The 523,129-nt window shown below is 40.7% G+C and overlaps 3 protein-coding genes and 2 pseudogenes across 5 annotated transcripts; 2 read left to right on the top strand and 3 right to left on the bottom strand.

Moving 5' to 3' along the window:
* Positions 1-24,206: 24,206 nt before the first annotated feature.
* TTPA (alpha tocopherol transfer protein) lies at positions 24,207-55,268 on the top strand. Of its 2 annotated transcripts, XM_055546088.1 has the most exons (5): positions 24,207-24,547; positions 43,065-43,218; positions 46,371-46,564; positions 49,234-49,344; positions 53,266-55,268. In XM_055546088.1, the coding sequence occupies exons 1-5, from the start codon at positions 24,347-24,349 to the stop codon at positions 53,452-53,454; spliced, it is 849 nt and encodes a 282-aa protein (XP_055402063.1). In that variant the 5' UTR covers positions 24,207-24,346; the 3' UTR covers positions 53,455-55,268. The 2 variants fall into 2 exon arrangements, with proteins under 2 accessions (XP_055402063.1, XP_055402064.1); XM_055546089.1 differs by lacking the exon at positions 49,234-49,344.
* Positions 55,269-59,021: 3,753 nt separating this feature from the next.
* Positions 59,022-82,534, top strand: GGH (gamma-glutamyl hydrolase). 2 transcript variants are annotated; one of them, XM_055546086.1, is made up of 9 exons: positions 59,555-59,787; positions 62,018-62,132; positions 64,723-64,773; positions 68,248-68,332; positions 71,122-71,260; positions 74,596-74,702; positions 74,789-74,879; positions 78,877-79,014; positions 81,469-82,534. In XM_055546086.1, exons 1-9 carry the CDS (start codon positions 59,679-59,681, stop codon positions 81,588-81,590), a joined length of 957 nt encoding a protein of 318 aa, XP_055402061.1. In that variant the 5' UTR covers positions 59,555-59,678; the 3' UTR covers positions 81,591-82,534. The 2 variants fall into 2 exon arrangements, with proteins under 2 accessions (XP_055402062.1, XP_055402061.1); XM_055546087.1 differs by lacking the exon at positions 78,877-79,014 and having other exon boundaries at positions 59,022-59,787.
* Positions 82,535-99,259: 16,725 nt separating this feature from the next.
* LOC129627484 (uncharacterized) lies at positions 99,260-99,385 on the bottom strand (annotated as a pseudogene).
* Positions 99,386-130,296: 30,911 nt separating this feature from the next.
* NKAIN3 (sodium/potassium transporting ATPase interacting 3) lies at positions 130,297-435,392 on the bottom strand. The gene is made up of 7 exons (XM_055546386.1): positions 435,252-435,392; positions 384,054-384,191; positions 376,449-376,529; positions 263,868-264,065; positions 165,926-165,986; positions 145,264-145,333; positions 130,297-130,983 (listed from the first exon to the last, which is right to left on the bottom strand). Exons 1-7 carry the CDS (start codon positions 435,390-435,392, stop codon positions 130,974-130,976), a joined length of 699 nt encoding a protein of 232 aa, XP_055402361.1. The 3' UTR covers positions 130,297-130,973.
* Positions 136,722-138,454, bottom strand: LOC129627259 (60S ribosomal protein L36a-like; annotated as a pseudogene).
* Positions 435,393-523,129: the final 87,737 nt, after the last annotated feature.

The following is a 523,129-nucleotide window of genomic DNA, read 5'->3' as shown; positions in this document are numbered from 1 at the left end:
AGAGGGCAAAAGAGGCAGGGAGCCTGGCTGGAGCACAGTAGGCTGATATGACTTAACAGCTGATCCAAAAATGTGATGACAAGAGCTGACAATTGGAGGAATTAACAATGACGCTATCAAGTGAAAAAGATAGTCTTTTAAAATTGAAATAATAGATCTCATTTCTGAAAATGAAAAAAAAGGTGAAATATAATCCTTCTAAACCAGCTGGGCTTCCCAGGTGGTGCTAGTGGTAAAGAACCCGCCTGCCAATGCAGGAGACATAAGAGATGTGGGTTTAATCCCTGGGTCAGGAAGATCCCCTGGAGGAGGGCATGGTGACTCACTACAGTATCTTGTCTGGAGGGTCCCATGGAAAGAAGAGCCTGGTGGGCTACAGTGCAGAGGTTCGAAAAGAGTCAGATGCAACTGAAGTGACTTAGCACCGTGCAAAAAATTCCTATAGCACGCTAGATTCCTATGAGCGACAGTTTTATTAACACGAACACAACATGAATGAAGTGATAATTCCTCGTGAGTAGAGGAGGGCTCCCCAGATGGTGCAGTAGTAAAGAATCTGTCTGCCAAGCAGGAAACGCAAGAGACGCGGATTCAGCCCCTGGGTCTGGAAGATCCCCTGGAGAAGAAAACGGCAACTCCAGTCTTCTTTCCTGGAGAATCCCATGAACTGAGGAGCCTGGCGGCCTATAGCCCACGGGGTTGCAAAGAGTTGGACATGACTGAAGCGACTTAGCAGACACACACGCAAATCAATTAGCCAGGAATCCATTAGCGCAATAATCCAGCCAAGGAAAAGCCAAGGGAGCAACAGACAAATACAGAAAAGCACCAAAGGTGCATGCTTTTAGGTACATGAGTGCAGAAGTGCTCATGTCTAGGAAATGGAATTTGGCTTGACAATCCTAGAGGACACCCTAGGGATACAGAAGAAAATGATAGACCCTGTTAAAGAAAAAGTGTCAGAAGAAACAGTAGAATTTCCCCAACTCTATTTGGAATTTAGTGGAAAAATTAAGAAACTAAATAATGAAGAAACTTCATTTCATCTGCTTTTTGACTCAGTGTATTTTATGACAAATCTTAACTTTGCAATAGTAGTTGCAGTTAATTTTCTAGTCTCTGTCTTATACTGCAGATTATTTTAGTGACTGAATAAAGCTTAGAATCCTCAGTGTTTCCTCATTTTGCAGACTGAAATTTCCGAAGCCATGTTACCATGTTACTACATGGAGTGAAATTACAGGGCCTAGAGCTCTCAATTATATATGCTTTTAACATATAGAAAGATTTTTTTTTTTTTTTTAAGAATTCTAAGGAGAATCTAAGGGCTTCCCTGGTGGCTCAGTGATAAAGAATCTGCCTGTCAATGCAGGACATGCGGGTTCAACCTCTGGGTCAGGAAGATCCTCTGGAGAAGGAAGTGGCAACCCACTTCAGTATTCTTGCCTGGAAAATTTCATGGACAGAGTAGCCTGGCAGCCTACAGTCCATGGGGTTGCAGAGTCGGCCATGACTGAGCACACATGCGTACTTTCAATGAAACCTAGTTCACTATATTTTTCCTTGTTCCCATGACTGATGGCAGAGGACTAGATGGTTGGATAACGTCACCAACTCAATGGATATGAATTTGAGCAAACTCTCAGAGACAGTGAAGGATAAGGGAGCCTGACTTGCTGCAATCCATGGGGTCACAAAGAGTCCAACCCGATTTAGCTAGTGAACAAGACTGATGGAAAAAACCTATTGATTTCTTCTAAAGTTCCACTAGGTGGTGCTACAGTGAAATTAATCATGACTTTTTTTTCTCTAATCAGTAGTTCTCAAACTTTAGTCTTATTTTGAAATTGCAAGCGCTGTTTATTTTCTCCAATTTCTTAATTATGTCATTACCAATTAACAAAAACAGGTCACCTCACTGCTTCTCTGGTGCTAATGTAATGTAATACTAAGGAGGTGAATGTGAAAATGTTAGTTGCTCAGTCGTGTTGCCTGTTTACGACCCGGTGGACAGTAGCCCGCCAGGCTCCTCTGTCCCTGGGATTTCCCAGGCAAGAATACTGGAGTGGGCTGCAGTTCCTCCTCCAGGGGATCTTCCCAATCCAGGGATCAAACCAGCATCCCCTGAATTTGCAGGTGGATTCTTTGCTACTCAGCCATTAGAAAATCCATTAATGTAAAATACCACTTAAAGCTTTGATTGGGTAGACTAAACATTCTAGTTTCTAAATTGATAATATTTTGGTGACATTAAGTGATCACAGAAATGTTATTAACTGGAAATGAGAAAAAAAAAAAATCTTCCAGGAGCAGAGGAAGAATTTCTAATGGACATATTATAAAGTCATAGTGGGACACAGAAATAAAGGCTCCATTTGATTAACTTCTAGAACCCTTCTATTCAAGGTATTCTTTACATATATTAAGTTTTTTCTATGATAAGTTTGTTTCTGAAATGTTGGCTTGCAGGATCTCAGTTCCCAACCAGGGGTTGAACCTAGGCCATGGCAGTGAAAGCCCAGGATTCTAACCATCATGCCACCAGGGAATTCCCACCCATTGTTTTATAGCAGTTTTATAGAGAGATAATGAGGGCTTCCATGGTGGCTTAATGGTAAAGAATCTTCCTGCAAGCAGGAGAGTCAGGTTTGATCCCTGGGTCAGGAAGATCCCCTAGAGAAGGAAATAGTAACCTACTTCAGTGTTCTTGCCTGGGAAATCCCATGGGCAGAGGAGCCTGGCAAACTACAGTCCATGGGGTAGCAAAAGAGTCAGACACAACTGAGCAACTAAACAACAACAACAATTTACATATAAAATCATTCACCCATTGAAAGTGTTCAGTATATTCAGCCTATTCACAGAGTTGTGCCCCACAGTCAAGGTTTGGCAGATGTTTCCTACTGAGTCTTTCCTTCTCTCTACATGATACACACCAAGGTCTTCCAAACTTAGCATTTAACACTTGGGCCAAATAATCATCAGCTGTCCCATGCATCATAGGATGCTCAGCAGCACACCCAGCCTTTAACCACAGGCCAGTAACACACCACTCAACCCCAGTTGCGACAACGAAAAATCCTCAGACATTGCCAAATGTCCCCAGGGGTACAAACACATTCCAGGTTGAGAAAGGACTGATACGGATGATGCATTCTCTTCCAGATGAACTTTGTCCCCTCAGTTCCTGGTTTTGTTTTCAATGGTCTGTTTAGACACAGCTCTCCAGTCCTCTTGCCTGGAAAATCCCCTGGGCGGAGGAGCCTGATAGGCTGCAGTCCATGGGGTCGCTAAGAGTCGGACACGACTGAGCAACTTCACTTTCACTTTTCACTTTCACGCATTGGAGAAGGAAATGGCAACCCACTTCAGTGTTCTTGCCTGGAGAATCCCAGGGATGGGGGAGCCTGGTGGGCTGCTGTCTGTGGCGATGCACAGAATCGGACACAACTGAAGTGACATAGCAGCAGCAGCAGCACATGACATGGTCTATTCCACACAGATTTTTGGGGGACCAGTGTCCCCAGGTGGCCCCCCGTGGACAGAATCTAACACAGTTCCAGGCCAGCTCTTTCTCACAGGTGCAGCCAAGATCTTGCCCTTGGAAGCACTTGTCTGTTACCCTCGCAAATTCACAATGGGAACAGCCGCTCTCCTCTCTTCCTAGCCCAAGAGCAGGTAACCTGTAGGTCTCTACCCAGTGTTCTCCAGTCAAGAGTCAGATACCAGTCTACTAAGTTCCGCTAACCACAGGGATGTCAGTCACACCAGTTCTCGGGGGACCCCACTGAAGACTGACTTGCTTAAGTATGAAGTCATCTCCACTTTTGACCCTGTTACAGCCTAGATGAAAATAAAGCATTCCAAGTCAGGAGCCAGTTTTCACATAATGACGTCGATGTTACTGCAGAGCAGTTTGTCTCCCAATTCATTCTGGTATCTGCTATCTAAGAACCTCGGGAATCTAGTAAACTTCTACTTTTTCATTCTGTTCCACGTTTAACAATGTCACGAATTGTGACATAATTTATAGGGTATTTCACTGAATACAATATGTAATGGTTAAAAAAAACTGCTCTTTGAAAAAATGCTCACAACAGAATAGTGATTGAAGAAAGAGCTATAGTAAAACTATGTATATTTCTAGACAAAAGGCTAGTAGGAATTGTACTTAAATGTTATTTGTGACAGTCTATAGATGGCAGTCTATAGATGACTGATGCTGAAGCTGAATCTCCAATACTTTGGCCACCTGGTGCAAACAACTGACTCATTGGAAAAGACTCTGATGCTGGGAAAGATTGAAGGCAGGAGGAGAGGGGGACGACAGAGGATGAGATGGTTGGATGGCATCACCAACTCGATAGACATGAGTTTGAGCAAGCTCTGGGAATTGGTGATGGACAGGGAAGCCTGGTGTGCTGGAGTCCATGGGGTCCCAAAGAGTCAGACACAACTGAGCGACTGAACTGAACAGAACTGAAGACAGATTTCAGAATTATTTAAAAATTTATTTATTTTTGACTGTGCTGGATCTTCATGGCTGTGTGGGATTTCCTCTAGTTGCTGAGAGAGGGGGCTACTCTCCAGTGGTGGTGCTCAGGCTTATCATTGTGGTGGCTTCTCTTGTTGCAGAGCACAAACTCTAGAGCTTGGGCTCAGTAGTTTGTGGCCACAAGGCTTAGTTGTCTGATGGCATATGGGATCTTCCCAGACCAGGGATTGAACCCACATCTCTTGTGTCTCCTGCATTGGTATGCAGATTCTTGACCACTGAGTCACCAGGGAAGCCCTATTTTCTTTTTCATATTTTTTTTCTCTGCAAATTTTCTACTGTAAGCCTGTGTTCATTCTTAATGGGAAAAAGAATTCTTTTCTTCTTTCACTTGTATGTATATGAGATGATAGATGTTTAAACCTATTGTGGTGCTTGTGTCACAACATATGTAAGTCAAATCATGCTGCACACCTTAAACATATACAGTGCTGTATGTCAATCATATCTCAATAAAACTTGAAAAAAATAGAAAGGAAAATTAGTAACTGCAGGAAGCACCTACCAACCCCCAAGACTGGAAGAATAAAGGGACTAGGTGGTGTCACTACATAACAGATCTATGGGGATGTGACACCTGGCTGGTTCTCAGAGGAGCCCTGTCCTGGTGCTGAAACTACAGAGGGACTGAGGGCTCCATGTGCACTGGTGAAATCATATGGTCCCTTCAGTGGTAGCCCTGAAGAATCGATGCAAAGTTTAGGCATATTCACATTTTCTTCCTCTTTTAAATATTTTTAAACTCCAGCACAGGCTTCCAGAAATTTGAATTGATTTCTTCTTTTTCAGAGAGCTTCTCCTTGTCTCAAAAATGAAGTTCAAATTCCTTTGTGTGATATTCCAGGCCTGTCACCAGCCTCGTCTCCTCATGAGTCATTTCTGTTCCCTCTGTGCACTGATACGTACTTATGCAGTAGGGACCTTGAAAACTTTATTTACTAAACTTCCTTGGAAGCTAACTGGATTCTAGTGCCTTCTAACAATGAGATACTAATGGAAGACCGGCAGATGGGAGCAGAGGAAAAGAGACTCCCTTATTCTTCATCATATCAATATCCTGAGACTTCCCCAGGGGTCCAGTGTCTAAGACTCTGCACTCCCAATGAAGGGAGGCCCAGGTTCAATTCCTGGTCAGGGAACTAGATCCCACATGCCACAACTAAGAGTTGGCAAGCTGCAACTTCAGATTCCACATGCTGCCACCAAAAGATCCCACATGCCACCCAGTGCAGCCAAATAAATAAATAAAAATTTTTAAAAAAAATATCCCTTAAACAGCAGCAGTCAGTGAAAGAGTGTCCTTGTTGTTTGTTGTTCAATTGATCAATCATGTCTGATTCATTTTGACCCCATGGACTTCAACACACCATGCTTCCCTGTCCTTCACCGACTCCCAGAGCTTGCTCAAACTCATGTCCATTGGTGATGCCATCCAACCACCTCATCCTCTATCATCCCCTTCTCCTCCTGCCTTCAATCTTTCCCAGCATCAGGGTCTTTTCCAATGAGTCAGTTCTTCCCATCAGGTGGCCAAAGTATTGGAGCTTTAGCTTCAGCATGAGTCCTTCCAATGAATATTCGGGACTGATTTCCTTTAGAGTTGACTGGTTTGATCTCCTTGCAGTCCAAGGGACTCTAAAGAGTCTTCTCCAGAACCACATTTGAAAGCATCGATTCTTCAGGGCTCAGCCTTCTTCATGGTCCAACACTTACATCCATACGTGACAACTGGAAAACACATAGCTTTGACTATACAGACCTTTGTTGGCAAAGTGATATCTCTACTTTTTAATATGTTGTCTAGGTTTGTCATAGCTTTTCTTCCAAGGAGCAAGTGTCTTTTAATTTCATAGTGGCACTGTTACACACTGGGCACAGCCCCTTCTTCAGTCTCAGCACCAGGGCTCAGACACCACTCCACAGGCCTAACAACTACCACCTACCACTGAAGGGACCATATGATTTCACCAGTGTACATGGAGCCCTCAGTCCCTCTGTAGTTTCAGCACCAGGACAGGGCTCCTCTGAGAACCAGCCAGGTGTCACATCCCCATAGATCTGTTATGTAGTGACACCACCTAGTCCCTTTATTCTTCCAGTCTTGGGGGTTGGTAGGTGCTTCCTGCAGTTACTAATTTTCCTTTCTATTTTTTTCAAGTTTTATTGAGATATGATTGACATACAGCACTGTATATGTTTAAGGTGTGCAGCATGATGACTTGACTTACATATGTTGTGACACAAGCACCACAATAGGTTTAAACATCTATCATCTCATATACATACAAGTGAAAGAAGAAAAGAATTCTTTTTCTGTTGTAATGAAAACTCTTAAAATCTACTCTCTTCAGTTCAGTCGTTCAGTCATGTCCGACTCTTTGAGACCCCATGAATCGCAGCACGCCAGGGCTCCCTGTCCATCACCAACTCCTAGAGTTCACTCAGACTCACGTCCATCGAGTCAGTGATGCCATCCAGCCATCTCATCCTCTGTCATCCCTTTCTCCTCCTGCCCCCAATCCTTCCCAGCATCAGAGTCTTTTCCAATGAGTCCACTCTTCTCATGAGGTGGCCAAAGTACTGGAGTTTCAGCTTTAGCATCATTCCTTCCAAAGAAATCCCAGGGCTGATCTCCTTCAGAATGGATTGGGTAGATCTCGTTGCAGTCCAAGGGACTCTCAAGAGTCTTCTCCAACACCACAGTTCAAAAGCATCAATTCTTCAGCACTCAGCTTTCTTCACAGCCCCACTCTCACATCCATACATGACCACAGGAAAAACCATAGCTTTGACTAGACGGACCTTTGTTGGCAAAGTAATGTCTCTGCTTTTGAATATGCTATCTAGGTTGGTCATAACTTTCCTTCCAAGGAGTAAGCGTCTTTTAATTTCATGGCTGCAATCACCATCGGCAGTGATTTTGGAGCCCCAAAAAATAAAGTCTGACACTGTTGCCACTGTTTCTCTATCTATTTCCCATGAAGTGATGGGACTGGACGCCATGATCTTTGTTTTCTGAATGTTGAGCTTTAAGCCAACTTTTTCACTCTCCACTTTCACTTTCATCAAGAGGCTTTTGAGTTCCTCTTCACTTTCTGCCATAAGGGTGGTGTCATCTGCATATCTGAGGTTATTGATATTTCTCCCAGCAATCTTGATTCCAGCTTTTGCTTCTTCCAGTCCAGTGTTTCTCATGATGTACTCTGCATATAAGTTAAATAAGCAGGGTGACAATATACAGCCTTGATGTACTTTTCCTATTTGGAACCAGTCTATTGTTCTACGTCCAGTTCTAACCGTTGCTTCCTGACCTGCATACAGATTTCTCAAGAGGCAGATCAGATGGTCTGGTATTCCCATCTCTTTCAGAATTTTCCACAGTTTATTGTGATCCACACAGTCAAAGGCTTTGGCATAGTCAATAAAGCAGAAATAGATGTTTTTCTGGAACTCTCTTGCTTTTTCCATGATCCAGTGGATGTTGGCAATTTGATCTCTGGTTCCTCTGTGTTTTCTAAAACCAGCTTGAACATCAGGAAGATCACGGTTCACGTATTGCTGAAGACTGGCTTGGAGAATTTTGAGCATTACTTTACTAGCATGTGAGATGAGTGCAATTGTGTGGTAGTTTGAGCATTCTTTGGCATTGCCTTTCTTTGGGATTGGAATGAAAACTGACCTTTTCCAGTCCTGCAGCTTTCAAAATAACCACACAGCAGTATCAACCATAGTCATGATACCGTACATTATGCCACTTCATTCTTTTCTCTTTTCTTTTTTTTTACTCAGTTTTTTCAACACTTGCAAAGAAAAATCTGCATTAAATTGTCTATATTTTGGAATGCCCAGTATGAATTTTCCTAACTGGTTCCTGACATCACTCATCACAAATGCTTAAATTCTACTGGCCAGCAGTCAGTCATGAAGCACCCAACTCAAGAGGTATCCTGGGAGCTGTGACCTAACTGCTCCCATGTCCAGAGAGAACATAGATCAGGATGGTACTGCTTCCAGCAGTCCTTACAGCATGCCTTCAGAGAGGCATGAAGTTAACTACCAGGCAAAACCAGACAATTGGGATATCTTTTAAAAAACCGAAAGAGGTACAATTGTCTAAAGAAAATTTAGGTATTTATAACCGAATATCTGAAATGAGCTTGTTTTTGAACTGGATATTGACTGTAGCTCTAATTCCCTCAAGACTGAGACCTATAAAGGGAGTTTCCTGGTGAGCTCATTGTTAGGATGCCAAACTTTTACTCCTGCGGCCTGGGTTCAACCCTTGGTCGGGAAACAGATCCCACAAGTGGTGTGGCACAGTCCAATTAAAAAAAATATATTGAAAAAAAATTAGGACCTATAAAGCAATACATTGGACCATAATTTTCAAAGTATGTTCAACAGCCTAGATAAGGTCTGCCCTGAGATGAAACATAAGCATCATTTATCACACTGATCATCTTATAGTGAATATTAGAATACAAAAAGATCATAATTTGAAACTGTAATAATATGTTAATACCTCTCTCTTCTGCTCAACTCTGATCATAAGTATTTTCATGGTAAAAATATCAATTTGGGGGGCAATAAATTTGCATTCTTATATTGCTTTCTAAAGTTCAAGGCATGTACTACATGTGTCTATAGGAATAATAAAATATTCAAAATGAGTACATGGTATTTTATTTACATAAACTTTTTCAAGAAAAACGTTTGTCAATAGCTGGATTTGAAATTTTTAAATTGTTACTATTTCTATTAGCTTAAAAGTTTTTTCAAATTCCACATCTGTACAACAAAAGGCAATTTAATGTGTCATTAATTAAGAGTTAGTTTCTAAAAGTAGAATGACACATCTGTAATGCTTGTGGTCCTAGAGTCTGGAAGGATTTCTGGCGCATAGTAGGTGCTCAAAGTTGAGCTTTCCTAATGATTCAGATGGTAAGGAATCTGCTTGTAATTCAGGAGACCTGGTTCGATCTGGGTTGAGAATGCCTGGGTTGAGAAGGTCCCCTGGAGAAGGAAATGGCAACCCACTCCAGTACTCTTGCCTGGAGAATTCCATGGACAGAGGAGCCTGGCAGGCTATCGTCCATGGGGTCGTAAAGAGTGGGACATGACTGAGCAACTAACACACACACACACACTCACACACACACACACACAGAGGTGCTCAAATATTTATTGAATGAAAGATAGTTGAATCCAAAAATGTTAAATCCGTGATTGCCAGTTATATACTTAAAACTCCAAAATCCCCAAATCTGCCCTGTTCTTAGATAAAAATTAAGTCATGTTATATATATATTTTTTCTTTTTGGCCACACCACGTTGCTTACAAGATTCGAATTCCCCAACCAGGGATTGAACCTGGGCCCCCAGGTTTTTTGCAGTAGAAGTGGTGAGTCCATACCACTGGACTATCAGGGATGTCCCAGATCATATCATATTATATTATAGCAGAATCTTCCCGTCTCTCAAAAAGTCCTCCCCCCACCCCAGGTATTTCAGAGAGGCCCAGGCAGGTGTTACTCAGGCCCACAGATCAGGGGTGGGGTATAGAGGGGCAGGACGGTGCCCTTACTGTGCCTCTATTGGTTCATCCAGACAATCGCCGCAGCATCAGGTGGTCTGCCTGCCTGAGCATCTGTGCGCCTCCCACTCTCAGGTGTGCTCTGGGCCCACTCTCGTTTCCATGGTCCCGGGCTCCCATGTACAGCACAGTGCAGCCAGCTTCCAGTGTCAGAGACAGGAAGACCCCTTCTCTCCCACTTGTTATGTCCAGTTAACGAGACCCCCACAGCAGAGACTTTGGGCTTTAACTTTTAAATATTTAGTGAGAAATCTTGGAGTTCACCATCCCCAAAAGGAACATTCTTCTATTCTTCTATGTAGATCTTTGTACTCTTCACTGATTATGTCCTCAGAATAAATCTCTGGGTTGAACTGCAGGTCTTTCCCTCCCCCGCAACTCCCCCACCCCCTGCCCCGCCCAGGGCTTTTGACTGTGGATTACCAAAGAATCTGCAAAGGTTGCCAGGTCATCATTCCACCTGGAAACTGGTGCTGATTTCCTAATGCCTTTATCAGCAACCATTTACATCTTCCTTTTTAATCAATTGCAATCTGATATACTAAAACAGCACTTCCTTGTTTCATCTTTTTTACTAGGATTTATGTAAGCTTCTTGGAGACGCATGAATGTCAGGTTTTAAAAAAATGTATTTTGGAAAACTTTAAATTATGAAAATTCTAATTTCATGTAGTAGAAACTTAAGCACATAATATTTGGAGTATTATTTGAACTTGGTTGATTTACATCACTGATTTTCAGCACGAACTCACAGGACAAGGCCAAGTAAACACTTTGCAGAGTTGGTTTTGATTATTTACAGTGCTGGGCAGTGTACTAAAGGTCAGCATTATGTAAACAGACTGTGGGCGCCTGATCACCTCCTTCCCTCTAAAAACTTCACATGCAGATATTTGTTCCTAGTCCCAGAATGAGACAACCTAAATAAATAGTTTTCATATAACAGGAATATTATGTATTAACATTTATCAATGAAAAAAGACAAATTGGCATATTTTCCTAGTCTTAAAAAAAAGTTAGTCACTCAGTCCTGTCTGACTCTTTGCGACCCCGTGGACTGCAGCTCACCAGGCTCCTCTATGCGTGGGATTCTCCAGGCAAGAATATTGGCGTAGGTAGCCATTCCCTTTTAATCAGATGTTAAATAATTTAGGTCAGGAAATGACCTCCTTCATATAAAAATCCTTTCTCAATCATCACTCTGTAGTTGTCGTTCTTCTTGTTAGGGTCACTTAGGGAAGCAACTTTTCATCATGGTATGTACCACAGGTATGTATACATAGCAACATATGTTCATTTTACTTTTCTACCTTATACAAGCACTTTCATGACAAAGATTTTTGCATTTCCTAATGGATATAGTTAGCCGTATGTTGCTGTCACAGAAAATATTACAGGAGAGAAAGCAAATTTTAAGGGGATGAAGCTTATACTTAAGATATTGTTGTTCAGTCGCTCAGTCTTGTCCCATTCTTTTGCCACCCCATGGACTTGCCAGGCTTCTCTGTTCATGGGATTTCCTGGGCAAGAATACTGGAGTGGGTTACCATTTCCTCCTCTGGGGATCTTTCCAACCCAGGAGTTGAACCCGCTTTGCATTTCCTAATGAATATACTGTTAGCCTTATAGTTGCCTGTATAGTCTACTGCTTTGGAGGGTGGATTCTTTACCACTGAGCCACCAGGGAATTTTTAGATAAGATATACATTTCATTTTTAGATAAGAAAAATAGATGGAAAGATTCTCTGTAATCTATGTTTTGAAATAAGCTGTTTTAGCTCCATGATTCCAAAATAAAGTTTCATGGGACCTTGCCCAGCGCCTAACACATAAAAGGCACTTTACAGTTATTTGTGAAATGAGTTACTGCTGCTGGAAGGTGTTTAAATGATCTCTCTCAAAAGACTGAAGCAGACATAACATATGAAGAGCTTAGTATGATCTCTGTGACATGGTTAATGTGTGTGTATGTCTTTGTAATATAAAATCCCATCTAAGCTACATGGTGATCATCAGTTCTGCATTTCAACAGTTTTTTTTTTTTTTCTTGCTCAGTCGCTTCAGTCATGTCCAACTCTTTGTGAGACCATGATCTGTAGCCTACCAGGCTACCTTGTCCATGGAATTTTTCCAGCAAGAATACCAGAGTGGATTGCCAGGCCCTCCTCCAGGGGGTCTTCCTGACCCAGGAATCGAACCCACATCTCCTGCATTGCAGATGGATTCTTTACTGCTGAGCCAATGGGGAAGCCAACAGTATTGAATCGAGGCAAATGATTTCTTGAGGAGAATGTGGGTTGAAGTTAGGATCTCAGTGTTAGCTTTTTATATTCTATATTATTTATAGTACTTATAATTTGCAACTGAAATTGCAATTACTTTACTAAGTAGCAGAGACATGTGGTCCCAGGTTTTGAGCTAGTGTTCCTCAGAGATTTGATGACTCCTTCAACCCACTGCCATCTGCAAGACTTTTTTTGTAAGTCACTTTGATGAAATGAGGTTTAGGGCAATCTTAATAGCCTACAAATTCCAGTTATACATCCAGAGCCTCATAAAACAGGTCTGCATGCCTATGTGAACAAAATACAGGCTGCCAGATATTATGTTATCTGATGTGGACAAGGACTATTGTTACAATCACTTCTTCCTTAACTAGAGTGTATTTTAATAGGACAGAACAAAAAACTACCTACTAAGGATGTGAATTCCTAAATTTAAGCTAAGCAGAACTTAACAGTATCAGTTCAGTTGCTCAGTCATGTCTGACTCTTTGTGACCCCATGGACTGCAACACACCAGACTTCCCTGTCCATCATCAACTCCCAGAGCTTATGAAAACTCATGTCCATCGAGTCAGTGGTGCCATCAACCATCTCATTCTCTGTCTTCCCCTTCTCCTCCTACCTTCATTTTTTCTCAGCATCGGTGTCTTTTCCAATGAGTCAGGTCTTCACAACAGGTGGCCAAAGTATTGGAGCTTCAGCTTCAGCATCAGTCCTTCCAGTAATATTCAGGACAGATTTCCTTTTTTTTTTTTTTTCAAGATACAAGATTATTTAGTAAATCTCTTTTGGTTGGTTTAGAGGGTCAGACAGCTCAGAGATCTCCTTGATCAACATGACAGCTCATCAGGATGGAAGGCAAAAATCATGCTAGTTTCAGAGTTATAAAATCTGTAGGTGAGGGAGATAAAATAGACTGGTTTCAGTCAGTGTTTCTTAAAATTACATTATGCTAAGAGTCGTCTGGAGTGTCTGCTACAAACCCAGATTTACAGACTTCTTACCAGGAGATTCTGATTCACATCTCCTACAAGATTGGACATCTCACTAGGTAAATAATCTAATGTTTGGCCTAGTTTGGGAAATAACTGTTTTATTGTTTGTTGAGTAGAAAAGCTGGACAAAAACTCCTGTCTGGGTCAGTGATCATCAGAACTTGCAAAAATCAGTTCATGGGGCTTCCCTGATGGCTCAGTGGTAAAGAATCTGCCTTTGAATGCAGGAAACATGGGTTCGATCCCTGATCTGGGAAGATCCCACATGCCACGAAACAATTAAGCCCGTGTGCCACAACTATTGAGCCTGTGCTCTGGAGCCCAGGGATTGCAACTACCAAAGCCCAAATACCCCACGGCCCATGCACCGAGATAAGAGAAGCCACCACAGTTAGAAGCCCGAGCACTGCAACAAAGAGTAGCTGCCACTCATGGCAACTAGAGAAAAGCCCATGCAGCACACAAGACCCAAAACTAAAAACATAATTGAAAAAAAAAATCAGTTCATGACTGCAACTCAGCAGCAAAATATAGAACTTCTATAGCCACTCCCAACCACTATACATCTTTAAAGAAATATAATACTTATAAATATGTGTGTGTTAAGTCACTTCGGTTGTGTCCGACTCTTGTGACCTCAGGGACTGTGGCCCTCCAGGCTTCTTGTCCATGGAATTCTCCAGGCAAGAATACTGGGGTGGGCTGTCATGCCCTCCTCCAGGGGATCTTCCTGACCCAGGGATCACACCTGCACCCCTTATGTCTGACTGCAATAGCAGGAGGGTTCGTTACCACCTGTGCCACCTGGGAAGTCCTACTTATATATAAATATATATTAAACACATGCAATGTACATACTGAATCTGACAACAAACACATCTTGAATCAACATACTGATGCTTATCTGATACCCTGCACTTTTATTTACTACAACATCCTTTCACATATATTATCTCATTTTGACTTGACTCTAGAAACATCCCTTTGAGGTAACTGACAGATCCAGAAAGGAGCCAGGCAGGTGGTTAGAGTCACATCTGGTGACAAACAGAATCAGAGTCCAACTCTAGCTTTCTGACTCTGAAGTCTGGGGCTTTCTCCCTGATCACAGGAATGATTGTATCATCTGTTATCACTGACTGTGAGAAGCAGCATGTGATTGGGTTCTGTGAGTTCAGATGAGCCAAAGATGTGCACTTGAGTAAGGTGATGTATTCTAGGACTCGTTTCTGGCTGTTGGGCTTTCAATGTAATCAAGGTCAAATTCTGTGTCCCAGGGGGAGTGGTCAAGTGATCACAAGTTCCTAACATGCCAGCGGCTCAGGTAGGCGGATCCTTCAGGCAAGAATGGGGTTTGGTCATCTTGTCCAGCACTCAAGACCTGAGTGTCATTAGATATCACAGCAGTAATCTCAACGATTACTTTGCCGACAAAGTCCATGTAGTCAAAGCTATGGTTTTTCCAGTAATCGTATATGGATGTGAGAGTTGGATCATAAAGACAGCTGAGCACCAAAGAATTGATGCTTTTGAACTGTGGTATTGGAGAAGACTCTTGAGAGTCCCTTGGGCAGCAAAGATATCAAACCAGTCAATTCTAAAGGAAATCAGTCCTGAATATTCACTGGAATGATTGATGCTGAAGCTGAAGCTCCAATACTTTGGCCACCTGATGTGAAGAACTGACTCCTTGGAAAAGACCCTGATGCTGGGAAAGATTGAAGGAAGAAGGAGAAGGGGTCGACAGAGGATGAGATGGTTGGATGGCATCACCAACTCAATGGATGTGAGTTTGAGCAAGCTCTGGGAGTTGGTGATGGACAGGGAGGCCTGGCGTGCTGCAGATCATGGGGTCGCAAACAGTTGGACATAAGTGAGAAACTGAACTGAATTTCTTGAGACCCAATTTCCTCATTTCTAAATAAAGTTAATAGTATCCACAGTGCAGCACTGTTGTGAAAGTAAAGTTAAGGTACATTAAAATATGGAGCAGAGTATCTGGGAAAGTGATATGTATTAGTAGTATTTAATATTTTCTCAAAGACTTTATTTGTACTCATGATAACAGCTCATTGACCCAATCATTCAGTTATAAATTAAGATAATCTGGTTTCCACAATTTAAATTCATATGAGAAATAGAGCTTCCCTGGTGGTTCAGTGGTAAAGAATCCACCTGATGATGAGGAGACATGGGTTCAATCCCTGATCCAAGAAGTTCGCACATGCTGCCGACCAACTAAGCCTGTGCACCATAACCATTGAAACTGTGACTACTAGCTGTGTGATTTTAGGCAAGTTACTTAACTCGTCTGTTCCTTGTTTTCCTCAATTATAACATGGAAGTGATAGAGTCTATCTTGTATGATTGTGGTGAAAATTAAATGAATTAATATTTGTAAAGAGCTTAGAATATTGTTTGCCAGACAGTAAGGATATATAAGTTCTTGTTTAAAGAAATGAGCTTTCATCTAGGTTTTAACACAGGTAATATTCATATGAATGATTAACACCAGTATAAGAGATAATATTCCTAACAAAAGGAACACATATTTGCTTTTAGTAGGCCACATGATCCTTAATGTGCAGCCACAGAACGGTTTGCGTGGTTCAAAACCAGACCAAAAACTCCCAGTTTACACACCTCAGTCCACAGATGTGGCGATCCTGAAGTGCAGAGAGAAGCTAGGTCCTTCTCTTCATACTGTTCATGGGGTTCTTGAGGCATGAATATTGGAGTGGTTTGTCATTCCTCCCTCCAGTGAACCAAGTCTTGTTAGAACTCCCCACTATGACCCATCTGTCTTGGGGGGCCCTGCATGATATGGCTTGTAGCTTTACTGTGTTACACAAGACCCTTTGCCACGACAAGTGTTCTCCAGTATTTTTGCCTGGAGAATCCCATGGACAGAGCGGCCTTGTGGGTGATGGTCCATAGAGTTGTGAAGAGTCCACACAACTGAAGTGACTTAGTGGGCACGCACGCACTCTAGAGGAGGAAGGAGGAAGCTGTTCTCCCTCCTGAAAGGGGCTTCTCCTTAGACCTCCATACCTTTGGTTTGTAAATAAAATCTCCCCAGGAGCCAAAGAGATCCAGTAGTCTGCCTTTGATTCTCAGCTTCTACTATTCAGAGCTGTCTCCTGGTTCCCAGGTAAGCCATTCCAGTCTTCCTGGCACTTTGCAACCTCATGGACTACAGTGCGCCAGGCTTCCCTGCCTCCACTGTCTCCCAGAGTTTGCTCAAACTCATGTCCATTGAGTCAATGATGCCATACAACTGTCTCACACTCTATTGCCCCCTTCTCCTCCTGCCTTCAGTCTTTCCCAGCATCAGGGTCTTTTCCAAAGAGTCAGCTCTTTGCATCACATGGCCAAAGTATTGGAGCTTCAGCTTCAGCATCAGTCCTTCTAATGAATATTCAGAACTGTGGTCATCTAGCTTTCTCCAGGAGATTAGCTTTCAGGTTAGAGTAATTAACTAGAATACAGTTACATATCTAATTTTCATGGTACGTGAAGATGTTTCTGTGAGTCTAGGGCTTTTTACAGGAATACTAAGCAATCTCAGAAAGTTTAATTTCCCCACAAACATGTCCCCACTAAGGACAAAAAGTACCACAAAGAAATCTTCAACAGCATTCAGTCATCTTATTTTTAACAGTATTATTGATACTGCCAATTTTAAACTTTACATGTAAATTATGTGACTAAAACATCTAAGTCATTATGCTAATATCAATAAGTGGTAAGATTTCCAGTGTAAGAAAACAGAGTTACAAATATAAAATCAAAGATCAGTAACAAAGGCCAATCTTAAGTTCCACTCGGAAAAATCAGTTTGAATTCATGATGTAGCTTCTGCCTTTAAAAAAATGCGTTTTGGGGCTTCCATGGTGGGATAAAAGTCTACCTGCCAATGCAGGAGACAAGGATTCAATCCCTTATCCAGGAAGATCTCACATGCTTTGAAGCAACTAAGCCCATGCGCTGCAACTACTGAAGCCCATTCTCCTAGAGCCTGTGCCCTGCAACAGGAGTTGTTTGGTAGCTAAGTCGTGTCTGCCACTTTGCAATGCCATGGATGATAGCTCATATAGAGCTCCTGTGAACATTTTTCACATGTCTTTTGTTGAACACATGGTACATCTTTGTTGAACATATGTATTATACATGTATAGACACATATTTTGCTGTACCTGTGTTATACATATGTACATATATGTAGGAGTGAAATGGCTGGTCATAAGGCATGAATATTTTTAGCTTTAGTAAATACTGACAACCAGTTAATGTGATAAATCAAGCATTTATTGTGACTTTCCCATAAAAACTGAACTTCAGGTTAACAAAATAGTTGAGAAGGGTAAGTTCCTATTCATAGAAAGGTGACTTCTAGTTAAGAAAATTAGAAAAATGACCATTTTATCATCTATAATAAAGTTATGGACCTAAGCAAGGATTGTCATCAGCAAATGCTAAAAGTCATTGGGTTAATGGAAAACTTTACAATAGATGGATCAGGGTGACAGCATGTAAGCAAACTGATCAGTATCAGTATACCAAAAGGATAGCACGGATATTACACAAAGATGCAATGATCCAAAGATGAGTCACCTCATGAAATAATCTTGCCAGAGGAAGATTGTACCTAGATCTAATCAAACATCTTGATCTATTTATGCTTACAGGAAATGTAGGGGAAAGAAGAACAATTCAATGGTACCACAAGGAGGCAATCGGCTAAATCTAGAACGTGGTAAATCCTAAGGAACATTGAACTGGTTACTCCAACAAACTAATGGTATTTAACTGAAAAAAAAAAAACAAAAACAGAAAGTACATAAACACAATGGAATATTACTCAGCCATAACAAGGAATGCATTTGAGTCAGTTCTAGTGAGGTGGATGAACCTAGAGCCTACTATATAGAGTGAAGTAAGTCAGAAAGAGAAAGATAAATATCATATTCTAATGCATATATACAAAATCTAGAAAAATGGTACTGAAGAATTTATTCACAGGCAGCAATGGAGAAACAGACATAGAAAATAGACTTATGGACATGGGGAGAAAGGAGGAGAGGGTCAGATGTTTGGAAAGAGTAAATGGAAACTGACATTACCATGTATAAAATAGATAGCCAATGGGAGTCTGCTGTATGGCTCAGGAAACTCAAACAGGGTCTCTGTATCAACCTAGAGAGGTGGGATGGGGAGGGAGATGGGAGGGAAGCTCAAAAGGGAGGGGATATATGTATACCTATGGCTGATTCAACTTCACTGGTGGTTCAGACGGTAAAGCGTCTACCTGCAATTTGGGAGACCTGGGTTAGATCGCTGGGTCATGAAGATCTCCTGGAGAAAGAAATGGCAACCCACTCCAGTACTCTTGCCTGGAGAATTCCATGGATGCAGGAGCCTGGTAGGCTATAGTCCATGGGGTCCCAAAGAGTCAGACACAACTGAGCAACTTCACTGGGATGGCTGATTCATGTTGAGATTTGACAGAAAACAACAAAATTCTGCAAAGCAATTATCCTTTAATTAAAAAATAAATTTTAAAAATTAAAAAACAAAAAATCAGAAAAACAAAAAGAGAGGTACTTTTGACATTTAGCCTGACCAACCAAGTGCAGGGCATACATTTATGCCAATCCTAATTTGAATAGCTTTAAAAAGATATTTTTGAGATAATTAGGGAAATTTGAATACAGACTAGGTATTAGATGGTATTGGGGAATTGTGGCTAATTTCCTTAGGTGTGAAAAAAATGGTATCTTGATCATGCATAAAAGAAAAAATTGCACATTTAAGTATTTACCAGGAAAACGATTCTTTAAAATATAGGAAACCTTTAAAATGTTACTGCTTATTTAAAAAGTGGAAGAGGCAGATAAAACAAGATTGGCAAGATATCTTTGATTGCCGGAACAAGTTGTTCATTAGTGTTCATTAGTAGTCTATGTATGTTTAAAATTTTCCACCATAAATATTACTTTAAATTTTTTAAGATAAATTTACATCAGAGAGCAAATGTATGGATTCAAACATAAAAAGGAAGGGGCAGTGGGATGAATTGGGAGACTGGGACTGACATATACACACTAGTGATATTATGTATAAAATGGACAACTAATGAGAACCTGATGTACAGTTCAGGGTACTCTACTTGGTGCTCTATGGCAACCTAAATGGGAAGGAAATCCAAAAAAGAGGGGATATATAATATATGTAGCTGATTCACTTTGCCATACAGCAGAAACTAACACAACATTGTAAAGCAGCTATGCTTCAATAAGCATTAATAATAAAATGAGTTTACATCATTCCAAGTAATATAGGATCAAACTGTGTGTCAGCGGAGAACTATGCATTGTGTAGACTCTAGAGCACTCCCTCTGGATTATCTGATTCTGATTCTATCTAGGTTATTTCTCAACACGGTAAATTATAGCTCTTTGGTGGCAATGGCAACTCTTGTTTAAGAGCATGCAAATGCTGCCCTACCTGGTACAGTTTCAACTGACCTCCTGCCCTCATGGTGGAAGAAGTTAGTTTTGTCCCCAAACTTTGCATGTACACATGTGCTCAGCTGCTTAGTACTGTCTGACTCTGCAACCCCATGGACTGTAGCCTGCCAGGCTCCTCTGTCCATGGGATTCTCCAGGCAAGAATACTGGAGTGGGTTGCCATTTCCTTCTCCAGGGGATCTTCCCAACCCATTTCCATACCCTTCACTCCATATAAATGTGTGCTGTTTTGATTTGTCCTTTGAGTTTGATTTGTCTCTGTCCAGTTCTCTGCTTCTAAGTCAAATAAAAACTTTATATCTGTATGAGAGTCATAATTTTACCCCCTTTTGAAAGCTATCTTTATTTATTTATGGCTGTGCTGGGTTTTCATTGTTTTTGTGCGGGTTTTCTCTACTTGTGGCGAGTGGGGCTACTCTTTGTTATGGTACACAGGCTTCTCATTGCTATGGCTTCTCTTGTTGAGGAGCACGGGCTCTAGAGTGTGCGGGCTTTAATAGTTGTGGTGTATGGGCTTAGTTGCTCTGTGGCATGTAGGATCTTCCCAAACCAGGGATTGAACCCATGTCCCCTGCATTGCCATGTAGGTTCTTATCCACTGCACCATCAGGAAAGTCCTAAAGGTTATCTCTTAACAGTGATAATAAATAGTATTTATCTCTTTTTTGTGAAACTGAAAATAAAATAAAATCATTGGTATACTTATGAATTATTACGTGTAAATAAATAGTTGCTAAATAATTTCAGAGTGAATTGTGAGTTAGTTGTACACATATTAACTGGCTTTTCCCTCCATGTTTGTTTTTATTTTCTCATGCCATTAGTTCCAGAAACTCTTCTGGAATCTTTATATAGGAGGCCTGGATGCATGTGCCGTAAGCTCACCAGAGTAACATAGGAGCAAAGCAAAAGTGAAACCATTTCAAAATAAAGAGTGAGTAACTGACAGAAAATTTGTGGCAAAATTCTAAAATGTTTCTTTGGATCTAAGATACATGGTCGAAACACAGCTGGGTGGTCTGCATTACTTAGCAAAAAGTAAGCAAGCTTTTCTGTAGGAGTCTACTCCACTGCTGCTACTGCTGCTGCTAAGTCACTTCAGTCATGTCCGACTCTGTGCGACCCCATAGACGGCAGCCCACCAGGCTCCCCCATCCCTGGGATTCTCCAGGCAAGAACACTGGAGTGGGTTGCCATTTCCTTCTCCAATGCATGAAAGTGAAAAGTGAAAGGGAAGTTGCTCAGTTGTGTCCGACTCAGCGACCCCATGGACTCCAGCCTTCCCAGCTCCTCCATCCATGGGATTTTCCAGGCACGAGTACTGGAGTGGGGTGCCATTGTCTATCTACTCCACTACTCCTTCACATTTCTTTTCTTTTCTCTCTTAGTTTTTCTTCAAAGGCACTAACTGCAGGTGCTGGCATTGTTTCATATTTTGACCACAGAGATGCTCCACTACGTCTATACCTCTGGGTTATTAGGAACCATGTCTCTTGGTCACCTGGGCTCCATGTTGCTTCCACTTTCACCAAATTTAATGGTTATCCATCAAAATCAGTCAATAAAAATTCTTTTGGGTTTTTCCTATGAGAGTTCTACAAATGCAAACCTAGCCAAATCAGACTCCATACACCACAAAGCTCAGTTTCAAAAACGGATGCTACAGCTATGATACTATAGCTATGTCCATGATCTCTTGGTGAATTTTTTTTGCAGTGCCACATGGCTTTAGGTTCCTTAGTTCCTGACCAAGGATGGATCCCATACCCCCTGCACTGGGCGCATGGCATCTTTTAACCCCTAGACCACTAGGGAAGTCCCTCTGAATGAACTTTCTGCCCTATTTCAAAACAGCAGATGCTAATTACTAGAAACAACTAGAAGAGTGTATTTTTTTTAATTGAAAGAAAATATTCCATGTGTACACTATCTTGTTTGCTTACTTTTAAACTCTTTAAGCTCCCAGAGAAGACTGGCTTCCTTTGGATTTTTCATTATTCAGAGTTCCAAGTAAGGCTCTGCACAGTCTACCCCTTTGGACTAGTACTTAACTTCCAGATTCCACCTCTTTCTTTCACCTGGCAAACCTTCCCAATGCCTCCATTAAAGCTAAGCAAAGACCCTCTCTTTATGAAGCCTTCCCAGATACCCTAAGCAGGGTCAGGAAGCCCTCCTCTGTGTTCTCTATGGTACTTTCTCTCTAACCCTTTCATGACGGTTTTCGCATTGAATGGTAAACCTCTCCTCCAATAGCTTTCTATCTCACTCTAAATGAAAATTAAAGCTTGGCACCTCTAGCCCTCATTTACCATAGCTTACTCACTGAATTTTGATTATTTACTTCAATGACTTCCCAAGCCTGGCCCCCATCTGCATCTCAGGGACCCCTGGTCCAACTTCCTCCCCTCTTGCAGGTGTTATTCAAACATCACTGTGGGTTCAACCCTCCTTCAGAGCTTTATGTTTCCCCAAAACGCTTATCACCACCTCCCTGACTCTGTTTTACTGCTTATTTATCTCATTCCTCATCTAATCTCCCTCCACAAAAATCAAAGCCCCCAAGACAAGGGTTGTATCTGTTTTGTTTGAGAATGGACCCTCAGTACCTGGAACAAGATCTGGACACAGAAGGTGCTCAATAACTATTTTTTTTTCATGAATGAAATGGCAGTCTCTCTCACCTCCCATTGGACATCATAAAGGCAAAGATTTGGTTTTATTTGTTTGTGAGATTTTAGTATTTATCTGTCACATAGTATATAGTCAATAAAAATTCAACTCATGAGTTCTCCCTCAGGGAGACAGGTCAGTTCTGGGATAGTTGCAAAAGACAAAGATCAAGGAAAGACCAATTTAATGGCCTTTCTGGTTTCCACATCACTTCCCTGCTCCATCTTCATAAAGAGGGATCACTTAGATGAGGTCATATGAGGACTTTGGACTCTGTTGAGTGACCAGACATGATAATGGAGCATAACACAGGAAGTATGTAGTGTTTACAAAGATTTTCCTTGGCACTTTCTAGTCCTTGATTATTAAAAATCAGAGACATCACTTTGCCCACAAAGGTATGTATAGTCAAAGATATGGTTTTTTCAGTAGTCATGTAGGTATGTGAGAGTTCGACCATAAAGAAGGCTGAAGAACTGATGCGTTCAAATTGTAGTGCTGGAAAAGACTCTGAGAGTCCCTTGGACTGCAAAGAGATCAAATAAGCCCATCCTAAAGAAAATCAACCTTGAATATTCTATGGAAGCATTGATGCTGAAGTTGAAGCTCCGATACTTTGGCTACATAATGTGAGGAGCCAACTCACTGGAAAAGACCTTGATGCTGGAAAAGACTGAAGGCAAAAGAAGGGGGAAGCACAGGGTAAGATGGTTAGATAGCATCACCAACTCAATGGACATGAATTTGGGTAAACTCCGGGAGACAGTGGAGGACAGGGAAGACTGGTGTGCTGCACTCCATGGCGCTCAGAGTCGGACACAACTTAATGACTGAAAAACGACAGTCATTTATTGGTGTATATCACTAACAGAGTAAGCTACCAAAGAACTAAGAAGACTTTGCCTGAAATGGGAGGAAGGGGAGGAGCAGTGAGTCAGTTAAGGTGCCCTTTGGGGATGTGTATTTTGGAAACCACTGATTCAACAACACACCTTGGAGAAGGAAACGACCGCCCACTCCAGTATTCTTGCCTGGAGAATTCCCATGGACAGAGGAGCCTGGGGGGCTACTGTCCGTGGGGTCGAGTCTGACACTACTGAAACCCCTTTAGCACGCACGCACGATGTAACACAGGTTGAGGTGAGGAGTCCGTGAGAAGCATTAATGGAAGGGTAGGGAGAAGGACTCCTCTGGGAGCCCGCCACTGAGACGCGAAGTGGTGGTTCTAAGGCTCCTTCCAGTTCTAGGACAAGGTAGGATTGTAAGACGGAAGGAAGGAAGGGAGGGAGTGAGAGAAGAAAGAAGGAAGGAAGAAAGGAGGGAAGAAGGGAGGAAGGAAGAAAGAAAAAGGAAAGGAAGGAAGGAAGAGAGAGAGAGGTAGATGGGGGGTGGGGCGGAGGGAAAGAAGGAAGAAAATGGAAAAAATAAAGTTCTCTAGCTGACTAGTTTTAAAACATCGCCACCGATCACCATCAGCGGAGGCAAACACACTATGTCATCTTCTTGACGCTGAGCACCAGTGACTTCCTTTCTGGGAAGGCCGGGGTTACTACCTGGGGATTGCAGAGCCCTGAGCCCCGCAGGGCACCACGTGGTTCGCTCTAAGAGACCGCGGGGCGCACCCCTCCGGGCGTGGCAGGCGGTCCGCGGAGGAGGGGCAGGAGGCCCGCGGGCGCTCTCCCTGGCGCCCCGGACCACAGCAGGAGAGGGCGGCGGGCATGGCGGAGGCGCGGCCGGGGCCGGCGGGGCTGCAACTCAGCGCGCTGCCCGACCACTCGCCGCTGCTGCAGCCCAGCCTGGCCGAGCTGCGGCGCCGGGCCGGGGCGGCTGGCGCTCCGCTGGCCGGGTGGCTGCTCAGCGACGCCTTCCTGCTGCGGTTCCTGCGCGCCCGGGACTTCGATCTGGATCTGGCCTGGAGGGTAAGGGGACCTTCCCGCCGAGCCCCACCCGGGTGACGCGCCGGGAAGCCGAGGCTGGGCCGGGACCCGTGCTGGGAGCGGGGGGTGCGAGGGCCGTGTTACCTCGGCCGGGACGCTCCTGGGGCGCACCGGGCGGTGACAGTGGGTGTCCTGAGAAATCGCGCGCTGGTCCTTCCAGTTTCTCCAGGGTCATGGAAACGGGAAACCTCTAAAAAAGCTGGCGCCCTCTGGGGTGAGGGCCTATTTGACCCCAAGCAGTGAAATTCTGCTCTTGGATGAGTCTCCCGAACCTATAAAGTTTTTCGGAAATGCCTTACTCTCCGCGGCAGAGCAGCAGAGATAAAAGATAATGACTTCTGAGATGTGGGAAGCCTAAATGTATTTCATCTCAGCAGATAACTCGACGTGTGGAAGAAATGAAATTGCCAGGAAAACTGAAGATCTGAAGCCAAATTCTAGCAAAAGAGTATTGGTAATAGTAATACTCAAGTCAAGGCACTAAAGCGGTGCAGAGTATCTTCAGCGGAAGGGTCGGTATGAGGCTTCTCCTTTGTGTTTCCAGGTGTGATACACCGGGTTGAGAGCAGGGTGGTGGGAAGACAGAAATCAGAAAGAGGGGTGCGACCTTGAGTTGTGTCACTTTGGACTTAGCATCCGCATTTGTTAAGTAACGGGTAAAAGGCGTCCAGCGATGGCTGGTTTCCAGGTCTGATCATTGACTGGTTTAACAGAACAGGACGTACCCAGCGCAGTGACCGCTCAGCAGCTGAACTTGATGGAGCCCTTTCTCCAAGCTGCTAGCTCACCCTCAGCGAGCTGAGAGGCAGAGAAGTGTTACAGTGCAGCGTCCCAGAGGTCTCAGTATGGGGATTTTTGCTGTTGATAACTAATTTTTAATTGAAAAAGTACAATAAGTACAGATGCTTTTATTTTAATCCACAAATAGTAAGCAATGCAAAGTAAGTTCCTAAAAGTAACTTTCTAAAGGACAAAATCCCTCACCCCAGACCTTAGTTTACAAACCATCTACCCAGTCGCATTTGTTTTTACCTACCTCTTACCTGTCCAGGTAGAATATAGTCACACAAGCATATGTAGGCTTCCCAGGTGGCCCTAGTGGTAAAGAACCCACCTGGCAATGCAGAAGACAAAAGAGTCCTGGGTTCGATCCCTGGGTCAGGAAGATCCTCTGGAAAAGGGAATGACTACCCACTCCAGTGTTCTTCTTGGAAAATCCCATGGACGGAGGGAGCAACCTAGTGAGCTACAGTCCATGTGGTCACAAAGAGTTGGATACAACGGAGTGACTAACACTTTTCAAGCATATGTATGTGTTTTACATTTTGCCTTTTTAACCTAACTTAAAAAGCAGAGACATTACTTTGCCAACAAAGATCCGTCTAGTCCAAGGCTCTGGTTTTTCCAATAGTCATGTATGGATGTGAGAGTTGGACTATAAAGAAAGCTGAGCACTGAAGAATTGATGCTTTTGAACTGTGGTGTTGGAGAAGACTCTTGAGAATGCCTTGGACTTCAAGGAGATCCAACCAGACCATCCTAAAGGAAATCAGTCCTGAATATTCATTTGAAGGACTGATGTTGAAGCTGAAACTCCAATACTTTGGCCACCTGATGTGAAAAGCTGACATTTGAAAAAAGACCCTGATGCTGGGAAAGATTGAAGGTGGGAGGAGAAGGGGATGAGAGAGGATGAGATGGTTGGATGCCATCACCGACTCAATGGACATGAGTTTGAGTAAACTCCAGGAGTTGGTGATGGACAGGGAGGCCTGGCATGCTGCAGTCCATGGGGTCGCAAAGAGTTGGACATGACTGAGCAACTGAACTGAACTTATCTTAGAGATCACCCTATTTCAACATGTATATTATTCTTTTGGGGGCTGTGTACTATTTCATTGTCTCAATTTATTCTATTAAAATGTATTAACCAGTCTCCTGTATTGGACATAGGATTTGTCGTCAGACATTGGCAGTGCTGTCATGCACATGCTGTTCATTTCTACATTCAAAGATTACTTTTTGAATTCCTACAGTTTGCTTGGCAGTTCACAAAAGACAGAAACTGAGACAAATGGGGCTTTGTCCATCACCAACTGGGTATGATAGTATGTGTCTGTCTTTGTATAAAAATGGGAAAATCCTTACAAGATAAGTTCAGAACTTGAACAGCTGAGGTGCTATGTGCATTCTCAATGTTGATGAATAAACCAGTTGTCCTCCAAAGGGTTTCCATTATTTTATCACTTCTATATTACATAGTGGTGTCTTTCCTCATATTATCACCTGCTGTGTCATCAAACTTTATGATCTGTGTGTCAACCTGCTAGGTGATTAACTGGTTCCCATTATTATTATAATATGTTTAACTATAATTTGTTTAATTATAAATGAGGTTAATCATCTTTCATATAGTTAACATTTTAAAATTCCTTTCTAATTAACTGCTTGTTTTGCTATTTGTTTTCTTCCACTTCCCTTACATAAAATACAAAACATCTTATTCATAAAATATCTTCATGTATTAAAGAAAATAGGCTGTTGGCCTAGTTTCCGTCTTTTGACATTGTTAGTGCTATTTTCTTTCTGTACAGAATTTTAAAGTTTTTATGTCATCAAATATATTGATTTCATTGTTCTGTGATTGTTTCTAGTTTCATAAGCTCTTCTGCAAAATTTTCTCTAGTAATTTATGGCTTCACTTTTTATGTTGGGGTTGTCAATCTACTGGGCTTTAGTTTCACCTTAGGAAGGAAATAAGAGCCTGCCTATTTCCTTTGTTTGTCAGATGGCTACCTAGGTGTCCTGATATTTACTCACTTGCTACTAAATATGAAGGAACAATCTCAGTTTCCACGAAAAGTATAGTTCAAATGGTACATTAAACACGTATAGTAGCTAACAATTAAAAGTGTATGATTTACAGATTTCGTTTTGGTTGCATTAAGAAAATAATTTTATTTATTTGTTTATTTTTGGCTGTGCTGGGTCTTTATTGCTGTGTGGGCTTTTCTCTAGTTTTGGGAAGCAGGGGCCACTCTCCAGTTGCAGTGTGTGGGCTTCTCACTGTGATGGCTTCTCTTGTTCTGGAACACGGACTCTAGGGCGCTCAGGCTTCAGTAGCTGCAGGGCAAGGGCTCAGTAGTTTCAGCTCCCATGCTTTAGAGCACAGGCTCGATAATTGTGGCACACAGGCTTAATAGCTCTGCAGCATGTGGGATCTTCCTGGACCAGGGATCAAACCCAGGTCTCCTGCACTGGCAGGTGGATTCTTTACCACTGAGCCACCAGGGAAGCCCTCATTTTGGTTGCTTTTTAAAACTAACATCTAAATAGAAGATGAAATAAAATTATCTCCCGCCTCCGTGTTATGTTTTTCCCATATTATTTATTTTCCTGAATTGTTTTCATTGCATCATTTCCTTAAGGAACTGGCTAACTGGACCTTGTCCAAATTGACTGGAAAGGAATCAAGTTTCTGTGAACTCTTTGCCCTATTTTTCTGCCAACTTGAAAGGAAAGAGGGTTAGAGTGTGAAACTATTTCTTCATTTTCCTCCACAAAAGCAGTTTATTCAATTCACATTGCTTTATTTAAAATATAAAAGCTGTATAGTTTTAGTGTTTGAAGAAAACAAGTTTTAATGAAGTTTCTCATTATTCTAGTTTTTTATTTGAAGTTATAACAAATTAGTGATTATTTAGAATTCTAATAACTTTTAGAGTGCCAGTTACTTTAGTGAGTAGCATTTGTGTGGATTATCTCATTGTTTTCCTATTTTAGAAGAAACTGAGGCATAAAGAGTAAGTAACTTGTTCAGAATAGCAGCTGTTGAGTGGTAGAGCAAGAATTTGAACTTGAGTTGAACTCAGGGGAGCCTGTACTCTTAAGTGCGCTACACTTGCCTCATGTGTTTGAAACAACTAGCTGTTAGCCTCTGTCTGTCTTGTATATTCTTGTGAATTCTTGTCTTTCACAAGTGAATATTCCTCTTTATATTTTTGTTTCATGTGATATGACTTTTTATTCTTTAATTATTTTTATAGTTTTCCCAAGACTTCAAAGTTTTCAGAATTCCATTGACTCTCCCTACTAATTTCCCACTAAATGCAGCTTCTTTTTTTTTAATTTTATTTTATTTTTAAATATTAATTTACTTATTTTAATTGGAGGCTAACTACTTTACAATATTGTAGTGGTATTTGCCCTACATAGGAATGAATCAGCCATGGGTGTACATGTGTTCCCCATCCTGAACCCCACTCCCACCTCCCTCCCCATCCCTCAGGGTCATCCCAGTGCACCAGTCCTGAGCACCCTGTCTCATGCATTGAACCTGGACTGGTGATCTGTTTCATATATGATAATATACACGTTTCAGTGCTATTCTCTCCTACCCTTGCCTTCTCCCACAGAGTCCTAAAGACTAAAAGACTTTTCTTTACTTCTGTGTCTCTTTTGCTGTCTCGCATATAGGGTCATTGTTACCATCTTTCTAAATTACATATATATGCATTAGTATACTGTATTGGTCTTTTTCTTTCTGACTTACTTCACTCTGTGTAATAGGCTCCAGTTTCATCCATCTCATTAGAACTGATTCAAATGCATTCTTTTTAATGGCTCAGTAATATTCCATTGTGTGTATGTACCACAGCTTTCTTATCCATTCGTCTGCCAGTGGACATCTAGGTTGCTTCCGTGTCCTGACTATTGTAAAGAGTGCTGTGATGAACATTGGGGTACACGTGTCTCTTTCAATTCTGGTTTCCTTGGTGTGTATGCCCCACAGTGGGATTGCTGGGTCATATGGTAGATGGAGAAGCTCTATACAGTCAGCAAAAACAAGACCGGGAGCTGACTGTGGCTCAGATCATGAACTCCTTATTGCCAAATTCAGACTTAAATTGAAGAAAGTAGGGAAAACCACTAGACCATTCAGGTATGACCTAAATCAAATCCCTTATGATTATACAGTAGAAGTGAGAAATAGACTTAAGGGCCTAGATCTGATAGACAGAGTGCCTGATTAACTATGGACAGAAGTTCGTGGCATTGTACAGGAGACAGGGATCAAGACCATCCCCAAGGAAAAGAAATGCAAAAAAGCAAAATGTCTGTCTGTGGAGGCATTACAAATAGCTGTGAAAAGAAGAGAAGTGAAAAGCAAAGGAGAAAAGAAAAGATATAAGCATCTGAATGCAGAGTTCCAAAGAATAACAAGGAGAGATAAGAAAGCCTTCCTCAGCGATCAATGCAAAGAAATAGAGGAAAACAACAGAATGGGAAAGACTAGGGATCTCTTCAAGAAAATTAGAGATACCAAGGGAACATTTCATGCAAAGATGGGCTCGATAAAGGACAGAAATGGTACAGACCTAACAGAAGCAGAAGATATTAAGAAGAGGTGGCAAGAATACACAGAAGAACTATACAAAAAAGATCTTCACGACCCAGATAATCACGATGGTGTGATCACTGACCTAGAGCCAAACATCCTGGAATGTGAAGTCAAGTGGGCCTTAGAAAGCATCACTACGAACAAAGCTAGTGGAGGTGATGGAATTCCAGCTATTTCAAATCCTGGAAGATGATGCTGTGAACGTGCTGCATTCAATATGCCAGCAAATTTGGAAAACTCAGCAGTGGCCACAGGACTGGAAAAGGTCAGTTTTCATTCCAATCCCAAAGAAAGGCAATGCCAAAGAATGCTCAAACTACCGCACAATTGCACTCATCTCACATGCTAGTAAAGTAATGCTCAAAATTCTCCAAGCCAGGCTTCAGCAATACGTGAATTGTGAACTTCCAGATGTTCAAATTGGTTTTAGAAAAGGCAGAGGAATCAGAGATCAAATTGCCTACATCCGCTAGATCATAGAAAAAGCAAGAGAGTTCCATAAAAACATCTAGTTCTGCTTTATTGACTATGCCAAAGCCTTTGTGTGGATCACAATAACTGTGGAAAATTCTGAAAGAGATGGGAGTACCAGACCACGTGACTTGCCTCTTGAAAAACCTATATGCAGGTCAGGAAGCAACAGTTAGAACTGGACATGAAACAACAGACTGGTTCCAAATAGGAAAAGCAGTTCGTCAAGGCTGTATATTGTCACCCTGCTTATTTAACTTCTATGCAGAGTACATCATGAGAAACGCTGGACTGGAAGAAGCACAAGCTGGAATCAAGATTGCTGGGAGAAATATCAATAACCTCAGATATGCAGATGACACCACCCTTATGGTGGAAAGTGAAGAGGAACTCAAAAGCCTCTTGATGAAAGTAAAAGTGGAGAGTGAAAAAGTTGGCTTAAAGCTCAACATTCAGAAAATGAAGATCATGGCATCTGGTCCCATCACTTCTTGGGAAATAGATGGGGAAACAGGGGAAACAGTGTCAGACTTTATTTTTGGGGGCTCCAAAATCACTGCAGATGGTGACTGCAGCCATGAAATTAAAAGATGCTTACTCCTTGGAAAGAAAGTTATGACCAACCTAGATAGCATATTCAAAAGCAGAGACATTACTTTGCCAACAAAGGTTCATCTAGTCAAGGCTATGGTTTTTCCTGTGGTCATGTATGGATGTGAGAGTTGGACTGTGAAGAAAGCTGAGCGCCGCAGAATTGATGCTTTTGAACTGTGGTGTTGGATAAGACTATTGAGAGTCCCTTGGACTTCAAGGAGATCCAACCAGTACATCCTAAGGGAGACCAGTCCTGGATGTTCATTGGAAGGAGTAATGCTGAAGCTGAAACTCCAGTACTTTGGCCACCTCATGCGAAGAGTTGACTCATTGGAAAAGACCCTGATGCTGGGAGGGTTGGGGGCAGGAGGCGAAGGGGATGACAGAGGATGAGATGGCTGGATGGCATCACCAAGTCAGTGCAGATGAGTTTGAGTGAACTCTGGGAGTTGGTGATGGACAGGGAGGCCTGGCGTGCTGCGATTCATGGGGTTGTAAAGAGTCGGACACGACTGAGCGACTGAACTGAACTGATGGTAGTTCTATTTCCAGTTTTCTAAGGAATCTCCACAGTCTTCTCCATAGTGGCTGTACTAGTTTGCATTCCCAGCAATAGTGTAAGAGGGTTCCCTTTTCTCCACACCCTCTCCAGCATTTATTGCTTGTAGACTTTTTGATAGCAGTCATTCTGACCTGTGTGAGATGGTACCTCATTGTGGTTTTGATTTGCATTTCTCTGATAATGAGTGATGTTGAGCATGTTTTCATGTGTTTGTTAGCCATCTGTATGTCTTTTTTGGAGAAATGTCTGTTTAGTTCTTTGGCCCATTTTTTGATTGGGTCATTTATTTTTCTGGAGTTGAGCTGTAGGAGTTGCTTGTATATTCTCGAGATTAGTTGTTTGTCAGTTGCTTCATTTGCTATTATTTTCTCCCTTTCTGAAGGCTGTCTTTTCACCTTGCTTATAGTTTCTTTCACTGTGCAACAAGACTTTTATGTTTAATTAGGTCCCATTTGTTTATTTTTGCGTTTATTTCCATTACTCTGGGAGGTGGGTCATAGAGGATTCTGCTGTGATTTATGTTGGAGAGTGTTTTGCCTATGCTTTCCTCTAGGAGCTTTATCATTTCTGGTCTTACGTTTAGATCTTTAATCCATTTTGAGTTTATTTTTGTGTATGGTGTTAGAAAGTGTTCTAGTTTCATTCTTTTACAAGTGGTTGACCAGTTTTCCCAGCACCACTTGTTAAAGAGATTGTCTTTTCTCCATTGTATATTCTTGCCTCTTTTGTCAAAGATAAGGTGTCCATAGGTGTGTGGATTTATCTCTGGGCTTTCTATTTTGTTCCATTGATCTATATTTCTGTCTTTGTGCCTACTGTCTTGACTGTAGCTTTGTAATGTAGTCTGAAGTTAGGCACTTTGATTCCTCCAGTTCCATTCTTCTTTCTCAAGATTTCTTTGGCTATTTGAGGTTTTTTGTATTTCCATACAAATTGTGAAATTATTAGTTCTAGTTCTCTGAAAAATACTGTTGGTAGCTTGATAGGGATTGCATTGAATCTATAGTTTGCTTTGGGTGGTATACTCATTTTCACTATATTGATTCTTCTGATCCATGAACATGGTATATTTCTCCATCTATTTGTGTCATCTTTGATTTCTTTCACCAGTGTTCTATAGTTTTCTATATATAGGTCTTTTGTTTGTTTAGGTAGATTTATTCCTAAGTATTTTATTCTTTTTGTTGCAATGGTGAATGGAATTGTTTCCTTAATTTCTCTTTCTGTTTTCTCATTGTTAGTGTATAGGAATGCAAGGGATTTCTGTGTGTTGATTTTATATCTTGCAACTTTACTATATTCATTGATTAGCTCTAGTAATTTTCTGGTGGAACTTTAGGGTTTGCTTTGTAGAGGATCATGTCATCTGCAAATAGTGAGAGTTTTATTTTTCTTTTCCAATCTGGTTTCCTTTTATTTCTTTTTCTTCTCTGACTGCTGTGCCCCAAACTTCCAAAACTATGTTGAATAGTAGTAGTGAGAGTGGGCACCCTTGTCTTGTTCCTGACTTTAGGCGAAAAGCTTTCAATTTTTAACCATTAAGGATAATGTTTGCTGTGGGTTTATCATATAAAGCTTTTATTATGTTGAAGTATGTTCCTTATATTCGTGCTTTCTGGAAGGTTTTTTTTTTTTTAATCATAAGTGGATGTTGAATTTTGTCAAAGGCTTTCTCTACATCTATTGAGATAATCATATGGTTTTTATTTTTCAATTTGTTAATGTGGTGTATCACATTGATTGATTTGTGGATATTAAAGAATCCTTGCATCCTTGAGATAAAGCCCACTTGGTCATGATATATGACCTTTTTAATATGTTGTTAGAATATGTTTGCTTGAATTTTGTTAAGGATTTTTGCATCTATGTTCAACAGTGATAATGGCCTGTAGTTTTCTTTTCTTGTTGCATCTTTGTCTGGTTTTGGTATTAGGGTAATGGTGGCTTCATAAAATGAGGTTGGCAGTTTACCTTCCTCTGCAATTTTCTGGAAGAGTTTAAGTAGGATAGGTGTTAGCTCTTCTCTAAATTTTTGGTAGAATTCAGCTGTGAAGCCATCTGGTGCTGGGCTTTTGTTTGCTGGAAGAGTTCTGATTACAGAGTTGATTTCTGTGCTTGTGATGGGTCTGTTAAGATTTCCCATTTCTTCCTGGTTCAGTTTTGGAAAGATACTTTTCTAAGAATTTATCCATTTCTTCCAAGTTGTCCATTTTTTGGGCATATAGTTGCTGATAGTAGTCTCTTATGATCCTTTCTACTTCTGTGTTTTCTGTTGTGATTTGTCCATTTTCTTTTTTGATTTTGTTGATTTGATTCTTCTCCCTTTTTTTCTTGATGAGTCTGGTTAATTGTTTGTCTACTGGAATGTGAAGTCAAGTGGCCTTAGAAAGCATCACTACGAACACAGCTAGTGGAGGTGATGGAATTCCAGCTGAGCTATTCCAAATCCTGAAAGATGATGCTGTGAAAGTGCTGCACTCAATGTGCCAGCAAATTTGGAAAACTCAGCAGTGGCCACAGGACTGGAAAAGGTCAGTTTTCATTCCAATCCCAAAGAAAGGCAATGCCAAAGAATGCTCAAACTACCGCACAATTGCACTCATCTCACACGCTAGTAAAGTAATGCTCAAAATTCTCCAAGCCAGGCTTCAGCAATATGTGAACCGTGAACTTCCTGATGTTCAAGCTGGTTTTAGAAAACGCAGAGGAACCAGAGATCAAATTGCCAACATCTGCTGGATCATAGAAAAAGCAAGAGAGTTCCAGAAAAACGTCTATTTCTGCTTTATTGACTATGCCAAAGCCTTTGACTGTGTGGATCACAATAAACTGTGGAAAATTCTGAAAGAGATGGGAATACCAGACCACCTGATCTGCCTCTTGAGAAATTTGTATGCAGGTCAGGAAGCAACAGTTAGAACTGGATATGAAACAACAGACTGGTTCCAAATAGGAAAAGGAGTTCGTCAAGGCTGTATATTGTCACCCTGTTTATTTAACTTATATGCAGAGTACATCATGAGAAACGCTGGACTGGAAGAAACACAAGCTGGAATCAAGATTGCTGGGAGAAATATCAATAACCTCAGATATGCAGATGACACCACCCTTATGGCAGAAAGTGAAGAGGAACTCAAAAGCCTCTTGATGAAAGTAAAAGTGGAGAGTGAAAAAGTTGGCTTAAAGCTCAACATTCAGAAAATGAAGATCATGGCATCTGGTCCCACCACCTCATGGGAAATAGATGGGGAAACAGTGGAAACAGTGTCAGTCTATTTTTCTGGGCTCCAAAATCACTACAGATGGTGACTGCAGCCATGAAATTAAAGGACGCTTACTCCTTGGAAGGAAAGTTATGACCAACCTAGATAACATATTCAAAAGCAGAGACATTATTTTGCCAACAAAGGTTCGTCTAGTCAAGGCTATAGTTTTTCCTGTGGTCATGTGTGGATGTGAGAGTTGGACTGTGAAGAAAGCTGAGCGCTGAAGAATTGATGCTTTTGAACTGTGGTGTTGGAGAAGACTCTTGAGAGTCCCTTGGACTGCAAGGCAATCTAACCAGTCCATTCTGAAGGAGATCAGCCCTGGGATTTCTTTGGAAGGCATGATGCTAAAGCTGAAACTCCAGTACTTTGGCCACCTCATGCGAAGAGTTGACTCATTGGAAAAGACTCTGATGCTGGGAGGGATTGGGGGCAGGAGGAGAAGGGGACGACAGAGGATGAGATGGCTGGATGGTATCACTGACTCGATGGATGTGAGTCTCAGTGAACTCCGGGAGTCGGTGATGGACAGGGAGGCCTGGCGTGCTGTGATTCATGGGGTCACAAAGAGTTGGACACGACTGAGTGACTGATCTGATCTGATCTGATCTTATTTTATCTATCTTCTCAAAGAACCAGCTTTTTGCTTTGTTGATATTTGTTGTGGTCTCCTTTGTTTCTTTTTCATTTATTTCTTCCCTAACTTTTATGATTTCTTTCCTTCTACTAACCCTGGTGTTCTTCTTTTCTTCCTTTTCCAGTTGCTTTAGGTGTAGAGTTAGGTTATTTATTTGATTTTTTTTCTTGTTTCTTGAGGTAAGCTTCCCCTTAGCACTGCTTTTACTAAGTCCCATAGGTTTTGGGTTGTTGCGTTTTCATTTTAATTCATTTCCATGCATATTTTGATTTCTTTTTCGATTTCTTCTGTGATTTGTTGGTTATTCAGATGCATGTTGTTTAGCTTCCATATGCTTCTATTAAAAAAAAAATTTTTTTTCCCCAGTAGTTTACATCTAATCTTACTGCACTGTGATCAGTAAAGATGCTTGGAATGATTTCAATTTTTTTGAATTTACCAAGGCTAGATTTATGGCCCAGGATGTGCTCTATCCTGGAGAAGGTTCCATGTGCACTTGAGAAAAAGGTGAAACTCATTGTTTTGGGGTGAAATGTCCTATAGATACCAATTAGGTCAAAGTGGTCCATTGTATCATTTAAAGTTTGTGTTTCCTTGCTTATTTTCTGTTTAGTTGATCTATCCATAGGTGTGAGTGGGGTATTAAAGTCTCCCACTGTTATTGTGTTACTGTTAATTTCCCCTTTCTTACTTGTTAGCATTTGTCTTACATATTTCAGCGCTTCTGTGTTGGGTGCATATATGTTTATAATTGTTGTATCTTCTTCTTGGATTGATCCTTTGATCATTATGTAGTGTCCTTCTTTGTCTCTTTTCACAGCCTTTATTTCAAAGTCTATTTTATCTGATATGAGTATTGCTAGTCCTGCTTTCTTTTGGTCTCTATTTGAGTGAAATATCTTTTTTCCAGCCCTTCACTTTCAGTCTGTATATGTCCCTTATTTTAAGGTGGGTGTCTTGTAGACAGCATATATAGGGTCTTGTTTTTGTATCCATTCAGCCAGTCTTTGTCTTTTAGTTGGAGCATTCAACCCATTTACATTTAAGGTAATTATTGATAACTATGATCCTGTTGCCATTTACTTTGTTGTTTTGGGTTCGAGTTTGTACACCTTTTCTGTGTTTCCTGTCTAGAGAAGATCCTTTAGCATTTGTTGAAGAGCTGGTTTGGTGGTGCTGAATTCTCTCAGCTTTTGCTTTTCTGTAAAGCTTTTGATTTTTCTTTCATATTTGAATGAGATCTTTGCTGGGTACAGTAATCTGGGTTGTAGTTTTTCTCTTTCATCACTTTAAGTATGCCCTGCCATTCCCTTCTGGCCTGAAGAGTTTCTATTGAAAGATTAGCTGTTATCCTTATGGGAATCCCCTTGTGTGTTATTTGTTGTTTTTCTCTTTCTACTTTTGATATTTGTTCTTTGTGTTTGATCTTCATTAGTTTGATGAATATGTGTCTTGGGATGTTTCACCTTGGGTTTATCCTGTTTGGGACTCTCTGGGTTTCTTGGACTTGGGTGGCTATTTCCTTGCCCATTATAGGGAAGTTTTCAACTATTATCTCCTCAAGTATTTTCTCATGGCCTTTCTTTTTGTCTTCTTCTTCTGGGACTCCTATGATTTGAATGTTGGGGGGCTTGACATTGTCCCAGAGGTCTCTGAGGTTGTCCTCATTTCTTTTAAATCTTTTTTTCCTCTCTGCTTCATTTATTTCCACCTTTCTATCTTCCACCTCACTTATCCTATCTTCTGCCTCAGTTATTCTACTGTTGGTTCCCTCCAGAGTGTTTTTGATCCCAGTTATTGCATTATTCACTATATATTGACTCTTTTTTATTTCTTCTAGGTCCTTGTTAAACTGTTTTTGCATCTTTTCAATCCTTGTCTCCAGACTATTTATCTGTAACTCCATTTTGTTTTCAAGATTTTGGATCATTTTTACTATCATTATTTTGAATTCTTTTTCAGGTAGACTCCCTATCTCCTCCTCTTTTCTTTGGTTTGGTGGGCATTTATCATGTTCCTTTACCTGCTGAATTTTTCTCTGCCTTTTCATCTTGTTTGGATTTCTGTGTTTGGGGTGGCCTTTCTGTATGCTGGAAGTTTGTGGTTCCTCTTTATTGTGAAGGTTCCTCCCTGTGGGTGGAGTTGGACGAGTGGCTTGTCAAGTTTTCCTGGTGGGAATCTTGCATCAGTGTTCTGGTGGGTGAAGCTGGATCTCTTCTCTCTGGAGTGCAATGAAGTGTCCAGTAGTGAGTTTTGAGGTGTCTATGGGTTTGGTGTGACTTTGGGCAGCCTGTATATTAATGCTAAGGGCTATGTTCCTGTGTTGCTGGAGAATTAGTGTGGTATGTCTTGCTCTGGAACTTGTTGGCTCTTGGGTAGAGCTTGGTTTCAGTGTAGGTATGGAGGCTTTCAGATCAGCTCTTGTCGATTAATGTTCCCTGGAGTCAGGAGTTTTCTGGTGTTCTCAAGTTTTGGATTTAAGCCTCCTGCCTCTGCCTGCCTCTGGTTCAGTCTTATTTTTACAGTAGCCTCAAGACTTGTCCATCCATATAGCACCAATGATAACACATCTAGGTTAATGGAGAAAAGATTGTCCACAGTGAGGGACACCCAGAGAGGTTCACAGAGTTACATGGAGAAGAGAAGAGGGAGGAGGGAGATAGATGTGACCAGGAGGAGAAGAGGTGGAGTCAAAAGGGGAGAGAGCAGGCTAGCCAGTAATCACTTCCTTATGTGCTCTCCACTGTCTGGATCCCTCAGAGATGTTCACAGAGTTATACAGAGAAGAGAAGAGGGTGGAAGGAGACAGAGGTGGCCAGGAGGATAAAAGGGGGAATCCAAAGGAGAGAGACAGATCCAGCCAGTAATCAGTTCCCTAATTGTTCTCCACAGCCTGGAATACGCAAAGAGATTCACAGAGTTAGGTAGAGAAGAGAAGCAGGAGGGAGGAGATAGAGGCAATTTGCGGGCAAAAATGGAGAGTCAAAAGGGGGAGAGGGCAATCAGGCCAGTAATCACACTCCAAAGTAAAAATGGGTACTGAAGATTTGATTCTTAAAGGTTCAAAATTGGTAACAAATACCAAAAAGCAAAAATTAAAAATCTAGAGTAGAGGTTAAACTGTCAAAAATACAATATTAAAAAAATCACAAGAATTATAAAAAATATATATGAAATTTGCTTTAAAATGAAAAAGGAGTAATGAAAGACTTAAAAATAAAAAAAAATTTTTTAATGATAATAGTAAAATATATCTAGGAATTTCTCTGGCACCGTTGCCGGCAGTGTGGGGTCAGTTCAGTTTCAGATAGTTCCTTGTTCCAGTTTATACTTCTTCTTGAGGTCTATATGCCCATTCCAATGTAGTCTGTGCTAACTACACGGTTTTAGTCTGTCGCACCTGTCACTTCTAAAGTGGTTCTGTTTATTTTGGCTTCTGTTTGCAAATCTCTTCAGTGTCTAATTTCCACCCTGACACAAGGGGCAAAGATGGTCACTTATTTAGGCTCACTTGTTCAGCTGTGCTGTGGGGAGGGAGGAACACTGCAAATATCACTGGTGTGTGGGGAGTGCTTGCAGTGTCTGGGCCACACTCGGTTTGCGCCCACTCCCGGTGTGTGTGCTTTCCGTCTGTACTGCTCAGGCTCCAGGTTGCTCTGCAAGGGAATTGTCTAAAGTGGGCTCTGGGTTGCATGCACTTCCCAGGTCTAAGCCGCTCAGGTTCAGGTTCTTGGGTACTCCATAAAGGCACAGACTCAGTTGGGCCTGGGTTTTGTGCCCTTCCCAGGTTCGAGCAGCTTAGGTGACCAGGTGCTTGGTGAGTGCACACTCCCCAGGTGGGCGGTGCATCTTGTCACCTCCCCTGTGCCAGCCGCTCAGTTTCCTGGGTGTGCAGCGGGAGCGCTGTCTCAGGTGTGCCATATGTCTCCCCTGGGGAGCTGATCTCTGGCTGTGACCCTCTGGGCAGATATCCACCATCCGAGATCCCAGGAAGACTTGGTTAGCAACTTGGGAGCCTGCTCACAGTTTGCTAGAGGATGCCATCTCTGGGGCCGAGATCGCCCCTTGCCTTCTGGCTCTGGCTGTCGCTTGCCTGCCTCTCTGCCTTCCGGCGAGGATGGGCCAGTCCACAGCCGGCTAGCTCTCCTCTGGTATTCGCTCAGTCCTTTGTTCTGTGAGCAAGCCCAGCAGTGCCTTAGGTTAGAGCTTTTTTCGGGAAGCTTCTCTCTCTTTCTTTTTCTTTTTCTCTCTCTCTGGCTATCCCACAGTTTGGATTGCTATCCCAGTTAGCTCCCTTAGATTGTCCTCAGGGCATTCAGGCCCGGTCCTTACTCTAAGCAATGCAGCCCGTGCCTCCCTGTCCAGCCCCCACTTGCTGGTGGCTGACCCGAGCGTCTGGGCTACTTCTCCACTGGGAGTTATGGTTAGGTGTCTAATCTGTGAGTTTTATTTATTTTTTTTCTCCTGCCAGTTATGTTTCCCTCTGAAATTCCAAAACTCCCCACAGACCCGCCAGTGAGAGGGTTTCCTGGTGTTTGGAAACTTCTCTTTCATGACTCCCTCCCCAGGATGGGTCTCTGTCCCTAATTCTTTTGTCTCTCTTTTTATCTTTTATATTTTGTCCTACCTCCTTTCAAAGACAATGGGCTGCCTTTCTGGGTGCCTGGTGTCCTCCGCCAGCATTCAGAAGTTGTTTTGTGGAATTTGCTCAGTGTTCAAATGATCTTTCAATGAATTTGTGGGGGAGAAAGTGGTCTCCCAGTCCTATTCCTCTGCCATCTTAGGGCCGCCCCATAAATACAGCTTCTTTTGTAAAGTTTACCTTACAAGAGTCAGTTTCAGTCTCCACTCTGCTCCTGATAGTTACTGCCCTCCCATTAATGTGTAATTTCTTCAAACTTGGATGTGAGTCTGAGTGAACTCCAGGAGTTGGTGATGGACAGGGAGGCCTGGTGTGCTGTGATTCATGGGGTTGCAAAGAGTCGGACACGACTGAGTGACTGAACTGAACTGAACCCACAAAATGGGGTAACCATAGTTACCTCTCAGAATGGTCATGAGCAAGAATTGAAATGATGCTATTAAATGCTAGAAAAGTGGCACAAAGATGGTTGTAACTTTATTTGAAAGTATGTACTCTGTTATGAAGCATGGTTAAGATAAGCTGTAACTTTTTATACTTATTTATTGCTAATGGTGGCACAAAACAGGCACCTTTGGGGAATGAATAATCACTTGCAGCTGGTATTTTTTTTTTTTTTTTTTGCTGCTGTGGGCTTTATGTGGTTTGTTGGATAATTGCTGAGTAGCAGTTTACATAATTTTATGTAATTTATTTATGTAAGCTGGACCTTTGAATTTATCAGTGAAAAGGTAATAATCAAAGATCCAGGTGTAGAGCTGTCAGTTTGCAAAAATTAAGTGTCAAAAAGTATGAGGGTGATTTGTACATCTTCCAATATATCTGGTTTAATCATATATTTATTTATTCTTTCACTCAATACATGGACCTATTTCCTGAGCGCCCAGCATTCTGCAGAGATCAATGAGCCGAAGAACCCACCTCTCTTACTTAAAAGATCCCTTTTAATAAAGCTATATTTTTTTAATTATTCCATGGGAAAATAAAAACATTTCTTTTAAAAAAAGTATTACTTTATTTTTGGCTTTGCTGCATCTTTGTTGCTACATGTAGGCTTTCTCTAGTTGTGGTAGGAGAGGCCTACTCTTTGTGGGGCATGGGCTTCTCTTCGAGGTGCTTTCTCTTGTGGAGCATGGGCTCCGGTGCATGGGCTTCAGTATTTGCAGCACGAGGGCTCAGTGTTGTGGCTCTTGGGCTTAGTTGCTCCACAGCATGCAGAATCTCCCCAGACCAGGGATCGAACCTGTGTCCCCTGCATTGGCAGGTGGATTCCTATCCACTGTGCCACCAGGGAAATTCGAATTGTTATTTCCTTATTGGAGCTCCCACAGTGCTTCTGGTGTTTTGCTTGAGTCAAAGTTTAAAGAACTGTTTTTACATCTGAGGGAAGTATCAAAAAAGTGAAGAGCATTGAAGATGCTATTAACACTTATTCCCATGCCCACTAAGACAGGAGGAGGAAGAGAAATTCATTTGGTGCATAGAATGAAGGCATTAGGACGTACAATGTGTCTTTTGTTCTTGCTGCATTTGAAAACTGCTTTTTAGGTCACCAATTTCTTTGTTGGCAAATTTACTGACTTTTTTCCTTTCTAACCTCTCTGTTGCATTTAACTCTTAGTAACATTAAGGCAAGTTTATTAAATACAAACTTGACAGAGTGAGAGAAAGAAAGAGGGAAACAGAGAAACAGAGCAAAACAGATGCCGTTTCCCTCCCGTCTGTGCATCATGACACCAGTTCTCCTGTGGTGCAACCAGATTCTCTTTTCCTCCAGCCATTCCCAGCCATTGACATCCCCCCAAGGCTTGGTTTTTTAAACTTGTAGGTTCTCCTCCAGATCATTGCTACTTTGTGAATACAGTTATCATGTTTATTCCAATGACTCAAAAGCAAAATTTGTCCTTTCCTATGATCTGAACTTTGATTCTACATTGCTAATAGATCTCTTTAAACTCAAAACAAATATATTGTCATTTTAGAAAAACTGAAAATCATGAAGAGATCTATTGAAATATAGTACATTTTAAAAGTGTAATTTGAGGTAAGTGTTCTCTACAATGAACATCCCAGGTGGCAGTAGTGGTTAAAAAAACCCTGTCCCACCACCACCACCCCCCCCCCCCCCCACCCGCCTCCGCCAACCCCCAGCACAATGCAAGAGACAGACGCAGCAGACTCTGGTTTGATCCCTGGGTCAGGAAGATTCCCTGGAGGTGCAAATGGCAACCCACTCCTTGCCTAGGAAATCCCATGGACAGAAGAGCCTGGCAGGCTGCAGTCCATGGGGTTGCAAAGAGTTGGGCATGACTAAAGTGACTTAGCACACATGTGGCATCTGGATCCCAAAAAGCAAAAAAAGAGGCTTCTTACCCTAGCACAGTGTCACTTCTGTCAAAGGGAGATGAGAGGCCAGCTCAGCTTCGAGAGGAAGGAATCACTGGACTCCACCACCTGGTGGAATTGGGACATATGTACACTGGATGGAGGGCATTTTAAAATATTTATTCATTTATTTTTGACTGTACCATGCAGCTTGTGAGATCAGTTCCCTACCAGGGTTCAAACCCGAGCCCCCTGCACTGGAAGCAGGGAGTCTTAACCAGTGGACCACCAGGGAAGTCCCTGAAGGAAGGCATTGTTGACAGCTGTCATTGGGAGTCTCTTTACCATAGGAGACAAATAAAAATTCCTCTCCTTTGAGTCTGTGACTAATTCCTATCACCCCAATATCTTGGATGAAGAGTGCTTTTGATTTTTGCAGCTAAATAGATACCCCAGGATAAAATCCTATCATAATGGATTTTGTGATCTAGAGTTCTGTTAGCTTGGCAAGGCCCCTACATGATGCCAAGACTTTCCCATCACTCTTATAAAAGGCTTACCATGTATGCTATCTGTAAACAATTTTTATTTTATTTTTTAGTTACTTAAAAACTACTTTAAGTGGAGAGCAGAATGTCCAGAAATAAGTGCAGATCTCCACCCTAGAAGCATCCTTGGCCTCCTGAAGTCAGGCTACGTCGGTGTCCTGAGAGCCCGAGACCCCACCGGCAGCAAAGTTCTGATTTACAGAATTGGTAAGTCACACACTTCTCCTCTTTTCTATTTTTCTTGACTGCCATATCAGAAGCTTTCATGAGTTTATATTTAAGAGTTTAGCTTTTTAACTTGGGTTTTGTTGTTGTTGCTTAGTCGTTAGGTCATTAAGTCATTAAGCAGGGCTCTCTTGGTGGCTCAGTGGTAAAGAATCTGCCTGCTAATTCAGGAGACAGGGCTTTGATCCCTGGTCTGGGAAGATTCTACATACCTTGGAGCAACTAAGTCCATGTGCCACAACTACTGAACCTGTGCTCCTAAGCCCGGGAGAGGCAACTACTGAGCTTGTGTGGTGTCCTAATTACTGAATCCCAAAGGTTCTAGAGCCTGTGCTCAGCAACAAGAAAAGCCACCATAGCGAGAAGCCCACACACCACAACTAGAGAGCAGCCCCCGCTCACCACAAGTACAGAAAAGCCCAGGCAGCAACAAAGACTCAGCATAGCCAAATAAATAAACAAAATTGTAAAAAACAAAGAGCAATCCCATTGTGCCTTCCTAGGAATACCTCTGATTATTGCTTATGTTTCTTTGTCTCCATAATTTTCCATGCTATTATACACTACCCAGTAACATCTACATCTGTTAGGGTCAGCCAAAATTCCCTCCTCAATCCCATGAGACCCTTTGGCCTCCAACCCAGCCAGCTCCCCACACTTCCCATTCTCAGCCACACTTTTTAAGTTAGTCATGTTCACCACTCACATGTTCTCATAGCTCCTCTCAACATCCCCTGCACTAGTTCCACTCCCATCTTTCTGCTGAAATGACCTGAGCAAATCATCAGTGATCATCTTTTCACAGCAAACCTCTTCCTCTCTGATACCACAGTCTCCTGGTGTTTTCTCCCAACTTAACTGACTATTTATTCTTAGTCTCCTTCACTGGCACTACATATTCAACTTCAAATTCTGAAATTCTTTTAGACATTGGCCCCAGCTTCCTCTTCTTAGCTATATATCTCTGTACTACAACAGAGAGAATCATTAAGTCCACAATAATCACTGCCCTAGGCCTAGATATAACCACAAAATCCCTGAGATTTGTATCTTCAGCCCATCCTCTCTTTGTTTCTCAAAGCTCCAGACAACCAGTTCCCTGTCTCAACTGTACCCGCCTGGACATTTCACCAGCACGATTTTAATGTGTTCAAAACTACCTATAATCTTTTCTTCCCCAAACACAACAAATGGTACCACCATTCTACTCGATTGTCTAAGCCAGAAACTTTGGTATTTTTAGAATTTTACCTTTCCTTAGTCATAAATCTTTTCCCTCCCTTCATCTTGTTAGGTATTGCATGAAACTTTTAATCTGAAGATTTGCATCTTTTTCCAGCTTTGGAAGAATTTTCCTTTCCCCTCTGTTGCCTATTATCTGTGTTTTTTGTCTTCCAGAACTCTGATGAGTTGGATTTTGAAACTTCTGTATCTAGCTGCCCATCTCCTACCTTTTTATTCATACATATTGACTTCTGGCTCTCCTATGCTGAAACTGAGGGAATTCCTCAGCTCAATATTCCAGACCCTTATTCACTTGTTGGCTGTGTGTTTTCTGACATTTGTCCTATTAACAGAGATTTGCTCGAACTGTCATTTTATTTCCAAGAACTCAACTGATTCTTTTTCATAATAGCCTCTTCTTATAGTAATAGCCTAGGGCTTCCCTGGTGGCTCTGACAGTAAAGAATCTGCCTGCAATGCAAGAGAGCCAAGTATGATCCCTGGGTCGGTAAGATCCCCTAGAGGAGGGCATGGCAACCCACTCCAGTATTCTTGCCTGGAGAATCCCATGGACAGAGGAGCCTGGCTGGCTACAGTCCATGGGGTTGCAGAGTCCGACATGACTGAGTGACTAACACACACACAATAATAGCCTACAGTATCTTTATTTTTCCCCACTGAAACTATTTTGTTTCCTTTACCTTTTCTTGCTTTATTAGCTGTCTCCTTCGATTGTAATGCCTTTGTCTATTGAGTTGGATCCTTTCTTCTTTTGTGTGTCAGTGTTTTTAAAAATGTTATAATTCGTAGTGGTTGCATATCTTTTTAATAGATCGCCTGCTTGCCTATCCATTACTGTCACTTTTGCCCACCATGGCCTCCCCCAGGACTAGTGGGGGAGGGGAGAGGATAAGAATTCAGCAACTCCTTAGCACAGGTATTCCTTGTTTTTCCTGGGTGGCTACCCTAGCGCTTCTTGACTTGACTTTCCAAGACCACACTCACTGTTCTAGCCTGTGTGGACATGACCGCTACACGCTACATCAGGGAGGGGTGTCAGAGAGAATCTACCTGCCTGTCTCATGCATTTCCCTTAGCAACAACCTCTGTGGTTACCATAGGACCCTGGCTACTCTTGGTAATCCAGAGCCTTGCTTTTCCCATTTTCAATACCTTTGAATGTGGAGCATGTCCAGAGGCATTCCCACCTTTAGCCACAGCTCCATCCTGCATATTTTGTGCTGTAGTTTCATCTGGCCATCAGACACAGCCTGCATTCATTCTTTTATTTTCCCCATGCTCTTAGGAATCTGTTCTTCTTCTTCTTTTTTTTTTTAATGTGGACAAGGAGACACATGTGTGATCCCTGGGTCAGGAAGTGCTCCTGGTGAAGGGAACGGCAACCCTCTCCAATATTCTTGCCTGGAGAATCTCATGGACAGAGGCGCCTGGTGGACTATAGTCCATGGGGGTCACAAAAAAGTAGGACACAACTGAGTGACTAACACTTTCACTTTTTTTTTTAAAATGTCTTTACTGAATTTGTTACAATATGGTTTCTGTTTTATGTTTTGGCTTTTGGACCCCAACGCATGTGGGATCTTAGCTCCCAGGGATCGAACCCTCCCCTGCTACACTGAAAGGCAAAGTCCTAACCACTGGACCACCAGGGAAGTTGAAAGAATCTGTTTTTTACTAGGGATGTGAGGGAGGGAGGGAAAAGCAGGCTCATGTTCTTGGACCACCAATTTGATCTGTTATTCTATTCATGATCTTCGTATATGTATTATTTCTAATGATCTTGAAATCTAAAAAGAATCCATTTCCTTCTATAAATCTTTCTGATCCTTTATTCTTCACACAGTGCTGAGACATAAGTTTTTACGTTTTTTGTTTTTTTTTTTTCCCAGCACACTGGGACCCGAAAGTTTTCACAGCTTATGATGCATTTCGTGTGAGTCTCATCACGTCGGAGCTTATTGTCCAGGAGGTAGAGACACAGCGAAATGGAATCAAGGCTGTCTTTGATTTGGAAGGCTGGCAGTTTGCTCATGCCTTTCAAATTACCCCCTCTGTAGCCAAGAAGATTGCTGCTGTTCTCACAGTAAGTGTGTAGTCTGTTCAGGATTGTTTTCGTTCCATCCCTCACTTGTGTGACCTCATGAACTGCAAGCACACCAGGCTTTCCTGTCTTCACTGTCTCCTGGAGTTTGCTCAAACTCATGTCCATTGAGTCGGTGATGCCGTCCAGCCATCCCATCCTCTGTCATCCCCTTCTCCTCCTGCCTTCGATCTTTCCCAGCATCAGAGTCTTTTCCAACGAGTCAGCTCTTCACATCAAGTGGATAAAATATTGGAGTTCCAACTTCAGCATCAGGTTGATTTCCTTTAGGACTGACTGGTTTGATCTCCTTGCTGTCCAAGGTACTGTCTTCAGGATAATGCTTCCAAATATTAAATATAAATTTAGTTGTGTGTTAAAGAGAATGGATAGTATATTTATTGGGCTTCCTTGATACCTCAGCTGGTAAGGAATCTGCTTGCAATGGAAGAGACCCTTGTTTGATTCCTGGGTCAGAAAGATCCCTGGAGAAGGGATAGGCTACCAACTCCAGTATTCTTGAGCTTCACTGGTGGCTCAGACAATAATGCAGGAGACCTGGGTTTGATCCCTGGGTTGGCAAGATCTCCTGGAGGAGGGCATGGCAATCCACTCCATTTATTGGGCTTCCCAGGTGATGCTAGTGGTAAAGAATCTTTCTGCCAATGTAGGAGACCCAAGAGACTTGGGTTCAATTCCTGCATCAGGAAGATCCCCTGGAGTAGGAAGTGGTTCCCTACTCCAATATTCTTACCTGGGAAATCCCATGGACAGAGGAACCTGGCGAGCTATAGTCCATGGGGCTGCAAAGAGTCAGACAAGACTGAGTGACTGAGCACAATCACACACATAAGTACATTTATTAGAAAATTAAATAAAATTTTAGAAGAGATACATATAATTCAATAATGGTAAGAGGGAGTAAAGTTATTATTTCAAAAAGAAAGAGTTGCAACAAACTGAAAATATGTTCAAAATTTCAAACCACAGAATTCATACATTTAAACAAGAATGTGATGACTTTATCTGTCATTAAAATTTTGTTCCTAAATTAAAAATTGACTCAAAAAATAATATTGATAACAATGATAATATACAACAAAGTGTCATATAGGTTTGGTTGGTATAGATTGAACAGTTCATTCCAGAAAAAAATAAGTCTTAAAAATGGCCATCATCTTTGACCCAGTAATCCTACTGTGGAAATCTAGCCAAGGAATAATCTTAAATATAGCAAAGACTTCGTGTATAATAATGATGGTTTACTCTGTGCTGGATACTTTACTGAATGTTTTAAATGCATTACCGTTTAATGGCTACACCAAAAGCTTATGATATATGACTATTTTTTTTCCATTTTACACATTATTTTACTATGTCAGAGAGGTGACATAGCAATGCCCAAACATACATGTTTTGTCAGCAGTGAAACAAGGATTCCCATCCAGGACATCTGGACATAAAAACTATACTTAAAAACATAATTTCTTTTGTACCTAAATACCATTACTACAGCACTGATTTTTATAGAAGAAAATTGCTGCTAAGTCACTTCAATCGTGTCCGACTCTGTGTCACCCCATAGACGGCAGCCCACCAGGCTCCCCCGTCCCTGGGATTCTCCAGGCAAGAACACTGGAGTCGGTTGCCATTTCCTTCTCCAAAGCATGAAAGTGAAAAGTGAAAGGGAAGTCACTCAGTCGTGTCCGACTCTTTGCGACCCCATAGACTGCAGCCTACCAGGCTCCTCTGTCCATGGGATTTTCCAGGCAAGAGTACTGGAGTGGAGTGCCAGTGCCTTCTCCGAGAAGAAAATTAGAAACAGCTTATTTATGGAGAAATAGGAAAAGGGTTACTTAGACGATGATACAGCCACTTGACAGATTACAGCTTCAATATTTAAAACCCACTATGTTTACAAAAATTGTGTTATGTCAGTGAAACAAAACAGGGTGTAAATTATTTAGAGAGCATAATGGCAATTATGTTTAAAATAAAATTATTCATAGAAAGAACCTGAAAGGAAAAGTGACAATTTGGTAACACATCTCTAAAAGCTGTGTGTTGAAAAAAAAAAAAAGAAAAGAATTTTGCATAAAAGAACCTTGGCAGGAAAAAATTAACAACACATCTTTGGTTAGGGAAACTACTGATAATGTTTTTCTTTCAATTCTTAACTTTGTAACCTTAGAAAAAAGCTGATATTACTTTGATATGAAAGACTTATACCTATGTCAAAAGTTTAAAAGTGAAAAAAAAGTTTAAGTGTTTGTTTATTGTACTTTTCTTTTGAAGGAAACTTTTATGAAAGTTTTTTTTCCTCAAAATAAAAATTTGAAGGGAAAAGTTAAATATAAATATACAAACGACTCACTGATTTTTCAAAAGCACATTTATATGTGATTGAGGGAGACATGTTATGTGTCTTATTTATGAAATATGCATGTATTTCTTTAAATACTTTGCCTAAGCTACAGGGTGAAAACTTTTCTTACTCTAGGGACAGTGAACTATAAATTAGGCTATTGTGTTGATGGCACAATTTTGAAAATTAAATCACACTTTAGGTATTGCTGTACATTTAGCAAGTGTTCAAAAAAGGGGTTTGTTGATAGGATCACATATTGATTTATGTTTTGTTATTAATAAGACATTTTCTTTATTTTCAAAAGGATTCCTTTCCATTAAAAGTTCGTGGTATCCATTTGATAAATGAGCCAATAATTTTCCATGCTGTCTTTTCCATGATTAAACCATTTCTGACTGAAAAAATTAAGGAACGGGTGAGTAAAACATTTTCAAATCACAATTCTTCTGTATTAAATGTTCCATTCCTTTTAAAATTTAAGAATAGCTCTCTTATTACCACCCTTCCCCTGACACACACAGAGCATTATCCAAGTGTTTTGAATATTTAATAATCCAACTACTTTTATAAATAAAAATTTCTTTTTAATTAAAAAAAATCAAATACTGGATCTCCCATGCATGGTTGGTGAGACTGCAAAATAATATATTCCCTATAGAGGGAAGTGTGGCCATAATTATAAAAATTACAACCTTCACATTTCTGAGATTTTTTTCCAAAGATATACTCATGGGGCTTCCCTAGTGGCTCAGATGGTAAAGAGTTCACAGGCTAATGCAACAGACACTGGTTTGATACCTGGGTCAGGAAGATCCCCTGGAGGAGGGCAGGGCAACACATTCCAGTATTCTTGCCTGGGAAATCCCATGGACAGAGGAGCCTGGTGGACTACAGTCCATGAGGTTACAAAGAGTCAGACACTGCTTAGCAATAAAACAACAACAAGAAATATCCACTTATAAACAAAATTATATATACGATTCATTGTAGCAAAAGATTGGAAACTATCAAGTGTATCATGAGGGAACTGGTTAAATAAGCTATGATACATCTACACAATGGAACACAGTAAGATTTGCAGGATGTATTGGGAAGTGAAATAAGACCATGCAGAATGTTTATGTTATACTACCTTTTGTATAAAAAGAGAAGACATCAGAAACTATAGTTTTATTTGCATAAAAGTTATCCTCAAAAAGGATATACAACCACCAAATTGTTTACTCTGTATAGAACAGAAGCGAGTTATGGATGGAGTGGATGAGGTTAGGGTTGGGAGCAAGACACTGTCTTGCTGTCTTTTATCTTGTTTTGATTTCTAGCCATGTGAATGTATTATCTATGTAAATAATAAATGTACTTACATTAGACATGTGTAACTAAAAACCGCAGTACCCAAAGTGTGTGACTTAATATCATGTTAGTTAAAGCAAAGAGATTTGATGTTTTATTACCTATCTTGTGGAGTCTTAGCTCAGGTGGTATCACTTGGAATTTTTCAAGTGTTGACAATAGAATCTGAGTTCCCCAAAATGGCAACCATTCTTCTGCATGAATCTGTAAAGGATAATTTTTTTTTTGTTTGGCCATGCCACATGGCTTGCGGGATCTTAGTTCTCCCACAAGAGATCAAACCTGTGCCTTCTCCAGTGGAAGTTCAGAGTCTAACCACTGGATCTTTCCAAGGAATTCCCTTAAAGGATAATTTTTAGAGCATAATATTTAGACAAATGTTGGCAACATCTAATGCAAGAACACAAACAGGTTTTAAAGGCTTTGATGATTTAAATCTCAAAAATTACTTAAATATAAGTACTGATAATGTGAGTAATAACATATTTGGAATTTTAGAAAGTATATTTTTCGGATTCTGAAAATGTATTATCTTGCATCTTCTCAGAAAATTATGACCATAGAACTTCATTTGAGGTTTTCCAGTAGACATTTCTGTCTGTCTTTAAGAGGAACCACCCCTATTCTTTCATTTTTATAAGAGTCAATTTTTTGTTCATTTTTTCCTCTTTTCAATATAGTTTGATAATAGCTGGCCATCTCTGTTGAATTCTGAAAGACATAAAAATAAGTATTTCTATTTTGAGTTATATTTTGGATCACAAAAACCCCAAGCTATAGCAATAAATTGAACCTAATAAACAGGAGAACATGAGCAAGAAAAGAAGAAAAATTTAAAATTGAGAAGTTAAGTGGAGCATTTCAGTGGAAGTTAATTGACATGAAACAGATTTGCCAAAATGAGGAGGGCGAGGAAGACCAAATCTTGCCACTTTCTCCCTTTAAATGTTTTGGCAATACTCTATGAATGATCTTATTTCCTCTTTCTTGAAGTGATAGTAGAATTTTTGAATTAAACATTTCTGAAAAAATCAAGAATTGGGACTGTGAGGTTCCTGAGTACAAGAAACTTGTTTCATTCCTCTTTCAGTCTTTGTATCCTAGCACATGAAGTCAAAGTGGAAGTCTTAGTTGCTCAGTCATGTCCTACTCTTTGCGACCCCCTGGACTGTAGCCCGCCAGGCCCTTCTGTCCATAAAATTTGCCAGGCAAGAACACTGGAGTGGAGAGCCATTCCCTTCTTGAGGGGAACTTCCTGATCCAGGGATCAAATCCAGGTTTCCCATATCACAGGCAGATTCTTTACCATCTGAGCCACCAGGGAAGCCTCAACCCTAGCACATCAGTTCAGTTCAGTTCAGTCGCTCAGTCGTGTCCAACTCTTTGCGACCCCCATGAATCGCAGCATGCCAGGCCTCTCTGTCCATCACAAACTCCGGAGTTCACTCAGACTCATGTCCATCGAGTCAGTGATGCCATCCAGCCATCTCATCCTCTGTCGTCCCCTTCACCTCCTGCCCCCAGTCCCTCCCAGCCTCAGAGTCTTTTCCAATGAGTCAGCTCTTCGCATGAGGTGGCCAAAGTACTGGAGTTTCAGCTTCAGCATCATTCCCTCCAGAGAAATCCCAGGGCTGATTTCCTTCAGAATGGACTGGTGGGATCTCCTTGTAGTCCAAGGGACTCTCAAGAGTCTTCTCCAACACCACAGTTCAAAAGCATCAATTCTTCGGTACTCAGCCTTTTTCACAGTCCAACTCTCACATCCATACATGACCACAGGAAAACCCATAGCCTTGACTAGACGGACCTTTGTTGGCAAAGTAATGTCAACCCTAGCACATAGTAGGTGCTTATTAGAAGATTGAATTTACACATGAACCCTAGCAGATAAGTAAAGGTTGTTTATATATTTGTAACAAGATGTGCTTTTAATCAAAGTTTCCAAGTCTTTATTTTAACTTCAGGACATTATATGATGAATTTATATAGTTTAAAATGTTTGAAAATTTAAGTTCTCAACCATCATAATTTCTCTTAATTTTTTATTAGCCAAGACTATCTGTCAACTGTACCACATAAATTATTCCCCACATACCTAGTTGTGTGCTCAAATGTATGCTTTTGATAAGAACTAATAAAAAGAAATACACATTTATCATCTACAGAACTATTTCAGGATATTCCACCTTTTGCTAAGAATCACCAATACATTAGTAGGGAACAGAAGGTATAAAATAATTTCTAAAAATTATTTATCATTTATTTTTTGGCTGTGCTGGGCCTGTGTTGCTGAGCAGGCTTGTCTCTAGTTGCAGTGAGCAGGGGCTACTCTCTAGTTGTGGTGCAAGGGCTTCTCACTGCAGTGGCTTCTCTTGCTGCAGAGCACAGGCTCTAGGGTGTGGGGGCTTCAGTAGTTGTGGCTCCTGGGCTCTGGAACACAGCTCAATAGTTGTGGCACACAGGGTTAGTTGCTCCTTGGCATGTGGGATCCTCGTGGACCAGAGATCAAACCCGTCTCCTGCATTGACAGGTAGATTCTTTACCACTGAGCCACGAGGGAAACCCCCTGATAAGAACTAATAAAAAGAAGTACACTTTAATCATCTACAGAACCATTCCAGGATATTCGATCTTTTGCTAAGAATCACCAATACATTAATAGGAAATAGAATGTATGAAATGATTTTATTTAGTTTTAAAAATCTACTTTTGAAAGAAAAAGTATCTTTTTATAAATTCTGAATAGTTATAAGGATGCAAATATAAGAAAACAGTAAGATGAGCAGCTTCATCAGCAGCACAAGCATAAGTAAAATTATTGGCTTCATAAGCAGAGGGACAAATGATGTAGTATCTGCACAAGTTCTTCTGTCTTAGATGTGATGAGAATACCTCATTTTATGATGTTGAGTTTCTGCTGGAAATGCCTCTGCTATACTGGGAGGCAGAGGGCATATCTTCTAAAACATTTTGTCTGTTTCAGATTCATATGCATGGGGACAACTACAAGCAAAGCTTACTCCAGTATTTCCCAGACATTCTTCCACTGGAATACGGTGGTGAAGAGTACTCCATAGAGGACATCTGTCAGGAGTGGACAAATTTTATAATGAAGTCAGAAAATTATCTCAGCAGCATTTCACAGACGGTTAAAGGAGAAGAAGTTATTTAATGTGAAAGGTTTCCTGATTAAAAATTCATGACTGAGATCCTATCTGGTTATATGAATGAAAGAAAAGGAATCTTTAATGCTTTTCTGATTTTTTTTTAATGTAAAAATCTTTTAACCTGAGCAACGTGGGTATTTGGGAAACTTCTTTACTTTTTAAGTATCTTTTCTTTACCTTAGAAGTAATTAAATGTTAGTATACCTTAAAAGCATATAAGAGGTTCCTTTTTTGGCATTTGAAAGAAAGTTATCTCTGAAGTACCGTCATGTGTACATTTGTGTTTAAAGTTTTATTTTAAAAAACTTTTCTGGTTTTTTTCATTCTGGTAATGAATACATAGTCCACTGAAGAGAAATATTAGCACAAATCAACTGACTATAAAAATCTATTCACACTTTTTTAGGTGTGTGTCAGATTAGACTATAATTCAGATTGAAGTCTGAGTACAGTTTTACATAGTTATTTCCATGGGCCAGCAAGGTAGTTCACCTCAGGGAAATTCTATTTAGCATATTTGCACAATAGAAACTTTTGACTGAAGTCCATATGCCATAAACTATTATATGTTGCATCAGGTCTCTAGGAAATTATTCATGTTGATACAATTAACTCCATAGAAATTCAGAGATGGAATATTTGGTTGCCATATACATGGACTCTATTTTTAACTGAACAGTAACATGACTACACAAGGGGAAGGAAATGTTTACATTGTAAAATCAGTCAGTTACATCTGGAACTTTTCAGACTATGCATGAAATAATTTAGATTTTACTATATTATCAGAACATTCTAGCCAAATCCTACAATTCATATTTACTTAAAAAAAACAGTAGTTAAAATGTGCTGTTTGTACTGTAGCTATGTTAATGCATATTTCATTTATTGAGAAAGATATGTCAATATAACTTTCAATTTATGACAATTTTTACAGTATTTTATAATTTTTGAATTTTATTTTAAACCTAAGAACACAGGATACAAAATTTGTTAAACAGGTTTTAGCTTAGTTGGGTTTCAACATTAATCATACAATATTAGCTTTGTGAAAGACTATGTAAAGGCTGTTTTTCTTTATAAGAAAATTATTCTAATCAGATGAGTTGGTACTTATGATTCTTTGTACATACATCTGTAAAAAATCAAATGATTATGAATGTTCTTTAGAGAACGTCTTTGTGATTTAGCATTGGGAAGCTAACTGTACATTATAATTTTTGTTAAAAAAATTAGATCATGCTTGTTTTCTAAAAAATGATAAAACCTTCTTTATAAAATCATAAATTTAGAATTGTTTAATTAAAAATAACAGCAGAATAAAACCATTTAAAAAATGTAAATAATAGCAACAACAAAAAGCTCTAGTTTATCCAACTTTTATTCTTACATGGTTTACATCACAAAGTTCCAATTCATTCACATTCTGGGAACTTAAATCACTTTCTTCTGACTCTATAAAGGAATGATTACTTTAGCACAATAGATAGTATTTTTAAATGTCTTTTAAATATTATTCATGGGTGATGTTATTAATAGTAAATAGAATTAAAGTAAGTCAATCAACAGAAGTACATTTCATGATAGGATTTTGAATTTTTTATGGAATGAAGCGATTCACTGAGGAACATTATAAGAACAATGTAAAATGAACAGGCAGTTTTATAAGGTGGCAAGATAAATCACTATTGAATTGTCTCTGTTACTTTACAGTAATTGCACCAGAAGTGCCTTTTAAAAGACTAATATGTGCTCATTGTTACTGAACTGCACGATAATGTTTATTCTAATATTGTTCAAAACAAAATAAAGATTTTTCACTCAAACTATAGCTGTTGGTTTTCCTTTTTTAAATAAGAATACTAGGTATTCGTTTTCAAAAACTGCTTTTCCTTACAGAAAAGCTTAAGAAAAAAGTATCATCCATCTAGTTGTCCTCTTTATACATTTCAGTTGCAGACTGGTTCCCCCCCTTCCACCACTGCTGCTCAGTTCAATACCACTTTCCCCGGTGTTGTTATGCTTAAAGGGACCACAGATTAATTTCATAAAATTAAGCCATGCATACTTTCAGAAGTTAAAACTTAAGTGATAAAAGCCAGAGTATATCACTTTATCAAATAATTTGATTTGGAAACTATCAGCCCAGATCATGATTTCAGATTATCAATATATTTCCCTTATGGAAATAACACAGAAGTCCTAGAGCAAGTAATAGTTTTGCTACCCACCTAAATCAAGCCAGCAGCTCACAAAACTGGGCAAACATACAAATCTCAAACTCAGCAAACTAGTAAGGTGATGTCTAAAATACTCTGCTAAGTTGCTCAGGCTCCTCTGTCCATGGGATTCTCCAGGCAAGAATACTGTGGGTTGCCACTTCCTCCTCCAGGGGATCTTCCCAACCCAGGGAATCTTCCCAACCCAGGGATCAAACCTGCATCTCCCGCATTGGTAGGTGATTCTTTATCACTGAGACACCTGGAAATTCCTAAGAGATACAAACCTCCACTTAGAAAATAAATAAGACATAGAGATGTCATATATAACATTTTATTGTAATAAATTTGTATGGAGTCAGATGGTTACTAGATGTATTGTGGCGAACATTTCCTAAGGTATGCAAATATCAAATCACTTTGATCACACTTAACATACTCTTGTACATCAATTGTATTTCAATAAATAAAGGCCTTTTCTTCTAACTCCAGGATCAGGGTCATCTATGAGTCTATTTTACCTTTCTTATTAGATTACTATTACATATTTCTGTTTCTTCATATTTTTAATAATATTTTATGTTGGACACTGTGTTTAGCTGTAGAGTCTCCAGGTAATATCTCCCATCAGTGACAGCTCTTCCTTTCTTTTGTCAGGTATCACGAGAGCCTAGTAAATCCATCAGGTCTTGAACTGGGTTGTAGATTTGAGGATTCAGGCTATCTCAGGTTCATTCCCATTCTTCATGATTGATCCACTTGGGTTTTATGGTGTCTTGGATGTTCTCCTTTTTCTTAACAATTCCTTCAACAGATGTTTTAGTGGTGGCAACTGTGTGTATGTGGGGGTGAGGTGGGGTCACTGCCATGACTTATTTCTCTTTATTTCCCCCTTTATCTCCTTCTTTCCCGTCACTGTCCTCTCTTGAAGGGGCACTACCTGCTTGTCAAAGCAGCTGTTTTGTCCTCAGAAACAATACTTACCTGAAGTTGCCATCTCTGGCTCCTTCCTGACAGCCAGTACTAACCCTCTAAGAGGGCTTCCCAGGGGTAGGGCTTCAGCCATAAAGAACCCACCTGCCAATGCAGGAGCTGCAGGAGACACAGGTTCCATCCCTGGGTGGGGAAGATCCCCTGGAGGAGGAAATGGCAACTCGCTCCACTATTCTTGTCTGGAGAATCCTCATGGACAGAGGAGCCTGGTGGGCTATGTTCATAGGGCTGCACAGTCAGACACTACTGAGCTCCTGAGCACAGGCACACACAGCCTTACAAGACCTAGGCTGTGCTCAGTATCCTGGCATTTCATGTTTGACATTTTCTTTCACGGCTTGATTTTGCCTATGCTTTATCTAAATTCCTTGCTCCTCTTTCCTCATTTTCAAAGAGGAAGCATTGCATCCTCTCCTCTCAGCATCGGAGTCTTGCAACAGCGGAGAAAACTTGCTGGAGTTTGCTACTTAGCAGTCTTTCTGTTAATTTGATGTTTATGATACCCTCCATCTCCAAGTATTGTTAAAGGCATAAATCATGTGTAACTTTAAACTCCTTGTATATCTCATGGTTTTTCTTAAGATCTGTAGACAGATTCTGGCTTAGGCAGTTGACATAAGCCTCTGGACACCAGCATAACTTATCTGTTATTTCTCATTTGTATAAAATTAACTCTGTTGATGTGCCATATGCCAAGCTGCTTCAGTCGTGTCCATCTCTTGGTGACATTATGGACGTTAGCCCACCAGGCTCCTCTCTCCACGGGATTCTCCAGTCAAGAATAATGCAGTGGGTTGCCATTTCCTCCTCCAGGGGATCATCCTGACCTAGGGATCGAACCTGCTCCTCCTCTCTTACAGCTCCTACATTGGCAGGTGGGTCCTTTACTTTTAGTACCACCAACTCTGTTGATAACCAGCTCCAATTTATTAATTTTCATGTATTCTAAATATCAATTAATTATACAATTTATTCATTCCTTTATTGATAATGATTAAAGTTGCACTTAATATTTCACTATTACAAGAGAATGCTACAAAGAACATACTTGTATATGTTTATTTATTTACACGTGCAGGCATTTCTCTAGGGCAAATACTAAGTCTAAGAAATGCTGTGTTATAGAATATGTGCACCTTCCCTTTTACCACATATTGCCTAATTGCTCCCCCAAAACAGTTGTAATACTTTACAATTCTACCAGCAGTGTTAAGGGAATTCTTATTTTTCTACACCCTTATTATCAAGGGTACACTTTTTTACACTTCTGTCATTCTGATGGATGCAACATACTATCTTGTTTTAATCTGCATTTCCCTGATGACTAGTGAAGCTTTGTTTTTTCATATTCTTTTCCTAGTTTTCTATTAGGTTGTTATTCTTTCTTGTTCATTTAGTTCTTTGTACATGCTAGAAATAAACATCTTTGAAATTCTGTATTTTGTAAATATATCTTCCAAATTTGTGCCTTATCTTTAATTCATTTAGTTAAACAGAAGTTTTAAAATTATAACATCATTTAATCTACCAATTTCTTCCACTAACATGTTTTTAAAAAAAAAATGTTTTCTGAAATTCCATCAACATCATGGACACACAGTCCTATATTTTCTCATCAAAGTATAACAGTTTGCCTTTTACATTTGTATCTTTACTCACCTAGAGTTTATTTTTGTGTATAATGAGAGGTAATACTTTTTTTCCTATGTGGACAGACAATTGCTCCAGCACTACAACTTCATACTGGTACAAAGTTTCCTCCTCTGTTCATCTGAGTTCAAAACAAGCCGAATATGTAGGGCCTTTCACAAACACATCCATTCAGCTTATCGCTCACCACACCCTTCCAGAGCAGCATTATTATCTTAACAAAGCAAAGGACATACTAGATTCGCTCTTCTTGAAATACATTCTCTTCACAAATTCTGTTCTCTTTTCCTTACAAAATTGCAAACTTCTGAGAAAAAAAAACAAGGCATTGCCCAATTAATCTTTGCATCCTCTATATTTGGCATTGAGTTGATTATCAAATACGCTTCTATTCTGATTTTCACCCTTATAGGTGGGAACTCCCAGCCAGTATAAGCCATATCTTTATATTTAGGTTTTCACACAGAAAGAAAAAGCTTACCTTTCATCTACTAGCCCACCAAAAAACAAGTTCAGTGTTTCCAAATCTCTTTTCAAATTTTAAACAGAAACCTCAAAAAAAACTTTTAGTGATTAGGAACCCAAGTCACCCTTTGTGCCCTGTTGTACAACAGTCTGCTAAAGTTAGAAGGCACCGTGTGCGGGCCTGGCCTGGACTTGTTTTTGTCGTGATGCCAGGAGTGGGCCCCTCCTTGACCCAGTTCTGAGCTGAGGCGACGCTCGTGGGCGTGTTCACATCCATCGGGCTTTCCTCATCGTTTGGTCCAGAAGCCTCAACCTGCACGCAAATGGCAGGAGGCGGAAACTACCTCCCAAGTCACCGACCATCCCTGATGGAAAGCGGGGGTGTCTAACTCCGCCGCCAGCATTCCTCAAGACGACTTGGGGCTGGAGCAGCCGATGGCGCAAAGTTCTCAGGCGACTTCTAGAACCTCTCGCCAGCCTCCCCGCTGCCTGGTTACCAATCAGGTCAGGCTGCGATCCAGCGCTCCCCACTCGACCGCTGGACCCGGCGCCCCAGTTAGTTCCGGGTGACTTCAGGTCACGTCGAGGAAACAGCTGAAAGGGCGGGCTCGAGTACGCGGAGCCCACCGCACTTTCCTGAGCCCCAGCAGACGCCGCGGGGCGGGCTGGAGGCCCGGGGTCCGGGCGGCCGCGGAGCGATAGGGTAGACGCGGCCTCTGCGTCCCCGGAGTCGCCCGCCCTTGCGGCCCCAGCGCACATGCGCCAGGACGGCCTTTCCCATATGCCCCCGCGGCGGAGCACCGCCCCCGCCCGACGCCCTCGAGCGGCCGGGAGACAGCAGCTGCCTCATTCTGCTGCTCGCCGGTAGTGCCTTTGAAAGCCGGCGGGAGGCGGCGAGCGCAATGGCGAGACTGGGTCGCCTGCTGAGCGTGTTGGGTTTGGTTCTGTGCGGGGCGACGGGCCTCGGTCTGAGCGCCCCTCCCGCGCCCACCCCCAAGAAGCCCATCATCGGTAAGGAGACGGCTAGGGCTGGGGCTGGGGCTGGTGAGCCGGCAGCGCGCCCTGGGCGCTTCCAGCTGCTGCGCTTCGGCAGGTGCATCCGGTCCTGGAAACATCCAAGCCTAGGGTTAGGATGTGTGCCTTCCTAGCCCAGGGGTCAAACCCTCATTGAGATCCACCTAGGTAATACTCGTTGATTTCCCGCAAATCTTGGCTCTTAAAATTGGAAGGGAGGAGCATGCACCTTGAAGAATCCTGAGGATGGTTTTTGTGTTTGTACTCATCTAGGAATTTCTGCGGAAAAGGCAATGGCAACCCACTCCAGTACTCTTGCCTGGAAAATCCCAGGGACGGGGGAGCCTGATGGGCTGCCGTCTGTGGGGTCGCACAGAGTCGGACACGACTGAAGCGACTTAGCAGCAGTAGCAGGAATTTCTGCTAACTAAACCTTCTGTATGCATGCATTATCTTTATTAAAATTTCACTGGTTGAGGGCTCATTTCGAGGAAAAATGCAAAATCGAATTGACTAGATAATTGAGAAATTATGGTATACCTGGCCTTTGTCGTCTTTGGCAGCGGAGGGCAGCCGTGGCTCCTGTGATCCTAGTAGCAATTCTGTTTTGTGTTAAAGTAAAACAAGTCATTTTTCTTTTTCAACACACTTATGTTCTATAAAGGGAGTAAAATCAATTTGCATCGCCAGAACAAACATTTAAGACTGGGGCAAGGGAAAGCAACCCTGGAGAAATCAGCTCGTATTTGAAATGTGCAAAAAAGTAATTTGTGGGCAGACAACTAGAATTGATTTCATTTTAGCTGGTAGTATTGTTATGCCTTTCATTCTGTTTTTTTGGTGTTTTTTTTTCCCCCTTTATTTCCCACGAAGATGGGCACTGTATTCTGTAACTAAATAGAAAGTAGTTGAACATTTTTTCATGGATATTGGTAGTGTCCATTTTCATGTGTGTTGTGTATCAATATTTGGAACTTGGGATGCATTATTTCATAATCTATGTAAAATAGTGGTTAAAATCTTCAAAGGGAATTAACTCAAAATGTAATCCTATGTAGGCTTACTGGGTGGCTCAGTGATAAAGAATCCGTCTGCCAATACAGGAGATGCAGGAGATTCAAATTTGATCTCTGGGTCAAGAAGATCCCCTGGAGGAGAAAATGGCAACCCACTCCATATTCTTGCCTGAAGAATCCCACGGACAGAGGAGCCTGGCAGGCTACAGTCCATGGGGTGGCAAAGAGTCAGACATGACTTAGCGACTGAGTGCATTGCAAAACAAAACTACACAGGATGCTTTATGTTTTGATTACAATGTTTGTTCCATGGTATCTGGTAAAATATATGTGCATTTTACTATATGTAATCTATACCTCAGTAAATCTGAGTAAAGGTCCTTCAAAAACAATAACAACAAAAAAAACGGATGCAGAGAGACCTTTTAAAGGGCTATTAGAATAATCCAGGTTGGGCAGAGGGGTAGGCAGGATGTTTGTTGCTTGGATTAAGATGGTGTTGATGGTGTTGGAGAAACATGCATAGAGAATTTTTTCACTCTTTTGCTTGTTGTCAAGGAAACTATGTGTGTGCGTGCGTGCGTGTGTGTGTGTGTGTGTGTGTGTGTGTGTGTGTGTGTAGGGAGGGGCCTTCTGCTGGATTTAAGGATTGGTACTCTGACATAGATTCTGCTGCTGCTGCTGCTGCTGCTAAGTCGCTTTAGTCGTGTCCAACTCTGTGCAACCCCATAGACGGCAGCCCACCAGGCTCCGCCGTCCCTGGGATTCTCCAGGCAAGAACACTGGAGTGGGTTGCCATTTCCTTCTCCAATGCATGAAAGTGAAGTCGCTCAGTCATGTCCGACTCTTAGCGACCCCATGGACTGCAGCCTACCAGGCTCCTTCGTCCATGGGATTTTCCAGGCAAGAGTACTGGAGTGGGGTGCCATTGCCTTCTCCGACATAGATTCTAGCTTGTGCCAAAGAACCTGGTTTTGGGGGCTTATTTGGCCTCCCTGATGTGGCAAGAGAGGAAGCTACTTACAATTCAGGTCAGCCTCCACTACTCCTTTCCCAAATCCTATAGACATCCTTTCAGGAGAAGCTTCATGTTTAATTCTGTGAATTAAATGAGTGAAGAAGTGACATTTCTAGGGTGATATGTTTCAGTTTCTGAGCAGGAAAAAAGGACATTACTTGAAACGGAAACTTAATTTTTTTTTGTAATTTAGGAATATTAATGCAAAAGTGCCATAATAAGAACATGAGAGCCCTGGGAAAATACTACATTGCTGCATCCTACGTGAAGTTTCTAGAGTCAGCTGGTGCAAGAGTGGTGCCAGTAAGGTACGATGCGATCTTGTATTTCTAAAATGAATGCTTTCTCTCCTGCGATTGCATTATTCAAGCACATTAATGTTATACCTGGTTTCTGCCCCAAATCTAATGCTTAAGAGTCTCTCATTAAGTTGTTCAAAGTGTGAAGCTACGTGTTTCTATCATATCATTAGAGCTGTGTCATGTGTATTAGAGAATGAAATGATAAGTTCCTTTACTCCAGAAAAGGTGATACTCATCAGATATTACAAAAGCAATGGAGTAAAAGCACTTCTAGATTCACCAGCTTCCTTCCATAATATTAGCGTAAAGAAACATGTAGGGAATCAAGGAATATTCTAGAAGAGAACTTTTCAGAGACCTTCCCACCCCACTTTAGAAGTTTGGAAATGACTAATACAGCACTGTCGCTTCGATATTAATTGCAGGTATTGCGATTTTAAAGGAGCTACATTATTTTTGTGGTTTAATGATCTAAGGAACAATAAAATGACTCATGTCATATTCATGACATGATAAATGATTCATGTCATTTTGATTTGGAAAGACTTGAATTTTTTTTTTAACAAAAGCCTTGTTGTTGTATTGATATTATCTTATCACCCCAAAATAGTGTATTTGAGGGTCTTCTTGCACACTCACCTAATCCATTATAAGTGGTTTCACACATAAAACACAACTGTTTGCTCAGGAAAACCTGTTACTGTAAATAATTTCACATAAAAAATGGTAACAAAAGTAGAACATTAATACTCAAAATGCAAATACTACAATTTTGAGAACAGTACCACAAAAGGGTTTTATGTTTAGATGAACATTTGCTTTTGACATTAGTCTTCAGTTTTTTCATAGCAATCTAATTTTTTCAAATGAAATCTTCTTTGGAACTTAACAGCAGAGTTTTAGAGCTGAGGTCGAGGTTCTGGACAGACCTCAAGACAACTTGAAAAGTTTTGATCCTGGAAGCTTTTTCTGCAAGCTGTTCTTTTAGAAAATAGGTTTAATAACATGGGCGGGAGGTGGGAGAGACAAAAGACAGGTAGGCCAGTTCAGAGATGTGAGTGGGTTAGGTGTGAAGCAAGGAAGGCTTGGCTTAGAGCAGTGGTTGTAGAATTGCTAGGTAAATGTCTTTAAAAAAAATCAATAAGACTTGATGACTACTAGGATGAAAAGGCACAGGGAGGAATAGACAAGAATGGCAGAGGTTTTGAAACGGGAAGTGTTAAAACTGATGACTTGCAGAATACTGGGATTTATGACTGAGATGCTGAAAACATGGCATACAGGTTAATTTCCAGCTTGGATTCCCAAAGTTCATTTTAAGGTATATTGCTCAGAATTAGAATCATGTGTTCTCTAAAAGCAGTGTAATACGTGGCAGCTAAATTCCCAGAGCAACCTGCAAAGGATTGCCTAATATGGAATGAGTCGTGATCACACTGATGATGTTGGTTGGGTTTATTTCTGAATTTTGGATGCTGGGGACCGACTGCTGCAGTTCAGAGGGAAAGAGGAGGTGGACAGGAGACCTCAGCAGAATCCTTGAGCAGGCGAAGGCATTTGTGTTCGGTGCCCATCCTCCTGTCTGGCCTTCACCCTCTGGTGCCCGGTGCACTCAGGTTATTATAATCTCCTGCCCTAGAACTGGAGGGACCCAGAGGGTGTACGCCTCCTGAGAGGTGGCATGTGGCAGCCCACTGGCACTTTTGGTCTAAAAATCTGTTTCATTGGTAATGTTTAAGGTATGTACAAATCAGGAGACTTCATAAAAGTCTGGATTTCTGGCCTTTATTTTTTTTTAACACAATTTTCTGGAGCTAATTTTGAACAGAGCAAGAGCTGTCCATTGGCAGCAGTGCCTGTTGCTCCTTTTCATGCTCCGAAGCTGTCATTTGCCATCATTCCTAGACGTATGTTGTTTTCTTTAAAGAGAACTTACTGAGGGGGTCTTGCATTTCAAGAAAGTCTGACAACATGCAAATGTCATCTGTGTTCAAAGAATGTGCCCTGGTCTGTTTTGCCTTCATGGTCTCTGAGATACCGAAGTTTGTGACCCCCCGTCCCCAACCCACAGTTAAGCCCCTTAATAGTGATGCACTGGGCCCCCAAATTCAGGCATGGACAACGTGGGAACTGTTTTTTAGAATGAGTGAAATGACCAGAGCTCAGCTGCAAAGCTACCTGGCAGGAGTCCCTGGAGAGCAGCTGATTCATCTCAATCCATTCGCGCTCCTGATGGTGGTAGTTGCCCATCCTGATTTAAATGTCCATGGGGAAGATTCTGTGTCCCGACTGGTCCCCTCTTTGTTGACATAATCTGGGGAGTTTCATCTGGCAGAACGCTGGGACTCAGCAGTTTCCCTGGTGGTCCCACGGCTAAGACTCTGTGCTCCCAGTGCAGGGGGTCTGGGTTCCATCCCTGGTCAGGGAGCTAGATCTGATATGCTGCAACTAAAACCTGATGCAGCCAAATAAATATTTTTTTAAAAAAGAATTATTTTCACCTGGCTTTTAAATATTAATGTGGTAGCTTCATTTAGAGACTTTCTTTCTTCAGTTTTGGAAATGGATGTTTTGTAACTATTTTTATCATTTTCAGGCTTGATCTTAAAAATGAAGAGTATGAAAAGCTTTTCAAATCTATTAATGGGTAAGTTGTCAACATTGGTTTAAGACGGTATTTGAGGTCTAAGTGATGCAAAAGAGTACATATGAATACAATACATGTTTCTAGGTAACTATTTTTCAGTGGTATAAATGTTAGTTTTCTGAGTTATTTTATAGAAATTATTTTGTTGAGCGATGCAAAATTCCTGCAGAGAGAAGGCAGGTTAGAAAATAAATGTTATATAGTAGATAACATTTTTTTTAATGTGTAACATAATTTTTATTCTTTTAATGCTTGTCTTAAAGGCTTTGAAGCCACTTTGGAGGCCATGACATACTGCTTGCTTAGGGGATTTATGTCTGAAGACTGAAGATATTAATTGGTTATCTTTCAGAAGGTGATTTGAATAGAATTTGGTAAAAAGTTTTATATCCTCTAGCTTCATCACAAAAGATATGATTGCTTAGCTCACAGAAAAAAATCATATGAAAAAATGTGAGACATATTCATAATTAAAGGAAAGCTAATTATAACAATTAAAAAAAAAAAAAGGTTGGCAGAAAGCAGAAAATGTGCTGATGTGCTAAAGTGAGGGTATGAGGAAACAGTGTTATTGTACTTTATTTGTGGGAGTTGTTGATGCGAATAAGATACAAACAGTCTACATTAAGGAACAGAAGAAAGTTTTCTTCAAGCCATACTAAGGACTATAGCCCAGGAAGAAAGTGCTTCAGAAAAACACTGTGTTATATCTTGACAGATCAAAGAATGTACATCAAACATGACAGGGTTACATTCCTTCCAGGTTTCAACAGAGACGTGGCCAGCAAGTCAGCATGACCTTAATGTCTGGCAAGGGAACCTTATCTTGGAAGAACCACTACCATGGGCATCATAGGAAGGGCAGCCATTTATCCCTATCTTCAGAGCGGACTTTTCTTTAACTTCTAGATAATGCATTCTTTTCTTAATGATTAAAGCAGAGGTACAGTACATGTTTGATGGGCCATAGACAGACTGTTCTTAGTAGCATAAAGTTCAAGTCAAATCATGTATAAGTCAGAATGACTTCCCCATACTAGCTCATGCTAGCTCATAGTAGGTGAAAATTTCTTCTATCAGGGTGGAAGTTAGATAGTCTTTTGGGGGCAGTTTTATAATCTTTTGAAATTAAAAATGCACATACCATGTGTCACAGGAAATGCTTCAGAAGGATTTTTATTTTACGAATATCATCCTCTCCTTTAACATATACACACTACTATATGTGAAATAGGTTACCAACAAGGGTCTGCTGTACAGCCCAGGGATCATACTCAATATTTTATAATAATCTGTAAGGGAAAAGAATCTGGAAAAGAAAACCTAGTCACTTTGCTGTACATCTGAAACTAACACAGCATTAAAACTTGACTATATTTCAACAAAAAGTAAAGCAAAAAAGTTATAGTCCTATCTTACATGATGACCTGGGCCCAAACGTATGTACTGTCGTATTGTTTGAAATACCCCTGATTTGGAACCCATCCACCCACCCCTCAGTTGGGAACTGGGTTAAAAATAAACTATATTCATATGATAGAATATGGTTAAAAATGAGGGTGTCTGTAGATGATGCCCTGAATCACTGTTGTAACCTGAATAGTGTGGTATTGTTACACGAAACAAGCAGGGTACACAGAGGTGTGTGTAGTGTACTCCCATTTGCTTTTGTTTTTGAAGTTGGGGTGAGGAGACATGCATAATATATATCAGATTAACCCAGCAAACCTTAATGATGGTTATTTCTGCTTGGGAGTGGAATAGAGGGAGTCTGTCTTACTGTAAAGCTTTTATTAAAAGAACTTTTAAAAATTAAAAATAATTGCTCATTTTTTAAAAAGCTATGTTCAAAGCGGTCATTTACATTCAGGTCAGTTTAGATCAATAAGTATTTAAAATCAGTTCAATTTAGTGAAATATTTACAATGCCTGTTACGTGCAGTGTACTTTGTACATGGACAAAGATAAGTCCAGGAGAGACCATGAGATAGAACCTCAAAAATAAAGTGAGCACGACTCTCCTCCCACTTTAAGAACCACTTTTACTGAGCCCTGTTATGCAGTGAACCCGGTACTGTTTTGGGGGGACGGTGCAGAGATGAAAAGGTGGAGCCTTGCTTTCAAGGTGTTTGTCAATCAGGAGGGACAGTCAAGTTTTACTTTTGAATGAACTGAGGTTAAACATGCCAAGTTCATTCAGAGGCAGCTTTTTAAATACCGACTCAGTAAAAAGGGGGAACTGCTAATGAGTCTTCATTAAGGCACTTTCCTGCTTGGTTTTGTGACAGATGTTCTGCCTTATAGTTTTGGTATTTCCTACCAGACCGTGACCTTACCAACAGCAAGAATTGCCCATCTCTGACTCTCCAGGCTAATACCTATTACTGAATGAACAACAGTCTCAAAAGTGATATTTCTTACATCTCAAATTCATATTTAAGTACTTTTTAAAAATTTTAATATATTTTGTCCAACTTTTGTAATCTGTTTAGAATGTCCTTAGTTACTTTAAGAGCTCTTTAACTTGAAAAGTTGAAATAAAAATATAAATACTTTTCTATATATCTCTTCTATTGGTAGAGTCCAGTAGTCAGATGTTTGTGACGCTCTTCTTTTTTTTCTGAGAAGTTTTTTAGAATTGTCATAAACATGTATAATATCATATAAGAAATGAATTGCCAGTCCAGGTTTGATGCAGGATACAGGATGCTTGGGGCTGGTGCACTGGGATAACCCAGAGGGATGGTATGGGGAGGGAGGTGGGAGAAGGGGTTCAGGATGGGGAACACATGTACCCCTGTGGTGGATTCATGTTGATGTATGGCAAAACCAATACAATATTGTAAAGTAATTAGCCTCCAATTAAAATAAATAAATTTAAATTAAAAAGAATTGTCATTGTGTTCTTTTTCAAAATTTTCTGATGCCATTCTTATTTCTGAAGAGAACTCAGGGAAATAATAATAAATGAAAATTTTCATGGATATTCAGTTCTAGCCTATTGTATTTTTATGACTATTTCATTCTTTATGGTTATAACAATTTTTTTTTTTTTTTTGTGAGCCAAGACTGACTCATGGCTATGAACCTGCAGTTGATTTTGGCATCTCTGATCATCTTAATTTAAACCTATTAATAGCTATACTTAGAATTTTATTTCTACTTGATTTCTAGCTCTGCATATTCTTCCCTTGCCCCCAATTTCTTTTACTTTAACTTATCCATACTCTATTTCAAAAATAGACTTGTTTATCCAAGAAGTTTGGTAGAATATGCACAAATGCACTGTTAACTGCAGTAGTTTACACATAGGTGGGATTGTAAATGTTTTATATTTTTTTGCCTAACTTTTCTCATTTTCTGTAGTGCTCTGGCTGCTTGTGTAATCAGGAAAGGTTGTTTTAAAATAAAAAGAGTATTGATTTTCTGGGAGGGAGGAGAGGTTGAAATGCACCCTCTTTGATGTTGTTTCAGAGTCCTTTTCCCTGGAGGAAGCGTTAACCTCATGAGGTCCGGTTACGCTCACGTGGCCAAAATGTTTTACAACTTGTCCATAAAGGTAAGTCTCAGTTATTTCTTATTATTCCAGGTGAGTTTTTGTAATTTTCCAAAAGGGTAATTCTTTTTTAAAGCACGTGGTGATACTTCCTTCACCACTCTGTAGTCTCATCACCCCTTTAACATTTGAGGTGCTGGTTCTTTTCCACCCTGTGGCAGCTCTCACCTATTTTCTGTGTGTTTCATTTAATTCTGGACTCCAGGGAACCCTCCAGTTCTGCTGACCAGCCCTCTGTACTCAGGCTCATTAACATGAACCAGGCACTCACGGTGGCTGAGTAAGCAGTCTCTATTATGTACTGGGCGTTGTTCATAGGTCGTTAATTCTCATCTCCCCTCGCAAGCTGTCCTCAACTCATCCAATCCTGTTTGACCTTGGACCCTAAGGCTCCACGTGCACTGACTTGTGGAGCCTCTCAGCTTCTCTGTAACCTCACATTGCACCTGCCTTTGCATCATACCTCAAATTCTTGGAATTTCTCCCTGGAACTGTTAGCAGCAATTTTCTAATTAATCTTGCTGGCCCTACCATCTACCCAACCTTAAATAATTCCCTAAGAAACTGCCTTTGGCATGTGAGATACTTGTTGGAAAATGTTGACTGGCTTGGCTCAATGACCTGTAGCCTTCTATAGTCTTTGAGTGAAGAGTGTGCCCACAGCCCACCTTTTCCAGCCTTTGTTTGTGCAGGTACTTGCAGTCAGACTGGTGTTTCTAGAACATATCCTATGTCCTACTTTCAAATCTGCTTTGTCTGTTTCTTTCTACCTCGTCTTGTCATTTGTGCCTTAGCCAGCTTTCAGGGCTAAGGGTTGTGCACCTTATGGGGAGGTGTCCCTCTACCCCTGCTGGAATGGCATCCTTCTTCTGCTCAACTTTTAGAGTATTTTGTTGTTGTTGATCAGTCACTAAGTCATGTCCATCTCTTTGTGATCACATGGACTATAGCCCGCCAGGCTCCTCTGTCTGTGGGATTTCCCAGGCAAAAATACTGGAGTGGGTTGCCATTTCCTTCTCCAGGGGATCTTCCCAACCCAGGGATTGAACCCTCATCTCCTGCATTCTTTACCACTGAGCTACCAAGGAAGCTCTCTGAGATTAAGGGGCTTTTATCTCAGAGACTCAAGATCTTGGAGTTAGCTGTTGATGTCTCATCAGATGGCATGGTTCTGATACCCCTCGAGGCATTCCTCGTTTTATACCATATGGTTCTGTGTACTTAGTACCTGCTCAGTGGACATTTTTTGGAAAAACTAATGAGCAAAATTGAAATTTAACAAAATTATAACAAGAATGATTTAAAAATGCATTTGGGAAGCATATATATAAATATTATAAAGTAACTCTTCCTTTCGTAAATAGAGACTTGTGTAACCTGGTTTGTTCAATTAAAAAAAAAAACAAAGGAGTCACCTAACTGCCCAACCCATAAGACACAAAAGGTCTATTTGACAACTTGAAGATTTCAAAGCAAAGGAAAAAGCTTAGCAATCTTGAACTTCCATTTAGGTGTAGCCACTGGGGTCCACAAGCCCTCAGAAGAAGCAGCCTTCAGAAGTGATTTCTGTTAGATCTATATGGTTCCACTCTGTGTCCTTTGTTCTGCTGATCACAACAAATAAAAGACGCCGTCCCAGCAAGTGGGGATTTAACATGTAGTCCAGAAATCCAGTTTGGTACATATGGAAACAGCAGTTCTGTCTTCTTTTGTGTTTATTGTTAACTGAATGTCATAAGACCTTTCAACATAGCATATGCAATTCTAACTTCTAAAAGTACAAACTTCCTAGATTTGTATATGAAGGATAAAAATCATATCTTGAAGTAGAAAATATAAGAATTAATATTGTTCTATATTTTTCTTACTGAGGAACAGAAAAAAATTCCTTAACATTTTCTGTATTTCAGGTGTGTTACTGGAGTAGGAAGTGGCAACCCACTCCAGTATTCTTGCCTGGAAAATTCCATGGACAGAAGAGCCTGGTGGGCTACAGTCTATGGGGTTGCAAACAGTTAGACATGACTGAGAGAATGAGCGCACATACACACAGTTAGGTTATATTTTACAGTCTGTGCAGGAAAACCACTGTTTTTAAGGAAGTTACAAAACCCATTTTTGTAACTATAAGTACATATGGGTTTAATCTTTAGTTAATCAGAAAATTCAGTCACCAGAATACTTTTTTCCCAGTCACACTAGTCATTTCAGTTCCCTCTGAGAGCCCTAGTACGCTTGTACTTCTTTAGTTTACTGTGTGATAAGTCGTTACTTTTGCTTGCTGACTGTTCCCTTCCTTCCAAATTATGGCTTTCATCAGATTAAATCTGATTGGCTGAAGGCTGTTACTATAAATTCTGAGATAATGGAGGCAAAGGAAAACCTCTGTTCAGAGTAGTTTCAAACCTGGACAGTCATTTAAAACAATAGGATTTGTACAAAATGTATAAGTAGGCATTTATCTAGCATCATCTTCCATATTTACAGTCCCTAAAGGATAACATGTGTTGTTTGGTAGTTGACTGGCAGATGTCTGTCTCTTTCCCAGCACAACTGAGTCTGGATAGTTTGGTAAATTAAACCTTAAGTGTTATGAGGGTGCTTGGTCTACAGACAGATGAAGTGATAATCAGCTAATAGAAAAGAAAATGCTGGCCTACTACTACTGATCTTGGAAATTCCTTAGAAATCCATGTGTGACTCAGGTGCCTGTCTTGTTAGGACAAACTGAATGTATAAATTTTATTATGAAAAGTTTGAATAAGCTTAGTTTTTCTCTTTACTCTGCAAAGAGTTTTGGTGAAGGAGACTATTTTCCTGTGTGGGGCACCTGCCTTGGATTTGAAGAGCTTATTTATCTGGTCAGTGGAGAGAGCTTATTAACCCTTACAGATACTGTTGGAATTAAACTGCCACTGAACTTCTCTAGAGGTAAGAATTTTTTTTTTTTTTTTTTTTTGCTTCAAAAAGGTAGTAACTGGGTAAGATTAGTAAGTTGCAAATATCCAAGTCAAAAAATGTTTGTAACATTTGTTAATTTTTAACTTATTTACACAGGCTGAAGGTGTAACTCTTTGTACTGAGTTATAAAGATGGCTTAAGGGATTTTGCATGTTTATAACTTACTGTTTCTAGTGATATCAGGACCATGCATGATGAAAAACTCTAAACTAAGACCTGGTTTTGAGTTCTAACTTTGTTACTTTTGCCTTGGGGAATCATTTAACCTGTCTTAAGTTTTACAAATGATTTCTAAAAGCATTTACTCTTAGGGTTTTTTGTGAGGGTTAAATAAGACAGTGTTTTCCGGGTACTATGCTAAGCAGCTTAAACATAACTCATAAATGTTAGCTTCAGTCGTGTCTAACTCTTTCCAACCCTATGGACCATAGCCCACCAGGCTCCTCTTTCCATGGGATTTTCCAGGCAAGAATACTGGCGTAGGTTGCCAGGCCCTCCTCCAGGGGATCTTCCTGATCCAGGGGTTGAACCTGCATTTCCCCCTTGGCTGTGTACTGTGTTTTGACCCCAACTAGGGTGTACTCCATTCTAGTATACCACCTGGCGGCAGCTCAGGCTCCAGGTAAAGGTCATCTCCCTGACCAGACTACCCTTACATCAGGGACCAGCCTCTAGTCACGCCCCAAGGCTACTCACACTTCTAATCAACTGGCCATGAGTTTGGGGATAGCCATGGGTTTAGTGAAGCTTCCCAGGTGGCTTCCCAAGTGGGAAGCTTTTTTTTTTTTGAAAGCGGGCCAGGCTTGGGGCTGGGTGGGGTTGGGGTACAGGGGCTGTGATATAACTAAGGCCAAGAGAGGGTGCCTGGGCGGGGGGCTATGGGTGCTCTCCCTCTCCTCCTGGGTGGATAGTCTTCTCTTCTGCCAACTGCCGAGGCACCTGGGGCCCTGGCCTCTAGTGCAGCGGCATTGGAAGGGAGGGTGGAGGGCCTGGGTTCAAGGAGGAGGTGGCCGACAGCCCATGTTCAACTGAGTTCAAAATACGCATGTTTCCTGGGAGAAACCACTGTTATTGGTGAAATCCTCAATGGGGGAGGGGCATGGGGCAGCAGAATGGAGGAGCAGTGAAATAATCTAATTATCAAACCAATAAAATGTTGTTATAAGGAAACATCGGCCTGTAAGTGATGATAGCAGTGAATTATACAGCAGCGTGTCTCCGTGGGTATGGCTGGTCTCTGTACTCTTCATTGAGTATGGAGAACTTCCCAGGTGGCTCTAGTGGTAAAGAACCCACCTGCCAATGAAGGAGATGTAAGACATGTGGGTTCAATCCCTGCGTTAGAAAGATTCCCTTGATGGAGGGCCTGGCAACCCACTCCAGTATTTTTGCCTGGAGAATCCCCATGGACAGAGGAACCTTGGCGGCCTACAGTCCATAGGATTGCAAAGAGTCAGATGCCACTGAAGCAACTTAGCACACACTCACACACAGGTTTAATAATGCACTGGAATGACTGACAGAGCTCAGAAAGTGCTGTGTTTGCAATAAGAGTTTTGCTGTAAAGGATTCACATGGGCTGAGGTCTGGAGGGAATGCAGAACTTCCTGCCCTCTTTCTGTTGACTCAGGGCATGTCACCCTCCTGGCGCATCAATATTTCACCAGCGAAGTGGCTCCAGGGAGCTTTGGTGCTCAGAGTTTTTATTGGAGGTTCATTGTGAAGGCATGATTGATTACATCACTGGCCATGTTATTGAACTGAGTCTCTAGTCCCCGTCCATCCCATCCCTGGAGATCAGGCTGGCTCAAAATCAGATTTACTCTTGAAGTCCATTTCATATCCATTGTGCTGCAGATTCAGGTAAAAGCCAGATCTGCTGTAATCACATGGTCAGTCTCTCTGGTCACCAGCCTCATCCCAAAGCTGTCCAGGGGCCACCTTAGGCCACCTCATGAGCATTACAAAGACATGCCCATCCTTTGCGAATTTCCTTGAAATTTCCAAGGGTTTTAAAAGCTCCCATTCGGGAACCCAGGACAAAGACCAGACAAATTTCTTTATTTGCCAGTTTGTGTAAATAGATACTGATTCTTGGGAGTTCCCTGGTGGTCCAGTTTTGAAGAATCCACCTGCCAATACAGGAGACACAGGTTTGATCCCTGGTCTGGGAAAATCCCACACGTCACGGAGCAGCTAAGCCTGTCCTCCACAGCCACTGAAACCCATGTGCTCTAGAGCCTGTTCTCCACAATGAGAGAATCCACCCACAATGCAAAGTCTGCGCACAACAACTAGAAAGTAGCAACGCCCACCCCCACCCCCGCTCCTGCCCACCGTGTATCCAGAGAAGGCCCTCAGGCGGCAGCAAAGATGCAGCACAGCCAAAAAATAAAACTGAAAACAAGATGATTCTTGTAGGTTACTTGATCTCAGAATCATCAGAATTGAATTCTACCAACCTTTCTTGTTCTCTTACAGATTTTGGATGGAAAGCAGTAGTTGTTATTCCCAGAACTTATAAAATGCTCTATACTTTTCACAGCTCTTTCTCACATTCAAATAGTGCAAAAATCATATGGGAAATACATGTCTTGGGTCAGTTTCTTTTGGTTGTGTGTGTTTGAAACCGAGTTTATACAAACCAGGAATGAAATTCACTGAAATAAGGAACCAGTAGATTTTGATGATCTGGGGCTCTGGGGTTCTCATGGACCGTTAGCGTCCTGAATGACAGGCTCATTTGAGGACAGCTGACGCTGGGGCCTTGATTACCATCAGGAGTTTCTTATCCTTTTGCTGCTGTATGTCTGTGTCAGACTCCAGAGTTTTCAGCGAAGTAAAGTGCTTCTTTTGATCTGCTAGTGGTTTGTGACCTGGTTTGTGTTCTTTTCCACATTGTTGGTATTTTTAACTATTTAAGTCCCAGATACTTTGAAAATGTGTTGGAAGTTCTAGATCCTTTGCTGAGCAAACAAATATATACACATGTGGACAGTTTTACCTATTTTTCAGCCCTGTCTAGAGAACTCAAGTTAAAATCCTGCTCATTATCATGTCTAAAGAATTTTAGTTATTTATGTTGCAATTCTAGAAGAAAGGTACGTAAGTATGGAACATATTTGGAACTGTGTGTTGAACTTATTTTGTGCCTGACTAGAATACTCCTGTGGAAATGATGTGTTTGCAAATCATTTAGTCATCTTGATTGTGTCTACACAGTGGCCTCTCTCTGGCTCTGACTTCAGTGGATTTTATTTTTTTCCTGTGTTTGAATGATTTCTCTTGGGCTTAAATTTTTTCAGGTACATTGCAGAGCAGAATGTTCCAGAATTTTCCTGCTGACTTGCTGCTGTCATTAGCAGTAGAACCTCTGACCGCACATTTCCACAAGTGGAGCCTCTCTGTGATGGTATCTCATTTATTATGCAGTGAAACCCATGCTAAATTTAGATTTACTGCAGAAGTAATCATTTTGGTTTTATTTTTGCACTTTAGAATTTTACGAAGAATGAAAAGTTAAAGGCGTTTTTCAGTATATTAACTACAAATACAGATGGCAATATTGACTTTATTTCAACCATGGAAGGTATGTATCACTGCACATGTACACTTTGTTTTATTATATTTATGAATTTTGATTTTATATTTCTCTTATGAATAAAATCATTTAAAATCTCTCTTAAAAATAAAATCATGAATAAAACTTTGGGGACTGAAGTTGGAAGTTAGGGCATTATTGGAGAAAAGAGGCCCATGTTTTGCTCATGTTCCAAATCAGTTGCGGTTTACCTGGGTCACCTTCTAGGTCAAGGTGATGAAAATGGAAGGGAGGTGAAGACTATGGGGAGGATCAATGAAGCTAAATGGAGATGACTTCTGTTTCTAGCAACATTGCAGATTAAGTACATGCTCCAGACAACAACAAAAAATGTGATTGGCATACAGAAAAAAATCTCCCTAAATACATTGATGAAAGGACAGTAAGGGTATTTAGGTCCTAAACTCCAAGAGTTATATGGAGCATTTAAACCAGCATTGTTACTGAATCAGGAGAACTTGAGGTGAAGCTCAGGAGCGCCCTCTCTGGAGAGTACCCCCATGGAGCAGGACCCGAAAGGCTGGACCCTCAATGAATCCTGTGTGCAGAACTGCTCAGAGCTAAGAGCTCATTGAGAGCTGAGACTGTGTCTTATTCTTTGTGTTTCCAGGAGATGTTGAATGGATGACTAATTATGTAAATGAAAGAGATTTGGCTTGGAAATTAGGGCATCAGTTTTCCATGTTGGTTGTGTTTCTGGCTGTGTCATTATACCAGGTTCATTTGAAAATTTTATCTTCTGAAAACTTCCTGATACCTGCTAGATAGAAACACTGGAGATGCTCTTATTTGCATATTTCCTTCCTATTCTTGATACTTTTGTTCTAAATTAGTGAGAACAGGGCCTGGTTCCTACATTGTCAGGAACCTGCATTGATCTTTGAGTGATGCAGTTTACAAAAATAAGAGTGAATCTCAACTTGTTTCTGAATTTCAGTGTGTATCTCTGTCTAAACATTCATCTGTCTATCTACTTTTCTATCTATCTGAAAAATATTTGTTACAGCTTATAACTTGTTGTTCAGTTGTGAAGCTGTGTCCGACTCTTTGTGACCCATGGACTGCAGCATGCCAGGCTTCCCTGTCCTTCAGTATCTCCTGGAATTTTGTTTACCATTGAGTTGGTGATGCCATCTCATCCTCTGTTGTCCCCTTCTCCTCCTGCCTTCAGTCTTGCCCAGCATCAGGGTCTTTTCCAGTGAGTCAGCTGTTCGCATCAGGTGGCCAAAGTATTGTAGTTTCAGCTTCAGCATCTGTCCTTCCAGTGAATATTCAGGACTGATTTCCTTTAGGATTGGTTTGATCTCCTTGCAGTCCAAGGGACTCTCAAGAGTCTTCTCCAACACCACAGTTCAAGAGCATCAGTTTTTCGGCATTCATCCTTCTTTATGGTCCAGTCTTTACATCCATACATGACTACTGGGGAAAACCATACCTTGACTATATGGACCTTTGTCAGCAAAGTACTGTCTCTACTTTTTAATATGCTGTCTAGGTTTGTAGTAGCTAGGGTGTTTCTTATCCTAAATAGTACTTTTCGTATCTCAAAGAAATATATTAGAAGATCTGTCTTTCAGTTATCTGTGTGTAGCAATTGATTTTCTAGTCATCTAGCCAATGGGTCTCCTGCTGGTGTCACCACATGTGGTCCCAGACAGAGAAAGAGAGTATATTACAGGGAGGTAGGCAGGTGATCAGTGGGAGAGGGATGGAGTAGTGACCACAGCTACTTGGTCTTAGGTTCTCCTCTTGTGAACCTTGCCTGAGGATGGGTAGGATAAAGTAGTTTTTTTTCTGTGATGTGCTCTCTCCTAGCAGAGTCTCATGGGATGCAAGAGGACAGTGCTCTTTTTCCTGGATACCTGTACTTTGAGATCACTCATTCCTCCAAGTATTTTCATATGGTAGTTGGGGTTTTAATTTCAATGCAAAAATAATAGAGGATTTCTTACTCAATTAACACACTATTGACTGAGGGGTTTTTTGCAGAAACTAATGCCTGTGGCCAGAGATTTGTTATGTAAGTGAATATTAAAACACTCCAGTCAGTAATGTTTGGGTAACAAAAGACGTATTAATACATCTCTGGTCAATAAATTGTTAAAATGAGGAAAGACATACGTGTGAAGAAAAAAATGAGATCAGTATGTAAATTTCTCAGAAGACAAATACAACACATATTCACGTTTTTATTTATTTTTATTTTTTTTATTTATTTATTTATTTTATATTCACGTTTTTAAAAGTTACAGAATTTTAAAAACACAGTTAGAAGTAGGCGAGTAATATAGTGACATCCTGGGTACCTTTCTGTAAGTTTCAACAACCTTCACATTTATGTGGCCATTCTTATTTCATACAGTCCATGGGGTCGCAAGAGTTGGACATACTTATTTCATATTTACTTTTTCCTCCTACTAGAATATTTTTTGGAGTAAATCCTAGGGATCATATCATTTTTATATATAAAAGTAGTTAATAATTCTAAGAATAAGTGAACTATAGTAGCAAAAATCTTTCAAATTTAAACTTCTTTAAAAAACTATTTAAAAATTGATTCAGTGAAATCATGAACCATTCCACATACCATGAGAAAGGCACAGTGTACGCTGAGATAAACTAGCTAACCTATAAAGACACCAGAGATGCTGGCATAGTTCATTCTCACATGAGTAAGTCATTATATTGGAGGGGATGAAGATGTGGTGTGAAATGAGGGGAAAAGAAACCCATTGTAGAAGAAACTTGTCACTAATTAGATGTACCCCTGACTACTGAACTGGTCTGTATTCAGAGGCTCAATTATTCCGCTCTGCTCTGATCATGCTTACTCCTTGGAAGAAAAGCTGTCAGAAACCTGCTGCTGCTACTGCTGCTAAGTCACTTCAGTCATGTCCGATTCTGTGTGACCCCGTAGATGACAGCCCACCAGGCTTCCCCGTCCCTGGGATTCTCCAGGCAAGAGTACTGGAGTGGGGTGACAAAGAAACCTAGACAGTGTATTAAAAAGCAGAGACATTACTTTGCCAACAAAGGTCCATATAGTCAAAGCTATGGTTTTTCCAGTAGTCATGTATGGATGTGAGAGTTGGACCATAAAAAAGGCTGAGTGCTGAAGAATTGATGCTTTTGAACTGTGGTGTTGGAGAAGACTCTTGAGAGTCCCTTAGACTGCAAGGAGATCAAACCAGTCAATCCTAAAGGAAATTAATCCTGAATATTCATTGGAGGAACTAATGCTAAGACTGAAGCTCCAGTATTTTGGCCACCTGATATAAAGAACTGACTCACCGGAAAAGCCCCTGATGCTGGGCAAGATTGAAGGCAGAAGGAGAAGGGGATGACAGAGGACGAGACACTTGGATGGCATCACCAACTCAATGGAGATGAGTTTGAGTAAACTCTGGGAGATGGTGAAGCACAGGGAAGCCTGGCGTGTTGCAGTCCATGGGGTCACAAAGAGTCGGACACAACTGAGCGACTAAACGATGAACAACAATTACTCTGATCACCTAGTAAAGTAAATCATATTTCAGATTATAAAAAGTTGTGCATGCATGCTAAGTTACTTCAGTCGTGTCTGACTCTTTTTGACCCCATGGGCTGTAGCCCATCAGGCTCCTCTATTCATGGGATTCTCCAGGCAAGAATACTGGAGTGGGTGGGTAACCGTGCCCTTCTCCAGGGGATCTTCCCGACCCAGAAATTGAACCAATGTCTCTTATGTCTCTTGCTTTGACAGGCGGGTTCTTTTACCACTAGTCACCTGGGACTCTCATAAAAGGTTATAAGTCAGTTAAATACTGTTATTATGAGCCTCACATTGACTGCGAATTGAAATTCTTTGTGATAATAATATGCACAGTTTTACTATGTCTGACATTGTGGGCTATAAAAGTAACATTTTACACAGAATATACAACATAATTGTAACATCTTAGACCATTGTTACCATTTAATACTCACTAGTCTGTTCTTTGTGCAGGATACAGGTATCCAATATATGGCGTCCAGTGGCATCCGGAGAAAGCTCCTTATGAGTGGGGGCAATTACGAGGCATTTCCCATGCACCTAATGCTGTGAAGGCCGCATTTTATTTAGCAGAGTTCTTTGTGGCTGAAGGTAATTTGAGGCAGAGGTTATAATTGTATCACTCTAGTGTGGTTCTGAAGGAAATTGCCCTCATCTGAACTTTTGTGTATTCTATAAATGTCCCGTAGGTTTAACTTTTAAGAAAATGAATTTGAGAGCCCTGAAATTGAGATATTAGTAATTTAAATCAAATCAGGACCATTATTTCAGTTAACAGTATTGCATTCTCTAAAGTGGGTTGAATTCTTAAACAACAGCATAAAGATTGTTTCTTTTTTCTGTCTTTCTTGATTCTTTTTTTAAAGATTTTTTTCCCATTAGTGTTGGGTTTCCCTGGTGGCTCAGTGGTAAAGAATCTGCCTGCCAGTGCAGGAAATCTGGGTTCTACCCCTAGGTGGGGAAGATCCCATGGAGAAGGAACTGGTAACCCACTCCAGTATTCTTGGCTGGAGAATCCCATGGACAGAGGAGCCTGGCAGGAGGCAGTCCACAGGGTTGCAAAGAGTTGGATATGACTGAGTGACTAAACAACAGCCATCATCATTACTCTTCTTTGGAATAATATTTTAATTGTGACATTATCTGAGAATTAGATCTTATTTTTCCAAGACAGTTATATGAGTTGAATCTATACTCATCAGTCGGTGGATTTAAATCTCCCTGTCTATAAGTATTGGCACATTGGAGAGTTAATACGCTTTGCCTTTGCCTTCTTTTTCATGTTGGAAACACAGATGTAGTCACACAGTGTTATGTTTGTGGGTAATTGAGAATTTGGTGCTAGATGCTTGAGGTTTAGTTGAATGATGTGGGTGTGAGACAGAGCTACAGATGTGGCTCGCCAAGGATGGGGCATCCCTCGGGCGAGGCATGGGCATGGGAAGACTTGGCCTTCTCCATCTGAGCTTTCCCTGAGGTTTATCACCCCTCTGTCCACACTGGCAGGTATATACTGCATCCTGAGTTCACCGTGATTTAGGATTATGCTCAGTTGAATGGATTATTTCTTGACAAAACCCCAAATTAAAAACAAAAATCCAAAAGTTCTCCCATAGACAGTATTAGTCCTTACAAACATTTTTAGGTCATGTGTGTAGAAGTGAATGAGGACAGTGGTGGGCAGGGCATGGTTTTCTCCAGCACTTTCACAGGTTTGACTCCACTGTCTTCATCTTCCAATGCCCTCTTTCTAAAAAATACCAGAAAAGCCCATATTACTTTATTTTGACTTTAAGGTAAAGTCTGAGCCTTCACCCCCTCACATTCAAGCTTCAGCTTCGCCGACTTCTTCGTGCCTCCTTCCATTTCTAATTTCTGCCTCTCTTCTCCCCACCACCAACACACCTGCCTCGGCTCTACAGTATCTCCCTCCTCTTTACTCTTGAACCATCTTCAGGAAGTTAGTCTATAAAAAATGATGTAATATTTGTAGTTTGTACTCATGCATGGAGTAAACAATGTATGATTTATATACAGAATGTATCATGTTCAATCAAGTGAAAGTGTTAGCCACTCAGTCCTGTCTGACTCTCTGTGACCTCATGGACTGTATGTAGGCCACCAGGCTCCTCCATCCATGGAATTCTCCAGGCAAGAATACTGTAGTGGGTTGCCATTCCCTTCTCCAGGGGATCTTCCCAACCCATGGATTGAATCTGGGTCTCCTGCACTGCAGGTGGATGCTTTACCGTCTCAGCCAGCAGAGAAATCCCTGTACATTGCATGTACATTGCAGTGGGGCAGGTCACTTAGTATACGAAGTACACAGCAATGGGATCATCTAGAATTTGTTGTTAATACTGACATAGCACATGACAATAATAGGTTACTCTTTATGTGCAGGTTTCAGGGAATAGTTTAGGTACAGTTTCTGCTTTGATTGCTGATGGAGGAGTTGGAGCTTCTTCCTTGATGTCTCATAGGCAGGTTTTCCTCCTTTTTTGGTCTATAAGACTAGAGTGATAAATCAACTGCAAAGACTCTTCATTTTAGAAGATTATTTCCAATTATGATTGTGAGTAGCCTAAGTAAAGAATAAGCAAATAAAAGATCGGGGCTTCCCTGGTGGTCCAGTGGCTAAGACTGTGCTACCAGTGTTAACAAAAATGTTAACAGTATCCACTTCTGTATGGGAATCAGACTAGATTGCTTGAGAGTTACATTGCCTGGTGAATATTTACATCTCCAGGAGAGGCGTCAAGCCTTGTGCAAAGTAGGTACTTATTAGGTGCCTAGAAGGTGTTTGAATGTAGTGAGAACAGAGCACCACGTGGGGTCTGGTGCAGAGCAGGTGTGGCTGCTGTCAGGTAATGCCCCTCCAAGTCAGGTACTGCTTTGTTTGGGGGAAATTTTATAAGACATTTTTTCCTTTTTGCTGGCCTTGTCCCGCTAAATAATGCTGATTAGAGGAAGGAACATCGTAAAGTAGCCTTTTGAAAGTTGTACCCCATCTTCTTAAAAATTAATCCTTTCTTTGTCTTACAGCTCGGAAAAGCAATCACCATTTTGAATCTGATGTTGAAGAGACCAAAGCACTAATTTATCAGTACCGTCCAACTTACACTGGAAACGTTTCTTCATTCCAGCAAAGTTATATATTTGATTGAAAGGCTTTGCTGTATTAACAGGGATTCTGATTAACTCCCTGAGTAAACTGTTATAATAATGAAAAATGTGCTACTCGTGGCAGTAGTAGGTCACAGAGATGCCTTTTCTGTGATGTTACTGGCTCTGATGCTTCATTCAGTATTTTTGTGTATCACATTTGATAATCAGTGAGACAGATAATCATAGCGTGTTTCATGGAAAAGCTTTGTATTATTTAAAGATTAGGAAATAAATTTATTGAAAATACAGATGTTTCATTTTTTCTGATTCTGGCAATACCACTCCCTACGCCTGCCACCTACCTCATCCTTGCAGAAGACTGTTTTTATTTTTTAATTAATTTTTATTAAGGTATAGGTAACATACAACATTATATGAGTTTTAGGTGTGCAACATATTGATTTGATATTTTTATACATTACAAAATGTTTGCCACAGTCTAGTTACCATCTCCATAGAATGTTGTTACAGTATTATTGGCTGTATTTTCTGTGTGTACATTACATCCCCCTTACTTATTTTGTAACTGGAAGTCTTTATCTCTTAATCCTTTTTACCTACTTTGCTCAGCCCTCTGTCTTTCTCCCCTCTGGTGACCACTTGTTCATTCTCTGTAACTGTTCCTGTTTAGGTATGTTTATTCATTTGCTTTATTTTTTAAAATCCCCAATATAACTGAAATCATATAGCATTTGTCTTTCTTTGTCTAACTTCTCTCACTTAGTGTAATAACCCTCCAGATCCATCTGTGTTGTCACAAATGGCAAGATTCCGCTCTTTTTTATGGCTGAGTAATCCTGTGTGTGTATGTGTGTGTGTGTGTCATACAGACATATAATTCTGTTTCTGCTGTTTCAAATCCATAGTTGAGGCAGAGTCTGTGTTTTGAACTTTTATCTCCCAGTGTTCACCATAGTAGTTCCTCAATAAATATTTGTGACTATTCGTGAATGTATCTTTTTTTCCACGGAAAATGATTCAAATGCTGTCAAATGCTCAGGTATTTTTTCATCTATTTCTTTAGTCTGTGCTTCCCTCTTCCACCCCTTACCATCCCATATACCCTCAAAAACACTTGAAGTTTGGAAATACGTTGAGGGCAACCAAGCAGTTAAAAGAGAGAATTTTTTTTTTTTTTTTTTTTTTTTGAGCTGTTTCTGGCAGCAGGTAAGAATCTGCTCTCCTTGTTCTGGAGATACTGCTGGAGAGGGGAGCATGGGAAGCTGAGTGATTAATTAAAGCTTCATGCTCATGAAGCTGAGCATGGCAAGATGCTGGGGAAGATGAGGAATGATTTGATGTGCAGATAGGAGCAATATTCTGAAAATCAAACCATAAGCTTTGGGCAGTAAGGCCACACAGAACACAGAAATTAGAGGTTAAACCATTTAATCAGTTGAGAAGACCCTAACAGAAGTATGGGAGATTTAGTTTCTGTCCATGAACATGAAGATTGAGTGTTGTCTTCTCAAATGTGCCATTTCTGACTAACTTCACATCTTTTATCAATTGGAAAAGATAGTGACACAGTAAACTTGCTGGAGAATCCTGTGGACCAAGAAGCCTGGCCGGGCTACAGTCCATGGGGTCGCAAAGAGTGGACACGACTAAGTGATTTAGCAGCAGCAGCAACACTGTTACTACTCACCCTCCCTGGGCTCCTCCAGCCCATCTGTTGAATTATAGATCTGCTCATTTCCAAAGTTCCCTAGTAACACTGAATCCAGATGGCATTGTAACTCATGGTGCTGTATCAGCCATCTTCCTGCCCATGAACACTGGCTTCTTATTGCTTGCCATAGTTCTCATGGTGATGGTGACCACAAATGCAGGAAAAGGTGGACTGTTGATTTTTTTCTTGACTCATATTACGTTTTCCATTTTCCCCAACCGTGTTATCTTTATGCTGGAAGCAACTTTATTCCAAGAGCAGAATCTCTTGCAAAGTTGACAGCCCTCCTGCCTTCCCCACACCACCGCCAGGGTGCTCAGCAAGAGGCCTAAGGGCAAATGAGGAGAGAAGTTCTTTTCGGGAAAGATGTGTGTTCCATGTCAGTGTGGCTGGAGACTGACCCAGGGCAGCCTGACGTTGCTTCGTTAGTGGAGCCAGCGGAGAATGTGGCTGAGAAGGGCCTGCTGATGTTGGTGAGCATCAGTCAGGAAGCCCTGGGAGGAGACGGGCGGCCGCCGCTGGAGAACTGACACCCAGGGAACCTGGGGAAGGGGTGCCAGCGGCCGGAGGTGTGGAGGCTAGCAGATGGGTGTTGCCACCCTGCCGCTTTTGGGTTCTGTAAACAGTAGGTGACACTATAGTTGGAGAAGGAAGAGCCAATACATGGGGGCATGTGGCGGTTCCAGCCCAGAGGCTGGCAAGTCTCCAGCAGCCGGATCTCTGAACTTGCCCTGTGCCCATCATGAGAGTCACTGGGAATCAGCAGGTCAAGGGACACCCCTGGTGATCCAGGGGTCAAGGCTCTGTGTGTCCAGTGCAGGGTGCCTGGCTTCAATCCCAGGTAGGGAAACTTAAGATACCACATGCTGTGTGGTGCTACAAAAAAAAAAAAAGCATTTTGACATCACCCTTCTGTTTGCAAATTTCTTAAAATCCTTTGAGAGAAAAAACTACTGTGCTTACCAGGCAGCCCTCCTGGTGCCATCCCATCATCATGACTCCCAGAGCAGGGGCCCTGAGGTTGAGCTGGGAATAGGTAGGTGTAGGGAGGCACCTTGAAGGGGAAAAGTGGGAGGCAGGGACTGTGGAGCTCCCAAAAGGCCCGGAGTGGCCTGCAGGCATGGCCCTGCCCTGGCTGACTCCTCCCCTTATGAAACACTCAGGTGGTCCATCCTGCGACCGGGGCCCACATTTGACCAGCTCCGGGTATGGGGTGCTTCACCCAGAAAGCACTTCTGCCCCCCGTGGGTCTCAGGCACTGGAAAGGGGCTTAGACAGCTTGGAGGAAGGTTTTGCTCAGTCTGGGGACCTCTGAGGAGGCAGATCTGAGCAGGGGCTTCACTCACCTGAGGGCGATACCACCTGGCTCACCACGGGCCCAGGGCCAGCTGTGGCTGAGGGTTAAGTAAGAGGCCTTAGAAGGTTAGTTCTGAGCACAAATGTGGATGCCATACTCCTCACCGTGGTAGAAGAAGGCAGCCCTCAGTGTGCCAGGAGATCCAACCAGTCTTGCCTTGAGCCTGTTCAAGGTTGTAACCGGGAAAGGATAATTTTGAATTCATGTTGGATCTGCTTCTGTGACTTGAACCCTCATCTTGCCGCTTTTGTTATGAAAGAAAGTGTTAGTCACTCAGTCATGTTGGACTCTTTGTGACTCCATGGACTGTAGCCCGCCAGGCTCCTGTGTCCATGAGATTCTCCAGGCAAGAATATTGGAGTGGGCTGTCAATTTTTATAAACATACATAATGTCCTGCCTCAGGGAGATAACCTGCTCCACCCACCTGTGAAGGAAGTGAAACTAACACATCCCCCCAGGCTGAGGCTTGCCGTTCTAGGGGACATTTGCAAGGACTGAACAGTCTTTTTACTTTGTATCCTCACCTCCCACCATCTCTGATCCATAAAGGAACCTGGCATCCAGGCCCAGACAAGATGGTTATTTTGAGGACCTAGCCTGCTATCTTCTGGGTCAGCTGGCTCCCGAATTAAGTCCCTTCCTTGTCTCAACCGCTTTTTGGGGAGTTACTGGCTTCTTATGCAGTGAGCAGAGCGGGCTTGGACTTGTAACAAGTCAGCTTCTCTTATTTCTAGAGGTGGTTTGTCAGTTGAAACTCATTTGCTTCCAGTCTATGGCAACCCACCCAGTATTCTAGCCTGGAACATCCTATGGACAGAGGAGCTTGGCAGGCTATCTAGTCCATGGGGTCACAAAGAGTTGGACACGACTGAGCGACGAACACTTTCACAGTTCCTGGTGTCCAGCAGGGCTTTTCAAACTTGTGTGCACTGGAGTCACTTAGGGGTCTTGTTAAAGTGATTCAGTTAAGATTCTGATTCAGTAGGTCCAGGGTTGAGCCTGAGGATCTGCACTTCTAATCAGTTCCGAAGTGAGAAATGGAATATTTCCTGCCAAGTCAGTAAACAAAGGATGTCAAGGTCATCAGCGATTGCAGCCACCACTGCTGGGGAGCCAGTGAGTCCTGAGGGAGCTCAGGAAGGAAACAAAGAGTACCTGCCCTCTAACAGCCATCAGTCAAGGCTATGGTTTTTCCAGTGGTCATGCATGGATGTGAGAGTTGGACTATAAAGAAAGCTGAGCGCTGAGGAATTGATGCTTTTGAACTGTGGTGTTGGAGAAGACTCTTGAGAGTCCTTTGGACTGCAAGGAGATCCAACCAGTCCATCCTAAAGGAGATCAGTCCTGGGTGTTCATTGGAAGGACTGATGCTGAAACTCCAATACTTTGGCCACCTGATGTGAAGAACTGACTCCTTGGAAAAGACCCTGATGCTGGGAGGGATTGAGGGCAGGAGGAGAAGGGGATGACAGAGGATGAGATGGTTGGATGGCATCACTGACTCAATGGACATGAGTTTGAGTAAACTCTGGGAGTCGGTGATGGACAGGGAGGCCTGGCGTGCTGCAGTCCATGGGGTCACAAAGAGTCAGACACGACTGAGTGACTGAACTGAACTGAGGAGCCATCAGACTGCTGCCACTCCCTCGGTGAGCCCTGAGGAAAGTCAGGATGTGAAAACACAGGACACTGGCCCCAGATAGCTGAGGTGCATATCAGAGGAATGATTTCAGTGAACCCAGATTCTTGCGTCTTCCCATACACAGAAAAGCACTAAATTCCTTCATTCAGAGATATCTGGCTTTCTTTAATTAACAATCATCTTTTGACATTCAGACTACCTGCCCTTTGTTGCAAAACTTCCATATAACCTGGCTCTCCCCTTCCCCGACTTGTTCTCTCAGGGTTATTTGAGATGGTGTCTCCTGGGCTTGAAGTCCTAAAAATTCCTGCCAAATAAAACATAACTCTCAGCTTTTAGGTTGTGAATATTTTTTAAGTTGACAAGAGAAAGATTTTTCACTCCTTAGAAACAGAAATTTCGTTATTATTTAGCTTGTACCTTTATTCAAATTTTCTTCTAAAATTCCATGTAACATTTTCATTCTCATAGCTTAAAATTAATGGAAATAGTTTGCAGTAATGAATCAGGAACACTAGAGGTCAGGAGAGAACCAGCTAACCCGATGTTTTAACAGGTGTGAACAATCAGCGTTTTAGGGTAGTAAATTTTATTTGGCTTCCTGATGCAAAGAGCCAACTTATTGGAAAAGACCCTAATGATGGGAAAGATTGAAGGCAAAAGGAGAAGGGGGTGACAGAGGATGAGATGGTTGGATGGTGTCACCGACTCAGTGGACATGAGTTTGAGCTAACACTGGGAGACAGTGAAACACACGGAACCCTGGCTTGCTGTAGTCCATGGGGTTGCAAAGAGTCAGATAGCACTGAGCAAGTGAACAACAACAGGATTCTATGGGTCATTTGGTTGGGGCTGCTAGTGAGTTAACACCCAGGTGCCCTGCCTGAGGCCCAGGTACTTCTGGAGCAAACCAATGAGGCACTGAATTCATGCAGAGGGTCTTAATTCAGTTTTGCATCTGTGAACGGTGGGAGTTAGGGGCTCCTTTCCAATTATATGATGCTGTGTATCATTTGGGATTATTGTAGGAGTGTGTCTCAGCCTTTCCTACCTGTTTTTTTTTTTTTTTAAACACACCAAAAACATTTTGTATTGGGGTATAGCCAATTAACAAACTTGTGGTAGTTTCAGGTGAACAGCAGAGGGACTCAGCCATACATGTACATGTTTACATTCTCCCCCAAACACTCCTCCCATCCAGGCTGGCTCATAACATTGAGCAGAGTTCCATGTGCTACACAATAGGTCTTTGTTCGTTATCCATTTTAAATATAGCAATCGGTACATGACTATCCCAAAGTAGAATGTGGTTTAGAGTTAGCACCTAATTTTTATTCCATGTTTGCAGAGTTTTTTGTTTTAGCATCTTTATCAAATAATCATTTTTCCCCCTACTTATTTACAAAGCTGTCTATAATATATTAAATTATTATAAATGCTATTTTGTACTATTTTGTTTCCTTGATTTCTGCTTATTCTTTTTTTTTCTCCTTTTTTTAAATTGGAGGATAATTGCTTTACAATGTTGTGGTTTCTGCTGTACATCAACATGAATCAGTCATAATTTTTTATATATATATATAAAACCCCTGCCTCTTGAGCCTTTCTCCCATCTCACCCCTCTAGGTTGTCACAGAGCACCAGGAGGATGCAAGTCTCCCTATGTTTATTATGGCAGTAGTACTAATTTAGTTATAATGGCTTAGTAATATATTTTAATGTATGGCTAATCTTTTGTTTTTTAAAATAATTTGTTTTGATGTACTTTCCTTTTTTTATAGTAAATGAGTTTGAGGATTGGAAAAAACTTAGATTTAGAACATTTAGCTTTTTTTCATAAAGCAGTATACAATGCATCTTTTATATCTCTTAATTTAGTTAAGTAGTTTCATTTCTTATGAGGAGTTTTCTTAGGTGTTTCCTAGTCTATTACTATTGCTCAATGGAGTCTATTTATCTACTTTCTTAAATGCAAAGTTTTAAACATAAGTCTCTTAAACTCATCAGAATAGGATGTATTTTACAATTTTTATTTTATTTTTTAAAAATTATTTATTTATTTTTGGCTCCTCTGGGTCTTCGTTGCTGCACATGGGCCATCTCTAGCTGTCGTGAGTGGGGGCTACTCTTCACTGCAGCGCATGGGCTTCTCGTTGCGGCGGCTTCTCTTGTTGACGAGCACAGGCTCTAGGGGCTCAGGGCTACAGTAGTTGCAGTTCATGGGCTTCGTTGCTCCCCAGAATGTGGATCTTCCCAGACCCCATGACTTGAACCCACGTCCCCTGCATTGGCAGGCGAATTCTCATCTGCTGCACCACCAGGGAATTCCTGGATGTATTTTAAAATTTTTAACAGCATTAAAAAATTTTTTTTTGGAAAGAGTAATAGGTACTTGGCATACTGGCAGTCCACTCACATTTGTCTGTGAATTTTGTACCTGTTCTTTTCACTGAGCCATTTGTAAATTCTAGTAAATTTTAAACTGATTCTTGAGGGCTTATTGCATTTTATTTGTATACAATGTATGTATAAATATCTATAATTATATTATGCATAAATATAGCAGTGTTATTCATTTACCTTTTCTTTGTATACATATATGTATATATGCATTTTCCACATTCAATATGTGGATTCTTTCCTAGAAATAGAGTTGAATGTGCATGTTAAATAAATGAGGGCTGAATCAATTGGATATTTAAATGGTGCAATTAAAGTAGCACGGTTAAAGTTTACAGACATCTGCATATATGTGTGCATGTGTGTTAAGTCACTTCAGTCATGTCCTACTCTTTGCGACCATATGGACTGTAGCCCTCCAGGTTCCTCTGTCCATGAGATTCTCTAGGCAAGACTACTGGAGTGGGTTGCCAGGCCCTCCTCCAGGGGATCTTCCCAACCCAGGGGTCGAACCCATATCTCTTATGTCTCCTGCATTCATAGGTGGGTTCTTTACCACTAGTGCCGCCTAAGAAGCCCTTACAGATGTCTACTTTACATAAATAAAAGCATTCCAAGACTTGATAGGGTGGTCACAGCCTGTAATTTTCTGGATGGCATTTTCTCAAACCAGCTATTTACAGGTACGATCAGATGTGTGTGGATTCTTGTTGCTCTGGTACTACAATTAAGCTTCTACCTTTTCTTTCAAAGGTAAGGGTCTTTGAAACAGAAGGGTCTGACAAACTATATAGTACCTGTAGGGCCTCCCGGAAGCCACACAAATGATGCCCTTGTGCTGAACTGTAGTTTAAAGAAAGAACTGAGGCTGTGCAAGTGACCATGTGTCAAGATATTACAGCTCAGGTCTCATCACTTCTCATTAAGGCCTTGAGAATTCTGTGAACCTTGCCAGGTCTCTGCCTTGGGTCATTTTAACGTGTTTCCCTTCCAAAGTCTGGCTGTTAATTTTGACTTTTTTTTCCCTCTGTAGGAGTTCCTGTATTGTTATGACATAATAGTCATTTACTTTCCCTTTTGTAATAGAAAATTTCTGTTTTACCAAGTTTTTGTTTTGAAATATTCTGTCTTAAATGAAAACTTCAACTATTATACAAAGAATTCCTGTATATCCTTCACACAGATGGCCCACGTGTTAACATTTTACACATTTGTATTTTCACTCTCTTTCTCTGCTTTGTGTATGTGTGTGTGCAAGTAGGTGTGTATGTGCACACACACATATACTCTTCTAACTATGCTATGCTATGCTAAGTCACTTCAGTTGTGTCCGACTCTGTGCGACCCCATAGACTGCAGCCATCAGGCTCCCCCGTCCCTGGGATTCTCCAGGCAAGAACACTGGAGTGGGTTGCCATTTCCTTCTCCAATGCATGAAAGTGAAAAGTGAAAGCGAAGTCACTCAGTCGTGTCCGACTCTTAGTGACTCCATGGACTGCAGCCTACCAGGCTCCTCCACCCATGGGATTTCCCAGGCAAGAGTACTGGAGTGGGGTGCCATTGCCTTCTCTGACACTTCTAACTACATGAGATTAAATTGCAGGTGTGTTGCCTCTAATCCCTAAATATGGACTTCCCACGTGGCGGTAGTGGTAAAGAACCTGCCTGTCAATCCTGGAGACTTAAGAGATGCAGGTTTAATCCCTGGGTTGGGAAGAATCCCTGGAGGAGGGCATGGCCACCCACTTCAGTATTGTTGCCTGGAGAATCCCCATGGACAGAGGAACCTGGTGGGCTACAGTCCATCAATATTGAGTTGGTCAAAATGTCCATAACATCTTATAGGAAAACATGAACAAACTTTTTGGCTAGCCCAATACTTTAATATATATTTTCTAAAAACAGGACCATTTTCTTAAATAATACTGTGTAATCGTCACACCAACAGACTTTGTTAAAATGTTGCCAATTGTCCTACTATCCTTTGTTATGGCAAATGAAAAAAAATTGGGGGGCCTGGGATCTAATCCAGAATCACATGTGACATATGCCATCGTTAATGTCTTCTTAGTATCCTTTAGTCTCTTCCTCAGTCTTTGCCTTGCATATGTGAGTGCCAAGTTGCTTCAGTCGTGTCCGACCCTTTGTGACCCTACAGACTGTAGCCCACCAGGCTCCTCTTTCATGACCTTTAGTTTGTGAAGACTGTAGATGAATTATTTTGTGGAAGCTTTCTTTAATTGTAAAAAATCCTAAATCTTCAACTAGTTCCAAAGACATGAATTTTAATTAGCAATCGAGTTCTTGTTACCTTAATTTTCCAAGATGTAAAGTGAAGTCTTTTACCTCCTAATTATGATAAAGAAGTCAGTGTACAAAGGCAAACATGGGGAGGGAGTTGACACTTGCTGGGTACCTGCAAAGTCGCTGGACTGAGCAGTGATACACATCTCATTTAATCAGCGCATCCATCCTGTTGCATACACGACTATTATTGCTACCCCACATTTTGCAAATGAGGAAACAGGTGCTCAGAGATTGTAACCTGCTCATAAGTAAGATAATATTGAGAGAGTAACTCTGAATGTGAGCATAGAAGCCCAGTCCTTAGAGAGGTGAACAAATAGCCAGGTAAAAGGGAAATTCAGGTCGATGTCATCATTGAGCATTTAACTTTTCTATTTCAACCACATAGTATCAGCAAAAACAAACAAAAAAACTGTAATGATGAAAAAAATCCCAGGATGAGAGTTTGATCCCTCCACTGAAAAGACCTCTAATAACTAATTCATCTGACTGGTACCCACAGAATCCAGTCACTTCTCACCACTCTTGCCACCCCTTCTGTGGTCAAAGTCACCCTGTCTCTCACCAGGAGTATTGCAACAGTCTCCTTATCCACCACCTGTTCCTACTGTTGCTCCTCCAAGAGTCTCTTCCTTAACAAAGGAGCCAGAGTGATTTTCTTGTATCACTTTTTTTTTTAGATTCTACATATAAGTGATATCATATGATATTTATCTTTGTGGGACTTACTTCACTTAGTATGATCATCTCTAGGTCCATCTATGTTGCTGCAAATGGCATAATTTCATTCTTTTTCATGGCTGAGTAATATTACATTTTATATATGTTCCACATCTTTATCCATTCCTCTATCTATTGTGATTCTTTTTTTTATTTTTAAAAAATTTATTTTTTAATTGAAGGATAATTGTTTTACAGAATTTTGTTGTTTTCTGTCAAACTTCAACATGAATCAGCCATAGGTATACATATATCCCCTCCCTTTTGAACCTCCCTCCCATCTCCCTTCCATCCCACCCCTCTAGGTTGATACAGATTAAAAAAAAAAAAAAAGACATATTTATTTATTTATTTGGCCGTGTCAGGTCTTAGTTGTGGCACTTGGGATCTGTAGGCTCCAGAGCGCATGGACTTAGTTGCTCAGTGGCATGTAGGATCCTAATTCCCTGACCAAGAATTGAACCCATGTCCCCTGTGTTGCAAGGCAGATTCTTAACCACTGGGCCTCCAGGGAAGTCCCCACAGTGATGCTTGAGAAACCTGCCTGTGTGCTCAGTCACTTAGTCGTGTCTGACTCTTTGTGACCCCACAGACTGTAGCCCACCAGACTCCTCTGTCCATGGGATTCTCCAGGCAAGAATACTGGAGTGGGTTGCCATGCCCTCCTCTAGGAAACCTGGGTCCCCTCGTATTACTCTTCTGCTCAGAACTCTTCAGCTACTTCCTAACTCACTCAGAGTACCTGCCGATCTTATGTACTGGCCTCTGAGGTCTCAGGGATCTGGCATCATCTCTATCCTCACTCCACGCTGGCCACCAGCTGTCCCGACTTCCTTTCTGGGTCTTCCTGTCCCAGCTGCTTCCACACATGAGCTTCACACTCAAGCTCTCTGGTCTGAAATGCACTCCCCCTCCTGCCACCCACCCCGGAGCTGCTGGCTCACATGCTGCCTTCCTTCCTCCCTTTTGATCTTTACTGAAATGTCACCATCTGAATGAGCCTCTCCTGATCAAGCTACACAAAACTATAATTCTTGTTTCAGCGCTGCCTCCTCTCATTTCCTGTTTTATTTGGTTCCACAGCATATTTTTCTGTGTGATGTCGTTTTATTTTCTTGTTCGTGTCATTATTTTCTGCCTCGTCACTTAGAACATAATTCACACGAAAGTGAGGACTCTTTTGGGCTTCCCAGATGGCACTAGTAGTAAAGAACTTGCCTGCCAGTACAGGCGACATAGGAGACTCAAGTTCGATCTCTGGGTCAGGAAGATTCCCTGGAGGAGGGCATGACAACCCATTCCAGTACTCTTGCCTGGAGAATTCCATGGACAGAAGAGCCTGACATACTACAGTCCAAGGGTCACACAGAATCGGACATGACTGAAGTGACTTAGCATGCATCACCTAGAACATAATTTACATGAAGGTTGAAAGGTTGCTGTTGAATGACGCGAAGACACCGGGATTCTTGGCCCCCGGAGGAGGAGAATTCAATCCGGGGCCAGAGATGAGGTTTGATCGCTCAGAGCTTTTGTGTAATAAAGTTTTATTAAAGTATAAAGGAGATAGAGAAAGCTTCTGACATAGGAATCAGAAGCAGGCAGAAAGAGTACCCGCTTGCTAGTGTTAACAATGAGGTTATATAATCCAAAGAATGTCTGGAGGTTGTAAAGACCTCATCAGACCTACTCCCATAATTTTCATTTTAAAATAACACTGTCCTCAGGCAAGATACATCCTTGTAAAGACCAGGTCTACTCCCATAATTAACATTTTAAGATAACAGAAGGTTGAATCCAAAGACTGTCCTTAGGCAGGATACATTATTGTTATATAATCCTAAGGAACGTGGAGAAAGAAAAAAAGTTTGTCCTTTCTTCCTCCTTGAGAATTCCAGACCCCTCTCTCCTTGGGGACCCCTAGACTCCCTATCAACCTGCCTAGGAAATGACTCTCTCAAGGTGAGGACTATTTTTGTCCTACATCACTGCGTGTGGTTGATGCTGGTTAAATAATCAATGAAGGGCTGTGTGTTCAATGATGAAAAACTCCTGACTGGGCTGAACTTTGGTATACAATTCACCAGTAATGGACTTCAGGGGTGAAATTTAGTATTTTTTTTTTTAATTTTATTTATTTGGTTGCATTCAGTCTTAGTTATGGTGTGTGGGATCTTTTGTTGTGGTGCACGGGCTTCATTGCCCAGTGGCATGTGGGATCTTAGTTCCTGGACCAGGGATTGAATCCGGGTATTCTGCATTGCAAGATGGGTTCTTAACCACTGGACAGTCAGGGAAGTCCTGAATTCCAGTATTTTAAATGGAAATTTTGAGTATACTTCACTTTTGCTTTATGCATGCATTTTGCAACTTCATTCCCTGAGTATGAGTTGACTCCACTATAGAAGACCATGGCCATGTGACCCCTTTTATAAAATAAAGAACACAAACCTGGCAACTCAAGGGTCTGTAAAGCCTCTGATGACCATTGGTAAGTAAATGCTGGTGTCAAGTACCTCAGACATCAAATATACTGAAAAGTGTCCTGGGTTCATTTTCAATTTGAATAATTCAGTAAGTTTCAATTTGTTTCAATAAGTTGAAATAAGTTTCAGTTTGAATAATTCAACCCCCTCAAACATGAAGCTTTCTTGCTTCCAACTCAAAACCCATGTCAGCCCAGCACCATACACAGAAAAGAACATAAATCCAACTCCATAAAGCCCTGAGGAGTAATAACTGATGTTTTCATTCTGTTTTTTTTTTTTTATGAGGCTACAGAAGAGGTGGAGGGTGCACAGTCACAAATACATTCAGATTTCCTACCACTCTCTGTAGCTATCGTTCATCTTTAAAGTTCTGTAGTCACTCCAATCTCCTTCCCTTTCTGCTCAGACTTTTTCCTCTTCCTCCTCAGTCACCCATCCTGCCCCCGGTCTTCTTTCTTCCATGCATCTCATGACATTTGAAGATCAGTGATAACTCATGTAGATCAATGAAGCTTTTCTTGTTTTTTTTTTTTTTTTTTTTTCCTTCTTTTTTTTTTTTTTTTTGGCAACAACCCTGCTTCCACACTGGGCACAATAAAGGGGGAGATGGGGGAAGGAGGATTTTCCTCTCCCTCAGGCACAGACTGGGCTCCTCCATTGCTGGTTGTTGTTTAGTTGCTCAGTCGTGTCTTTTTGAAACCCCATGGACTGTAGCCCACCAGGCTCCTCTGTCCATGGGTTTCCCAGGCAAGAATATTGGAGTGGGTTGCCATTTCCTTTTCCATGGGATCTTCCTGACTCAGGAATCAAACCCGCGTCTCCTGCATTGACAAGCGGATTCTTTACCACTGAGCCACGAGGGAAGCCCATCTCTGGTAATATAGTGAATTCTCTCTCTTCTTAGCTGTGCTCAATGCCCCTGGCTCTTGCCCTTCAGCTTGCACCACATTTGCACGAACTCCTGAAGAGCAAAGAGGACGAACATCTGAAGGATCCCCTGCTGACAATTAAGCATGCAACAGGCTGTGCCTTAACCACGCCCATCTAATTGTGGTTCATTTGTCTAATACTAAAATGCTCTCAGGTCTACACAAGCCATCTGCTTTCTCCCCCGATTCACTGAGCCCTGATGCATTAAGTATCTGTAACACGATTTCTCTCCTTGTCATTAAAGATGGGTATGTGCTATGCTTAGTCGATCAGTCATGTCTGACTCTTGCGACCCCAGGAACTGTAGCCAGCCAGGCTCCTCCTCTGTCCATGGGCATTCGCCAGGCAAGAATACCAGAGTGGATTGCCATTCCCTTCTCCAGGGGATCTTCTCAACCCAGGGATCAAACCTAGGTTTCCTGCATTGCAGGTGGATTCTTTACTGTCTGAGCCACCAGGGAAGCCCAAAGATGAGTATGTGCTCGTGTAAATACCAGTTGGAAGGGTTGAGTCCTTTCTCAGATTTGTCAGTCGTGCTGTTTGCTCTATTAGAGAAGGAAATGGCAACCCACTCCAGTGTTCTTGCCTGGAGAATCCCAGGGATGGGGGAGCCTGGTGGGCTGCCATCTATGGGGTTGCACAGAGTTGGACACGACTGAAGCGACTTAGCAGCAGCAGCAGCAGCTGTTTGCTCTGTTATTATTGTGGGTTAGTCTACTTTTGGCACAATTTTACAGCATCATCGAAGTTCTACATTAATATTTAGATTTCACATGACCCAGATTTAATGATCTTAGTTCACACCCCAATGACGTAGGCTTAACTTTATGGTTCACTTGTTTTTGCTGTTTACTTTCCTGAGTTTCAGCCAAACTAAAGAAATTATGAAAACAGAGTCCGATGACCCGTGAAAGAAAATGCCACCTTTCTTGGTAAAAGAAAACCTGAATTCTTCTAGGTTGGCACCTTTGGAAGGGACTCTGCATGTGGGACTGGAGAAAGTGTAGACCCTGGCGCCTCGGCTCTTCGCCCCTGTGATACCTGAGTCACCCTGGCTTCACGGATGCCGCCTGCTCTTGGAGGCTTTTACTCAAAGAAGGAATGGGATCTCTTCTCCTAGTATCCCATGGCACTGCTGACTGAAGATGAAAACATTTTGTTTATTTATTACCAACTTGAATTTTCCTGAGCAGATTGTACAAGGAGAGGCTACAAAGTCTTCTTCTTTGGTCTATGACCCCAGCCCCCCAGCCCTGTCTCCCCGAGACAACCTGTGTAACTGGTTTCTCTGCATCTTCTAGGCTGAGACAAATACAGGATATGGTTTCCCTCTTCCCCTTTCACCAACGCTTGATAGAACACGGCACACACCACCACGAGTGACTCTGCCTCCGGCTGTGTCTTAGAACTACTCCAGCATACAGAGTTCCTCATTCTTTTCTCTCTCCCTTTTAAATACTTTATTTACTTATTTTTTTGCTGTGCTGGGTCTTTATTGCTGCACTCTGGTTTTCTCTGGTTTCGGCCATGGGGCTACTCTTTAGCTGGCAGTGTGCGGGTTTCTCATTGTGGTGGCTTCTCTTGTTGCAGAGCTCTGGCTCAGGAATTGTGATGCGCGGGCTTAGCTGCTCTGAGGCCTGTGGAATCCTCCCAGACCAGGGATTGAACCTGTGATCCCTGCATTGGCAATTGGACTCTTATCCACTGGGCAACCTTCATTATAAAAAGAAGTCCCTCATTCTTTTCTGTAATGACCACTGCATAGCTCTACCATAAATCTTTTAGCCAGTTTCCAAGCACTTGCGTTGTTTCCAGTCTTTTCCTATTACCAAAACCGCTTCAATAAAAATAGTGAAGAACAACTTTTTTGCACATATGTGGCATCTGTAAGACAATTTTCTGGAAACTGCTGGGTTGATGAATAGGTGCATCTTTAAGATTAGTACCTAGTGCCAAATTTACACTAAATATTTTCATGCACACCCTCCACCCCAGCACACACAAGTAATGTATACATTCAGCAAGAGTTTACAAAAGGCTTGGGAGCAACGTAAGGAGATAAACCTAGTAACCTAAATTTAGATAGCTCTTTATGAGCTGTGGCTCACTATTTTTTAATTGAAGTTTTTAAGAGTAATTTTTGGCTTTGTTTCAAGACTTGTGGGATCTTGATTCTCTGAGCTGGGATCAAAACCGAGCCCCCTGAAGTCTGTACCACTGGACCTTCAGGGGCTCCTTCCCTGTTCTTTAGTTTGTGGTCCATTAGAAAAAGCCTTCCTGACTATAACTGCTTGTGCAGAGCAGAACCTGTCAGCAAGGTTGGGGAGTTGTTTTTCTTCCCCTCACCTTCTGTACATCCTTCAACTTCTCTGAGCCAGAAGGTAACACACGATGCCTTAGGTAATAAAAGTAAGGAAATAGGAAGTCTAGTGTTCTTCCTATCTCCATTGTCCCAACACCAACATCTGGCCCGACTAAGTCTGATGTCCAAGGCTGAGTTTGAGGAGTAGGTGGGTAGCAAAAACACTGAGGAGACCACACGGTCCTTTGCTGTTGTTTAGTCTCTTAGTTGTGTCCTACTCTTTGCGACCCCATGGGCTGCAGCACGTGAGGCTTCCCTGTGCATCACCGTCTCCCAGAGCTTGGTCAAACTCATGTCCATTGAGTCTGTAATGAAGTCCTGGAAGGTGGAAAAGGGAGAAGGGATGAGGAGGGAGAGTCTTCTCTCCTGATATGAGAGGGAGGCTCTATGCTGCCCTGGGTGTGTTGTGGGTGATGTCACTGTTGGCTTGTATATCTTCGTAGGGCTGTGGAAAGATGCCACTGAAGATAGTCTCTATTCTTCCATGGGATCTTAAAAGGAAGATAATTTCCTTGGTTCCCAATCCTTGAATTTTATTAATTATTGGTGAAATTCTAATATAACAACTACTAATTACAATGAAAAAAAAAACAAAAAACCTTGGACAAAACTATCTGTAATAAAAGATGGTCAGGCAGCGTTTGCTATGTGGTTATCATGTGTGCTTGGGTGCTAAGTTGCTTCAGTGGTGTCGGACTGTTTGCAACCCTAGGGACTGTAGCCGTCAAGCTCTTCTGTCCATGGGATTCTCCAGGCAAAAATGCTGGAGTGGGTTGCCATGCCCTTCTCCAGGGGATCTTCCTGACCCAGGGATCGAATGCACATTTCCTGCACTGGCAGGCTAGTTCTTTACCACTAGTGCCACCTGGGAAGCCCGTGGTTATTATATTCCTTTCCTTTCCTTTCTGGGCCACAGCTCAAATCTCTTCTCTGCTTTCCTTGCTGTTTGGTGAGGTCCTTGTGACTACGTTCTGGATGGAGGAAAGTAGGCAGAAGTCCCAGGCACTGTTTCCAGGCCCGGCCCCTAAAAATTCACCCCCCATCACGCCTCCATGACATCACTTTTTCTGTCTTTCTTTCTTTCTCCATTTGACCAGCCAGAGGTGAAAGGCTTCCAGGCTTTAGGTCACAGGAAAGCCAGAGCACAGAATGAGTCTGGGGCCTGAATTCTTCTCTAAGAGAGCAACTCAGGAAAGCCTAAGATTTGTAGCCTCCAACTTATCAACTAAACACCACCACCAACAAAATAGGGGGACGCTAGTTCTCTCCTTGGACTGATCTCTGCTGGCAGGTTACTGTAACATCCAGATACATATGTGCTTCCAGGCAAGAAAGCATGAAAGTAGAATTCAAACTCACAGTAGAGCTTTCTCCAGCTTAATTTATTTATTGACAGGAAAGTAGAATTTATTGGTGGGCATGAGTAAGGAGGGGCCAATGCCAAGCTCTCATGAGTGTAGGGCCCGCCATCGGTCCAGAGGGCCAGGATTAGGCATTGACCCCACAGTCAATGGGATGAGCTGCTTTTCTGCCACCATGTTTTCAAATTCATCAGCATTCAGCTCCACTGCTTGGAGATTGAGATCTTCTGGTACCCAGGGAACTTGAACTTGGCCCTGTGAAGGGCCTCAATCACATGCTCCTTGCTCTGCAGCTTGGTGTGGATGGACATTACAACTTGGCCAATGTTGATCCTGGCCACTGTGCCCTGGGGTTTCCCAAAGGCACACACTTGTCTGGAGCATAGACTGGGGATAGCACGCCAGTCAGGAATGTCCACTGGAAGGGGTTGTCTCCAAGGTTTCTTAGGGCAACCTGTATGGGCAACAGGCTGCCTGCACTACCAGGGAGGCTGCTCTTTGCAGCTATGCCCCAACTTTAAGTAAAAAATTTTACCCTGAGTTAGAAGGGCTCAGATAATTCTGCATAAAACTTCTTCAGTGAAAGTCACTCAGTCATGTCCTACTCTTTGCGACCCCATGGACTATAGGGTCTATGGGGTTCTCCAGGCCAGAGTATTGGAGTGGGTAGCCTTTCCCTTCTCTAGGGGATCTTCCCACCCATGGATCGAACCCAGGTCTCCTGCATTGCAGGTGGATTCTTTACCAACTGAGCTATCATGGAAGCCCCAAAACTTTTTGAAATAAAAACCAATATAGAAGTCTACTTTGCAAACTAGAAGGTACTTCTAAGAAGAGTAAACTCTACTTCAGTGGCCCCCACCCTCAGACAATGAGGGTTAGAGCTGATATAAGCCATGGCCCTAAGAACAGCTTGTTGACTTTCATCAAGGGCAAGGAAGAGGGAGAAGGAGGGTGTTGAAAGGGACAGAATGGTGAGGGGAGGCTCATGTTCATGGGGATTCACTAATATGTCAGGGCCTGTGTTGACTACTTTCCATGTATTTTCTCACTTAACAACCAAATGGAGTTGGTGTCAGCCTCCTTTATTTATTTATTTTTTTACTTTACAATATTGTATTGGTTTTGCCATACATCAACATGCATCTGCCACGGGTGTACATGTGTTCCCATCCTGAACCCCCCTCCCACCTCCCTCCCCATACCATCCCTCTGGGTCATCCCAGTGCACCAGCCCCAAGCCTCCTGTATCCTGCATCGAACATGGACTGGCGATTCATTTCTTATATGATACTATACATGTTTTAATGCCATTCTCCCAAATCATCGCCCCCCCCCCACAGAGTCCAAAAGACTGTTCTATACATCAGTGTCTCTTTTGCTGTCTTGCATACAGGGTTGTTGTTACCATCTTTCTAAATTCCATATATATGCGTTAGTATACTGTATTGGTGTTTCTTTCTGGCTTACTTCACTCTGTATAATAGGCTCCAATTTCATCCACCTCATTAGAACTGATTCAAATGTATTCTTTTTAATGGCTGAGTAATACTCCATTGTGTATATGTGCCACAGCTTTCTTATCCATTCATCTGCTGATGGACATCTAGGTTGCTTCCATGTCCTGGCTATTATAAACAGTGCTGAGATGAACATTGGGGTACACGTGTCTCTTTCAATTCTGGTTTCCTTGGTGTGTATGCCCAGCAGTGGGATTGCTGGGTCATATGGCAGTTCAATTTCCAGTTTTTTAAGGAATCTCCACACTGTTCTTCATAGTGGCTGTACTAGTTTGCATTCCCACCAACAGTGAAGGGGGCTCCCTTTTCTCCACATCCTTTCCAGCATTTATTGCTTGTAGACTTTTGGGTCTCAGCCATTCTGACTGGCGTGAAATGGTACCTCATTGTGGTTTTGATTTGTATTTCTCTGATAATGAGTGATGTTGAGCATCTTTTCATGTGTTTGTTAGCCATCTGTATGTCTTCTTTGGAGAAATGTCTATTTAGTTCTTTGGCCCATTTTTTGATTGGGTCGTTTATTTTTCTGGAATTGAGCTGTAGGAGTTGCTTGTATATTTTTGAGATTAGCTGTTTGTCAGTTGCTTCATTTGCTATTATTTTCTCCCATTCTGAAGGCTGTCTTTTCACCTTGCTTATAGTTTCTTTTGTTGTGCAGAAGCTTTTAAGTTTAATTAGGTCCCATTTGTTTATTTTTGCTTTTATTTCCAATATTCTGGGAGGTGGGTCATAGAGGATCCTGCTGTGATGTATGTTGGAGAGTGTTTTGCCTATGTTCTCCTCTAAGAGTTTTATAGTTTCTGGTCTTATGTTTAGATCTTTAATCCATTTTGAGTTTATTTTTGTGTATGGTGTTAGAAAGTGTTCTAGTTTCATTCTTTTACAAGTGGTTGACCAGATTTCCCAGCACCACTTGTTAAAGAGATTGTCTTTTCTCCATTGTATATTCTTGCCTCCTTTGTCAAAGATAAGGTGTCCATAGGTGCGTGGGTTTATCTCTGGGCTTTCTATTTTGTTCCATTGATCTATATTTCTGTCTTTGTGCCAGTACCATACTGTCTTGATGACTGTGGCTTTGTAGTAGAGCCTGAAGTCAGGCAGATTGATTCCTCCAGTTCCATTCTTCTTTCTCAAGATTGCTTTGGCTATTTGAGGTTTTTTGTATTTCCATACAAATTGTGAAATTATTTGTTCTAGCTCTGTGAAGAATACTGTTGGTAGCTTGATAGGGATTGCATTGAATCTATAGATTGCTTTGGGTAGTATACTCATTTTCACTATATTGATGCTTCCGATCCATGAACATGGTATATTTTTCCATCTATTAGTGTCCTCTTTGATTTCTTTCATCAGTGTTTTATAGTTTTCTATATATAGGTCTTTAGTTTCTTTAGGTAGATATATTCCTAAGTATTTTATTCTTTTCATTGCAATGGTGAATGGAATTGTTTCCTTAATTTCTCTTTCTGTTTTCTCATTGTTAGTGTATAGGAATGCAAGGGATTTCTGTGTGTTGATTTTATATCCTGCAACTTTACTATATTCATTGATTAGCTCTAGTAATTTTCTGGTGGAGTCTTTAGGGTTTTCTATGTAGAGGATCATGTCATCTGCAAACAGTGAGAGTTTTACTTCTTCTTTTCCAATTTGGATTCCTTTTATTTCTTTTTCTGCTCTGATTGCTGTGGCCAAAACTTCCAAAAAGATGTTGAATAGTAGTGGTGAGAGTGGGCACCCTTGTCTTGTTCTTGACTTTAGGGGAAATGCTTTCAATTTTTCACCATTGAGGATAATGTTTGCTGTGGGTTTGTCATATATAGCTTTTATTATGTTGAGGTATGTTCCTTCTATTCCTTTTTTATCATAAATGGATGTTGAATTTTATCAAAGGCTTTATCTGCATCTATTGAGATAATCATATGGCTTTTATTTTTCAATTTGTTAATGTGGTGTATTACATTGATTGATTTGTGGATATTGAAGAATCCTTGCATCCCTGGGATAAAGTCCACTTGATCATGGTGTATGACCTTTTTAATGTGTTGTTGGATTCTGATTGCTACAATTTTATTAAGGATTTTTGCATCTATGTTCATGAGTGATATTGGCCTGTAGTTTTCTTTTTTTGTGTGTGGCATCTTTGTCAGGTTTTGGTATTAGGGTGATGGTGGCCTCATAGAATGAGTTTGGAAGTTTACCTTCCTCTGCGATTTTCTGGAAGAGTTTGAATAGGATAGGTGTCAGCTCTTCTCTAAATTTTTGGTAGAATTCAGCTGTGAGGCCATCTGGACCTTGGCTTTTATTTGCTGGAAGATTTCTGAGTACAGTTTCAGTTTCTGTGCTTGTGATGGGTCTGTTAAGATTTTCTATTTCTTCCTGGTTCAGTTTTGGAAAGTTGTACTTTTCTAAGAATTTGTCCATTTCTTCCACGTTGTCCATTTTATTGGCATATAATTGCTGATAGTAGTCTCTTATGATCCTTTGTATTTCTGTGTTGTCTGTGTGATCTCTCCATTTTCATTTCTAATTTTATTGATTTGATTTTTCTCCCTTTGTTTCTTGATGAGTCTGGCTAATGGTTTGTCAATTTTATTTATCCTTTCAAAGAACCAGCTTTTGGCTTTGTTGATTTTTGCTATGGTCTCTCTCTCTCTCTTTTTTTTTTTTGCATTTATTTCTTCCCTAATTTTTAAGATTTCTTTCCTTCTACTAACCCTGGGGTTCTTCATTTCTTCCTTTTCTAGTTGCTTTAGGTGTAGAGTTAGTTTCTTGAGGTATGCCTGTATTGCTTGAGGTATGCCTGTATTGCTATGAACTTTCCCCTTAGCACTGCTTTTACTGTGTCCCATAGGTTTTGGGTTGTTGTGTTTTCATTTTCATTCGTTTCTATGCATATTTTGATTTCTTTTTTGATTTCTTCTGTGATTTGTTGGTTATTCAGCAGCGTGTTGTTCAGCCTCCATATGTTGGAATTTTTAATATTTTTTCTCCTGTAATTGAGATCAAATCTTACTGCATTGTGGTCAGAAAAGATGCTTGGAATGATGTCAATTTTTTTGAATTTACCAAGGCTAGATTTATGGCCCAGGATGTGATCTATCCTGGAGAAGGTTCCATGTGCACTTGAGAAAAAGGTGAAATTCATTGTTTTGGGGTGAAATGTCCTATAGATATCAATTAGGTCTAACTGGTCTATTGTATCATTTAAAGTTTGTGTTTCCTTGTTAATTTTCTGTTTAGTTGATCTATCCATAGGTGTGAGTGGGGTATTAAAGTCTCCCACTATTATTGTGTTATTGTTAATTTCCCCTTTCATACTTGTTAGCATTTGTCTTACATATTGCGGTGCTCCTATGTTGGGTGCATATATATTTATAATTGTTATATCTTCTTCTTGGATTGATCCTTTGATCATTATGTAGTGTCTTTCTTTGACTCTTTTTACAGCCTTCGTTTTAAAGTCTATTTTATCTGATATGAGTATTGCTACTCCTGCTTTCTTTTGATCTCTATTTGCATGGAATATCTTTTTCCAGCCTTTCACTTTCAGTCTGTATGTGTCCCCTGTTTTGAGGTGGGTCTCTTGTAGACAACATATATAGGGGTCTTGTTTTTGTATCCATTCAGCCAGTCTTTGTCTTTTGGTTGGGGCATTCAACCCATTTACGTTTAAGGTAATTATTGATAAGTATGATCCCGTTGCCATTTACTTTATTGTTTTGGGTTTGAGTTTATACACCGTTTTTGTGTCTCCTTTCTAGAGAATATCCTTTAGCATTTGTTGGAGAGCTGGTTTGGTGGTGCTGAATTCTCTCAGCTTTTGCTTGTCTGTAAAGCTTTTGATTTCTCCTTAATATTTGAATGACATCCTTGCTGGGTACAGTAATCTGGGCTGTAGGTTATTTTCTTTCATCACTTTAAGTATGTCTTGCCATTCCCTCCTGGCTTGGAGAGTTTCTATTGAGAGATCAGCTGTTATCCTTATGGTAATCCCCTTTTGTGTTATTTGTTGTTTTTCCCTTGCTGCTTTTAATATTTGTTCTTTGTGTTTGATCTTTGTTAATTTGATTAATATGTGTCTTGGGGTGTTTCGCCATGGGTTTATCCTGTTTGGGACTCTCTGGATTTCTTGGACTTGGGTGATTATTTCCTTCCCCATTTTAGGGAAGTTTTCAACTATTATCTCCTCAAGTATTTTCTCATGGTCTTTCTTTTTGTCTTCTTCTTCTGGGACTCCTATGATTCGAATGTTGTGGCCTTTAATAATTGTCCTGGAGGTCTCTAAGATTGTCCTCATTTCTTTTAATTCGTTTCTCTTTTTTCCTCTCTGATTCATTTATTTCTACTATTCTATCTTCTAATTCACTAATCCTATCTTCTGTCTCCGTTATTCTACTATTTATTGCCTCCAGAGTGTTTTTGATCTCATTTATTGCATTATTCATTATATATTGACTCTTTTTTATTTCTTCTAGGTCCTTGTTAAACCTTTCTTGCATTTTCTCAATCCTTGCCTCCAGGCTATTTATCTGTGATTCCATTTTTATTTCAAGATCTTGGATCAATTTCACTATCATTAGTCGGAATTCTTTATGAAGTAGATACCCTATCTCTTCCTCTTTGGTTTGGTTTGGTGGCCATTTATCCTGTTCCTTTACCTGCTGGGTATTCCTCTGTCTCTTCATCTTGTTTATATTGCTGAGTTTGGGGTGTCCTTTCTGTATTCTGGCAGTTTGTGGAGTTCTTTTTATTATGGAGTTTCCTCGCTGTGGGTGGGGTTGTATCAGTGGCTTGTCAAGGTTTCTTGGTTAGGGAAGCTTGTGTCAGTGTTCTGGTGGGTGGAGCTGTATTTCTTCTTTCTGGAGTGCAATGAAGTGTCTAGTAATGAGTTTTGAGATGTCAATGGATTTGGAGTAACTTCGGGCAGCCTGGAGTAACTTCAGGGCTGTGTTCCTGTGTTGCTGGAGAATTTGGGTGGTATGTCTTGCTCTGGAACTTGTTGGCCCTTGGGCGGTGCTTAGTTTCAGTGTAGGTATGGAGGCGTTTGATGAGCTCCTATCGCTTAATGTTCCCTGGAGTCAGGTGTCCTATGATGTTCTCAGGATTTGGACTTAAGCCTCCTGCTTCTGGTTTTCAGTCTTATTTTTACAGTAGTCTCAAGACTTCTCCTTCTATACAGCACCATTGATAAAACATCTAGGTTAAAGATGAAAAGTTTCTCCACAGTGAGGGACACCCAGAGAGGTTCACAGAGTTACATGGAGAAGAGAAGAGGGAGGAGGGAGTTAGAGGTGACCTGAATGAGATGAGGTAGAATCAAAAGAGGAGAGAGCAAGCTAGCCAGTAATCACTTCCTTATGTGCACTCCACAGTCTGGACCACTCAGAGATGTTCATGGAGTTATACAGAGAAGAGAAGAGGGAGGAAGGAGACATAGGTGGCCAGGAGGATAAAAGGGGGGAATAAAAAGGAAAGAGACAGATCCAGCCCATAATCAGTTCCCTAAGTGTCCTCCACCGTCTGGAATACACAGAGATTCAGAGAGTTGAGTAGAGAAGAGAAGGGGGAGGGAGGAGGCAGAGGAGACCTAGTGGAGAGAGAGGAGAGTCCAAAGGGGGAGAGAGTAGTCAAGCCAGTAATCCTGCTCCCAAGTAAAAATAGGTACTGAAGATTGGGTTCTTAAAGGTACAAAATTGATAACAAATACCAAAAAGCAAATATTAAAATTCTAGAGTAGAGGTTAGATTTTCAAAAATACAATATTAAAGAAAAGAAGAAGAAAAAAAAAGTCACAAAAGTTATTTAAAAAAATATATATATATGAAGTTTTATATACGTGAACCGTGAACTTCCTGATGCTCAAACTGGTTTTAGAAAAGGCAGAGGAACCAGAGATCAAATTGCCAACATCTGCTGGATCATGGAAAAAGCAAGAGAGTTCCAGAAAAACATCTATTTCTGCTTTATTGACTATGCCAAAGTCTTTGACTGGGTGGATCACAATAAACTGTGGAAAATTCTGAAAGAGATGGGAATACCAGACCACCTGACCTGCCTCTTGAGAAACCCATATGCAGGTCAGGAAGCAACAGTTAGAACTGGGCATGGAAAAACAGACTGGTTCCAAATAGGAAAAGGAGTACGTCAAGGCTGTATATTGTCACCCTGCTTATTTAACTTATATGCAGAGTACATCATGAGAAATGCTGGACTGGAAGAAACACAAGCTGGAATCAAGATTGCCAGGAGAAATATCAATAACCTCAGATATACAGATGACACCACCCTTATGGCAGAAAGGGAAGAGGAACTCAAAAGCCTCTTGATGAAAGTGAAAGTGGAGAGTGAAAAAGTTGGCTTAAAGCTCAACATTCAGAAAATGCAGATCATGGCATCCGGTCCCATCACTTCATGGGAAATAGATGGAGAAACAGTGGAAACAGTGTCAAACTTTATTTTCCTGGGCTCCAAAATCACTGCCGATGGTGACTGCAGCCATGAAATTAAAAGACGCTTACTCCTTGGAAGGAAAGTTATGACCAACCTAGATAGCATATTCAAAAGCAGAGACATTACTTTGCCAACAAAGGTCCGTCTAGTCAAGGCTATGGTTTTTCCAATGGTCATGTATGGATGTAAGAGTTGGACTGCGAAGAAGGCTGAGCACTGAAGAATTGATGCTTTTGAACTGTGGTGTTGGAGAAGACTCTTGAGAGTCCCTTGGACTGCAAGGAGATCCAACCAGTCCATTCTGAAGGAGATCAGCCCTGGGATTTCTTTGGAGGGAATGATGCTAAAGCTGAAACTCCAGTACTTTGGCCACCTAATGCGAAGAGTTGACTCATTGGAAAAGACTCTGATGCTGTGAGGGATTGGGGGCAGGAGGAGAAGGGGACGACAGAGGATGAGATGGCTGGATGGCATCACCGACTCGATGGACGTGAGTCTGAGTGAACTTCAGGAGTTGGTGATGGACAGGGAGGCCTGGTGTGCTGCGATTCATGGGGTCTCAAAGAGTCGAACATGACTGAGTGACTGATCTGATATGAAGTTTGCTTTAAAAAATAGTCTTGTTTTTTTTGAAAAGTAATGGTTATAAAAATGAAAATTAAAGGAGTAAAGAGGACTTAAAATTTTAAAAAAAAGTTAAAAAAGAAAAAAGAAAAGAAAAGAATGATCATAAAAATAGTAAAAATATATCTAGGACTTTCTCTGATGTTGTGAGCAGTGTGGGGTCAGTTCATTTTTGGATAGTTTCTTGGTCCGGCTTATATTTCTCAAGATCTATAGGCCCCTTCCTATGTAGTCGGTACTAACTACAGGGTTTTAATCTATTGCGCCTGTCACTTCCAAGGCGGTTCCCTAAGTTTTAGTTTCTGTTTGCCGGTCTCTTCAGTGTCTGATTTCCGCCCTGACACAAGGGGGCGGTGGTGGACACTTTTTTAGGCTCACTTGTTCAGTCACGCTGTGGGGAGGGAAGGAAGCTGCAAACAAATAACACTGGCGTGTGCTCGTAGTGTCTCAGCCACACTGGGCCTGCCCCCGCTCGCAGCGCGTGCACCCTCCCTTCCCACACAGCTCAGGCTCTAGGTTGCTCCTCCGGGAACCGTCTGAGGCTGGCCCTGGGCTGAATGCACCTCCCAGGTCTAAGCTGCTCAGGTTCAGGCACTAGGGTAGTCCTCAGAGGCTCAGACTCCATTGGGCCTGTGTTTTGTGCCCTTCCCAGCTCTGAGCAGCTCGGGTGATGAGGTGTTTGGCGAGCACAGTCACTGTGACTTATCGCCTCTCCTGTCCCTGCCGCTCGGTTTTCTGGGTGTACAATTGGCGCACCTTCTCAGGCAGATGACTGTCCAGAACCCCAAGGAGTCTTAGTAAGCAAAGAAGCCTGCTTGCAGTTTGGTAGATAATGTCTCTCTGGGGCTGCGATTGCCCTCTTCTGGCTCTGGCTGCCCGTCACCAGAGGGGGATGGTCTGCAGCCAGCCAGCTCTGTTCCGCCCTTTGTTCTGTGCGCGGGCCTGGCAGTGTCTTAGGGCTTTTCTCGTGGTAGCTATCCCACAGTCTGGTTTGCTAGCCCAAATTAGTTCTCTCTGATTACCCTCGGGGGCATTCAGGTCCGATCCTTACTCTAAGCAATGCAGCCCGCGCCTCCCTGCCCAGCCCCCGCTTGCTTGTGGCGAGCGCAGGCGTCTGCGGTGCTTCTCCGCTGGGGGAGTTACCATTGGGCTCGTAATCTGTGGGTTTTAATTATTTACTTATTTTTCCTCCCTATTATGTTGCTCTCTGTGCTTCCAAGGCTCCGCACAGACTCAGCAGTGAGAGTGTTTCCTGGTGTTTGGAAACCTCTCTCTTTTTAAGACTCCCTTCCCCGGACGGAGCTCCGTCCCTACCTCTTTTGTTTCTTTTTTTGTCTTTTATATTTTTCCTACCTCCTTTTGAAGACAATGGGCTGCTTTTCTGGGTGCCTGATGTCCTCTGCCAGCATTCAGAAGTTGTTTTGTGGATTTTACTCAGCGTTTAAATGTTCTTTTGATGAATTTGTAGGGGAGAAAGTGGTCTCCCTGTCCTATTCCTCTGCCATCTTAGGACCGCCCCCTATCAGCCTCCTTTAATGGGAGTGGAATATGGACAGCATATTAAAAAGCAGAGACATTACTTTGCCAACAAAGGTCCATCTAGTCAAGGCTATGGTTTTTCCAATGGTCATGTATGGATGTGAGATTTGGACTATAAAGAAAGCTGAGTGCAGAAGAATTGATGCTTTTGAACTGTGGTGTTGGAGAAGACTCTTGAGAGTCCCTTGGACTGCAAGGAGATCCAACCAGCCCATCGTAAAGGAGATCAGTCCTGGGTGTTCATTGGAAGGACTGATGTTGAAGCTGAAACTCCAATACTTTGGCCACCTGTTGCGAAGAGCTGACTCATTGGAAAAGACCCTGATGCTGGGAAAGATTGAGGGCAGGAGGAGAAGGGGACGATAGAGGATGAGATGGTTGGATGGCATCACCGACTTGATGGACATGGGTTTGGGTGGAGTCCGGGAGTTGGTGATGGACAGGGAGGCCTGGCATGCTGTGGTTCATGGAGTCACAGAGTCGGATATGACTGAGCAACTGAACTGAACTGAATAGCACCTCCTCATCAACTGCCCACTCTCTTGTCCTCTGAAGATGTTTGGATACAACCCCGCCTGCAACTCAGGGAAACATTTTTTGTCCCAGGACCCTTGTCCCTAAAGGAATTGTTCAATTAAGAGCTCCCAAAGCATTGCATTAACTGATGATATCCAGTCTTCTTTAATTTCTTGTCACCATGACGACAAAGACAGAATCAGGCACCACTGATGCTGACACTTAAGTCTGTGTTTGTCTTTATCAGAGCCATTTAACATCACCATTCAAGGAGTCATCAGCTTTTGGGGAAAGTAATTTTTGAAAACAGACTTAATGAGGTCATTTCTACATCATTTGGAAGCAGAAATGTCTTTTATGATTGAATTTCCACTTTCAACGTATTGACTAATGTCAAGGATTATTATGTGTCTTGGTGAGATGAGCAAACACATACTTTGCTCTGTGTGGATGAAGGTGTATTCTCAGAGGATTAGAATGAAATTAAATTTCTGTTTAAGTAAGGGGTATAGGACAGTGCTCCTGTTCTTTGCCAACCATTTTGGCTTTTGAAGATGCATGCTGTTCCTAGTATTTGCTGGTGTTACCCAAAGAGAAAGTATTGGAGATGACTTGACTTACCCCTGGGACTCTATGCCATTCACTGACTTCATAGTGGATATATCTCCACTTGCATGACTTACAAGGCTCTGAATCTGGTGACTCTTCTCTGTTCCACATCTCCCAGCCTTTTTTCACGTTTCTCTACCATACTCACTACACTCTAGCTATGGAGGGCTTGGTTAAGGTCCTTGCTGGCATCCACCTCCTTCCCAACTCAGTCTTTGCAGTTGCAATTAAATCAGAGGTGTCACTTGGCCACTGTATCCAAGATACTCATTCCACGTCTGTTCACTCTCCACCACATCAGTCTGTTTTGTGTTTTCATGGCACTTACCATAATGTGAATTCATTCTCAATGTGTTCATTGGTTTTCTCCAAGTTTACATACCATGTGATTGTAGGATTTGTCTGTGCTCATCAAGATGTGAACTCCTAGAGGACTGCTAGAGACCAAGTCCCTGGAAATTTTCCTTTGTCATTAGGAAATGATATAATTGCAAATGACTGTCAGTCAGCATTTCTTCACCTTCTCTTGTAAGAAGGATGACTTCCCAGACAAACACTGGTAAATGTTACTGAAGTCCCTTAGAGTTGGAGCAAAGATCTAGCTGACTCCCCAGAGTATAACCGTTCAAGACACAGAGAATCATAATGTGAACTCCTTGGATGGAGGAATCATGGCTATTTGGCTCAAGGCCAATACCAATGTCCAGCCCAGAGTCTGGCACATTATAAATGTTCACTATCTACTTGTTGAAAGATTAAATAAAACTGCAGCAAGATCATTCCTCTGGGTAAACTTGGAGGATCTCAGAGGATGGGAGAGATTCCAGAAAATGGGCTATCCATGTGAGAATTTTCAAAAAAGTGAAAGAAAGTAGATTTCACAAATCTTAAACTGATGAACTTAGTGAAAATCCCAAGGAAGACACTAAGATGTAACTTATAAAATCTTGTAAAAACCAATTGTGGTCTTTAATAACTAATACAAATTCAAGTCAGATATATTATTTCTTTTTTGTAAAATTAATATATTAGACTACACTAGAGAGGAGATCAAGAAAATGATGAGTCTGGCTTTCAGAATGGTACTTTACCTAAAAGTAGTACATCATCCCAGATCCTAAGGAGGCATTTGAAGCCTGCCTGATGGGAATAACATGATGATTTGTCAGTAATCACTGTCTAACTTGCCTTATTCAACAATTTTTAGCCTCTGGATAAAAAGACATTTGAGCATTTTGTAAGTCACATGAATTTGAGAAGAATAACCAATATAGTTTGGTTTTAAAAAATTGGAATTTAAAAGTATATAGTCATATTCAAATGACTGGCTGAATCTAACAAAATTAAGTTTAATAAGAGTCAATGTAAGTACCTGAAATTGAGTCTAATAAACCTGTTGGAGGGTTTAAGCTAGAGGCAGGTTGGGGCATTTTCACTTAGCTGTAGTAGCATATGTTGAGGGGGGACTTTAACCTTATAACTCCAGGTGAAGGAAGAATTAATGGAAATAAACAGGGTCATATGATGGCCAGAAAGGCTAACACGATTTGTATTTATAAAGCACTGAGAAAGCTCACAGTGTAGTTAGGGTTCAACATGTAATTGCCAAAGGAGGATCCAAGTCCTTAAAGTATAGAAAGACTGAGTCTGCCAAGTAGATTTGGAGTCTTCAACATAGTAAGTCTCCATAACTGTAAATTGAGTAGGTTTTTAGGGAAATAACATTTGATTTGGGTCTTGAAGTTTGAGTAAAATACATCTAGCCTTCAAGGCAATATATACTTACAGTAAAGGGCTCCCAAATAATAGAAGCAAGAGAAGTCAGGGGAAACATGTGGGCAAAAGCATGAAAGAGACATAGAAGGTATGCAAAAGGTAATAGTAAGAGGCAAGGTTGATGCTGTTAGGTGGGTCAGATAATGGAAGATCTTATATACCAAGCCGAGGAGTTTGGATCTCATTTTTTATATTTCAAGATTTTAAATAGAGTGATAAAACAATGCTCAGGTTTATTACTTAGAACTATATTGAAAGCAGAGTTTTTAGGGAAACATGGAAGTTCTAAGCTCCTTATGGAGGCTGTCAAATTAAAAGACAATGAGGGCTGGAACCAAGGGCAGCAGCAGCGGAACTGGAGAGCTGGACTAAGAGATGATATTTGAGCTATTTTCACACATGTAAAAAATGGAGAAAAAATAAAATTCAGCATATGCTTAGAGTAGGGAAGGGATACATGCTCGTCTGTTGCTTAAATTCATAGCTGTGGGATGTCCCTGGCAGTCCATTGGTTAAGACTTCACCTTCCAATGCAGGGGATGAGGGTTCAAGCCCTGGTCAGACAGCTAAGATCCCACAGGCATTTTGAGTAGAACACCAAAACATAAAACAGCAGCAGTATTGTAACAAATTTAATAAAGACTTAAAAAGAATGGGCCAGAAAAACACCAATACAGTATACTAACGCATATATATGGAATTTAGAAAGATGGTAGCAATAACCCTGTGTATGAGACAGCAAAAGAGACACTGATGTATAGAACAGTCTTATGGACTCTGTGGGAGAGGGAGAGGGTGGGAAGATTTGGGAGAATGGCATTGAAACATGTAAAATATCATGTATGAAACGAGTTGCCAGTCCAGGTTCGATGCACGATACTGGATGCTTGGGGCTGGTGCACTGGGACGACCCAGAAGGATGATATGGGGAGGGAGGAGGGAGGAGGGTTCAGGATGGGGAACACATGTATACCTGTGGCAGATTCATTTTGATATTTGGCAAAACTAATACAATTATGTAAAGTTTAAAAATAAAATAAAATTAAAAAAAATAAAAATAAATAAATAAAAAGAATGGGCCACATCAAAGAGATCTTGAAAAAAAATTCATAGCCATGACTAGGTTATAAGAATATCTTACATGATTTCTGTGTGTCCAGCTAGGGGTAATAAGAATTTAAATGCCTATTTAAGGGAAAAGGCAATAAGATTAGCAATTTCAATTTTGCTTCATTTTGCTTGTAAGCCTCTGGGTGCTCTGAGACTTGACTACATTCCTTTTTTTTTTTTTTTTTTTTGACAAATGGAAAAGGGTAAAAACATTATTTTTTAGGTTGTTGTATTTTCATCTCTAAGGGTAGAATCTGGATCATACCACTGAAACAAGCCCTTTCCCTACCTTTTAAAGAAACTTACTTTTAGAATTACAGAAATATTGCAAAAGTAGAGTTTCCATGCATCCCATTGCTTCTCCCTCTTTTTTCCTGCGGATGAACTCAAAACATGAGTTGCTAACCAATCGGTTCAAGACAAATTCACTCACTGTTCTTGACAGAATCCCAGGGCACAGGCTTCAGGCCAGATGCCTAATACTCTCTTATACAATGTAAATAACAGTATTGTCTTAAATAATCTCTCTGAAGATTACTCTGATGTTAAAGAGATTTTACTCCCTGATTGAGGTGGGGTGAAAGTATTTTTGGTAACCTGACCTAGAAACAGCACAGAAATCAACAGTGGGCAGGTCTCTGGGGAGGAAGGAGGGAGCAAGTGGGAGTTTAAGAAGAAGGGGCCCGCCAAGGCCACCCTTCTCCAGGGGAGTTGATCTTAGAACAACCCCAGGGCCTCTGGTACCTTGAGATGCACTTAAAAAAAATTATTTATTAATTTGGTTGTGTCAGGTTTTAGTTGTGGTGTACCAGCTTAGTTGCTCCACAGCACATGGGATGGGATCACAGTTCCCCAACCAGGGACTGAACTCATATGTCCTGCGTCACAGGGCAGATTCCTTACCACTGGGACCACCAGGGAGATCCCTGAGACGTACCTTTAAGCTTTCTCTTTTGTTGCCGAACAAAATCTTGGATTTCTCTGCCCACTGAAGCCGAATAAAAAAATATGGAGACAGAGTTTGGAGGTAATAGAAAGGTAGCTTTAATTCTCAGCCAGTGGAAAGGGGAAAACAGTAGATTAATGCCTCAAGAACTGTGCCCTCGCTCCATGAGGAGTCTCTTCAGTTCAGTTCAGTTCAGTCGCTCAGTCGTGTCCGACTCTTTGCGACCCCATGAATTGCAGCACGCCAGGCCTCCCTGTCCATCACCAACTCCTGGAGTTCACTTAGACTCACGTCCATCAAGTCAGTGATGCCATCCAGCCATCTCATCCTCTATTGGCCCCTTCTCCTCCTGCCCCCAATCCCTCCCAGCATCAGAGTCTTTTCCAATGAGTCAACTCTTCTCATGAGGTGGCCAAAGTACTGGAGTTTCAGCTTTAGCATCAGTCCTTCCAAAGAACACCCAGGGCTGATCTCCTTTAGAATGGACTGGTTGGATCTCCTTGCACTCCAAAGGACTCTCAAGAGTCTTCTCCAACACCACAGTTCAAAAGCATCAATTCTTTGGCACTCAGCTTTCTTCACAGTCCAACTCTCACATCCATACATGACCACTGGAAAAACCAAAGCCTTGACTAGACAGATCTTTGTTGGCAAAGTAATGTCTCTGCTTTTGAATATGCTATCTAGGTTGGTCATAACTTTCCTTCCAAGGAGTAAGCGTCTTTTAATTTCATGGCTGCAATCACCATCTGCAGTGATTTTGGAGCCCAGGAAAATAAAGTTTGACACTGTTTCCACTGTTTCCCCACCTATTTCCCATGAAGTGATGGGACCAGATGCCATGATCTTCCTTTTCTGAATGTTGAGCTTTAAGCCAACTTTTTAACTCTCCTCTTTCACTTTCATCAAGAGCTTTTTTAGTTCTTCTTCACTTTCTGCCATAAGGGCGGTGTCATCTGCATATCTGAGGTTATTGATATTTCTCCCTGCAATCTTGATTCCAGCTTGTGCTTCTTCCAGCCCAGCGTTTCTCAGGATGTACTCTGCATATAAGTTAAATAAGCAGGGTGACAGTATACAGCCTTGACGTACTCCCTAGGGGCTGATTATATAAGATGAGGGCTCACAGTCAGGAGTTGAGGGTGAGGAACAAAGATGTTAGGATCTTGCTCAAAAACAGTCACAGGCTGGCGTCTGTAACCCAATAATTGATCCTGGCAGTTCCGGGGCTCTGCAGCCTTCATTCTGGTATGTAAAAAGAGGAACTACAAGGGGGAGAGGGTGTTGTAAGGGTAAGTAAGCAAAGGATAACAGATGAGAAATGAAGCTCCTGTAGAGTTAGGGGGCAGAAAAGCAAACTTTGTTACAGACATGCCGAGTTAGGAGCTATTAAAGTAAAAACAAACTAGGAATGTTCAGTCCTGCTCACTGTTGTCTTTGTCTTCTTTGTTCTCAGAAAAAGGAAAGAAAAAAACCATTCCTCTTTTTCCTTTTCACTGCTACACTTTCTGGAATGGAATTCTCTGATTTATCATCAAATCTTAGTAAAATTTATTCATTACAAGGGCTTGTTTCAGTTTAGCTTAGGAATTGAAAGAGAAGCTGATTTCCTGCTCTGGAGAGAGGTTGCCTGGAGTGGACTGTGAGGACGAGAGAAGTTATCGGAAAGTTAGGGTCACTGGCAGAGTGGCCCAGAGCAGCTGTCTGCAAGGAGCCCCCAGGTAGCACCTGTGTGGATGGGTAGGGCATGTGAACCCTCTCAGTTCAGTTCAGTTCAGTCACGTAGTTGTGTTCTACTCTCTGCTACCCCATGAACCGCAGCATGCCCGGCCTCCCTGTCCATCACCAACTCCGGAGTCCACCCAAACCCATGTCCATCGAGTTGATGATGCCATCCAACCATCTCATCCTCTGTCGTCCCCTTCTCCTCCTGCCCCCAATCTTTCCCAGCATCAGGGTCTTTTCCAGTGAGTCAGCTCTTCGCATCAGGTGGCCAAAGTATTGGAGTTTCAGCCATGCTCAGAAATACGTGGGGGAGGGACTGCTTTTCCTATAGTCAGGTAGCCTGAGATGTAACTTTCATTTGTGTATGAAAGAGAGGGCTTCCCTGGTGACTCAGAGGGTAAAGCATCTGCCTACAATGCAGAAGACCTGGGTTTGATCCCTGGGTCGGGAAGATCCCCTGGAGAAGGAGAAGGCAACCCACTCCAGTACTCTTGCCTGAAAAATCCCATGTATGGAGAAGCCTGGTAGGCTACAGTGTATGGGGTTGCAAAGAGTCGGACACGACTGAGCAACTTCACTATAACCCCTTGAAATCTGAAGAATGAAGGAACATACAAGATGCATGCCTTTCCTAATTTTATTATAATGAATACAGATCGAAATGGGGAAAAATCTTTTTAAAAACAGTAGTCATCTTTTACTTCAATGTACATTTTTATTCATAATTGAAAACAATAGCCTATTATACTGCTAATTTATTGTAAGAGTCTCCAGAGTCAAAGGGTCCATAGAGACATAAAAAAATGTATGCAGTTTCTATTAAATAACACTTTCTGGTCACTTTAGAATATGAGTATAATATACAGGTATTATATGCACAAAAATGTTAAAAAGGAATTGTGAAAACAAGTCTTGTTACTAGTTTGTATAAGAAAAAAGACATTCATTTTTCACAGGCTACCAACATCATATAGGATGATTCCTAACAGAATTCAACTTTTTTCATTGATTCGCCTGGTAGCTCAGAGATCTGTAGAAAAGAAGTTAATATACAATGAAGTCACTACACAGTGTTCAGGGGCAGTAGAAATTCATACTGGTACAAAATATTATCCAAGATTTGTACACGAAGTTGAAGTGCTGAGACTGAGATACACATTGGTTGGCAAGTAATCTAAGAATCATTTAAGACTGAAAGTTTTTTTTTAAAATGATGTTTTAAAAAAAATCTGAAAGGTTAAAAACATGTAGAAATACATAGGCCATGTCCTTCTGTCCTCTTACCAGCAGATCCTTGCCTTTGAAATAGAGCGAAATGCTTTAAGTATTTCCCGTATTTTCCATAAGATGGCAGAGTTGATGTTACTAATGTGAGGACAGACTAACTTGAATTCTGTTAGTCATAGCGATAAAGAGACATAGAGGCGTTCTCACCATTTCAATACTGCTCTGCCGCTTTCAATAAATATAATATTGAGTTAGTTAGAAATAATACTAAAGAAATAATTACATGTCGTGTCATCTCTGCAACTATGCTTTCAGCCTTGTATTTTCTCCTTTACTGAGTCCCCTTACTTGCCTGCTCTGCATTTTATTTAAACAGTGATCTATCAAACTAGAAACCCTACGCTACCACCCCCAGATCATCAGAGATGAAGCAAGAAAATCACTTGAGTGAGTAGCGACTGTGATTGCTTTTGATTGTGAGGAGCTTTGATGTGAATTCAGAGGCCCTTCAGACTGGCTTTGGTTTGTCTGAGGTGGGTGACTGCAGTCCTCATATTTGTGATTCAGGTTGTGAGTGGTAGGGGGCTCATTTGGTCCATTTTGCTCTTTTCATCCAGAGTCACAACAGAAAAGATGGCACAGGTTGGCCCAGATGGATGGGGCAGCCTCTGGGCTAGTGAAACCTCGGTATTATAGTGTGGACAGGTATCCTTTTTAGAGGCTGGACCCCAGGAAAGCAAGTTACCAGTTACCTGAAAGCTATTGGGATTTCTTCTGTAAACTTCTCAAGGCAAAGATGTTTTTGTTACTACCCCAGCTTCTTGCGCAAAGTAGATGCTGAGCCTTTGCTGAGTCATAGGGAGAAACAGTGAGGTTGTGAGCTGGGACCTGGAATCTGGAGGAAGCAAAGCCCCAGCCCCCCCACCTCGAGAGGGTCTGGCTTGTGCAGAGCACCAGCAGGTGTTGGCTCAGGGCTGTGAGGTTAGTACTCTTCTTCATACTCCTGACCGTGAGCTCCCTGTGGGCAAACCCTGTTATGATCTTCCTTCATCCCTCTAGTGCCCACCCAGACCATCACACGCAGCAGGTGCTAAGAGGTGTGTTTTGAAAAGAAGCAGCAGCTGTAGCTAGACACCAGGGGATGCTAGTATGGCTTCAAGGAGGTCATCTAATCCTGTCTCTCTAGAGGAGCTGGTGTACCAAATGCTAGGGTGGTCCCTACCCGCAGAGAAACTTCAAGAGCAGGAATATCTTCTAGATATTGTCAACTTTATACACCAAAGTGCTTATCAGACTTTTCATGAATGAAGAAGTAATAACATCCTAGTTTGCTATATGCTGCTGTTATCAGAAAGAAGAGCTCTGACAGGCCAAGGATGCACCAGGAAGAAGTTTGTTTTGGTGAACAGAGAAGGAGGGTAACCCCTCCCATGGAAAAAGCTTGCTACACTCATGCTTTCTGCAAAAGCTTCCCTTGCTTGTGAAACATCTCCAGGACTTTGCTATCCTTGCAACTGAAAATATCAGGGCATCCTAGTAAAAGAGATATTTTGGGAACCACAAGATGGAGGAAAATTTATTGAAAGGGAGAATGCCAGAGAACTAAAACCAAGAACCACAATCTTGAAAATCTCTTTATTTTTTTCCCGAGAGAGAGGATCTTATTAGAACATGGCTCCCATTCAGAATATTCAGGGGATATCTTTGATATTACTGAGACTTTAACCTTCTGAATACCCAAGTGTTTTTATTTTAACCATTTTGGATGGTGAGTTTTTTGAAGTAAAATTTATGTACTCAATTATTTAAGAAGAACTTGTTCACCACAGGGCCAATGTATAAAGTTGTGCAGGTTACATGGAGTACAGCAGTGCCACATTTTAAAGTGTTTCCATTCAAATTATAGACATTGAAGATCTGTGTGGCTATTTGAAAATGTTTCCAGTAGATGACAAAATAAATAAATAAAAATCAATACTATAATTTTAGGACAAATGAAAGGACAGTATCTTGACTAAGGGGTTCCTAATTTACAATAAATGTTTTTATTGATAATCTGGATTTATCACTGTATGAACAAAATGCTATTCCTTGAAGCAATACAATGTTACCCACAGAGTCTACTAAGTGCATTCATTCTTACCTTAAATGTCTCCAGACAACTGTGCAGTAGAATTTTTTATATTAGTTCTCTATCTCTGTTCTTTTAGTTTGGGAGAGTATGTTAAATTATTGTATTTCTGCATATTGTGTACAATGCTGCTGCTACTGCTGCTGCTGCCAAGTCGCTTCAGTAGTGTCCGACTCTGTGCAACCCCATAGGCGGCAGCCCACCAGGCTCCCCCATCCCTGGGATTCTCCAGGCAAGAACACTGGAATGGGTTGCCATTGCCTTCTCCAATGCATGAAAGTGAAAAGTGAAAGGGAAGTCGCTCAGTCATGTCCAACTCTTTGCGACCCCATGGACTGCAGCCCACCAGGCTCCTATGTCCGTGGGATTTTCCAGGCAAGAGTCCTGGAGTGGGGTGCCATTGCCTCCTCCGATTGTATACAATACCTATGTTTAATTTTCAATTTTTACTTGAAAAATACATGAAATGTCATGACATGAAACTGTCATTAAAATAATTAGAATTGTGTGTAAATTGAGTCAATAGTATTTAAAAAGAGGGTTGAAGAGCTTTTCTATGGGAAAAACTCAGGAGTTTCAGAGTGTGGGTTTTGTAACATTTATTGGGGTAGTCAAAGACTGTTTCTGTTTGTTTCTTGGTTCTCAGTTCTGCTGTGGGTAGAGGTTGCCAGGTAGCAGAGTTCTTATCTCATATAAAGGAGTCTCAGAAAAATCTGAAAGGAAAGCACAACTGAGAAGACAATGTTTTCTTGCCTTTCTACCTATAATGGCAGAAATTCCTTACTGTTTTCAGATTGGAATGGTCTCAGCAGCAGTTTTCACCTATACATTTCTATCAGGAGATGAGCAATAACTTTGTTATTCTGAAAGAGAATAAAATGTATTTTTGCTTTAGAAAATTAGTACTTTTCACTTCAAATATTTCCCTAAGGACTTAGAAGTATTTTGAAGTGCTAATGCCCAAATTCCCTTTGAGTTATATAGGAGGAAACTGGAGTAGCTATGTCTTTATGAGAATACAAGAATGTAACCTTATTACAGTTGTCATGGATGCTAAGAATATCCTGTGCTACCCTACGTATCCATCATGTGGTGTCTTAGATTTGCAGGGGAACTTTAATGAAAGCTCTCCACTTTCTTAAGAGGTTTTAATTATCTTGTGGCCCCATATTTACAGATATGGACATGTGAAGATCAGGCAGAATTTATATTACTCAAGGAGAGTCGTCAGCCATGGGCCCTGAAGCAAAAGAGAAAAGAATAAAACAGGATTGGAAGACCCCCTTCTTGACCCTCCCCTGAAACTTCCTTCTTGACAAAGATTGATGGGACCAATGTGACTCAGGCTCAGAGACTTCAGAGCCAAATCCTTGTAAGCCTGACAGCACAGAAAGAACTTTCCAGAGGGCAAAGAGATTTCGATTTCTGGGTGAACTTTGGATATTTGAGTAATCAATGGCTCTTCTTTGTGATGTTAAAAAAACCCAAAGATCAATCTTTTTCTCCCCTTAACTCACCACATTAAACAAGTGGTTTAAAAACAATAAATAAAGTGGAATTAATGAGTTTTGCTTGCCCTATAAAAACAAGCGTGCCATATGACTTGCCCCAGATTCCAATGTCTAAAGTTACTTAACCTGGTGCTCTATATATTATATTTTGCTTTAAAATATGTAGCACAGGAAAGAAATTTTGTTCCTTAGAGTGATGACAAAAATGAAAACCCATAGAAAAACCTCAATAAATATTTCTAGGCATTGGTTGAATACATGGGTTAAATGTGACAGTTTAGAATAATAAATACCCTGGACAATGCAAAGAAAAGTCTGCTCAACACAAGGCAAGTTATGATGAGGGAAGCAGAAGCTGATTACCATTCACATGTAGAATATTCTATTTGTACCATCATGATCTGAGTGCTGTAGTGTACTGACTTCAATGACAAGGCTCTTAGTTTCATTTTACATAGGAGACCCAATAAAACTGTTCTGTTAGGAGTGCCTTCACTGACTACTAGTTTAGGTTTAAAAGAGAGTTAAGACACCAGAAAAACAATTCCCTCCGCTCTTTTTTTTTTTTTTTTTTTAAGAGGTTTAAAAGAAAGGAAACCATATGAAGCAGTTAAAAAGTGACCTGAAGCAATTATTTACAAAACCACTTCCTCAGGAATGAAAGTCTTGAGAAGAGCCTGATATCTGGTACTGTAGTTGAAAGGAAACTCTCTGTTGGTTGACAAAAAAAGCAGGAAAAGGCTCGACTGGGGCAGATAGAATCATATTTCTTTAGAATAAAGAAAGAAGAAGGGAGGCAGGACAGAGTAGTTCTGCCTTTTGGGAAGTGAAGAGCAGCTATCTGAGGTCTGAGATGTTTTTTGGTCCTGTGAAGACAAAGTGACAAGAGGCAAGGCCACTGGTTGGGACTTGCTGATGCTCAGATACAGGCAGAGGAAAGGTGGAGTGGAAGGAGCCATCAGCCGGAGCCCAGATGAAAAAAATCATAAGATTTCTGTCAACAGCCAAGGGATGGTTCAGTCCAGACTCGTGATAGCCAATGACCACCCAGTGGAAAGAAAAGAAGGCTGGACTGACAGCTTGTCTAGCAGACTGGGTAGGAGGAGGGGCAAGCCTCTGCAGATACCAGCCTCCATCCATCTCCTCATCCCTGAACTGAGCAAACCAATGGCTGAGGTCCTTTCAAGGCAACAGCCTGATCTTGCAGAGAAAAGAATATATTGTCTCAAGCATCTTTCTTCTTTTAAGTCTTGATCCCCAAAACAATTGTATACTATTTATCCTTCAGGAGCATGGGCCACATGGTACATTATTTAAAAAAGGATGTGCTCAGTGAAGTTGGTGTGTATATGCATGTGTTCCGAATGGAAAAGTGAACCAATCTTATCTTGGTGATCAGTGTCAGCAGCCAGATTTGCAGGTACAAGGTATGGTGGACTATAACTAACACTTCTCAGCAGCAGAAATCATTTTGAGGAATATTGTTTAATGAGTGGTACCTGGAAGGTTTCTCTCTGTTTCTCTGTCACTCATACACACACACACATTCACTGACTGACAGAGTCTTGGAGGAACATATGATAAAATCTAATTACAAAAACAGTTTAGGATTTCCCTCAACTGTATGTATCCTTAGAGAAACAGACTACCAAGTAGTTTAAAATACACCCTTTGTCTCCACGGGTTTCCACATCTGCCCGTCTGGAGTATGGGTGCAGGAACGGGGAGGGGGTGACCGTTTTTATTGTTTGTGTCACCTTATTTAAGGGACTTGAGCTTGGAGGATTTTGGTTTCTGTGGGGGCTCCTGGAACCAGTTTCTCACAGATACAGAAGAATGACTGTACCCATTCGTCTCTAGCCAATATTATGTTCTTAGAGGTTGAAAGGAAACACAAGCCCAACTTTTACTGAGAGAAAATAACAGAAAAGGAAGGGTCATATATTTTTCACTTGAATGTCCTTCCCCATCTCCCTAATCACCAATGTCCATTACATACTTGGTGAATTGAATGAAAAGAAAATAATGGCACACCCAATCAAATCAGAAGAAAAGGTGCTGCCACAAGAAGAGTTATGATCATAGAAGAATTAATGTATGTTTGTAGCAGAACAATGAGAACCAAGTAATATATTAGATTGCAATTTAATTTCCAGAGAAGTAAAGTTAAAATATATTCTGCACAATTATGGGAAACATAGAAGGATCTTGTGTCATAGGTTTATTATTTTATTTCTAAGAAGAAAGGCAGAAAGATGAGGTAGAAATTCTCATTTCACAGAGTTGATAATTCCTCACAGTATTGAAGAATATATGTATTTTTTAAATAATGTATTGTAATCAAAGTAAATGAAAATATTCTTCCAAAAAACCATGCCCACTAGTCTGAACTGTGTGGCAGAGACTGCTAAACATTCTTCAGTATACATTTCCCTTTGTTACTAAGAAATCAAACCCCTAAATTTTAGATGAGCACAAGGCCACCGCTGATAAAGATTACAATTTCTAGCTTTCCTTGCAGATGAACTTGGGATGAACCAAGTAGTGTGTGCAACATGTGAGACACATCCTTAAGTGAAAGAAGCACCATTCTCTGTGCCCTTTTTAGCTGGAATACAAAAACAATGGCTGGAACTTTGGCAGCCATCTAGAATCATGTTATGATCTTGAGAATGGCAGGAGACATGCTGAAGCAATGAGAGAGGAGGAGCCAGGGTCCCTGTCTCTAGTGAACTGGAGTCCAGGTCTTTGCTGACTATCTCCAGGATTTTGAAATATGAAGAGATATAGACCTGGATCTTATTGAAGTCACTGCCAGTTTTCTTTTCTGTCATTTGTAGGTAACACTGCTGCTGCTGCTCTTAGTTGCTCAGTTGTGTCCGACTCTTTGTGACCTCATGGACCATAGCCCTCCAGGCTCCTCTGTCCATGGGATTTTCCAGGCAAGAATACTGGAGTGGGTAGCCATTCCCTTCTCCAGGGGATCTTCCCAACCCAGGGATCAAACCCAGGTTTCCTGTATTGCACGCAGATTCTTTACCATTGAGCCACCTGGGAAGCCCTAGGTAACCCTGCTGCTGCTGCTGCTGCTAAGTCGCTTCAGTCGTGTCCGACTCTGTGCGACCCCATAGACAGCAGCCCACCAGGCTCCCCTGTCCCTGGGATTCTCCAGGCAAGAACACTGGAGTGGGTTGCCATTTCCTCCTCCAATGCATGAAAGTGAAAACTGAAAGTGAAGTCGCCCAGTCGTGTCCGACTCTTTGCGGCCCCATGGACTGCAGCCCACCAGGCTCCTCCGTCCATGGGATTTTCCAGGCAAGAGTACTGGAGTGGGGTGCCATTGCCTTCTCTGTAGGTAACCCTGATCCTAACAAATATAGACTGACAAGGTTGACTGCCAAAGCAATTCTATGAGAATAACTAGATAATTGGTTTCTTCAAACTGTTGTAAAAATAACTTAATTCTAGAGAGCAAAGTAAAAGTGTGTGCTAAATGTAAAATGGTCCAAGTTTTCAGTCAATCAAAAAAACAAGAACAATAACCCCAAGTTAAGGACTGATATGTCCAAATCCAAATTAGGTAGAATTTCAGATTTGAATTCTTCCCTCCTTCTTCCTCCCTCCTCTCTTCTTTCTCTTTCTTTTCTTCTTTACTCCTTCCTTTTTTTTCTTCTTATTTCTCTTTCTTCTTTTTACTTAATTTAGTTATCAGTTTCAGGCCAAAACATATTTGGAATTCTTTGAATATTTCAGTATCTCATGTATTTCTTGTTCTTTATATGCTTGCAACTCCATGAAAGATGATTTATGTATCACTTGGCACCAAACTTCTCTACAAATATCCATATTTAAGAAGATTTACCTACATTTGAGTAATGGAGTTTTTTTTTCCACTTCAGTTCAGTGCAGTTCAGTTGCTCAGTTGTGTCCAACTCTTTGCAACCCCATGAATTGCAGCACGCCAGGCCTCCCTGTCCATCACCAACTCCCGGAGTTCACCCAGACTCATGTCCATCGAGTCGGTGATGCCATCCAGCCATCTCATCCTCTGTCGTCCCCTTCTCCTCCTGCCCCCAGTCCCTCCCAGCATCAGAGTCTTTTCCAATGAGTCAAATCTTGGCATGAGGTGGTCAAAGTACTGGAGTTTCAGCTTGAGCATCATTCCTTCCAAAGAACACCCAGGACCAATCTCCTTTAGGATGGACTGGTTGGATCTCCTTGCACTCCAAGGGACTCGCAAGAGTCTTCTCCAACACCACAATTCAAAAGCATCAATTCTTCGGCACTCAGCCTTCTTCACAGTCCAACTCTCACATCCATACATGACCACAGGAAAAACCATAGCCTTGACTAGACGAACCTTTGTTGGCAAAGTAATGTCTCTGCTTTTGAATGTGCTATCTAGGTTGGTCATAACTTACCATCCGAGGAGTAAGCGTCTTTTAATTTCATGGCTGCAATCACCATCTGCAGTGATTTTGGAGCCCCCAAAAATAAAGTCTGACATTGTTTCCCTATCTATTTCCCATGAAGTGATGGGACCAGATGCCATGATCTTTGTTTTCTGAATGTTGAGCTTTAAGCCAACTTTTTCACTCTCCTCTTTCATTTTCATCAAGGGGCTTTTTAGTTCTTCTTCACTTTCTGCCATAAGGGTGGTGTCATCTGCATATCTGAGGTTATTGATATTTCTCCCGGCAATCTTGATTCCAGCTTGTGCTTCTTTCAGCCCAGGATTTCTCATGATGTACTCTGCATATAAGTTAAATAAGCAGAGTGACAATATACAGCCTTGATGTACTCCTTTTCCTATTTGGAACCAGTCTGTTGTTCCATGTCCAGTTCTAACTGTTGCTTCCTGACCTACATATAGGTTTCTCAAGAAGCAGGTCAGGTGCTCTGGTATTCCCATCTCTTTCAGAATTTTCCATAGTTTATTGTGATCCACACAGTCAAAGGCTTTGGCATAGTCAATAAAGCAGAAATAGATGTTTTTCTGGAACTCTCTTGCTGTTTCCATGATCCACCGGATGTTGGCAATTTGGTCTCTGGTTCCTCTGCCTTTTCTAAAACCAGCTTGAACATCTGGAAGTTCACGAGTCACCTTTTTCCACTTAGCCCACAATAAAGAAATTAAGGTTTTTCAGGATGAAAAGAGAAATGCTGCCAACAAATTATGAATGTTTTGAGAATGGTTTTTTGACGAATTCTTTACTTATACATACATTCTTCTAATATTTCAGATACATTCACTCCCTCTCTGCATTTCACACTATGCAGTTATGTGAGCAGTGATTCCCTTTATCAGTTCTACTTTTGGGCATAATATCCTTAAGTTACAGGCTTATTTATCATAAATATTTGAACAGGGAACATAGGTAGACCTTCAATCCAGCAAAGGTTACAGATGACTCTTAAATAGGAAGGAAATAAGAAAAAGAGACATTCTAATTTTTAAAAGATCAATTACTGATATTATTTCCTACTTAATTCAATTATCCATTGGAAGAGTTACTAACTTGGGCTAAAAGGTCGAGTCAGAACATTTGAATTCTAATCAACTGCAGAAGTTCTCCTATTTACATACTATGTAACTCTGAAATGATAAGCGAGTATTTCCTTTGAGAAATACTTAGCCAGAATGTTTACTCCATACTGAATCCACATTTTGGGAAATTATACATTTTAAAATTAGGTGTGAAGTGAAGAGCTGTTTATTCTTGGCAGGATTCCTTTCTAATTTGCAAAGATTGAAATGAGCAATTTTGGTTTTTACTTCCTCCTCAGTTTAGCAGAGTCATGATGGTTCTCTCCAGCTTTGCAATGTATATTTCAGCTGGTGTTGATGAAGACAAATTCCTCTCAATCATGAGTGGTCCATCCATTAAGTGAGACAGATGGTAGTCTTGCCATAGTTTGCTAGATTCAGCCTCTTAAAACTGGCTGCTTCCCTTACCTAGGTCTACAGGCTTCCCTGGTGGCTCAGAGGTTAAAGTGTCTGCCTGGAATGCAGGAGACCCAGGTTTGATCTCTAGGTCGGGAAGATCCCCTGGAGAAGGAAATGGCAACCAACTCCAGTTCTCTTGCCTGGAGAATCCCATGGAGGGAGGAGCCTGGTAGGCTACAGTCCATGGGGTCGCAAAGAGTCAGACACGACTGAGCGACTTCACTGACTCACTCACTCACAGGAAATGTGTGCTATGTGCTAAGTCACTTTAGTCGTGTCTGACTCTTTATAACCCCATGGGCTGTCACCTGCCAGGCTCCTCTGTCCATGGGATTCTCCAGGCAAGAATACTGGAGTGGATTGCCATGCCCTCTCCCAGGGGATCCTCCCCACCCAGGGATCAAACTCGTGTCTTTTAAGTCTCCTCCATTGGCAGGCGGGCTCTTTACCACTAGTGCCACTATAGGAAATAGTAGGGCTTATTTTTCTGGGGGAAAAAAGAAGGAAGTCAGTGTTTTCCTAGGCAGGATGTCAAGTTATCTTCAAAACAGGTAAGCCAACAGCCTTTCAGCTTGGAGTGATGGACACAAGTTTTTGTTTCAAGGACACATACCCTGACGTTGTACAGCAGGTGGCAGGCTAAGACACTTGTGGATGTACTATCTTAAAGCTTTTCCTAAGAGAAATTCCCCCCCCCCCCTTTTTTTTTAAATAATACCTTCACTTTATTCCAGCCTTCCCAGGTGCTTCTCTATCCTTGGACAAAGGCAGAGAAGAAAACAGAAGTCTTTAAGATAACATTTCAATGCAACTGAGAAGAAACCAGATTCTATAAGAACAGTAGAAAATAAAGAACGCTGAATCATTATCTGCACTGTGACCTTTGGAAACTGACCCGAAGGAAACTGACATCGAACGCACGTTTGATGAACGTGAGCAGCAGGGGAATAGCTCTTTCTGCATCTTTCTGCCCCAACTCCAGGCAGATAAAGGGAAATCAGAGAAATCTGTCTGAGGCTGTTCCATACCCCATATGTATTCTGTCTCTTGGGAACTTTCTAATTCAGCCCCTCCTCTGCTGTAATTTCCCTGCTTTACTTCTGCTACCTTGAAAGTAAATTAGAAAGCATCTTAACTGCACAACGGCAGCAGAAGACACTTATAAAAGGAAAAGTCATTGATGAGAGATGAAAGACGCAGTCTGGGGGAGGGGTGGACAAAGCTCACAAGACACAATGCCAGGATGGTTCAAAGAGGGAAAAATAAAGTGGTTTTAACTTTCCCCATCTCCATTCTAATCAGCGCTCATGACCGTGAGAACTGCTAAGGGGCGCATGGGCACTGGGTGTCCCATCTCCAGCTTTACTGGGGCCATTTCCGAGAAGAGAGCTTGAACCTGGAGCTGGATCATCTTCTAGGATGAGGAAATTCTATCCAATGGACCCAGGCTAAAAATACATGTTCGTTTTCCCTCACTTTGACCAGACATACACTTGCACACAGAGAAGTCAAGATGAGGCAGGAACGTACATAACAGTGAACATGCCTTTGTCGAAAGTGCTGGCGTGTGATGCACGGTGCAGCGTGGATTCTCTAAAACAGGAAGCTTCAAAAGCTGGAAATGCTCACTTCTAAGAGGCAGGAAGGGGCTTCCCTGGTGGCTCAGCGGTAAAGAATCCTCTTGCCAATGCAGGAGACAGAGGCTCCATCCCTGGGTTGGGGAGATCCCCTGGAGAAGAAAATGGCAAACCACTCCAGTATTCTTGCCTGGAAAATTCCATGGACAGAGGAGTCTAGTCCAGGGCTACAGTCCAGGGTTCACAGAATCAGACATGACTGAGTGACTAAACAACAAAGAGGCAGCAAGCTTGACAGTTTTGTGTCGCAATTACCCAGATCAAGGAGTGGCTGCTGAGTGTTACTGCACAAGCCTGTGCATCTTTTCATCCATTGGTCTTAAGAAAGTATAACTCCTGAAGACTGGTGGGACCAGGAGAGGTACGGAGGAGCTCCAGGGGAGGGAGAGCAGACAGGGGACCTATGTGGTTTGCTTCTGATGAGTGGCAACTTTCCTGGGACTTTAGAATTATCATTATGGATTGACGGCATTGGGGTTTGAAACAGTGATAATTTCAATGAAGAAAGATTAAAAACTAAAAACACACGTACCATATCAAGTAGTTCCATATATTGAATATCCATAGAATGATGACTAATATAAGGATTTCCTCCTCAAATCTGCAGTTAGACAAGATCTAGGACTCTGCAGTGCTTCGTAGAAGTATGTTCAAATTTATATGAAGGCAATGCAAGTTAGTGTGGTAATATTTTGTGAAGTGTTCACTGTGTTTTGTTTGTGTGTGTGTGTGTATGTGTGGAGGGGATGATGAAATGACAGTTTAAAATATTTAAATGTTAATTTTATTCTTCTGTCTTATTGATTTTCTACATTTTTTTACATATTCTATTAGCTTCCTCTCTAGTAATACTATGTATTCATCTTGGATTTGGAAGGTAAAAATTACTTGAAATTAAGAAACGCGCTGTTGAGTGAATATTATTTCTAATCTCTTAAATACAGGCAAGTTTTTCAAGCTATTTTTTAGTAAACTTGGAAGAGTTTGGAGTTTGCGTGAGGTTTTCACAGTACTTGAATGGGTAGCAAGAGCTCCAGACAGGATCCAACTTGTTGCTCTGACATGACAGTGAGAACTGCCTCTTTTAATTGTGGTACATTTCCAACTGATCTTCACCTTACCCTTGGGAGGGAGGGATTGTTGTTATACTTACAGATGAGGAATTCTCTAGGGTTGAGACGTCAACACTCTCCAAGACCACAGGGGTGGGCTGGGGACCCAAGCCCCTCCCTGTCCTTGTCCTCCAGTTTCTCCTTCCTTGGGCCACAAAATATGCCCTCTGGACACAGCAGGACTCTGGACACATCAGCAAATCCCCGAGGATTCACCTCCCTCAACTGTACAAGGTGACTTGGACTGGTCTTTCTCTCCACTCCCTGCTACCTCCTGTTTATTTTTAATTTGGGTTTATTCAGTGGAATGAAAAGTGATGGGATTCAGTGGGTGTCAGCTGACTGATGGGAGACACAGTCCAGAGGAGGCTGTGAGTCTAGCAGGCCTCCAGAAAGCCCACGCTGTTTGTCAAGAACCAGGGTGGACTTTATTGCATAAATTCTCAGTCTTAAGGCGATCTCATAAGATATATGGACTTGGAAGAAGTAGGAAACTAAATCCTCTATAGAAATACAAAAATGTAGACACCATTTAAGACGGGTTGTAGACTGACTTAGAGGTTCATGGGCCAGGTTAACAACTTCTGGATTAAATAGTGCATGTACTCAATTTCATGGCCTCTAGGAGGACCAATCCTGGTTGTTACACAAAGTGAGCAAAGCTTATTTTGATGTGGGAAATAGTAATTGAAAGATAAGAATGGAAAAAAAAAATGTGATGAGTTTTCAAGACAGTCCTTTTCTTCCATGGGAAATTATGCTTCCCGTATTACTTTCTTGGTTATTGGAATAGGTTAGAAGAAAGAAAAGTTGATGAAGAACCAATAGAAGTATATATACTTCTTTAAGAGTATATAGAGAACTCCATGCCATTTTGATACTTTTTTGGAATATATTAAGAGCAACACTTCTGATTGCAGATTTATGGTTGTGATTTCTGTCCCATGAACCTATAAGCTATATATTTAGGTCTGGGTGCCAATGGCAGGTCTGGGATAAAGGGTAGAAAATCTGAACCTCAGAGATGCCCAGATTCCCTCCAAAGGGCAAAGATGTTCTACCGGTCATTTCACTCTTTCTTACACCCATGATATATAATTTTTCAGAACACAGGAAGAACAAGATGTCATTCACACATCTGAACATTTAGATTGCCATACTATTATTCTGGGTTTTGGAAAGTTGAGAACAAAGGAGGACTCCCTGTTTTGTCTGGTGGTGGTGAACAATTGATCCATACTCAGTCTGAAAGCCTGACCCACTCTCTGTACCCATTTATCAGTTGTCATGGCATCTAACTTGCTGCTGAGAAACCCCGGGTGACGTCTACCATGTGAACTCTTTCAGGTCTGGGGTCACCACAGGCAGCAACGGGGACCTGACACCTCAACTATACGAACCCACATTTCTCTTAGAATTGACTGTGGAAGGTTTTCACAGAATGTTTTTTTCATGTCACATGCCTCACATTAAATATTGTTAAAAAATTAAAAACCGATTTTGGGGGTACAATTTACAAGTCTTCATATAAGAAGGAAATGACTAAAAAAATACCCACCCAAGCACCTACAACTCATCTAGAGAACAAGGCTACTAATACGTAGGCTGTGCCCGGAGAACTCCGTGACTCGTGGAAAAGCGGGGAGGTGCGGTCCACCCTCTGGAAGGAAGTGAGACGTGCTGATGCAGAGAGTGCTGTCGGTGGTGCTTGGCTTCCTAAGTCAAATTCGGCAGCTGCGTTTCAGAGTCAGTGTCGTTACTTATTTCGACCTAAAACAGAAAATATGAATGGCTTTAAAAGACTTCAAAATTGAAAATGAAATTTCCTTTCTATTTACCCGGGCTTTATAAAAGGCAAAATGTGACTTGTGCTGTCTGGGTTCCTGGCTGTAGAGTCAGCAACCAAAACACCAGGGTTCCCTGCTTTTCGGATCAGGGTGGGTGAGCAGGTGTAAACATCAGAGGGTGGAACTTGGCTTCCTGGGAAGGAAGTGCCAGCCACAAGAAGATGAGGGGGTGAGGTAAGGATGTTGTCTTTGGTGACCTTGGGGTAAAGACAACAGGGTGGTGTTGTCTCCAAACGGCCAGATACGCCCCTAACCTAAGCTATAGGCTTCTGCTAGTTGACTGCTCAAGAATCATAAACACATAGGTGGCTTTCACACCACCTATGGCCCTTACATACATCCCACTCTGTGATGGTTAATTAAAAAACAATACTTTAATTTATATATTTTTCACTGTGCTGGCTCTTCCTTGCTGCGAGCAGGCTTTTCTCTAGTTGCGGTGCACAGACCTCTCGCTGTGGTGGCTTCTTTTGCTGCAGAGCACGGGCTTTAGGGTACATGGGTTTCAGTAGTTGTGGTGCCTGGCTTAGTTGCTCCTGGACCGGGGATCGAAGCTGTGTCTCCTGCATTGGCAGGTGGATTCTTTACCACTGAGCCACCAGGGAAGCCCTGTGATGGTTAACTTAATGTGTCAATTTGGCTAGGCCATAGCACCCAGATATTTGGTCAAACACCGGTCTAAAAGTCACTGTGATGGCATTTTTTTTTTTTTAAAGATTAACCTTTAAATCAATAGACTTTGAGTAAAGTAAATTCTCTCCATAATATGGGTGGATCATGTTCAATCAGTTGAAGGTGTTAAGAGAAAAGACTGAGGTCCCTGGAGGAAGAAGGAATTCTGCCTCCAGACTGCCTTTGGACTCAAGATGCAATGTCAACTCTTCCTGGCTCTCTAGTCTGCCTGCCTACTCTGCAGATTTAGACTTGCCAGCCCCATAATCACATGAGCAGATTTATTAAAATCTCTCTCTCTCTCTACACACACACACACACACACACACACCTTATTGATTCTGTTTGTCTGGAATACACACTCTCATCTCCAGTCGTCTTTGTCTCCACACATTTGATAAAGATGCTGTACCTTTCAGACCCCATAGCAGGCAATTAGCCTTGGGAAGGTGAAGGCTTTAGTTACAGCATCTTCATACAGTATCAGCCTCAACACAGTGTCTGCTACATGATTGGCACCCGGCAAATATTTGTTGCATACTTCTGCTCTGTTTCTCTCTTGTGAGAAGTCTTAGCTGGTCCAAAACTACTTATCTTTGAGGTCAGTGGATATTTCTTCTCCTCCTTGAAGTCCCCACTTCCACCTCAGCAGTGTTGCTTGCTCATCCTGCTTATGGCAACTCACACACTATGACTGGACCCCATGTGGGGCGAGCAGCATTCGGCCTCACAAGCAACTGTTTCACTCAGCTCCATAAGTTTTCTCCCTCCAACTAAATTATAAGCAGGGTGCTGGTGGAGATCGTCTTTCATGCTTGTTTTATCTCCCCATCCAGCAGTTCTCTCCCATTAACTCAGTTTGATGACCCTCTCTATGACTTGGAATATAGACTTTTTAGTCATAACTTGAAATAGCTGAAAAAAAGATCCAACTTTCCAGTTTTGCCTTTAGGTAGCCACCCTTATCCCTGTAAATTCTGTTCCCTTCTCAGTCCTCAGGGGTGGGACCCCTCCGTTCCCTCCTTACTACTTATCACATTTTCTGTGCCCTCCTATTTCTCTACATTCTGAAAGATGTAGCCCAAATGCCTAGCCCTTTTACCCCACTGCAGTTTAACAAGGAAAGATAAAAGGGTGAAATTAAATGGTGGAATTTTTGTGGTTTTATAAATCTTTTAGTCCGAAGATTTATTTGAGAGTCAAGTTATGGAGGTTTATTCATCCATCCAACAGATGACTCTTCCAGAATGGGATAGACAGTGGAGGAGGATGTTTTCCTTCTTTGTTAGCAAATAGTATTGGTGGTGGTGGGGGGTGTGGTCAGGGGAACATCTAGGTACCTGCTCATATCCTTTTTTTAAAAAAATCTTTTTAATTTTTACCTTTTTTAAAAAATTAATTTTTATTGGAGTATAGTTGATTTACAATGATGTGTTAGGTTCTATTATATGGCAAGGTGACTCAGCTATACGTATACATATATCTCTTCTTTTTTGGATTTCCTTCCCATTTAGGTCACCACAGAGAACTGAGTAGAGTTCTGTGCTATACAGCACATTCTCACTTAGTTGTCTGTCTTATCAGTTCAGTTCAGTTCAGTTCAGTTGCTCAGTCATGTCCAACTCTTTGCGACCCCATGAATCGCAGCACACCAGGCCTCCCTGTCCATCACAACTCCCAGAGTTCACTCAGACTCACGTCCATCGAGTCAGTGATGCCATCCAGCCATCTCATCCTCTGTCGTCCCCTTCTCCTTCTGCCCCCAATCCCTCCCAGCATCAGAGTCTTTTCCAATGAGTCACCTCTTGGCATGAGGTGGCCAAAGTACTGGAGTTTCAGCTTTAGCATCATTTCTTCCAAAGAAATCCCAGGGCTTATCTCCTTCAGAATGTATTGGTTGGATCTCCTTGCAGTCCAAGGGACTCTCAAGAGTCTCCTCCAACACCACAGTTCAAAAGCTTCAATTCTTCTGTGCTCAGCTTTCTTCACAGTCCAACTCTCACATCCGTACATGACCACTGGAAAAACCATAGCCTTGACTAGACGGACCTTTGTGGGCAAAGTAATGTCTCTGCTTTTGAATATGCTATCTAGGTTAATCATAACTTTTCTTCCAAGGAGTAAGCATCTTTTAATTTCATGGCTACAGTCACCATCTGCAGTGATTTTGGAGCCCCCAAAAATAAAGTCTGACACTGTTTCCACTGTTTACCCATCTATTTCCCATGAAGTGATACCAGATTTTCATGAAGTAATACCAGATGCCATGATCTTCATTTTCTGAATATTGAGCTTTAAGCCAACTTTTTCACTCTCCACTTTCACTTTCAAGAGGCTTTTTAGTTCCTCTTTACTTTCTGCCATAAGGGTGGTGTCATCTGCATATCTGAGGTTATTGATATTTCTCCCCCCAATCTTGATTCCAGCTTGTGTTTCTTCCAGTCCAGCGTTTCTCATGATGTACTCTGCATATAAGTTAAATAAGCAGGGTGACAATATACTACAGCCTTGATGCACTCCTTTTCCTATTTGGAACCAGTCTGTTGTTCCATGTCCTATATGTAGTATCAATAATGTATATATGACAATCCACACCCCCAATTCATCTTACTCTCACTTCCCTACATTTATCTTTCATGTGATGAAAGTGAAAGAGTGAAATGAAAAAGTTGGCTTAAAATTCAACATTCAGAAAACTAAGATTCTGGCATCTGGTCCCATTACTTCATGGCAAATAGATGGGGAAACAGTGACAGACTTTATTTTTTGGGGTTCCAAAATCACTGCCGATGGTGACTGCAGCCATGAAATTAAAAGTTGCTTGCTCCTGGGAATAAAAGTTATGACCAGCCTAGACAGCTTATTAAGAAGAAGAGACATTATTTTGCAACAAAGGTCCATCTAGTCAAAGCTGTGGTTTTTCCAGTGGTCATGTATGGATGTGAGAGTTGGACTATAAAGAAAGCTGAGCACTGAAGAACTGATGCTTTTGAACTGTGGTGTTGGAGAAGACTCTTGAGAGTTCCTTGGACAGCACGGAGATTCAACCAGTCCATCCTAAAGGAAATCAGTCCTGAATATTCATTGGAAGGACTGATGCTGAAACTGAAATTCCAATCCTTTGTCCACCTGATGCGAAGAACTGACTCATTGGAAAAACCCTGATACTGGGAAAGATTGGAAGTGGGAGGAAAAGGGGATGAGAGAGGATGAGATGGTTGGATGGCATCACCGACTCAATGGACATGAGTTTGAGTAAACTCTGTGACAGGGAGGCCTGGCGTGCTGCAGTCCATGGGGTCACAAAGAGTCAGACACAACTGAGCGACTGAACTGAACTGAACCTCTGCTTATAGCTATTTTCTTTTTTTTAAAAAAAAGTTTTATTTATTTTATCATCTGGCTGTGCTGGGTTTTTGCTGCATGTAAGTTTCCTCTAGTTGCAGTGAGTGAGGGCTACTCCTTGCTGCGGTGCACAAGTTCTCATTGTGGTGGCTTCCTTGTTGCAGAGCACAGGCTCTAGGGCATGTGGGCTTCAGGAGTTGGGGCTCTCAGGCTCTAGAGCACAGGCTCAGTGGTTGTGGTACATGGGCTTAGTTTTTCTTGGCAAATTGGATCCTCTTGGACCAGGAATCGAACCGGTGTCCTTTGCATTGCAAGATGGGATCTTAACCACTGGACCACCAGGGAAGCCCCATATAGGTACTCTTTTCTGCTCTGGGGATTTAGCAACATTTACTGAAAAAACAGTGAAGTAGGCTGAGACTGTTCCAAGGATTCCTGGTAGGAATTCTGGAGTGTTTCCTCAGACATCGGCAAATATGCCTGCAAGGAGTTTTCTAAGAAGACAGTAAAGCAACTTTGAAAGCAGGCATTGACAGAAAAGCTTGTTGACAACCGTGCCTAAAGTTTTTATTAACAGATGGATTTTTAAAAATCAAACATATACAGAAGTAAAGAGAATGCTATTATGAATCCTTGTTTACTCACCATCCAGAATCAATTAAAATAAAAATGATGTAATTAAGTTTCAGGTATTCACGCAACATTTTTATTTTTTTAGCTAGAGTATTTAAAAGCAAATCTTAGACATCATGTCATATGTGTCACTTATGGGCACATCCAAGTGATGATTCCCTAGCTCAGTGATTTTTCCTTGTTGTTCTTGTTTAGTGGCTAAGTCATATCTGACTCTTCTGCAGCCCCATGGACTGTAGCCTGCAGGCTCCTCCATCCATAGGATTCTCCAGGCAAGAACACTGGAGTGGGCTGCCATTTCCTTCTCCAGGGGATCTTCCCTGGTCAGGGATCTAACCTGAGTTTCCTGCATTGATAGGTGGATTCTTTACTACTGAGCCACAAGAGAAGCCCAATAGGTCTTTCAAATCTCTTTTAAATTTTAAGAGTTTCCTCTCCCCCACCTTTTCTTTTTTTTCTTCCCATTTTCCCTATGCTATTTCCCACATTCTAGTTTGGTTGATTACTTCCTTGTGGTGAAGTTTAACTTACTCTGTTATTCTTGTATTTTTACACTTTCAGTCCAAGATCAGTTAGTCCAAGATATTTCATAGATGGTGCCATGTCTTCTTGTTGCATCACCTCTGGAGGTGGTGATGTCTAGTTGTCACTCTTTTAATGATGGATCAATTAGTCTAGGTTGAACAGTTTGAGTTTTGGGATCCTTAAAAAATTTTTTTTTTTTTTTTTTTTTTAGCAGATGTTTGTAGATAAGTTAGCAGTTGCCTGAGGGTAACTACCCTCAAGGCAGAATGAAATCAAATGATAAGACAGTGATGTTATTCCAAAGTTCATCTCCTGATGGGCCTGTCATTGTCTCTTTTGCTATTGCTCTTTTAAGTCTCACTGTGTCACTTCTGGGGTATGTGTGCTGTGTGTGTGTGCTTGACTGTTTTGTACATTCTTTCTTTCCTTTCTTAAGTAAACAATCTCAAATTTTTATTGTCTTCATAATAAAACAAAATATGAAGCTCAAAACTGGATCAATTGGCCCTTTCTCTTATCTCCTCCCAGATCAAAAATGCTTGCATCTCTTAACAGTCAGCATTCTCCTAGATCTACTTCCCGGGTGGCTTAGCAGTAAGGAATCTGCCTACAATGTGGGAGACTCAGGTTCCATCCCTGAGTGGGGAAGATCCCCTGGAGGAGGAAATGGCAACCCATTCCAATATTCTTGCCTGGAGAATCCCATGGATAGAGGAGCCCAGCGGTTTACAGTCCACAGGGTCGCAAAGAATCGGACACGACTGAATGACTAATACTAGATCTGCAGTTGGGCTCAGCACATTCAAGCTTCAGTACAGCCTTTTTTGTAGTTTTAGCCTTTTTCTGGAAAATTGGCTGAGTCTGCCCACCATAGGCGCTCTGCTTCCTGTCATAACGCCACTTTCCCTGTGCATACAGGGAATCCTTGCCTTTCTTGTACTGTGTCGCCTTGTGCAGCTGGCGCTTGGCACACTTTGTACAGAAAGTCTGGCAGGTTTTAGGAACATTCACCACCTCTGCAAGAGCACTGTCGGCACAGAAAGAAGCTTTCTTATGTCTTGTTTCTTCCCAGAACCTGTCATAACTTGCAACTTATACATATTTTTGATGTGACTATAAAGTGAAATGTATGTATTTGACATTAAACTTGGTTTATGTTCATTATCTTTAATTTTAAAATCAGTGGATACTTCCTCTTGGGGACAGGGCCAAATGAAGCTACCTTTACTCATGCTGATTAATTTTTTTTTGGCGGGGGGAGATGCTCTGTAACTCCACACCTCTACAGAAATCAATTTTCATGCTGTTGACACCCATGACAAATACTGAGAAAAATCCTGAGTTTCTTGGAAAGACAGGAATTGATAACTTCCCTGGAGGGTACCGTTTGGATATGAGCTTTCTCGTTTTGCAAAAGGTTTGTGAACCAGGCTCCATAAGCTCTGGGGGCAGTGTGCAAGGTCATGTGTCAAATGAGAGGACCCCTGTGTCTCCAGGGAGGCGTAGGACAGATAACTGAACGTGGGCAAGGAGCCTCTCTTGCGTGTGGCCAGCTGCAGCGCTGGTGGCCACGTTCTTGCCTAGCAGACAGTGGCGCATTGATTGGCCAGAGTAGGAATGAGTCACAACTGTGTGAGCTGTATAAACACAGCCATCTCACTGCTACTGGTCAAATAACTACACATTTCCCTGGTGGCTCAGACAGTAAAGAATCTGCCCGCAGTGCAGGAGACCCGGGATAGATCCTTGGATCAGGAAGATCCCCTGAAGAAGGCAATGGCAGCCCACTCCAGTATTCTTGCCTGGGAAATCCCATGGACAGAGGAGCCTGGTGGGCTATACAGTCCATGGGGTCACAGAGTCGGACATGACTGAGTGACTGAGCAGCAGCTGTAGGATATGTTCTTATATAGTCCCAAAAAGGGATAATCATCACCTAGGATGGATCAGAATGTCATGAATGCCGCGACAGGGGGAAGGAACTCCAAGCCAGGGAGAACAGTGAGCCCTGGGTGCTGCCCGCTGGGTGCCAAGTAAGGCAGGCAGGCGGGGGCACCGGCTCTCCTTGGGGACCACACAGAGGGGCTGAGTGCTTTATTATTTAGTGCTCTGGAGGCTTGAGGCCACCCTGGAGGGTTAATGTGCACAAAGAGCTACCTTTCCACAGACTGATGGGAACAGAACTGCATGCTTAGAAATGGGAAAAGTGAGCCAGTCATCGCTCCGAGCAGGTCATCAGCACCTGGCTCTGTGTAGCACAGAGACAGACACACAGACACCTAGATGAATATGAAGGTGTGAAAGCCAATTGAGGATGAGTCAAAATAGGATCCAGCCAGAGAGCTATCACTTTATTAGTCTTCAGTTGTTTGGTCAGGAAGTGGAGGAGTGATGGGATGAATGGTGGTGCCCTGGCTGCAGTTTACTGATACATTGCTGGAGGTTGTTAGCTTTTACTTATTATTATTTTGTAAATTTATTTGTGTGTCTTTTATTTTTTAATTAATTTTTATTGGAGTATAGCTGCTTTACAATGTTGTATTAGTTTCTGCTGTACAGCAAAATGCATCAGCCATGTGCTGTGCTTAGTCATTCAGTCATGTCCGACTATTTGGACCCCATGGACTGTAGCCTGCTAGACTCCTCTGTCCATGGAATTCTCCAGGCAAGAGTACTGGGGTGGGTTGCCATGCCCTCCTCCAGGGGATCGTCCAGAAGCAGGGATCGAACCCATTGTCTTCTGCATTGCAGGCGGATTCTTTATCACCTGAGCCACCAGGGAAGCCCAGCCATACATGCACGTATGCCCTCCTTTATCGGATTTCCTTGCCATTCAGGTCACTCCAGAGCACTGAGTAGTTCCCTGTGCTATACAGTAGGTTCTCATTAGTTATGTATTTTATAAACAGTATCAATAGCGTATATATGTCCATCCCAATCTCCCAATTCTTCCCACTGCCTCCCTCTCCCACTTGGTATCCATACATTTGTTCTCTATGTCTGTGTCTACTTCTATTTTGCAATCAGGATCATCTATACCGTATTTCTAGATTCCACACATATGTGTTAATCAGAGTTTGAAAGCACATCATTCTTACCTCCCTGCCTTCTACACACTCACACACCCCCCCCCTCTGAGTTGTCCTCCCAGCTGGTTTCTAATCTAGAGCTGTAAATGCAGGATGGCTTGGCACCAACCTGTAAGGATGCCGATACCAAACATCTGTTCTCAGGAAAGAGCAGATGGACGTGACCACCTCTGGCTCCATCCAGCAGCCCAGCTGTCAGAGGAGGATTTCCTCTGAGTCTGCACTGTGAAGGGTGGAGGTACAGGGGGAACTGACTGCAGTGCTGGCCTGAAATGGGGGGCAGTGTGTCTTCCAGAACTTGGTTGCAATAGCAGACAATCAATGGTAGTCACATGGCATGTAACAATTTTTGTGAAGAAAAGTCAGCCTCCTGCAAAGGCAATCAGACAAGTCAAGATACCAGAGAAAAGTCAAGTTCTTATTTGGAAATCTGAGGAAAAGATTGGCTAAAAGCAACAGGAGAAGCTTTTTCCATCAAATTTTCTCAACTGCAGTCATGGGGCATCTTCCCTGTGGAAATTTCTAACATTATCAGATCTCTCTACTTCTCTTGGAAAACTTAGTTCTAAAACTCCACTGCTGTCTATCTTTGATAAGCTGCTTTGCTCTGATTATTTTTATGTGAAGAGTTATTGCTACACGGGGCTTCATTTTCCCACCACCCAGTCCCTGACCATTATGATGGTTTTTACAAACCTTGAAGTATTTCAGTTGCTCACGATGATGCTCCTTGATTATCTGTATCTCTTTTAGAGCAGCTTGGGTTTATGCCAAACTATGTTTCTTCCTGGGGCTTCCCTGGTGGCTCAGATCGGAAAAAATCTGCCTGCAATGCAGGAGACCTGGGTTCGATCCCTGGGTAGGGGAGATCCCCTGGAGAAGAAAATGGCAACCCACTCCAGTATCCTTGTCTGGGAAATCCCATGAACAGAGGAGCTTGGAGGGCTACAGTCCATGGGGTCACAAAGAGCTGGACACAGCTGAGCAACTAACACTATATGCCTATATATGCCTAAGTTTCTTCCTGAGAGGTGTAGCTGCTTCTATTAACCCTCTACCTCTGGTGGTACTGTTGCTTCCACCATAAGCTGCCCTGCAGCTGTCCTCTTCAAACCACAGATGACCACATGAGCAACCCTCGCACTGGTCCTTCCCCCATCATGAAAGGTGGTGTAGCAGTAGCAATGGAGGAGACCCTGGTAGAAACCCAGGATGTACTTATGTTGAGAGTTAACCTCCCCTCACCCCGACTCACAGCCATGGCAAGATAATGGACCCCAGCATAGGCTCCCCTTGACCCCCAAGCCAGACTCAGACGACAATCACTGGAAGCATCTCTATAGCCTTAGCCATAAAAAACGACATCGTTTAGATGGTGAAGCAATGGCTGCTGGGGATCTCAGAGCATCCTCACCAAGAGCCAAGATTCCTTCTCTGCTTAAACATCTGCTTCCTTGTGGGTTTGCTGACTTTATGTGAGAACTATGGCAAAGGCCAGATTGGATAGGCACAGATTTCAACTTTATCCTGTGCAGAGTGGCCAAGCAGATGAGACCCCATGTAGGGAACACTCGTTTTCTTCTTTTCCTCTTGATAAACTCTTCATCTTCTTATCAAAGTCAGCTCAGACATCACAGCTCAGTGGTGTCTTCTCTCCCCAAGTGAGAAATAAACATTCCCTCTTCTGTAAAAACTTCCCTTGCAGTCATCATTTTGTATCTGCTTGTTTCTATGTAGGCTTCCTCTCCTGGATCATTAGCTGCTGGAGGTTGAAGCTCAAAGATCACTCATCATTTTATTATTAACAAAAATAACTTTTTGTTATTTCCAGCCCAGATCCTGGTACACACGTTGTAAGTGATCAATACACAGTTGTAAATGGAAGTAAACCAATTTATTTAACCAGTGGGTCTTGATAGCTTGATGCTGTTACTTTTTTCTAAAAAAATTAACTTTTTATTTTGTACTGGGGTATGTTCCATTAATAATGTTGTAATAACTCAGCCATACTTATATATGGATCCATTCTCCTCCAAACCCCCTTCCATCCAGGCTGCCACATAACATTGAGCAGAGTGTTACCTTTTTAAAAAATTGAAATATAGCTGATTTACAATGTTGTGTTAGTTTCAGGTGTTGAGCAAAGTAATTCAGATGTGTGTGTGTGTATACATATATATGTATATATATACCCACACATATGTATAATATGTATACACATTATATATACATATATAAGTATTTATATATGTATATATAATCCTTTTTCAGATTCTTTTCCCTTATTGATTATTACAAGATATTGAATGTAGTTTCCTATGCTGTATAGTAGGTCCTTCTTGTTTATCTATTTTATGTATAATAGTATTAGTTATTATGTATAATAGTATAGTTATTATGTATAATAGTCTCTGTTAATCCCAAACTCCTAATTTACTCCTCCCTTACTTTTCCCGGTTGGTAACTATAAGTTTGTTTTCTGTGTCTGAGTCTGTTTTCATTTTGTAAATAAGTTCATTTGTTGATGCTGGTATTTTAAAGAGAGACAAAGCAGGAAAGACCAAATCCATATATGAATTGCCACCCCATCGCATCACCCCAGTGCACATAGTCACACACAGGTGGACTGTGGGCCCTGGAACCGGACACTTATGATTATGAGCAATGACACAATCAAACACAAGAATGGGGACTCCCTGTGCAAGTCTACAGCGAACGGATTGTCTATGACCATCTATCTAGAGTTGACAGTTACCTGTCTACATGTGCTTGAGAATATGACCAAGATTCTTCCGGTTCCCTTCATGAAGCAGCTTTTCCATAAACCTGGATTTGTACTCCATGGAGATCAGAGCCTTAATGAAGCTTAAAAGCCACGGTTCACGCATGCCCCGCCCCTAACGATTTAGTGCAGAAGACTGGCTTTTCCTCTAGTCTGTTGCTGGTACAAGGGATATGGCATCACTGTGCAGGTTACAATGGAACCCAAAACAAGGGCTTTTTAAAGAACAATCAGGCAGGCTGACTGATGCCAGCTGGATAAACTGTGCCATGTTTGCATACCTGAGGGGAGAACCCGCACCGACCTCTTAAATTGTTTCCTGCACAACGATTTTATTTTGGGTTTAGTTTGATGTTGCAGATTCCTGCTTCCTTCACGGTTGAAGGCATTCCATATTCATCTGGCATAATGACACACATCATCTATCAAAGCAGAAACTTGTTCTCTTGTTTCCTGCAGCTTGTAGTGGGTGCCACCTTCAGCTGAAAAGTGTGGGAGGTCAGCAGTGAACAGGATAGTTGATGTAACTAGAGATTATCACACTAAGTGAAGTAGGTCAGGAAGAGAAGGACAAACGCCATAGGATATCACTTACATGTGAAATCTAAAATGTGGCACAAATGAACCTATCTATGAGACAGAGCAGACTGATGGATAACAGATTTGTGGTTGCCAAGGGGGAGAGGGGGTCAGGGAGGGATGGACTGGGAGTTTGGGGTTGGTAAATGCAAACTATTGCATTTAGAATGGATAAACAACAAGGTCCTAATGTATGGCACAGGAAAACTATATTCAATATCTCATGATAAACCATAATGGAAAAGAATATTAGAAAAGAATGTCTATATGTGTATAAGTGAGTCACTTTGCTGTATAGCAGAGATTGGCACCACACTGTAAATCAGCTATTGTTTTTGTTGTTTTAGTTGACTCTTTGCGACCCCATGAACTGTAGCCCACCGGGTTCCTCTGTCCATGGGATTTCCCAGGCAAGGATGTTGGGAGTGGATCTTCCAGCCCCAGGGACTGAACCTGTGTCTCCTGCTTGGCAGGTGGATTCTTTACCACTGAGCCACCAGGGAAGCCTACTAAACTTCAATTTTTTAGGAAAAGCCCTTACAAGGGAGTGGAGTTGATCACAGCCTTTTAGGTAATCTTACCAGGATGTTTCATGCATTCTGGATTCACAGAGATGGAAGGGACCTTAAGAAACAGAGACAGAAGTCACGTGCCTCTGGGCCATCCCACTAGACACACTTTTCAGGCACATGGATGAGCGAGTGTCATTCAAGAAAGGAGATTCCATTACCATCAGTAATCAATTGCTGTGTTTAATAACTTCCCCTAATAAAAAGATCTTTCTTACATCCAACCAACATCTTTCATACTGCAATCTCTCTGCCGAGTTATTCTTCAGAGTGGGGATGAAAGAAATCATTCATCATCCTCTTTTCACATAAGTGTATAGAAGACGGTCCAAGTCACTGCTCGGCATTGTTTCAGTTCCTTTCTCACTTCCGAGGCTCCGGTCATCTTTGTTACTGTAAAATCCCTGCCAAGTTCCCCACATGCACAGATACCCACTTCTGGGGTAGATCATTCATGAGCACTCAATAGCATGAGTAATGAGGTGGTGGTTGCTTGGTTCTGGAATGTGATGTGGGGTGAATGCTTTTCCAAATTGGATTTGCTTTGAGAAACCAACATATATTTAAACATCTATCATGTGACTGGCACTGTGCTGATTGTGTAGCATGTGAGCCTGTGTTTCCTTTAGCTCACTCTGCTGGAATAAAACTAATTCCACATGGGGATGTGGAGGAGCCAATACAGCCTTCTAGAGGCTTCCGCCCGCAAAAAAGCTGGGGGAGGAATTACAGATTTGGGCAAAGAGGCAGCTGGTGAATCCTTTCATACATATTTCTTATACTAGTTACCAATTTCCTCTGTCATCAGGAAATTACAGAGCATTGGCCTGAAAGAACGGGAAGGTCATCTGAGCAAGTCTACAATGTCATGGTGAGAGTGTCTCACCCAAGAAAGACCCCAGCTCCACCCCTTACTACTTGAGAGACTTTGGGAAGATCGTTTATCATCTATGAATCTCAGGTTTCTTATTTATAAAGTGGACTATTAGTACATTATTTTCATGAGGATGAAGTGAGATAATAGTGCAAATTGTACACGGTAGCTACTGTTTTATATAGTTGTCTAGTTGCTGCTTAGAGTTTTCTAGGAATGCAGTCATGGTATCTATTTTCTTGTTTTTTAGTATTTTATCAGTCAAGTGACTGTGACTCCTTCCTTATACTCAATTGAAATCTGTCAAGTTTGAGGTGTTTTCATTGTAGTTGTTGACTTTCTTCTGATTAATCATTTGAGTACTAGGTGGACTTCTCTGGTGCCTCAGATGGTAAAGAATCTGCCTGCAGTGCAGGAGACCTGTGTTTTATTCCTGGGTCAGGAAGGTCCCCTGGAGGAAGACATGGCTACCCACTCCAGTAGCACATGGGCCTGTGTTTCCTTTAGCTCACTCTGCTGGAATAAATACTACCCACTCCAGTATTCTTGCCTAGAAAATTCCAAGGACAAAGGAGCCTGGCAAGCTACAGTTCATGGGGTTGCAAACAGTTGGACATGACTGAGTGACTAACACTTTTTTTTTTCTTTTGAGTACTAGGCACAGTCATAAGCAGCTTTAGAGATGCTCTTTATACCGTATTCCATTTAATCCATCCTCCCTCCTCCACCCAGTTGACAGAACCAAGTCTATTCTCAGAGACATGAAAGAAGGCCCCTGGGATCACACAGTTAGAGCCTGGATCCTAACCTAGTCTTATGCTCCCCCAAGACACATATTAAGCCTCTGTTTTGTACACTAAATCATCCTTTCTTCCCCCAATTTGGCAATCTAATAACAAGAAAAATAAAGCAAAACTATCATTTAAGAAACTTAAATCATTGTACTACTTGAAATCCTTTTTGGAATGAACAATAATAATGATAATGTTGGGTTACATGTGAAAGGTGTGTTTCAAATATGAGTGGAAAATTAAACCAATGATTAGTAGTGGTAGGTCCAAATTATTTCAGGTTTGGTTAGTTTTGGCCAAGTTAGAAGGATTAATATTTTCCATCTCATCACACCTTTACTTACAGATGAACAGGCTTTAACGTAACATGATCCTGGCAGTAGGAGTGTGCATCAAGTCCACCTATGAAATCAACTGCAAATACAACATAGCCCGACATGAATAAGTGTGCAAATTCACATAATAGTAGATGATTTAAAAAGAACACATAAAAAGATAACAAAAATATTTATCACACAATGGAAGAATGTGTATTTAATCTAAAGACTGTTCAAAATATTATCAGTGGTCAAAAAATGAGGAAATTTAAAACAAGTTTTTTAATGGAGGATAATTGTTTTACAATGTTGTGTTGGTTTCTGTCATACATCAACATGGATCAGCCACAGGTATACATATGTGCCCTCCCTCTTGAACCTTCCTCCCACCTCCCACCCCATTCCACCTCTCTAGGTTGTCACAGAGCACCTGAAAAAAATGGGGAAATTTGAAGAAACACACACAGAAGTTGGGATCTTAGGGACTGAAAAATCACAGTTGTTACTGGCTTTAGTAAAAAATGAAGTATACTAAATAGTATTAGATTTTAAATAATGTGCTTGTCCTTAGGCATACAAATATGCCCTTTCCCCTCATATATCAAAAGATATACCTTTTCTTCTTGTTGCCAGAAACCATTATTTTTTCCTTAAGAATATTTATTGCATTATTAGAAAGACCTTTGAGAAGTCACAAAATCTATGTCCTTGCCCTCTGTCTTCAAGCCATTTCTGACAAATAAGCACCTGCATTTTGCAGAGAAAGTTTCAACTTCTCTCTGGTAGTGTGGTACTTGCCTCATACTGTATAGACTCACTAATTTTGTTAATATTTTTTATAATCTGTTTCCACTTTGATCAAAACCTCAATCTTTCTTTTGCAAACCTAATGTCCATGGTTAATCTTAGCTCATTTCTCCTTTTTTTTTTTTTCTTTCCTGCTGTAGTCCATTAAAGCTATTAATTAGGTCATATCAAGCTCTGGTTATATTATAGTACTTTAACATTAGCTCTAACATATACATCTATCTGGATGTATAGGAACACCCTGAGCTTGGTATGTGTGTGTGTTTAGGTACACAAGATGTGAATATTTTATCATATTCTCCACTCAAAACAGGCATGCTAGTAAACTGTGATTTTGAGAAAGATGAATTAGCCTAGAAGTTCAGAGGGGCCAAGAAAAGCCCATCCTTTTCCTACCAAGGCACATAAGTCACCTGGACGCAACCTTAAGGAGATAAGTAGTCAGAGAAGAGTCAATCTGAGACACTAAAATGATTTTCCCAGGACTTCCCTGGTTGTCCAGTGGTTAAGAATCCACCTGCCAATGCAGGAGACACAGGTTTGATCTTTCCTTAGGGAAGATCCCACAATGCCTTGGGGCAACTAAGCTTGTAAGGTGCAACAAGAGGAGCCCTGGGATGAGAAGCCCTTGTGCAGCAAGAAGACCCAGTGCAGCAAAAAATAAATAAATAAATAAAATACTTTAAAAAATTCTTCTATTAAAAAAGGAATCTTGTCAGAGAGAACTACCAGTGTCTAAAGGGGTCATTTAGTCAGATTAGATTAAGTTTTTTTTAGATTAGATATTTAATCAAATATCCAACCCCTGACCTTGTTGACCAATGGGTGAAAATTTAGAAGGAAAAATCACCTGATCAATTAACATTATTGATTAAAAATTGAATGGTCCTAAAAGAAAAAGTTGGGTAGTACTATAATTTACTGAACTGATATGGAAAATATTTTCATAGTTAAAGATACTATGACTTACAGAGGCACCTTTGGAAGTTGAAGGGTATGTTAAAAGAAACAAAATTATAAAAACATACATTCATGAATAAAATTATTCAATTAAAAAATTATTTCAAAATAAAATTATTTATAAAAATGAATATTAAAATCAACATACATATTTATTAAAGCAGAATAAAAAGAAAACTTCATATTCATTTGAACATTAAAATGTAACATTAACATGATTATTTTTGGTATAAATTCATGTACTGCTATGAATCTGCTCCATGGTCCATGTCTGTCTGTAATATACCACATCATTGATCTTTTGGGGGAAAATATACACATATCTTTTCAATATGGTTTTTTATTTTTATAAATTTATTTACAATCTTATTTAACATTTCTTTTTATGATTAGTAAACTTGAAATTGCTGATATCTTGATTGCCTCTGCAAATCATAGTATTTTTAACTATGAAAATATTTTCCGTATCAGTTCAGTTCAGTCGCTCAGTCGTATCCAACTCCAACCCCATGGACTGCAGCATGCCAGGCTTCCCTGTCTATCACCAACTCCCAGAGCTTGCTCAAACTCATGCTGATAAATGCCAAGCAAATTTGCTACAGAAAGGACAGGTCTCATATAGTTTAGCCCAAATACTTTCCCAAGCACTGCAATTTTACCTCCATTTAGCACATCATTCTGTGCCAAAAATTTTACAAGACACAAAATAACTTGCATTTATTTATGTTACTTTTTAGATCTTCTCACATTAACTTTTTTTCATTTTGGTGCAGAATATAAATTTGTCAAATAAAATGCAGCTCTGTCAAAAGAGTCTTTTCTCAAGTCAAGAGATTTCAAAAGGAAACTATGAAACTGAAAATCAAATTTCATATAACATTTGAACTCTCAATATTTAATTTGTCCAGTTCGCTTGTTTTGTGAGCATAAATTTCTATGTTTTCCTTTTTTGTAAGCTTTCACTTATTGCCATTTACTAAAAGATTCAAAAGATGATTTTGGGGGTGCTTCATTTGTTGAATAATTTGACTTAAGTACTTCAACTGATCTTGAATGCAGTGCAGCTAAAATGTGGAAGACTCATTTATAAAATGCTCACAGTCATTTGGATTAATTTATGAAGTATTTCTTTAAAGACAGAAATGACCCTAACTGATTGATGAAGAGAAGCCAAGAGAGAAAACATATTCTGTCATCCCAAAGACTTTGTTTTGTTTGCTTGTTTTCAACATCAATTGCATTACAAAAATATACTCAGGGAAATGCAGACCAAAACCACAATGAGATTCTACTTTATATTCACTAAAATGGCTATAAAGATCAGAAAATAAATGTTGGTAAAGATGTGGAGAAATTGGAACCCTCATGCACTGCTGGTGGTAATGTAAAATGTTGCAAGACAGGTGGTTCTTAAAAGAGGAAATGCAGAGTTACCATGCATGCGTGCATGCTCAGTCATGCCTGACTCCTTGTGACCCATGGACTGTAGCCTACCAGGCTCCTCTGTCCATGGGGATTCTCTAGACAAGAATGCTGGAGTGGGTTGCCATGCCCTCCTCCAGGGGATCTTCCTGACCCAGGGATCGAACCCATGTCTCCCACATCTCCTGCATTAGCAAGTGGATTCTTACTCCTAGGTATATACCCAAGAGAAATGGAAACATACATCCACACAAAAATTTGTACACAAATTTTTAAACTCTCAATATTTAGTTTGTCCAGTTTGCTTGTTTTGTGAGCATAAATTTCCATGTTTTCCTTTTTTGTAAGCTTTCACTTATTGCCATTTACGAAAAGATTCAAAAGATGATTTTGAATCATTTTTGAAAACAGCATTATTCATCATATCCAAAAGGTGGGAAAAGCAGGTAATTAAGAAACTGAAGACATCAAGAATCTTTTATGGGTAGAACAGAACCATGTTGTTTTTGACAACAGAAACCTGATATTTCCATATTAGAAAAATAGTTTTTTAAGCACACACTGACACTCCCCATTTGCCAGAGTAGGAATACAGTTTAAGTCAAGAGGTAAACTGAAGTGTTTATAGATTTTAAAGTTTTTAAAAATGATGCTTTAAAAAATGAAGTTGTTCTTTGACCCAACGAAATACTTGAAAACATCTCAGTAGGAAATACCTTCAGCTTTTTAAGCTTTCAGAGTGGTAGCTGTATCACACTGATAAGAAAGTGAAGTGACTGCATTCTAAAAGTCACCGTAATGAGAAAGATGTGAGAACAGAAGCTGCTGAATTAAGGAGTTGCTCCAGTAGAAATAAGGAGATGAATTGCAATGAAACCTGAGAAGTCGCAGAAGAGGCATAGATGGGTTTTCAGAAATATTAGAAAAGGAGAATTAGAAACAAAACATGAAATCTGAAGTAATCACAGCAAGAACACCATTTAAGGGTCTTTGGCAGAAGAGTGGCCTTGGAGGAGACGAAGAAGACAGAAGGTAGGGGGGGTGTGCACAACTTGCTGAGTGACCTGCAGGATAATTGACTTGAATTCTCTGGTTATTAAAGTCTTAAAATGTAGAACAGAAAGATCAGCACAATTAAGAGCTGGCATCAATGGTGCAGAAAAGCCGGTTACAGAGAACATTGCCCTCTTCACCCATTCTCGGAAACTGAGGTGTTACTATAAAAGATCCCTTGGGGAGAGCCCACAGCCTGGAAACCCCATTGTTCATAGTCCTTTCAAATGTATTTCCTGTGCCAACTTCCAACCACAGAGCCAAGTGACTTCTTGGAACAAATTATGTTACTTGCAATGGAACATCTTTGCGGTTATTCACTTTCCCCACGGCAGATCCCAGACAGGGGCTCTCACTGACCTGGAGGAACTCCAAAGCCACTCTGGATTTACAGCATCATCTTACTGTACAAACACAGACCTGTTTTCCACTTGTTGGGCTTCCCTGGTGGCTCAGACGGTAAAGAATCCACCTGCAACGCTGGAGAACCGGGTTCCATCCCTGGGTCAGGAAGATCCTCTGGAGAAGGGAATGACTACCCACTCCAGTATTCTTGCCTGGAAAATTCCATGGACAGAGGAACCTGGTGGGCTACAGTCCATGGGGTCGCAAGGCACGACTAACACTTTCACTTTTCTTTTTTTCCCACTTTTCCACTTGTAAGAGATTCACAACTGAGTCTTCTGTTTGACTACAGGGAACTTTTGGTCATCAGTGAGGTTTCCAATAGATAACTCAGTACTACTGACTCAGGGCTTCATCCAGACACTGCAATCCTGACTGACACCTAAAGCAAGACAGGCCATTTTCAGTGCACACTCAAGCTATCATTTATGTCCCAGGTTTAACTAGATTCACCCTGGTGGCTGAATTCACCCAGGTAAAGAACTCGCCTGACGATGCAGGAGATACAAGACATGTGGGTTTGATCCCTGGGTTGGGAAGATCCCCTGGAGGAGGGCATGGCAATACAGTCCAGTATTCTTGCCTGGAGAATCCCCATGGACAGAGGAGCCTGGCAGGTTACAGTTCATGGGGTCACAAACAGCTGGACACGACTAAGTGTGCATGCACACACAGCAAATAATGAACCAGAATGCAGGCATTTTTTTCTGATCCAGCTCTGTTGCACACTGCCTTGTCCCTGATTGGGAAACACGGAGACACTCTACCATTGCGTTTAGCTCAGAGAAATGAAAAGACTTGGGAGGATGAGGATCAATTAACAGATTTACTCTGAGCCTGCTTCTTGCTCTATCATCGTTCCCACTATGTCGTTATGAGACTATTCTAATAAGCATTTATTTTATAGATCACCAGCAATACTGCTTAAGGGAGCACTGCTCAGGCTTCTAAAGAATTCAAATATGGGGGCCTTACATTGTGATTTACTCATTCTGTGATAGGAATTCATAAGAGAAAAGCCAGGGCAGATGCTCGACATCCACTGAGTTCATGCAGAGAGGCCCTTTACAGACCACAGGGAGGATTTTGCAGACCCCCGTAGGTAATGTAGGCTTTTAGGAGAGACCAGTGATTTCTGAGGGAGCTGGCAACTGAACTCTGCCTGCGTTACTAGGGAACGAGCTGGCCCACAGCATCGCTGATCTGCTGCCTCCCCCTGTCTGAAGAATCTGAGCTTTCAGAGGGCATGACCCACTGTGCCAAATCGCAGACCATGGTGGGGCAGCTCACATCACACAGAGTGGGTACAGGCATGGTGCCCCCATGGGCCTGCTGCAGCTGGTGAACTTGACCGTGCCCTGAAACGCTGCTGACCCCCAGAGGAGGTGGTTGAGGCTGTGCAACCGCCTGCCAGAAATAACTTTAGCAATGTTAAGAGCTGTTCAAACTGGTAGATGACAGCCCACAGGCAAGCTTTATAAATGTTCATGATTGTTCTCTTTATAATGCAGGAAATTTACCATCCTCACCCCCCACCCCCACCTTTCAGAAAGCACTGGGAACTGAAGAAGGGAAACTTCTCACATGGGACCCCTGAGACACTCAGGGAGAAGTCAGCCTCACTGGAAGGGCAGAGTCTGCCACCCTAGAGGCGGCCTTGGCCAGGTCTGTCTTCCAGCACGTTTACCTCTTTTTGCCTGCTATCAGCCATGCAAGATGGACTCATCTCACTTCATCTGGTCCCCCTCAGGCAAAGACACTGATGTGGAAAATTGATACAGCGCAATGACTCAGATGGCACTATGGCCTGGGAAACACCGAGAGGTGTCACTGGGAGAGTCTGGAGGGTCTGGAAGAAACCACACGTCTGTCTGGGGGCCCCAGTCCCTCCTCCTCTTGGGGGGTCGGGGTGGGGAGGCAATAAGAGGCCAGCTGTCTTCAGCTGGGGAGTGCATGCCCCAGGGGATGTGAGGACTTCTCAAATGGTGTGTAATTTAAGGTGGAGGTGGAAGTGTTAGTTGCTCAGTCATGTCCAACTCTTTGCGACCCCATGGCCTGTAGCCCACCAGGCTCCTCTGTCCATGGAATTCTCCAGGCAAGAATATTGGAGTGGGTTGCCATGCCCTTCTCCAGGGAACCTTCCCAACCCAGGGATTGAACCTGTGTCTCCTGCATTGCAGGCAGATTCTTTACCATCTTAGCCACCCAGGAAACCAATTTATGGTTCAGTTCAGTTCAGTTCAGTCACTCAGTCGTGTCCGACTCTATGAGACCCCATGAATAGCAGCACGCCAGGCCTCCTTGTCCATCACCAACTCCCGGAGTTCACTCAGACACACGTCCATTGAGTCAGTGATGCCATCCAGCCATCTCATCCTCTATTGGCCCCTTCTCCTCCTGCCCCCAATCCCTCCCAGCATCAGAGTCTTTTCCAATGAGTCAACTCTTGGCATGAGGTGGCCAAAGTACTTGAGTTTCAGCTTTAGCATCATTCCTTCCAAAGAAATCCTAGGGCTGATCTCCTTCAGAATGGACTGGTTGGATCTCCTTGCAGTCCAAGGGACTATCAAGAGTCTTCTCCAACAACACAGTTCAAAAGCATCAATTCTTCAGTGCTCAGCTTTCTTCACAGTCCAACTCTCACATCCATACATGACCACTGGAAAAACCATAGCCTTGACTAGACAGACCTTTGTTGGCAAAGTAATGTCTCTGCTTTTGAATATGCTATCTAGGCTGGTCATAACTTTTCTTCCAAGGAGTAAGCATCTTTTAATCTCATGGCTGCAGTCACCATCTGCAGTGATTTTGGGGCCCAAAATATAAAGTCTGACACTGTTTCCACTGTTTCCCCATCTATTTCCCATGAAGTGATGGGACCAGATGCCATGATCTTCGTCTTCTGAATGTTGAGCTTTAAGCCAACTTTTTCACTCTCCACTTTCACTTTCATCAAGAGGCTTTTGAGCTCCTCTTCACTTTCTGCCATAAGGGTGGTGTCATTTGCATATCTGAGGTTATTGGTATTTCTCCCGGCAATCTTGATTCTAGCTTGTGCGTACTCTGCATATAAGTTAAATAAGCAGGGTGACAATATACAGCCTTGACATATTCCTTTTCCTATTTGGAACCAGTCTGTTGTTCCATGTCCAGTTCTAACTGTTGCTTCCTGACCTGCATATGGGTTTCTCAAGAGGCAGGTCAGGTGGTCTGGTATTCCCATCTCTTTCAGAATTTTCCACAGTTTATTGTGAGCCACACAGTCAAAGGCTTTGGCATAGTCAATAAAGCAGAAAATAGATGTTTTTCTGGAACTCTCTTGCTTGTTCAATGATCCAGCGGATGTTGGCAATTTGATCTGTGGTTCCTCTACCTTTTCTAAAACCAGCTTGAACATCTGGAAGTTCATGGTTCACGTATTGCTGAAGCCTGGCTTGGAGAATTTTGAGCATTACTTTACTAGTGTGTGAGATGAGAGCAATTGTGCAGTAGTTTGAGCATTCTTTGGTATTGCCTTTCTTTGGGATTGTAATGAAAACTGACCTTTTCCAGTCCTGTGGCCACTGCTGAGCCAATTCCAAAAGTGTTATTCCAAAATGTGTGTGTCCTGAAAAGGTACCTTTGGCCATTCTGGCCATTCTGGTTCTGGGTTCACACATTCTCTTCCACAGCTATCTACTTTCTGCTTGACTGAAGGCATTTATCTCAACCATCTGGAGAGGCACTCATCTTATTGCATTTCCCAGGGTAAAAGGCTCCAGGGCACTAAACCAAAGGGAAGTTTTAATTTCTTATGAGGGATGATAAAGTAACAGCTACTAATGACAAGGTAGGTAGCTTCCAAAATAATTGAAGGAGGACATAATTGATTTATCACTTGTAGTACTTTAAAATAATCTAACAATTTTTATTGAATTATAATTTACCATGTCCTGTTTGTTTCAGATGTACAGCAAAGTGTTTCAGTTATACACATATATTTATATATAGATATATATCCTTTTATAATTTTTTCCATTATAGGTTATTACAAGACATTGAGTATAGTTCTCTGTGATATATAGTATATCCTTGTTGGTCATCTATTTCATATATATTAGTGTGCATATTTTAATTCCAAACTGCTAATTTATCCTTCCCTAAAAAATAATTTTTTGACATATACTTCAACCACTTTATAATTCCCATTTATCCTATCTGCTTTCCTCCTTTATTTTTTCTCTTTTGTGTTTACCACTGTTTACCATGTTGTACTATATATTTTGGGCTTTCCTTGTGGCTTAGTGGTAAAGAATCTGCCTCCCAATGCAAGGAGACCCAAGAGATGCAGTTTCGATCCCTGGGTTGGGAAGATCATCTGGAGAAGGAAATGGCAACCTACTCTAGGTTCTCGCCTGGAAATCCCATGGACAGAGAAGCCTAGCGGGCTGTGGTCCATGGGATGGCAGAGTTGGACATGACTGAGCAGGCACACACGCACTATATATTTTACTTAAAAAAAAAACTTGTTTGATATCTGACTCCTTCACTATAATTTAAGTTTTATGAGATAAAAATTTTTATCTGATCTTGTCTGGTTTTGTTCACTGCTATCTCCCCAGAACTTAGAACAGTGCCTGGTACAAGGTAAGCTCTCAAAACTATTTGGGGAGAGAAGGAATTAACACAATTGAGTGACATTGCTGTAACAAATTTCCTCCCAGTCTTATATTGAAATGAGGTAAAAAGTACCTCAGGTACCTATTATATTCTAGCAATAACTAATATTCATCTATGAATACATGAACTAATTGAAACAAAACCACCCTGTCCATTTTATTAAGAGGTACCCTTCCAATAAATATTTCATTTTATGTTTAAGACTTGTTCATCAATATCTGCAATAAATTTATGTTTGCTCAGTTCTAAAGTGTCAGTAGCTCACTCGTGTCTAAATCTTTGTGATCCCATGGACTGCAGCCAGACTCCTCTGTCCATGGAATTCTCCAGGCAAGAATACTGGACTGGGTTACCATTTCCTTCTCCAGGGGATCTTTTCAACCCAGGGATCGAACCTGGGTCTCCAGCATTGCAGACATATTCTTTACCATCTGAGCCACCAAGGAAGCCCACCATTGTTCTAAAGATAAGCTTCAAATGCGAAATCTGATTTTGCCAAAATAAGGAAGGCACATTTTTTATTTTTAAAGATCATACCCACAATATTTGTCATATCACACTCTGTTACATTTGATTGTTGTTTGTTGTTGTTTAGTTGCTGAGTTGTGTCTGACTCTTTGTGACCCCATGGACTGTAGCCTGCCAGGCTCCTCTGTCCATGGGATTTCCCAGGCAAGAATACTGGAGTGGGTTGCCTTTTCCTTCTCAAGGGGATCTTCCCAATTCAGGGATAGAACTCACATCTCCTGCATTAGGCAGACCTTGGCAGGAGGATTCTTTATCACTGAGTCATCAGGGAAGCCATTTGATTGAGCTAGATTTTAATAATGGCAGATTATTAATTAGATGTTCATTTTATAGCCATACAAAATTTTGCAACTATTAAAAGTAAACAGTTATTTTTTTTGGTGGGGGCATTGTTTTCACAATTGTGTAGTATTTGAATTACATCCTAAAATTCTGTTATTGTAATGATAAGCTTTACATTGAATTCTTGCTAATGAGACATTTGATTTTGTTGGTGCTAGTGGTAAAGACAATGGCACCCCACTCCAGTACTCTTGCCTGGAAAATCCCATGGACGGAGGAGCCTGGTAGGCTGCAGTCCATGGGGTCGCTAAGAGTCGGGCACGACTGAGCGACTTCACTTTGACTTTTCACTTTCATGCATTGGAGAGAAGCAAATGGCAACCCACTCCAGTGTTCTTGCCTAGAGAATCCCAGGGATGGGGGAGCCTGGTGGGCTGCCGTCTATGGGGTCGCACAGGGTTGGACACGACTGAGTGACTTCACTTTGACTTTTCACTTTCATGCATTGGAGAAGGAAACGGCAACCCACTCCAATGTTCTTGCCTGGAGAATCCCAGGGACGGCGGAGCCTGGTGGGCTGCCGTCTACGGGGTAGCACAGAGTCGGACACGACTGAAGCGACTTAGCAGCAGCAGCAGCAGCAGCAGTGGTAAAGAACTCACCTGCCATGCCTGCCAATGTAGGAGACTAAGAAAGGTGGGTTTGCTCCCTGGGTTGGGAAGGTCCCCTGAAGGAGGGCATGACAACCCATTCCAGTATTCTTGCCTGGAGAATCCATTGGACAGAGGAGCCTGGTGGGCTACAATCCATAGGGTTGCAGAGCTGGACATGACTGAAGTGACTTAGCATGCACTCTTGAGCCATTTTTTTTTTTAGCTTTTAACTGGCATTGTTTTATTCTCTAGTCATTTTTCCTCATAGTAGCACAGACACTGAGGGGAAATCACTCTTTTTTCTTGGTATTTCAAGTCACTCTATGGGATACTTTGTACGTAATACATCCCCTTTGTGCAAAGTGCGCAGAGTGACATTTCCCCAATGCTTTCAGTGTTATTCCTTTAGGTGCATGGGTACACTTATTCTATGACACTATTTGAATAGAAACTACAAAATTTCTATTTTGTATTCTATAAATCTATACAGTTTTTCTGTAAGGATACCATGGACAGTCTCTAGCATTTTGTCTCGATTCTTGTGCTAGGGGAACCTGGTTATAGTGTCCCTACAAGGTGCTGTGATAATAAAGCATCTGTTGCTGTAATTTCTTCTCTCACTCTTGACTGCTAGAGTTGTATCATCTTTATAAAAATGCCTAGGACATCCCGGCTCCCACAGCCTTCTTCCTCAATGCACACATACACTTTTTAGTTTTCATTTTCTCATATTCAGGAAGAAAGGACCTAGGTCCTTTTCTTTTTCCTTTTTAATTTTCATCTTTAATCATATAGTTGCTTTTATAAAATTAGTTTTTGTTGGCATAGAATTGCCTCACCATGTTGTTTGTTTCTGCTGTACAGGAAAGTGAATCAGCTATATGTTTACATATATCCCCTCTTTTTTTTTTTTTAAATTGTTTTCTATTCCCTTTAAAGTGCTTCCCAGGTGGAATAGTGGTAAAGAATCCGCTTGCCAATGCAGGAGACGCAGATGTGGCTTCAACTCCTGGGTCGGGAAGAGCCCCTGGAGTAGGAAATGGCAATCCACTCCAAGTACTCTTGCTTAGAGAATTCCATGGACAGAGGAGCCTGGTGGGCTACAGTCCATGGGGTCGCAACGAGTCAGCCAGGGCTGAGCATGCAAGCATGCGGGCACACACATTCCCTTTAAAGTTACTCAGGTTTTTAAAGCCACGTAAGTTGTACCCCTTTCCTTTTGTAGATACACTGCTAACCCTTTGGTTCATCTTCATCAGTAATTGGGTGGAATGGCTGCTTACTATTAACAACTGCAATTTGGCTTTCCTGAAGTCTCTTTCAAAGTTTTTATAAGTTTTCAATTACTGTATGCTCAGAATCAGGGGTGGCTGAAGGCCTTTGCATCATTACTATTAGGCTCATTCAGAGGAATATTTTATTCTAGAGGAAAAAAGATTTTTAAAAATTCTGAAAACACCTCCCTTTTCTATTTTTGGAGCTCCCTTTTCATTTTTTATTTGGATGAATTTCCTCTTTTGTTTTTCTCATGGGTCCACATTTCTGAAGGCAGATGTTCCCATAATCAGAGCACACAGTTTCTTTCCACTTTAAAATTTTCCATTAGTATATAATACTTAAACAATGGCACAGTGAATTTCTAAGATCTGTTTGGGGTCAATAAAGCAGAATGGAATGACTCAGAGAAAAAATATTAAATTAAAAAGGTAAGGGCTAAAAACAGCTCTAAGAATTTGTCTAAACAGGTACATATTCCCCCCTTATACAATGTATTTTTCTTAGTTATTCAATGTTTCCCCAATATTTTTTTATCATTCATTTAAATCTAGCTAATGTTTTATTTTGCTATATAAATCAAGTGACAAATACTTGTTGACTTTGAAGTCTCTATAATTCAGTTTTTCCTGTCTGCTTCTACAATTTTGAACATTTCTACTTTGAATATTCTTTTTCCTTTTAAAAATAGCCTCTATTATTACTTTTGGTTTTCCAATTTCTAGGATAGACTCCATCCCCAAAATGCCATTTCTTCTGAGATCATTTTCTATGAATGACTATTCAAAGAAAATTGAATCTGATCATATTCTTCCCAAGATTAAATCTTTTCATTGATTCCACATCATCTATCAGAGCATCCCAGCTATTGAGACCTGAGTAGGTACAGCTGACAGGATATTGATTCCCTAATCCCCTGGTGTGTGTTTGGTGGGGACGGGGGGCCATGCTCATACCCGCATGCTTGCTGAGCAAGACTGGGGGTAGCTAGTGATCTGGGGTGGTCATTTATTGCTGGGAAAAAGTAACTTATTTGTCACAGTGTGCCTCATACATTTTGACTTTTCTCTATAAGTGCCAAGATATAAAATAGGTTGGGACTCACTTGCCTGGAAAATCCCATGGACAGAGGAACCTGGTGGGCTACAGTCTATGGGGTCACAAAGAGTCAGACACTGCTAAAGTGACTTAGAGTTAACATTGGTATAAGACAGAATCCAAGGTCCCGCAAAGACTGACCCTGTTCACTTAGTGAACTGAACACACCCCATATTCATCACTTCGTGAGTACCCCATGGTTTCCCCACACTGGTTTGACATATCTTTTTGCCAGCATTTTAATGTCCTCTTCCTTGTAATTTTCTTCATATAAGACCATGTTTTCATGCTCTGAGCAGCCATGCTTGATGCTCTGATAAGTAATTAGCCTCTGCTGATTTTTTTCTGTGCCTCTGATTCACTTTATGCAGACCATGATCTGCGCTTCACTCGTTCATCATTATTTACATACCTGCCTCACTTATTGGATGTGAGATCTCCTAAGAAAGGGACCAAGGCTTATTCATCTCTGTATCCTTGCGGGTCTAACACATAGCAGTCTTTCAGTAACTGTTTCTTGAACTAATGAATCAAATGAATAAAGGATTAGCTACTTAAACTTGTTTAAGTCTTAAAATTAAACAAGAGTATTCTGGATCTGGACTATACTTTCAGATACGGAAAGGTCAATGACTACAGAACAAGAAGAGATTTTGGAAAATGCCAAATCTAGTTGAGCACTGCAAGAATTTGCAACCTACCTAGAATATAGAAAGAACACAGAATACCATCAGGAGATATGGTTGAAAGAAGATAAGTGGAATGTCAACAGAACATTTGAGTCACATGGGAAGACATTAAAATGTTTTAAAGGGTTAGTGACTATAAAGCCAACCAGAAAGAGATTCAAGACAGTAGTCTTGTGTCTACTCAAATCTAACGTCATCTGAGTCCCAATGCTGTGGGCTGCTGAATTAGTTACCTTGGAAGGATATGGCATGAGATGTCTTCTTGTTCCACCAACTATTTTAAAAAGCTCTGAAAATCCATTCCCTGTCCATGGAATTCTCCAGGCAAGAATACTGGAGTGGGTTGCTATTCCCTTCTCCAGGGGATCTTCCCTCCCTGGAGATCAAACCCAGGTCCCTTGCATTGCAGGCAGATTCTTTACCTTCCAAGCCACCAGAAAAGCCCTTAACATGCAGCAAAATCAAATCATCTGAGATGTTTACTTAATGAAGAAATAAATTCCAACATTTATTTCAGTATTTATTCACCGTGGTGGCTCCACCATTTTGAACATGTGACTTCCAAAGCTTCTATGCTGGTCTGTAACCAAGAGGCAGAAAGGGGAAGAACATGGAGAACCACATAGGGGAGGATTCAGAGGCCAAGCCTGGAAGTGGGGGTGTCTCTTCTGCTCACATTCCATGATCTGGAATTCAGTGTCATGGGACACCCAACTGCAGGGAGCTTGGGAGATGCAACCCAGCGGTCTGCCAGAAGAAGAACACACAAATGGCAAATAGCTGGCAAGCCCCCGACACAAGCACATACGTTCAAGCTTGGTAGCTGACTGAACTGTATACAGCAAAGAAAGATGTTCTCAGGGTATGCCATTCACTCTAATATAGACTGTGTTCTTCTTATAATCAGAGAGAGAGAGCAAGAGCAAACAAAAGAGAAGCGAGACAGAAGACAGCAAGAGCAGACACGGGTTCGATACCTGGGCCAGGAAGATACCCTGGAGGAGGGCATGACAACCCCCGCCAGTATTCATGCCTGGGAAATCCTATGGACAAAGGAGCCTGGCAGGCTACAGTCCATAGAGTGGCAAAGAGTCAGACAGGACTGAGCGACTGAGCATGCATGCACAGCTTTATTCATAAGCTGAAGAAAAAGATTCAAGGAGAGGAAGAAACTAGGATGGGGAAGGGAAAAAGAGATAAAGCCAGGGAGGTGGAGAGAGAATCATTAATGATGCCAGCTGCCTGAATATGTGGGAAGGACGCACAGAGGAGCCACAGGAGCCCCAGGACAGAGTGAAGGTCCCCCTCTTCTGTGTTGGCAAGAAGAAAATCATGGATAAATATGGACAGCTCTGATGGGAAAGAGACCCGAGGAGCCTGTGGGAAGCCATGTCCGCTGGCTTGCCTTCTCTATATCTTACAGTCTCATGCTGTCAGTGCAGAGCAGAGGAGGACAAAGATGCCACAACTACATCACCTGTCTGGGCTTCATGTCCTCATTCCTAAAATGAGAGTAAGGACTCCAAAGTTGCAGTGTAGGGAGCTCTAAGGCTGCAGTTTTCACGGACCAGGAGACGTCGTTGATTTGGAATGCGTGAGAGGAAGAAGCAGAGGGGGCCCTCACACACGTGCCCTCGTGGGGCAGCATCAGGGCCAGTGGGTAAGGCACATGCTTCTCTGCTGCTCAGGGACCGATCACTGGACAGCTCAGGGATGGCTGGAGAGAAACGAGGGCTCAGTGTACCCACGGTAGGGCTGGCTGAGCAGCTCAGTTGGACGACTGAGAAAGGTGGGGATGAGTTGGGATGGGGCTACTGACTTTAGAATTAAAATGAAAATACAAGGGACCATGTCAGAATACTGCTAGTGCCTCTCTCCCTTGGGTTTCTAAATTTTCCCACTAATAATGCATTATTATTGAATAAATAATAAAAACTATTGCCCAGGATCCACATAAAATCCTTACATTGTGCACCCCACAACCCCGCCCTTTCTTTTTCTTACTGCATTTAGGATGCCATGAGAATGTGAACTTTCTTTTTTTCTGTTGTTCCCTCATAATCACCTCTGGCTCCCAAATCTCTCATCTTCCATTCTGTACCATCTGGATGGCAGATCCTTCAGTCTTCCTTCTCAGGGAAGGGCATGCCCCACAGCTTGGACTCTTGGTAACCATAAGAACCTGGGAGCTCCAACCTGTCTGACTCTGGTTGTAGGGAGATGAGATCACGTCTCTTTTGAGTTGACAGGCATCTGTGTAGAGGGCTTGACTTAAGGGGTGAAGCTGGTCTTCACACTGCCTGGGCTGTTAGTCTGGAGCAGAGAGATGAGGATGTCTTGAATAGCAACCTGATATTTGCCATTTGAAATGAATGAAGAAAGGGTGATACACTTGATGGTGCCTTGAAATACTCCTGGCTCTGGGCGTCATCCGCAGGGCTGTGATGTTAGAGTTGCGTGCTTGGGGGCCCCCTAATGGGAGATTCTATTTGTTAATGGGCACAGAGCTAGGTATTGGCAGAATGAGGACCAATTTCATTTAAAAATTTTCTAACATACAGTTTCAAGCAGGAAACACAGAAAAATTAAACCCGTTTCTGACTGTCTAGGCACCATTTCACTGTGAGCCCTGACTTTGGAGCTGGTTTTAGTAAGATGGCTTTGCTATCTTGACTCCATGGAGAGTCCCTCCTTGACTTACTGGTTTGGGGAGCTGAGTGTTGATGACATCCCTCTTGAGAGATACTGGGATGTGTAAAATCCCCCATCCATGAAATCACTGATGTCTTTGACGGTGACTCTGGGCTCTTTCTTCAGTCTTGAGGCTGGGCAAGTACAGGGCTTGTAAGCCTGTGGGGTGCAGCCCAACAACCCTCAAACATCCACATATTTCAAAGCTCACAAAATAAAAAAACGTTTTCTCTTCTGAGGATCATCCAGGCCTCTGCTGCTTGGAGAGTCCCTCCTTGACTTACTGGTTTGGGGAGCTGAGTGTTGATGACATCCCTCTTGAGAGACACTGGGATATGTAAAATCCCCCATCCGTGAAATCACTGATGTCTTTGACGGTGACTCTGGGCTCTTTCTTCAGTCTTGAGGCTGGGCAAGTACAGGGCTTGTAAGCCTGTGGGGTGCAGCCCAACAACCCTCAAACATCCACATATTTCAAAGCTCACAAAATAAAAAAACGTTTTCTCTTCTGAGGATCATCCAGGCCTCTGCTGCTTTCTCTCTCTCCTCTACTGCCTGACTTCTGGGTCACATTATTTTTCTAAGGCTTTTCCAGACATCACAAAATGAAGGAAGTGAAACTGGAAATTAACACTCAAACTAGTCAGTTTCCCTCCCATTAGTTTCTCCGGTAAACTCTTGGCAGGACCTAAGTTCACATCATTGCTAGGGTACTATCACCTTGCTCTCTTAACAGGAATTCACAGAAAGACAAGCAAATACATGAGCACTAGCCTATGGGAAGCCTCAAGGACAGCAGATATACAATTATTTTTCCAAAGCTTGTGCTTCTTGCCAATAAAAAGTTTCCCAAACTACATTAGCAAGGGTCAAACAGTTGTATGAGGAGGTATTTTGAGATTTTAAAAATAAAATACTGAACCCACATCTGGGGAATTTGTTTTCTTTTCAAAAACTAACACTTAGGGTTTTCAACATACATTTCTCCAGCCATTCAGCATATACATAGTAGGCTGGGCTTTGCAAGCCCAACAGATGCTCCATTTGCAATTTGCAACCTCATATCAGATGAAGCAGGACTAGCAAAAGATCCTCTGAAAAAACCTGACTATATTTATAAAGTTAATACTATTTGTCAGCGTCTTTGCTTCCCCGACACACTTCCTTGAATTAAAAAAGCTATTTTTAGTAAAACTGACAAGAGAGTAGCCATCCCACAAGTTCATTTTCAGCAGTAAATGGTTCACAAACAAGATGTTGACACGTTTTTACTATTACAGGTTCCAAATACCCTGGTCTCACAAAAGTGTTCAAAGAGATCGACAGATATTAAAAAAAGAAATAAAAAATGAAACAGATATAAATAGGCTTTTCATGAGAATGAATGATGAACAGTATTGACCCTACTTAGCAGCACTCTTGCTTTTGTGAGCTTTTTATTTCATTGTCTTTGACCTGCAATCACAGTCTTTATAGGAAATGGCGAAAGAGTCTGAAAGGTAACTAAGATGGGTGGCTGGAAATAAATGTTTCCTCAAGCATTTATTACCCTTCAGAAATGTCCATCAGCTGAAATGTTAGTCCCATAGAACCACTTAAGCACTGCAGAGGAGAGAGGCAGGTAGTTATTAATTTTTAAGGATGGCTGACAGCTTTCAGTCCATGAGCAAGGCTTAACTTTGCATTTTGAATAATGCAGAGATTTTCATTAGTTAGAATAGGAATTGAAATGATAAATATTATATTGTCTGCCAAAATACTATGACTTTACATTGTCTATTTGCAGTTACTTTTCAGAAGAAGCTTTCCAGAAGTATGCTTAGATAAACTGAAAGGCTACCAGTATTGTTTTCTTATTTGATGTTTACATTCTGGAAACAAAATTCAAAGGACACATCTTCTTGATTGGAGGTTGGTAATGCTCTCTCGCTAGCTCAATGGTGGCTCCAAAGGGCAGTTCATTATTATCTGACAGCTAAGTGTTGGCATAAATTGCACTAGTCTATGGGATCAATGCAATCAGTTTCAGACACTTCTTTTTGTTCACATCTACCTTCTGAAGACTCTGGGACAATTTAATTACAACTGCACTTACATTCCTCCTTCTTTCAATAAAAAAATGTAAGATTACCCTCACTTTGAGAACTATCAGACTAAAAGGTTTGTGATTGCTTTTTACTGTCATCTTGCTTCCAGCCAATTATCATGTCAGGTTCGTCTGGGGCGTATTTACTTCATTTTGAGCACCCAAGACCCTTTTGGCTCTAAGTATTATTTGAATTGATGGTAACACAACTACTTTATCTGGATGTTTCTTGGTAACTTAATGTATGATCCTAGTAACAAACACTAGAATTAAACCATTAATAGAATAGGCTGTAGCAGTTGCTTCAATGACGGTTTCATGGGCATTAAAATAGCTGATTCAGAGATTTCTATACAGAAACGTAAGGTAGTTAAAGACTCTAAAATCAATGAAACCATAATATCTGCCAGTAGCAAGCTGATTCATATACACGGACATTATTATGCCGAAAAAGACTGAAAGAAGGTCAAAAATCTTTTACTCAATTTAGATGAATCTTCTATTTTGCATGTCATTTTGCATTTCCAAATTTAGCTTAAAATCACAAGCTTCAAGGAAAAGCCCTTTATATATTTATAATACTAGATAAAAGACTATTGATTGGCATCATTTGAGAACCTCTGATCAGTTCAGTGAGGAGAAGAAAGAAGATCCTTTTGGTATCTGCTCAAAAGTACTTTACAAGGTATTCAGCTGGGATTTATCAATCAATGATTAATATCATGCTTTGGAGAAGCATTTATACAGCCCCAATTCTAATAATTTTGTAAGGTCCCAATTCCAGTTAAAATTGTCCTTGCTCAACTGGTTGTTTTTGGCTGTGCAGACTGTCTTAGCTGTGCACTGGAAGCATTCTGCTGATTTTCAGTACGTAAACTTTGTAAGATTGCAGAACTACTACTGGAACACCTGAAAATATAACTTCTGAAGTTAACCTCATAGTTGGAAGTGTTGTCGTTAAAGCAGCACTTTTGAAGTGTCAGAAACTTTCCAGATCAATTAGCATTACAAAAGAGAGCCACAAGCAGGCACAAAAGAGACGATGTGAAAAAAAAAGAGATGATGTGGTATGTTTGCATATTTTCACTGCCTGGTGAGTTTAATCTCAAGGTCTAGTATTTCTTCCATTGACTAAATAAATCCTCTTTGTTAACTGGATTCCACTTCATACACTATGAGCTGTACCTATTTGGTGGTAAGAATTCACTCTTTTGCAATTATGTTATAGAAATAAGTTGTAACAGTTAACTAGACACTTATCCTCATTTTTTTTTTAAAAAAAGAGTCAACTTTACAACCCAGACAGTAACTGCAGTGATATAACCAAATCCCCAGGATGGTTGGTTATGATTTATTTATCTAATAATAATTTATTTTTAAAAAGCAAATTAAAGTTTTTTGGTATGACATGAGCCTATAATGAAATTGTGCCAAGAAGTGCCTTATAGATTAGCAGGTGTTCCATAAATGCCACTTGTTGGCCTATGTTGCTAAGGTTCTGTCCACGTAACTTCCAGTACTAATGTCTTTTTTTTTTTTTTTTTTTAGTGTTCTGCTAAAATGTGACTACTTATTATCATTCCATTAATTGTTTTTCAGCATGTCTCTCTCTTTATTTACATCTTACATTGAAGGTTGTCATTTTTGTTTCCTTTACGGAGTTTATATACATATGTAGTTCTTGATATATTGTATTATCCTATTGATGTTACTGCTATTAGTCAGATTTCAAAATTCTGCAGCCAGCATACTTATAACTGGTGATAGATAAAGCAACCCTAATTTTCTACTCTGAAAGACATTTAGGTCTCTGATGAAAAGTTACTAAAATGATACAGCAGCAATCCGTAGGCATCCCTGTCTCTCCGCATTCTCTTGCATGACTTGGATTGAGGGCTTCCATACTTAGTGCCATCTTATTTGTGTGCAGGATAGTTTGTAAATGTTTGATTGTAACTTTACTCTGTTGATTTTAATCATTTAAAATTCCAAATATAAAAGATTTCATGATCCTGTAATGATTAGTTTTGGAAGCTAATCTCATGCAAAATAAACCCAGAAGCAGATAAAATAATACTTACAGGTATCCTCTTCTTCCATGAAAATACTGATCACATAACAGGCATACACAAAACCAACCAACTGCAAAGAAGAAAAAAAAAAAATCTTGAAAATCTAGGACAAATGTCCATAATTAAAGAGACTGTATAATCAGTAGATAAAGAATATACAGTAGTATCATCTATGAATTTGTAACATTTAGAAAAAAAACTTAAATGCTATTTAAATATTTTAAAATAATAGCTATGATTTTCAAGAAGGAAATGGCACCCTACTCCAGTACTCTTGCCTGGAAAATCCCATGGACAGAGGAGCCTGGTAGGCTGCAGTCCATGGGGTCGCTAAGGGTCGGACACGACTGAGCGACTTCACTTTCACTTTTCACTTTCATGCATTGGAGAAGGAAATGGCAACCCACTCCAGTGTTCTTGCCTGGAGAATCCCAGGGACAGGGGAGCCTGGTGGGCTGCCATCTATGGGGTTGCACAGAGTCGGACACGACTGAAGCGACTTAGCAGCAGCAGCAGCTATGATTTTAAAGAACCTTTTTCATTTTTACTTAGGTTTAATGACTTTCTAAAGTAGTACACAGAAATGGGAAAAATTATAGATATATTTTACTTAGATTTTGATTTGGAACAAATTACAGATATTTCCCTTAGATTTTGATTTGGTATTTCCAGTTCTTATATTTTAAAATCACCACAGGTTATTCAGAACATACATTTTTAAGTTTTTACTATTTGTAGAGCAATTTGTAGCACTTTTCATTATTACTACAACTATTTTAATGTTTAATCACCACAAAGGGAATCAAAATATGTTCATTGTAAATTAAATACCAATCATTTATTTAATTATGGAAAATGCTTTGAGAATGTAAATTCTAATTAAGTGTTAAATTGCTTTGTTAATTATAAATGGCCAGCTGCAAACACCAGGTATGCTCCTGCTGCTTAGTCACTTTGGTCGTGTGCGACTCTTTCTATGGACTGTAGCCTGCCAGGCTCCTCTGTCCATGGGATACTCCAGGCAAGACTACTGGAGTGGGGGGTTGCTATGCCCTCCAGGGGATCTTCCTGACCTAGGGATCAAACCCGGGTCTCCTGCATTGCAGGCAGATTCTTTACGGCTAAGCCACCTGGGAAGATGCAAACACCAGGTATAGTTGTTCTCCTTTCTTGACTGCTCCTCCTTTGTTTCTGCATCTCCTCCTTTCCCTAATTAGTAACTATTTCAATCTGCTCTTTGGAACTCAGGGAATGTTTCAGAGGCTGAAGCCATTTCCTCACCAAGAAACCGGGACATGAAAAGGCTTTTGTACCCCAGGGGGTGCCACAGGATCCTGCTTGGTTTCAGGGGCTAGGATGTGTGTGTGTGCCTGTAGTTGACGGGGTAAGGCCTTCTGAAGACAGCTGGACCCCACCCAAGAGAACAGTATACTTTGAGTTCTTCTGCAGCCAAGTCGGAGGGGGGCTCCTATTCCTTCACAGGCTATGGCTAGTACTTTAGAAATACATGTGACTTTCCGACATGCAGTCCAGGTGAGGCTGTGTGAGTGTGTGCTCAGTCGTTAAGGCATATCCGACTCATTGCAACCCCATGGACTGAAACCTGCCAGGCCCCTCTGTCCATGGGATTTCCCAGGCGAGAATCCTGGAGTGGGTTGCCATTTCCTCCTCCAGGGGATCTTTCTGACCCAGGGATCGAACTTGCATCTCCTGTGTCTCCTGCATTGGCAGGCAGATCCTTTACCATTTAGTTACCTGGGAAGCCAGAGTCAAACCACACATTATTTATTGTTAAAAGCTTGTTTTTCTTCAGTTTTTAGAAAATAAATAAATACATAAATAGAAACAGAAATAATATTTTCTCCTTACGTTCCCAGGTGTTATCGTGTTCACTCTTTTCAACACACATGTTCTACTTTGGATTCCTTGATGTAGCTCTTTGGATGACTATGCCCTACTGTGGGGAATTGACTTTGAAGATGGCCCACTAGCTTGAAGAGCAGTTCAATGAATAAAGGTGACATGAGTCCTAGTGACATAAATAGGCAGATCACATTTCCTTTGAACACTAAAGAGCTAGACAAAGTGACAGCCAAACAAATCAAGTTTCTTCGTGTGCAGTGTGACCAGGATGACTAATACTCTGGGTCTCTTCTACTCACTTGGCAAGAAGAAGGTTAGTAGAAGACTGAATGAATCATGTTACGATAAGAACATTTCTGAACTGGTCTTGTTATTTTGCTTTCAGACCGATGTTTAGATGCTACACCGTTTGCTTTATCTTGGCAGTTGCATATTGAATAGTTAGCTCATAGTTGCTTGATAGCTTAGGTAATCCAATAATTTTTCCCACACAGTGAACTCAGGTAAATTAAATCTCACAAATCATAATTTTTCCATTTACATAGGTGCAAGATAAGCAAAATGTTTTGATTGAGTGTTGTAGGACTTTTCTAGTATAAAGTTAAGGCTTTCATGATAGCTCAGTTCTCCAATGAATAATACTTTTCTACTTTCCTAACAGACTATATATCTTTACAAAAAATCTAACACTTCTACTTACACATTTATGTTGATTTGAAGTAAGATAAATTATTGTTTTATCTTCATTGATATCTTTTGAGATGACAATGATGCTGATATTAGCCTATTATTAGCCTCTCTGACAGGGAACATATTTTGTTGTTTTTTTTTTTGTTTTTTTTTTAGCATTGGCTCATTCCATTTGGCATGCTGGATCCATCCGCATTTACTAGTTGGTTCATTGGCATTTCCTGGAAGGAAGGCCAGAGTATTGACTAGAAGGGCCCATGAGAGCACACTTGGTGAGTTCAGTGCTGAAACACTGTTTTCACATATCAATATGCAGAGCTAATCTAACAGGGTTGAAAAAAATCCCATCCTGATAGAGAAATTTTAACTTAAAATGAAGTCTATCCCACCTCCTCTGGCTTGCCCTTCCAGTTGTTACAAGAGACCTGGAAAATAGTAGCTGTTAAAATGCAAGTTAGAAAGTTCTGATTCCATCATTTGAGTAAGTTGAAATTTAGGGAGAGGTTTGGGGTTAGGATGAGACATTGAGCAGTTAGTAGGACTACATAAGAAGATGATCATAGATGTACTTTTAAAAAAAGTTATTTATTGATTGATTTTTGTCTCACTGGGTCTTCGTTGTTGCACTGGGGCTTTCTCTAATTGTGGTGAGTGGGGATTACTCTTAGTTGTGGTGTGTGGGCTTCTCATTTTGGTGGCTTCTCTTGTTGCAGAGCAGAGGCTCTATGCTCACGGGCTTCAGTGGTTGTAGTATGTAGGCTCAGTAGTTACAGCGTGCAGGCTCTAGTGTGTGTGGGCTTCAGTTGCCATGGTATATTGGCCTACGTGAATCTTCCCAACCAGGGATTGAACCCATGTCCCTTGCATTGGTTCATATGCAAAGACATCAGGGAAGTCCATAGATGTACTTTTATAAAGGCAAAAGAAGCAAACTCAGTTGAATAATTTTTCAAATAAATTTTCAAAAAATATGTTTTTATTTAAGTCTTGTTTATCTTGTATTTCTTCCCTGCATTTTAGGACCATAGATTATTTTTAAATTATTGGGTTAACTGTGTTTCTGAAAAGATTGTCTATATACTTAAGATTATTGGTCAATATATTTATTACTCTTTTTCCAAATGAGTCTTTTAAGTAGCAGAAAATAAGATGAGGTTCTTAGTTATACTTGCATCACACTATTTTTCCCTAGTTGGTAAAAATTTTTTTTGTTAATGAAATGTGAGAACACCCAGTTTTAAAGAAACAGAGCAACGCATAGCATAGCAACAGAAAATTTGCAGATCCAATTGTTTATTAATGGATCTTAATAATATCCTGATAGATGAAATGAAAGGAATTTTGGGTAATTGAAATATGCAATACCATTAGCTGGAAACAGAAAGATAAAGACCTGCCATAGTGGCAATATTAGATTACTGTCCGGGTCTTCAAACAGAATTTGCCAGTCATAATCTCAATATTATAACAAATGAATTAATTAAAACATATCCTTTTACTTTTGCTTCATTGATTGGCATACTAATAAATTATTTACTCCCTAAATTACTTTTGCTCTCATGATTAACCAAACTGCTATTTCATTAATAATGCTATTCTCATGAGAACATGTCTAGACATCATATTAATCAGTGATTTGTAGACTGCTGACTGTTGTGTAGTTCTTGGTTTCCCAGAATATGAGTCGAAGTAGTCCCCATGGCTTTCTGCTTATCTCTAAGAAATGGAATAAAATACATTCTTGCCAATAGCAAAGACACAAAATAAACAACATCAGGATAATAATCCTGATTATTTCTGCTTCAAATAAAGTTTTGAAAGAGTCATTCATTTTAAAGACATCTTTTTTCTCTTCTGTTAAAGACATCCATCTCTATGGTTATAACATTCAAATGATTTTCTTCTTCTGACTGCATAAATTCCATCTTTTTCAATATATTAAATGGATGCAAATGGCCAAAGACTAGATTCCAGCACCTTTGTGTGTGTGTGAAAGGATTGATTAGTTTTTGCAAGTAGGATTTGTGTAGAAAATTGATTTGTTTGGCCTGCAAGCCGTTAGGGCTTCCCAGGTAGAGCTAGTGGTAAAGAATCCATCTGCCAGTGCAGGAGACACAAGATATGTGGGTTTAACCACTGGGTCAAGAAGATCCCTTGGAGAAAGAAATGGCAACTCCCTCCAGTATTCTTGCTGGGAAATCCCATGGACAGAGGAGCCTGGCAGGCTTGTATAAGGATTGACAGGATTAGATTTCACTCATGCAGCACAGCTAACCATGGTCTGTGTGTCCTGCTAATTGTGGGTCTTGGTAAGAATAAGAAATGAAAATTTCTACAAGCCTCAGTGTCTTGTGTATGTACTTAGTCTCTTCAGTCGTGTCTGACTCTTTGAAACCCCATGGACTGTAGCCCGCCAGACTTCTCTGTCCATGGGATTCTCCAGGCAAGAATATTGGAGTGGATTGTCATGCCCTCCTCCAGGGGATCTTCCCCACCCAGGGATGGAACCTGAGTCTCCTGAGTCTCCTGCATGACAGACTGATTCTTTACTGCTGAGCCACTGGGGAAACCCCTGAGTGTCTTAAGGGATCACTTTTCATTGGAGTGGATAGTGAGAAAAACTCATTTGGGGAATGCAGAGAGGAAAACTTGTTCAGTACTTGCCTTAGGAGAGAATTGGGAGATTTGAGGAAAGCCAAAAGGATTCAAGAGCAAAAATAAGTCCCCGATACTGTCCCAAATTTCCCACCACTCACGCCAACATTTAAGCCCTAAAGCTTAAGAGAATCTGTAAGGAAGGAGGGAAGTTTTTCTATTTAACAAACAGATTCTAAATGGCTCTTTGTTAGTCCAAATTTTTCCTCAAGTCCAAAATGACTTTATAAAAGTTTTGGCTCAAGTCCCTCCCACGGGATGCAGGCAGAGGCTGGCATGCTTAGCTCTTAGCTTCTGTGTCCCTACAGACGTCATTAAGTTGAACATTTGTGAGTAGAAAGCATCTGCATGTAATTTATTTGGGTTAAGGTGTTAAGTTACTTATAAAAGAAACCATAGCTACCTAATGTCAAGAATGTGCAGGGTTTGGGATTTTACTCTATGTATAATCTAACAAGTTAGCCCGTTACATTTTCGTGGATGCTGGGCCAGAGACTAAGGACTTGACTACTCAGGGTACAGAAGCCAGAATGAACCTCACATCTCTTTGCTGTACTCCCCACGTGGGCCATGATGGCCCCCTGCCTACATAGACGGTCGTATTGCAGGAGAGGAATCCTGAGTTCCTTTTAAAAAAATATTTTTATTTTTTAATCTGGCTGCGTCAGATCTTAGTTGGGGCATGTAAGCTCTAATTCCCTGACCAGGGATCGAAACCAGGCCCCATGCCCTGGGAGCACTGAGTCCTAGCCACTGGACCACCAGGGAAGTCTCTTAAGTTGCTTTTTATTTATTTATTTTTTTCTCTTTTTTTTTAATTTTATTTTATTTTTAAACTTTACATAATTGTATTAGTTTTGCCAAATATCAAAAGTAAATCATTCCTCTAAGTTTAAAAAGGGCAAACAATAGAAAAATTTGCAAAAAACATAGATATCTAAGCTATATAGAAAGAAATAAAACTAATAAACTGTGGAATGATATCATACATCAGACATAAATGAAATCACATGAAGACTACAAGGAAGCTATGTTGTCACCATATTTTACAACACTTCTTAAAATTTTTGTGGGTGTGTGTTAACAAAGATGATCAGATTGACATTCTCACATACGACATTTGGAAGAAGTTGGAAAACACTATATAAACTCTTTTACCCAGTAATTTTACCTCCAAAACCCGATCATACTGAAATATTTAAAAAGTTTCTATAGTGATTTTTTGAGTTACTTTTCTAGTAAGAGGAAGCAAGCCTACTCTTTGTCAAAGGTGGGATGGAGGAGAAGTTACCTCATCTGTAAAGACTGTTAGCTGAAAACACAGCCCTGAGTAAGGCTCAGGCAAAGAGCAGTAATAAATCTGGAGGTCATCAGTGTGTCTACGGATGGTGTTTAAAGCCACATGACTTGATTAGATCACTAAGGAAGTGAGTGAAGGCAGAGAAGAGGTTCAGGGATGAAGACCTGCAACATTATTACATTTACGGGTTGGCGAGATGCCAAAGAAGCAGCAAAAGGGACTGAAAAGGACTGGCCCAAGGGATGGAGGGATACATGAAAGCCAGGGCAGTTGGCCATGGCCAAGGCCTCTGATAGGTCAAGGACAAGGAGCACTGCGTTACTGACCAATGGGTTGGGTAAGGGCCTCACACATGGCTCCGTGGCAAAGACTCCACCTGCCAATGCAGGAGACATAGGAGACACAGGTTTGATCTCTGGGTTGGGAAGATCCTCTGGAGCAGGGCATGGCTACCCATTCCCGTATTCTTGCCTGGAGAATCCCATGGACAGAGGAACCTGGTGGACTACAGTCCATGGGGTTGCAAAGAGTCAGACACAACTGAAGTGACTTAGCACTCATACAAACATTTGAAGTACATGAAAAACAGCTACAGGTGTTCCTGAGTACATGCCACTTCCTTCACTGGGGAGAGGAGAAATACGAATAACATGATGGAATATGAATTTTCCAGTCACTTTATCAAAGTGATCAGTGGTTTTCGTAACTCCAAACCTCGCTGCAGTCTGAAATGCAGCTTGCCCTCTCGTTATGACAGATGACAGAAGGTCCAGAAACACGACAGGTGGTTAATCACTTGGAAACCTTCTGACTGTCTCCTTTAGGAGGGGTGAAGGCTCACCTTTGCACAGTGGCTCACCCTCTGCATTGGGCTGGACACGGACATTTCCCTCCTTCCTAAGGAGTTATTAAAAGACTCTGAGGCTGAAGAACAGGCTGCAGGTGGACAGTCTCACCACAGAGTTGTAGACACATTTCTTTCTCCAGGGCTCCCAGCAGGGTGTTTTTGTGCACACCCATATCTATCTGCTTTCTTCTGTGTACCCAGCAGCACAGAAGTCTAGGAACTTAGGTTCCTCAGGGGACGAGGGCCTGGGTTCTCATTTATTTAGATAACTATGGGGAGAATTTCCTTGTAATCCCAGTAACTCCTAACCTATTTGTTTTTTAATCAAGCTGCTCATACTTATCCTTCAGGAATCCAGAATTTGTGATGCCTGTTTATGGAAGTGTCCTATGCCAAATGAAGCCTGAAATTATTTGAAGACATTTGGTTCACTCTCCTAAGAGTCCCACTGGCACCCTGGGCTTCAAATGAATCAATGAATATGGAAATAAGTTGTTTCCTCTACAATGACCATAAAAATGCACAACGGCAACAGCATCGCATTACTCTGGGCTTTGGGGATTTATTGCCCTTATGTATAGGAGAAGCACTCGTGTAGACAGTCAAAATGGAAAACAAATGGTTTGTTGGCTTCTACCAAGGAAGATAAGCTTTTTAATGACATGTTTTTGTGATGCAGATGCTCTGTACAAGCCAGCTCAGCAATATACAGAGGACATACAAGTTACTCTGACTTGCAAAGAGCATTGTTCTCAGTGCATTTCTGGTGTCAAGTCATAGAGGAACAACAGCGTTGTTCAAACAGGCAAAAAAATAGACTTATTTAAGTAGCTCATATCTGGGACTTTTCTAAGTGTCCCCTGCCAAGCTTAATAATTCTTCACTGTGCCTGCTCTGTGCTCAGTCACTTCAGTCGTGTCCGGCTCTTGGCAACCCCATAGACAGTAGCTCGCCAGGTTCCTCTGTCCATGAGATTCTCCAGGCAAGGATACTGGAGTGGGTTGCCATGCCCTCCTCCAGGGGATCTTCCTGACCCAGGGATTGAACCTGCATCTCTTACGTCTCCAGCATCGGCAGGCAGATTTTTTACTAGTGCCACCTGGGAAGCAATTCTTCAATGGAATCATGTAAATAGTTTACTAGGGTCATAGTACCTGAGTGTTATGAGGTAATCTGAAGAAACATGTTTCTATTAAAAATATGTCTTTTAATATTTACTTACTTTACCATCCTAAACATAGAGCTAAAAGTCAGTTTGTAAAGGTATGAGATGAACCTATAAGTGTAGTTTGGACCGAAAGAGTTGTTTTGTGACAGTGTCAGAATGTGAGGGGTAGGGTCTTGGGTGAGCCTAAAAGGGGACTTACTCCAGACCACGTTAGCCACTGTCTCTTCCGGGCCTGACTCTCTACATGGAGTCAGGCCCAGGGAACTGGAGTGAAAACTGCAGTTGGGCAGGAGCCCTCTGTCCGTGTCCACTCAGACTGGCCTCAGGCTTGCCTGTTCCATCTTCTGTCCCTGTTCTTGAGCTGTTGACTTCCCTCTCTAACAACTCAGACCTCTAGTTCTCAGGACATATTTTTGAACCTGCCCTCTGGCTTACCAGAGCATTATGACTCTTTTTGTGCTCCTCAGGGTCAAGGGTGGGTACCCTCAGTATCTCAGGACAGATGTGCTGCCAATACACCCTCAAATCCAGCTTGCTGGTAGACTACACAACCTGATGGTGGGATGTCCATCTCCAGGTCTCATGTATTGAGAACAGAGATCCCAGGAACACCTGCTGAAAGGCAGCAGATGGCAGAGCAGCCGTGCTCCAAGCCCCATCTCAGGCAGCCAGGCGTCACTCCAGGGCATACAGATCTGCATGTCTGTCCACTGCCAGCCACTTCCCACTGAGGAGCTGGCTCATCAGCAGTGGAATCAAATGGCAATGTCTGGAGCCCTGTCTATTGTGGACACTGCTCCCACCATCTGGGGACAGTCATGCAACCTCAGTAAACTTCTCAGCCCCTTATTATAGACGGAGTTGTATGTGGGTATACAGATTTTATAGAGCTCAGGAGAACCCAAGAGAAAGACAGGCATTTCTGTGCCTGGATGTATGTGTGGAATTTGAGGGGAAGGATTTTGCAATATGGAAGTCTGCTTGTCTGTAACGGAAATGGGGTTTTCACAGGCTTCTTGATTTGTCTGAGGGATGTATTGGAAAGTTCTGCCTAGTGAAATGTGGCAGATGCTGTGATCCACTCGACTGAATTAGTACACGGAATCAATTCCACCTAAATTCCACCTTCTTGAACAGGAGACCAAATGAGACTGATGATGCTGTTGCCCAGCTCTGAGAAGGTCCCAGAGTGTTCTGTGTGAGGTACTAAGTGGACCAGCCTTTGTAACTAATGAACCTTTGAGTGAAGCAGATGCGGAGCCTGGGACCTGCCTAGACTTCAGTGTTGTGCAGCAGATCCCTTCTGTTCCACTCAGGGCCAGGGGATGGGGAGGATCCCATGTCATGGACCATCTGACCTCCTTTGATGGTCTCAGTGAAATGGTAAAGAACCTGCATGCCAATGCAGGAGACATAAGAGATGTGTATTTGATCCCTGGGTCAGGAAGATCTCCTGGAGGAGGGTGTGGCAACCCACTCCAGTGTTCTTGCCTGGGAAATTCCATGGACAGAGGAGCCTGGAGTGTTCATAGGTCAAAGAAAGAGTTGGACACAACTGAAGCCACTTAGGCATGCACAGCATGCACATCATCACTTTCCTTATCTTCCTGCACCCTCCTTAGTTCTGAGCCTCTGTATCTTTTCTCTTTTGACTGCAAGAACAACTTCAAAGTCCTCAGGGCCAATGATGCTCTTCAGAGGGATTCCAAGGAGCTCTATCTAATGCTTGGGGAATCCACAAGAGGCCACACTCACTGCTGGGGTTGCTCCAGTTATCTAGTTCTCAGGATGAATTTCAGCCTTGTTGCTGGAATCCAGTGCTTTCCTTACAGTTAATGGTTTTGCTGGTCAAGAGTTCAGCTTTGTGGTTGGAGAGATTTCAGTTCAAATATTGGCTTTTCCAATACCATCTGAACAAACTTTGGCAAGGTATTTGACCTCTCTGAGCTTCAGTTTCCTCCTCTGTAAAATGGGGATGATGATCATTTTACTTCACTGATTATTATGAGGATTACTGAACTAATGGATGCCTAGTGCTTAGCCCAGGGCTTAGCTGGACACCATATGTCCATTAATTCATTAAGCCCTTATATCTTTAAGAGCTAAGTCCTATCATTATCTTCATTCTATGGAAGAGAAAACTGAAGCACAGAAATTAATCAATTTGTCCCCAAACCCCATTTAGGTAGGAAGTTATATTCTGACTCTGTGGTTCATGATGTTGATCCCTCTCCTTACTGCTGCTGCTGCTGCTAAGTCGCTTCAGTCGTGTCCGACTCTGTGCGACCCCAGAGACAGCAGCCCACTCGTCCCTGTGATTCTCCAGGCAAGAACACTGGAGTGGGTTGCCATTTCCTTCTCCAATGCATGAAAGTGAAAAGTGAAAGTGAAGTCGTGTAGTCGTGTCCGACTCTTAGCGACCCCATGGACTGCAGCCTACCAGGCTCCTCCGTCCATGGGATTTTCCAAGCAGGAGTACTGGAATGGGGTGCCATTGCGTTCTCCTTACTGCTACCGTATACACAATTCTTCTATAATCCAAAGCTGCATTTATTCAGCAAAGCAGGTACAAACTCCTTTATGGTACAATCCCAGGAAGATGGTATAATTTTTCAGAATAATCTTACATGGGATTAAGTGTGATCCAACTATTCACTCACCACATTGTGCACCATATAGACTGTTCTTTTAAAATGATGATCTAAACTTTCCATAGCATTTTTAAAGCCTGAGAAGTGTAAGAGTTGAGTCAAAAGCATAAAATAGTTCCAACATAATTGTGTCTATAATCTAGAGTTTTCAGACTTTATTTTTCGTTTTATGAAGCTAGTGGTAAAGAACCTGCCTGTCAATGCAGGAGACATAAAAGACCTGGGTCTGATCCCTGGGTCAGGAAGAGCGCCTGGAGGAGGAAATGGCAACCCACTTCAGTATTCCTGTCTGGAGAATCCCATGGACAGAGGAGCCTGTACAGCTATTGTCCATGGGGTCACAGAGTTGGACATGACTGAAGTGGCTTAGCATGCATGCATTTCCAATATAATGTGAAAGAGTCATCATTATTCTTCATAATATGTTGAAATGATTAGAAGTGAAGAGGTTTTCACTAATGTTACCCATTTTCTAATTGTCCAAACTAAGAGTTTTTTTTTTTCCTAAGATGACTTTGGATTATAGTATTTTACTTCAGAAACCAGTAAAATTTCTAGATGCTTTGCAGATCTAAGATATACTTTTTTAAAAATTTTTTTTTATTTATTTTTGGCTATGCTGGTCTTCACTGCTGCTGCACATACAGACTCCTCTCTAGTTGCGCTGAATGGGGGCTACTTGCTAGTTGCGGAGCATGAACTTCTTCTTGCAGTGGCTTCTCTTGTTGTGGAGCACAGGCTCTTGGGCATGTTGGCTTCAGTAGTTGTGGCACATGGGCTCAGTGGTTGCAATTCCTGGGCTCTAGAACACAGGCTCAAAAGTTGGGCTTAGTTGCTCTGCGGCATGCAGAATCTTCCTGGACCAGAGATGGAGCCCATGTCTCTTGCATTGGCAGGCAGATTCTTTACCACTGAGACACTAGGGAAACCCTAAGTTATGCTTTAAAAGAATCTTTGTAGAAATACTGTGCCCACAAAAATCCTAAGTAAAAAAAAAACAGGTAATACTTTTTGTAATTTTGAGTGAAAATAAATGGCACCTCTGCTTCTATTTCAGTGCTTAAAAATGAGAATAGTTGACAATAGCTGACTATTGGTTTCCTCTTCCAGTTCTGCTTTCCCAGTTCTCAGACTAAAATTGTTACACTGTATGGACATCCCAGGAGGAAGGCATTGGTTCAGTGGTAATTAAAGGCAGTCCCTCTACTATGCCTTGAGAGGTAGAAATTGTATGAGAAGAGGCTTTGGTGCTACATAAACTCAGTGGGAGAGAATGGTGTTCAATGAGCCTTAAAAAAATACAGTTAAGGTTCCTCGAGGTCCCTCCAGGCATTGCCCTCAGAATCACTAACAGAAAGTATCTCTTCCCTACCACGTTTGTAGTTTTCTGATTTTCTATATAATGGAAGCTGAGCTGAGAGGATGATCTCATTTATTGTAGAGAATCCTAGAGAATATCGGAATGGTTATATATTACATAGCTCTTTCTATGTAATAATCAGATACTTCAAGATAGACTCTATCTTCTTATATTGTATGCTGCATTGGATATTTCATTAAAAGAGACCTATGTAACCATTTGTAGCAGCATCTGAGTATTTACTAGGTACTTAGTGCTAAGTTCTCAAGAATTTAACTTTCACAACATATTTGCAAGGTGAGTAGTAGTTTCTCTCCTTTGTGGATGAGGAAATGAAGGATCAGAATAACTAGCTCCAGGTTACATAGCTAGTTAGTAGTGGAATCAGGAATCAAGCACATGTCATTAGTCTACAAAGGTCGATGGCATAGTTCAGGCTGTCTCCACATTCACTGGGTGAGACCTGAGACGATGAAGATGTTGGTTTCATCAGAGCTTCTCTTTCACTGATGGAAGCACCATGCCTGGCCAGTGGCTTTACGCTGCCTTCCCTACAGGCTTAGCATCCCAACCATTCTTGCTCATTGATGGACGGAACCAAGCCTGAACCTGTATCACTTCTCCTTCTCCTTTCTTTGCCCCCTTCTTGGGTCACAAAGTAAAGCAGGACCTTAGTGCTCATGCCTTATCAAGAACAAATGAATTTGAACTTCCTCAGCTTCAATTGTGGCTTCATCTCCCCCTTTCAAGCTTACCCCCAGCCTCACCCAGACCTCAGCTTTCTTTCCAGAACCGGGCCCATTCTGGTTTCACATCTCACTCGTGGTCTTCAGGGATTCTTCTCACACAGTAACAAGTCCTGACAGATTCCTTTCAACCCATCTCGGTAAATCAGTTTATTTTCTCATACACAGTTTCCTGTCTCTTCAAATGAGGAGGATACATTAATAGATTGTTTCCATAGGCTTTTCCTACAATAAACATTTTTGATCCCATGGAAGTCCCCAGTCTAACTCAACACAATCCTTCTTCTTTTCTAGCACTTTGTTGAATGTAAGACAATTAACGTGAACCAATTAACATATACACAGACACACCCGATTGTATTTTCTTTCTTCACGTATTCCTTCATTCTTTTTTAATGAATCTGAGGATAAGGAATCTTTCCTTTTTAAAGGATCACTCCCGTCTCCCTGATGTTTTTTCTTATCTTGATTTCCAAAGATCTTTCTTTTGCTCTTTTGGGCTTGTCTCCAATATCTCCTTTTCACAGACTCTTTTCCTTCTGCCTTCAAAAATGTTTAGTTCTCCCTTATCTTACAAAAATGTCACTTGATTCTGTTATGTCTTACAGCTTCCTCCTTCCACCCACAAATGTCTGAAATGAATGTTGTTATCAGCTGCCTGCTTTCCTCTGCTTTTCATTCCTTCCTTAATTCACTGCGATTTGGCTTCTGGCCCTACTTTTCTGCTGAGATTGTTCTTTTAAAGGTTAGCAGTCTACATTTTGTCAAATCTAATGGCCTTTTTATCCATCCAAATTTGCATAGAATTGACATGAAACTCCAAGTAGACTGTTGTTGTTCGGTTCTGCTGGGCACCCCAGCATCTGTATCCCACCTGCTTCTGGACTTCAGTGGCCCCAGTGCCTAGAAGCAACACTTGGCTGGGTGACAGTGAACCAAAGGGTTGGATTCATAGTGGGGCTCAGCACCGAATTCCTTTCTGATGACAGCAACAGGGTCCTGTGTGGGTGTGATGTTGATCTGCCCTTGTGTGAAAGGGCAGAAGCTGAGACAACCCCAGCCTTACACAAAATCAGGGTGGGAAAAATCTGCCTGGAATCTGGGGAGGAAGGGCCGACTCCAAAGCAAACTCTCATTTCATCCCACCCTGCCCCCTTCCATCCTGTATCCACCTGTCTGTTCTCTCCAACTTAAAATCTGCCTCTGCTGGTCAACTAAATGCTGTAAGTAACTTTCCAGAAAAAACCCCTTTAAAGGGAGCTGACAGCTGGGAGGCACGCCCTTTTGTTCTTCCTTCTTCTTGGTGGGAATGTTGATGTGATAGACTTCACTCTGGCTGCCCTGTTGTGATCATGAGGTGCTTTCAGGATGAAAATGGAATGATCTGAGATCAGATGAGGAAGGAAATACTAAAAGAGACTGATTCTCAGATGACCATGGAGGCACCATTATAGGCCTGCTGTGCCTGCTGCCAGATCCCTCTCAGATGAGAGTAAAACAAATCTCTACCTTCTAAATGGACTTCCCTGTGGCCCAGATGGTAAAGAATCTGCCCACAATCCCAGAGACCTGGGTTTGATCCCTGTATGGAGAAGATCCCCTGGAGAAGGGAATGGCTACCTACTCCAGTATTCTTGCCTGGAGAATTCCATGGACAGAGGAGCCTGGTGGACTATAGTCCATGGGATTGCAGAGAGTTGGACATGACTGAGTGACTTACACTTAGCTTCTAAACAGCTATTATTTGGGCTTTTTAAAAAAAAATGTAACTAAATTCGATTATGAGCTGGTATTATAATGCACATACTATTTCTGGAACTGATATCAGCTATTGCCACCAGAGTGGGGAAGTGATATACCCTTGTTTTGGGGCTGGGAGGAAAATTTAAATTTTACAATATTCCCTTGGGCTCTTTTTAGAGTTTTCATTCTAAGAAAATAACAACTGCAAAAAACAAATAAATAATAACAACAAAACACAACACAAAAAGCAAACAACTGAAACAGAAATAATAGTACTATGAGAAATGACTTCCTGTGAGTGTTCAAGAAAAACACCCTTCGAATTTTCAATCCCTGCTTTCACACCCTTTGAGTGATATTTTCTTTTCATTAAAGATGAAAGTGGACCCAGCTGCATTCTATGAATTTAATCAGATATTTGTATATGAATGGAAATTAGCATGCATAATTGACATTCAACCCAACTCTGATTTCCTGTCTTGCCTTCTGCAGGATTTTACATCAGGATCACTACGCAAATAATTAAAGTTGCAGCATTTTTGCCACTGAAATCAGATCTTCAAGATTTTGAATTCATATCTGTGATTGATAACAAGTGAATAAATGGCTAAGGAAGAAATGTATTTTATACTATGTGTCTTTGTATATGTGGAACCTAAAAAAGAAAAGATACAAATGAATTTATTTACAGAACAGAAACAGAGAATGAATTTATGGTTGCCAGAGGGGAAGGAGGGATAGTTATAGAGTTTGGGATCGGCATGTATACACTACTATATCTAAAATGGATAACTACCACAACATTGTTAATTGGCTATACTCAAATATAAAATAGAACTTTTTAAAAATAAGATAACTTTTGGGAAAAAATCACATGTCTTTGTTCGATATCGACAGAAATTAATCTACCTAATTGCAATGTTGGATTTTCGTTGGGCATGCCATTTTACAGCAAACATACTAGGAGGCACAAATCTTTACATGTGATCAAAATACAATGAATCAATGTCATTCAAGAATCTTCTCCTTACACAAACATCTCCACTTGTCTTTCAAGGCTATGTTCTACTATAAAGTCGATCTTTTTTCTGGTTGGGGAAAATTTTTCCTCTTTTACCCAAATGTTCCATACTTTCTCATCATTCCAACCTGTTGATTGTGGATCCTTCCAGAGTCAGAAGGATGCTTCCTCTTTTACCTTTCCCAGTTGCATATGTCTTTATGCACACACACGCGTGCACACAAACACTGTACATTTTAAAAGTGGAATGGAATCTACTGAGTATTAGAAGCCCTCCCTTTATTTTATATGTCAGGTAACTGACTTGCAAAGCTAGTTATCATTGCCTAACACATCTTATTAACATTTATTTACCATTTTATGCTTGTATGTCTCAACTTTACAAATTAATGACAGACTCCTGGAGGGAGGGGTATCATCTTTTTATTTATTTCAGGAAGTTAATAGAAGACCATACACACACACACACACACACACATATCTGATATACTATATAATGTATATATATATATGTGTATAACCTCAGATATGCAGATGACACCACCCTTATGGCAGAAAGTGAGGAGGAACTCAAAAGCCTCTTGATGAAAGTGAAAGTGGAGAGTGAAAAAGTTGGCTTAAAGCTCAATATTCAGAAAATGAAGATCATGGCATCCGGTCCCACCACTTCATGGGAAATAGGTGGGGAAACAGTGGAAACAGTGTCAGACTTTATTTTTCTGGGCTCCAAAATCACTGCAGATGGTGACTGCAGCCATGAAATTAAAAGACGCTTACTCCTTGGAAGGAAAGTTATGACCAACCTAGATAGCATATTCAAAAGTTTGGGCCAAAGAACTAAATAGACATTTCTCCAAAGAAGACATACAGATGGCTAACAAACACATGAAAAGATGCTCAACATCACTCATTATCAGAGAAATGCAAATCAAAACCACTATGAGGTACCATTTCACACCAGTCAGAATGGCTGCGATCCAAAAGTCTACAAGCAATAAATGCTGGAGAGGGTGTGGAGAAAAGGGAACCCTCTTACACTGTTGGTGGGAATGCAAACTAGTACAGCCACTATGGAGAACAGTGTGGAGATTCCTTAAAAAACTAGAAATAGAACTGCCTTATGATCCAGCAATCCCACTGCTGGGCATACACACTGAGGAAACCAGAAGGGAAAGAGACACGTGTACCCCAATGTTCATCTCAGCACTGTTTATAATAGCCAGGACATGGAAGCAACCTAGATGTCCATCAGCAGATGAATGGATAAGAAAGCTATGGTACATATACACAGTGGAGTATTACTCAGCCATTAAAAAGAATACATTTGAATCAGTTCTAATGAGGTGGATGAAACTGGAGCCTATTATACAGAGTGAAGTAAGCCAGAAAGAGAAACACCAATACAGTATACTAATGCATATATATGGAATTTAGAAGGATGGTAACAATAACCCTGTATACGAGACAGCAAAAGAGACACCGATGTATAGAACAGTCTTATGGACTCTGTGGGAGAGGGAGAGGGTGGGAAGATTTGGGAGAATGACATTGAAACATGTATAATATCATGTATGAAACGAGTCGCCAGTCTAGGTTCGATGCACAATACTGGATGCTTGGGGCTGGTGCACTGGGACGACCCAGAGGGATGGTATAGGGAGGGAGGAGGGAGGAGGGTTCAGAATGGGGAACACATGTATACCTGTGGCAGATTCATTTCGATATTTGGCAAAACCAATACAATATTGTAAAGTTTAAAAATAAAATAAAATTTAAAAAAAAGAAAGGAGAAAATAATAAAACAAGAATATGCTGAAATTAAAAAAAAAGCAGAGATATTACTTTGCCAACAAAGGTTCATCTAGTCAAGGCTATGGTTTTTCCTGTGGTCATGTATGGATGTGAGAGTTCGACTGTGAAGAAGGCTGAGTGCTGAAGAATTGATGCTTTTCAATTGTGGTGTTGGAGAAGACTCTTGAGAGTCCCTTGGACTGCAAAGAGATCCAACCAGTCCATTCTGAAGGAGATCAGCCCTGGAATTTCTTTGGAAGGAATGATGCTAAAGCTGAAACTCCAGTACTTTGGCCACCTCATGCCAAGAGTTGACTCATTGGAAAAGACTCTGATGCTGGGAGGGATTGGGGGCAAGAGGAGAAGGGAACGACAGAGGATGAGATGGCTGGATGGCATCACTGACTCGATGGACGTGAGTCTGAGTGAACTCCGGGAGTTGGTGATGGACAGGGAGGCCTGACATGCTGCGATTCACGGGGTCACAAAGAGTCGGACACGACTGAGCAACTGATCTGATATGATATTATAATATATATATATATATATATATAAGTAGGGATAGGATGAGATGGTTAGATAGCATCATCAACTCAATGGAGATGAACTTGAGCAAACTCCAGGAGATAGTGGAGGACAGGGAAGCCCGGCATGCTGCAGTCTATGGGGTCACAAAGAGCCAGACACAACTTAGCTACCAAACAATAACAACATATATTATATGTATATATATGAATATATATATGAACAAATAACTACATAATTTTATATTTTACCATATGAAACAACTGGGGTTTTGACATGAGAGAATTGTTTCCTCCTAATCTTTACCATTTCTTTCCTTTACACTTGAATTTACTTTCACTTGAGTTAGAGTGACACACATGGCTTTGTTTATTTATTTTCTTTTGGAGTATATTTGTATCTATATTTTCAAGCATATAATTTGAGCATTTTACCAGGAGGCTAATAACCACAGCCAGAAAAATATAAAGATAAATCTTATTTACACATCATTAAATCAAGAAATATTTTCTCACATCAGTTAATATGACAATAGTTTTTAAAACATCTGCCTTTTTTCCCCCCATGGTGCTAATGTGAATTTAATCAAAGTCTAGAAAGGAAGCAGATTTGGAAAGAGATTTTTGCAGAAGTCATTTGAAATGTTAACTTTTCTATGTAAGGCTCTGACTATAATCTTATCTTGATTACCTAGCTGCTTCCTTTTTCCCCCCCTTTTTATTTTTTTAATTCTGAAAGATTTTACCTTACATGATACCTAGAGCTGTCTCTTCTCAGAAAAGTAATTAAATGATTTAACAAAGAACTATTAAAATAGATTTAATCCTTGTTAAAATGGATAGAAGCCACCTATGGAATCTGTTGTAACCTTTACCTCCCACATGTTCATCAGCTCTAATTTTGTTATTTTTGCTTTTGCTGCAGTTTTAATCCTGTGAATAGAAGGATTTTAAACCTGCTTTCACTTACTGATGGATTCTCAAATAATTTTTCAGCCTGGACATTCCTGACACCCTTTCTCTTCTATTTCATTCAATGAATACTGTCTATGTGTGTGAAGATGGAAGGAGGAAGGGAGAGTGGAGGAAGAAGAAGAGGAAGTGGGAAAGAGTGGGCTCTAGAGAAAGAGAGGGATGGAGTGATGTACTTAAGATAGAAACCATGTCAGAGGGCGTTGGTAGGAATTTTATTTGCATTTTAGAAAAAGCAAAATCCTCATGCAAACTGGCCAAATAAGGATGAAATTTTGTCTCTGCTTAAAAGACTAAATAGCAATAGTATTTCAGTAGTTAACAGTGACATTAAACTGGCTCTCTTTGTCCCCCATTTCCCCTCTCTCCTCTGCTTTTGGCTTCCAGAAGGCTCCAGTGTCTGTTTTCTTCCACATAGCTCCCTCTCAGATAGTCTCCGATGCCTCATTGGCATTAAAGAGTAAAAAGTCAAAGCCCTATTGTGGTCTTCAAAGGATAAAACAATATAGGGATCAAGCCACTTAATGATCTTAAAGGGACAAGGTTGCAAAATGTCACATTAACTAGCCATGGGGAAGGGCAGGATCTAGTGATGACAAAGGTTATATGATGACAGACTGCATACCCCAAAACGGTAGCACACACTTTCCTTCTGGGCGAGCAGGCCAACCCTGTTGGGAGGGGAACCTCAAATCCTGTGTCCCTAGTTGGTGAGCATATACATGGCAAGAACATGGACACCCGAAGGGCACTCCAATTAGAAGAGAGGAAAACTCAGCTGATGAGTTGAAATGATAATTGTCTGAGCTGAATACATTTCCAACCTGGAGGCTTCTTCTCCACAGGGAGAAATTAAACACTTTACTTGTGGGCAGAGAAATGACCTTCCAATAAACTGGACAATAACTCATGGAACGTACATCATTTGAAAGGAAGAACTGGTCTGAGTAGTAAGTTTTCATCTGCATCCTGTGTGTAGGCTGTAGGCTTGAGTGAGTCAACTATCTACATCTACAACTATATATCATCATCGTGCAAATTAACTAAGAGGAGGGAAATTAGAAACAGAACTATCAGTGCTCATTTGCTAAAGATCACTTTGGTGGCCAGTATACTGGTGGTGCTAGCAGTAAAGAACCTGCCTGCCAATGCAGGAGAAACATAAGAGACATGAGTATGATCCCTGGGTCGGGAAGATCCCTTGGAGAAGGGCCTGGAAACCCACTCCAGTATTCCTGCCTGGAGAATCCCATGTTCAGAGAAGCCTGGTGGGCTACAGTCCACAGAGGTCACAAAGAGTTGGACACAACTGAAGCGGTTTACTACACACACACGCATACTTATTTACTGTCAGAGCTTCAACATGTTTCCATAATCCCCTTTGAAGTGTTTTAAAAAGTTTAGTAATGTTGGCCTGCTGTCTTTATAAGGGCACTTATTAAAACATTTTAATGCTGCCTCAGATCAATGGATTCAAGAAGGATAATGTGAATCCAACAGCTAGAACTGTCAGCTAAGCTGATGTTCTATACAGCTGAAAACCACGCTTAAATTATTCTTACAGCCACTGAAACACACTGCACTTTAATTGGGAAGGTGACTATATCATGCTTATTAATACATATTTTCAACCAAAATCTTATTAAAGGAAACAAAGTTAGTTTTCAGTATGCCATGCCATGCTGTTTCTCAAGATGAAACTAGAAATATTAATGATGAATTTTTCTGTTTTCAAACTCAAAAAACAAAAAGTGAAAAGAATATGTTCTTCATAAAAATTAACTCAAAAAAGTTCACATATCTAAGTGTAAAACACAAAATTATAAAACTCCTAGAAGATAACATAGGAGAAAATCTAGGTGACCTTGGATATCGTAATATCTTGGTAGATCCAACATTGAAGGCACAGTCCATTAGAAAAATAATTGATAAAATGAATTTCATGAAAGTTAAAATTTTCTGTTATGTAAAATACACCGTCAAGAGAATAAGTATACACACTATAGACTTGCAAAGAAAATATTTCTTCAGAATTTTTCAGACATGTGGAGAAAATATTTGCAAAAGACACATCTGACATAGATAGGACTGTTAGTCAAAGTGTACAAAGAACTTTCAAAACTCAGTATCATGAAAATGAACAATCCCATTGAAAAATGGGCCAAAGACCTGAACAGAAGTCTCACAAAAGAAGATTCATGGTTGGCAATATGCATAAAGAAAGATGGTCAGCAGCATACGTCATTCAGTTCAGTTCAGTCGCTCAGTCGTGTCCAACACTTTGTGATCCCATGAATCGCAGCACGCCAGGCCTCCCTGTCCATCACCAACTCCCAGAGTTCACTCAGACTCACGTCCATTGAGTCAATGATGCCATCCAGCCATCTCATCCTCTGTCTTCCCCTTCTCCTCCTGCCCCCAATCCCTCCCAGCATCAGAGTTTTTTCCAATGAGTCAACTCTTCGCATGAGGCGGCCAAAGTATTGGAGTTTCAGCTTTAGCATCAAAGTAAAACAATGAGATGCCATGACACATCTATTAGAATGGCCAAAATCCAGAACTCTGACAACCCCAAATAGCAACAAGGATGTGAACCTACAGGAATTCTCATTCATTGCTGGGGAGTGTGAAACAGTGCACTTGGAAACAGTTTGGTAATTTCTTGCAAAACCTAACTTGCATTTGACCCAGAACCATATTCCTGCTTTGGGTATGTACCAAAAGGAGCTGAAAGCAGGTCCACACAAAATCCTGCACATGGATATTTATATCAATTTTATCTATAATTGCCAAAACTTGAAAGCAACCAAGATCTCCTTTAGTAGGTGAATGTGGTACATTCAGATAATAGGATACTATTCAGCACTAAAATGAAATGAGTTGTGAAGACATGAAAAGACATGAAAGAATCTTAAACACATCTTCCTAAGAGGAAGAAATCAATCTGAAAAAATGACATACTATATAATTCCTATCGTATGAAGTTCTAGAAAATGAAAAATTATGGAGACAATAGGGCTTGCCAGGTGACTCTGTGGTAAAGAATCTTCCTGCCAGTGCAGGAACGTGTGTTTGACCCCTGGGTTGGAAAGATCTCCTGGAGGAGGAAATGGCAACCAACTCCAGTATTCTTGCCTGGAGAATTCCATAGACAGAGGAGCCTGGTGGGCTACAGCCCATGGGACTGTAGTCGAAATGATTGAGCGACTGAGTACATGCTCATGCATGGAGACAAGAAAAGGGTTGGTGCCTGGGAGGCAGGGGTGAATAGATAGAGCAAAGAGGATTTTTAGGGCAATGAAATTACTTTGTATGACACTTCAATGATCAATACATGTTAAACATTTGTTAAAACTCACAGAATGTATGGGCTTCCCTGGTGGCTCAGACAGTAAAGCGTCTGCCTGCAATGTGGGAGACCCGGGTTCGATTCCTGGATCAGGAAGATGCCCTGGAGAAGGAAATGGCAATCCACTCCAGCACTCTTGCCTGGAAAATCCCATGGATGGAGAAGCCTGATAGGCTACAGTCTATGGGGTTGCCAAGAGTGGGACACGACTGAGTGACTTCACTTTCGACTTTCGACAGAATGTACAACATTAAGAGTGAACTCTGATGTACACTCTGGACTTTGTATGATCATGACATGTCAATATAGCTTCATCAATTGTAACACATGGACCAATCTGATGTGAGGGTTTTTTTTTTTTTCAAATTAATAAACTATTTTTTTAGAACATTTTTAGGTTCACAGTAACAATGAGCAGAAAGGTCAGAGATTCCCATATACCACCAGTGTGGGATTTTGGTAGTGGGGAGGTCACGCATATAGAGAGGTAAGGGGTATATGGGAAAGTTTTGTAGCTTCTGCTCAGTTTTGTTGTGAACCTAAAACTTCTCTGAAAAATAAGGTCTATAAAAAAACTTATAGTAAAACAGTCAGATTTTTAGTTACCAGAAAGGGAGAGTAGGAGAGTGGATTAAATGAAGGTGGTCAAAAGGTGCAAATTGCCAGTTAAAAGATAAATAAGTATTGATAATATAATGCACGTGCAGTATGATGACTATAGTTAACACTGCTGCATGGTGTACCTGAAAGTTGCTAAGAGAGTAGATCTTAAAAGTTCTCATAATAAAAAAGAAACCTTTCTGTGTGTCTATATGAGATGATGGATGTTAACTATTATTATTGTGCTAATCACTTATAATATACATAAGTCAAGTTATTATGTTGTAGGTCAAGTTATTATTATACCTTAAACAATGTTGTATGTCAATAATATCTCAATAAAACTGAATGAAAAAATAAAGTCTATTAAAAAAGTCAATATGATGCATAAATTAAATATATACAGATTAAACCAAAGAAAGGAATGATTTTCAATGTGACACTTCAGTTGAATTTGAATAGTCTAGCTCCAGCACTTGGACCTTTAGCCACACTCTCACTTCTGGTATTTAGTAGATGTTGTATTCTGTCCGTTGACTTGTAGGACAGAGTGACAGGGAACAGGAGTCTCTAAGTTGACAGTCCCATGGGGAAAATGCCTGAGCCACCTACATCCCGGGTTTTCTGCACTGCAGACAGATTCGTTACCATCTGAGCCACCAGGGAAATTATAAAGAAATAAGGGTGATAATACTAATATACAGCCCATGAATGGAATTTCCCCTTGGATTAACTGGGTTATTGTAAGTGAAGGGATTGGTAGTGTCTGGCATGGGGTAAAACATTACACATGCATCTTAGAAAGGGCCTGGAGATCCAGGGCTGTGAGAAGCCTCCAGAGTTCAAGGAGTTTTTGTGACATCTGCTTCTAGACAAGGGAACAGTTCTCTGGGGGGTGGGGTCATGGTGGGATGGACCTGACACCAAGTTGACCCCCAACGTCCTGGAGAACAGCCTGCCGACCTCCCGGGGAACAGCCTTCTCCGTTCGGTGGGAGCAGGATAGGCAATTCATGGGGCCATGCCTGGCACTCAGCCCCCTCACCTGGACCCCTAGACAGCTCTCAGGTCAATGCCTCCAGTTCAACAACAACAAAAATGGCAGAGGTCAAGCTTTCAAGGATCACAGCGGTAACCGCGTTTGGGGAAGCTGAGTTGCTTCAGGGGTTAATATTTTGCCACCAGCAAGACTCTCAAGTCAGACAAGGAAAATTACACAGTTAGGTTTTGCTTTTCCTGGGAGGATATATTAACTGATAAGAGAAGGATTATTTGATTAATCAAGATATTATCTCCATTGGGATTTTATAGGTAGAATTCTTTTACAGAAAGAAATGTAAACCTAACAAAGTAATATATCCTTCCCTTCAAATATCTAATCCATTTACTGCCTTACTAAAAAACCTCCCAGCATTCTGAAACACCAGAAAAAACTGGGAAAGTTGATACAAAGCAAATTACTGCTCATATCTGATCCTCAGCTGAAATGCGAAGTCTCCTATTAGATGTTTTTATCTTTCTATATGTTGATACCATCATTTAAAAGAAAAATAAACCTTCTTTCATTTGTTCATTAGGAAAATGGATATTGTGTTGTGAATATAAAAGCAACCGATTTTGATAGGACTAAGTAACTGATTATTTTAGCACTAAATTTTTAACCAGTGGGTGAGGAGTCTCACTCCAAGTGAAAATGCTATGTGTGCTTTTTCAGGTGGTAGCACAGGTGATCAGGTGATGATATGGTCCTTACCGGGGGGTCTCAGGGAAAGCTGCGCCCCCTGCCAGCAGCCTAGGTACTTGTCCTGACACTGTGTCTAGGAACGGAGTTCCAGTCAGCTTCCCTCCCCACAGCCCGCTCTCCCTGTGTGCTTGCTCAGTTATGTCCAACTCCAAGAACCAATGGACTGCAGCACGCCAGGCCTCCCTGTCCTTCACTATTTCCCTGAGTTTGCTCAAATTTATGTCCACTGAGTCAGTGATGCCATCCAACCATCTCATCTCTGTTGCCCCCTTCTCCTCCTGCCCTTAATCTTTCCCAGCATCAGGGTCTTTTCTAATGAGTTGGCTCTTCACATCAGGTGGCCAAAGTATTGGAGCATCAGCTTCAACATCAGTCCTTGGAATGAATATTCAGGGTTGCTTTCCTTTAGGATGGACTGGTTTGATCTCCTTGCTGTCCAAGGGACTCTCAAGAGTCTTCTCCAGCACCACAGTTTGGAAGCATTAATTCTTTGGTGCTATAGGACTGGAAAAGGTCAGTTTTCATTCCAATCCCAAAGAAAAGCAATGCCAAAGAATGCTCAAACTACCGCACAATTGCACTCATCTCACATGCTAGTAAAATAATGCTCAAAATTCTCCAAGCCAGGCTTCAGCAATACGTGAACTGTGAACTTCCAGATGTTCAAGCTGGTTTTAGAAAAGGCAGAAGAACCAGAGATCAAATTGTCAACATCCGCTGGATCATCGAAAAAACAAGAGAGTTCCAGAAAAACATCTATTTCTGCTTTATTGACTATGCCAAAGCCTTTGACTGTGTGGATCACAATAAACTGTGGAAAATGCTGAAACTCCAATACTTTGGCCACCTCATGCAAAGAGTTGACTCATTAGAAAAGACCCTGATGCTGGGAGGGATTGGGGGCAGGAGGAGAAGGGGACGACAGAGGATGAGATGGCTAGATGGCATCATCGACTCGATGGATATGAGTTTGAGTGAACTCTGGGAGTTGGTGATGGACAGGAAGGCCTGGCGTGCTGTGGTTCATGGGGTTGCAGAGTTGGATGTGACTGAGCGACTGAACTGAACTGAACTGAAGCCTTCTTTATGGTCCAACTCTTACATCAGTACATCAGAATAGGAGAATTGCATGGTGATGTTCAAAAGGAAGCCCTCACATACATGATAACACTGCCCTGATCACAAAAGGGTTCCAAAGCATAGGCAGGACTTAGGGCACTGGATGGATCAAAGTCACAGCTCCATGGTATCATCAATACATTATTTTATGTCTGAAATCCAGCCAGGTCTGGAATTAATCTGAGCAAAAATTCTCTTTTGTCTAAAACATCTACTTTGGTATAAATTGTTTCTCCCTGAATGACTGAGATAAATGTCTCCTTGGTCCATTTCCCTTTGCTAGTAAAGTCCTAGCTTGTAATGGAAGCAAATATCGAATCATGGGGGAGGAAATGAAAGCAAATCAAAAATGAATGAAAAGGCAACATGAGAAGGACAAATACGCTCCCATCAGTATGATAAAATGAGTTTTGCTTTCATTAAAGTTAAAAGTTCTTAGGCTGCACCACAGAGGGTTATTTAAAACTGTTGTAAAGCTCAAGTGTTTGTAATTTGGCTTTTTTTTTTTTTCTCGTGAGAACATCTGCTTCCTTTTCTAATAGTCACATCTCTGCTTTTTTTTTTTTTTTTTCCTTTAAAGATGCTTTTCAATCTCCAGACACCCTGGTCTTTTAATGCATTCTAGTCAGATCCAGGATATTCTTTTCAGAATGACACGAGAATAGTGTACAAGGTTTCCTGTCAGTTTAATGATTTAGGTGCTGATTTGTTGATATGTCTTAAAGCCATTTTATTCTTTCCCAGCTGAATGTACTACATTTCTCTGTGCATGGGTTTGTGAATTTATGTATAGACTTTCAGTGTAAATATATGCATACATGTATGACCAAGTGATCAATTTTACTTTGGGAGATGGCTCAAGAAGACTTTTATTCTGTGCTTTTGGACTGTGAGTGAAGTGTGGTTATTTAAAAGATGTAATATGCTGCTTTAAATATCTGAGTTTAACACCAGGCAATTGGATTTGTCATCATCAACTAACATTTCTTGCTAGTGGGCAGTGCACTTTAGCGTGAAATTTATCATGGCTGCTCATTATTCCTGGAATCTTGAGTTTCCTTCCAACTTGACTGTGGTTCATGGGCTAGCGGTCAGAGATGTAGGGTCTGTATTGCTGGAGGCTGGAGGCTCCCATTTAAGTCTCGAATTCAGAGACTCAACTGGGAGCCACTGGCTTGTTAATTCTCAATTCTCTCCTCCATCTCTTATTTTTTCACTGGACTTTCTGGTGTGTCTTAGTTTAGTATGTGTATGAGTCAAATAATGATTATAGCAATCATCATGTATCGATAACTTTGTGCCACGCACAATGTTGAGGGCTTTATACATTATCTCAGTTCAGTTCAGTCGCTCAGTCATGTCCGACTCTTTGCAATGCCACGAACTGCAGCACACCAGGCCTCCCTGTCCATCACCAACTCCTGGAGTTTACCCAAACTCATGTCCATTGAGTTGGTGATGCCATCCAACCATCTCATCCTCTGTCATCCCCTTCTCCTCCTGCCCTCAATCCTTCCCAGCATAAGGGTCTTTTCAAATGAGTCAGGTCTTTGCATCAGGTGGCCAAAGTATTGGAGTTTCAGGTTCAACATCAGTCCTTCCAATGAATATTCAGGACTGATCTCCTTTAGGATGGACTGGTTGGATCTCCTTGCAGTCCAAGAGACTCTCAAGAGTCTTCTCCAACACCACAGTTCAAAAGCATCAATTCTTCTGTGCTCAGCTTTCTTAATAGCCCAACTCTCACACCCATACATGAATACTGGAAAAACCATAGCCTTGACTACATGGACCTTTGTTGGCAAAGTAATGTCTCTGCTTTTTAATATGCTGTCTATGTTGTTCATAACTTTCCTTCCAAGGAGTAAGCATCTTTTAATTTCATGGCTGCAATCACCATCTGCAGTGATTTTGGAGCCCCCCAAAATAAAGTCAGCCACTGTTTCCACGGTTTCCCCATCTATTTGCCATGAAATGATGGGACCGGATGCCATGATCTTAGTTTTCTGAATGTTGAACTTTAAGCCAACTTTTTCACTATCCTCTTTTACTTTCATCAAGAAGCTTTTTAGTTCTTCTTCACTTTCTGCCATAAGGGTGGTGTCATCTGAATATCTGAGGTTATTGATATTTCTCCCGGAAATCTTGATCCCAGCTTGGGCTTCATTGAGCCCAGCATTTTGCATGATGTACTCTTCATATAAGTTAATAAGCAGGGTGACAATATACAGCCTTGACATACTCCTTTCCTATTTGGAACCAGTCTGTTGTTCTATGTCCAGTTCTAACTGTTGCTTCTTGATCTGTATACAGATTTCTCAGGAGGCAGGTAAGGTGGCCTGGTATTCCCATCTCTTTAGTAATTTTCCAGTTTCTTGTGATCCACACAGTCAAAGGCTTTGGGGTAGTCAATAAAGCAGAAGATGTTTTGAACCACAAAGGAAGTCCTAATTACTCTTTCTTTGATTTGTTGTTGTTTAGTTCCTCAGTTGTGTCTGACTCTTTGTGACCCCATGAACTATAGCCTGCTAGGCTCCTCTGTCCATGGAATTCTCCAGACAAGAATACTGGTGTGGGTTGCCATTTCCTTCTCCAGGGGATCTTCCTGACTTGGGGATCGAACCCAAGTCTTCTGCATTGGCAGGCAGATTCTTTACCTATGTGTCACTCTTACCTCTTCCTTAATTGAGAGATGGTTTGTGTGAAGGAGTGAAGGGTCTGGATTGTCTAATATGGCTCCGTTGGTATACACACACACATACGTAGGCACCTGTTACCTGCACACATGTGGATACACATATAGCATGGATACACGTACACAAAACACATGCACACAGACATATACACATTCCCCGGTGACTCAGACGGTAAAGAATCTACCTGTAATGTGGGAGACCCAGGTTCCATCCCTGGGTCAGGAAGATCACCTGGAGAAGGGAATGTCTGCCCACTCATGTATTCTTGTCTGAAGAATCCCATGGATAGGGGATCCTGGTGGGCTACAGTCCATGGGGTTGCAAAGAGTCGGACACAGCTCAACAACTAACAGTTTCACTTCACTTTCATGCACAATATAGACACTTAAACATGGAATTTTCCACTGCTGTATTTTTGGATGGAAAAGCAACCACTTTAAAGCTCTTTTCAGAGTTTATGGAAAGAGTAACTTGGGCCACCTTCCCTCCTGAACTGAGAACCCAAACTGCACTTGTATCATCCAGCTTCTCTGTGGAGTAGCCTGATTCTTTTCTCTGTGTTCTCATGTCTGTGTTCTTTCCATTTCATCATGTTATTGATTTGTGTCCTCTCTTGCCTAAAAGCTATACATCACTCAATAATACCTTCTCCAATTCCAGGATGATTTTCAGGGACCTTTAAAGACTCTTGAGTGTATTTCATTTAGAACTAAGACTTCCACATGATTTTCAGGACCCGTGTGCCTGGAAGGAAGGGGAACTCAGATATTCTGACAAATGGTAAATAGTTCCCTTTTTTTCCCAGAAAAAGTTTAATAGTATTTTCACTTAAACTTTTTCTTTCAGGTTTTTAATATCTGATCCCCTTTTCAATTAATAAGTTTTTAAAATCTCTTTAATTTTCTTTTTAAGATTTTTTTTTTAATCTGGACCATTTTTAAAAGTCTTTAATTTGTTACAATCTTTATGTTTTTTTTTTTGACTGAGGCATGTGTGATCTTAGCTCCCTGACCAGAGATTAAAACCCACACCGCTTTGCATTGGAAGGTGAAGTCTTAATCGCTGGACCACTAGGGAAGTTCCTCTTTAATTTTCAACATTTAAACTTTTATTTTGTCTAAATCATGATCATGAGAATCATGACTTCCCATGTGACTTTGCTATGATCTCATTCATTGGTTCTATACCATATTTTCCTTTTTCTTCTTGTGCAAAGTACTCACTGTCTTCTTTCTAGAACAGAACTACTTTACACCTGTCATCTACATGGAAAGCTTCTTCTTTCCTTTGACTGTGTTGTACATGAAGCATAGGCTCCCCCTATAAACGGGCGAGCCTAAATGAATTGTTTTACTGCTGTAAAATACAAAGGGGCAGCTGTCTAGTTTTATTAATATTGTTTTTATAATTGGATTCCTGACAGTATATTTACTTTTTGACAATCAGTATCAATAGCCAAACCGAACCACAGATCAAACAAACTGTAGTAAACACAATATAGTAAATGCAGACATTTAGTTAGGACAAGCACAACTTTATACTGCAAGGAGCAGTTGGATACCATATGGCTATCAGGAGAGTTGATCTGTTTCATAGGTGACAACAGAGAAAAAACGTATTCTGGCAATGTGGGCTTCCCTGAAGGAACTACCCCATCATTACAGAGTACCCTGTGTGTGTGGATGCGACCATCTGCGGAATGACAGTCTATGTCCATGTTGAACTAAAGCAGCACTTTGAGGACTCTCAGCAAATAAGGTTTATGTGTGTCTCAACAACCCGCTCTAGGCCCCATGGCACCACTGCCCAAGGCACATGTTTATGCTGAAGTCATAAGGGCCCTTGGAATTCCTATATACACAGCTGTTTAGGAAGTCACACCCAACAGATGACTGTCATACAAGATGAACCTTACTTGCCCTGCCCATGCTCAGTTTTGAGCAGGCATTTGGTGTAATGCCTGATCTGAAATGAGGCTACCCTGGTGACTCAGTTTCAGGAAAACTCCAGTATCTCTGTAGAATTAAAATCACCTGGGTGGAAGTATCTGGGTTCTCATCTTGGGTGTATGGATCGAACGTTGTCTAAGTGTTGGGGTGAGTTGCATGCAAGAACACAAGTCATCTTGGATGGCTCCTCCTACTTAGCTGCAACCCAAGGTCCAGTAGTTTGGCCTGGACTACTGGGCATCAGAGGATTCATTGACGGTTTTCCCCTGTAGACCACTGACCTCAAATCATCAGGTAAGTAAATGTGGGCAAGCACCATGGATTATCCTCAGTACCTGTTCAAACACTGCCAGGGTCTGACCATGAACTTGTTCGGCAAGAAGAGACAAGAGTGAGCCCACCATGGTGAATTAGAGACTCCCTCTGCTGGGCCACTTAGTCCTGCGGGGCTGAGCCAGGTCCTTACAAGGTGCCTTGGTCCAAGTTCTCAATTAGTTGTTAATGTAAATGGTTCGCAATATTAAAATAAAGTAGAAATAAGGGAGGAAAAGGCAATTTGGCAATGATAGCGCCTAAGTGTACACTATCTTATTAATCTTCTCAACACCCTGATGAGATATGTGCTATGATTTCATTTTACAGATTGGAAGAATGAAGCCCAGAAGGACTGTGGACCCTGCCTGAGGTCACAAGTAAAGAAGAGGCTGAAGTGAGCTCACATTTGGCCTGCCCAGAGTCCCTCCTCATTCGTTATGGCATCACCCACCACACACTAATGTTGGGAAAGGAGCCATTGCTTTCCTATCACAAATTTTGCTTCTTGCAAAATTTAAAAAGCTCCTTATTGTTTCAGGGTTCTACTTTACAGTCAGCATTTAAAAAGACTGGTGAAATACCATCGTCCACCTATCCCCACTCATAGTCCGCTGTTCATAATAATTCTGACATTTCTGAGGTCATTCCTCTTCCTCTCCTCAACACAGATGTTCATTCAAAATGAAAAAGCAAAATGGCAGCAAATGTCAAGTGCAACCCAATTTTTTCAAAGAACCGAGAGAGCAAAGCTATTAACAATTTCATTCTCCTCTGCCCTTCTGTTCCCTGGTTCCCTGGGCTGCATCCTCTGTGCCTCTGAACCAGCAGCACTGGAAGCAGCTCCTACTGCCCCACCTGGGACATGGCACTGTCTCTGCAAATGGGAATGGAACTGCAAATGCGTCTCTTAATGTAAATGTAAACGTGGGTTTCTGTAAATTCGAGATTCACCAATAGCTTGTGTAGTACTGGAGATTGCTGGGAAAGATCTAGTAAATTCTCTATTATTACTGATAAAGTAAGCGAGCAGGAGTGGGGAAGGGTGGGGGGAAGGGATAGCTAGGAAGTTTGGGATGGACAGGTACACATTGCTATATCTAAAATGGATAACCAACATAGACCTACTGTATGGCACAAGGAACTCTCTCAATGTTATGTGGCAGCCTGGATGGGAAGGGGGGTAGAATGGATACATGTATATGTCTGGCTGAATCCCTTCACTGTCCACCTGAAACTATCATGAAATTGTTAATTGGTTATGCTCCAATACTAAATAAAAAATTTAAAAAACAAGCAAAAAAACAACAACCAAAACAGAAAGATGGGCAGGGATAGGAGCATAAAAGCTCATTATCTTTAAAGCAATTTATTTTATTTTGTATATTGGCTTATTTTAAATTAATTTAATTATTTTATTTATTATTGGAGTATAATTTCTTTACAATGTTGTTAGTTTCTGCTGTACAACAAAGTGAATCAGCTATATGTATACATATATCCCCTCTCGCATGAGCCTGTTTCCCACTACCCGCCCCCCTACCCCCGCAATCCTATCCCTCTAGGCTATGTTTATTTATTTGAATTTGATTAAATTTAACTGAACTCCTTCCAGTAAAATGATATTTTACTTGAAGTAAGGGTATAGGAGAAATTAGCTGAAATAAGAAAATCTTGCTCTTTAACAGGGCACTGAACTTTCTCTTAAGTTAGAAAATAAGCAGCAAGAAAATGATGCTTTGTTATGTACCATTCACATTTCACCACTGGCATCACTAATAAACTATACGCACAAACACATAATTAAATCATGGCATCCAGTATTGAAAAAGCAGCATCAGAATGCTACTTTTTAAAATTTGAATTTAAATATGTGAATCAAATCAACCCTTCATTTGTAAAAATAGAAAAACTGAACCACTTGTCACATTTCTTATGCTTTTGATAAATCTTGCCCTGGTTGTCTCGTCATTGATTTCTAAGTAAATTCATTTGTCAAAACTCTTTTAGTTCCTGCCTCTCTGTTAGGCATTCATCATTTACTGGACAAAACACACAGGCTTTCTCTCCTCACCCTTTACACATCACTTTAGTGGTTTTGATCTTTCTTCTTTGATAGCTGCATGATCATGTATGGATTTTTAAAAACTCAAGTACTGAGTGACATTTTTCTGTCTTCTGGGTTATAATCAAGTCTTAGAAATCTGACATTATGAATTCACTCTGAATCTTCTAAAAGGACCAGAGGTCCTGGTTAGCTGTATGTGGATGTGAATCACAAAGGCATATTTTTATTAAATGAAATGATACAGTATAGAAAACAGAGTGAATGCCATGTTTAATAAAATTAAATGGAATTTGGTATCATGTTGGATAGGGGGTGAACAAAACCTGTCTTTCTCTGATTTTAACATAATGTTCAATTCTACTTAGAAAGTCCTTTTCTCTGATTTTTATTTCACATCTTCTGGGATAACCGTGATAAGCAAAAATAATGAATACAGATGCTACATCTCTTAATTAGGAAGTTTCAATCTTGTTCCAATCCTATTTCTTTACCCCTCTTGGGTCTTGTTTTCACTCTGTCTGTGTCCAGTACTTCCGGACAGGACTTAGATGCTGGTCCCATTGGTCGGGGAGGGGCAGAACTAAGGAAAACCTGAGTCTTTCTAATGGAACTTCTTGTTTGGGGGGAGGAGTGATGGGGTGGAAGAAGGGGGATAAAAACAGGGTGAGAAGGCAGCTGTCTTAGATACAGGATTGTTTTATCACTTCAGCAGCAAACCAATGAGCCTATTATTAAAATAAGAAGAATAACATTTTAAAAGACATATAACCAGTGTGGGAAAGAGAATTGAAAATATGTAAGCACTGAAGGCATCCTTAACTTTGGACACCTGCCTTTTTTTTTTTTTTTTTTAAATGGGGGTATAGTTGATTTACAATGTTGTGTTAGTTTCTGCTGTACAACAAAATGAATCAGCTATCAGTACACATATATTCCCTCCCTCGTGGACATCCTCCACCAACCATCCCACCCAGCTAGGGAGTCACAGAGCACCAAGCTGAGCTTCCTGTGCTGCACAGCTGGTTTCCACTAGCTAGTCACCTTACACAAGGTACTGTATATTTGCCAGTCTTAAACTCCCAATTCATCCCATCCCCCTTCCCCAACTCATGTCCACACATCTGTTCTCTATGTCTGTGTCTCTACTGGAAATAGGTTCATCTGTACCATTTTTCTAAATTCTACATATGCATGTTAATATATGATATTTGTTTTTCTCTTTCTGACTTACTTCACTATGTATGACAAACTCTAGGTCCATCCACATTTCTCCAGATGACTCAATTTCATTCCTTTTATGGCTGAGTGATATTCTATTGTGTATATGTACCACATCTTCCTTATATATTCATCTGTTGATGGACATTTAAGCTGCTATTCTGGCTATTGTAAATAGTGCCTCAATCCAATTTTAAAAAATGGGCAGAAGGTTTAAATAAACATTTCTCCAATGAGAACGTACTGATGGCCAAGAGGCACATGAAAAGATCATGAATTATTAGAGAAATATAACAAAAACTACAATGAGGTGTCACCTCACAACATCAGAATGACCATCCAAAAAATCTAAAAACAATAAATGCTGGAGTAAGTGTGGAGAGAAGGGAAGCCTCCCACTCTGTTGGTGGGAATGTAAATTGACACAGCCACTATGGATAATAGTATGGAGGTTCCTTAAGAAATGGGCTTCCCTTGTGGCTCAGCTGGTAAAGAATCCGCCTGCAACGCAGGAGACCTGGGTTTGATCCCTGGGTTGTGAAGATCCCCTGGAGAAGGGAAAGGCTACTTGCTCCAGTATTCTGGCCTGGAGAATTCCATGGACTGTATAGTCACGAAGAGGGGTCGCAAAGAGTTGGACATGACTGAGTGATTTTTTTCCTTAAGAAATGAAAAATAGAGTTACCATATGATTCTGCAATCATACCCCTGGGCATATACCCTGAGAAAACCATAAGCAAAAAGACAGCGACCTTTAGAGTAATTTTAAAACACCCCAGATAGTCCTTTTTTTATTTCCTATTGATTTGTTGCTGCTGCTTAGTCGCTCAGTCACTCACCACTCTTCGTGGCCCCATGGACTGTAGCCCATCTGGCTCTTCTGCCCATGAAATTTTCCAGGCAAGAATACTGGAGCAGGTTGCCATTTCCTCCTTCTGAAAATCTCCTCGACCCAGGGATCCAACCCACGTCTCCTGCATCTCCTGCACTGGCAGGTAGATTCTTTACCACTAGCACCACCTGGGAAGCCCATATGTATACTTATGGCTGATTCACGTTGTTCATGGCAGATACCAACACTGTAAAGCAATTATCCTCCAATTAAAAATTAAAATAAACAAGGACTTTGAGCCACCCTCTCCACCCGCCCCCCTCCCCCCAGCCCCCAACAAACAGTATCTGGGGAGGGCAATGAATGAGGATCATCTTACGAAACAAAAAGTTCCTCTACTCCATTCTTGACTTAAAAATAAACATTTTCTTGAACCTTGATTTCCCATTTTGTCACCAATGTTAACCTAAAACTTAAGTAAGTCTCTCGAATGTATGCAGTTCATCTGTAGTTTTCTGAAAGGAATCTGAAATTCCTACTGTCCCCCCAAATAAATCATCCTTCTTGGACATGAGAAGAGACTGTTCCTATGGAGTTATTTTATTCTGTGGATACATTCACTTTCTATCCAGCTTTACATGCAATAACCCTGGAGAGCTCCCTGATTATCCCTTCCATAAATAATGGAATCAGGTCTTTAGAAAGCTCAAGGCAAAAATGTAAATAAATCGAGATGCAAAAAAGTCTTTCAGACCAAGGAGGTGCCGTCCGATCAGCTAGACCAGGGATCTTCATGTTTGAGGCACTTAAACTGGTGTTTCAGCTTTTGCCCTGACAGTTACCATTGCTACATTATTAATTTGGCATACATATAGCCTTTTACTGTGAAACTGCAAAGTGTCTCAAACCACTTCTTGGTTACAGGTTTCATAAAGTTTGGGACCCCAAACGACTAATGAGATCCTCCTCAAGCTTTCTTAGTTCTCACATGACATTGCATTTGAGCAAAGAGGAAAGGTCATAAATTTGCCTGAGAACACCAGTAGGCACAGGAGTGAGACCAGAGGGCCAGGGGCTCCCTGTTACAGCAGCTGCTCAATTTAGAAGGAGACACAGGTCAGAAAGAATCTTGAAAAAACTCTATTATTTCCTATTGCCGCTGTAGCAAGTGATCAGAAACTTACTTGCTTACAGCAACACAAATTTATCTTCTTTCACTTCAAGAAGTCAGAAGTTTAAGATGAGCTTCCCAGGCTAACACCAGGGTGCTATGGGCTATGGTACTTGCTGGAGGCTCTTGAAGAGTATCTCTTTCTCTGCCTTTTCCAGCTTCTAGATTCTGAAGGTCTTCCTGGGCTAGGCCCCCTTCCATCTTCAGAGCCAGCAATGACAAGTTAAATTTTCATGTCTCTGACTCACTTTTCCACTTCCTTCTTCTATCTTTAAAGGCCTTCCTACACTGTTGGTGGAAATGTAAACCGGTACAGCCACTATGGAGAACAGTATGGAAGTTCCTTAAAAAAACTAAACATAGAACTACCATATGATCCAGCAATACCATTCCTAGGCATATATCTGTAGAAAGCCATAATTCAAAAAGAAACATGTATCCCAATGCTCACAGTAACCAGGACATAGAAACAACCTAAATGTCTGTTGACAGAGGAATGAATAAGGAAGACGAGCTACATATACACAATAGAGTGTTAATCAACCATGAAAAAGAAGGAAATAATGGCATTTGAGGCAGCAGGGATGGACTTAGAGGTTGTCATACTGGGTGAAGTAAATCAGACACAGAAAGACAAATATCTTATGATATAGCTTATATATAGACTCTAAAAAAAGGTATAAATGAACTTATCTACAAAGCAGAAATGGAGTTACAGTTGCAGGAAACAAACTTTTGGTTTTCAGGGTATAAGCAGGGTAGGGAGTAGGAAGGGATAAATTGGGAGATTGGGATTGACATACACACTGCTATTGCTGCTGCTAAGTTGCTTCAGTCCTATCTGACTCTGTGCAACCCCATAGATGGAAGCTCACCAATCTCCCCTGTCCCTGGGATTCTCCAGGCAAGAACGCTGGAGTGGGTTGCCATTTCCTTCTCCAGTGCATGAAAGTGAAAAGTGAAAGTGAAGTCGCTCAGTCGTGTCTGAATCTTTGCGACCCCATGGACTGCAGCCTACCAGGCTTCTCCATTCATGGGAGTTTCCAAGCAAGAGTACTGAAGTGGAACACATATGCTACTTCTACCCATTTCCCTTGTTTTCTACAGAACCGGTCTAATTGTAAAACAGTATTATACTTAAGAGAACCTCCAACCGTCCACCATTTGGCATCCTCCAATGGATACCATGGCCATGCAGTATCACATAGGAAGATCAGGTGTGTCTTCTTTAAGCCCTGGGGATCAAATCTATCCCAGTTTTTCAGGATACAGTTCAAAAGGATTGAGGCTGGAATTGTTAGCTTCCATCTGTAAGAGAGGAAAAGAGAGACCAGCGCCATCTTTCTACCGGAGGCGTCCCTCCTTTCTCTAGATGGGGGTGTAGACAGATTTTACATCAAAGCTTTTCTTTCCTGGTCGGACTTAATCTGTCTCTTACTGACGCAGGTGCTGTACTCGTCCCTCCTGGTTCTACCACCAAGACAGGGTGGGGATGCACCAGGGGTAGACCTGATGGCATCCCTAACTCATGTATAGCTCTTCACCATTAAAACCTTGCTTGCCTCTGATGCCACCCAGGGTGCAATCAGAGTAACCTTCTGGAATGCCTCACAGGCTAAACCGCTGGGGGAAGCATTCATCACCTGAGTGTCTGTGCACGATCCTGAGTATATTCAGGGTGAGTGTATTGACATATACACACTACTATATATAAAATCAATAAATAGTAAGGACTTACTGAATAGCAAAGGGAACTCTACTCAATGCCCTATAATGACCTATATGGGAAAAGAATAAAAAACAGAGTGGATGGATATATGTATATATAAATGATTCACTTTGCTGTATACCTGAAACTAACACAACCTTGTAAATCAACTAAAGACCTTGGTGATTATATTGAGTTCACCTGTATAATCCATGATGCTCTACACATTTCCAGGTCTTTAATCTTATTTACATCTGCAAAATCCCTTGTGCCATGTCAGGTAACATTTTAACAGGTTATGGGATTAGGATATACACATCCTTAGTGGGCCATGATTCTTCCTACTGAAATACCTGGCTTCAGTAGATATTAGAGCATTCTAACTTGAATTTTCAGTTTGAAAGTCCCTGGGGGACATGCAAGCTGGTATTGCATGAAAACATATGCATGGCAACCCCTGAGGGACTATGAGGCTGAGATGCTGTTCACAGCTGTTCAGGTGATTCTTCTTTCTCAAATATCCTCACAAAGTCACATATTCAGTGCTGACTTTTTTCCTTTCTTCATCAAAGTCATATTTTTCCTTTATGTGGGTTGAGTCATCAGCTTTTTAACGTAGAAATTGGGACTGAAAAGGGTATGTAATACTGTTTAAATGATCAGAGAAATCACCTTGTAGTACCTGCTCTGCTTAGAATTATAAAATTTATTTGTGGAACTCCTTTCATCCTGGAAAGTCAATCAGCACTGGGATGCAATGTTACCATCAGTCTGACTCTTAGGCAGTGTGATCCTCTGGAGGTCTCTCTCTTTTTTGAAAAAGAAAAAAAAAATTTTTTTTTTTTAATTTATTTTGGCTGTACCAGGTCTTACTTACAGCCTGCAGGATCTAGTTCCCCCACTAGGGCTCAAACCCTGGACCCCCTGCATTGGGATCTTGGAGTCTTAGTCACTGGACCACAAGGGAAGTCCCTGGACATCTCTGCCTAGAAACATTTTTTTTGAAACACTAAAGAATATAGAGAATAGGGTAAAAGGACAGAAAACTAAGGAAAGAAGTTCTCACTTTCTCTTTTATTGATTTTTTCCCTGATCCTCTAGACTTAAATAGAGCAAGCCCTAGAGGAAAGCTCAAATTATGGGTTACAATGAAAAATTAACCTCTTAGAAAGCCCAGTTGACGTCTGTGGTGAAACTGAAGAGATTAAGTTAAACAGTGGTATCTGCATTATAAACTCTAAGTATATAACCAGGTCACAAAGTAAGTCAATGCCCTCTTGAGAGCTCTTTTTTGTGTGAAACTAATAACTGAAGGATGATGTGGGTTAGGGAAGATGGAGGCAGGGAACATTTCCTCCTCCCCCCTACCCCAGTGATGACAGTAAAGCTTGGCTATATTCACAAAAGCCATTCCTTCATTCAAAAGTACTTATTGAGGACTTCCCTGATGATCCAGTGGTTGAGAATCTGCCTGCTAATGCAGGGGACTCAGATGAGATCCCTGGTCGAGGAAGATCCCGAATGCCACAAAACAGCAAAGCCCACAGGCTATGAACCCGCTCACCGCAACTAGAGAAAGCCTGTGTGCAGCAATGAAGACCTTGTGCAACCAAAAATAAAAGAAATTAAAAAACAAACAAACAAAAACCCAACATGACATAGAGAGCTTTACTGTCAGATTCTGTCTGATAGGGATATGAGGGTGGATAAGATGGTAAAGAATCTGCCTGCAATGTGGGAGACCTGGGTTCTATCCCTGGATCAGGAAGATCCTCTGGAGAAGAAAGTGGCAACCTATGCCAGTATTCCTGCATGGAGAATTCCATGGATAGAGGAGCCTGGTGGGCTACCATCCACAGGATCAGAAAGAGTCAGACATGACTGAGTGACTAATTTTCACTTTCACTTTCATATTTTGGAAACGGATGAAATTATGTTGGAAACATCTACTTTCTGCAGTACAGGTGTGGAGCTGGGTCCCAATAACCCTTATACATAGAAATAAGGGGAAGCCCCATGCATACTGAAATCCTCCCCAAGTAATTCAAAGATAAGAAAATTAGTGACAAGTCACTTATTTTCTTGCCATTAGAGGAGTGCTTCTTATCCTCAGGAATACAAATATCATGGTCTGGTCAAGCTGAAAGACAATGTATATTTACATTTCACTCAAATGATTGGAGATTGGTGTCTCAAATGCTAAGTTTATTCCCTTGGATATGATCATCAATTATTTTGTGCAAATTGGATGCGTGATGGCTTTTGCTACCTGTTATACCTAAGAATTGTGTCTTTTTGTGAGAAAGTTAAAAAAAATTTTATTTTGTATTGAAGCAGAATTAACAATCAACTTGTTATTGTTGTGTTAATTTCAGGTATACAGCAAAGTGATTCACTTACATATATATATATATATATATATATTCTTTGGGGAGTCTGGGATGCACATGTACACACTGCTATATTTAAAATAGATAACCAATAAGGACCTACTGTATAGCAAAGGAAATGTTGCTCAATATTCTGTAATAACCTAAATGTGAAAAGAATTTGAAATTGTACCTTATAAATGCTAAAATTTTCATATATATATATATATATATACAGAGAGAGAGAGAGAGAGGCAGGTGCAGGGGCTGTGGGTGCAGTCGACATAAGGGCATAAGCCCTCTTGGAGGAGGTCACCATTAACCCTATCATAGAGCTGCCAGAACTTACACAGGACTGGGGAAACAGACTCTTGGAGGGCACAAACAGAACCTTGTGTGTACCAGGACCCAGGAGAAAGGATCAGTGACCCCACAAGAGATTGACCCAGACTTGCCCATGAGTGTCCAGGTGTGGGTTGATGGTGGCTTGCTGAAGGGTCAGGGGCACTGAGGGAGGCAGTGTATGCGTGGGACCTTTTGAAGGAGTTCCCCATTGTCTTCATTACCTCCACCATATTTTAGCCTCAGGTCAAACAACAGGGAGGGTACACAGCCCCACCCATCAATAGAAAATTGTATTAAAGATTTACTGAACATGGCCCCATCCATCAGAACAAGACCCAGTTTCCTCCTCAGTCAGTCTCTCCCATCAGGAAGCTTCCATAAGCCTCTTATCCTTCTCCATCAGGGGCTGCTGCTGCTAAGTCACTTCAGTCGTGTCCAACTCTGTGCGACCCCATAGACAGCAGCCCACCAGGTTCCCCCATCCCTGGGATTCTTCAGGCAAGAACGCTGGAGTGGGTTGTCATTTCCTTCTCCAATGCATGAAAGTGAAAAGTGAAAGTGAAGTCATTCAGTCGTATCCAACTCTTAGCGACCCCATGGACTGCAGCCTACCAGGCTCCTCCATCCATGGGATTTTTCCAGGCAAGAGTACTGGAGTGGGGTGCCATCACCTTCTCCATGTCTAGGATGAAACCCGGGCAATAGGATTGCAGAAAGCTCCCACATTGTTCTAATGGACAACCAAGGCTGAGAACTCCTGCCTTCAGGGAATGCAAGTTGTTGAATGTGAAGGGTTACATTTATTCTCTCTCTCTCTCTCTTTTTTTTTTTTTTCCTGGCCAAACCGTGCAGCTTCCAGGACCTCAGTTCCCTGACCAGGGACTGAACCCAAACCAGGGCAGTCGAAGTGTGGAATCCTAACCACCAGGCCACTAGGGAACTCCCAAAGTAATGATTATTCTAACAACAACTTCCAAATACGGATTTTCCACCTCTCACCTCCATGATAACTCACATTACCTTTTACTTTTGGAAATGTGCCATTATTCTAAAAACCTACGTTTACAAACTGGAAAATGAGGTCAAAGCATGTTCAGATTTCCACCATTCATTTTCCCTATGAACCCAACCAAAGAATGAAACACTAAGGAAATGAAGGAAAATTACCCTGAGACACAAAACTCAGGCAGCACAAACAGCTCAAATACCACAAGAGGAGCTCATAAGAGGAGCTGCCATCAGAGGGCAGACAGACTGAAAACCACAGTCACAGAAAACTAACCAAACTGATCACATGCACCACAGCCTTTTCTAATTCAATGAAACTATGAGCCATGCTGTGTAGGGCCACCCAAGATGAACAGGTCATGGTGGAGAGGTCTGACAAAACAAGGTCCACTGGAGAAGGGAATGGCAAACCACTTCAGTATTCTTGCCTTGAGAACCCAATGAACAGTATGAAAAGGCAAAATGATAGGACACTGAAAGATGAACTCCCCAGGTCGGTAGGATCCCAGTATGCCACAGGAGCTCAGAGGAGAAATAACTCCAGAAAGAATGAGGAGATGGAGTCAAAGCAAAAACAACATCCAGCTGTGGATGTACTGGTGATGGAAGTAAAGTCCAATGCTGTAAAGAGCAATATTGCATAGGAACCTGGAATGTTAGGTCCATGAATCAAGGCAAATTGGAAGTGGTCAAACAGGAGATGGCAAGAGTGAATGTCGACATTTTAGGAGTCAGTGAACTAAACTGGACTGCTGCTGCTGCTGCTAAGCCGCTTAGTCGTGTCTGACTCTGTGGGACCCCATAGACAGTAGTCCACCAGGCTCCCCCATCCCTGGGATTCTCTAGGCAACCCACAGTGGAGTTGGTTGCCATTTCCTTCTCCTAAACTGGACTGGAATGGGTGAATTTAATGGGTGAATTTAACTCACATGACCATTGTATCTACTACTGTGGGCAAGAATCCCTTAGAAGAAATGGAGTAGCCATCATAGTCAACAAAAGAGTCCGAAATGCAGTACCTGGATGCAGTCTCAAAAACGACAAAATGATCTCTGTTCATTTCCAAGGCAAACCATTCAATATCACAGTAATCCAAGTCTATGCCCCTACCAGTAATGGTGAAGAAGCTGAAGTTGAACGGTTCTATGAAGACCTACAAGACCTCTAGAACTAACACCCAAAAAAGATGTCCTTTTCATTATAGGGGACTGGAATGCAAAAGTAGGAAGTCAAGAACCACCTGGAGTAACAGGCACATTTGGCCTTGGAGTACAGAATGAAGCAGGGCAAAGGCTAACAGAGTTTTGCCAAGAGAACGCACTGGTCATAGCAAACACCATCTTCAAACAACACAAGAGAAGACTCTACACATGAACACCACCAGATGGTCAACACTGAAATCAGATTGATTATATCTTTGCAGCCAAAGATGGAGAAACTCTACACAGTCAGGAAAAACAAGACCGGGAGCTGACTCGCTCAGATCATGAACTCCTTATTGCCAAATTCAGACTTAAATTGAAGAAAGTAGGGAAACCACTCGACCATTCAGGTATGAGGTAAATCAAATCCCTTAGGATTATACAGTGGAAGTGAGAAACAGATTCAAGGGATTAGATCTGATAGACTGAGTGCCTGAAGAACTATGGATGGAGGTTCAAGACATTGTACAAGAGGCAGTGATCAAGACCATCCCCAAGGAAAACAAATGAAAAAAGGCAAAATGGTTGTCTGAGACGGGCTTACAAATAGCTGAGAAAAGAAGAGAAGCTAAAGGCAAAGGAGAAAAGGAAAGATATACCCGTTTGTATATATATATAGAGTCCCAAAGAATAGCAACGAGAGATAAGAAAGCCTTCTTCAGTGATCAATGCAAAGAAATAGAGGAAAATAATAGAATGGGAAAGACTAAGAGATCTCTTCAAGAAAATTAGAGAAACCAAGGGAAATTTTTATGCAAATTTGGGCACAATGAAGGACAGAAATGGTATGGACCTAACAGAAGCAGAAGATATTAAGAAGAGGTGGCAAGAATACACAGAAGAACTATACAAAAAAGATATTCATGACCCAGATAACCACAATGGTGTGATCACTCACCTAAAGCCTGACATCCTGGAATGCAAAGTCAAGTGGGCCTTAGGAAGCAGAACTACGAACAAAGCTAGTGGAGGTGATGAAATTCCAGTTGAGCTATTTCAAATCCCAAAAGATGGTGCTGTTAAAGTGTTTCACTCAATATGCCAGCAAGTTTGGAAAACTTAGCAGTGGACACAGGACTGGAAAATGTCAGTTTTCATTCCAATCCCCAAAAACGGCAATGCCCAATAATTTTCAAACTACTGCACAATTGCACCCATCTCACACTCTAGTAAAGTAATGCTCAAAATTCTCCAAGCCAGGCTTCAACAGTATGTGAACTGTGAACTTCCAGATGTTCAACCTGGCTTTAGAAAAGGCAGAGGAACCAGAAATCAAATTGCTAGCATCCATTGGATCATCGAAAAAGCAAGAGAGTTCCAGAAAAACGTCTATTTCTGCTTTATTGACTATGCCATAGCCTTTGACTGTGTGGATCACAACAAACTGTGGAAAATTCTTCAAGAGATTGGAATATCAGACCACCTGACCTGCTTCCAGAGAAATCTGTATGCAGGTCAAGAAGCAACAGTTAGAACTGGACATGGAACAACAGACTGGTTCCAAATTGGGAAAGCAGTATGTCAAGGCTGTATATTGTCACGCTGCTTATTTAACATATGCAGAGTACATCATGCAGAATGCCAGGCTGTATGAAGCACAAACTGGTATCAAGAATGCCAGGAGAAATATCAATAATCTCAGGTATGCAGCTTATACCACCCTTATGGCAGAAAGCAAAGAGGAACTAAAGAGCCCCTTGATAAAAGTGAAAGAGGAGAGTGAAAAAGTTGGCTTAAAACTCAACATTCAGAAAACTAAGATCATGGCATCTGGTCCCATCACTTCATGGCAAATAGTTGGGGAAACAGTGGAAACAGTGAGAGATTTTATTTTGTTGGTCTCCAAAATCACTGCAGATGGTGACTGCAGCCATGAAATTAGAAGATGCTTGCTCCTTGAACAAAAGCTATGACCAACCTAGACAGCATATTAAAAAGCAGAGACATTACTTTGCCAACAAAGGTCCATCTAGTCAAAGTTATGGTTTTTTTCAGTAGTCATGTATGGATGTGAGAGTTGGACTGTAAAGAAAGCTGAGCACCGAAGAATTGATGCTTCTGAACTGTGGTGTTGGAAAAGATTCTTAAGAGTCCCTTGGACTGCAAGGAGATCCAACCAGTCAATCTTAAAAGAAATCAGTCCTAAATATTGTTTGAAAGGACTAATGCTGAAGCTGAAACTCCAATACTTTGGCCACCTGATGCAAAGAACTGACTCACTTGAAAAGACCCTGATGCTGGGAAAGATTGAAGGTGGGAAGAGAAGGGGATGACAGAGAATGAAATGGTTGAATGGCATCACCAACTAGATGGACATGAGTTTGAGTAAGCTCCAGGAGTTGGTGATGGACAGGGAAGCCTGGTGTGCTGCAGTCCATGGGGTCACAAAGAGTCGGACACAACTGAGTGACTGAACTGAACTGAATCAAGAGAGAGAGTCCATCACTATCTTCCCTCAGCCAGTAACCCATCTAAAGGAGCTAAGGATCTAACCAGTAACCCATTTAAAGCTGGATCCAAAGGATAAATTTTCTCTGGGTAAAACTTAAGTTGACCATATTTGGGGGCAGAATAACATTTACACATCCAATAAGACAATTGTGGAATAACCTGAGAGTCACCTAGCTACATAATTTTACTTGTTTGTATCTTCCATTTCTTATTAAATTTTCACTAAACCCACAAGTCTCTTTCTAAATGTCCCAGCTGTCTTCCTTGAGACTTCCATTCAGAGAAAAACTCCGAATGATGCAAATTGTCTTAATGGTCATTTTGATACTCTTGCACATTTATAAATTCTAGGATTTAATTACTTCCTCCATATCATTTTAATTTGCCTAACAAGTGTTAAGAATCAAGAGGGTTTATTCTTACTCTTACCTCTCATTAGCTCTTAGGCTTTACTTTGCATGTCGCAGACATTTCGTAAACATTTACAGACTATATGGCCAAATCAGCTTAAAAAATTTGAGTTCAAGGTCTCTCTTGATATTAACCCCCACAAGCATTCTGCAGCTCCCTGCTACAAGATTCCCTCTGGTGAGCTGGGGCATATTGCATCATGTTTAAAGTAAATTGCTTTTGTAATTTCAAATTGTTTTTGGCAAAAGAGGCAAAGTGAATTAGCTCAGTGTCTTTTGTTTCTCATTAACCATGAAGCATACTGAATTTAGAAAAATTGTGTGAATATGATATGATAATACATTACATTTTGTCAAATCTAGCTACTCCAAAAGTTGTTCTGTTACAAATAAGGAGACAGATGGAAGGGGCTTCCAGGCGGCACAGTGGTAAAGAATTTGCCTGCTAATGCAGTAGACCCCAGAGATGTAGGTTTGATCCCTGGGTCAGGAGATCCCCTGGAGTTGGAAATGGCAACTTGCTCCAGTATTCTTGCCTGGAGAATCCCATGGACAGAGGAGCCTGGTGGGCTACAGTCCATGGGGTCAAAAAGAGCTGGAAATGACTGAGTACACACACAGATGGGAGATGCAAAATCCTGACCTACAGATAAAAATAGTATTTCTGGCCACCAAAACGCCAGGAAGTTTGACTACGATAATATAATGCCATATAAAAATTTTCCACCAAACAATTAAAGTTCACTTTGAGATTATTCTAAAACCTTATTGAAATTTTCAGGTGGGGAGGGGATTCTTTAAATTGCCTGGTGTGGATTGCTGGGGTCTTTTTTTCCCACACATTTATGTTACTGAACAGCCACAGCTCGGTTCAGCAGTTGTGATCATTACTAAACCATGAATCATGGATTCAAACATATCACGAAGTAATGTTTTAAACTTCACTGGAGATGGTGTTACCTTCCCCATCTCACGATGATGCACGGAATCAATCAACTTCAAACATCTTAAATAAATTGCAAGTTTGTGAAGACAGAAAGAAGATAACATTCATTAAAAATAAATGCCCAGTTCATTACCCACAATGTCACTTACAAGGTCCTAACAGTGCAGAAGCTGGTTACTCCTTGCTAATGTTTTCTTGGAAAACAACTAGTGGAATCTTGCCGGAATGTCCCACGAAGGCAGGACTGTGAGTCTAGACTTTTCTGTCTAGAATTTCTGTCACATGCCATTTGACAGAAATTGCATTTACTCCCTTTAGTGATAAATGTCCCTGTCACACTTTAACTTTCTAGGCAAACTCATTGTTTATTAAAAGGTTGAACTTTAACTGTCTGCTCAACAATTCATATAGATATTAGTGCCTTTAATTCCCTGAATGGCTCCTCCATCCATAGGATTCTCCAGGCAAGGATACTGGTGTGGGTTGCCATGCCTTCCTCCACTGAACTGACTAAATGCTGCTTAAATTTCTAGGCAGGGCACTGAGTCCAGATTCTTAAATATCCCTGGACATTACTTTATGCCAGAGTCTTCTCTTTACTGTGGACCTTACCACGGAGATCTTTGGAAGACATCAGAGCAAAGCTATGAGGTAGACACAGAGAGAAGCCCTGCCCAAACTCCATTCATTCCTGAGCCAGGTCTGCCTGATGCCAGCCCTGATCCATGCAGATGACTTTGTTCTCTGCTCTCACTGATGTCAAAAAAATCCATCAATTCTAGGTACTTGACATGAGCAGCTGCTGCTTTGTCTTCTGATTTTGTTCAAAGAGAAATTTTTTTTTTTTTAGGAAAAATATTTTTCAGGATTTACTGGAAATAATTGTAATTCCATCACAGTATAAGTTTAAGGTATATTGTGTGATGGTTGAGTTACATATATCGTAAAATGATTACCGTAATAGGTTTAGTTAACATCCATTATAATACAGATACAATAAATGGAAAAGGAAAAAAAAATTCTCCTTGTAATGAGACACACAATCTACTGTCTCAACAGAGCTCCTGTATATCATATGGTAATAGTAAGCATAACCATCATGTTGTTCATTACATCCCCTCTATTTATGCATCTTAAGCTGGGGAGTTTATACCTTTTGACTGGGGGCTTCCCTGATGGCTCAGCAGGTAAAGAATCTGCCTGCCATGCAGGAGACACAGGAGACGCGGAGGAGGAAATGAAAACCCACCCCAGTATTCTTGCTGGGAAAAATCTCATGGACAGAGGAAGCTGGTGGGCTACAGTCTATGGGGTCACAAAGAGTTGGACACAACTGAGCACATGGCACATACCTTTTGACTATCTTCCTCCAATTCCCCTTCTTCCCATGTAAAAAGGAAGTTTAAAGATGGTCAGAGAAGGCCAGACTGACATTACGCAACTCAGTATTGAAACTTTTGAATGAAAAATAGAACTGTATTGAATAAATCTGCTAAATCTTTCTTCTTTCTGTTACAGATCTTTATGCATTAGAAATCTATAATAAAAGGATATATTAGAACATTTATTTTAGACATAGAGGTTGAGTGAGAATTTAGTTTTATTTTCTAGCACCTTATTTTCAGTAATACAATTACTTTTATCATTGGATATATCACTATTTAATGGTTGTAAGCCATGATGGTGAAACTACATTCAAGAAGTCAGAGAAAAAAAAAAAAGATAATGGAGACTCTAAGAAGGAAAGGAACGAATTTACCTTCAGATGAATTTATGGAAAATATGTTAATCAAGTCCTTGTTACGTTCAGGGGTGTATATGAAGTGTGTTCACCTTTATTATTTGATTTTTCAACCCCTTAGTTAATGCTATTTATGATTTATATTCATACTTCAGTTTAATATTAAAACTCAGATTTAATTCTAGTACATAGAACTTCCCTGGTAGCTTAGCTGGTAAAGAATCGCCTGCAATGCAGGAGACCCGGGTTTGATCCCTGGGTTGGGAAGATCCCCTGGAGAAAGGAACGGCTACCCACTCAGGTATTCTAGCCTGGAGAATTCCATGGATAGTCCATGTGATTGTAAAGAGCCTGACACAACAGAGTCACTTTCACTTTCACTTTTTTCCACATAGAAGTTGGTGCTGGCTGTTGGCTGTCAGTCAGGAGCCTTGGTTTCTTTCCACATGGGATTCCCCATGAAGCTGCGTGAAATTCCCCATAGTATTGTATCTGGGTTCCAAGAGTGAGTGTTCCAGGAAAAAGTCAGTGGAAGCTTCCAGTCTCTTAAGGTCTGGCTACCAAAGCTGACATAAAACCATTTCCTCTGTATTCTATTTGTTGTAGGAGTGAGAGAGCTGTCCAGACTCAAGGGGAGGGGACAAATATCCCACCTCTCAGTGGGAAAGCATCAAAGAATTTTTGACTACTTCCAGTCTGCCCTGTTGTTGTTGTTCAGTTGCTGTCATGTCCGACTCTTTGCAACAGCATGGACTGCAGCACACCCGGCTTCCCTGTCCTCTACCATCTCCTGGAGTTTGCTCAAATTCATGTCCATTGAATCAGTGATGCCATCTGACCATCTCATCCTCTGCCAACTTCTTCTCCTTTTGCCTTCAATCTTTCCCAGCATTAGGGTCTCTTCCAAAGACTTGGCTCTTCAGGTGGCCAAAGTATTGGAGCTTCAGGATCAGTCCTTTCAATGAATACTCAGGATTGATTTCCTTTAGGATTGACTGGTTTGATCTCCTTGCAGTCCAAGAAACTCTCAAGAGTCTTCTCCAGTACCACAGTTCAAAAGCATCAGTTCTTTGGTGCTCTGCCTTCTTTATACCAATCTTAAATCAATCTGCCATAGTAACTTGATTATTTCAGACTATGATCACTAAAAGGGAATTTAGAGGTAATCTACTCTATTGGTTTCCAAATTAAGGTGAATAATGAACCGCTGGTGCTCAAAGAGAAAATATTAGAACTTCATTACTTTTTTGGGTACATTTCCATACAATATAGTAGAATTTTTGTTTTGATATACAGCTATATAAATTTTAGTTCATTAATAGATTTGAACAGCTACTACTGCAACCAAGATACAGAAGTTTTTTTTTTTTTATCATTTCAAAAAATTCTCTTATGCTATTTATAATTATGCCCTTACTTCACCCATGGGAAACACTGATTAATTTTCTATGACAACAGTTTCCTTTATTTTGAGAATGTCAAATAAATGGAATAACAGAGTGTGTTACCTTTTGAATCTAATTTTTCACAATGTATCTCAGAATCATCTAAGTTGTTGCATGTTGGTAGTTTGTTCTTTTTTTACTTCTGAGTGGCATTGCATTGCATTAATACACCAGTTAATCCCTAAAGGAAATCAGTTCTAAATATTCACTGGAAGGATTGATGCTGAAGCTGAAGCTCCAATACATTGGCTACCTGATGCGAAGAACTGACTCATTGGAAAAGACCCTGATGCTGGGAAAGATTGAAGCCAAAAGGAGAAGAGGGTAACAGAGGATGAGATGGTTGGATGGCATTGAGTCAAAAAACATGAGTTGGAGCAAACTCTGGGAGATAGTGAAGGACAGGGAAGCCTGGCATGCTGTAGTTCATGGGGTTGCAGAAAGACATCCAGGTTTCCTGCCTCTTCCCAGTGTGTCATGTTGCTCACAACCAATGTAGGTGAAATAACAGATTACAGGTGATTTTAAATTAATGGCATATATTCTCACATTCTAGCATTTGGTAACCACATATTTGGATGAATCAATATTTTTAAGAAACACACATGAGAGCAAGCTGAGGTCAGCGACAGGACTCTTATTCTGTCTTTGTTCTTCTTATTCCCCTGGCACACTAGACAGGTACAATGCAGGGAAAGCAAATTAGCAGGCTCATGAGAACAGAAAGTCCTTACTCTCTTTTCCTGGTTTGTGAAGAGATCCTATTCCTTTTTAGCCTTTTGCTACTAACCCCAGCAACTTGTAGAAAAACAAGGATAAAGACTACCAGGAATATGACCGCTAACCTGAGGCAAAGGCTTCCTAGGTAGTACTAGTAGTAAAGAACCCGCCTGCCAATGCAGGAGATGAAAGAGATGCAGGTTAGATGTCTGGGTTGGGAAGATCCCCTGGAAGAGGGCATGGCAACCCCCTCCAGTATTCTTGCCTGGAAAATCTCATGGATAGTGGAGACTTTTGGGCTAGGCTCCATAGGGTCACAAAGAGTCGGACACAACTGCGGTTAGCATACATGCACCCTGATGCAAAAGAGTCTAATTTATCTGAAACCAGCTCCTGCCATGCTTCGACTTCTTTACTGTCACTGGTTTGGGTTGGGAAACTGTTTACACACTATTTACTGTTATTTATTTATCTATTATTTCCCTGTAATTTTTGCTGTAAAAGGAAAACTAAACTACCTGGATCCGCTTAGTTTGGCTTTTTTTTTTTTTTTCCAAAGAGTATCGTGCTTGTGCTCAATCGTGTCCAACTCTTTGTAATTGCATGGACTGTAGCCCGCCAGGCTCCACTGTCCATGGGATTTTCCAGGCAAGAATACTGGAGTGTGCTGCCATTTTCTCCTCCTGGGGATTATCCCGACCCAGGGATCGAATCCATGTATCCTGTGTCTCCTGCATTGGCAGATGGATTCTTTATGCTGAGCCACATGGGAAGCCCTTTGCTTGGCTAAAACCTACCAAATAACAGTTCTTCTTTCCCTTCCACTCTTAGATTTTGATGGTTAATTAAATAATGGAAAGGGCTTTCCTGGTGGTGTAGTGGTTGAGAATCTGCCTGTTAATGCAGGGAACACCATTCTATCCCTTGTCCAGGAAGGTTGCACATGCTGTGGAGCAACTAAGCCCATGCGCCACAATTACGGAAACCCTGAGCACTAGAGCCCATGTTCTGAAACAAGAAAAGCCAGCACAATGAGAAGCCCTTGCACTGCAACTAGAGAAAGCCCATTCAGCAACAAAGACCCAGTGCAGCCAAAAAGAAATAAATATTTTTCAAAAAGATAAAGGGGAAAGACTGGACTTCAGACATAGTAGACTTGTATGCAATTCAGCCAAGGAGCCCAGACTTGAAACACAGGACTGTAGCTCCTTACAATTCAGCAAGTCTCAGCTACTCAAATTCTCACTTACTTCCTCTGTTTTACCTATAGTACGAAGAGAGCATTGTATTTCCAATAAATAATGTATAATTAATTAGCATTTCCAAAAGCATAGTACCCTTCACGTATAATTGTCTTCTCTGTACTGAAACAGCAGGTCCTAATGAGATCAGGGTTTTGTCTTGGAGCAGTCAGGTCCTGTTATTCAGCAATTATGAAGTGCTTAGGGATACAACTCAATTTCTCTGGGTTCATCCATCTAAAAGCAACCTTATTACTATGGAATGGATAGAATTCTTCTACATGGGGAATCTTATTTAACAAAGTTAGAGACAAAAGACCCTTGCTGTAAGGAAATTTTAATATGCATTGCCATAGAGAACTTCATAATTCTGAATTAAATAGAACAGAAGTCAGTAGAGAGACTGCTCACATTTTTGAGTATGGCTTTGTCTGCTATTGTTATAAATACTCAACATTGACTAGTCTATTCAAGCAAGTTTAAATAAATAGAGAAGTTTTTTTTATTCCTTAGACAAGATTTTTAAATAAATATATATATATATATATACATACACGCACACACAGATACTTGTTACAGATAAGCTGTTATTCTAATGTGTGCTAAGTTGCTTCAATTGTGTCCAACTCTTTGTGACCCTATGGACTTTGTAGCCCACCAGGCTTCTCTGTTCATGGAATTCTCCAGGCAAGAATACTGGAGTGGGTTGCCATTTCCTCCTTCAGGGCATCTTTCCAACCCAGGGACCGAACTCACATCTCTTATGTCTCCTGTTATTTTAATACCTATTTTATTTATGCCTTATGGCCTCAAATAACTTTAAGCTCTTTTCAATGATGTGTCATTCTCTTAAGTTAGCAAATAAGGCTTAAGTGACGCAGGTCACTTAAGTGCAGTATCTACTTAGGCAGTTTCAACCTGATGATGGGAGATAAGGAGAGCAGGGGTTTGAGTTGGTAGTGTGGTGATGTTTGCGGAGGAGGAGGTCTGAGACAGGATCATGTATTTTGATGTAGGGAGAATCTTTTGTTACAATTCACCCTCAAGGTTGTTATTGATCTGCCTGCAAAATATTTGTTCTTTGTGGTTTTTCGTGGTGTGACTGCCCCTGTGTTCTTCATTCCCTCCCTCCAGAACTCTCTGTGACTGATGGGGCTGTCTGAAATTGACCAGCAGTCAGGGGCCTTGAGCCAGTGGGTATTATGGCTTTACGCTCTATAGTAGCACCATGGAGTGATCAACTCTGTCACCTTACACTTCATCACAATATGATTCCCTCAGCTGGCTGCACGAAGGGTTACCTGGGGGAGCTTTTCACACACTGTTCCCCGGACCTCATTTCATACCCAGTCATGAAGTTCTCCAGAAAGCGAGACTCAGAGACTCAAGGATCTATCAAAACATTCCTGGGTAATTCTGACTGGCAGCCCCTTGTTGACCACAATTTCAATTGGCTGGTTTAAGTGGTTCAAGTAGAGCCATGTAGAATGTAAAGATCACACACACACACTATTATAACTAATCAACTTAAGTGGATCAGTTAATCTAATGGATTTTATATCATGATAGCATCTGGGCACCTTTTGGCAGTAGACTATAGAGATTAGAGAGAAAATGATATTCCTACTTCCTCCATAATAGCTCAATTGCATGTACATACTGTAGGATGGATTTGCCTCAGCCACCTGTTGAATCTAGAATATAAGGCACTTATGATTTTCACCTAAATGTATATCTAGTAAAACTGGAAAATGCATAGGAATTAAAAGTAAGGTCACTAAGCTTGGTAAAGTGTGTCAATTATTATTTAGGGAAATCTACTTCCTAGTTGGTATTTCAAAATTTCCTTAAATTTGCTACGATGAAACCCATGAATTGTTTCATTTACCAGAGGAGATGGTGTGAGGAGGGGATGGGAGTCCATGGATTTGGTTCTAATCTTATTAATATCTTTGTTATGTCATATGGGAGACCTAGAGAAAGTTACAATCTCCTTTCTTGTTTTTTTTTTTTCCCACTTGGGATGTTTGGTCAAATCATCTCTATAGTCTCTTTGGGATTATATCCCGTGATTATAATCATCTATGAAGCAACTGTCAGAATTGTATTGTCCTCTGTTCCACTGGTGTTTACCCATTAGGTAGGTGACGCTACACCAACTGGAGATGATAAGTGATGCGTAGCATCAGGAATCAACGAGCTAGTGCAGAGCAGAGGTCTCTAAGACCACAGGGAGAGTTGTTGATGGAAGGCCTCATGGTAGTTATAATTGGGTCAGGGCTGTAAAAAGACGATTTAAATCAGTGAAAGGAATGAAGAGGGCATTCCAGGCCAAGCAAGAAGCCAGGAAAGTGGAATATACAAGCCCTGCAATCAGTCTTTCCATCCCCCACAATGAAAGAGCAACTGAATCTCCCCAGGAAGTAAACCTCTCTCTTTTGCACTCCCAAAGCACATTGCAACTATTATTATTATGGCAGTTACTACCATCTTTTTTTCCTGTATTTTCTTCTTCCCTAGACCACAGGCCCATTTTCCACTCACCTTTATATTGTCATGATCCAGCAGAAACTGAGTCTCTGGTAGACTGAATATCTAACAAATACGTGACATGAATGGATAGGGAAGATGACAAAGATGCTGGGGAGGTGAGGTGGATGGAGGGAATGGCACGGTCCATTCCGAGAGGGACTCAGTGCTCATTCTCCCAGCAATGGGGAGTGTTGCTGACCAATCACTTTTGGGAAAGTACTCACAGCTAAAGAACGCTGTCTCATCACAGGTGAGGGAGGGGGTCCATATGCAATGGCTGGTTAATGTAGGAGCAAAAAATCCTCAGCCTCCTTCCCTCAAAGTGAGCCGTTTTTGAAGGGCTCTGACCATTCCAGAGCTCCCTGGGGACTGGTTGACATCTCTGCTGAGATTTCATTGTAGTTCACTTCTCTTTATTCTGTCCTTCTTGCCCCACTACATCCCATCTGCATCCAAAGGACACGCCCCATTAAACTTCTGGGTGCAGATTTCCACCTAGAAGTCTGTTTCTCACAGAATCCAATCTGAGATGGCCAGGGGGAGTTTAATTTATATAATCCTCCTACTACAGAGGATGAGGTTGGAACAACAATGCCTTAAGCCCAAATGACACCTCTGCAGGAATAAGAAGGAGTTGCCTTTACTCATCTATCAGAAAATTATGGCCCTGAATATACAAACCTGTTTGATTATAAAGGCAGGAGGTGCTCCCACAGTTCAATGGTGCTTTACGATGGTTAGTGGCAGCCTTGAAGTGGAAAGGTAGATTTGTGCTTCATCAATGGAAGGTGTTTCTAATCCGTTTGTGCATTTTTATCTTCTCAGTGCTACACTCTTATTTTTGCTGAAGTTCAAGAGTGGTAATATGATGTCAGCTTTTAACCCAAATTTAAGCAATAGTTCTTTTCAGGGCTGCTCTATTTGAATTTGTTATCAGGCTTCAACACCATACCATTCTTGAAATAGATACTTGTGAGTTTTTTATTCAGTATTATATGCACTTATTAATATTTGTACTGGGCATTACAGTGTCAAGGGGGAAATGGTTTATGGTTTCTGTGTATTTATATATTTGTTCACTGGGGAATATCTTCAGCAGAAGGGTGACTCTCTTAAATATGGTCCTTGGGAATCCTCAGGCTACACATGACACCATAAATAACTTGAACACTTAGCCCAAAGATGGCAAGAATAATGTGACAGAGCACCCTGCCAAGTCTGTGCAGAAAAAGAGATCTGAGAAATAATTTCCAAAGTTGGTTCCAGCATAAGTCTTTCTTAGATTCCCCTAGATTAGTTGATTTTATCCTTTGATGCTTTCCTTATAATACTAAACCACAGAAAAGTAGCATGTATGTTATACACATGCAAGTTAGACCATTAAGGTAAAATGCTTTAAAGATTAATTAACATAAAACTTTGTTGTTGTTGTTGTTGTTTAGTCACTAAGTCGTGTCCTATTCTTTGCAACCCCATGGATTACAGCCCACCATGCTATTCTGTCCATTGGATTTTCCAGGCAAGAATACTGGAGTGGGTTGCCATTTCCTTCTCCAAGGGATCTTTCTGACCCAGGGATCAAACCCGGGTCTCCTGCTTGGCAGGTGGATTCTTTATCACTGAGCCATCTGGGAAGCCCCAACATAGAATTTACCTCATGTTAATGCTTTTTTGAAACAATGTTTTCACATGTAAGAATCAACTGCTTTCTATTTTTGTACTATTATCAATAGAATTTTTTTATGTCATTTACTCAGAAGCTTTCAAATATTCTTTCTCCTTCCAGTAGGAGGAAATAAATTATACTCACCATCAAGAAGGTAAAATCAGCCATAGAACAACCACTGTAGGTCAGTGGGTGCCTTTTTCTTTTGAGAATATGCTCCATTTTGATAGCAGAAGGATTTGGCCACCTTGTCAATCCAATTTAAACTTCACAGAGGGTCATAAGTTAGTAATGAGAAACTGGGTTTTCACAGTTGCAACCTGGAGGAATATTTTTTTTTCCCTCCAGCCTAATCTGTAGCGTTGGTCATCAGCTTCTGTACAATGGCTTCTCAATAGCAAGGCTACTGGCACATTGCCCCCAAAAGTACAGCTTTTCTGGGTTTCCATTTTTAATGAGCAGTAAATGAGAAATGCATTATTATCTCTAGCTTCCCTTTTCAGTAACACTGTGTCACTTAGTGAGGTTGATTTATGGGCACATGAACACAAGGACCCGCGCTTGTGGATTTCTTAGGAATCTTCCACCAGTTGTGTCCTTCAAATGAGAGGAAGATGGAGCTTAGGGAGGACATTTTTAACAACAGTACATTATCTTTTATCATCTAAACTAATGTTGATGTGCTGAAGATGTGGGTCAGGCAAAGAGGCAAGCATCTTTCACTTTACAGTAAGTCCCCTACATGAGTGAGTGAGTGAGTGAAGTCGCTCAGTCGTGTCCAACTCTTTGCGACCCCGTGGACTGTAGCCCACCAGGCTCCTCCGTCCATGGAATTCTCTAGGCAAGAATACCAGAGTGGGGTGCCATACTGACCTTCAAGTTGCAAATTTTCAAAGATAGGAACATGTGTGCCAGGGCCTGTATGTCAGCTCCTATACTGTACTACTGTACTTTCCAGGATACTGTACTGTGAGATGAAAAATGTTTTATTTTTGTGTTTGTTTTTTACGTACCTACTATATGTGTGAAAAATATTATAAACCTATTAAAGTGCAATAGTATATAGCTGATTGTGTTAGCTGGGTACCTGGGTAAACTTTGACAGACTCACAAATGAGTTGGACTTACGGACACGCTCTCACAGCTGAACTTCTTCATACGCAGGGGACTGAGTGTGATATATAATTTAGAAATTCAGGACCACTTCAAAAATAATGATGTGCTTCAAAATGAGATTGGAAGCAGTATTATATCTCCAATTCTATTTCTTGTTAAGAAGAAGTCCTCCTCAAACCATGTAAGGTTACCTATTACATTGATGGAAAGCACGAACCAGCAATCAACTGCTCTTTCTTCTTCTAAGGTTACAATCTTTCTGGTCAGAAAATTTTTCTAGTGATGAGAAAGACATTTAAGTGTTTTGAGTATTAAATGTGAACTTTGAGATGGGACAAGACCTCAATCTCGATATAGTGAAAAAGGAAATACAAACACTAACAAAAGAGAAAAGAAAAATCCACTACCACCCTGTCTCTTTCACAGTGATTATGAAGCATAAAAGTTTGCCACCCAGCCTGGAGGGGAGGGGAGTTTGGGGGAGAATGGATGCGTGTACATGTATGGCTGAGTCCCCACCACTGCTCACCTGAAACTGTCCCAACACTGCTAACAGGCTATGTTGTTGCTGTTCAGCTACTCAGTCGTGTCCGACTCTTTTGCAACCCCGTGGCTTGTAGCCTGCCAGGCTCCTCTGTCCATGAGATCTCCCAGGCAAAAATAATGGAGTAGGTTGCCATCTCCTTGTCCAGGGGATCTTCCTGACCCAGGAATCAAACCTGTGTCTGCTGCATTGCAGGCAGATTCTTTATCACTGAGCCACCAGGGAAGGCCTAATCAGGTATACTCCAATATAAAATAAAAAGTATAAAAAGAAAAACTTTGCCACAGATGATCATCTCCTTGGCAGTGAGATATTTGAGAGTTGACTTTGCCAGTTATAAAACAAAAGGAAACATTTACTATCAACGGAGATGGGAAAGACATTCTTCTAGGCAACAGTTGGTATCATTTTTAGAACTGTCATTTTACAGACACCAAAAGCTCAAACTCTGTAACTCATTATTACAAAAGATAATTTAGGCTTTGAATCTTGCAGGTGTGTCAAGGTAAAATGCAACCAGCATGAATTAAAACACTCCTGTTTATGCCTATGATAGATTCAGGAGAATAAAAACTACCAGGAAACACATATTGCAAAGAAAATTAAACAAAACTAAAGGTGCTGTAGACTCAGATTGCTTCAAATTATTTAGCTAAATACTCACATCCATGTTTATGTTTGTTTACTTAGAGTTTCTTCTTCACGGATTGTTACAGCTCCCTAATATAGTAGTCTTCCATTAAAGCATCTCCTCAGATCTCACTTACTCCAGGAAGCATTTTTGAAATTGACATTGCTTTCTTGTAATTCTCCTCCTCACCTCTACTGGCTGGTTTTTAACCTGCCCCTCCTTCATTCCCACCTTAATTTGTGGGCTCACCAGAGTTCTGCCTTTGATCAGGTCTTCTTGTTTTACATGTTCTCCCTGGTCATGTAATAACCTTTCATGCCAACTAACCTCTGGTCCGAAGCTGTCATCCTGCATGCTACCAGATGGCTTGTGGACCCTCTCAGTGAGCATGTCTAATATCACACACCTGATGCACTCTCTCCCCAACCTGTTCCAAGTTCCGCATCCTCTCCTCTACCTTGCTAATGATGTTACTGTCAAGTGAGTCATTCTTCTCCCTCCCTTTCCTTTCACTGAGACTCCAAATCTTAATTAAATCAGTCCCAGCCAAAGCATTTCCTTTCATTTCCCAAGCCATGTTCAAGCTCTCATCATCTCTTGTCTAGACCATTTCAACAGCTTCATCTTTTTGATGTTACTATGGCCAGATCAGTTTCTCTTTATCTCACACACCATGTCATTATCCGATACCTACAAAACAAACATGACTCTCTTTATTTCTCCATTTCAAACCTCCATTGGCCCTCTTTTGACCATGGAATTAAACACAAATTTGTAAGTCTGGAAAAATGTGTTTGTTAAGAAGTACCCTTAGCCAACAATACGTGAACCGTGAACTTCCAGATATTCAAGCTAGTTAGAAAAGGCAGAGGAACCAGAGATCAAATTGCCAACATACACTGGATCATTGAAAAAGCAAGAGAGTTCCAGAAAAACATCTAGTTCTGCTTTATTGACTATGCCAAAGCCTTTGACTGTGTGGATCACAATAAACTGTGAAAAATTCTGAAAGAGATGGGAATACCAGACCACCTGACCTGCCTCTTGAGAAACCTGTATGCAGGTCACGAAGCAACAGTTAGAACTGGATATGGAACAATAGACTGGTTCCAAATAGGAAAAAGAGTACGTCAAGGCTGTATATTGTCACCCTGCTTATTTAACTTATATGCAGAGTACATCATGAGAAATGCTGGACTGGATGTAGCACAAGCTGGAATCAAGATTGCCAGGAGAAATATCAATAACCTCAGATATGCAGATGACACCACCCTTATGGCAGAAAGTGAAGAAGAACCAAAGAGCCTCTTGATGAAAGGGAAAGAGGAGAGTGAAAAAGTTGGCTTAAAACTCAACATTCAGAAAACTGAGATCATGGCATCCAGTCTCATCAATTCATGGCAAATAGATGCGGAAACAATGGAAACAGTGACTGACTTTATTATTTTGGGCTCCAAAATCGCTGCAGATGGTGACAGCAGCCATGAAATTAAAAGACGCTTACTCCTTGGAAGGAAAGTTATGACCAACCTAGATAGCATATTCAAAAGCAGAGACATCACTTTGCCAGCAAAGGTCTGTCTAGTCAAGGCTATGATTTTTGCAGTAATCATGTACGGATGTGAGCATTGGACTACAAAGAAAGCTGAGGGCTGAAGAATTGATGCTTTTGAACTGTGGTGTTGGAGAAGACTCTTAAGAGTCCCTTGGACTGCAAGGAGATCAAACCAGTCCATCCTAAAGGAAACCAGTCCTGAATGTTCATTGGAAGGACTGATGTTGAAGCTGAAACTCCAATACTTTGGCCACCTGATGTGAAGAACTGACTCTGAAAAGACCTTGATGCTGGGAAAGAGTGAAGGCAGGAGGAGAAGGGGACAACAGAGGATGAGATGGTTGGATGGCATCACCGACTCAATGGACCTGAGTTTGAGTAAACTCGCGGAGTTGGTGATGGACAGGGAGGCCTGGTGTGCTGCAGTCCACGGGGTCACAAAGAGTTGGACGCTACTGAGCGACTGAACTGACTGAACTGACCCTTAGCCATATGGTTACTGTATTTCAGCATCATAACCGCACCCAGTCACCTTGGTCTTTTGCTTATTCCTGGCTCCAGACAATATTTTCCTAAGACAATTAAAAAAAAAAAAAATCAATACTGCTTCCCCTTCCTGGTCTTTTCTTTCATCTAGCAAGGCCTCCCCCAAACTTTTAATACTTTTCCTTATTGTTAAAAAATAAAATTTGCTAATGCGACTATTTGAAGCTTACTTTTAAAATTTATAAACTATTGTGCAAGCTTTGGGGTAGAATGTTTTTAAATCCTATCAGCTTATTTTCAGAGGCAAAAATGTGGCTTTACAGTTTCAGAGTTGATAAAAATCATTCATAAGTCCAATAGTAATGGATAGAAAGAAATCTTGTCCCCAGTAATTTCTCTTAAAAAATTTTCCATCTTCATCCAGTCCACAGAGGAAGCACAAATTACTCCAATAAATTCTTTTCTTCCTTCAATGACATGACTATTACTAATGCCATGGAATACAGAAACCCATAACCCCAAAGAAGAAACTGTTGCTACTGTGACCGAAAAATGAATCCACGCTGTCTATGATTCAGAATAAATTAAAATGAAAATTAGGTGCTAAATGTTCTGTTATGCAAAGTGGTGATGATTAAGGAATATATTTTACTTACTATTATGAAAATTTCCAAACATAGAATTAGCGTAGGGAGAATAGTGTAAATGAATTCTCATTCTCAGCAGTCAATGTCAACAATTAGTAAATTTTTGTCAATTGTGAATCATTTATCTCCCACAATTATATTTTTCTGGAATATTTTAAGGCAAATTCCAGTCATCATACTGTTTTATTTGTGAATATTTCAGTTTTTAACTGAAACATAAAATATTTTTAAAAATATTAACAACAATACCATCATATTACCTAATAAAATTAGCAACAATTCCTTAACTACCATTGTTATTAACATATATCTGTATTGCCATTATTATTATTAAATCATTATTAACAATAATTTCTTACTATCTCATCCAATCTGTTTTCAGATTTCTTCATTTATCCTATAAATAGCTTTCTTTCTTATACTTGTTTACTCAAATGAGGACTATATATTACAATTGGTTGATTTTTTAAAGATTTTTTATGTGGATCACTTTTTAAAGTCTTTATTGAATTTGTTACAATACTGCTTCTATTTTATGCTTTGGTTTTTTTGGCCTCAAGGCATGTGGGATTTAGATCCCCCATTAGGGATCAAACCTGCATCCCCTGCATTGGAAGGCAAAGTCTTAACCACTGGACTGCCAGGGAAGTCTCCCAAATGATTTTTGACAAAAGTGCAAAAGCAATTTAATGGAGAAAGATGGCTGTTTCTACAAATGGTGCTGAAACTATCCAGAGGCAAAAATTAATCTTGACCAAAATCTCACACCTTATTAAAAAATTAACTCAACATGGATTAAAGAGTCTAATGTAAACCATAAAATCATAAGACTTATAGAAAAAAAAGTATAGGAAAAAGTCTTTTGAGTCTATGGTGTTGCAAAGACTTCTTAGACTTGACATCAAATATATGATTCATAAAAAAATTTTGATAAACTGGTATCTTGTGAACATTCAAAACTGTTCTCTGTGGAAGATCCAGTTAAGAGGCCGAAGAGATAAGCTATGGACACAGAGAAAATGTTTGTAAGTTACATATTAAACAAAGAGGCTATATCTAGCATCCATAAAAAAGCTGTCAAAATTCAATAGTGAAAAAAAATCCAATTAAAAAATGGACAAAAGATAATAACAGATATTTCACTGAAGAGGATGTACAGATGGCAAATAAGTTCATAAAAAATTATTCCACATAGACTGTAGCCTACCAGGCTCCTCTGTCCATGGGATTTTCCAGGCAACAGTACTGGAGTAGATTGCCATTTCCTTTCCCAGGGGATCCTCCCAACCCAGGGCTCAAACCCGGGTCTTCTGCATTGTAGACAGACATTTTACCATCTGAGCCACCATGAGCCATCAAAGACATGCAAATTAAAACCATGAGATTTTACTACATATCTGTAAGAATGGCTAAAATAAAAATGGTAACAACACAAAATGCCTTTGAGGAAGCAGAGAAACTAGATCAGGCATACATTGCCAGTAGGAATGTACAATGGCACAGCCACTCTGGAAAACAGTTTGATAACTTCATTTAAAACTATATATGCAGCTACCATGCAACCCAGCAATTACCCTCTAGAAATTACACCCAGGAAATGAAACCTCTGGTCACATAAAAACCTGTACACAAATGTTCACAATAGCTCTATTTTCAATAGCAAAAATTGGCAAACAATCTGAATATCTTTCCACAGAAAAATGGTTAAACAAAGAGTGATATATTCTTAGCAAGCAATCTTACTTTCACAGCAATAGAATTATGCTCAGTGAGAAAAAGCCAATCCCAAGCCCTTGAGTACTTTATGAATCCATTTATATAACATTTTTGAAGTAACATTATAGAAATGGAGAACAGATTTGTAATTGCTAGAGATTAGGTATTGAGGTGCAGGAGAGGGGTAAGGGGTTTTCTAGGAAGCTCAGTGGTAAAGAATTCACCTGTCAGTGCAGGAGACACTGGTTTGCTCCCTGGGACAGGAAGATTCCCTGGAGGAGAAAATGGTGACCCATTCCAGTATTTTTGCCTGGAAAATTCCATGGACAGAGAAGCCTGGTGGGCTACAGTCCCTGGGGTCAGAAAGAGTCAGACACGACTAAACAATTGGGCACACACAGAGGGGGAGGAAGGGAGGGAAGTGAGCATAGGTTAGAAAAGAGCAATAGGAGGGATGCTTCTGGTGATGGAAATGTTCAGTGTCTTGACTGTTCAGTTCAGTTCAGTCGCTCAGTTGTGTCTGACTATTTGTGACCCCGAGGACAGCAGCATTTGAAGCTTTCCTGTCCATTACCAACTTCTGGACCTTGCTCAAACTCACGTCCATTGAGTCAGTGATGCCAACCAACCATCTCATCCTCTGTTGTTCCCTTCTTCTCAGGGCTTCAATCTTTCCCAGATCAGGGTCTTTTCAAATGAGTCAGTTCTTCACATTAAGTGGCCAAAGTACTGGAGCTTCAGCTTCACCATCAGATATTCCAATGAATATTCAAGACTGATTTCACTTAGGATTGACTGGTTGGATCTTCTTGCAGTCCAAGAGACTCTCAAGAGTCTTCTCCAACATGACAGTTCAAAAGCATCAATTCTTTGGCGCTCAGCTTTCATTATAGTCCAACTCTCACACCTATACATGACTACTGGAAAAACCATAGCCTTGACTAGATGGACTATTGTCAGCAAAATAATGTCTTTGCTTTTTAATATACTGTCTAAATTGGTCATGGCTTTTCTTGCAAGGAGTAAGAGTCTTCTAATTTCATGGCTGCAGTCACCATCTGCTGTGATTTTGAAGCCCCCCAAAATAAAGTCGCTCACTTTTCCATTGTTTCCCCATCTATTTGTCATAAAGTAATGGGACTGGATGCCATGATCTTAGTTTTCTGAATGTTGAGTTTTAAGCCAACTTTTTCACTCTCCTCTTTCATTTTCATCAAGAGGCTCTTTAGTTCTTCTTTGCTTTCTGCCATAAGAGTGGTGTTATCTGTGTATCTGAGGTTATTGATATTTCTCCCAGCAATCTTGATTCCAGCTTGTGTTTCATCCAGCCCAACATTTCACATGATGTACTCTGCATATAAGTTAAATAAGGAATGACAATATACAGTCTTGATGTACTTCTTTCCTGATTTGGAACCAGTCTGTTGTTCCATGTCCATTCTAACTGTTGCTTCTTGACCTGCATACAGATTTCTCAGGAGGCAGGTCAGGTGGTCTGGTATTCCTATCTCTTGACTGTAACAATGTCCATATCCTAGTTATAATATTGTTATGCAAGATACACTTCCCATTGCAGAAAAGCAGCTACAGGTATACAGACTCTTCCTTTATAATTTCTTACGACTCTAAGTAAATCTACACTTAACTTAAAATTTTAATGAAAAAATGGGAGAAAATAAATATGCAGTTTCCACGTGAACAGCACATAAATACATGGAACATTCTTAAGTAGGACCAGAAGTATTTAAAACTATCAAGTTAAAAGAAGTCAGGAAAAGAGAAAAGAAAGCAAAATTAATACCTGCCTATCCACCCACACACTGTTCATGGGGTTCTCAAGGCAAGAATACTAAAGTGGTTTGCCATTCCCTTCTCCAGTGGACCACGTTTTGTCAGAACTCTCCACCCGTCTGTCTTGGGTGGCCTTACACTGCATGGCTCATAGTTTCCTTGAGTTAGACAAGGGTGTGGTGCATGTGATCAGTTTGGTTAGGTTTCTGTGATTGTGATTTTCATTCTGTCTGCCTCTGATGGATAAGGATAAGAGGCTTATAGAAGCTTCCTGATGGGAGAGGCTGACTGAGCGGAAAACTGGATCTTGTTCTGATGGGCAGGACCATGCTCAGAAAATCTTTAATCCAATTTTCTATTGAAGAGGGGGGGGTGCTATGTTCCCTTCCTGTTGTTTGACCTGAGGCCAAACTATGGTGGAGGTAATGAAGAAAATGGCTACCTCCTTCAAAAGGTTTCCACTTTAAGTGGAAAATTCTTAAAGAGATGGGCATACCAGACCACCTGAACTGCCTCCTAAGAAATCTGTATGTAGGTCAAGAAGCAACAGTTAGAACTGGACATGGAACAACAGACTGGTTCCAAATAGGAAAAGGAGTACGTCAAGGCTGTATATTGTCACCCTGCTTATTTAACTTCTATGCAGAGTACATCATGAGAAACACTGGGCTGGAAGAAGCATAAGCTGGAATCAAGATTGCTGGGAGAAATATCAGTAATGTCAGATATGCAGATGACACCACCCTTATGGCAGAAAGCAAGGAAGAACTAATGAGCCTCTTGATGAAAGGGAAAGAGGAGAGTGAAAAAGTTGGCTTAAAACTCAACATTCAGAAAACTAAGACATCCAGTCCCATCACTTCATGGCAAATAGATGGGGAAACAATGGAAACTGTAAGAGACTTTATCTTTTGGGGCTCCAAAATCACTGCAGATGGTGACTGCAGCCATGAAATTAAAAGACCCTTGCTCCTTGGAACAAAAGCTATGACCAACCTAGACAGCATATTAAAAAGCAGAGACATTACTTTGCCAACAAAGATCCGCCTAGTTAAAGCTATGATTTTTCCAGTAGTCATGTATGGGTGTGATAGTTGGACTATAAAGAAAGCTGAGCACAGAAGAATTGATGCTTTTGAACTGTGGTGTTAGAGAATACTCTTGAGAGTCCCTTGGACTTCAAGGAGATCAAAGCAGTCAATCCTAAAGGAAATCAGTCCTGAATATTCATTGAAATGTCTGATGCTGAAGCTGAAGCTCCAATACTTTAGTCACTTGATGTGAAGAACTGACTCACTTGAAAAGACCCTGATGCTGGGAAAGACTGAAGGCAGGAGGAAAAGGGGATGACAGAGGATTAGATGGTTGTACGGCATCACTGACTTGATGGACATGAGTTTGAGTAAGCTGCGGGAGTTGGTGATGGACAGGGAGGGCTGGCGTGCTGCAGTCCATGGGATTGCAAAGAGTTGGACAGGACTGATTGACCCACACACATACATACCTATCTACATGCATACACACCCAGTATGGTAAATAAAATTGTGAAATAAAAAGATCAAAGCCTGCCCAATAATTAGAAATGTATTAAAAGACAGATATCTCATCTCCTTCAGATTTTACATTTCCTGAGTGAGAAAAAGGAATGACTTGTGGGTGTTCTTAAAACAAATTGGATTCAGGATCCAAACTGAAACCCAGTCCCCCTAATTCCCATGCTCACATGCTATAAAAAACAAAAACAAAACAAAACACTTTTACTCCAGAAATGACCTACTCCACCAAATATCTCCCATTAGACTCACTGGCCTGCCTTGTGATATCCTCAAATCATAAAAGAAGGGAAATGTGCCTGAAAACAGAATTACATTTTTCTCTGGAGTAAAGACTCTTCTGTATTTCAAAGGTCATTTATTTTTCAATTTTGCCATTTTTCAATTTCTCCACTTGTGGCTGTGGGAATCTACCCTGAATGTAAAACTCATGAACGTGATTACTCAAGCAAGCAGCCGACTTCCTAACTTTCTGTCTTCTAAAGTGAAGTCTCTCCCCCAGCCCTCAGGGGCAGGTTGGAGTTTGTGATCCTTGAACTTAGAGGGTTGACCTTCACCTTGGGGTTCCTGAGGAAGACACCATAAAGAATGTGATCACTAGATGAGAGAGATCAAGGACTCTGGATTTAAGTTATTATTATATTTCCTTTTACCATTATCAAAATAAGTGAAAGGGTAAAAAATCAATGTATTAATTCTAGATGCAACTTGGAATTACAAGACCTAAGTTTGCTGCCCATGAATGCCATTTCTGAGCTGTGTCATCAAGAGTAAATTATTTGCTCACCCTAGGCTTCAGTTTCTTCATCTGTAAAATACATAGCTACTAAAATTTGCTAAGATCGTGAGATGCAGTGGAGTGGGAAAGCCTCCAGCCTTTAACAGGTATTGAACACATTTTTCAAAAATTGAATTTGAATTATTTTGAAAAGGCTTAAATATAGTAGTAGTGGAACCACTTAATTACCTATAAAATTATTTTTCCATGAAAATTTCAGGTCATGTATTTCCCTCACACATACGTGTTTCTGGGACTGCTTACCTAACCAGTGTGATTAGTAACATCTGACAGTTACAGTAGACAACAGTAGATGGTGTGCTGAGGGAAATAGCTGATGACTTAGGATAACTGTTGAGTCAAATTACTATTATAGAATGTAGGTGAAAGACATTTAGACCAATGAAGCCAGAGTTCACTGTTCATGAGTTCTATGGAAGAACAGCTAAAGCACATGCTTCATCTATTTCAAGGGTAGTGGGGCCTAGAACAAAGAGGGGTGATATGCAAACAGCAAGAGTGACCAAAGAAATTGATAAGCAAGTGCAAATATCAAAATAAGCAGTTGTTTATCCTGAAGGAAAAGTAGGAAGAAAGGGAAAATATAAGCAGTTGCTATAAAAATATTAGTCACTAAGTTGTAGTCTTTATACATAAGGTGGACTGAAAATACTACTCAAAATTACACGGAAAATGAGAGTGGAAGTTTGGAATTAAAGTGTAAAGGACTTCATGTCTTTATTGTGTTCAAAGTGAAGTTGCTCAGTCGTGTCTGACTCTTTGCGACTCCATGGACTGTAGCCCACCAGGCTTCTCCATCCATGGGGTTTTCCAGGCAAGAATACTGGAGTGGGTTGCCACTTCCTTCTCCCGGGAATCTTCCCCATCCAGAGATCGAACCCAGGTCTCCCTCACTGCAGGTATATCCTTTACCCTCTGAGCCACCAGGGAAGCCTATTGTGTTCAAAAGGAAGATAAAAATATAAATTCGGAATTTTAAATTAATTACATATATGTATCTTATCTTTAAGGATAACTACTGCAAGGCCATAAAAAGATATTTAACTCCTTAACTAGCAGAAGGGAAGTGAAGAGAAAGAAGAAAACTGATGAATCTCACAAAAAAGCAGGTAAGATGAAGCGAGAGGAAAATGTGTTAAGTAGAAGGAACAAAACAAGAAAAATTTTAAAAATCTGTTATCTTTATGTCATAATTCTATATCCATTAATTAGATAAAAACTCCAAGGGGAAGGTTACTGATCCATTTTCGGACAATGGCTACCTTTGAGGAAGGATGGAGGAAGCAAGAGAAAAAGGCACTTTGGTGAAACTTGTTGCTGTGTAGTTGCTAAGTTGTGTCTGACTCTTTTGTGACCCATGGACTGTAGCCCACCAGGCTCCTCTGTGCATGGGATTCTCCATGCAAGAATACTGGAGGGGGAAGCCATTCCCTTCTCCAGGGGATCTTCCTGACCCAGGAATTGAACCCAGGTCTTCTGCATTGCAGGCAGAGTCTTTACCACTGAGCCACCAGTGAAGCCCTATTTGGTGATAACTGCAAAATTTTATTTGAAAATTTCTGAAACAAAAATGGCGAAGTGTTAGTATTTGTTCAATTTGGGTACAAAGGTCTCTGCTATATTATTTTCTATTAATTTGAAATATAACACAATAAAAAGTCCACAAATTATATATGTTCACAAGGGCATAGGTGTACAAATTAAAAAAGAAAATCCACCCTTTGTTGTAAAGAAGTTTAATAAATGAAATACTAGATTTATTAAATGTGTCTGGAGTGATATGCATCTTGAGGAAGTCCTAGTTACAATTTTGGGAAGGGTAATCAGTGTGCCCTTTTCATTTGCTTCCCATCTGAATCCCTCCATCCTTCAGAGGCCAGACTTTGGTCCCATCTCATGTCTGCTTGGCTTAATGTAGACAACTGGAAATAAACAAGATATTGTTCTGGTGATTTTGGAAGATGCAACAGTGTTCCTGAAATTCTCCAGAATTAACTGATGTTGGAAAAAAAATCCCATGACGCCCCACCCTGTAAGTCTTTTGAACTATGTCTTGATTTCCAGTTCACTTTACTGGGAATTCGTTTAGGAATAGATCTCATTTTGTAATATTATAAACAGAATGCCATCACAATAGGTAAGTGGCAAGGTGGTTGGCTTGGTATTTGTTGAGAGAAGTGTGGCCTCAATCCACAGTCCTGGTGAATTTAACCATGGTCCTAGGCTTCCTATTACAGACAGCGCCTCTCAGAGCGCCTACATAAACACCCTCCTATATGCAGATGTGTAATAGGAAATGGCAACCCACTCCCCGTGTTCTTGCCTGAAAAATCCCATGGACAGAGGAGCCTGGTGGGTTACAGTCCAAAGGGTGGCAGACTTGAACATGACTGAGTGTCTAAGCACACACATGCACATTACTATCATTAACCAAATTGTGGTCTAGTTTTGTGCGCAGAATAGTGGCTTAACCGCCTTCTCCACAGAACAATTAAAGAGCAAGCCCATTGAAAAGTCCAGAAGAAACAATAGGTAGAAGATACCGTTATCCAACTTCTGTTAACCACAGGGGAGCTTTCAGTCTCTAAACAAACTGCACTGGAGAGCACGCTGGTCTCTCTTTAAGTGACCCTGAGTGACCTTATGAGATACACTCTTCTTTTGCTTGGAGGACCAACCTGTTGGGGGAAGTCACACTGTTGCTAATGGACCGTCTCCAGGACGACAGCCTGTCCAGTGATGCCTTTAAATTCTTGTTAGGTTCAATGCACGTGTCTGGACCGTCTCCAGGACGACAGCCTGTCCAGTGATGCCTTTAAATTCTTGTTAGGTTCAATGCACGTGTCTGTGTGTGTGCATGTGAATGAAGTAAGAACTAGAGTTCTCTCATCTTATTAATTCTGCTTCCTTTCTATACTAAATTATTAAATAAATCCCACAGTGTTAGTAACCTGAACACACTTGTTCCTCTGCATGGCACAAGACAGGCTGAGATGGGAACCCGTGGCTCAGCTCATCCTTGGAAATTTACATGCTAAGAGAAGGTGTTCTCTGCAAATTCCAGATCTATCTCTTGATGCCTGGGGGCATCGTTAACCTCCAGGTAAGGAATTTAGATTGACTGTCTGCTGTTGGATAAGAGGGAAGGAGAGAATGTGGGTGAGATTTGAATAGTGCACACAGTAAGCAAAAGGGGGACCTCCTTGGGTCCTGGGACAGGAATCCAGGTTACTCATATTTGCAGCCTCTAAGTAAGTGGTACTCATACACGTCTGAGAATCAAACTTGCCTACAGATTTTGTTAGATACACAAACTCCTGGACCTTGCTCTCCTGAAATGTTGATACAGAGGCAAACTGATACATACACAGAAGGTACAGAATGAAGGCTGGTAGGGATTGATGGATGGATGGACGGGAGGATGGATGGAAGGATGGGTGGATGGATGATGGATAAATACTTGAATGAAAGAAGTAGAAAGTACAGTAAAAGAAGCAGCAGGAGCTAAGAGCCTATGAGACTATGGCAGCAGGCAAATGCTGTGTTCAGGAGGTCTCTCTGCCTTCACTCTCCCTCTGTCTCCACAGTCTATTGGAGACCTACTCTGCATTTCCACAGAGTTAGACTCTTCTTAATGCTGCAAAGATAAATTATTATAGCACCTTAGGGATGCAGGCAACTGTCAAGACGTGTCACCTTACTGGCAACTATCCCCCAGATAAATAACAACTATGGCTTCCCAGGGTGCACTAGTGGGAAAGAATCCGACTGTCAATGCAGGAGACACAAGAGATGTGGGTTTGATCTCTGGGTTGGGAAGATCCCCTGGAATAGGAAATAGCACCCCACTCAAGTACTCTTGCCTGGAAAATTCCATGGGCATAGGAGCCTGGCAGTCCACTCAGTCCATGGGTTCACAAACAGTCAGACACGACTGAGTGGCCGAACATGCTGCACATGAACGATGAGAAAGAAAGAAAATGATGCCAACAAAAATGTTGAAGAGGTCTCCAGTTCTCATGCTTACCAACTTTTCAATTTCCTTCCCCGACTCCTCACTCAACTCAAGAAACACTTTCATAGATATCAGTCCAGTATTTCAGATATGTTTGTTCGGGGAAGGAACTATAAATTTTCATGAGAGTAGCTTCAAGTTTGAAGACTATTTTCTAAATACTGTTACCGAGTTCCATTTTTGCTTGATGACACTTTATTTATTAAGAGCATTTATCGGTGACAGTTGAATGGATTTTTCTTGTACTTAAACACCACATCGGAAGTGAAAAAGGAATTTCCTGTGACATTTGTCTCATGCTTTATTTGATATTTATTGGAGTCAGACTAGAATCTACACATGTTAAAAATAATCACCTCATTGTGAGGCCATTTATTGCTAGTGAAACCACCTTATTTTCTGGAGAGAAATAATATGCTATGTGTGCAAAGGCTACTACTAATGGAAGCAAAAAAAAAAAAAAAAAAAAAACAAACTCCACAAGAGAAGATAAAAGAAAAAGGGCAAAGCTGCCTTCAGCACTGAGCTCACTTGTTTTCCTAGTAGTTACTGGAATTCTAAAAGAGGTTCTTTTTTTTTTTTTTTTTTTAAATAAAAAAGCAGATATTCAAGTATGTCTAAAATGGTAAAATGAATGACTCTCAAGAATTGCTTATATACCTAAAAAGATTTAGATAATAAAAGGGCATCATGCTGTTGCTACTTCTTAATTAATGATATTTCCCTTCCCTCGGGCTCAAACTTCAGCAAGGATAGGAATTCTTTAACCCCAAAATGTCAGGTTTGATGAGGTTCACGGATTTTCTGGGTAATGTTATTGAGGACACACTGCTTAGATGTTCTTAGGGTTGAAAATGAGCTGTTGGAGGTCAGGTCCTCTCAGGTCTCAGAGAAGCAGCTCCCAGGCACTCACCCAGCTTTACCTGGGAAAGGAGCAGTCCCACTGCACACTTCCTGCCACTAGTAGCCATGCTATTCCCATTGCCACAGATAATTGACCTGCAGCAGGGGAGTGGCCTCAAAGAGACCAGACAGCCAGCTTATAAATTGGCCTGCGACCCGACCTACAGCCTAGCACCAAAAGGGGTGGGGGGCGGTGAGCCAGTATGATGCATCTTCTTAGAACTTCAAAATCTGTGCACATCATTAATACTTGGTGAGAGCTGAGGCCAGAGGGTGGTGATCTAGAGAAGGGCTGGGGGGGCGCCATGTCTGCAGTGAGTTGAAGGTATGAAGGAGTGGTAACTATGAGTAGGCTGAGGAAGTCAACGGCTAGAGGAGAAAACATAGGATGGGTTAGCAGGAAGGACAGCAACAACATGGACAGGGTGGTGGGGGCAGGGGTCACATCTATTTATTTTCCATGGTGTTCACCTGAGTCCAGTTCTCCCTGGACTCTTAGGAGAACTTTTTCTTTTTTTTTCTTTTCCTCAGTCAACCATGCTTTACTTGAAAAAGCATCAAAGGGCTTCTTTTTCTTGGGTTTCCCTGATGGCTCAGATGGTAAAGAATCTTCCTGCGATGTGAGAGATCTGGGTTCGATCCCTGGGTTGGGAAGATCCCCTGGAGAAGGGAAAGGCTACCCACTCCAGTATTCTTCCCTGGAGAATCCCATGGACAGAGGAGCCTGGTGGGCTACAGTCCATGGGGTCGCAAAGAGTCAGACATGACTGAGTGACTAACACCTTCACTGTTTCACTTTTCTTTTTCTCACAAGCAAATGTGTCATTAGACAAACTCACTTCAAAATGCCAAAGTGAAGGCTCCACAGATGAATTTTAAATGTTTGTGTCTCTGAAATTCCAGTTCAGGTTCTGATGCTATCTGAAAGCAGAGCATGCCTGGAAACCTTTTTTAGCCAAAAAGAAGCAAAGCAAAAAAACAGTGACCTCAGGACACATCTTGTTAACGGAGGCGCAAAATAAATCAAGATGAAGCACGTATGCTCACAGGCACAGTTCAGAATTGCAGCGGCTGGACTGTGAGATGCTGAGTGTGGTTCTCGGGAAAAGAACTTGCTGGGGCCACACTCGTGGTTTGGGGTGCCCACTTCCTCTATACCAGCTTGATGGAAAACAAAAGCTATTTTCTATTTTCACCCTTTTAAATAAAGGCAAAAATCCTCTTGGGATTTATTTTGATTAGCGAAAATTAGTGTAGGTCTTTAGAAACAGTGAAGCGGCATAAAGCAAACTTCTGACAAGCAAAGGATCCTTGTATTTGACTTGATTTACAAAACTGAAGGCAAAAGGAGAAGAGGGTGGTAGAGGATGAGAAGGTTAGATAGCATCACTGCTTCAGTGGACCTGAATTTGAGGAAATTGGGAGACAGTGGAGGGCAGAGTGACCTGGTGTGCTGCAGTCCACGGGGTCGAAAAGAGTCAGACACGACTTAGCAACTGAACAACAATGAAGTTGTCAGTTTCACGTGGTTCAGCCTGACACTGTGTTGTATGGGTACCATCTTGGGCATGCAGAGGACATGGAGCCTGGCATCTTCTACCATTTTCCCTTATCGCATCTGAAGCTTCACTAAGTCATTACGCTTGGTCCCTGAACCATGCTGTTTCATGTTTCTCTAAAATTGTTTATGTCATTCCCTCTGAATGAATTGCTGCTCCCTAACTTTTCAACCTGTAAATTCCTACTCCTCTTTCAGGATTTATTTCAAGTACTAGCTTATCTATGAAACCTTCCCTGATTTCCTCAGATTTAATATATCCCTTCTTCACTCCTCTCTTCGACCATACCTAGTCCTCTAATGTGCCACACTAAACTACTCTTCTCTGTTAAAACTCTGTCCAAAAGTTACCTAGGGACTTCCCTGCTGGTCCAGTGGTTAAGACTTTCAAAACATAAAACAGAAGCAATATTGTAACAAATTCAATAAAGACTTTAAAAATGGTCCACATTAAAAAAAAAAAAATTCTTAAAAAAGAAAGCCTACCTAAAAGCCCATGAGATCCCTGAGAAAAAGGACCATGTTTTTATTTCAATTTCTGGCACAAATCAGTACTCTGTAAATGTTTGCTCTTACGTCTTTATTGATGTTTTTGGTTGCGTGGCATGTGGGATCTTAAGTTCCCCAACCAGGGATGGAACCTGAGCCTCCTGCAGTGAAAATACAAAGTCTTAACCACTAGATGGCCAGGGAAGTCCCAATGTGTGCTTTTAATTAACCTAAAACAACTGATATTTTAGAATATGATCCCAAATAACTAAAAATTTTAAAAACCAAAGGCATGGGTTTCCCTGGTGGCTCAGTGGTAAGGAATCCACCTGCCAATGCAGGAGACATGGGTTCGATTCCTGGTCCTGGAGGGTCCCACATGCCGTGAAGCAACTACACCTGTGCACCACAACCATTGAGCTCATGCTCTAGAGCCTGGGAACTGTAACCATCGAGCCCACATGCCGGGCTACTGGAGCCCAAGTGCCCTAAAGCCCGTGCTCTGCAGCAAGAGAAGCCACTGCAATGAGAAGCCTGAAACCACAATGAAGAGTAACCCCCACTTGCCTCAACTAGAGAAAAGCCTGTGCAGTAACGAAGACCCAGCACAGCCAAAAATAAATCAATAAATAAAATTTTTAAAAAATCAAAAACACCTCTTTTATGGTAACCCCATCACTTATGTGTTAAGTGAAATAAGCTTGGAAGAATAGAAATAAACCCTGATAATTTGAAGTTTAAGACCCTAGACAAAACTTATATTCAATATTTCCACTGAAATAATTGTTGAACATAATGACTGAATTATAACCAAGTGAACAAATAGCCTGGCCTTTGGAATAACAACTCAGTTGTCAGTACATGTGTCTATCCTTCTACAAAGAGTCTGAGAACAATTCAAAGTAATCTCTTTCTTCGGAAATCCACTGAAAATACTGGCCTCGAATGGACTCTGGGGCAAGGTAGAGACAGTAACCCTTTTCAAGTAGAGAAGTTAATAATCACGTTTGCATTTTAGAATCATGTAGAGAATAGTCCAAAGAGGGAGAGACAACAGTCAGTATGACTGGTTAAGGACTATTCAGAATCTGAATTAAGGCAGAGATGGGAAAGGGAAGACAGAGAGAGATATTTAGAAGTACATACAACAAAGCCACCATATTTTCATATACATGTAGATATAATCAACAAGATTTACTGTCAAGGCCTTTTGGTAAAATAATGTTAATTTTTCTGAAATTTGTATTATGAATAAGGACAATGTTTCCTCACAAAGACTTCAATCTTTATAATGAGTGGAAGTCAAAACAGCTACTTAAAATGAGCAAATTCTTACCATGAGGAATTACCACACTGTCGTGAAAGTGAAAGTCATGTCTGACTCTGTGACCCCGTGGACTGCCTGCCAGGCTCCTCTCTATGGGATTCTCCAGGCAAGAATACTGGAGTGGGTAGCTGTTCCCTTCTCCAGGGGATCTCCCAAACCCAGGGATCAAATCCAGGTCTCCCCAATGCAGGCAGATTCTTTACTGTCTGAGCCACCAGGGAAGCCTTCATACTGTTAAGAGTTCTCTATTAAAGGAAGATGTCAGCACATTTTCTACTGTAACAGCCAGGGAGCTAGGGGTATATGGAAAATACCAAGAATTTTTCATTTGAGGTGTAGCGTCATTGTATCCATTTTCTAGAAAGTCAGATATTCATGTTTTGCTTATAAACAAAAACAACAACAAAATAAATGGTATAAGTCACGGCGTATATGGAATTTGTCCTAATGGACAGGTTATATGTCTTCATCTACACACTGAAGAATTTCTTTTCTGTTAGCCCTTGAGGTATGGAGTAAAAGCAAATTCAACAATATTTAAACAACACATAGGATTTTGATTTTCAAAAAAAAAGCCTGAGTTGTTGGCTGCTGCTGCTAAGTCACTTCAGTTGTGTCCGACTCTGTGCGACCCCATAGATGGCCGCCCACCAGGCTCCCCCGTCCCTGTTTTTTTTTTTTTCTTTACAATATTGTATTGGTTTTTGCCATACATTGACATGAATCCGCCACTGGTGTACATGTGTTCCCCAGTCTGAACCCCCCCCTCCCACCTCCCTCCCCATCCCATCCCTCTGGGTCATCCCAGTGCACCAGCCCCGAGCATCCTGTATCATGCATCGAACCTGGACTGGTGATTCATTTCACATGTGATAATATACATGTTTCAATGCCATTCTCCCAAATCATCCCACCCTCGCCCTCTCCCACAAAGTCCAAAAGACTGTTCTATACATCTGTGTCTCTTTTGCTGTCTCGCATACAGGCCTTTGAAAGACCCTACATAGGGCTTCCCTGGTGGCTGAGTGGTAAAGAATCCACCTGCCAATTTAGCGGACACACGAGTTTCATCCCTGGTCCAGGAAGATCCCACATGCAGCAGGGTAATCAAGCCCGTGCACCACCACTACTGAGCCTGTGCTCTAGAGCCCGTGCTCCACAACGAGAAGCCACTGAAATGAGAAGCCCACGCACCACAACTAGAGAAAAGCCCCCGATGCAGGGAAGACCTAACACAGCCGAAAATAAATAAAATTTTCAAAAGAGAAAGACTCTACATATTAACACAATTTAAAATTGTAGTTTAAATTATGGGCTGATTCTCAATTCAGTACCAAGTGATTTGCAGAAACAGCCACCTGCTTGCTCAGAAATAGCCACCTGCTTGCTCAGGAGAGAAAATGTGGTGTCATCATTGGTTCCTTTCTTTCCTCTTTCTTCCCCCACATACAAACAAGCATTAAAAACTATTCATTCTACACTTCTAGTGGTCTTTTCATCCCCACCAACTCGTGCAAGACTATAACACTGGCCACATTTGCAGCTTCTCCATCAAGAGGTAGAACCCACTGTATTGCCCCCATCCTCGAATCTGGGTTGGTCTTTGGCCAGTTTAATACTGCAGAAGTGAGGTTTGAGCTAATACATTCAAAACTAGGGCTCAAGAGACCTTGCGGTTTTCACTAGTATGCTCTTGGAACCTGTGACTGCCTTGAGAAGATCCGTTTTATCCTCACAATGACATATAAGAAGCAGGTACTACTAATATCCCCACTTTAAAGATGAAGAACCTGGAGCACAGGGAGGGTAAATAACTTGGCTGAGGTCACAGAGCTCAATATTGATCATCAAGACCAATCACTGCCTAGAATCAGACCCACGTGTTCTGACTCTAGAACCTACAGTCTTAAAAGCCACACTCTTGGCAGAGATTAAATGCTGTGGTCAACCAAGGATGAATAGTATCTCCTTGCTATTGGTCACAGGAGGAGTATGGACCTATCACTTTAGGTAACATTTTTCAGAGTTGCAATTACTTGTTCAAAACTATGTCTTTCTCAAGCATAGCAAGAATAAGACCCCCTCCTATTTTTATGTATCCCTGGAAAGGTACTGGGCATAGAGCAGATGTTTGAGAGAACTATTTCTCTTTCAGAATTCTTACATTAAAGGTCCTTTAATTTGAGAAGGTCCCATAAATTTTTCAAATACAGGATCGTGGTATTTACTTAGTGAGTTTTCCTCTTCATTCTGGTTGCTAAGGAAGTTCTTAATTATCATGCTTAGTTATTGCAGGTTTTCTCAACCAGTAGATTTTGATCTCTCTGATTCTTTATTATTTCCTTTGTTTTATTGATAGCTGTTTTTGGTCTTTTTATTTTTGTGCTTTTATTATTAGTCTTTTTGGGAGTAGACAGGATATGAAAAGATCTGCAAAACCAGAAGTGATATATTTTTGGTTTTTGTTTAGCACAGAGAATTGGAAATGGAATATATTTATTGCTTAAGTGATGCCATGCCTTTCAAAGAAAGAATAAGTTTATTTCCTCCAAGTCACAGTGGAGAGGAGCATTATGTAATGTTGGCTCAGTAGGTAAAGAATCCAACTGCAATGCAGGAGAGAGAGGAGATGTGAGTTCAATCCTTGGTTTGGGAAGATCTCCCAGAGAAGGAAATGGCAACCCACTCCAGTATTCTTGCCTGGAGAATCCCATGGACAGAGGAGCCTGGCGGGCTACAGTCCATGGGGTCTCAAAGAGTCGGACATGACTGAGAGATTAAACACTCACACACACACAGATACAGAATCATTTTAAGAAAAGTGGTTTTCTTCCCTTCTTTCTCCTTTGTTGTTGTGTTTAGTCTGATCATAAGGGGTTAATCCTTATTCCCAGCCCATAAAGGTCAATCTGCTAAACCTAAGCAGGTTCTCCACTGTCCTGCTTCGGGTCGGGTTGGACAGCAGCTGTGGTCTGAGAGCTCACCCATGGAAGCATATGCTCACAATTGCCCTCCAGGGTCATGGCTCTGACAACTGCATTCAGACTGTTCACATGTGCCAAGCGCAGTCCAGCCTTTAACATATTAAGAAGTAACCAAATCATTAGGGTTTCATACTTCACTGGCACCATGCAGGTTACGGACTTTTCTCAAAGGGTAAAAGCTTCTGCTGCTTTCTTTAGTTCAGTAATAAATATTTATAGGATTACCAGCCCATTGTCAATGGGATAACCAAATGCATTCTAATGCAAAACTGCTGGCTGCTTATCTAGCTGTTTGACAGAAAGCAATTACACGACCAATTCTCTTTTTTGTGCCCTTCTGCTACAGCTCCCTGGATCACTCATGATGGGCTCTCAGTAGGTGTTATTATTTTTTTTTTTTCAACTTTTCCAGGCATTTGTTGTAATCAAGGTTAGATGCATTCACTGTTGTGGAGTATACCATAAGTACTAGGATATATATTATTACTGTTTATGTCCTGATACGAAAACATTTTTTTTTTCAACACCATAGAAAATCTTACTTAAAATCCGGAGAATTCTCTAGGCAAGAATACAGGAGTGGATAGCCATTACCTTTGCTAGGGGATCTTCTCGACTCAGGGATTGAACCAGAGTGTCCCCCACTGCAGGCAGATTCTTTACTATCTGAGTCACCAGGGAAGCCTACTTAAAATCATCTACAGCTAATTAATTATGTCTTTGTTTCCAGTAAGAGGTAGCACCTTAGATGATCTATGTATCATAATATTATAAGAAAAGCTTACCATTTATGTAATACTGTTTTTTTTTTCTTTTTTTTTTTTCAGAAGAGTTCCATACATCCTGTGGCTCTTGAACTAATGTATTGTTATGGGCATTCTGGTACTTGTGACATTATTATCAGCTAAACTTTACTGAATGCATATTTGGGCCAATCACTGGGCTTCAGTCAGTCACTTCAGTCGCTCAGTCATGTCCAGCTCTTTGCGACCCCATGGACTGCAGCATGCCAGGCCTCCCTGTCCATCACCAACTCCTAAGGCTTACTCAAACTCAAGTCCATTGAGTTGGTGATGCCATCCAACCGTCTCATCCTGTCTTCCCCTTCTCTCACCTTCAATCTTTCCCAGCATTAAGGTCTTTTCAAATGAATCAGTTCTTCACATCAGGTGGCCAAAGTATTGGAGTTTCAGCTTCAGCATCAGTCCTTCCGATGAATATTCAGGACTGATTTCCTTTAGGATGGACTGGTTTGCTCTCCATGCAGTCCAAGGGACTCAAGAGTCTTCTCCAACATCACAGTTCAAAAGCATCAATTCTTTGGTGCTCAGCTCTCTCTATAGTCCAACTCTCACATCCATACATGACTACTGGAAAAACCATAGCTTTGACTAGATGGACCTTTGTTGGTAAAGTAATGTCTCTGCTTTTTAATATGCTGTCTAGGTTGGTCATGGGTTTGATCCCTCGGTTAGGAAGATCCCCTGGAGAAGGGAAAGGCTACCCACTCCAGTATTCTGGCCTGGAGAATTTCATGGACTATGCAGGCCATGGGGTCACAAAAAGCTGGACACGACTGAGCAACTTTCACTTCACTTCACTAGGTTGCTCATAACTTTCCATCCGAGGAGTAAGCGTCTTTTAATTTCATGGCTGCAATCACCATCTGCAGTGATTTTGGAGCCCAAAAAAATAAAGTCTGACACTGTTTCCACTATTTCTCCATCTATTTGCCATGAAATGATGGGACCAGATGCCATGATCTTAGTTTTCTGAATGTTGAGTTTTAAGCTAACTTTTTCACTCACCTCTTTCACTTTCATCAAGAGGCTCTTTAGTTCTTCACTTTCTGCCATAAGGGTGGTGTCATCTGCATATCTGAGGTTATTGATATTTCTCCTGGCAATCTTGATCCCAGCTTGTGCTTTATCCAGCCCAGCATTTCTCATGATGTACTCTGCATATAAGTTAAATAAGCAGGGTGACAATATATAGCCTGGACGTACTCCTTTCCCTATTTGGAACCAGTCTTGTTGTTCCATGTCCAGTTCTAACTGTTGCTTCCTGACCTGCATACAGATTTCTCAAGAGGCAGGTCAGGTGGTCTGGTATTCCCATCTCTTTCAGAATTTTCCACAGTTTGTTGTGATCCACACAGTTAAAGACTTTGGCATAGTCAATAAAGTAGAAATAGATATTTTTCTGGAACTCTCTTGCTTTTTCGATGATCCAGCAGATGTTTGGAATTTTATCTCTGGTTCCTCTGCCTTTTCTAAACCCACCTTGAACATCTGGAAGTTCATGGTTCACGTACTGTTGATCCCTACATATATAATCTCCAAGCCTTGCAATTACCCAGCAAAAAGGACACATTAGTATCTTTACTGATGACAAATTGGAACTTCTTAAAGTTTACTTAGTGAAAGTCAAAGTCGCTCAGTTGTGTCTGACTCTTTGTGACCCCATGGACTATACAGTCCATGAAATTCTCCAGGCCAGAATACGGGAGTGAGTAGCCTTTCCCTTCTCCAGAGGATCTTCCCAACCCAGGGATCAAACCCAGGTCTCCTGCATTGCAGGTGGATTCTTTACCAGCTGAGCCACAAGGGAAGCCCAAGAATACTGGGGTGGGTAGCCTATCCCTTCTCCAGCAGATCTTCCCAACCCAGGAGTCAAACTAGGGTCTCCTGAACTGCAGGCTGATTCTTTACCAACTGAGTTATGAGGGAAACCCAAAGTTTACCCAGGATACAGTTAAGCCAGAATTGCAATCCAGGTATGTTTCTTTATGTGCTGCATGCTCAGTTGCTAAGTCATGTCCAATTGTAGCCTGCCAGGCTCCTCTGTCCATGGAATTCATTTCCTTTTCCAGAGGATCTTCCCAACCCAGAGATTGAAACTGCATCTCCTGAACTGGCAGGCAGATTCTTTCTCACTGAGCTACCTGGGAAGCCCACCATGAAAGCTAAGAGTATTATAAATGAGATAAGGCTGCCACTATATTCTTCACTCACAATTCCAAAGAGTTGTCCCAGAAGTTCTCCTATCCCATCTCTATGTGCCATTAGCATCTTGTGGTAGGCAGTGTGACATCTTGATACCAAGGACACTGCCTGTCCAACATCAGTAATTCAGTCAAATAGCACAATGTATATAATTCACATATGCATTGAACCTTGGGCTTCCCTGGTAGCTCAGATGGTAAAGAACCCACCTGCAATGCAGGAGACCTGGGTTTGATCCCCAGGCTAGGGAAGATCCCCTGGAGCAGGAAAGGCAACCCACTCCAGTATTCTTGCCTGGAAAATCCCATGGACAGAGGAGCCTGGGGAGCTACAGTCCATGGGGTTGCCAAGAGTCAAACACGACTGAAGAGACTTAGCACATGCATACCCTGGGGAGCAGGTGGCAATCACTTAGGAGCGTTCAGTTAGGGCAAGGTTTTACTACAAGGTCTTGATCACCTCCAAGTGGCACCTCCTCCAATAGACAAAACGGAAGGTACTTAAAAATATATTATTCTAGGTGGAATAAAAACAATTCAGTACTACACTGTTAAATTCAATTATTCTTAATCGTTTATTCATTCCACATTTATAATAGAAATTTTTAATTATGATTTTTCCTATGTCTAGTGTAAGTAACTGCAAAATGACTTGAATTTGTAGTATCTATCTCCATTCCTTGTGTATATATTTGGAGGGATTAAATTTTCTCTAGTGAGTTGATAGCATTTGAGTTAAGCCCTTTTCTCTTTTTGAGGGAGCCAGTCTTCCTGCAGGAAGCATGCATTGTCTGCCCTCTGTCACTTAATTCTGTCTGGGTCCCATGGGGGCAGGGGCCTGCCTGCCCAGCTGTGCGGTGCCTAATTTGGGAAGCAGGGTTTAGAAAGCCCATTCAGTTGCCTATTTAAAGCCATGCTCTTCAGTTGGATTTATGAGGGATAAAGCTCATATTCAGATTTCCACCTGTCTGTTTCTTGTATTGTTTTCCTGCTTTATTTTAAATTTAAAAGGAGTAATGTATTACCTAAAAAATCCCCTAAAATAGGATAATATCTCTATTCAATGCAGTATTAATTTTAGCAGGAAAGAAAAACGGTGAAAGATTGGATGTTCAGATGTTGACTAGCTTTGCTTTTCTGGGATAAATCTCTCTTGGTCATAGTATATAACAAAAACAGCTTTATTGAGATGTAATTGACATAGCATACAATTAGCCAACTTACAGTGTACAGTTCAGTGATTTTTGGTATATTCACAGAGTTGTGCAAATATTACCCCAATCTAATTTTAGAATATACACTTCTCCCCAAACATTCAAGAGGAGGAGATTATGCAAGGGCATAAACAGAAGAAAAAGAGAATTATTAGGGGTCACCTTAGGATCCATCTGGGGCTTCCCTGATGGCTTAGACGGTAAGGAGTCTGCCTGCAATGTGGGAGACCTGGGTTCGATTCCTGGGTCTGTAAGATCCCTTGGAGGAGGAAATTGCTACTCATTCCAGTATTCTTGCCTGGAGAATTCCATGGACAGAGGAGTCTGGCAGGCTACAGTCCATGGAGTCCCAAAGAGATGGAAATGACTGAGTGTGCGTGCACACACATACACACACACACACCACCCCCCCATATCATGGCTAATACACTTCCAAACACAAGATCCTGTCAGCAAAACACCAGTCAAAAATGTCTGTGGTGGCCTAAAGATTATGGGGATGGTTGGAAGGTCATCTTCTATGATACTCAGGAGGCAGAACCAGGGCCAACAGATAGAAGTTCCAACGTGATGGATTTTGGATCTACAAACTAAATTAAATCTACAAATCATGTTCTACACTTAGAGCAGCCCAATACAGTAAGTCCCCTACCACGAATGAGTTCTGTTCCGAGAGTGTGTTCGTAACTCCAATTTGTTTTTAAGTCCAATAAAGTTAGCTTAGGTACTCAACCAATACAATCAGCTATTTAGTACTATACTGTGATAGGCTTTAATACTTTCCACACAAATAATACATAAAAACCCCACAAAAATAAAGAAAACATCTGACTACCTTTATCTGACTACCTTGAAAAGTATAATAGTACAGTACAACAGCTGGCACACAAGAGTTGGCTTTGAGTGAACAGGTAAGAAGAGTTATTGGAGGAGGGACAGGAGGTGGGAGATGGTAGAGCTGAAGAGTCATCAGCAATAAGAGACGGAGGGCAAGCTGCAATGTCACTCATGCTTGATGTGATCGGACATGTGAATACATGTTCATATCTTTGAAAGTTTGCAACTTGAAGGTTTGTATGTAAAGGGACTTACTGTAATGGATGGGGCTACCTGGATGGGTAATGAACAGCCTGTTCAAGCAGAGGCTGCATCACCATTCATCAAGGATGTCACAGACTTGCACTGGCCAATAGAAATACACAGCGAGCTGCATCTGTGATTTTAAATTGTCTAGTACCCAAAAGCCAGCCAGGGTCAGGCTGGTTTGAGTATGACTTGAGTGAAGACTGAATCTGCCTGCCTCCCTCTATCTCTGTACGTGTCTCTCTATTTTTTTTAAGTGTTTATTGATTTTGTGACAATATTGCTTCTGTTTTATGTTTTGGTCCCTTGGCCACAAGGCATGTGGGATCTTAGGTCACTGACTAGGGATTGAACCTGCACCCCCTGCATTGGACGGCAGAGTGTAACCACTGGACTGACAGGGAAGTCTCTGTATCTCTCTATTTTACAGAAGTTTTGTCTCAGGTAGTCACTCTCCACATGGTGACTGCCTACATCCGCAAATACAAACCGTCCTAATTCAGCAGTCTTGTGGGAAAGAATTGATATTTCCTAAAAGTTGGGAACTGTTGAAGTGAGTCCCAAAGATCTGCTTTCCTGACAAGACTTTTCATGAACCAGTCACTGGATCCAATGACGATACCTGGGTCTCATGTCCGACCCTGGGGCTGGTGAGGTGGGGTCACCTCACCCCACGTGAGCCCAGCTTCTCCACACACAGGGAAAAAAGGGTGTGTGACTCTCTGACTACAGAGCAATTGAGGTGCTGTTATCAAAGGTTGGGCGTGTGGAAGCTGGCAAGCCAAGGCAGATGTCCACTTTTTTCCTCTGTCCAATAGATGTACAATTCAGGTATCTCACAATCTGAAGCTTTTGACTTGTATGAAATTGTGAAGTAGATGGGCAAAATGTGCAAACTGACTCTTTAGAACTCTGATATCCTGCCAAAGCATACACTAACTGATACATTTGTATTTAATATTAAACCATTTATATTATAAATATTGTATTTTGTTTTATGTATTAATAAAACCTCTTCAATAAGCACAGTAGTTTTGGGATACATCAGAATCTAGTTTGATGCACTCTCCCCAATCACTGAACACAGAAAATTGTTGGTGTTTAGTTGCTCAGTCATATCTGACTGTTTTGTGACTCCATGGACTGTAGCCTGCCTGGCTCCTCTGTCCATGAAATTTCCCAGGCAAGAATATTGGAATGGGTTGTCATTTCCTTCTCCAGGGGATCTTCCCCATTGAGGAATCAAACCTGAATTGGCAGGTGGATTCTTTACCACTGAGCCACCTAGGAAGCCCACAAGAAATTAGGCAGGCTATTTATTTAATGTCCAGTGTGTTCATATGTAAATTACTCTTGAAAACATTACACAAGATAATACTTCAAAGAATGATGCCCAGGCACCTCGTACACACCCAGTTAATGATAGCTATGATTTCTTTTATTATACCATTGGGTTTAAAATCCTTTACAGCCAAGCCTTACAACCCAGTTTTCTATTTATTTAGATTAGCTTAACTGTTTAATTAAAGTTGTTGTGTATCCTGAAGATTTTAATTGTGCATGTTTCATTGTCTGCATGACTTCCTGATTATCCTTGCTACTAAGTAACAATAATGCATTGCAAATATTTGCTTGAATTTTATATAAACCAATTTTAAATGAAAGAGCTATTTACATGAATCAATTTAAATAAAGAACACCACTTCCTTGTGGTTGTCTTGCTATCAGTTTTACTTTTAGTCAAATGTGAAGGGCTAATACTGCAATAATTGCTTTAAGTCATTATGAAATGACAATCAATTGTAAACCATTAGAAAGTCAGGGTTTTCCAGTCTGAGAAGGCATATCTTCTACTTCTATAGGATGCTTCTTTTAGGCTCTGTAAGTCTTGTGATATTTTAGCAAATATTTCTCTATTAAAAACTACTTTTTAAAAAAACCTATGTTTGGTTCCCACTATTTCTTATGTCAAGATAAAATTCACCAGTGAAACAAAATTCCCAGACTCTCATCTTGGAAACAAGTAGAATCATCTACCCTGCTTCTCAAACACAAATCTCAAGCTCCATCCTTATTTTTTCCTTTTCTGCACATGCCACTTTTCTCTTCCTGTAAGAACTATCATCTACACATTTCCATCCGTTGAGCTACCACCCAAGTCCAAACCATCATCTTCTTCCAGGCAACCTATTGGAAGAGCCTACAAATTAGCTTCTTTCCTTCCCCTCTGGTTGTTGTTCAGTTGGAAAGTAGTGTCTGACTCTTTGCAACCCCATGGACTGCAGCACACCAGGGTTTCTTGTCCTTCACTATCTCCTGGAGCTTGCTCAAACTCATGTCCATCGAGTTGGTGATGCATCCAACCATCTCATCCTGTGCTGTCCCCTTCTCCTGCCACCTTCAATCTTTCTCAGCATCAGGGTCTTTTCCAGTAAGTCAGTTCTTCGCATCAGGTGGCCAAAGTATTGGAGCTTCAGCTTCAGCATCAGTCCTTCCAATGAATATTCAGGGTCGATTTCCTTTAGGATTGACTGGTTTGATCTCCTTGCAGTCCAAGGAACTCTCAAGAGTCTTCTCCAGCACCACAGTTTGAAATTGTCAATTCTTTGGTGCTCAGCCTTCTTTCAGGTCCAATTCTCATATTCGTACATGACTACCGGAAAAGCCAAAGCTTTGACTATATGGAAGAAAGTAAGGAAAACTACTAGGTCATTCAGGTATGACCTAAATCAAATCCCTTATGATTATGGAAGTGGCAAATAGATTCAAGGGAGATCTGAGAGAGTGCCTGAGGAGCTATGGACTGAGATTCAAGGGAGATCTGAGAGAGTGCCTGAGGAGCTATGGACTGAGGTTCATAACGTTGTACAGGAGGTGTCGACTAAAACTATCCCAAAGAAAAAGAAATGCATGAAGGCAAAGTGGCTGTCTGAGGAGGCCTTACAAATAGTCGGGAAGATCTCCTAGAATAGGAAATGGCAACCCTCTCCAGTATTTTTGCCTGGAAAATTATATGTATCTTAAAAATGTTAAGAGCAAGGATGGTGCGAAGATTCATCATGTGTCTACATCTAAACCCATTTATTCTGTCAACGCAGCCCCTCCCCCAGCCTCTGTGTAGAAGCAGACACCTCTGCTCTCTTGGGCTTTACGACCCCTGCCTCCCACCTCATAGTCACTTACCAAGTCCCAGCAATGTTTGTTGGGCCTATCCTCTGATTTCCATTCTCACTGACACATCCTAACTTTCACTTAGCCAGTATTTCCCAAAATGTTTCCTTTAGAAAATTATCTGGGAATGCAGTAGTTTTTTTTTAAGATTAAAAACAATTTTTTTAAAAATAAAGATTTCCTTTATGTGGGCCATTTTTAAAGTCTTTATTTAATTTGTTATCATATTGCTTCTGGTTTATGTTTTGATTTTTGACCACAAGGCATGTGTGATCTTAGCTCCCTGAGCAGGGATCAAACCTGCAACCGCTACATTGGATGGTGCAGTCATAACTATGGGACCACCAGGAAAGTCCCTAAAAACATCTTTAAAGTTTCTTTTTGAAATAATTTCAGGCTTACTGAAACATAGAAGAAAAAAATCAATCAAGTATTCCTGTATACCCTTCAATCCAGATTCCTTAAATGTTAGGAACTTATGCAGCCACAGTACTATGAGAAAAAAAAAACCCAGTAAATTAACATGGGTACGTGCACACAAGCACAATGCTGCTTTCTAATCCATAGACATTGTTCAATTTCCAACTGTCCCACAAAGATCTGTTGCTTTGTTTTTTGTTTTGGCATCATTGTCATGTTTCTTTGGTCTTCTTTAATCTAGAAGAGTCCCTCAATCTTTGTTTTCCATGATTTTTTTTTTTTTAACAGCAGGATTTCTCACAAATTTTAATATGCTGATGTTCACTGTAATCTCCAAGGAGTGGATATAACATGACCTCAGTCAAACTTCTGTCACCATGGACTCTTTCTTGAGGTTTAGTTTGTAGGATAGGTGTTCCAAGGACACTCTGGGACATATGGACCCAGACTATGACAAGACCATTCTGATATGTGTTCCTCCTGTGGGATCCACCCTACACACACCTCTCAGAATAGTCTCCCTAGTTCAAAGTTGTGTGTACATCATTACCTGCTTATAAACCTCAAATAGCTTGATTTCATTTAGGGTAAAGTCCCAAAGCCTTAACTTGAAATTCAAATTCCCCTCACCCAAACTTTCTTTCCAACTTGAGTCACTACCTCTGTGGGCACCCTAGTTGCTCAAACCAAAGTGAAGTAACCCATGGTTCCTCTGATTTCTTATTTTTATTTCCCTACTTATGCTAGTTCCTCTGTTCAGAACACATAAGAGAATTCACCGAAGCTCTCTCTGTTGCAGGCTCCAGCTGCGGCAATTGGAACTCTGAACCCTGGTTTCCTTTGAGCTTGCTTTTGAGTGGTTATAATAAGAATCCATCAAAACCCATGTCTGGACCTCTCTTTGGCCAACACAGCCTTATTTCCCGGGACTATGAACTCCAGAAGGAGTTTCCCTGCCCTCTGTATAGACAGTCAACCCATTGCTTGTTTTTGTTCTGATGTATGCCTCTGGTTTTATACTTTGTGATATGCCTTAATATAGAAAAGAAAAGTGAAAGGCAAAGGAGAAAAGGAAAGATCTATCCATCTGAATGCAGAGTTCTAGAGAATATCAAGGAGGGATAAGAAAGCCTTCCTAAGTGAGCAATGCAAAGAAATAGAGGAAAACAATAGAATGAGAAAGACTAGAGATCTCTTCAAGAAAATTAGAGAAACCAAGGGAACATTTCATGCAAAGATGAGCACAATGAAGGACACAAATTCTATAGACCTAACAGAAGCAGAAGATATTAAGATGAAGTGGCAAGAACACACAGAAGAGCTATACAAAAAAAGATCTTCATGACCCAGGTAACTTTGATGGTGTGAAAACTCACCTAGAGCCAGACATTCTGGAATGTGAAATCAAGTGGGCCTTAGGAAGCATCACTATAAACAAAGCTAGTGGAGGTGATGGAATTCCAGTTGAGCTATTTCAAATCCTAAAAGACGATGTTGTGCAAGTGCTGCATTCAATATGCCAGCAAATTTGGAAAACTCAGCAGTGGCCACAGGACTGGAAAAGGTGTTTTCATTCCAATCCCAAAGAAAGGCAATGCCAAAGAATGTGCGAACTACCACACAATTACACTCATCTCACACTCTAGCAAAGTAATGCTCAAAATTCTCCAAGCTAGGCTTCAACAGTATATGAACTGAGAACTTTCAGATGTTTAAAGTGGATTTAGAAAAGGGAGAGGAACCAGAGATCAAATTGCCAATATCTGTTAGATCACTGGATTATAACAAAAAGCAAGAGCATTACAGAAAAACATCTACTTCTGCTTCACTGAGTATGCTAAAGCCTTTGACTGTAGGATCACAACAAATCGTGGAAAATTCTTAAAGTGGTGGGAATACCAGTTCACCTTATCTGCCTCTTGAGAAATCTGTATGCAGGTCAAGAAGCAACCGTTAGAACTGGATATAGAACAAAGGACTGGTTCAAAATTGGGAAAGGAGTATGTCAAGGCTGTATATTGTCACTCTGCTTATTTAACTTATATGCAGAGGACATCATGTGAAATGCTGGGCTGGATGAAGCATAAATTGGAATCAAGATTGAAAGGAGAAATATAAATTACCTCAGATATGCAAATGACACCACCCTTATGGCAGAAAGCAAAGAAGAACTAAAGAGTGTCTTGATGAAAGTGAAAGAGGAGAGTGAAAAAGCTGGTTTAAAACTCAATGTTCAAAAAACTAAGATCATGGCATCTGGTCCCATAACTTCATGGCAAATAGATAAGGAAACAATGGAAACAGTGACAGACTTTATATTCTTGGGCTCCAAAATTACTACGGATGGTGACTGCACCCATGAAATTAAAAGACCCTTGCTCCTTGGAAGAAAAGCTATGACCAACCAAGACAGCATATTAAAAAGCAGAGACATTGCTTTGCTGACAAAAGTCTATCTAGTCAAAGCTGTGGTTTTTTCAGTAGTCATGTATGGATGTGAGAGTTGGATAGTAAATAAAGCTGAGTGCTGAAGAATTGATGCTTTTGAACTGTGGTGTTGGAGAAGACTCTTGGAGAGTCCCTTGGACAGCAAGGAGATCAAATCAGTCCATCCTAAAGGAGATCAGTCCTGAATATTCATTGGAAGGACTGATGCTGAAGCTGAAGCTCCAATGCTTTGGTCACCTGATGCGACAGACTGACTCTTTGGAAAATTTCCTGATGCTGGGAAAGATTGAAGGCAGGAGGAGAAGGTGATGACAGAAGATGAAATAGTAGGATGGCATGACCTACTCGATGGACGTGAGTTTGAGCAAGCTCTGGGAGTTGGTGATGAACAGGAAATCCTGGTGTGCTTTAGTCCATGGAGTTGCAATGAATTGGACACGACTGAGTAACTGAACAGAACTGAAGTGATTATTTCTATGTGGGCCTCCCTGGTGTCATGGGAGAAGGCAATGGCAACCCACTCCAGTACTCTTGCCTGGAAAATCCCATGGATGGAGGAGCCTGATAGGGCGCAGTCCATGGGGTCACTAGGAGTCGGACACGACTGAGTGACTTCACTTTCGCTTTCATGCATTGGAGAAGGAAATGGCAACCCACTCCAGTATTCTTGCCTGGAGAATCCCAGGGATGGAGGAGCCTGGTGGGCTGCCGTCTATGGGGCCGCACAGAGTCGGACACAACTGAAGCGACTTAGCAGCAGCAGCCCTGGTGTCTCAATGGTAAAAAACCTATTTGCAATGCAGGAGATATGAACTCAGTTCTTTGGTCAGGATGATCCCCTTGAGGCAGGCATGGCAACCCACTCCAATATTCTTGCCTGGACAGGAAATCCCATGGACAGAGTAGCACGGTGGGCTACAGTCCATGGGGTCGCAAATGTGTCAGACACAACTTAGTGACTAGATGACAACATTTTTTTTAACGTATCCTGAAAAGTAACTGTTTCAATTTTCATAGCTATTAATTATCCCTGTGGTGGCAACAATGGATGCTTCTGTAAGCCCACCAGGAACTCACTTGGGATGTCCTTGAAATATTATAGTTTTGTCCTTAAAAAAAGAAAGAGTTCATTTTCAAGAGTCAAACATTTTGGGTGGGGGGGAGTAGGGTGAAGCAAAATATCACGGCTTTCCCATATGCTACTTTCTTTTGTGAGCCCAGTAGCACTTACACTGAATTGTGGAACTCTCTCATTTTCTGCCATGTTATGGTCCTTTAATTTCCTGCCTGATCTCCTCTGGTACCATGGGTAGAACCACAACAAATTTGAATTCCTCCTCTCATGTCCACATCTCCTAGCACAGTGCTTTGTATAGTGTAGGGGTTTCCTTTGTGTATATATATACATATATTTTTTTGAATGGATGTTGTACTGTCTGTTTTCATTTAGAAAGAATACAAAAAGTGACAAGATTTTCTTTATATGATGACTTAGAGGGCTGGGATGAAGATGTTGGGGGAGGTTCAAGAGGGAGGGGATATGTGTGCACATATAGCTGATTCACATTGTTGTACAGCAGAAGCTAACACAACAGTGTAAGGCAATTATACTCTAAAAAATAAATTTTCTGTATACAGTCTATACTCAACTTTGTCTTCTAAAGGAAGACAGTAAATGTTTTCGAATTAACTTTTGTTTTCATGAAAACTGCCTTTTTTCAACCCAATAATTATTCCTACCTAAGGCTAAAGAGGAAACCTCTGTAAACATCTGAATGACATTAAATTACGCTAAGTAAGCATCACTAAAATTAACTTCCTTGTTTCTAATTTCTCCATAAGCCTACAGTCACAATGTTTGCCTTGATTAATTATTAAACATATCTCAGGTTTTCTAAATTAATGGTTTTGTGCTAGATATGATTTCTAATCAAGCTTTACATTTCTCTGGTAAAATCATATTTAAGTCTACCAAATGTCATAACTCACGTCTGCATTTAATAATCAATGTTTGGCAGATTATTTGAAACTAGTAGAGCAGTAATAATATATGAAGACCTGCAAACATGTCTGGGATAACCATGAGCATTTAGGCCTCCGGAGACTAAATTGTATTGTTTGGAAATCATATGAATTTGTGTTTGGAAACATAAATGTCTGTGATGACTGATTAACATACAGAATAAAATCCAATCATACACATACCATTAAGGAGAATGCTACAGTATAAGAGGAATACGAATTTTAAATGTTTGCATATTTTAAGTTATTCAAACCCATAGATGCTGTGTACAAGTGACAGATAACATTAGGGGCTTCCCTGGTGGCTCAGAGGTTAAAGCATCTGCCTCCAATACGGGAGACCCGGGTTCGATCCCTGGGCCAGGAAGATCCCCTGGAGAAGGAAATGGTAACCCACTCCAGTATTCTTGGCTGGAGAATCCCATGGACAGAGAAGCCTGGTAGGCTACAGTCCACGGGGTCGCAAAGAGTCGGACACAACTGAGAGACTTCATTCACTCTAGATTTATGTAAGACCAGACATCTAATAAGGACCCAGATGTTTTCAAAACATGGATATATATATATATATGTAGACAAAATAGATGATGAATTGCTTAAATTCCACTTAGGGTTTTATTGGTGTGCATGGGAGGTCTTTCTACATTTGAACTGTAAATCTGAAATATTTGCTAAATATTGTACACATATCTATAACAGATAAAACTATTAAACGTATCTATATGATTGGTATTAGTCAGCCATAAATAGGCTTCCCAGGTGGCGCTAGTGGTAAAGAACCCACCTGCCAATGTAGGAGACATAAGTGACAGGGGTTTGATCTCTAGGTCGGGAAGATCCCTTGGAAGAGGAAATGGCAACTTACTCCAGTATTCTTGGGAAATCCCATGGACAGAGGAGCCTGGCGGGCTATAGTCCATAGGGTCACAAAGAGTCGGACACAACTTAACTACTAACACAAATTTTTTTTTTCACTTGTACATTTTGATGATTAAACGAGTTCATATTTGCAAAGCACTCAGAGTAGCTCTAAGCATATACTAACAGTTTGTTAAATAAATGAAATGTTGTCTCAGAAATAAGACCCCCCCCCCCCCAAGGAAACTCACTTTTAATGATATTTGCATTTTGGGAGTCGGCTTCCCAGGTGATGCTGGTGGTAAAGAACCCGCATGCCAATGCAGGAGATATAAGAGATGCAAGTTGAATCCCTGGGTTGGAAAGATCCCCTGGAGGAGGGCATGGCAACCCACTCCAGTATTCTTGCCTGGAGAATCCCATGGACAGAGGAGCCTGGTGGGCTACAGTCCACAGGGTTGCAAAGAGTCAGACATGACTGAAAAAACTTAGCATGCATTTTTGGAGGGATACAATTGATAGGAATTGGAACTCATTTCAAAAGCTTACTATTTGACTTGAATTCTTATACTGTGTGAGCATACGTTACTGAATTAGCAATAATATTATTAGCTCCCGTGACTGAGCCATGTATTCTAAGCAGATGGAATAGATACTTGCACAGCCTTTTTTGTTTGTTTGCACTTTCTTTTTTTTAATTTAAATTTATTTGTTTTTAATAGGAGGATAATTGCTTTACGATGTTGTGTTGGCTTCTGCCATACATTAACATGAATCAGTCATAGGTATTCACAAGTCCCCTCCTTCTTGAGCCTCCCTCCCACCTGTTAGCCCATCCCTCCCCTCTGCCACACAGCACAAGATTTGAGCTCCTTGCTGTATGACGCAGGGAGCTCAAAGCCAGTGCTCACACAGCCTTTTGAGAATACAGATTCTGTAGGATACCTTGTGGTCTACTGTTATCATTCACCATTCTCTCTTGACTTTTCATTTATCTTAAGCTGAAGATGTCTGATATGAAAGACAGAAAATAGTGATGAATGCTGATGACGGGACTAGATAGACGCAATGCAAAGAGCACGGGCGTGACGGAAAACCAATTCTCAGGGCGCTCTGATCCCCAGCTCTGATCCTGGTGACAACCTCCAAAGATGTTAAAGAATGAGACTCATCACCTATCAGATATGAAAGGGAATATCTTGACAGTGAGGGTTCCAGACAATATGTATATAAAATCAGCTCCAAAGAGTTGAAGACAAGGTGAGTTTAATGAGATGTAGATAAGGTTGAGTTTTAAAGGTTTAGAGATTAGCATTTGTCTACTATTTATAAAAATGAGCTGCTTTAAAATACCTTGTTCAATAGTTAACATAAATATAATATGGATCTATTTAGCCACAAATAAGGAATCCTAAAATTTAAAAAGTGCCTTAGATTACATATTCACTATTACTGACCTGTTGACCTCGGGACTGGGCAGTCCACTAAGACAACATATCTAGTAATAACTAAGTGTACAGTAAAAGTGAAGATGTAAGAGTGCCTCCAAATGATCAGCATCTTCTCTCTGGCTCCAGCATTTTGTCTGTGCATTCATCCATGCCAGTTCTTGATCAATGAATTCTTCTTCTTGTGTTTACTTACTTCAGGCTTTGTAATCTCTTGTCTGTTGGTCATTTATTCATTCATATTCACAAGAACTCATAAATATTTAGTGTCATTGCTCTGCTAGTCTCTGGGACCACAGAAATGAACAGGATTTAAAAGGACACTGTTCTATCCTTCAAGGAACTTTTATTCTGGAAGGTAGACAGACCAAAGACTCAGTTAAACTCTATTAACAGTGTGCTCATATGGCAGGACACCTGTAATGTACATCCTGGGGATGCACGAGCTGGGCAGGTCTAGGAAATGTTCTCAGTGACACATGTACACAGCTATTTAGTATAACACATGTGTGATAGTTACAAAATAGATAATTATGATGCACAGTTGATATTATGTTATACTATATATCATATATTTTGTTAGATATATTGTATATATTATATATACCCCAAATCATTATATTTAGATGAGGTCAAACAATACTAGTGTCTATCAATAGGGGGCCATTAAAATAAACAATGAAACAGAGATGTGCTGATATGGAAATAGCTCCAAAATATCTAATAAGTAAAAAAATGTAAAGTTTCAGAGAGGTGCATATCATAGGCAGTCTTTTGTGGGGCAAATAAGAACATAGAATCACATTTTTTTATATTTACATAGAGACACTTTGGAATCCTATGCATAACCCTAAACAAACAAAACAAAATGGGTTGGGCTGCCCAATGGGGAGCAGAGAGAGGGGATCCAGGCAAGTGGGGCCAAGGGTAGGAGGGAGGATTTCACTGCACACATTTTTATCTCTTTGAATTAACTGAATGAATTATCTATTTATCTAATTATCTATTATTGATCTATCTAATTATCTATTTAATTATCTATATAAACCTATCCTGGAACTTTCGGAGGAAAGATGTCTCCTCGTGAACTGTGGCCAGTGGATAAAGAGTTGGGGGTGGGAAGAAGAAACGTATCCATAGGTAGGTTATTCAAACACTTTCATCTCAACTTGCCAGAGAGCTGCTGCCCTGAAACCCTCCTCCGCCATCCCAGCCACCTCTGTTGGCTCCTCCCTGTGAACTTCTAGATATTCTGCACCTCCAGCAATTGTAAGGGTAACCCTTGCAGCAGTAGGGCCCCTGGGACTCGCCCCATCTCAGAGTCCTTTGCCTGTTTACCTAGCAGTTACCCAAGCAGCACGGGCTGTTAAATCTTACAACCATCACCTCTTGTTTTTCCCCAGAAATAAGATTGACATTTTAGCACATGCTAAGTGACTGATACAGGAAGCATTTACATATCATTGGATTTTTAAAAAAAATCCAAGTTCTAATCATTGTAAACATATTCATATGAAATAGATAGAAAATACAAGAAAACCATATGTAATCAACCACAACAATAATACATAGTTATTTTGCTGTGAGACAAAGTCAGGATACCTTTCATTTTAACATAAAAAAGAAAAAATATTGAAATTGTTGTCTGGCAGGTATATTATACAAGAAAAGTCAGAGATCAGCAGCTAATATTTTTACTGCTGGAAGGCTGAATAATATAATGAGGATTATGTGTGCAGTGGACAGTTCTGAACGTTCAGTAAACTCATATGCCGAGGAATTCATTCATGAATGACAAGTACTTTTAGGTGGCAACATACACTTTATTTAGTGCTTTTCTCTAATGTAGTTTTCTATGTGTCAGTTCAGTTTCTTATCAAATAAATACTTACACCTTGCTGTTCATTTGAATTGGAGTTACTATGGAGAAACAACTTTTTGATTCTACAGCATTCTGCTGCATTATGAAAACTTGGAAATCATGTCATCACTCCACAAAATGGTTTAGCAATTTTCTGTGAATTTTTTTAAAGACGGGGAATCTGTTCATATACGAATGATTCTAGAAAAATGTTTCAATGTTAAAAAATTGACTAAGAACCGTTAGAATCTAAAATATGATAGAGTACTGTTTCACCTTAGAGTAGGTTGAAAACATTTTAAAGAAAATTTGCCTCCATGTTGTTTTTTTTTTCAATCCAAAGATTTAAACATATATTTTGCCACAATTCCATAGGTAACTTCCAGGAGAGTAAAGAAAGACCAGAGAATACAGAAAGATTGATAAACATATATTGACAAGTGATGACAAACATACAGAAACCAAGAATAATCAGATTCCCTGTTACATCTTTGAAAGAAAATTCCTTATCATTGAGGTCCAGCCTCTTTGTTTGAATTCAGTGTAGAATTTGCTTTTCATTGAACTAGGAAACGAAAAGATCTTTGGAGTTTTATGTTCAAGTCTTTAGTCTTTCTAGAAAATTATGATTCAAACATGCTCTAAAATACTCTTTTAGACCTTAACATATGTGGTTTAAAGAACAATAATTAATACATTCTGTAAAGGAGGGTAAGACTAGCACGCTGACGGCTCCAAATGAGCCATGGCTCCTAGTATGTTCACCTTTCTAGAGGCCCCTCCCACAATACTGCTGGGCTTGATCACATGATTTGCTATAGCCAATGGGACATTAGTAGGCTTTACTCTCAAGAAAAGGCTAGATAAATGCTTCCATGTTGGGCTTCTTTTATTGGAACCCAGCTCACTGGCTGTAAGAAAGCCTCTCAAGTTTTCTTCAAAAAGACAAGCCATGTGGAGGAGAATGTGGGTCAACAGCCAGCCCCAGACATATGAGTGAGGACATCTAGAATAGTGTAACCCCAGCAAAGCTCCTGGTTGAAAAGTTTACATGAGTGACCCTAGCCAGTATCCTGTGAAGCAGAACTGCCTAGATTCCTCACCCACAAAACTCAAAGCAACATACTGATATTGTTTTCTGTAATTATATATTGGAGTGGTTTGTTACACAGCAGTAGATAATGGTTACAGGAAGTGTTACAAGGACTCCTAAAGTTCTTTCTGGAAATGATTCCAAGTCCATTCTTCATTGACATATACCTCTTACACTTCTATCATCTATTTATTTATTATTGAACCTGAGTCTCTTATTCTGACTCTAACCCGTTGGAACAGAAGAACTGGAGTGGTTGGTTCATGTGAAAAGCACTGTGAGAATGACTTTATCATATATTGACTCAAAAGAACACCAAATCCTTGTTGGATCTCAAAGGAAAAGAATTCTTGATGATTGTATATACCTTAAATTAATTCCACTCCACAGTGTGATCAAACTGTGGGTGGGGCAGTCTGGTGGAAAGAAAATATCTTTAAGGAATTCCCAGCATATAGGCTTTGTGTGGTCTTTTCAAGCCATTTCCTCTCTATTTCTCTAAATGGAACTGTATCCTCACAACCAATTTTAGGCATTAACATGTGTAGGACTCTCTGGAGGAATTTGTTTTCTTAAGGAATAATTATTGGAAATATGAGTTTTATTAGATTGAGAAAGACATTGGGCATTTTTCCATCCTTCTTTCTCCAGAACGCATGGGCATTAGTAAAAGAATGCATTAGGAGTAGTAACTGTAGTAGAAGTGTATTAGAGGAAGAACCCATGGCACCGAATGGACAGTCACCATTTCTGGAGGACAGGGATACTATTCCACTGAATTATGTGGATTGCATTTCAAGTTAGAAACTACAGTAACTAACTGGTTCTAGAAAAAATGTCTGGATATCAAGAGGAAAAAGACATAAACTGCCATCAAGCATAACAAATGTTAGCATCATTACTGTTATTTCCATTGTTTAAAGGATGTTCTCTGTGTACTTATCTATGGCATTATCTACCAGGAGAGCATGGATGGAAGATTTAGATACAAAATGACATTAAAGAGAGTCCAGATCCGACAGTGACACAGATGTGATACTTACAGAGAGTAGGATTTGGACGGCACTGTGGATGACCTCCAGGTACTGGAAGTCCACAATGCAGCCGGTGACAGAGACATACGTGTAATCGTCCGTCATGCCGTGGGCTGACGGGGGCAGTACTCTTCGGACACAGCCGGGCCCGTGTTCCCGCCACCATGACCGGTGCACAGAGATGTTGAATGTCATTAGGTCTGTATCCTAGGCGGGCAGGAGACAAGACAGAGAAAGGAGACAAACATATTACATCGCATCTTCGGCTTTCACCTTAGGAAGAATTCAGGATGAATGAAATTCCTGAAATGGTTTAAATTCCAGGTAAAGAATGACGAAAGACAAACCTAACATGACTGCATGTGTCATACGAATGAAATAGCTTATTTTCATATGGGTTATAGTTATTCAATGGGGAGATGTAATTCTTTGAATGATAACACTATAAGGTTAGCACAACATTGAAAATTCAGAGATGATATATTTGTTTAAAAATTCATATGCCTATTTATTTAGTTTTTTAATTGGACTATTGTTGATTTACAGTGTTGTTTCAGTTTCTGCTGCACACCAAAGTGACTCAGCCACATGTGTACATATATCTCCTCCTCCTTGAATTTCCTTCCCATTTAGGTCTCCACAGAGCATTTAGTAGAGTTGCCTGTGCTATACAGTAGGTTCTCATTACTTCTCTACTTTATAAACAACATCCCCGTGGACTGTAGCCCACCAGGCTCCTCCATCCATGGGATTCTCCAGGCAAGAATACTGGAGTGGGTTGCCATTTCCTTCTCCAGGGCATCTTCCTGACCCAGGGATCGAACCCAGGTCTCCCGCATTGCAGGCAGATGCTTTAACCTCTGAGCCACCGGGGAGGCCCTTAAACAACATCAGTAGTGCATATATGTCAATTCCAATCTCCCAATTCATCCCACCCCTCCCTTCAATTATATTGTCCACATTGGGATTTTCTTCTCTGTTTTCTTATTGCTCCATTGCCACTGGTATCACCATAATGGTAACGTGTACTGAGAGAGTTTCTTTGCCTGCGAGACATTGTTCTAAGCACTTTCCATATATTATGCATTCATGCAGGTATCATCATCCTAACTTATAGTAGTTGAATAATGGTCCCCCCAAATCACATTTATATCCAACTCCCTGGAATCTGTGAATTCTACCTTATACAGCAAGAATAGGACTTTGTAGCTATGATTGTGGTAAGGATCATGAAATGGGGGGATTATTCTGGATTAACTGATGAGCCCTAAAGACAATCACGTTTCCTTTTAAGAGGGAAGCAAAGGGATGCTAGACACAAGGAAGAACTGAACCACAGGGTGACCATGGAGGCAACAATTGGAGCGATATGGCCACAGGAATGCTGACCACCACCAGAAGCTGGGAGAGACAAGAGAAGATTATGCCTAAAACTCCAGGGGGAGCCTGGCCCTGGCAGCATCTTGATTTCAGTCCAGTGAAACTGATTTCAGACTTCTGGCCTCCAGAACTATGAGAATATACACTTCTATTGTTTAAGACACCAGGTTCGTGGTAGTTGTTGTATAGAAATCATAAAAAAAAAATAAAGCAGATGAGGAACAGTCACAGAAAGGAAAAATAAAGTGCCCAACCTCATTAATAAATAAATCAAAAGAACTTCCTATGTATGGTGGGGTTTCCCTGGTAGCTTAGCTGGTAAAGAATCTGCCTGCAATGCAGGAGACTCTGGTTCCATTTCTGGGTTGAGAAGATACCCTGAGAAGGGATAGGCTACCCACTCCAGTATTCTTGGGCTTCTCTGCTGGCTCAGACAGTAAAGAATCCTCCTGCAATGCAGGAGACCTGAGTTCAATCCCTGGGTTGGGAAGATCCCCTGGAGGAGGGCATGACAACCCACCCAGTATTCTTGCCTGGAGAATCCTCAAGGACAGAGGTGCCTGGCGGGCTTCAGTCCATGGGGTCACAAAGAGTCAGGCATGACTGAGCGACACAGCACACAGCAGAGCATGTAGTGGCAGACCCAGAACTCGATCCCATGTGGTCTGTACTTTCAGCTGTGATGTGGTGCTTTCCCATTCCTCTGTTCCCCTGCCCAACCCTTTACAATTCCTCAGACCCTGAAGGGAGCTAGTTCCTCCCTCTTTAGTTGTTTTCAGAAAATGCCACCACAGCCGAGCAAAAGAACAAAGAAGGCAAGCCTTGACTTTTCCATATCAAAAGAGACTTCCAGAAACTCCTAACAGAGACACCCGTGCAGATGTTTAAACCTCAAGAGTGGCCTTTTCATATCTGCAAAGTGTCAGCTATGAAGGACTAAGGTTATAATGTTTTTGTCATAAACAATACTTTAAAAAGAACAGATGAGGAACCAGACTCTTGGCTCCCAGATAAAGTAAAGATTACAGCTGCTGGTGTGGAGCAGGAAGGAGAAAGGGTGAGGATGGACAGAGGGCAAGGGCGCCTACCGACCACAGTTGGTGGACTGGGACATAGATCTGCTGGGGAACTGAGGATTCAGGAGCCGGGAGTGGGTCCATTCCCAGCCTCCACTCCCATCGAGCTTGTCGTCACTAGTGCCAGGGGGACGAGTTGAGTGGGTACCACAGATGGCTCTTGTTCAGCCACTCAGGGGCCACCCACTGATTGTGCACCCACAAATGATGCTCTGTACATACCTGTGCTACTTAGAGAACTGTCCTTACCTGAGTGGCATAGGACACTCCTAAGGAACACAGATGGCTCTTGTTCAGCCACTCAGGGGCCACCCACTGATTGTGCACCCACAAATGATGCTCTGTACATACCTGTGCTACTTAGAGAACTGTCCTTACCTGAGTGGCATAGGACACTCCTAAGGAAGAGACATTGGGTTTGGAACTCTGCAGACTTATAGGAAACTGGTGTGAAATGGAAAGTTCTTGAACTTCTAGGTGGCTGGTCCTGAAAACCAGTGTGGGAGCCCCCAGAGCAAGGACAGTGGAGGACGCTGTCGCCCGTTACTCTGCTGTATGTGGTTCCCACATTGTGAGGTGAGAACATTTCCAGTTCACGCTAGTAGGCAGTTACTCCACAGTTTTAGATTTTCCTCAACTCAATTCAAAGTACCATTATAAGTATGCCTGTGATTAGATCAATAATAAAACATGTTCTTTTTTTTTTTTTTGGTGTTGGTTTGCTACAAATATCATTCAGTTACCTTCACAGTTACAGCATTTTATGGATAATAAGACATTTTACATCATCCTGTTTTTAGGTGTTGGTTGGCTATATGTATCATTTGCAGTTACCCTCTGGAGGGAAAGTATTATAGAAAAATAATTGCTTTCGCTAGTGAATTCAGTTTCACGCAAGGCAATTTACCTGCAGGCAAACTGCATGCTATCCTCTTTGCTAGCCATCAGATTTAATCTCTTAGAGTTAGTCTTGGTCACTGCAGACGAACTATTATTTTTGATTTTAATAGAATTCATTAGGTTCAGGATAAATAAGTGTTATCTCAAAACTCATAGCAATCTCTACTCTTTAAGCATTCTTACCCTTACCTCTTGCCTTTTCTAATGCAGGACTGACAGTAAGTTCCTTTTAATATGACTTTGACTAAAATTTATTTTACCCAAATAAAACAAAAAAGTGAATTTATGAACTAACGATACATATTTGTTACACTCATAGAAATGTCTCAGTGTGGTTCTCAATTTGTTGGGACTACAACATAATTATGGGCTTCCCAGGTGGCTCAGCAGTAAAGAATCTGCCTGTAATGTAGGAGACTCAAGTTCAATCCCTGGGTTCATCCTGGAGAAGGAAGTGGGAATCTGTTCCATTATTCATATCTGGAAAATTCCATGTGTAGAGGAGCCTGGCAGGTGACAGACCTTGGGGTCGCAAAGAGTCAGACACAACTGAGTGATTGAGCATGCACACGCACACACATAATATATTTATAAACTGTACTATTCTTTGCAATGACTGTATAAAATTTGAATGAGAACATCAGTAGCATCAAGTGATATTTAAAATTCAAGCCTCTTACTTAAATTTGGTATAAAATTTTACTACAAGTTTGTGTATGATTTCTATCTCCTTTAGCAGTTAGATTTCAAACATTAAAAAACACCTTAACACATAATAAACTCAATTTCCTATGAGAGGCATGTCAGAGAAAATGCAACTCAGAAAACTGCAAGTTTTAAATAAAGACAAGTAAACAAAGAAATAAATGCAGAAAATGTAGAAGATTGTTCTTTTTTGACACTTTTGGTTATCATATCAAAACTGTCAGTTCTGAAATACACAGGTAAGTGCTAAAATAATATTAAAAATAATTATAAATAATTAAATTGAAGAAAGTGGGGAAAACCAGTAGACCATTCAGGTATGACCTAAATCAAATCCCTTATGATTATACAGTGGAAGTGAAAAATAGATTTAAGGGCCTAGATCTGATAGATAGAGTGCCTGATGAACTATGGAATGAGGTTCGTGACACTGTAGAGGAGACAGGGATCAAGATCATCCCCATGGAAAAGAAATGCAAAAAAGCAAAATGGCTGTCTGGGGAGACCTTACAAATATCTGTGAAAAGAAGAGAAGCGAAAAGCAAAGGAGAAAAGGAAAGATATAAGCATCTGAATGCAGAGTTCCAAAGAATAGCAAGAAGAGATAAGAAAGCCTTCCTCAGCAATCAATGCAAAGAAATAGAGGAAAACAACAGAATGGGAAAGACTAGAGATCTCTTCAAGAAAATTAGAGATACCAAGGGGACATTTCATGCAAAGATGGGCTCGATAAAGGACAGAAATGGTATGGACCTAACAGAAGCAGAAGATATTAAGAAGAGGTGGCAAGAATACACAGAAGAACTGTACAAAAAAATATCTTCACGACCCAGATAATCACGATGAAGTGATCACTGACCTAGAGCCAGACATCCTGGGATGTGAAGTCAAGTGGGCCTTAGAAAGCATCACTATGAACAAAGCTAGTGGAGGTGATGGAATTCCAGTTGAGCTATTTCAGATCCTGAAAGATGATGCTGTGAAAGTGCTGCACTCAATATGCCAGCCAATTTGGAAAACTCAGCAGTGCCCACAGGACTGGAAAAGATCAGTTTTCATTCCAATCCCAAAGAAAGGAAATGCCAAAGAATGCTCAAACTACTGCACAATTGCACTCATCTCACATGCTAGTAAAGTAATGCTCAAAATTCTCCAAGCCAGGCTTCAGCAATATGTGAACCGTGAACTTTCTGATGTTCAAGCTGCTTTTAGAAAAGGCAGAGGAACCAGAGATCAAATTGCCAACATCCCCTGGATCATGGAAAAAGCAAGAGAGTTCCAGAAAAACATCTATTTCTGCTTTATTGACTATGCCAAAGCCTTTGACTGTGTGGATCATAATAAACTGTGGAAAATTCTGAAAGAGATGGGAATACCAGACCACCTGACCTGCCTCTTGAGAAATCTGTATGCAGATCAGGAAGAAACGGTTAGAATTGGACATGGAACAACAGACTGGTTCCAAATAGGAAAAGGAGTACGTCAAGGCTGTATATTGTCACCCTGCTTATTTAACTTATATGCAGAGTACATCATGAGAAATGCTGGGCTGGAAGAAGCACAAGCTGGAATCAAGATTGCTGAGAGAAATATCAATAACCTCAGATATGCAGATGACACCACCCTTATGGCAGAAAGTGAAGAGGAACTCAAAAGCCTCTTGATGAAAGTGAAAGAGGAGAGTGAAAAAGTTGGCTTAAAGCTCAACATTCAGAAAACGAAGATCATGGCATCTGGTCCCATCACTTCATGGGAAATAGACGGGGAAACAGTGTCAGACTTTATTTTTTTGGGCTCCAAAATCACTGCAGATGGTGATTGCTGCCATGAAATTAAAAGACGCTTACTCCTTGGAAGGAAAGTTATGACCAACCTAGATAGCATATTCAAAAGCAGAGACATTACTTTGCCAACAAAGGTCCATCTAGTCAAGGCTATGGTTTTTCCTGTGGTCATGTATGGATGTGAGAGTTGGACTATGAAGAAGGCTGAGCGCCGAAGAATTGATGCTTTTGAACTGTGGTATTGGAGAAGACTCTTGAGAGTCCCTTGGACTGCAAGGAGATCTAACCATGCATTCTGAAGGAGATCAGCCCTGGGATTTCTTTGGAAGGAATGATGCTAAAGCTGAAACTCCAGTACTTTGGCCACCTCATGCAAAGAGTTGACTCATTGGATAAGACTGTGATGCTGGGAGGGATTGGGGGCAGGAGGAGAAGGGGACGACAGAGGATGAGATGGCTGGATGGCATCACTGACTGGATGGATGTGAGTCTGAGTAAACTCCGGGAGTTGGTGATGGACAGGGAGGCCTGGTGTGCTGTCTGGCATGCTGCAATTCATAGGGTCGCAAAGAGTTGGACATGACTGAGCGACTGAACAGACTGACAAATAATTCATGTTATTAATTGTTATTTCTTGGAAATAACATTCTTGCTTAAATGCTATTTCTTGGAATCAGATTATCTGAGAATTGAAGCACACCATGGTTAAGAAAATTGACATAGATAATGGTATTTGGATTTCTGTGAGTGTATATGATTACCAAGGGACAGTGTGTAAAACAAGGAGAAAGAAAGCAAGGAGAGAGAGAAGAAAGATGAAGGGTTTGGGAGGTATCAGGACAACCTGGGGAAAGAGAGCATGTCAAGGTCAACTGGAGTAAGAACTTAAGGGAAGTTGGTAAAGCCAGAGACGAAACAGCACATATTGAATTTTCTGTTTGGTGGGCCAATGGGGGCTTTACAAATACAATGCCAGAAGAGCACTGGGAGTGAAAAATTGGATTTCAAGGAATTGACTGGATTGAGAAGAGAGATTTGGTGTTTTTCATGAAGTTGGGACTCCAGGTAGTAAGAACATGGGATGCCGGCTTCCAGGGTGGAAAAGGAGAACAAGGGTCAATCCATACACGTGCTCACACTCACCAGATTATGACTTAAAAGAAAATTATTCCAGAGTATCTGCTTTTCCCTGAATATCTACCCAACTAAATACTAAATGTTTAAATGTCCTTTCATCTCAACCTTGAATATCAAAGTCGTTCCCATTCTCTTAAAGTACTCGTTAAGAAAAAAAGCCTTCTAGCATTTTTTGAAATGTTCATTATGAGGTAGACATGACTGCCCACTTTTATTGGCAGTACGTGTAGTCACAGTATTGGAACCAGTTCACATCCTGAAAAATTCAATATTCATATTACAGTGGCTGCTGCTGCTGCTAAGTCGCTTCAGTCGTGTCTGACTCTGTGCGACCCCATAGACGGCAGCCCACCAGGCTCCCACGTCCCTGGGATTCTCCAGGCAAGAACACTGGAGTGGGTTGCCATTTCCTTCTCATATGCATGAAAGCCAAAAGTGAAAGTGAAGTCGCTCAGTCATGTCTGACTCTGTGCGACCCCATAGACGGCAGCCCACGAGGCTCCTCCATCCATGGGATTTTCCAGGCAAGAGTACTGGAGTGGGGCACCATTGCCTTCTCCCTATTATAGTAGACCACTATATAATTTTTCATTAATCAAAGATCTAGTCTCTCTCTTAGTCTTTTCTTTTAACTATCTGCTTTTTTGGTATGTGTTTAATTCAATTTTAGCTAATCCTCTCTATTTCTAGAAATGGACTCCCAACTACTACTAATCATTTTTTCCCCTTCCTCCTTAGTTGTGACTGGAAGGGTCCTTGAAACCAGTTTTGTATGGTTATCTACTCTCTTTGTCTTTTCACTTTCTTTTGTCATAAACCAGCCCATGTGGAAGTGAAAATGTGACCTTGAAGAGAAGTACACATGTATTTAAGAAAATAGATTTTGCTCAATTTTAGAGTTAGCTTTGAGTTTACATTTATATAATAAAATTCATGTCAGTTGAAACTTCTTTTGAAATACTGTTTATCTCAGAATAAGAATTAGAAAAGTGAAAACAACTGTACTATACTTCTAATAATTTTCTTTTCAGTGAAGCATCAAATATTTCCAAGAGTACTGTAGATCTAATAATAAAGGATAAACACTGTGCTTGTAGAGAGGTTTAAGTGTGTGGAGCCCATTATACAAAGACTTAGCATCAGTTCAAATATATCAAAAACTCTATGCTATTTTCCTATATTAAAAGCAACCCTTAGAGATAAACTTCAAAGGTTTTCCACTGGAAAGTGTTAGTCATTTGCCGTTGCTTTCTTAAAGAACACTTCCTGTAAGCCATGGGCATGTCATAATTATTTAGGATTATGCCACTGGTGTCGAATATAAAGAACAGCAGAGTGAGGAGCAGACATGGATCATTTTGATTTTCTATTTTTCATCCTTACAACTAGGTACTTCTAGGGCTTTCCCATTGTTTACCATTGATCAGAAGCCAGAGGCAGAGCTAAGAGTAATCAAGCTTTTTGTCTTGAATCTTGACCTTAATTCCCTAGACTGAACCACTTCAGAAAGTTGTGAAGTCTCATCCATCTATTAGATGGATATGAATGGAGTTTCTAAAATGAGCTATGCACTGGGATTTAAGTGAACATTAGATCTTATTCTTTCCCTCATGGAACTTATATTCTAGTGGAGAAAATAAGTAACAAAGTAAACAATTAAGCAGACAAAGTAATTATACATTGTAAAAATTAATATAAAGGGAATAATGTGATGGAGAGTGACTGTGATGAGGCTGGAGTTATTTCATACAAGGTGGCAGAGGAGACCTCTCTGATGGTTGATATTAGGCTAAGGCCTGTTGTTTGAGGAAGAACCAGAAGATGTGAAGATTTGCAGAAAGAATGTCACATGCAAACAGAACTGCTAGTACAAAGCTCATGAGATGGCAAAGAGGTTTAAGTGTTCCAGGGACTGACTGAGGGTCCACGTAGATGGAGGGAAGCTGAAGTGAGCACAGAAGTGGTATAAGAAAAGACTGAAGATACAAGGAATAAGTTATGATAGAGGCTGGGGTGGTGGTGGATGAATCGGGAGACTAGGAGTGACATTATACGCTAACAATACTGTGTACAGAATAGATAGCTAATGAGAACCTACTGTATACATCAGGGAACCCTACTTAGTGCTCTGTGGCCACCTAAATGGGAAAGAAATCCAAAAAAGAGGGGGTATATGTGTATATACACACACATGTGTAGCTGATTCACTCTGCTGTATGCAATGGAAACTGACACAATGTTGTGAAGCAACTATACTCCAATAAAAATTAACTTTAAAAAAAGAGTCTGAATTTTACTCAAATCCAGGTGGGAGGTCAAAGACTGATATCACCTGCTTTGCATTTTTTTTTTGAAGATGACTCTAAGAATTGTATAGGGAATGGATTTGCCTGGAACAAAAGTGGAAGATAGTAAGGTGGTTACTATAGCAGGTCAGGGAATCTGGAGAAAGATGGCAGCAGCATAGGGGGCAGAACAGAGAGCAGAGATATATTTTGGAGGTAGAAGAGAGTGTGGAGACAAGAGATGAATGCAGGAGGATTCAAGTTTCTGATTGAGCCCATCTGCTGCTGGCAGCTCTCTGAAGAATAGGGCAGCTCTGAGGCATCAGCAGCCAATAATTCAACAGCTAAGGAGTGGGCACCCCAGCCCTGTAAAGGGGGAAAGGACAAAAATAACATTCACCAGTGTATTTTTATCAATTTGCCATCTCAAGCCATTTTCCTTAAATGTGGGTTAAAACAAATACGTAATCACACTAAACAGTGTTGGAAATAAGGATTTTTAGTGTAAGAGAAAAGAGACAGTTACGAGATCAAGGAAAAACAAGTGTAAATACTGTGATTTGGGAAACAAAAAATCTAATGCTCTTCATGTTGGTAGCATAAATTTTAGTAATATATTTCACCATCACTATTTCTTAGTTTATAAATAAGAACTAAAATATTGCCCATTATGAATTAATCTTGTTGTTCAGTTGCTAAGTTGTGTCCAACTCTTTGCAATCCCATGAACTGCAGCATGCCAGGCTTCCCTGTCCTTTACTATCTCGGAGTTTGCCCAAACTCAAGTCCATTGAGTCGGTGAATTAATCTTAAGATGGATGAAATCAGTTCATTTAAATTTCATCCTGATGTTACCTACACAACTATTATCATGTTCTGAGTTGAGGCTCTAGTACATTCAGTCATACTGCTAACTATATAATTTTCATTAAAATGGATAATGTTTGCATTCAGTTATTTTGTTCTGATCTTTTAATTCACTCATTTGAGTACCTTAGTCCTAGAATAAAGAGTAGTTGATAAAAATAACTCTATTGCTGAGTCTTTTATTTATATTTGTATCTGGATTAGCTGAATTTTAGGTTTAGTACAGTTTTAGTTTATAAGTGTATATATTCACTGTTTTATTTAAAGGATTAATATAAGCTCTATTTCCTTAGTCTTTGAAGGTTCGGTACTGTAGGCATGGCACTTTAAACATGTAAGTAAAATTGTACCACTGCTAAAAAAAAATGTGATGTTAAAATTGAACTGAAAATATCAAAGTGTACTCAAAATTTAAAATCACTGTATAGAATGTGTATGTGTGTGTGTGTGTGTGTGTGTGTGAACTCTGGCCACTGGAGTGGCTTAGAAACAGTGTTACCCCAATAGCAATAACTTCTGGTTTATGTTCTTTAAAACAACCCCTCACTAAGAAGAACCAAGGTAATTCCTTGGAGAAAGGCTAAATCCAGCTGTGGTACAGGAAGCAATAAGCAGAGTGTGGAACATTTTTTGAGCTAGAAATAAAGAAAATTCAAAAATGTATGGGTTATGGTGTATAAAAGGATGTAGGAGCTAGTATGAGGGGTCAATAACTGGCTAAAGTTGTGATAATTTGAACATTAAAAAGAATAATGATTGAGGCCAATGAAACACACTGGATTAATAAAAACCTGTGATTCCATAATACTCAAAAAAAGAAAGGCAGAAAAACTCACTGGTAATAGTTAAAGGAGCTATGTAACACCTTCTCTGAGATATCCATTCAATTTTGTTATGACTGCTTTACAAAACAAAGTTTATTAATTATAAAAAACAAATTTTGTTTGAAAAATGAGTGACTAAGGGAAATAATTAAGCATTTATTTTGCCTTTCCAGAAGGCATTATGTTTCAAGATAACCAAGTCAATGAAGTAAAGCTATATAACTGATGTCAGGTAAACAAAGATAGAAGAAATGAAAGAATTTTTTTTTAATTACAAATTATAATGAAACTATTTGATTCTTATAAGGATTTAAGGATTTGGGCTTCCCTGGTGGCTCAGACAGTAAAGAATCTGCCTCCAATGCAGGAGACTCAAGTTCAGTCCCTGGGTCGGGAAGATCCCCTGCAGAAGGGAAGAGCAACCGACTCCAATATTCTTGCCTGGAGAATCCCATGAACAGAGGATCCTGGTGGGCTATAGTCTGCTGCTGCTGCTGCTAAGTCACTTCAGTCGTGTCCGACTCTGTGCTACCCCATAGACAGCAGCCCACCAGGCTCCCCCGTCCCTGGAATTCTCCAGGCAAGAACACTGGAGTAGGTTGCCATTTCCTTCTCCAATGCATGAAAGTGAAAAGTCAAAGTGAAATCGCTCAGTCGTGTCCGACTCTGCGCAACCCCATGGACTGCAGCCCACCAGGCTCCTCCGTCCATGGGATTTTCCAGGCAAGAGTACTGGAGTGGGGTGCCATTGCCTTCTCCAGGGCTATAGTCTATGGGGTAGCAAAGAGATGGACATAACTGAGAGATAAACACTTATAAGGATTAGTGATTGATAGCAAAAAAAAAAAAAAAAATTAGTTAATTCATGTAGTGCCAAAGTACATAACACAAGTTTATTTTTTAGTCAAGTACTACTACAGAAGAATATATTAAAAAATTACTTTTCAGAACTTGTGAAATGTACATAAAATGAAATTCAGGGGAAATTTTATGCCATTAAATATTCAGAGTAGAAAAGAAGAAAGCCTGAGAATTAATGAACAAAGCACACTGTTCAAAAATTTAAAAAGAATAACAAGTTAAGACTAAAGATGTTAGAAGATGTAGATACAGATTTAATTAACAAATATTTGTTATGTGCCTACACTGTACTGGGACCTGGGACTAATCCACGAACCAAACAGACAAAATCTCTGCTCTAGTGAAGCTAGCATTCTAGTACAAGAAGACAGACTATAACTATAAGCAAAAATAAAGTCTCTTTCATGTTAGAAGATGAGTGTTTATTAAAAAGAGTGGAGGAAGGACAGCCAGAAAGATATAAAAGCAGAAACTAATTAAAGATACAGTATAAAGGATCAAAAAAGCACAGATTTGTTTCTTTAAAAATCCAATAACATTAATAATGCCCTGGTAAGGGTGATCAAGCTTATATTACTTGTCATTGTCCAGCTGGCATGGTGTGTGCTTAATTGTTCAGTCATGTCCAGCTCTTTGCTACCCTATGGACTGTAGCCCACAAGACTCCTCTGTCCATGGAATTCTCCAGGTAAGATACTGGAGTGGGTTGCCATGCCTTCTCCAGGGGATGTTCCCTACCCAGGGATTGAACCCAGGTAACCCGCACTGCAGGTGGATTCTTTACTGTCTGAGCCACCAGGGAAGGTGGCATGGCAGCCACTCAAATACAGGACAATGATCAGTCATAAACAACATAAGGTGGCAACATCTAGAAGTTTAAATAGGCATGCCTGTGATTCTGCTACTTTACCCTTCTGAATTTACCTAGCTCACACGTACAACTGTACATACATGTAAGCATGTTCATAGCATTGTTTGAAACAGTAAAAAGTTGGGAGCAACCTAAACGTCTATTGAAGATTGAGAAATTGGCATTCATACAAAGAAATGCTATGTGAAGTAGAAAATTCCCTGGTGGCTCAGTGGTAAAGAATCTGCCTGCCAATACAGGAGATGCAGGTTTGATTCCTGGGTTGGAAAGATTCCTTGGAGGAGGAAATGGCAACCCACTCCAGTATTCTTGCCTGTAGAATCCTGTAGAATAGACAGAGGAGTCTGGCAGGCAACAGTTGCCAAAGTCAGAGATGACTGAGCACGCACACACACACACACACACACGCACACACACACACACACAGAGCGAGTGGGGGAAACACAGCGAGAAGTTTACAAAAGTCTGCAATTTGCAGGAAAACTTCTGCTGTTCCTTTAAATGCCAAGCTCCCCTCCTCTCATCTGCGTTTACTGTGTAGCTGTCCATTCATTAGCCACGTCTTATTTTATGCTACTATTGATGTGCATCAGGTCTACAGGGCAGACCAGGGATCTCCCTGCAAAAACAGCCTTTCAAAAGCTGAGCATCTGTGCATTGAATGCAACCACATTTTCAACGCAATGAAAAACCCATTTCATGCCAGGGATGCCTCAAATATTATTTGTGAAAGTGTAATGTACATTCCAGGTACTGACATTTATGCTATGTATTGCTGCACCTGACGACACTAAGATTTGCCTACCGATAATTCTTTAACCATAAGGATACATTTTGTTTGTAATCTATGAATTTTAAACACCTGCAGTTTACTTAGCTAATTACCAAGCCCACTCAACACATCTGGCTTCTGTCTTTGTGTTAATCAATAATTATTTGATTACAATGTTATGCCTTTTATGCTAATTAGGATTTTGAGAACATAAAATTGTGCTACCTTTGTGCTTCCTGCTGGTACTAATGTGTTATATTTATAGTTTGTTGTATTCATAATTCATGCTGCATGTGCATGCATGCACACATTTTACTTCATTTGCACAACAGAAATGTTTCTGTTCAATCTGTTTTTTGCTACATTTGCTATCTGAAAAGAAGATCCTTGCTTATTTTAAAATTTTGGTTGGAAAATTCCTTGTTTGCAAAAAATAGATGTTTGTTTTAATGTGATGAAGTGAAGTGAGGTGAAGTGAAGTGAAAGTCACTCAGTCAAGTCTGACTCTTTGCGACCCCATGGACTATACAGTTCATGGAATTTGCCAGGCCAGAATACTGGAGTGGGTAGCCTTTCCCTTCTCCAGGGGATCTTCCCAACCCAGGGATGGAACCCAGGTCTCCCACATTGCAGGCGGATTCTTTACCGGCTGAGCCACAAGGGAAGCCCCTTTGATGAGATAGCATTCTTTTAAAGAAAATAAAAAGGCAAGGTCATATGATCCTTCTGTTGTTTAGTTGCTAAATTGTGTCTGACTCTTTGCGACCCCATGGGCTGTAACACGCCAGGCTTTGCGGTCCTTCACCATCTCCCAGAGTTTGCTTAAACTCATGTCCATTGAGTCAGTGATGCCATCCAACCATCTCATCCTCCGTTGGCCCCCTTCTCCTTTTTCCCTCAATCTTTACCAGCATGAAGGTCTTTTCCAGTAAGTCACATCAAATGGCCAAAGTATTGGATTTTCAGCATTAGTCCTTCCAATGAGTACTCAGGGTTGATTTCTCCTAGGATTGACTGGTTTGGTCCCCTTGCTGTCCAAGGGACTCTCAGGAGTCTTCTCCAGCACCACCACTTAAAAGCATGATCCATTTAGTTGTTCCCTTTTTGAAAGGTAGCTGGATAAATAGAGTAATATTGGTATTTTTGACCTGTGGATGTGGCTGCTGGTGTGGTTTAAAACCCTCAGCAAAAGAAGACTATTTTTCTTAATTGCTTCCTTTGCTCAAATAATTGTGAAGGCTGGAAAGAGGTCTGATTAATTGCAAACTTGGATGTGGTAAAAACCTCTCTGGCAAGTTCTTCTCTCTCACCATCAATCTCAAGTTGTAGAGTAACCACCTTGGACGGCTTGCAGGAGACAGTGTCTCGGGGTCTGGAAGTTTCAGAGACAAGGACTCAAATACAGCTCTGGCTGGATTTCCACTGTAGCCGTGCCCTGGTGTCAGCCCATTCTTATTGCTTGGCCCTTCATTGGGGTCTTCCCATTCCATGCAAATCTTAATGTGTATATGTGTGCACATGTGTGCAAGGGGACTATTCATTTGCTGTGGGGCAGGAGCTAAACTGAGAATAAAAGCCCACATCTATCCATGATATTCATTTTGAGGATATTGTCTGTCTTTCTGCCTCCACTGATCCTCTGCCATGACTGGGAAGTAATCACATCAAGTATGGAGATGCTTAATTCCATTTTATTGTCTCTCTGCCCTTCATCTCAACAAGATTAATTGTCACTAGACAGATATCCCACAAGTATATAAGGTCCAGTGGCCATAAAGCACATTGTTTATTTTATCACTATTTAATTCTTTTGGTAGGAGAATAATATTTAAGGTTTTTCTTTTTTACCCTGTGGCTAATTTATCAGGGTAAATTTCTGACTGTCCTAAGGAACTCAAGGTGCTTCCAAACTATCAATCAATACACATTAGAATGTGAGTTCTTAACAGCAAAGATTAATCTCAATAATTTTAATTCCCTTAAATGAAGTAAAGACCACTTTGAGCTCCTCCTTAAAGTTTACTTTGAAACTTTCCAAAGAATTTGTTGTTCTGTCGCTCAGTCGTGTCGGACTCTTTGCGACCCCATGGGCTGCCCTTTTCAATTTGCAGATCATGAGGACATATCAATTTCTGTTGTCCTTAAAGATGGCAGCTACTCTTAAAATACCCAGCTTTTCCAAAAGCAGACTTAGCTACACTTTCCATAAGTACCTAGTTGAAGACACATTATATTATCCAAAGTAGAATACAGGGGTTGAACCCGTGTCTCCTGCACTGGCAGGTGGATTCTTTAGCACTGAGCCACCAGGGAGCACTACTATATAACAGATAATTACATTAATAAATTTAAAGATCTCATTAGGTCACAAGAACTTCTTTGAGAATGAATGCATAAATTTTTCCTGCTCATCTCTTTAACAGAAATGCTGTTTATAGTCTTTGTTCTCTATGCATCATGGTGCAAAAGTTTCATATTTTCATCATTAGTACTTCATAACCTAAAAATATATAAGCTATATTAATTACAATATATTGATGAATGAGGACCAAAGATGTTAAGAATTACTTTAATTCAGAGTCCTTGATATAGAAAATGACTCACAGTCTGATATAGTTTTCCTTTAAGAATGATGCTTTGAGCATCTTGTCAACCAATGACAAGGCCTGATGGCATCTTAGTTGTTATTTGAGAATTAGCATTGTTCATCAGAGAGCTTCCCTAGTGCCTTAGACAGTAAAGAATCTGACTGCAATGCAGAAGACCCAGCTTCGATCCCTGGGTCAGGAAGACACCCTGAAGAAAGGAATGGCTACCCACTCCAGTATTCTTGCCTGTGGAAAGAGGAGCCTGGTGGGCTACAGTCCATGGGGTCACAAAGAGTCAGACATGACTGAGCGACTGATGCTTTTCATATTGTCCATCAGAAGCTCCATGCATACTGAAAGGTGTGGTGCAGGGTCACAGTTTGGTATTGAGGACGGTGGTCCAATCAGTAACCAGAATATTCCCACGCAGTCCCTGAGGCTGAAAACTCTCATCAATCAAGAGTTCAGCTCTTTATTTCTGAGTCTGGAAATGAGATATGCAGTTTTTGAAGAAATCTAGCAAGAGAAGAGGGTTCTATCCCTGGGTGGAGAAGATCCCCTGGAGAAGGAAATGGCAACCCACTTTAGGATACTTGCCTGGAAAATTCCATGGACAGAGAAGCCTGGTGGGCTACAGTCCATGGCGTCACAAAACAGTTGGACGTGACTGAGCACAGCACACCGCACTGTAAAAGTTTGTTTGGAGACTTTCCAGAAATATATCAAATAGGAGAAGATATTTTCTTCTTTTTACTGTCAAAACTATTATATGTTTAGAGGTGTCTGTGTCCTCAGTGAAGGGCAGTGTTCTTAGGACCATATCTAGCTGGAGAATAAGACCCCATATTAGCTGTGCCACACACCTTGCAAGTGAATCTGAAAGCACAGTTTGCCTGATCATGTGTGTTAGTTGCTCAGTCGTGTCCAACTCTTTATGACCCTATGGACTGTAGCCTGCCATGTTCCTCTGTCCATGGAATTCTCCAGGCAATAATACTGGTGTGGGTTGCCATTTCCTACTCCAGGGTATCTTCCCAGCTCAAGGATTGAACTCAGGTCTTCTGCATTGCAGGCAGATTCTTTACTGTCTGAGCCACCAGGGAAGCGCCTGCCTGATCACAGACGTGCTGTATAACACAAAAACCTCAATTTGGGTAGTGGACTATTAGCTGACTTAAAAATAATTTTTTTTTTAACTTTAATCCAAGAAGAATCGAAATAGCAGGACAGGCACTTGTACTCTCTCTGTATCCTTAAGTAATTTCATTTTTCTTTACCTCTGGAACATTGTCTAACTCTAGGCCATGTGCCAAGTAGCAGTACTATTACACTTTAGACAAGCTACATAAAACTTCAATTTAAAAGTCCAGGTAGTTCCCTTATATTTGAAAATTGAGGCAGCCTTCAGCAAAGGACTGTGCTCTTTGGCACATCTGCCTTTCCTTCATATTTTTAAAATTTCAACTTCTAGATGTGACTTGGTGAGGTACATATTACCCGTAGGCAGATTAAGCCATGAAAAAAATTGGAGAACATGTGTGACATAAATTCTATAAGGACAGAAGCTTCCCAATGATCCCTTCCCCAGGATCTCACATTATATCAGAAAACAGTATGTGCTAGTCCATGGTCCTCTGCAAAGATCCACAAAGAAGGGAGGGGTGGATGCGTAATACCTACCAGATGCATTCTGGGTAAGGAAGGACTGATCGCACATAACTCATAAACTCAGAAACAGATCCATTCTCTGTGTCCAGGAGAACAGAATTTTATGGGGACGTTCAGTAGACCTAGAATCCATGGGTCAGAGCCATGCATTATATACAATTAATAAAAAACAAAATTTGAATTACAATATAATAATTTCATTGAGGATTTTTGTAGCTATTGAATGATTTATAGCATTCTTTGTCATTTATTTTACTTATGACCATGAACTCTGTCCTCAAATTCAGATACTTTATAATAGAATGCACTATACAATGCAATGCACTATACTCCTGCAATGCAGGAGACCAGGGTTTGATCCCCGGGTTGGGACAATCCCCTGGAGGGGGGAAAGGTAACCCAGTCCAGTATTCTTGCCTGGAGAATCCCCATGGACAGAGGAGCCTGGTGGGCTATAGTCCATGGGATTGAAAAGAGTTGGACACTACTGAGCAACTAACACTCACTCACTCATTTTTTTTTTAATTTTTAAACTTTACAAAATTATATTAGTTTTGCCAAATATCAAAATGAATCCACCACACGTATACATGTGTTCCCCATCCTGAACCCTCCTCCCTCCTCCCTCCCCATACCATCCCTCTGGGTCGTCCCAGTGCACTAGCCCCAAGCATCCAGTATCGTGCATTGAACCTGGACTGGCAACTCGTTTCATACATGATATTTTACATGTTTCAATGCCATTCTCCCAAATCTTCCCACCCTCTTCCTCTCCCACACTCATACAATGCAAATTTATTTATTAACATTTAGAAATAAAAATGTTCCTATAATTTATTGTGAATGCATAAATGTGTTAGGGCCATCATTTCATCATAAATACCAGGTATTGTTATCAAAAACATTCTGGGCCATTTATATAATTATTCTCAATATCAAAAAAGATTCCACTTTGGGGGTGTATAAATTACAGCTTCTTAGTTTGATAAATACCTAATTTGGTCATAATTACACATAAAATGAGGGCTTTGCTTCACTGTTTGTGTGTGAATTGTGACAATTTTTTGCCAGGTCAATTCTTTCATCTGATAGGAATGTATTCAGATTAGAGAGTCAACCAACCCACAGTATTGGTCTTGGTGATGGTTGAAATTTGCCTGTCAGGCAAGTGACTGAAGTTGCTCAGTCATGTCTGACTCTTTTCGACCCCATGGACTGTAGGAGCCTACCATGTTCCTCTGTCCATGGGATTTTCCAGGCAAGAGTACTGGAGTGGGTTGCCATTTCCTTCTCCAGAGTATCTTCCCAACCCAGGGATCGAACCCAGGTCTCCTACATTGTAGGCAGACACTTTACTGTCTGAGCCACCAGGGAAGTCAAAGTATATCTGTCAGGCAAAGTATAACACAAATGGATTATTTGTGGACATATTGCTGAGAATCAATTGAGAACAAAGCCAGAAGCTCAGAGTAAAAAGAAAAAAAAAATCTAGACAAGATCTCAGCTGAGTGTAGAACAGCGATTCATAAGACTAGGTCATCCCAGAAGGTTTCAAAGCTTGTCCTATGTATTAAAATGTCAATAGTTAGTTCCCAAGAGAATGTAACCAGGCTCCTAGTCAAGGCAAATTTGTCAATGAACAGAATTAAAGGACTTGATGGACAAGAAGAGAGTCCATTTTTAGGATGCTAGTTACTTCCGATGGTTCTTAGATTTTTAATGGAGTGATGGTCCTCTCTCCCTTTCTCCTTCACTCGTTTTCCTGACTTTACTCCCTGCAGCACAGGTCTCTTCTCCCACAACTCAGAAAAGCAGAATAATGTGGAAGAGACAAAAGGGAGCTCAACCTATACAAGAAAGAAGGGAAGATAGATTCCAAACGAGTCTTCTCTAAGTTTCCACATCATACACGAGCTAAACATAGCATTGCAAAAAATTCTGAGGGTCACACTATGCCCAATATTTATTGGAAGGCAATCATAATGTCCTGATCTTCCTGGACTTAAGAGGTGGGAGTGGCATGCATGCATGCTCAATTGTGTCCGACTCTTTGCAACCCCACTTCCTCCTCCAGAGGTCCTTCCCATAGCACAGGGAACTATACTTAATATTTTGTAATAATTTAAAAGGGAAAAGAATCTGAAAGAAATTGATACATGTATATTTATCACTGAATTATTTGCTGTGCATCTGAAATGAATACAGCATTATAAATCTACTCTTCTTCAATTTAAAAAACAAAATGTAAAATAATATACACAATTTAATATCAAATGGTCAATTCTGAATGCATTAAAGAGTTAAATATAAAATATAAACCATAAAAATTAGAAGAAAAACATGAAGATTTATCTTAGGGTGGGGAAGTACTATGCAAACAAAAATATCAAAGGAAGAAAAAAAAATGATGAATAGACTCTATAAGTTTGCTTTAGACGACAGCTAGTGAAAAGGAGAACTGGTGTTGGAATAAAGAAATTGACTGACTTGAACCTGTGTTATGGTAGGATAATTTGAAAAATGATTTTGCCACAATTGAATATTTTTAACTACAAGTTAAAAGGAATCATATTCATGTAAATTATACCAAGTTTACACAGATAAATTGGCTTACTACATTGAGGAAAAATGCTACCTGAATTAAACAAAATGCATTAAAATGTCTTTTAAAAACTTCATCAATCAATAATTGGTTTAACTGTATTTTTCAGAGTTTGGTCAACTAGACTGATGTCCTTAGGTGTGATCACAAAATTAAAGTACTAATGAATTATTTATTTGTAAAATATGTACAGTTGATATCTTCAAGGATGTAACAAGAAATGGTCCTTCCATTTACCACAGCTTTTTTTTTCTGAGTTTGTTTTACAAGTAGTAATATATTTGATTAGTATACCATACTAACCAAGAAAATCGTGACTGTAGGTTAAGGAGCCTAAGAGATAATAGAGAAAATGTCATGTTTTAGAAAAGCCATAAACTTTATTCTTATACCTGTAATTTTTGCCATCTGATTCACCATCAGAAAGATTTTTTGGGGGAAAATAATTGTTTGTCTAGTAAAGTTAAAAGGTTTGAAGTTCTAGTTACAAACCAAATTTTCTGTACTCATGCAAAAATGCAAATTTATAAGAAAATAACTAAAATAAATACTGTTTAATAAGAATCTAATTCTGTGTATGTAAGTATTGACACTTTTAAATTAACTCAGAATCTGAAATTAGTGGCTTGATCAAATTAGCTACATAACGGCTATTCATCATTTGGTATTGTAAAAATACAACTTTAATTACAATGAACTATATAACACAATAAAACACACAGCTTTAGTTTTTAAAAAAAGACTCTGGTACTGTGATGTTAATCTTATTAGGTAGAAATCACTAATTGATGAAGCAAAGAGTAAAGTACAGGCAGCGATAAAAATCACTTTTCAACTTTGAGAAGCTTAATGGGGAATATTCTCATGCTTCTATGAAAATGACTCAGTGAAGTATTTTCAAAATATAATAAAACACTTTAGCTAGAAAATGAATATCCTTTCTGCAGATAAGTGTGACCATTTAACAACTGAAGCCACAGAATGTCTGATTGAAAGGTGTCCTCTTCACATTTCACATTCTGGGTGCGACACTATTTTTAGCGGTAGTCAAACCCTCATTTGCAGTTAAGTGTGAAAGTGATTGAACCCCGACTCCTGCATGGCAGGCAGGTTCTTTACTGAGCCACCAGGGAAACCCATTTGGAGTAAAACTCAGTGCTATCTCCTGATCAAATGTTCTTTTGTTACGGCAATTTTAAAGTAGAATTGAAACTATAATACTATAACTGTGGCTATAGCCTCCTTGCTAATTTTGTCATTAGACACAGCTTCAGTAGCAGGTGTTAATTTCTAGGTAAATTTCAGCTAGGCTTCTTGAAGGATGATTCCTAACGGCTGCTATCCTCTACGCTTATTTTTTTTTTTTCCGAGAATTCCAGTTCCCAGACCAAAGGGAGCAGCTCTCCATGTGTCTATTAGTGTTCTGATGCCAGTTCTTCAGGATGATATTAATCTCTATGCCACAGATTCATGTATTTTTTAATCTACTTCAAGAACAAAAAGGATATAATGGCCCATTAGGAGACATTAAATCCTGATCATCTCGTTAATGTTCTCGCTAATATGTGTTCTATAAAGTTGCTCACTTTTATAACCAAGATTCTAGTGTCATGGGTTAATGAGCCACGTAGCTTCTAATGCTGTACATCTGCCATCAATCCATTATCAGGAAAGGACTCATCCATCGCCCTAGCAGATGGATTAGAAATCCTGCAGGGGTAAATTAACCCCCATTCTTTTCATCTCTTTTTTTTTTGAGTTTTCAAAAAATTTATTTTATTTTTGGTTGCGCTAGGTCTTCATTGCTGCACAAGGGTTTTCTCTAGTCACGGTGAATGGGAGCTACTCTTCGCTGTGGTACCTAGGCTTCTCAGTGTGGGGGCTTCTTTTGTCACGGAGCACAGGCTCAGCAGTTGTGGTGCACAGGCTTAGCTGCTCCAAGGCATGTGGAATCTTTCTGGACCTGGGATCGGACCCACGTACCCTGCACTGGCAGGTGGATTCCCATCCACTATACCACCAGGGAAGTCCTTAACTCCCATTTTTTACTGCTGTGTCTTAAAGATGTGCAGAGCATTTCCACATACAATCATATTTCATTCTTAAATCCAGTCTTTAAAGTCGGGAGGATGTGAATCAATACCCTCATTTGTTTGGAGCACCTGGCAGGGAAGCACAGCATCTTCTGTATCATTGACCAAAAAGATGGGTTGGACAGGGTCTCTTCTTATTGGGAAGGTCACTGGCTGACTCTGAAGGGATGTGGGGGGGCAGGGGCAGTAATGTGTATACACCCAGTCCAAAAGACACTGGGTGACCTAGCTCTGATTTTTGGATGAGGAGTCTGTGTTTGAACTACAAAGCAGGTACATGGCAGGGGAGGGGGGCAGATGCAGGCTGCTGACTCGTTCCTCGTCTTTTCCACTGTGACTTATGCCCAGTTCTTTGGAGGCACCAATTCTGACAACTTCTACATCAGATTCACAGCAGACAGCAAGGTCATTGAGCCTGTTTCTTTATTCCCCACCCCTGCATGGCCCTGGCCTCAAAAGAAGTTGACTCCCCTCAACTCTGGGGTGTCCTGACTGTTTTATAAGGTAAACTTGTTCTTCTATGAGGTGGCTGTCCAAAGGAAAGGCATGAAACCCAACTCCTGAAAGGCAGATGTGAGAGAAAATTTGCTGCAAAGACTAAAACTACTTTTCATACCCGTGAGAGCACCGTAATTGCTTTTCCTGGACACTGTCACAGCAGCAGAACCGGAAAAACAACAACCGACAGCAACGCGTACGTAGCACTTACAGAGTGCCAGCCATAATTCTTAGCACTTTATGTACTTTAACCGACAAACCACAAAACGCACCTCCCACATGGCTCAGTGGGTAAAGAACCTGCCTGGAATGCAGGAGAAGCAGAAGTCATGGGTTCCATCACCAGGTCAGGGACATGCCCTGGAGAAGGGCATGACAACGTACTCCAGTATCCTTGCCTGCAGAATCCCATGGACAGGAGACTGGCGGGCTACAGTCCACAGGGTCATCAAGAGCTGGACATGACTGAAGCAACTAATTTGTAAAATGTGAGTAACAATAACCTTCTATGCTTGTAATATTATATGAAACAACCCATATAAAATATTTAGCATAAAGAAATTCAGTGGTTTTCTTTCCAGCTAATTTTTTATCTTAATCAAAATAATATACATACGACATAGAAAATAAAACAATTGCTAAAGACTTTTAAAGAAAAAGCAGTCCTTTCTATTTTGAGTTAAAGCTATCTTAGGATTTTGTTTTTCTTAGAAAAATTATATACACTAAAAAATAATACTGTCGTCATTTAAGTAAAGGTTTACTCCTTCAATAAACCAGTCTGAATACAAATTTCATACTTGTTTTTAATAAATGAAAACAAATTATGGTTTGTGCAAACTGTTACATAAGAAATGCCATACTATGGTATGAAAAATTGGTCTATTTCTAAAATAAAAAATGGGGACATATCTGGCAAATTATATTGCTTGTTGATCCATAAACTTGCATAGATCAAACACCTCAATACAAGAGTTAAATATCTAATACTATATCTCTAAGGAAATATTACACTATCTGGAAATATTGAAACTGTGATCTGTCAAGATCTAGAGGCTTAAGTATAATTCTGCTTTGAAATAAATATTTATAATAACCACCTGATCCTAAAAAATTCCAAATACATTACAATTAGCTTTCAGGCTGTCTCAGAAACTGATTAAGCTTTCTATAGAAGCAATAAACTAAAACTCCATCTGCATTATTAAATTCAGTAATAGAAAGAGAGGTTCTATGTAACAAAATCTTATTTACTGACACATATAAACTGTCAAACTGTTTACTTCAATCTGTTCTTGGTTTGGGAGCTAACAGATTTTAACCTATGAAGTTTCATTTAGAGGATATTCCTACTAATTAAATAATATCCAATTCATAATATATGTGCTATGTTACCAAATGTGAATATTAATCTCAGTAGTTATTAGTGAAATTATTAGTGAATCTCAGTAACTATTTAACAGAAAGCAGTGATCAAGACCATCCTCAAGAAAAACAAATGCAAAAAAGCACAATGGTTGTCTGAGGAAGCCTTACAAATAGCTGAGAAAAGAAGAGAAGCTAAAGGCAAAGGAGAAAAGGAAAGATATGCCGATCTGAATGCAGAGTTCCAAAGAATAGCAAGGAGAGAAAAGAAAGACTTCCTCAGCGATCAATGCAAAGAAATAGAGGGAAACAATAGAATGGGAAAGACTAAAGATCTCTTTAAGAAAATTAGAGATACCAATGGAACATTTCATGCAAAGATGGGCTCGATAAAGGACAGAAATGGTATGGAGCTAAAAGAAGCAGAAGATATTAAGAAGAGGTGGCAGGAATACACAGAAGAACTATACAAAAAAGATCGTCATGACCCAGGTAATCATGATGGTGTGATCACTCACCTAGAGCCAGACATCCTGGAATGTGAAGTCAAGGGGGCCTTAGGAAGCATCACTATGAACAAAGCTAGTGGAGGCAATGGAATTCCAGTTGAGCTATTTCAGATCCTGAAAGATGATGCTGTGAAAGTGCTGCACTCAATATGACAGCAAATTTGGAAAACTCAGTAGTGGCCACAGGACTGGAAGGGTTAGTTTTCATTCCAATCCCAAAGAAAAGCAATGCCAAAGAATGCTCAAACTACTGCACGATTGCACTCATCTCACATGTTAGCAAAGTAATGCTAAAAGTTCTCCCAGCCAGGCTTCAACAATACATGAACAATGAAATTCCAGATGTTCAAGCTAGATTTAGAAAAGGCAGAGGAACCAGAGATCAAATTGCCAACATCCACTGGATCATTGAAAAAGCAAGAGAGTTCCAGAAAAACATCTACTTTTGCTTCATTGACTATGCCAAAGCCTTAGACTGTGTGGATCACAGCAAACTGTGGAAAATTCTTCAAGAGATGGAAATACCAGACCACCTGATCTGCCTCCTGAGAAATCTGTATGCAGGTCAAGAAGCAACAGTTAGAATTGGACATGGAAAAACAGACTGGTTCCAAATCGGGAAAGGAGTACGCCAAGGCTGTATATTGTCACCCTGCTTATTTAATGTATATGCAGAGTACATAATGAGAAATGCTAGATGGGATGAAGCACAAGCTGGGATCAAGATTTCTGGGAGAAATATCAATAACCTCAGATATGCTGGTAACACCACCCTTATGGCAGAAAGTGAAGAAGAACTAAAGAGCCTCTTGATGAAAGTGAAAGAGGAGAGTGAAAAAGTTGACTTAAAGTTCAACATTCAGAAAACAAAGATCATGGCATCTGGGCCATCACCTCATGGCCAATAGATAGGGAAACAATGGAAACAGTGACAGATTTTATTTTGGGGGGCTCCAAAATCACTGCAGATGGTGATTGCAGCCATGAAATTAAAAGGTGCTTGCTCCTTGGAAGAAAAGGAGCATATCAGATATGCTAGATAGCATATTAAAAAGCAGAAACATTACTTTGCCAACATAGGTCCATCTAGTCAAGGCTATGGTTTTCCCAGTAGTCGTGTATGGATGTGAGAGTTGGACTATAAAAAAAGCTGAGTGCTGAAGAATTGATGCTTTTGAAATGTGGTGTTGGAGAAGACTCTTGAGAGTCCCTTGGACTGCAAGGTGATCCAACCCGTCCATCCTAAAGGAAATCAGTCCTGAATATTCATTGGAAGGACTGATGCTGTAGCTGAAACTCCAATCCTTTGGCCACCTGATAGGAAGAACTGACTCATTTGAAAAGACCCTGATGCTGGGAATGATTGAAGGTGGCAGGAGAAGGGACGACAGAGGATGAGATGGTTGGATGACATCACGGACTCAATGGACATGAGTTTGAGTAAGCTCTGGGAGTTGGTGATGGACAGGGAAAATTGGCATACTGCAGTCGATGGGGTCACAAAGAGCCAGACACAACTGAGCGACTGAACTGTACTGAATTATTAGTGACATTGTGCTTTCTCAAAGATATTAATATTTGTTGAATAGATAACACAGGAGTTGGTAAAATGTGCATTCAAAGTATTGTTAACTTTGTCTATTGCAGATTTTTACTTAGGGAGCTATATCTTTATGTTGCATTATTGGAGAAGAAAGGAGATATTTAATTTTATTAATTTATCAAATACAATAAATCTCTAATATGTGAAAATGAATGATGTAGTACTATGTTTTAGATGTATTTAAAGTTTTCATCTATTGAATTCTACAAATACCAGTCAGTGTCTATTATGTGTAAGCTTTGTTACATACTACAAGAGAGTCAAAATGAAAACTGTACCATCTTGCTCTCTTATTAAGATGCAATACTGAAAACATACTGACAAAAACTATAGTAAAGGGATATATATCAGAAACATAATCCATAGGATGGAGAAGACAGGATAGAAGATAAAGATCACACAGTTTTGGAAGGTAGAAGGAAATAGATGAGCGACATCAGTAGGAAAAGATAGAGACAGACCTGAGTTATACTTGTAGAGTCATAACCAGCATCGGTTACTTCTGAAGCGGAGGCAAAGAGGGTGGTTCTGAAATTGGCAGCCTGGGTGGAATCTGTCTGAGAAGCAGTTAGACCTCTGATGTCTTCTGCCCCTCACTGCTGCGTGTCTCTCTTCCCCCCAGAGCCTAGAGATGCATTCCCTAGAGAGGGTAAACAGAGGCTCTAGGTCTGGCAAATGCTATACCGAGCAGGGGGCTTTCCAGGGGGTGTGAGTGGAAAAGACTCCACCTGCAGCAGGAGCCCAGTCACTAAAGAGTCTGACTGCAATGCAGGAGACCTGGGTTCAATCCCTGGGTTGGGGAGATCCTCTGGATAAGGAAATGGCAACCCACTCCAGTATTCTTTCCTGGAGAATCCCATGGACAGAGGAGCCTGGCAGGCTACAGTCTATGGGGTCGCAAGAGTCGGACACGACTGAGTGACTAAGTACAGCACCCATGCAGCAGATGCCAGACATGAGGGAGACCGCAGTTCGATCCCTGGATGGGGAAGATCCCCTAGAGAAGGAAATGGCAACCCACTCCAGTATTCTTGCCTGGGAAATCCCACAGACAGAGGAGTCTGGCGGGCTACAGTTCCTGGGGCCACAAGAGTTGGATATGAATGAGTGACTAAGCACTCACACATACACAGCTGATATCATGGTCAAATGCATGCCAAATAAGTAATGCAAAGTCCCCCAGCCCCTGTCCCTAACCCTAATTGGTACTCAAGAGACTAACTCCCAGATCCCGTCCCTCTAGATAGAAATTAGAAGATGTCCCCCCCCCCCGCCCCCCTAGGGAATTTGATCTATTTCTGAGCTTCCCAGGTGGTGCAGCTGTTAAAGAATATGCCTGCCAATGCAGGAGTCGCAGGAGATGCAGTTCCATCCCTGGGCTAGGAAGATCCCTTGGAGTAGGAAATGGCAACCCACTCCAGTATTCTTCCCTGGAGAATCCCACAGAAAGCGGAACCTGGTGGGTCACAGACCATGTGGTTGCAAAGAGTCGGACATGACTGAGTGACGGAGCATGCATGCATTGGTCTATTTCAGAGCAGAAAAGACAAATACACTGACACTTGGAATTCTTGAAGAAATAGTCCACATAGGGCAATTCCCAGTGTAGCTGAGAGCTGAGATAACCAATGATGAAGGCAGCTTGGCCAATCAGGCGTGAAAGCCCTCATTGTTATCATGCACAAAAAGCCCGGGATGAGGAAAATCTGAGGAAAAGCTCTCAAAGATAAAGATTCAAACTAACAAACAGAAAAAAGTAAAGTCATTCCAAGAAAACAGATTATGCAGGGAGAAAAAAAAGTCTAAAACAAAACACTTAGGAACATGTACAAACCCCAAATCGATGCTATTAATGCAGGACACTCAAGTTCAAAAATAGAGCATCTGAAATTAGTAACATAACAGCTCACATGGAAATCCAGCAGACGGATCAGAAGATAAAGTTTTAAGAAATCATCCTGAAAGTAGAGTAAAAAGACAAATGAATGGAAAATAGAGAAAAGCCAAGAAGCTAGAAGATTAGTCAAGAATACGCATTGTTTGAGTGATACAAGTTCCCATTAGAACATGGAGGATGTACAACAGGGAGGCAAGAAAATTAGCAACAAATGATATAAGAACATTTCCCCAAAATATAGGTCATAAGTTTCCAGAAAGGGCCCGCTAAACATTGGGCATGAGATGCCTTGTTAGTGAAGAGCCGCCTGTTTCCCAGAACTCATTCATCACCGGGCCTGGTGATGCCCCAAAGGGCTCTGAGAATCCCTTGAGCCAGACCATAATTTAACTCTCAGTGCCTTGAAATATGAAAGACTAAATCCTGGACTCTGGGTGATAATTTAATTGAAAAATATTAAAGCAATATAAGAAAAAATCTCCAGACAGTCGCATATTATTTAATAATCCCCTTAAAGAAAAACAGGAGGTGGGGGTTGGTCCATAATGTCATCTTTATGCAACTTTGTATAACATTCATCATCCAAATGTGATGTACCTTCTGGGGCTATTAACGTCTATGGAAATAGTGTTTGTCATTCCAAATGGTGCCAAGTGCTGCCAATGAAAAAATGAGTAATTCTTAGGGATTTTCATTCCATTTGACCAAATCAATGTTCTCAGCAACAGACGAGCCATACGATATGTTCGTCAGAATTTTCAGACCCTTTAACTCTGAATTCAAATGGAAACCGTTCCCAAACAAAGCTTTCAGTTCAGTCCAATTCAGTTGCTCAATCGTGTCCGACTCTTTGAGAACCCATGGACTGCAGCACACCAGGCCTCCCTGTCCATCACCAAATCCCAGAGTTTACCCAAACTCATGTCCATTGAGTTGGTGATACCATCCAACCATCTCATCCTCTGCTGTCCCCTTCTCCACCTGCCCTCAATCTTTCCCAGCATCAGGGTCTTTTCAAATGAGTCAGCTCTTCACATCAGGTGGCCAAAGGATTGGAGTTTCAGCTTCAATGTCAGTCCTTCCAATGTACATTCAGGACTGATCTCCTTTAGGATTGACTGGTTTGATCTCCTTGCAGCCCAAGGGACTCTCAAGAGTCTTCTCTAACACCACTGTTCAAAAGCATAAATTTTTCAACGCTCAGATTTCTTTATACTCCAACTCTCACATCCATACATGACTACTGGAAAAACCATAGCCTTGACTAGATGGACCTTTGTTGGCAAAGTAATGTCTCTGCTTTTGAATATGCTGTCTAGGTTGGTCATAACTTTTCTTCCAAGGAGTAAGTGTCTTTTTATTTCATGGCTTCAGTCACCACCTGCAGTGATTTTGCAGCCCCCACCCCAACCAAAATAAAGTCTGCCACTGTTTCCACTGTTTCCCCATTTATTTGCCATGAAGTGATGGGACTGGATTCCATGATCTTTGTTTTCTGACTGTTGAGCTTTAAGTCAGTTTTTTCACTTTCACTTTCATCAAAAGGCTCATTAGTTCTTCTTCACTTTCTGCCATAAGGGTGGTGTCACCTGCATATCTGAGGTTATTGATATTTCTCCCAGCAATCTTGATTCCAGCTTGTGCTTCATCCAGCCCAGCATTTCTAATGATGTACTCTGCATATAAACATTAAACAAGCAGGGTGACAATATACAGCCTTAACGTACTCCTTTTATGATAATTCCTGTTTAACGTCCTTGATTCCTTCCTTTCATCTTCTATTCTCAACACTTATTTAATTAATCTCTACTTTTGCAGTTGAGATGAAACAGAAACAAAGGAGAATTCTTGGTCAAGATGGTGGTTCAAACAAATATATATATGTGTGTGTGTTAGTCACTCAGTTATGTCTGACTTTTTGTGACCCCCATGGACTGTAGCCCCCCAGGCTCCTCTGCCCATGGGATTCTCTAGGCAAAAATACTGGAGTGGATTGCCATTTCCTTCTTCAGGGGATCTTCCCAACCTAGGGATCAAACCTGTGTCCCCCACTTGATAGGCAGATTCTTTACCAGGGAGCCACCTGAGAAGCTCAGCATTAAGAGTTTTAAGAAAAGCATGCAGGCATGCAAGGATGCAGCCAGGTTCATTCTTCTGGGAGGAAGGTGAGGAGAGTCTCTTTCTGGGATATCTGACAGCTGAAGAGCAAAGCCAGATCTACTCTAATATGGAGGAGAGGCCAAGACGACTCATGGAATTTGTCGAGAGTTTTTGAGCAATCCCTCTCCAAAGACAGGGGACAGACACCACAACAAAGTATTTGGAAGAAAGCGACATCCTGGCAAAGATAGCTCTCTTTCTCCAGAGAAAAGATCATCATTTATTCCCACAGAAAGCAGAGATAAAATATTATAACTATGAAGACTTTGTAAAAAATAATCTTTGGGGAATTGAAAATATTAGGATATAAATAAAAAGCTCACTTAGAAATGTTTAGACAATGAAGTTAAAGAACTCTCCCAGAGAAATTCCAAAGAAGTTTAAAACAGCTGTTCAAGAAAAGTATCTAAGTTTTACCACATCTTATCTGCAGATATCATTTTTTTTCTTTTCAGATACCATTTTTATAGCCATAATAAAATAAACACTGAATAAAAAAATAATCAGATCAAACAAAACAAAATTCACCTTACTCATTTGTGATAGAAGATGCAGAAGCCTCTATTTAATGATTATCTTGCTGAAATGGTGTGTTGATCTTAAAAATCCAACTTAGAAAATGCTACTGAAGAAAATGAAAGTGTGCTTCAGGGAATACCTAGTGAAAGATGACCAAAGCGGTGGGTATTATGAGATTAAGCAAATTGTCTGACTTAGTTAACTGTGGTTTTAGGTAATACATTTTTAATAAATTAAAGTAATGAATGTATGTACTTCCTGCAAGGTAGAGGAAATTAAATTTAGTAGCTCTGTCATGGAACAATACCCCTGTCCCCCTAGCCCTGAAAATAATGAGTTCCTTTGGAATATATTATCCTAATGGAGCTCAGTCGCATGATCCTATGGAACGAAAAGAATGAAATATTGGTGCAAATGGAAGCAATCATTAATGCTGACAACATGTTTCAGTGCAGCCTAACTCCCTGTGGTTTTTTTATTTTTAATTCTTCTGTTACTACATGGTTTCATTGAAGTTTACATCGATATGTCGCGGGGGTCTTAATAGTTGTTAAATTTGTCTTAGGAATCAAAATGAAACAACCAGCTAAGCTTTCCCAGAACAAAATGTTGGAAACAAAACCTAAAATGTTGCTAAGTGGATTCTAAAACAACAGAACCATTTAAGATACAAATTTAAAATAGGGCCATCTAGAATTTTCAAAAGTGGATCTGTGGCTAATGATAGAACATAGGAGACAAGTTAAAAGAGTCTTTAAACTAAAGTGCTGATCCCTGATTCTAACTTGCAACATATAAACCATCTAGAAAACTCCGAAAACCATGTTTGGCTCAGTCATTGATGTTCATCCTTGCTAATACAAGCAAAATAATTACTAGTTTGATCAGAAAACAAATTGTCCACAGGCACTTAGTCTTTGTATACACACTATCTGCAAAACAGTCTAACTTTCAAGATCATAAGAAACAAACATTTGCTTCTAAAATGTCCACAATTCCCACATTAAGATACATTCCCAATTAAGTTGACACCCTCCCCATTTTTTTTTTTTAAATTATAATTGTATGGCCTTCTGTCTTAAACAGAGTGATTTTTTGAGTGGAATGATACCAGTAGTGTTGGTTTAGAAGTTGCATTTTTGTCAAATGTAATATACAAACAACATATTCAAATTCTGAAATGAGCATAGGCCGTCATGGCAGAACTGAAGATTGTTATCATTGGATTGATAGTCTAAATTCATTCAACATTCTTCAGTTGCAGTACTTCAAGTGCAAAGGGTTTATGGAGATGACCCAGAAGGGTGTGGACCTCAAGATGTTTATCATCTAGACACAAAGACAAGCATGTAAAGAATCAGACCAGCTAAGAGAGAAGAAAGGAAAAATTTCTGCAATGGTCACACAAGCATACATGGCTGCTGTTCACCTATGCGGTGCTTACATGTAGTTTGAAGAACAAGATGAACCAGTGAACGGCTGCAGCTCTGTGTACACAGGAACAAGTGCTTGCAGGAGCATTCCACCCTGTAAGTTACTGCTTTGGAACCGCAATGTCAGTTCTAAACAGGCGCACATTGGGAGCCTTCCTGGAGGAGGTGGCATTTGGATTTGGAAGAATGGGCAGCATCTCAGTAGAGAAATCTTGGAAGTACAGTCTGTTTCTTAGCCTGGCCCATTTTCCAGGGATGGAAACGGGACTCTAGAGACTCATCTTGAAGAAAGGTCATCTGAGAAGCCAAGGTGATTTTTCACATCATCTTGCCCACCCAGGACGCTGATGCTCAGGCCTCTACATGTTTGGTGCCCCCATTTAATTCCTCAATACCGAAAATAGAATTTTACTTCTATCTCCATGCAGTCTGAGCACAGTAGGGACACAAAATCGCCGATCTGTTGGGAGTTTCACTTGGACTGCATCAAACTGCCCCCCGGGTTTCTCAGCTGTCCATCCATTTGAAGGATCCCCATGTTTCCACAATCCATAAAACATGTAATGACTAAATCTGAGATTCTTCTAATTGAGAGTTAGAAAGCATGACTAAAGCATACGTGACCACAGTAAACTGTTGGGTCCAAGCTAGGCATTTTTGACAAATGCCTGGTTATGCATAGTGAAGAAGTGAACATCAGACACAGCACCAAATGGTGACTCCATGGGTCTGATGCCATGTTTTAAAATGCCCAGATGGCCAAATCCTCACATCCACAGCGTTAGAGTGGTGTGATGAATCAAAACGAGAGAAAAGATGCTGGGGCCCAAAAATGGTTACAGTACAGTGATAAAAAGCTTACAAGCCAAGCAACACACAGGGATTAATAAAAGGTACATCTGGCTGGATTTAACGCTGACCTTCAATGAAATAATTTACTTTTTAGCGACCACAGATGGGTTTATAGGGGCAAAAGTCTAGCTATGCATAATTTTACAGCTAAGAGAAAGGATCAAAATGCAAACATAATATTTAGAATTAATTTGTTTCTGGCCAAGAGCACCACGGAGCAGTTAGAGTCCATAAAGAAAACAGATGGAAAACAATGGTATAAAAATACAGTATTTTCAGTTCAGAAAATATGACCTGATACTGGCTATTTTTTTTCTAATTTGCCTGTGACAGAAAGTCTACCATCTCCAAACTATGTTTGTTCATGAATCAATCAACAAAACACAAAATGACAACAAAACAGTCAACTGATCATTGTTTTAAAAATGTGAGAGACGTTTCTTTTTAGAAAAATAAACACCGGGGAAACACGTGAATGTCAGATCACGTACCTGAGCTTTTTAGACAGAACTTGTTATTTTTTGCATCTCCGTCTTCTCTGCCAAAGGTGCTGATTAATAGGTGATCCAAGGTTTAAATAATGCATGTCTACCAAATTGACCATTCTGATTGAATTAGGGGGTGAACAGGAAAAGAGATTATATTTCTGGGAGTCTGTACAGTATTTCATAGTTCATAAAACACTTCCACATTTGAGTGAAATTATCCTGAGGCAATTCTGGAAGATATCATTTCTCCATTTTTTAGCTCAGAAAATTGCAATGCAGGTTGTAACAACCTGACTCCCAGCACTGGCATTTAAGCGGTAGACATGTACACCTTTTCTGAATTATCAAGTAAATCCCAACCAAAAATGCTACTTCAGAGATTTCTTCTTCCCTCCCCTCATTTCCACACTTTCTCCAGTTGACTCTTTAGCATCACAGAGCAGTGACCTCAACTACCTACTCACTTCGAATTTTAAATCACCAGCAAGTGATTAAGTAACTGAGTAGAAAAAAATCTGCTCTAAAAATGTCAAGATATTGAGTACTAATTCATAGATTACCCATCTTCCCATTTGGCATAGTGGATAACTTTGACTATCATAAAATCCTGTAAATTTACCTTTCTGAGGTTTTCTTCCCCCAAAAAACACACAGTTCCTGACTAACTAATAATAATTATGAGAGTATTAATAACAGCCAAGCAAACTTAAGATCTTTCTTTATCAATACCCACTGATAGGACAAGGATGAGTAGACCACGGAAAAAGGATGTTAGGTAAAGATCTTAAGTTCAACTAACAGACTCCTCCTTCTCCTCCCTTCCTCTCTCCCCCAACAAAAGTAGGAAAGTGGGTAGAAGAGAAGCAGATATTTAGAAGAATTCCATATGCAAGGCTTCCCAATTAATTACAGCACCAACCATTTCATCAGAGGCTCCACCATATCAAAAAGTTTATTTCAATAGCACTAATTCCATTTTGAAGGGAAATGCCAAAGAAAGACTTTTTAACTGATCATCATTCACGGTTTAATATAGATTCTCAATGTAACTGACTTAGAATTAAAAGTGAGATGGTAACAATAACCCTGTGTACGAGACAGCAAAAGAGACACTGATGTATAGAACAGTCTTATGGACTCTGTGGGAGAGGGAGAGGGTGGGAAGATTTGGGAGAATGGCATTGAAACATGTAAAATATCATGTATGAAATGAGTTGCCAGTCCAGGTTCGATGCACAATACTGGATGCTTGGGGCTGGTGCACTGGGACGACCCAGAGGGATGGAATGGGGAGGGAGGAGGGAGGAGGGTTCAGGATGGGGAACACATGTATACCTGTGGTGGATTCATTTTGATATTTGGCAAATCTAATACAGTTATGTTAAGTTTAAAAATAAAAAAAAAAAAAAGTGAATTATAATAGAAATCCAGCAATGTGCTTTATAAGAATGCAGCAAATCATATCAGTTTCCTTGAACTTGTTTGACCTTTTTTTTCAACAATACTTGTGGGGCTATATCAAATTTCTAATTTGCAAAAAGTAGGAAGAAAAACTGTGAAAATGATTTGAGGATAAATTATTAAGAAAAGGTGTGTAAATATCCTGAGGAAGATCACAAGGAATCTAGTATGGGTCTCATAACAAGAACATCTGGATTTATTTCTCTGACTGGGTTCCCAGATGAAGAATACATAGAAATGATCATTCAGGACTAGTTCTTAAACTGGTAAACTCTTAGGCAATATTCTTATTCTTTAGGTAGAAAGAAATCTGAACAAGATAAGTGGCTTAGAAACGACTTACATCATAGGCCCTCAATTGTCGTTGTTTAGTTGCTAAGTCATGTCCAGCTCTTTGTGACCCCAACGCACCAGATCCTAAGTCTTTGAACACAGTGCGCCAGGCTTCCCTGTCATTCACTATCTTCCAGAGTTTGTTTAAACTCATGTCCACTGAGTCAGAGATACTATACAACCATCTCATTCTCTGTCTCTCCTTCTCTTCCTGGCCTCAATCTTCCCAGCCTCAGGGTTTTTTTTCCAATGAGTTGGTTCTTCACATCAGGTGGCCAAAAGTTTCAGCATACTGGAGCTTCAGCCTCAGCATCAACACTTTCAATGAAGAGTCAGGGTTGATTTTCTTTAGGACTGACTGGTTTGATCTCTTTGCGGCCCAAGGGACTCTTTAGAGTCTTCTCCAGCCTCAAGTCCCTCAGTGGTGCTCATTAATAAATTGATGTTAATCACAGGGGAGGTTTATAGGGAAGGGCTGCAGGGTTTCAGCTTTTCATCTGTTCTCTTCAGCATTTTTCCAATTACTTACATTTCTTAAGTAAAGAGGTAGAGGGCATACTCCCCCTTCTCCTCCATTTATAGTTGAAGATAACTTAGTATTAGATGAACTAATTAGATTAATTTAGATTAGTAAATATGGTGAATCAAAATTGTCTTCACATGATGTAGCCATGGGCTGAAATCTACCAAGTTTGTATTTAATTGGAAAAATATTAGGTCTTACACCTGACTGTACACAGTGGGGACTACGTAGCCTAAGAGACCTAGGGATTCAATTCAATAGGAATCACATATGAGTCCTGAATATAGCATCAAAAAAAGCAAACTGATCCTAGGCTGAATTAGTAATAGCAAAACATCTAGAAGTGAGAGGATGGCAATGCTCTGCCCTGTGCTATAGGGAGCACTCAATTCTAGGTGTCACTCTGCAAGATGATCCATGAGCATGAACAGGAACTTAGGACCATTGTGAAATGGCTCATTCTTTATCCTAAGCAGTTGAGTGGAAAATGAAATTTCTCTTCAAACATTTGAAGGTTCTGATATTTAAAAATGAGATTTAAGAAAAGCACTTAACTTTTTTTTTTCTTTCTTTTTTTTTCTTTTTTTTTTTAATTTTATTTTATTTTTAAACTTAACATAACTGTATTAGATTTGCCAAATATCAAAATGAATCCGCCACAGGTATACATGTGTTCCCCATCCTGAACCCTCCTCCCTCCTCCCTCCCCATTCCATTCTTCTGGGTCGTCCCAGTGCACCAGCTTTCTCCATCTGTGAAAAGAGGGAACTTTTTCCCACTGTTTTTACCTCACCCTTTCCATCTTCTTTCCATTTCCCAGTTTACACTGATTTAATGTGTTGTTTTAGATCCAGTTTATGGTTGAATTATTTTACTACAGTATTTGAATGTTTGAGATGAATTAATGAAAAAAATGGACAAAGATCTCTGCCCTTAAGGTCTGTATCTTCTAACATTTGGGAGGTGCTAGAGGTTCGGAGGAGGTGGTGTTGTTGGATTGAGACTACAACAACAAAAACATAGTAAATAAGCAAATTATTAAGTGTGTTAGAAAGTGAAAAATGATATATAAAAAAGAAAAAAAAAGAGTTTATTGGGGGTGGAGGAAGTTTGCAAATGTATATAGGGGGTGATGAGGATATTCCCATTAAGAAAGAGGTGTCTGAGATGGTCTTAGGAAGGGGAAGCTGAGAGACATGAGAATAACTCTTGGAAGAAAAGAGCAGAAGAAACCACATGTGCAAAGGCCCTGAGGCAGGCAGGTTCTCAGTGTGGAAAACACAAAGAAGCTAGTGAGGCTGGACTAATGAGCAAGTGGTAGGACAGAGGATGAAGAGGCTAGGAGGGATGTTTCTAAAATCATGCAGGACCGTGTAGGCTGCTGTAAGGACTTGGTTCTTAGTCCAAGTAGAATAAGGAGCCACAGTGGCTCAGATGGTAAAAAATCCGTCAGTAATTTAGAAGACCTGGGTCTGATCCCTGGGTTCAGAAGATCCCCTGGAGAAGGGAACGGCAACTCACTCAGTATTCTTGCCTCACTCAGTAGAATCCCATGGACAGAGGAGCCTGGCAGGCTACAGTCCATGAGGTCACAAAGAGTTGGATATGACTGAGTGACTAACACTTTCAGAGCAGAGGGCTGCCATGTTCTAACCCAAGTCTTAGAAGAATCACTCTGGCTGCAGTTTTGAAAATAGACTGCAGAGAGACAAGTATGAAGAGATTGAGATCAAGTCTCTTCCATTTATTCCCTAGTAAAGTAAAAATGAAGCAATTTAACAGTGCTATTTTGCATTTATTGTATACTTTTAAAATTTTTTACTAGGAAAAAAATGTAACAGAGCCTATCACAGAGAAATCATTGAACTATATGACTGGAGCAAGTGTTGAGAAATAATCTATTCCACCTTGCCTCAATCAGATTGTATCTAAGTAAATGATTTTAGAAATGTATGAATCTGTTTTACCTTAGAATACTTCTAGCAAAAGAAATTTCACAGTGCCTTATAATCCATACACCAAAGCTTCACAGATGCCCCATTCAGAAATGCCTTCCTTATGGCAAATAAGACTTCTTCATTCTACAAATTACAACTTTTTTTCTCTCTCTTTTTGAAAATGGGAACTTTAAACAAAGTATACTAAATGTAGAATCAAAACTCCTGTTTTTCTAATACCAGGATTCTAATCACACTGGCATACTATGTAGCCTTTGTCAGATCACTTCTTTCTATGTACAAATTAAGTACCAGATGCAGACCTTCCTTTAGCTCCTAGGAAGAAAGGAGCTGTACAAGTCTGAGATATAATTAGAATCTTTGTTGGTATTCTTCTCTTCTCATTAGAAATGGAGAATTAATCCAATCCCTTACTAGGATTTTAACTCAGCAAGATGGTGTATGTTGCCCATAGATATGAAATCTTCAGGGAGCATTAGTCATTAATTCTGAGTCGGGGGTGGGGGGGTGGGGAACCACTCTGAATTCACCAAAAGCTTTTAATCCAGATTTAGATTCGTTCTCACTCTATTACAATGAGTGACCTTTAAGGAAGAAATCCTGGCAGTAATTTAAAAGAAGTTTAATGAAACAGTTCAATACAGCTAACATGGACCTCCTTAAAAAATACACTTCAGGTGTTACAGTGAAGAAAATGAGATATTTAACTGACTGAAATTTTACTTGATGACCATGAAAATTTAAAACGCAATAGCTCAAGTTTCCCAATTTTAAAAATATTCCTTTCATTTGTAACTATTTTTCTTAAGGCGGCAGCAATAGCTAACATCAGGCACAGCATGGCGTCCATGTTGACCATATCCGAAACAGAGTTCAGCTTCCCTCCTGCTTTCCCAAGGATTGTTTCTAAAATCCACCTGCTCTTAGCTCCAGGCTCAGTTGTGTCTTTCTTGTCAATTATTCCTTCTGCCCTTCTAAGTCCTCACTGGGTAATGTGGATTCCATTTTCAGAAATGCCCAATATTCTTTTTTTTGGCCTTACTGCAAGGAATGCGGGATCTTAGTTCCCTGGCCAGGGATTGAACCTGCGCCCCCTGCATTAGAAGGGTAGCCTCTTAACCACTGGTCTGCCATGGAATTCCCCAGAGGATGAGATGGTTAGGTGGCATCATCAGCTCAATGGACATGAGTTTGCGTGAACTCTGGGAGATAAGGACAGGAACATGAAGGAGTGAAGGACAAGGAAGCCTGGCGTGCTGCAGTCCATGGGGACACAAAGAGTTGGACACAACTGAGTGACTGAACAGCAACATTGCTCTGGATCCTCTGATCGTTTCCCACTTTGCCTCATTTCTTATCAGCCTGGATCATCTCAGTGCCGCCCTCACTGGCCCCTTGCATATGGTTTCCTCTCCAATTCATTCTCCATGCTGTTTGCATACTTATTTTCTTAAAGCTTTGCTCTTATTTTTTGTTCAAGTATCACTGAACCTTCCCCAGATGGCATGCACATGGTACATTCTTCATATCAACACATGAATTTCCACACCTGTAAATAAATATGAATTTCTTTCTCACATTATCTTTTTATTTCTGATGCCTAGTGTTAGCGATGTGTATAACATCTACAGTGTTTTGCGTCATGTAAGACAATATTATGTAGGTACCGACAGACGATTCATCTCGAATTAATATTATCCATGTATACATATGGTACAGTACTGCAATGCATTTTTTCTTCCTTATGATTTTCCTCTTAATATTTTCTTTTCTCTAGCTTGCTTTATAGTAAAGGGACAGTATGAACACAACTACAAAATTAATAGTGTTAATCAACTATTCATGTTATAGGTAAGACTTCTGGGTCAGCAGTAGGCTATTTATTAGTAGTTAAGTTTTGGGGGAGTTGGGTGTTCTTTGGAAGGAACAATGCTAAAGCTGAAACTCCAGTACTTTGTCCACCTCATGTGAAGAGTTGACTCATTGGAAAAGACTCTGATGCTGGGAGGGATTGGGGGCAGGAGGAGAAGGGGACGACAGAGGATGAGATAGCTGGATGGCATCACTGACTCAATGGACATGAGTTTGAGTGAACTCCAGGAGTTGGTGATGGACAGGGAGGCCTGGCGTGCTGCAATTCATGGGGTCGCAAAGAGTTGGACACAACTGAGCGACTGAACCGAACTGAACTGAAACGTTTTAAGGGTAGATTTTCATCTGCATTGGAGTCAGTGCCCCCACCTCCCACCTTGTTCAAGGGTCAACTGTGGCCTCTTTCCTTCACTCGAGGCAAGTGGCCTAAAATGAAGCAGTGTGGGCATGCTAAGTCTCTTCAGTGATGTCCCACTCTTTGTGATCCCATGGGCTGTAGCCCGCCAGGCTCCTCTGCCCATGGAATTCTCCAATGAAGAACACCAGAGTGGGTTGCCATGCCCTCCTCCAGGGGATCTTCCCAACCCAGGGAATGCATCTCTTACGTTTCCTGCGTTGGCAGGTGGGTTCTTCACCACTAATGCCACCACAAAACCCAGAACACACAGGGTCTGATGGACTTGTTAAGAATTTAACATTTTTAAATACACCAATTTTTTTTCTTCTTTGGATAAAACTCCCAAACAAACCAACAACAAAATCATCAACTTACGTTTAAACTTTAAAAATTTTTGAGATCTGGGGACATTTGGAAATCTCCATGAAGACATTCAAGAGCCCTTTGCTTCCTTTCACTCCCCTCACCCCCATGGTGAGAGTCCCCACCACTGCATCAGCCCCCACTCCCAGCTCAGCTTGTCTTCCTGCGCGTGGAACAGGTTTCGAAGACAGACAATGGGATGAGCATACCTCACCCTCTTACATTCCCTAGCCAAGCACTGAGGACCCTACAAGATGCACTTGAGTCAGTCTCTTTACCATAACACCTGCCTCCCTGCTGAAAACACTCCCCCAAAGGAAGGGATGGTGTGTAAGACCAGGTAGAGAATCTACTTAGCTTCAAGTGCTTCTTATGAAAATAAAGCAAACATCGAACTACCTACTCGAAGCCATGGAAGTCTAAGATACTTAGACTTAGGGAAGGTTTTCAAAGGCCTCTGGGAGTTGGATGACTTGGTCCTCTGTGACAAGATGGCAGGGACTGGGTGTCTGAGACCCTCCTGCATGAGAGTCGGGAACACAGCCTTATCTTCATAATTTAGTCCCTGGTTTCTAGTTATTATATGGTCCCAAGCATCAGGGAACACAACAGAAATGGGTGGCTCCATTAGCAAAGATGGCGTCACCTACCCCTGTGCTCTGATGCTCAGGACTTTGCACCTTTCAGAATGCAGTTTATTCAGACAAATCCAAGCAGCTGCCCTATCAGTGGAATGTTTGGCTCCTGTGAAATGCATGCAGCTGTCAGGGAAAACCTTCTTGGCGCTTCAAACAGAGAAAGGGACTGGCTGGGGCCATCCCTATCCCAAGTCTGGGTTCCTCCCCATCTGGCTTCTAGACAACTGCCCAGTGCTGCCAGTCTGGCGGCCCGAGACAGAGGACGCCTCTGTGGAGGCGTGGTGGCTGAATACCTCATGCTTTTCAGCGAAGTTTGGAAAATGTCCCAGACTGTAAATCTGCCTCGGCATAACAGCTTGTACTTCAGAGAAGGAGGCTTTCAAGGCAGACAGTGAGAAGAGCCACAGCTACTCATGGAGGGAGGGTGACATTTCTTCCCTCTTTCAGGGACAAGTGCTTGCCTTGTCAAACTCTGCCCCTCATCGCTGTAGCTGCTGGTGGATGTGTGAGGTCAGGAGGGGACCACTTGGCGCAGGAGCCCTGCTGGGGGAGACTTGTAGCTGGTGCCCTCGTCTAGTCAGCCCCTAAGGAGGAGATGCTTACAGTGGCCAGAGGGATCCCAAGGGGAACAAGGCCAAGGAGCCTTCTCCACTCTCTCTTCCTCATTGCCTCCTAGTATCTGCTTTCCCTTTTTTGCTTTTGTTTGTTTGTTTCTCAATGTGAAGACCAGGCAACCAAGATGCCAGAAAACTGAGAATAGAATGTGCAAAATCTAAAAAGAATGCATGTTGCAGTTGTTACTTGACATGTTTAAAGGGACTTAAAAACATGAAAAGGAATTTTAAATAATACAAATTCTTTATTATTAGGTTTAAAGTTAAGGATCTTATGGTGTTCTACATCTTAACAGGAAAAACCAAGCCATCTCATAACCATGCTATCTGAAAAATGGATGACAGTGCTGAAATCTTTATTCTTGAGATAAGAAAACTTTGTGAGGAAAGATAATGCATTAAGCTTTGTGTGTGTATGTGGGTGTGTGTGCACAACAGAAAGTGAACTTGCTCTTTATGATTCCCTTTATGTGCTCTCTGTGTATCCTGGTGTTTTCCTTCATAGCACTTCTAACATTGGTAATTTGATGTTTATTTTGGATACATTATATCTCAAGACAAGCTATCCACTTTTTTTTTTTTTTTTAATTCTCTCCTATATTACCAATGTCTCTAGTCGATGGTTTGGAATAAGATGAAAGTGAAAGTGAAAGTCACTCAGTCGTGTCTGACTCTTTGCGACCCCATGGACTATACAGTTTATGGAATTCTCCAGGCCAGAATACTGGAGTAGGTAGCCTATCACTTCTCCAGCGGATCTTCCCGACCCAGGAATCGAACCAGGGTCTCCTGCATTGCAGGCAGATTCTTTACCAACTGAACTATCAGGGAAGTCTCTAGTCCATGGTTTGGAATAAGATAAATTTGCTAAATCAATGTTGCACCAGTGAATGAGTGAATGAGTTTTGACTGTTATTGGGTGGAAATAATATTCAGCAAGCATCTACCATGACAAACACTCTACTAGGTAATTATGCCTATTTATCTCCTTTAATCTTCCTTATGATTCTGAAAGATTCATATTATCAGCTTCCTTCTAAAGATGAAGAAATGGAAGTTCACAGAGATTATCTGAACCATCTCTGTCTGTTTGGGTCCAAGGTTACTATTACTTGGACAATGACGGACTTTCTCTGATGCTGAGTGAAAACAGATGTCAACTCCGTGTAAGTGTGACTTTTCTAAGAAGTCCGGTAATTCTGGGATGCACTCTCATGAGGAACTGAATTCTCTGGCACTGGAATTATGGACTCTGCCTGACCACCTGTCAGGAACATATAATAGAGAAGACAGGAAAGGAAGTTGAATTGGAAAAACTCTAATGTTCCTCTCGGTGCTCAAACTTTAATTTACTGTCTAGCCATATGCTGAAGTGGCAGAATAATACAGTTCTTCCCCGCATTTGGCATTTCTCCCTTTTTCTTTTCCTTTTAAAGCAGATGGTTGCTATTGTGCTTGTTGCCCCAGGAGAAGGATACACAGAACAACAATTGGAAAGTCTGCTATCTTTTGGCTTTTCTGTTTTCAAAAGCCTAAGCCTTTAGAGGAAGCTGGAAGCTTAAGGGCACAGATGAAATATGTGAAAGAAAGATTTAAAAAAAAAGAAAAAAAGATCACAGCTCCCCCACTGGTTTGAAAAGGATAATCCAGACTGGTGAATTAGAATTAGATGAACAAAGTGTAGACTGCTTAATGACCAGCGAGGTACTTACTTGATACTTCAGAGAAAGGTACCCTGCAGCTGCCTTCTTGGGTAGATCCATGTGGAAGCAGAACCACCCCAAAAAGGGCTTAGGGGGCTTGAGAATACAAGAGACCACATCCGTTTTCAGGTGAAATTGTGAGGAGATAGGAAAACCCAGCAAAATGTTGTCTGTGAGGAGCGTCCAGGCATGCTAGCCGAAGAAGGCACTGAGTGGCCCCAGGTTGAAAGGGACATAGCCCCAAGCAGGTGTTGAACTGGTGACTACTGGAGGCAGCTGGCTAAGTGGCTTCTTTAAGGCAAACTGTCTCTTGAAAGGAGAGCTGAGTGGTTCACCACTAAGGCTTCCGCGACCACCATTGTTCTTTTTTTTTTTTTTTTTTTTTAATGTAATGAATTCTTAGAATAGTGTGGCTATGGATATGGGGTAGGTTCCTGAGCAGAGTTCTGGAGAAGGGAAACAGAAGAGGCGAAGGGATTATAATACTGACAAGAAGTGCCTGGTTTAAGTGAGCAGCCAAGCATGGGAACAGGTTATCCTAAAGACTTAGCAGTCACAGTGTTGGGATAAGTCATTTCCCTCTCACCTCACCAGGTAGAGAAGCTTACCTCTTCAAATACAGGAGTCCCCCACTTTTCAAAGATTCATTTTATACCATTTTTGCTTTCAGGAAAGACCTACACTAGTACCTGTTTTTGCGAGCCAAAAGATATCCAAAGAGGAAGTATTCAGCCTTTGTTCAGCAGTGAGCTGAGCCTTTGCAGGGGCTTCCCAGGTGGTTCAATGGTAAAGAACCCACCTGCCAATGCAGGAGACACAAGAGACATGGGTTTGATCCCTGAGTTGGATCCCTTGGAGAAGGAAATGGCAACCTACTCCAGTACCCTTGCCTGGAGTATCCCATGGACAGAGCAGCATGGCGGGCTACAGTCCCTGGGGTTGCAAAGAGTCAGACATGACTGAGTGACTGAGCACAAGAACAAGAGCTGTTGTAGAGGCAGTGGGTACCCCAAGCAGTGAGCATGGCTCTGCCACACTCCTTCCGGGGGACCATACTGAGCCTCTCGGCATCTAGCTGCCAGAGCTTTGAACCACGTCTGTGAGCACCTGTGTTTTATCTTGATTTATCTTGAGCATGGAGAAGGCGATAGCATCCCACTCCAGTACTCTTGCCTGGAAAATCCCACGGATGGAGGAGCCTGGTAGGCTGCAGTCCATGGGGTCGCACAGAGTTGGACACGACTGAGAGACTTCCCTTTCACTTTTCACTTTCATGCATTGGAGAAGGAAATGGCAGCCCACTCCAGTGTTCTTGCCTGGAGAATCCCAGGGACGGGGGAGCCTGGTGGGTTGCCGTCTATGGGGTCACACAGAGTCGGACAAGACTGAAGTGACTTAGCAAGACAAGGCAATCTTGAGCATCTGTTAGCAAGACATGTCCTAAGGTGATAGCTTCTTCACTTTACAGCATTTTACCTTATGAACGGTTTCCTAGTAAGCCTCTAGTTTCAGAGAGCAGGGGAACTTGTATACAGTTTTGAAGATATCCTTTGTACTGATTTCATTAGGCACTCAATTAAACCTCTCAGGACAAGTGTCTGAATGTCGTATGACCGCGAATAGCAAGGACGCTTAGAAAAAAATAAAATTTCCCACTTGAGTAAAAGGATAAGCAAAGAGAAATTAATGTTCTTGAACTTGCTGTGTTAAAAGGAAAGAATGAGGGAAGTCTCAGTGATTTATTTAAAGTGATTGTTATTGATCAATTTTCAAAAGTGAGTGAACCAAAGAGGTGCTTCAGAAATAAAAAATTAAAGCTTATTAAATTCAATTTTCTCCGTTGCGAGGAATAGAAAGTTAATGAAACTGAATAAAAAGGAGGGTACTTTTAAAGTCAGTGACTAAAAATGAGGACTGAAGACTTTTTAATATGATTTTTTTCTAAACTAAATGGCATAATAATAGAGACTCACAAAAAAGTCTCAGGGCTTCCCTGGTGGCTCAGTGGCAAAGAATCTGCCTGCCAATGCAGGACATGCAGGTTTGATCCCTGCATCAGAAGGATCCCCTGGAGAAGGAAATGGCAACCCTACTCCAGTATTCTTGCCTGGGAAATCCCATGGACAGAGAAGCCTGGTGGACTACATTCTGTAGGGTTGCAAAAGACTCAGACATGATTTGGTGACTAAACAACAATATAAAATCTTGCCCAAGTCTCAGTTTTCAGGAGTCCATTTTGCTCCCTTGAGCTCTGGTGAGTTTAAACTCTATATTCCCCATATGGAGAGGATATTAAAATCCTTTCCCACATGTTGTCATAAATCTCACTAATGATGGGCCTAGGCTTGCCTGAAAGGAAAACCCTCACTGGAGGTAGGAGCCTTTACAGCATCCTGACACCCTGGTACTGATTTTTCCAGTACACTGGGACTTGAGGCGGTTAGTGCAGAACAGTATGTTGCCTTCCTGCCGCACACTTGAGAATAAAAGTGGGTAGAGGTAGCCCTACATCCGTCTCTCATAGAGCTGTCAGCTGCGGGGCCAGCTATCCCCATCTAAAGTTTTGCTGGGATGGGTTGGCTCCACAGAACTCACTCTATACTCCTCCTCCCACCAAGTCCTACATGCAGTTAACAAGGTGACAGGAAGGGAGGACGATCACCTTGTCAGGAAAGCAGAGATTGGAAGGGATGGGGCAAGAGGTACTTTGCTTCCCTCGATCTGAGGAAGGAAAGTTCCAAGGAAATAGCTCTGTAAAGATGTGCCTATAAGAATGGAAGTCTGACACTTCTCTCCTGTGGGGGAGGAGGACAACACAGGGAAGAGAGAAAACACGGGGGTTTCATTGGCAGACTGGGTCCCCGACCACCTTCCTTCTCTTTCCTTTCGGCCACCCCTGAGTTTCCACTTCTTGAAATGGATCCTGAGTGTGCCTGTGGGCCTCAGGTTGGCAGTGGATGACAGAGGAGATTGGGAAGTACCACACATACTTCGGGGGAATTAGGGTAAAGCTGCCAGTGGGGGTGGGTCAGGAAATCAGGTCATATCTCACATGTTTCACGCCTAGGGGTCTGCTAGGAATGGGACCCTTATCAGTGAGGCTTGTTAGAGACACTCCATCCATCCTTGTCACAAACTACGTGCAAGCCGGTGTGACCATCCAAAAAGGAAATGGGACATCATCCTAGGAAGTCCATGAAAATCCCTCTCGTATGCACCTCTTCTCCCTAAACCAGCCTCTGTGACATACACACAGGAGAGTCTCGAGAGAGCCAGACTGAAACCCTTCCACTCCACATAATGGAGGGCAGGGCAGAATGGAGAAAAGAGCTATAAAATGTTTATGAGACTCTGAATTTTTAAGAACTCTAAGTGACTGATTTAATCACCAAATAAAACTGAAAACTTAAGGATTCTAACCATGATTTTAAGATTGGCTCACTGAATAAATAGGAAAGGCAGGGTTCAACAGAGCACATTTGGAATAATAATTGATAAACGAGAGTTTTATTTTTATAACCCAACTCTTTTTTTCTTAATAAACCAGTTACTCATTATAAAGTGTTAATAATCCCATTTCCTGCTGCAAGTAAGTCAGAAAGAGAAAAACAAGTATTGTGTATTAATGCATATGCAGAATCTAGAAAAATTGTACAGATGAACCTATTTCTAGGGCAGGAATAGAGACACAGGTGTAGAGAATGGACATGTGGGCACAGAATGGGGAGGGAAGGGTGGGACAAGCTGGGAGATTAAGATTAACATATATACACTACCATGTGTAAAAGGTCTGTATAGTCAAAGCTATGGTTTTTTCCAGTAGTCATGTGTGGATGTCAGAGTTGGGCCATAAAGAAGGCTGAGTGCTGCAGAATTGATGCTTTTGAACTGTGTTGCTGGAGAAGACTCTTGAGAGTTCCTTGGACACCAAGGAGATCCAACCAGTCAATCCTAAAGGAAATCAACCCTGAATATTCATTGGAAGGACTGATGCTGAAGCTGAAGCTCTAGTTCTTTGGCCACCTGACATTAAGAGCTGACTCACTGGAAAAGACCCTGACTCTGGGAAGAATTGAAGGCAGGAGAAGGGGGCAACAGAGGAAGAAATGGTTGGATGGCATCACCGACTCAATGGATATGAGTGTGAGCAAACTCCAGGAGATAGTGAAGGACAGGAAAGCCTGGCATCCTGCAGTCCTTGGGGTTCCAAAGAGTCGGATACAACTAAGCAACTGACCTTTAAATATCTGTTTTTTTCTAATCTACAGCATGATCTAACAGCATGTTCTTTGGAGTCAGGCAGATCTGGGTATAAATTCCTATGCTTCCACTTATTAACTCCATATCCTTGCATTGTGACCTACCCTCTCTGAACTTCCGTAAAGTGGGGGTCAAGGTTACCAAGCTACCTCACAAGAGAGTTTGAGCATCAGGTTCAATGGTCTCCATGTAAACCCTGGCACTCTGCCTGGCATGGAAGAGGCAATTTCTGAATGTACATTCCTCTTCCAGTCCTGATGAGGGTAGCTGAAAACCTCCCTTCACGCTGGCAGTCTCCTCCTGAGAATGATTGCAACAGAATGGCAGGAAATGCATTCTTTGTGGGTGGGTACTTTAAATAAATAAAGCTAACGGACAGAATCATAGGAAGAACAATGTCAAATAAATCCTCTCTTTTCTTATTTAAAAATGAATTCAGAATCAGAGTCCATAGGTTATTACTAGAAGGCACGGTTGTCCTCACTGTGGTCAACTGATGGAGACCAAGATGGAATGCACCCCCTGCCCCACCTCCATGGGAACCTCCTGCAGGCCAGAGTCATCTCCTGCCTCACCCACCAGTTCATGGGGCCCCAAAAGAGTCTGACACAACTTAGGGACTAAACAGCAACAATAGCAATGTGCATGATAATCACTTGAGGTAGGTGGGTTATGTATTCTTAACCTCGTTTCACAAGTGAACAGACTGAAACTCAGAAACATTCACATGAAAAATAAATTAACTTCTTCATTCCCAGACAAAAGCGGGACCAAGACCACACGGCTTCCCAGAGTTTCCATGAAGCCCGTGGAGAAGCTGTGTGTGGAGCCTACATGTCTTAATATCTTAGTCCAGGATGTGATGAGGAGAGTACAGGGGGAGAACTGGATGCCCAGGAATAAAGCGATGGATGGTGTGGATGAGCCTTGCAGCACATGTCGACATGCAGTTCTTGTTCCTCATCTGCGATGGCAAGATGAGGGGGGATGACTGGACACTTGCTGGTTGCATACGGTTTGTCTGTTTCTCCCTCACTTCTTTCCCAGTGACTGCTTTTGGGGATTCATGTGACTTTGGAGAAGCGAAGCCCATCGCACTGGGATGGGACACATGACCGGGAGAAGTCAGTCAGCATGCTCCTTAACTCAGTGATTGGTTTTTGCAGACATGTGACTCAATCCAGTTGAGTGAGCCCATCCCAGGTCTTCCTGGAACTGTGAGACAAAGGCATGATGCCTCCCTTTAGATGATGTGGAGAGCGGATCTCAGGCCACGGACTGCTGTAGCCCGCTGTTTTCTACCACAAGGGAAGCCGTTCTGAAGAAAACACCAGGAAAGGAGGGAAAAACTAAGAGACATCTGAAAATGCAGAGTCAGGACCCCAGTTATCTTATACTCCCAAGAATCAAACAGGGCTTCCCAGGTGGTAAAGAACCCGCCTACCAATGCAGGAGATGGCAAGAGAATCGAGTTCGATCCCTGAGTCGGAAAAAATCCCCAGAGGAGGAAATGGCAACCCACTCCAATATTCTTGCCTGGGAAATCCCATAGACAAAGAAGCCTGGCTAGAGTCCATGGGTTGCAGAGTCGGACATGACTGAGCGACTGAGCACACATGATAATCAAAGTGTGGCTGAAGCCTGACCCATGTGCAACATCTCAGTTATAAACGCCAGTGAATTCTTTCTTCTCATTTAGGTTAGTTAAGTTCTATGTTCCTTGCAAAACAAAGGGCCCTGACATAGAAAAGTATACTGGTGTGTCATCATAAATAATTTTTATTTTGTCAGCTTTTAAAATAAAACCCTGATAAGAATACATACAATTTGGACCCACATAGCTCCCTAGTATTCTTCCAAAATGATTCTACCCCACTTAAGCAACTCTCTGATGTTATTAGGAAGAGATTTATATGGTGCTTACTTGTCTGTATTCAAAAGTCAATAAAATTTTTGCATAAAATTTTCAGTTTTAAACACCTAAGTCTTAAACTATTTTCAAAAGCACTTGAAAGATATAACAGGGAGTTCTTGGGTATAGGTATATTTTTTATTTAAGGCAAAAAAAAAAAAATTGTCAGGCAGGCTCTCAAAAATCTCAACTCACCAAGAGAAGTAAGATGCATTCTTATCTGCTCTCATCATGAGTGACCTGACTCCCACATAAAAGTGTGTGTAAATGAAGATAGCACACTAAAACATCTTTGAAAAGACGAGAGTCTAGAAGAAAATAACACGAATTTATCGAAAGCCACCAGACCAAGTTCCCTTTCTACAAGACAACATTCATCACACTGCTCTTCCTGCACAAAAATAATTGTAAATGTTCAGTGTTGGAGGACTGGGACCAACATGTACCCACTCATTTGGGTTTTGCTTATTTGCTTTTTTAAAAAATTTATATATATAAGATTCAGAATCGTGGCATCAATATAATTAAGATTCTTGGTAATAAGCAAGATTAATCTACCAAAATTTAGAGGCAAGATAAATCTAGATACTTGAGTAAAACATTTATTTGGAAAGGTATTTCTGTGTGTATGTGCATGAGGTGGGGTCTCCCAGAAATGATAGATGATTAGCGACGAGACTTAGAAACAGATGGAAACCAAGAAAATTACAGAAGGACAAAAATCAGGGAATAGGACCCACAGTTCCCATATTTCAACTTATCTAGAACTCCAGCCCTGGGATTTAAAAATCTACAACCATTTCCTCCTAATAGGAACATACATTACGGCACGTGTGCACACCCAGTTGCTCAGTCATGTCCAACTCTTTGCAACCCTATAGACTGTAGCCCGCCAGGATCCTCTGTCCATAGGATTTCCCAGGCAAGAATACTGGAGTGGTTGCCATTTTTTACTCCAGGGGAACTTCCCAACCAGGTCAAACCCATGTCTTTTGTGTGTCCTACATTGGCAGGCAGATTCTTTATCACTGAGCCACAGAAAAGTCCATTTCCAAAAGAAAACTGAGGCACTGTTAGAGGGGACCACCTCCGGGCTAGCCAAAGCAGCATACATTTTCACTATAGGAACTATAGATCCACGGATCCCAAGGCAAAGTCCTGCAGTCTCAGACAGACACAGAATGCTAAGGAGTTAGCAGTATAGTAACTACATCGTGCTTTGTGTAGAAGTCTAAAGCATTGGGTCTAGTAGTATTTATCTCAAGTATTTATGCCAATGCTATCTAAGGCACAGAGACTGAATAGGAGCAGTTCCTTAGAGAAGATGTCTATGGTTAGATATCCTTTATACTGTGTGCTTGTGCTTAGCCGCTCAGTTGTGTCTGACTCTTTGTGACCCCATGGACTGTAGCCCATAGGTTCCTCTGTCCAAGGGATTCTCCAGACAAGAATACTGGAGTGGGTTGCCATGCCCTCCTCCAGGGGATCTTCCCAACCCAGGGCCCAAACCCAGGTCTCCTGCGTTGCAGGTGGATTATTTACCATTTGAGCCACCAGGGAAAATGCTTCTGGATGCCAGTCCTGTTGTTCTGGCATTTAAAGAGATGGAGACAAAGACAGGCATCATATGCTATACCTTTATATGTGGAATCTGAAAACATAATACCAGGTTGGCCAAAATGCCCATCTGTTCCAAAGTCATCCTGCCATCCAAAAGTGTGGCAAAATTATAAGTGAAAATAAACTGTGGTCTTAAACAATTTGAACAAATGACTTTGCAAACTTTAGTGAAACATCATGTGAGCACATTGCTAGGACCCCTCCCAGCACCTTGAAAGGGGCCTGGGCAGTGAGGATTCGTGAAACAAGCTTCATTAAATCTAAAGGAAATCCTCTTTTAGATAAAAGTCACAATTTGTTGTGTTCTTTAAGCTGGTGAGTCAGAAAATAATAAGCAAATAAATGGTAAGCTCTAAAAGAGCTTCAGACTCATAGAAGGGATATCTCTGAGCACATCTGAGGAGGAGCAAGAGAAGACAAAGGATCATCTTTAGGGCATATTAGGCTTCAAATGTTTTACTCCAGCACTTCTCAAACTTGCATGTGGACCTGGGGATCTGGTTAAAATGCAGACTTTTTATTTATTTTTTTATTTTCTGTACAATGTTCTTTTTTTTTCCTTTTTACTTTACAATATTGTATTGGTTTTGCCATACATCAACATGAATCTGCCACGGGTATACACGTGTTTCCCATCCTGAACTCCCCTCCCACCTCCCTCCCCGTACCATCCCTCTGGGTCATCCCAGTGCACCAGACCCAAGCATCCTGTATCCTGCATTGAACCTGGACTGGCGATTCGTTTCATATATGATATTATACATGTTTCAATGCCATAACATGCAGACTTTTGACTGAACAGTTGTGGGGCAGAGCCTGAGAGTCTACATTTATAACCAGTTCTTCAGTGTCCCTAGTGATATTCTTAAGATCACAGAGTCGAAAGATCTTAATAGTAGTTCAAATGGTGATTTCAAGTTACTGGAATTAAAAGGAGAGGTAGTGGTGATGTGTGTGTGGGGGTGGCTTCCCTGGTAGCTCAGTGGTAAAGAACCTGCTTGCCAATGCAGGAAACATAGGTTCAATCCCTCATCGAGCAAGATCCCACATGCCTCAGAGCAACTAAGCTGGTGCATCATAACTATTGAGCCTGTGCTCTAGAGCCTGGGAGCTGCAACTTTTGAGCCCCATGCCGCAGCTACTGAAGTTTGTGTGCCCTGGAGCCCATGCTCTGCAACAAGAGAAGCCATGACAATGAGAAGCCCACGCACTGTGGCTAGACAGTAGCCCCCACTTGCCACAACTTGAAGAAAAAGCCTGCACAGCAACAAACCTCCAGCACAGCCAAAAACAAATAAATAAAATTAGTGAAAAGAAAAAGAGGGTTGGAGTTGAGAAATTTTGGTTGTCATCAGCATAAGTTCATCTAAGCAGTAAGTGTACTCAAGAGACGAGAAAAGAGCCAGGGACTGAACTTCAAGGCACCCTGGTGTTTAGAGCATCCTTTCTCATCTGGAGTTCCTCATATAAACCAGAGAACACAGACAATTGTTATGGTGTATTCTCTCCATCCCAAGGACGGCATCTAACTAATCCCTTTGAGGTGCATAAAGGAGAGGTTACATCCACAGATGCCTTTGACCAGCAGGGCTTTGTGCTCTGGGGAACTCCAGCTGAGAAATCCTGATTTAAAATATAAAAAAAGGAGAAAGGATCCATCACAGGAGATGGAGATAGACAGGCTGGGAAGTCAGAGTAATATCAGGAGCCCCAGGTTTTGTGGAAACTCAGTAAGAAAAATGGGACAAGAATGAGGAAGAAAGACAGTGTTTATTCATCACTGAACAGTCTTCTGAGCACATTCACACAACGTCTCCCAATGTGTTTTGCCTGTAGTAGGTGTCCAAAGAATTTTGCATGAAAGCACTAACCAATCTATTAAATATTTCATAAAAGTGAAATAAAAATAACTTTGGGCCATTCACCAGATTGTAAATGTTACAAGGGCAGAATTTCTTATTAACTTTTTTAATTCCCAGCACAAAGAACAAAGTGCAACTCCATAAAAATCTATTGTATGAATGATTCAAAAGAGTCTGAAGATCAATGGATATCAGGTCTATCTGAGGGTAAAGGGAAAAGATGACTCCAGTGAGAAAAGTTATAAAAGAAGAGTAACTTCCAAATGAAAGGGGGGAAAAAAACCACAGTAGAATTGTGGAGTCAGTCCCAGCTGGATGGCAATGGTTGGGGTGATGAGGAAAAAGTGTGCTCCCCCCCAAAAAAAACACATTTTTCTCCTTAAATTAAAAAAAATAATAATTAATTTTAGTTTCGCTAAGTCTTTGTCGCTGCATGTGGGCTTTTCTGCAGTTGTGGAGAGCAGGGGCTATGCTAGCTTTGGTGGGAGGGCTTCTCACTGTGGCGGCTTCTCTTGTTGTAGAGAATGGGCTCTAGGGCGCACGGGTTTCTGTCGTTGTGGCTCAGGGGCTCATTGGGCTTAGTTGCTTCGAGGCATGTGTGATCTTTCTAAAGCAGGACCAGGGATCGAACCCATGTTCCATGCCTTGGCAGGTGCATTCTTATCCACTGTACTGCCAGGGAAGTCCTAAACACATATTTGAAGAAGCTGAGAAAGAGGCTGTACATCATCTCTGGCTGGGAGGGGCTTCTGGCATGATGAGGATGTTGACAGAGAACGGAGTTGAGATGCTATTGTCCACCCCTGGTTCGGATTGCCTGGGAAGACTGTAGAGCAAGGCTGCAATCTGTAGAAACCACAGCAGGTAAACGTGACAGCTCAGAGTGTGTGGACAGGGAGTTGCTGCTGCTGTCGCTTCAGTCGTGTCCGACTCTGTGCGACCCCATAGACGGCAGCCCACCAGGCTCCCCCGTCCCTGGGATTCTCCAGGCAAGAACACTGGAGTGGGTTGATATTTCCTTCTCCAATGCAGGAAAGTGAAAAGTGAAAGTGAAGTCGCTCAGTCGTGTCCAACTCTCAGCAACCCCATGGACCGCAGCCTACCAGGCTCCTCCATCCATGGGATTTTCCAGGCAAGAGTACTGGAGTGGGCTGCCATTGCTTTCTCCGGGGGACAGGGAGTGGGGCTGGCTTAATATTCCTCAACTGACTCGAGCTCCTGTGTAGTATGGAAGACACCAGAAATTACAGTTTTCTCTCAGGGGAGGGGAGCTGTGAGAGCTGAGAGTTCAGGTAGGTTCATTTTAGTATGAGCAAAGAGATCCTGAATCCAAAGGCTGATGGACAGACCCCTCAGGATTCACACAAATGACCTTGACCTTGAATTGCACTAGTCAGAGTGGAGAGGGGCTGGTCAGCAGTGGTGGGTGCTGGGCTCCCAGGAGCGGGGCCTGGTTGAGTGATCACACACAGAGTTACACCAGCAGGGCCTGAGCAGGAACACAGGCAGGACTTCCTGGTTAAGACAGATGCACCGATCTCAGCAGAGACCAGCCAGAGGACAGTCAGGGCTAGGGGCTGGTGAAGGGGACCAGCCAGCACCTCGTGCCAGGCCAGGGCCCCTCTCCTACCATCTGGACATCAGGAGGATGGGACGCTGCCCCTTCAGACAGCAGCCACCTGGGGGAGGAGCAGCAGAGGCTGGGGAGGAACAGGTCTGTAGGGTGAAGCTGCCTCAGTGGACATTCACCCAGCAGTGATGACCTGGACTGAAATAAACTGAGGGCTGCTATATTTCCGTTTGCCCCACCTCCTTGGCCCTGCTCGGGGAAGCAGAGGCTGGTGAAGAGCAGATCACAAGAGAAAATAAAAGAGCATCATTCGTTTGTTCTTATGAACCCAGTATGTTAACAATGCAAGCTGTCCACTTGGAGGTCCTGGAGCCATGAGAAGAGTAGCTTCAGACCCAAGTGGTGGCCTGAGGCTCAGACAGAGAAGGGCATGACTGTCCTCAACAGTCATAACAGCTCAAGATTGCCCAGCCTGATTGGGCAGGAGTGGGGGAAAGAAAACAGGGGAAGGTCCAGCTCAAAGCATGAACCGCTGACCAGGGAGGAAAGCTGACTGACCCAGAAGATGGTACCCACACTTCCAATCTGCTGTCAACTCACTGGGTAATGTAAGTGTGCTTGTTACGACCCTAAAATTCGGAGCTCCTGTTTCCCTCTGTTGCCTCTGCTAAGCATCCAGAAATGCACTAGAAGGAGGCAGAAACACTGTGTGCACGTCGCCCAGGCTGTTCAGGGACAGTGTTCCTCTGGCAGGAGTCGGTGGGGAGAGGGAAGTCCCCAGATGCCCAACAGAGTCCCATGGCCAGACCCTCAAGCTGGCTGACCCTGGCAGCTCTCTCTGTCCTCCAGTCTTCCCTCTTCTCCTTTTGGAGGGATGTGGTCATGGAAGGTGTGGAGGAAAGCCTCCAGAGACAGGTCTGCATAGTGTCTGAGTGACTATTTACTACATACGCCCACATCCAGAATCATGTTAAGACCCTGAACTTTTCATCTCTAACTATCTTTGATAGATTCCTTTCTTTTGTGAATAAAGAGCAGTTGATCACATTTGCCTCTTGTTCTGGACTATGAGATCTGCCTTTAATCATTTCACTAGCAGTTTTGATATCACATTTGCCTGATACATTAAAGCTTCCAAAATGCCTCCCAATAAAGTTTTCCAGGTCATCATCTCTACTAATGTAAGGCCAAGCATAATTAGGTTCTTTACTTTTCTAAGAAAGGAAAGAAAAAGGTTTAGTTTTTAAATGTATAATGTATAACTCACATGCTGATACCTTCTTACTATCCACATACATAATTAATCATAGACGATAAAACTAATGGTGTGTTCCGTGGTGTTTCCTTCTGAATCTACTCCAGATATTCTGTGTTAATGTCCACTACTTGAGAGTCCCTTGGACTGAAGGGAGATCAAACCAGTCAATCCTAAAGGAAATCAACCCTGAATATTCACTGGAAGGACTGATGCTGAAGCTGAAACTCCAATACTTTGGCCACCTGATGCAAAGAACTGACTCATTGGAAAAGACCCTGATGCTGGAAAAGATTGAAGGCAGGAGGAGAAGGGGTGACAGAGGATGAGATGGTTGGATAGTATCACCGACTCAGCGAACATGAGCTTGAGCAAATTCTGGGAGATAGTGAAGGACAGGGAAGCCTTGAGTGCTGCAGTTAGTTCCTGGAGTCACAAAGAATCGGACATGACTTAGCGGCTGAACAACACAACAGCAAGACTTTGTGAGGTATGGCCATAAGACCAAGTATTTTGCTTTAACAGAAAGAACAGAAGGAAAGTGCTTTGTTCAGGATCAATCACCAAATTAGCACTGAAACCCTGCCTAAAACCCAGGTCAAGGGATCCTTACTTCTGTGCTCAATCAGGAAACCATGTTGCCCCCTAAACCACGGAGAAGCTCCAGTGCAGCTAAGCAGGCAGACTCCCCTGAGGTGCTCAGCCAGCCCACCACTGGGCCAACTGTGTCCTCACCCTCAGGCCAGAAATCAGCATCACTGAATAGGTGACGGCTTTCCTGGTAGCTCAGCTAGTAAAGAATCCGCTTGCAATGCAGGAGACCCCGGTTCAATTCCTGGGTCAGGAAGATCCGCTGGAGAAGGGATAGGCTACCCACTTCAGTATGCTTGGGCTTCCCTGGTCGCTCAGTTGGTAAAGAATCCACCTGCAATGTGGGAGACTGGGTTCGGTCCCTGGGTTGGGAAGATCCCCTGGAGGAGGGCATGAAACCCACTCCAGTATTCTTGCCTGGAAAATCCCTATGGACAGAGGAGGCTGGAGGGCTACAGTCCATGGGGTCACAAAGAGTCTGACATGACTGAGCGACTAAGCACAAATAGGTGACAGGACCATGAGGAAGCAGTCCCCAACTCCATCTGGCACAGCACAGCGCATTGGAAAACCTCAGGCTCAGAAACCCATCGTCATCACAACAGAAAAGCACAGGTGCAATGTAGCCAGGAGTCACATTAATCTATGAAACATCAAGAGTTTTTACATGCAAGCCTGTACGTTATTTCGCTTGTAGCATCCCATTTCATCCATACAAAACATTGTGAGGTACACACCATCAACTGGTAAGTGCCAGAGCCAGGACCTGAGCTCAGATCTGACTGCACTGTTAGAGCAGGGAAGGTGAACACATCAGAGCAGGTCACTGATACTCACGGGGACCAGAGAGACAGACCCCAGGATGTCATCTCAGAAACCGGCTTAGCAGGGACCAGGAGATGAAGTAGAGTGTGTGTCCCTCGTGTAACGTCTTGGCTCTGGTACTAATGTCGTGACCTTGGCATAATCAAGCCCAATGTCAAGGTGTTTCCGTGGAGATATGAATGGCTTCTGACAGAATGGATAGTTGGAGGGTGAAAAATGATGAATTCCACATGGGAGAGGGGTTACAGGGATATTCCTCTCACGTGGGCTGGACCGCTCACTTTTTATCACTCTGGTCTCCCCATCCTGGCTCCATTTTTAGAGTCTTGAATAACCCCTGCATTTCAGATACACACTGAGGTGTAAATATGCAGAACTCTCTGACACTTAAAAATATGTCCTTAGCGAAGTAGGACAGGTTAGAATTACAGTGTAGCCTGGAGGCAGAAGGGAGAGCCACGAGTAGGTAATACTTCACTTCCTGAAGTTTCAAGGAAGAGTTTACCAGCCAACTGCTGCTCAGGGAGGAGAAAATTACTTACCAAATCAACAAACGCATAGGCTAGAAAACAAATAAATTATTTCAGCACTACTTCAAAAACTCATATTTCATCAATGATAAATCACTGAGTGGAAGGGAACCTATGAACACTGGGCTTATTTTAAAGACTCAATATATGACTCAATATCTTCATGGTGTGATAGATTCATTTATTCAAAAGTGCACCTGTCAATTATCTGTATGAGTAACCTTCATTTGCATATAATGCATCAAGCGGTGATACATTAGAACTCTAAGCATCTACTGCCTCAGTTCCCCAATGATAAACTCAATTAATTTCTTTCTAGAAAAAGCAAATAAATAAATCGACTGTTTCCAAAGTTTACTGAAGAATCTTGCACTACATCCTCAAGACCAAATTAAATTTTTGCCAGAGGATGGTGTGCTGTGTTTATGATGCTCACCACATAGCTGTCACTTGTCTGGGCATCTAATAAGATCCCTTTAAGGCAAGGGAAGATTAAGAGGCTGTCACAAGTTCACCCCAAAGCCAGCTCCATAGAACTGGATCTTTGCAGTGATGATCACAATTTTGTGAGAGTATACTCTCTGAATGCGACACAGAGCACATTCAAATTTAATTCCAAAGCCAAACACAAGTGCTTGGGATTATTCATGTCTTGGCTGCCCTTCATTAATGCAAATAATTAAAAAAGCTGATGATAAACAGAAATGCACATGGATGGCTGAGATAAACCAAGAGATCTGCCTTCTCTTCCATTATTGTGTTTTCTTTTGTCCTTTTGGTTATTTGAATATTTACAGAGCTGTCTCCATTCGTGCCGCTTAATGACTGCCAAGGGAAGGGGTCAATAGTTTTATCCTGATCCCTCAAATGAGGAACCTCAAAACTCTGAGACACAGCCTTGGTCAAGGTCACCCCAGAAGGGGCAGAAGACAGAATAAATGGCACTGCTTGTGTGTCCTCCTGCAGGGTTATTTCTAGTGTACCATCTTTGTGGTATATTTCACAGATCGCAGCGGGCACCTTTCACTAATTCAACAAGTATTTACTGAGAGTTCATTGCATCTGCGTGTGGGGAACTATTTTATATTTTAGGTACTGCAGACAGAACGATGAACAGCCTAAAGATCTTGCCTCCATGATATGAACAGACTGATCATGAAACATGTAAACCATTAAAGTTTCTCCTTGTACTTCTTTCAACTTTCTACCTATAGGAGAAATGAACTGTAAGGGGATGGGCTTTGAACATAAAAGATGATAAAAGGAGGAATGCTTGCTTATTTGTGGGAGTCCCAGTTTCCTGTTACTGAGAATTAACTGTGGGCACACAGAAAGATGGGCTTTGCTTCTTCTATAATGCATATGTAAAGTGGATCCAAATGAGTATAATTAAATGTGGAATATTGACCAACCAGTCTATTAAAGTGAATATATGCTACACTGCATTATTTCAGTTTCTAAAATGGATTCTGACATCTTAAGAGGTTTCATTGTACACCCATGAAATATTTACAAAACTGTTCTCAGCCATTGATAAATAATAGCAAATTTCAGACATGCTTAGATAGCAATTTTGAAAGATAGAATTCCATATTTAGGCAGACCTTTAAGATAGTGTGAACACTGAAATGTTTTAGATACTGTTTCTAGCCTGAACAAAATAGCTGAAACAATAAAAGTTATAAACATAATAAACTGCAGTATAGCTTCATATGTTGGAAACTGACCTTTCTAATGCTTAAGTTTAGAAAACACAAAGAATACCCTTTATTTAAAAATGATTCGCTTACACAAACAGATTTTAATAGAATCATCAATTATTTGGTAATATGTTAGTTTACTAGGCACTTCCATTGTCTTTTCTTGTAAGTTTCTCTATCTGCCCTGAACAGTCTCAGCTGGAGGCAGCCTCACAAATACAGAACTCTATCTCAAGCTTCTCTTTAAAATAAGAAAAAAATTGCTGAGGGCCATGGTTAAAAGAGAGCTGATAGGAAGAATGAGAACTATAATTTGGGGAGTGCTTGGGCTAGACATTTTAGAGTAACCGTGAAGAACACTCTTATTCCAATTCACAAATTCATAGCCTGAAATAACATTCTTTCAGTTTAGTTCAGTTGCTCAGTCGTGTCCGACTCTTTGCGACCCCATGAATTGCAGCACGCCAGGCCTCCCTGTCCATCACCAACTCCCGGAGTTCACTCAGACCCACGTCCATCGAGTCAGTGATGCCATCCAGCCATCTCATCCTCTGTCGTCTCCTTCTCCTCCTGCCCCCAATCCCTCCCAGCATCAGAGTCTTTTCCAATGAGTCAACTCTTCGCATGAGGTGGCCAAAGTACTGGAGCTTCAGCTTTAGCATCATTCCTTCCAAAGAAATCCCAGGGCCAAACACTCTTTGGGGAAGGATAATTTTCAAATAGGGTTTCCCTGGTGGCTCAGTGGTGAAGAATCCACCTGCCAATCCAGGATACCCAGGTTCAATCCCTGGATTGGAAGATCCCCTGGAGATGGAACTGGCAATCCACTCTAGTATCGTTGCCTGTGAAATCCCATGGACAGGGGAGCCCAGTGGACTATGGTTCATGAGGTTGTAAAAGGATCGGACACAACTTAGCGACTAAGCAACAACAATTTTTAAATATCATTTCAGTTTACAGAATGAGGTTCTAATTTGTGAGGCTGGTTGCCCTGAGTCACAGAAGAACCGCAGACATAGAATTTTAGAATTCTATGACTCCCACTTACTTTCTTAGCTAAATGTTTCAGAAATTCTGCAAGCCACAGAAGTATTCTCAAGCTTAGAAATCTATGTCCTGATTTTCAAGGCTGAGCTCAGAACAAGTTGCTGAGTCACATTTTCTAAATTGGAGAACAGGGAGTATAATGGAGAATCAATGGGAGGCATGGTTCAGAATGGCAAGCAGCATCAGCGGCAGAAGGTTCCTGCTGCTCTGCGTGGTGGCAAGGCCACTGCTCAGGTGAGGTAGCCTCCATCAGCTCTCAGCTGCCAGCTGTTCCCTGAGGTCCACTTCCTGAAGCCATCCCACTGGCAGCGAGAGCCATGAGGTTTGGTAAGTGCGTGTGCATGCTAAGTCGCTTCAGTTGTGTCCGACTCTTTGCAACCCTATGAACTGTAGCCCACTAGGCTCCTCTGTCCATGGGATTCGCCAGGCAAGAATACTGGAATGGGTTGCCATTTCCTTCTTCAGCAGATCTTCCCAACCCAGCGATTGAACCCATGTCTCCTGTGTCTCCTGCATTGTCAAGAGGATTCTTGACTACTGTACCACCTGGGAAGCCCCTTGGGACCTGTATTTTTTGTAACAATTTCTTTATGCATACCCTTAAATTTTTATTTCCTTGAAATGAAATTTAGGTCTTTTCAACTTTGAAATCTCAATACCTAGATTAGTAAAAGATGCTTACTCCTTGGAAGGAAAGTTATGACCAACCTAGACAGCATATTGAAAAGCAGAGACATTACTTTGTCATCAAAGGTCCATCTAGTCAAGGCTCTGGTTTTTCCAGTAGTCCTGTATGGATGTGAGAGTTGGACTATAAAGAAAGCTGAGTGCAGAAGAATTGATGCTTTTGAACTGTGTTGTTGGAGAAGACTCTTGAGAGTCCCTCGGACTGCAAGGAGATCCAACCAGTCTATCCTAAAGAAAATCAGTCCTGAATATTCATTGGAAGGACTGAAGCTGAAGCTACAATCCTTTGGCCACCTGATGCAAAGAGCTGATTCATTTGAAAAGACCCCGATGCTGGGAAAGATTGAGGGTAGGAGGAGAAGGGGACGACAGAGGATGAGATGGTTGGATTGCATCACGGACTCAATGGACATGGGTTTGGGTGGACTCCAGGAGTTGGTGATGGACAGGGAGGCCTGGCATGCAGTTCATGAGGTTGCAAAGAGTTATACATGACTGAGCAACTGAACTGAAGTAAAATGATGCACTGAATTGTGTTCTATCCTAAAATTCATACATTAAATCCCTGAACTTCACTGTGATAATATATATAGAGGGGGTCTTTGGGAAATAGTTAGGTTTAAATGAAGTCATGGGATGGGACCCTCACGATGGAATTAATACCATTATAAGAATAGACACCAGATCTCTCTCTCCTTCTCTCTCTTCATCTGAGGAAACATCAAGAAGGTGACTGCCTACAAACCAGAAGAGACATTCATCAGAACCTAACTATGCTGACACCTTGATATTAGACTTTGAGCCTCCAAAAGTATGAGAAAATACATTTCTGTTGTTTAAGCCACCCAGTCTACGGTATCTTGTTAAGGCAACCTAAGCTGCCTAACACGGGCTTCCCTTGTGGCCCAGATGATCAAGAATCTGCCTGCAATGTGGGAGACCTGGGTTAGATCCCTGAGTACGGAATATTCCCCGGAGAAGGGAATGGCTCCTCATTTCTGTATTCTTGCCTGGAGAATTCCATGGATAGAGGAGTCTGGCAGGCTACAGAGTATGGGGTCACAAGAGTTGGACAGGTTGAGAGACTGACACTTTCATTTTTCAAGTTGACTAACACAAGTATCTAACAGAAAAAAAACTGCATAAGAATCTTGAATAAATCAAGGTGGGACTACTATTGCGGAGAATGCAAATCATAGTGACAACAGGAGATTCAGTTCTATGTGCCAAAATGAAGAATATCACATTCCTCCCTTCTGATCTTTCAGTCTCATTTTATAAACAGATAGTAGTTCAGAGCATGGTCTGCATATCAGACCTGAGAGTTAGGCTGGCTCTGGCACTTCTAGTGGTAGGACCATAAGCGATTCATCTGAGGCTGTTCCCTTCCCTGTAAAGGAGGGTCAGTGAGGGTATCCACCTCAGAGGTTTGTTTGGATGATGGAAGGTATAAAGCTTAGAAAAGCTCTGGCAGAAATTATTGTCTCAAAAAAAAAAAAATGGTATTGGTAGCTCTCACCCACCCACACCACTATAGCAGGGGCATTCGAATCAATAGCCAGTGAATCGGCATGTATGACACTATTTATTCCTGGTTTATCCCAAATAGTCTGTCTCCTTAAAAATCTCCTCAGAAACACTTTGGCTAATTGTCTGATTGGAAAGGAGGTTAGCTGTTTTTCATGCTTTCCTTCTAATCTTAACATCTGAGAATCAGAGGCTTTTCTTATTCTTCTAAATAAAGGTTATCTTTCCTCTGAGAACAAATAGTTCAGTCCATCTGTCTGGCAGTGCTTTGGCGAAGCTGCAGGAGGGCTAGTATGAGCCTTTAAGTAATGTTCACCAACTGGTTTAAATTGTGTGTGTTTTTTAAAGAAAAATTTTTTTTCCTTTTTGGCCATCCTGCTCAGCATGCAAGATCTTAGTTCCTTGATCAGGGATAGAACCCACGCCCCTGCAATGGAAGCACAGAGTCTTAATCACTGGACCACCAGGGAAGTCCTTCTTTTTTTAAAAAAATAATTGAAGTATAGTTGATTTGCAAAGTGTTAATTTCTGCATACAGCAAAGTGATTCAGTTATACATATATATTCTTTTTAAAATCTTTCTCCATTATGCTTTATAACAGAATGTAAAATATAGTTCCATGGGCTATACAGTGGGGCCTTGTTGTTTATCCATCTTATATATACTACTTTGCACCTGCTAATCCCAAACTCCCATTCCATCCCTTCCCCATCCTCCCCCTTGGCAATCACAGGTATGTTCTCTATGTCTGCCAGTCTGTTTCGTTTTACAGGTAAGTTCCCTTTTGTCTTATTTTAGACTCCACAAACAAGTGATATCATATGTTACTGAGCTAACTTCTAACTTTCTCTTAAGAGACAGTTTGGACGGTTAGTTGAATATCGAAGGCCAAAGTTCTAGATGAGACAATTTCATATAAAGTACTGAATGACTTTACTGGGCTGCCATGAAAATTGCCAAGTAATATTCCTCCCAAACCTTCCACATCGAGACAATCCTCTACCAATGACACTCAATGAGGTGAATATTAGACATTATGCAAACTGCTCCAAGACAAGACTTGAAAATTGTTACTTCTCTTTGATTCCTTAGGTGTCTCTCTTTAGCAATTAAAGCCAGAAAAAGGTAAAGAAGATGTGGCACCTTTTTTAATCATGCAAATATGAATATAAAATGTGAATAAAAATTAAATTATAAATTGAAGAAAAAGAACATGTATCAGTGTTATTCTGGGAAAAAAAAAAAAACACTTTTTCCCAAGGGGGAATAATTCTGCAAATGTATTCTCTTTTCTTTTCAAAAAAGATGTTTTTCTTTTTGCAGGTACTGGTGGAAAACCAGAATTAATTCAAATGAAGGTTCATTAAAAAATACACATCTTTTTGGCATTCTCTGGACGTTTTAAACAATTTGAAAGGTTTCATTGAGATCCTATAAAAGCTACATGATGCAGCATGCCTGTTCCCCCGAGAAGATCCAGAGCAGCACGGCTCCAGGATGCCACGATCGTTCGTGTTGTCATTTCTGCTTTCTCCTGTGGGCTCTCTAACATTTAGCTTGACTTCCTCCATCCTTTTCTGAGTAGATCCTATGTTTCAAGGCTTGAGGAAAGAGAATGAAAAGGATGAAGTGAGCTCTGTCCGCACCAATCCACTGAAAACCACCATCACTGAAGGTTTCAATAATCTTTGTCACCAAGTCCATCAAACCTAAAGGATCCTTTCCAGCTTCTGGTGTAAGCAGGTGTCTTCTGGTCACCAACGATGGAAAACAACTCAAACTGTCTTTAGAAAAATAAAACAGCATTTATTGCTCACAAAATGTAGATGTCCCAGCCTTCTGGCTTTTGCCTGTTGCTCCAGTGCAATTCCTGCATGGGGGTCCCAGTGGCCTGGTTGGCTCACTGGTCAACCCTGTCTCAGGGAAGTCACATGCTCATTGTTTGCACCTGGACCTAATCCAATCAGCTATATAGTACTGCACTGTAATGGGTTTATAATACTTTTCACACAAATAATACACAAAAGCTAAACACTAAAATAAAGAAAACATCTTTAATCTTATGGTATGGTACCTTGGAAAGTACTGTAGTACAATACAGCAGCTGGCATACAGGGACACATTTGCATCTTTGAAAGTTCACAACTTGAAGGTTTGAATATAGGGGACTTACATAGCTTTACTTTGGAACTTTGCTCCTTAGGAAACCTGGATTAGGACACAAGACCATCTTTCTCTGATCATGGCATATCCTTAGGGTACCTCCTATGTCACTTCTCTTATAACACACATTCTTCTGGGAAGAAACCATCCACTCCCAAGATTTCAATCACCAACTGTAGTCCAATAACTCCCACGTCTCCATCTCCATTCTGAGCTCCAGCTCCATGGAGCCGGTTCTTAACGCACATCTCTCCTTGGAAGGCTTACAGGTGGTTTCCATGTAACCTCAGCATGCCCCAGACATCCACATGTCAAATCCAAACTTCTTCTCTTCCCTTGATATTTCCTCTGCTAGAGAATGACACCACCAGGTGTCCAGTTGCCTGAATCAGAAACCTTGAGCCACTTGATCCCTCCCCACCTCTTACTCCTCACTACTCACATCCACTTTCTCACCAGGCCCCAGGTTCTATCTTCTAAATACATCTTGGCCCCAACAACTTTATCCCATTACTACTCCATAACCTCTCCCAGCCATCCTCCTAGCTCACCTGCATTCCTCCGGTTCATTTTCTAGAGAGCAGTCCCTCTATTTATTTCTATTTTTTCCCCAACTTTATTGACCTATAGTGTTGTGTAAGTTCACTGTATACAATGTGTTGATTTGACACACTTGTATACCGCAAAATGATTCTCAAATGGATGCTGTGGGGTAAGAGGATGGGGAAATACCAGTTGAAAAAGCATAAACTTCTGGTCAGAGGAAGAACAGGAGCAGACTTTGAGACCCTTTAACACATGGATCTCCAAGTCTTTTTGTTATTTCAGGTAAAACATCCTCAGTGAGACTGACCCTGACCTTGATGCCCTCTGCCCTGGCTGTGTCTCAAGGTTCATTTCTTGCCTCTCAGCAATCTAGGAGACTAGGCTTCAGCCCCGCTGAGTGTTTATTTTCTCATGGCTCCACATCCTCTCTTACCTCTGAGTCTTCACATAAAACTGCTTCCACTGCTTCTTCATCTAGATAACTTCTACTCATCTTCCAGAGCTCAGTCTCGTTGTCACTTCCTCCTGGAGGCCCCCCTTTATTTCCACCTTTTCCTCAGTCTAGGTCAGTGCCTGCCTCACCTGCACGTTTGCTCTCTCAGCACTTATGGAGCCGAATCACACATACCTTCCAGTTCTTTTCTTTCTAAAAAGGGGTAGGTCCTCTGTCCACCTTGCTCATAATGGTTTTCCTCAGAACCTGGCCCAGTGGCTGGTCCAAAAATACCCCTAAAGTACAAGCCTCTTTATAAGTAGTTTTGCCGCCTTGTGTTTTGTGCCAAGTCCCAGAACATCCAGGATTTTCCTCTTTAGAATTTCAGACAACTGTTCTGCGCAGTCTTGCCTCTGCAGACTCTTTGAGCAGTCTTCCTTAAGGTCACAAGAGATGGTATTAAAATGGTTTCAAATAATTGTATTCCCAGGTAGAATATACTATTGACTATTTCTAAGAAATATTACCACATAGACATGAATGCTGCTGTTATTATATATTGCAAAGCTTGTTTACTTTTGGTCTTACAAGTAAAAAAATCCTCAGTCTTAAAGAATTGATTTCACAGCAAATGAGTAAATTAAACAGTCATCAGTATAGCTTGCCAGGGACTATGTACAGCGAGCTAGGCTACAAGTCATTTTTTTATTCATTTATGACACTTTGAGCTGGTATTCATGACTGCCCCCCTCACCACCAACATGGCTCTCAATCTTGGAGTTTTTACTGTGTGATTGACCTAAACTATTGTACCTTTAATAGCATTTTTGATTATTATAATTTTTGCTTGTGTGTGTTTTTATTTTATTCCGTTACTTTGTGTGATCACAGGCATTATATTTTTGCTCTGTTTCCAGTTTATTATCTCATGAAAAGAAGTTGCTGATGGCAATTTTTAGGGTTATAAAATGTAATACGGGTTCATATCATAAATGGCAATTTTTAAATGGAATAGATTTCCAAAGAAATCAACTTTATGTAAAAGCTAAGCCTGTTCAAAATGGATAAATACAATGGCTTATTATAAACATTAGGAACATATAAATTAACCTCCGCGTTTTATGGTCAGAACAAGCTATTATAGGCTCAGTCAGGGCATTTTTATGTCTAAGCATATTATCTCCTACATTAGTTTTCTTTAGTATCTTAAATGACTTTTTTGGAGCTGGGTGAATGAAAGAAACGGCTCCATAAGCACAGATTCAAAGCCTAACACTGGTTTTGGCAGCCCTGTTTTTCAGGTTCATATAGATGTATAAAAAATACATTATTAATAGAAGTGAATTAGATCTCTTAAAAAAATCACTTTCTAAGTCTTATTGTATTAAAACCTTTGAATTGAGTTAGTGTGGCGGCTGGGGGGATAAAACTGTGGAAGAAGCTAGGAAGTGCTGGAGTGCTAGTTCCATGATGCAAGCTCCCTGCCCAACCAGGTCTTCCGGATGTTTCCAGAAATGTGTGCCTCATAACACAGACCTTCTTTAGAGGAAACCAACCAGATGACAGTTTAAGTCTCCCTCTTGGGCACCCCACTCCCCACACACACCTAGAATTTCATTAATATAATTACTGTCATAATTATTGAAGGATATGGATCCCTCTGACCTTGGCTGGAAGGCTTCACCCTGCTCTTTGTGGAGCCTTGTACCGAGGTCACAGGTGTGGAGCCCTGTACAAAGGTCGCAGGACAAAAGTCTCTAGAACTGACCAAACCCCATATCAACTGTTGCTATGAGTCTCTGGATCTAAACCTGCCAGTTCCCTGACCACATCTTAGGTAAAATATCCACCCTATTACCCACCCTATAGCATCTTAAGCTGAAAGAGTCACTCAGTCGTGTCTGACTCTTTGTGACCCCATGGACTCCCCTGTCCAAGGAGTGGGTCCTGGAGAGGGTAGCCATTCCATACTCTAGGGGATCTTCCCAACCCAGGGATCGAATCCAGGTCTCCCATCGCAGGTAGATTCTTTACTGTCTGAGCCACTGGGGAAGCCTAGCATCCTAACCAATCATCTAATGCCAACATTCCGGTAGGAATTTCTCTGTCTTGAGGCTATAAACATTTGGCTGCTGCTGCTGCTAAGCCGCTTCAGTCGTATCCGACTCTGTGCTACTAGTCTGCAAAAGGGTTTGACTCTCCCTCAAGCTGGCCCACTGTTCTAACAGCATCTCCCACTCTAATAAACTTTATTCTCCTCTGATTCTACCTCATGTCTGGAAATTCTTTTCCAACCCACGCATGGACCATGATGGTCTTCATTTAGTAAGGGCACCCTGTGAGGACCTGAATGGGAAACAGAGCTGAGCCCCGCTTGTACCATTCAGATATAAGCATCGAGATGCACACCAAATGCTCTGGAGGCTGTAACTATAACCTGTGATTAAAACATTTCCTGCAGATTTCTCTAAAAAGAAAGGTCAACAATCTCCTGTCAATCAACATGTTGTGTTCTTGTTTAGTCACTAAGTCATGTCCAACTCTTCTATGACCCCCTGCCAGACTCCTCTGTCCATGGGATTTCCCAGGCAAGAATACTGGAGTGGTTTGCCATTTCCCTTCCCAGGGGATTTTCCTGACCCAGGGATTGAACCTGAGTCTCCTACATTTTGGCAGGTTCTTTTACCACTGAGCCTGCATCTAATTTCCTAACACGATGAGAAAAACACCCTTTATTTTTAATTCATTGAAACTGACATACATGCATATATGTATGTGTTCAGTTCAGTTCAAGTTAAGTCGCTCAGTTGTGTCTGACTCTTTGTGACCCCACTGACTGCAGCATGCCAGGCCTCCCTGTCCATCACCAACTCCCGGAGTTTACCCAAACTCATCTCCATTGAGTCGATAATGCCATCCAACTACCTCATCCTCTGTTGTCCCCTTCTCCTGCCCTCAATCTTTCCCAGCATCAGGGTCTTTTCCAATGAGTCAGCACTTCACATCAGGTGGCCAAAGTACTGGAGTTTCAGTTTCAACATCAGTCCTTCCAATGAACACTCAGGACTGATCTCCTTTAGGATGGACTGGTTGGATCTCCTTGCAGTCCAAGGGACTCTCAAAAGTCTTCTTCAATACCACAGATCAAAAGCATCAATTCTTTGGTGCTCAGCTTTCTTTATAGTCCAACTCTCACATCCATACATGACTACTGGAAAAACCATAGCCTTGACTAGATGGACCTTTGTCGGCAAAGTAATGTCTCTGCTTTTGAATATGCTGTCTAGGTTGGTCATAGCTTTTGTTCCAAGGAGCAAGCATCTTTTAATTTCATGATGCAGTCATTATCTGCAGTGATTTTGCAGCCCCCCGCAAAATAAAGTCTGCCACTGTTTCCACTGTTTCCCCATCTATTTGCCATGAAGTGATGTGTATACATGTGTATGTAAATGTTATGGGGTACATATACACAATGGAATATTACTCAGCCATTAAAAAGAATATATTTGAATCAGTTCTAAGAGGTGGATGAAACTGGAGCTTATTATACAGAGTGACATAAATCAGAAAGAAAAACACCAATACAGTAAAATAATGCATATATATGGAAATTAGAAAGATGGTAACGATGACCCTATATGCAAGACAACAAAAGAGACACAGTCTTTTGGACTCTGTGGGAGAAGGCAAGGGTGGGATGATTTGAGAGAATAGCATTGAAACATGTATATTCTCATATGTGAAACAGATCGCCAGTCCGGGTTCGATGCAGGAGACAGGGTGCTTAGGGCTGATGCACTGGGATCACCCTGAGGGATGGGATGGGGAAGGAGGTGGGAGGGGGATTCAGGATGGGGTACACATGTACACCCATGACTGATTCATGCCAATGTATGGCAAAAACCACTACAATATTGTAAAGTAATTAGCTTCCAACTAAAATAAATTTATTTATTTGAAAAATAAATAAATGTTATGGGAAAACCCAAATGAACTTTTTGGCTAACCCCGTGTGTGTTTTATATATATAAAATGCTTCATCTGAAAAGATTTTGGTATGCATTTCAAAGATTGTTTCAGGATTTAGTCATAAAGCAGAAAACCATTTGGAAAACAGTAATACTTCTGGAAAGTAGAATATTAATTTCATGTAAATAGGTCTTCAGATTAACTAGGAAATGCTTCTGAAAAATTTTAGGGGTGAAACAAGGACTTGAGCCTCAGATGATTTGCATCACAAAGTCACACTAATGGCAAGAGCAGTGGTTGAGAACAGAAACCCCAGAATATCTTTAATTGTTTAAAACAAACCTGACGCTCAGCAGTAATGATATCCTTTACTTAATAACACAGAAAAATTCTATTTAGAAATGTGGGTCTTTGAACTTTCAGAGAACCCATATCTTCATATAAATTTGGTTAATTCTTTCACCTTCAGTAAGTGTGATTTTTGAGTTAAAAAGTGAGGATTTTAAAAATTCTGTGTATTTGCGTAGACCATCTCTTTACATCCTGGTTATTTTAAGATATTTATCCTCATTCATCTTTAAATAAAACTTCAGAAAACCAAACTGTCTCCCTATACTAACCCCTTTCCAAAAGCAGCATGGTTCCATGACATTTATCAAAAGAGGATTCATAAACAGTGTCATTCATATATTACCTGGTAAGAGTTTTTGTGCCTCAAAAACAAACAAAAAAATAGTAAAAGCTTGAGTTATCTGGAAGATTTGGGGTTAAATTTGTCCAAAGTATGAACATACAATATCTTCAAAGAACTGCAGACTCAGCTTTACCCCAGAATTGTCCTTATTTTTGTGCTACCCAACTCTGTGACCTGAATCCAGTGAGGAGTGACTCACAGTTAAGCCGTCACCCAAGCTCTGTTCTTCTCCTGCCCAGTGGTTCTTAATTAGTCTTGGAATCAGACTATCAAGAGACTGCTATGACTCGCCTTAGGTGAATGATAACCTAATCAAGCAAAGTTAGAGACATTTCCCACAAGTACTGTTTGCTATGTAATCCCCCTCTGGGTGTTCCATTAACCTAGCTAATGAGAAAATGCAACAAAATCCACGTGTTCCGGAAAATAATATAGCTATGGATGGTCTGCCTGCCTCCCAAAGTACAGAGCTGAATGCAGATAACTGCATAAACAATTAATTATGCAAGCAAATTAATTGGTAATCAGTTATGACTAGTCTGTTTTGTGCTTGACACTCCGCTACATGCTGCATGCAGTAAAGACCTTCCCAGTGCATGCTCATTTCTGAAGAACCATTTAGACAAGCAAAAGGTCTTCAGAAAGAAAATGCTAAAATCCACACTTATAATCATTGTGCAGCCATTACTTTGCATTCAGTAATAACCAAAAATAACTGATCTATAGTCATCCTTCCCATAGACTTCATCATATGAACATTTGATTCACTTAGTTTTTAAAAAGGTTTCTGAAAGTCATAATTCTGAATTTCTAGGAAATGTGGGATATATGTATACAGTAAGATAAAGGGATAAACAGAGGGCTTCCCAGGTGTTGCTAGTGGTAAAGAACCTGCCTATCAATGCAGGAGACATAAGAGACACAAGTTCGATCCCTGGGTCAGGAAGATCTTCGGGAGGAGGAAATGGCAACCCACTCAGTATTCTTGCCTGAGAAATCCCACAGACAAAGGAGCCTGGTGGGCTATAGCTCATGGGGTTGCAAAAGAGTCAGACACAGCTGAGCGACTGAGCACTCAGCACACAACTCCTCAGAGAGAAGACTATAAGAACTTGAAAGATTTGTAGCCTAGAAGAAAGCTCCATCTAAATTTTCCTGTTATCTGTCCTTCTACACATTTTCATGAAAATAATTTTGTGATTTACATGTTCAAAAGTAAGTGATTCAGATAAGCAACCCCTTTCTGGACTTATATCTTGCTTTATCCATGACATATTTAACTTGTTGAATCGTATTTTACTGCTCAAAAAACACTTTCCTGTGGTTATGAATTTAGAGCTGGATTAGCATTAGGCTGTTGAGTAACAGTTTTCCTGAATGCCAGTGGTTCTCCCCACCACTATGAGTTACAAAGCATTGGTGGGTTGCTGAAAGTGGTTTTCTTATCATGATTATTTATTTCATGTCTAATTTCTAAGCTGCAGCTGACATGGAAGAATTCAGCTTTCCTGACAATCACCCCCAAAACTTTCTGTTCCTTAGGATGGTGTTTACCTACCAATACAGGATGCTTCCCAGGTGACTCAAGGCTAAAGAATCTGCCTGCCAATGCAGGAGATGCAGGAAATACGGGCTCCACCCCAGGGTCAGGAAGATCTCCTGGAGGAGGAAATGGCAACCCAGTCCAGTATTCTTGCCTGGAGAATCCCCATGGACAGAGGAGCATGGTGGGTTATAGTCCATGGGGTCACAAAGAGTCAGACATGACTGAGCACACACACACAGCAATACAGTGTGCCTTTATTTAAAAAACGATTAAGGCACTTCGTAAAATTTCTTCCATGTTGCAAAGCTTTCTGTTAGTGCAATTGCATAACCTGACTTGGGAGGTTCTCTTATACTGTGTAAGAGAGGTTATCAAACATTGGTGGCTTGTGAATCATCTGAGTACCTTGTTAAGGTGCAGATGTTGGTTCAATAGGTCTGGGGCAAGGCCAAGCCTCTGCATTTCTAGTAAGTTCTCAGGTAATGCTGATGTGCTGGTACAAGGACCACACTTTGAGAATGGAGTGCCTATATATATGTGTATATATATATATTGGAGGGCCACTATATGTATATATATGTGTGTGTGTGCAAGCTAAGTTGCTATAGTTGTGTATGACTCTTTGCAACACTATGGACTGTAACCCACCAGGCTCCTCTGTCCATGGTATTCTCCAGGCAACAATACTGGAGTGAGTTGCCATGCCTCCTCCAGAGGATCTTCCCAACCCAGGAATCGAATTTGTGTGTCATTATGTTTCCTGCATTGGTAGGCAAATTCTTTACTGCTAGCGCCACCTGAAAATCAAAAGATGCTTACTCCTTGGAAAGAAAGTTATGACCAACCTAGACAGCATATTTAAAAGCAGAGACATTACTTTGCCAACAAAGGTCTGTCTAGTCAAGGCTATGGTTTTTCCAGTGGTCATGTATGGACGTGAGAGTTGGACTGTGAAGAAGGCTGAGTGCCAAAGAATTGATGCTTTTGAACTGTGGTGTTGGAGAAGCCTCTTGAGAGTCCCTTGGACTGCAAGGAGATCCAACCAGTCCATTCTAAAGGAGATCAGTCCTGGGTGTTCTTTGGAAGGACTGATGCTAAAGCTGAAACTCTAGTACTTTGGCCACCTCATGCGAAGAGTTGACTCATTGGAAAAGACCCTGATGCTGGGAGGGATTGTGGGCAGGAAGACAGAGAATGAGATGGGTGGATGGCATCACCGACTCCATGGACATGAGTTTGAGTGAACTCCAGGAGTTGGTGATGGACAGGGAGGCCTTTGGCGTGCTGGGATTCATGGGGTCGCAAAGAGTCGGACGTGACTGAGCGACTGAACTGAACTGAGCGCCACCTGGGAAGTCCTTATTAGGATTGGTCAATAATGCACGTTTAGAAGGGTCTCTGACTAGGAGTCAAACAATCTAAGGACACTCATATTTCGATGAAGCCATAATTTCATTCTTAGATATTTTCACAAAGTAGAACATGTTATTAATATATTATCCTGTAAGCTGTCTTAACTTTAGAAAGTTAATGAAAGTGAAAGTGTTAATTGCTTAATCATGCCCAATCCCATAGACTGTAGCCTGCCAGACTCCTCTGTCCATGGGATTCTCCAGGCAAGAATATTGGAATGGGTTGCCATTTTCTCCTCCAGGGGATCTTCCCGACCCAGGGATCAAACCCTGGTTTCCTGCACTGCAAGTAGATTCTTTACCATCTGAGCCACTAATGGGAGCCACCAAAGTTAGCCAATGAACTGGCTCTTCTTTTGGACTGGATAAGAATAATCTGTAATTACATTTAGGTGACTTTCCAGGTCGCTGTTTATAATGCATATGGACAGAAGATTCAACATAAAATAAGTGGCATATTTCACCTCCTGAAAACCTGACCTTTGCATTTTTCTGTGTGTTCTTATTCTTTAGTTCCCTTTGTACAGGATACAAGGACCTCGTCCCCAGACCCCTGATACTGGAGCCCAAATGCTGGGAGGCCTCATTCTGCAGCACTATTTCCACCATCATTATGCTCTAGAATGAATTAATGACAAATGCCCAGGACTTATAGCACTTCCCCTCTGCAGGACAAAGTTGGCCTGGAAGTCTGTTTAGCCTCATCTAATAAGTGGTTCCAGAGGACTGAGGATTCCTTGGGATGGAATATGAAAGGCAGATAAGAACATTCTCTGGAGAAGCCTCCTAATTGCTTAGCTTCCTTATTTTGTTTCCTTGCAGGAAACTGCAGACTGAGAACCGCTCATTTTCGGCAGTCATCTGATTAGTGTCTTTGTACTGGAGTTTTCCTACGGGGAGAAGAAGAGCAGAAATCGCTTGTTCCAGTGGGATCTGCAGACACAGGCAGCTCATTTGCTCACACATCCTCCTGCACAGGTGCTGTATTCCTTTCACAGCTTGGTTAGTCCATATACAATAAAGAATATTGTAGGGAACTCTTTGAGCAGCCTCGGGGGTGCTCCTCAAAGACTCCAGGTGATGAAAAGGAAGAAAAGGCCTTTTGGTTAAACACTGAACTTTTTTTTTTTTTTTTTAATTTTTAATGGAAAGATAATTACTTTACAATGTTTGGTTTGATTTCTGCCATACATCAACATACACCATACATCAACATAGGTGTACATATGTCCCCTCTCTCTTGAATCTCCCTCCCACCTCCCACCCCCACCCCTCTAGGTTGATAGAGCCCTGGTTTGAGTTCCCTGAGTCATATAGCAAATTTCCATGGGCATCTGTTGTACTTACGGTAGTGTATATGCTGCCATGCTACTCTCTCCATTCATCTCACCCTCTCCTTAATTAGAGGAAACAATTTATTTTATGCCTGGAAACAGTGTCAGACTTTGTTTTTGGGGGCTCCAAAATCACTGCAGATGGTGATTGCAGCCATGAAATCAAAAGACGCTTACTCCTTGGAAGGAAAGTTATGACCAACCTAGACAGCATATTAAAAAGCAGAGATACTACTTTGCCAACAAAGGTCCATCTAGTCGAGGCCATGGTTTTTCCAGTGGTCATGTATGGATGTGAGAGTTGGACTGTGAAGAAAGCTGAGTGCCGAAGAATTGATGCTTTTGAACTGTGGTGTTGAAGAAGCCTCTTGAGAGTCCCTTGGACTGCAAGGAGATCCAACCAGTCCATCCTAAAGGAGATCAGTCCTGGGTGTTCTTTGGAAGGACTGATGCTGAAGCTGAAACTCCAATACTTTGGCCACCTCATGCGAGGAGGTGACTCATTGGAAAAGACCCTGATGCTGGGAGGGATTGGGGGCAGGAGGAGAAGGGGACGACAGAGGATGCGATGGCTGGATGGCATCACGGACTCGATGGATGTGAGTTTGAGTGAACTCCGGGAGCTGGTGATGGACAGGGAGGTCTGGTGTGTGGCAATTCATGGGGTTGCAAAGAGTCGGACACAACTGAGTGAGTAAACTGAACTGAACTGGTGCCTGGCCTTAGCTTTTGCTTTTTAACAACTTTTTGTACTAAAATCATAAACTTGAAACCACACTTTTCTAAAACATACTAAATTCACATTTTTAATAGAGGAAACTGATAGATGTTGATATGTGTACAAAATGAAAAAAGTTATACTTTTATATAACACAAGGAAGTTAATTCATGACAAAGGAGCAAAAAATTCAACTTTAAACAATTATAATTAGGAGAGTATACTGCAGAGTTCATTGTGATGGAGTGAGCATTGCTAACCATTGTGTATTTTTTAAATATCAATTTATCATCACTAATTACTATCATTATAGAGTATGAACATAAGATTAATGGGGATTTCTGAGTTCTCTAATGAGGTCCTTTGTAGCAAAATTTATACCAGTGACATGATTTCCTTTTGTTAGGATATTAGCATAATTAATTCAGTTCTCTAATTATGAGGAAGGCCCTAAATAGAGATAAAAGTTTCATCAATGGAAGTATGCCCACTAAAATGCTACCATAGACATAGCTGAAATTCACAATGAGTGATTTGTCTCAAAGTAGAGAACTTCATGTCCAGATTGAGACTTTTATTTTTTGGGACCTGCCACGGATATAAATTGTCAAGTTCAACATTGTTCAGAGATTTCTGTTTTTTAAATGAGCAATTTACTCTGGTAAATTTCATCTTTTGAGGGTACACGGAGAGACTTACTTTAGTATCCATTTCAAATTATTGTGAATAAAGTGCATTAGGAAAATTCTGACAGGAGCCATTGCTACACACAACGTGTGTGTGTGTGTTTACAGGGTGAACCCTTTGTAGCATTTTTGTCATCTGTGAAAAATGAAAATTTTGCTTTCTTGCATCATTCACCCTGAGACACTGATACAGAATAGTTTGAAGATTGCTGCCTCACAGATTAGAAAATGAATACTGTAAATAAGTTAATTACTAATACGATTGGAAATTTGGCTTTCCCCAACCATAGTTCTCAATTTCCATCTATTTCTGAATCTGTAAGAAGGAAAAAAATGGCCAGAAGTGTGTGTTTTCTTTTTTTTACTCCCACCTAGGTCATCTTCAATTGTGCCTGCTTGAGTTCCCTACCACAGGGCTCAGTTCTCACTGCGGTGCACACACCGAGTGTACCAGTGTGGGCACTGGTCTCGTCCATGTAGACAGGACGGTCAGCCGTCAAATGTTTTCTCTTGAATTTTCCCAGATGACACCGTAGCTTCTGCTAACATTCCATCGCTGATTACCGTCACTAAGAGATCATGCTGAGGGACTAGGGATTCAACTTTCTGAGGTAGTTCCCAAATGTGTCTATACACAGTTCTTGTGCAGACAGATGTCCCTGCGGTCACCATCTGGGAGACAAGGAGACCTTCCTTCAAAAACCACCAGCCCTGACTTTGGGATTTTTAATCTCAAACTTTACGAGACAATTTTTAATTAATATATTCCCAGAATTTCTTTATGTGCATGACTATTTCATGATAGAATTTGTGGGAATCTCAGAATAAAAAATATACAATTGAGACAGGTTACAACTTGGAGACAATCTCATGTAGTTTGTCATGTATTTAAAATATTTAAAAATAGCTTTCAAGTGTTTCTTCCTTTTGCTTTATTGTTTGTATGCTTTATGTACTTATTTTATCTCCACATGTCCTCGATGCCTCAGGTCTCTGGAGAAGCTGTTTGGTTTGGTTTTTCCTTCCTGTCCCCACACTCTAGTGGTTGAGACAGAGCCACCTGACCCACTGGATAACGGGAATCCCCAGGTTCTGTCTGTTCAGTATGGATTCTTTTTGTCAGCTGAGATTCTACCTAATACAGCACCTGGAGCTTCTTCTTGCCCCTTTCACTCTCCTTTTTCCTCCTGTTTCTCCCTGCATGTCCATCACACTATCCTAAGCCTGTTACAGCAGGCCTTCCATTCTTGCTTGGTTCGTGGAGTAACTCCATCCACTCCCTCTCCCTCTCTTGCCCTGCTTCTTAAAAGACACTTTTTAGAGACCTTTGATCTTGAATCTATGCTGACATACCTTTGCCCCTTCACAGCTCTGTCCCTCCCCTCCCGCTCCTCCTGGCGTCTCCCCACCAGGGACCACCTCTTCACATCCTGGGAGGTGCAGCCACCGCATTCCTACAGTGTCTGTAGAGAAGAAAAGCACTTCTCTACGTAATTACATTTCTAATCCCTTGGTTTCAGTGAAGCATACATTCCTAAATCCATGCTAATTTCTCTCTTTGAGAAGGGAGAGGAAAGAGAGGGTTCCAGCTCTGTAAGTAAAGCCTCCATCTTCCTGGTTTTACTGCCTGCCTTGGCTGCACTCTCTGAGATGCTGAGGGACAGAGGAGGGAGGTGACCTTGAATGACAGGTGCCTCTTCTCAGGAGGCTCACAGCTTCTCCATGTATTCTCACATTCAGACTAGGTATGGGCAGATCTGGACTTCCCTGGTGGCCCAGACAGTAAAGAATCTGAGAATCTACCTGCAATGCAGAAGACACAGAAGATGAAGGTTTGATTCCTGGGTCGGGAAGATCCCCTGGAGGAGAGCACGGCAACCCACTCTAGTATTCTTGCCTGGTGAATCCCATGGACAGAAGAGGCTGGTGGGCTACAGTCCATAGGGTTCCAAAGAGTCGGACAGGACTGAAGTGACTGAGCATGCACTCAAGGCTTGGTCTAAGTGGGCTTCTACCAGGCAGGGCTCCTGCTGGTGCCCCCCAAGCCAGGCACATCTGTCTCCAATCACACTGCTGGGTTACATGGCAGAAAGCATGTCAAAGGCAGGCTTCACTTTTAGCGCTTGTGTTCACAGGACCTCGGCCCACAGGAGGCACTTCCTGGACGTCCTCGCTGCCCACATGCCATCCCTCCATTGTTTGTGGTGCGCCTCTCTAATGTCAGACACCGACACCTACCATGTGGGGCTGTTACGTGGATCAGAGGTAGTATAGGCGAGACTGACATTCAGTGACCACTGTTACTGCTGCTGCTTTTACTCTCTCAATAAGTCTTTTCCACTGTAAGAAACATGGGATGTGAGGAAGTCAGGACTATGGCTGTGGACACATAACCCGTGATCAGACAGATGACTGAGGTACTAGGCATTGTAACGACTCAGGACCCTGAAGTGGTGCAGCATGCAGTTATCGATAGCGACGTGAAAGAAACAGTCATATGGAAAAGAAGGAGAAGAGGAAGTGGTAATCCCGTAAGTACTTTGGTGTTCACACTTTAAAATCTTCTGAAATAATAATGCTGGAAACAGCCTGTGAGATTTGAACAAGTTTCTCCACCTGACAAGAGACAGAAGAAACCGAGGCTGGGAAATATCAGGTCACTGGCTTGGGCCCCCAGTTATTAGGAGGCTAAGTGAGGATCTGGAGGCAGAAATAGTAGGCTCCTGGGTTCCTGCTCCCACACCACACTTCACAGCCTCTGCGCATCGCAAACAAAGGGCCAGAGAGCCTCCCCTCTGCCCTTGCAGCCCAGGGCCACTCTGCCTCCATTTCCCGGGTAAGCGCTGCAGAGAAGATGGAGACGGAGCACTGCCCCCTGGTAGGGCAAGTCTGCTGGAGGCATATTTTCTTGAATTTCTTTGAGTAGTCACAGCATGAATTTACTCTCACCTGTGGAATCCATAATTCCTCAGGGGCATTTAAACCTAACACCTACTTACAGATATCTGTAAATGAACTGTTGTTGAAGCTAACTTATTCAAACACCTTTTCTACTTCAACCCCGCTGAAGCTTTCAGTTTCCTGCCCAGAACTGAAGGAAGGGAACCATGTAAAATTCATGTTAATGTATGTATTTTCAATTTAATACTCTGGACTAAAATTTCTCAGTTATGGTTCCTCAAGGGTTAACAAGTACTTCAATTTTTAAAAATCATGTTATGGCACCTAATAAAACTTATAAGCTTTTCCACAGAAAATTCTAGTAAAAAGTGACCCAATAGGAGCAGACCTGAGCTGGCAAAGAGAGGTCATTAGTGACCACTGAAAGTGCAGTGTTATCGGAAATGCAAGGACCCTTTTTCTTCTGGGGACCAAGTGGGAGGTTTGCAAGTGGACATAGTGGAAAAAGATTTGTCCTCCTAGAAACTTGTCTGTGAAAGGAGAGATACGTGGCCAGATGTAAAGGAAAATTGCCCTTCTCTTAACATGGGAGACAAGGATTGAGACTTGAGGCTTGTTTTTTTTTTTTTTTTAATAATTTTATTTATTAGTTAGTTATTGTGGGATGGACTGGGTCTTCATTACTGCGTGCAGGCTTTCTCTAGTTGTGGCAAGCAGGGGCTACTCTCCAGTTGAAATGCACAGACTTCTCATTGAGGTCACTTCTCTTGTTGGGAAGCACGGGCCCTAGGCACACAGACTTCAGTAGTTGCAGGGCATGGACTTAATTGCAATAGTTGCAGTTGCTCCGTGGCATGTGGGGTCTTCCCAGACCAGGGATCAAACCCATGTCCCCTGCATTACAAGGTCGACTCTTAACCACTGGACCAACAGGGAAGCCCTTGAGGTTTGTTTATACGATAAAAAGAAAGATCTAGCACTGGAGGTGGAGAGAGGAGGAAAAACAAAAACCCATGAAGTAAAGACACGACTTCCAGAGGAAGCATAAGGTGTTAGGCAGAAGTTTATCTCTTTTTCTAAATCAGAAAAAAAAAGTGATTACAGAGAGAAAGGAGGTAAAAAAAGGAGAAGGGAGAGAAAGGCGGTCAAGTGATTACAGGAGGAACGTCAGAACTGGTCGCCTCTGTTTCTACTTTGAAACAAAAAGTGAGGACACCTGCCAAACTGGGGGTGATGAGGTTCAGGTTCAAGACTTGAGTAAAGTAACAGAGACAGAAGCACTGGGATGGACAAGGCACCATGTTCTGGATATGATGGTGTTGGTGACTTGCTGAATATATTTGGAGAAATCTAGAAATACTTTTTTTTTAGGGTCAGATCTTCCATCAGCCTTTGAGAAGGAAAGCTTCATTATGACACAATTATGAAGTGCTACTTTTAATGAAGAGTCTCTGCTCTCCAACACTAATTAGGTTAAATCCCATTATAATTGTCAGCTGAATGGCTTACACCTCATTTTACTGCAGAACATCATTTATATTCAGAGGGAAGAAAGGCCACCCTACAGTATGTTTCTACAGTTCAGATTCCACTCCTTGCTTAAACAATTATCTAATGTAATTACATTAGAGTTATTAGTATGCATCTTTTAAAGAATCAAAAAATGAATCCAACTCTTGGGTGCAGATCCACACATAAGTCTCAGAAACTCAGATATCTAATGAAATGCAGTGAATTTGAAATACTCTAATTAGTACTTTCCAGTCTAAAAGAACATGTGTGGTCCCCAAATTCCTGGGCCCATCACAGTCTGACACTCAGAATTTTTTTTACTGGGTGATAATAAATTTATATTGAGCTCTTTGTCCTCCCTCGATCTTCTTAATCAATGCAAAACATTTTTTAACTACTTAGCCTATATATGCTATTGCATAGCAATGATGTCTAATATTTATTGTCTACAATGTGCCCGCATTGTTCTAGGTGATCTTACTAGTATTCTCTCATTTCATACTCCTGGCAATCTTATGAGGTAAGTGCTAGTATCATGAGGATAAGGATATTTTCCATTGTGTTTATGGCTACATCCCTACCACCTACAACAGTGTCTGGCACACAGTAGGCATGCAAAACATATTTACTTAATAAATGAATCTGCGTTTGATGGATGAGGAAACTGAGCCTTAGAGATGCTAACTCACCTCTGTTATAGGCTAAGGTTGGAGCAAATTCAAAGAGCAAACCTGGGAAAAGCACTTAACATAGGGTAGTGGTGAGGAGGAAATGCATTCACACACATGAGTTGTTAGGACAGAGCCTGGAAGCTAATAACACTGTCTGGGAAATTTGCCAACATTGTTAGAATTCGTCAACATACTTTCCATTGTTCAGTAGCTCAGTCATGTCTGACCCTCTGCAACCCCATGGACTGTAGCAGTCCAGGCTTCCCTGTCCTTCACCAATGTCCAGAGTTTGCTCAAACTCATGTCATTTGAGTCGATGATGCTATCTAAACACCTCATTCTCTGTCATCTCCTTCTCCTTATGCCCCCAGTCTTTGCTAGCATCAGGGTCTTTCCCAATGAGTCGGCTCTTCATATAAGGTGGCCAACGTACTGGAGCTTCAGCTTCAGCCCAAGTCCTTCCAATGGATATTCATGGTTGATTTCCTTTAGGAATGACTGGTTTGATCTCCTTACTGTACAAGAGACTCTCAAGAGTCTTCTCCAGCACCAAAGTTCAAAAGCATCGATTCTTTGGTGCTCAGCCAACATTACTAGAGTTATCCATTGACTCTCTGTCAAACCCCACTGCCAGTTGCTGAGCTAGCGTCTTCCATAAATTAGGTTGTACACAAACATGATGGAGGTGGAAAATGTTTTCAAAGAGATATTTTTTAGACATTAGTGAATGATGTGTTTGATGTATATATTTATTTTTAAATTTTTATTGGAGTATAATTGCTTTACAATGTTACGTTAGCTTTTGCTGTACAGCAAAGTGAATCAGCTCTGTTTCCTTACCATCTAGGTCACCACAGAGCACTGAGTAAAGTTCTCTGTGTTCTATAGTCGGTTCTTATTAGTTGTCTATTTTACACATAGTATCAGTAGTGTGCTTGTGTTGATTACAGTCTCTCAGTTCATCCCACCCACCGCCCTTTTCCCCTTGGTATCCATAGATCTGTGTCACTATTTCTGCTTTGTAAATAAGATCATCTATGTCACAAATTATTTGCTTTAATAAAAGTAAAAGAATTTAAGCCATACATTCAACATTCATTCAACAAACATCATCAAGGACTACTCTGTTTCAGGTCCTCTGCTGGGTGTTTACAATAAAATGTTGACAAAAGACAAAAAAAGACAGTCCCTGACCTCATAGAAGTCACTCTGGGATGGAATGAGTCAACAATATAGGCCTTTTTTCTTTTTACAATCTTGAATGGAAAGTTACCTAAAACCATGATTTATGCATGAGAAAACTATAAAAACTTTTTGATAACTGGAACCCAAATTAAAGTGCTAACTGATTAAAAGCAGGACCTCAGCCAAAACGTTAAGAACATAGCATATGTGTGCTGCTGCTGCTGCTAAGTCGCTTCAGTCGTGTCCGACTCTGCGACCCCATGGACTGCAGCCTACCAGGCTCCCCCATCCCTGGGATTCTCCAGGCAAGAACACTGGAGTGGGTTGTCATTTTCTTCTCCAATGCATGAAAGTGAAAAGTGAAAGTGAAGTCACTCAGTCGTCTCCCACTCTTAGCGACCTCATGGACTGCAGCCTACCAGGCTCCTCCATCCATGGGATTTTCCAGGCAAGAGTACTGGAGTGGGTTGCCATTGCCTTCTCCAAGCATATGTATAGATTAGAGTAAATAAAATGGTAAGGAAAGGATGATTACTCACTAATATTTGGAAGAGAATGACAGAATAGCTTAGAAGAATCACTTACCATGATTTAGCATTGCATAGTAAGAAGAGACATGCCACATCCAAGAATGAAACATTTAGATGGGAAATGAGAAACAAACAAAAAAACTGGTCATGATAAAATTGGTTAGATAATGGGATAATTTATCAAGAAACATTCTATTTTCAAATACAGATAATGACAAAATGTGCAAAATCTGCTATGCAAACCACATGTAAGCCCAGTGGGGAAAATATTAGCACATCAACCATGCATTTTCTTGTGCAGTCACATATACGAGCACTTCATTCCACATTGAGATGATGACATTTTAGCATTTCAGTGACGTGAACTTGGATTCAGGCACAGCCTCCTCTCCAGGCCCCACTACTCATGAGGCGGCTTCCTAAAGTGGATGTGTGAGAGAGCTTTATGGTCTTCATCAAGTTCTTTGACCTTTGTGGCCTTCAGCATCCCCATCTGTGAAGCAGAAGCATGCCTAGGCTCACAGTGCATTTAGAGATGGCCCACAGTGATTCAGAGGGCAGGATGCCTTAATGGATCCGGGAAGCTATGGTACTAATGGACTCTGTGTATTGAGTGCCTGGTAGAAGGCATCTTGTTCACACCATTTTATTTCACCTTTTCACAGCCTGTGAAGTGGGTGCTATTGTTAGGTAGGTAGAATAGGGAAAAGGAGTCCAAAATGGTGGTGGCTAAAAGACAAGGAAGGGAAAAGCCCGCGAAAATAGAACAAAAGAAGGTACGAGGACCAGAGTGAGGACCTCAGGTAAAACAAACAACACTCCTGGCTGGCCCAATTTACATAGGACAGGCCCAGGGAGAGATAAACATATAAAAAGAGGAGCCAGAGCTAGCTCTCTCTCTCTCTCCCTCCCGCGCGCTGGGGCGCTCTTCTCCTCGTGTCTTTGGATCAACGTGCCCTCAAGCCTCAGAGATGGATTTTCCTGCTATCTTCTAAATAAAATAGAGCTGTAACACTGAGCTGTAACACTGATTTGCCTAAGAGCTATAACATGGTCCATTCGAGACCTGAGAGCTATAACACGGTCTGTCCAAGACCTGAGAGCTGCGACACGCCAAGGGGGCTTTAATGTCCGTCACTCCAAATCTTTGTTGTGACGAGACAAAAACCAAAGAACATACGCTTGCGTGACACTATCATTTTAAAAGATGAGGAATCTGTGTTTCTGTGGGACACAGGGGCTTGTCCAAGTGCTCATGGCTACTCAACACCTGGAAGTACCCCTCTGCCTCCAGAATCTTCTTCCTGTCCTCTGGGCCCTGTTACCTTCCACAAAACAGGTCTTTCCTTCAAATCTCCCTGAAAGCAGCATCCTAAGGATGACAAAAGACATGCCCTTTCCTATCTTGATTTTACCAGAGATATGACTTTTTCAGTAATAAGGAGTTTTTTAAATTTGTCAAGAGCTGTGAAAAGGCAAGCTGTTGTAATCACTGCAATCATGATCGTGTCATCGTCTTGATGAGCAGTCATATCAAAGTCTGTGTCAGCTTCCCTTTAAAGCATACAAAACTAGAAGAATTCTGCTATCTTTTTCTTTGGACTGCTTCCCACCCCAGATCTCAAGTTCTCCATACTTTAAGAGATACACTCTTCCCACCACCCTTACCATAGCTCAGCGAAAGGTCCTCAACAACCAGCATCCTCGGTCCCAACCATGTCTAAGGGGAAGAAAACCTGATTGCCTCTTGAAACAAGTCACAATAGTCTACCAATAACTCCTATACCAGTCCAATCTGCCTAGGACACATGCATTTTAATCACTGAGTCAAAGTAGCAATAATAGCATTTGCAGAGGGCACTGACTGAAGAACTGATGCTTTTGAACTGTGGCTCTGTGGAGGACTCTTGAGAGTCCCTTAGACAGCAAGGTGATCAAACCAGTTACTCCTAAAGGAAATCAGTCCCTGAATATTCATTAGAAGAACTGATGCTGAAGCTGAAGCTTCAAAACCTGATGTGAAGTGAAGAGCTGATTCATTGGAAAAGTCCCTGATGCTGGGAAAGATTAAAGGCAAGAGAACGAGCAACAGAGGGTGAGATGGTTGGATGGACAGGAGTTTGAGCAAGCTCCAGGAGATAGTGAAGGACAGGGAAGCCTGGAGTGCTGCAGTTCATGGGTTTGCAAAGAGTTGGACATGACTTAGTGACTGAACAACTGTTGCTTACAGATACATTTAGAGCATATTTAATTTAGTGAGGTGATGTTATCTGTATTTCCCAAGTAGAGAAACTCAGTTTTAGAGAAAATAATTGGCACAGAGTCTTTCTGCTGCCAAGTGGCAGGCCACCCCCACAGAGCTTCTCATTCATGATTGCACATCCTGTCTATTATCACTCACAGCTGCTCGCAGGCACTGCCCTTCTTTTGAGGATAACTTTCCTCCTTGGCTCTTTCCTAGTTCTGGCCACCAGCCCATCCTTCCTTGGAGCCATGGCATGGACAAACCATTCGGTTAGAGACTTAACAAACCAAAAGCTTGCTAAATATTCCTTTGTATGTCACTGACATGGTGAACAGAGTTACTGTTAAATTTGGCAACACAAAAGTGAGAGTGGATGACTTACAGTCTCAAATGTGTATTTACAGAAAAATGCTTTCAGCCAAGTGTGTGTGCTCAGTCACTTAATCATGTCTGAGTCTTTATGACCCTTTGGACTGTAGCCTGTCAGGCACCTCTGTTAATGGGATTTTATAGGCAAGAATACTGGAGTGGGTTGTGAATTCCTACTCTAGGGAAATCTTCCTGACCCAGGAATCAAACCCTTGTCTCCTTCCTTGTAGGCAGATTCTTTACCATTGAGTCACCAGGGAAGCCAAAGCTTTCAACCAAAGTATATATATATTTTTCATTGCTTCATTTAACGTGTGGTGGGTACCATTTTCCACACTTTACACAGACTAGGTCATTTAATTCTTAGTTCACCCTAAGAGGAAGATGTTACTATTAAGTGCATTTTATAGATAAGAACACTGAGGCATGGTGAGGTAACTTCTCAAAGAGCCAGCTAGAAGTGAGATACAAACCTCAGGAGTGTGTTCCCAGAGTCTTGGCCTTGAGACCTGATGACCTACTCCCTGTCTCCCACAGACCTCGCTCCTTCTTTGGGGAATCCTGCAGAGGCTGGCATTGAATGAGAGTTGTTCAGTTGCTAAGTTGTGTGGAACTCTTTGCGACCCCAGGGACTGTAGCATGCCAGGCTTCCCTGTCCTTCACCATCTTCTGGAATTTGCTCACTCATATTAATTGAGTCGGTGATGCCATCCAACCATCTCATCCTCTGTCACCTCCTTCTCCTCTTGCCAGCAATCTTTCCCAGGATCAGGGTCTTTTCCAATGAGTTGACTCTTTGCATCAGATGGCTAAAGTATTGGAGCTTCAGTTTCAGCATGAGTCCTTCCAATGAATATTCAGGGTTGATTTCCTTGAGTATCAGCAGCTGTGTGTAGAACAGACATCTGACGTTCCACATGACCTCATGCTTCTGATGCTTTCTCAGTGTCTGTGCCCCAAAGGTCACTTGACATATTTGCTCAGTAAGAACAATCTCTAGAATCTTCATTGATCTGAATTCAGCCTCTCCATTTGTGGGAATTATTGAGCCCAGCATAAAATATGAGTTTATATCATGAACAAAGAAATCCATTTCCGCATTTCCATCTAAATGAGGCTTCTCTCCATGGAAATCAATGGAAACTGAGTGGCTCTGAAGGGCCTGCCTGAGACGTACTAATAGAATCACTGGTCACTCCTTCCACTTACTGTGTTGGAAGCAAGAAACTCCGGGTCGTGCCTATACCCCTGTGGGGAGGGTGGGCTTGGGAGCTAAAGAACATGGACATATCTCAAGGGATAATGAGCTAGAAAGCTAGTCTTCCTCCAAATTAAGCATACCACAAGTATAGGACTCATGAGTTGTGGTCCTTGTGCAAATTATTTAAATTTCCATGGCCTCAGTTTCCTTATCACAGGGTTGCTGTTTGGATTCTGTTGCATTAACATATGTAAAATGTTTGTAATGATGCCTGACATTAATGTAAAAATGTTTAATAACTATGCTTTGTCTTTGCTGCTGAGTTCCCTAAGTGGATACATAATGGGAAGAGTGATAAAATAGAGGTCATGGCTTAAAATAGATCCACAAGGGGAAGGATCAGGGATATGGCAGCTTCCAATTCCTTCTCATCCTTCAACACCCTTGTCATATGTCATATTTTCTTAGAAGCCCTTCTCAATTCCTTAGGCAAACTACAGTGCTACTTCTCTTGCAATTCACACACTCTGTTTATTTCCCCATCAGAATAGTTGTCAAACTTATCACAACTTGATGAGGCAGGAACTATTACTGTCTTCATCTTCAGATGAGGAAACTCAAGTCAGATGTTAAACAATCTGCTTGAGTTACAGAGTCGGTATGTGGGAGACAGACCTCAAATGGAGCAGAAATACAGTGACTGGGTGACTGACAAGGGCTTAATTTTCAAAACATATAAAGAGTTTAAACAATGCAATAACAAACAAATGCAAACAACCCAACTGAAAAATGGGCAGAAGATATAAATAGACGATTCTTCAAAGAAGGCATGCAGAAGACATGGCCAATAGGCACATGAAAAGATGCTCATCACTGCAAATTGGAGAAATGAAAATCAGAACAACACTAAGGCATCAGTTCACACCAGTCAGAATGGCCATCATCAAAAAGTCTACAAAAATAAATGTTGGAGAGAGTGGAGAAAAGGCAACCTTCCCACACTGTTGGTGGGAATGTAAATTGGTGCAGCCATTATTAATAGTGGTATGGAGGTTTCCCAAAAAACTAAAAATAGAGTTGCCATATGATCCAGCAATGCTACTCCTGGGCATATACTCAGACAAAACTACAATTCAAAAAGATATACATTCCCCTATAGTCATTGCAGCACAATAACCAAGACATTGAAACAACCTAAATTTCCATCATAGATGAGTGAATAGAGGCTGTGATGTATATATTCAATGGAATATCACTCAGCCATTAAAAAGAATGAAATCATGTCATTTACAGCAATATGGATGGACCTAGAGATTATGACACAAATCTTAGTGAGTCAGAAAGAGAAAGACAAAGACCTTATGCTATCACTTATATGTGGGGCCTAAAATATAACACAAAAGCAGACTCACACTGGAGCCTATTATACAGAGTGAAGTAAGCCAGAAAGAAAAACACCAATACAGTATACTAACACATATATATGGAATTTAGAAAGATGGTAACAATAACCCTGTATATGAGACAGCAAAAGAGACACTGATGTATAGAACTGTCTTTTGGACTCTCTGGGAGAGGAAGAGGGTGGGATGGTTTGGGAGAATGGCACTGAAACATGTATAATATCATATATGAAATGAATCGCCAATCCAGGTTCGATGCAGGATACAGGATGCTTGGGGCTGGTGCACTGGGACGACCCAGAGGGATGGTATGGGGAGGGAGGAGGGAGGAGGGTTCAGGATGGGGAACACGTGTATACCTGTAGTGGATTTATGTTGATATATAGCAAAACCAATACAATATTGTAAAGTTAAAAAAAAAAAAAGCAGACTCACATAGAGCACAGACTTGTGGTTTCTCAGAGGGCAGGGTGAGGAGAGAGGGAAGGATTAGGAGCTTGGGATTAGCAGATGCAAACTACAATATATAGAAGAGATAAACAACAAGGTCCTATTGTATATCAAGGTCCTATGGTATATCATTCAATATCCTGTGATAAACCATAATGGAGAAGAGCATGTAAAAGAATATATATATATGGATAACCAAGTCACTTTGCTGTACAGAAGAAATCAACACAACATTGTGATCAACTATACTTGGATAAAATTTAAAAAAATAAAAGTAATTTGTTTCAAAATTGAAAAAAAAAGAAATTCAAAGTGATTGCTTTTATATAACTCACTGTAGTACACCCTAATTAGCTCTTAATCAGAAAAATCCAAGCAGGCGTCCAGGTTTCACCATTTCTTGGCCATATGACTTTGAGCAAACTCTAGGTTTCTCGACCTGTTAAATGTGAATCATGGTGTCTATTTCTTGGTACCGTTTTGAAAATTAAATGAGATAGCACTTGCCAAAAACCAGTAGGAATTAATCAACTGAAGCTTTCATTAGAACTGTCTACTATGTCTACATCTTGATCCCAGCTTTGTATCTTCAACACAATGTCCAGCATGTTGTGGGTGCTGATGAACAAATGGTTGGATGAAAGAATGAAACATGAGGATTTCTCTGGTGGTCCAGTGGTAAAGGATCTGCCTGCCAATGCAGGGGAAATAGGTTCAACCCCTGGTCTGGGAAGATTCCACATACTTAGGGGCGGCTAAGCCCATGCGCCACAGCTACAGAGCCTGAGTGCCCTAGAGCCCGTGCTCCACAAGAGAAGCCACCGTAATGAGAAGCCCGTGCACCACAGCTAGAGAGTAGCCCCTGCTCGCTGCAACTACAGAGAGCCCATGAACAGCAACTAAGACCTAGGGCGGCCATAAATAAATAAATAAAAATTTAAAAAATTTGTTTCAAAGAATGAAATATGAAAGATTGAGTCAGGCTGAGAATATTAAGCTCTGAAATACAATATCACATCAAAGTAATGCTATCTATCAGTTGTTCAGTCTATGGATAGTGTTATTATTTTAATATAAATATATGCTCTGCTGGACATTCATGGAGGAATGAAGGTAGGAGAAATCATACAAATATAAAAGTTAGACATAGCTATAAACTTTATAAATGGCTATATTGATTGGTTAACATTCCCAGGTACTCAAACAATGTCTGTACAAATGCATATTTTTTCTTCTAATCACAGTATCCATTTGCACTTACATGATCTAGAAGCACCTATTCATTATGTTACTGAAAAATCTACCATCAACCATTCATATTCATAACATTTTCGTTATGACTATTGTTCCTCAAACAAGTACCCTGTCATTTGGCATATGCTGACGGTTCATGTAAATTTAAAATGGTGTGAATTTTTTTCCTGCATCATTGATCTCACAGGAGAATAAGAACATCCTCCATCGTCTGCCAGGCTAGTGATAGAAGAGGGGGCCCTATGATCCCATTGCTATCATCCAGACGGAAACAGAGGTTTTCCTTCCCTACAGCTAATGGTCTCTGTTATGGGACTTTTTTTTCCTTCCTATGCCTCTGTCTATAGAGATAAACCTTTTTTCTTGTTCTTTTCTTCTCTTCTGGACCCTTGGACCCTTTGCATAGCTTACAGCCAACAAAAGTTTCCTATATTTTCATCATTCTGTTGTATATTTTCTGTTTTAAAAAAAGGAAATATTGACTCTGAGACCATTAGTCCCAAAGCACAATGATAATCACAAGGTCAATAAGGGAGAGAGGTTAAAAGAAGTGTGTTTATAAATCCTGTGAGGACAGATCCATGAATTTTCCCCATTTCTCTTCTCCAGGATGTCTTTCTGTCTTCCTTTAAGTCCTTTGATCCTGGTTCAGAGCCTGGTCACCTAAATGGTATCCTTGGAGATTATTACCTGCTTCCAAATCTAGACATCTATGTTACATCTGTCTGGATTGTACACAAACACGTGTATATTGATTTAGTTAAGACTTCCTTAGGGAGGAAAATGCCATAGTGGTTCTATACACATTTATTTCAAGGAAGAACTTCCTGATTTTAGGTTGTTTGATAATATCTGAATGCAGTCGTCAATATTAGCACTAGGTTGATATTCTTTTTTCCCCAAGCATCTTATTTTTATTTATTCATTTACAGAATGAAAGATTCCTTAAATTCTACAGTGCTTTACAACTTTCAAGTTTAGGTCTATATTGTTTACAAAAAGAAAGAGAATAACATAGGGAAAGAAGGAAGGGGAAGATGAGTGGGTTTAGGAGATCAAAGACCTCAAGAGTTCAGCAGCAGGAATGAAGGGAGAGAAGGTGATGAGTAGGAATTCTAGACTAGACATCTGGAGAACTGTTAAAAGCAGACTACCAAGAACGGGAGTCAGTTGAGACTCCTTGTCTCCACCGGTTCAGATGGACTGTAGTTTATCCTCAGTTAATATCCAATTATGCTGTTTTCTCTCCCAGCCTCACTTCATCCATGAATTTCTAGATTCAACACTTAAAAACAAGTTACCTCATTGTGAACATTTTAATTCAATCTTACACAGGGAATAAAATTACAGCTAAATTAATGAACTCAAAATAGGTCACCAACTTAAAACATAAAACTGTGAAATATTTAGTGAAATTAAAGTCACATTTTATGGCAGGACAAAAAAAATTTAAACGTAAAAATTGTTCTCTGTACTATGGCCTCCTCTCTCCCCACATTGTGTATATGCATTAGGCATTGGCCAGATCTCTGTATTAAAAGGCAGAGACATCACTTTGCCAACAATGGTCCATATAGTCAAAGATATGGTTTTTCCAGTAGTCATATACAGATGTGAGAGTTGCACAATAAAGAAGGCTGAGCGCTGAAGAATTGATGCTTTCAAATTGTGGTGCTGGAGAAGACTCTTGAGAGTCCCTTGGACAGCAAGGAGATCAAACCAGTTAACCCTAAAGGAAATCAACCCTGCATATTCATTGGAAGGACTGATGCTGAAGCTGAAGCTCCAACACTCTGGCCACCTGATCTGAAGAGCCAACTCATTGGAAAACACTCTAATTCTGGGAAAGATTGAAGGCAGGAAGAGAAGCGCAACAAAGGATGAAATGGTTGGATGGCATTTGTTTGAGCAAATTCCATGAAATAGTGAAGAACCAGAAAGCCTGGAGTGCTGCAGTCCATGGGGTTGCAAAGAGTCAGACATGACTTAGTGACTAAACAACAACAGATGTCTCCCATGAGCAGGAATACTTGCTCAGCCATAACGAGCAACATTCTCCCAGCATCAGCAAGACAACTCTTTAATGGATAACATTCCTTTTGGATCTTGTAAGGGGTCACATAACCCACCATGATAATACAAATTTGGATTGTGTAAACTCAATAATACATTACTTGATGTATAGTCTTCTGTATCAAAACGCTTATATAACTGTGCTTTTGATAGTAGGCACATTTCTCAGAGCTTTTGGAGATGCTCTTCCTGGGCTATAATCCTCAAATCTGGCTTAAATAGAAATTTTCAATTCTTTCTTAGATGTACTGATTAATTTTCATTGACAGTTTGAAAAGAAGATAATCACCAGTATCTAGGGCTAGCAAAGAATTCTTAGACTTGACAGGAAAAGTATTATCCATAAGAAGAAAAAACTGACAAGTTGGATCTCATCAAAATTAAAAACATTTGCTCTGTTACAGAGTGTGTTAAGAGGATGACAAGACAAATCACATACTGGAAAAAATTTGCAAACCACATATCTGACAAAAGATAGTATCTAGAATTTACAAAAAAGTGTCAGAGCTTAACAACAGAAATTCCAATAAATCCAATCAGAAAATGGGCAAAAGACATGGAGAGATATTTCACCAATGGCAAATAAGCAAATGAGAAGATATTCAGCAGCATTAACTACTAAGGATGTGCAAATTAAAACCACAATGAGATCGCATTATACACCTTCCAGAATGGTTAAAATAAGTAACAGTGACAAGACCAAATGTTAGTGAATATACAGAGAAACTAGATCATTCAAGCATTGATAGTGGGGAGTAAAATAGTACAGCCATGCTACAAAATAGTTTGACAGTTTTACATGAAACTACAGATGTAACTATCAAATGATCCAACAACCACACACCTGGACATCTATCCCAGAAAGATTTCATATTGAAAGAAATGAAAAGAAGTAAAAACATATTCACAAATACCTGTACACAAAAGTTCATAGCAGTTTCACTCATGATAGCCAAGAATTGGAAACAACCTGGATGTCTGTCATTGTATGAATGGTTAAACAGACCGGTGCATCCATATCAGCAAGCAAAAAGAATCAACTACTGATACATGTAACAACTTGGATGAATCTCCAGAGAATTATGCTTGATGAAAAGTTATATACTGGGTGATTCCATTTATATAACATTCTTAAAACAAACAAAAAACATGACAAACAAATAAGTGGTTTCTAGACATTAACAAAATCACTCCGAAATCACTGCAGATGGTGACTGCAGCCATGAAATTAAAAAATACTTGCTCCTTGGAAGAAAAGCTATGACCAAACTAGACAGCATATTAAAAAGCAGAGACATTACTTTGCTGACAAAGGTCCGTCTAGTCAAGGCTATGGTTTTTCCAATAGTCATGTATGGATGTGAGAGTTGGATTATAAAGAAAGCTGAGTGCCGGAGAATTGATGCTTTTGAACTGTAGTGTTGGTGAAGACTCTTGAGAGTCCCTTGGACTGTAAGGAGATACAACCAGTCAATCCGAAAGGAAATCAGTCCTGACTGTTCGTTGGAAGGACTGATGCTGAAGCCAAAACTCCACTACTTTGGCCAGCTGATGCAAAGAACTGACTCATTGGAAAAGACTCTGATCCTGGGAAATACTGAAGGGAGGAAGAGAAGGGAACAACAGAGAATGAGATGGTTTGATGGCATCACTGACTCGATGGATATGAGTTTGAGCAAGCTCCAGGAGTTGTTGATGGACAGAGAAGCCTGGTGTGCTACTGTCCATGGGGTTGCAGAGAGTTGGACAGGATTGAGTGACTGAACTGAACTGAGACATTAACAATGGGAGGGAAGTATGTATGTCTATAAAAGGTGCCACGGGTGATCTTGTGGTTATGGAATTACTCTTTATTTTGATTGAACCAATGTTAATATCTTGGTTGTGACATTGTACAATAGTTTTGCAGCATGCAACCTCTGGGGGCAACTGGGCAAAGGATATATCAGCTCTTTCTGCATTATTTCTTACAATTCTATTGAATCTACAATTGTCTTAAAAGAAAAAAATAATCAAATGTGGTTTTCAAAGGATATTTACTACATAGTCAAGTGCTCTTATTATAACATGTGAAAAAGCAAAATATGAAAATATTTTAAGTAATGACAAATTTAGAATATATCTATTTTATATATGTGCTAAGCTGTGTATATACTATGTAAATGTGTCTACACATAAACAAAATCTATATATATGTTGAGCTTAACAAATGGGAATGCTGAAATACAAGTGGTGGAAGGGAGAAAGATTTGTTTCTTCATTCTAATTCAATACATTTTTAAGTTTTTTAAAAAATGTTTATATATTACATTTATAGTCAGCAATAACAAAAATAAGCCAGCTTAAGTCGTGGCCACCCACTCAACTCATATTGGGTTGCCCAAAAAGTTCGTTCCAGATTTTTCTATAAGACATTACAGGAAAACCTGAACAAACTTTTTGGGCCAACCCAATACTTGAAAACTTCAGACCTTTTCTAGCAGAGTATCAGAAGAAACGGGAATTTACTGACAATCTGGATCTGATATTAAATAAATTATCCTTTCCTACTCTCCAAACTGATGGCTTTTATAATTAATGGGCTAATTTAACTGCAAATCTTCAAGTCAGTAATATTAATTAAAAAGAAGACATGTAAATGACCTTCCGAAAAGGACTTATCTCTTAATTTGCCCACAAATGAGCACTTGCGATTACTTCTTAATCAATACCAGGAAGCTGGCTAGAATTAATGCCAGGTCTCTGAGTTTCAGCCACTTTTAAGAGCACTCAAGATCACCGCACACAGACTGTTCAAGGCTGGCCCTATATTATCCTTTAATTTACCTGACCTTTCAGGCAGTGAGTGAATTTAAGGCCTTTATGGGCTTGGCCTGAGTAACTGGCAACTTTCATTACTTTAATCATTGACCAAAAGCTTTGGGAAATGTCAGCCTTTTCTATGCCATTGTTTAATATGTTAATAAGATCATTACTATCTGCCTTTGCTGAGAAGGGGTCTGATACATAAAAAGTGGTAGGAGGCTGGAGGTGGATGGAAATGAATAAAACTTAATTTTTATTTCCAAAAAAATCAGAGTTACTTCCTCACTGTCTTCCTTCTTGCATTAGTTGTAACATAAATGTAGTTGTAGCAGTTCTCTAAGAATCTCTATGTGTGCATGCGTGCTCAAGTCGTGTCTGACCCTTTGCAACCCCATGCACTGTAGCCTAATAGGCTTCTCTGTCCATGGGATTTCTCAGGCAAAAATACTGGAGTGGATTGCCATTTCCTCCTCCAGGGTATCTTCCCAACCCAGGGATTGAATCCACATCTCCTTCACTGGCAGGTGGATTCTTTACCATTGTACTACCAAGGAAGCCCTAAGAATTGATACTAACAGGCAAAATGCATTGGCTTCTTATGTCAGATTTGAGTTGAAAGTCATCATAGAATGTGAAAATCAAATATATTCCAAATGACCCCTGGCATCCCTTACATTGATTGACCACAAAGACTTGCTAATACAATTTGTCTATAACACATCCCTCTGAGAAATGGATATTTCCTGACATTTCAGTAAACAAAGGAGGTCACAGTCATCAGCAATTGCAGCCACTTCCTATGATGAGCGCTGAAGAAACTCAGCATGTGAAAACCCAGGAAACCGGCCTCAGAACCTGAGGTGCATATCAAAGGAATGATTTCAGTGAGCCCAGACTCTTGCATCTTCTTATACAGAAATGCGCTAAATTCCTTAACTTTGGATATCTGGTTTTCTTTCATTAAAAATCATCTTTTGGCATCCAGACTGCCTGCCCTTTGTTACAAAACTTCTATATAACCTGACTCCTCCTCTCGCCTCTTTGAAGCAGCTCCCTCAGGGTTACTAGAGATGCTGCCTCCTGGACTTAAGTCCTAAAATTCCCACAGAATAAAACATAACTCTCAAATTTAAGGCTGTGAAAAAATTTTAAGTCCACACCTGCAGTTCTTCCTTTCAGGGCTAGCCTTAGGTTAGTTCACTTGCTTTCTCAAGGATGTTGTTCACTTTTTTTTTTCCCACATGTTAAGCATTTTGTAAGTAGCTTTTGGCAGTAAAGAAACTCTTTGTGGGAGGTCCCTTTGTCTTGTCACTAACCTTGAACCAAGCACCCCCTCACTCTACTCATTTCAGGTCCTAGCACACCTTTCAAATCTTGATTACACAATACCTTGCCTATTCTGTTGGTTCTTTCCATTGATCAGAGGAGTAGAAATGAGGACTAAGTATTTAATAGATGATCAGAGCTCTTCCCTAACTTCCCCTTCAACAATCTCAAAAACAAACTGTGAGTAAGATAGCATCTAAAGGAAGCTCAGGAGCAGTCCACAGGCCTGCGCACAGACCGGACGCAGTGCAGATGGTGACATTCTGATCCTCCATCTCAGTGGTTACCTGGACTTACTTCCTTTCTTCCCTTGAGAACTTTCATGGCCGAACACTGAGTCCACTGTCCCCCCACCCCCCCCCCCCCAGATTACTGGCATTCTGATTAAAAGCAGCTTTTCTTTCTACTAACTTTTGCCAGTATTGATTTTTTTTTAAGTGGCAAGCAGCCAGACCTGGTTTGGTAACACTTTTACCAATTCGTCAATAGTTAGAAAGACCCTTAAAAACACTGGCATGTATTTTCAATATGTTTTGCCTGTATGTATCAGCTGTTCCAGGCTTGAATGTTTCCCTTCCCCTGAAAATATAAGTGACTCAGTGCAGGAATTGCCAAGTTGAGTTCAGCTAATGTAGATAAATATTCGCATCTATCTGATGGCAGCACAAGAGCTGTCCACTGCATCATTTTCTCATGAGATCACTGGTTACAGTTTCCTGCCAACTCAGTATAGGGTTTCTCCAAGTTGGAGCCTGAGATCTAACAAGCAACATTAGAACCAAATCAGAATGTTATTAGGGGCTTCCCAGGTGGCTCAAGTGGTAAAGAATCCACCTGCCAATGCAGGAGACACGGGTTCGATCTCTGGATGGGGAAGATCCCCTAGAGTAGGAAATGCCCACACACTCCGGTATTCTTGCCTGGGAAATCCCATGGACAGAGGAGCCTGGTGGGCTACAGTCCACGGGGTTGCAAAGAGTCAGACACAACTGAGCATGCACACACATTATAGCAACACACACATACAGAACGTTTATTAATTCAACAGCCCTACTGTAGAAAAAAAGTGTAGCATTTCTATTTTATTGCTTGCCTTTTTTTCTAATGAAGGGAAAAGTGATGCAAAATAAATAAGTGGGAAAAATACTGAATAAAATAAAAATAAATAAGCGGAAAAAATCTAAAAAGACAAGCCACCACAATTAATTCTCCACTGGAAGTGGGGCACTCACAATAATTATGCCTGTTTTCAGAGACAGATGGATGGAACAGTAGCTCTCAGCTGGCTCAGTTCTTAGCTACATCCTCCTCGTCTTGCTCACAGCTGGGTTGACCGCTCAGGCAGCTTCTGGATTCCAATAGGTCATTTCAATGCTTCCAACTCCACCCCTGACTCACACCCTGACAATGTTCATGCATATGGGTCTGACATTCTATGTTTGACTCTCCCTCTAACCACGAATATAGTGTGTGTTCACAGACTTAACTTCTCAGAGACATTTTACCCTGGTCTTCAGAATGGGATGAAGGGGGCACTAGGCAGGACTAAACTTGGTGACATGGCTGGAGCTGTTGTCTATTGCAAAGGTTCCTTGGCAGGCATGAGGATGAGGCTAATCAATGAGTTATGGGCTTCCCTGGTGACTCAGAAGGAAAAGAATCTGCCTACAATGCAGGAGACCCAGGTTCGACCCCTGCATTGGGAAGATCCTCTGGAGAAGGGAAAGGCAACCCATTCCAGTATTCTTGCCTGGAGAACCCCATAGACAGAGGAGCCCAAGGGGGTGGGCTATAGTCCATAGGGTCACAAAGAGTCAGACACAACTGAAGCTACTTAACATACACAGTCTGGTGTCAGCTCTTTGGACAGAGTTTTGTTTCTTCAAAACTCTCCCATGTCTCAGGCTTTCAGGCTGCTGCAATAGGAACACTCCTCAGTGGTGGAGAAGGAAGGTGTGAATACAGTAACATATTTGCCCCAGTTTTTCTTTGTTTTCTTCCATTTTGTGATTCTTTTATAAACCAGAAGAAACTGTGAACAATGGATGTGATCTTAGTCTTGGAGATGGCAGCCTGGGATTAAAAACTATATTTGCCAGACATCAGTTGTCTGACCAGGAATAAATTATTTATCTTCTCTAAACCTTGCATTTTCTTATCAATTAAGGGGAAAGACCACTTCCTTTGGAAGACTGATGGCAGGGTGAAATGAGCACCCTCTGGGAACTTGCCTGGTAACGCAGAAAACCCTCAAACCCTTACTTCCTTTGTTTATTTCCCCCTGGTTTCTGCCCTCTGTACTGTCTTTCTCATTCTGGATGAACCCTAGCAGCTAGTGTCAGGGTCCTTCAAAAGTTCTTTTCTCAGTGGGATAGTAATTAAAAAGGGTGATATATAATAAAAAATATATACTTGGTATTTGTCAGTTCCTGGAACAGAGATTCTAAAACCTTTGGAATTTCCTGAGATAAGAGTGTCTTTTGTTGTTCACAAGGCACCCCTTTCGATCTTACCCGAGTTTATGTTAAAGAGGTGACTCTTAGGAGACAAAAGTCCTAGATAGCTTAGGGGAGAGAGCTGGTTGCTGAAGGAAGCAACCACACAATTAGAAGGTTGGAACTTTCAATCCCACTCTCTCTGTGTGCATGCTAAATCACTTCAGTTGTGTATGACTCTTTGAGACCCCGTGGACTGCAGCACGCCAGGCTTCCCTGTCCTTCACCATCTCCTGGAGTTTACTCAAACTCACATCCATTGAGCCAGTGATGCCATCCAACCATCTCATCCTCTGTCGCCACCTTCTCCTCCTACCCTCCATCTTTCCCAGCATCAGGGTCTTTTCAATGAGTTGACTCTTTGAATCATGTGGCCCAAGTATTGGAGCTTCAGCTTCAGCATCACTTCTCCTAAAGAATATTCAGAGCTGGTTTTCTTTAGGACTGACTGGTATGATCTCCTTGCTGTCTAAGAGACTCTCAAGAGTCTTCTCCAACACCACAGTTCAAAAGCACCAATTTTTCGGCACTAAGCTTTCATTATGGCCCAACTCTCACATCTATACATGACTACCAGAAAAACCATAGCTTTAACAAGATGGACCTTTGTTGGCAAAGTGATGTCTCTGCTGTTTAATATGGTGTCTTGATTTGTCATAGCTTTTCTTCCAAGAAGCAAGCATCTTTAATTTCATGGCTGCAGTCACCGTCCACAGTGATTCTGGAGCCAAAGAAAATAAAGTCTGTCACGGTTTCCATTTTTTCCCCATCTAAATTGGACTTACAAGCATGCTCTGGGAGCAGAACTCCTTTGTATGCAGGGGACATACTGTACTGTCTCCTCTGCCACTGCCACCACCCTAATCTAAGCCACCCTTATTTCTTCCCTAGATCACTAGAATCGTCTATGGGTCCTCTTGCTTCTATTCTTGTTTCCTACATGACAGCCACACCAAGGTTGATCCTGTCATTCTCCTTTGCTCCAACTTCTATTGGGCTCCCATTACATTGAGGATAGATCCAAATCCAAACCACGGCCCATGAAGTTCCTACAGGATCTCACCCCTCCTTAGCTCTCCACACTCACAGCATGTTGGGGACATAGCACAGCATCCCTGCTGCTTCTGGTACACACTGAGCATCCATCTATCTCAGGGATCTGGCATTTTCCTGTATCTTGGCATGGCTTGCTCCTGTCTGCCACTTGGGCCTCTAAACTCCATCTTCCCATGAAGTCACCCTCTATTCCCTTATTCTGCCTTTTTTTCCCTCTTGATAGCACTTAACACAGGATATCACATCATGAATTTATTTGGTTATATATTATGTCTCTTTCACTACAATAAAAGCTCCATGAGAGCAGGTCCTTTTCATCCCCCAGTTGTATTCTCAGCACCTACAATAATACCTGGCACAGAGAAGATGCTCAATGAATTTGTTGCATTAAAATGTCTGACTCCAATGCTGAGAAAAGAAAATACTTAAGACAATTGGAACTTCTTTTAAAGAAGATTCCTTAAAAAGATTCTCTCTTGAAAAACATGTAGAAAATGAACATTTTTCAGTAAGCATTATGTCTCTGGCACATTTACGCCAGCATTATTTCCTGCCTTACATGACTGACAAAGTGTTTTGATGACTGCTGTCATGTTTTGTAAAACCCCTTTAGGTACTTGAAGGAAAATGCAAAATAAATGCAAAGTAATAATAAACCACCTCTCTGTTTGGTATTCATAATAATGTACATGAGGCTTTTGATGATTTAGTGAAAAATAAAGTAGGGGGTTTCTAAAGGCAAAGGGATAGATCAAGTCAAAATCATTAGTCTGATCCAAGCAGCAAGGGGCCTTAGTGAGTAAACCCATCTTGACTGAAACCTTGGAAATTCATGTCCTGATGATGTCTTTCAACAATGGTGATAGCCTTCTACACTCAAGGCATTCCGTTAGCTGCTACCATTATTATACTCCAATCTAATCTTTAATCAAACAGATAAAACCTTGATTTTATTGTCTACAACACAGCTATCTCTTAATAAGCCAATATTTTCCCCCTTCTGAAAGTATATATATATGGACAGAGGAGTCTAGCAGAACTATGAAGACTGCAAACCATGGGTTGCAAAGAGTTGGACACGACTGCAACACACACCGCCCGCCCCCACCCCACACACACACATCACACTAAAATACTATAGACAAAGAATGAACAAGGAAACTGTGTGATTTAAATAGTTACCCAAAGCCAAGACAGTGTAATTAAAAGCTTACATGTGTTTGAGAAGTGTTTTTCTATTGCCTTATGTGTCAACACAGTAGGTCTGCCGAGACAAGGAAGAGCTGTGTTGGTCTTTAATGTAATATTTTATAAGTTGCCCATTCATGTGAACTTTAATCTTATTGATTTTTTTAAATTAAGAAAAAAGCTCTCTGGGTAAAGCCAGAGTTGTGGCTTAATATTAATATTCGTTGTTGTTCAGTTGCTCAGTTGTGTCCAACTCACTGCAACTCCATGGACTACAGCATACCAGGCTTCCCTGTCCTTTATCATCTCCCAGAGTTTGCTCAAACTCATGTCTATTGAGTGGATGATATCATCCAACCATTGCATCCTCTGTCGCCCCCTTCTCCTCCTGCCCTCAATCTTTGCCAGCATCATGGTCTTTCCAATGAGTCGAAATGATAAATTTCTAGAATTCTATATTTTGCTTTTAATATCTGATATGGGAGATAAAAATTAGTTTATCAAAAGGTCATCTTGCTTTCTCCTCTTGGGGAAAACATGGGGGAAATGATTAAAGAAAACAAAGGCTTCCATTAATTTGTAAAGAAGTTTATAAATCTCATCAGAGGGGCAAATAGAGAAAAAGTTCAAGGCAGAGGAAAGAAGGTATTTGTCTTAGTTTTCAGATTGATTTCATTACTAACAATGACACACATAAAGACTCAACTTGTCTCTTGTCTGGTAAACTAAACTCATTTCAAATATATAGTTACTATTGGCATCTACAATTTCAAAAGAAGAATTATGATTATAGCCCTGATTTGCAACATTTAAGCCTGCTAGGAATTCTTGGAGAAGTTGATAACATAAACACTGGAAATAAATTTAAAAGTATAACAAAAGTCCATTTTTTGGGTAGAGTTCCAAAAATGATCAATCCTAGGCTATACTTTGTCATATTTCAATTATGAGATGCTATACTTGATGCATATTCTTCCTATAGAAGTCACCCCCAGGATACTTTATGGTATCAAATTCCACCAAGTGCTAAGGCTTCCTTCAGTTTACTTTTTTACAAATTCAAATATGAAGAAATCATCATTACTGAGTCAATCCCAAGAGGGAAAAGAAGTGGAAAGAAATTACACTAATAAAAATGGGATTTCCCTTTAATCACCTTCTTATGAAGAAGAGCAAAGTAAACTTCCGATGCAGGATGAAAGTGATCACACCCCCGAGATGGCACAGGACTAAAGAAATATATGGCCAATGACTTCCTCCTATGAGAAACAAAGCCCATCACCACGCTTTCTCAGGGACAAATGCACTAGAGCACTGAGTGATGCAAAGATGCTTAATGGTCCCAGGGCAGGCGCATCGCCCTTTCTGACAGTGTTCATTTGCATATGCACGTTTAATCCCAGCAGGAGGTGTGTATTCAGGGGTCCCCCAGGACAGAAATACAGACGCTCTCAGGTAAAATCAGTTCTTCATAAACTTTATAAGCTCATTCCAAAACTCCAGTTGTCAGTGAACAGCTTTCCAGATTGACATCTTAAATCAAGAAAATGTCACACGTGTACAGTAACTGGCCTAATCTTTTCTGTAAATTGCTGCCTGTGGTTTTCAAAAACATAGTAAATTGCTGGCAATTGACAATGTGTCTCCCTGTATGGCTAACTTCACTTCTGCACAGTTAACAAATCAGTCTTAAATTATTCATCAGATCACCCAATGTCTAGGCTCTTCTGACTGCCATTGATTTCAGGGACCAGTAGCCTGCATGCCTTTTATACTAAAGTGAAATGCACACAATGTTCTGGGCATATAAAATTAATTGCATGTAGGAAATAACAACTATCCTCTGTCCCAGGATCTCACTTAAGGGTGAGCGCAGCTTACTACACAATCAGTGCTGCTGCTGTTCTCTGCTGCCTCGAAGCAGGACAGAGCCTTGTCGTACACTAATACTTAAAATAGCCTTAATGATCCTAATAACTCAAATACATGGAGGAAGTGTTTTCTCTATTAATTCTACAATTAAGGACAAGTGCAAAATGACGAACTATATGTACAAGCTAAAATACAGATGGTCCATGCAGAAATGATGCCATCAAACCATTGCATTTTTGTTCTAGAAAAAGGGTCAAATCAGCTCTCCGGACATCTTGACAAATTGAATTTTGGTTGCTAAAATGAGTGTGGGGATAGAGTGCTTGTTCTGAAAGGACTCTTTAACTCAGTGCCATTTTTCTTTTGGCAGCACACAGAGGATTTTACTGGAAGCATGTTTGTCCTTCTTTGAAATACTTTTTGAATCACTGACTGGCTCTAAGTTAAACAGTGCAGTTGTGCAAGGAAATAGCCTCATATATGAGGATCATATTTGCCTATTTAGGGCTTCTCTGGTGGCTCAGCGGGTAAAGAATCTACCAGCAATGCAGGAGACACAGGAGATTCTTGTTTGATCCCTGGGTCAGGAAGATCCCCTCGAGTAGGAAATGGCAACCCACTCCAGTATTCTTGTCTGGAGAATCCCATGGACTGAGGAGCCTGGTGGGCTACAGTCTAAAGGGCCAAAAAGAACCCAGTACGACTAAGAAGCTAAACACGCAGTACGTATGCTACAGTCTGTGAACCATTCATTCATTTTGTCTGTTGATGCTCAGGAAAATTAACTCCAGACCATCTCAAAAGGATCAGATCAGATCAGTTGCTCAGTCGTGTCCGACTCTTTGCGACCCCATGAATCGCAGCACGCCAGGCTTCCCTGTCCATCACCAACTCCCGGAGTTCACTCAGACTCACGTCCATTGAGTCAGTAATGCCATCCAGCCATCTCATCCTCTGTCGTCCCCTTCTCCTCCTACCCCCAATCCCTCCCAGCATCAGAGTCTTTTCCAATGAGTCAACTCTTCGCGTGAGGTGGCCAAAGTACTGGAGTTTCAGCTTTAGCATCATTCCTTCCAAAGAAATCCCAGGGCTGATCTCCTTCAGAATGGACTGGTTGGATCTTCTTGCAGTCCAAGGGACTCTCAAGAGTCTTCTTCAACACCACAGTTCAAAAGCATCAATTCTTTGGCGCTCAGCCTTCTTCACAGTCCAACTCTAACATCCATACATGACCACAGGAAAAACCATAGCCTTGACTAGACAAACCTTTGTTGGCAAAGTAATATCTTTGCTTTTGAATATGCTATCTAGGTTGGTCATAACTTTCCTTCCAAGGAGTAAGTGTCTTTTAATTTCATGGCTGCAGTCACCATCTGAAGTGATTTTGGAGCCCAGAAAAATAAAGTCTGACACTGTTTCCACTGTTTCCCCATCTATTTCCCATGAAGTGGTGGGACCAGATGCCATGATCTTCGTTTTCTGAATGTTGAGCTTTAAGCCAACTTTTTCACTCTCCTCTTTCACTTTCATCAAGAGGCTTTTGAGTTCCTCTTCACTTTCTGCCATAATGGTGGTGTCATCTGCATATCTGAGGTTATTGATATTTCTCCCGGCAATCTTGATTATTTTGATATCTCAAAAGGATATCCAGCATTCTGGTATTTTCTCCCAGCTGTGCCTAAACAGATCATTTTCAGGCCACTGGTAATCAGGTATAACCCGAAAGCTCCCTTGTGGTCCTTACATGACCACCTTCTAAGGGTAGTGACCTTGGCTCTGATTCATGTAACCCTATGGAGTTCTCTCTCCAATATATGCTGGCCAGAGGAGAGTCTGGGGAAAGAGTACAGGATGGAGGTGGGTGGACTGACAAAAATTCATTATAGGAAGTTGAAAACAAATAGCAGCTCAAAGCACTTCTCTCTCCAATGGTAAATCAGTAATAGCATTTGTGTCTATGAAGGTCAGCATGGTATTTGTTCTTTCCTGAGGGTGTACAATCCTCATCCCATCTTCCTTAGGAAACCTTACCTGATCCTGGTGATACTGTGTTCCTTGTTCTATGGTATAAGTGTCCTTTTCAATTCATTATCCTAATACTGGTTACATTCTCTTGCTATTACTCATTTAATGTCTGTCTTTCCTCTGGTAAGAACATTTTATGAGGCTTGGAGCCCTAGTGCCTGGCACAGTGCTTTGGACCAAGTAAATGCTTAGTAAAACTGTCTGTACAATTATACATGATTGGTTGGGTATTTATTTTTACCTGCATATTTCAAGTCCTCCCAAAGTGGCTTAAACACATTTTCTAATCTGAAAGAAGTCTGTGTGGGAAATTCAGGGCTAATATAAAATCTCCATGGAGTTAGTGTCCCAGGCTCCTTTTTTCTTTGTACTCAATTATTCTCATGCATGGCTCATATCCCTAAGGTTACCTCATGGTCTAAGATGGCTGGCATCTCTCTGGTAGCAGAATAGGGGCCCTCAAAGAAGTGTATGTCCTAATTCTCAGAGTCTGTGAGTATGGTACTTGATATAATTGACGTGGGACTTCCCTGGTGACTCAGACAGTAAAGAATCTGCTTGCAATGCAGGAGACCCGAGTTTGATCCCTGGGTTGGGAAGATCCTCTAGAGGAGGAAATGGCAACCCACTCCAGTATTCTTGCCTGGAGAATCCTATGGACAGAGGAACCTGGTGGACTACAGTCCAAAGGATTACATAGAGTCGGATGCAACTGAAGTTACTTAGCATGTACACAGGGAAGAATTAGCCAGTGTGGAGACCGTGACATCAGCAGTGGCCATTACCAGTGACTGGAATAGACTAAGCCGGGCATGAGGTCAGGATCTCTGCAAACTTCACCATCAGCTCAAGGTTGGCTGTAGAAGCTGACTACGTCCTCTCTTCTCTCCCTGAGGAGTGGAGTCAAGGGAAGGGAAGAGAGAGAGGTGACCAAGGCCTTAGGCATATCAGCTTTACTGAGTGGAGAACAGGTTTGAACCAGACAGGAGACTAATTTTCCATGACCATACTTGTATACAGAATCTGTTACCCAACGTAACAAGCAATGGGAATAGGGTAAGAGACAGAACAGTTGGGAGATGGTTTATTCAAAGAAGCACAGCCATTTCATGACTAGAATCCATTGAGCTGAGATAATAGCCCAGTTATTCAATTATATTTGCACAGGCTTTGTTCAGTAACTCTTACTCTGGAGCAATAAACAGAGCCGCTCTTGATCAAATAATATATCCATCTGTTCTTTTGACAAAAATATTTGAACTTCTACAGAAGGGTACAAGGTTATCACACAAACTTGTGATTAAAAACTCCAAACACTGCCCAGGTTGCAGCAATTACTTAGTTATTGCGGTTTCTATACGTCATTGGACTATAACATAGCAGCAAATTGGATTTTTTGAGCAAAGGGTTTCAAAATGTTTGTATTTGATGAAATCTATGAAAATATAATACTGAGTTTAGACATGCTTATAATTTTCTTTACTGTGGAAAAGAAGCTACAGGGGAAACAATTATCTTACCACACAAAGAATGCCAAAGATGTTATTTTCAGAAGTTATGTTTATTTAGACCCAGACCAAGGGAAAAAGTATAGTTTAAGTCCGTTGGAATAAGAAATGCATAACTATATTTACACTGCCTTGCTACTTTTTTAAAAAATATAAAATAATTGCATCACTTAGGGAAAGGATTGTATAGGAAACAAAAATAAACATTTGCAAGTTTTGGGGCTTCATTTTGATTTAATGCCCAGAAGCAGATTGTGATGGTTCTTCCTTTATACATTTTTAATAACTGGATAGATGTTCACCGCCACCTCAATTGTCCCTTTCTGCATCAATATTATAAACAAAAATATTCTTTCAGGACATCATGATAAGTATATACCAATATATTAGTTCAGACCTGAAATAGTTTGTTATTCTAGTAAACTGAAAGTTTATGCATTTTTCAAAGATTCTTATTGGTATAGATATGCTATTCATCTCATGAAACAGTAAAATATCATTCTTATAGTTTCAAATGTAGGTATAATTTTGCCATGTTTCTTGGATGCTATTCCTATATCATTTGCTGATATAATATTATTCTCAAATAAAGATACTTTGTATCCTAGCTTCAGTCCTCCATAAACATCACATTTCAAGATTCTTTTTGAAAAATGTTCAAGGAGGAAGAAATTCAAAGGAAAGGATAAATGCAAGTTTAATACTCATTACTAGATTCAGTAAGTTGTATTTATTTAAAGAAAGATATATACTACATCTTTAGGGGCTTCCCAGCTGTCTCAGTGGTAAAGAATCTATCTGCCAATGCAGGAGATGCAAGTTTGATCCCTGGGTTGGGAAGATCCCCTGGAGGAGGACATGGCAACCCATTCCAGTATTCTTGCCTGGGAAATTCTATGGACAGAGGATTCCGTCAGGGTACAGTCCGTGGGGTGGCAAAGAGTCAGACATGACTGAGAGACTGAGCATGCATGCACATATACTACATATCACTGATTTTGTTTGAAACTGCCCACAGAAAAAGAATTCTTTAGAGACATAAAAATATTTAGAATGCTTATTAAAAATAATGGAGGGGCTGTATGCAGCTGAAGGGGAGAGACAGTTTTGTTTCCTACACAATAACTGGTACATGGAACTCTGAATTGTCTAAAAGTTTCCTACTTGAATGTGCCTGACCAAACCAAAGTTAGTGGAAGAATTCATCCTTGAAGGAAAGGGAATCTTGATGAAGAGAGAGATTTTTCTCAGTAAGTATAGAGGAACAATTCAGGCTGAGTAATAAGAATGAACCTTGAAAAAGAAGGATGATGTCATTGATCCTGCCAGACTGCTCCGGTGAAATATTCGACTGAAGAATCTCACGAGAGAAGAGAACCCTTGTGAGTGAATGGTGACGATTTAAGTCAAAAGAGGACAAGAAAGTGCTATTATTGCCATTTGGAGAAATGGCTTAAATTTCTTTAAGAATCAAAATATCCACAAATCAGGTACTATGGAAAACATGCAGCCGTTAAGACAGGATATAGAGAAACAAATGTAGGTAGTTATCCTTTTATGCGAAGGCAACGTGAACACAGGTACAGAGGAGGTATCAGGGAGGGTTCATCTGTTTCCCTTTCAGGCTTCTTCCTAAGTTTTAGGAGACTCTTGGTCAAAGCTCATAGTTAACAAAAGTCTTCAGAGAATTTCTTCATATTCATTTTTTACATCTAAATTATGCTCATGCACTGTAGCACACAGTCAGAATTCTAGGAAAATGTAACACACTGAAAATTCTCTAGGATCAGTAATGAGTAAATTACATACATTTTTCAGGAAATGACAGTTAGAAGAAATACTAACCTAAAGTTTCTATAATTTGGAGTAATCGAAAAGATGCCTTAAGGCATCAGTTTAATTTTGGAGGGATTAAAAACAAATACAACAAATATAACTTATCTTTCAGTATCTTTAAATGTAACAAATGAGTTGGGTTTTCATATTTGCATTCTGAATGGATGCCTAGGAGGAAAAAAATGATTTCAAGTCTTGCGACTTCCAAAGAAGCAGCAATAACTTATTAATTGTACCCTTGGTGATCTTAAAGTACAGCATGAAAAACTGCCTTGGAGACTCCAAAGACGCATAAAGTTCCTCCCAGGGGGAGCAGGAGAGACAGCAGCAGAATCTAGCTACAGAATTATTTCAAAAATGCTATTTACATGTTGAAGGAAAGGGTTTAATTAATCGTATTACAGCTGCAAAGTTAATATGCAGATCTGAAGTCCTAGCACAAGGGACTGTTACATCCTTTTTAAACAAGTCACTCAATCCTACATATTCCTCTTTTACAGCTCTTGCATAGTAATAAATATATGTCCCACAGGTTTGCAGAATGAGGATCGAAATGTCTGTTAATTTCTCACTAATAAGAAAGATGATGATGCTGATGGCAATTATAAGAACCACTTTTTACTGAAACCTCACAATATTCCAAGATCCTTTCTAAGTTCTTTGTATGAATTACAAACAATTTCAACAACCTGGCATGCTGTAGCCCATGAGGTTGCAAAGAGTCAGACACGACCTAGCGACTAAACAATAACAGTAAAATTAATGCTGTGGTTTTTCCTCATTTTGCAGAAAAGGAAACTGAGATTCCAGTAGATTATGAAAGTACAGGCACTTTTGGTCACCTACCCACAGTCATCCCCAATCTCACCATACAGGCACACATTTCCTAAAACAGCACATCCATTTCCTTCAAGTTCTAGAATCCAGGGAGAATGTCCAGGGAGACCCTCAGGACACAGGGACAAAAGCATGATGCCAAGCAAAAGGAAAATCTGAAGGTTGTGATCAAGAGTCTCCATAAGAGGCCAGAGGTATGAGCACTCATGGTCAGCGAGTACATTATTAGTTTACAAGAATGGTTCAGTAGTGCCTGTCATTGAAATAACACCCAAATCCATAAAGATGTTGTGGAAATTAAGCTGAATCTGGTGTTTGGAGAAAGATTTACCACTTTACAATGGACATTCTGGGCAAAAATCAAAGTAGAGTGAGGCTTTTATTAATCTATCCAAGTATATAATTCCAAGAAATGACTTCATGAACTAGAAGGAGAGGGAGGACTCTGGAGAGTATATCAAGTATATAAAGATGCACATGTGAACAAGGATTATTGTATGAAATGGGGTACAACCTGGGAAAATGACAGAGGTGCCTAGGTTTATCAAGGATCCTTAATGCTGCTCTAGTTTTCAGAATAGATTCCCGACAGACTGGACTTGAGATTCACCTGTGGCTAGCCAGAGAGCAATTACCAGCCTTTGAAACAGGAAACAGAAAGAGATCAACAGAAAACCTTTAGGCCTTTTGGAATCGTCTATCTTTTAATGATCTAGAATACTTGGTGGCCTGCTTAATGGCATTTGCATGGGTCATAAAATGAGTAACTGGGACCTTATACCCACATTTTAAACTCTGAACCCAAAGAAATGAGGGGCAAAAAATCCTTGATGTTTTTCAAGGATTCACATTGAAATTCATGTGACATTCACATTCACATCATTCACATCGATGTTAGAAAGTCAGTTACAAGAAACAGTTCACAAAGGTCATCTTGGGCAGTAGAGTGAAATCAACTTTTGTGGGACAAATCACTGATACTATCATTTTAATTTAAAATTTTTTTTAAAAAATCACATCGCATTTGAAGCTTACCTGAGTTTCTACTTGGTAACAATGCTAAACACCAAAAAAACACTGATTACTATCATTATTGGTGATGCTGGTCCTGTTTTTATATTTCACAGAGACTTTTAGGATTCAGCAATTTGCCTAAGGGCCCATGGTTTATAAGTGCTACAGACAAGATTTGAATGAAAGGCTTATGATTTGAAATTTAGTCTTTTTCAACACACTATGATGCCAATTCCATAGAACAAATTTCCTCTGGTCTAATTTATTCCAAACCAGTTGACAGAGAAGAAAATAAAAGATGATTTCCATCCAGTGAAATAAAAACATGATTTAAACTGACCATTCAAATCAAGAAACAGAAAATGTTATGGGTTGAAAAATGCTATGCTTAACTTATTATTCACAATTATTTTATTCACAATATTTGCATTTTTAAATTACTTTATAATCTGCATGTTACAGATGATAACTGAGCACTGATTTAAGTCCTTTTGTGTGTCTTAGAAATTAGTGGTGAAATGCAATTAATAGCACAAATACTAAAGGTAGATGTTGGTGCATTTCTATGTAATTCAGTTTTAGGAATGTCATTTCTGGTTCCTGAATACATTTGCCAATGTAAGAAAATGATGACAAGTTCTAATTATAAAATTATTATAGTGTGGAACAATCAACTTTGAAGGTTCTAGAGAAAACCCTTCAGGGATCTTTGCTCTTAGCTACATCAAAAATTCTTTATTACCCTATGGACTTCAGTGGAGCCTAAGGATTCTAAAAGTCTCTGTGCTGGTCAAGGCAAATGTTTCTCAGTCCAGGTTCGATGCACGATACTGGATGCTTGGGGCTGGTGCACTGGGATGACCCAGAGGGATGGTATGGGGAGGGAGGAGGGTTCAGGATGGGGAACACATGTATACCTGTGGTGGATTCATTTTGATATTTGGCAAAACTAATACTATTATGTAAAGTTTAAAAATAAAATAAAATTAAAAAAAATAAACCACAAATGCTACTTAAAGAAAATTTGACATTATTATGCAACAATAGAATAAGTTGGCACAAAGATAGTTGAAAACAAGAAACCTAGAAAAATAGGTTAAAACTTGATTATTCTTTTTGTACTTAAACTGTTAAGTTTCTTCTCTATGATTTCAAATGACAACTGCACGGGTTTATGAGAAAAATACTTAAGAAACATAATGAGAAATTTAACCTAAGGTGCTATTCCATTTGGTTGGTAATCAAAAGATAGTTCTGCAAGAGTCATAATGAAAATTGTGTGTTTTGCTGACATGAGTTCTAGACAGACAGAAATAACATTTGTATCATGATGCATAAAGACAACTCTGATCAGGATTCACAGAGGAGTCAACATACTGATGTACATAGTTGTTAGTAAACATACGCTCCCTTTAAATATAATGAGTATTTCCTTCTCTGTCAAACTTTTTTATCAGAATTGATATTCAAGCAAAGATGGCAACTTGCTATTCATATCTGTTACATTTTGGTCAATCCCTTTCCCCACTTGAAACAGAAGAATGTTTAAAGCCATTTCTTCACTTAACATTTGGGGCTTGTGGTCACTGGGATGAGAGGCTTTTTAAAACTGGACATGAGTATATACTGGAAGCTGAGTCCTACTGCAGCTTAGCAAAATAAATTATAAGGCTATTGTTTTGGAGTTTCATTGTTATTTTTTTTTTTTTTTTTTTTAAATTTTATTTTATTTTTAAACTTAACATAACTGTATTAGATTTGCCAAATATCAAAATGAATCCGCCACAGGTATACATGTGTTCCCCATCCTGAACCCTCCTCCCTCCTCCCTCCCCATTCCATCCCTCTGGGTCGTCCCAGTGCACCAGCCCCAAGCATCCAGTATCGTGCATCGAACCTGGACTGGCAACTCATTTCATACATGATATTTGTTATTAACATGCTCCCAAGGTCATTCTTTTCTAAATGATATCCAAACTCTTTTTTGAATAGTATTCCATTTGTAACATTGTTTTGATTACTATATATACTTAGTATTCCATTTGTAATGCTGCTTAGGTTACTGTATATATGCATATTTATTAGTATGCCATTTGTAATGTTGCTCTGATTACTATATATACTTAGTATTCCATTTGTAATGCTGCTTAAGTTATTGTATATGTGCATATATATTAGTATTCCATTTTTAATGTTATTTAGATAGTTATATATACTTAGTATTTCATTTGTAATATATGTACACTGTAAAGATATATATATATTAGTATTCCATTTGTAATGTTACTTAGATTATTTATTAGTGTACTCTTTTTAAAAGTGTACTTTAAAACCATCATGAACTTACCTTAGAGAGCCCACCTACTTCCAAATAGAAGCAGATAATAAACACATTCCAGGTGACCCAGAGGGCAGTCCATACTGTATACTGGAAAGAAAGGGTGGGGAGGGGAGAGAAAAAGAAGAAAAATGTGGAGATGAAAGGAATGTATACTCAATAAGTCAATAATAAAAATGTCAATAAATCTGTCTTCTGGGATGAAACAGGGCATGCTCAGAAGAGTGCTCCTTATGGGGTCCCCTAAGATTTCTAGAAATTAAAAATCCAATAGTTTCTACTGCTTTCAGTAGATGTCAATAAAACTAGATTTATTTTGAAAGTGCTTTGCTGGCTTGCAGATGCAAGTGAAAAGCAAGTGCTGGTTTGATTTCTGTTTTCTGAGAACTAACTTTTCCAAGGGTTACAATTATGCAAATTTTCTGTGGGCTATCTAGTCAGCTAGTCAGTCGTGTTCAACTTTTTGTGACCCCATGGACTGTAGCCCACCAGGATCTGTTCATGGGATTCTCCAGGCAAGAATACTGGAGTGGGTTGCCGTTCCCTCCTCCAGGGGATCTTCCCAAACCAGGGATCACACCTGGGTCTCCCTCATTGCAGGCAGATTCTTTACCACCTCAGCGACCAAGGAAGCCCATCTAATCAGCTAGCTAGCTTTTAGTTACAATATTAAATCATCACGGTTTTAGGAATATTAGTCAAAACCCTTCACTTCCATATCACTGAATGAGAATCATGTGGAAAAATGGATATGTGGAGTAAAATTAACCAGCTTTCAAATGTTGGACTATTTTATTGAATGGAATGTATGCCCCTCATATAACGATAGGCTATAACATGAGCATGTAAAATATTTTTTAAAAGCATAGAAATTAATAACTAGGATTAAGGATGAGCAAATAAGCAACATATTTCCATAATGGGAAAATACCTTCCAATTACATCCCCAAACTCTCAAAACATGCCAGCCTTATCGATTAATTGGTTTATGAATGTATTGTGTATTAGGAAATGCCTTTCTCAAGAGTATTGCTGCTGCTGCTGCTAAGTCGCTTCAGTCGTGTCCGACTCTGCGACCCCATAGACGGCAGCCTACCAGGCCCCGCCGTCCCTGGGATTCTCCAGGCAAGAACACTGGAGTGGGTTGCCATTTCTTCCTCCAACGCATGAAAGTGAAAAGTGAAAGTGAAGTCGCTCAGTCGTGTCTGACTCTTAGCGACCCCATGGACTGCAGCCTACCAGGCTCCTCCGTCCATGGGATTTTCCAGGCAAGAGTACTGGAGTGGGGTGCCATTGTCTTCTTAGTCAGACTGAATTAAGGTAACCTCAGATCAAGAGTCATCAAAGGAGATGGTCTTAGGGTTCAATTCATCCAGTCACTTTCTTTTTCTTTTTTTAATTTTTTATTTTTAATCGGAGGATGATTGCTTTACAATGTTGTGTTGGTTTCTGCTGTACAACAATGTGAATCAGCTGTAAGTATACATATATCCCCTCCCTCCCTAGCCTCCCTCCCACTCCCACCCATCCTACCCTTCTAGGTCATTACAGAGCACTGAGCTGAGCTCCCTGCATCATAGAGCAGCTTCACATCAGCTGTTTACACATGGTAGTGCAGACATGTCAACGCTCCTCTCTCAATTCGTCCCACCCTCTTCTTCCCCGCTGTGTTCACAAGTCTGTTCTCTTCATCTGCATCTTTATTCCTGCCCTGTATATAGGTTCATCTGTACCACTCTTCTTGGAGAAAGCAATGGCAACCCACTCCAGTACTCTTGCCTGAGAAATCCCATGGATGGAGGAGCCTGTTCGGCTGCAGTCCATGGGGTCGCCAAGAGTCAGACACGACTGAGCGACTTCACTTTCACTTTTCACTTTCATGCATTGGAGAAGGAAATGGCAACCCACTCCAGTGTTCTTGCCTGGAGAATCCCAGGAATGGGGGAGCCTGGTGGGCTGCCGTCTATGGGGTCGCACAGAGTCGGACACGACTGAAGCGACTTAGCAGCAGCAGCAGTACCATTCTTCTAGATTTCATATACCTGCATTGATATATGATATTTGTTTTTCTCTTTCTGCATCCAGTCATTTTCTCAAGCAGACAAAGACACTAAGGTCTGGAAAACTGACATATAGGACAGCTTGAATGAGGAAGGAATTTGCCACAGCAGCAAAATGAATACACCAAATACAATGGGTTGCTCATTTCATTTTACATAGATTTTATAAAAATCTATGAATTCTTAAATAGACATACTAATTCAATTATTGCCTTCTACTGTTAAATCATGATAAATGGTGAAATAACTTATTGTTAATATTAAACTAAGTATTAAAATAATTTATTAATATTAGTTTCTTCTATGCTCTGCCAAATAATAGGCTCATGAATTTTAAACACTATAAAACAGCCATATCCTTACTAGAAGCCTTATCAGAAGCTTTTAAATTTTTTCTAAAATTCAATTTATATTTTTTATCTTTATCATTTATGATTTTTAAAGAGTAATACATTTATAATAATGAGTTAAGGCTCCAAAGTCACTAGAACTATAGAGGAGTTGGAAAATGTGCCAAAAAGTTAACATCAGTTAAAATATACATTGAGGCTTTTGGTATTTGCAGATACTGTTGATCTGCTGATATTTTCTGTTAAAGAGTCTTCCAGTGTGAGTGGGTCATAGATGTTTTCTTAAAAATGCACCAAATGCATTGAAATGCACTTTTCTGACCCACAAATTATTCTTGTGAAAACTTAAAATAGCTAACCTACATCCTCAATGTATGCTTTTTGCAAACTGATAAAGTCATAAAACTACAACAAATTTTTAAAGATGTTACTAATAAGATGGCATCTGGTATTGGACATTTTTCATTCTACATAAGTCTAATTATGGAGATAATTGAGTAAAAGAGCAGTGCAGACCACTATGTCATGAGGAAAAATCTAGGGACAAAGGTTAAGGGGAGGACATAAAATAAAGCAGGACTAAAGTAAGAAAATGAACCAAATTAACTGCAAAACCACATGGTTCTTAATTATCAGGACTGCAAACCTATACCCCAAGTATTCTTTTAGAAAAGTAAATCAACTCAGAGTTACAGAAAATGAATATTGAGGCAAATCTATTTAAAGTCAAGGCACAAACTTCATGATGGAAGTATATTCTGATACATCACAAGTTGTACTATTGATGTCACTTCTGAACATTCAAAGATAAATTGATCAGGCTGAGTACTATAGATTCCAACTGTCAGGTCTGAAATTCCTAACTGAGCTGCTTTCTATGGTTCCTTTCTAAGCACTTTACATAGATTAAGTCATTCAGTCATCACACTAAGACCAAGGTAGAGAGGTAATCATTTGATCACGTAGTTAGTGTGAGACTTGGGACAGGCACTCTGGCAAGAGCTGGAGTGCTTAGGCATCAAATGATAAGCTTCATTTGAAAAAATTTTAAGAAAAGGACTACCGGTTAATTTGCAAGTTAACACTTCCCCAAATTTTCCATTTTATCAAATGATCAATTCACCAATTTATCAAAAATTTACTTCATTCATATGTATTTAATAACCAGTTATATTTTTGAAATGATTTCTTATTTTGCTCTTAATGTGTCATACATTATATAGACATTGGGATTTTTAAAAGTAATATTGTAAGTTTCTTTATTCTAATACATTGGACTGTTGAGAACAAAGAATATCAGTATGGTTGAATTTTAGATTGCTTTGAGATAGAAACTTCATACCTCAGTGTGCACCTGAGACCCAAATCTGTACATAGGGATAAAAGGAAGGATTTCTAGCGGCACTAATAACAGATCCAAAGGAATTTTGCTGAGGTAGAAAGTATCAGAACAACATATGGTATAAGATACTGGCTATCCTCCTTGTCATCTTTTTGACGAGGATTAATTTCTTTTTAGGACTTCCCTGGTGACTCCGTGGTAAAGACTCTGCCTGCTAATGGAGACACAGGTTTGATCCCTGGTCCCAGAAGATCCCCTGGAGAAAGAAATTGCAACCCACTCCAGTATTCTTGCCTGGAAATCTCATGGACAGAGGATCCTGGTGGGCTAGAGTTCATGGGGTTGCAAAGAGTAGGTCACAATTTAGTGACTGAACAACAACAAACTTACTTATGCAATTGAAACTAGAATTTTAAAAAAAGAGATACATTCCATTTTTAACAAATATCTTTTGGTCATCATGGAGTATGCCTACAAACTCAGACAGTCACATAGATATACCTGCAGTATAGAAGACGTAACTTCTCAAAGTAAAGAAAAATTCAGTCTGCATAATTATTTACCCATCTATTTACCCATAATCTCTATATAATCTATCAACTATTTATCTATCCTACTTTGCTTATGTTCAGTACACATACTTTAAATCCTAATTTAATTAGACAGTGCCTATAAAGATGAAAACCCATTAATGTTGTTCTATGTGGCTTCCAGGATATTGCATAGTTTTATGAGGATATTTCAGCATTTTTAAATTGAAATGAACTTTAGAAGTCTCCCAGTATATTTTTTTTCTCATTTAGCAATTAGTCTATAACATAAATTATTTTTTACTTCCCTAGCTTGTTTCTCAATTACCAAGAAGACCATTCATTAATTCATTCACATGTGTATCAATTAGATATAGTAGTATACACAATATGTTATGCTTATTTTTTAAAAAGGATCTGTTTCTTGCTCACTCATTGTTCTAACAGTTTTTAGAGTTTAGTATTCATGTCCAGGGGGATTTAAATCTGAGACCCTTGAATATGAACCTAATACTCTTAATTGCCATTCTAAACAGTAACTCTGGTGGAAGATTTATGATGACATAGTAGGGATATTACCCTATGAACAGAGTGCATGTGTGTTCAGTCATGTCTGACTCTTTGTGACCCTTTGGACTATAGCCTGCCAGGCACCTCTGTCCATGGGATCTCCTAGGCAAGAATAGTGGAGTGGATTGCCATTTCTTCCTCCCGGGTATTTTTCTCACCCAGGGATCGAACCCATGTCTCCTGTGTCTCCTGCATTGGAAGGCAGATTCTTTACCCACTGAGTCATCTGGGAAGCCCCATATTTTGCTGTATAATTATTCAAATGAAAGCAAGTTGCAGTTCTTTGGATGTGGACCTTTGTATAAAAGTCCAAAGAACTAACTTATGGATGTAGCATACTTACTTGGCTTTCTTTTCTTTCCTTTTTTTTTTTTAAATTTTTAGAGGAAGTTTGGGGTTACTTTTAATTCCAGTGTTCAGAGAACGCAATGGCACCCCACTCCAGTACTCTTGCCTGGAAAATCCCATGGATGAAGGAGCCTGGTAGGCTGCAGTCCATGGGGTTGCTAAGAGTTGGACATGACTGAGCGACTTCCCTTTCACTTTTCACTTTCATGCATTGCAGAAGGAAATGGCAACCCACTCCAGTATTCTTGCCTGGAGAATCCCAGGGACAGGGGAGCCTAGTGAGCTGCCCTCTATGGGGTCGCACAGAGTCGGACACGACTGAAGCGACTTAGCAGTAGCAGTAGCTTAGCAGTTAATTCCAGTGTTAATCTGTATTCAAAAAATATCAAGTTAGCTAACATTTCTGCCTTTAAAGTAATGTAAAACTTCTTGATTAAGTTATTATCCATGAAATAATAAAGATTTAAATAATTCTAGGGCAGAATCTCGGGGCTTCCCGGGTGGCGCTAGTGCAAAAGAACACACTTGCCAATGCAGGAGATGCAAGCGACGCGTGTTTGATCCCTGGGTCAGGAAGATCCCCTGGAGGAGGAAATGGCAACCCACTCCAGTATTCTTGCCTGGAGAATTCCATGGACAGAGAAGCCTGGTGGGCTACAGTCCATGGGGTCACGAAGAGTCAGACACAATTGAGCAACTGAGCACACACAGACTCCGATAAGAGTTTAATATTATGCATACTAAAGTCTTTCATGCTGCAAGTCCAACTCTGTGAAACATCTTTCTAGTAGATCATATGGTGGCTTTGCAGAGGTTCTCTTTCAGGGAAGAAGAATAAAGCAGGAACTGTTTAGCCCTTGCAGTCAGCCGAGGGACAGAAATGCTCTCCTGTACCCGGGGTAGCAAGTTCAAGCACAGAGTCTGCTGTGAGCTGGCTACCTTCACCTCTGTGTGATGCAATGAAAGATACTCCCAAAGCAAGTTTTGAGACTCAGAGAGTTGATGCATTTATAGAAAAAATTATAACTTTCTTATTTTTGATAGGAGTGATTGAATTAAACCAAAACAGGAAGATGGCATGCTGCTAAGTCTTTTGGTTTTCTTCTAGTGACACAATCACTCACATCACAAGAAAATATTCACTAATTCTACTGAACACTGTATATTTATTCAGGTTCAGTGAACATTTTAGAGTGTGTTACTCCTCATTATAATTCCTTACATTTGCTTGGTATTTCTCATAACCTACTTATACATACATGTAGCTTAAAATATTCCCTTCTAGAAAAGAGAACTAATTACTGAAAATCACTTCCAGTCAAATGTGGAGCACAGAATATTCCTTATTAAATTTTCCTGCAATGGAGGGTGTGCTGACAATGTATGTGATAGTTTGGAGCATGGGTTTGTTGCAAATTTATCTTCACAAAGTTGAGAAATGTTTAGCAATATATAGTATGCTGTAAATTAGGGGATAAGTATGAAATAAAGGAGATCAGTCCTGGGATTTCTTTGGAAGGAATGATGCTAAAGCTGAAACTCCAGTACTTTGGCCACCTCATGCGAAGAGTTGACTCATTGGAAAAGACTCTGATGCTGGGAGGGATTGGGGGCAGGAGGAGAAGGGGACAACAAGGATGAGATGGCTGGATGGCATCACTGACTTGATGGACGTGAGTCTGAGTGAACTTCAGGAGTTGGTGATGGACAGGGAGGCCTGGCATGCTGCGATTCATGGGGTCGCAAAGAGTCGGACATGACTGAGCGACTGATCTGATCTGATCTGATGAAATAAAGGTGGCTCAGATGGTAAAGAATCTGCCTGCAATGCAGGAAATCTGGGTTCGATCCTTGGGTTGGGAAGATCCCCTGGAAACAGGAATGGCTACCACTCCAGCATTCTGGCCTGGAGAATTCCGTGAGTCCATGGGGTTGCAAAGAGTCAGACATGACTGAACGACTTTCACTTCACTTCATGAAATAAATGCACATGCATTTATTACATGAGTTAAACTAAACTGCTTTTTATCAGTTAGTAAATAGTTATGGCTAGGCAAGTTTGCTTTTTAGTGTTAGTGACACACATGATTGAAATGATAGTTGATGCACACTTACATATCATCTAACATCAAGACCATAGGTCATCCTCTACTGAAACTCATCTTAAATTTCCTTGTGAATCTTGATTTCAGTTACACTATGCATCTTACACTCATAGTCACGTTGTTTGCTTTCGTTGTAAACATTCACTGAGCCTTCTTCCCCACAGATAATCATCTCTCCACAGAATTCAGTAACGAAGGCCAGTACAGCCAAGCCATATTATATCAGAAAGAACAACTGAAATAATTCTCTTCTTCTCCTAACAGTTTTACAGTGTTTATATGAAAACACAAGTTAAAAATAAGACTTACCACCACAATATATCGAGGTCTGTACTGAATGGTTCCAAACAAACCCAATATGACGACAATTATATGTAGAAAATTGCCAAGAATGGGCGCCCACTGGAAGCCAAGGAAGTCAAAGATCTGCCTCTCTAATGCTGAGAGCTGCAACAAAGCAAAGACAGTCCATGAGTATATAACCTGTGCACCATCAGACCACATTAATGTTGGCTTCACAGTTGGAGAAGGCAGCAAAGTCAATTCAATTGCACTTACGGACACTGTTATCACTAAGATTGTGACACCCATTTCATGTACTGCTTTATTCAATGTCTCTCAGAAAATACACTAAAATTACTTTGAATATCAAGACTTCAACTATAAATAGATTTTAAGCCTTTCTGGAGCACTAGAGATATATTCCTGAAATCCTTTGCTATAGTAGTAAATCTTTTATGATATCATATTTTCTAATATTAACCTATCACTATTTTTAGTAAAATGACTGGCTTAGTTATAACATACTTAGAACAGTAACTCTAGGCTTCAATGCCAGTACTATTAATATTTGGGAAAACAAACAAACAAAAATAGCAAAAACTACCCCCATTTCAATTATCAAATCTTTTTTTTTCTTTCTTTAGATTGTCATTGATTATAATGACTAGTCACTTTTTCAAAATGAAGCGTATTTATTTACTTTTGACTTATTGACATTAATGATGATAACTACTTTTTCAAAATGAGCTTACTTATTTATCTACTTTAGTTCCCAATCTAACACTGGAGTGTCATAGTTCCTTTGAATGACGTTTTATTGAGATAATATATTTACATGAAAATTCATGTTCAATTAGGTATGTGTGTGTGTGTGTGTGTATGTGTGTGTGTGTTCATTGCTCAGTCGTGTCTAACTCTTTGCGACCCCATGAACTGTAGCCCAGCAGGTTTCTCTGTCCATGGAATTCTCCAGGCAAGAATACTGGAGTGGATTGCCATTCTCTTCTCCAGAGGAACTTCCCAACCCAGGGATCGAACTCTGGTCTCCTGCATTGGAGGCAGATTCTTTACCGTTTGAGCTACTGCTGCTGCTAAGTCGCTTCAGTCATGTCCGACTCTGAGACCGCATAGATGGCAGCCCACCAGGCTCCTCTGTCCCTGGGATTCTCCAGGCGAGAATACTGGAGTGGGTTGCCATTTCCTTCTTCAATGCATGCACGCATGCTAAGGCGCTTCAGTCGTGTCTGACTCTCTGCGACACTACGGACGGCAGCTCATCAGGCTCCTCTGTCCACGGGATTCTTTAGGCAAGAATACTGGAGTGGGTTGCCATTTCCTTCTCTATTTGAGCTACAGGGAAGTACTATTCAATTAGGTATAATCTTTTCTAAATACCCAGATAAAAATTATAGGGTAACGACAATTTTAAACATGTCACAGTTTATTATATTTGCATTAGATACAATTACATTTTTAAGCAATTCGAAAATATACTAAAGTATACACTTATACTCTTTATGATGAAACAGATGAATTTCACATAGTCCAGGGAATGTCAACAATGTCATTATCATGTACAAATAATATTTATTATGCTTTATATCTAGAAATTTTATAATCCCACCTGCTGTGTTTGGACATGGATCTTAATACATCTGAAGCATTCTTCTACATTAACTTTGATAAAATAGTAATTCTGAGAAAACGACCCATTGATCAACCATCCTGCCGGCACTAGAAACTGCAGGTTTGAAAAGAAAATGGTACCCTAGGTATTTTTTTTTTTTTTAGTTATGTGGCAGGTGTATGCCTGAATAACTTTAATTTCCTTGGACATAAAGAAATGTCCTCTATCCAGGAAGCTGAATTTACCTTGGTTTAGATTCACCTTCAGTAAGATGTGGAGGAGAAAGAGAAACGAGCAAATACCTCAAGACAACCACACCAGAACCACATTCATTTCATGGGTATTTCCTGATCATCAAGTGATTTGTCACCAACCCTTAAACTCGCAAACGGGAGGATGTACAGGAATGGCTAAAATTCAAAATAATCAGAGCAAGGTAAGAAGCAGCACCGAGTTTTCAACCCCTTTCTTTTCTGCTCCTGACTGTAAATAGTTTCCAAGAACCTTCCCCTAAAAATGCAGCATTCTACTTATTGGCCCATCAGTGATGTAAAGATGTAGGGTTTTGTATCCAAACAGGATGGATGTGCTCAGAAAAAAAACGCAAAATCCTAAAGAGCAACTGCAGGCAATTTATTGTGAAAAGCAACCCGATTTTAAAGCAATCGTGCATCACAAATACCTTTAAAGTGAACTTTTCAAACAGAAAAACCCATTTTCTTTTCTGTCAGAAGACACATGAATAGCATTCTCTTTTATGATATTAAAGAAAATACACAGTGAAAGGGAAGCCAAATTAACACCAGTCATTAGAAAATCTGCACTCTTTATGAAGACACCCTGTTTCTCTACTTATTAATACTTATTCTCTGGTAACTTAAAATGGATTTACAGTGATTTGAAATCAAAGCACAAATAAAAGGTCATAAACAAACAACAAACAAATAAGGAGGTCATATCAAGAACCAGGTGAGAGACAGCTAAAACAACTATACAAATCATGAAAATTAGATTTGAGTATTGTGTTTGAAAAAGTCAACTAACAAAGACAAAAAGTCCTCTAAAGGTAAACAAAATACCATTGCATTCTGTATTATTTATTTTATCTAATTTCCATGTTCGGCTATTAAGCCATTTAGTTTAGAGGCAAATATATTCTCTTTGGGCTTCCCTGGTGGCTCAGATGGTAAAGAATCCACCTGCAATGCAGGAGACCTCAGGTTCGATCTCTGGCTTGGGAAGATACACTGGAAAAGGGAAAACAGCTACACACTTCACTGTTCTTGCCTTGAGAATTCCAGGGACAGAAGAGCCTGGCAGGCTACAGTCCATGGGGTCGCAGAGTCAGACACAACTGAGACTTTCACATGTTCTCTTACTGTCATCATCTTTAGAGACAGCACTTTTTGCCTTAGAGCTTGGTATTAATAATGATGACTGAGAGCCACAGAATAAAACTAAATGATATCATGGTTGCTTTGTTAACTCCCAAACGTATATATTTTAGAAACATGTCTGTCATAATGGTCTCATCAATAGTGTGCTGAAGCTGCTGGTGCAGGCTGGGGAGGGTAGATCAGGTACATCTCTTCCCAACTCCTCTATCAATGATGTTGCTTTCGGAACGTGACTTTGCCCAGCATATTTGCAACATGGACTTCCCTGACAGCTCAGTTAGTAAAATCCACCTGCAATGCAGGAGACCCTGGGTTCGATTCCTGGGTAAGGAAGATCTGCTGGAGAAGGATAGGCTACCCACAACATGGACATCAGGAAGCACTAAGAAATCAAGGTCTTGTTTATTTGTAATGAGAGCCTATGGTTAAATAGTTACCTCTGCACCACTGAACATGGCATTTAGAAAACAGTGGTTCTGACTCAGGAGAACAGCAGAAGGAAGTCATCAAATGTGTGATGCAGCATCAAGAGGAAGCATCTGGCCCATATGACAGCAGAGGATGGACAGCTCTGTAGAGATGCCATAGCAAAGAAGAGAATGAATGAGACCCTGGAAGAACCTGAGTTTTAAACCAAGATAGAGAATTCAAGGAACTAGAAAGGGAACAAACAATCCAGAGGAAAGCAAAACTATCCGGTCCCCAGTTTAAAAACAGAACAGGAAGCAGTGGCGTAAAGAGCTTTTCTAGGGGACAGGTCAAGTGCGTAAGACTCTGGAAGTTCTAAGAACGTGATGGAAGAAAATATGGATCTATTCCTAACCAGTTAAAAATAAAGGCAGACAGAATCTGAATAAGATGGAAGGAAGGAAGGAATGCAAGGAGACCAAATAAGTGATGCAAAGGAAGTATGGTTCAAAAGTACCAAGAAAATTAAAACTGGGCATGGTTTTGAATGTAGAGATGAAGAAATCATTGAAACATTCTCCTTGGATGGCAACACCGGAACTATAAGGAGAGAAATGTAACCCTACGTCATACTTGGGATGGTGTGAGAATTATCTCATACTCATTATAATAAAAATGTAACTTGGCTTGTAACTTTCAGAATCCAATTGTAGAAAGCTCATAAGTCTTCATTATGATTATGAAAATATAAGTGTAATTTGACCCTATAAAGTACAACAGAACTGAGAAGGGGCTGAATATTCTATGTAAACATTGTGTATATGGCAAGGGGAAGGGGTATGTTTTAAAATTCTTCCTGCAGGTCAGGAATTTCCTTCTGTCAGGCTCCAAGGTGAAAATGTTTCCTGTAAACATATGAATCATTAACTGCACCTCAAATTAACCACCAATACTCCCAATAACACAATAAAGGTCCCTATTTCCTTATTATGCCCAGACAATGTAGATAGAGACAAACAGGGGCACATGTAAAATACAGCAATTTTTCTTTCTTTTTTTTTTTTTTTGAGTATAGTTCCTTTACACTGCTGTGTCAGTTTCTGCTTATAGCAAAATGAATCAGCCTTACATATACATATATCCCCTCTTTTTTGGATTTCCTTCCCATTTAGGTCACCCCAGAAGGCAATGGCACCCCACTCCAGTACTCTTGCCTGGAAAATCCCATGGATGGAGGAGCCCAGTGGGCTGCAGTCCACGGGGTCGCTAAGAGTCGGACACGACTGAGCGACTTCACTTTCACTTCTCACTTTCATGCATTGGAGAAGGAAATGGCAACCCACTCCAATGTTCTTGCCTAGAGAATCCCAGAGATGGCGGAGCCTCGTGGGCTGCTGTCTATGGGGTCGCACAGAGTCGGACACAACTGAAGCGACTTACCAGCAGCAGCAGCAGCAGCAGAGCATTGAGTAGAGTTCCCTGGGCTGCACAGTAGGTTCCCATTAGTTATCTATTTTATACATAGTATCAATAGTGTATATATGTCAATCCCAGTCTCCCAATTTCTCCCACAGCACCCTGCCCCCAGCTCTTGGTATTCATACATTTGTTCTCTACCTCTGTGTCTCTATTTCTGGTTTACAAATATGATCATCTACACTGTCTTTCTAGATTCCATGTACATGTGTTAATATATGATACTTGCTTTTTTCTGACTTAGTTCACTCTAAAATACAGTAACTTTCTTATCCACATATTATGTTTAACACAGTGTTTTGCTTAATAGCTCATAATTATTATAAATTGTGGAAATTTATTTATACTTAATTAAAGAGCTATAAAAACTCCAGGTGACCAGATATTTTCCTAGGCATTTCCTAGTTGGATCTACATAATATGCTTCTATCTAAACAAAACCTAGGTAGGAATGCTCATTCTTAAGAAGTGAATATCCTTGGAGGCTGAACTTCACAGTGAGAAAGGTGAGCTCCCTTTAACTTCCATTTCTCTTGGACTTTTCCCTGATCAATAGAGTCGGACACAATAAAATAGATCAAACCAGTGTTCCTCATGTTAGTCGCATTATAGGAAGGTATTTGATCAAAGGATGGTTTCCTAAAACACCAAAATTAAAGCTTATTGTATGATTGATACTCTCTTCTATATAACCTCTAGGAATTCAGGAAGTTCATCTTTCATAAAAAGGGAGAATGCAAAAGCTCTAATTAACACTCCTACTAGCTAAGTTGGGGCTTCCCAGGTGACGCAGTGGTGAAAAGACCACCTGCCAATGCAGGAGATGCAAGAGAAGCGGGTTTGATCCCCGTGTTGCGAAGATCCCTTGGAAGAGGAAATGGCAACCCACTCTAATATTCTTGCTGAGAAATCTCATGGACAGAGGAGCCTGACAGGCTATAGTCCATGGAGTTGCAAAAAGTCAGACAGGACTGAGCATGTATGCATAGCTAAATTAATACACTCCAGACCATTTCAAATAACTTTTGGTAGAAGAGGTTCATTTTTGTCTGGAAGGTCAGTGTAGCCCTCAGCTCTACGACCATCATCCTTGCTTCCTTTGTTCTAGAATCTCATAGCTACTCAATCTCAATGGACTTTTCATGCTCAAGATTGATGATTCAAAACTTCTGTGTTCATAGACCTGGCCTAGACCAAATTACAAGTTTATGTTTTAAGCCATAATCTGAGAATACTTTTTCATGGCTCTAAAAAAAATGAATAGAAAGGTCAGTAGCATATGAGCCTACTTATAGAGATGCGTCACAAAAAGTCCTAATAACCTGCAGATTTACCACTACGTCAAAGCAGGTGCTGTTTTGGAGAGGATTCTCTTGCCTATAGACAGGTAACCAAGGCTTAGGATATGCACAGACTGTGATGGACCTAGGAATTTCAGATACAGCCTGTTCATGATTTGGTTTACCCAATGAGGAAAGCAACTGTGTTAAGGGCTTCACAGTTTCTGCATGATTTAGTATTATTTTTGGTAGCAGTTAGAGGGCAAGAGCTATTATTCCAGTGAAACCAGAAACCAATAATTTAGTGAAATGAATAAAGTAAAATCAAGTTGCAGTGGCCTGAATGTCTACTAATGCATTTGCAGCTAGGGGAGGTGGAACCATGAGAGCTCAGAGGAAGAGTATTTTCTTAATGTCAAGTGTCTGTTGAAATTTGTTTGTTGAATTAGCTTTATTCGGGCACTGTCTCCAGAACATCTGAAAAGGCTTCCTGAATTCTGTCAATATATTTTGAATCCCTGTATCTGAAGGAAATTGATGAGCACTTTCTACTCTTACAATTCAATCAGAAAGATATAAACTAGTTGGTCAAGTAAGCACTTTTGGGAAATCAGAAAACAACCACGTGTTGTGCTGCAAGTCTATTTTTTCAAGAAATAAGAAACTGTGGGTAACATACCAAGTTTCCTGTTTAAAAAGGAACAGATATTGCACTGCCTATGGATGGATTTATGGAGGCCAATGAGCTGAAAGATTCATGTGAAGGGCATTTATGAACCACAGATTCAGTTGGGAAAATTCTTTAGTGTATCTCATGCACTGACTCAGCACGTCAACTGGTTGAGTGACGACTATTTCACCAATTTCTCAGTGTGGCAAAGAAGCCACCTAATTGAAAAACAGTGCTCTAAAGCCTGAAAGAATAGTAATACTATGAATGGGACAGTATTTAAAGCTTACATTTTTCCATATTCATTAATCTAATTTGATGCTAACAAAATAGGATAAACATTATTATCCTTATATGAAGAAACATATAACAGTTTCTTGGAACGGTCAGCTGATAAGCATCAGAAAGCAGTCTAGCATCTTTATGCCCTGATCCTACATCCTTTCTCCCATAATACTCTGAAATCATGCAACAAAATATACACTGTTTAATGAGGTTAAATTTTGAAATGAGCTCTCTCACAAGAGATAGAAATAATACAGGGAGCGCAGTGGGATGTTTCATGATGTGGTGCTCCTTCTGGGGCTTCCCAGGTAGCGTTAGTGGTAAAGAAACTGCCTGCCTGCCAATGTGGGAGACCTAAGAGACATTAGTTTGATCCCTGGGTTGGGAAGATCCCCTGGAGGAGGGCTTGGCAACTCACTTCAGTTTTCTTGCCTGGAAAATCCCATGGACAGAGGAGCCTTCCTGGCAACAATCACGGGGTCGCAAAGAGTTAGACACGACTGAGTGACTAACACAAACACAACAATAACTTAGCCTTGTCTAACTTAATGAAACTATGAGCCATGCCATGTAGGGCCACCCAAGATGGACAGGTCATGGTGGAGAGGACTGACAAAACGTGGTCCACTGGAGAAGGGAATGGCAAACCACTTCAGTATTCTTGCCTTGAGAACCCCATGAACAATATGAAAAGGCAAAAAGATCAGGACACAGAGAGATGAATTCCCCAGGTAGGTATGTGTCCAATATGCTACTGGAGATCAGAGTAGAAATAACTTCAGAAAGATTGAAGAGACGGAGCCAAAGCAAAAACAACACTCAGTTATGGATATGATTGGTGATGGAAGTAAAGTCCGATGCTGTAAGAATAATATTGCATAGGAACCTGGAATGTTAGGTCCATGAATCAAGGCAAATTGGAAGTGGTCAAACAGGAGATGGCAAGAGTGAATGTCGACATTTTATGAATCAGCAAAATAAAATGGACTGGAATGGGTGAATTTAACTAAGATAATCATTATATCAACTACTGTGGGCAAGAATCCCTTAAGAGAAATGGAGTAGCCATCATAGTCAACAAAAGAGTTCAAAATGCAGTACTTGGATGCAGTCTCAAAAATGACAGAATGATCTCTGTTCATTTCCAAGGCAAACCATTCAATATCACAGTAATCCAAGTCTATGCCCCAACCAGTAATGCTGAAGAAGCTGAAGTTGAACGGTTCTATGAAGACCTACAAGACCTCTAGAACTAACACCCAAAAAAAGATGTCCTTTTCATTATATGGGACTGGAATGAAAAAGTAGGAAGTCAAGAGATACTTGGAGTAACCATCAAATTTGGCCTTGGAGTACAAAAGGAAGCCAGTCAAAGACTAATAGAGTTTTGCCAAGAGAATGCACTGGTCATAGCAAACACCCTCTTCCAACAGCATAAGAGAAGACTACACATGGACATCACCAGGTGGTCAATACCAAAATCAGATTGATTATATTCTCTGCAGCCAAAGATGGAGAAGCTCTATACAGTCAGCAAAAACAAGACCAGGAGCTGACTGTGGCTCAGACCATGAACTCCTTATTGCCAAATTCAGACTCAAATTGAAGAAAGTAGGGAAAACCACTAGACCATTCAGGTATGACCTAAATCAAATCACTTACATTTATACAGTGGAAGTGACAAATCGATTCAAGGGATTAGATCTGATAGACAGAGTGCCTGATGAAGTATAGACAGAGGTTCCTGACATTGTACAGGAGACAGGAATCAAGACCATCCTCATGGAAAAGAAATGCAAAAAAGAAAAATGGCTCTCTGAGGACGCCTTACAAATAACTGTGAAAAGAAGCAAAAAGCAAAAGAGAAAAGGAAAGATATACCCATTTAAATGCAGAGTTCCAAAGAATAGCAAGGAAAGATAAGAAAACCTTCCCCAGTGATCAATGCAAAGAAATAGAGGAAAACAATAGAATGAGAAAGACTAGCAATCTCTTCAAGAAAATTAGAGATGCCAATGGAACATTTCATGCAAGAATGGGAACAATAAAGGACAGAAATGGTATGGGCCTAACAGAAGCAGAAGATATTAAGAAGAGGTGGCAAGAATACACATAATTATACAAAAAAGATCTTCATGACCTAGAAAATCATGATGCTGTGATCACTCACCTAGAGTCAGACATCCTGGAATGCGAAGTCAAGTGGGCCTTAGGAAGCATCACTATGAACAAAGCTAGTGGAGGTGATGGGATTCCACCTGAGCTATTTCAAATCCTAGAAGATGATGCTAAAATCCTAATGTGATGCAAATCCTAATGTGATGCAAATCCTAAAAGTGCTGCACTCAATATGCCAGCAAATTTGGTAAACTCAGCAGTGGCCACAGGACTGGAAAAGGTCAGTTTTCATTTCAATCCCAAAGAAAGGCAATGCCAAAGAATGCGCAAACTACCGCACAGTTGCACTCATCTTGTACCCTAGTAAAGTAATGCTCAAAATTCTCTAAGCCAGGCTTCAACAGTATGTGAAACGTGAACTTCCAGATGTTCTGGATTTAAAAAAGGCAGAGGAACCAGAGATCAAATTGCCAACATTTGTTGGATCATCAAAAAAGCAAGAGAGTTAAAGAAAAACATCTACTTCTGCTTTATTGACCATGCCAAAGCCTTTGACTGTGTGGATCACAATCAACTGTGGAAAATTCTCAAAGAGATGGGAATACCAGACCACCTGACCTGCCTTTTGAGAAATCCGTATACAGGTCAGGAAGCAACAGTTAGAACTGGACATGGAACAACAGACTGGTTCCAAATAGGAAAAGGAGTGCATCAAGGCTGTATATTGTCACCCTGCTTATTTAACTTATATACAGAGTACATCATGAGAAACGCTGGGCTGGATGAAGAACAAGCTGGAATCAAGATATCAATAACCTCAGATATGCAGATGATACCACCCTTATAGCAGAAAGTAGAGAACAAAAGAGCCTCTTGATGAAAGTGAAAGAGGAGAGTGAAAAAGTTGGCTTAAAGCTCAACATTCAGAAAACGAAGATCATGGCATCTTGTCCCATCACTTCATGTCAAATAGATGGGGAAACAATGGAAACAGAGGCAGACTTTATTTTCTTGGGCTCCTAAATCACTGCAGATACTGACTGAAGCCATGAAATTAAAAGACGCTTGTTCCTTGGAAGAAAAGTTATGACCAATCTAGACAGCATATTAAAAAGCAGAAGCATTACTTTGCCAACAAAGGTCCGTCTAGTCAAAGCTATGGTTTTTTCCAGTATAGTCATGTATGGATATGAGAGCTGAACTATAAAGAAAGCTGAGCACTGAAAAATTGATGCTTTTGAACTGTGGTGTTGGAAAAGACTCTTGAGAGTCCCTTGGACATCAAGGAGATCCAACTAGTCAATCCTAAAAGAAATCAGTCCTGAATATTCATTGGAAGGACTGATGTTGAAGCTAAAACTCCAATCCTTTGGGCACCGGATACAAAGAACTGACTCATTTGAAAAGACCCTGATTTTGGGAAAGGTTGAAGGCAGGAGGAGAAGGGGACGACAGAGGATGAGATGTTTGGATGGCATCACTGACTCAATGTATATGAGTTTGAGTAAACTCCGGGAGTTGGTGATGGACAGGGAGGCCTGGCATGCTGCAGTCCATGGGATCGCAGAGTCAGACACAACTGAGTGACTGAACTGAACTGATTGACTATTAGGGATTATATTAACAACTTCTCATATGAACTCAGTTAGCTTAACTAAGATGCAAAGTTTCAAACTGTAGGGTTTAATTTTCTGAAATGAGGCTCTTAAAATTGAGTAAACTTTAAAAATATCTCTTTTGGTAGCACACAGTTTGAAAAAAAGATTCTTACATTTTACCAACAGGTTCTTGTCCAGAGAGGCATTTTCATACTTCTTTGCTAGCCCTGAAGATACCGATAGAGACATAAAACGAACCATGCCATGAAGAAACCAGGTGATGAGCACTCTGCTTCCTCTTTTCATACTGAGTCAGTGACGCTCTGGGTAAGAATTTCACAAAAATTAGGCCGGAGGGAATAATCTGTCAGTATTTGTTTGAAGACATCCCTTGATGTCTAAAGAGGACGATTACATCATTTGATTAAGCTTCTAAGCATCCTTCCCCTGCCAGAAATTATCCTGCAGCCTAACTCCTCCAACTTTGCCAGGTTGAAGCTGACTTTAAAAAACACAGTTCCAGTTCATGGATAGCTCAAGCCAGGAAGAAGGCAACTATTTTAGCAAAAGCCCAAAGTACCAATTTGTTACAGAACAGTGATTGAAGATTAAATTTCAACCCTCCAGTGGAGCCATAATGGATCCAAGAACACTAAAGTTGAACCCATAGGCTGGGTGACTTATACAAGCCCACAAACAGCTGGCGGGAACGTGCCTGCTGGGGCATTTAAGACTCCCATGGAGGTTTGGCTGAAATGGCAACCCAGCATGAGAAGACAGAGAGAAGGTTATGGGTGGAAACTTTCCCTAAGGGCCTTTTCACATTTTCATTTGTTGTGGCGACCACCTGTAAAATTCCTTTTTTAAAAGAATTCCTTTAAGGTATACATTTCATTTGGGAAGGAAATTAAATGTTCTTCTTTAGAAAATAATATGGGGAAAAACTTGAATATGTCTAAGTATTTATGCTATACAGAAGCCATTCTCACCTGAAAATTAGAATGTACAACAGACCTTTACGTGATAATGAGTTGATGGTGTTAAAGCAGGTGAACTTCAGCTGTTCATTTTCCTTTTGATAGTTCTCTTTGTTTTTCTCCTGCCACTCTCCGTTTACTATGTAGCAGCTGCTGAGTGTCCCATTGCTGTTCATATCCTGGGAAAGATGCAGCAACCCACTGACTGTGGCCCGTGTCCCTAACTACGGAACTAGTGAAAACCCTAGACAACGACTGAGGCGTTTCTGGTGTACACTTGTATTTTGTTTTCTTCTTCACAGTTATCACTAGCCAATAGCTACGGTTTAATTGATGAAATCGCCTTCATCAGCTATGTTCAAATAACCCACAGGGAGGCAGAAAAAGAAAAATGAAAAATAATATGAACAGAAAACACAAAATAAAATTTTAGATTTTAATCCTTAATATATCAAGAATCACATTAAAGGTAAACAGTCTACATATGCAAATTAAAAAAAGAGAAATGAGAAAAGTGGATTACAAACCATGACTATCTTTATGGCATCCATAAGCAACTCATATTAAATGCATGACATAAGCATACGGCTCACCATTTTCAGTGCAGCCTGAGGATCTTTGTCTTTTATTGTCCAATTATATTTATTGTGATTAATGATATATTTGGATTTGTTTATATTATTTGGATTTGTTTATATTATCCTTGCTTTGTATTTCTGTTTCTTACCATTTCTAGGATTTTACTTCTACTTTCATCCCTTCTTTTGAAATTTCAGTTTTTTTCCCATTTCATTTTATCCCCTTATTAGTTTCAAGGCTTTCTTTTATACAAATAATCAACCTAGACTTTTTTAGCATATATACATAAATTATCATTGTCTGAAGTTAATAATGGAGAAGGCAATGGCAACCCACTCCAGTACTCTTGCCTGGAAAATCCCATGGACGAAGGAGCCTGCTAGGCTGCAGTCCATGGGGTCGCTAGGATTGGACATGGCTGAGCGACCTCACTTTCACTTTCATGCATTGGAGAAGGAAATGGCGACCCACTTCAGTATTCTTGCCTGGAGAATCCCAGGGATGGGGGAGCCTGGTGGGCTGCCTTCTGTGGGGTCGCACAGAGCTGGACATGACTGAAGTGACTTAGCAGTAGTAGAAGTTAATAATCATCTGTTCCTTTTTCTCAAACAATACAATCTTAGAACACTATAATTTCCCAAATCAATATTTTTGCATACAGCTTTATATCTTGACATTGTTATTGTTATTATTTTATTTAATCAATATTTAAGTCTGATTTACCCATATATATACCTGCTTCTTGTGCCTCATTTCTCAGACATTCTGTATGGGAATACTTCTCTTTCCTGAAGAATATACTTTTATTTATTCATATTTTTTGAAAAGATGTTTTTGATGTGGACCATTTTACATGTCTTTATTGAATTTGTTACAATATTGCTTCTGTTGTATGTTCTGGATTTTTGGCGGTGGGGCATATGTGATCTCAGTTTCCTGACCAGGGATCAAACCCACACCCCCTGCATTAGAAAGTGAAGTCTTAACCACAGTGGTTGTAAAGTCTTAACCACTGCACTGCTAGAAAAGTCCCAGAAGAATAGACTTTAAATTTGTTAAATTGAGAGTCTGGTGGTGGCAAACTCTTTCCATTTTTCTTCACTTGAAAGTATCTTTATTTCATTCCAACACTTAAAAACATTTCCCATTAAATTTATTTTACTTTCTGCATAATGAAAATATGTTGGATCCCAAAGGTGCTAGTTAGAAGTGAGCTATTGTTTAATCATGTTTCCTCTGAAGGCAATGTCTCCTCCATACCTCTCCAATAGATTTAAAAATCTCTCTACATTCTTGAAGCTTTGAGGATTGACTCTGATGTATTTTTGTATCTTTTCATCTATCTTTCTTGGTAAATTTTGATCTTCCATAACGTGATGATTGACGTGATGTTTTGCATCAGTTCTGGAAAATTCTCAGCTAAAATCCTCTCTAAATAGTTACACTTGTATTCTGCCTCTCTTCTTTTTTTCCCTTCCAGAACTCTATTCAGGAACATAGAATTTCTCACTCCATCTTCCTGTCCTTTAATCTTCTATATTTTCTAACTCTTGTTTCTCTGAATTGCCTTCTGTATAATATCTTCACAAATTATTTTCCCATTCATTACTTTTCTCCACTCTTTTAAATCTGGTAAACCCACTCACTGAGCTTTTAAAAAATTAATGTTATATATGCATGCATGCAAAGTCCCTTCAGTCACGTCTGACTTTTTGCGACCCTGTAGACTGTAATGAAACTAAGCCATGCCCATGGGGCAATCCAAGATGGGCGGGCATGGTGGAGAGGTCTGACACAATGTGGTCCACTGGAGAAGGGAATGGCAAACCACTTCAGTATTCTTGCCTTGAGAACCCCATGAACAGTATGAAAAGGCAAAATGATAGGATACTGAAAGAAGAACTCCCCAGGTCAGTAGGTGCCCAATATGCTACTGGAGATCAGTGGAGAAATAACTCCAGAAAGAATGAAGGGATGGAGCCAAAGCAAAAACAATACCCAGCTGTGGATGTGACTGGTGATAGAAGCAAGGTCCAATGCTGTAAAGAGCAATACTGCATAGGAACCTGGAATGTTAAGTCCATGAATCAAGGCAAATTTGAAGTGCTCAAACAGGAGATGGCAAGAGTGAACGTTGACATTCTAGGAATCAGCGAACTAAAATGGACTGGAATGGGTGAATTTAACTAAGATAATCATTATATCTACTACTGTGGGCAGAAATCCCTCAGAAGAAATGGAGTGGCCATCATGGTCAACAAAAGAGTCCAAAATGCAGTACTTGATGCAATCTCAAAAATGACAGAATGATCTCTGTTCGTTTCCAAGGCAAACCATTCAATATCATAGTAATCCAAGTCTATGCCCCAACGAGTAACACTGAAGAAGCTGAAGTTGAACGGTTCTATGAAGACCTACAAGACCTTTTAGAACTAACACCCAAAAAAGATGTCCTGTTCATTATAGGGGACTGGAATGCAAAAGTAGGAAGTCGAGAACCACCTGGAGTAACAGGCAAATTTGGCCTTGGAATACAGAATGAATCAAGGCAAAGACTAATAGAGTTTTGCCAAGAAAATGCACTGGTCATAGCAAACACCCTCTTCCAGCAACACAAAAGAAGACTCTACACATAGACATCACCAGATGGTCAATACCGAAATCAGATTGATTATATTCTTTGCAGCCAAAGATGGAGAAGCTCTATACAGTCAACAAAAACAAGACCAAGAGCTGACTGTGGCTCAGACCATGAACTCCTTATTGCCAAATTCAGACTTATATTGAAGAAAGTAGGGAAAATCACTAGACCACTCAGGTATGACCTAAATCAAATCCCTTATGATTATACAGTGGAAGTGAGAAATAGATTTAAGGGACTAGATCTGATAGAGTGTCTGATGAAGTATGGACAGAGGTTCGTGACACTGTACAGGAGACAGGGATCAAGATCATCCCCATGGAAAAGAAATGCAAAAAAGAAAAATGGCTGTCTGGGCAGGCCTTACAATTAGCTGTGAAAAGAAGAGAAGCAAAAAGCAAAAGAGAAAAGGAAAGATATACCCATTTAAATGCAGAGTTCCAAAGAATAGCAAGAAGAGATAAGAAAACCTTCCCCAGTGATCAATGCAAAGAAACAGAGGAAAACAACAGAATGGGAAAGACTAGAGATCTCTTCAAGAAAATTAGAGATACCAAGGGAACATTTCATGCAAAGATGGGCTCGATAAAGGACAGAAATGGTATGGGCCTAACAGAAGCAGAAGATATTAAGAAGAGGTGGCAAGAATACACAGAAGAACTATACAAAAAAGATCTTCATGACCCAGATAATCATGATGCTGTGATCACTGACCTAGAGCCAGCCATCCTGGAATGCAAAGTCAAGTGGGCCTTAGAAAGCATCACTACAAACAAAGCTAGTGGAGGTAATGGGATTCCAGTTGAGCTCTTTCAAATCCTGAAAGATGATGCTGTGAAAGTGCTGCACTCAATATGCCAGCAAATTGGGAAAACTCAGCAGTGGCCACAGGACTGGAAAAGGTCAGTTTTCATTCCAATCCCAAAGAAAGGCAATGCCAAAGAATGCTCAAACTACAGGACAATTGCACTCATCTCACACGCTAGTAAAGTAATGCTCAAAATTGTCCAAGCCAGGCTTCAGCAATACGTGAACCGTGAACTTCTAGATGTTCAAGCTGGTTTTAGAAAAGGCAGAGGAACCAGAGATCAAATTGCCAACATCCGCTGGATCATGGAAAAAGCAAGAGAGTTCCAGAAAAACATCCATTTCTGCTCTATTGACCGTGCCAAAGCCTTTGACTGTGTGGATCACAATAAACTGTGGAAAATTCTGAAGGAGATGGGAATACCAGACCACCTGCCCTGTCTCTTGAGAAACCTATATGTAGGTCAGGAAGCAACAGTTAGAACTGGACATGAAACAACAGACTGGTTCCAAATAGGAAAAGGAGTACGTCAAGGCTGTATATTGTCACCCTGCTTATTTAACTTCTATGGAGAGTACATCATGAGAAACGCTGGGCTGGAAGAAGCACAAGTTGGAATCAAGATTGCCGAGATAAATATCAATAACCTCAGATATGCAGATGACACCATCCTTATGGCAGAAAGTGAAGAGGAACTAAAAAACCTCTTGATGAAAGTGAAAGAGGAGAGTGAAAAAGTTGGCTTAAAGCTCAGCATTCAGAAAATGAAGATCTTGGCATCTGGTCCCATCACATCATGGGAAATAGATGGGGAAACAGTGGAAACAGTGTCAGACTTTATTTTTGGGGGCTCCAAAATCACTGCAGATGGTGACTGCAGCCATGAAATTAAAAGATGCTTACTGCTTGGAAGGAAAGTTATGACCAACCTAGATAGCATATTCAAAAGCAGAGACATTACTTTGCCAACAAAGGTTCATCTAGTCAAGGCTATGGTTTTTCCTGTGGTCATGTATGGATGTGAGAGTTGGACTGTGAAGAAAGCTGAGCGCCGAAGAATTGATGCTTTTGAACTGTGGTGTTGGAGAAGACTCTTGAGAGTCCCTTGGACTGCAAGGAGATCTACCCAGTCCATTCTGAAGGAGATCAGCCCTGGGATTTCTTTGGAGGGAATGATGCTGAAGCTGAAACTCCAGTACTTTGGCCACCTCATGCGAAGAGTTGACTCATTGGAAAATACTCTTATACTGGGAGGGATTGGAGGCAGGAGGAGAAGGGGACGACAGAGGATGAGATGACTGGATGGCATCACTGACTCGATGGACGTGAGTGTGAGTGAACTCCAGGAGTTGGTGATGGACAGGGAGGCCTGGCATGCTGCAATTCATGGGGCTGCAAAGAGTTGGACATGACTGAGCGATTGAACTGAACTGAGACTGTAGCCCACCAGGCTCCTCTGTCCATGGAATTCTTCAGGCAGCATCCTGGAGTGGTAGCTATTCCCTTCTCCAGAGGATCTTCCCAACCCAGGGATCAAACCCAGTTCTCCTGCATTGTAGGCAGATTCTTTACCGTCTGAGCCACCAGGGAAGCCCCAATATTATGTATATGTTTCTATTCATTCTATTTGATTTTTTTCAAATACACTTAGTCATTTTCCTCTTTCCTTAGCTCAAACTCTCTTTTATTTCTTGGAGCATTTTGATTTATGCTTCTTCCCTGTTCTGTGCCTGACAGGAGTTTGTGAGTTTAATTCAGATATTTGATTAATCATTGTGAGTTTAATCTTTGTGATTTTGATTCAGTTATTTGATTAATCCTTGATCTACAGGTATGGCTCCTTGGTTCTTTGCTTATTCTGAATTGTTTACTGTGAATCTAGTGCCTTGGAACTTTATCTTTGGGAAATTTTGTGATTTATTTTGAAGACATATTAACCCCTCTCCCAACCCAAAGGATTTTCTTTTCTTTTGGATTTTTATTTGTATTTGCATCTCTCAAGTAGTTTGAATTTAGTTTACAAATCCATGTGAGGACTAATCTATTTTAATGAATATTGAGGAGTTTGTTTAATTTTTTTCCATGTAGGACTAAGGTTGTTGTTGTCTGGTCCTTATGTCCTGTCTGACTCTTTCGTAATTCCATGGACCGTAACCCATGAGATTCCTCTGTCCCTGGAATTTCTCAGGCAGGAATACTGGAATGGGTTTCCATTTCCTACTCCAGGGAGTCTTCCCGACCCAGGGATTGAGCCTGGGTTGCCTATATTGGCAGATGGGTTCTTTACCACTGAGCCACCTGCAAAGCCCGAGACTAAGGCTAGAGGCAGACAATTTTGCTTGTCTGTTGGGAATAGGTTTTGCTCTACCTCTCACCTTCACTTTGAGGTTATATCTGAGTGGACTTCCAGTTTTATGAGAAGGGTCTTCTGTTAGACTCCCAGATTGGAGAGTAATTTGGAATTTGTCTCTTTTTCTCCATTCTCTGAGTTTTGAAAATGAAGTTCAAGTTTAGAAGAACTTAGTTTCTTGTTAACTCACTGATGCAACTAAAACATCTTTTAAATCTGACACTCACAATTGTTTTTTAACAGTAGTGATGTTCAGGGAAATTATTCTACCATTCTGGCAGAAATACATCTTCCAAAGATATTTCTGATCTCAAATAATATATTGCCTCTATTATGTGTTCCTCTTATGGAATTTAAAGAAGTCTTATTTCAAGGAAACAAAATTCCACTGATATGCTTTACTAGGGAACTAATGACACAGGTCCTCTCTATTCTGAGGCAAAGTAGGAACTTGAACACATTTCATTTCCATCAAGCAGTATTCCTGTTTAGTGTTAAACATTGGAACAAATAAGAAATCTTTGAAAACAGTGATTGAAATTTGATTTTTCATTACTGAATTATGCATTTTTAGAAACTCAGGAATCAGCCTATGTTAAGTCAAAAAAATAGCGCATGCTGTTTGTCATCACGCAAATGTTAGAGGGCAAAACAGTCTGAGGCATAAGATATAATATTTAATAATCCAGGGCTTGAGTCAGCTTATATTTGTATTAGACAGCACACATACGAAGAGTATAGCAGTATTTTGCATATTGTAGCTCTACAATAAATATCTGTCAAACAAGATTCTCTTTTCTCTTTGACAAAGAGAAATTGCTGTGAAAATATTTGGTGGGACATCTTGGTTTAAATCATGATAGACTGAGTAAATAAAATGGGCATTTACATGAGTTGGAGGAAATAAGGCAAGTGGTTTGACAAGTCAAGTGAGAGAGGTAATTCCTGAGCTGGGAAACAAGGACATGAATAATGGAACAATTTTCATGGTATATTTCTGCATTAATGTGATAAAAATGGTAATATGAGCCTGATTATTCTCCCCTCAGTTATTGACTGCTACATAACTTGTACAGGGAAGGAGACTTGGAGTTTTTATTTCTTTGTCTCCAGCACAACCAGCACCATCTGTTTTTCCTCTTATAGCCATCTCTCCATGGCAACATGTATCGATTTACCAGCAAGATTGCAACTGTATGGCCAACTTTATGTAACTCTGTACTGCCAACCATGAATCCAGCAATTTTCTTTCTCTGCCTTGGTTTTCACAGTCACCCTCCAGTGACTGTGTTGCTGCGTTTTAGGGCACTCTACACAGAGGGGAGAGTAGTGTTTTTAGTGAAAGGTGCCTTTTATCCCAGCAGCTATCTCAGGGCCAAAATGTCTCCAGCAGTTATTTTGTGAAAGTTAAGACCCGGCTGGCAACTAAAAGTGTACATACTTGTCAACAGCATTAACTGAGATCTCAATGTATCAAACCAGACAAAAGAGATGCCAGAAAGCTGGCATCAAGTTCAAAAATGGCACGTTCCTTTTCCATTGGGCCCATGTTGTGCCATTCCTGACTGGCACGGTGATTTAATGAGACCTGGATGCTTCTTTGGTCATTGAATAGTGCCATCCATAACAACAAAAACATGAATGAATTGCTCATCAAGACTGGACTTTCTTTCATCTTTATGGTTGAACTAAGAAGAGCTTGCAGGCGTTGCACTGTGACAGATAGCCAATGCAAGGAAACCACTGAACTCCATCAAGAGATTATCTGATGCATGTTGTGAGCAGCTTGGCAAAATTATAAACTGGTATTTTTCCAGTGGAAATCTGGAGTTAGAATATTCTTTTTATTCTCATAAGTACTAAATCAATTAGAATAAATCTTCAAGGAAGCAAGAGAAGGAAGACATATTAATACTTAGAAAGTAAAACAGAAAATATTAGAACTGATTGTGATATGTAAAAGTAGCCCAAACTACATTCAGCAAGGTCTTTACTCTGTATTTCCTCACCAGCTGTATCTGTGGCTCTGTACTATTTAGCATGTGTTGAATTCAGCAGTTGTATATTGGGTAAATGAATTACACTCTGGATTAAAGCACAGGGAACTCAATGGAAAGACCCACATCCTCAACTACTTAGGTATTTTGCAGGTAGTAAGACTGATTGAAAACATGTGCAAAGAAACGTGATCAAAAGATCACTTTTCCACCCAAATAGAGTAAAGGTATTCCAAGTCTTTCACAAGAGAGATGTTACTTAAGCCAATGGTTCAGGATCAAATAAAATGGACATGACAAGCAATATCTCGGATCTCAAGGTTTGGCTAACAATATTTCAGGAATAAACATATTTTGCACATTTTCCACCTGATTTCTGCATCCAAAAGTCTTCTTGCTGAAACTCCTGGGAAAGGGATGGTTTGGTTTTTACAATGAAGTACCTCTCTTATCTCTGCAAATCAAATTACAAATTTATTTCCAAAGAGTTCAAAACACCTGTTCAAATGTAATAGATTTCTGTCCTCTCTGATCTTTGTAGGTTGAGCTAAAAGTTAATGTCAGAAACAAGCCCTATTCCAGCACCAAACACTCAGGCAATGTAATGCTAACTTGTCTTGGCTTTTAAGATCCTTCTCTTATTTTCTCTTCTATAATAATTACTAAGGCACAGATAGGCATCATTTCCACAGCTGTTTTGATTTTCCTCTTTGTCATAGTTCAATTGCACTGATATTTCAAACCAACTAGTCCTTGGCTTAAATAACAACAAAACAAAACCCCTATGACCATATAACACTGTGTCATGTGTGTTATATAACACACACACACACACACACACACACACACACACACATAACAGTGTTACGTAACACTGTGTTATATATTTAGTCAAGGACTAAGTATGGGGCCACCACCCAAAGCCAACAGTCAAGTTGAAGAGATGGACAAAACATCAGCCATACAAATACTGAAGAGCAGTGAAGGAAGGAAATAAGAGCATGACAGAGGCAACATCAGGAACCTCCAAAAGATCATTAGTAGCTCTGAAGTGCTTCTGGGCAACAGAGTCAGGACTTATAAATGAAATAAAGAATTTACATCATTTTCCTTGGCCAGCCAAAGACACATTTGACCTGTTCTTCTTGCACATACTCATTCTCCTCCTCATCTTCTGTACAAAGGAGATCCTATTCTAAGAATCTTTAAAAATCCCTTACAATGTATAGCACATCTAATTTTAGAGGAACACATTAAATGCACCAAAGTCTTTTTATTTGTATAAAATGCAACTTTCATTTTTGCCTCAGAGAAGTTGAATAAATAGGATGTTTCCCTTAAGAAACTTCTCTTTAAAAATTATTTCTACTCTTCATCTCCAGACAAGCATTGTTTAAAGTAACTGTCTCCCTGCTTGTACAGAAGGTCTCAAATTATAAAGTTCAATTCATCCAACATCCATGATGTTCCAGGAACCAATCTAGGCAATGCCAGAGATGAAAATACAAAAGGAAATAAATCAGTATTTTCTTAAAAGGACTTGAAAACCTAATAGGAGCCACGGAGTCAAGTTCTTAAATGATGGAGCAGAATGAGATGAATGACATAAAAGAAGTGAAAACCAAGTGCTGTCCTAGCTCGGGGAGGAGATGAAATTACAGCTTTTTGAGTGCTGTCCACATTTTTCAAAGGAAAAGGGAAAACTGGTATGAAAATGAAAGAGTAAACGCCTTGTAAAGGCCATGGATTGACAGCAAATAGTGAAGCAAAAGAGAAGTGTTTATCAACAAAAATGACATGACTGGAGATATGAGCAGAAGGGCAATGCATGTACACATACAAACTATAATCCTAAGAGTTTTCTAGTAGCTAGTTGGTCTGCCACACTAGTCCTTATCTCACTAGTAATAGCATTTCCTCCTGGTTTAATTTGTGTATTCTTTCTTTCACTAAACACATACTGAGTGATCTGCTAGACTCTCGAGGTACAAGGTGAGTGAAAGGACACTCTTTTCATGAATCTTGCATTTCTGGAAACATGAGGCTGCCACAAGACAAGCATGCAGATGTGAGCACATGTATATATTTGTACATGTAAATATAACCTCTCAAGTATTTGAATAAAATTAATTCAAAGACACTTATCTAGAAGTAAAGATCATTTAAGAGAGAAAAGAGAGACAGAGAGGGAGAGAAACCTGGAAGGGGCCGGGGGTGGGGAGACTGGGAGAGAGATGAGAAGAGAGCCCATCTGGATAAAGGAAAGGAATCAAGTCAGTGTCAGAAAAAGAGAATTTGTTTGCCGTCAGTCAAACGATTGCAACATGGACTCGTGTTGTCAGATTTCTGAGCAGAATTTTTCCTTCTCAGGTGAAAATACAAAATGTTGAAATATCCATATCAGCAGATAGCTTATTTTACCTAGTAACATCCTTTACAAACTTAAAGGCTGTAGGCAGAAAGATGAAGGGACATACCTGTTGCTGAAGCTAGATTTCATACAAGATGAAAACAAAGACAGGATTTTAAATTAGAAAAGAAAATAACTTGGGTAGTAGAGAGGCCAGAAGAAAAGGGGTACGGTGGGGAACAGACTACCCAATTGGATTTCAAGAGGTGGATGTCACTTGATAAAGGAATTTCCTAACAACACTTTTTACTGAGTGTCTGATGAGGACAAGAGCTGTTCCTGAAGGGCCCTATGAATCTGATGAATCAGATTTTAGGAAACATTATGGAGCTTTTGGCTTCCCTAGTGGCTCAGATGGTAAAATTCTGCCTGCTATAAAGGAGACCCGTGTTCAATCCCTGGGTCAGGAAGATCCCCTGGAGAAGGGAATGGCCACCCACTCCAGTATTTTTGCCTGGAGATTTCCATGGACAGAGGAGCCTGGCAGGTTACAATCCACGGAGTCACAAAGAGTCAGACACAACTAGGCAACTAACAGCTTCACTACAGAGTTTGCATGAAAAATGAAAGCATTAACCAAATCTGTAAAAATGTATTCATTCTTACAGTCAATGAAATATTTGCAAAACCTGCTTAATTTCTCTAAAGGGAGTCTTAGGTAGAGTGGACATTTGCAATTAAATATGTGGAGAGAAGCATGAATGACTGCAAAATATTACTATTGAGGTTTCTTGTTTTCCTGTAATTTATTGAAAATTATATTATAAAAAAGAGGTACTTTCTAAGAGGAAGTTAAATCATCTATACTCAACACTTTGACTCGCTTACAGTTCTCGTTCCCAAATGTTTTTTTGTTTATCTTTTGTGTATATTAAAAATTATAAACAAACAAAATGCATCATTACATCTGACTTTTTCACTTAACATGATATAAAATTTCATGTTATTAGAGTTGTAACTGGGGAGGCCTTACAAATAGCTGTGGAAAGAAGAGAAGCAAAAGGCAAAGGAGAAAAGGAAAGATATAAGCATCTGAATGCAGAGTTCCAAAGAATAGCAAGAAGAGATAAGAAAGCCTTCCTCAGCAATCAGTGTAAAGAAAGAGAGGAAAACAACAGGATGGGAAAGACTAGAAATCTCTTCAAGAAAATTAGAGATACCAGGGGAACATTTCATGCAAAGATGGGCTCGATAAAGGACAGAAATGGTACGGACCTAACAGAAGCAGAAGATATTAAGAAGAGGTGGCAATAATACACAGAAGAACTGTACAAAAAAGATCTTCATGACCCAGATAATCACGATGGTGTGATCACTCACCTAGAGCCAGACATCCTGGAATGTGAAGTCAAGTGGGCCTTAGAAAGCATCACTACGAACAAAGCTAGTGGAGGTAATGGGATTCCAGTTGAGCTCTTTCAAATCCTGAAAGATGATGCTGTGAAAGTGCTGCACTCAATATGCCAGCAAATTTGGAAAACGCAGCAGTGGCCACAGGACTGGAAAAGGTCAGTTTTCATTCCAATCTCAAAGAAAGGCAATGCCAAAGAATGCGCAAACTACTGCACAATTCCAGCATCTCACACACTAGTAAAGTAATGCTCAAAATTCTCCAAGCCAGGCTTCAGCAATACATGAACCATGAACTTCCAGATGTTCAAACTGGTTTTAGAAAAGGCAGAGGAACCAGAGATCAAATTGCCAACATCTGCTGGATCATCAAAAAAGCAAGAGAGTTCCAGAAAAATATCTATTTTTGCTTTATTGACTATGCCAAAGCCTTTGACTGTGTTTATCACAATAAACTGTAGAAAATTCTGAAAGAGATGGGAATACCAGACCACCTGACCTGCCTCTTGAGAAACCGATATGTAGGTCAGGAAGCAACAGTTAGAAAAGGACATGGAACAACAGACTGGTTCCAAATAGGAAAAGGCTGTATATTGTCACCCTGCTTATTTAACTTCTATGCAGAGTACATCATGAGAAACGCTGGGCTGGAAGAAGCACAAGTTGGAATCCAGATTCCCAGGAGAAATATCAATAACCTCAGATATGCAGATGACACCATCCTTATGGCAGAAAGTGAAGAGAAACTAAAAAGCCTCCTGATGAAAGTGAAAGAGGAGAGTGAAAAAGTTGGCTTAAAGCTCAACATTCAGAAAACTAAGATCATGGCATCTGGTCCCATCACTTCATGGGAAATAGATGGGGAAACAGTGGAAACAGTGTCAGACTTTATTTTTGGGGGCTCCTAAATCATTGCAGATGGTGATTGCAGCCATGAAATTAAAAGACACTTAGTCCTTGGAAAAAGGTTGTGACCAACCTAGATAGCATATTAAAAAGCAGAGACATTACTTTGCCAACAAAGGTCTGTCTAGTCAAGGCTATAGTTTTTCCAGTGATCATGTATGAATGTGAGAGTTGGACTGTGAAGAAAGTTGAGCACCAAAGAATTGATGCTTTTGAACTGTGATGTTGGAGAAGACTCTTGAGAGTTCCTTGGATTGCAAGGAGATCCAACCAGTCCATTCTAAAGGAGATCAGTCCTGGGTGTTCTTTGGAAGGACTGATGCTAAAGCTGAAACTCCAATACTTTGGCCATCTCATGTGAAGAGTTGACTCTGATTCTGGGAGGGATTGGAGGTAAGAGGAGAAGGGGACGCAGAGGATGAGATGGCTGGATGGCATCACCGACTGAATGGACATGAGTCTGAATGAACTCCAGGAGTTGGTGATGGACAGAGAGGCCTGGCGTGCTGCGATTCATGGGGTCGCAAAGAGTCGGACACGACTGGGCAACTGAACTGAACTGATCTGTAAGTTACTGAGGTACATTCTATTTCACCAGGGTGACATGCCATAATGTGTGTGTGTGCTCAGTTGCTAAGTCATGTCTGACTCTTTGTGACCCTATGGACTGTAGCATGCCAGGCCACTCTGTCCATGTGACTTCCCAAGCAAGAATACTGGAGTGGGTTGCAATTTTCTTCTCCACGGTCTCTTCCCAGATCAGGGATTGAACCTATGTCTCCTGCATTGGCAGGATCTTTACCACTGATCCACCAGGGAAGCCCTATGCCATAATTTACCTAATATTTTTATTTCAGTGGGGACTTTTTTCAGTAACATGCACTGAGCATTTACAGGTGCCAGGTGGGCTGTGGGTGGCACATGGATGCAGGGACAAATGGGACTCAGAGCTGGCCCTGGAGTGGTGTGAGGACCCACCCAGAGGGGCAGCAAGGTGTTCTGATGGCAGTGACCCTGGCTGGGGAAGGGCTGAACTGAGTCTTGACAGGGAGGTAACAGATTGGAAACCTAATCTACTTCTTTAAGATTACTATCCTTCTTAACCAATGTTCCTAAGTCATGTATTCATATTTGGCAAACTGTGAACTATGTTTCAAACAGTAAAATACTTGAACATATTTTCAATTTATTTACAAAAGCTCAACTTTAACAATAGCAGGTTTACTTTGCAGACTCAGGAAGAATAAGGGGATTATCAGAAAAAATATTCATCACCATTTGGTCACTGCAGAAACTGAATTTCTGTTCACTAATGTCCAGGAAAGAGCAAAAGAGTGGGCAGGTAGTATGGACAGGTGGTGCAAGATGAACAACCCAAGGGATCACAGACCAACAGAGGTTGTGTTTTTACCTTCAGCTCTAAGTAAAAGGTTTAGAAACTAAGACTTCATACATTCAAAGTGTGGAATGTGGACCTGTGAGCTGGTGAGTACTGGTTAGTGCACAGAACGCCATGCCCCACAGAGAACTACAGAGTCTGAACCTGTATTTTAACATGATTCCCAAGTGACTTGTATGCTCATTCAAATCTGAGAAGCAGTGCCTCAGAGACCACCTCCATTGTGACAACATGCCATGCAGAGTGCCAATCCTTGTGGTTATGGAAACAGCAAACCCGGGACCCTCCTTACAGCCTAGAACTCAGTGGGAGCCGACCCTTTAAATTGTGTTTGCTTGCGGGTGATCAGAGAAGCAGTTTTATCACATCATTGAGCTGGTGGCTAGGGGCCAATTAAGTAATGGCCTTGAAATTCTACAAGCATTTTAAAGCCAATTCAAACAACAGAAATGTAATCACTAAAATCACAGGATACAGCCTTCTGTTTCTCATCAGCACCAGCCTAGTGACCTCTTGAGTTTTTCCTTTTGATGAGAAATGAATAAACAGGAAAAAGTCCCTGATTGTCAACTGAAGCTGCCATAAGCCAGGGCCTCATTTTGACTAATTATTGATGATATTCCTTCTGACACAATGTTCTTTTAGTTATCTTTGTCTCTGACAAACTCATACAGGAGAAAACTGAACCTCTCAGGGCTGGAGGCAAGGAGATTCGGTCCTGTGTTAATAACCCATCAGGAGCTACCAGAGGGAGATGAACCACAGGGAGACCTCTCCAAGGACAAGGATGAAGTCACCATGCTACCAATAGTAGAAGATTTAAGATTTGTCCGATCACTGGGGACACGAGCAAGTCACTCAAAATGTATCTAATCGTAGCAGCTGCTGGTGCCATTGTGGGCACAACTGTACCTCATTAACAACCTCACCCTCATCTGACTTCTTTGCATGTGTCCCTCAATCTGTCTTTAGACCTTAGACAACAGGGACGAAAAGGATTGTCTCTGATGCAGGCTCAGCTGTGCCAGATACTCACAAGTCCACTTTCCTCCCTGGCATCATACCCCAGATAATAGAATATTCATTGTTCATTTAAAACCATATGCTCCACTGGCACAAATCCCATCATTTAATATTTAAAGCCGAGGTGGATCTCCTGATACCCGCTGTCAGAATACCAGGGATGGTGTGCTGAGTGTAATGGCAAGACTGAACCGTTACTTCATATTTCTTTTTGTTACCTTTGCAATATTTTGTAAGCTTACGCTTAAATAGAATGAAATAAATATAAAATATTTTATCCAGAGCAATCTAGAGACTTCTGGTTTAAAACAGTGTCTAGTTCAATATTCATGACATGGCCTTTCCAAATTCACCCAATGATAATGAAGAAGACACCAAAACAGTGAAAATTCAGAGAATGGCATCACAGACCAAGGGCCCAGGGCAGAATCTGGGAGAAATAATCACCGATGGGACTGGGTCCAAAAGCACAACTAACACCCATTTGTGCTTTGTTGTTTGGAAACCACACAAACCTGCAATTGTGAATATAGATACCCAGGTGCCCCCACGACCCTCACTTGGGTATCTCACCATGTGCGCCTGAGATCAGAAACGCAAGATTCATAGCATCTCTAAAACTAGCTTCTGCTTGCTTAGGTATAAGCCAATGGAAAACATCAGCTTTGCCCCCATAAATGCTTTTTCCTACATCCATTCCAACTAGGAAGCTCAGAAAATGGGTGGGATTGCAATATGAGTGGCCTGATGAAGGTCGTGAATCTTACCGTCTAATTCTGATATGGATATGGGCATGAGAGTAACGCATTAACCTACTGTAGGTACAAGTAGAAACAGAAGCAGTCCTGGAAGCAGTGTATCCGGGGGAATGTAGTTTTTCTATATCGCATGACCACTCAGTTCAGTTCAGTAGCTCTGTCATGTCTGACTCTTTATGACCCCATGGACTGCAGCACGCCAGGCCTCCCTGTCCATCACCAACTCCTGGAGTTTACTCAAACTCACGTCCATTGAGTCGCTGATGCCATCCAACCATCTCATCCTCCGTCATCCCCTTCTCCTCCCGCCTTCAATCTTTCCCAGCATCAGGGTCTTTTCAAATGAGTCAACTCTGCATCAAGTGGCCAAAGGATTGTAGTTTCAGCTTCAGTCCTTCCAAAGAATATTCAGGACTGATTTCCTTTAGGATGAACTGGCTGGATCTCCTTGCAGTCCAAGGGACTCTCAAGTGTCTTCTCCAACACCACAGTTCAAAAGCGTCAATTCCAGGGTGCTCAGGGCTGGTTCACTGGGATGACCCTGAGGGATGGGATGGGAGGGAGGTGGGAGGGGGGTTCAGGATGCAAACACATGTACATGCATGGCTGATTCATATCAATGTATGGCAAAAAACACTATAGTATTGTAAAGTAATTAGCCTCCAATTAAATAAATTAATTTTATTTGAAAAGAAAAGCATCAATTCTTTGGTGTTCAGCTTTCTTTATAGTCGAACTCTCACATCCACACATGACCACTGGAAAAACCATAGCCTTGACTAGACGGACTTTTGTTGGCAAAGTAATGTCTCTGCTTTTTAATATGCTATCTAGGTTGGTAATAACTTTTCTTCCAAGGAGTAAGGGTCTTTTAATTTCATGGCTGCAATCACCATCTGCAGTGATTTTGGAGCCCCCCAAAATAAAGTCTGTCACTGTTTCCATTGTTTCAACCCATCTATTTCCCATGAAGTGATGGGGCCAGATGCCATGATCTTTGTTTTCTGAATGTTGAACTTTAAGCCAACTTTTTCACTCTCCTCTTTCACTTTCATCAAGAGACTTTTTAGTTACTCTTCACTTTCTGCCATAAGGGTGGTGTCATCTGCATATCTGAGGTTATTGATATTTCTCCTGGCAATCTTGATTCCAGCTTGTGCTTCATCCAACCCAGCGTTTCTCATGATGTACTCTGCATATAAGTTAAATTAGCAGGGTGACAATATACAGCCTTGACATACTCCTTTCCATATTTGAAACAAGTCTGTTGTTCCATGTCCAGTTCTAACTGTTGCTTCCTCACCTGCATACAGGTCTCTCAAGAGTCAGGTCAGGTGGTCTGGTATTCCCATCTCTTACAGAATTTTCCAGTTTGTTGTGATCCACACAGTCAAAGGTTTTGGCATAGTCAATAAAGCAGAAATTGATGTTTTTCTGGAACTCTCTTGCTTTTTTGATGATCCAGCGGATGTTGGCAATTTGATTTCTGGTTCCTCTGCCTTTCCTAAAACCAGTTTGAACATCTGGAAGTTCATAGTTCACGTACTGCTGAAGCCTGGCTTGGAGAATTTTGAGCATTACTTTACTAGCGTGTGAGATGAGTGCAATTGTCCTGTAGTTTGAGCATTCTTTGGCATTGCCTTTCTTTGGGATTGGAATGAAAACTGACCTTTTCCAGTCCTGTGGCCACTGCTGCGTTTTCCAAATTTGCTGGCATATTGAGTGCAGCACTTTCACAGCATCATCTTTCAGGATTTGAAATAGCTCAGCTGGAATCCCATCACCTCCACTAGCTTTGTTAGTAGTGATGCTTTCTAAAGCCACTTGACTTCCCATTCCAGGATGTCTGGCTCTAGGTCAGTGATCACAGCATCATGATTATCTGGGTCATGAAGATCTTTTTTGTATAGTTCTTCTGTGTATTCTTGCCACCTCTTCTTAATATCTTCTGCTTCTGTTAGGTTCATACCATTTCTGTCCTTTATTGAGCACATCTTTGTATGAAATGTTCCCATGGTATCTCCAATTTTCTTGAATAGATCTCTAGTCTTTCCCATTCTATTGTTTTCCTCTATTTCTTTGCATTGATCACTGAGGAAGGCTTTCCTATCTTTCCTTGCTATTCTTTGGAACTCTGCATTTAAATGGGTATATCTTTCCTTTTCTCTTTTGCTTTTCCCTTATCTTCTTTTCACAGCTATTTTTAAGGCCTCCTCAGAGAGCCATTTTGCTTTTTTGCATTTCTTTTTCTTGGGGATGGTCTTGATTCTTGTCTCTTGTACAATGTCATGAACCTCTGTCCATACTTCATCAGGCACTCTGTCTGTCAGATCTAGTCCCTTAAATCCATTTGTCACATCTGCTGTATAAATGTAAGTGATTTGATTTAGGTCATACCTGAATGGTCTAGTGGTTTTCCCTACTTTCTTCAATTTGAGTCTGAATTTGGCAATGAGTTCATGATCTGAGCCGTAGTCAGCTTCCGGTCTTGTTTTTGCTGACTCTATAGAGCTTCTCCATTTTTTGCTGCAAAGAATATAATCAATATGTTTTGGTATTGACCATCTGGTGATGTCCATGTGTATAGTCTTCTCTTGTGTTGTTGGAAGAGGGTGTTTGCTATGACCAGTGCATTCTCTTGGCAAAACTCTATTAGCCTTTGTCTGGCTTCATTCTGTACTCCAAGGCCATATTTGCCAATTACTCCAGCTATCCAGCAGCAAAAGGCCTGTGTGCCTGTGAAAAATCAGGCTTGAATGACTGTTTGTACTTAAGGAAATATATTTTAAAATAATAATTAGTCATTTGGATTGCTCAGATTGGCAAAACACTTAAAGACTGACAGTATTCAGCATTAGTGAGGGTGTGAAGCAACAATCATTTTTATATATTTTTGGTGTGATTTATAGTGCCTTTTTGAAAAATAATTGGATCTTGTTTTGTCAATAAATACTCATATACCTTTGATTAATTAATTTTATTTCTAGGACTATATCTGACTAAAAGACATTTTGCACACATATGCAAAGGGCTCTGTGTATAAAGATACACAGAGCAGTGTTCAGCATAATAGTAAAAAAAAAAACTAGAAAGAAAATTAAGTGTGGGAGGCAGGTTCAGGAGGGAGGAGACACATGTATACCTGCAGCTGACTCGTGCTGATGTAGCAGAAACCAACACAATACTGTAAAGCAATTATCCTTCAATTAAGAAAAGGAAAGGGAAAAAAAAGAGAAAGATTGTTGAGAAAATTTTCACATAAATTATTGCATATCAGTCCCATGAGGTTATTAGAAAGAATGCAATAGATTTATATTCACTAAGATAAGAGATGTGCTCATTGTAAAAGACCAGATTTAAAAAGTAAGTTGTGGAACAGTATGTTTTCTGTACGTTATTCAAATAAGAAAATTTAAAGGTTGGTGTATATACCTATTTATTTTAGTGTGCATAATATACATGCATCTTTGAACTTTAGGAAATATGCACTTTATATAAAGGCTATAAATAATGTGATGCATAGTGGAGATCTGGGAAAATATACAAGCAACTTTAAAGAAGTTAAACCTTGAGGAACCTTATTTCAGGGAAAAATAAGGCTAAAACGGAATCCTAATTATTTGTGCTCTATAACTCTATGTTATCTATATTTTTGAAATGAGTATTTAATACTTTTGTGAGGAAAAGTAAAAAAAAAAAAAAAAAAAAGACCTTAAGGATATATAAAAGTATAAAGCTTTAAACTGGTTATGTCTGAATGTTCAGATTCTGGATTTAAGTTTCTTATAATATTTCTGTATTTCCCAATGTTCTATAATGAAGATATAATATCATCATAATCACAAGAAATTATCTTTTAAATTTAGCATGCAATTTTGATCCTAACATCATAGTAAAGAAGAAAACATAACATGCAAAAAAGTGCACAAATATTAACAGGAATTCTGTTTGGTTGATGACACTCCCAGATAATATTACTATTTTGGTGTTCTCCTATTTCACTGCACTTGAGAAATTTTCTATATGTTATAATTTTGCACTATAAACAATAGATACCAAAAAATAAACGAAAACCTTCAAAACTCGGGGACATGTGGGCCAGAACAGTTATATATTACCAAACATCTAAAATAGAAGGAACGTTAAAATGGTAAAAGAATTAAATTCAGGAAATTAGTTTGAGAATTTCAGTTTCCTATGTACCAAGGGTGTTACATATTGGCAAAGATTTTGCCAAAGTATCTTATTAAAGAGTCTACCTAAAGCAGATTAAAGATCAGCATTTTCTCTGGGTGCTAAAAGTACGGTGCCAAGGAACTGTCACATTCTAGACCAATGTGACAGACAGTTCTAGCTTCTCTGGTCATGCGTGCTCAAACCCTTTCTGTGATTACACCAATCTCAGTGGGGCCCTGCAACCTGATGGACGGAGTCTCCTATGGGGCCTTCAGTGCCACCTCTGAACCACTGCTTACATAGAAACTGAAGGCATGATCCATAAACCTAAGTTTTCAGAACTCTCTTACATGTTCCTTCTGGAATGGACATGGAAGGAAAATAAATGATCCCTTAATTCTCTAAACATTAAACAAAGCCAGGTGGACCAAAGCAAGGCAAATAGCCTGGAATGCTAGCAGAAGCCAGTAGGTGACAAACTCAGCAAAATGACTTTAGTGAGGAACTAGCAGCATCGCTGGGAGTCTCAGGTAGAAGATGGCTTGCTGCAGAAAAAGTAGAGAAGAAAATTCCACAGCCAAAATATGAAACAATCCAAACCCTATCATTTACAACCTTAGAGAAGACAACCTTTATAAAGCAAGAATAGGATGCTCTAAGGAAGAACTAGAAACACAGTAATGGACTTTCAGAAATTTAAAAATATAGCAATAATAGAAAACTCATTAAGTAGAATAAACCTGAGAAAATATTTCAGAAAATATAATTAAAAATAGGACAATAGGAGAAAAAGGATGAGAGATCCAATAACTAAATAATAAGAGTTCCCAAAGAAGCAACAACAACAAAAAGAACCCAAATAATTTAATAAAATTTCTCAGTGCTCAAGAATAAACTTCTAGATGAGAGCTCCTCCTCTTCAACCAAGGGCTCAGCAAGATGGGTGAAAGTCACCCTCACAAGCTCCATCGTTTTGATGTTTCAGGACATAGAAGAAGAAGAAGCTATCCTTGCTTTTCTTTGCTTTTGGGGAGTGGGAGATTATATAAATATACAAACAAAGGACATAAACTCACAATGCACTGGACTTCCTCATGGTTTCAACAAATGAAACGAATTCCTTTAAAGGTTAGGTAGCGTTTGATGATATATATATATATATATATGTATGTATATATATAGAGAGAGTCAAACACAGATGAGTGACTGAGCACACACATATATATTTATACATAATCATATCATATATATAATTATACATATATAAAATACACACACATGTGTGTGTGTATGCTCAGTTGTTTCAGTCATGTCCAACTCTTCGCAACCTTATGGAGATAGCCCACCAGGCTCCTCTGTCTATGGGATTCTCCAGGCAAGAATACTAGAGTGGGTTGCCATGCCCTCCTCCAGGGGATCTTCCCAACCTGGGGATCGAACCTGTGTCTCTTATGTCTCCTGCATTGACAGGCAGGTTCTTTACCATTAGTGCCATCTGGGAAGCATACACACACACACACACACACACACACACATCTATATATATTCTAAGTCACTTCAGTCGTGTCTGTCTCTTTGTGACCCTATGGACTGTAGCCTGCTAAGCTCCTCTGTCCATAGGATTCTCCAGGCAAGAATACTGGAGTGGGTCGCCACTTCCTTCCCCAATCTCTCTCTTTCTCTCTCTCTCTTTATATATATATATGCTGCTAAGTTGCTTCAGTCGGGTCCGACTCTGTGCGACCCCGTAGACGGCAGCCCACCAGGCTCCCCTGTCCCTGGGATTCTCCAGGCAAGAACACGGGAGTGGGTTGCCATTTCCTTCTCCAATGCATGAAAGTGAAAAGTGAAAGTGAAGTCGCTCAGTCATGTCCGACTCTCAGCAACCCCATGGACTGCAGCCTACCAGGCTCCTCCGTCCATGGGATATTCCAGGCAAGAGTGCTGGAGTGGGGTGCCATTGCCTTCTCCAAGACACTGAATAATGATCCATCAAAAGATTACGATTTTTAACAATTGGCAAATGGTTAGAGGTAATTATGCAGGTGAGGATTGGGTTGAGAGTGATGGGAGAAAATGAAAAATACTAAATCCCCCTTTTTTATGGTGGATATTAATTGCTAATTGCATAAAGCTAAAAAAAAAAAAACCAGCCAGAAGTAGCTCAAGCATGTTATTGACCGATTTGGAAATAAACACCAAAAGAAACAATTAGAAGATTTATAAACTTTCCTTTTGAGAGCAGGAATTAGGAATCAGGCAAGAGATGGATATTTTCAATGTTGTTGAATTAGTTAACTGTACGACTGAGCGACTTCACTTCGACTTTTCACTTTCATGCATTGGAGAAGGAAATGGCAACCCACTCCAGTGTTCTTGCCTGGAGAATCCCAGGGATAGGGGAGCCTGGTGGGCTGCTGTCTATGGGGTCGCACAGAGTCGGACATGACTGAAGCAACTTAGCAGCAGCATTATACATATACATCTTATATATATTGTACATATGTTATACATTATATTACATATCATACAAATATTATATATTCATTTATAGATTATATATACATATTTATATGTGTATATAAAACAAAGTTATAAATGTATAACTTTGATTAAAAATTTTTTTAAAGCCATAACAGTTGTTATGAATATTCATTGGAAGGACTTATGCTGAAGCTGAAACTCCAATACTTTGGCCACCTGATGCGAAGAACTGACTCATTTGAAAAGACCCTGATGCTGGGAAAGATTGAGGGCAGGAGGAGAAGTGGACGACAGAGGATGAGATGGTTGGATGGCATCAGCAACTCAATGGACATGAGTTTGAGTGAACTCCGGGTGCTGGTGATGGGCAGGGAGGCCTGGCGTGCTGTAGTTCATGGGGTCACAAACAGTCGGACATGACTGAGCAACTGAACTGACTGAACTGAGCAGTTGTTATATACATAATAATAGGATTTATAGTTCTTAACTAAAAGCTGACACATTTATTAACACAAAATGAAGCAATGCATAGACAATTTGTTGCCTTTTCTTTTGAATGTGATTGACACATACAACATACATTAGAATGCTAATTTTAAAAAATTTTAAAAATGCATTCAGGTTGTTCAAAGTTTTCCTGTGATTGATCAAAAGAAATCCTTTGAATCTTTTTAATATCTGCACATAATATACCTCTAATCTTGGTGATATATAGGGAGAGTATGAGAATAGGCCAGTTTCATACTGCAGAAAAGCTGAAATGAATGCTTACAGTTGTTTTCTGCCAGTTTTACAACTGACTCTTTAGATGTTTCGGGTAAAGCCTTTAGCTTTCCTTCAGTTTGGGATATTTACATTTTGCTGTCCCCATAACTTTATCTTTGATGATTCAATTGTTCCTACTGAGTTATCATTCAAGAAATTAATTCTTCAGAATGTCACGTTTGTGAAGTGATATTGCTAACTGCATGCAAGCTCAAAAGGAATTTGTGATCAGTTTGGATAGTTCTGGAAGCAACGTAAGAATGACGTACACAGTTCAGCACACAGACACAGAAGTCAGTAGGTAGAAAGAACAAGGAGCCCTGCTAACATCATTTGCTGAACATCCACTGACTGTCTCTCAGGAGGACCCACAGTGTTCTGGGTGCTTGGCGGATATAGTGGGAGTAGATGAACAAATATTTAATATGCACAACAGTGAGTGGAAAATGAAAGAGGGTATGGGATAAAGTGGTTAAGGAGTTGCTGCTGTCTATTTCATTACTGGCTTAAATATAATATGCATCAGTTCAATCTTTCAAAATTAATGCAATTAGAGATCTACTGGAAATCGAGGTAGTAGGAAAAACTCTTCACAGAAAATGTGCTATGCCATGTAGAGGAACATATTGTTGGCACAAAAAGGCAGAAAACAACAGTAATTTTAACTGAGACTACAGAGGCTGAAATTATAGTTAGTGCTTTGGAATATATGAAATTTGTCACTCACAGAAAAATCCTCCTAAAACATGAATTCCAACACTATCCGTTTTATGGCTGAAAATTAGTAATGTGAATTTATAGCAATACACACTCTGAAACCACTTTCTTTTGGAACTCTGTTTAAGATTTATTTTACCAAAAAAAAAAAAAACCCCAACTATTAGACTACATCATAACAAGAACTACCTTTGCCAATGACATGTTTAACTATCAAGCCAGACCTACAATTTCCTGAAGTTCCTTGGGGCTGTGTTTTCTGCCGCTTCCCCTGATGCTCTGACACCTGCTCTCTGTCAGGGGAGGTGACTCCTGGCAGAGACCCTGGACTCAGGGACGTTGGGCTGTAATCACAGTTGCCATCACTACGAGGGGCAGCAAAAAGACCACACTGCTCTGTCCTTGAACTCGGCTTCTCTGAGGTTGTGTCTAAGCATGAAAATTATCTTGCACTTCCTGAGTATCTTTCAAAAGCAACCTGATCAAAGGTGCCCCAGAAAGCAGAAGTCAGCTCTCAAAAGTCACCATCTTCACTGCATAGCGGCAAGGCTCTTATACATTTTCAAACAGAATGTATCTTCTGAGAGTCCTAAAAAAAGTCTTACCTACAGTTGTTCCTCAGTATCCAAGGGGGATTGGTTCCAGGACCCCTGCCCATGGGATCAGGCAGTACTGTAGTATCTATTGAAAATAAGTCCACCTATAAGTGAACCCACACAGTTCAAACCCAAAGAGTTCAAGGGTCAACAGAGCCTCTATGAAACTACACGCTAACATGCAAAGGAATTGCTGATTGAGAACTGTTGGATGAAAAATATAAAATAGGGAAACTGATGAGAGAATTGCTAGCTATAACAAGATACAAGATGCAGTTAAGGAGAAGTGGCCAGGAGCAATGAAACCAAACTAAGAAAAGGAGAATCCTCCTGGGAATATTTTGTTTCTTACTGAAATCTTTTTAAATCACTTTGTTTTTGTTGCTACATCGTGTTCAGTCGCTACATTGTGTCTGACTTTTTTTGTGACCCAGTGGAGTGCAGCACACCAGACTTCCCTGTCCTTCACCATCTTCCAGAGTTTGCTCAAATTTATGTCCATTGAGTCAGTGATGCCATCCAGCCATCTCATCTTCTGTTGCCCCCTTCTCCTCTTGCCATCAATCTTTCCCAGCATCAGGGTCTTTTTCAATGAGTGGGCTCTTCGCATCAGGTGGCCAAAATATTAGAGCTTCAGCTTCAGCATCAGTCCTTCCAATGAATATTCAGGGTTGATTTCCTTTAGGATTGACTGTTTTGATCTCCCTGCAGTCCAAGGGACTCTTAAGGGTGTTCTCTAGCACCACAACTTGAAAGCATCAATTCTTCAGTGCTCAGCCTTCTTTATGGTTCAACTCTCACATCCGTACATGACTACTGGAAAACCATAGCTTTGATGACATGGACCTGTGTCAGCAAAGTGATGTCTCTGCTTTTTAATACTTAATGGCACATTAAAGAGATGCTGGGCACTTTACAGCAGTGGCAGCAAGAAGGGTGAAGTGCTTTAGAACCCCAAGAACTTCTATTGGGTTTCCTCTTCTAGGCAAAATAAACAGAGAAGTGTGTAGGTGGAGGAAAAACCATATAAAATACAAAGTTGTCTTTAAAAAAAAACTTTGCCAGTACACCCTAAGTAAAGTCAGCATATTTACTTAACAAACACAACTTCAGAACAAATTCCTTATCTCTTTCTTCCAACTAGACTGCTGTCCTGGGACCCCACTTATCTAGAAATTTGGGAGCAGCCCCTGCTCAGTTAAAAACAATCAATTACAGAATGAGTTCCTTCTAAGTCTGACTGCCAGGAAGTATTAGCATTTTGTCTTCATTTGAAATGTGCCCCACTCAGAATTTATTCTAAAGTAAAGGCATAAGGTGGGCTTCCCAGGTGGTTCAGTGCTAAAGAACCCACCTGCCAAGCAGGAGCTGCGGGTTCAATCCATTCAGGAAGATCCCCTGGAGAAGGAAATGGCAACCCACTCCAGTATTCTTGCCTGGGAAATTCCATGGACAGCAAAGCCTGGTGAGTTATAGTCCATGGGGTTGCAAAGAGTGAATACAACTGAGCGACTGAGCACTCATGCACACACATGTATTTATACATATGACATATATCATATGACACGTAGATGAGTGATGCATACAATACTGGGGCTTCAAAAGGATGAGAAGTATGTGGATTTAACTCTGTGCTCATCTGTGAGCTCCGTCAATTTTGGATGCAAAGAGGAATCACTTGGTGTTAGCTGAATGGTTATAATGACTCCACAAAGACAGTCCAATTCCAAGTTTTATAAATAATGCTACTCATAAACAAAGCATGCACACAAATCAATTTGAATTTCAATATACAGCTGCAATGAGCAGAATGTTATTTGTCTAGCTGTGTTTCACAAGAAGCTGCTTATAAATATTTCCTTTGGGACCATTCTGTGGTACTTTCAGAAAAATCAGAAAACATACAAAGAAAGAAACAACAAACGGAATGTTATTACATTTCTGCCACAAAGAAAGAAGCATTTTCCTGACGGAGGAGTGACAGCCACGTGGAAGTGGAAAACAGGTATCTGTTGAACCAGAGGTTCTCAAAGTGTGGTCCAGGAGACACAGTGTCAATACATGGAAATTCTTCCAACTTCTGTTAGAAAAAGAAATATCCACTCAATACTGGAGTGGGGCCCAGCACCCCATTTTAGCAAGCCTTCCAGGTAATTCTGTTGTTATTGTTCAATCACTCAGTCGTGTCCAAATCTTTGAGACCCCATAGACTATAACCGACCAGGCTCCTCTGTGGGCTTTTCCAGGTAAGAAGACTGGAGTGAGTAGCCATTTCCTACTCCAGGAAATCGAGTAGTTGGGCTTTCTGAACCAGGGATCAAACCCAGGTCTCCTGCATTGCAGGCGGATTCTTTCACTGCTGAGCCACCAGGGAAGCCCAAAGTGGTACAATTCAGTTCAGTTCAGTTCAGTTCAGCTCAGTCACTCAGTCGTGTCCGACTCTCTGCGGCCCCATGAATAGCAGCACGCCAAGCCTCCCTGTCCATCACGAACTTCCGAGTTCACTCAGACTCACGTCCATCCAGTCAGTGATGCCATGCAGCCATCTCATCCTCTGTCGTCCCCTTCTCCTCAATTACCAACCACTAAATGAAGTGTCGGAGAAGGCGATGGCACCCCACTCCAGTACTCTTGCCTGGAAAATCCCATGGACGGAGGAGCCTGGTAGGCTGCAGTCCATGGGGTCGCTAGGCGTGGAACACGACTGAGCGACTTCACTTTCACTTTTCGCTTTCATGCACTGCAGAAGGAAATGGCAACCCACTCCAGTGTTCTTCCCTGGAGAATCCCAGGGACAGGGAGCCTGGTGGGCTGCCGTCTCTGGGGTCGCACAGAGTCGGACACGACTGAAGCAACTTAGCAGCAGCAGCAGCAAATGAAGTGTGGGTTGGGTGATTTCATAACTCAGCAATATCCACATTGTGAAAGAAAAGTTGCACTACAGAGTTCTGCCAGAGGGGGAGCTGTTCTATTCACTACTGTCCCTGTTGGCTGTTCTTATCTTCATCCAGTGTTTCATCACTCACTAACCTTCAATGGAAGAAATTCTTTCCACATTCGGTTGCTGTTTAGCTCAGAGCTAGGTATCCTGAGTGTACCCGTTTGAACAGACATTGGAATCAGTCTGCTAAGGGAGAAAAGCTTTCATCTTTAGTAAAGATTGGCAGATCCAAGGCAAGAAAGTCATCAGAGGATAAGGAGAGTCCAAAAAACTCAGGACCTGGGCCAAGCTCCGCCCACTTTCCTTATTTCCATGAAGTTGCCATGGCAACAATGATGCACCTGAAGGTAGGGACCAGCATTGCCGGGAGGCCAGCATGACCCTCTGTGGACCCCTCATTCTCCAGTGCTCTCCCATTCTCACTTTTAATCTGCCACCTTTCTTTCATGTCTAAAACCTTGTAAATTTAGATGATACTGCAGAATAGCTATTATCATAACTTTGTTTTCCATCGTTTCATAGTGGAGTTCTGTTTGCGCAGAGTCCAGAGAGAAAAGACTTCAAAAATCTAGGCATAAGGAGGAGGGGGTGGGGGAAAGATGGATTGGGAGCTTGAGATTAGGATACAAGCTGTTTTATAGAGAGTAGATAAAGAACAAGTTCCTACTGAATGGCACAGGGAACTATATTCAACATCTTATAATAAACCATAATGGAAGAGAATATGAAAGAGAATATATATGTATATATATATATACACACATATATATGTGTACAGCTGAATCACTACTGTACAGCAGAAATTAACACAAGATTATTAATCAATTATATTTCTTTTTAAAAAACATTATTGATGTGGACCATTTTTAAAGTCTTTATTGAATTCATTACAATATTGCTTCTGTTTTATGTTTTGGTTTTTTGACTGTGAAGCATGTGGGATCTTGGCTCCCTGACCTGGGATTGAACCTGTGCCACCTGCATTGGAAGTGTACCAGGGAAGTCCCTCAACTATATGTCAATAAAATAAATATTTTAAAAATCTAGGCATAATTAAGATTTCTAGGAATATAATGTGAACTACCAATTTATGCCTGTGGATTTTTCCTGTCTTTATAAGTAATGATCAGGGCCTCAAAGAAAAGGGAGAACAATTAAAAGTTTAAGGAGCTCCAAAAAAAAAAATCATCTATAAAGGAAGGAAGCAGTAGAGAGAAGGCAGAGCTTTAACTGAGGTTTCAAAATTGAGAAACTCTGTCCCCCAAAGATACTCATGTTCCTCGGAGACCGATTCTCCCCACCCAAGTGCCTGAAACTGGTTTGGGAAGTAGAATCTGAAGATGACCACATCAGGGCCCCTGACTCAGGCACTAAGGTGACTCCAACTCATATGATAAAATAGGAGAATTTGAAGAGGGCTGTCACCATATGGAATTCCAGTCTAATTTCTCCAATTTGTTCCACTGAAGCTGGGCAATGCTATACATACTCTCCTAAAGACACCAGTTGTTAACAGCTTTAATTATTACAGGTAAAGAGTCCATCTTTTTACATTTTTCCCCTTGAGATAATCACACTTGAACTAGGAGTAAGTAAAGTCACATTTTCTGGGAAGACTTTCCCAAACAAACTATAAATTACAGCTCCCTGCCTAAAACTCCCCTTTTATTTCCTGTTTCTTTTCTTCTGTGGTACATTTTTTCATTCCAAAATTATATATTTTATGTATTTATTTGATTTATTTTCTCTGTCCCCCACTTAGAACATCAGAGGTTTTTGTTTAGCCAACTGTTGTATCCAAGGTAGCTAGAAGAGTCGGTGACACAGGGCAGACTCTGAATGATTTGTCAAAAGAATAAATAAATGACTATTCCACAAGGCGGTATTTCCTAGATTCAAAATGCTGACTCGGAGGAGGAGCCAAGATGGCCGAGGAGTAGGACGGGGAGAACACTTTCTCCCCCACAAATTCATCAAAAGAGCATTTAAACGTCGAGTAAATTCCACAAAACAACTTCTGAATGCCGGCAGAGGACATCAGGCACCCAGAAAAGCAGCCCAACTCTTCGAAAGGAGGTAGGAAAAAATATAAAAGACAAAAAAAGAGACAAAAGAGGGAGGGACGGAGTTCCGTCCCGGGAAGGGAGTCTTAAAAAGAGAGAAGTTTCCAAACACCAGGAAACCCTCTCACTGCCGAATCTGTGCCGAGCTTTGGAAGCACAGAGGGCAACATAAAAGGGAGGGGAAAAAAAAAATAAACAATTAAAAATCGCAGATTGTGAGCCCTACGGTAACTCCCCCAGCGGAGAAGCAGCGCAGATGCCTGCACACGGCATTAGCAAGCGGGGGCTGGGCAGGGAAGTGCGGCGCGGGCTGTGTCCCTTAGAGTAAGAATCGGGCCGAATGTCCTGAGCGCTATCTGAGCGAAATAATTTGGGCTAGCAAACCAGACTGTGGGATATCTACCACGAGAAAAGCCAGCCCTAACCTAAGACACCGCCAGGCCCGCGCACAGAACAAAGGACTGAACAGAGATAGCCGGCTGCAGACCTTCCCCCTCCGGTGACAGGCAGCCAGAGCCGGAAGGGGGCAATCGCAGCCCCAGAGAGACACTGTCTATAAAACTGTAAGCAGGCTTCTTTGCTAACTAAAACTTCTTGGGGGTCTGGACGGTCAACATCTGCCTGAGAAGGTGCGCCGGTTGTACATCCAGATAACCGAGTGGCGGGGAGGCGATAAGTCGCAGCATTGGCGCCCGCCAAACACCTCATCACCTGAGCTGCTCGACCTGGGAAGAACACAAAACGCAGGCCCAACCGAGTCTGCGCCTCTGAGGACTACCCGAGTGCCTGAACCTGAGCGGCTTGGACCTGGGAGCTCAGTCCAGGGCCGGCCTCTGATTGTTCCCGGCGGAACAACCTAGAGCCCAAGCAGTGTGGGCAGGGAGGTTACACGCGCCGTGAGCGGGGGCAGACCCAGTGTGGCCGAGGCACTTCGAGCGCACGCCAGTGTTATCTGTTTGCAGCATCCCTCCCTCCCTCCCCACAGCGCGGCTGAACAAGTGAGCCTAAATTAAAAAAAAAAAAAAAATAGGGTCCTCCACCGTCCCCTTTGTGTCAGGGCGGGAACCAGACACTGAAGAGACCAGCAAACAGAAGAAGCTATAACAGAGGGAAACGCCTTGGAAGCTACAGGCCATAGATTAAAACCCTGTGGTTACTACGGATTACATAGGAAGGGGCCTATAGATCTTGAGAAATATAAGTCGGACTAAGGAACTGCCAAAAATGAACTGAACCCACAATACTCACAACAAAACCAGAGAAAGACCTAGATATATTTTTACTATTTTTATGATCAATCTTTCTTTCTTTCTTTTTTTTTTAATTAAAAAAAAATTTTTTTAAGTCCTCTATTGTCCTTTAATTTTCACTTTTATAACTATTACTTTGCAAAAAAAAAAAAAAAAAGACCCTATTTTTTTTTTTTCTTCTTCAGCAAACTTTATATATATATTTTATAATTTTTTGACCGTGGTTTTTTTTTTTTTTCTTTTTTCTTTTTCTTCTTTTCTTTAACATTGCATTTTTGAAATTCCAAACTCTACTCTAGATTTTTAATTTTAGCCTTTTGATATATGTTATCAATTTTGTGCCTATAGTTTTTTTCATAATTTCTGTGACTTTTTTTTTCCTCTGTTTCTTTCTCTTCTTCTTTTATATAACATCGTATATCTGCAATTCCAAACTCTACTCAAGATTTTTAATTTATGCTTTTTGGTATTTGATATCAATTTTGTACCTGTATTTTCTTTATAATTTTTGCGACATTGTTTTTGTTGGTTTGTTTGTTTTCTCTCTTTATTTTTCTTCTTCTTCTTCTTTTTTTTTTTTTTAACGTTGTATTTTTGAAATTCCAAACTCTACTCTAGATTTTTAATTTTTGCTGTTTGGTATTAGTTATCAATTTTGTACCTGTAGTTTCTTTATTACTTTCACGACCTTGTTTGTTTTTCTTTGTTCGTTTTTTCTCTCTTTCTTTTCCTTCTCCTTTTCATTAACATCGCATTTTTGAAATTCCAAACTCTACTCTAGATTTCTAATTTTTGTTTTTATGTATTTGTTACCAATTTTGTACCTTTAAGAACCCAATCCTCAGGACCCATTTTTCACTAGTGTACAAGATTACTGGCTTGACTGCTCTCTCTCCCTTTGGACTCTCCATTTTCTCCACCAGGTCACCTGTATCTCCTCCCTAACCCCTCTCTACTCTACCCAACTCTGTGAATTTCTGTGTGTTCCAGACGGTGGAGAACACTTAAGGAACTGATTACTGGCTGGATCTGTCTCCCGCCTTTTCATTTCCCCCTTTTATCCTTCTGGCCACCTCTGTCTCCTGCCTCCTTCTTCTCTTCCCTGTATAACTCCGTGAACATCTCTGAGTGGTCCAGTTGTGGAGTGCACATAAGGAAGTGACTACTGGCTAGCCCACTCTCTCCACTATTGATTCCACCTCATCTCATTTGGGTCACCTCTAACTCCCTCCTCCCTCTTCTCTTCACCATGTAACGCTGTGAACCTCTCTGAGTGACCCTCACAGTAGAGAAACTTTTCATCTTTAACGTAGATGTTTTATCAGTGGTGCTGTATAGAAGGAGAAGTTTTGAAACTACTGTAAAATTAAGACCGATAACTGGAAGTAGGAGGCTTAAGTCCAATCCCTGACTCCAGGGAACTCCTGACTCCAAGGAACATTAATTGACAGGAGCTCATCAAACGCCTCCATACCGACACTGAAACCAAGCACCACACAAGGGCCAACAAGTTCCAGGGCAAGACATAACAAGCAAATTCTCCAGCAACAAAGGAACACAGCCCTGAGCTTCAAGATACAGGCTGCCCAAAGTCACCCCAAAACCATAGACATCTCATAACTCATTACTGGACATTTCATTACACTCCAGAGAGAAGAAATACAGCTCCATCCACCAGAACATCAACACAAGCTTCCCTAACCAGGAAACCTTGACAAGCCACCTGTACAAACCCACACACAGCGAGGAAACGCCACAATAAAGAGAACTCCACAAACTGCCAGAATACAGAAAGGACACCCCAAACTCAGCAATTTAAACAAGATGAAGAGACAGAGGAATAGCCAGCAGATAAAGGAACGGGATAAATGCCCACCAAACCAAACAAAAGAGGAAGAGATAGGGAATCTACCTGATAAAGAATTCCGAATAATGATAGTGAAATTGATCCAAAATCTTGAAATTAAAATGGAATCACAGATAAATAGCCTGGAGGCAAGGATTGAGAAGATGCAAGAAAGGTTTAACAAGGACTTAGAAGAAATAAAAAAGAGTCAATATATAATGAATAATGCAATAAGTGAAATTAAAAACACTCTGGAGGCAACAAATAGTAGAATAACAGAGGCAGAAGATAGGATTAGTGAATTAGAAGATAGAATGGTAGAAATAAATGAATCAGAGAGGATAAAAGAAAAACGAATTAAAAGAAATGAGGACAATCTCAGAGACCTCCAGGACAATATTAAACGCTACAACATTCGAATCATAGGGGTCCCAGAAGACGAAGACAAAAAGAAAGACCATGTGAAAATACTTGAGGAGATAATAGTTGAAAACTTCCCTAAAATGGGGAAGGAAATAATCACCCAAGTCCAAGAAACCCAGAGAGTCCCAAACAGGATAAACCCAAGGCGAAACACCCCAAGACACATAGTAATCAAATTAACAAAGATCAAACACAAAGAACAAATATTAAAAGCAGCAAGGGAAAAACAACAAATAACACACAAGGGAATTCCCATAAGGATAACAGCTGATCTTTCAATAGAAACTCTTCAAGCCAGGAGGGAATGGCAAGACATACTTAAAATGATGAAAGAAAATAACCTACAGCCCAGATTATTGTACCCAGCAAGGATCTCATTCAAGTATGAAGGAGAAATCAAAAGCTTTTCAGACAAGCAAAAGCTGAGAGAATTCTGCACCACCAAACCAGCTCTCCAACAAATACTAAAGGATATTCTCTAGACAGGAAACACAAAAATTGTGTATAAATTCGAACCCAAAACAATAAAGTAAATGGCAACGGGGTCATACTTATCAGTAATTACCTTAAATGTAAATGGGTTGAATGCCCCAACCAAAAGACAAAGACTGGCTGAATGGATACAAAAACAAGACCCCTGCATATGTTGTCTACAAGAGACCCACCCCAAAACAGGGGACACATACAGACTGAAAGTGAAGGGCTGGAAAAAGATTTTCCATGCGAATAGGGACCAAAAGAAAGCAGGAGTAGCAATACTCATATCAGATAAAATAGACTTTAAAACAAAGACTGTGAAAAGAGACAAAGATGGTCACTACATAATGATCAAAGGATCAATCCAAGAAGAAGATATAACAATTATAAATATATATGCACCCAACACGGGAGCACCGCAGTATGTAAGACAAATGCTAACAAGTATGAAAGAAGAAATTAACAATAACACAATAATAGTGGGAGACTTTAATACCCCACTCACACCTATGGATAGATCAACTAAACAGAAAATTAACAAGGAAACACAAACTTTAAACGATACAATAGACCAGTTAGACCTAATTGATATCTATAGGACATTTCATCCCAAAACAATGAATTTCACCTTCTTCTCAAGCGCACATGGAACCTTCTCCAGGATAGATCACATCCTGGGCCATAAAGCTAGCCTTGGTAAATTCAAAAAAATAGAAATCATTCCAAGCATCTTTTCTGACCACAATGCAGTAAGATTAGATCTCAATTACAGGAGAAAAACTATTAAAAAATCCAACATATGGAGGCTGAACAACACGCTGCTGAATAACCAACAAATCACAGAAGAAATCAAAAAAGAAATCAAAATTTGCATAGAAACGAATGAAAATGAAAACACAACAACCCAAAACCTGTGGGACACGGTAAAAGCAGTCCTAAGGGGAAAGTTCATAGCAATACAGGCACACCTCAAGAAACAAGAAAAAAGTCAAATAAATAACCTAACTCTACACCTAAAGCAACTAGAAAAGGAAGAAATGAAGAACCCCAGGGTTAGTAGAAGGAAAGAAATCTTAAAAATTAGAGCAGAAATAAATGCAAAAGAAACAAAAGAGACCATAGCAAAAATCAACAAAACCAAAAGCTGGTTCTTTGAAAGGATAAATAAAATTGACAAACCATTAGCCAGACTCATCAAGAAACAAAGGGAGAAAAATCAAATCAATAAAATTAGAAATGAAAATGGAGAGATCACAACAGACAACACAGAAATACAAAGGATCATAAGAGACTACTATCAACAATTATATGCCAATAAAATGGACAACGAGGAAGAAATGGACAAATTCTTAGAAAAGTACAACTTTCCAAAACTCGATCAGGAAGAAATAGAAAATCTTAACAGACCCATCACAAGCACGGAAATTGAAACTGTAATAAAAAATCTTCCAGCAAACAAAAGCCCAGGTCCAGACGGCTTCACAGCTGAATTCTACCAAAAATTTAGAGAAGAGCTAATACCTATCCTGCTCAAACTCTTCCAGAAAATTGCAGAGGATGGTAAACTTCCAAACTCATTCTATGAGGCCACCATCACCCTAATACCAAAACCTGACAAAGATCCCACAAAAAAAGAAAACTACAGGCCAATATCACTGATGAACATAGATGCAAAAATCCTTAACAAAATTCTAGCAATCAGAATCCAACAACACATTAAAAAGATCATACACCATGACCAAGTGGGCTTTATCCCAGGGATGCAAGGATTCTTCAATATCCGCAAATCAATCAATGTAATACACCACATTAACAAATTGAAAAATAAAAACCATATGATTATCTCAATAGATGCAGAGAAAGCCTTTGACAAAATTCAACATCCATTTATGATAAAAACTCTCCAGAAAGCAGGAATAGAAGGAACATACCTCAACATAATCAAAGCTATATATGACAAACCCACAGCAAACATTATCCTCAATGGTGAAAAATTGAAAGCATTTCCTCTAAAGTCAGGAACAAGACAAGGGTGCCCACTTTCACCATTACTATTCAACATAGTTTTGGAAGTTTTGGCCACAGCAATCAGAGCAGAAAAAGAAATAAAAGGAATCCAAATTGGAAAAGAAGAAGTAAAGCTCTCACTGTTTGCCGATGACATGATCCTCTACATAGAAAACCCTAAAGACTCCACCAGAAAATTACTAGAACTAATCAATGACTATAGTAAAGTTGCAGGATATAAAATCAACACACAGAAATCCCTTGCATTCCTATACACTAATAATGAGAAAACAGAAAGAGAAATTAAGGAAACAATTCCATTCACCATTGCAACGGAAAGAATAAAATACTTAGGAATATATCTACCTAAAGAATCTAAAGACCTATATATAGAAAACTATAAAACACTGGTGAAAGAAATCAAAGAGGACACTAACAGATGGAGAAATATACCATGTTCATGGATTGGAAGAATCAATGTAGTGAAAATGAGTATACTACCCAAAGCAATCTATAGATTCAATGCAATCCCTATCAAGCTACCAACAGCATTCTTCACAGAGCTAGAACAAATAATTTCACAATTTGTATGAAAAAACAAAAAACCTCGAATAGCCAAAGCGATCTTGAGAAAGAAGAATGGAACGGGAGGAATCAACCTACCTGACTTCAGGCTCTACTACAAAGCCACAGTTATCAAGACAGTATGGTACTGGCACAAAGACAGAAATATAGATCAATGGAACAAAATAGAAAGCCCAGAGATAAATCCACGCACATATGGACACCTTATCTTTGACAAAGGAGGCAAGAATATACAATGGATTAAAGACAATCTCTTTAACAAGTGGTGCTGGGAACTCTGGTCAACCACTTGTAAAAGAATGAAACTAGAACACTTTCTAACACCATACACAAAAATAAACTCAAAATGGATTAAAGATCTAAACGTAAGACCAGAAACTATAAAACTCCTAGAGGAGAACATAGGCAAAACACTCTCTGACATACATCACAGCAGGATCCTCTATGACCCACCTCCCAGAATATTGGAAATAAAAGCAAAAATAAACAAATGGGACCTAATTAACCTTAAAAGCTTCTGCACATCAAAGGAAACTATTAGCAAGGTGAAAAGACAGCCTTCAGAATGGGAGAAGATAATAGCAAATGAAGCAACTGACAAACAACTAATCTCCAGAATATACAAGCAACTCCTACAGCTCAACTCCAGAAAAATAAATGACCCAATCAAAAAATGGGCCAAAGAACTAAATAGACATTTCTCCAAAGAAGACATACAGATGGCTAACAAACACATGAAAAGATGCTCAACATCACTCATTATCAGAGAAATGCAAATCAAAACCACTATGAGGTACCATTTCACACCAGTCAGAATGGCTGCAATCCAAAAGTCTACAAGTAATAAATGCTGGAGAGGGTGTGGAGAAAAGGGAACCCTCTTCCACTGTTGGTGGGAATGCAAACTAGTACAGCCACTATGGAGAACAGTGTGGAGATTCCTTAAAAAACTGGAAATAGACATGCCTTATGATCCAGCAATCCCACTGCTGGGCATACACACTGAGAAAACCAGAAGGGAAAGAGACACGAGTACCCCAATGTTCATCGCAGCACTGTTTATAATAGCCAGGACATGGAAGCAACCTAGATGTCCATCAGCAGACGAATGGATAAGAAAGCTGTGGTACATATACACAATGGAGTATTACTCAGCCATTAAAAAGAATACATTTGAATCAGTTCTAATGAGGTGGATGAAACTGGAGCCTATTATACAGAGTGAAGTAAGCCAGAAAGAAAAACACCAATACAGTATACTAACGCATATATATGGAATTTAGAAAGATGGTAACAATAACCCTGTGTACGAGACAGCAAAAGAGACACTGATGTATAGAACAGTCTTATGGACTCTGTGGGAGAGGGTGGGAAGATTTGGGAGAATGGCATTGAAACATGTAAAATATCATGTATGAAATGAGTTGCCAGTCCAGGTTCGATGCACGATACTGGATGCTTGGGGCTGGTGCACTGGGACGACCCAGAGAGATGGAATGGAGAGGAAGGAGGGAGGAGGGTTCAGGATGGGGAACACATGTAAACCTGTGGCGGATTCATTTTGATATTTGGCAAATCTAATACAGTTATGTAAAGTTTAAAAATAAAATAAAATTAAAAAAAAAAAAAAAACTATAACAGAAAAGAATCTGAAAAAAAAAAAAAAAAAATGCTGACTCATCCACGCTGGAAAGGAAAGCATGAAATCCAACAGTGATATGGGATGTGGAAGATTTTTCATACACAGGCCCTCAAATCTCACTACCGCCATCAACCTGGACACTACCTCGGCTGAGGAGGAGGTTCCAGAAGCCAATGGGGAGAGCTCCCGCTGTCTTAGGCTACTTTAGTGAACTTTCTCACAGAACAGAATTGAAAGGCAGAACCAGATCACCAGGTGATTACAGCCATGTATGCCTGACTCTCTGTGACTCCATGGACTGTAGCCTGCTGGGCTCCTCTGTCCCTGGAATTCTCCAGGCAAGAAATACTGGAGTGGGTTGCCATGCCCTCCTCAGGGAATCTTCCTGACTAAGGGATTGAACCTGCATCTCCTATGTCTTCATAATTGCAGGCAGATTCTTTACCACTGAGCCACCAGGGAAGCCCGATTACAACCTATAGACTTCTAATTGGACTCAGTACCAAAATAGTTCCAATATGGTACCTATCTGGAGATGCTGAAATGCTGACACAAACACACACCCTACAAAGCTATGTATCATCACAAAACCAATGCAAAATGCTGAGCCTGTCTGCCAGGGACACTAATTCTTCAAGAGATTAGCTTCCTAGCTCTATGAAAACATGGATAATTAGAGCATCATGTTTATTATGCTGTAGCTAGCAAAGCACACATTTATTATAATGCAGTTTTTCCCCCTTGGGGCTCCAGTACAAATATAGACATTACACTTTGGACTGGATCATGAAGGCATGGAGACTCAGTCTGGGCGGTTAAGCAGGGGATGCCTGGCAGAACCAGATCATATCCTTGGCATGGGTGAACAGCTCTGCCTTTCTGCCAGGCTTCGATGTCACCTCCGGGTGCCATGAGGCTCACCTTCACTTTCAGCTCACAGTCATGATCAGTGTGATGACAAGGTACATACAAGACGATCATCTCATTTCTCACGGATGTCACTAAAAAAACCAGAGCCTAATAGAGCTAAGCCAAGCAGAGATCACGATAGAAAGCATCACACCAGGGGCTTTAACCAAAGAACAGATGCCAGAGACAGAAGAACGTGTCCATGGGGGCTCACAAGTAAATTCTAAATGACAGAGGATTTCCCCAGACACACGGAGGTGAGGTATATTAAGTTCCTGCTTTATTACTGTCGTCTGAGAGGACGGGGCGGTCATGATGACACTTGGCAGGAAGCGCAGCACCTGGGGCTCAGCCAGACTTCCAAGGGGGAGCATGATTGTGCAGCTGAGAGCAGCATTTCCCCCAGGAAGGTGGGCAGCGATGCACATGCCCAGTGGTCCAGAGTCTGGCCATTTTCCTTCAATCTGTCTGTTCCTCTGCAATCAGACCAGGCACCATCTGAGCAGGGTGTTGGGAGAAAAACACCATCAGCCAGTCATTAACTTCACATCATCTCTATGTCAGTGCATCTTAAACTACATGGTGGGTGCTTTTATTCCTTTATTGCTTTACTCAGGAAAAAAAGTATTACACCACCTACTCTGTGGACTTTGTTGATGGCTCAGTGGTAAAGAATCCACTTGCCAATGCAGGGAAAATGGGTTCAGTCCCTGAGTTGGGAAGATATCCTACAGAAGGGAAAGGCTACCCACTCCAGTATTTTTGCCTGGAGAATCCCATGGACAGAGGAGCCATGGGGTCATGACCCCATACAGTTCATGGGGTCACACCGAGTCGGACAGGACTGAGTGATGGAGCATGCACACATGCACCTACTCTGCATCATTCAGTGGGCTGGGGGTGCAGAAGCTCAAGATGCCTGTCCTTGAAGAGCCCGAGATTGTTGGGGAAACTGATGTGTGATTACCTCCTTACAGCACATGGTGAGAATGCTGCCACTGTGATTAAAAAATTAAAAATAAAAAACCCAGTGGCAGGGCTCTGTAACAACCTAGAGGGGTGGGAAAGGGTAGGAGGGGGAGGGAGGTTCCAGAGGGAGGGGACACATATTCACTGGTGGCTAATTCATGTTGAAGTCAAACCAATATTGTAGAAATCAAACCAATACTGTGAAGCAATTATCCTTCAATTAAAAATAAATAAATAAATAAAGATCCAATGGCCTGGGGGTGCAAAAAGGGAGCAACTAAGGCTATTTTAAGTATGGAAAGAAATAACATATGAGAGAAGCATGGACAGAATTCATATGATGCTTGAGGAGAGGTCCCTCACATAAGTACCACAGTATGAGATATGTTAGGCAGATTGAGTATGGTGACTGAAAACAGAAAGAGATGGAAAGACAAAAGGCACTTAATGTTCATAATAACCCAATGTTCATGACTTACTAAAGGGACATGAAGAACTGTCAGGTCTCTGGTGAGTTGTGGGTGTGGATAAGGGGTTGGTTACTGCAGCTCACATTTCAGAGGCATCTCCTGTACAAGAATAACTGGTTCCCTTCAACACGCCTAATCATTCCTTCCCCCCATTTCATTGCTCAATTCTTTCCAGCATTGTTCCATTTGTTTGCAGTCCTAAATGCTGTGACTTTATTGTAGTCGATGCAGTTAATAAAAGCAAACTTGTCAGTGCAATGTGATCAGAGGAGGACTACAGCCAAGCCAGGTGAAACCTGGACTGGCTGCTGCTAGAACTTGTAGAGGAAGCTTCTAGCATCATGACCAAGGTACCAAGAGATTTGTTTGTTTCATGTGAAAACATCAAGAGCTCAGCTTGATAGTTCTGATTCTAGTGCTTGTTCTGTACATGGCTTATAAATCTCATTATCCCTTCAGCCTGTGCTGAAAGTGTAAAAGGATGTGTTTACTTTATAGTAGGAGACAGGAAGGGTTTGCCTGGTGGCTCAGTGATAAAGAATCCTCCTGCAATGCAGGAAACGAAGGAGACTGAGTTCGATCCCTGGGTAGGGAAGATCCCCTGGAGGAGAGCATGGCAAACCAGTCCAGTATTCTTGCCTGGATAATCCCATGGACAGAGGAGCCTGGCAGGCTACAGTCCGCCATTGGGTCGCAAAGAGTCGGAGGTGACTGAGGCAACTTAGCACTCATGCAGGAGGTAGAAAGGAGGAACATGTCAGTAAGATTTGTCTAGAATAATTTGAAGTTCAACTACCGAAGGTCTTAGTGGGTTTTGGGTAATGTTTTTTCCTTTTAAATTAAAGACACTTCAAGGTGATCATGTAAGAATGCCACTCTCACTGCATCCTGATTTGCTTTCTTGAATAGGAGAGAAAAGGGTTGAATTACAGAAGAGGCCAGGGATTGCACTCAACCCCTGGTAGCCTGTTGGAGTGTGTTTAGTTGTATGTGATAAAGGAGAACTAGCTTAGACCTGCTGATCTAACAGAATGTCTCACTATCAGACAGCCCTGATTTTAATTCTTTCACTGCTGCTGTGACTTTGGTCAAATTACTCAGCTTCTACATACCTTGTTTTTCTTATCTGAAAATTGGCAAGACAGTATCTACCATTTGGGGGAATAAAATGATAAAAAGTGTAGGCACTCTATCTATGACTTACTGACTCTTCGTTCCTGAAGTATGCTGAACAATCAGTGTACAAACTAGAAAGTTTTTGGTTGCAAATAACAGAAAAGCCAACTCAAACTGGCATAGACCACATGGAATGTACTGGCCCCATAACTGAAAAATTAAGATGGTCAGCCTTCACGGGTGTTATCATCTTTTGACTAGGATGGTCACCAGGAGCTTGTTACTGGGCATCCCTTAAATCTGCCTTCAGTAGGGCCTAAGTGCCTTTTTATTATAAGGTGCTCCAGAAGAATGAGCTTTGGGAGAGAGAGAAAGGGAGAGAGAGAGAGGTATCAGTACGTCAATATCACTCAAACAATATGGATGCTACAGAGGAAGAGTGATGGTATAGACTAGATGCCAGGGAGGCAACCAAAAGTCCACTACAGGAACAGTAACACTGGCATTATAGAGCCCTTATGGAAACTTTCCACGTTACATTTATTCTATGAAAAACATTTACATTTATTCATATATCTATGTATACACATTATACTGGGAGAGAGATGTTAGTCCAAGGAGAAGGAGGAGAAGCCATAGGTGCAGTTCCATAACCTCTTGGACGAGAAGTGTGGGTTTCAGGAAGCGTTTTTATCTTGCCTTTAGAATCCATTTGATTTAATCCAGTTGCTTTCTTCTTTTCATAAAATCACACAGATATAATGGCCAATAAAGAATAGATTTATTTTCCTCACTAACACACGAACACATACATACTACCACCACCACCACCAAGAACCCCGTTGTTAAATCCTTCATAAACAACCAATTTCATATTGATATCATCAAGTGAAGTCTCAGACCCAGCAAGAATCCTGAGGATTCATTATACTCTTGACATTTCCAAAGCAGTTTCATACTTGAAGCATGAACACTTCTGACTAATGTTTATTATTGGATCTTGACTGGATTGGAGAGGTACACATATTAATACATCTTCTAAAACATGAGTTCTTAACCTGTCCATAGCATTTGCCAAAAAGAAAATATTTTTCACATTTGAAATATAGGAAAGAAAACTGAGGGTCAGTGAATTAAATCCCAAATACATAGTACATGATCTGCTAACTATATAGGGATTGTGTACCCTGAAATATTCAGAACAGTCACAGATTCAAAAACCTTGCCTTGCTGTTTCAAATGGGATAGTATATCACCATTGATACTTTGTAAAGATACTATTTGGTCAAATGTACACATGTGTACTCATGTTCAGCCATGTTCAACTCATTGCGATCCCACGGACTCTATTCCACCAGGCTCCTCTGTCCATGGGATTATCCAAACAAGAATGCTGGAGGGGGTTGCCATTTCCTCCTCCAGAGGATCTTCCTGACCCAGGGACTGACCCGGTGTCTCTTGTGTCTCCTGTACTGAAGACAGATTCTTTACCAACTGTGCCACCTGGGAAGCCCATGAACACACATTATAAGGAAAGGGTTTATGAAATTCTCTACTGCAGCTCAGTTCAGTTCAGTTCAGTCACTCAGTCGTGTCTGACTCTTTGCAACCCCATGAATCGCAGCACGCCAGGCCTCCCTGTCCATCACCAACTCCCGGAGTTCACTGAGACTCACATCCATCGAGTCAGTGATGCCATCCAGCCATCTCATCCTCTGTCATCCCCTTCTCCTCCTGCCCCCAATCCCTCCCAGCATCAGAATCTTTTCCAATGAGTCAACTCTTCACATGAGGTGGCCAAAGTACTGGAGTTTCAGCTTCAGCATCATTCCTTCCAAAGAAATCCCAGGGCTGATCTTCAGAATGGACTGGTTGGATCTCCTTGCAGTCCATGGGACTCTCAAGAGTCTTCTCCAACACCACAGTTCAAAAGCATCAATTCTTCAGCGCTCAGGCTTCTTCACAGTTCAACTCTCACATCCATACATGACCACAGGAAAAACCATAGCCTTGACTAGATGGACCTTTGTTGGCAAAGTAATGCCTCTGCTTTTGAATATGCTATCTAGGTTGGACATAACTTTCCTTCCAAGGAGTAAGCGTCTTTTAATTTCATGGTTGCAGTCACCATCTGCAGTGATTTTGGAGCCCAGAAGAATAAAGTCTGACACTGTTTCCACTGTTTCCCCATCTATTTGCCATGAAGTGATGGGACCGGATGCCATGATCTTCGTTTTCTGAATGTTGAGCTTTAAGCCAACTTTTTCACTCTCCACTTTCACTTTCATCAAGAGGCTTTTGAGTTCCTCTTCACTTTCTGCCATAAGGTGGTGTCGTCTGCATATCTGAGGTTATTGATATTTCTCCCGGCAATCTTGATTCCAGCTTGTGTTTCTTCCAGTCCAGCATTTCTCATGATGTACTCTGCATATAAGTTAAATAAGCAGGGTGACAATATACAGCCTTGACGTACTCCTTTTCCTATTTGGAACCAGTCTGTTGTTCCATGTCCAGTTCTAACTGTTGCTTCCTGACCTGCATACAGATTTCTCAAGAGGCAGGTCAGGTGGTCTGGTATTCCCATCTCTTTCAGAATTACCCACAGTTTATTGTGATCCACACAGTCAAAGGCTCTGGCATAGTCAATAAAGCAGAAATAGATGTTTTTCTGGAACTCTCTTGCTTTTTCCATGATCCAGCAGATGTTGCAGTTAGACAGGAACAAGTGCTCCTGTAATTGTTGTCTATTGTATTACATAATGACTCCTGAAGATGTTGTGGGAGAGATTCCTTTGTGGAGATTGTACTTCGGACATTCGAGTTTACTTTATCCACCATACTGTGTACATTTTATAACTGTTGATATTTTCCTTTTGCTTTGACCACTGGAAACTATGACCACACAACCAGGCATGTGACTACACTGTAAGGAAAAATGGCAGAAAAAATCTGAGCTTAGTGCTGTTTTCTTTTCCTACTCATGTCCTCTCTCCAACTAAATAGTCCAACAAATATTTCAATCAAATATTCCAACAAATTCATGTCCTCTCTCCAGCCAAATATTCCAACAAATATCACAACAAATTCACGTAGTGATAATACTAATATTTTTAGGAGATGCTTCAAATCCCTTTTGGAATGAAGTGAGATGTATAAGAATAAACAAGAAAATATGGGCTGGAAGATGGATTAAATATGACTTTCAATTATTTATATGGTCAAGATGGAGGAGCTCTTCCAATGAAACTTTTGATATAAATCCTTCTGTGTGCGTGCTGTGTGTTAAGTCACTTCAGTCGTGTCCAACTCTGTGAGACCCCGTGGACCATCGCCCTCTGTCCATAGGATTTTCCAGGCAAGAATACTGGACAGGGTTGGCATGCCCTCCTCCAGGGGATCTTCCCAACCCAGGGGTTGAAGCCACATCTCTTATGTCTCCTGCATTGGCAGACAGGTTCTTTACCACTAGGGAGCCCACAAATCCCTCTGACTAGCATCAAATCCCAGCCCATTCCAAACAGGAGCAAGTGGCAGGTATACTAAGCAGAAAAGGAGGGGATCACCCCAGGGGATGACTTGGCAGGTTGACCAGGAACAAGGGCCTCTTCTGACATTGTCTTTTCCCCTAGTTATAAAACTGCCTCTTCTACCACTGCCTCCTCCTCCCACCACTCAGTTATCTGTTTCCCTTGAAATGTCAATTTTGAAAAGGTTACAATTCACTCTTAAGTATGCCTCCCTGAGTAAGTATTTGAAAAGGAATGTAATCAGCTCTCATGAAGGGGTTCTGAAGCAAAATCCTTGATACATGGCTCCCCACAAAAGCTAATCTCAGTGTAGCTGGGGGCTCGCAGTAGGAATACAGCTATTGCTAATCAAAGAAATTTATATGGAATCATTTACCCTCTGAGGATCTCTCCACAACATCCCCCCACCCACCCTCCCCACACACACATACACGTACAGTAGTCTCTGGAAAGAATGAGGTGACAGAGCAAGAGATAGTTATATGTGGGCTATTTCTTACGGGCTTTCAGTCAAATCAGTCTTTATGCGTGATGAACACATCTTTAATACAACCATTTACATCACCAAACAAATGCAGCTCTTAAACCAGGGTATCTCAATAATTCTCTGAAGGCCTGTATTCATTTCATAAAATCTCAAGATACCCCAAGGATTGGCAGTGAACAAATAACATGCATGGGATGGACAGAGTACTCTTAACAATGAAAAGTGAAAAATAGTACAATTGGTGAGTGTCAAACCTTTGCAAAGAAGCCAAAACAAATTTGAAAAGTTCTGGATAGCTCCCTTAGAAGGATGGGGTGAGCCTGGAGATTTCAAATAACTGAAGAATGCCACAGGGGTTAATTGATGTCAGTAGTGCAAGGCTGAGAAAGCCACTCACTGTGGATGGAAGATGAATAATTTGTTCCATTCAGGGCTATTTTCTGAATGACCTGGGCTGATTCCCATCAGCAGACAGAATTAGTTATCTCTGCCCATGTGTCCCTTCAGGGCCTGCTCATTTTTCAATCCACTGCCATTTGGTTGAGTTATTCCCTAAATGAATCAATCACTAATTCATAATTAGATCCAATGACAGCATAAATCTCTGTAGTGGAAAACTCTGGAAATGATGACAGGAGTCTGAAGACAAATCAGACATACAGCATGTTTGTTATTCTTAAAACCCATTGAATCTTGGCTTAAAAATCATGGTCAAGATATATTAGCTAGATTTTTGAGGAGCCTGATGTGATAAATTGAATATTTCTTCCATTCATTTATCCTTGCTTTTCATACACATCCACAGTGACTATTCTAGAATAGTAGGATTTATCAATGTCACTGACATAAAAGGTCTTGTCATCAATTCTATGTTAGAGGGAATATTATATGAAAGCAACTGTTGCTACTTTCAGGCCAGATCATCATGCTCGAGGACCAAAGCCATACAGGAGAAATTCCCTGGGACTGTTAAAACTCTAGAAAATATGGACTATAAAATGGTAGGGCTGGCTAAGCCAGCTGAATCTCTAACTTGTCCTCCTCTTTATGAGGCTTGGAGAAGTCTCAGACTCTAGAGTAGTGTTACTGTATCACAATGATTCTTCAAATTCTCGCCCACTATACATCCAGTTCAGCTGACTGTACACATACGTATAGGAAACATAGTACTATTCATGTATCACTTCCTTACCCTCCGCCAATAGGATACACAGAACTCTAGTGCCTTTGTTGTAACCCAAAGATCTCATGGGAATGCTATGACCCCATAGAGAGTGAGCCTTCCCATTTCCCTTTCCCTGTATCAGGAAAATATCTCCCAGTCCTAAAGGTTTTGATTTCTAGAAGGCAACAGTCCACACCGGTGGGTTATTTATTAATAATTACTCTCTTTCACAATTTGCTAGCTGTTCCTTGCTCACTGCACTGCCTACTTTGTACCTATTTTGGGGAGTCTAATGGATATTGGGGGGTTTCCTCGTGGCTCAATGGTAAAGAATCTGCCTGCCAGTGCAGGAGACAAGGGTTGGGAAGATCCCCTGGAGAAGGAAATAGCAACCCACTGCAGTATTCTTCCCTGAGAAATCCCACGAACAGAGGAACCTGATGGGCTATAGTCCATGGGGTTGCAAAAGAGCTGGACACGACTTAGTGACTAAACAACAACAGTGGAAATTGAGAAACACAGTCAATACAGAGAAATATGGCCACTGTGCTGCTGGGATCCAAGGACCTGCTTTCCCCAGCCCTCTCTCACCGAACAAGTGTGGAGATGATAACAGGTCTCGTGTCTGAATATGAAGAGATCTTGCCACTGAACAAAACCTAGACTGCTGCCTTTCTAGGCTCTTTGCTTCCTATTCACTCTCAGCCCCACAAGAGGACAAGGGTAGCCATGCAACTTGAATGTCATTGCCATCACTTGCTTCCTGACAACTGTCTGATCCAGGGAACACATGCCTAATCTCAACCGAAACATGGAGAACTTCTCATCACACATTCAATACGTTTTAACAGCAATTATGGCATTGAAGAATTCAGATTTCCCAGGACCAAGAGAGAAAATGTTATAGAAAACTGTAACTAAAATCTCATCCATGAATAAAGATGCTGATGACATCAGCTGGAGATGTTTTTTTTTTTTTTTTTTAATTTTATTTTATTTTTAAACTTTACATAACTGTATTAGTTTTGCCAAATATCAAAATGAATCCGCCACAGGTATACATGTGTTTTCTGGTTTCTAGAATCCTTCTTTCTTGAACTGACAACCCCTAAGTACTCTGCGTTAATGAGTCTTCTGAGATAAATTGGAACTGATGTGGAGAATCAGAGGCTGCAATCCAGGTCCAGATCCTGTATGCTCCTTTTGCCCATCATTCAGCTACACTGCCAACAATTAAAGCAACTCAAGATGACTGGCAAGTGGGGTCAACAGACTTGCTAACTGCGTTTAATTCAACATGGATATATAGGTGGCCTCAGCCGTTTTTTGCAGGTCATTTAAGGGAATGTCTGTGTGTCTCTTAGAGACACGTGGGATTTACTGTCCATTCACTATGATCACACATATGGCCATAGAAGGACTCCTCTATGGCTCCAGAACTTTCCTTCTCTCACTGCTAAGCCCTTGCTCAATGATCCACACGCTCCCAGGCAACAAAAGTTAGAAAACGCTACAGATTACATAACTATGTAATCACAAAGATTAATTGTTCTTCCAAACACAACATTTAAAAACATCTGGTGTGTGGTCTCTCTACCCACAGGTTATCTCAGAATCATGAAATTAGAGCAGGAGGGGACATTGAGAGAACAATCCCTCTGCCCTTCAGGTAGACTACAGCTAAGTCATCCCAGACAGAAGTACATTTGCCCTAATTTCAAGGAGCTCCAGGGACAGAGCTCTCATGACTTTCTAGTCTGAATAGAGATAAAGCCTTTCTTACAGCTAAACAATACCTCCCTTTAAAGCTGAAGTCTATTCATCATGTCTGGCTGCCCTTTGAGATGCAGAAGTGTCTCTCTAACAATCTTTATACCTCATACTCCACACAAATGGAAATCAGGTTCCTCCTTGAGGACTCTATTTCCCCAAGCTTCTGAAATATTAAAATCACTTTATGACTTTCACTTGCTTCTCAAAGTTTTCTCTATTTCTTCTTAGTTCTTAAATCCAGGTTTAGATATTATTTTCATGTAAAGTCAACTTGTTCTTGTTCAGTCACTAAGTCATGTCTGACTCTGCAACCCCATGGACTGCAGCATGCCAGGCATCCCTGTCCTTCAACATCTCCCAGAGCTTGCTCAAACTCATGTCCATTGAGTCAGTGATGCTATCCAACCATCGCATCCTCTGTCATTCCCTTCTCTTGCTTTCTATCTTTCCCAGCATCAGGCTCTTTTCCAACGTGTGGGCTTTTCGTATCAGGTGGCCAAGGTTTTGGAACTTCAGCTTCAGCATCAGTCCTTCCAATGAATATTCAGGACTGATTTCCATTAGGATGGACTGATTGGATCTCCTTGCTGTCCAAGGGACTCTCAAGAGTCTTCCCCAGCACTACAGTTCAAAAGCATCAGTTCTTCGGCTTTCAGCCTTCTTTGTGGTCCAATTCTCACATTTGTACATGACTACTGGAAAAATCATAGCTTTTACCATACAGACCTTTGTTTAGCAGAGTGTTGTCTCTGCTTTTTAATATGCATCAAAGTTTGTCAAAGCTTTTCTTCCAAAGAGCAAGTGTCTTAATTTCATAGCTATAGTTACCATCCATAGTGATTTTGGAGCCCAAGAAAGTCTAACTAGACCTGAATAAAATACAAAGTCTCTGTGTTGCCCAGAATGGTCACTCCTAGTCACATGGGTATGTGAAATGTGGTGAGTGTGACTGAGAAATGGAATATTTAATTTCATTTAGTTGTAGTTTATTTAAGTTTAGATTAAAAGTTTAGATTTAAAGACTGGCTACAATGTTTGGAAGACTTGAAGTATATTTGGAACAACTTTGGTTTGTCAGTCTCCTTTTTCACATGTAAGTTTTTTCACAAAAACCATGGTCTCAGTGCTCCAGCAAGTGACAAATCGAAGAATATCTAATGTACACAAATAAGTTGGTGTGAAGGTTTTTGTTTTTGTTAGTCTTATTTCAGATTTTGCCTATGATGGATATAAAATGGGAGTCTGCAAAAAAAGGGGAAAAGCTGACAAAGGCGTGTTATGAGTCCACAGTCATCTGGCTGGTCTGGGAAGGCCTTGAAATGCAGGGGCTGCATAACATGGGTGGGAATTGTGTGCACAGGATGGGGCTGGAGACAAGAGGCAAGTCACAAAGGGAAGAGGTCTTGGCAATTTGAAGATTTAGGAAGCTATTTTGAATGCAACTGGCTATGAAAAGATGAGCAGCATTATTAGGTGGTGCCATTGGTAAAGAGTCCACCTGCCAATGTAGGAGATATAAGAGATGCAGGGGGTCAGGAAGATCCCCTGGAGGAGGGCATGGCAACCCACTCCAGTATTCTTGCCTGGAGAATCCCATGGACAGAGGAGCCTGACGGGCCAGAGTCCATGGGGTCGCAAATAGTCAGACACAAAGCACACACATACAAGACTTGCAAATGATTTTTTAAAGGATTACCTGGATTTAGTAGGATTAGTGCTGAGAAGGGGACCATCACCAGACGCAGCTCTGTTCAGGAGGGGAGATGACCATGCAGAGATACCCACAAAAGGTGGATTTGGGGTGATCGATGCTCCCTTCTTTCACCTTATGTTAAAAGCCACTTTTTATTTCCTCCTGGAACCCCTCTCTGGTGTCCTTTAATGATACCCAAAGAACATGCCTTGTGTGTACCCCCTGTGACTGTAGGCATTAATATTGTATGTGCTCTCATGGATTCTGATCTAAGAAAATAAAGTGTGTAATGACTAGCAGTTTTTCTTTGATGTGATGTGTATTCATGACAGCACCATTTTACGGGTCAGGAAAGCGAATCTGGTCTGTTTTAACAGAGAAACTCCTAGGAGGATAAAAGCAGAAGACATGAGATTTCTACTTCCAGACCTTTTAATGAATCATCCTGAGAATTTTAGCAAGTCACCTTTCCCCTCCAACTTTTCCTCAACATTATGCAACACTAACTTTTGTTACTGCACTTGCTTTTACCATCACGTGCCATCAATTTCATCTATCTAATATTAATATTAGAGGCTTCCTGAGGGCGAGGACTGTGTCCTCAACTTTTCTTGTGTTTTCTAGGTTTTGGTACAAAGCGCTACATGAAATATTGCACAGTGCGTTTTTTTTTTACCCTTAGGAAAAATATGTTGACCTTGCACATTGTTAAAGCTGTTAAATATTAGAATTTGGATGCTAAAATGAATCTCAAAGATTGACTAGGAAATCCCGTCATGGTAGAACTGACAAAGCTGAGAGCCAAGCATCAATGTCACTTCTAAATCCTGTATCTAGTTAGCAGAACTATAGCCAGAATCTAGGGCACTAGAAGATTTGCTTCTTTATGCTGTTTTAGCAACAGCAGAGATAATTTAGATGGACATTTAAGAGCAACTCAAATACACAAACAAAAATATTTTAAAATCTCTCATTTTAGTTTTAAAGAACTGTGTTTAAAAAAGTCCAGTCCCGTTACTTCATGGCAAATAGTGGGGGGCGGGGGAGTGGAAGCAGTGACAGACTTCATTTTCTTGGGCTCTAAAATCACTGTGATTGGTGACTGCAGCCATGAAATGAAAAAATGCTTGCTCCTTGGGGAAAAAAAGCTATGACAAACCTAGTTCAGTTCAGTTCAGTTGCTCAGTCGTGTCCGACTCTTTGTGACCCCATGAATTGCAGCACGCCAGGCCTCCCTGTCCATCACCAACTCCTGGAGTTTGCTCAAACTCATGTCCATCGAGTCAGTGATGCCATCCAGCCATCTGATCCTCTGTCGTCCCCTTCTCCTCCTGCCCCCAATCCCTCCCAGCATCACAGTCTTTTCCAATGAGTCAACTCTTTGCATGAGGTGGCCAAAGTACTGGAGTTTCAGCTTTAGCATCATTCCTTCCAAAGAAATCCCAGGGCTGATCTCCTTTAGAATGGACTGGGTAGATCTCCTTGCAGTCCAAGGGACCCTCAAGAGTCTTCTCCAACACCACAGTTCAAAAGCATCAATTCTCTGGTGCTCAGCTTTCTTCACAGTCCAACTCTCACATCCATACATGACCACTGGAAAAACCATAGCCTCGACTAGACAGACCTTTGTTGGCAAAGTAATGCCTCTGCTTTTCAATATGCTATCTAGATTGGTCATAACTTTTCTTCCAAGGAGTAAGCGTCTTTTAATTTCATGGCTGCAGTCACCATCTGCAGTGATTTTGGAGCCCCAAAAAATAAAGTCTGACACTGTTTCCACTGTTTCCCCATCTATTTCCCATGAAGTGATGGGACCAGATGCCATGATCTTCGTTTTCTGAATGTTGAGCTTTAAGCCAACTTTTTCACTCTCTTCTTTCACTTTCATGAAGAGACTTTTTAGCTTCTCTTCACTTTCTGCCATAAGGGTGGTGTCATCTGCATATCTGAGGTTATTGATATTTCTCCTGGCAATCTTGATTTCACCTTGTGCTTCTTCCAGCCCAGCGTTTCTCATGATGTACTCTGCACAGAAGTTAAATAAGCAGGGTGACAATATACAGCCCTGCTTATTTAACTTCTATGCAGAGTACATCATGAGAAACGCTGGGCTGGAAGAAGCACAAGTTCATGACATTGTACAGGAGACGGGGATCAAGACCATCCCCATGGAAAAGAAATGCAAAAAAGCAAAATGCCTGTCTGGGGATGCCTTACAAAGAGCTGTGAAAAGAAGAGAAGCGAAAAGCAAAGGAGAAAAGGAAAGATATAAGCATCTGAATGCAGAGTTTCAAAGAATAGCAAGAAGAGATAAGAAAGCCTTCCTCAGTGACCAATGCAAAGAAATAGAGGAAAACAACAGAATGGGGAAGACTACAGATCTCTTCAAGAAAATTAGAGATACCAAGGGAACATTTCATGCAAAGATGGGCTCGATAAAGGACAGAAATGGTTTGGACCTAACAGAAGCAGAAGATATTAAGAAGAGGTGGCAATAATACACAGAAGAACTGTACAAAAAAGATCATCATGATCAAGATAATCACGATGGTGTGATCACTGACCTAGAGCCAGACATCCTGGAATGTGAAGTCAAGTGGGCCTTAGAAAGCATCACTACGAACAAAGCTAGTGGAGGTGATGAAATTCCAGTTGAAATCCTGGAAGATGATGCTGTGAAAGTGCTGCACTCAATATGCCAGCAAATTTGGAAAACTCAGCAGTGGCCACAGGACTGGAAAAGGTCAGTTTTCATTCCAATCCCAAAGAAAGGCAATGCCAAAGAATGCTCAAACTACCGCACAACTGCACTCATCTCACACACTAACTAGTAAAGTAATGCTCAAAATTCTCCAAGCCAGGCTTCAGCAATACGTGAACCATGAACTTTCAGATGTTCAAGCTGGTTTTAGAAAGGAACGAGAGGAACACGAGATCAAATTGCCAACATCTGCTGGATCATTGAAAAAGCAAGAGAGTTCCAGAAAAACATCTATTTCTGCTTTATTGACTATGCCAAAGCCTTTGACTGTGTGGATCACAACAAACTGTGGAAAATTCTGAAAGAGATAGGAATACCAGACCACCTGACCTGCCTCTTGAGAAACCTATATGTAGGTCAGGAAGCAACAGTTAGAACTGGCCATGGAACAACAGACTGGTTCCAAATAGGAAAAGGAGTAAGTCAAGGCTGTATATTGTCACCCTGCTTATTTAACTTATATGCAGAGTACGTCATGACAAACCTAGACAGTGTATTAAAAAGCAGAGACATCATTTTGCTGATGAAGGTCTGTATAGTCAATGCTATAATTTTTCCAGTAGTCACTTACAGATGTGAGAGTTGGACCATAAAGAAGGCTGAATGCCAAAGAATTGATGCTTTTGAACTGTGGTGCTAGAGAAGACTTTTGAGAGTCCCTTGGACAGCAAGGAGATCAAACCAATCAATCCCAAAGGAAATCAACCCTGAACTGGGAGGACTAATGTTGAAGCTGAAGCTCCAATACTTTGGCCAACTGATGCTAAGAGCCCATTCACTGGAAAAGACTCTCATGCCGGGCAAGATAGAAGGCAGGAGGAAGAGGAGACAACAGAGGATGAGATGGTTGGATGGCATCACTGGCTCAATGGACATGAGTTTGAGTAAGCTTCAGGAGATGTTGAAGGACAGGGAAGCCTGGTGTGCAGAAGTCCATGGGGTTGCAGAGTCAGATATGACTTAGTGACTGAATGACAACATTTTCCCCAATAATTGTGTTCCACAGGAAATGTACTTGATGCGAAGTCAGCCGTCTAGTTCAGTTTCTTTCAACATTTTATATACATATATATATTTTCAAAATTAACTTTACAACACCGGTAGGACAGCAAATACTGTGATAAAGTCTTTTACTTAGTGAATGTCCCATACACTCTGCTGCCATGGCTTTTGTGTGTGTGTGTGCATGTGTGTGTGGTTAAACTTACTTGTTTCTCAACACTTATTGGGAAGCTAGTTGTCACTTGCTGATAATGTACCATCTGTTCAGCGAAAATGAAATACATGAAAAATAAAAGTTTTGCTGATCAGAAAGGAAAGCCAAGAGGAGGCTGAAACTCAGGAATTATCTGCGTTTAAACACGCGGTTACATAAATGGACGCCCTAGGTGAGAGGAATGGTTTTAAATGTAACAGTAGCTCAGATGCAAGTAGTAGTATGAGCAGTCAGTGTGTTCACTGCACATGAAGGAGATTTCCCAGCATCCTTCTCTGCAGTGTGGACACCACCCTTTAGGACCTGCCTCTGTGGGAGTCCTGCGAAGTACCTATTCCCTCAGTGTTGCTTCCAGATGAAAGAATAAGCAAGTCTAAGACTAGAATCTGACATCAAGGGAGGCGATTTGGGGAATTAAAAATCAGAAATGAATATCAACCTGAAACAAAACTGACAGTAAAGTTGAAAAAGAAGTCAGAGGAATCTAAAACCCCAAATCCTTTCAAACCAAGGAGAACATTGCCACATATTGGGTCCTGTTTCTGTGACCTGATCCCAGGAGGGAGAGATGAGAACATGCTTCTAAGTTTTCATTAAATATTTGAAAGAGAAGATTGTGTAAAAGAAATGAGCTAAGAGCATTAGAGGGATGAGCTGGTTAGGAATATCAGGGGTTAGTTGGCTAGGGCACTTCCAAGCCTACAATCTCCTGTTGATAGCTACAAATTCATCAGCCTGACAGTTACAATAGTTCATTCATTAAATCAATCATCCATTGATCATTTTAGTGACTCTCACAGATAAGAACTTGTCAAATCAGGATGGTCTCAGTTCCCCAGAGTTTTATGGTGTAAAAAAGAAAGTTGATTCACTCATTCATTTTGGCTAGCAGAGTTATATCTATTGAGCATTAGACCTTTGCCAGGCACCGTGCAAGACACTGGCAACTTAACCATGAGCAAGTGAAAGTGTTAGCTGCTCAGTTGTGTCTGACTCTGAGACCCCATGGACTGTAGCCTGCCAGGCTTCTCTGTCCATGGGAATCTCCAGGCACGAATACTGGAGTGAGTTGCCATGCCCTCCTCCAGGGGATCTTCCAGACCCAGGGATGGAAGCCGAGTCCCTTACATCTCCTGCATTGGCAGGGGGGTTCTTTACCACTAGCACAACCTGGGGTCCCTTACTGGACCTTAGTTTACTCAAGGGCAACATTCACATTCACATTATTTTTATTTTCTAATACCTGATATATGGTTTTTCCCATGTAAGTTCCTTAGAAGTGACTTAATAAAATGTGTAACAGTTTCAATATGAATGAATCTAGTAATAGAGATTGACGGGTAATGTAATATTTAGGAGTGTCATGATAAGAAAGAAAATGCCTAGTAGAATAATCAACGCCAGAGGAGAGAGTTAATAGCAATTTTCAGACACAGCTTCATGGAAAATGGCATATTTCTGGAATAGTGGACCCGAATCTCAGGGCAGTGTAGATCTTACATTTCTGGCACCTGGAGGCTTGTGGTGCTTAGAAATACGAATGCAACCACTGCTGTGATTCATTAAGAGATCAAAGATCAGGAAGAAGTCTTCCCTGATGGCTGTTTGGGTAAAGAATCTGCCCGGAAAGCAGGAGACACAGGAGATGCAGATTCGATCCCTGGGTTGGGAAGAGACCCTGGAGAAGAATATGGCAACCCACTCCAGTATTCTTGCCTGAAAAATCTCATGGTCAGAGGAGCTTGGTGGGCTACAGTCCAAAGCGTGGAAAAGAGTCGGAAATGAATGAGTGACCACAAAACACAGGAAGACCAAATCGAAGGCTGACTTTGTCAAGCCAGGGTTATGCAACACTGGCAAAAAAGGAAGGAAGCATGTGGAGCACAGACAGAAATGAAAGTGACAGATAAAGGATGGCGAGAACAAGGGCCACAGATCTCGCTGGAGGGGACCCTTCACCCGGACAGATGGCACCGTGGGTGGTTGCAGTTACTTGAGACAGTAAAGCAGGGCCTGAGGTACAAATGATAAAGTGAGGTGAAGGATAGGATGAGATGAGTCTCTAAGCACTTTTCTCAGCCTTGAGGAAGCTTTTCTTGACAAAAATCTGCTCACTCCCTTCCCCTGTTCCCTTTGATCAGCACTCTATTCTTCATGCTCATCACACTCATTTCAGCAAAGTCCTTCAGCTGTCCTTCCCTTGTGCTGAGTCCTTTTGCTCCCCCTACAAGTCTCTAAGGGAGACCCTACAGAGAAAGCCACCCCTTCCCCACAGACAGGACAGAACTGAACATTCTCAGAGGGAACTATGCCTGATTGTGGGGAGATGTGAATGAATCCCCCCCACCAAAAAGCCCTTCTTTAAAATGTATATATCTGGTTGAGTTCATTTGTTGTCCACCTGAAACTATCATAACATTGTTAACTGGCTGTATCAGTGCCAAAGAATTGATGCTTTTGAACTGTGGTGCTGGAGAAGATTCTTGAGAGTCCTTTGGACAGCAAGGAGATCAAACCAATCAATCCCAAAGGAAATCAGTCTTGAATACTCATTGGAAGGACTAATGCTGAAGCTCCAATACGCTGGCCACCCGATGTAAAGAGCTGACTCATTGGAAAAGACCCTGACGCTGGGATAGACTGAGGGCAGGAGAAGGGGGCAACAGAAGATAAGATGGTTGGATGGCACCACCGCCTCACTGGACGTGAGTTTGAGCAAAGTCTGGGAGATAGTGAAGGACAGAGAAGCCTGGTATGCTGCAGTCCATGGGGTCACAGAGTCGTACATGACTGAGTGACTGAACAAATAAAAAAAAAGTTTTTGAAAAGATTAATGCATAGAATTCAAGTTTTATGACTCCTGAAGTGGAGTGCGACATGATTTTGTTTTATTTTCTAGTGGCCTTCTTCCTCCTTCGGTCAAAGAGCTCACACAATTTAAACTTGCTTCTGTTTAATACATACTTATTATCTACTTGCGGAGAAGGCAATGGCAACCCACTCCAGTACTCTTGCCTGGAAAATCCCATGGACGAAAGAGCCTGGTAGGCTGCAGTCCATGGGGTTGCTAAGAGTCAGACACGACTGGGCGACTTCACTTTCACTTTTCACTTTCATGCATTGGAGGAGGAAATGGCAACCCACTCCAGTGTTCTTGCCTGGAGAATCCCAGGGACGGTGGGGCCTGGTGGGCTGCCGTCTATGGGGTCGCACAGAGTCGGACACGACTGAAGCGACTTAGCAGCAGCAGCAGCGTTATCTACTTGTGTAGATATATGTGAGTTTTATAGTAAAGTTCAGTTTTCAGGTGCTGAATACTTTGCATTAAGCATGGAAATAAAAAATGGCTACTACAAAAAAACAAACTTCCATAAAAAAAAACCCTTCAAATTGTGCAGAGGCATAAGGGTGCCCTGGGGTACTGACAATAATAAAGTTCTCTCTCTTCTTCTGGTGTTTGTTACGTTAGTGTGGTTTGAAAAAAAGTGAAAGTGCAAGTCACTCAGTCATGTCTGACTCTTTGCAGCCCCAGGGACTGTACCCACCAGGCTCCTCTGTCCATGGGATTTTCCAGGCAAGAATACTGGAGAGCATAGCCATGCCTTTCTCCAGAGGATCTTCCCAACCCAGGGATCAAACCTGGGTCTCCCACATCACAGGCAGATTCTTTACCATCTGAGCCACGAGGGAAGCCCATTAGTGTGGTTACTTTGTGAAAGTTTATTCCATTGCACGCTTATGATCAGTATATATTTCTGAATGTATGCTATACTTCAATAAAACGTAAACTTAAAAAAATCTTACTGAAAAATTCATGCTGAAATATCTCTAATCTGAAAACAAACCCATAACAAAGTTCATGTGAATATGAGGGCCCAACTGAGTTGTGAGAACCATGGGGAACTAGCTCTTCAGTGTGGTAGAATATGGACCACATCTTCTTGGAAGAATGCTCTGGAGTGGGCTAAGCATTGGGAGCACAGTATTTTGGGTTCTCCCGACAAACTCATGCAAGAGGCATGCAGAGCTGGTCCCCAGCATAGGAGCGGCTTGGCATATGGGTCCACCTGCAGTTTCAGGAGCCCACAACCCAGACAGAGAGTGGATGGGACATTTGTGAGGTGCATGAAGGGAAACTGGTGGTCATGCCTCAGCTTGAGGGAGCTAGAAAGTAAAGGAAGACTCCAGAAGCAATGCCCACGTTGGAGGAAGGAGGGGCAGAGAGACTCAAGAGCAAAGAACTGAAAACTGAGCAAAAAAAAGTCCTTCAGCCATGAAGCATGGCTAGAATGATTCAGCTTTACTATCTTCAAGGATCACTTCCTCGTCCTTATGCTTCCTCTTTGCATTTGTAGCATGGCCTACCTACTCTTTAACCAAAATCTCCCCATGTTTTTAAGACCTGCTTTCTCCCCAGCCCGACACACAACCATCAATGATCATCTAGAGAAAAAGGCATAAAGGGAATGATTTCCTAGAAATAATAATACATCACATTCCCTGTGGAAGCCCTATCACTACATTGGGACAGATGTCTGTTTTAGCTGATCCTGAAAAACAACACACCAAGATGCTTTTCAGCACTTTTAACACCATGGAACAAAAACATGGGTCTTTGATAATGAGCAGCAGAATCATCATCAATGCTGAGCACCAATGATGAGCCAGCAGAATCTCCCCAAAAGTCACTGGATGGACTCTTATCCCTCTTCTCCTACACGTCCTTTCAGCAAGCCCCTACTCTGTCACCGGTCCTGGCAGTGGGCAGCCCTGAATAGGCACGGTTACTTTTACAGATTCCACATTGAAACAGCTGATCATTTGGTACAACTGGTGGATGTGGAAGCAGGTTTGTAAGAGAAAGGAGGAGAGGGTCATATTAATAATGTCTCCTCCATCTATCCTGGGGCACTTTTTTATTGTTCATTTTTTTATTGGAGTATAACTGCTTTACAATGTTGGGTTAGTGTCTGCTGTATAATGAAGTGAATCAGCTATATATATATATATTCCTTCCCTCTTGGACCTCCTCCCATGCCCCCCACCCCCCACCCCTCTAGGTCATCACAGACCACCGAACTGAGATCCCTGTGCTATACAGAAGCTTTACACTAGCCATCTATTTTACACATGGTGGTGTATATATATCAGTCCTACTCTCTCAGCTTATCCCACCCTCTCTGCCCAACCCTGTGTCCACAAGTCCCTTATGCATGTCTGCATTTCTATTCCCACACTGCAATAGGTCCATCTGTATCATTTTTCTAGTTTCCACATATATGCATTAATATATGATATTTGTTTTTTTCCTTCTGATTTACTTCACTCTGTATGACAGACTCTAGGTCCAACTACATCTCTACAAATAGATACTATTCTTTTAAAAAGGAGACAAAGAAGGAAATAAATGATGGAGACTTTGTTATTCTCAACCAGTGGGAATAATGTTAACAATTCTGGGAGGGTGATGACATTCAGTAGAAAGCCTTGTAAGGACCTGGGAGCGGGCATCATGTGGACCACAGTGGTAGGAGGAACTCATCTGACAGGCATGTCAATCATTTCTCCCTGCTTTACAGGAAATTGACTGGGAAGAATCCCATCAAATGACTATTGGCTACAGGGAAAAGTGAAACATGATTATTCTCTTATGCAAACAGTAAGTATTTATCGAGTGTCTACTATACGCAGAACAAGATAGTTACCAAGATACTGGTTATGTTGCACTATGCTTGTGCTCAGTTGCTCAGTCATGTCCGACTCTTTGCGATCCTATGGGCTGTAGCCCACCAGGTTCCTCTGTCCATGGGATTCTCCAGGCAAAAATACTGGAGTGGGGTTGCCATGCCCTCCTCTAGGGGATCTTCCTGACCCAGGGACTGAACCCACGTCTCTTATGTCTCCTGCATTGGCAGGTGGGTTCTTTACCACTAGCGCCACCTGGGAAGCCCACTGACTATATTAGTTTTCCATAAGTCCCAGCGAGTAATCCAGAATCCACAAGCAGTGTTTTCCACTTTGTTCACATTCCAGACTCAAATCAGAAATCCTCATCCATCTGCTTGTATCCACACTATCCAAGATTGTTTCAATTTTGTAAAGTGAAGCCGACAAACACATTGTAGAAATATTTTTTCTAACCACTCACACACTTTGGAAAACAATGGGAAATTATTCACACAGTGCAAAATTATCTTTATTCAGAAGATCACATCAAGCAGCATGTTCACAATCAAAAACGTTTTACATTTGCAATAAACACCAGTCATTTATGCAGGAGCTCTGCCGGGTTGGTAGATATTTTTATGGCTTCATTTTGCTTCTGTCAAAGAAATGGAAGAGATGGTTTTAACCTATTATCAATTCCACATGAGGTGTAGGAAAGGGAAATGCAAAGCATTAGAAAGAGGTCAGAGGGAGAAGAGGAACCGCCAGTGTTCCCTATAAATGAAGTAGATTCAGACATGGCCAAACCAGACACCATCTTTAATTTCTAACCTTATAAAACAGAGAGAAATGTGTATGTCCTAAGTCACACATGCACACACATCCTGACGCAACTGCCTGTGGATTCTCAGGAAATGCAACTTTAGTTGCTGTTGTAGTGAAAGTGAAAGTTGCTCAGTCGTGTCTGACTCTTTGTGACTCCATGGACTATATAGTCCATGGAATTCTCCAGGCCAGAATACTGGAGTGGGTAGCCGTTCCCTTCTCCAGGGGATCTTCCCAACCCAGGGATTGAACCCAGGTCTCCCACATTGCAGGTGGATTCTTTACCGGCTGAGACACAAGGGAAGCCCTAGAATGTTGGAGTGGGTAGCCTATCCTTTCTCCAGGGGATCTTTCTGACCCAAGAATCAAACCAGGGTCTCCTGCATTGCAGGTGGATTCTTTACCACCTGAGCTATAGGGAAAGCATACAGAATTAATTACATCATGCAGTTTTCTCCTTTCAACCAGTAGCTGATGAGTCACAATCTCCATTGGAAATAACACAGGTCAGTAAGATGGTATGGAGGCTGAATAAAACCAAATATTCTCACACTAATCCTCAGACTATTGGGATGTATTATTTGTATAACAAAAAAATTCTTTGCAGATGTGATTGAAGATTTTAAAATGAGAAGAGTGGCCTGGATCATCCAGGTATGTCCAGTCTAAAAGCAGAGGAGCTCTGCCAGCTGTCATCAAGGGGAGATATGACTATGTAATGATGGCCAGAGAGATGAGGCTTTAAAGAGGAGGGCTCAAGCCAGGGAATATGGATGGTCTCTAGAAACTGGAAAAAGCAATGGAACAAATTCTGCCCTGGAGTCTCCATAAAGGAACCAAGTCTGACGGTACCTAGGTTTTAGGCCAGTGAGAACTATAAGTGACTTCAAACCTACAGAGCTGTTAACAAAATAAATTTGGTTATTTCAAGCCATTGTTTTGTGATAATTTGTTACAGCAGCAATAGAAAATTAATACATATGAGCTGGCAAATAAGGGTGTCTTGGTGCTAATATCTCAAATAAATTGCACACAGCTGTTTTGACTAAGATGTCAATGATACTACTGCAGGTGTGTCTGGGTGTATTTGGCAAAAACATTGTTAAAACGAGGTCATAGCACTTGATTTCAAAAACGTTTTAGCAGGTGCCTACTACAGAGTAGGGAATATTCATTGCTTTTCAATGGTAATTAACAGTCATATAAAGCTTCTGTTTTAATTATGAAAGCATTGTTGAGGGCGTTACCCTTTATTTCCCTCAATATATCCTAAATGATAGGAGAAGGCAATGGCACCCCACTCCAGTACTTTTGCCTGGAAAATCCCATGGATGGAGGAGCCTGGTAGGCTGCAGTCCATGGGGTCGCTAAGAGTCGGACATGACTGAGCGAATTCACTTTCACTTTTCACTTTCATGCATCCGAGAAGGAAATGGCAACCCACTCCAACGTTCTTGCCTGGAGAATCCCAGGGATGGGGGAGCCTGGTGGCTGCCGTCTATGGGGTCACACAGAGTCGGACACGACTGAAGTGACTTAGCATAGCATAGCATATCCTAAATGATATACCAAGTGGGAAATTTCTCTTGGAGAAATGTTTCTCATAATGAACTGTTGCATCTATTCTTCTAAGATCATTACACGTATATGACTTATTCCCACATATATTTTCTAAATAGGAGTCAGATCTATTTTGTTATTGGTTGCCTTTCAATACTTTGTGCTGGGTAAAAGGGATTCACTCAAAATTTCACTCAAAATTCACTCAAAATGTGAAGGGAGTGAATCAAAGACTAACTCTTGACTAGGTTTTGTGCACAGTCATAGCAAGGGCCTTTGTTGCTGTATTGGCTTTATTCTTGTTCTTCTTTCTTGGCCATTTTTAAATTTCTTTTTTCCAGCTGCACTACATTTGTCTTGTCTGCTCTCAAAGGACTTAGACTGTGGGGGAAAAGACTACTTGCATACTAACTATGATAGAAGGAAGAAGCACTGACAGATAGTCAAATGTTACAGGAAGCTAAAGGAAGAAGTGGCTAAAAGTAACTGTTCAGGGAAGAAGGGCTTCTAAAGAGAAGGAGCGTGCGACTTCCCTGGGGGTCCAGTGGTTAAGAATCTGCCTTGCAATGCAGAGGACTCAGGTTTGATCCCTTGTCAGGGAACTAAGATCCCACATGCCAAGGAACAATCAGGCCCAGGCGCCACAACTACTGAGCCCCTGGGCCACAACTAGAGAGCCCATGTGCCACAATGAAAGATCCCATGTGCTGCAAATAAGACCCAACACGGCCATGTAAATAAATAAATATAGAAAAAATAAAGAGAAGGAGTGTCACTAACACAGACAGCTATTTGGGGGACACTGAATCTGGTGTTGTTGAAACATTAGCTAGTGGGAGAAGAATCTGGAAAAGACAGTGGAATACCACTGTAAAGGATGATGCCAGCTACACTCGGGGATTACGGAAGTGTACCATAGGCAACAGGAGTCACTGAGGGTCTTGAGAAGACTAACCTATTTATTTCTGAGTTTCAGGAAAACAAAACAAAGGAACATAAAACTCTTATGACAACATAATGGGCAGTTTTGAGAAATGGGAAGTAGATAGCAGAGGCATCAATTTGAATATTATCACAATAATCCAGGACACCAACAGTAAGCACCAAAACATAGCTGGCTAGCAATTGGGTCCAGGGAAACTAAAGAAATAGAATCAACAAGACACAATCAGTGATTGGAACTGAGGACTGGGACAGAGGAGAAGAGAACATGATGACAGCGTGGTGACACTTTGATTAAAAAGTAATAGGAATACAAGAAGAGAAAGAGGTGCTGAAGAGAAGATAATAATGCTGAATATCTCCTATATATTGAGTGACAACCATTTGCCAAGTTCCGTTTTAGACGTTTTATGTAGAGGGTTATTCTACAAAGTCAGTTTTATAGTCTTCTTTTTATTGTTACACAAAAACTTTCAGTATCTTCTCCAAGGTCCTGCAGCAATTAAGAGCCAGAAATCAAACCCTAGTCTATTCACATACAAAGGTCAATGTCTTTAAGCTGTTCTTCACAGTCCAGGTTCACTTTGGACATGTTGAACTTGAAAGCCAGAAGAATGTCCATGCCTAGAAAGCTGTTGCCAATGTTCTTGGGGTGCCCAGGAGAGTAATGATAGCTTGAGATTTCAAGTCATCTTGAAATGATGGTGGTAAATGGTAGCTGGGGAAGCAGCTGATGGAATTTCAGGAGGACCCAGGAGAACAGAGAAGACCAAGAATGTTACTCCTTTAGGTAGATGGAGAAAGCGAAAGTCAGAGGGGAAACTGAGAGTAGAAAAAGTGAGACGTGAACAGGGAGAGCGAAGTGTCACAGAAGTCAAGAGGGGGCATGTCAAGGAGTGGGTAGTCAGCTAGAATAAACTAGAAAATTATGGGAGGAGGAAAAATGACAAGAGGTCGCTGAATTTTGCAAAGGGGAATCCATCAGGGGCTCTGGCAATCACCAAGTACCAGGAGAGCCTGGGTTGGGTGGTGAGGAGTAGTAAAGACATAAAGCCTGTTCTTCATGACATTTAGCAGTGACAGGAAGACTAGACATGGGACAGAGGATGTAGAAACAAGGAGACTTTTTTCTGTATATTTTCATATCTATAGGAAGGCTTCTTTGGGTATAATGAGGCAGTGGAGAGGGAAGACTATGAACGTACGAGAGAGATGGATTTTCCTCATTGTCTTGGGGGATCACTTGGTGGGATGCAATGGGAAGGATGATGCTTACTGCTGGGTTATATCCCTCTGGAAGCCACCTGTGGGACTGCAGCGGTTGCTACAGGATGGACATGTCTATGTCATGTCTACGTCTGTATGTCATGTCTATGTCTGAACTTCCAGATGTTCAAGCTGGTTTTTGAAAAGGCAGAGGAACCAGAGATCAAATTGCCAACATCAGCTGGATCATTGAAAAAGCAAGAGAGTTCCAGAAAAACATCTATTTCTGCTTTATTGACTATGCCAAAGCCTTTGACTGGGTGGATCACAATAAACTGTGGAAAATTCTGAAACAGATGAGAATACCAGACCACCTGATCTGCCTCTTGAGAAACCTGTACACAGGTTAGGAAGCAACAGTTAGAACTGGACATGAAACAACAGACTGGTTCCAAATAGGAAAAGGAGTACATCAAGGCTGTATATTGTCACCCTGCTTATTTAACTTCTATGCAGAGTACATCATGAGAAACGCTAGGCTGAATGACGCACAAGCTGGAATCAAGATTGCCGGGAGAAATACCAATAATCTCAGATATGCAGATGACACCACCCTTATGGCAGAAAGTGAAGAAGAACTAAAGAGCCTCTTGATGAAAGTGAAAGAGGAGAGTGAAAAAGTTGGCTTAAACTCAACATTCAGAAAACTAAGATCATGGCATCTGGTCCAATCACTTCATGGCAAATAGATGAGGAAACAGTGGAAACAGTGTCAGACTTTATTTTTCTGGGCTCCAAAATCACTGCGGATAGTGACTGCAGCCATGAAATTAAAAGATGCTTGCTCCTTGGAAGGAAAGTTATGACCAACCTAGACAGCATATTAAAAAGCAGACATTACTTTGCTGACAAAAGTTCATCTAGTCAAGGCTATGGTTTTTCCAGTGGTCATGTATGGATGTGAGAGTTGGACTATAAAGAAAGCTGAGTGCTGAAGAATTGATGCTTTTGAACTGTGTTGTTGGAGAAGACTCTTGAGAGTCCCTTGGACTGCAAGAAGATCCAACCAGTCCATCCTAAAGGAGATCAGTCCTGGGTGTTCACTGGAAGGACTGATGTTGAAGCTGAAACTCCAATACTTTGGCCACCTGGTACGGAGAGCTGACTCATTTGAAAAGACCCTGATGCTGGGAAAGATTGAAGGAAGGAGGAGGGGGGACGACAGAGGATGAGATGGTTGGATGGCATCACCGACACAATGGACATGGGTTTGGGTGGACTCCGGGAGTTGGTGATGGACAGGGAGGCCTGGCGTGCTGTGGTTCATGGGGTCGCAAAGAGTCAGATATGACTGAGTGACTGAACTGAACTGAACTGTCTGTATCTATGGCATGTCGAGACATTTAAATCCTCTTTAACTCAAATATGATATCCAACTAGGTTATTTGGTATGTGGGCTTCCCTGTTGGTTCTAATGGTAAAGAATCTGCGTGCAATGCAGGAGAACCAGGTTTGATCCCTGCGGTGGGAAGATCCCCTAGAGAAGGGAATGGCTACCCACTGCAGTATTCTTACCTGGAGAATCCCAGAGAGCCCGGTGGGCTACAGTCCACGGAGTTGCAAAGAGTCGGACACGACTGAGCAACTAACACTTTCACTTTTCACATATTGGTATGTAAAATGCATCCACTGAGAAAAATGCTGTCTGTCAGACATGACTCATCATCACTTAGCATAGCGATATCATTAGCAAATACCAGGGATAGTTGCTCAAGTTTATGGTTTTATTTTGCATACATATAGTAGCACTGATTTGAATACTTACATACAGGAAGTGTAAACCCAGCAGCTTCTGTTTGCTACAGAAATTGAGTTCAGCTTTTAAGTGAGCAATCATAAGACAAATATTTAGAGTACTAGAGGAAGAGTATCTGCCAAGGTTTAGTCTCATCGTACAGAATACACAACAGCAAGAATGCACATTTTGCATCATGGCCAGCCATCAAGGGTGGAAAGCATAGCATACAGTTTGACTCCAGAAGGGGCCAGGGTTCCATCCCTGGTCAGGGAACCAGATCCCACCTGCCACCACTATGAGTTCGCATGCTGCAAATAAGACCCTATTTGATCAAATAAATAAATAAATATTAAAAAAGAAAAGGAGCTACAAGAGCAATAAAAGTTTAGAATCAGCAACAAACAAGAGAAATGGGAGACCCGGAAAAGACACAAGTTAGTAGAAAGCATTGTAACTTGGAGGGAGTTGAGAAAGCAAATAAAGTTTAGCAAAAGGAACTTATCAACCTTGAAGAGAAAGCCCAAAAGGAACACAATCCAGGCAGCACCCTAGATTACTCTGTCCCCAGAAGATAGATTTTATAAAGAGAGAAGAGACAAGTCTAAGGAGGATTGAGTAGGGCAATGGGGGTCAGGGTAGGTGGTGGGACCTTCAAGGGCCACTCTTGGAAAGTCAGGGTGTGATTTCTTACACTGCATCCCCTTCTTTCATGTATTCAAAACATTTTCATCCTATATTCATAAAAAAAGACTAGGAAATTTGCAAATAATACAGTTATGTCATAAATGATCTTTGCCTTCCCTAAACTCTCAGTTTAGTCTAGTTGGGAAACAGTAAAAAAAAAAAAAAAAAAATACAATAAATGGAATAACTAAAAAAAGGAGGGTTTCCCTGGTGGCTCAGATGGTAAAGAATCTGCCTGCAATGCAGGAGACCCAGGTTCAACCCCAGGGTCAGGAAGATCCCCTGGAGAAGGGAATGGCAACCCGCTCTAGTATTCTAGCCTGGAGAATTGCATGGACAGAGGAGCCTGGCGGGATACAGTCCATGGGGTCACAAAGAGTTGGACATGACTGAGTGACTAACACCAGAAAAGGGAACATGTGTAAGATCTGTTTATATGCATGAAATCAGCATAAGAGTACAACTGATATACTCTCAGATTTTCTGAAAAGCTGAAGCTTTTGTCTAGCAGTCCCATTTGGCACAGCAAACACCACTTCCTCCCTGATAGTGGCCTGGGAGTCATCTCCCTGCTCCCAGGATGAACTCTATCTGGACGTTCCCTTCCTGGTGTCTTTGGGCTTCTGCCTTCTCTGGTTCTCTCTAATGACATCCCTCTCCTACTTCATCCAAACTCATCTGCCTCCACCCTGACATCAAACACAGCCTATTCATCAAGGCTCAAACACAGGGTCATTTCCTTGACCAAATCCTCCCCACTCTGTGTCTTTCTCTTTCATCCTTCCCGCTGCTACATGGTGCGGCAGTTGTTCAATCTTGAAGTCATGTCCAACTTTTTGTGACCCCATAGGCTGTCGCCGCTTCCACTTTTTCCTTTTCTGTTTGCCATGAAGCGATGGGACCAGAGGGCTTCCCCGGTGGTTTGCAATAAAGAATCTGCCTGCAGTGCAGGCTACAGAGGAGAACCGGTTCAATCCTTGGGTCAGGAAGATCCCCTGGAGGAGGGCATGGCTACCCACTCCAGTATTCTTGCCTGGGAAATCCCATGGACAGAGGAGCCTGGCTGGCTGTAGTCATAGGGTTGCAAAGATTCGGATACCACTGAAGTGACTGAGCATGCATGCCCAGCACGATAGGACCAGATGCCATGATCTTAGCTTTCTTTAATGTTGAGTTTTAAGCCAAGTGTTGTAATCTTCTCTTTCACTTTTATCAAGGTGTCACAGGGGTAATATCTAATTGTCTTCTGATCATTTCTTACATTTCTGAATAAGGTCTGACATTTTCTCTTAGGACTGAAACCCATGTAGCATTTGTCCTCAGTTAAGGAAGGCATGATAAATGTCATTATCTAGAGCTTTCCATTGCTGAAATAAACCTCCAAAAAAGCTGATACGATTCAAAGAGCACAGGATTAGAGAAGCAGCATATTTGGGTTCAAATCCAGATTCTGGCACCAGGAATTACCTTTACCAGGGCTCAGACGGCTTATATGCAAAATATAGGGTTGAGGATGACAATGGTCTCTGGCATTCCGAAATCCCTAGGCTCTGCGACCTTCTTCGGAGACAAGTGGTACACACATTCAGATCCATCCAAACACACTTCTGTGAAGCGTTCACTGATGTTAGTGTCAACCTTCAAACGTTAGGTCTGATCTTCCTTTTGAAATAAATCATCAGTTCCCCCCTCCTGTTATCAGTTCTTAGAAGATGCTTCAACCATGACAAGACATAATAAAAAGAAAGATTAATTGGTGAACTGAAAAATCCTTGCCGTGACAAGGACACAAAAAGGAAGAAAAAAAAAAAGAGGGGAACAAAAAGACCAGAGATAGGACGTTGCTTTCTTTCACAGTCCTTGTTGATCTCAAGTTTTAAGGTTCTATTAGTTGGATGACAAGCTGACATCCTTAAAAATATACTGACTAAATTGTTAACAAAGAGAAATATATAAGTCCTACTCTGGCCATTAACTGACTTTGATTAAAGCATCTATTTATAGTGACTTTCAACTTCCTAGGAGATACGATGCTATAACCTTTGCCACTTTATCTGCCCTCCCAGTGATACATGAAACATCATTTTCTTCTATTTATATCAAGTCAACATAAATAAAATTGAATTCTGCTTGAAGACGTTAAATGAAACACCTCTCAAATAAATTTGAGATACCATGAGTATTGAAAAGTTAGATTTGGGAATCATTCAGTGGCATTCTGTCCTAGAGAGGCAGCAAAAAGAACAGAAGCTCCAGCATCTATCTTCAAAAAGTGTGACACTTGAAGCTGACTTTCACCAAGGTCTCATCATGGGCCAGGGAAGGTCTTTCCGTACTTACTGTAGTCCTCCATGTAGATACCCTACTACTTCCATCTTAGTTGTGCTCAGGACAATCATATGGCATAATCTGACATCTGCTACAGAATATGTATTAACAAGGAATCCTTTCCTGGGGTTCAGTAGAGAATCAGAATTGATAAAAAGTGGGAGGACATAGAATACAGAGGATTACAAGAGGAAATCCACTTTCTACAAAAGGAGACATTTGACTCAGTCTTAAAATTGTTACTGGGTATAAATAAATGATATTAAGTGGGAAGAACATTCCTGAAAAAAAAAAAATATATGACGAGAAAAGCCCTATCACAGTAACGATCACAGTTGTACCAGGACTGCTCCCTATCAGTTGTCCCCACTCTGCTGTAAGATTCATCAACTCTGAGGCTCTGCCTTGCTTCCAGCTACAATTTCAAGTCCTAGGATATAGTAATAGAAGTTTAATAAAAGGAAATACATGTATCACTTAGTAGACTGAGTTACTGGCCCAATTCTATATTCATTACAAAGACCTTTGCCATGTAACTTTTCAGTTCATCCCTAAAATGGTAGAGTATATTTTGCCACTCTGTTATGGACTGAATGACTGTGTTCCCCCAAATTCATATGTTGACCCCCTAACCTTTAACATGATGGTATCTGGAGGTGATGCCTTTGGGAAGTAATACAATTAATTTCAGGTCATGCAGGTGGGACCCTTGTGATGTAATTAGTGGCCTTCCATGAAGAGGGAGCTCTCTCTTTCTAGGCACAAGTGAGGAGGAAATGTCCTGCGAGTACACAGTGAGAAGGATGCTACCTACGAGCAAGGAAGAGAGCTCTGACGAAGAACTGAATCTGCTTATGCCTTGATCTTGGACTTCCTGGGCTCTAGACCCAAGAGAAATAAACATAAATAAGTAAATCTGTTGTTTAAGCCATTCACGCTATGGTATTTTGTTACAGCATCCTGAGTTGACTGACACACTCATGACTGTGGACCTAGTCATGTGATTTGCTTTGTCAAATGAGATTGAACCAGGTGGATGCAAGCAGAGGATTGAAATGTACTTGCTTTGTCCCTCATGCTTCTGCTGATACCACAAGAAACAGGCAGCACAGAGCTTCAGATAGTAGAATGCAAGGGCTGGACAGGTAGTTAGACAGACTAATATAACTCATGTAATTTGAAGCATTATGGTGCTGCACGTGTTTGACAGTAGAGTAGGAAGTATGAATAAAATGAAGACAGAGCAGTTAAGGGATAGTCATCATAATCAAATTGAAAAGTTTACATTTCAAGAAGAAGTCTGAGGAGAAAAGCAATTGTATTATCCAATCTTTACAATGGAGTTAAGATAAATCAAAAACTAAATAAAGCATTCTTCAGACCAATTCTGCCTTGTTCAGTGAAAAGTGTTGAAATCTGCTATCTTTTATTTAAAAAACTTTTTTTGTTGAAGTATAGTTGATTTGGTGGCACTAGTGGTAAAGAACCCACCTGCCAACACGCAGGAAACATAGGAGACACGGGTTCAATCCCTGGGTTGAGAAGATCCCCTGGAGGAGAGCATGGCAACCCACTCCAGTATTCTTGCCTAGAGAAACCCCATGGACAGAGGAGCCTGGCAGGCTACAGTCCGTAGGGTAGCAAAGCATCAAACATGATTGAAGTGACTTAGCATATGTCATACCACATAATTTGCAAAGCTGTGTTAATATCTGCTGTACAGCAAAGTGGTTCAGAGATATGGAGATATATATACATCATATTCTTTTCCATTATGGTTTAATCACAGGATTTTTTTTTTATTGTTTCATACATGAAACTGTTTGCAACACAGGAATTGAGACACAGATGTAGAGAACAGACTTGTAGACACAGTGGGGGAAGGAGAGGGTGGGGTGAACTGAGAGCATAGCATTGACATATATACACTACCACGTGTGAAATAGATGGCTAGTGGGAAGCTGCTGTATAGCACAGGGAGCTCAGCTCGGTGCTCTGTGATGTACTAGATGGATGGGATGGGGTAATGGAGGGGTGCGAGAGAGGCATATGTATACTCACAGCTGGCTCACTTTGTTGTACAGCAGAAACTAACAGAATATTGTAAAGTAGTTATATTCTAATAAGAAATAAAATAAAATGAAATATGTTATCCTGTGTTATTTTTTTGACAAAGCAACAACGGATCTTATTTTACAATGTGTTATATAACAACCCTGGCTAAATATTATTCTCAATTCAGCCCAAAGGCTTGATAATTACTAGCCTTCCTTACTTGTGATGGTAGTCTATAGTCATAATCAGTGCACATCTGTTACACACACACACACACACACACACACACACACACATAAGCCTGGCAATGTTCAAAACCAAATAAAAGGAACTAAGCAACATCAGAGGACTCAAGTGCATGAATACCAAGTAAAGTAGCTTTCCCACCTTCCCCTTAATCACTCAGCCACTTCAACAGTAGTTACCAGCAGGCTTATTGATGCTAATCCTAAGATTTTGTAGTTAATAAGCCCAAGTTGGCAATGACAGAAACTCAGTCTGCAGAAATCAGTAGACTAAATTCCCTAGGGCTGGGAACTCAGAGAAACATAAATATCCCGGGGCACTGGAATCAAAACCCCAACTGCACAGCACAAGGATCCTGGATTTCAACATCGAGTTCAAATTTGGCTCTTAGTGTATTTTATCAGGGATACTTTGGGCCTATGCTAGATATGGAGGGTCCTCTCCTAATTGGAACTGGTCTCTGTGAAATAAGATGATAGTCTATAAGTGTGTTTCCACTGAAAACAAGCCTGGAACCAAGAAGGGACTAGGGGGTTGGAAGTAAATTTCAGGGTTAGGAGACCATTTTCTACTCCTATTGTAAGAGTTTATTCTAAATTAAATTGCCTGCAAGGCAACAAACAACAGCTATGACTTTAAAACTTCTGCTAGGAGCTTGAAAAGAAAATTCAAGGAATACCTAGAAATCACTGCCCACATACCTTATATCCCACAGAACTCTGCATCAATAATTACTATTTGTTTTTATTGTGAAAATGGAATATATATCCTGTCTTCCATTATCAGGTATAAGTCTACAAGTGACACAGACATTCTATGTTTAGTAGTTCATTTTGCTACAATTTGTCATTCTCTTGTCTTTCCCTCAAATTCTACATTTTTATAACTAAGAATGATTAAATTACATATTTTGGAAGTCTTTTTCTTTTTGTAATAGCTGTCAAAAAGCACTTCAAACACTTAGAATTTTGTCATGGTAAGATAGAAGGAATTTATTTTAGCCTGAAGCAGAAAAAACAACTTCTTTTTCAGATTATCAACTCCTTAGTTGGCAGCTGTATCATTAGGGAAATGTCTTTTTTTTTTAAGACCTTGAACTTCAATGCCTTCTTAATTGCGAAACTCATTAAGTGTTCAGAAATGACATTATTCTCTAAAGCTCATACCCATTAAGCAGAGCATACCCATTGTAGCTATTAAGATTCCAGGGAATCACTGCACCGGTGAGGAACCAGGAAAGTAGGGGGCCAGAACAAAATGAAAACATTTCCACTTAGAAAATAATTGCATAAACAATATAGAGCAAATGAAGCTTCTGCTCCCACCAAAATGGAGCTAAAGTCAGTCTAATCTAGTCTAATCAAGTTGGACAACTTATCTTAGCTCTGTTTTTCTGAAGGAAGGTCTCCAGTAGCCTTTCAGAAGTCTCCCCATACTCTCTGACCCCAGGGAAAGCCACTCTTCATGCTGTCTATCCTGTTGTTGTTCAGTCACTAAGCTGTGTCTGACTCTTTGTGACCCCATGGACTGCAGCAAGCCAAGTTTCCGTGTCCTTCACCGTCTCCTGGCGTTTGCTCAAACTCATGTCCACTGAGTCAGTGATGCCATCTCTTGAGTAAATGCATGTGGGAGTAAATGCATGAATGGATGAACACGAGCTTGGAAAAAGCATCACAGACTTCCTTCTAAACATGTTTCAGCCGGAACCAGTGGGCAAGATGGTGGTCTAGGGAATTCCTTTCTCTACGGTACTCTCCTTCCGCTGGAGCTCTCTTCATCTCTAATCACCCAGCAAGGAGGCTCTGGACAAGCTTGACATCCAGCACTTTCAACATCATTCAGGCAGAACTGAGGTAGAGAGCTGAAACTCACCGGAATTATTAAAACATGTGACTTTCTCCCATATATACTGTGAAGCTATGGTAAGAATGGGCTTTCCTGGTGGCTCTCTAGACGGTAAAGAATCTGCCTGCATGCGGGAGACTGGGGATTGATTCCTGAGTTGAGAAGATTCCCTGGAGAAGGGAATGCCTATCCACTCCAGTATTCTTGCCTGGAGAATTCCATGAACTAGAGGAGCCTGGCGGGCTATAGTCCATGGGGTTGCAAAAAATCAGACTCGACTGAGCGACTAACACTTTCACTTTCACAATAAAAATGCTGGCTATATCAGATTTTTGTGCCCGTTGGGAGGGCGCATAAGAGAAGCATTATCAGTAGCCTAATTTAAAACAGCTTATTTCTTCTTCTGTGTATTTATAGTTTTCTTCCTTTCCTTTTATATTTACAGATTATAAGCAGTATGTACAACATTAAAAGTTAAACAGGCATGATGATTTTAATAGAAGCATATAACCACAAATGATACAAAGAAAAGGTGTCCCCAGGCTCACTGTTCAGTTACTACACAGACAATTCCTTGCTTAGACCAAGTTAATGGGTCCAGCCTGGACTTATCCGTGCTGCACAGTGGGCCCTGAGCTGGCGCTGGGACTCCATTGCTAAAGAGCTCCCAGGCTTGGGAGTCAGCCCTTTGGTTACGTTGTTAGTTGTGTGACCTTGAGTGAATTACCTCACCCTTATGAATCTCAATTCTCTTATCTACAAGTTAGGACTCTTAGTTTATAGAACTGGTGAGATATTAAGCAATGTGGGTAAATAGCTTAGTATAGTGCAAGGTCAGTAAGTAAATGATAGGAAAAACATACTCTTTGAGTGCTTCAGCTAACTTTTTCTCCATTTATTAAAAAAAAATCTAAAGCACATTTTCGTCCCACAAGAATATATTTTAAGTATATTTTTATATATTCTCTATTTAATTAGTCCCTACTTTGGGACCCCCTGTAACACTTGCATTATTGATCAAATGAATTTATTGAAAAAAGCTAATTCAGCACTAAAGATACGTACCTGTGTAATTCTCAAACACAGAGCTGTTTTTTAAAAATACCTGTGGCGGATTCATGTTGATATATGGCAAAACCAATACAATATTGTAAAGTTAAAAAATAAAATTAAAAATTAAAAATAAATAAAAATAACTTTGATTAAAAAAATATAGTTTGTGCTCATTAATTTATTTCTAGTGCTTAATTATAGACTTCCTTTCCTTCCACAGGTATTTGTTGCTGTTTAGTCACTAAGTTGTGCCCAGCTCTTTTGCTACCCCATGAACTTAGCCCACCAGGCTCCTCTGTCCATGGGATTTCCCAGGCAAGAATACTGGAGTGGGTTGCCATTTCCTTCTCCAGGGGATCTCCCTGACCCATGGGATCGAACCCCAGTCTCCTGTGTCTCCTGCATTGGCAGGCAGATTCTTTACCAATGAGTCACCAGGGAAACCCCTTGTGCTGGTATAGTGTCTATTTTTCTGACTACATATCAATGCTCTAAGTCTATTAATTTCAATCTGTCATTCAAAGCTAACCTCAGTTTTTGACTCAAAAATATTTACTAAAGATTTACATAGCTCATGAAATAGTTAGAGAAAAACTGCAGTGCAGCAAGCAAACAGTTTTAACTACAGCTGCTATAGCAAAATATGTTAATGGATTGTGAAAGATGGGAAGTAACAATAGAATGAAGGGTTTTGAATAACGGAGAGAGAGATTTTCAAGTAAACCTCAGACCAGACGTTGCTCTTTCCCTCCAAAATTGCTACCAATTAAATTACTGATAGCATTTTCTGCTATTCACAGGCAGCTGCAAAAAGCATAATTGCAAAAATTGGTTGCAAATTGTACTTTTGACATTTTTACAGATTTGTAAAGTAACAAGTCAGAACATTTGAACTAGTTACTACAAAAGAACAAGAGTTGGAAGATATGAGTTGAGACTACAGTTTAAGAAACTGCAGATGGAGTTGAGTAACATCTTGAAGTTATTATGTCAACACTGATACAAAGAAGAAAACAATATGGTACAACATGGACATACATAGAGTACATGGTAAGACAAGAAGAAAACCAGGACTATAGAAGACTCATTCCTTCCCTGAGAAACTGGTTCACAGATTTGAGGTAGGACTTGGGCATTTATCTTTATAAAGTGTCACAGGTAATTCAGGTATAAAACCAAGTGGTACCAAACTCCATTGGAGAGAAGCAACTCATCACATTTTTTTGTTGAAGCCCATCATTGACCGCTAGGATCTACGAACATCCCTGACACATCTTTATTCTTTCCTTCTTGGCTTAACTTCTTGGGGAAGTTTTCTACAATTTGTTATGTCTTTTCTTCACCTACTCAAGCTATTGCAATGCATGGTCTATATTCACAACTCCAGTTACACTGGTCTCATTAAAATCATTCATGACTTTCTTAATGAATAAATGGAATGAAAGTTTTTAGTCCCCAATGCTTTGGCTTCTTCCCTTAGAAGTAACTGACATTATTGATTCCACTCTCTTTAAAACAACCACATTCATTTCTCTCTCCTTTTGGCTTACTCCAGGAACTTCTCTTTCTTTTCCTGCAGTTTAGTATGTGGTACCCAGGGCTCTATTCTTAGCCCCCTTATCTTCCAACTGTAGATGCTTTTCCTGACTGATCAAGGAAATGGGAATAATGCTCAGAAAATTCTCATTAGCCTAGATTTTATTTCCTACAGTCACTCAAATAGGACTTAATATCCAAGATGGAATTATTCCACCATCTTTTCCCTCCCACACATGACATCTGCTCTGCTTTTCCTCTATTTTAGTGATTTTTAATGCTTTTTAAATTTTATGCAGACTGCAGGAAATTGCTCATATCAGTGTATCTAAATCCTTTGTTGTTGTTTAGTTGCTAAGTCATGTCCAACTCTTTTATGACCACAAGGACTATAGCTTGCCAGGCTCCTCTGTCCATGGGATTTCCCAGGCAAGTATACTGGAGTGGTTTGCCATTTCTTCCTCCAGGGGATCTTCCCCACCCAGAGATCAAATCCGCATCACCTGTATTGGCAGGCAGATTCTTCAACACTGTACCACATAAGAAGACCCATGAAAGCTTAGAGGCCATTATTTATGTTTGCCTCAAACAAGAAATTGAAAAAGGAAAAAGGTCTAGGATGTCTTTCAAAAGACAATTCAGAGCAATGGTTAGTTTGAGAAGGCAAGAGAAGTCCTTATATTTAGTTATTTCCAGAACATCTAATGCATGAATGGGTAGGGAAAAAAGTAATCTAGGCATGATAAAAAAGGAGACCACATGGGCAAAGGCTAGACCAATAGCTGACCATTGGCCTGTAGGATCCTCTGTGCTGTGTCTGTGCTTTCAATTGTTTGGTAATGTTTAGAGGAAATCATACATTGCCAGAGCATAGGCTAGGTAGTGAATTTCATAGGACTATGGTGACATTTACAATAGCCTGGCAGGCTACAGTCCATGGGGTTGCGAAGAGTCAGACATGACTGAGAGACATCACTTTCACGTTCACACAATTTAGCAAACATGAACTGATGACTTTTCTTTGGATATTTACTATTTATTTTCCCTTGTGACATAGTAAGTAGGAAATATGTGAGTGCTCAATTACCCTCTAAAGATGCTAGTTCATCAAGGTTGGTTCTTAAGAAGAAGTTCAGAAAGTGAGAAAGGGCATAGTGTGTTGAAAATCCACAGTCTCAATATTGTATTATTAGCCACTATTTATCCTGTGTTTATTTTATGCTGGCCCTACACATGCATCTTTATTTTTTAAATATTTATTTATTTACTTGGCTGCTTTGAGTCTCAGCTGTGGCACACAAGATATTCATCGAGGCATGTGCAATCTTTTAGTTGCAGCATGGGTGATCTAGTTCCCTGACCAGGGATCAAACTGGGGTCCCCACATTTGGAGTATAGAGTCTTAACCACTGGACCACCATGGAAGTCTCCCTCTTGATTCTTATAACATCCCTGAGACAAAGGTTATCTGACATTTTCATTAAAAAGTAATAAAAGTGAGCTTCAGCGAGTTTAAATAACCTTTCCAAGGTCAGGCAACTAGCAATGACTCCCTGAGGCATGATTTTTATTCAGGTCTGTTTGACTTCTGTACCCTTCTTCTTTCTACCATGACCTGATACACTGCCTCTCCCATGATACTGTTGTGAACTGATTGATGGACTGGGCATTCCTTTGGACCCATGGGTCGATTTTATACTTTACAAGGCACATGTAAACGTTCAGATTTCTGTTTTTCAGTGAGCTAACACATTCCCATATTCCTAAATTTCTGCATGAGGACTTATTCTTACTACTTCCCATGGCCCTTCTTCCCACCTGATCTTCTGAAAAAAGTTTCTCTTAATCATGCACAATATGATTGCTTGATCCCTCATTGTCACCTGTATTCATTATCATGCCTTCCTCTCAAAGAGCACAATCATGTAAATTGCCACTGTATCAACTAGAGAACTAGAACCAGTGGGAAAAAACATATTAAGAGATGCAATGCAAGCAACTGGCTTATACCATCGTGAGGTTCAGATCAGTAAATCTGAAATCATTAGGACTAGGCCATCATGAAAGGGAAGTTATAAACCATGGATGGGCAGGGGGAAAAGTGGAATTTCTTCTCTTTGGGGAAGCCCAGCTCTGTTTCTAAGGGCTTTCAACTGATCAAATGAGGCTCATCCAGATTATTCAGGATAATCTCTCTAACTTCAAGTCAACTGATTGTGAACTCTAATTGCATCTATAAAACACCACCACAGTAACACCAAGATCAGTGTTTGAATAACTACAGACTATACCTTGACAAACTGACACAAGGAAAAGACTATCAGAGCAGCAGACTATATTTATTATACTAAAAATCCTCAAAGATGATGCTGTTAAAGTGCTGCACTCAATATGCCAGCAAATTTGGAAAGCTCACCTGTGGCCACAGGACTGGAAAAGGTCAGTTTTCATTCCAATCCCAAAGAAGGGCATTGCCAAAGAATGTTCAAACTACTGCACAACTGTGCTCATTTCACATGTTAGCAAAGTAATGCTCAAAACCCTTCAAGCTAGGCTTCAACAGCATGTGAACTGCAAACTTCCAGATGTACAATTTGGATTTAGAAAAGGCAGAGGAACCAAGATCAAGTTACCAACATCCACTGGATCATAGAAAAAGCAAGGGAATTCAGAAAAACATCCACTTCTGCTTCATTGAGTACACTAAAGCCTTTGACTGTGTGGATCACAACAAACTGTGGAAAATTCTTAAAGAGACATAAATACCAGATCACCTTACCTGCCTCCTGAGAAACTTGTATGCAGGTCAACAAGCAATGATCTAACAGGTCTAAACTGGACATGGAGCAACAGATTGGCTCAAAATTGGGAAAGGAGTATGTCAATGCTGGATATTGTCACCCTGTTTATTTCACTTATATGCAGAGTATATCATGAGAAATGCCAGACTGGATGAATCACAAGCTGGAATCAAGATTGCTGGGAGAAATTGCTGGGAGAAAACCTCAGATATGAAGATGACAGCAAAGAGGAACTAAAGAGCCTCTTGATGAAGGTGAAGGTGGAGAGTGCAAAAGATAGCTCAAAACTCAGCATTCAAAAACTGAAGATCATGGCATTCAGTCCCATCACTCCATGGCAAATAGATGGGGAAACAATGGAAACAGTGACAGATTTTGTTTTCTTGGGCTCCAAAATCACTGTGGACAGTGACTGCAGCCACGAAATTAAAAGAAGAAAAGCTGCTCCTTGGAAGAAAAGCTATGGCAAACCTAGACACTGTATTAAAAAGCAGAGACATCACTTTCCCAACAAAGATCCACCTAGTAAAGCTATGGTTTTTCCAGTAGTCATGTATGGATGTGAGAGTTGGACCATAAAGAAGGCTTACCACTGAAGTATTAATGTTTTGAGTTGTGGTGCTGCAGAAGACTCTTGAGAGTCCCTTGAACTGCAAGGAGATCAAACCAGTTGATTTTAAAGGAAATAAACCCCAAATATTCATTGGAAGAACTGATGTTGAAGCTGAAGTTCTAACACTTTGGCCACCTGATGTGAAGAGCCGACTCATTGGAAATGACCCCGATGCTAGGAAAGATTTAGGGCAAGAGAGAAGGTGACAACAGAGGATGAGATGGTTGGATGGCATTACCAACTCAATGGACATGAGTTTGAGAAACTCTGGGAGATAGTGCAGGACAGGGAAGTCTGGCATGCCACAGTTCATGGGGTCAGAAAGAGTTGACAGGACTTAGCAACTGACCAACTCTATTTTAACTGGTTCCCCTCCCCACTCGTTCTTCCACAATGTCTTTCCTTGGAAAAAGGATGTGAAATGCCAGTCACTGTTTATTGAGCCTTAAGACAATCACAAGGAGCAATAAGAGCCGGAGAACTGCCATGGGAAGATTAACAACGTCCTTCCCATTTTCCTCTATGCGTGTTTGTGAAACTGTAACAAAGGATATTACTTTTTCACATGTCCTGAGGTCAATGACACCATGTCAAAAATCAAATGCAAATGAGCAAGACACCTCACTCAGCTTGTGGAGAGTTCTACCAGAGATGAAACCAGCATCCAAGCTTAATTTGCTGCAATATTTCGAATTACCATGAGGGGATGCTCCAAATATTTAATACAATATCTGCTGAAGCACCAGGTATTCAGATGAAAGAATTTACACACAAAAAAAATCTAAAGGAAGAAGGAGGAGGAGGAAGAGGATGGGAGTAAGATGAAGAAAGGAGGAAAACCCATGACCCTGAGCTCAGCATGCAATGAACTGACTCCTTACACAACTTTTCATCTTTGAGATCAACAGATTCTAACTTATAGAGGTTTCCTTTCTTCTTGCCTCCAATGTCAACCTCCCCTTCCTGAAATTCTCTTCCCTCACAGCATCCTTTTATCAGTCTCGGCTGAGTCTCTGCCTGCATGACTTTCTCAGTCTCCTCTGCTGCTTCATTTTATTCTGCCCCTTCAATGTTGGGGTCCCTACGACTCCATCCTCAGTATTTTTTACTTTCTTCTTTGCTTATCTTGGGTGATTGAATCCTCTCTCCCAGGTTTAACCATAAACCAACAATTTCCTAAATTTTCTTTCATCTCCATCGCTGGCCTCACCCCTAAGCTGACACTCTCATTTGTACCGCATATTTTTGGCTAAAAAGCCTACAACTACTTCGTAATTAACATTGACTTATTGTCATCACTCAGCCCTGCCCTCCACCCATATTTCATAAATCAGTTAAATCATTATCAATCCCCTGCTCACTCAAGCTAAAACACTTTCTTTCAGACTCCAGATCAGATCTGTCATTAAATCTCTCAAGTCGACCTCCAGAATCACGCTCAAATCCATTGTCTTCTCTTTTCCCCAGGGCCATCGCCTTGTTTAGATTTTAGTCTCTTCTCCCTGAATAAATGCTACAGTCTCTTGATCTCTCCTGTTCTACACTCTCGTCCCTTCCGGCCATCGTCTATACCACTGCTCTGTATGGTAAAGGGTCACAAAGTGATGTTCCCATAGGTCCACTGTGTTCTTGGCTTAACACTTTTGCTGAATAAGACTCCAACTGCTTGATGTAGAATGCAAAGGTCCCTAGAAAGCTGACCCCAATATGTAAAACTTAACCCCTATTGCCGACCATCTAATTTGGCAGACAACACACATAGTGAGCACACAGTAAATATCTGCCTGATGAATGAATGATCTTTAAACAGGCTCTGACACATCTGTGATATAAACAGGTTATTCCCTCTCAGTGTGGAGAATGAGAACCTTCCTACAGTCTTGGTGGGAATGTAAGTTGGTGCGGCCACTATGGAAAACAGTATGGATGTTCCTTTAAAAAAAAAACAAAAATAGAACTACCATATCACCAAGCAATCCCTCTCCTTGGCATATATCTGGGGAAAAAAACTAATTCGAAAAGATACATGCACGCCAACGTTCACAGCAGCACTATTTACAGTAGCAAAGACATGGAAGTAACCTAAGCGTTCATCAATAGATGGATGTATGTGATACATTCATAAAGATGTGGTACACGTACACAATGGAATATTATATATTTAGCCAAAAAAAAAAGAATGAAATAATGCCATCTGCAGCAACATAGAGGGGCTTTCCAGGTGGCTCAGTGGTAAAGAATCCACCTGCCAATGCAGGAAATGCAGAAGACTGAGGTTCGATCACTGGCTTGGGAAGATCCCCTGGAAGAGGAGGTGGCAACCCACTCCAGTATTCTTGCCTGGAGAATTCCATGGGCAGAGGAGCCTGGTGGGCCACAGTCCTTGGGGTCATAAACACTTGGACACAGCTGAGCAACTAAGCACGCAGGCAGATGCACCTGGAGGTTATCATACTGAGAGAAGCAAGTGAGAGAAAGACAAATATTATATGGTATCACTTATATGTGAAATCTAAAAAAATAATACAAATGAATTCACAGACATAGAAAACAAACTCACAGTTACCAAGGGGAAAAGGAGGAGAGAGGGATAAATTAGGACTATGGGCTTAACAGATACACACCACTATATATAAAATAAACAACAAAGATTTACTATATAGGACAGGGACAATACTCAATATCTTGTAATAACCTATAATGGAAAAGGGATCAGAAAACATTCATGTGTAACTGAATCCCTCTGCTATATACCTAAAATGAAAACAATATTATAAATCAACTAGACTTCAATTGAAAAAAATGTTATTTCCTCTGTACATGGTAAAAACAAAAATAATCTGTTTGACTTGAAACTATACGTACACACCCCATGTAGATTTCCATAGTCTCTTAGGAATGGATTTTAGGAAAATGCATCTGACAGCTGACCCACGGATTCTTACTTCCATCATTACCAATGTTTCTGTAAGATTTTGGTCTGCATTCTGATGTTGCGAGGGCAGACGGGTAAGCAGGAGTTGCCGGGTTGCGCATTTGTTGTGACAAAGGACCTTACCCTGGGGCAGTCAAGACCCTGTCTTCTGCTGACCCAATGGCTCTGCCTGGCAGGGACCATCAGTTCGTGTTGGGTCCACAGAAATAGCTAATTAATATATAATTTGGTGAGTCCAATGATAGCATTGTGCACAGGGTTTATTTATCCTGGATGGACGGGAGGGGCTCTTGTCACTAAGTCCACAGCCCAGTAAAGGCCAGTCCACACTAACATGCAGTCCCTGTGCCAGGGCCATTGATGCCCAAGCAATGGCTGGGCCTGGTTGCCTATGACTGGAGGCCTCACAGCTTTGGTTATTTCTATGGATTTCTAGATGAACTGTAGTAAAGCTACCCCACACATTTTCATTCTTTTTTATTCCATCAGTTATCAAATCAATGGACATTTTCCAAATGCTGCCGTGAAACTGCCTCTGTTCTAGTGGATGCATGTAAAGTTTGGATTTCAAGCAGCTTATGGTTGTGTCTGGGTTGGCAGAGATGGACAGTTAATATAGAATGGGTAAAGTCCAGTGACAGAGTCATGCACCAACATTATGTCTATATGAGATGAATACATCCCGTAACCTGGGGCCTTCTTAGAGAAAGTGCCAGCTGAAAAGGGATCTTAGTGGATGAGTAAGAGGTGGCTAGAAAAAGGGAGGAGGAAATGGGAGAGAACGTGGAGGTCATAAGCAGTGTGGTGCATGCAAGTGATTGCAAGTGACTGAGTGTTGATGCAGCGTCAGGTACGAGAGGAGGAACAGTTGTGGAGGATATTTCAAAGAATTATTAACATCATCAGTCCAGTGGTTAAGATTCCGTGCTTCCACTGCAGGGATGTGAGTTCGATCCCTGGTTGGGGAACTAACATACCACATGCTGTTGGGGCCACTAAACCCACGTGTCACAGCTATTGAGCCCCCGAGTCACAACTAGAGAAGACCGTGCACCACAGTGAAGATCCTGCATGCCAAAACTAAGACCTAATGCAGCCAACAACATAAATAAATATTAAAAATAAAGTGCATATGAACATCTACATCAAGGAAAAATTTAAAATTATGTCACAAAAATCAATCAATAAAAATGAAATGGCAGTGATATCATGATTATAAGTATGAAAAGCATGAGAGAGGTTGGGTTTTAAATCATTATGGCTAGGCATCCAGATCGTATAGTAACCATCAATCCAGGAGAAGAGGGTGGCTCATGTTGTCTTGGGATTAGCGACTTCTCTTCTCTTAGGTCCCCTTCCCTATCTCTTTCCGAGTCCCTGGAGAGTTATTCTATTCTGCTAACTCCTCAGTTTTGTCTCTGTAAGTTCTGTACTCTATAGCCACTGAGAAAAAGCATCCACGATGCTCGCTCCCTCCTGCCCCCGGAGTCTATTTCTCATCACTATTCAGGACTCCAGAAGTCCATGACTTTGGTGTGTGGCTTCAAAGAAAGTCCCAAAGTTATTCAAGAAATGGTTTTTCTGGGTTCAGTTCAGAGCTGTCCTTTAAAATAGAAACCTAGGGCTTTTCTCAACAAGCCCTGAGGCATCTCTCCTCTGGGACTGTTTTAAAAGTGTCTTGACTTTTCCTCACATTGAGGGATGTTGGGAAATCCCAAAGTCTAAGTCGTTTTTAAAACCTTTTCCATTGATTTTAAAGAACTACCAGGTTGAGAAGCATTGTGGAAAAATGCTACTTTTCTACTACTAATAAAGATGTTTCATAATAAAGATGATAACACTAACAGTAGTATGTATTGAAAGTTTACTTCATGCTGCTCACAATGCTAAGTTCATGGTTACACAATTTGTGGTGGTAAGACTAGGAGGGGAAGGCAGGTCTGAGCAGCTTCAAGGTATGTAACCACATAGATGCCTTGTGTTCATTTTATATTTGATGGGCCATCCGTATAGTATGGGCTTCCCTTGTGGCTCAGCTGGTAAAGAATCTTCCTGCAATGTGGGAGAACTGGGTTCAAACCCTGGGTTGGGAAGATCCCCTGAAGAAGGGAACAGCTACCCACTCCAGCATTCTGGCCTGGAGAATTCCATGGGCTGTATAGTCCATGGGGTGGCAGCAAGTCAGACATGACTGAGGGACTTTCACTTTCACTATATAGAATACATAAAAATTAGCACACTGCTGGGCTTTACCTTCTTTACATTCCATGATAATGTACAGTTATCTGAGCAGTGGCCACTTGAGTTTGTGACCTTGACTTTGTATTGTATAATGTGTCATAGTGGGTGCGTGCTAAGTCGCTTCACTCACGTCTGACTCTTTGAGACCCCATGGACTATAGACCGCCAGGTTCCTCTGTCCATGGGATTCTCCAGGCAAGAATACTGGAGTGGGTTGCCATTCCCTCCTCCAGGGAATCTTCTTGACCCAGGGCTCGAACGCATGTCTCTTATGTCTCCTGCTTTGGCAGGGGGGTTCTTTAACTAGCACCACCTGGGAAGCCCATGGCTAAAAGTATGCATGAGTGAACTCTGGGCCTGGACAGCCTTGGTCCAAATATTGGCCCTACCTCTAACCAGCTGAACAGCTGATTCTACTAGTTACCCTTTGCCTAATGTCTCTGTTCCTCAGTTTTCTCATCAGTTAAATGGGAAGAAGAAGAATAATAGTAGCTACAGAGTTCATTAAATTACTACACGTGAATAGTGCTTAGAACAGAGTCGGGCATGTTGTAAGAGCTATACACATTTTGTTTTTTTTCATCATTATATTCATTGGAAGGACCAGTGCTGAAGATGAATCTCCAATACTTTGGCCACCTGATGTGAAGAGCTGACTCATTGGAAAGGCCCTGATGCTGGGAAAGACTGAAGGCAGGAGGAGAAGGGGATGACAGAGGATGAGATAGTTGGATGGCATCACGGACTCAATGCACACGAGTTTGAGCAAGCTCCAGGAGATGGTGAAGGACAGAGGAGCCTAGTGTGCTATAGACCATGGGGTTGTAAAGAGTTGGACATGACTCAGTGACTGAACAACAACAACATCATTATATATACCTAACTGAGGCAGTGCTCAATGGTGGGAATTCCAGGAATCATGGAAGCCTGCTGAGGAGACACTTTGGATGGCTAGCTCTTTGCCATATTTCTAGGATCATGCTACATTTGTGGTTATTTGGTTCTGAAGTTTTAGCTCACACAGTGAGTGACATGTCTTAGCAGTTCTCAGAGGGATGGGGGTTGGTGCTACTTTCTAACAAGAATTTTGGAATGTGTGTGTAGTGCATTTTTACTTGTCCCAAGGAAAGGGGAAGCCCTTCTCATGGATAGTGGCTGAAAACCATGATCATTTCACACTGCACACAAGAGAGGGTGGCCCCCCAGATGGCAGCAACATTCTATGGAGGAACATTGAGGAAGCAGGACACAGTCCAGGGTGATGGTATATAAAAGGTTTTATCATAACTGCTAAGTCACTTCAGTCGTGTCCAACTCTGTGCGACCCCATAGACGGCAGCCCACCAGGCTCCCCCGTCGTGGGATTCTCCAGGCAGGAACACGGGAGTGGGTTGCCATTTCCTTCTCCAATGCATGAAAGTGAAAAGTGAAAGTGAAGTCGCTCAGTCGTGTCCGACTCTTAGCGACCCCATGGACTGTAGCCTACCAGGCTCCTCCATCCATGGGATTCTCCAGGCAAGAACACTGGACTGGGCTGCTATTTCCTTCTCCGATGCATGAAAGTGAAAAGTGAAAGTGAAGTCGCTCAGTTGTGTCTCACTCTTAGCGACCCCATGGACTGCGGCCTACCAGGTTTCTCCGTCTATGGGATTTTCCAGGCAAGAGTACCGGAGTAGGGTGCCATTGCCTTAGAAAAGGACAACAGCAAGTTTCCTTTAAACTAGAAAACGAAAGCAGACAGAGGCTATTTGTAGAGTACACGTGGCAGCCAGTGGAATTCAGGGGTTGAGTGTGAAGATTCCCCACACAATATTTAGTCTCGCAATTCAGGTCCAAGGCTGTAGGCAGGACACACTTAAAAAAACACTCTGGTATAATTATTGTTGTGTCAGAATACATAAGCTTATGAACAAGGAATAAAAATAAAAAAGTAAAACAAACATGGATTTTTAAAATGTTGCTGTAATAGTAACTGTATGATTTTTCTTTCAAGATTAAAAATATGGTGAAAGATCCATAAATGAAAAATTGACAAACATGTAATGCCGTTCTAACCACAGTGATGAGGATGAAGCTGGTGTGAAAAACAGTCTTGGACTGGAGAGCAAGCAAAGAAAGGAGATAAATGACAAGCAAAAATATGGCCTCAGCTTCCTCCTTTTTAAGAAAAGAAACACGTTTTTAAAAGTATTAGCACAAACTGATTTTATATTTTTGACGTGTCCTTCTAATTTATATAATGCACTTTTACCTTTTCATGTCAAGATCTCTAAGAGTTTACCACTCCAGTATTCTTGCCTGAAGAATCCTAGGGATGGAGGAGCCTGGCGAGCTATAGTCCATAGTGTCACAAAGAATCGGACACGACTGAACAACTAATACTTTATGATAAAGATAAAACAAAAGTACACACTCAAAAATGCAACAGTTCTAAAATCTATGTCTTTGACTTGCATTGTTCCTTCAGTGGTGATATTTACCTGTATGTGATTCTCTCTGAAACTCTATAGACATCTGGCTTTGACCTGTCTGCACTTTTAATTGGAATGAATATGAAACTCTCTTTTCAAACATCTCAGGAGTTTCCTACTTCTTATTTGAAGTGACATTTTCTTCCCCAGGTGGTAACTTATTACTCTGCTGTTTGCTATACTTTCACCCACTGTCCTTGTGCTTCACTTTTTACAAAAGCACTTTTTTCTTTCCCTGAACCACACAGTATATGGATGCATTTTACAATTTATCTTTTTTTCCTACAGAACAATTTTTGTTTCAGATCTCAGGAGCATCTTAGGTCTAAGAGAGGATGATCACAAAAACTTGATTATTTCCCATCCTTTCTCTTATTATATCATCCACAAAGTACAAGAAAGCACAGAACATGCCTCCACTTATCCTTCCTGTTTATCAATTTCAGATTTTGTCAGTACAATAAAAATATGATGTTCACGTTTATTTTTTATTCTGTGTTTTCTATTTAAGATGCCTCTATTATAAAAATAATCTGTCATTTATGTACCAGTCTTAGCTCACAGAAGTTAGTGTCCTAAGTACGAATTAGGTTCTGAAAACTATTTAATATACATATTTTTCTAATATTTCCTTGATCTCCTTTATTTGAGTCTGTCTCTCTGCCCTCATTCTTAGAATGTTATTCCTCTTTTCCCCAGCCACCAGCCTGCGTTATGTTACATTGGCCAAAAAGTTTGTTTGGGTTTTTCTATAAGGTGTTATGGAAAACAAAATTTTGGGCCAACTCAGTATTTCATGGGAGTCACGATTGTTTCTTTTTTACTGCTGAACTCCTCTTTCCCATCTTCTTTTTCTTTCAGACTCTCTAAGTTCTAAAGTATATACCTCTCAGGAGTTCCCTTCACACAGTAAGGCAAGTACCCTTATCTCCCAGAAATATGATTTTTTCCCCCAAAGGAAGTTCAATAGATGAAAGTATACAAAGAAGGGGTATAAGCACTGTCCTGTTGGGAGAACTGTCTCCTGGGCTCTGTGGCTGTGATGGGAGAGCTGCTGTGCCCTCAAGAGCTATGAAATCAATGAAAATAACAGCTCGAGATATTCTTTCTCGAGGTAACTTGAGTCAGCCCACAGCTCTCATTCATCCCATCACCAGGCAAAGGATATGCTCTTGTCACTGTCCTTGGCAAGCAGTCCAAAAGATACTGGAGTGTGTGCGTATGGGTGTGTGTGTGCGCGTGCGCGTGTGTGTGGGCATGTATTCTAAGCCCATCCCTGCCCTCATCCCAGTCCTGGCAAGAAGCCTGTGCTCTCATGGTGCTCATCTCCATGTTTATTTCTCCACATGATGGATACTCAGTATTTTTAACCAGCTGTTTCCTTCCCACATGAATATTTCCTGTGCTGACTTTTCCCTCTGCCCGGGAGATCTTTAATAGTTTCCTCTGATTGCTCTTGTATCTCTCCTATGTTTCCCCAGTCAAAGCTGCCTCTGTATTTGCAGTCAAACCACACACATCTTTCCATCCTAAAGTAACAGCGCACTCCCTTCCCTCTCCTTTCCCTTTGTCTCGGTAGACTGATTCATTTCAGAATTCCTGTGATTGCTTTAGAGTGTCAGAGAACATAGAATATTATTCATGAAACAAGAAACAGGGACAGACAGATATATGTAAAAAAATTAATTACCCCAAATGTTTTATGTAGAGAGAGGGTACAATGGCTTTTGAATTACTGTAGAAACAAACAGGAACTATACAACATATGAGGCTTTCTAACCATCTTTCACCAGCAAAAATACATGTTTGTACTCTATGCTTCCATGATAATAGTTGCAAAAAAATGTGCAGACTCAACTTTTCTAAATTACATCTGAATAAGGTAGACAATCTACTACCCTGCCACTTCCCTCTGTGTTTTCATATATCTATTTCTCAGACAATATGCCATGAAACAAGACGTGGTTATAAAATTTCAAGCCTCTTAACTTGATAGTGGGATACAGCAGCAAAATGCTTCTTCAAATTGGTCTTAATAAGAGCTTCCCAGGTGGCTCAGTGGTAAAGAATCTGCCTGCCAATGCAGAAGACTCAGGTTCAATCCCTGGGTCAGGAAGATCCCTTGGAGAAGGAAATGGCAACCTACTCCAGTATTCTCGCCTGGGAAATTTCACAGACAGAGGAGCCTGGAGGATTACAGTCCACGGGGTCACACAAGAGTCAGACATGACTTCGCGACTAAACAACAATAACAAGCCTAACCGGAAACTGTGAGCCATAAACTATAATGATAATAATTAATATCTATGGAACGCGTATCATGTCCCAGGCATTCTTCCAGATAACTGACTTCTTTTGTTTCATTTTATCCTAATCCTAAATTCAAGAAGAAGGTGTTATTCCAGAGTAGAACTTTCTGTGAGTTGGAGTGATTTGCTCAACTTCACAAAGAGAGACCCCTTTGATTGGACCTGATCGCACTTCATGCTCTTGTTCTTAACCACTACTGTCTATTGTGATTTATATTGATCAGTTAAAAGGTTTGCTTGTATTCTTTAGCATTATTTTTTTCTCCTTTTAAATCTATGTGAGTTTTCATAGGGCCCTCAGACAGCATCAACTGGGGGAATCCATCACAAACAAGGCACTGGAAGATGAGCCCCTGGGGTCAGGCAGTCCCAGAAGAGGGTACAAGCTCAATCTCACCATGGAGTACGAGATGTTTGTGAACTTCCAGGATACAACAAAAGACAAAGTGAAATAGGTTTAAGGAGAGGAGAATAACAATTACTGATGTGGTTGTCAACTGTTTGTGTTCCCCCAAAGCATCTGCAGGAGCTTGTTAAACACACATGTGTTCCTATCTACCCCAAGGCATGTGGTTTCAGAGTCTTTAAGGTAGAGCCTGGGATTCCAAAATTTAACAAGCCGAGTGGCTACATGAAAGGGGCAGATGAGTACAAGGTTTCTTTGGGGATGATGAAACATACTTTTTCCTTTTCTAATTACTTTTACTTTTGATTTGTATTTTAAATTAATTTTTATTAGAGCATAGTTTATTCATAATATGTTAGTTTCAGATTTACAGGAAAGTGAATCAGCTGTACATATGTATATACCCACTCTTTTTTAGATTCTTTACCCATAGAGGTCATTACAGAATATTGAGTAGAGTTCCCTGTGCTACACAGTAGCTCCTTATTTTTAGTTAGTAGTAGTGTAGATGAATCTCCCAATTCATCCCCCTGCTTTGCCCCTTGGTAACCATAAATTTGTTTTCTACATCTACAAGTCTATTTCTGTTTTATAAATAAGTTCATTTGTACCATTTTTTAGAATGCAAATGGGGACCCAAAGAAAGCAGGAGAAGCGATACTTATATCAGACAAATAGACTTTGAAATAAAGACTGTGATAAGAGACAAAGAAGGATGCTACATAATGATCAAAGGATCAATTCAAGAAGAAGATACAACAATTATAAATATATATGCACCCAACATAGGAGCACTTCAATATGTAAGGCGAATGCTAACAAGTATGAAAGGGGAAATTAACAGTAACACAGTAATAGTGGGGCACTTTAATACCCCACTCACACCCCCACTCACACCTATGGATAGATCAACCAAACAGACAACTAGCAACCAAACACAAGCTCTAAATGATACAATGTTAGACCTAATTGATATCTATAGGGCATTTCACCCAAAAACAAAAGAATTCACCTTTTTTCTCAAGTGCACATGGAACATTCTCTAGGACCAGTCACATACTGGGCCATAAATCTAGCCTTGGAAAATTAAAAAAACTTGAAATCATTCAAGCATCTTTTCCAAATACAATGCAGTAAGATTAGATGTCAACCCATGGACTGCAAGGAGATCCAGCCAGTCCATTCTAAAGGAGATCAGTCCTGGGTGTTCTTTGGAAGGACTGCTGCTAAAGCTGAAACTCCAGTACTTTGGCCACCTCATGCGAAGAGTTGGCTCATTGGAAAAGACTCTGATGCTGGGAGGGATTGGGGGCAGGAGGAAAAGGGGACGACAGAGGATGAGATGGCTGGATGGCATCACTGACTCGATGGACATGAGTTTGAGTGAACTCTGGGAGTTGGTGATGGACAGGGAGGCCTGGCGTGCTGCAATTCATGGGGTCGCAAAGAGTCGGACATGACTGAGCGACTGAACTGAACTGAACTGAACAGGGAAAAAACTACTAAAAATACAAACATATGGAGGCTAAACAACATGCTTCTGAATAACCAACAAATCATGGAGGAAATAAAAAAGGAAATAAAAATATGTGTAGAAACATGAAAATGAAACATGACAACCCCAAACATATGAAATTCAGTAAAAGCAGTGCTAAGAGGGAGATTCATAGCAATACAAGGCTACCTCAAGAAACAAGAGAAATATAAAATAAACAACCTAACTTTACATCTAAAGCAACTAGAAAAAGAAGAAAAGAAGATCCCCAAAGTTAGTAGAAGGAAATAAATCATAAAAATCAGAGCAGAAATAACTGAAAAAGAAATGGAGACTATAGCAAAAATCAACAAAACTAAAAGCTGATTCTTTGAGAAGACAAACAGACAAACAATTAGCCAGACTCATTAAGGAAAAAAAAGGGAGAAGAATAAAAAAAAAAAATTAGAAACAAAAATGGAGAAATCACAACAGACAACACAGAAATACAGAAGATCATAAGAGACTACTATCAGCAATTATATGCCAATAAAATGGACAACTTGGAAGAAATGGACAAATTCTTAGAAAAGTATAACCTCCCAAAAGTGAACCAGGAAGTAATAGAAAATCTTACCAGACTCATCAAAAACATGGAAATTGAATTTGTAATCAAAAAATCTTCCAACAAACAAAAGCCCAGGACCAGATGGCTTCACAGGTAAATTCTACCAAAATTTTAGAGAAGAGCTAACATCTATCCTACTCAAACTCTTCCAGAAAATTGCAGAGGAAGGCAAACTCCCAAACTCACTCTATGAAGCCACCATCACCCTAATACTAAAATCAGACAAAGATGTCACAAAAAAAGAAGACTACAGGCCAATATCACTGATGAACATAGATGCAAAAATCTTCAACAAAATTCTAGCAAACAGAATCCAACAACATATTTAAAAGATCCACATATGAGTGATACCATATGATACTTGTCTTTCTCTGTCTGACTTACTTCATTTAGTGTGACAATCTCTAGGCCCATTCATATCACTGCAAATGGCAGTATTTCCTTCTTTTTATGGCTCAATAACATTCCATTGTCTATATGAACCACAGCATCTTTATCCATTCCTCTGATGATGGGCATTTAGGTTGGTTCCGTGTCCTGGCTATTGTAAATAGTGCTGCAACAAACACTTGGGTACATGTATCTTTGAATTATAATTTTCTCAGATATATGCCAAGGAATGGGATTCCTGGATCATATGGTAGTTCTATTTTTAGGTTTTTAAGGAACCTACATACTTTTCTCCATAATGGCTGTATCAATTTATATTCCCACCAACAGTGTTGGAGGTTTTTCCACAGTCTCTCCAGTTGTTTACTGACTGCAGACTTTTTGAGGATGGCCATTCTAACTGGTGTGAGGTGATACCTCACTGTAGTTTTGATTTGCATGTCTCTAATAATTAGCAAAATGGATCATAGTTTCCTGAAATATTGCATGTATAAAATATTCATGCGATATTTTAAATTAGGTTACCATGATTATTGCAAATCTCTGTAAACATACTAAAAACATTAAACTGTATCCTTTAAAAGGGTGAACCTTCTTACACATAAATTGCATCTCATGAAAGCTTTTGAAAAACAAAACTCACATGCAGAACTGACCACACAGATACAGCATTCCAGGCAAGCCCCTCTGACTACAGCTCACAGAGGCCCACAAAGAACAGGGTTAGAATGGATTGATTCTCTGAGCTGGACGAGGTGTGGTTTTCTCATTCATTTCAGAAAAGTAAAGTAGTTTATGACAAAGACAGAGAACATATTTAGAAAATGGACTTAGAAAAACATAGAAAATAAATTTACCATGACCAAAGGAGAAAGGGAGGGAGAAGAATAAATTAGGAGTTTGGAATTAATAACAAACTGTCTACGATGCGGGAGACCCAGGTTCAATCCCTGGGTTGGGAAGATCCCTTGGAAAAGGAAATGGCACCCCACTCCAGTACTCTTGCCTGGAAAATCCCATGGACAGAGGAGCCTGGTAGGCTGCAGTCCATTGGGTCGCAAAGAGTCAGACAGGACTGAGCGACCTCACGTTCATGTTTACTATATATAAAGCAGACATACAACAAAGCATTACTGCATAGTACAGGGAACTATATGCAATTTTATAATAACCTATAAGGACAAGGAATCTGCAAAAGAAAAAAACATATTATATATTCACAGACATACATATACATGTACAATTGAGTCACTTTGCTGTACAACTGAAACTATCACATATTTTAAGTAACTATACTTCAATTAAAAAAAATTAGTTCATGACAAAGATAGAAATCTCCAAAGGAAACAGGGTCTCTATTCTCTTTTTGTTTCTTTTAATTCTTTGTTCCTTCTTTCCACTTTTTTATCTGGAGAGGAGTGGAATAAATGAGCATGTTTTAGTATCTTGTCTACTGGCTTTTTTAGCTATGCCTATTTTTATTATTTTTATAATCAGCCCTCTAGGGATTACAACTTATCATGATCAACCTTGAATTCATATTACATATAATGTAAAAAATTTTAATTGACTTTTTAAAAATTTAAGAGAGAAGATAATCTTTTATATTAACCCTTTATTCTTCCCTGTATCAAGGTTATTTACTCCTTATTGTAGATATAAATATCCATCTGGCATCATTTCATTTCAGTCTGAAAAACTCTCTTTAGCATATTTGATAGTGTGAATCTGCCAACAATCATTTCTCTTATCTTTTGTTTATCTGAAAATATTTTTATTTAACCATAATTTTAGTGATCTCTTTTATTTTTTTCATAGAATTTGTTGTTGTTTAATCTCTGTTGTGTCTGACTCTTTTGCAACCCCAGGGACTGTAGCCCCCCAAGCTCCTCTGTCCATGGGATTTCCCAGGCAAGAACACTAGAATGGTTTGCCATTTCCTTCTCCAATATAGAATTTTAGATAGACAGTATTATATAGTTTTTGTGTTTCAGCACCTCGAAGGTTTTTTTTTTCCCACCTCCACTGTTTCTTACAATGTCATATTTATTATTATTCCCTGCAGGTATTGATCTTTCTTTTTTTCTGGCTCCAAGATCACACTGTCTTTTTTCACTTCCCATCCCAGCTCCCAGCCTCTGCTTACTCAGCAAAACTCCCAGAGAGGGAATTACTAGGTACAGAAGACTAGTGTTTGCAATGATGTTAGATTAAAATATAACATGCCAGTCCAAGAGCTGTCCAGCATGGACTGGTTTCTCCTAGTCCCAGCAAAGACAGACCTTCTTTGGCTGACTCCTTTATGCTTCCTGACTAGCCACAGAAACTCATCTCATGCCTATCAGCTTCTCTGGTATTATATCTTTAACATTTCTTTGTGCTCACAATTCTTTCATGTCTTAAAAAATATATAATTGTTTGTGTTTGTATGTTGGGCTGGTGATTTCTGAGTTTTATCACATGAATGAAGATCTTGCTTATCCTTTTGCATCCAAACTGGAAATGGAATTCCTCTCTGTTTCATGGAGCTGAAAATCTGACTAAAGGGATACAATAGGACTGGGTAGGGAATGCCAGGCAATAAGTGAATGATAAGAATAGTCAGTCCCCCAAGAGTTCAGAGGAAGTAGGGTTGCCAGATACAGTACAGGACAGCCAGTTAAACTTGAACTTCATATAGGCAAGATTTAAATTTTTAGTACAAGTATAGCCCAAATATTGCATATTCCATTATCAGACTGAAAAATATCCCTTGTTTATCTGAAACTCAAATTTAACTGGACATCCTATATTTTTCATAATTTGTCCTTAGGAGGGAAGAGCCCCCAGTAGAAGAAAAAAAGGCTCTGGAAGCAAGTAAAAATTGAGTCAGGCTGTTAAGAAGGGCTGAAATGATAAAATATTGCCATGTGGCACATGTACAGATAAACAATGGAAGAAATAATCAGAGAAATGTGCTAGGTTCAAAACCCCTGAAGCTTCTGAATGCCAATCTCAAAAGAAAGGACCCTATTATGCTGGCAAAGATGAATAAAAAAAGATTCTCTGTATGTCTCTTATTGTTGACCTCTTCAAAGGTAACAGTAGTAATAAGAATCAATTTTACGGTATAGGTCTTCCATAGCAAAGCCCTTTTCAGATTTTATAGGGCTTTTTGCTTCAATAAGATCCCATTTTCCTTTTAATGCTTTTCCTCAGGTTTTTTTTACAGCCTTCATTTGTTCAGGTATTAGAAATGATGACAGCTCTACCTTCAGAAATGTGAAATAAATAAGGCTTTCTATGTCTGCCAAATAAATGAAAATCTAGATGGTGTAGAAATTGACAAATGCCAAACAATGGACTTGTAACCATGTTTATTCAAAGCATCTTGCTGTACTTCAGCTCACAATTGCAAATCATCGTTTCAAGCTCTTCAGAATCTCAGACCTGCCAAGAACTAATTAACTGCTCTGACGGTGGGAAGATGTGGCAACATAAGGAACAGTTTCTGAATGACTGTAAGGTATTTAATTTGAATAAAAGGAGAATTTAAAAGCAGCAGTGACTAAGAGTGGTAGCAGATAGAGAATGCCTCTATTAAAGATTCTTGTCTGGCTTCAAAAGCGTCCCCTGGAAATTTATATCAGGATGAATGCTTTAAAGTGTGAGCCAGCCCTCCCTAGCAGACAGCAAGTGACAGAAGAAGACAGTGACTTTGTGTTGGTGCAGCTTTTATTTTCTTGGACTCCAAAGTCACTGCGGACAGTGACTGCAGCCATGAAATTAAAAGACATTTGCTCCTTGGAAGAAAAGCTATGACAAATCTAGATAGTGTATTAAAAAGCAGAGACATCATTTTGCCAACAAAGGTCTGCATAGTCAAAGCTATAGTTTTTCCAGTAGTCGTGTTCGGATGTGAGAGCTGGACCATAAAGAAGACTGAGAGCCAAAAGATTGCTGCTTTTGGACTGTGGTGTTAGAGAAGACTCTTGAGAGTCCCTTGGACAGCAAGAAGATCAAACCAGTCAATCCTAAAGAAAATCAATCCTGAATATTCTTTGGAAAGACTGATGCTGAAGTTGAAGCTCCAATATTTGGCCACCTGATGCAAAGAGCCCACTCGTTGGAAAAGACCCTGATGCTGGGAAAGATTGAGGGCAGGAGGAGAAGGGGGTGGCAGAGGATAAAATGGTTAGATAGCATCACTGACTCCATGGACATGAATTTGAGTGTACATATCAAAGATTTTTTTTTACCAGTAACTTGAATGTTTTATAATACATGAGAGAATTTCTTTCCTAAATAATATCCTGAAACTTCTTATAAAACTTAATTTTAACAGAACTTATGAAATATTCCAAGCATATTTAAAGGTATAAGAAAAATAAAACATCTACATAATTATCACCAAGACTGAACAGATGTTAACATATTGCAATTTGATCTAGATCATTTTTTTAAAGAAATATGATGTTACAGACATTGCTAAAATGTTACTTTCATCCTGTACTGCCTTTCTCTCTAGAAATATCTTCTAGAAGTTGATGTGCTCTTCCTATGCATGTTTTTGAATTTCTACAATATAAATAAATTCATCAATAAATAATATATGTGTTTTTAAGATTCATGTAATTGAAATCCAACTGCACATATTTTTAATAGCTTGTTTTTCTCCCACTTTTTATAGATGTCTATCTAAAGGAAGCTAAATGAGCTCAAGGAGATATGTATGAGAATTTTCACTTAATCACTGTATGCTAGTAAAACAAAAAATGAAAACAACACAATTGTTCCTCTCCTGTGCAACGTTTACATAAATGTGATTTATGAAATGGGATGCCATCAAAGATATCCAAGAGTTAAAATGGATCCATAAGATCTACACCACTTTATGGAACTTAAGTTCTACTTTTTCATTTCTCAAAATGCATTTAGGCCAAGCAAAGCAATGAACATAAAGTGAGTTTTTACAATAGTAGGATTTTGTCTGCTTCTGCTTAAGCTTGAGCCCTTGGTAATATAAAATATTGAAGGACTTAGTACATAAAAATTCTTAGTGTTATCACTGGTGAGGGGAAACAAAAACTGTTTCAGTATTTTCTTTATCTAACGTGTGTGCTCGTTCGCTCAGTCGTATCTGACTCTTTGCGACCCCATGGACGGTAGCCTGCCAGGCTCCTATGTCCATGGAATTTTCCAGAAAAGAATACTGGAGTGGGAATACTGGAGTGGGGTGCCATTTTCTTCTCCAGGTGACCTTCCCTACCCAGAGATCAAATCCATGACTCCTGCATTAGCAGGTGGGTTCTTTACCACTAGAGCCACCTGGGAAGCCCTAAACCTCTGCTCCATCTGCAGCTCATGGGTTTAAGCCTACAATGCAGATAGCAGAAAGATGCAGGATTTTGACACTAAATTAAATCCACATGTTACCAAATTCTCATTCAGTTCTTGTCGCTGACTCCACTATAAGCTCAGGATAAAGTAAGTCTCTCTTTCATTCCTAGTAAATCAGTTGCATTCACTGTACTTGTGTATAGCAATTAGATCAGTGATGCTGTTCAGAGGACTGGTCTTTGTTGCTATCTGGTCTGATCAAGTTAGTTCCAAAAAGACTTTAGATGACTCATTGGTATGCAGACCAGAATTTCCAAACTGGCAGCTCTAACGACCACAACATTGGAACTGCCATATATAGATGACAGTAAATTACTTTTGATATTACCTCCAGACTATTAAAGCTACAGTGTTACGAGAATAATGCATGTGTGCATATTGCTACCGTCAGTAGGTACCCAATCAATAAAACAATATTGCTCCATATTTCAGCAGAGCAGAGGCTTGATAAGGTAATGGTAGCCTGAAATACGTTAACAAATATATTTAGTAAAACCTCTATTAATGAAGATGAGACTGCTACAAACTGGGAGAGCCACAAAGCATGCTGGGACCTGTGCAGCTCAGAGCTGGAATTCTGCTGCAAACTTTCTTGTGGCTGAATGTAGAAAGGAAGTGGGGTGTGAGTCAGACAGTAAGTACTGAGCCATCTGATTGAGTTGATGTGGCAAGATATCTCTGACCTGCTAGAATAGGTCAGGTCGTCCTGTTGGCTTTTCATGTGCACAGCAATCTTCCTTAGTGAGCTTATGACAACAGTAGACTTGCAATTCTTTGTAAAATTAGGTGATTAAGGTTTATTTCTCCTGCCAGATGCTTAGCTGGATAGAAAGGATTGTGCCTCTCTTGTCTTTTACATAACCCCAGTGCCAAGCAGAGGTTCCCTGAACACATAATAATATAGTCATAAAAAACAGTTAAAGGGGTCTGAGAGGAAGGGGCCCAGTGTAGAAAAGGCAGGTCTTCTTTGTGCCTGCATTCCACCTCTGAGCAGTCCAGCAGAAGCTGTGAGTCAGTGATTCCAGGGGAGCCCCAGAGTGCAGTTCAGAAAACGGGTCTGGCTTCAGGCCATTTGGTTCATGTTCAATGGTAGTATTTACAAGCTGTGTGACTTTGAGCAAGTGACTTAGCTTTGTTAAGTCTCCACTTCCCCATCTGCAAGATGGATGTGGGTTTTATACATTGCTTTTAAGAATGAGATAATCCAGGATAGTACCTGCTCAAAACATGATTTCTATTATTACCATTATTATTTAAGATGAGAATTCATTGGAAAGGAATGAGGACTGATAGGAAATAAGAGAGCATGACACAACATCCAGTCATTGGTACTGGTTTAGGATGGCACTCCAGACTCAGGGACGTGAAGTCTCAGATGGAATCACTAGCATATTTCAGAAAGTAACCCAGATTTATGGTCAAGACTTATACAGAGCTGATGGACTGGGAGAGAATGATGATATTCTAGGTCTTGATGGCTTGAGAGTAAGCAACAGAACCCTGGGTTGGATGAGAATAAGTTTGATTACTGGGAAGAATGTAGAAACCCAACAGATATACACTAGATTTGGGGATTAGGGCTGCCTTATGTCAAATTAATGATTCAATTTTGAGACACTGGCAAAGAGAGAGAAAACAAGTCAGGAGCTGACAAATTCATTCTGGTGGTGCCAATTACTATAGGAAAGGTTATTTAGAGACATAAATATAACATTTAAGCAGAACTGAACTTTGAAGGACATTGGAAAGGGGAGTGACCATATGTTTATTATCCATTTATTTAAATTAAATCACAACAAAGTAGAATCAGTGTGGATAAACACAGACATACCTCAAAGATATTATAGGTTTGGTTCCAGACCACCACAATAGAGCAAATATTCCAATAAAATGAGTCACACTTCTTTTCTTGGTTTCCCAGTGGATATAAAAGTTATATTTATACTATGCTGTAGTCTTATATGTGCAATGGCATTATGTCTAAAAAACACAATGTGTATACCTTAATCAGTTCAGTCGCTCAGTCATGTCCGACTCTTTGCAACCCCATGAATCGCAGCATGCCAGACCTCCCTGTCCATCACCAACTCCCGGAGTTCACTCAGACTCACGTCCATTGAGTCAGTGATGCCATCCAGCCATCTCATCCTCTGTCATCCCCTTCTCCTCCTGCCCCCATTCCCTCCAAGCATCAGTCTTTTTCAATGAGTCAACTCTTCTCATGAGGTGGCCAAAGTACTGGAATTTCAGCTTTAGCATCATTTCTCCCAAAGAACACCCAGGGCTGATCTCCTTCAGAATGGACTGCTTGGATCTCCTTGCAGTCCAAGGGACTCTCAAGAGTCTTCTCCAACACCACAGTTCAAAAGCATCAATTCTTCGGTGCTCAGCCTTCTTCACAGTCCAACTCTCACATCCATACATGACCACAGGAAAAACCATAGCCCTGACTAGATGGACCATTGTTGGCAAAGTAATGTCTCTGCTTTTGCATATGCTATCTAGGTTGGACATAACTTTCCTTATACCTTAATATGAGCCATCATATGAGCTTCAGTGAGTCAGACAGCTTTTGCTGGTGGAGGAAGACCTTGCCTCGATGCTCATGGCTGCTGACTGGTCAGGTGGTGGTTGTTGATGGCTGTAGCAATTGACGGTTGTAGCAATTTCTTGAAATAAGACAGTGATGTTTGCGGAGCCCCAAAACAATTAGAACAGTAACATCAAAGATCACTGATCATGCACCATCATAATAAATACAATAATAATTAAAAACTTTGGACTATTATGAGAATCACTAAAATTTGATACAGAGATACAAAGTGAGGAGATACTGTTGGCAAAATAGAGCTGATAGACTTGTTTGATAAAGGATTGCCACAAATCTTAAGTTGTAAAAAATGTAATATCTGCTGGCACTTCCAAATTATGTGTTCTTGACCAACCTAAAAGTGTAATTGCTGTGTTCTCTGATGACCCAACATGTGGCCTCAAGACTCTCAATATAGAGCACTGGCCTCTCCCAACCAATGTGGTTTGGCAAAAAAGAGAGAACGAACCTATTTGCCTTCCCTAATCTACATTAACCCCTCAGCACTGAAATGAGAAAACTGGAGGCCAATGAGTTGAAACCACTTTCTTCTTAAAATCCCAAAGTCCACTATTGCACCTTTCCTGGTTAGTATATTTCATGTGTGTGTGTGTGTGTGTGTATATATATATAGTCTATTCATGATCCTCATTTCTATTTATATTCAATTAACCTTATTTTGGGGCTGCCCAGGTGGCTCAAATGAATCCGCCTGCAAATGCAGAAGACACAGGTTTGGTCCCTGGGTTGAGAAGATCCCCTGGGGAAGGGAATGGCAACACACCCCAGTATTGTTGCCTGGGAAATCCCATCGACAGAGAAGCCTGGCAGGCTGCAGTCCATGGAGTCACAAAGAGTCGGACATCTTATTTTTACACAGAAAACCTTGTTTTTATATAAAATAAACTTAGGCAAAGTATCAGATATTAAATTAAATAATTAATTAGATGATCTTTCCAGAAATCAGATGACTAGTTGTTCATAGAGCCAGTACTCTGGGAAAATACTAAGTGCCTGTGGCTGAATCCACTGACCATGTAAGAAAAGGCAAATGGGGGCAAATATAGAATAAATTCAAAAATAAAAGTTCCTTTCAATGAAGGAAACATAATATTTGTGCATTACAGGTACTCTCCCTGATGTAAACAAAGTCATGAAAATAGAAGGACATAAACACAACCTACTTTAGCAGCTTTTAAGAGAGATCCGGAGTATCCAAATTATCTGCCCTCAAAGTCCTGTAAATTCTAAACAGAAAAAATAATAGTTAATGGGGACTTCCCTGGCAGTCCAGTGCCTAAGACACCAGGCTCTCAAGGAAGGGCGCCCGGGTTCTATCCCTGATCAGGGAACCAGACCCCACATGCCGCAACTAAGGCTTGGCACAAGAAAGTACATTTTAAAAAATAGTTAATGAGATTGGTAATGCCTTATTGTAACTTCCACATGGACTTCAGATAAATTTGTGACATACTAGGGACAACTGTACTTTTATATCAAGTACTTATTACAGACAGAATTCAAAGTAAGTGTAAGTGTTAGTCACTCAGTCGTGTGTGACTCTTTGTGATTCCAAGGAGTGTAGCCTGCCAGGCTCCTCTGTCCATGGGATTCTCCAGGCAAAGGTACTGGAGTGGGTTGCCATACTCTTTTCCAGGGGATCTTTATGACCCAGGGATCGAACCCATGTCGCTTATGTGTCCTGCATTGACAGGAAGCTTCTTTACCACTAAGGCCACATGGGAAGTCCCACATAGTTTAAAAGGAAACACCAATGTGTAAGGTTTCAGGATAATTTAAAATGCCTACAGGAGAGTGCCTTTGTTTTCATAAGATTGTTGACTATGGCTGTGATTTCTTTGGTACAAAATCCCTGGTTAGGAAATCTCTCATTTTTTTCTTTCTAGGAAAGTACAAGACTTTTTTTATGATACAGTTTCTAAGAAACACACAGAGGTAATAAGAAGAAAGCACCGCCTAGAATCTAACTTGGATGAGGCTGAGGTACGAGGAAACAAGAGCTATCTTTCCAGACAGAAGCAACAAGTAAGTGCCAAGGTTCTGAGGCAGCAATGAGTTAGGCACCTTTTAGGAACAGAAATATATCTCCCATGACTGCTGCATTGTAGACCTGGAGAGCAGGAGAGAGGTTAAAGCCAGGTCAAGTGGGGTCTTACAGGTTAGGAGTTGAGCTGGAATTTGAGTCCCAAGGGAAGTCATTTAGGGGGAGTTACGGACAGGGATGTGAACAACCCACTTTGGAAAAGACCCTGATGCTGGGAAAGATTGAGGGCAGGAGGAGAGGGGACAACAGAGGATGACATGGTTGGATGGCATCACTGCCTTGATGGACATGAGTTTGAGTAAGCTCCGGGAGTTGGTGATGGACAGGGAAGCCTGGTGTGCTGCAGTACCTGGAGCCGCAAAGAGTCGGACATGACTGAGCGGCTGAACTGAATTACACTGAAGGACAGGGAAGCCTGGGATGCTGCAGTTCATGAATTCGTGTCCACAAAGTGCCAGACATGCCTTAGAGACTGAGCAACCACAACAAGCAAGAAAATGAATGATTTAACCTTTTAAGGTTACAGGAAATCAACCCTGAATATTCATTGGAAGGATTGATGCTGAAGCTCCAATACTTTGGCCACCTGATGTGAAGAGCCCACTCACTGGAAAAGACCCTGATGCTGGGAAAGAATGAGGGCAAAAGGAGAAGGGGACAGCAAGAGGATGAGATGGTTGGATAGCATCACTGACTCAAATGGACATGAATTTGAACAAACTCCAAGAGATTGTGATAGACAGGGAAACCTGATGTGCTGCAGTCCATGAGGTCACAAAGAGTCAGACACAACTGAGCAGCTGAACAGCAACAACAACTTTTAAAGTGATAGTATCTTTTCTCTTTGAATTAGTTTTATTTAAGTAAATTGTGTAACTAAACTCAGGACAGGAATTGTTTCTGATTCAGCTCTGACACCTCCATATCATCCGATTCATAACAGGCTGAGAATAAATGTTTACAAAATGAATAAGATGGCTTGCTGAATGAAGAAATGAATATACAGGAAGAACCATCAATGTGGACGGAGTTCAAAACACACCCTGAAATAATTCTGGCCACAATGTAAGGCTAAGTGGATAGGAAAATACTTTAAAATAGTATACATTATACCTGTGGCGGATTCATTTTGATATTTGGCAAATCTAATACAGTTATGTAAAGTTTAAAAATAAAATAAAATTAAAAAAAAATAAATAAATAAAATAGTATACATTTATGATTTATTGTTGATGTAATTAGCCCCTGAATTTTTTTCCTTTTTCAAAAGTTTGTTTATTCTGTGGTTGTTGTGTTAACATTCTTGTTTTATTTAAGTGTGTTCTTGCTGATTAGCATGCATTTATGTAGCCAGGATAATTAGGTTGAATTACACCAAATGGGAGAGGTTAAATTCTAGTAATTATACATTTGCAATTTGGAGTATAAATCTAATGATGGTATATAACTTGCAATGAAGACGATAATGGCAATTTAAGAAAGATGTTAAGAGTCCAGGATACTGTTGACTTAAGCAATCTATTTAGTCTATAAAAATATTTGCATTTGAATAGACTAAATAGACTATAAATTTTTAGTCTATAAAAAAATATCCTATTTTATAGTTGAAAATGCTATGTTGTATCTGTCTTTAAAATGGTTTCCAACAGGAAGAAAGTTAATTAGAAACTACATTAGAAAATGTAAATTCCTTCTTCATATGAAACTCACTGCATGGAAATGACCATTCCATCTTCACATCTGAGCTACAGCCTCAGGTAATTTTGCAAACAAATTGCAAGCTGCACTATTAAAAAGTGCTATGATAAATAACATAGGTATATCTTTATTTCAAGTACATTTAGGCATGTGGAGTCTCATTGATATCAAGAAAGAATCTACTTGTGGCATTTTTCAGTCAACACTGAATCACTGGTAAATTCAGTTGACCATAAGCTAATTTGCTTTCCCAAAATACGTTATACCTGAAGATCCTCCTGGCCCATCATGGAGAACTTTTTTAATAGCATTTAGAACATCATTAGGATATATCTATGAACTTCTTTAAATATAACATTCTAACTAGCATTACATGTCTAACAAATGTCAAAATGTTTTAGAACAAAGAAAAAATGGAAGGCCACGTAGTGACTGATTTTTTTAAATGTTACTTTATGAATCGAATACTAGTGATTACTCTTTTTAACTATTTTCTGTGTGAATCCAAATACACACATACATATACATCTATACCTAGAGAGACTATATAGTAGTAATTATTTGATAAAATGTGCTATTATCAAGAGTAATTTTATTGACTTCATAATGTAAGAAGAATCAAGGGATATACCAGCTTTGCCATTTTTAATTTGAGAATCCTTTCTAAATACTGCAGCTCTCATTTATTTTTGAATACAATTTAATTTAGAATAATTGAAGATTTACAGAAAGGTCAGAAAAATACCACAGAGAGTTCCCATATACTCCTTACTATTTGATTTTTGTACTGGGATATGGAGACATAGAGGGATAACTAGATTGCTAGATCTCTATAGTTAGATAGACTTAGATAGATAGACACAAACACACACAACACAAGGGCATGATCACATATAAATAAAATCATTTAGGGGCAAAGAATCAGCTTTAAGGGACAAAGGGAATGAGCAAATCACCAAGAGTTAATATAGTTTTCCATATTATGACATAGTTTTCAGCTATCACAAAATTTAGTCCAAGGACATGAACTTTAAAAGCAATTTTTCATTCAATAGGCCCTTGGTATATTTTAGGATATGTGGGGCTTCCCAGGTGGCTCAGTGGTAAAGAATCTAGCTGCCAGTGTAGGAGATGCAGGAGTTTGATCCCCTGAAGGAGGAAATGGCAACCTGCTCCAGTATTGCCTGGGAAATCCCATGCTACAGTCTATGGGAGCGGCAAAAGTTGGACAAGACTGAGCATGAGTGCACACTCTAGCTTCCATAATATAGGTTGTCATAGGAATGTTGTGTTTCTGTTAAGTAGCTCTGCTTTGTAAGATGGATTGCATTGATTCTCAACATTTTCCAAGGTAATACCAATGCTAATTGCTAATAAGCCTTATACTATGCCTAAAATAGATTTTAAATTTGCTGGATTCTATTAAACTGAATTTTAATGGAGCAAACTCACTTTTATTGCACAATTGGTTGTTCCTACTTATAAGGAAACACTTATTAGCTCTGAGTAGAATTACAAAAATGAATAAAAATGCTAGTTTTCCCTTGAAGGAGCTCAAAGTCTACAAGGAGAAACAGAAAGGAAGGACAAGAGATTCAATAAAAGACCCAATATGAGATGCACTGTTAAGAGCTGAGCCCATAAAAGGCTGTGGGAGCTTTGAGAAGACATGCAGTTGAAAGAAGCAGTTGTTAGACTCTGAGAGCAATTAGAATGTTCTGGGTACTCAGCAATATGGGAGAAGGTGGTTGCATGAAAAGAAAAAGGAATGGGGGCTTCCCTGGCAGTCCAGTGGTTGAGACTTCACCTTTCAATGCAGGGTATGTGGATTCAATCCCTGGTCGGAGAGCTAGGATTCCACATGCCTTGCAGCCAAAGAACCAAAAACATAAAACAGAAGCAATATTGTAAAATTCAATAAAGACTTTAAAAAATGGTCCACATAAACAAAATCTAAGAAAAAGTTATGAAGCAAGATTTGCAAAGCTGGCCTACAGAATGCCTGTGTCCTGTGAAGAGGCTAGTTGTCAAATGGATGGACAATGTCTTAGAAGCAATAAAGATGTTCCACCTGACAAATGCATGCTGTTCTACAAAGGCAAAGACCTGGAACATCATCCACCGCAGCTGCTTTTTCCAAATCAAGATGACCAGCAGAACATACATTCTTTCTGACCTTCCTAGGGACATCCAATTCAGGGTCTGCTGCTCAAATACCAACAGCCATTATTCACACCATGAAGGGCTGAGTCAATGACCTCCAAATCCAGCCACCCACCATGCTCCACCCCTCACACTCCAGGGCAGCCACCTATCATGCTTCATTTCCACCAGCATATATGTTTGGACATGTTTGTATTTCTTAAAAGCCTTATTCTTTTGTGATAAACATGATTCCTCTTAACAAGATCTTGTACACACACTTCCTCTCCATACTTTTTCTGACTTCTTAGGTCTGGCAAATGTTTTTGTTGAGATAGGAGTAGAAGCATGCAATCAAGTGAAAGGGCTGAATATAAGACATGGACTCTTTCACAAACAGCAGCCTCCACTAAGTAGCTGAAGAACACACAGAGATTAATCTTGACAGAGTCAGACTAACAGATACTTAGACAGGGAGATGGCGATACACTTGAAGTTGTCTACAGTAGTGCTATAGTTTTTGTTTCTAGATGAGAAGCAAAACTAGAGCATTTGAAGATCAGATTAAACTGGACTAACACACTAACCACTGCCCTGTGGGACCTACCGATAGACACAACCCAAGTCAGAGAGACAGAAATCTATAGGTAATCAATAGTGAGCTTCTGACGGCATGGTGGCTTAGGTAATCTTGGCCATGTGTCTATTCTATCCACTTGAGAAAGACTTGAATAAATCTTCCCTGAAAAATAATGAATTGGGTATAAGCAGGAGTTGGACTGTGAAGAAGGCTGAGCGCTGAAGAATTGATGCTTTTGAACTGTGGTGTTGGAGAAGACTCTTGAGAGTCCCTTGGACTGCAAGGAGATCCAAGCAGTCCATTCTGAAGGAGATCAGCCCTGGGTGTTCTTTGGAAGGAATGATGCTAAAGCTGAAACTCCAGTCCTTTGGCCACCTCATGCGAAGAGTTGACTCATTGGAAAAGACTCTGATGCTGGGAGGGATTGGGGGGCAGGAGGAGAAGGGGACGAGATGAGATGGCTGGATGGCATCACTGACTCGATGGATGTGAGTCTGAGTGAACTCCAGGAGTTGGTGATGGACAGGGAGGTCTGGCGTGCTGCAATTCGTGGGGTTGCAAAGAGTCGGACACGACTGAGTGACTGAACTGAACTGAACTGAACTGAATGACCATGGTAAGAAAAAGTAACTTACAGTACAAGGCAGACCCATGTTATTTCAAAGTGTGCCTACATATGACTAATTTAATATACTAAAATCCGTGGTATAAATTTGAATCAATGGTAAAGTGTGCTTAAATCATGCTTTACTCAATACTTTTTAGCAATAGCTATTGACCTAGAAGAAAGAACTCAGAGCTAAAAAATAAGAAAATAGCTTTTTGAATGAAATTAGGAGTTGTCTTGAAGAAAAGTAAGAACTATAGGAACTTCCCTGGTGGCCCAGTGGCTGAGACTCCACACTCCCGGTGCGGGAGGCCTGGGCTCGATCCCTTGTCAGGAAACTACAGGTCACACGTCACAACTAAAAATAGATCCCACATATTGCAAAAAAGATGGAAGATCCCACCTGCTGCAACTAAGACCTGGCCCAGCCAAATAAATAAATAAATATTAGAAAAAATTATAAACCATAAGTGGAAATCACTGTGTGCTCAATTACATTAAAGACAATTACTCACATACCTCTGAAAAGTTGAAATTTAAAAAGAGAAGCACTAGGTAAACCACTTCATCCCCTGAAAAAGTCACATAGTCACAGTTGAAGAGGCCTTCAAAGTGACCATGCTCATTGAAAGAACCTGCTTTATCACCCATCATGCAAATGGATTATCTCAGCTCTGAGTCCAGTATCAGAGAACTTGATACTGCGTGGGATTTTTCATGGCATTTCACTCTGTGTAAACATTCTAATTTAATTTTAAGTCCTCCTTCCCAGATGTAGATCTCATCTTCTGTGTGATTTTGCTGTATCCTTCTGAACATGATGAATGAGTTGCATTATTCTGCTGAGTAGACAATAAGTAATATTAGTCACTTGCTGCTGCTGCTAAGTCGCTTCAGTCGTGTCCGACTCTGTGTGACCCCATAGATGGCAGCCCACCAGGCTCCCCCATCCCTGGGATTCTCCAGGCAAGAACACTGGAGTGGGTTGCCATTTCCTTCTTCAGTGCATGAAAGTGAAAAGTCATGTCCAACTGTTTGTGACTCCATGGACTGTAGCCTGCCAGGCTCCTCTGTCCATGGGGATACTCCAGGCAAGAATTCTCCAGGAATCTTCCTGACGCAGGGATCAAACCCAGGTCTCCCACATTGCAGCAAATTCTTTACTGTCTGAGCCACCAGGGAAGCCCCAAAGATACTAGAGTGGGTACACATTCCCTTTGTCTCAGATGGAAAAGAGTGGCCCACATAAGTGTTCAACATTCTTAACTAGTAATTGAGTTATCCTGGAAAATAAAGCAAGCATGTGTATGTGTAAATAGTATGCACAATAAGTGGTGTTCAACTGAACAGCAGTGTCAGCTTCATGTTCCTTTAGTTTTTTCAACTTCAGATATTTTTCCTGGCAAATGAGAGGTCATTTCTGAAGCTTCCTAGCTTGCTTTCAGTTGTAATATCCCATGAATCTGAATACTGTTTAATTAAGTTTCAAATACTTTTCTATAACCATGTCCATAAGGTACAGAAAAGAACCCCTTTGGTTATTAAGAGACTTACCAAAATATATTAAAAAAAAACACACATTTTCTGAAGACTCAAGAATACTTGACCATGAATGATGCTATGTAATCTATTTCCACTGTTTGAAACACTCAGTTTTTAGAATTCTACGAAGTGTTTTTATGGCAGATTTTAGCACAGATCTCTCCGTCAAACATCTACTGAATAGCATGAGTCTAGAAGCAGATTGCTCACATGGTGCTTATTACCACTTTGCATTTTCTGGATGAGCTGCTGGCCAACCAGCTAAGTTAACTGCTGCTTGAAATGTTCTGAGAGTGTTAATCAATAACAAAAAACGGCAGATGACATGGATAATGGGATTTCATCATGCATCACTTTGACATTTGTTTGAACCCAAATTTTATTTTGCAAACTCAATAACTTTTACCTTAACTTTCTGCCTAGCTTCAAGTGTTTTAACCTTTCCTTGTAAATTATCAGATATAAGTAGTGACCAAACTGGCTAAAGGTCACTTTGAAGGAGGGAATTGTTAATGTTATTCTGGGTCTGGAAATGTATTTTATCTGAGAGAGAGAAATAGAGAGAGTATAAACTGTGTTCAGGGTGGGACTGGTGAGGGAAACACACAGAACTCAGTGTCTTTTTCAAACACTGTTTAGAAATATGTATTTCCTTCACGTAGTAGCAATATACATATTCTAGCAAATAGTGAAGGTGAACTAGAATTTCATTAGCTCACTCAATCCTAGTAGTAGTAAAAGGCTCTTTGTTCCAACTAAAGATTGCAATGCTTTGAATAATAACAATACACCTTGGTCATATAATTTATAAAGATGGTGACACTGCAGATTTAATGAAGTTTTAAAGTACAATTTGATCCACTAAAGAAAGTTTTAGTCTCCATTTTTGATTTGTAAGATTACAGCATTCTTCATGAACTAACCAAGGACGGCCAAGTGGAGAGAAAGAAATGAATGAAATAAAGACAGCACAACAAATTGATCATCAAAAGCACAGTAGAATTATCCTGCCTACCCCATCAAGGATACAGGGGACAATAAAAAAGCACTAAAACTCAACAGTAACCTGAATACAAAGAATATTGAAATTAAAAACACATTATTTTGTTTTGCTTTCAGTTCAGTTCAGTTCAGTCCCTCAGTCGTGTCCGACTCTTTGTGACCCCATGAATCACAGCACTCCAGGCCTCTTTGTCCATCACCAACTCCCAGAGTTTACTCCAACTCATGTCCATAGAGTCAGTGATGCCATCCAGCCATCTCATCCTCTGTCGTCCCCTTCTCCTCCTGCCCGCAATCCCTCCCAGCATCAGGGTCTTTTCCAATGAGTCAATTCTTTGCTTTAGGCTCTGGTATTAGTGTGGATACACATATTATTGGAGAAGGAAATGGCAACCCACTCCAGTGTTCTTGCCTGGAGAATCCCAGGGACGGGGGAGCCTGGTGGCCTGCCATCTATGGGGTCACACAGAGTCGGACTCGACTGATGTGACTTAGCAGCAGCAGCAGCAGCACACATTTATTAATATCTTCCTGCTAAGATTCTCTTCAGTCAAAACCATTTATATCTACTATTGATGGAGAGTTGTCTCTGATGCTGGGAAAGATTGAGGGCAGGAAGAGAAGGGGGCAATAGAGAATGAGACAGTTGGATGGCATCACAGACTCAATGGACATGAGTTTGAGCAAACTCCAGGAGATAGTGAAGGACAGGAAAGCCTCACATGCTGCAGTCTATGGGGTCACAAAGAGTTGGACACAGCTGAGTGAATGAACAGTAACAACTGATGGGTAATAAACCCAGTAAGGAAGGGCCGCATGAGGGTGATGCTCCTTGGTGGTCTGTGTCATGTGATGGCTTACTATGCTTTATTAAATTTCAGTAAAGACAAGCTTTTCTGATAATTCAGTAAAACATAAACTCATGAAGACGTAAAGGGAGGAGGTAGGGGATTCCTGGCAGTCATTCCTTTTCTAAACCATAGACAAAAGAAAGTGAAAGAAAAGAAAGTGAAGTCGCTCAGTCGTGTCTGACTCTTTGCAACCCCACAGACTGTAGCCAACCAGGCTCCTCCATCCATGGGATTTTCCAGGCAAGAATACTGGAGTGTGGTGCTATATCCTTCTCCAGGAGATCTTCCCAACCCAGGGATTGAACCCAGGTCTCCCACATTGTAGGCAGACGCTTTACCGTCTGAGCCACCATAGACAAACCTTACAGTATTTAAATACTTAAAACCCACTCATTCTGAAGACACAATCTGCCTCTCTCAATCACATATACATGACTCAAAGGCTGGAGGGAAAAAATAAAGGAAAAAGAAACAGAACTCAAGTGCATCTCAAAGCTTATTGTTAGTTTTACGACAGAACTCAATGAAATCCAAGAGAGCAAAGACTGTAGGTATATTCAATATAAATGGACAAATTCACCCTAAAAGCACCAGCACGTGGCCATGTATGTGAAATAGATAGTTTTTGACAGTCCTGAGTGCTTCATGGGCTCTAAATATTTTATGTCCTCCCCATTTGTGAACGCTTCCAGTCAAATACAGATACAGAGTGGAATACAGCAGGCTGATGCCTAGGAGTCAGATGCAGATTTAATAGACTATAGATAGAGTAAGCCTGGCTTCTAATCTTAGGCTTGTTTTCATTCACTAAGAATTTCATGACGTATTTGTCAACACATCCCTGTGCAATCTTGAAAAAGGATGAAGAAGAGCGGATCCCATTATTTTTTAAGCACTGCTTCTAAAGACCACTTGCTTTTCACTTAAATGAAGCTGTCTGACCCCTGATAAGAAAAGCATTTTGTGACTTCCGACAAGCTTCAAATATTCAGTTTTTTACAAAGATCACATTATGAACATCCTCACATGGTAAATCTTTGCGTTAGGAAGTATAAACTCTATAAAAGAATAAAGACAACTCACATAATTTGAAAATTCCAAGATAACATCTGCTCCTTCAACAGACATAGCATAGGACAATTTTAAGGTCAGACGAGGGACTGTGTTCTCATTGTCAATAGTGACAAAGAAGAAAGAAAAGTGGAAAAACTGACAAAATGGAGTTTGGAGATTTTCTGTGCATTAAAAAAAATCCATACTATAGCATATCCCTTATAATAACCAAAGGTTTTCTTAATTTGAGGACTCCTTCATTTGGTGGCACAATCCAACCTAACCCAGAAAGAAACTAGGTAAAGCTTTTATCCTCCTTGTGAGAATTCTGAGACAGTCTGCTGCAGAAATACTAATGTGTTTGATTATGGAATTTGAAGGCTCCACTGGGGTTTATACAAAATTTAGAATGTGTGTGTCATCACATTTCTGAAACCTGGGAAGTTCTGAATTCTTAAACCCATCTCATTCTAAGCTGTTTGGATGAGAAACTGTGGATCTCTAGTAAAAAATTTTAATAGGATCTTTCACAAAACTTAAATCCTATATATGAGATGATCACAACCCAGTGCCATTATTAACCAATATACGTTCACCTACAAACAAACTCCAATAGAATTAACAGGTAAATACTGAAAAATAAGTTAGTTACGGAAAGTTGTCAGATATGAGATCGACATTCAAAATTTCTTCTACACAAGGAATAAGAACATAAGAAATAAAGTGGAAATTATTCAAATGAGCAAAGTGACAATAAAGATATTATTCAAATGAGCAAAGTGACAATAAAATACCTAGGGATTATTGCAACCGTGTGTATAAAGAATGCATACAACCTTGTAGACAAAACTTATTCTTTTAAAACTTTATTCACTCTACTGACAGATATAAAAGATCTGAATGAAGGAAGAGTTAAACTCTTTTCACTGATCAAGAACTCTGCACTGCAAATATATTAAATATTGTTGCACATTTATAATAAAGAGGGCTGTGGTTCAGTGGTTAGGACTTGGCACTTTCACTCGTGGGGTTGGGGTTTGATTCCTGGTAGGGGAACTAAGATCCTGCAAGCCATGTGGTGTGGCAAAAAAAAAAAAAAAAAAAAAAAAACAGACACAAAGACAACTCATAATATTGGAAGATAAAATTATTTTTTTTAAATAGGGGGTGACTCATCTAATATATCATCTAATATATCAAGAGATACAGAAAAGAAAAAAGAAAATAAAACAAAATACCATAGCTGCAGTGGTAAAAAGAGTATGGAGCTTAATTACCTGTTAAAATCAGTATCTCTATGTGCTACTTCTTCAAAGAAGAATAAAAACCTTAGCTCTTTGCTGGAACCAGTGAGACCTACCCTGTATTCAAAACTGTAACCTTAATGACAAGCAAGAGGTAAACACAAATAGACTACAAAAGAGACAAACCAAAGCTGAGTGTTTTTACACCTTCTCACCAGATGAAGCCTCAGAAATAGAGGTGGATACACGGCAGCAGAGGCAGGCTCCACCTCAGGGATGATGCTGACAGCAAAGTGTGCGTGTGTCATGGGAGCTCTGAAATAAGTCAGGATGTTTGGAAAAGGAGTTTTGTGCAATTTTATTCATCACCTCGCAGGTAATAAACTCTTGTAATAGCCACAAACTGATCTGCCTGCTTCTGGCACCCCTCTGGTCAGATTAATCTTCCTGGAACACTGCATGTCAGGAGAGTAAAAATGTCTGAGGGGAAAGATATTTCATTCTGCCTTTATTTCATGGTCCTTAGTACCAGCTTGATACAAAAAAGAAAGGAGAGTGTAGCCACTAGACAGTTACTGAGGAGCTAGGGAGACTTTTATATACATATACATATAGTTATATATAACATTATATATACCTTTATATATAATTACATATAATAGTTTATTTGTATATATAGTTATATATATGTACAGTTGTGCATGCATGTTAAGCTGTTTCAGTAATGTCCAACTCTCTGTGACACCATGGACTACAAACCTCCAGGCTCCTCTACCCATGTGATTCTCCAGGCAAGAATACTGGAGAGGTTTGCCACACCCTCCTTGAGGGGTTCTTTCCAACCCAGGGACCAAACCCGTCTCTTATGACTCCTGTATTGGCAGGCAGGTTCGTTGGTTACCACTAGCACCACCTGGGAAGCCCCATACATGTACAATTATATATATATATCATTATATATACATATAGGCAAGTGTGTGTATATATATATATATACACACACACACACACACACACACACACACACACACAGTAAGTTCCCTACATACGAAAGAGTCCTGTTCTAAGAGCAAGATCATAAGTTCAATTTGTTTGTTAGTCCAACAAAGTTAGCCTAGGTACCCAACTAACACAATTAGCTACATAGTACTGTACTGTAAAATGTTTATAACACTTTTCACACAAATAATACATAAAAACAAACAAAAAATAAAACATTTTTAATCTTACAGTACAGGACCTTACAGTGTACCAGGTACATCATTGCTGCCTTTATGCTTGCTTCCAGATATCCTGGGCTTGAAATAAGCATACTCTAGTACTGTCCTCTGCAAAGAACTGTACATAAAGTACACAAAAGTAAAATCACTTGTAGATGACGCACACATGTGACAATGGACACCAGACATGTAAACTACCTTATGAGTTTGGACATGTGAATGCACATTTGCATCTTTGAAAGTTTACAAGTTGAAGGTTTGTATGTAGGGAGCTTAGTGTATATTCATACATTTGAGCATGGACATGTATGTAGGGAAACTCACAATAGAAGAAGTCTGTAGACAAAGGAGATATGATGACAGTGAGATGGAAAGGATTGGATCGAGAGCAGTTTGAGACTATGACCAAGAACAGGAGGCAGGAATCTTATTTCCTAAGACAGAATGAAAGTGACACTCTTGTCAATATATTGGCTCAACTGGTCCCTCCCATATCTACTGATAAAAATGCTGCCTTGTCAGCTGCAAACCCTGTCTGAATCTTGACCAGCTTTTCATCTTCAGTGAAGGTTGGACACAGATCCTTTGATTGACATTAATTTCTGAGTGAGATCAAAGAAATCATAAAATTCACACCTGAAGGGCACCTTTAGTTGGGGCTGGATTTTGTCCCACTGCTTACCTTCTGGGTCCTTTTGGTGTGCAGTATGGAAGGTAACTAAGAAGACTAACAAATCGATACTGGAGATAATGATGTTTTCCTAATTCAAGAACTGCCCTGACCTTGGACTTGTGTGAAGGAGTAAATAAAATGCACATTTCAGGGAAGGCAGAGCATTCAATCTCAGTTACAAAGAAGGAGGCAAAATTCAATGAAAAAGTGGGTTCTGAATTTCTTTTCATTAAAATCAGCATTGTAGTGTAAGCAAAACACTCTTTCTTCTCATATTAATATCTGCTTCCCAACAGAGTAAGTAAAACAACAAAAACAACCATAAACCAAGACTGGAACAACAGCTGATCTGTGCAGAAAAGTAAAATGCTTTCCCTGTATGAATGCATGTTCATAATTCAACAGCAAACAAACAAACAAAAATGTGTCTCTGTTGACTGCGGCTCAAGTTGGTGGCAATGGTTGTTCTATGTAAATAAACAAATGAAACCGTGAAATGCGAACATCTTTGATAACATCCGCCTGCAAATGTTCGGAACACTCAGTGTTTGAATCCAGTGCAGCTAAGTACAAATGTTAACACTTCTGCCTTAAATGGAGTGGAGTACTGAGTCTTCCAAGTCTGACACAGCAAGTGATGTGAGGCAGAGCAGTCTGTGGTAGGTGCATCTTTTTCTTCTCAGAATGAAGGCTGAAATATGGAGACACTTGAAGGAAATCTATTCCTTAGCCAAAATAATGCTGGTATTTGTCATTTGCTTCCAGGCTCAAACACCTGCTAAGTTTAATCTTTTAAAGAACTGAAAAGCATGTGCTGGTGAGGATCAAAATTATACTAACAGAGAAGCAGAGGCTCTATGGTACTTGTCTTAACAGTCTTCTAAGAGCCTGCATCTCCCTTAAAATTTCTGAACCAAGAGTATTCTTAACAGTGTTATTTGCAGTGTGAAAAGGGTCTTCATTTCATAATCCATAGGACCTGGGCCCTCAGCCTGGTGCCTTACCCACCAGATGTACAAATGTGGACCACAGCCAGAATCATCATTTACTTTTCACATTATTCTCCCCTGAATAAAATCTTTCAAGCGCTCCCTAGTGACCTTGGATAAAGCTTAGTACGTGCATGCATGCTAAGTCATTTCAGTCATGGCCAACTCTTTGCTACCCTATGGATGGTAGCTCTCCAGGCTCCTCTGTCCAAGGGATTCTCCAGGCAAGAATACTGGAGTGGGTTACCATGCCCTCCACCAGGGGATCATCCCAACCCAGGGATCGAATCCATGTCTCTTACATTTTCTGCATTGGCAGGCGGATTCTTTGCCACTAGCACCACCTGGGAAGCCCATAAAGCCTAGTATCCTGACTTAACTTGTCCTGGAAGGTCATGCATGATTGGCCTCACCCACCTCTCGGTTCTAAAGCTGGGATCTACCCCTGCCAGTATCCATCCTTCAGCCACATCGGCCTCTTTCAGTTCCCAAGTCACTGCTCTGGCACCCGAGGATTAGCAACTTTGGGGCTCTGAGCCATCCCAAGCACTATGGCATTCTCATAGTGGCTGCTTCTGACACTGGCTTCAAGGGTGTCTTTGATAAGTGGACACAAAGAAGAAAGATAATACGGTAGATGATATGAGATGATTCTGGGTGATAGACTGCATGGCAGCTACCAGACTCACTAGTGTACGGGTAAGTCACAGGAAGGGGAAGTGAGGGCTCACGGCAGTTGTAATGGGCACAGTGTAAATGTCACTTTATTTGTGAACACAAATGTGAACTTAGCACACTGATTCCCATCACAAAGTATGGCTAAAGAAAGAGACAATAGCAACTGATTTATTTATTCCTTCAACTAAGGATTGGGCACTTACCTATGGAAAGATACACAAGAAAAATGTGAAACTTGCTTAGAGAAGGGTGTGAAAGGAAGAGAGGTGAGGGAAGCAGGGTGACAGGGTAGAAGAAAGGGAGGGCCTGGAGCCCAGCGTGGTCATTTCTCCTGCTGGTGTTATTCAGTTGCTAAGTCATGTCCGACTCTTTGCAACCCCATAAACTGTAGCATGCCAGGCTCTCTGGCCGTTCACTATCTCCCAGAGCTTGCTCAAATTCATGTCCACTGAGTCAATAATGCTAACTAACCATCTCATCCTCTGCTGCCCTTGTCTCCTTTTGCCTTCAATCTTTCCCAGCATCAGAATCTTTTCCAATGAGTCAGCTCTTCACATCAGATGGCCAAAGTATTGGAGCTTCAGTTTCATCATCACTTCTTCCACAGAATATTCAGGATTGATTTCCTTTGGGATTGACTGGTTTGATCTCCTGTTAGTCCGAGAGACTTTGGAAAGTATTCTCCAGAAGCTCAATTTGAAAGCATCAGTTCTTCAGCACTCAGGCTTCTTTATGGTCCAACTCTCACATCTGTACATGACTACTGGAAAAACCATAGCTTTGACTATAAGGACCTTTGTAGGCAAAGTGATGTCTCTGCTTTTTAATATGCTATCTGGGCTTGTCATAGCTTTTCTTCCAAGGAGTAAGCATCTTAATTTAATGGCTGCAGTCACTATCCACAGTGATTTTGGAACCCAAGAAAATAAAATCTATGCACCCACTTAAGGGGTCCATGAAGTATTTTCAAATTAGGGAGCATTATATACCAAACAATTAGTGTAAATTTACCAGAGAAAACGTAGAAAGTTAGCAACATAGGAAGATCAAAAATAATGACCCAAGGTCCTTGCAAAGTAAACCAAATGATGTTAAACCTCTGCTGTGCTTTCTTATAGCCTTTTTTGGACATGTGTAGTTTTTAGATTTCTTTTTAGGTTTTAACATAGTTGACAACTTACTCCTTTTACAGCAATTTCCCAAGTTATCATATATTCTTCCTACACTTCAATTTCAATAATAATATTGATTCCATCAGGAAGACAGAACATTGTATATTTACCCACATACCCTACATGAATATTAAAGTTCTTTCCAGTGTTTTACATATAAAAATAGTCATCATACATACTTAAGTTCACAAGATCTAAGAGTTACCGGAGGACTCCCAAAATGTGGTCTTTACTGCTTTCACAAACCTAGACAGCATATTGAAAAGCAGAGACATCACTTTACCGACAAAGCTCCATATAGTCAAAGCTATGGTTTTTCCAGTAGTCATGTACAGATGTGCGAGTTGGACCATAAAGAAGACTGAATGCTGAAGAACTGAGGCTTTCAAACTGTGGTGTCGGAGAAGACTCTTGAGAGGCTCTTGGACTGCAAGGCAATCAACCAGTCAATCCTAAAGGAAATCAAGCCTGAATATTCATTGGAAGGACTGATGCTGAGGTTGAAGCTCCAATACTTTGGCCACCTGATGTGAAGAGCTGACTCACTGGAAAAGACCCTGATGCTGGGAAAGATTGAGGGCAGGAAGAGAAAGGAGTAGTAGAGGATGAGATAGTTGGAAGGCATCACCGACTCAACGGACATGAGTTTGAGCAAACTCCAGGAGATAGTGAAGGACAGGGAAGCCTGGCGTGCTGCAGTCCATGGGGTCACAAAGAGTCAGACATGACTGACTGAACAATGACAACTGTTTTCAGTGACTCACATAACTTAGAATTTCACAGACCCTTGCCTGCAGAGGAAGACAGGAGAACATAGCCTGTAGCACTGATAAGTCAATTTGAGTCTGTCCACAGTGCAGGATGTCCAAGTTCACAGCTAAAATGGAGCCTGTATATCAAGAAAACATCTCCATATTCCTTTATCTGTGTATACCTGCAGGCCTGGGGGAATTTCTTCTGCAGAGAAAATGAAACTTTTCTTTCTTCTACTAACAGTATTAAAGCTTTGTTTCTTGCTACTCAGGAGAAATTTTATGAAGATTCCTTGAGGGAAGTTCAAATAAGTCAGCCATACCTATTTTCTTATTTTTGTGTGTGTCCTGTGAGATATTATAGGTCAGTAATGATCTAATGGTTTTTCATATGCTTTTAGGCTCTTCTGCCAAAAGAAAGAAATTCTGCATGTGTCCATACTAATAATATTGAAAATTTCACATCTAATAACAGCAATTTCTAATCATACATCTCTTCTTTCTAATGTATTTGCCTCTCTACATTTGCATCTCCATTTCTTCCCTGCAAATACGTTCATCAATACCTTTTTTTTTTTTTTTAGATTATGTATTTGTTTTTCTCTTTCTAATTACTTGGACACAATGGGGAGAGAGTGAATGGGAAAAATGGAGAAAGTAGTATTAACATATATATACTATCATGTGTAAAATTGATAGTTGGTGAAAAGTTGCTATACAACACAGGGAGCCCAGTCTGGTGCTCTGTGATGACCCAGGGGGTGGGATGGGAGGAACAGAGGGAGGCTCAAGAGGGAGGGAATACATGTATAATTATGGCTGATTTGCACTGTTATATAGCAGAAACCAACACAACATTGTAAAAAGTAAAAAAATAAAAATTTTTTTAAAGTAACTCATTTGCCTTTATTTTAAAATTAAGCAATGCAACTTACAGTGATTGGAAAATCATACTAAAGAATGTAAAACAATCTTTCATTTATTTTAGCACATTTTATTGAGATTTAAATATAATTATTAATTCATTTAAATATGTATCCCTCCTTTTGGTGTGTCCCACACATCAAATTGCATTTCTTCCCACTTCACAGGGATCTTAATTTCTTAATTCAGTTTGTACAAAATCTAGTACTTTTGAGAAATGTGAACAACACTAACTGCCAGGTCAGGGGCATCAGTTCAGTAGCCTGTGACATTGCCATTCATTCTACAATAAAGTAGATTTCTGACGCTTTACTATTTGTATGAAAATCTACTTGACATTTATATCATTGTTGTTTTAGGAAAATGGTCAATGTGTGAACTCCTAATTAAGTGACCAAACTAGGACTTCTGGAAAAGGAAACCATTTCTAATTTCTATGTGCTAATATAATTGCTTTCAGTTCAGTTCAGTCACACAGTCATGTCTGATTCTTTGCAATCCCATCGACTGCAGCATATCAGGCTTCCCTGTCCTTCACCAACTCCCAGAGCTTGCTCAAACTCAGTTCCATCGAGGCAGTGATGCCATCCAACCATCTCATCCTCTGTCGTCCCCTTCTCCTCCTGCCTTTAATCTTTCCCAGCATCAGGGTCTTTTCCAGTGAGTCAATTCTTCGCATCAGGTGGCCAAAGTATTGGAGTTTCAGCTTCAGCATTAGTCTTTCCAATGAATATTCAGGATTGACTTCCTTTAGGATTGACTGGTTTGATCTCCTTGCAGTCCAAGGGACTCTCAAGAGTCTTCTCCAAATTTGGCAAAACTAATACAATTATGTAAAGTTTAAAAATAAAATTAAAAAAAAAAAAAAGCATCAATTCTTCAGCACTCAGCTTTCTTTATGGTCCAACTCTCACATCCATACATGACTACTGGAAAAGCTGTAATTGCTTCATTGTGTATTTAATAGCTAATAACAAAAACATGAGGACTGGAATCTATTGACTGTTAAGTAAAATTTCCTTATTTATTAACCTGGCACTCACAGCTGTTTTACAACTGCTTAAACTGACAAGAAGTAATGTAATGGCTTTATTCTCTCTCATTTGAAATCTCCATATTAAACACTATTTAAATAAATAAAAGATGTCTCTATAGTTTAGACTCTTCTCAGAAAATACTTTATGTAAAGTTTACAACCCTGAATTCAGTTCTACTCGAGCAAAAATAAAACTTCACCCGATTGCCTTAATTAGAAGTAGCTGGAAGACTTGAGGTAAATTATGAGTGAAAGAAGACTTTTAAAGAGCTTTTTATGGCACTTTAAAATCTCCATTTATTAGTGAGGATGGGGATATGCTGGCTCTTCCACATACCCGCTGGTGGACCAGATATTCAGATACATAATATTTGAAGGGCAATTTGATAATCTGTTACATTATAGCTTAAAAATGTTCATACATGCTGTAAGGCAGAAAATCCCCTTTAGGAATTTATCTCGAAGGGAAAAAAAAGCAAGGGCAAGCAAAAAGATTTACATCTAAAAATATTTATCCCAGTGCTTTTTAAAAATAATGTCAAAACATTAAGAATGAAAGAGAGAAAATTACATGTTAAAAATTATATTAATAGGATGTTCATATAAAGGCAAGTTGTGTAAAGTGTTTAATGACTAGGGAAAATACTGTCAATACATTTTTAAATGAAGAAGGCCTAAACAATAGTTTTTGTAGCATAATATGAAATTTTAAAACACTTACCCTTAATGTATATTATAGAAAAAAATCCCTGAAATGATATACACCAAAATATCATTGTTTCTCACCAGAAAGGTGATTTCTTATATTTTAAAATACTTTTTATATTTTTTACATTTCTAATTATTATATATTACTTTGCAATCTCTGATAATAATACATATTAATTTCTAAGCATGTTGAGGTTAAGAGTGAGCTTTGTCTTTGGGCCATTTAGTTGTACTTACATATGGACATAACCAATTAAAATTTAGTTGGCCCTAATGGTAAAGACTTTATCTTTTTGGGCTCCAAAATCACTGCAGATGGTGACTGCAGCCATGAAATTAAAAGACACTTACTCCTTGGAAGGAAAGTTATGACCAACCTAGATAGCATATTCAAAAGCAGAGACATTACTTTGCCAACAAAGGTCCGTCTAGTCTAGGCTATAGCTTTTCTAGTGGTCATGTATGGATGTGAGAGTTGGACTGTGAAGAAAGCTGAGCGCTGAAGAATTGATGCTTTTGAACTGTGGTGTTGGAGAAGACTCTCGAGAGTCTCTTGGACTGCAAGGAGATCCAACCAGTCCATTCTGAAGGAGATCAGCCCTGGGATTTCTTTGGAAGGAATGATGCTGAAGCTGAAACTCCAGTACTTTGGCCACCTCATGCGAAGAGTTGACTCATTGGAAAAGACTCTGATTCTGGGAGGGATTGGGGGCAAGAGGAAAAGGGGACAACAGAGGATGAGATGGCTGGATGGTATCACCGACTCAATGGATATGAGTTTGAGTGAACTCCGGGAGTTGGTGATGGACAGGGAGGCCTGGCGTGCTGCGATTCATGGGGTTGCAAAGAGTTGGACATGACTGAGCAACTGAACTGAACTGAATGGTAAAGAACCTGCCTTCCGATGCAGGAGACCTAAGAAACACAGATTCAACCCCTGAGTTGGGAAGATCCCCTGAAGAAAGACATAGCAACCCACTCCAGTATTCTTGCCTGGAGAATCTCATGGACAGAGGAGCCTGGTGGGCAATAGTCTACAGATTAGCAAAAAGTCGGACATCACTGAAGCAGCTTAGCACACAGGTAGCACATAGTTATTTTAAGCAATAACTCTCTATCGGTGGAATTTGTAAGGAATTATTTTTTTACTTCATATATCTACTTGACTTTAAAATATATATATATATATATTTGATGTGGACCACTTTTAAAAGTCTTTATTGCATTGGTTATAATACAATATTGCTTCTGTTATATGTTTTGGTTGTTTGGCCCTGAGGCATGTGGTTTCTTAGCTTCCCAACCAGGGATGGAATCCTTTGCATTGGAAGGTGAGGCCTTAACCACTGACCTGCCAGGGAAGTCCCAACTCTTTTTATTTTTCATAGGACCCATTTGTCCAACATTTCAGTCCCCTCATGTCATAACTGTCAGCATGTGGTTTTGGTAAAGGTGAAAATAAAGGAAGCTGTGCTGGAGAGATTTTATTGTGTCTACAACCTTTAGTTGTTAGAATCTGATGTTGCTCTGAATCAGACACTGGTTATTAGGCCCCTGGGAAAAACCACTTTGAATTATCAGGAAGCCAAGCCCTGGCGGCCAATAAGGTCCCCACACCTCCAGTAACTGAAGGCAGCCATAAAAGAAACCAAACACTAGGGGAGAATTTCAAAGCCTGAATTGTCTCACTTCAGAAGCTACAAGCATTAGAAATGACTGAAAACTGTCAACTTATCAGAAATCTCCATTTTATTTTCATCCCCTTTTTATCCCTTCTTCCTCCCTGTCCCCACCTTCCATCCTGCCATCTGCTGCTCAGAGCTCAGTATTTTCAAGCACTCTCCTGGCTCATGTCTGCCACTGGGAAAGACAGAATATCTTGATGTGTAAGAATAATTGACATGTATCAGAGCTCCAACAGTGTTAATACATGTTCTATGAAAAACGGGGGGAAAGAGAGGTATTCGATGATTAGCTCATTTATTCTGTTAACCATAGCATAAAAAAAAATAGATACACATACGTATAATTAATTTTCAAGAAAGGTCTATAAACTGAATGCTTCCTAAATTTAATTATCATGTAACCCTTTTCATTATAAACATATTCAGGACTCATGCTTTCCAAAAGGCATTTTGAAATTCTTAAGCCTAAATGCAGTGGTATTTCCTTATAGGTAGAGTTTGGAGCCTCTATGGAATGAATGGCTTGATCATGATGTATAATAACTTCTTTATTTACCTATATCAGGTGCAGGGACAGAGACTTGGGGAGAAGTGGTCCCTTTCCAAAATTTTCCCCAAATATGCATCGCTGGATATTCTGATAAAGCAGAACACTCCTACCACTTAGCAGGACCTATGCAGGGCTGAAAAGCTTGGAGCCACGTTTTCAGCTACTTCCAATGTCACTGCATCCATTGCATTCCCTGACTGCTCCCCTTGGGAGTAGAGCTTCATCATTTGTGTTTTCATGTCACAATTCGCCCATGCCTTTCTTCCTGGTTTCTTTACTCTCTTTCTTTCTCTCTCTCTCTCTCTCGCTCCTCATGAAATTTGAGAGCAGAGTCCTTGATTGATTCACTTCAGTAGCACTCTTAGCATCCTGCAAAATTATTTTTATATCTTGGATTCCTCTTCAACATTGTTGAATAAATAACAAATAAGAGAAGAAATAAGGCTAAAACACTCATGACTCAGTGATACCAATAGGGTCTAAATCTTGATCAGTTTTGAGACTCAGCTCAAGTGTCAGCTCCCAAAAGACACAGCTCTGATTTTCTTAGAAAGAGTAGAGCTCTGCTATAGTGTCAGTACAGATCTCTACCGGAGGACTTATCCCAGGGTGTGATGGAGTATTTTATGTGCATTTCCTTCATTAGATCTTATTCTTGTCACCCTGGTGTGGTCCACACTAAACTCACACAGCTCCATGAAGACAGAGGGCGTATCTGACTTGCTTGTATCTGTATCACTAGGACTCGGCATTGACTCTTGCATTTGGTAAGTACTCAAAAAAAAAAAAAAAAATGCTACGTAAGTGAATTGAAGATTAAAAACCAAAGGCACAAAAGGATGACAGGGTATTGAGGGGAATGTTCCATGCCTTTGCTTGACTTTTATGTTCACTAAAGATTTAGTTTCAAAAGCCACAAAAGGGAGAAGCTATAGATATTTCCATCAAGGAAAATTTTAACTCCTCTTATCTAACTAATTTCATTCATTAAGTTTAATGTCAAATGAAATTTAAAGTAATAACCCCCAAATTTGGGATTAGCTTAGAGAAAAATACCTGTCATCACATAAAGAAAAAGTATAAGAGATATCTAAGTTTCTATTTCTGATAGAGCTTTTTAAATGGTTTTATTGCATTTAGAGATTATGAAATGACTCTAAAGTGCAAATAAAGTTACCTAAACCCGTGAAGACTGTTTTTGCTGCAACTTTGCCTGCATCTTTTTCTAGTAATTTAAGAGATGGATATTTAGAATTGCATTATTATTTTACTAGCATCTGTAACTACTTTGCCATTTGTATTTTTAAGCCTTTATTGTTGTAGGACAGCAAAATTGAGAAGGTACAGAGATTTCCCATATACCCTTTGCCCTTATGCCCTTATGCCCTTACCCATAGTTTCCCACATTACCAGCATTTGCTACAAATGAACCTATTTTTTCCCATTCTTAATCTAATTCTAGGAGCTGATCATTCCTGTTCCCTACCTCCTACCAAGAGACTGTCTATAACCTGAGCTAATAAACTGAACATGTGGTAGAAATTGGTGCTTCTACTCAGAGATGGCCCTCACACTTGTGATCTGAAATTTAGCATGAAATGATCTTCAATGACTCTACATTTTCAGTTGTACTTAACAAAAATCAATTAAGACTGAATTTGAATAAAGAAGTCCCCCAAATAGTTAAGTTACTCTTAAAAGAGCCAGAACATTTATTAAACTTTCATAAATATAAAATGCTCTGTCAAAATAATTCAGTGAGGATTTAACTAATTTAGTTTGGAATTAAGAAAGCAACAAACCACCCTGAGTGGGTTGACATTTCCTTCTCCAAAGTTCAAGTTGAGAGAAGCAAATATTTGGAGGAATATGAAATCTACATGCTACATTCAAATCACGTGGTCCAGACTAAGAAGTGTAAACTGGGATGTGCTTCTCTTCAATGCTGCATTATAGTTCAGAAAGGTTATTTCCCTGTCATAGCCCTCAATAAAGCTCAAAGACAACAGGAAAAAATATATGTGCGATATTATGACAGACATCAAACAACATGCTGATGTACAGATTCTGTCACAGATTAATTTGAAACATGGGCCCTTAAGTCCCTCAATATCAAAAGGGTCTTCTAGACTACAGATCTAAACCACTCTACAGTCCACTCCTCTAACATAGAAGTAGTTCATTAAAATGATTGTCTAGCTCCTTAAAAAACTAAAAAAGAGCTGACATATGACCCAGCAATCCTATTCCTGAGCATATACCTAGAGAAAACTGCAATTCAGAAGGACACATGCACCTCCGTGTTCATTACAGCACAATTTTACAACAGTCAGGACATGGATGCAATCTAAATGTCCACCAATAGAGGAATGGATAAAGAAAATGTGGTACATATATACAATAGAATATTACTCAGCCACAAAAAATGAACAAAATTGTGCCATGTGCAAAGACGTGGAGGATCTAGAGACAGTCATACAGAGTAAGTCAGAAAGAGAAGAACAAATATTTATTAATGCATGTATGTGGAATCTAGAAAAATGGTATAGATGAACATATTCACTAAGCAGAAATACAGACACAGACGTACAGAACAACCATATGGACACCAAAGGGAGAAAAGGGCAATGGAAGGAATTGGGAGATTGGGATTGACATATATATATATATATATATATATATATATATATATATACACACACACACACACACACACACACTATTGATGGTGTTTAGTTACTAAGTTGTGTCTGACTCCTTTGTGACCCTGTGGACTATATAGCCCATCAAGCTCCTCTGCCCATGGGATTTCCCAGGCAAGAATACTGGAATAGGTTGCCGTTTCCTTCTTCAGGGAATCTCCCCAACCCAGGTATCAAACCCGTGTCTCCTGCATTGGTAGGTTCTTTACCAATGAGCTACCTGGGAAGCTCCACAATATTGGTATTATGTATAAAATAGATAACTAATGAGAAACTACTGCCTAAATGGGAAGGAAATCCAAGGAAGAGGGGATATAGGTACACGTGTGGCTGATACACTTTGCTGTACAGCAGACACTAACACAATATTGTAAAGCAACTATACCCCAATAATGAAAAAAAGATTGTGTAGTTGTAAGGAAATAATTTCCCTATTTCCTGAAGTTCCTTCAGTGACAAAAGAGCTCTTAGGCTAAGTTTTCCCTTGATTGGAAAAGCAGGACTCAGCTGGGAAATTAAACAAAACCACTTCTAAAGGAATTTCTAGTCTGACAATTTCAGACTTCTGTGGAACCATCATAATGATTCCATTTCCCTTAGTATTTTTACATCAGAGATCTTCTTTGTGAATTTTTATGGCTTATTTTGAGTGACTTGGCTATCTTTTGGGGACAAGCAAATTGAAGAGACTATAAAGAGAAATGATCAAATTAGAATCTTTTTGAGGATAAAACCATGCAATCAACATTTGGTTCTCCATTAGTTTTCTACTATTTATTTTATTTCTTTTGCTAAAAATGATTCTCTCTCATATACTTAAATATCTAAAGGGTTTTGACATGGGATAAGTACATGTCAGTTATAGTTTAATTGGGTGGATATAGTTCTTAGAACAAGTTAATTAACTTTTTCCTTTATATATGCCTTTCTTTTGGTTGTCCTTACAGCATCTCAAGCAGATAATTAAGCATTCTCTAAGGCACTTTTACAGTCCTTGTTACCATCGATTACAAGACTTAGCAGAAAATAAATCACCATTTTTTTTTTAGGCTACCTGAAAACATTACAAAAAATCCTTTGTTATTTTAGAATACAAGAAAATCAATCACTACAGCAATAATGCTTTTCAGATA

This window comes from Bubalus kerabau, chromosome 14, assembly GCF_029407905.1.
Source record: "Bubalus kerabau isolate K-KA32 ecotype Philippines breed swamp buffalo chromosome 14, PCC_UOA_SB_1v2, whole genome shotgun sequence".
NCBI lineage: Eukaryota > Metazoa > Chordata > Mammalia > Artiodactyla > Bovidae > Bubalus > Bubalus kerabau.
The sequence above is the reverse complement of the archived record's forward strand: the minus strand, read 5'-3'. Positions and strand labels throughout refer to the sequence as shown.

What these genes read in the sequence shown, in the direction of transcription:
- TTPA (XM_055546088.1), top strand. Translation starts at nt 24,347, where the DNA reads ATGGCGGAGGCGCGGCCGGGGCCGGCGGGGCTGCAACTCAGCGCGCTG. An exon ending in ATCTGGATCTGGCCTGGAGG is followed by an intron (nt 24,548 to 43,064) that starts GTAAGGGGACCT and finishes TTTATTTTTTAG; the next exon opens with TTACTTAAAAACTACTTTAA. An exon ending in AGTTCTGATTTACAGAATTG is followed by an intron (nt 43,219 to 46,370) that starts GTAAGTCACACA and finishes TTTTTTTCCCAG; the next exon opens with CACACTGGGACCCGAAAGTT.
- NKAIN3 (XM_055546386.1), bottom strand. Translation starts at nt 435,392, where the DNA reads ATGTGCATCGCTGCCCACCTTCCTGGGGGAAATGCTGCTCTCAGCTGC. An exon ending in GACCTCGATATATTGTGGTG is followed by an intron (nt 376,530 to 384,053) that starts GTAAGTCTTATT and finishes CTTTCTTTCCAG; the next exon opens with TATACAGTATGGACTGCCCT. An exon ending in CCGTCCAAATCCTACTCTCT is followed by an intron (nt 165,987 to 263,867) that starts GTAAGTATCACA and finishes TCTTCTTTGCAG; the next exon opens with TTGGTTGGTTTTGTGTATGC.
- GGH (XM_055546086.1), top strand. Translation starts at nt 59,679, where the DNA reads ATGGCGAGACTGGGTCGCCTGCTGAGCGTGTTGGGTTTGGTTCTGTGC. An exon ending in CCCCAAGAAGCCCATCATCG is followed by an intron (nt 59,788 to 62,017) that starts GTAAGGAGACGG and finishes TTTGTAATTTAG; the next exon opens with GAATATTAATGCAAAAGTGC. An exon ending in CTTTATTTCAACCATGGAAG is followed by an intron (nt 74,880 to 78,876) that starts GTATGTATCACT and finishes TTCTTTGTGCAG; the next exon opens with GATACAGGTATCCAATATAT.